The 576,716-nt window shown below is 47.6% G+C and overlaps 2 protein-coding genes across 4 annotated transcripts in view; one reads left to right on the top strand and one right to left on the bottom strand.

Annotated features, from left to right (window-relative positions):
- The first annotated feature begins 93,492 nt into the window (after nucleotides 1-93,492).
- LOC119952392 (5-hydroxytryptamine receptor 2A-like) lies at nucleotides 93,493-438,003 on the top strand. Of its 3 annotated transcripts, XM_038776110.1 has the most exons (5): nucleotides 93,493-93,639; nucleotides 287,489-287,636; nucleotides 406,233-407,134; nucleotides 433,527-433,727; nucleotides 436,344-438,003. In XM_038776110.1, the coding sequence occupies exons 3-5, from the start codon at nucleotides 406,834-406,836 to the stop codon at nucleotides 437,162-437,164; spliced, it is 1,323 nt and encodes a 440-aa protein (XP_038632038.1). In that variant the 5' UTR covers nucleotides 93,493-93,639; nucleotides 287,489-287,636; nucleotides 406,233-406,833; the 3' UTR covers nucleotides 437,165-438,003. The 3 variants fall into 3 exon arrangements, with proteins under 3 accessions (XP_038632038.1, XP_038632039.1, XP_038632040.1); XM_038776111.1 differs by lacking the exon at nucleotides 287,489-287,636; XM_038776112.1 differs by lacking the exons at nucleotides 93,493-93,639; nucleotides 287,489-287,636 and adding an exon at nucleotides 332,376-332,410.
- Nucleotides 438,004-555,517: 117,514 nt separating this feature from the next.
- LOC119952479 (interleukin-13 receptor subunit alpha-2-like) overlaps nucleotides 555,518-576,716 on the bottom strand; it is a 22,972-nt gene continuing 1,773 nt past the window's right edge. The window contains exons 2-10 of the mRNA XM_038776272.1: nucleotides 575,264-575,359; nucleotides 574,995-575,146; nucleotides 572,221-572,374; nucleotides 568,990-569,110; nucleotides 563,393-563,577; nucleotides 561,002-561,147; nucleotides 558,476-558,623; nucleotides 557,263-557,392; nucleotides 555,518-555,606 (exon numbers count right to left, since the gene is read on the bottom strand). Coding sequence (XP_038632200.1) covers nucleotides 555,567-555,606; nucleotides 557,263-557,392; nucleotides 558,476-558,623; nucleotides 561,002-561,147; nucleotides 563,393-563,577; nucleotides 568,990-569,110; nucleotides 572,221-572,374; nucleotides 574,995-575,146; nucleotides 575,264-575,339 — 1,152 coding nt within the window. The 5' untranslated portion in view covers nucleotides 575,340-575,359 and the 3' untranslated portion in view covers nucleotides 555,518-555,566. The remainder of the gene's footprint in view (nucleotides 555,607-557,262; nucleotides 557,393-558,475; nucleotides 558,624-561,001; nucleotides 561,148-563,392; nucleotides 563,578-568,989; nucleotides 569,111-572,220; nucleotides 572,375-574,994; nucleotides 575,147-575,263; nucleotides 575,360-576,716) is intronic.

The raw sequence follows: 576,716 nt of genomic DNA, 5'->3' as shown, positions 1-576,716 counted from the left end.
CCCCCCCCCCCCCCCCTCACACCCCACTGGCATTCTGGAGGTGATGATGATTTTCTGTCTACCTTTGCGAAAGGATGCTCCCATGATACAGAAAATGGACCAAATGTTCCCAGATCTCGCAGTTAATATTAACTACAGCTGGGGGAAAGTTCCATCCACCTCCTGAAACTCTATGACAGAGGTTGAGGTGATTTTGGTTTTGGACTGAAGGTGGCTTGGTTTCCCAGATTGTCTCCATGCCTCTGGGTAATTTGCTGGAGGTGAGGTGGAGGAGAATGGCTTAAGAGTTGATGCAGTGCCACAGTCTTGTTGGGCCCCCAATTGCCTTGGTTCCATTGGTGAGGATCATGATGCGCAACTCTTGGAGGAATAGGCTGAGGGTGGTGACAAATTTCTGAGGACAGCCAAATTTGACGTGGTGACTCTGTAAGCCGTCACAGTTGGCAAATGTCAAAGTCTTGTGTGAGGTTGAAAAATGCCGAGTACAGTAGTTTATGCCGTTCCTTGCATTTATCTTGAATTTGCTGTGCGGAAAGGATTATGGGCACGATTTGCTGGCCTCTGATGCGACCATCAATTCACACGAAACCAGTAGAAGTAAACTGTGGCTTTAATCAACTAGAACAGTGCCTGCCTGCGACTGGTCTGCTAGTGGGAGCTGCCTACAGGGCGACTGCTCTTTATACCTCCCCTCAAGGGGTGGAGTCAGGGGCGGAGCCCACACAGGCCCCAGCATGCTACATTATAGGCAGTACCATACAGTGGTCCATAGGTGGAGCCCACATGGGCAACAGCGTAATACAGATAATCATATGGTGAATTGTTACAGCAATACATTCACCACATTCACCCCCTGTTAAAAAAATGAAGTCCAGCGGGGGTGATGGGTTCATAAGTTCAGCCTGTCCGGCGCATGGATTGTGTGCTGTGAATGCCGAAGCTCTGGTGTCGCCGCTGGCCCGGGCGTCGAACTCGTCCAAGTGGAGTAGGGCTGGTTGCGGGCCTTGATGTAGTGGAGAAGCCGGGTGACCCCCGGGTGGCAGAGGTCATCGTGGATAGCACATAGTCGGTCGTCTTGCCCGCTGGCGCATGTGCCGCGGGACAGGGCATCTGGGGGCTCATTGAGCTTCCCAGGGCGATATACTATATCGTAATTATAGGTGGAGAGTTTGATCCTCCACTGTCATAATATACATCCAATAACAGGAAATAAAAGGCAAGGACAATTTCTTGTGGCATTGGTAAGGGGGTGGGGGTGCCCGTACTTTCTTGTGGTGGGAGACAGCTCAAGGTGTCTGCATTTGTTATTTGCATCCCAGGTCTGTGATGAAAAATATATTCATAAGCAGCCATCAATAAAACCCAAGGTTGTATCCTCGCAGGTGCTATTGGAGGGGTGGCCTTTTCTTCTTTAAATAAACTTAGCAGTAATTATGGTGAAATGCCATCTGTAAACATTTCAGAGGAATTTCTTTATCCCGAAGGTGACCGTCATAATATACACACTGGTATATGATGGTGCACAGACAGGCAGGGATTGACACACAGGATGATAGTAAACACACAGAACACAGAAGTCAATCACCAGACAGGACACAACCACTATAAAGCCAGAGGGTGCTAGTTTTCCCGCTCTCTTGGGATCCAGCCTCTGAGACAGTCAGAGCTCGTGAGCAGCAACTAGAACAAAACCATGTGGTAGTAAGATAGTCTGGTCAGGTTAGCCTCAGGTCTCCAGTCAACTCAGCATAGTGTCAACCCACAGTTAAAGTATGTATGATAGTTAAGAGTTCAATAAAATCGAGTTGCATTTCTTCAAGTGTTGGAAGCCTGTCTCTCTCACCACTGCATTAAACGCAGTCCTCGCAGACCCAGCATACCCAACACATCATGGTACCAGTGAGTTATGCTCGAGTTTGACGGACCTATCTTGAGATAATCTGCCTTTGACCAGCGATCAGCCATCCGGTAACATGGGCCGCGTCCGCCATCCCCCGCCGCTCCGCATCGCCGGCAACCTCGGTGCAAACTGGAAGATATTTAAGCAGAAGTTCCAGCTGTATCTTGAAGCCACCGACCTCGAAGCTGCATCGGATGCCAGGAAGATCGCACTCTTCCTTTCTACAGCCGGGGACCACGCTATCCACATCTTTAACTCCCTCACCTTTGCTGAAGGCGAGGACAAGACAAAGTTTAAAACAGTCCTGCTGAAGTTCAACAGCCACTGTGGCATCGAAGCCAACGAGAGCTTTGAACGTTATGTGTTCCAGCAGAGGCTTCAGGGTAAGGATGAACCTTTTCAGTCCTTTTTAACCCATCTCCGCATCCTCGGGCAGTCCTGCAACTACGGCTCCACTTCCGATTCCATGATCCGGGATCAGATCGTTTTCGGGGTGCACTCCGATCCCCTTCGCCAGCAGCTCCTAAAAGTTAAGCAGCTCACCCTAACCATCGAGACCTGCGCCATCCACGAGCACGCTGACAACCGGTACTCCCATATCAAGGCGGCAGTAACGGCCCCGTATAGCGAGGGTTGCGGTAGTGCACCCTCGGACCTGCACCGAGCGCGACCTGAAGGCGAGGGAGCGGTTTGATGCGCCGGGAAGATTGGGTGGGTGCGAGCAGCGTCTTACCATGTCCGGATGAATGAAGCTCTCTGTGCTCCCGGAGTCAAAGAGGCAGGGCGTTTCGTGTCTGTTTACCCAGACATCATAGAGTATGATGCACGGAGGTGTTTGGGTCGCGACTGGTCAAGGGTAACTGCGCTGAGTTGGGGGTACCCGGCGTGGTCGAAGGTGCTGGGGCAGTCCCAAGATGGCTGCCTCCGTTGGTCTCATGTCGGGTGGCGTTGCAAATGGCGGCCAAGATGGCGGTCCCCGTCGGTCGCACGTGTTGGGCGGTGGGGAAGATGGCGTCCAAGATGGCAGCCCCCATGAATCGCACGTGGCGGGCCGGTGGGCAAGGATGGCCAAGATGGCGGCCCCCGTGAGTCGCACGTGTTGTGCGGGCTTGGAGATGGCTGCCCCACGGACAACATGAGGCCGATGACTCGTCTGGGGAGGGCTCTAGCCGGCAGACATGCTGCTGCACTGCGGGATGTGCGGGCTTGTGAGTCTGAGGGTCGGGCCTGCAATTTAGAGTTTTTGGACCTGGCTAGGCAAACTTTAGCAAAATGTCCTTTTCTCCCGCAGTCACTGCAGTTCGCGTTCCGGGCCGGGCAGCACTGCCTGGAGTGTTGAGGCCGACCACAGAAATAACAGGGCAGCCCCCCATGGTGAGTGGGCTGCCACGCCGAATAGGCCTGGGATATTCTTTGGTCGGGGGTCCACGAGGGGGTCGCGTGATGGGACGGGAACGCGTTAAGGCTTTGGAACGCTACTTCCAGAGAGGAGGCTAATTTTACCGTCTCTTCCAGGTCAAGGGCACCTTTTTCTAGTAGGCGCTGTCTCACGTAGTTGGACCTGACTCCAGCCACGTAGGTGTCCTGGATGGCGAGGTCCAGATGTTGAGTGGCCGTAACGGCCTGGTAATTGCAGCTTTGTGCAAGGACTTTGAGGTCGCGTAGGTACTCTTCCTTCGATTCCATGGGACGTTTGCGACGAGTGGTGAGGAGGTGCCGCACGTATACCTCGTTCATGGGCCTTACGTAGAGGCACTCTAACATCACGAGGGCATCTGCGTAGGTGGAGGCTTCCTCGAGTTGAACAGAGATTCGATGGCTCACCTGTGCTTGGAGGAGACTCGGCTTCTGTTCGTTGGAGGTGGAAGGCAAGGAGGAGGCGGCGAGGTAGGCCTTGAAACAACGGAGCCAGTGCGAAAAAATCTCTTTGACCTCCGCGGCCTGCGGATCGAGTTCCAGTCGGTCAGGTTTGAGGGCCGATTCCATAGTGGCGTTGTAGTTGATTAAATTGATGCGACCATCAATTCACACGAAACCAGGGGTAGAAGTAAGCTGTGGCTTTGATCAACTAAAACAGTGCCTGCCTGCGACTGGTCTGCTAGTGGGAGCTGCCTACAGGGCGACTGCTCTTTATACCCCCTCAAGGGGTGGAGTCAGGGGCGGAGCCCACACGGGCCCAGCATGCTACATTATAGGCAGTACCATACAATGGTCCATAGGTGGAGCCCACATTGGCAACAGCGTAATACAGATAATCATTTGGTGAATTGTTACAGCAATACATTCACCACAGCCGCATCCCGCCAGATTCTAGATGGGAAGCAGCCAGTAAATCCCGCGAGAGGCCTCTTCCAGGATTCCCGAAATTTATTGCAACCCAAACGATCTAGCGAGATCTCACGAGACGTCGCGATCTGGATCTCGCTCATAGTGGGCGGTTTATTAAGGACATGGGGAGTCCGCACCGAGTAAGAATAAAGAACTTTGGTTTATTTACAGTTACGTTATGTACAGCCCCCAGTAGATCCCTACCAGGTCTTTCTATGGACGGTACCTTACTGGTCGACCTTTAATACATAGATGAATGGAGCTCCCCCAGCACTCAGCAGGGAGCTCGTGCCCTGTGAGAACCATGGGGAAGATGATAATTTCTAACCCGTAAGTCCGGTGTGGGAAATGATAGGTGGGATCCAGACTTGCATAGTTGAATCTGCAGTTAAGCTCAATTCACTATGTCGATGCAAGAACTAACCAGCCTCGCCGAGAAGACCACAGCCAGGCGCCATTTATCACAGGTCTCCCCTCGTGGGGAACAGGTTGAACAGCACTTGGGTGGGAGGGAGGGTCTCCCAGATGATCGTAGGCCCCAGGGTGGTTGGATTCTGGGCAGGGTGGTACACTGGCACTGCTGCTGTCACCGGGAACCTTGGCATTGCCAGCCTGACACTATTAGGGTGCCCAGGTGGCACTGCTATCCTGACAGGGCACTGCCAGGGTTGCAGGCTGGCAGCACCAAGGTGCCCAGGTGGCTTTTTGCCCATGCTGAGTTTGAGGCCCATGGGTGCCCTGCCCTTATGAAGTGGAATGCGGATGGACTTACCGACCTCCGAACAGGTCAGTTGGGGCATTGCGAGGGTCCGGGGGAATCATGATGTGGGGGGTCAAGAAATTGGTGTCATAATATGCACCCATGCAATCATGAGGTAAAAGCAGGCAGTGACAGACACCCAGGTGAGCCAATCAACTAACAGAACAGAACACGACCAATCACCATACAGAACACCAGAGGGGTCTTCCAACTATAAAACACATGAGGCATCACCACTCTGCCTCTTTCCACTAGTGCCAACTGTAGTGACAGTCAGGGTGTACAAATCATTCAACACCTTCTACACATGGATCAGAGCTAGCCTGGTCTAGATAGTTAATGTCAGTTTACTTAGTGTAGTAATGAGTCAACCCACAGGCAGCTGTGTGCTTTGTTACTGAAGTTCAATAAATCGTTTTGAACCAACGCCCACATTTGGTGTATGCTTGATCATTTTACTGCATCGTGTTGCAATCCGTGTTACCCCAGGGTGAATAACACGACATGATACCAGGAGTGGCGACTGCTTCTCAGTAATTTACCTTCGAAAATTCACTGACGACCAGCAACTGCCTTCCAGCAGCGTGCAAAAGATCCAGGCACCTCTACAGCTCCAGATCTCCAGGAGCCTTGGCACCAACTGGCGGGTCTTCAAGCAGAAATTCAGTCTATACCTTGAGGCCTCGGGCCTCGAAAGTGCGCCTGATGCCCAAACAATCGCACTGCTGTCGACTGCGGGGGACCAGGCTATCCAAATCTTCAACTCCCTCACTTTTGCCGACGGTGAGGACAAGACCAAGTTCCAGACCGTCTTCGCCAAATTCGACAGTCACTGTGAAGTCGAGACGAATGAAAGCTTTGAGCATTATGTCTTCCAGCAGCGCCTTCAGGGTAAGGGTGAGCCTTTCCAGTCATTTCTCACTCATCATCTCATTCTAGCGCAATCCTGCATCTACGGAGACACCGCTGACTCCCTCATCAGGGATGAGATCGGGTTTGGCGTCCACTCTGACGGGATCAGCCCCTAAAAATAAAAAATATGACCCTTTCAGTGGCCATCGAGACGTGCATTTCCACGAACAGGCGGAATGTCGCTATTCCTGCCTTAAGTCGGCAGAGCAGGACCAACTTGCCTCCCACGAGGCTGAGAGTGTACAGGCCATCGCCCGAATGCGGCGCCTGAGCATCGATGAAGGTGGCCATTTCGTACGCTTTTCCAGGGGTCCCACGCATGCCCACCATGGTCGGCTCCGCAGGTATGATTTTGAACTGGTTTACACACCTGGAAAGGAGCTAATCATTGCGGATGCGGGAGAAGCGGCCGACAACTACACTGCGCAGGTGCGAGCGGCGGCTGACCGCACTGCGCATGTGTGACGACGTGCTGAGCGTCATGACGTCGACGTGATGACGTGCCCCAACTGCGGCACCACCCATTTAAAGCGGCAGTGCCCTGCAAGAGGCAGGCAATGTCTCAACTGCAAGAAGCTTGGCCATTATGCGGCTTTGTGCAGGTCTGCACCTCCGATAGGGGTCCAGTGATCCCAGTTCCAACGCAGACGCGTTCGAAGTGGGCAGCAAGGGCTGCTGGATTTGGAACCTGATCCCGTCACGATCCAGAGGACGACTGTCCAGAGTCCCCATATCGAGCGGGCATCATCACCATGCATGACAAGGCCTCCTCGCATTTAGCAACACACACATCCATACTCAATGTGAATTATGCGGACGAGTGGCGTGCTACAGTACAAGTCAACGATTGCAGCATCCGGTTCAAGCTGGATACCGGTGCTCCGGCCAATCTAACATCCCAAGCAGATCTTGCTCGTATCCAAAGGCAGCCAACAATTCTTCCGCCGGCCTGTCAGCTGCTTGACTACAATGGCACTGCCATCACTGGTTAGGGTCCTGTCACTTGCATGTATCCAACAAGGTTATCAAGGCCACTTTGCGGTTTGAGATCGTCAAGCCCAGCAAGTCTTCTCTGCTTGGTGCCCATGCATGCAAGCTACTCCACCTCGTCCAGCGTGTACATGTCCTCTGCCAACAACACTCTTCAGGCCGACATTGAGGAGCTTCTATTGCAATACTCGGATGTGTTCAGTGGGATGGGTACGCTGCCCTACCGCTATAAAATTCTGCTCAGGCCTGATGCCACGCCTGTCATCCATGTGCCACGCCGGGTGCCGGCGCTCCTAAAAGACCGTCTAAAGGCGCAGCTGCAGGAGCTCCAAGATCAGGGAATAATATCCAAGTTGACGGAACCAACTGACTGGGCCAGCTCGATGGTCTGTGTCATGAAGCCCTCTGGAGAACTGTGCATTTGTATCGATCCCAAGGATCTGAACCGCAACATTATGAGGGAACACTACCTGATCCCGAAGCAGGAGGAGCTGACGAATGAGAGGGCACATGCCAAATTCTTTACAAAGCTGGATGCATCGCGTGGCTTCTGGCAGATACAACTGGACGAGTCCAGCAGGAAGCTCTGCATATTTGATACACCGTTCGGCAGATATTGCTACAACCGCATGCCGTTTGGTACTGTTCGGCCTCCGAAATCTTTCATCGAATAATGGAGCAAATGCTCGAGGGCATTGATGGTGTGCGGGTTATGTTGACAACATCATCATATGGTCCACGACCCCGGAGGAACATATTTCTCGTTTGCAAGAAGTCTTCAGGCGCATACGTGCCAACGGCCTGAAATTAAATAAAACCAAATGCTTCTTTGGCATGTCGTCAATTAAGTTTCTGGGTGATCAGATCTCCCAGCAGGGTGTGCAACTTGACTTGGACAAAGTCAAGGCCATCAACACAATGAAGACCCCAGAGGACAAGAAGGTGGTCCTCTGCTTCCTGGGGATGGTAAATTTTTGGGGGAAGTTCATTCCCAACCTCGCATCACACACCACGGCCCTCAGGCAGAAGTCCACCACTTTCCAGTGGCTACCCACACATCAAGCAGAGTGGCTTGAGTTGAAAGCGAAGCTAACCACAGCTCCTGTTATAGCTTTATTTGACCCAGCGAGGGAGACTAAAATCTCCACAGACGCCAGCCAGGACAGTATTGGGGCAGTGGTCCACCAGAAGGACAACACCTCGTCCTGGGCCCCAGTGCCTATGCGCCAATGGCCATGACCTCCACTGAGCAATGATATGCTCAAATAGAGAAAGAATGCCTGGGCCTTCTCACTGGCATCATGAAATTCCACGATTATGTCTATGGTCTCCCGACCTTTACAGTTGAGACAGACCACAGACCCCTAGTGAACATTATACACAAGGACTTAAATGACATGAAACCCAGGCTCCCGCGCATTCTCCTTTGACTCCGCAGGTATGATTTTGAACTGGTTTATCCACCTGGAAAGGAGCTAATCAGTGCGGATGCCCTATCGTGTGCCATCACCTCGCCATGTGAGCAAGTAGACTTCATACACGACATTGAGGCACAGATGCAACTGTGTGCCAGCACCCTCCCAACATCAGGCGAACAACTCGTCATCATTCGAGACTGCCAAGGAACCTGTTCTGCAGCGGGTCATACATCACCTCACGAATGGCTGGCAGAAAGGGCAATGCCCCCAATACTATAATGTAAAGGATGACCTAACTGTTGTCGAGGGGATCCTCCTGAAATTGGATCGCATAGTCACTCCGCGCAGCCTCCAGAGCTTGGTGCTCACACAGATACACGAGGGACACCTCGGTATTGAGAAGTGTAGACGCAGGGCACGGCAGGCTGTCTATTGGCCCGGCATCAATGAGGACATCTCAAAAATGGTCCTCAATTGCGCGACCTGCCAACGCTTCCAGCCTACTCAGCCCAAAAATACGCTCCAGCAGCACGAGATCGTGATCTCTCCGTGGTCCAAGGTCTGAGTTGACCTTTTTCACGCCAACGGGCGTGACTACGTCCTGATAATTGATAACTTCTCCAGTTACCCCGAGGTAGTGAAACTGTCTGACCTAACATCCAGGACCGTCATAAAGGCCTGCAAAGAGGCTTTCGCCAGGCATGGAATCACGCTCACGGTTATGAGTGACAACGGTCCCTGTTTCTATAGACAAGAATGGTCCAACTTCACAAAGCAATACCACTTCCAGCACATCACCTCAAGCCCACATTATCCGCAATCTAATGCGAAAGTCGAAAAAGGGGTTCATATCGTGAAGCAGATGCTCTGCAAGGCTGCGGACTCAGCTCCTGACTTTAACCTTGCTCTTTTGGCGTACAGGGGAACCCCTCTGTCCAACGGTCTGTCTCCGGCACAGCTCCTTATGAATCGTAACCTGCGGGCGACTGTTCCGGCCATTCATGTACCTGACCTGGATCACCTCCCAGTGCTGCAAAAGATGCAGCAGATCAGAACCCGGCAAAAGCTGACATATGATGCTCATGCTAATGATCTGCCCTTGCTCTCTCCGAAGGACGTTGTTCGCATCAAATTGCCTGATGGAGGCTGGTCAGCTCCAGCTGTTGTTGTTCGACAGGCTGCTCCCAGGTCGTTTTTAGTTCGCATGGCTGATGGATCTATTGTCCAGTGCAACAGAAGGGCACTATGCAAACTTGCCTGCCCACCATCAGATCACACGTTCCCAGATGTCGTTCTGCCTTATCCGGTCACCTTGCTCCATGAGGCCACCAATCTGGCTGCATGCCAGCCTATCAAGACACCATCATCCCCGCCTCCATCTCTCAGGTGGTCCACAAGAATCCGACGACAGCCCCAACGACTGGACTTATAAATAGTTTGTTTGTATATATACTGTTATGTTTCTGCACGCCAGACATCTGACACGTACATATTCATTCACTCACCAATTGCTGTATATAGTTACTTTTCTAAATATGTCGTATATGCCCTAAGCAGCCGACAAATTTTTTTTAAAAGGGGAGGATGTCATAATATGCACCCATGCGCATCATGAGGTAAAAGCAGGCAGTGACAGACACCCAGGTGAGCCAATCAAGATACAGAACAGAACACGACCAATCACCAGACAGAACACCAGAACTTCCAACTATAAAACACACGAGGCATCAGCACTCTGCTTCTTTCCACTGGTGACAACTGTAGTGACAGTCAGGGTGTACAAATTATTCAACACCTTCTACACGTGGATCAGAGCTAGCCTGGTCTAGATAGTTAATGTTAGTTTACTTAGAGTAGTAGAGAGTCAACCCACAGGCAGCTGTGTGCTTTGTTACTGAAGTTCAATAAATCTTATTGAACCAACGCCTACGATGGTGTATGCTTGATCATTTAACTGCATCATGCTGCAGTCCGTGTTACCCCAGGGTGAATAACACGACAATCGGGGGGTCATTTTGCCAACTCTTCCTGCACTGGCAAGCCAAGCTCCTCAATGCAGGACATGGGACTGAGTGCGGCCTCGAAGAGGCATTCCCTGCCAGGGTCCGAAGAAAATAACAGTGTCCCGTTCGATAGCGGGACCGCTATTCCCACTAACACCCTGCTAAATCCGCCCACAACGGGACTCCTTTTTGTCCGTTAAATCGCAGCCGATGTCTGTGATGTTTCTTGATGGGTGAAAACTGCACTGCGACTCGGGAAGGAGTTCCTTGGCAACTGGGAGGAGGCAATGTAGAAGCATCCTCATCATGATCTTGCCTGTAGCTGACAGGAAGACAATGGGATTTGTATCCTTTGAATATAAACATGATCATAGCTTCCCTGAGACACCTTGTCAAGCCATTCTTCTTCCCAGATGAGGGATACGAGATTATCCAGCCATACCGGGAGTGTATCTCCAACATGTTTCAGAATTTCAGTCAGGATCCCAGCTATTCCAGAAGCTACGTTGATTTTCAGCTGTTGAATAGCTTACCAACTTTGCTCTGGACCGAGGAAGAGCCAAGACCAAGCCGGACAAGGTATTGAAGAATGGAGTTGAGCATCTTCGAGTTGAAGGCAGAGGGATGAAATTTATGTCCCTCAACCCTGCTGATGTATTTGAAGATTGGCAGGGGGAGGGTCATATAAAATAATGTGTGTTACTAGCCTGACCTCCCTGCCCACACTTACCCGACCATATAGCAATAAGTTAGACCTGCCCGCCCTTAGGTCCACTGAAGGCCTTAATTGGACAATTAATGGCCACTTAAGGGTCTCATTCAACCTCCACTGCAATTTTCTGGCCTGTGGGAAAAGGAGAGGACATGGTGGACAGCCCAATAGCTTTCACTACACAGGGCTGTTTGCAGGAAGGACATAGGTGTGCCTTCTTGGGAGTCCCTGTTCCCATCGTGAGCACCCTTTCCAAGATGATAGCCCTTTATCCATCCCCACCTGCTATCTCTAACCTGAACCCTCCCGCTCCCCCCCCCCCCCCCCCCCCCCACCCCCCATCCCTCTCCCCCTCCTTGCTGGGATCTTCCAGCAACATCCAAAATCCCTGGGCTGTCCTGGAGTCCGATAACCAGCTTCAATTCTTCCTCGAGATAGCTTGTCATGCTTCATCGCTGGCTTCAGCGGCCTGTTGATTTTTGCTTGAGCCGTGACAAAGCTTCCAGTCAATTAAACATTTGCCCTTATGCTCGATTAGGCCCCATGTTTCTTGGTTATTTTTGTCAATCCAATCGTGATGTTTTTTTAGTGGAAAGATCAAGAATCTCTTTGCATGTGTTTCCATGGTCCGGTCAAAAAATGAAATGAAATGAAAATCGCTTATTGCCACAAGTAGGCTACAAATGAAGTTACTGTGAAAAGACCCTAGTCGCTACATTCCGGCGCCTGTTCAGGGAGGCTGATATGGGAATTGAACCCACTGCCTTGGTCTACTTCAAAAGCCAGCTATTTAGCCCTGTGCTAAACCAGCCCCAAGGTCAAGCAGGCACTAAGGGCACACTGTAGCTCCTAATAGCTGGAGGTTGAAAGGTTGTCAAATATAAGGGCTGAGATTCTTTGGCTGATCGCTGGCAGTGGAATTCTTTGGTCCTGTGGGCAACGCACTTACATAGAATTTACAGTGCAGAAGGAGGCCGTTCGGCCCATCGAGTCTGCACCGGCTCCCGGAAAGAGCACCCTACCCAAGGTTAACACCTCCACCCTATCCCCATAACCCAGCAGCCCCACCCAACACTAAGGGCAATTTTGGACACTAAGGGGAATTTATCATGGCCAATCCACCCAACCTGCACATCTTTGGACTTCTGTCCATGGGTTTCCCAGTGGTGTGGGATGGCTACAATGGGAACTCTCATTGACAGCGACGGGAGCAGAGAACGGCATGCTGCCTCATGCCACCAAGAAGCATGCAGCTGGGTGGTTGCAAAATCCTGCCCATGATTCCTAAAATAATAGAATATAGAAAATATAGAAGAGATCCAGAAAAAGGAATACAAGGGAGTTAAGAGAGGGTATGAGAATAGTTGGGGGCCAACATAAAAGGGAACGATAAAGCATTTTATAAATATATAAATAACACAAGCATTTTGGCCGGGAAAAGTAAGGCCCAAAAAATGGACAACCTTATGAAGGCAGAGAGCATTGCTGCCATCCTAAATTAATATTTTGCATCTATCCTTCTTGTCATAATATACACCAGTATAGCATGGTGCTGACACACACTGATGGGCATACACTAGGACCAATCAACATGCACAAACACCACAGCCAATCACCAGTTAGAACACACGCACAATAAAGACAGAGGGCATCACTTTTCCCGCTCATTCTGGACGCTGCTTCTCAGAAGCACGAGAGCTCATCAAGTACAGTACAATCTCACACCACGTGCTGCGTGATTCAACTGGTTCGGACAGGCACAGGTCTCTAGTTAAACTAACATTGTGTAAACCCACAGTTATAGTATGTCGTATTTTATAAGAGTTAAGAAAATAGTGTTGAACCTTCTTCAGTGTTGGTGGCATATGTCTGCTTCACGAGTCCACAGTGCCCAACACTTCACTTCTGGGAGACCAAGATGCTGCCCATATTACAATAATGGAGAGGGCAGTAATGACGCTGGATTGAATCAAATAGATAAAGGGGCTTAGTTAGAAGGTAAAAAAAAGAGAATTGTTACCCGAGAGGGGACGGATCCTAGTTTGCTGAGGGTAGTTTGCTCTGGTCACAATCTGCCAATCCTTCTCAGATGTAAGCATAGCAACAGAACACTGAAGGATTGCAAACGTTACGTTGCTGTTTAAAAAAGGGGAGAGGGTTTGACTTGCCAACTACCGGCCAATATCAGCCTCACCTCACAGTGGAGGAACTTTTAAAAGACAGGAAATCAGAACAATTTTAATTGACATTTGGAAAAAAAAGGGCTAATAAATGAAAATTACTTGGCAGGTGTTTTTAGACACTAACCATCAATTAACTTGATTGAGTCCTTTCATAAAGTGACAGAGACATTCAATGAGGGCACAGTAGGATTTTCAAAAGGTGTTTGGCCAGCTACTATGGTGAATTCATACTGTACTGTAATTCACACTATATTGCATTGCATTGTGTTATGTCCTTGTGGGCTCTGTATGTGAGCCGTTGCGCGACTTTGCCCATAGGGGGAGATGAAGAGCTTGTACAGGGCTCCGCCCTTGGCTCCGCCCATGGCCCCTCCCACTACCAGAAGTATAAAGTGCTGCAGAAAATCTCAAAAACCAAAAGGTGAAAATGCACGGTGGATGGAGGGGCCTGCCCTCAGTTGGAAGACTATTAAAACCACAGTTTACTTCCAATCGTGTGTCGAGTGAATTGATGGTCACATCAAATTAATAGTCTTAGAAAACTTGAAGAAAACTACTATGGAATTAGCCCTCAAACCTGACCGACTAGAACTCGACCCGCAGGCTGCAGAGGCGAAGGAAATCTTCCTACACTGGCTTCGATGTTTCAATGCCTACCTGGCTGAAACAAGCACATCCGAGACTACAGAGGAGCAGAAACTCAGCCTACTGCACGCACGGGTGAGCCATCGTATCTCTACGCAACTCAATTGTACCACCTCATATACGGAGGCACTGGCTATGCTCGACCGATTGTATGTGCAGCCGATTAACGAGGTCTACGCGCGGCACATTTTCACGACCCGCCGCCAGCGCCCCACAGAGTCGCTGGAAGACTTCCTGTGCGACTTGAAAGCCCTTGCCGGGACTGCAAGTTTCAGGCTGTAACAGCCGCCCAGCATATGGAACTCGCTGTCCGTGATGTATACGTGGCAGGGCTCAGGTCGAACTATGTGCGCCAGCGACTACTTGAAAAAGGGGCCCAGAACTTGGAGGACACTGTAGAGTTAGCCACGACTATGGAGGTCGCGTTCCGCAGTCTGAACTCATTCCCCGCGGACCAAGCGACCCCATCGTGTGCCCCCGACCAGCGACAACCCCAGGCCTGCGCCGTGCGGCCACCCACCCACTATGGAGCATCAGCATGCCATTTTTGTGGTCAGCCCCAACACCCACGGCAGCATTGCCCGGCCCGCAACGCGACCTGCAGCAGCTGCGGTCGCAAAGGACGGTAAGCCCGAGTCTGTCTGGCAAAATCAAAACTTTCTAACTCCCCCGCAGTCCAGAACACTCACCTACCAAACTCGCAGGCCCGCAGACCCCGTAATGCTGCAGCGTGTCTGCCAACTCCACCTCCGCCCGACACGTGCGACTCATGGGGGCCGCCATCTTGGCAATCCTCCCCCACGCGGCCGGCCATGTGCGAGTCATGAGGGCCGCCATCTTGGATGCCATCTTCCTCGCCGCCAGCCATGTGCGATCCACGGGGGCGGCCATCTTGGATGCCATCTTCTTCATCACCCGCCACATGCGATCAACGAGGGCCGCCATCTTGGCCATCAAGCGAACCTCAACTCGACGAATACGACCTCAGCGGACAGTCTTCACGGGGCCACTCCAGCACTGCTCATCGAGCCGCCAACTACCCACAACTCAACGCGGTCACGCTGGACCAGTCGCGTCCGAAGCACCTCCAGAGCTCGATGATGTCCGTTAAAATCAACGGGTACAGGATACCGTGACTCTTCGACTCCGGGAGCTTCGTACATCCTGACCTGGTAAGATGCTGTTCGCTCCCTATCTTCCCTGCACGGCAAACTATCTCCCTCGCCTCGGGTTCGCACTCAGTTCACATACAAGGGCGCACCGTCGCGACCCTAATGATTCAGGGAGTCAGCTACTCTAATTTCCAGCTGTACGTACTCCCCGACCTCTGCGCCCCACTCTTACTCGGGCTCGACTTTCACTGTAACCTCAAGAGCCTCACACTCAGCATCGTCGGACACCTACCTCCACTCACTATCTGCAGTCTAGCGACTCTGAAAATCGACCCCCCTCCACTCTTCGCTAATCTCACTGCTAACTGCAAACTCGTAGCCACTCGTAGCAGGCGGTACAGCCTGCAGGACAGGGTGTTTATTACAGCCGAAGTCCAGCGGCTCCTACATGAGGGAGTCATAGAGGCCAGTAACAGCCCCTGGAGAGCTCAGGTGGTGGTCGTCAAGACCGGGGAAAAGTTCTGGATGGTGGTTGATTATAGCCAAACCATTAACTGGTTCACCACCTCGATGCGTACACCCTCCCCAGAATTGCAGACATGGACATGGAGTACCGCATATTCTCCACGGTGGATCTGAAGTCTGCTTATCACCAGCTCCCAGTCCGCCCAGAGGACCGCCACTACACGGCGTTCCAGGCAGATGGCCGCCTCTTCCATTTCCTCCGGGTTCCCTTTGGTGTCACGAATGGGGTCTCGGTGTTCCAACGAACAGTGGACCAAATGGTGGACCAGTACGGGCTGCGGGCCATGTTTCTGTACTTGGACAATGTCACCATCTGCGGCCATGATCAGCAGGACCCCGACGCCAACCTCCACCGATTTCTCCAATCCGCCCAGAAACTCAATCTCACTTACAATACGGAGAAATGCGTTTTCCGCACTACCAGACTAGCCATCCTAGGCTTTGTCGTGGAAAACGGAGTCCTGGGCCCCGACCCGGACGCTCTTACAACTCCCTCTCCCTCATTGTCCCAGGGCCCTCAAAAGGTGCCTGGGATTCTCAAAAGGTGCCCAGTGGGTCCCACAGTGTGCAGACAAAGCCCGCCCACTATTTAAGACCACACTCTTCCCACTGTCAGCTGAGGCCCGCCAGGCCTTCAACTGCATCAAGAAGGACATCGCCAAAGCCGCCATGTGGGCGCTGGATGAATCCGTCTCCTTTCAGGTGGAGAGCGACGCCTCAGAGGTCGCTCTCGCCGCCACTCTGAATCAGGCAGGGAGACCAGTCGCCTTCTTCTCCCCCAGATGCCCTGTCCCACGGCACATGCACCAGCACGCAAGCCAACCGCCTAAAGGCTATCCACAATGAACTCTGCCACCCGGGGGTCACCCGGCTCGCCCACTACGTCAAATCACGAAATCTGCCTTTCTCCACCGAGGAGGTAAAAACCATCACCAGGGATTACCCGATCTGCGCGGAGTGCAAACCGCACTTCTATAGACCAGACAAGGCCCACCTGGTAAAAGCATCCCGGCCCTTTGAACGCCTGAGCATCGATCTCAAAGGGCCACTCCCCTCGACCAATTGAAACGTGTACTTTCTTAACGTCATCGACGAATTCTCCCGCTTCCCCTTTGCCATCCCGTGCCCTGATATGACCTCCCACACAGTCATCAGAGTCCTGCACAGTGTCTTCACCCTGTTTGGTTTCCCCAGCTACGTACGCAGCGACAGGGGTTCGTCCTTTATGAGCGACGAGCTGCGTCAGTACCTGCTCGACAAGGGCATCACCTCGATCAGGACTAACACCCACAACCCCAGGGGGAACGGGCAGGTGGAGAGGGAGAAGGAGTCCTACTGACCCTCCGGTCCAGGAATCTCCCGACCTCCCATTGGCAGGAGGTCCTCCCCGACGCGCTCCATGCTATTAGGCCCCTCCTATGCACCGCCACCAACCAGACCCCTCACGAACGACTATTTGCTTTCTCTAGGGGCAATACCACGGGGGCTTTGCTCCCATCCTGGTTGAGGACACCGGGCCTGGATCTCCTCCGGAAGCACGTCCGGACACACAAAACAGACCCGCTAGTAGAGCGAGTGCTACTGCTTCATTCGAACCCTCAATACGCCTTTTTTGAATTCCCCGACGGCCGCAAGGACACCGTTTCCCTCCGGGACCTGGCGCCTGCAGGATCCACCACCACCACCACCCCCGAGGTACCCCTCACACTACACCTCACCCAACCCTCCACGCCCTGCGTCCATAGGTTCGCTGCACACGCTCGGAGCCCCCTTGCCTATAGGTTTCCTGCGCCCCCCGTCGCCCCGGTCAGGAATGAAGCTCGGGCCGAAACACCCCTGGAGTCTACCCTCATACCCTCACCGATCGTCACCACCCAGCCACATGAAGAGGCTGCAACCCCGGTGCTCCGCCGATCCCAAAGGATGACTCAGCCACCGGACCGGCTCAACTTGTAGACCCGTCAACCCGCCGGACTTGATTTTTTTACAGGGGGCGAATGTGGTGAATTCATACTGTATTTTAATTCACATTGCATTGCCTTGTATTATGTCCTTGTGGGCTCTGTATGTGAGCTGTTGCGCTGCTCTGCCCATAGGGGGAGATGAGGAGCTTGTACAGGGCTCCACCCTTGGCTCCGCCCATGGCCCCTCCCACTACCAAAAGTATAAAGTGCTGCAGCCGTGAGCCTGCCTTCAGTTCCTCTGGTCGCAGGCAGGCTCAGATGTAAGACTATTAAAACCACAGTTTACTTCCAATCATGTCTCTAGTGAATTGATGGTCACATCAGGTACTCTGCACTAAAATTAGTTACTTTGCCCGGAATGGTGTCAAGCTTCTTGGGGGTTGTTGGAGCTGCATTTATCGAAGCAAGTCTAGAATATTTCATTACACTCCTGACTTGTGCTTTGACGGTGGTGGACTGACACCGGTGTGTCAACCCGGTAAGACTCGCACCCAAAAACTACACAACCTGCAGGTCTCTCCATAGCAGGCTGTTGCTGCTGCTGACGATTAACTAAAGCAACCATGGTGTTACTACCCCGATCCTGAAACTCAACACCTTGAAAGTGCTCAAATTAACCTCTTAACACAAGTACTAAATAAATCCTTTCTGAATGGGCGATAAGAAAGCACTTTTGAGCACTGAGCATTTATTACTGTTGTCTGCCTGACTTTAAATGAGCCCGATGATTTGCCATTCAGTCTTGGCTAGGTTTCAAAGGCCAGTTTCAGGGAACGCAGTAAACCCATGCATGTGAAGCTAAGTCTAAATGACGGTCAAAAACTTAGCAAACGTGACCTAATTAAAAATAAAAAGCAATTACCTGCCTTTCTGATTTTTAAAAAAATATTCATTCACGGGATATGGGTGTTGCTGGCTAGACGAGCATTTATTGCCCATCTTTGATTGCCCTTGAGAAAGTGGTGAGTTGCCTTCTTGAACCACACCAGTCCATGTGACACCCACAGTGCTGGGAGGGAGGGTGATCCAAGATTTTGATTCAGTGACAGTGAAGGAGCAGCAATAATGTTCCGAGTCAGGATGGTGTGTGGCTTGGAGGGGGTTGCAGATGAGGGTTTAGCCATGCATCTGCTGACTTCTTCAAGGTGGAAGAGGTTGTGAAATTTGGAAAGTGCTGTTGAAGTAACCACCATGAGTGCCTTGCACGATATCTTGCAGATGGTACATCAATTGCCACTGTGCAGCAGGTGTGGAGGGAATGGATGTTGGAAGTGATGAATGGGGTGCCACTCCAGAGGGCTGCTTTGTCTTGGATGGTTTAGAGCTTTTGGATTGTTGTCGGAACTACACTCAAGTGGAGAGTACTCCATTGTACTCCAGATTTGTGCCTTGTAGATAGAACAACAGACATATAGAATTGCTACACTGCAGAAGCCTTTCGAGTCTGCACCGACCCTCTGAAAGAGCAACCAATATAGTCCCACTCCCGTGCCCTATCCTGTAACCCCACCTAACCTACACATCTTTGGACACCAAGGGGAAATTTAACATAGCCAATCCACTTAACCTGCAAATCTTTGGATTTTGGGAGAAAACTGGAGCACCTGGAAGAAACCCACGCAGACACGGGAGAAAGCGCAGACCCCACACAGAGAGTCCTCAAGGCTGCAATTGAACCCGGACCCATGTCGCTGTGAGGCAACAGTGCTAACCACTGTGCTACCATGTGGTGGACAGGATTTGGGGAGACAGGGGATGACTCTCCACAGAACACCCAGTATTTGGCATGCTTTTGTAGCCACAGCATTTATATGGCTGGTCCAGTTCAGTTTCTGTGGGAGGGTAAGAAAGGGAGTTCGGTTGGTTTCACACGTGCATCAAAACACACTGGAGTTAACCCAGGAAGCCAGATACTTAACACACTAACCCAGGAAGCCAGATACTTAACACACTAACCCAGGAAGCCAGATACTTAACACACTAACAGTTTCTCCAATTTTAATATCCCCCCTGAACTAAAATCTATGATTATTATTTAAATTCCCATCTAAGGGTTTTTAGCAGCTCCAGTTTCTTGTGTGAATTTTTCAGATTAGTAACGAGATGTCCTGTTTTCCCAGCAGCAAATGGTTGGGTAGGGGTAAAATAACTCCAATCACCAGTAAGGTTGGTTTATGCATTAATAATTGGAAACTTTGAGATTGCACACCAAAGCGGCTGCTAATTGCATGAAGTAATCAAGAATAAAAACTTGACAGATACTTGGTGAGGATATGGAGGAGGGGGGGAATATTTTGTCTGTATGCTGTACCAAACAAAAACACAAACCTGTTCAGAAAGCATTTGGAAAGTAGGGTTGTGGTAGTCACCACTGTTGTATATATATCACATATGAGGTGTAATATGGTAAGGCTACTGTACTACAGGTATGGGATAGATCCTTGCCTCCTGGCTCCACCCAGTAGGCGGAGTATAAATGCGTGTGCTCACTGAGCTGCAGCCATTTCGGCAGCAGCTGTGGGAGGCGACACATCTCTGCGTAATAAAGCCTCGGTTACACTCTCCTCTCGTCATAATTGATAGTGCGTCAATTTATTAAGCAGAGATTTTACAACAGTGGATTTCCGCATCAAGCCAGATCGTCTGCAGCTGCACCCTCAAGCAGACAACGCCAAGTCGGCCTTCGCACATTGGCTGCTTTGAAGCATACATTGGATCTGAGACAGAACTACCCTCAGAGGCACAGAAGCTCCAGATCCTGTATACGTGGCTGAACTCAGGGGCAGCAGGGTAGCATGATGGTTAGCATAAATGCTTCACAGCTCCAGGGTCCCAGGTTCGATTCCCGTGCTGGGTCACTGTCTGTGTGGAGTCTGCACGTCCTCCCCCTGTGTGCGTGGGTTTCCTCCGGGTGCTCCGGTTTCCTCCCACAGTCCAAAGATGTGCGGGTTAGGTGGATTGGCCATGCTAAATTGCCCGTAGTGTCCTAAAAAAAAAAGTACGGTTAAGGGGGGGGTTGTTGGGTTACGGGTATAGGGTGGATACGTGGGTTTGAGTAGGGTGATCATGGCTCGGCACAACATTGAGGGCCGAAGGGCCTGTTCTGTGCTGTACTGTTCTATGACTGTCTATGACTATCTTTCCCTCATCCAGGATGCGCCGACCTACGCTGAGGCCATCGTGCTACTGAAAGAGAACTACACTCAGCAGACCAACAAAATCTACGCCAGGCACCTCCTGTCCATGTGGCATCAACTCTCCGGAGAGTCTGTGGAAGATTTCTGGCGTGCCCTGCACGCCCTGGCGAGGGACTGCGATTGCCAGGCCATTTCGGCCATTGAACATTCCGAGCTCCTAATTTGGGATGCTTTCGTTACAGGCATAGGGTCAGCGTACATCTGCCAGCGCCTCTTAGAAGGGGCTACTCTCGACCTCGTGGTGACCAGGAAACTCGCGATCTCACTAACGGTCGCCTCCCATAATGTACAAGCGTATGCCCCCGACCGCACGCCGCCCAACCCTCCTGGACATCATGGACCCCACCAGCAACCACCCCATTGTGGATCCCACCAGCGACCGACCCCAGCCAACCCCAAGCCTGCGCCGCACGGCAGCCAACCAACCCCGGGGGACCCAAGTTCTACTTCTACGGTCAGACAAAGCAACCCTGGCAGCCCTGCCCGACGTGGAACACGCTCTGCAAGGACTGAGGGAAGAAAGTACATTACACTGCTGTGTGCCAGGCCCGTTCGATTGCCGCTGTAACTAGGCCCATTGTCCCTGCATCCCCCACGTGCGACGTGTGGGCGCTGCCATTTTCACCCCTGCAAGCCACATGCCCGTGGGTGCCACCACCTTCCTCACCTCAGACTACGTGCGGCCCGTGGGTGCCGCCATCTTCCTCGCCTCAGACCACGTGCGGCCTGTGGGCGCCGCCATCTTCCTCGCCTCAGACCACGTACGGCCCGTGGGCGCCGCCATCTTTAACGCAGCCCGCCATGTGCGCCCCGTGGGCGCCGCCATCTTCCCCGCCTCAGAACCCCTGCTCTTCAGGCACCTAATTGGACCGCTCATCGTCTGCAACCAACACCGACCAGCCAGAGGCCTTCCAACACTAGCCACCTCTCGCCTCCATCACGATCGACCAGTCTCGACAGCACAATCTCGCGACTGCGTCGGGCACAAGGCATCATGCCTTCTTGACTCCAGGAGCACGGAGAGCTTCATCTACCCAGATACGGTAAGGCGCTGCTCCCTCACGGTACACCCCATTTTTAAAAAAAAATTTAGATTACCCAATTATTTTTTCCAATTAAGGGGCAATTTAGCATGGCCAATCCACCTACTCTGCACATTTTTGGGTTGTGGGGGCGAAACCCACGCAGACACGGGGAGAATGTGCAAACTCCACACAGACAGTGACCCAGAGCCGGGATCGAACCTGGGACCTCAGCGCCGTGACGGTACACCCCATTAACCAGAGATTCCCCCTGGAGATCCGGGTGTACTGCACCGCCACCCTCACCATCCAGGGCGTAGAGTTCAGGGACTTTCAGCTCCATATGCTCCCCAACCTCTGCGCTGCCTTGCTACTCGGACTGGGCTTCCAGTGAAACCTCCAAAGTCTAACCGTGAAATTCGGCGGGCCCCTAACACCCCTTACTGTCTGCGGTCTCATGACCCTTAAGGTCGACCCACCTTCTCTGTTTGCAAACCTCACCCCTGATTGCAAACCCATCGGCACCAGCAGCAGATGGTACAATGCCCAGGACAGGACCTTCATCAGGTCTGAGATCCAGCGGCTGGTATGGGAAGGCATTATCGAGGCCAGCAACAGCACCTGGAGAGCCCGTGTCATTGTGAAAACTGGGGAGAAAAACAGGATAGTCGTTGACGACAGTCAGACCATCAATCGGTACACACAGCTCGACCCGTACCCTCTCCCATGCATATCTGATATGGTCATTCAGATTGCATAGTACCGGGTCTTCTCAACAGTGGGCCTGAAATCTGCCTACCACCAGCTCTCCATTCGCAAGGCGGACCGCCCGTGCACCGCGTTTGAAGCGGACCACTTCCTTAGGGTTCCCTTCGCTGTCACTAACGGGGTCTCGGTCTTCCAATGGGAGATGGACCAAAGGGTTGACCGGTACGGACGGCAGGCCACCTTCCCGTACCTGGATAACGTCACCATCTGAGGCCACGACCAGCAGGACCACAACGCTAACCTTTCCAAATGCCTCCACACCACCAAACTCCTCGACTTAACGTACAACAAGGAGAACTGCATGTTCAGCAGTAACCGTTTAGCCATCCTCGGCTATGTGGTGCACAATGGAGTTCTAGGGCCCGACCCCGATCGCATGCGCCCCCTCATGGAACCCCATCTCCCCCACTGCCCCAAGGCCCTCAAACGATGCCTGGGGTTCTTCTCGTACTATGCCCAGTGGGTCCCTAACTATGCAGACAAGGCCCGCCCACTCATTCACTCCACTGTTTTCCCACTGACGGCCGAGGCTCACCAGGCCTTCAACTGTATCAAGGCCGACATCGCCAAGGCCGCGATACACGCGGTCGACGAGACGCTCCCCTTCCAAGTCGAGAGCGATGCATCAGATGTTGCTTTGGCCATCATCCTCAACCAGGCAGGCAGGCCCGTGGCATTCTTTTCACGCACCCTCCATGCCTCTGAAATTCGGCACTCCTCCGTTGAGATGGAGGCCCAAGCCATTGTAGAAGCTGTGCGACATTGGAGGCATTACCTTGCCGGCAGGAGATTCACTCTCCTCATGGACCAACGGTCTGTTGTCTTTATGTTCAATAACACACAAGATCAAAAATGATAAAATCTTGAGGTGGAGGATCGAGCTCTCCACCTACAATTACGAGATTTTGTATCGCCCCGGTAAGCTCAACGAGCCCCCCGATGCCCTATCCCGAGGTACAAGTGCCAGCGCACAAGTGGACCGACTCCGGACCCCACACGGCGTTCTCCGTCACCCAGGGGTCACCCGGTTCTTTCACTTCATGAAGGCCGGCAATCTGCCCTACTCCATTGAGGAGGTCAGGGCTGTCACTAGAGACTGCCAGGTCTGCGCAGAGTGCAAACCGCACTTCTACCGGCCAGACCGAGCGCACCTTGTGAAGGCCTCCCTCCCCTTTGAACGTCTTCCCTCCACCGACCAAAACACATTCTTCCTCAGTGTGGTCGATGAATACTCCAGATTCCCCTTCGCCACCCCATGCCCCGATATGACATCTGCCACCGTCATCAAAGCCCTCAACACCATCTTCGCTCTGTTCAGTTTCCCAGCCTACATCCACAGCGACCGGGGATCCTCATTTATGAGCGATGAGCTGCATCAGTACCTGCTCAGCGAGGGCATAGCCTCGAGCAGGACGACCAGCTACAACCCCCGGGGAAACGGGCAGGTGGAGCGGGAGAATGGGACAGTCAGGAGGGCCGTCCAGCTAGCCCTGCGGTCCAAGAATCTCCCGGTCGCCCGCTGTCAGGAGGTGCTCCCCGATGTCCTTCACTCCATTCGGTCGCTTCTGTGCACTGCGACTAACGCAACCCCCTATGAACGTCTCCTTGCCTTCCCCAGGAAGTCCACCTCCGGGGTTTCGCTCCCAACGTGCCTGGCAGCACCAGGACCTGATATCCGCAAGCACGTGCAGCTCCACAAGGTAGACCCGTTGGTCGAGGGGGTACTGCTACTCCATGCAAACCAGCAGTACGCCTACATGGCATACCCCAATGGCCGCCAAGACGCAGTCTCCCTCAAGGACCTGGCACCAGCTGGGTCCCCAACATCCCCCCCCCCCCCCCCCCCCGCCCCGGCACCACGCTTCCTCCCCCAGCGCACCCCACCACAACCCCCATTCCAGGACGATCAATCCTCCCCTTGGTCCCACCCGGGGATGAAGAGGAGGTCGACACGCTCCCGGAGTCACTGGCGACCGAACCGACGCCTGCATCAGCACCGGGACTGCGCCGCTCACAATGTAGGATCAAGGCACCCGAACGTCTTAATTTGTGAACTTTCCCTAAAATGTTAACCTATGCATGTAAATAGTCTTCCACCATCTTCCATGGTTTGAAATGATCTGAAACCCTTGCAGAGTGCAAGAGCTTCAACTAACACTTTCAGCAGATGATGCATCGCATAGTAAAATATCCCAAGGCAATTTACAGGAACATTTTCAGATTTAATTAGAGACTAAGCCACACAAGGGGATACTTGGACAGGTGATCAAAATCTTGGCCTAGGGGTAGAGGCTTGAAGTGTCTTACAGGAAGAGTGAAGGATCGAGAGGCAGAGAGATTTAGGGCGGGATTTTCAGGGTTAGTCCCTCCACAGCTGAAAAAAGGCGCCAATGGTGAAGTGCTAAACATTGGAGACGTGAAATAGGCCAGAATTGGAAGAGAGGAGTAAATTCCACCTCCTGCCTGAAACAAATTTCCAAACATGTGGCATGATTATATGGATTGGATGGCTCTGGAAGGGTTCAAATGGTCAGTTAGAAATGATAGCATTGGTTCTGCAAGGGAGTTACTTGATGCAAAAGCCTGTTCCCTATAACTGACACCACTAGAATTAACTTGGCAGGGGCCAGCGGCCTTGGACAAGTGTTCCAGGCATGCAAGAAAAGGTCATTTCTTTGTTCTTCTTAACTCAGGGTGTAGTTACAATATGTAACTAGCTACCACATAATGTAATTGAGGCAAATGGCACAAATGCATTTGGAAACTAGATGTGGGGGGGGGGGGGGGGGTGGGGCTGTTGGGTGAGGTAAGGAGGGAGGAGACTCAAGTTATTCTGTATAAAGCCTACCCCACGATGCACGAGATGTGGGTAAGATAATTATTAGTCAGTTCATTCACTGTATGGTGACCTCTACAAGGTCTGCAAACTTGAGGTATATTTCTCTGAAATGAAAGAAGAAATCTATGTGTGCCTCACTCCGGCCTCATCATCAACAACGTGTGCTTGGAAAAAATGACATCTTGTACAGTGCCTTATAAAATCATCAGAGAAATCTCCCTGACTCTTTAATACAGAAATATGTCACTTGTCTCATAATTATTCGTCCCAAACCTTTGCCAGAACAAATTAAAATTACTGATACCAATGTTGGCCCATAGACCTGGGTCTTTCACTGCTTCAATTGTTTGTCTATTACGCTGCCACATATAATGAATTAATTTTGAATCCTGCGACAGTTGTTACTCAAGGAAATGTGGCAGCAATATTTTGCAGTAAGATCTCATGTCAGTTGATCAGGTAGTGTGTCTGCCTGGTTGCTTTTTGCCTCTTCAGGCTCAAACATTCAACTGAGTGATGCTGATTTCCTGATCTTAGTGGGCAGTTTACGTTTCTCTGCACTGATCAGATAATAGTGCAACATAGGAATGCAGTAATATTATTTTCCAAATGTTTATCCACTAACATGATTATGATATCTAGCCTCAGTTAAGTACTGATCTGTGCAAATATGATTCTCATGCAAGCCACAGTGGAAGACAGCGCTTAAGTGTAGATTTAGGTTGTTGCAAAATTTGAAGATGCAGGGATCTAATATCAGCCAGCACAGGGAGGACTAAGGATGCAAAAGTGGAATTTAGTCTGCCAGGAGTACTACGGGCATTAAGTGATATAAAAATGCTTGCCTTGGTTCAGTGTTTGCATTCGTGGGGTTCTGGATTCAAGACCCAATGCAGCGACGTGAGCACATAATCCAGGCTGATAATTCAGCACAGTACTAAAGCAGTGCTTCATTGTCAGAGGTGCAGCCTTCGGTTGTACTATGAAGCCTCGACCCTGTCTGCCCACCCTAATGGACTTAAAGGTTCCCAATACACTATTGGAAGAAACACAGAGGGATTGTCCTGTCTATGTCGTGCATCAGCAGAACAGATTATCTGGTTGTTTGTGGAATCTTTTAATTAATCTCTATTAGTGTCATACGTGGGCTTACATTATCACTGCAATGAAGTTACTGTGAAAATCCCCCAGTCGCCACACTCATTCGGTTACACAGAGTGGGAATTCAGAATGTCCAATTCACCTAATGAGCACGTCTTTCGGGACTTGCGGGAGGAAACCGGAGCCCCCGGAGGAAACCCACGCAGACACAGGGAGAATGTGCAGACTCTGCACAGACAGTGACCCAAGCATGAATCGAACCCGGGACGCTGGTGCTGTGAAGCAACAGTGCTAACCATTGTGCTAACGTGCCGCCTCACGGAATCCTCCTGCAGTTCCAATCTTACAACAGTGACTATTCTCTTTAAAATGTACTTAAATTGGCTATGAAGAATTTTGGGATGTCCTGTGGTTGTAAAAGGGGCTGTACGATGTGAAACCTTTCTTGAATGGAAAGCTTCGATAGCAGTTTGTTCGAATGAAAAGAAACAATGTGCGCTTCTGCGTAACATCAGACTTCTGACCCACTCATGTCACTGCTGCAATATCAGATCTCATTTAGCTATCTTTATTTTTGCATTGTAGATTCTTGTGCAGATTATTGGTTTGCTTATCTTTTGTCACTGTACTGATGACGCACAGTACCCTTCTCTTGACAATCCACGACTGATTTTTCTGAACTTTCAAAGCGAAAATAGCAGATGTTGACATCTACATGACTGGATAATTCTTCATTAATGGAGTGGCATGTTCTTGATCTTTGTTCAATTTGGTCTCTGTTCTGCTCTCTGTAGCTCAGGAAGAGGGCAGTAAAATCAGCCATGAGGTTTGCAGTTGCTTGCCGCACAGCACTGAGATGTATAATTAACAGGCCATGGAATTTGCTCTCCTGCTCCTTTCGTTCTCTCAAAGCATCTCTACTGATAACAGGAATGTGATGCTTTAAGTTAGGGGGTGGTGGTGAATTCATCGCCCCTCACTGCAGAATCAGCACACAGTCTTGTTCCAATTTACTGCACTGTTGCTCAAGCATAAACTGCATCTAAATATCAAAGTGAATGGCAGACACCCTACAATTCTGCAGCAAATGCTGTGACTAGGTCGTTAGAGGATTAAATATTTTCTACATAATGGGACAAATTTTCAACGACTTCTCTTGAAATAATTCGCTGAACGATCAGAGGGGAGTCGAGAATCATTTTCACCCAGAGGCCGAAAAGAGGGGACTGGAAAATCGCTGTCCAAAAGGGTATTGGAGGCAGAGAACCTCACTATATTTTAAAAATACTTGGATACGCACTTACATTGCCATAATCTACAGAGTTACATCCAAAAGCTGGAGAGTACGATGAGGTGGGATAGCTCATTTCCAAGCAGCACAGGCCCAATGAGCTGAATGGTCTTCCTCCCACCCACCATTTTTTCTGTATTTCTATTGAGAATGTTTATAAATGAATGCAAATATAGTCATTTTAAAAAATATATATACTTCGTTAAACAGAGGGGTCATGCTGCAGGAAAAACCTCAAGTAACCCGTCTTTGCATGCTTCCCAATATCAATTGGTGCAACCCTATTGCCCTTACTCCTTGACGCTGGCTGCCGCATTTTAGCATTTAGCATCAGAAAAATTACTGTTTTAAAACAAAAATCTAATGAAGTGAACAAAGTAAAAATGTGCAGGCTGCTATCCTGGAAGTTAGGCTGGGTCCAAGTCAACCTCAAGATCTTATGCAGTCAGTGTGAGGGCAACTCATTTACATAGGGGTGAGGTATTGAGCTCTGGTCCATGGTTTCAAGAGAGGAATGATGTGTTAGGCAGGTTGGTTCGACGTTGACTGCAACTGGATGCAGGGAAGCTGGAAACAAAAGTCTAACACCGGAGATGATCCAACACTGTTTTATTTAACTATGGACTGCTGTACATGTTCAGCTGTGGGTTGACACTCTACTAATCCTACTGACGACCTCTTATTAGCTCGACCAGACTTACGAGCTACCACATGGCAATAATGTCCACTGACTTGTGCACTCTGACTGTCTCAGTGTCTGGGTCCCGAAAAGAGCGGGGGTCTTAATGCCCTGTGGTCTTTATAGTGGTGGTGTATTGCCTGGTGATTGGTTGTTCTGATATCATAGAATTTACAGTGCAGAAGGAGGCCATTCGGTCCATCAAGTCTGCACCGGCTCTTGGAAAGAGCACCCTACCCAAGGTCAACACCTCCACCCTATCCCCATTACCCAGTAACCCCACCCAACACTAATGGCAATTTTGGACACCAAGGGCAATTTATCATGGCCAATCCACCTAACCTGCACATCTTTGGACTGCGGGAGGAAACCGGAGCACCCAGAGGAAACCCACGCACACACAGGGAGGATGTGCAGACTCCGCACAGACAGTGACCCAAGCCGGAATCAAACCTGGGACCCTGGAGCTGTGAAGCAGTTGTGCTATCCACAATGCTACCGTGCTGCCCTGTGTTGTTTTGTGTTCTGGGTGTGTGTTCATTGGTCATCCCAGGTGTCAATCGCTGCCTGTCTGCATCTCATTATATACATGAGTGGATATTATGACAAGGAATAGATCCCTTAGTCTACCCCACAGTCCAGAGATCCTGGGTGTGATTGAACGGGACAGGTTCTAAGTGCCGTCGCGAATGAGGTTCCTCAGGAACTCCTCGACAGTTGTGTTGGCGAGTTCCAGGCTACTATCGAACGGCACTTCGATCATGCAGAAAATGATCCCCCACGAGTTTCTCGGTGGAAATGGCTGTCTCGCTCGCTGATTCGCCTGGGCCCTCGCATGACGGTCCCCGCTAATGAAGGAGAGTCGTACATAAACACACCTCCCGACAGCACCTAGATCTCCATGCTTCAGGGATGCCGACCTGACCAGGATGCTCGACGCCATGGACACAAATAGAGACATCCTGTTCCCCCGAGGGAGAAACATTGAAAAACTCGGAGGAAGAGCCATTCGGCCCTTCAAGCTTGCTCCGCCATTGATTATGATCATCCGACACAATTGCCTAATCCCGCTTTCCACCATATCCTTTGATCCCCTTCACCTTAAGTGCTGTATCTAAGTGTTTCTTTAAACCATGCAATTGTTTTGGACTCAACTACTTCCTGTGGTAAGGAATTCCACAGGCTCACCATTCTGTGGGTGATGAAATTTCTCTTCCTCTCTGTCCTAAATGCTCTACCTTGTACGACAGTGACCCTTGGTTCTGGACACACCCATCATCGGGAACATCCTTCCTGCATCTACCCTGTCCAGTCCTGTTAGAATTTTATAGGTTTGTATGAGATCCCGCTTCATTCTTCTGAACTCTAGCGAATACAATTCTAACCAATTCAATCTCTCCTCATACATCAGTCCTGCCATCCAAGGAATCGGCCTGGTAATAGGCGGCAAGGTAGCACTATTGCTTCACAGCACCAGGGTCCCAGGTTCTATTCGGTCTTGGGTCACTGTCTGTGGGGTGTCTGCACATTCTCCCAGTGTCTGCGTGGGTTTCTTCCGGGTGCTCCGGTTTGGAGATATGACATTTTGTTCCCTCATCTAAATCATTGAGATATATTGTGAACGCCTGTTTTTGGGTATATCGAGGGAGAATTTAGAATGTCTAACTCACCTAACAAGCACGTCTTTCGGGACATGAGGGAGGAAACCGGAGCACCTGGAGGAAACCCACGCAGACACGGGGAGAAAATACAGACTCGACACAGTGACCCAAGTGGGAAATGAACCCGGGACCCTGGCGCTGTGAAGCAAGAGTGTAACCACTGTGCTACCGTGCCACCCATCATACCTTGCATGCCAGTCTTGAATTCTCAATGGAGGGAGCTGCTGTCACCAGCTCCAACCTCATAGGCTTTGTGAAAGCAATCTATAAGAGGCTGGCAGAGATTCCACCCATTACAACACTGAGGGAAAATCCACAACAAGATCAGGGCCCCGGAATTTCTGCTTCCAGGCTTTTATCCGAACAGTTCCTCAGCAGGAGTATGGTGAAATGACTGAAAGAAATTCAGCTTGGGGGCCTTGAAGGAAGAATTTACAATGTAATATGTTGATAATTACCATTTAAAATTAGTTGAAAATGTATTTATAGATGTTATATACATGAAATATAGGTGCATTCTGAAAGCTGAATAAATTGTTCAGAGGTTTAATTCAAATAGCTGCCATGCAATACTGGTGTAATTGACTAATCTGCTTACGAAACTCGATTACTCAATGGTTTACAAGGTGTTCTATACAAATCAGTTGAAAGGCGTGATTGAGGATGTTATGCATGATCACATTAGCTTTACTTTTGCTGAATAAGGAAAGGGCAAGTTTTGCCAGCAAGTTCCAAAAAAGAATCTTATTCTCAACAGTATTCTGAAATGGATCTCTGGATATTTGAATACGATAAAAGATGGCATGATTTTCATACAACCAGTATATTCATTTGATTTGGGCACAAGAAAAATGCAAGTGAATAGGCATTTGTGCCTAAAGTAGATGATATTTCTTCTGGCAATGCAGATCACTATATATCTGAATCAAATGCTGTGACAACAGGTTTTAAATATGTGTTGCTTTTTAAGCTCATTTGCTATGTTGATAGCTTGGGGATGCCTTGCAGGAAGGACTCCATTATCCATCATGCCAAATGTGCATTTACAGATGAATGCCAGAACAGTATAATTAATGATATAACTGAGCTACAGACAGTGAAAGAGCTCTAACTGGACAACCGAACAATGATCCGAGTGTACAGAGAGAGGGTCTACACTATTGAATTATTTAATTTGCGCTGGGCTGTGGGTTATTGTTGATTGAGGCAAGTTAGTTTTTTATATGTGGATTTTAAATTATGTTTTACGCATATGTAATCCTTGCATAAATAGAAAAATGGGCAGGATTCTCCGGTCTCGTCTGTGCAGGGACGCATTGCGAGTGAGAACAGGGCCGGGATTCTCCCCTACCCGGCGGGGCGGGGGGTCCCGGCGGGATGGAGTGGCGTGAACTACTCCGGCGTCGGGCCGCCCTAAAGGTGTGTATTTCTCCGCACCTTCAGGGACCAAGCCCTAACATTGAGGGGCTAAGCCCGCGCGGGAGTGGTTGGCGCCCCGCCGGCCAGCGGGAAAGGCCTTTGGCGCCACGCCAGCTGGGGCCGAAGGGATTTCGCCGGCCGGCGGAAGTCCGCGCATGCGCCGGAGTGTCAGCGGCTGCTGACGTCGTCCCCGTGCATGCGCAGGGGAGGGGGTCACTTCCGCATCTGCCATCGTGAAGACTATGGCGAACGCGGAAGGAAAAGAGTACCCCCACAGCACAGGCGATCGGAAGTTACATCGGAAGCCTGGGCCCGCCGGCATGACAGCAGCGGGACTTCGGCCCAATGCGGGCCGGAGAATCGCCGGGGGGGGGGGGGGGGGGGGGGGGGGGGGCTCGCCGATAGGCATGGCGCGATGAGGCATGGCTTCCCACCCCCGTCAAATCTCTGGTGCCAGAGACTTCGGAAGACGGCGAGGGTGGGATTCACACTGGCCCCTGGCGATTCTCCGACCCAGCAGGGGGGTCGGAGGATCCCGCCCCAGAAATTTGACGTTCCAGCCAAACTCCATTCACTTTTAGCAGCATTGGAAAATCCAAGCCCCAAACAGGGATGGAAAATTTCAGTCAATATTTGTTAAAGACACCAACTTCTGTCAACTGAAGTAATTATACCGAGGATCTCTGAGGAAACTTCTAACTATTCTATGACACAGTGATTGTTTAAGACAGTTAGAATGACAATGGTTTTATTTCAAGCTCAATTAATTCGAAGATGCCGTTTCTCAGTCTTAACGTCTCCACAGGTTTATCCATTCTAAAGAAAAGCTATTGTTAATCACTGTACTAAAATCAGTTAATTTTGAAACAAAAGGTGATCAATAGTGATATAATGCCAGTAATTATCGCCAGCAACCCATGAAATTACTGTCAATGATGTCAGTGGCGCAGTGGTTAGCACTGCTGCCTCACCGAGCCAGGGACCCGGCCTTGGGTGACCATCTGTGTGGAGTTTGCACTTTCTCCTCTGTCTGCATGTGTTCATTTTCCACAGTTCAAAGAAACACAGGTTAGGTGGATTGGCCATGCTAAATTGCCCCTTAGTGTCTAAAGATGTGCAGGTTAGGTGGAGTTACGGGAATAGAGTGGGGGAATGGGTCTAGGTAGGGCCTCTCAAGAGGGTCAGGGCAGACCCGAGGTGGCTGAAAGGCCTGCTTCTGCACTGTCGATTTTGGGAACTTTTTATACAGTTTCTCCATTCACTTTTAGGCATTATTCAAAATGAACAATGAATAATCTTCTAATTTATGAATATCAAAGGAAATTCTCAATCCCTTAGATATTAAAATGGTCCAGAATGAAATAGCGTATTTGTTGAATGAGTGAAACAGTCCTTCTTTGTAAATGCCTAAAAATAATAACACACGTCTAGTTGAGGCCTAGGCATTGGGTCCATTCAAGAATGGGATTAAATAGGCCAAAGTTCATCAGAGGGTATCCTGTGGGAGTTACTTTGTTGATTGATTGTTCTTTTTGGATATCTGACAGACTAATATGTATATATTAAAATTGTTGATTGTGCTTTTCCTATTTTAATGAACGATATCATTAACTATTACCTATTTTTCATGTATAACATTTACAAGCATCTCCTTGCTAATGGGATAATATGAATCATTGCTTGCTAATGCACATAAACTGTTAAGAATTCGCAGCTTGATGTCTCTGATGCTCAAAACCGGAGTAAAGACTGTACGTTTTTTTATAAATTCAGCTATTTATTATCAGCGTTGAGATTGATCACAAGGAGCACTCAATAAGGTGACTTTTACGTTACAATTCATTGACTAAAAGAGAACAAGGTGGTGAAAGTCAAGCAGAATGTCACTTTGGTAATACCCAGATTCTTTTTTCAAGAACAGAATGATTATCTTTAATAATAGTGCTGGGTAGCATTTGGCATTTCGCTATGCCCCACTTTTCTACTGTGGATCAATATATTCGCTTTTTGCCTTTGAATACCTTGGGCTGAATTTTCATGTTGGCAATAGGAAATGGGAGTTGGCACCATTTCTGGGTCCCGAACCCGCCCTCAGGAACCTGCGATTTTCATGCAGATGCCCTTCAATTGGAATGGGTACAGGTTCCCTGTCCAGTTAAGGGCAGCAGGACAAGAGGGCTCCTGAAGCTGGAGTTTTTTATTTGATCTGTCTGGGGTTGTTTTCACGGGTGGAACATTTCAAGATGGAACATTTAGAGGAAGGAGTGTCTTTATTCATCTTTCAAGATATTGTAAGCATTGTAAGACTGCATAACTGACAGCAGTTGTTGATGGTTTTTCTTGCAGGATCTCTCTCTCTCTCTCTCAATCTGACGGAATCTTGTCTATGTCCCTGAAGATGTATTCAAATAGGAATTTGAATTTTTTGCTATATCTTAAGAGAGCCAAGATGGCCACTGTATCATGTGACCTCACATCAGTGCCGAGACATGGGGGAGTCTTCTCCGGCCGCATTGCGCCCAGCCCAAATCCAATTCCAGGAGATGCCAGAAACAGATCTTTGTCAGCTATAAGGACTAGTTTAAAATAAAAAAATAGCCACTGGGATATATTTTATAAGAATAATAGTGTTAAATTCTGTTCTGTCACAATATTCTGCACAATGGTGGCCATGAAACCATTGTCAGCTGTCATTAAAAATCCAACTGGTTCATTAATGTCATTCAGGGAAGGAAATCTGCGATCTTTACCTGGTCTGGCTGACACGTGATTCCAGAGACTCAGAAATGTGTTGGACTCCAGCAAGTCACTCAATTATATAACAACCGTACCAAGTCTGTAAAAAGGAATGAAACCAGATGGATCACGCACTATGTGTAGGCATCGGTAATAGCAATGGCAAACCTAGTATAATAATAATAAATCGCTTATTGTCACAAGTATGCTTCAATGAAGTTACTGTGAAAAGCTCCTAGTCGCCACATGCCGGCGCCTGTTCGGGGAGGCCGGCACAGGAATTGAACCCGCGCTGCTGCCTCGGAGTGACCACCGTAGTCTTTGTGGAGATAAAGTCCCATCTTTACATTGAGGAGACCCTCCATCGCGTTGTGTAGCACTATCACTATGCTAAATGAGACCTCCAATTGTCTTACATGCCCATTCCATGTGTCTCTGTAAACTACCACATTGTCCAAATAGACCACGCAGTTAGGCACCCTAGCCTCTACTTGATGTTTGAGTTATCGAAATATAGCTGCTGCGTTTTTAAATCTAAATGGCATTGCTTTTACAATTCCCTCCAAGTTACAAATATATCAGCTGTCTCTTTACTCTGGCCGTTAAAGGAACCTGCCAATACCCCTTTAACAAATAATTTTCAAAAAGCATTTGGCACTGCCTATTCTATCGATACAGTCCTCCAACTTGGGATTCACATACAATTTGTTGGTGATGGCATTGACCTTCCAGTTGTCTCATCCAGCTGAAGTACTAACATAACCAGTGAACTCCAGCTACTCTTACGCAGCTCAATTAAATGATTCTCCAACGTGCATTGGATTTCCACTTCTATCTGAGCTAGTTTCTGTGGATCAGTCGATATGGGTGCTGTTCTATTGGGTTGGAGTCACCTATGCCTATATCATGTTCAGTCAGTGTTTCGCATCCTGGTGTGTCCTTACAAATATTCTTATGCTTTTGCAGTAGCCTTATGAGATATTTTTGTTGTTCTTCGACGAAGTGGGAAACTGAATGTCTAACTGCTCTAGTATTACTGTATTTGCAAGTCGCACCACAGGAGAGTCACTCTGGAAATGTCAAATCTCTTCTCCTATCTCACTCTTACTATCTCTGTCCTCTTCCACTACTTCACCACCTGATAAACTGGTTCCTTCCTATCTTTTCCCTACAGTGATATGTTTTCAAGGATATGTCCTTCTGCCTCAGGTCACATCACTCACCCTTCTAACTGCCTTATAGGGAGTGCCGAATTTCACTTTCAGAGGTTCACCCTGCAAAGGCAACAATACCAGTACCTCATCTTCAGCCTGGAATGTTCCGGACCAGATATGTTTGTCCACCGACATTTTCATTCTTGCTGTCAAATCTTTTAAATGCTTGTGGGCTACCTGGCAAGCTCCTGCGAGTCTTTCTAGAAACATGGACATGTAATCCTACAATGAGGATTTATCTTTTTGTTTTAGAAACTTCTCTTTCATCTACTTTACAGGAGCCAATATTGAATGGCCTTAAACCAATTCAAATGGGCTAAATCCAGCAGATTCATTCAAAAAATCCCTGGTGGCAAATAGTAAAAATTCCAATCCCTTTCCCCAATTTTTAAAAATATTCATGGCCCTAATCATGGTTTTGAGAGTCTGATGATTTCTCCCCACAGCTCTGAGTTTGTGGGTGATACGCTGTCGACTCGACTTTAGTTGTTTGATTCCTAAATTACGAATTATGTCCTGGAAAATTGTAGACATAAAGATAGAACCCTGGTCAGTTTGTACTTCTCAGGTAGGCCATAGTGTATGAAGAACTGTGTCAACTTTTCCACTACAACCTTAGCTCTAACTGTTCTTAAAGGTGGAGCTCCCTGAAATCGGGTGGTCATATCTGATGCCCTGTCTTTGTTTTAGGCAATGGTCCTACACAATCTACCAAAATCCGAATAAATGGTTCTTCAAACAGTGGTATGGGTATCAACGGTGTTGGTCTAATCACGTTGCAAGTTTACCCATCACCTATCAGGTAATACAGGTTCTACAGAACTGTACTACATCCTTAAACAGTCATGACCAAAAATAAAATGCTACTGATGCCTGAGTTTTTAGAATCCCACATTTCCTGCCATTGGTATCTCATGCGCTTTCCACAGTACTTCCCCATGATATTTGGGAGGTTCCATTATCTGATGAATAACTGTTCATTCTTCGTCCTCAGGTCTATGAGGATGTCTCCTTTTCCTCATCAGTACTCTGTTCTTAATGTAATAGCACACTGGAGCCCCTAAGCCTCAACGTCGGTGAGAGACGATGTGATAATCTATGTGTCTGTGCATCTGCCTCCTGGTCCTCAACTAATTAAGTCCTACCAAACACACTCAGTATTATCCTCGTCTTCAAGGATAGTTTTAGCTGTTCTACCATCCAATGGTGGTGTGATTTTAATCTCTGGTGATGAACTTTGTTTCGCCATTGCCCTGGTCATCACACACAATGAAAATATATCGAGAAATTGTACCTGTAACTGTTCTGTCTCTTTACCTTCCCTCAGACTCTCTGTAATCATGGGTGAAGCTACAACCTTAACTCCTGCCAAATCAGTCCCCAAAAGTAAGTCTACTCCGTCCACTGATAACTTCTGGACCACTCCAACAACTACTGGACCTGATTATAAATCACACTCCAATTGTACTTTATACAATGGAACTGAGATTTAGGGTGGGACTCCGTTTGCCTTCGCCAAAATCGTATTCGGTGATCGGGCGGAGAATCCCTTTTGATGCTGAAATCGGGGGCGGTGCCCGTTTTCCGATGCTCCGCCCCCTCAAAAAACGCCGTAATCGGTGAGTATGTCGCACGCCATTGGGACAACCTCAGGACGTCACCTGAAGGCGTTCCCCTGATGCTCCGTCCCTGATGGGTCTAATTCCCGATGGCTTGGGACATGTGTGCTCTGAGTTTTCGTCAACCTCGCGTGGTGGCTGTGGACTGTATCCAGCGCCGCCACATTGGAGGGGGCGGGGAGCCATTCCGCTGGCCGGGGGGGGGGCTTTGGTGTGGGGTGGGGGACTGGTTCGGGTGTGTACAGGGGGCACTATCTGGCAGGCCGGGCCCGTGTGCGATCAGCTCCATGTTGTACGGCCCGGCCTCTGTAGGTCATCACTTTCCGTATGTACAGTCATGGACCGGGCAATTCTCCAGCCGTTTGTGTCGGGAAAGCAGGGGTTTTACGTGGCGCGGCTGCTGGACCCCACCGGGCGGAGTATCAGTGCGAGGGGGAGGGGGGGGGGGGCGGTGGCGCGGACATTTTCATCGTAAAACTAGACACTTCCTCTGGACATAGCCTCACAGTCGGAGAATCCAGCCCATAATCTTCACTTGGGCCATTCAATAACACCTTGGGCTGGATTCTCTGCTGTCGGGATTCTCCGTTACGCCGGCAGCATACCCACGCCTGGGGATTTTCCGACGGCGTTGGGCTGCGCACAATGGGAAATCCCATTGGACGACTGGCGGGACGGAGAATCCCGCTGCCGGCGAGGGTGCACTGCACCACAAAACTGATGCAGTGGGACGGAGAATCCCGCCCATCAACTTTTATTGAACTCTCTGAAGGGAAAAAACAAATCCCTCTCCGGTGAGAGTTTGTGGAGGCCTTTGTGTCCCTTCAACATATTTTTATTCAGATAAAATTACATTATCCACAAACAACAACCACTTAAACCTCCCTCCCCTTCCCCCCCATGAAAATAAAAATAAAACTCAACCTCAATTAAAATAGAGACAAACTGTCCCCCCAGCCATCCCCGCTCCCCCCACCCGCCTAACAGCTGACGGTAACCAGCTCCCTGAACAAGGAGATGAAGGGCAGTCACCTTGTGTAGAACCCCCCCCCCCACCAAAACCCATCTTCTCAAAGGTACAAAATTCCATCAGTACCCCAGCCACGCTGAAGCCTGAGGCGGCAGCGGCCCCCAGCTCACTACCTTAATATTTGACAACAATTCCAAAATCCAATTGCAGATTTTTCCTGGATCAAAGCAAATTACTGCGGATGCTGGAATCTGAAACGAAAGAGAAAATGCTGGAAAATCTCAGCAAGTCTGGCAGCATCTGGAGGGAGAGAAAAGAGCTAACGTTTCGAGTCCGATGACTCTTTGTCAAAGCCTTGACAAAGAGTAATTGGACTCGAAAGGTTAGCTCTTCTCTCGCCCTACAGATGCTGCCAGACTTGCTGAGATTTTCCAGCATTTTCTCTTTCGTCGCAGCTTTTTTCTGTCCAATAACTCCGGTGTTGGGGCAATTGGGTACTGGGGGTCCAACGCGAGAATGGCGACCGTCAGTCTCTGCCAGCACCTTCCCAGATTTATCCCTATATATCCCTTATAAGAGATTATCTCCCCAAGTGAAATTAGATTTTATTTAAAATAGCCGAGCCCAATAAACTAGTCAACATGTTTGTAACTTTAAAACACAAGTAACCTTTAATTATGTTCAGTATTATAATTAAAAGGGCAGAAAATGTAACTGACCATCTACTATCCCTTTCCCAAACCCCCCCCCCCCCCTTTCTAACTCACCCCACTCTCCACACGTGCACACAGAAAGACAACATAGAGGGGAAAGAAAAATAGTAATAAAAATAAAAGGATCATCATCCTTGATGCACTGGGATGACTTTCAGAACTTCAGGCTTTTGTTTTGGTACGTCTTCCTTCTGGGCTCGAGATGGTTTTCTCTGGCAAGGTTGACGAATTTCTCTGCAGACAAAATTTCAGGTTCACAACAAAGGATGTGCCGGGCACGCACTGTCCTCGGAATAATAGAGCAGTTCTTTCACTTCAGAGAGAGAGAGTGAGTGTGAGATCTCCTCACCCAAACCTGAAACCTGGGAACACAGGGTCCTGGCAAGCGGGCTGTTTCAACTTTCAGTCTTCTGCTTAAAGGCACATCCCGATTACCAAAACCATAAAATAAAAGAAATGGGAATAAAGGAAATAAAACAGTAAAGACTTAGATAGCGATCCCACAACTAATAGATCCGATCTAAGCTCTAATGTTTTACCACAGCTAGTCATGAATTGTGGTGGACAATTATACAACCCACCAGAGGAGGAGGCTCCACAAATATTCCCGCCCTCAGTGATGGAGACCATCACGTGAGTGCAAAAGGCGTTTGAAGCATTTTCATCCACATTCAGCCAGAGGTGCCGAGTGGATGATTGAGCTCGGCCTGTTGGTAAGGATCCCAGCATCACAGATGCTATTCTTCAGCAAATTCCATTCACTACACTTGATAGCAAAAAAATAGCTGTAGATACTGGATACTGCAAATGTTATGGACCCTGACAATATTCCAGCAATGGTATTGAAGACTTGTGCTCCAGAGTTAGCTGCGCCCTTAGCCAAGTTGTTCTAGGGCAGGTACAACACTGGCATCTACCTGGCAATGTGGAAAGTTGCCCAGATATATCCTGTACACATGAAGCAGGACAACTCCATCTCAGACAATTACTACCACATCAGTCTACTCTCGACCACCGAAAATCGATGAAAAGTGTCCTGGGTACCGTCAGGACATTCAGCTCTTGACCTTATTATAGCCTTGGTTCAAATATGGACATAAGCCTGTCCACAATATACAAGTCAGGAGTGTAATGGAATACTCTCCCACTTGCCTGGATGAGTGCAGCTCCAACAGCACTCAAAAAGATTTACACCATCCAGGCCAAAGTAGCCCGCTTGACTGGAATCACATCCAACAACTTCAACAGCCACTCCCTTCACCACTGACTCACAATGGTAGCAGTGTGCACCAACTGTAAAATGCACTGCAGCAACTCACCAAAGCTCCTTCATAGGAACACAAGATCAGGAGTAGGCCATTCAGCTTGTTGAGCTTGCTCCGCCATTCAATACAATTATGGTTGATTATCACTTCAATACCCAGAACCTGTATCACCTAGAGGGACAAGAACATCATGGGAACATCACTACCTGCAATTTCCCCTCCAAGCCACCTATGGTGATATGCATCACTGCAGATACACAAGGGGCTAATGCAAATGCACGTAGACTAGCTAGACACTAGAGGGAGCACCAGAGACATGACACACAGACACTCAACCAATAGGTCAGTTAGATAGGACACGGCCAATGGGCATTCACGATACACACAGAGGTGACACTACCACAGGGGGGCATTACACGAACCCATATAGGACACAGCACACATGATCTTCCTCTTTCCAGTGGAGACACTCAGTGAGTAGAGACACAGGGTTCATTCAATATCACACCCACCACGTGGATTGTAGCAGACTGGTTTGTCAGTCTGAGTAGCTATAAGAGGATCAACAATATAGGCGAACCCAAGTAAGAGAATTGTAAATAATTTAATAAACATGTTGAAGTTATCTCCACGTCTGAACCTTCCTTTGTCAGAGTGAACATCAAGGAAGCCACTTATGCTACGCCAAGAGCATAACAAGACACCACCCATCCTGACTTGGAAATGGTAGCATAGTGGCTAGCATTGTTTCTTCACAGCACCAGGGTCCCAGGTTCGATTCCCTGCTTGGGTCACTGTCTGTGCAGATTATGCACCCTCCCCCAGTCTCTGCGTGGGTTTCCTCCGGGTGCTCTGGTTTCTTCCCACAAGACGAGTTGTTAGGTAATTTAGACATTCTGAATTCTCCCTCAGTGAACCCGAACAGCTGCTGGAATGTGGCGACTAGAGGTTTTTCGCAGTAACTTCATTGCAGTGTTAACGTAAGCCTATTTGTGACAATAAAGAGTATTTTTTTAAAAATACATCGCCGTTCCTTCACTGTCTCTGGGTCAAAATCCTGGAATTCCCTTCATTTAAAAAAAAATATTTCTAATTAAGAGGCAATTTAGCGTGGCCAATCCACCTATCCTGCACATCTTTGGGTTTTGAGCATGAGACCCACACAGACACGGGGAGAATGTGCAAACTCCACATGGACTGTGACCCGGGGCCGGGATCAAACCCAGATCCTCAGTACCGTGAGGCAGCAGTGCTAACCACTGCACCACTGTACTGCCCGTGGAATTCCCTTCCTAACAGCGCTGTGGGTGTATCTACACCATATGGGCTGCAACAGTTCAAGAAGTTAGCTCACCACTGCTTCGCATGGGCAATTAGGGATGGGCAATAAATGATGGCCTAGCCAGCAACACCCACATCCCTTGAAAGAAACAAAAATACATAGGAATTTTATCAGTGTCTGAAAGTGAAAGGTAGGTTAATATTTTGCTTCGGACCTTACATCTGCTTGGCTCAGTAATGTTCTCACTCCTGAATCAGAAGGCCTTGGGTTCACATAGGTTAATGTATCTGTCTACCTAACAGCAGTTACACCACTTCAAAGTAATTTACTGTGCAAAATATGCTTCAAGCCATTTCTGAAAATGTGTAGTGAGATGCCATATAAATGTCGCTGCTTCTTTCCTTTATACAATTGACCAAAACAAAGGGAAAGAGAAGACCAACAGGTAGAGATTATGAGTTGTGAAATGCTAATGACTTCCAGAAGGCAGTAGCTAATGGGTTTTGTGACTTAAATAGGTTTTAAAATGCAGGAAAGAGATGTAAAGGGCTGTATGAGATATAAAGGTCATCAGTCATATTGTGAAAAATTGGTTATTAACTTCGGAAGAAAGGGCTGAAGATCACACCATGTGGTACAATCACAAAACAGGGTGTAAGTAATGAGACTGCCAAATATTCACTGATGTATATCAACAATCTTGTGGAAGCTGTTGTTGGTGATTAAATTAATACAGACAGAAACACAATCCCGTTGCCTGCCACTTTCTTCAACAATTTATATATATATATAGAATAATTCCTTCATCTTCAATTTGAATGTCAGTCCAAGGATCTTTCTGTTTTCTTCAACATTATCGACAAAGATCAATTAGTGCTTGTCTGGCATTTCCAAAATTGGGGACAAATTGACTAACCCAGGGAAAGAGGCATGAGGATTGTGATATCCGCTTAACCCATGCCCATACATTATGATGCAGATGACATGTTAAATTCCTGCTCTGCTATATGACTGTGATGTGCAGACAATGACCCCCCTGCTGCAAATCAGCTGTTCTCATCATCAGGGGGTTCAATATCCTGTGTGGCTAACACTTGTTAAAGGCAACCTGCAATTTTCAAAAGGGAAGTAAATCGTGGCTGTCAGGAAACATGGCAGCAAACCGGTCCTGCGCTGTAATACTTTGAGGGATGGGTGACCAGGGAATATGCATAACAACTTTCAGACACTACACTGGAAGTCTTTCTGGAAGAGATGGAAAGGCAGAGAGAGAACCTGCATCTGCAAGAAGTCGGGAAGTTTCCTAGAATGATGCTCAGGAGGTGGTGGAAACAAGTAGGGATGGTGAGAAAGGCCTGCTGGGCTGTTTCTCAAAGAGCTGGGCAATGCAAGAAGAAGTTTAATGATCTTGCATGAGTTTTCGAAATGAGTGAGTTAATCTCCAAACGGCAAGCCCTACCAACTGCACGAGTAGCATTATCCGCCACTCAATTCACTGCACCCACATCACCCACCTACCAACAATCTCTATCTATCAGGACTTGACCCTTCAGTTCGTCTGCTTTATCTCACATTCTTTGCACTGCTATAAACTTCACAATTACAACTCAAACACACCCGGAGCAAGTCAACCATAAAAGCCACTCACGCAAACATATTGCAGGACACCACACTCCTACACTCCCCTCTATTTGCCATATAACAACAGGTAACAGAAAAGTACTGGAGGAGGAATAACTTGCTTCCATGTTTTAACCCCTGTGGCGGAGACGGTGCTGCCCAGCATGGGAAGGATATCACTGGGAGGCCATGGATACTGGAGGGACTGAAATGACCGATGATGAGGCAATCTACACAACTAATCCTCTTTCTCTCATTCCTCTTCTCCCTCTCTTTTGATTTAGAAGTTGCAGTTGATGTAACCACCATTCTATTACTTCCTCCCCTCCCTTCTCACCATAATCCACTATTTCATTGATACATAGAAGATAGGAGCTCTTCGAGCCTGCTCCGCCATTCATCACGATCATGGCTCATCATCCAACTCAATAGCCTAATCCTGCTTTCTCCTCATAGTCTTTGATGCCATTCTCCCCAAGTGCTATATCTAGCCACCTCTTGAATATATTCAATGATTTAGCATCAACTACTTCCTGTGGTAATGAATTCCACAGGCTCACCACTCTTTGGGAGAAGAAATATCTCCTTATCTCTGTCCAAAATGGTTTACCCTGAATCCTCAGACTGTGACCCCCTAGTTCTGGTCACACCCATCATTGGTAACTTCTTCCCTGCATCTACCCTATCTCGTAATTTTATAAGTCTCTATGAGATTCCCCCTTCATTTTCTGAACTCCTGCGAGATCAATCCCAACCTAGTCAATCTCTCCTCATTTGACAGTCCCGCCCTCCCTAGAATCAGTCTGGTAAATCTTCACTGCACTCCCTCAAGAGCAAGAACATCCTTCCTCAGAGAAGACCAAAACTGCACACAATACTCCAGGTGTGGCCTCACCAAGGCCCTGTATAATTGTAGCAACTCATCCCTGCTTCTATACTCGAATCCTCTTGCAATGAAGGCCAACATACCATTAGGCTTCTTTACCGCCTGCTGCACCTGCAGGCTTACCTTCAGCAACTGGTGCACAATGACACCCAGGTCCCGCTGCACACTTCCCTCCCAATTTACAACCATTCAGGTAGTAATCAGCCTTCCTGTTTTTGCTTCCAAAGTGGATAATCTCACTTGTCCAAATTATACTGCATCTGCCATTGATTTGCCCACTCGCCCAACCTATTCTGATCATGCTGTAGGATCCTTGCATCTTCATCGCAGTACACCCTCCCACCCAACTTGGTATCCTCTGCAAACTTTGAGTGTTACATTTTGTTCCCTCATCCAAATCATTAATATATATTATGAATAGCTAGGGTCCCAGCACCGATCCCTGTGGTACCTCACTGGTTACTGCCTGCCAATTTGAAAACGACCCTTAATCCCTACTCTTTGTTTCCTCTCTGCCAACAAGTTTTCTATCTACCCAAATACATTTCCCGCAATCCCATGCGCTTTAATTTTGCACAATAATCTTTTACGCGGGACTTTGTCAAACGCCTTCTGAAACTCCAAATATGCCCCAACGACTGGCTCCCCCTTGTCAACTGTACTGGTTGCATCATAGAATTTACAGTGCAGAAGGAGGCCATTTGGCCCATCGAGTCTGCACTGGCTCTTGAAAAGAGCACCCTATCCAAGGTCAACACCTTCACCCTATCCCCATAACCCAGTAACCCCACCCAACACTAAGGGCAATTTTGGACACTAAGGGCAATTTATCATGGCCAATCCACCTAACCTGCACATCTTTGGACTGTGGGAGGAAACCGGAGCACCCAGAGGAAACCCACGCACATAAGGGTAGGATGTGCAGACTCCGCACAGACAGTGACCCAAGCCGGAATCGAACCTGGTATCCTGGAGCTGTGAAGCAATTGTGCTATCCACAATGCTACCGTGCTGCCCACATCTGCTTACATCTTCAAAGAATTCCAACAGATTTATCAAGCATGATTTCCCCTTCATAAATCCAAGCTGACTCTGACTAATCCTGCCACTGCTTTCTAAATGTTCGGCTATAAAGTCCTTGATGATGGATTCAAGCATTTTCCCCACTACCGATGTTAGGCTTACTGGTCTATAATTCCCTGCTTTCTCTCTACCTCCCTTTTTGAATATTGATGCAAGCTAACCTCCAATCTTCAGGGCAGTTCCAGAGTCTATAGAATCACGGAAGATGACCACCAATGCATCCACTATTTCCAGAGCCACCTCCTTAAGTCCTCTGGGATGCAGATTCTCAGGCCCTGGGGATTTATCTGCCTTCAATCCCATCAGCTTCCCCAGCACCATTTCTCTACTAATCTTTCATTCCAGATACTCAAGAACTGGATGATACTCTGGGCAGAAACAGACTCGACTTGAGAGGGTGGGAAATGTCAGGTGTTAGCTCATTAGTGATTAAGATCAACCACTAGGGGCGCAATTCAACTAATTGAGAACAAAGTCCCACAGAGAGCACGTTGAGCTGTGTGTTTCCCAGTGCTCGAAGGAGCTATGTCCCATAGCTCAGTTTTGAACATGGAGGAGCTCCGCTCACCGGAACTCCTCAGTGTAGTGACAAGTCGGGATGCCATCCTTCCCCCCCACCCCCCGCCCACCCGCCCGCATGCACTTTCCAGCTGATGGGTCCACAGTCATGTAGGTTTTGGCATTTCAATTTCATATCTTACTTTCAGCCAGCCCAGTAAAAATAAAATCTCCTCAATTCCCCTGTAATATTCCCACCAATTATTTTAAACATCCCTGGTTGCTGATGTCTCGGCTAAAGAGAATAAGTCCTTTATTGCCACGCTACCTCGTCTTCTCATAGTTTCTAAGTTTCTAAATCATCCAGTAGAATTAACACATCAGGAGTAGGTTCGTGAATCACAATCCTGTTGTCCTCTCTCAGGATGGTAACACCACCTCTGCCGACCACCAATGCTGTTGCAGGTCAGGAAGCCATGTCAGGACTGCTGCAGCATTTGAAGTCAGGCCTTTTAGGCCCAAAGCTGCTCAAGGCCATCTGTGGCCTCCTTACCTGGAGGTCAACAACCTTCCAGCAATCGTTCTGCAGCCACTAGGATATCGCACCTTGTAGCAGCAGTTTGAGATTCTACAGCAGAAGTCACAGCCTTGGTGGAAACTGTTTGCATTGCAATCATGCCCATCAGACACTGCATCGTGCTAAGTTCCACAGCTGTGTTAATGGAGATGACACCTGTTCCATGTTTCAAATGATCGGCATAAGTATTGCTCAAAGTCCAGCCTTGTCAAATTGATAATTGTCTCCACCCTGCTCCTTGACATTTGGCACAGGCTTTCTGGGCAGACTGCCAATGAACCAAGCATTTCACTGGGTACACCCATTGGTTTTGTTCTGTAGACTCCACTATCTAAAGTTCACATCTGCACCTGAACTTGTGTGCCAACTCGACCTTTGTTGGGCTGGCGTCTGCGCTATCTCTTGCCCCCACCCTGACTTTTGCATGCCTATGCCGATTGTCTCATTACATGCAGATTCCTCCCCTACTTCAGCCACTAAAATCCATTCAGTGTGTCTGAGTTGATGCCCAAGAGTATAAGATCAAGTGGCACTGTTTCTTCATCTTCACTGCCTTCTTCCTCGTCCTCCGCTGACTGCAAATGTTTGAGGTTTTGTGCATCTGAAATGAAAAAGGGGCACGTGTAGAGTTGTGATAATATGAGAGGGGATGGTAAGAAGCACAGTCAGTCTCACAACAACTTCAGCTTCTAATTCAGAAGATATTGCAGCGTGAGAAAGCTATGAGGCGGAATCTTCCGTCGGCAGGATTCTCCGTCGGCAGGATTCTCCGTCGGCGGGGTTCTCTGTCGGCGGGATCCTCTGTTGGCAGGATCCTCCACTTCGCCGGCAGCGCACCCATGCCCGTGGGTTTCCCGATGGTGTGGGTTGGCCACAAAGGCCATTGGCTGGCTGCCAGAATGGAAGATCCCGCTGCTGGCGGGGGTGCACCAAGCTGAAAAGCAGGGCTGGCGGGACAGAGAATCCTGCCCATAGGATGATAAAAGGAGGCTTGCTTCTGCAGCTACCCTCATCGTTAATTACTTCAGCATTGTCTGCGGTCCTGCATTGTCTTGTCCATTTCTATGTTGGCTCAGCACTGTCTCTTCCACATGGGTTAAAACATACCTGTGCATTTATCCTCCCCCAGTCCTCTCCTGCTGCCTTTGCCATCTGCTGCAAGAAAGAGGCAAGTGTGTGAATGAGTGTTGTGGCTGTCATAGTTGAATAGCTAGTTGTCTGTGTGTACATGTGCTGTGGGCTTGTGAGACTCGTGTGAGAGGGTGATGGGAAAATTACTTTTCTTGTTCTCTCCACTCAGAGAATCCTGGCCCTTATCTTTTCTGTAAGAGGCACCTCCTGCTCCCTTGGGCCCAAATTCTCCGACGCCGCGCAGGGTCAGAGAATTGCTGGAGGGGGGGAGAATCACACCACGCCACTCCGGCGCCAGGCCGCTGATTCTCCGGCACCATTTTTCCGGCGCCGGTGGGGTCACCGCCAGGGCAATTGGGGGCTGTTGAAAGCAGCCTCCCCACCGATTCTCCAGGCCCTGATGGGCCGAGTGCCCGCCGAGTTCGGCCGAGTCCCACCGGTGTAGGTTACGTTTGGTCCTACCTGGCCCACCGCGGAGTTCTGACTGCAGGGGCCATCCTGGTGGAGGGGCGGGGGGGATCTGACTCCGGGGGGGGCCTCCACAGTGGCCTGGCCTGTGATCGGGGCCCACCAATCGGCGGGCGGGCTAATTCCATGCGGGGCCTATGTTCCTCTGCGTAGGGCACCGCTATATTGCCTGGGGACCGGCGTGGAGACGGGAACCCACGCGCATGCGCGGACTCGCACAGGCCCTGGGCGCATGCGCAGACCCACGCCGGCCGTGGTGCTCCTGCTTTCGAGCACCAGAGACCACTCCGGCGCCGTACTAACTCCTAGGATGGGGTGAATACCTGGGCCTGGAGGCCCGTTGACGGCGGAAGTGCCACTTTTGACGCAGGCGTGAGAACTTGGCCGCAGGATCGGAGAATCCCAGACACGATCTTATTCCAACCAAACAGCTGACTAAGCAATATCATCGATTGATGGTGTGCGACCTCCAGCCAGCAGGTGGGGGTGCAGATTCACCATGTGGTCTCACGACCGTGGTCATGTGACCAGGGACTCACATATAAGGGAGACACATTCGGACAATCTAAGAAGGTTGTAGGAGATGTTAGTAAGACACACAGGTGAACAGTCATGCTGGGTGTAGCTCCAGAGGAGTGCAAAGAAACTCCATGATCACGTGCTCTGTAACAGATGGCTATCTTACCATGTGAGATTCAATAAAGAAAGATTCTGGTTTGGACAAGTCAAGGTGTTTGATGGATTCCTTTGCAAGCTATAGAAGACCAACACAACACTGACCTCTAGAACATGTTCGCTGCTGCTAATTCAGATTATTTCTGTCAACATGAAGCAGGAGTAAAACCCTGGGAGCTTAATTGTTTGTTTTGCTCACAATCTTCTCATTTGTAACCCTAATTGATTGACTAATTAGAATTGATGAAACAATCTGGAGTGTTCACTTAAACAACTGCCAGGTTAGCAGTTGTAAATCTGCACCTTGGTAAGCCCGATTGGGTTTAAGTGAGTGATTGTAATTGTCCTTAAGTGACAGGATATCTAAATTTTGTGCTTCAGTACCTGAATGAAAGGGGTGACAGTTGGCTAAATGAGAGTTAGAGCTGTTAGGTGCCTGTAATATTTGTGTGGTATTGCACAAATAGCTTAGTGCATTTAGCTGAAGGAAAGCTCATTCATTCCAGAGTTTAAACATCTCAGGTTCATGGTGAATACAGAAGATGTTAAACATCCCAGGTGCGTTGGGTGTCCTTCCAATCCCCTGCTGTAATTATGGCCTAAAATATTCTAAAAGCCCAGAGGAATATCATAAACAGCCATTCAATTAAAAAAAAGAAAGAAAAAAAAACTTAAATAATTTCCGGACCGCTGCCTTAGCCACGAGCTAGTTGACACAGGGTCAATAAGATTAAAGAGGTAAATGCGTGGCTCAAAGGTTGGTGTGGGAGAAATGAGTTTGAATTCATGGGACATGTGCATCAATAGTGGGGAAGGAGGAAACTTTTCTGGTGGGATGGTCTTCATCCTGAATCATGCTGGGATCAGAGACCTGACGAATAGCATAACTAAGGCTGTCGGTCGAGCTTTAAACTGCAGCGACCACAATATGATAGAATTCAGTTTGAGAGGGAAAAGCTGGAATCAGATGGAATGGTATTACCATTGAATAAAGGTAATTGCAAAGACAAGAGGGAGGACAGTCTAGCAGGGAAGATGGTGGAACAGCAATGGCAGGAGTATTCTGGGGTTATTTGGGAGGCATCAAAGAAATTCAACCCAAGGTGGAGGAAATATGCTAAAAAATGAGTGGGAAACCAGGGAAGTCAGCAACAGCAGAAAAGAAAATGCTTACAATGTAGCGAAGATTAGTGGGAAGCCAGAGGATGGGGAAGCCTTTAAAAGCAAGCGGAGTACAACTAAAAAAAAGCAATAAGGGGAAGAAGATGAAAATAATAATAATATTTATTGTCACAAGTAGGCTTACATTAACACTGCAATGAAGTTACTGTGTAAAGCCCCTAGTCGCCACACTCCGGTGCCTGTTCGGGTACAGAGAGGGAGAATTCCGAATGTCCAATTCACCTAACAGCATGTCTTTCGGGACTTGTGGGAGGAATTTGGAGCAACCAGAGGAAAATGAGGCTAGAAAGTAGTAACGAGGAACAAAGAATAGGTACTTTACATCAGTCTTCACAGTGGAAGATACCAGTGACACACCAGAACTTCAAGAAAGTTAGGGGACAGAGATGACTGTAGTGGCTGTGATGATTTGCATAAAACAATAATGTACATAATATTATACATGGCCTCCGACCACCAGGTGGCAGTGTAAACCTACCAAGTGACTCTGCATCTAGGGGAGTTAGGGGTAAGTATTGGTGTATAGATGTATTTTGCAGTAGCTCTATAATAGTTAGTTAGTGTTAGTAGTTTGGTATTTATTTATTCTACTTATCTTTATCAAGCAGTTGTTTCATAATAAATTATTTAAACTAGATGTCTGACCAATCTGTTAGAAATTTGAGCAGGTAACGAGGAAGTTAGACAAAGGAGAGACAGTGGGCGTGATCTATTTGGATTTCCTCAAGGCCTTTCCCAAGGTGCCATATAGGAGGCTGGTATCATTCATGTGTATTAAGTTGGCAGCACGGTAGCATTGTGGATAGCACAATCGCTTCACAGCTCCAGGGTCCCAGGTTCGATTCCAGCTTGGGTCACTGTCTGTGCGGAGTCTGCACATCCTCCCCATGTGTGCGTGGGTTTCCTCCGGGTGCTCCGGTTTCCTCCCACAGTCCAAAGATGTGCAGGTTAGGTGGATTGGCCATGATAAATTGCCCTTAGTATCCAAAAATTGCCCTTAGTGTTGAGTGGGGTTACTGTGTTATGAGGCTAGGGTGGAGGTGTTGACCTTGGGTAGGGTGCTCTTTCCAAGAGCCGGTGCAGACAATGGGCTGAATGGCCTCCTTATGCACTGTAAATGCTATGATAATTCATACCGGCCAGTCTACAGAACATGACAGTGGCCATCACTAAGGAGAAGGTTTGGGGAAGCTGAAAGGTCCGAAGGTGACAAAATCATCCAGACCCCAGGGTTCTGAAGGAGATGGCTGAGGAGATTGTGAAGGCATTGGTGGTGATCAATGGAGTCAGGGAGGGTCCCAGGGAATGGAAAATCGCTAATGTAATACCTCTGTTTAAGAAAGGAGAGAGGCAGAAGACGGGAAATTATAGGTCGGTTAGCCTGACTTCGGTCACTGGTAAGATTTTAGGTCCATTATTAAGGATTAAATTACAGGGTACTGGAAGTGCATGGTAAAATGATAAAATAGGGCTGAGTCAGCATAGCTTTGTCAAGAGGAGGTCTGACCAATCTGTTAGAAATTTGAGCAGGTAACGAGGAAGTTAGACAAAGGAGAGACAGTGGACATGATCAATTTGGATTTCCTCAAGGCCTTTCCCAAGGTGCCATATAGGAGGCTGGTAAATAAGATAAGAGCCCATGGTGTTAGGGGCAAGGTACTGGCATGGATAAAGGATTGGCTGAGTGGCAGAAGGCTGAGTGTTCGGCTATGGATACTGGCATGGATGACTGGCAGAAGGCAGAGAGGGGCATAGAGGGGTCTTTTTCAGGATGGCAGCTGGTGACGAGTGTGTTCACAGCGGCCACTGTTGGGACTACAACTATTCACAATATACATGAAAGATCTGTAAGAAGGAACTGAGAGCATGGTTGTTAAGTTTGCAGATGATAGAAAGATATGTAGAGGGACAGGCAGTGTTGAGAACATGGGGAGGCTGCAGAAGGACTTGGAAAGGCTAGGAGATGTGCAAAGAAGTGGCAAATGGGATAGAATGTGGAAAAGTGTGAGGTTATAAACTTGGTAGGGTGAATAGAGTCATAGATTATTTTCAAAATGCTCTGGAAATCAGAAGCACACAAGGCATTAGGAGTCCCAGTTCAGGATTCTCTTAAGGTTAACATTCAGGTTCAGTTGGCAGTTAGGAAGACAAATGCCATATTAGCATTGATTTCTAGAGGGCGAGAATACAACAGCAGGGACATCCTGCTGAGGCTGTATAAGGCTCTGGTCAGACTACAATTGGAATATTGTGAGCAGTTTTAGGCCCCATATCTAAGGAAGGATATTCTGGCCTTTGAGGGGGTCCAGAGGAGTTTCACAAGAATGGTCCCAGAATGAGGAGACGTGCGAGGCAGGTTTTTTTACACAGAGGGTGATGACTGCTTGGAAACGCACTGCCAGAGGAGGTGTTGAAGCAGATACATTAACAGTGTTTAAAGGCATTGCAACAAATACATCGATAGGATGGGTATAGAGGGATACGGCACAAGGAAGTGCTGAGGGTTTTGGCTAAGGATGGTATCACCAGGGGCTGGTTGAGCACTGTGAGCTAAACAGCTGGATTGTAATGCAGAACAAGGCCAGCAGCATGGGTTCAATTCCCGTACCGGCCTCCCCAAACAGGCGCCGGAATGTGGTGACTAGGGGCATTTCACAGTAACTTCATTGAAGCCTACTTGTGACAATAAGTTATTACTGTTATTATGACAGGTACAGACTTAGAGGGATAAAGGGCCTGTTCCTGTTCTGTATTGTTCTTTGTAACCTGCCTGTCTGAGGTGGGGCCCCAAGGGCCCCTTGTAGGTAAGTCGGGGCTTTGGGGAGTCCGGCCTCGGTGGGGCATTCCCCACAGAGGCCCCGGATTGCAAGAGTCCCATTTGACAGTGTGGCCTTTCTTGGTGCTATGAGCGCCGGGAAACACCCAACTAAATGCGCTTGACACAGGACTCTATTGCAATTCAGTTAGATTACGTCCATTGTGCTTCCAAAGACAAAATTAATCCTGACTCCTATTAAACCCTTCAAGACTCCTGTCCTGTGAAATTACATCCTTTGCCACCCAAGAGAAGTGGTGGGAAGTATGTCACATGACCTCCTCCAAGCACGAGAACTTGTAATATTGCCCTGTGGACCTGAACCCAAGCATTCACTCCGAAGACAACAGGTCTCCAGGCAGCAGCCTGCGCTTTCTATCATCTTATGATGTAGCAGGTAGCAGCAGAAGGAGCTCTGTCCAAGCACAGTTGTCTGGCTCCATGGAACATTGGAGCTGGTGCCTTCAAGACCCATTCACCTCTACATGCCTTCTCTTATCGTGGACGCCCTCACTTCTGGAAAGATGGATCGTGCTGGGACAGTCAACTGAAGTACCCTTGGAAGAAACGTTCCATTTGACTTTTGATTCTGCATTCATGTAAAAACACCTTGAATTATTATGGTCTGGCCGTGTACCCCTTTCCTTTTCTTACCCTTATTTTATGCTTAGAAATGGGGGCAGATGTTGCGAAACCCCTTTGACCCATGCTGTCGGTGTGTGTGAGGAAGAAATCAACCCCTTTTATTTTATCTTATCTCGAGTTTGCTGTGAAAGTTATTCATGGAGGGTTGGAACACTCCAGACTTAAAATTTGGGGAAATAAGCCAACTCTTAAAAAGGGGGCAATCAAAAATAAAAAGACACCTAAAAAGGCAGTGAGAGGAGAAATCAGAACTTTTTAAATTTACCCCCCCCCACCCCTCCCCACTCCTTTCCGTGCTGATGTAATGCAAAAATGTGGCAGATAATTTGCACACTGCAAGTCCTTAAAGGCAGCATTGAAATAATGACCAGATTACACGTTTTACTAATGTTGTTTGATGGAGAAATATAGACTAGGTCCCTGGCAAGAACTAATTTTGCCTCTTCAAATAGTGCCCTGGACCTTCTGCAGCCACTTGAAAGGGCCGATGGAGCTTCAGTTTAGTGGTTCATCCACAAGATGGCACATCCAACAGTGCAGCATGTGGTAAACCACTATTGGTATATTATATGTATTGTGGTAAACTGTTACTGTACTACATTTATTGTGGTAAACCACTGCCTGATGGCTCCGCCTCCCCCCAGGCTTGGTATAAAGGTGGCTGATCTCCGGCCCTGCACCTAGAACATAGAACTGTACAGCACAGAACAGGCCCTTCGGCCCTCGATGTTGTGCCGAGCAACGATCACCCTACTTAACCCACGTAACCGGTATACCCGTAACCCAACAATCCCCCCATTAACCTTACACTACGGGAAATTTAGCACGGCCAATCCACCTAACCCGCACATCTTTGGACTGTGGGAGGAAACCGGAGCACCCGGAGGAAACCCACGCGCACACGGGGAGGACGTGCAGACTCCACACAGACAGTGACCCAGCCGGGAATCGAACCAGGGACCCTGGAGCTGTGAAGCATTGATGCTAACCACCATGCTACCGTGAGGCCCCTGGTTGATTCCAACCTGTTCGGGATTAGAACCCAGGAGGCTTTCTGTTTAGCTTTTTTTTTAGAACAGTACAGCACAGAACAGGCCCTTCGGCCCTCGATGTTGTGCCGAGCAATGATCACCCTACTCAAACCCACGTATCCACCCTATACCCGTAACCCAACAACCCCCCCCTTAACCTTACTTTTTTTTTAAGACACTACGGGCAATTTAGCATGGCCAATCCACCTAACCCGCACATCTTTGGACTTTGGGGAGGAAACCGGAGCACCCGGAGGAAACCCACGCACACACGGGGAGGACGTGCAGACTCCACACAGACAGTGACCCAGCCGGGAATCGAACCTGGGACCCTGGAGCTGTGAAGCATTTATGCTAACCACCATGCTACCGTGCTAACCTTATTAAAGCTTATTAAAGCCTCAGTTTCGTTCACTACTCGTCTTGTGATTAATTGATGGCACATCACAGCACACCCTCGGTACTGCACTGAACATCAGCCTAGATTAAGGGCTCAAGGCTCTGGAGTGGAACTGCTTCTCTGTGCACACCTAAATTGCAGAGGAAGTTCGGGAGAACCTGCCAATTTGACTTTTGACCCAATTTTCCCTTCCAGAATGTAATGATACAAATGCCCCAATTTCAAACAAACTAATTAGCACCATTCTCAATCTTTGACTGGAAATCACCAAATTGTAAGTAAGGGTAAGACATTCAGAGTTAGATTTATCATCAACATAATCCCAGTGCAATGAAATGGAACTGCATTGACGTTTACAAATCTGATACAGCAAATTAAGGTGACAGTTTCAAACCAAAATGAGGAAGTGTGACTCTCATTCAAAAGGGCCTGGCTCCTCTTGCCTTCTGTCGCTCGTCTACCAAAGCACCATTTTATTGAAAAAGATATCAGAAACCAGAAAGAAATGTGCTAATTGAACATCTCTGCATTTACTTTCCTAATACGCCTCAGTGAACCTGAATTTATAACCCACAACATATTTAATGTTGCACCGCATCATTTGTTTTTAGGTCGTTAGAGGTAAAGTTAAAGATAAAATAGCTTGGCTCAGAGTGAAAGAAATCATCTGGAAAATTATTGCATTTTGATGCCTGAGATCAATAACTCAAAAGTGAGACATGTCTACTTATGACACTGAATACTGTATTTTACTTTAAATTGCAGCCGTTTACAGATCAGATGGGGAGAGGATATACTTTCTGGTTCTTATGGTTTTTATTCTCTGTGCCTAAGGGTGAACTTACATCACGACTGTTGCATGGGTGAGAAGTAGTTTTGTCTTTGCAGCTGTAGCTGCCTTTATTTCTCCACATTGTTAAAAACCATTGATGAAATAGTTCTATTTGTATGGCAGAGTCATTTCTAAGTCTGAAAGAACAAATAAGATCCCAACAGGCAATAGATGCAAGGGTGTATTTCTGTTTCGGACAGACATGTCTTTAAAACTTATTAGAACATGATCACAAAAATAAATGTGTTAGCAAAAGTATCTGTCGACAAATTATATCAGACTCTGTAATTCTCTGGTGCAAATCAACGTCTGGAAGGGGCCTTTTGTTTATTCTTTTTTTCTTTTGAAGAGTGGGAGTGTTTAAAAAGTCACGGGGAATGAAAACGGGGAGAGGAATTGGGCTAGGTGGTTCACGTGGAGAAAAGGTCTTGATGGGCCAAATGGCCTCCTTGTGAAATTTTGTGAACCAGTGAATGAGGACGAAGGCTGAAGTCAAAGTCCAACTTGAGGCTGAAATGAACTGAAGTGAGCCTTCCCAGAAAAATGAATCTTATTGAACATCGCTTCAGAGCCAGTTTAGGATTAGGCACTGGCCGAAGTTTAGTGTTGGAATAAAGTTATTTCAGCTTTGCACCAGCTCGGAGTGTGAATGCACTATAAAGCAATTAAAATCTTCAAATTAATTCTCATATGGGCTTTATCTTACTTTCTCTTCTTCTCTTTCCTTCCAGTTATCTCATATGGATGTTCATTTGATATTGTCATGGGCCAGTAAGATGATTCTTTCAGAAATAACAACCAAACTCTGCTCTCCTCGCAGATATCATTCACACCCTCATAAGGTTAGATAGCACAAAACGTGTTGTATTGTATTGGCTGCCTATTTGACTCCCTGTTCTATATTAATTTATTTATTGAGGACGATGGGAGAGCATAAGAAATGAAAATGTTGGAAAATTTTCCGGCAGCGCATGTGGAGCGAGAAAGAGTTAATGAGCAGAGTGTTATGCCCCAGTCGATGTGGGGGTGAGAAACGTAAAATGCGGGGAGCTGTTCAAACGTTCACTGACTTCAGTGGGACCGGAACATCTCATCGGCAGGACTGGCCCTAAAATTCCTCCCTCTGTTTTGACTTGAATATGACTCTTCTTCCAAAGAGTAACAAATGGTGGTCGACAAGGAGGCAAGTCACGGGAGGGGAATAATCCATCAACACCCCCACCCTCAATGTTGGCAGGACTAGTTCAAAGACGATGTTCAAGCATTTGCAAGCGTGTTCACCCACAGAAGTACCAAGTGGATGACACAGCTCAGCTTCATCCTGAGGTCCCCAGAATTACAAAAGCCATGGTAGATAGAAATGGCTAATAACACTGGACATTACAAAGGCTATAAGTGCTGGCTATTATGTTGAAGACTTGTGCTCCATCTCAGTTGTTCATGTACAGTCACAACACCAGCAATGATCTACCTGCACGGTGGAAGATTTCCAGATATGTTTTGTGCCCAAAAAGCAGAATAAATCTAACCTGGCCAATTACCGCTCCATCAGTCTACTCTCAATTATCAGCAAAGTGATGGGATGTGTCATTGACAGCACTATCAAATGCTATTAACTCAGCAATAACCTGTTCACCTGTGCTCAGTTTCAGTTCTGCTCAAAGCCATCCATCTCCAGACCTCAGTACAGCCATGGCTCAAACTTGGACAAAGGAGCTACGTTCCAGAGATGAGGGGCGAAATTCTCCGCGGACCGACGTGACGCCCATTTGCGGCGGGAAAAAGCGGTGCGCATGACTCCGGCGTCCGGGCCTTCTTTTAAGCTGGCAATCTCCGTTCCCGGAAGGGCCAGCAGCGGACTGACGCGATAGGCGTCAGTTTCACCAGCTGCGGAAGTGGCGAGTCCCGGCGTTTGTGTGGTGGGGAGAGAGAGAGACCCAGTGGGGTGGGGGGTGGGGGAAGAAGGAAGAAGAGCGACCCGGCATTGGGGGGGGGAGGGGAAGGAGAGAGAAGAGCGACCCGGCATTGGGGGGGGGGGGGAGAAGAGCGACCCGGCATTTGGGGGGGGGGGGGAGAAGAGCGACCCGGCCTTGGGGGGGGGGGAGAAGAGCGACTCGGCATTGGGGGGGGGGAGAAGAGCGACCCGGCATTTGGGGGGGGGGGAGAAGAGCGACCCAGCATTGGGGGGGGGAGAAGAGCGACCCGGCATTGGGGGGGGGGGGGGGGGGGGGGAGAAGAGCGACCCGGCATTTGGGGGGGGGAGGGGAAGGAGAGAGAAGAGCGACCCGGAATTTGGGGGGGGGGGGAGAAGAGCGACCCGGCATTTGGGGGGCGGGAGAAGAGCGACCCGGCATTTGGGGGGGGGGAGAAGAGCGACCCGGCATTTGGGGGGGGGGGGAGAAGAGCGACCCGGCATTGGGGGGGGGGAAGAGCGACCCGGCATTGGGGGGGGGGGGGAGAAGAGCGACCCGGCATTTGGGGGGGGGGAGAAGAGCGACCCGGCATTTGGGGGGGGAGAAGAGCGACCCGGCATTTGGGGGGGGGGGAGGGGAGAAGAGCGACCCGGCATTTGGGGGGGGGAGGGGAGAAGAGCGACCCGGCATTTGGGGGGGGGGAGAAGAGCGACCCGGCATTGGGGGGGGGGAGAAGAGCGACCCGGCATTGGGGGGGGGGAGAAGAGCGACCCGGCATTGGGGGGGGGGGGGGAGAGAAGAGCGACCCGGCATTTGGGGGGGGGGAGAAGAGCGACCCGGCATTTGGGGGGGGAGAAGAGCGACCCGGCATTTGGGGGGGGAGAAGAGCGACCCGGCATTTGGGGGGGGGGAGGGGAGAAGAGCGACCCGGCATTTGGGGGGGGGGGAGGGGAGAAGAGCGACCCGGCATTTGGGGGGGGGGGAGAAGAGCGACCCGGCATTTGGGGGGGGGGGGGAAGAGCGACCCGGCAGTGGGGGGGGGGGGGGGAGAAGAGCGACCCGGCATTTGGGGGAGGGGAGAAGAGCGACCCGGCATTTGGGGGGGGGGGAGAAGAGCGACCCGGCATTGGGGGGGGGGGGGGGGAGAAGAGCGACCCGGCATTGGGGGGGGGGGGGGAGCAGAGCGACCCGGCATTGGGGGGCGGGGGGGGGGGGGGGGGAGAAGGGAGAGACCCGGCGTTTGTTGGGGGGGGGGGTTGCGGAGTTGAGAGGGGGAGAGGGAGGGAGGGAGAGAGGGGGAGGGAGGGAGGGAGGGAGGGGGAGGGAGGGGGAGAGCCGGAGAGAGGGAGGGAGAGAGAGAGGGAGGGAGGGAGAGAGAGAGGGAGGGAGGGGGAGAGCGGGAGGGAGAGAGGGAGGGAGGGAGGGAGAGAGGGGAGGGAGGGAGAGAGGGGAGGGAGGGAGAGAGGGGAGGGAGAGAGGGGGAGGGAGAGAGGTAGGGAGGGAGGGAGGGAGAGAGGGGAGGGAGGGATGGATTGCGGCGTGGAGAGGAGAGGAGAGGAGAGGGGGGTTACGGCATTGAGTTGAGAGGGTGGGAGGGGGTTGCGGCGTTGAGTTGAGAGGAGAGGGGGGGTACCTGCGTTGAGAGGAGAGGGGGGCGGCGTTGGGGGGGGTAGGGGTGGTGAGGGTGGGTTGAGGTAGGGGGCAGCGGCGTGCAGAGGGGGGGGCGACGGATGGCCGGGACCAACGCACCGTCGCCCCCTCTGCACGCCGCTGCCCCTACCCCAACCCCCCCCTCACCACCCCTACCCCCTCCAACGCCCCTACCCCCCTCAGCACCCCTACCCCCTCACCACCCCTACCCCCCTCCAACGCCCCTACCCCCTCACCACCCCTACCCCCTCACCACCCCACCCCCTCCAATGCCCCTACCCCTCACCACCCCTACCCCCTCACCACCCCTACCCCTTCCAACGCCCCTACCCCCTCACCACCCCGACCCCTCCAACGCCCCTACCCCCTCACCACCCCTACCCCCTCACCACCCCTACCCCTTCCAACGCCCCTACCCCCTCACCACCACGCCCCCTCACCACCCCTACCCCCCTCACCACCCCCACCCCTTCCAACGCCCCTACCCCCTCACCACCCCTACCCCCCCTCCAACGCCGCCCCCCTCTCTCTCAACGCCGGTACCCCCCCTCTCAACGCCACACCCCCCCCCACTAACGCTGCACCCCCCCCCCACTAACGCCGCACCCCCCCTCCCCAACCACTAACGGAGGAAGGAAGGGGGGGAGGAGGAAGGAAGGGGGGGAGGAGGAAGGAATGGGGGGGAGGAGGAAGGAGGGGGGAGGAGGAGAGAGGGTGGGTGTGTGGGTACCGGCTTTCAGAGGGAGGGGGTGTGTGGGTACCGGCCTTCAGAGGGAGGGAGGGGTACCGGCCTTCAGAGGGGGGGGACCGGCCTTCAGAGGGAGGGGGGGGTACCGGCCTTCAGCGGGAGGGGGAGGGGTTGTGGGTACCGGCATTGAGAGGGGGGGTGTGTGTTTGTACCGGAGGAGAGGGGGGGGACCCTGCGTTGAGGGGGGGAACCCTGCGTTGAGGGGGGGGAACCCTGCGTTGAGGGGGGGAACCCTGCGTTGAGGGGGGGAAACCCTGTGTTGAGGGGGGGGGGAACCCTGCGTTGAGGGGGGGAACCCTGCGTTGAGAGGGTGGGGGGTTGCGGCATTGAGAGGGGGGTAGGGGTGGTGGGGAGGGGGGTAGGGGTGGTGGGGAGGGGGGTAGGGGTGGTGAGGGGGGGGTGGTTGCGGTAGGGGCAGCGGCGTGCAGAGGGGGGGCGACGGTGCGTTGGCCCCGGCCATCCGTCGCCACCCCCCTCTCTGCACGCCGCTGCCCCCCAAACCCCCCCCACCACCCCTACCCCTACACCCCTCTCAACGCCGCAACCCCCCCGGGCCCCCCCCCCGCACTCGCCCCCCCGCACTCGCCCCCCCCCCCCGCACTCGCCCCTCCCCGCGCTCGCCCCCCCCCCGCACTCGCCCCCCCCCGCACTCGCCCCTCCCCGCACTCGCCCCCCCCCCGCACTCGCCCCCCCCGCACGCGCATCATCAATGGTTGACGCCGTTTTAAAGCTACTCTGTTTTTCGCCGACGTGACCCGTGGCCACGTCGGCGGGACTTCGGCCCATCCGGGCCGGAGATTTGTTGAAACAAAAATATAATGAAATCCCGCCGGCGCCAGCTGTTTTCAGAGGCTGCCGGCGGGATTTGCACAACGCCGGCTTTTGGCCGGTCCGAGAATAAAAAACCCTGCGGGAGCGGGATTAACGCCGCTGCCGGCCGATTCTCCGACCCTGCGTGGGGTCGGAGAATTTCGCCCGAGGTGAGAGTGACTCCCCCTGGAGATCAAGGCAGCATTTGACAAAATGTTGCACCACGGAACCTTGGTAAAAGTAAAATCAATGTGAATAAGGGGAAGCTCTCCATACCGAGCACAAAGGAAGATGGTGGTGGCTGTTGGAGAATCATCTCAGCCCCAGAACATTATTGCTTGAGTTCCTCAGTGCACTGTTTTAGGCCCAAACATCTCCAAGTATTTTATCCATTTTTCTTCCCATCATTATAAGGTCAGTAGTGGGGATGTTCTCTGATGATTGGACAAATGTTCAGTTCAATTTGGAACTACTCAAATACTGAAGCAGTCTAGTGGTTAGCACTGTTGCTTCAGCTCCAGGTTCGATTACTGGCTGGTGTCACTGTCTGTTAGAGTCTGAATGTTCTCCCTGTGTCTGCATGGAATACTGCGTTCAGTTCTGGTCACTCTAATATAGGAAGGATATTGTTAAACTAGAAAGAGTGCAGAAGCGATTTACGAAGATGCTACCACGACTTGATGGGCTGAGTTCAAGGAGAGGCTGGATAGGCTGGGACTTTTTTTCCTGGAGCGTAGGAGGCTTAGGGGTGAACTTATAGAGGTTTATAAAATAATGGGGAACATAGATAAGGTAGATAGTCAACATCTTTCCCCAAAGGTCGAGGAGTCTAGAACTGGAGAGCATTGGTTTAAGGTGAGAGGGGAGAGATACAAAAGAGACCAGAGGGGAAATTTCTTCACACAGAGGGTTGTCCATCTGGAACAGGCTGCCAGAGACAGTGGTAGAGGCGGGTACGATTTTGTCTTTTAAAAAGCAGTTAGAAGGGTGAGTATAGACGGATATGGGCCAAATGCGGGAAAGTGGGACGAGCTTATTGATAGATGTCATATTAGAGAGATGTATTACTCAGTTGTCTTGCCGAGTTGTAATTTAGCTTGATGATAAACAAAGTCAAAGTATCCCAGTTGATAACATTATTTATTGAGTAACAAAATAATCTCCTGGTGAGTTCTTTTACTTTAATACTTTGACTAGTAATAGAATTAACTAACATTAGATTAAATTAACAGTTAATATAATACACTTCACTCTGAGCTGGTCACGTCTATCCTCTAGCTGCAATGCACACGCACTAACACTAAGAAAGAGCGGGAAACTCCTTATGTAGTTCCTGTTAGTGTTGCCATCTAGTGATTATCTGACTGTACTGACTGCACATTAACTAATCATGTATTAACATATGCAGAGATCACTACAATAGAAACTGGGCGGCATGGACAAGCTGGGCTGAAGGGCCTGTTTCCATGCTGTAAACATCTATGACTCTAGGTAATTTGAACATTTTGAATTCTCCCTCTATATGCCCGAACAGGCGCCAGAATGTGGCGACTAGGGGCTTCTCACGGTGTTAGTGTAAGCCTACTTGTGAAAATAAAGATTATTATTATTAATATTATTATTCTGTGATGAGACCTGGAGAACATGCAGGCTTGGGCTAATGAGTGTTAGGCAATGACCATCTCCACCAGGAGAGAATCCATAATCTCCTCTTGACATTTAACAGCATTACCATCTCTGCATCCCCCACTATTAACAGCCTGGTGTGGGGTTATCCACTAAGGTCTAACTTTATGTATTAGATAAATATTCTGTACAGATTAAAATATTCAATGAACCCTGCCTCCACTGCTCTGGTGAAGAGAATTCCAGAGAACAATTAAGTTTATAGATTTCGCCCAACCGTGTTGCTGATCTGATAATCCTTTTTAATGCTTTGGTAGTGCTCTTCTCTTCAACATACCAACTGTGTTGTTAATGTGATGCCATCTATTTTGTCAATATGTTACCACCTACTTTAGCAATATATCATCCATTTTGCTGATATGATACCATATGATTTCCTGGTACGATATTGCCCATTTTGTCCAGATACCATAATTTTGTTGACATGATACCATCCATTTTGCCAACTGTGCATGATATTGTCCATTTGTCAATATGATGGCACCAGTTTACCGATGCTGCTGCCCATTTTATCGCTATGATATCACCCATTTTGTCAATATGATGACATTCAATTTGTCAATAGGTTAGGCTCCTGTTTTGTTGATATAATAGTGGTCAATTTACCAATCTGAAAGTGCATATTTTGTGTTAAACCTCCTCCTTCCTGCCCAGACAAATTTCTACTTTGCTTTTTACAGAATAAAAATGTGCCATGAAGCCTGCTGTACCTTGATTATCACCACATGAACCACCTAGCCTAATCGCGATTGCCTTCTCATTCTTATAATGGTTAATTTCTTTTCAAGCAACTTCCTAATTGACCTTTTAAAGGGGTTTATGGACCATACCTCAACAGTGACTTATGGCAGGTAATTTCACATTCTACTGCGCTCTGTGTAAAGGATTTTGTTCGCTGGTGCTGAATTATAATGTTCCCACCTGCTTGCAGTCATGAAGCCTGATGGGGTATCAGGAAGCCAGAGATTTCAGCAGCATGTTTGTCAGAGTCAGTTACATGCTGCAAGCATTTACATTTGACTTTTGGGTCTCCTAACCAATTGAAGCGAGTGATCATGATGGTGATCCAAACCAGTGTATTTCAGCTGAAATGTTTAAAGGATCATGCAAGCATCAGAAGCAAGGTAGATGTCTTCAGACAGAACTTGTAGAATTTAGAGGCATATTTCAGCAAGGTAAAATCATGCTTCAACGAGGCATCTCTGCGAATCTGATCCCTCCAGACAGAAAGAGACGTCCCTTAAAGATACACAGGCATGGTTGGAAGTGGGGCAGTGTGACAAGCACAAGAGTCTAGTGCCACGCTCATCAATGCAGTCCCACAAAATGTTAAATTACCTTAATACAGAAGCAAAGGCAAGTGGCATGGCAGATTCAATTGTACCTGATGTATGTTTCACTGCAATACTCCTCTTTTTGTCTTTCTACATTTACGCCTGCACATGGCTCCTCATACCAATAACCCTTGCAGGTGCACCCATCGTCGTCAGTCGAAGCATCTCTTCATGTCCCCATCTGATGAGGCACCACCGGGCTTACCCTTCTCGCAATGCAATGTCACACCCAACCCTCACAGTGACCTCCACATATTGTCCTTCCTTCTTTTCAAAATGAGGTAGCCTCCCCCTTTAAGAGAGAAAGTTCTCAAAGGGTCAGGTGGTTTATAGGGACAATCATCTAGAATGTGTGAATCCTGGGGCTGAGCATGGGTTTTACTGTTAGTTAGGAGTCATGGGGTATGGTAGCCGTTATCTCACACTCTTTAACCAGTCATTTGCCTTCAAAAATCATTTATTAATTAATCTACTTGGTCACTAGTCTTTCAAGATAATACATTTGGCGATGAGGATCAATTGAAGTGCCTTCTTACTGCTACAGAAATGGGGAGAGCTGAACTCGTCTGAAAGACTTTCCTTTGAGGTAAACTTGTTCAGCAGTCTGACTGTCAAAATGCATTTTTGTGGGGAAACATGAACCATTCAATCCCACTATGGAGCAGTGGGTGCCATTTGTCAAACGCCTGTGTTATTTCTTTAAGGTCAATGAAATTGGAGGGGGTGGGGGGTAGAGAAGCAGTAGTTAATCCTATTAACAACCTGTGGGACCCTGACCTATAACCTGATTAGGTGCCTGACAGCTTCAGATGACCCCGACTCCAAAACTTATGTGGAGCTTGTGAAATTAGTGAAGGGTCATTATCACCTGTAGCCCTCAGAGGTAATACAATGGTACAGATTTAATTCAACAACAAGAGTCCCAGGGGTGTGGATAGTAGTGTTCGTGGTGTACCTAAAACAAACAACTGAAAATTGCGAGTTTGGGAGCTGCATTCAATGTCATGTTGAGAGACTGGCTAGCCTGTGGTGATCACGTCAAGGCAATACAAACAAAATTGTTAACAGAGGCAGATATTACATTGAAGAAGGCATTAGAGGTTTCCCAGGCTATGGAAAGTGCTGAAAGGGGGGGTGGGGGTGGGTGATGGAACGGAAGAGCGTGTAAAAAAAAAAAAGAGGTCCAGCAAATCTGGTGGGAAGCTGCTGGCAGTTGTGACATCAGGGATGAAGGCAGAGAAAGTAATCAATAAAGAGGTTGGGACCAAAAGGGAGTGCAGAGACATAGAGTTTGGACTACAGACCAAGAGCTATGAAGAATGTTACCAGTGTAGGGGAGATCGCCCCCAGGAGAGATATAAATCCAGGAAAGCCCAATGTTATGGATGCAAGAGGAGGGGACACATTAGGAGGAAGTGCAAGGCTAGGCAGAGCCTACAGGGGACCAACAAAAAAAACCCTCCAATTCCAGGACACAGTGTTGAGGATAACCCTGTAAACTGATCTGAAGTATACAGGTTAAACAACATGAAGGTGGGAAGGATGTCCCCATTTGCAATTGTGTTACTGGTAAGTGGTCAGCCACGTAAAATGCAGCTGGACACGGGAGGCCTCCTCTACAGTTGTAGGTGAGCAAACATGTTGCTACTAACAAGGTGGGTCCAGCCCCTGAAGTTAAGAAACCTGACGGCCAAGCGAGCCACGTTTACTGGGGAAGCTTTAAGCATTCTGGAAACAACCACAGAATTTGTAGGCTGCGGGCATCAGTCAGCTCAACTGTCTAATATAATAATGGGTGTGTGTGTGGAGGTGGTGGGGCGGGGGGGAGGGGTGGGGGGGGGGGGGGGGGGGGGGGGATCTGATGGGCCGAGATTGGCTTCAACTAATTAGATAAAATTGGCTAGAAATCTTCAAAATTGATGAAGGAGACTTTCATGCTGTTTTAAAAAAAATATGCAGGAGGCTTTCCATGACAATTTAGGCAAGATAAAGGGCACAAAAACAAAGATTCACATGGATCCTGTGGGCATGCCCAGGTTGTACAGAGTCTGCCCTGTGCCCTCTGCCTTACATGAGAAGGTTAAGACTGAACTCAAGCGGCTAGAAGAATTAGGCATCTTCAAGCCTGAACAGTCTTTGGAGTGGGCAGCTTCCATTGTGCCAGTGGTTAAGTCAGATTGAACCATTAGGATATGTAGGATTACAAAGTAACCGTGAATCAGGTGGCAAAATTGGACTGATAACCAATACAAAGAATTGAAGATTTATACACTAAATTAGCAGGAAGTTTACACTAAGCTTGACATGAGCCATGCGTACCTGCAATTAGGATTAAACAAGGCTCCTAGAGAATCTATTACTGTAAATAACAACAAAGACTTGTACTAGTATACCCGGCTACCAGCTAATTGGCATGGGCAATTTTCCAGCACACGCTGGAAAGCTAACTACAGGACCTACCCAAGGTTGCTGTCTATCTGGACGCTGTACTGTTAACAGGAGCATCTGAAGAGGAGCGCCTAGAAAATCTTGGGGAAGTTTTTAAAAGATTTAAGAAGGCCGGAGGAAGGCTGAGGAGAAAAATGTACTCGGCCCATAAAGACCCCACTTTATCTTGAGTCAAATCCGAGGGCCGGGATTCTCCGAGGCTCCGCAGCGAAACCCGTGATCGGGTCTGAAGCCGGGACGAGACCCTCCGGCAACTGGAGAATCGATGCTAGTCGCGTATGGTTGACGTGGCGCCGGTCGAGGGCCGTTGAAAGAGGGCCCCGTGGTGATCTCTGCGGTCGACCGGCCGAGTTCCCGCAAGCATGGTTCACGTATGGTTCCACCCGGCGGGAGCTCGTCGTCGTGGCTGCGTTAGCCGTCCTGGTGGGGGGCCGGGAGGGATCAGTCTCTAGGAGGGGCGCATCCACGACGGCCAGGCCCATGATTGGGGGCCACCGATCAGCGGGCGCTCGCGATCTAGGGGAGGTCACTGTGCGGGTCCGCCATGTCGCGCAGGGCTGGCGCGGAAGCGGCCCTGCATGCATGTGCGGACCTCCGGCCGGAAATGCAGGGCCGCATATCGGCAGCCGGATCTGCATGGAGTACTCCTGCGCTGTGCTGGCCCCCTGTGGGCCACAGAATCGCTGGGCCAAGAGGCCTGTTGACGCCGACGTGAAACACTCCGGTGTTTATGCCGGCATCAACACGTAGCCGCCGTTTTGAATAATCCCGGCCATGATCCTCCACAGCTAGCAGCCTGATAGTAGGTCTGAGCAGTTATGACCCTTTCAAATAAGAAAAAACGGGTTACATTGTGACGACTGCATATTATTATGGAGAGCATGGGTGGTCGTTCCCAATCCTGCAAGACAGCAATTATTGCAAAAGCTACACTGCCCATCTGGGATGAAATCGATGAAAATGCTCACATGCAGTTATGTGTGATGGTCTGGGATGATATTGACATAGAGATTCTGGTAAAACAATATGAGCAGTGGCCAGAATGACCATGAGTGCGACTACACGTCGATCTTGCAGGCCCATTCATGGGTGCCATATTTAGGTTCATCATAGATGCTCATTCAAATGGTTGTACATACACAAAAATAAAGGACATCAGCAATGGCAGAAAAGTTGGGACAGACATTCGCCATCCATGGGTTTCCCAAGGTGCTGGTCTTGATAACGGGACTGTTTTTACTAGTAAAAGGTTCCAACGTTTCATGAGAACCGATGGCATCCAACATACTCAGGCTTCTCCCCACCACCCTGCTTCAAATGGACTGGCTGAGAGAGTTGTTCAAACGTTGAAAGCTGTCATGAAGAAACAGTCATCAGCCCTCTCTGTGAACCAAACTGGCCCATTTCCTGCTCACCTCCAGAACAATACCTCATGTCACCACAGTCTTACACCCACTGAGTTGCGAATGGGCAGATGCATAAAAACATGGTTGAATCTGATATTTCCGAATTGAGCAGGTGGAAGTAAAACAACACACAAAAGAAATATCACAACTCGAGAAATCATTTGAGGTGGATGACTTTTTTGTAAAGGGTCCAAATTGGATCCCTGGAATGGCCGTGGCCAGAACAAGTCCGGTGTTGTATGAGATTGATGTCGAAGGGAAAAGGGTGAACCCGGACCATTTGAGGAGAGAATCACACACTGAACCGTGGGACAGCACCCCCCACCACCAGCACCCCCCCTCCCCTTCCCCCCCTTATATGTCTGTCAGTAATATTGCTACAGATGGAAGTAATCCTTCAGCAAGCTACCCCGAGGTAGAGCCCAGTAATGTTCCAGGGGGAACTGGGGAAATTATCTGCACAGACGGACCTTCGCAAGTCAAGAGTCAACCCACTGAAGTTCGAACCAAAGCAGCTTCTGGTGAATTATGGATCTCCCAAAGGATCAGCAAGTCCCTGGATCCACGTACATCATAAGGAGCTGCGCTGAGATCCATGTGATGTACCATATTGTAAATAGTCCCATTGTTGTAATAATGTGTTAATCAAGGACTTAAAGGGGGAGGGATTTGGTAGTGTGCCCCTTTAAGAGGGTGAGTTCTCGGTGGTCATGTGACTTGTAGGGCCATTTGGGCTGGAGTGTGCGAATCCGGAAGCCGAGCGTGGGTTTGACTGTCAGTTAGGAGTCTGGAGTCGTGGAGTATGATCGCCTTTATCTCATTATCTGTACATAGTTATTTGTCTTAATAAACTGTTCATTTGCTAACCTATTGGTGGTCACCAGTCTTTTAAGATGCGACACAAAATATTACACTTCTCACACTCACTGGTTTCCTTCCAACAGAGAGATTGTAGAACACCAGATAGATCTGGAGATGGCCATCCAGTCATCTCCACTTTGACAACTGTAGAGCAGCTGGAGGCAAGATGAGTCTTGGCATGATTAACCATTGAAGAAGGAGAGACGATTGCCTTCCAGCTACCTGGTGATAGAATGAAATATGAGACAGCCACCTGGCATACATCATTTCCTCATGTTGACTTGCTGTCAGCAGGAAATTAAAAATGGGATTATGCACAATGATGAGTTAGAACACTCACTTTGTCCATTCTAATTCACATCGTTCATCTCCTACAGCCGCTACATGGGAGGTGATGCAGAACAGCGCTCCTAAGAGAAGGTCACGTACTGTTAGGATGCACTGTCATGGAGTTCATGCAAATACTCCAACAGATACAGACACATCTGGATGGGGTCACCAAGACAGCTCGTTGCGTTCTCACATGGTGAGGCACATATCACATTTCAGCAGGTGCTGAAGACAGGCACAGTGGAGTTCCCCTGTTTAAGTGTACAGGCCCTCCTAGCTCTGTCATGCGCAATGCAGATGCTGAGATTCAGCAACCATAGACGGAGAGGACAATTCTGGAGCAGACACAGAAGATTTGTGCATTTTAGGGTAATAGAGAAAGGAAGATAAAAGATTTGTATTTGCACAAGGATATTCACTTGGATGTTTGGGTAGGAGGTCTTCTGGCCCAGTGGTAGTGCCCCCAGAGTATTAGCATAGGCCCCTGGATTGCTGGTCAAGTGACATGACCACCACACGATCGTCTCTCCCAAATGACAACAACAACCTGATGGGAAAGTCAGAACTTCCTAAAGCGCTGCTGCTCAGTCACGTCCAGGAAGCTTCTGCCCTGTTTGTATTCTCTGTGTTGGGACATTGTCTCCTGTGAGGTGGAGCTCTGTGCTCATCCTCTATATCCTGTCGTACAGAAGGTAGTCGAGGCTGCCGGTGCTGCTTTAAAAAAAAATGTAATTAATAGGATGTGAGCATCGCTGGCTGGGCCAGTATTTCCTGCCCTTGACATGGCTTACTAGGCCATTTCAGAGAACATTTAAAAGTCAACCACATTGCTGTGGATCTTTGCTTTCCTCAAGGGAATTAATAAACCAGATGGGCTTTTACGGCAATGGACCTTTAATTCCAGATGTTACTGAATTATTTATTGAAGGGGTCTCTGGGGCACGGAGGGTCTCTTTTTTTTTAGGGGGCCTCAATGGGGGAAAGGGTTGACGGCCACCCACGGGATCTCGCTATCGGGCCGCCCCCTCAAAATGGCAGCCTAATAGCGTGATTCCCTCGCAATCCTCGCTATGCATACATTTGCATGGCTGACAATTGGGAAACGGTTCCTGACTTGCACTCCCAGTGGGAGAATTTTGCCCTTTAAGTGAGCTTTCCAGATTATTTCAGCGCTTCTAATTGGTCAACCAATTGGGATTATAAAATGGGATGATGCCACGCAACAGAAACAAATGAATTTTCCAAGATTCGTCCCTGCTTCGTGTCAAGTTGGTTTGTCTCCATTAGCTAGCAGCACTCACTGGGAAAAGAAACACGTCAGTCAGTTGGTGTTTCAGGACAAACCCATTCTCAGGGCCAAAGAATATTGACTCGGAGATTGTGGTTAGGGAAAAAGCACAGGCACTCTTCACTGAGCTGAAATAATAATCGCTTATTGTCACAAGTAGGCTTCAATGAAGTTACTGTGAAAAGCCCCTAGTCACCACATTCCGGCACCTGTTTGGGGAGGCCGGTACGGGAATTGAACCCGCGCTGCTGCCTTGTCCGGCATTACAAGCCAGCTGTTTAGCCCATCGTGCTAAACCAGCCCCTTGTTTATTTTGTTTATTCCCGGCCAATACACAGCTTGCCTAGCTCTTCTTTTGCACTTCTCAATGCTGAGATGTCCTTCAGATATCGGGAAGTGGGGAGGGGGGGAATGGGAAATGGTAGTGTCTTGTAAGCGTCTTTCATTACTAGTGGTACCTCTCATTATGCTTCTTATTTTTCTCTCCTTTGTCTAATACTTCTACCCTTTAACATTTGCTGACCATCACTTTATAGGCCATTCTATTTAATTTGTTATGCACGTGTTCATCATGCGTACTGTTTATCCCCTCCTCCTTTCCCTCACCCTATTTATTTTTTTAACATGCTGTTCATCTGCAATAGATTATTGTTCGGGGGAAGAGTTTTATATCTGAAATGTCGCCAAATTCATATTTTCACAGCAGATGCTTGATTTGGAGGAGTGTCTCCTGCAAAATCAGTGTTTGACTATGTTTCTTTTAACTTTTGACTAATGTGTCCCAACTGGCATGCCTGCACATACTAATCCAGCAGAAATGCTTCCCAGTCCCTGACACAAGGAAAGGCCAATACCGCAGATAAGTAGGACAACAGAGAAAAAATAAAAATGCGCAGGAAAAGTCAGAGGGAGCCTGAGGGAAAGAAAAATGGTGCTTAACGTGAATGAGTGGTGACTCAAATATCAAACCCGACTGACCTCAAAGGACGTACATATGAATTTGGCCCAATTCCGGCACTTTAAGCTGAATTCAATTTTCTTAATACTCATTGATGCCAGTGGTGATATAAAATGCATGAAGTGTGGAAAATGTATTCTGCCTGCTGCAGTAGGTGATTTCAAAGCATTGAAAGCAAGAAGCATGCCTTTAAGAAGTTAGCAATCACTTCTTCATTTTAAGGGCGATAAAAGTGTTGAACTAGATGCTAACCCGATGAATCATTGTATTATTTTGTTGGACAAGGATATAGCGGGGAGCCAAGGCAGGTCAATGGAGTAAAGATATGGATCAGCCATTATCTCATTGAATGCATAAAAATAATTTTTAAAAGCCTCGCATTTAAATAGCATGTTTCACAAACGTAGGACCTTCAAAAAGGCATTGAAGCCCATTTAGCAATGATGAAGCATTGATGAAGCAGGAAACATGAAAGCCAATTTGCGCCAATGGCACTGCCAATCTGGCAGAGCTAAAGTGCCCAGATGATATCCTGCCCATGACAGGGATCGGGCCCAGGGATGCCCTGACCTTACGAAGTGGGGCGCGAGGGGGTTTGATGACCCCCTCAATGGTAAATTGGGGGTTTGGGGGTCCGGAGGCTGTCATGGGGGGGGGTGGGGGTTTTCAGAGATCGGGGTGCCATTTAAAAATGGCCACCCGATCGCTTCCTGCACTGGCGAGCGGAGCTTGCCCAGAAATGAAGCAGTGTTCCATTTAATTCTTGACGTTGCCAGCACTGGGAAACACCTGGTTAAACGTGCCCGACACAGGACTCTGTTTCATTTCTGTTCCATCGTACCCATGGTAATACCACTGAATGTTAAGTGGCGATGGCTTGAAATTCTTTCATTGGAGATGGCAATTGCCTGGCACTTGTGAGGCACGAAGGTTAGTTGCCATTTGACAGCCTAAGCCTAGATATTGTCCAGGTCTAGCTGCACTTTCACACGGACTGCTTTCGTGTCTGAGGAGTCGTGAATAGTGCTGAACATTGTGCAATCATCAGTAAACACCCCCCACTTCTGACTTTATGATGGAAGGAAGGTCATTGGTGAAAACGTTTGGGCCTCGGTCAGTACCCTGAAAGGATGTCCCAGGACTGAGAGGACTGAACTCCAACAACCATAACCATCTTCTTTGTGCCAGGTATGACTCCAACCAACGGAGTTCCCCCCCCCCCTCTCCCCTCCCCCCCCCTTCCCCCCCCCCCCCCCCCCCCCCGATTCCCATTGACTCATTTTGCTAGGGCTCCTTGCCGCCATAATCAATCAAATGCTGCCTTGATGTCACTCTCAACTCACCTCTGAAGTTCAGCTCTTTTGTCCATGTTTGAGCCAAAGCTGAGTGACCCTGGCAGAAACCAAACTGAGCATCAGTGAGCAGGTTATTGCTGAGTGAGTGCCACTTGATAGCACTGTTGATGACCACTTCCATCACTTTACTGATGATGGCGAGTAGACTGATAGGCCGGTAATTGATTCGGTTGGATTTGTCCTTCTTTTCGTTTACAGGACACACCTGGACAATGTTCCTCATTGCTGGGTAGATGCCAGCATTGTTGCTGTACTGGAACAGCTCGGTTAGGGGCGTGGCAAGTTCTGGAACATAAGTCTTCAGTACTATTGCCGGAATATTGTCAGGGCCCATAGTTTTTGTAGTATCCAGTGCCTTCAGCCGTTTCTTGATATCACGTGGGCCGAATCAAATTGGCTGAAAACTGACACCTGTGATGCTGGGGACCTCTGGAGGAAACCGATGGATCAACCACTCGGCACCTCTGGCTGAAGATTATTTGCTTCAGCCATGTCTTTTGTACATGTGCTGGGCTTCTCCATCATTGAGGATGGGGATATTTGTGGAGTCTCCTCCTCCAGTGAGTTGTTTACTTGTCCACCACCTCAATGCCAGCAAAACTAAAGAGCTGGTCATCGACTTCAGGAAGCAAAGTACAGTACACACCCCTGTCAGCATCAATGGGGCCAAGGTGGAGATGGTTAGCAGTTTCAAATTCCTAGGGGTGCACATCACCAAAAATCTGTCCTGGTCCATTCACGTCGACGCTATCACCAAGAGAGCACAACAGCGCCTATACTTCCTCAGGAAACTAAGGAAATTCGGCATGTCCACATTAACCCTTACCAACTTTTACAGATGCACTATAGAAAGCATCCTATCGGGCTGCATCACAGCCTGGTATGGCAACTGCTCGGCCCAGGACCGCAAGGAACTTCAGAGAGTCGTGAATACCGCCCAGTCCATCACATGAACCTGCCTCCCATCCATGGACTCCATCTACACCTCCCGCTGCCTGGGGAAAGCGGGCAGCATAATTAAGGATCCCTCCCACCCGGCTTACTCACTTTTCCAACTGCTTCCATCGGGCAGGAGATTCAGAAGTCTGAGAATGCGCACGAACAGATTCAAAAACAACTTCTTCCCCACTGTCACCAGACTCCTAAATGACCCTCTTATTGACTGACCTCATTAACATTACACCCTGTATGCTTCATCCGATGCCAATGCTTATGTAGTTACATTGTGTACCTTGTGTTGCCCTATTATGTATTCTCATGTATTTTCTTGAATTTTGTTTAATTCCCTTTTCTTCCATGTACTGAATGATCTGTTGAGCTGCTTGCGGAAAAATACTTTTCACTGTACCTCGGTACACGTGACAATAAACAAATCCAATCCAATCCAATCCACCATTCATGACTGGATGCAGCAGGAGATTAGATCCGTTTGTTTTGGGATTGCTTAGCTTTACCACTTGGTTTTTATGTTGTCCAGCATGTAGTTAATAATATTGTTATAGTTGTCCAGCATGTAGTTGTCCTGTGTTATAGCTTTACCAGGTTGACACCTCATTTTCGATATGCCTGATGCTGCTCCTGACATGCCCTCCTGCACTCTTCATTGAATCAGAGTTGATTCCCTGGCTTGGTGGTAATGGTGAAGTGGGGGATATGGCAGACCATGGGGTTACAGATTATTGTTGAGTACGATTCTGCTGCTGCTGATGGCCCACAGTGTCTCATGGATGCCCAGTCTTGATCTGTTCTGAACCTATCCCATTTATTATGATGGCACACAACACAATGGAGGGTTTCCTCGATATGAAGATGGGACGTCCTCGCCACAAGGACTGTGCAATGGTCACTTCTGCCGATACAGTCATGGACAGGTGCACATGCGGCAGGCAGGTTGGTGAGAGTGAGGTCTAGTATGTTTTCCCCCTCTTGTCGGTTCCCTCACCACCTATCGCAGACCCAGTCTAGCAGTTATGACCTTTAGGACTTGGCCAGCTAGGTCAGCAATGATGTTACCAACCCACTCTTTGTGATGAACATGAAGTTCCCCAACAAGAGTACATTTTGTGCCCTTGCCACCCTCAGTAGGCAGCAGTGGGCGGCATGGTGGCACAGTGGTTCTCACTACTGCCTCATAGCTCCAGGGTCCCGGGTTCAATTCCAGCCTTGGGTGACTGTCTGTGTGGAGTTTGCAATTCCTCCCCGTGTCTGCATGGGGTTCCACTGTGTGCTCCTGTTTCCTCTCACAGTTCAAAGATGTGCAGGTTAGGTTGATTGGCCATGCTAAATTGCCCCTTGGTGTCCAAAACGTTAGGTGGGGTTGTGGAGACAGGGTGGAGGGGTGTGCTTAAGTAGTGATGGAACCATCAATTCACCAGACACGTGCTTTCCGATATGAACAGTGGTTTTATTCTACTCACTACAGAGCCAGCCTGTTACCCGCTGATGAACTCTCGGTGAACTGCAGGCTGACTCTGGACAAGGGTATTTATACAGCAGCACAAGGGGGAGGAGTCGTGGGCAGAGCCAAGGGTGGAGCCCTGTACAAACTCCTGAGCATTCCCAGAGCTACTCCCCCTAGTGGTCGGATAACGCTACTGCGCTTACAAAGATACAGTGTGAATTACCAAGTTACATTCACCACAAGTAGGGAGCTCTTTCTGAGGACTGGTGCAGACTCGATGGGCTGAATGGCCTCCTTCTGCACTGTAAGTTCGATGGTTCTATATACTTCCTCCAAGTGATGTTCAACATGGAGGAATACTGATTCATCAGCTGAGGGCAGGCAGTACGTGGTAATCAGCAGAAGATTTCCTTACCCATGTTTAACTTGAGACCAGGAGACTTCATAACAATAATAATAATCTTTATTTGTGTCACAAGTAGGCTTATATTAACACTGCAATGAAATTACTGTGAAGAGCCCCTTGCCCCCACACAACGGCACCTGTTTGGGCACAATGAGGGAGAATTCTGAATGTCCAATTCACCTAACAAGCACAACTTTCGGGTCTTGTGGGAGAAAACCGGAGCACCCGGCGGAAAGCCACGCAGACACGGGGAGAACGTGCAGACTCCGCACAGACAGTGACCCAAGCCGGGAATCGAACCCGGGTCCCTGGTGCTGTGAAGCCAGAGTCGAAGTTGAGGACTCCGAGGACAACTTCCTCCCAACTATATACCACTGTGCTGTCACCTCTGCTAGGTCTGTCCTGCCAGTGGGACATGACATACCCAAGGATGGTGATGGTGCTGTCTGCGACGTTTCCTGGAAAGTATAATTCCATGAGTGTGACTGGTCTGTGAGACAGCTCCCCAAGGAGGACTTTGCAGGGTCGACAGGGCTGGGTTTGCCATTGTCATATCCGATGCCTAGGTCATTGCTGGGTGGTCCTTCCAGTTTCTTTCCTTTCTGACTGTAGCAATTTTGTTACAACTGAGTGGCTTCCTAAGCCATTTCAGAGGGCATTAATGAGTCAAACACATCGCTGTGGATCTGGAGTCACATATAGGCCAGACCAGGTGAGGACTGCTGATTTCCTTACTTAAAGGACATTAGTGTACCAGCTGCGTTTTTTTTTACAATAGACAATGGTTTCATTGTCATCATCAGACTTAATTCCAGATATTATTGGATTCAACTTCCACCATATACCATGGTGGAATTCGGATCCAGGTCCCCAGATTACCAGGATCACTAATCCAGTGACAATACCACTACCAATACCCTTTGCCTAATTGAGCAGTCTCTGGGGCTAGCAGTGTAGTTGGTCCAATATTGCATTTGCAGATGTCTTCACTGACCTTGGCCATTTGTGTGAGGTCATTGAAATTCTCATGGCACTGAATCCAAGTTCTCTGGTCTTGACTCCTATCATTGACATCCATGACGATCTGCTCCCCCTGCATTTTGACCATGTGCCTGGAGGATTTCCTGGCCCCCATGGATAGATAACATCTCCCAATCACCTCCTCCTGTGTGGCATCTGAATACCCTGCAAACTGCACTCTCCCATCTTGTGCCATTCTTGCCCAGTCAAGTTGACATCCTGTATGTTTGCCTGCACTTCCCCTTTAAGAAAGGCAGGGGAGATTTACGATTGTCCTGATTACGATGTGGGTGATGTGTGCAGCCAATGAACAGCACCCTTTGTGCTGATGCATGCAACAATTGTTGAAATGAGCAGGCAGTATGAAGTTGGAACGCTGCCTAGGTTACAGGCGGGGGTTAATAGCACATATGATGCCACATCGGTTTTCGGGCACCGTCCAATTTAGTCCCCCTTCTATCAAACGTCCTTGAAATTAAGTTGTTCTGTTGAGAATGTCCCAGTTTTTCAAGACTGCCTTTGTTTTGGTACTTTGTTAAAGCAGGCATTATCCTAATGAACTGCCTAGTGCTTTTCTTAAAGTCTCACTGACCTTCCTACAGCCTGGAGCCCAATAGCATTCATAGTTGTCTGAGATTTCATTGAGGTTTTTTTTAACAGGTTCATCGCCACCTTTCAAATGTTATATTCTATACCTTTTAATTTAAAAACTTCAATTCCATTCATTTTTTTTTTAACAGCCTTGCCAATCTGAGCTGCTGCCTTTAATATCCCCTGAACGTGTATTCCCAAGGCTCTCTGCATAGCACCAAACCTAATTCCATTCAGAGTATAAGCTTACACTCTTGACATTAAATTACTTTCACAATTTTCTCGCTCACCCGTCCATTATATTAATCCGGTTCCTGCGCGCTTGTAAAAGATTCACGACACCTCCAATTTTAGCTTAATTTCTGAGTTTCAACATCATTCCCACTAACATTTTGGGAACGAATCTCTGTTTGGGAGACAAAGGGCACGATCTACCGACCGCGATGTGCCGGAAGGGGAATGCGGCGCGGCAGGTAGATGCTGGGTGAAGCCTCCTGCAGCCAGTACACCTCACGAGGCCTACCCAGGTCTCGTGAGGCATCGCACTCTGGATCCTGCCCACAATAGACGGGTCCAAGCCATGCATGACGAAGTAGGTTTAAAACCAGCTTGAGAGCACTGACCCGGGATCTACCGGGCTCCCGGCATCTATCGTCCTCCCCAGGGAGTCGCAAGCCGGGCGCCGTTCAGGAATGGTCCGGACAAACCTATCTCCCAGGCCAATGGAGAATCTTGGATGGTGAAGGACAGGGCAAGGAGGCCACCTGGCCCATCCCCTGAACGTGGGTGCTGCCACCTTGACACTGCCAATGTGCGTGGTTGGCACTACAAAGCTGACAGGAGGGGATGGGTCACAGCCTGAGGGAGTCCATGCTAATGAAAGGAGGGTGGCAGGAGTGTTATGAAGGGTCGGGGGTGCAGGGCGTGTATGAAAGAGCCTCCGGAAGGTTGTGGTTAGAGGGTGAACGGTGGGTGTCCTGGAAGGAGGGGACCTGAAAGGGTACGTGGGAAAGCTTGAAAAGGGAAGGGAAGGCCTTCATCCATGTCATAACCAGGTGTCATCAGGTGGGGGTAATATCCACGCGTGGGAGGTGTGGGGGATCCACAAGCCCACTTCGAGATCGGGGCACCATTTCAAAATGGCCAGCGAGTTCAGCTCCACAGTGATGAAAATAATTCTAAGTGGGTTTGACAGGGGGGAAGCTCCCCAGGGCCGAATATAGTAACTAAGTGTGGTTAGAACGCAGTGCTGACAGAGCCACTGGGAAATTCCCAGGAAAACCCACCACAAATGACACTTAAGGGGGCGTGATTTAACGGGAAAGGGCGGGTTTTAACTAAATGGGAATAAAGTCGCAGCGCCGAGAAACACATGCCTTAAACCAACACCTGGGTTAGACTGGGGCCCTCAGCGGGGTATGTGCGGCCGAGGTTGCACAGGGCCCTATTTTGTGCACTGAGGAGCTCCACCCGTTGGAACCTCTCAATGTAGCAAGAAATTGAGACACCATTTCTAAATAGCGCCCCGATCTCTGGAGCCCCGAAGTGATCCCCAAGCCCAAACACACTATGGGAGGGTCCCTGGACCCCCTCCACACAACCCCCCCTCCAATCATCTGCACAGGGCACCTCAGCCCAATCGCCGGCATGCATAAAATGCCAGCTTGATATTTTCGCAGTGCCAACCTGGCACCCTGGCAGTGCCCCTGCCAGCCAACAGTGGCACCTGGGCACCTCAACAGTGCCAGGTTGGCATCCAGGTGGGAGTGCCAGACTGGCACTGCCAGGATGCCCAGCAGTGCAAGTGTACCACCCTGCATGCACCTGGATGCCTCCAACCACTGGGAGACCCCCACAAGTGCCGTTACGTCTGGTCCCCGTTTGTGGGTCTCCAAGGGGAAGGGGACAGATTCCAGCGCCTCGTGTAGCTTGGGAAACTGTACATTAAAGTGAGACTAGCTGTCTTGCATTAATATGCATATTTGCCTAAAAGTGATCCCGTCCAAAATGGGCACGATTTATTAGCTCCAGGTGGTACATTCCGGGCCCACGTGACAGGGGTGCAATCACCAGGAAACCCCGTTGACAACGGCTCGGTTGGTAAATCTCACTGGCAGGCCGCCACCGTGAAACACGTGGCAGATGGTCAGTAAATCCTGCCTTTAGAATTTTTTTCATCACTGGGGAGTTGAATTTAGAGATTTGGCTGCCATTTTGAAAAGGTGCTCCGATCTCTAAGTGAGCTTGTGGGTTCCCATACACCCCCCACTCATGAGAACTGTCCCCTACACACATGGGCATTACCTCACACCCCTCACTCTGACAAACATATCCTAGCACTTTGAAGGCATTTTTAACTTCTGTCGGCCGTATATTGGAAAGCAATATCAGGAGAGGTGTACAAAATACAGCTGATCCAATGTTGCGTGCTTTATACAATTCTCAAAAGAGAAAGAGAACATTAACCTCCCCACCACCCCATCTCTTTGTATTTTCTCTTCTAATTTATTTGATCAGGGTTGTTATCTTGCCACTAATTTCATACCCCTACCCTTCTCTAGTGATCCCTTGTTAATGGTTTCCCTAAGGTCCAGGCACACCAGATCCATGACAAATCCCCCACTTCCCATGTTTATTGCCTCCTCAAAGTCTTCTTTAGGGTTTATCAGGCACGATAATTTTCAATTCCATGTGGTTGCTTCTAATTATTTGCTGTTTATAAAAGTGCATAGTAATTTTTGTCCTCAATTAGACTCTAAAATGTACCCATTCCCAGATGTAAAATTCAATGGCCTGAGATTACACAGGTTAGCTCTGACTGCTATTAAAAAATAGATACTAGGACTTCCGGTTGCGGCTATGCGGAGCTAAGCCGCACATTCGGCAGCTCCCGCTTTAATAGGAGTTGTGGGCTCTTTTAAGGGCCAAAAACGGCGCTGATTCGACGATTCCCGGTGGATAAAGGGGTCTGGAGCAAAACCCCCCGGTATTTATTGTGTGGACTCGGAGTGGGGCGAGGAGAAAAACGGCAGCAGCTCCCCTGGAAAAGCAGGGGAAGGTGGACAAAATGGCGGCCGGAGGAGCCCCTGAGGAGTGGAGGCAGTGGGCTGAGGAGCAGCAGGTGGCCCTTCTGCGCTATTTTACAGAGCTGAAAGGGGAGTTGTTAGAATCCCTGAAGGTAACGACTAGTAAGCTGCTGGAGACCCAGACAACCCAGGGCACAGCGATACTTGAGTTGCAGCAGCAGGCCTCTGAGCGCGAGGATGAGGTTTCGGCCCTCGTGGGGAAGGTGGAGATACACGAGGCGCTTCACAAAAAGTGGCAAGATCGGTTTGAGGAGTTTCGAACATGGAGGAAGAACTTGCGGATCCTGGGCCTCAAGGAGGGGCTGGAGGGGTTGGACCTGCCGGCCTATGTGGCCGTGATGCTGAACTAGCTGGTGGGGGCGGGGTCCTTCCATCTGCCCCTGGAGCTGGAGGGGGCACACAGAGTACTGGCCAGGCGGCCCAAGGCGAATGAACCCCCGCGGTCGGTGCTGGTGCGGTTCCATCGGTATAATGACCAGGTGTGTGTTCTGCGATGGGCCAAGAAGGTGAGGAGTAGCAAGTGTGAGAATTCGGTAGTGCGTATCTACCAGGACTGGAGTGCGGAGGTGGCTAAGCGGAGAGCCGGGTTCAACCGGACGAAGGCAGTGCTCCACGGAAAGCAGGTGAAGTTCGGCATGTTGCTGCCTGCGCGCCTGTGGGTCACCTACAAGGACCGGCATTACTATTTTGAGCCCCCAGAGGAGGCGTGGGCCTTTGTGCAGGCTGAAAAGCAGGACTCGAACTAGAGATTGGGGGCTGGGGTAGTTTTTTGTATTTCTGTATCACTGTTTATGCTGTTGCTGGCTATTCTGTTTGTTTCTGTTTTTTCTCTCGCTTTCGGATGATGTTGGTTATGGTTTTGTGTTTTAAGGGGGGTATTGGGGTTTCTGGTTGATCTGTGTTTTTGTTTGTACGGAGTTGGTGGATGGGTTGGGACTGCTATTTGGGAGCTGCGTTGGGGGGGGTGGGGTGGGGCAGTGTGAAAGCGCGGGCTTTTCTCTGGTTTCCCGCGCTGCGGGACAAGGGGGGGTGGAGCTGGTGGCAAGGGGCGTGGTTAACAGATCCGTTTTCCTGCGCTGAAGCGGTGCCAAGGAGCTGATGCAGGGGAGGAGGGGTGACCTCACATCGGGAGGGGTCGCAGTTAGGGCGGGAGCTGCCGGGGTCAGCAGAAGTCAGCTGGCTCACGGGAGGACTATGGAGGGAGCGTCGCGGCTAGGAGGGGTCCTAGCCTGGGGGGGGGGGGGGGGGGTACCGGGTTGCTGCTGGATTGGCCAGGGAGGAGTTGGTGTGGGTCGGGGGGGGTCGGGGTGAGGTTCTATCGCCGTGGGAAACGGGCTGAAGGGGTGCTGGCCAGGGGCGCCACGAGGTGGCAGATATGTGCGACCGTCTCTCTGCTGAACCGGAGTCTCCTCCTGCAGGTGATGTCTGGCAGTGTCTCGAAAGAGTTCCGGGCACGGTATACCCTCGGCCTCGATCGTCGCCTCTGGCGCCCTGGCTCCACCATCAATGTCTCCTCCTCCTCCTCCTCCTCCCCCCCCTCATGCTGCTCGACATCAGTGCCCGCATCCTGTGCCGTACTCAGCGTTTGGGGGTCAATGTTCCCCTCGGCATCCCCCTGGACATACCGGCCATGAGCGCCTGCGGCCTGTAGGGCGATGATGGGCCACTCCGCGGCCATTCCCTCTGCTGCTTCAGCTGGTCCTGCATCCACTGTGGGATGTCACTGTGGACACTGCTGGATGTCCAACTGCAGGGCAGCGGCCCCAACCACTGCGCTGAACATCGCCCTTCGGGTCAAATACATTATGGTCACCTACAGAAGGGTGGTGGGGGGCAGAGAAACGACATGTTAGACGGAGGTTATTCGACACCTCGGCAGCCTCCTGCCACGGGATACCTATGTGTTCCGGTGGCCTGGTCGCGCTGCTGACATGCGGCCAGCCTAACCCCTGGTCACTTTCTGCATCCAACGGGCAGTTAACAACGTCCTCCTCACCGGTGCGTCAGTGGGCTGTGCCCATCAGCCACAGGGCAACCAGCGGCCGTGTCCTCATCACCGCAGGGCGGCTGAGATGTTGCATCTGGGGGTGGACGACCCACTCGCGCTCCCCCCCTCCCACTACTCGCTCTCCCCCCCTCCCACTACTCGCTCCCCCCTCCCACTACTCCCTCTCCCCCCCTCCCACTACTCGCTCCCCCCTCCCACTACTCCCTCTCCCCCTCCCCTCCCACTACTCCCTCACCCCCTCCACCCACTACTCGCTCTCCCCCTCCCACTACTCCCTCTCCCCCTCCCCTCAAAACTACTCCCTCTCCCCCTCCCCTCCCACTACTCCCTCTCACCCCTCCCACTACTCCCTCTCTCCCTCCCCCCCACTACTCCCTCTCCCCCCTCCCACTACTCCCTCACACCCTCCCCTCCCACTACTCACTCCCCCCTCCCACTACTCACCCTCCCCTCCCACTACTCACTCTCCCCCTCCCACTACTCCCTCTCCCCCCTCCCACTACTCCCTCTCCCCCTCCCACTACTCCCTCTCTCTCCCCCCACTAGTCCCTCTCTCCCCCTCCCACTACTCCCTCTCTCCACTCACGCTACTCCCTCTCCCCCCTCCCACTACTCCCTCTCCCCACTCCCACTACTCCCTCTCCCCCTCCACTACTCCCTCTCCCCCTCCCCTCCCACTACTCCTTCTCTCCCCCTCCCCTACTCCCTCTCCCCCTCCCCTCCCACTACTCCCTCTCCCCCTCCCCTCCCACAACTCGCTCTCTCCCCCACTATTCGCTCTCCCCCTCACACTACTCCCTCTCCCCCCTCCCACTACTCCCTCTCTCCCCCTCCCACTACTCCCTCTCCCCCCTCACGCTACTCCCTCTCCCCCTGCCACTACTCCCTCTCCCCCTCCCACTACTCCCTCTCCCCCTCCCCTTCCACTACTCTCTCTCCCCCCCCACTTCTCCCTCTCCCCCTCCACTACTCCCTCTCCCCCTCCCACTACTCACTCTCCCCCCTCCCACTACTCACTCTCCCCCTCCCCTCCCACTACTCGCTCTCTCCCCTCCACTATTCGCTCTCCCCCTCACACTACTCCCTCTCCCCCCTCCCACTACTCCCTCCTCCCCCTCCCACTACTCCCTCTCCCCCCTCCCACTACTCCCTCTCTCCCCCTCGCACTACTCCCTCTTCCCCCTCCCACTACTCGCTCTCTCCCCCTCACGCTACTCCCTCTCCCACCTCCCACTACTCCCTCTCCCCCTCCCACTACTCCCTCTCCCCCTCCCCCCCACTACTCCCTCTCCCCCTCCCACTACTTCCCTCTCCCCCTCCCACTACTCCCTCTCCCCCTCCCCTCCCACTACTCCCTCTCCCCCTCCCACTACTCCCTCCCCCTCCCACTACTCGCTCCCCCTCCCACTACTTGCTCTCTACCCTCCCACTACTCGCTCTCTCACCCCTCACGCTACTCCCTCTCCCCCCCTCCCACTACTTCCTCTACCCCCTCCCTACTCCCTCTCCCTCTCCCCTCCCACTACTCCCTCTCTCCCCTCCCACTACTCCCTCTCCCCCTCCCCTCCCACTACTCCCTCTCTCCCCTTCATGCTACTCGCTCCCCCCTCCCACTACTCCCTCTCCCCCCTCCCACTACTCCCTCTCCCCCTCCCACTACTCCCTCTCCCCCTCCCCTCCCACTACTCCCTCTCACCCTCCCCTCCCACTACTCCCTCTCTCCCCCTCACGCTACTTGCTCCCCCCTCCCACTACTCCCTCTCCCCCCTCCCACTACTCCCTCTCCCCCTACCCTCCCACTACTCGCTCTCTCCCCCCCACTACTCGCTCTCTCCCCCTCCCACTACTCGCACTCTCCCTCCCACTACTCCCTTTCCCCCTCTCCACTACTCGCTCTCTCACCCTCATGCTACTCCCTCTCCCCCCTCCCACTACTCCCTCTCCCCCTCCCCCCCACTACTCCTCCCCCCTCCCACTACTCCCTCTTCCCCCTCCTACTACTCCCTCTCCCCCTCCCCTCCCACTACTCCCTCTCTACCCTCCCACACTCTCCCTCTCCCCCCCCCTACTCCCTCTCTCTCCCTCATGCTACTCCTCTCCCCCTCACACTACTCCCTCTCCCCCCTCCCACTACTCCCTCTCTCCCCCTCCCACTACTCCCTCTCCCCCCTCCCACTACTCCCTCTCTCCCCCTCGCACTACTCCCTCCCCCCTCCCCTACTCGCTCTCTCCCCCTCACGCTACTCCCTCTCCCACCTCCCACTACTCCCTCTCCCCCTCCCACTACTCCCTCTCCCCCTCCCCCCACTACTCCCTCTCCCCCTCCCACTACTCCCTCTCCCCCTCCCACTACTCCCTCTCCCCCTCCCCTCCCACTACTCCCTCTCCCCCTCCCACTACTCCCTCTCCCCCTCCCACTACTCGCTCCCCCTCCCACTACTTGCTCTCTACCCTCCCACTACACGCTCTCTCACCCCTCACGCTACTCCCTCTCCCCCCCTCCCACTACTTCCTCTACCCCCTCCCACTACTCCCTCTCCCTCTCCCCTCCCACTACTTCCTCTCTCCCCCTCCCACTACTCCCTCTCCCCCTCCCCTCCCACTACTCCCTCTCTCCCCCTTCATGCTACTCGCTCCCCCCCTCCCACTACACCCTCTCCCCCCCCTCCCACTACTCCCTCTCCCCCTCCCACTACTCCCTCTCCCCCTCCCCTCCCACTACTCCCTCTCACCCTCCCCTCCCACTACTCCCTCTCTCCCCCCTCACGCTACTTGCTCCCCCCTCCCACTACTCCCTCTCCCCCCTCCCACTACTCCCTCTCCCCCTACCCTCCCACTACTCGCTCTCCCCCCCCCACTACTCGCTCTCTCCCCCTCCCACTACTCGCTCTCTCCCTCCCACTACTCCCTTTCCCCCCCTCCACTACTCGCTCTCTCACCCCTCATGCTACTCCCTCTCCCCCCTCCCACTACTCCCTCTCCCCCTCCCCCCCACTACTCCCCTCTCCCCTCCCACTACTCCCTCTTCCCCCTCCTACTACTCCCTCTCCCCCTCCCCTCCCACTACTCCCTCTCTACCCTCCCACTACTCCCTCTCCCCCTCCCACTACTCCCTCTCTCTCCCTCATGCTACTCCCTCTCCCCCCCACTACTCCCTCTCCCCCCTCCCACTACTCCCTCTCCCCCCTCCCCTCCCACTACTCCCTCCCCCTCCCACTACTCGCTCTCCCCCCTCCCACTACTTCCCTCCCCCTCCCACTACCCCCTCTCCCCCTCCCCTCCCACTACTCCCTCTCCCTCCCACTACTCCCTCTCTTCCCCCCTCCCACTACTCCCTCTCCCCCTCCCACTACTCGCTCTCTCCCCCCTCCCACTACTCCCTCTCTCCCCCCTCACGCTACTCGCTCTCCCCCCTCACACTACTCCCTCTCCCCCCTCCCACTACTCCATCTCCCCCCTCCCACTACTCCCCTCTCCCCCTCCCACTACTCCCTCTCCCCCCTCCCACTACTCCCTCTCCCCCCTTCCACTACTCCCTCTCTCCCCCCTCCCACTACTCGCTCTCCCCCTCCCCTCCCACTACTCCCTCTCTCCCCCTCCCACTACTCTCTCTCCCACACTACTCCCTCTCCCCCTCCCACTACTCCCTCTCCCCCTCCCCTCCCACTACTCCCTCTCTCCCCCCCTCCCACTACTCGTTCCCCACTCCCACTACTCGCTCTCTCCCCCCACTACTCTCTCTCCCCCCTCCCACTACTCCCTCTCCCCCCTCCCTCCCACTACTCCCTTTCTCCCCCCTCCCACTACTCGCTCCTCCCTCGCACTACACGCTCTCCCCCTCCCACTACTCGTTCTCTCCCCCCACTACTCGCTCTCCCCCCTCCCACTACTCCCTCTCCCCTCCCCTCCGACTACTCGCTCTCTCCCCCCTCCCACTACTCCCTCTCCCCCTCCCACTATTCCCTCTCCCCCCCCACCCTACTCGCTCCCCCCTCCCCTCCCACTACTCCCTCTCTCCCCCTCCCACTACTCCCTCTCTCCCTCCCACTACTCCCTCTCTCTCCCTCATGCTACTCCCTCTCCCCCCACACTCCCTCTCCCCCCTCCCACTACTCCCTCTCCCCCTCCCCTCCCACTACTCCCTCCCCCTCCCACTACTCGCTCTCCCCCCTCCCACTACTCCCTCCCCCCCTCCCACTACCCCCTCTCCCCCTCCCCTCCCACTACTCCCTCTCCCTCTCCCCACTACTCCCTCTCTCCCCCCTCCCACTACTCCCTCACCCCCTCCCACTACTCGCTCTCTCCCCCCTCCCACTACTCCCTCTCTCCCCCACTACTCACTCTCTCCCCCCACTACTCCCTCTCCCCCCCACCCACTACTCCTTCTCTCCCCCCTCCCACTACTCGCTCCCCCATCCCACTACTCGCTCCCTGCCCCCTCCCACTACTCGCTCTCTCCCCCCCCACCCACTACTCGCTCTCTCCCCCCCACCCACTACACGCTCTCTCCCCCCCACCCACTACACGCTCTCTCCCCCCCACCCACTACTCGCTCTCTCCCCCCCTTAGACTCTAAAATGTACCCATTCCCAGATGTAAAATTACAATAGCTGAAATCCAATTTCTATATCCCTGATAATTCCCACCCTCACCTCCCTCAAGGTCCTCAGATTTTTCCTGGTGTCTTCTCTTCCATTGGCTTAATTGTCAAAAAATTTTCTTTAATCTATCATAACATCACACCTCGTTCCCATCACTTCAGGATTCCCTTCCTCTTTTCCTTTGTAAAGTTGTAGAACATAGAACATAGAACATAGAACAGTACAGCACAGAACAGGCCCTTCGGCCCTCAATGTTGTGCCGAGCCATGATCACCCTACTCAACCCACGTATCCACCCTATACCCGTAACCCAACAACCCCCCCCCTTAACCTTACTTTTATTAGGACACTACGGGAAATTTAGCATGGCCAATCCACCTAACCCGCACATCTTTGGACTGTGGGAGGAAACCGGAGCACCCGGAGGAAACCCACGCACACAGGGGGAGGACGTGCAGACTCCGCACAGACAGTGACCCAGCCGGGAATCGAACCTGGGACCCTGGAGCTGTGAAGCATTTATGCTAACCACCATGCTACCCTGCTGCCCCAACCTCCTACCTTGTGAAGGTAATTATTCTGCTGTTTCTTTATCTTAAGTCTCCAATCTTCCCCTCATGGCTCCCACCTTGCTTCTAACAATTCTCTTTTTGTTCTACACTTGTAAAATGTTTTAATGATCTATCTGATCGTTTTCTGATTTTTTTTCCCCCTCATGCCTCCTCGAAGCTTCGATTTTGTTCTTAATCTCTTATTTTCCTATGGACCCTTTCTATTGGTCCATGGTATCTTTAAACTCCATGGGTGGGGTTTTCCAGCCCTTCCAGCTGGTAGGATCTTTTGCTTCTGCCGAAGTCAATGCTTACCTTGGGTTCCTTGGCAGCAGGATGGGTGAGCCATGCAAAGGGGTGGCGGGTGTAAAATTCTGGCTCTAACACTGATACTCTGCGTGCCAAATGTTCCTTCCATTCCCATCCTCGTTATGAGGAAATATAGGATAGGTTGGCATTGCTTACTTTGGAATGGAGGAGGTTGAGGGGAGATTTAATTGAGTACTACAGAATTATGAGGAACCTAGATAGTGGCTGGGATTCTCCAGGTCCGCCTGCTGGAAGTGAGATTCGCAATTGGCTGCCGAATAGTGCCTTGGACCAAAATCAGGATTCGCACCGGGCATCAGACTTGTCATGATTTTCTGGGCCCGCCGCTCCGGCCATAACGGAATTCCTGCCGTGTACCAGCGGGAACATGCAGAGCACTAATAAACATTCATTTGAATGTGATTAATAGGCTGGAAGCCCGACTCACCTCCCACCTGCAAAGCTCCCTGGGTGAAAGTATTGAGGAGCTTGGACTTCGCAGCTTGCAGTTCAAGGTGCGGCGGGGGGGTAAGTACCTTTTCATCAATTGCCTCCAGGGTCATGAGGGGGAGGGTTCTTAATGGGAGGTGGGGGTCTTGTAAAGGTCTGGAGGTGCTCATGTCACTGCTTTCCCCATCTGCAGCCTTTAAACTCTTCAACCAGTTAGTCATGTTGCCAATCGCCACCAGAGTCGCCAATAATGTTGCCAATTAATAATGATGCTCTTTAGAGTCGCCAGGTATCAAATGATACCACCACAAGGCTTTACCAGATATCGATCAAAGGACCACACACTCAGTTAGTCAGTTCAAGTTTAAAGATGGTTTATTTACACACAAGGATTACTCCGACATGCAACACAAAACACTACAAGTTAAACGACACCTAACAACTACAATAACCTGAACTTAACTTCAGGGCAACTGGCTCTATGCAGATGGACAAGGCCTTTGTCCGGATCTTGCGTGGCTGGATGGAAGACGTGGCTCTGTTTCTGCTGGGCTCATCCGTCTGGTAGCGATCGTTGGTATTGAACTTGTCTGTCTGGTCGTTATGCTGCACTTGGGTTGGCATAGGCTGGATCCAAGAGAGACTGAGCACATGGCTGTGTCTCTTCTTATCCCTCTGGGATTTCACGCTCTTTTGGGCCGGTCCTTAACTTGGACCCAATAATTTGACAGGCTTCGATCGCTGCCTTCGATTTTGTCAAATAAAGGGGTGGGTGCCTTGATGGCTGGGTGTGTCCTTAGCGGTAATTGACCTTGGCTGTTTGGACTCCCTGAGTAAGGGGAGTGGCACCGATTAGTCTGTATCTGTATCGGTTACCTGAGTACAGTTCTTTTGTTCTGGGGAAATGGGCCATTAGAATGCAAACAAGTGGGGATTTTGATTGCGTCTAGGTATCTGGGTTGCAAATACACACACAAACTTTGAGTCTGTTTGAGTCCTGGGTTGGCCACAATTCCCATGGTCCTTTGCAGGTAGCCATCTGAGATGGCTACAGTCAGTATGTCAATAATAAAGTGTAAGTGTTCTCATCTGTACTTGTATACCATTTAAACAGTCATTCAGTATCTCAGAAATACATATCCCTCATAAAATAAAGTGGAAGTGTTCGCACCTGTACCATTAAACCCTTTTAAAAATCTGTCAGTATGTCAAGTTTAAAGGTCTGTGAGATGAAGTGAAAGTAATCTCTTTAAAGTGGTGGAAACTTTTAAGTGGTTTACACATATTAAATGTCATTGCCCTTTAAAATATAGAGGTCTGTGTGCATGCTAACATGACTGAAAGCTTTGATCTGCATTTTTTACATTCAATTTCATGCTCCATTGCCTGCTAAACGCTTTCTGATTAACAGGTTGAGGCAGTTTCAATGGAGATATTGAGATTGTTTATTTATCTAGCTCTGCAGGGATCCATTAACTCAGAGTAGCAGGTATTTTCCTAACCACAGTTCTTTTTGAGTCAGCCTCTTTGTTCTCAAATGCTTCCTGACCATAAGGTGTCATGTTGGCACTGCCAAGAGGGCCGGAGGGGGTACTGAGTGGTAGTGAAGGAGGTTCTTGGGGGGGGGGGGGGGGAGGGTCTAAGGGTGGGGGCACTTGCCAGTGAGCATGGGATTGCCCTGTCAGTGATCTGGGGAGGCTACCGTAGCTTTTTGAGATCAGAGTGCCTTTTTGAAAAGGATGCTCAGATCTCAGAGGTGCAGGACATCTCAGAGAGATTAGGTCCTGCCCTTTCGGTTCCATCACGGACCCCGGTGTGCCACAGAGATAAGCCAATTCAGCTAAAAATAATTTCCAAGTGCTATAGCGTGGCGCATTGTGGTCGCTCCTAGCACCAGCGGGAATCGCTCTAGTTTTCCCACTGGCGGGAGCACTTAGTAGGAGTTCTGGAGAATTGTGTTGCGTTTGAATAGGATAGTGGTCAATCTGATAATTCGTGGAAGGATTAGAGCCGAGTTGAGTAGGATCATTTTCACCCACTATCTGGAAACTCACTGCCTGAAAGGGTGGTGAGGCAACAGTGTGTTTGAACAGTACTTGGATATGCACCTGAGGTGCTGTCATCTTAAAGGGTTACAGGACAAGAGCTACAAAGTAAAATTAGGCTGGATAGCTCCTTTTCAACTAGCACGGAAACGATGGACCGAATGACCTCTTCCAGTGCTGTAAACATTCTAAATTCTACATTTCTATGTAGTTGAGTGCCAAACCTTATTATGTTGTGAGACACGGTGGGACAAATGGCCTCCATCTGTGCTGTAACAATTCTGAGATTCTGTGACTACTCCCAAGGTCATTTAGCGTGACCCGAGCTAGCAACATATCAATTTTTGTAGAGTGAAAAACCTTCTGCTTCAGGAAGGAGCCCTGTAAAATTTTAGGAATTCCATTCCTTTTTAATTGGTAAGCGAACAATTAAATTCTGCAATGATATGATTGTGTTATTCCTGTCCCTTGGAAGTGCCCCTTGGCATCCTGGCAGTGACAGGTTGGCAGTGCCAAGAAGCAGTGCCCTGTCCCTGACCACTGAGGTGCTCCAGTGGCTTCTAAACCCACTGCCCCCCTCCCCCCCCCCCCCCCCCCCACCCCGCCAGTAGATAAAGACTAGTAGTGATTCCTACGTACCCCAGCAGGGGGCGGTGAATCCCGGCAGCTGGGAGACACCAAGTAGAACGTGGGGATGCATATTTAAATGAGTTTAAATACTTATTTAAATATGTGAGTGCATTCTGAGCCGCGGGGGCTGGAAACATCGTGCTCTCTTCACCTCCCAATGAAAGCCCCATAGCCTTTTTTCCCCACTTTATCTAACAGTAATCCTTTCTCATAATTTATCATCTCATCTACTTCACCTTTATTTCAGTCTCTACAACGTTTAAATTCTGTAGGATTTTATCCCTATGCTGCATATCCTTCTCGCTAATTTTTTACTGCTATGAATATTATTCTCATTTACTTCACCGTTCACTGTGAGTTGCTCCTGGTTGCTTTTATTATTCTAGCCCCTCCTCCACTTCCCAGTTTAAATACCTCATCACTTACTATTTAACCATTGTGCTATTCTTTAGCACCCCTCCCTCTTCAGATGTAATCCACCCCTGCGAATTGCTACCATCTGTTCCAGAAATACCGAACTAAGTAGAATCCCTCTTCCTGACGCCACACTGTTAGCCGCACATTGATTTCCCTAATCCTCTTGTTCTTCCCTATTCCTGCACATGACTGGGGAAGTAATCCTGAGACTAGTACTCCTAACCTTCTGCTCCTAAACTTCTTTCCTAATCGCCCAAATTTAGCCTGCAGAGCTTCAGTCATTTCCTTACCAATATAAATTCCTCTCACATCGAGTACACTGACTGTCAGCTCTCCATCCCTTTTTACACTCGTTACTTGTGACCCTTACCCTTGGGAAGCAACAAAGCATCTGAGAGCACTGGTGTCAACTGCAAATGATTGTGTCGGCCCCTCTAATAATTGAATCCCCCATGTCATTACTGCATTTCTGGAAAGCAGAAATTTTTAGGAATTTGACCTTTGCGTTTGCAAAGGCCACAAAACAATGTTTCAGAAATGATATTGTGATATTCCAGTTTGGGGCATCTGCATCTATTCCCCGCAGCCAGCATGAGTGGTCTTATCGTTTCAGAATATGTTTGAAGTGTGGTGCTATGTACTTGCAGTCATTGTGGGGCTGAAAATTAATCTCAGACAGTGGCGCAAAACAGGAAGTATCTGGTCAACTGCCCCATTTATGCACAGTGCCTAAGATTAGGTTCCATTGCAGTCAATGGAATTAAATGTCAGCCAGCAGTGTAATATAGGACAATTGATCCAACAAGTGTGAACTTTGCATCGCTGCCTGAGACTAATTTCTACCCCGGGAAGAGGGCGACACGGTGGGGCAGTGCTTAGCACTGTTGCCTCACGGCGCCAATTATCCAGGTTTGATCCCAGCCCCGGGTCGCTATCCGTGTGGAGTTTCCACATTCTCCCCGTGTCTGCGTAGGTCTCAACCCCACAACCCAAAGACGTACAGGGCAGGTGGATTGGCCACGCTAAATGGCCCCTTAATTTGAAAAAAAAAAGAATTGGGTACTTTAAATTTATTTTAAAAATTCCACCCCGGGATATTTCACATCTAACCACATGGAACAGAGTTGGTTAAGGGTTCCACCCGAAAGACCACACTGACAAATCAGTCTGGATTATGCTTAAATTGATGGGGTGTAGCTTGAACCCAGAAGTGTCCGATTCAGAAACAAGAGACAAAGACCTGCATTTATTTGTATTGTGCCTTTAACAATTTCAGGATATCTCAAATTGCTTTACAACCAATGAAGTAACTTTGAAGCGTAGACACTATACATGAGGTCATGAGTCAGTCAACGTGCCAACTCAATAAAGTCCACAGCCAACAATGAGATGAATGACCAGATGGCCTGTATCTGTGGTGTTGGATAAAGGATAAATATTGGCTGGAACACCAGTAAGAATTCTCCAGTTCTTTTTCAAACTAGTGCCTTGAGATCTTTTATCTCTGCCTGTAAGGGTCTTGTGTCAGTGTCTCATCTGGAAGACAGTGCCTTTGACAGTACATCGCTATCTCAGTTTCGTTCTAGGTGGAGAAGGGGAAGAACATTTCACTGACGGTCATGGGGGGCTCTCAACATTGCCCTGTGGAAAACCATGATGGCTGTGGAAAACATCTACAGGTACAAGAAGGCATTGTGTGCAGTTTCCTTACTTCATTGCTGTATGAATGTTTATTGTAAAGAAAGCTGAATTTTCTGTCAATCAGTATAACAGATGCATAGTGCAAAGCTATCGCTTTTAAATTAAAATTAAAAATTTGCCTTCTGGTAACTTTTCTCCTTCAAGAGTCAACCAACAGGAAAGCAAAGACCCAGGATACAGTGGCAGGATCATGTTCAACAGGAAAGCAAAGACCCAGGATACAGTGGCAGGATCATGTTCAATATGAAGCAAGGAGTAGAATATCAAGGGAATGCCAGTGAGTGAGCGACAAGGACTGTTACCATTGTCTATTAAATATGTATTTAATAAATATTCCCTGTGACAGTAAAATTGAATTATAACTTAGAATGGGACAGTTTTGCATGGGAAAAATTAATCACGCAATGAGGAAATCTTTTTCTCTCTGATTTATTTTGTGAAATTATGGATGTTCCTCCCAGAATTCTTCACCTAGCTATCTCTCTCCCCACTTATAAAATATTCCACAAAACCATTCTTTTGATGCTCGTAGCACTTCCACTTCTAATTGCCATCTTGTCTTGTAAGAAGGTCTCTGGGATTTTTCTATATTAAAGGTGTTGTATAAATGGAAACTGCCGTAGAACAGAGGAACAAGTCCTGATTTTTGTCTGCAAAATACAATTGGTACTCTGCCCCTTTGGGATGATATCACTGAATCACTTGGGTTTGAATACCTTTTCCCGTTTCTTCTGGGCTATGAAAAATATTTTAATAGATGAAAATACGGTGACAGCACGGTGGCGCAGTGGATTAGCCCTGCTGCCTCACAGTGCCGAGGTTCCAGGTTCAATCCCGGCTGTGGGTCACTGTCCGTGTGGAGTTTTCACATTCTCCCCGTGTTTGCGTAGGTCTCGCCTCCACAACCCAAAGATGTGCAGAGTAGATGGATTGGCCATGCTAAATTGCCCCTTAATTGGAAAAAATAAATTGGGTACTCTAAATTTATTTTAAAAATAAAAAAAAAGATGAAAATACGTTTAATACAGATATTGTATTACAGAAATAAAAATCCTGTACATGAAGCTCGAAATTTCAAATTAGAAGTTCAATTACAAAAATGTGTTTAAATATCCTAACTTGTTGATTTATATATAATACATACATATAATATAGATTGGATTTAATCTATAATACACTTTAACCTAGAATATTATGCCATCATTGTTCTGAATCTGCACGTATTTACTTCAATACGGCTGTTTCAACAGAATGTAACAACTCTTCCACAGAAATGACTTGCAGCAGTCCTACTGAAATCTCGATCCTGTTTCTGGAGGCTGAAGTCCGTTCCATCTTTTGTTACAGAGCCCCCTATCTGCTAAAGATGCTCGACAAGAAAGCAGTAATGCATGAAGGTTAGATCTGTGACTAGCTGCTAGCTTCATCATTGCGCTTTATTCAGACGGGCTCTTGTGAAGGGATTAAAGAAATAAGCAGAGATTCCAGCTGTCTCTGGCTCTACTGAAGAAACTCAAGGTGGGGATTGCCTCGGTACCTGGATTCTCAGCTCGTACCTCATTCAGGTAAATGCCTCGAGTTAGGAACTTGTCAAATGGACTATATTCCAAAACCTGTGTAGAATATACAGTGAGTTGTGGGCTAATGACTTACCACCATACATCAGAAAACCGAGGGGAATAGCGAAGTATGAAGACTAAAATGGGTAGCTTTGATTTGAGGACAGTAGGTTAACTGATGTGAAGTAATTTTGAAATTGTTCAGAGCAGTTTTTTTTAATGTATTCTATCTTGGAAAGTTTGAAGACATCCAGGCACATGCACTGCAAAAATATAGAATAAAATTCCAGCCAGCTTTAACTAAAGCTGGGAAAATGTTAAACTGCCTGGTTTTTGTATCGTTCCAAAAATACCTCCAGCTAGGCAGAAAATGTGAACCTTCTGCACTTCACCCAGATGTTTCATTCAGCTAACCTATATTATAAGTGCAGCAGACAAGTTGTGATGCTTATGTTTTAACTTCATCCTGGTTTTGTATAAATATGTAGAAATATATGCTTATAATATATATACATGTATTGTCCTGTTTTTTATTTGAACAGTTAGCGTCATGTTGCAGCAATCTGCTATGGTAGTAATGTGTAACCTGTTTATATACTAAGGTGTTATTTATATGATGTTTCGTATTCTATGTCTTTGATAAATTGCTCTGATGGATAAACTAATTTCTTAACTATGATTTATTGATTCTGCAGTCATCAGCTTACAACCAAAGTGCATATAATGAAAAAATTGGTGCACCTGTAGCTTTTGATAAGAGACAATGATGTGTTTCTAATCATGGTTCAGATTATAATGGCTTATTTATTATCAAGTGTGAAGAACATGCATTTATACTGTGTCTTATCTCGTCGTTCAGAAACATCTCAATGCATTTTACATAGAATGCAGCATATTGTGCCGTTATGGTGCTCTTTAGGTGACTGCACCAGCCTGTTGTGCACAGCAAGACTCCACAAACAGCAATTAGTCTGTTTTGGTGGTGTTGGTTGAGGGAAGAATGTTGATCAGGAGCGGAGCGGAACGGCCTGCCTTCTTTGAATAGTGATGTGGGATCTTTGGTATTTGCTGGAAACGGGAGATAGAAAAAGAATGGCACTTCCAACGATGCAGCATTTCCTCAGTGCTTCAATGATGTGGCAGTTTAGGTTATGTACTTAACTCCTGAAGTGGGGCTTGAACCCACAATCTTTGTGACACAATCATCTAACTGAGCTAAGTGACATGATGTGGTTTGGCATGAGTTAAGGTTGCAATGCATCTTAGCTCCAGAACGATAATTTTATTGATTGAAGCAAAAATATAAAATGAATGTGAAAAGTGTGCTGTAGCAGTCAATGTAATGGCATCTTGTCACATTGGAGCATTATTACATTTTCAATGAATCTTGGTGAGTCAAGGAACAAAAAGGAGCTGCTTTGGGTCTTTAAGAAAATATTAAACTATGGATTCCTCTACCTGTGAGTTGTAGTACAATTGTAAATGGATTCTTCATAAGAGTGCATGATTTCAGAACAGCGCACATAGAGGTAAAGGGTTTATTCTTTGTATCACATTCTTCTGAACACATATCAAAAGAAAATTTTTAACCCCTAATTTTGACACTTGGACAGGGATTGTCCAGATAGAAGCAAATGGTAAATTATCCGGCTCCCCACAGCATGAAAGACACCAAAACACAGCAAATATACTGCACAAAAGGAGGCCATTTGGCCCATTGTGTCAGTGCCAGCTGTAAAAGAACCATCAAGCTTAATTCCGCTTCTCAACTCTCGTTCTGCAGCTCTGTAAGTTCTAATACTTCAAGTGCATATGTTGCATGTGCACATAAATATGAAAAGGTTTTTTCCAACATTAAAAATTGGGAGATTTAGGGCTGGATTTTGAGCTGAGACACCCCCTCCCCTTCGGCATAAAGGGCAGGGAGGGCCTATACTCACTTACCCTGTTGCAGCCATTAACAACCGCCTGGCTGTTAACTGGCTGGAGGTGAGACCTCCGCTCCCATTGGACAGGAAGTTCTGCCTCAGAAAGCACTGGCCAAACAAATGGTCGGCAGCTCTCTCGTCCCAGTAGCAGCACTGGGAGCAATGGCCACTGCTGGAACAGCAGCAAATCTCAGAGGGCAACAAGCTGTGATGGTGAGTCCAGAGTTTTGCCGGGGAAGGCTAGCAGACACTGCTGCACGGCATGGGAAATGGGGAACCTGGGCAGACAGGACAGTGGGCAGGGTAAAAGTTAGCGGTGGGACGGACTGAATACCTTGGGGGTGGCCTCTCCTCTGAAGTATCAAAGATTAACGTTGAACATGTTAATAGGCAGTCTACATCATCAGCGATGCAAGATCTCATGAAAACTGAGCTTGCTGAGTTCTTCTTATGCCCTTCAAACCATAAGACGTAGGAGCTGAAGTAGGCCACTCGCCCCATCGAGTCTGCTTCGCCATTCGATGAGATCATGGCTGATCTGATATAATCCTCAACCCAACTTTCCATCCTTATCCCCATAACCCTTGATTCCCTTACTAATTAAAAATCTGTCTAGCTCAGCCTTGAACCTAACGACCCAGCCTCGACAGTAAAGAATTCTACAGATTCACTACCCTCTGAGAGAAGAATTCCTCCTAATTTCTATCTTAACTGGGTGACCCCTTACTCTAAGATTATGCCCTCTGGTCCTGGACTCACCCAGAAGAGGAAACATCATCAGCACCTATCCTGTCAAGCTTCCTGAGAACCCTATATGTCTTAATGAGGTCACCTCTCATTCTGATAAACTCTAATGAGTACGGGCACTACCTGCTCAACCACTCCTCATAAGAAAATCCTTCCATACCCTGGATCAATCTCTTGAACCTCCTCTGGATTGCCTCCAATGGCACATATCTTTCCTTACATAAGGGGTCCAAAACTGTTCACAGTATTCAAGCTGTGGTCTAACTAGTACCTTGTATACTTTTAGTATGACATCTACTTTTATACTTCATTCCCTTTGAAATGAAGGCCAACATCCATTAGCCTTCCCAATTACCTTGTGATTTATGGACGAAGCTCCCAAATCCATCTGTGCTGCCGCTTTCTGCAGTCTTTATCTATTTAAATAATATGTTGTTCCTTTATTCTTCCTACCAAAGTAGGAAATTCTATGGAAAACCCTGTACTGTACATGGTTACTAGAATATTCAATAAAAGGTAAAGTTGACCAACAGCCTAACCTCCAGCAGTCGCAATGAATCCAGACCAAGGTCAGCTTCATCCAAGGCCACAACGAAGCTAACAGATGGTGACCGAGGAAAGCTCGATGGAAAAGTACTAAGAGCCCAGCAACTGCGAAAGCAGCAAGAGAAATGACTGCCAGACAAGGAGTTGGCATGAGTTGGCAGCTATGGGCATGGGGAATGGGAATGGGTGGGGTAGGCGAGAGGCTTTGAGTGGTGAGAGCTAGAGGGCCTATCTGTTTAACAGAATAAAAGTGACCAAGTGCCAGAGAACAGAGGCGGGGTTTTTAACCAGCCCAGCTCAGGACTCCTATGGCTATCTCCAATCTGCATCTGGTATACCAGGCCCCATTTCATCCTACACCCAACACCAGAATTAAGATATTGCCATTCAGTGCACTTCTTCCTCTGAGGCAGTTGCGGCAAGCTGAGAGGTTTTTTGGCTCACGCACCCACCTTGGGAGTGAAATTCCAGGTTTGAGTTCCAGTGCCAGCTGTATAGATTCAAAGAAACAAGTTGATTTGACATAGACTAACAATAAAGCTCAAGTTGCCCATTGTTAGGTCAGTGCTGTCCTGGTCCACCTATCCTTTATCAACTCTTCTTTCCGTAAAATATGCTTCTGATGATTCTATGATGAAGATATATAATCAGGCCGTTTCAGTAAATGGTATTTTCAACTTCCAATGTAGAGAACTAATAGTAATTTTCAGTTTAAGGGCATCATTTGCTAAAAGAAAAATCAATAAAAAGGTATTTTAACTGAAGTGTTGAAGAAAAATGTCATTACTCATTGTAGGACTTGATCTGCCAAATATAAGCTACCCAAGTTGTTTCCTGCTCTGAGCCTTAGCACCTAAGTTAAGGAGACAATACTCACTGAGATTGAGATCCCATGCAGATTGGGAACTGGGGTGAACCGATGATGGCAAATTATGTTTCTCTAGGTACTACAGTGAAATTGATGCCAACCCAAACCTGTACTGCTGACTTGAGAGATGGCAGAAACAATTGCACGTGCACCGGTCGCCACTTTGTGGTACCTCACCTGACTATTTCAGCTTCTATTGTCCTGAACCCTACCCTCCTAATTGTGGCAGTGAAGTATAGCTAGGCCATCAGGGGACTGATGGTTAAAAATAACATGGAAGTAGGGATTATGCTCAAAGCACTTTCACTTTTGACCCACTGGCTCCCCCAAACCACACTCCCTCCCAACCCTGTAATGACATGCTATCTCCTATTTCAATGGTAAGTCTGACCCTGCACAGTCTTTGGTGGGGCTTTTGTGGGCTCTAAAACCCAGAGGCCATCAGTCAAGGACAACTCAGTGCTAAGGTTCGGGATCTGAGCAATTTGTTTCTACCTCTATTCCAGTGGCATTTTTAGTTTTTGCTGATGAATGCCAAGACCATTATTGACAATGACCAATGTGAGGGACATGAAGCGAATGGGATTAGGAGCAGTGTATTGAGATGGATAGAAAAGTGGTTGGAAGACAGAAAGCAAAGAGTAGGAATAAATGGGGGGTTTCCCAATGACAGGCAGTGACTAGTGGTGTACCGCATCGATCCGTGCTCGGACCCTAGTTATTCACAGTATATATTCATGATTTAGATGAGGGAATAAAATGGAATATCTCCAAATTTGCAGATGACACAAAGCTGGGTGGGAGGGTGAGCTGCGAGGAAGATGCAGAGGTGCTTCAGTGTAATTTTGACAAGTTGAGTGAGTGGGAAAATGCTTGGCAGATGCCGTATCCTGTGGATAAATATGAGGTTATTTACTTTGGTAGCAAAAGGAGAAAGGCAGATTATTATCTGAATGGCTATGCTTTGAGTGAGGGGACTGTGCAATGAGACCTGGGTGTCCTTGTGCACCAGTCACTGAAAGTAAGCATGCAGATGCAGCAGGTGGTGAAGAAGGCAAGTGGTATGTTAGCCTTCATAGTGAGAGGATTTGAGTGCAGGAGCAGGGATGACTTGCCTCAATTATACAGGGCCTTGGTGAGACCACGCCTGGAATATTGCGTGCAGCTTTGGTCTCTTTACCTGAGGGAGGATGTTCTTGCTATAGAGGGAGTGCAGAGGAGGTTTACCAGACTGATTACTAGAATGGAGGGAATAATGTATGAGTTGGTTAGGATTGTATTAGGAGTTAAGAAGAATAAGGGGATCTCATAGAAACCTATAAAATTGTAACAGGACTATAGGTGTAGGAAGGATGTTCCCGATAGTGGGGAAGTCCAGAACTAGGTCACGGTCTAAGGATATGGGGTAAATCATTTAGGAATAAGATGAGAAATGTCTTCACCCAGAGAATGGTGAGCCTATGGAATTTGATATACCACAGGAAACATTTGGGGCCGAAATATTGAAAGTTTTCAAGAAGGAGTTAGCTATAGCTTTTGGGGCTAAAGGGACCAAAGGATATGTGGGGAAAGCAGTAACAGTTGACTGAATTGGATGATCAATCATGATCATAATGAATGATGGAGCAGGCTTGAAGGGCTGAATGGCCTACTCCTGCTCCTATTTTCTATGTTTCTATGAAAGGAGACTTGGTTGTTTGCAGGGTTGCTTTTTATTGGTGATATTGGGGGGGTGTGGGGGCAGAGACTTGAGGCACAAAGGTTTTTTACATCAAGTTGTAAGATAGGTGGACTGGTGGAACCTAAGCACTTAATCAGGGCATCAAGGGCAGCATAGTCAGAGTCATGACGGTGCATGAGGCCATTCAGTCTATCTAGTCCATTCTGGTTTTCAGTCAGTCCCATTCTCCTGCTCCATCCCTATAGCTCTGAAATGTTATGCTCTAAGCTTATGGTGCAGTGCTCACATCAAGCTCCTCTTCTTCCTTTTCTTGCTCAGAAGCCAATAAGAGAGTCTATATGCCATAGAAGCCCTACAGTGCAGAAGGAGACCATTCGGCCCATTGATTCTGCACCAACTGTCTGAAATAGCACCGTACCTAGACTCACTCACCGACCCAGTCCCTGTAGCCCGACCTAACCTGCACATTTGGACTGTGGAGGAAACAAAAGGACCTCGAGAAAATTCATGGGAAGAAAGAGAAAAGTCTACACACAAACTCACCCAAGGCCGCAATTGAATCCAGGTTCATGGCACTGTGAGGCAACAGTGCTAACCATGCCACTCTGTCCTCTGCCACTCTCAGCTTCTATTAGGTCTAAACTTTTCTGCGGTGCAATTTTGTGCAGAGTACAGCACACCGTGACCCTTCTGGAGATCCTTGACAGTGCCTACTGAGGACCATCTCCAATTCTCTTCAGCCACCTGAATCACATCTTCACCGGGCTGATGGTTTGTTTACTAACACATCTAGTTGGTCCATATGACATTGACTATAGTGCTCCTGCGTCTCATTCCACAGGTTTCAGGGAGAGTTATAATCAGCTACGTTTTAAGAGGGTATTCCTTAAATCAGAGAAACCAGGCATTATCTCTTCATCAACGTGTGAAAAGGTCAGGGACTGTTGGTACTGCAGGATGAAAGCATCACCGCAGCTTCCCAGGGATCTTGCATAAATTTGCATGAAGAGCTCCTTGTGGTTGCAAATCGGCCACACAGAGTGGAACCTTTTGTGGTTCACGAACACTCATGGGCGATCAGGAGTGTCCTAATTTCCACTGTTGATGATGTCCTGAACCTTTGTAATGCCATCCTGAGAGGCCACTCTTCCTGACTGGCAGAATTGCAGAAAAGCTAAACATAATTGGTGGCCCTGGCAAACAAGCCAGGATGCGATTGCAATCGAAAGGGTGGTGATTCACCAGCATGTTTCCTGGGCTAGAGTTTTTCAGCCATGAAGAGAGGCTGCATAGGGTGGGATTGTTTTCTTTGGAGCAGAGAAGGCTGAGGAGGAACCTGATTGAGGTGCAGAAAATCATGAGGGACATAGTTCAGGTGGATAGGAAAGAACGAGGAATTTGAGGGTTCAATAACCAGGGAGCATAGGTTTAATGTGAGGGGCAGGAGATTTTGAGGGGATTTGAGAAAAAAACATTTTCACCCAGAGGGCGGTGGGAATCTGGAACTCACTGCCTATAAGTGTGGCAGAGATGAGAATCCCTCACAATATTTAAGAAGCATTTAGATGTGTACTTGAAATGCCTGAGCATGCAAGGTAACAGACCAAGTGCTGGAAAATGGGATTCGAATAGATAGGTACTTGGTGACCAGCACAGACACGGTGTGCCGAAGGGCTTCTTTCCATGCTGTAAAACTCTATGTCTAGTCTTCACCTGTCTTTTGAAGTTGTGGCCAACCAGCTGTCCTACACAGGTCTCCAGATGGAACCAGAATCAAAAATGCAGGTGCTGGTGACTTTGGTACTGGTAACGCATGGTCAACAGGACCAGCTGGCAGCAGACTTTGTTCCAGCATGCTGAAAATGGCTGCCCACTACCTGAAATTACACCTTCAGCTTCCTGACTCTCTGTTGTCCATACAGCACGGTAGCACAAGTGGCAAGCACTGTGGCTTCACAGCGCTGGGTCACTGTCTGTGCGGAGTCTACACGTTCTCCCCGTGTCTGCGTGGGTTTCCTCCGGGTGCTCTGGTTTCCTCCCACAGTCCAAAGATGTGCAGGATTGGCCATGCTAAATTGACCAAAAACAGGTTAGGAGGGGTTATTGGGTTACGGGGATAGGGTGCAATTGAGGGCTTAAGTGGGTCGGTGCAGACTCGATGGGCCGAATGGCCTCCTTCTGCACTGTATGTTCTATGTACATGTTGATGATACTTATCCTTTGCCCATAGACCCTGTGGAACCCCATCCTCCAATCAGCTGCATCTCCGGCTGCACCCCTCTCTCCTCTGGAACAGCGGTTCTGTGAGCTGTTGGATCTATTGTTGGTCACCTTGGCCATCAGAGGCTCAATCTAACACAATGTAAACAACATCCATTCTGATCAATAGGCCACAACCCCAAGGAACGACCAGGCCTCAAAACGTGTTGGAAAAAGTGCCTGAAGTAACCACTCAACAATAGTACAGTGAATCAAACCCATTCCCAATAGCAGCTGAGAAAGTAAATCTGAATACTGATTCCTGGGGCAGACGCGGCTCGCTGGCGAAATTTTCTGGTTCACCGCTGTGTGTTCCATTTTGCGTTTGCCTTTCCCACCGCTGGGTGTTGCCTTCAGCGGGGCCAGATGATCCCACCAGCAGGAAGGGCCAGAAAATCCCACCCTTAGTACTTTTTGGCTTCTTTTCGAGAATGCTTCAGCCTCTTCAATTGCCACTGTGCATCATCTTGCCTTCACTATCTAGGAGGTCCAACAAACTTGTGGACCTGATTTAAAGTCTAAAAATGGCGACTATTATTGCTCTAATTGAGTGATTTACAAATGTTGGTTAGTGACCCGCCTCTCAGGGGAATTGATCTCGCGATGCCGCTGTGTTTAGCACTGCTGCCTCACAGCGCCAGGGGTTTGATTCCGGCCTTGGGTGACTGTGTGGAGTTTGCACATTGTTCCAGTGTCTGCGTGGGTTTCCTATGGGTGCTGCAGTTTCTTCCCATAGTCCAAAGATTTACAAGTGGATTGGTCTTGTTAATTGCCCCTTAGAATTCAAAGGTGTCCAGGTTAGGTGGGGTTATGGATATAGGGCGGGGGGGGGGGGGGTGTTGGCCTAGGTAGGGTGCTCTTTCAGAGGGTCAGTGCAGACACGATGGGCCGAATGGCCTCCTTCTGCACCATAGGGATTCTATGGATTCACACGACCTAAAGTGCTCCAGTAAAATTCAGGTCAGCAGATTAGAGCCAGCTTCCCACTTGTTCACATTTTGCTGATTTTAACCCTCATTTGTGCCAAACCCATCCAGTCGTCCAAGTTAAAATTCCCTGCTGAGACTCTGAAAAAGTATTAAGTACAGCAGGGTTTCAATCCAAGCCACTAACTTACTTTTATCAATGATGCACAGAACGAACCTCTTCGTCGTTAAGTTCAAAGGGACTGGCACAACTCTGCTTCACCAGATCACATTGAAAGTGCAAAGGCTTTAAAGGAATATTTTCGTGGAATATCTGACCCTCCGCATTTACCAAAAATTCCTGAAGTAAATACAGAAACTTGGGTACATTTATTTTACTCTTTATTCATCAAACTATGTCCCATTGTATGAGGATGAAGGTGACCGTTGAAGGGTTACGTTTCCTGGGTGTGTCATACGGTTATTCAACCTTGAGATGAATGCTTCCCGATCTTCAGCATTGAGACATGTCTTGGCACAAATAGAATCTGAATTAAGTTTACCATCCCCCCAAAGATAAGGACCGACTGTTCTCATAACATTTTACTGTCAGTGCACACTATAACACCGAAGTTGGAGGCAGTAATGGATTTTGGCCTCCAGCTTAAGTCGAGCTCTCCAATATTATTTTCAAGTGTGGTTACGCTCTTTCGGAGCTTAGAACATAGAACAGTACAGCACAGAACAGGCCCTTCGGCCCTCCATGTTGTGCCGAGCCATGATCACCCTACTCAAACCCACGTAACCACCCCATACCCGTAACCCAATAACCCCCCCTTAACCTTACTTTATTAGGACACTACGGGCAATTTAGCATGGCCAATCCACCTAACCCGCACATCTTTGGACTGTGGGAGGAAACCGGAGCACCCGGAGGAAACCCACGCACACACGGGGAGGACGTGCAGACTCCGCACAGACAGTGACCCAGCCGGGAATCGAACCTGGGACCCTGGAGCTGTGAAGCATTTATGCTAACCACCATGCTACCGTGCTGCCCACTAAGAAGCTGCCGTGCTTCTTGTTCAAATTGCAGCACAGGACAGTGATTTCAGGATTGAGGACTAATAAACTTACCGAGTAAGTTAATTTTTAATTGTAGATGTTTCCCAGGGCACCTGATATATCCTCATGTTTTATTTCCTTCAACATGGAACTCAATGTTCCTGTCCTATTTTGTCGTGAAAACTCAAACCAAAGAATCGTTTGGCCAACTTTAGTGACCTTTCGGATTGTGGAAACAGGTCAGTGGGCTTGGTGATTCAATCTTTCCTTGTCCTAACTTCCAAGCTGTGTGCCTGAAGGCAAAGGACTGTAACTATAAATTGGTCTTGAGCATTCGCACAGAACAAATGATAGTCTATCAGCAGCTTGTTTTATTTTCTATGTGAATTTCAAGAAAGCTTAGACGCCAAAAGCTCTGTTATGTGAAAATGTCTTATGCTCTGTCTGCATCTCACAGCTTAAGTCTTTCCCCTGGCATTTTGGACTGAAATATTCTGTGTTCAGATTATAATGATGTACGGTGTTCTCTAAGGTGGCAATGTAGCACGGTAGCATGGTGGTTAGCACAGATGCTTCACAGCTCCAGGGTTCCAGGTTCGATTCCCGGCTGGGTCACTGTCTGTGCGGAGTCTGCACGTCCTCCCCGTGTGTGCGTGGGTTTCCTCCGGGTGCTCTGGTTTCCTCCCACAGTCCAAAGATGTGCGGGTTAGGTGGATTGGCCATGCTAAATTGCCCGTAGTGTCCTAAAAAATAAGGTTAACGGGGGGTTGTTGGGTTATGGGTATAGGGTGGATACGTGGGTTTGAGTAGGGTGATCATTGCTCGGCACAACATCGAGGGCCGAAGGGCCTGTTCTGTGCTGTACTGTTCTATGTTCTATGTTCTAATGTATCCAGTGCAATAAAAAACAAAAAATAGAGTTAACCTTCTCACAAAAGAGGGCCAATTTCCACTTTTCTAGTGCCTTATTTAAATATGAGAATGAGGTATCTCACTTCTCCATGATGGGGCACTCGGGAACCATGACATCTGCCAGTGTAAAATGATGGATGGCACATGCTCATGTGTTTAGGATATTAAGGGTGGGATTCTCAGAAAATGGGGCTATGTCCCCAGACTTGCGGGAAAACCGGCATCGACGACTCTGTGTCAACGACTCCCAAATTGAGGTATTCTCACCTTTCTAGGGGGCTAGGTTGCCACCAGAGTCGTTCCCACTGCTCCAGCCAGCGGCGAAGGGCCAGCGCGAGTTCACAAATGCGCGGAACGGCTGGTGTGATCTCGCGCATGCGCAGACCGGCCGGCGCATTTCCGTGCATGGGCGGGGGTTCTCTTCTCCGCTCCGGCCCTGGGGCAATATGGCGGAGCCCTACAAGGGGCCCGGCGCAGAGGAAAGAAGGACCCCACGATACCAGCCCACCCGCAGGATCGGTAGGCCCCAATCGCGGGCCAGGCCACCATTGGGTTCCCCCCCCGGGGTCAGATCCCCCCGTGCCCCCCCCTCCCCCCCCCTGCAGGACTGCACCCACACACTTACCTGCCAGGTCCCGCCGTGCATGTGGTAAGTAATTCACGCCGACGGGACTGGGAAAAACTAGACGGCAACTCGGCCCATTGGGGTCCGGAGAATCGCCGGGGCGGCCACTGTCAATGGCCCCCAACCGGCGTGGCAGGAATCCTGCCGGCCCCCGAAAAACAGCGCTGCAGAATAGGGCAGCTGGCGTCGGGGCGGTGGGGTGGGATTCATGCCTCCCCCCCGAGGATTCTCCGACCAAGCGCAGGGTTGGAGAATCCCAGCCTAAGTCTTTACCACATGCAACCCTCTCCCACCCATTGTGACGGATCAAGGCCAATATTTCAGCAAAGAAATTATCCATTTATGGAACGATCCATCTGGAGATGAATGAATCTGTTTTTATTGATTAATTCAATTCAAATGAAAATAATATTCTGGTACAGCGCATGAGTAACTTGAGAAATTATGCAGTAAGTGTAGGGAGTAAAAAGGAGACTTTGAACCATTGGTTTTCAAAGCAAGGAGTTTTCATTGCATTATTCCCAAGTATACTGCTTGACTTACTGCTTGACATTGATTGCTATGATCCGTCAACAACTTTATTTATCATGTGTGTACCAGGATGGTAGAAGACAAACTACTTGGACCTTGGTCTTTCGTCATCTGACCATTTCTATGTTCATATGTATCGTTATCTTTTCGACTCGCGTTTTACGATAATTTTAACTATGGAGCAGCAATCAGAGTCAGATTGCCACTGTGGTCTGAGTTACTTACCTGGAGATCCAGCCAGTCCATTCTACCCTGACCTTCCGGCTCAGGCCGGTCGGGAACTGTGTCGCCCAGCGCTCTCCAGTTGCCTTTACCTGAGGGCTGGAGAATCGGAGGTAAGGAAGCCACGCCCAATTTCCTGCTGCAACTATTGCCATATAGCAGTTTAAAGGTACAGCCACCTTCAGAGGCCATGGAAAATGTAGGTTTGTGAGGTAAATGGGGAGCATCACAGAGACGTGGCTGCAAGGGGATCAGGGCTGGGATCTAAATATCCAAGGATATGTGTCCTATCAAAAGGACAGGCAGATGGCCAAAGGGGGCGGGGTTGCAGTGTTCATAAAGAATGAAGTTAAATCGATAGCAAGGAGCAATGTAGGATCAGAAGGCATAAAATCTCTGTGGGTAGAGTTGAGGAATCACAAAGGTAAATAGACCCTGATGGGAGTTATGTACAGGCACCCTTGCAGTAGTTAGGATGTGGGGCAGAAAATAAATCAGGAGTTAGAGAAGGCATGTATAAAAGGCAATATTGCAATAATCATGGAGGACTTCAATATGCAGGTGGACTGGGAAAACCAGGTTGATAGTGGATCCCAAGAAAAGGAATTTTTGTCCAAGAGATGGTTGTTTGGAGCAGCTTGTGACAGAGCCTACTAGGGAACAGGCAATTCTGGATTTGGCGATGTATAATGAGGTAGACTTGACATAGACATAGAATTTACAGTGCAGAAGGAGGCCATTCGGCCCATCGAGTCTGCACCGGCTCCTGGAAAGAGCACCCTCCCCAAGGTTAACACCTCCACCCTATCCCCATAACCCAGTAACCCCACCCAACACTAAGGGCAATTTATCATGGCCAATCCACCTAACCTGAAACCGGAAACCGGAGCATCCGGAGGAAACCCACGCACACACGGGGAAGATGTGCAGACTCCAAACAGACAGTGACCCAAGCTGGAACCAAACCTGGGACCCTGGAGCTGTGAAACGATTGTGCTATCCACAATGCTACCGTGCTGCCCTAGGGACTTGCTTAGTCCCTTGCTTAGCTTAAGCACTTGCTGAGGGAACAAGGTGAAGGAACCCTTCAGGAGCAGTGACCACACTATGATAGAATTTGCCCTGGAGTTTGAGAGGGAGAAGATGCAATCAGATGTAACGGTATTACAATTAAATAAGGGTAACTACAAAGACATGAGGGAGGAGCTGGCCAGGGTTGATTGGAAAAGGAGCCCAGCAGGGAAGACAGTGGAACAGCAATGGCAGGCTTTTTTTGGGAGTTATTTGGGAGGCACTACAGAAATTCATCCCAAGGAGGAGGAAACATGCTAAGGGGAGGACAAGGCATCCATGGTTGACGAGGGAAGTCAAGGAAAGCATGAAAACAAAAGAAAAAGCATACAAAGTGGTGAGGTTAGTGAGAAGCCAGAAGATTGGGAAGCCTTTAAAAGTGAGCAGAGACAACTAAAAAAAGCAATAAAGGGGAGAAGATGAAATATGAGTGCAAGCTAGTTAGTAATGTAAAGGAAGATAGGAAGAGTTCTTTTCAATATATAAAAGGAAAGAGAGAGGCAAAAATAGACATTGGACCACTGGAAAATGTGGTTGGAGAAGTAATAATAGGAAACAAAGAAATGGCAGAGGAACTGAATAGTTACTTTATATTAGTCTTCATGGTGGAAGACACCAGTGGGATGCCTGAGCTCCAGGAGATTCAGGGATCAGAGGTGAGTGCAGTGACCATCACTAAGGAGAAGGTTCTTGGGAAACTGAAAGGTCTGAAGGTGGACAAATCAGCTGGACCGGATGGACTACACCCGAGGGTTCTAAAAGAGGTAGCTGAGGAGATTGTGGAGGCATTGGTGGTGATCTTTCAGGAATCACTGGAGGCAGGAAGTGTCGCAGAGGACCAGAAAGTGGCTAATGTAACACTGCTGTTTAAGAAGGGAGGGAGGCAGAAGACGGGAAATTATAGGCTGGTTGGCCTGACGTTGGTCATTGGTAAGATTTTAGAGTCCAGTATTGAAGATGAAATCGCGGAGTACTTGGAAGTGCATGATAAAATAGGACTGAGTCAGCACAGCTTTGTCAAGGGGAGGTCATGTCTGACAAATCTTTTGGAGTTCTTTGAAGAAGTAACAAGGAAGTTAGACAAAGGAGAACCTATGTACGTGATTTATTTAGATTAGGATTTGGATTAGGGTTAGGGTTAGGGTTAGGGAAAGCCTTTGACAAGGAAACTGTTGAATAAGTTAAGAGCCCATGATGTTAAGGGTAAGCTCCTGGCATGGATAGAGGATTGGCTGACTGGCAGAAAGCAGAGAGTGGGGATAAAGGGGCATTTTTCGGGGTGACTAGTGGTGTGCCTCAGGGGTCGGTGCTGGGACCACAACTTTTCACAATATACATTAATGATCTGGAAGAAGGAACTGAAGGCACTGTTGCTTAGTTTGCAGATTATACAAAGATCTGTAGAGGGACAGGTAGTATTGAGGAAGCAAGGGGACTGCAGTAGGACTTGGACTGGTGAGGAGAGTGGGCAAAAAAGTGTACAATGTGGAAAAGTGGAGGTCATGCACTTTAGAAGGCAAAATGGAGGTATAGACTATTTTCTAAATGGGGACATGCTCAGGAAATCAGAAGAACAAAGGGACTTGGGAGTTCTTGTTCACGATTCTCTTAAGGTTAATGTGCAGGTTCAATCGGTAGTTAGCAAGGCAAAAGCAATGTTAGCATTCATGTCGAGAGGGCTAGAGTACAAGACTAGGGATGTACGTCTGAGGCTGTATAAGGCTCTGGTCAGACCCCATTTGGAGTATTTGTGAGCAGTTTTGGGCCCCCTATCTAAGGAAGGAAGTGCTGGCCTTGGAAATGGTCCAGAAGAGGTTCACAAGAATGATCCCTGGAATGAAGAGCTTGTCGTATGAGGAACGGTTGAGGACTCTGGGTCTGTACTCTGGAGTTTAGAAGGATGAGGGTGGATTGTATTGAAACTTACAGGATAATAGAGTGGATGTGGAGAGGATGTTTCCACTAGTAGGAAAACTAGAAGCAGAGGACACAATCTCAGACAAAAGGGACGATTCTTTAAAACAGAGATTAGGAGGAATTTCTTCAGCCAGAGGGTGGTGAATCTGTTGAACACTTTGTCGCAGAAGGCTGTGGTGGCCAAATCACTGAGTGTCTTTAAGACAGAGATAGATAGGTTCTTGATTAATAAAGGGATCAGGGGTTATGGGGAGAAGGCAGGAGAATGGGGATGAGAAAAATATCAGCCATGATTGAATGGCGGAGCAGGTTCGATGGGCTGTGGCCTAATTCTGCTCCTATGTCTTATGGCCTTATGGTCTAATGATTGGTGGAGTGGGGGGCAGGGTGGCCAGCTAGTCAGTGCGGGGAAGGGGGGGGGGGGGGTCAGGTTGGTCAGGATAGTGGTCTTGTTGGGAGGGGGTCAGAGGTCATTCCATTAAGGCATCAATCCTTTAATTACCCAGTAATTAGAAGTGGTTTTAATTCTTCAAACTATTTCTGGGTAAGTAATACCGTAAGACAGTCTTAAACATCTGAAGTTTGTGATTTAAATCATACTTTGCTGCAGTTCTGAATGCAGGGCAATTACCCGATGGAGGTGTGAACTCCCTGGGCAATGGCTGGGAAATCTTTTCCTGGGGACTCCTGCAGCGGTGCTGGGGTGAATAAAGAACAAAGAAAAGTACAGCACAGGAATAGGCCCTTCGGTCCTCCAAGCCTATGCCAACCATGCTGCCCGACTAAACTAAAATCTTCTACACTTCCTGGATCCGTATCCCTCTATTCCCATCCTATTCATGTATTTGTCAAGATGCCCCTTAAACGTTACTATCGTCCCTGCTTCCACCACCTCCTCCGGCAGCGAGTTCCAGGCACCCACTACCCTCTGTGTAAAAAACCTTGCCTCGTACATCTCCTCTAAACCTTGCCCCTCGCACCTTAAACCTATGCCCCCTAATAATTGACCCCTCTACCCTGGGGAAAAGCTTCTGACTATCCACTCTGTCTATGTCCTTCATACTTTTGTGGACAAAAGGGTGGTTTCCTCAGCACAACTTTGGGGGCATCCCCCAGGGAGCTCGGAAATTACAGGGCTATAAGCATTAACCGCATCCATCATTTATTCTGCTCGGAAGAGTTTTAAAGAGCATTTATTGATTAATGCAGGTTTCTGAACTGCCAGTCCTTTCTGATAAGGTCGAGACACTTTCCTCCCAAGCATGAAAGCATGTGAATGGTAGCCCACTGTGACATCTGGCCGCATGCGCAACCTCAAACCTAATAGATTACTGCGTCTGGAAGTAGCGACAAGCTAACAAAGGAAAAATAACGTGCTTCACATCTGTGTACCTGCATGAGGGCTAATATTTTATGGAGAATTAACCACTTATGTCATGGCTGACATAACTTGCTGTATGGTGCCTATGAGTCATCTGACCATTGGCTGTGCAATCTGCGTTCCACAAGCTGCTGTGATCCACTATTTATAATCTGACACTTGCAATATTAGCACAATCAAATATCAAATGTGAAATGTTGCCAGTTACTGATGGTGACAGTTTATCAAACCACAAGGTCTATTGTAATGCTTCAAAAGGTCATGAGTTTTCCTGAAGAGAGCATATTTTATTATGTACAATATAGAACAACTCTGCACGCAAGACGTTAATATCAGCATCACAAAGTGTGTTACCATGACGCATGGTGTTATATCATTTACTTCTGTCTTTAACAGACTGTGGCCTCCAAATTGGGTCACTTAGTGGCACTCACAGGGCCTCCTGAGGCCCCCAGAGCGGCATGCAGGAAATACAACCACGCTCCTGACTGGGAGTGCTGCTTACCACACTCAATCAGAACAAAGAAGACACATCCTTAGCCCACATCAGAAGCAGCTGTTAGGGCAATTGATATCCAAATAAAGGCCCCAGTGCCTGATTCAGATACCAACTACAACACTTGTTTACCCCATGTTAACCAGTGGTTAAGACCCTCACTCCAGATTTCTAAGACTGTGCGCTGAGTTTGGGTTTGGGCAGACTTTGGCTCGGTGCTTGGTGTTATTATTGTGGCACTCAGCCAGAGTCCTTGCCAACAGACTTGAGCCATCTTGAGGGCTGATGCCTCAATTACATTAAACTGGTGAGATGCAGGTTCTATTCTGGATACCCAGGCACAGCCCGCCAGTTGAAAAAGGGTGAAAGAGTTGGTTGGGGGGGAGAGGGAAGAGGTGCTGTATTGTTATTTAATTTGTAGAGCGGTGAACTATATCTCCCTACACCATGCTATACCTCCCAGGGTGTCACGTTCTCTGTTGCAATGCAATTATGTAGCCAGTTACTATGTATCAATCTATCAGTCTGTCAGCCGCAAGGGGAACTTAAACACATTCAATGAAGCTCCAGAATTTTGAGTCTAAAGTGTGATTATTTCTAACTTATGGGAACCAAAACACACCACATGGTGGCAGCCGGGTGTCCTTGTGTAAAAACCCAACATTTTAAACTAATTTAATGTTAAATTTCATTGAAAATTAACCGAAATTATTTCCGGAGAAAGAGGGAAACTGAATGAATTATGTGAAAATGAAATAGCCAATATATGTTCAGCTCCAGCCCATGGTAAATTGAGAGGCGGATGATGTTGTGAAGACATTTGAGAAGTTTAAATTAATAAGTGTGGATCGACATTCAGTAGCTTTCTAAAATGCACTGGTGAATAGGAAAGTGTGGGCAGGAGAGGAAGGGTTGGATTTGTTTAATGGCTGACAGTTGACAGCTGAATAAAGATAGAATAGAAATCGAGACAAACCTTTTGAAACATTCAGCACACATCTCCAGCCAAAGACAAGTCATCGGATCTACCAATCTGAATTTCGAGGCCTGAGGCAGGAATCGGGTGAGCCTGTTGACAATGTCATAACATGATTAAAAAATGCAGCCAGAAAATAAATGTAAATTTTTATTTTTTTTAAATAAATTTAGATTACCCAATTATTTTTTCCAATTAAGGGTCAATTTAGCGTGGCCAATCCACCTACTCTGCACATTTTTGGGTTGTGGGGGCGAAACCCACGCAGACACGGGGAGAATGTGCAAACTCCACACGGACAGTGACCCAGAGCCGGGATCGAACCTGGGAAATAAATGTAAATTTAAGGGTACAGATGAAAGATTGCTAGATCAGCTTATTTGGGGCTCTGCACATCCTAAATTGCACAAAGAACTGATTAAAAAGGACAAACTCACAATATCACAGGCTGTAGACACTGCAAAAGACTGAGCACCCAAATGGCTAGCCTTTCAGTCAAGTCAAGAGAAAGGCAGCGGGTTGATTCAGTGAACCAGCAACAAAAGAATGCACACCAGAAGGGGAGATATGGACAACCACAAGTTCACAGATTGAGGCAATGTCCTCCTGCAAAGCGATCAAACTGCAGAGCTTGTGGACAGTCAAATCACTGAGAAAACATGTGCAGAACAAAGATAGTTATAGAGTTACATAGAACATAGAATATACAGTGCAGAAGGAGGCCATTCGGCCCATCGAGTCTGCACCGACCCACTTAAGCCCTCACTTCCACCCTATGCCTGTAACCCACGAACCCCTCCTAACCTTTTTGGTCACTAAGGGCAATTTATCATGGCCAAGCCACCTAACCTGCACGTCTTTGGACTGTGGGAGCAAACCGGAGCACCCGGAAGAAACTCACGCAGACACGGGGAGAACGTGCAGACTCCACACAGATAGTGACCCAGTGGGGAATCAAACCTGGGACCCTGGCTCTGTGAAGCCACTGTGCTAACCACTTGTGCTACCGTGCTGCCCAGATCAGAGGCAGAGCAACAGGATGAATGAGAAGTTAAAGAACCAAAACATCCGTACCCTGGAAAATGACAATGGATTTGAAGACACAATAGGCATAGGAACCATGCAACTACATGAAATGGCTGGTTCCCATACAAAACAAATCCACACATCTACTCCGACTAGAATAGAGTGACCATAAATCTGAAGCTTGATACCAGAAGGCAGTGTAACATCATCCTGCTCAAACTGTACCAGAAGGTCTTATCCAAAAATTTGGAAGCAACTGGGCATCACGGAAAGGTGATCTGAATCACCATTTTGGGGGAACAGATTTAACAGCTAGAAACAACCCAAATTAGAGGGGCACACTAAAGAAAAAGATGTTAACTATATGTTTACGTCATTGTTACAGATGGACTGAGCGGTTGTGAAGATTGGCAGCTTACCTTGATCAAACATGAGATGAAGGGGATGACACTGAGGGTTGAAGGCAGTACACTCATAGAAAAGTGCACCCCAATCAGAAGCAAGGAAGATCTGGAATAAATGTACCCTGAGTGTTTTGACGGGAGAGTCGGATACTTTAAAGATTTTGAGTTTCACATCTGACCCGCCGATGAGACCAGTGATTCACTCCCCCACATAAAATTACCAATAGAACTAAAGGAAAGTTTAAAAGAGAACACCAAGGCATGGAGGAAAAGAAGGTCATCACCACAGTCTCCGAGTCTATATTTTGGGTAAACACCTTCCTAGTGAGAAGGGACGAATAGGATGGCGGACACAAGAGGTGAAGAAACGTCAGCCATACCCGAAAGAGGGACCAACAAGCCGCACATGGAGCTCCCCCTCGCCGGAGGATGGATGGAGGGAGTTACTGATCAGTGAGCTAAGGGAGCTCAAGGAAGAGATAAAGACCGACATTACAGCGGTGGTCAGGATGGAGGTCGTGGAGGCCCTGGCCAACGTGCAGGTGGCCCTGGACTAGGCAGAGAGACAACTGGAGGCCCAGGGGAACACCATCAAGCCGCAACTGATCAGAGCACCTAGATCGTCGTCGTAGAGATGGAGATAGCAAGGTTGGTGGCAACTCAGGGAAGTCTAAAGGGGAAAATAGAGGACCAGGAGAACTGGTCGTGGTGCCAGAACCTAAGGATAGTGGGTCTGCCGAATGGAACCGAGGGCAGGGACTCCACGGACAATGTGGCCCAGATGCTGGGAAACATGGTGGAAAGGGACAACTTCCCCAACCCGACAAAGATAGACAGATCCCACAGGTCGCTATGGCTGACATCCAAGGCCGGAGAGCAGCGGAGGGCGATAATCGCAAAAATGCACAGGTACCAGGCTTGGGAAATAATCCTCTGCTGGTCAAGCAAACAACTGAAACTGGGAAGGACACCAGATCAGGGTATAACAAGACATTGGGGCAGACCTGGCCTAGCGCCGGGCGGAGTTCAACAGATCTAAGACATCCCTGTGCAAAACCAAGGTGAAATTTGAGATGCTGTATCCGTGCAAACTATGGGTCACTGATGTGTTGGGTAAGCTGGGTCTGCGAGGACTGCGTTTACTGCAGTAATGAGAGAGACAGGCTTCCAACACTTGAAGAATGGTGTGAAGAACATGACATGGTGTGAACCCGCTGCACAAGATTCAGGAGTTTGCAGGCCCGAGCACTGAGCAGGGAAGCTCTGTTGGTTCCTACAATTTCAAAACGCAGGGTTGCTTTTGAAGAACGATGGGATACCGTAAGCTGGCATGAGCCACTGGCAACAATGGCATCGCCATTGTAGTCGAGAAGCTGGCAGGCCAGTGGAAGAATGCTTGGCTTGAGGCGGATGGTGTCAAGGTCAGACTTTGAAATGAGATTCGCTGAAGCGCCGGTGTCCAGCCTGAAGCGTATGCGAGCCTTGTTGACCGTAAGGGTGGCACACCACTCGTCGTCCAGATCAATGCTCATCACTGAGAGTTGTTTCACCTTCTTTGCTGAAAGCAGCGTATGCTTGGTGATGATGCCCACCCGGAATGGGGATATGAGGCCCTCGGTGTCGGGATTTGGAAGCATGTCGGAGTCGGAGTCTGCAACAGGTTGCTGTACTGATCGGACGTTCCTTCGCTGTGGTTGGGATCGCTGTGTGTTGGGCAGTTGAGCAGATCTGCACAGGGTTGCGTAGTGGCCAAGCTTGCCACACTGGAGACAGCGTCGAGATTTCGTGGGACATTGCCGCTTTAAATGGGCGGAGCCACAGTTGTTACACGTCATGGCACCGAATGACCCTGGGTGACAGAGAGCGTTGTGTAGGGTCCAGAGTCGGTCCACTTGTGCACTGGCGCATGTACCTCGGGATAGGGCATAGGGGGGCTCGGGGCGATACAAATCTCGTAATTATAGGTGGAGAGCTCGATTCTCCACCTCAAGATTTTATCATTTTTGATCTTGCCCCGCTGTGTGTTGTTGAATATGAAGGCTACCGACCGTTGGCCAGTGAGGAGAGTGAATCTCCTGCCGGCAAGGTAATGCCTCCAATGTCGCACAGCTTCTACAATGGCTTGGGCCTCCTTCCCGACGGAGGAGTGACCAATTTCGGAGGCATCGAGGGTGCGTGAAAAGAATGCCACGGGCCTGCCTGCCTGGTTGAGGGTGGCGGCCAGAGTGACGTTTGATGCATCGCACTCGACTTGGGAGTGTCTCCTCGCGGCATCGCGGCCTTGGCGATGTCGGCCTTGAAATGGTTGAAGGTCTGGTGAGCCTCGGCCGTCAGTGGGAAAACGGTGGAGTGAATGAGTGGACGGGCCTTGTCTGCATAATAAGGGACCCACTGGGCGTAGTATGAGAAGAACCCCAGGCATGGTTTGAGGGCCTTGGGGCAATGGGGGAGAGGGAGTTCCACGATTGGAAGTAAACTGTGGTTTTAATAGTCTTACAACTGAGCCAGCCTGCGACCAGAGGAACTGAGAGCAGGCTTACGGCTGCAGCACTTTATACTTCCGATTAGTGGGAGGAGCCATGGGCGGAGACATGGGCGGAGCCAAGGGTGAAGCCCAGCACAAACTCCTCATCTCCCCCTATGGGCAGAGCCGCACAACGGCTCACATATAGAGCCCACAAGGACATAATACAACGCAATGCAATACAGTGTGAATTACAATGCAGTATAATTCACCAGATTCACCCCCTGTAAACAAATCAAGTACGGCGGGGGTGACGGGTCTACAAATTGAGTCGGTCCGGTGGCCAAGTCATCCTTTGGGATCGACGGAGCACCGGGGTTGCAGCCTCTTTGGGTGGCTGGGTGGTGACGGTCGATGAGGGTACGATGGTGGACTCCGGGGGTGTTTCGGCCCGAGCTTCATTCCTGACCGGTGTGACGGGCGAAGGGGGGCGCAGGAAACGTATAGGCGCGGGGGCGCCGAGCTTGGGCAGGGAACCTATAGGCGCGAGGGCGTAGGGCATGGGGGATTGAGTGGGGTGTAGTGTGAGGGGTACTTTGGCGGAAGTGATGGTTGAGTTGGATCCTGCAGGCGCCAGGTCCCGGAGGGAAACGGTGACCTGACGCCAATCGGGGTATTCAATGAAGGCGTATCGGGGGTTCAAATGAAGCAGCAGCACTCTCTCTACTAGCGGATCTGTTTTGTGTGCCCGGACGTGCTTCCAGAGGAGAACCGGGCCCGGTGTCCTCAACCAGGATGGGAGCGAAAACCCCGTGGTAGTGCCCCTAGAGAAAACAAAGTCATTCGTGAGGGGTCTGGTTAGTGGCGGTGCATAGGAGGGACCTAATAGCATGGAGCGCGTCGCGGAGGACCTCCTGCTAATGGGAGGCCGGGAGATTCCTGGACCGGAGGGTCAGTAGGACGGTCTTCCAGACCGTCGCGTTCTCCCTCTCCACCTGCCCGTTCCCCCTGGGGTTGTAGCTGGTAGTCCTGCTCGAGGCGATGCCCTTGTCGAGCAGGTACTGACGCAGCTCGTCGTAGCTAAGGAAACCGAACAGGGTGAAGACACTGTGCAGGGCTCTGATGACTATGTGGGAGGTCATTTCGAGGCACGGGATGGCAAACGGGAAGCGGGAGAATTCGCCGATAACAGCAAACGGGATTATTATTTAAACGATAAAATATTAAAGCATGCCGCTGTTCAGAGAGACTTGGGTGTGCTAGTGCATGAGTCACAGAAGGTTGGTTTACAAGTGCAACAGGTGATTAAGAAGGCAAATGGAATTTTGTCCTTCATTGCTAGAGGGATGGAGTTTAAGACTAGGGAGGTTATGTTGCAATTGTATAAGGTGTTAGTGCGGCCACACCTGGAGTATTGTGTTCAGTTTTGGTCTCCTTACTTGAGAAAGGACGTACTGGCGCTGGAGGGTGTGCAGAGGAGATTCACTAGGTTAATCCCAGAGCTGAAGGGGTTGGATTATGAGGAGAGGTTGAGTAGACTGGGACTGTACTCGTTGGAATTTAGAAGGATGAGGGGGGATCTTATAGAAACATTTAAAATTATGAAGGGAATAGATAGAATAGATGCGGGCAGGTTGTTTCCACTGGCGGGTGACAGCAGAACTAGGGGGCATAGCCTCAAAATAAGGGGAAGTAGATTTAGGACTGAGTTTAGGAGGAACTTCTTCACCCAAAGGGTTGTGAATCTATGGAATTCCTTTCCCAGTGAAGCAGTTGAGGCTCCTTCATTACATGTTTTTAAGGTAAAGATAGATAGTTTTTTGAAGAATAAAGGGATTAAGGGTTATGATGTTCGGGCCGGAAAGTGGAGCTGAGTCCACAAAAGATCAGCCATGATCTACTTGAATGGCGGAGCAGGCTCGAGGGGCCAGATGGCCTACTCCTGCTCCTAGTTCTTATGTTCTTATGTTCTTATGACGTTCAGAAAGTACACATTTCGATTGGTCGAGTGGGGTGGCCCTTTGAAATCGATGCTGAAGCGTTCAAAGGGCCGGGAGGCCTTTACCAGGTGGGCCTTGTCTGGTCTATAGAAGTGCGGTTTGCACTCCGCGCAGATCGGGCAATCCCTGGTGATGGCTTTTACCTCCTCGGTGGAGAAAGGCAGATTTCGTTCTTTGACGTAGTGGGCGAGCTGGGTGACCCCCGGGTGGCGAGGTCATTGTGGATAGCTTTCAGGCGGTCGCCTTGCGTGCTGGCATATGTGCCGTGGGACAGGGCATCTGGGGGCACGTGGAGCTTCCCCGGTCGATACATAATATCGTAATTGTGGGTGGAGAGTTCGATCCGCCACCGCAGGATTTTATCATTTTAAATTTTGCCCCTTTGCGAGTTGTTAATCATGAAGGCAACCGATCTCTGGTCGGTGATGAGGGTAAACCTCCTACCTGCGAGGTAGTGCCTCCAGTGCCGTACGGCGTCCACGATGGCTTGAGCTTCTTTTTCGACCGAGGAGTGTCGATGTTCCAAAGCGGAGAGGGTTTGGGAGAAGAAGGCGACTGGTCGCCCTGCCAGCTGGAAGGGGATGGATTCATCTACCGCCTACATGACAGCTTTGGCGATGCCCTCCTTGATGCAGTTGAAGGCCTGGCGGGCCTCAGCTGACAGAGGAAAGAGTGTGGTCTTAAATACTGGGCGGGCTTTGTCCGCATACTGAGGGACCCACTGGGCATAATAAGAGAAAACTCTCAGGCACCTCTTGAGGGCCCTGGGACAACGAGGGAGAGAGAGTTGTAAGAGGGGGTGCATACGGTCCAGGTCGAGGCCCAGGCCTCCGTTTTCCACGACATAGCCGAGGGTGGCTACCTGGTAGTGCGGAAAACGCATTTCTCCGTGTTATAAGTGAGATTAAGTTTCTGGGCAGTTTGGAGAAATCGGTGGAGGTTGGCGTCGTGGTCCTGCTGATCATGGCCGCAGATGGTGACATTATCCAAGTACTGAAACGTGGCCCGCAGCCCGTACTGGTCCACCATTCAGTTCATTGCTCGTTGGAACACACCGAGACCCCATTCATGACGCCGAAAGGGACCCGGAGGAAATGGAAGAGGCGGCCATCTGCCTCGAACGCTGTGTAGTGGCGGTCCTCCGGGCGGATTGAGAGCTGGTGGTATACAGACTTCAGATCCAGCATGGAGAATATGCGGTACTGGCCGATCTGATTGACCATGTCTGCAATCCTGGGGAGGGGGTACGCATTGAGGAGCGTGAACCGGTTAATGGTTTGGCTATAATCCACTACCATTCGGAACTTTTCCCCTGTCTTGAAGACCACCACCTGAGCTCTCCAGGGGCTGTTACTGGCCTCTATGATTTCCTCACGTAGGAGCTGCTGGACCTCGGCTCTAATAAACACCCTGTCCTGCAGGCTATACCGCCTGCTGCAAGTGGCTACGGGTTTGCAGTTCGGAGCGAGGTTAGCAAAGAGTGGAGGGCGGGCGATTTTTAGTGTCGCTAGACTGCAGATAGTGAGTGGGGGTAGGGGCCCACCGAAGCTGAGTGTGAGGCTCTTGAGGTTACATTTGAAGTCGAGTCCAAGTAAGAGTGGGGCGCAGAGTTCGGGGAGTACATACAGCTGGAAATTAGAGTAGCTGGCACCCTGAATCGTTAGAGTCGCGACGGTGCGCCCTTGTATGTGGACAGAGTGTGAGCCCGAGGCGAGGGAGAAAGTTTGCCATGCAGGGAAGACAGGGAGCGAACAGCGTCTTACCAGGTCAGGGTGTACGAAGCTCTCAGTGCTCCCGGAGTCAAACAGGCACGGTATACTGTACCCGCTGATTTTGACAAACATCATCGAGCTCTGGAGGTGTTTCGGACGCGACTGGTCCAACGTGACTGCGTTGAGTTGCGGGTAGTCGGCGGCTCGATCAGCAGTGCTGGAGTGGCCCCGTGATGACTGTCCGCTGAGGTCGTAGACGTCGAGATGAGATTCGGAGGCGGGAGAAGGTGGCGTCCAAGATGGCCACCCCCGTGGATCGCACATGGCGGGCGGCGAGGAAGATGGTGTCCAAGATGGCACACGTGACCGGCCGCGTGGAGGAGGGTTGCCAAGATGGCGGCCCCCATGAGTCACACATGTCAGGTAGGGGCGGAGTCGGCAGATACGCTGCAACATTACGGGGCCTGCGGGCCTGTGAGTTTGGGAGGCGAGTGCTCTGGACTGCAGGGGAGTTTGGAGTTTTCGTCTTTGCCAGGCATACTCGGGCATAGTGTCCTTTGCAACCGCAGTTGCTGCAGGTCGCGTTTCGGGCCGGGCAGTGCTGCCGTGGGTGTTGGGGCTGTCCACAAAAATGGCACACTGGCGCTGCATAGTGGGTGGGTGGCTGCGCGGCGCAGGCCTGGGGCTGTTGCTGGTCGGGGGCCCACAATGTGGTCACCTGGTCGGCGGGGAATGAGTTCAAACTGCGGAACGCGACCATAGTTGTAGCTAACTCTACAGTGTCCTCCAAGTTCTGGGCCCCTTTTTCAAGCAAGCACTGGTGCACATAGTTGGACCTGAGCCCTGCCACGTATACATCATGGACAGCGAGTTCCATATGCTGGGCGACTGTTACAGCCTGAAAATTGCAGTCCCGAGCAAGGGCTTTTAAACCACGCAGAAAGTCTTCCAGCGACTCCGCGGGGCGCTTGCGGCGGGTCGTGAAAATGTGCCGCGCGTAGACCTCGTTGATGGGCCGCACGTACATTCAGTCGAGCATGGCCAGGGCCTCAGTATATGAGATGGTACAATTACGTTGCGTAGAGATACGATGGCTCAGCCTTGCGTGCAGTAGGCTGAGTTTCTGCTCCTCTGTAGTCTCAGAAGTGTTTGATTCAGCCAGGTAGGCCTTGAAACATCGAAGCCAGTGTAGGAAGATTTCCTTTGCCTCTGCAGCCTGCGGGTCGAGTTCTAGTGGATCAGGTTTGAGGGCTGATTCCATAGTATTTTTCTTCAAGTTTTCTAAGACTATTAAATTGATGTGACCATCAATTCACTAGACACACGATTGGAAGTAAACTGTAGTTTAAATAGTCTAACAACTGAGCCTGCCTGCGACCAGAGGAACTGAGAGCAGGCTTACGGCTGCAGCACTTTATACTTCCGGTTAGTGGGAGGAGCCATGGGCGGAGCCAAGGGTGAAGCCCAGTATAAACTCCTCATCTCCTCCTATGGACAAAGCCGCGCTACGGCTCACATACAGAGGACATAATACAAAGCAATGCAATACAGTGTGAATTACAATGCAGTATAATTCACCACACTGTGTGTACCGATTGAAGGTCTGACTGCAGTCAATGACCATCCTGTTTTTCTCCCCAGTTTTCACAACTATCACTTGGGCTCTCCAGAGGCTGTTGCTGGCCTCGATGATGCCTTCCTGTAGCAGCCGCTGGACCTGTCCTGGGCACTGTACCGTCTGCTCCTGGTGGCAACGGGTTTGCAATCTGGGGTGAGGTTTGCAACAGAGAAGGCGAGTTGACCTTAAGGATCGTGAGACCGCAGACAGTAAGGGGTAGTAGGGGCCCGCCGAATTTCAGGGTTAGACTTTGGAGGTTGCACTGAAAGTCCAGGCCGAGTAGCAAGGCAGTGCAGAGGTTGGGGAGGACGTAGATCCGGAAGTCGCTAAACTCTGCGCCTGAATGGTGAGGGTGGCGGTGCAGTACCCCCGGATCGCAACGGAGTGGGATCCGGAGGCCAGGGAGATTCTTGGTTAATGGGGTGTACCGTGAGGGAGCAGCGCCTTACCGTATTGGGGTGGATGAAGCTCTCAGTGCTCCCGGACTCAAGAAGGCTTTGTCTGTCCGCAGAAGTAGCACTTTGGTCCCCCGGGGTTGGTTGGCTGCTGCGCGGCGCAGGCTTGGGGTTGGCTGGGGGCAGTCGCTGGTGGGGTCCATGATGGGATGTTCGCTGGTGGGGTCCATGATATCCAGGAGGGGGGGGCGCTGTGCGGTCGGGGGCATACGCTTGTACATTACAGGAGGCGACCGTTAGTGAGATCGCGAGTTTCTTGGTCGCCACGAGGTCGAGGGTAGCCCCTTTTAAGAGGCGCTGGTGGATGTACGCCGACCCTATGCCCATAACAAATGCATCCCTAATTAGGAGTTCGGAATGTTCAATGGTCTAAATGGCCTGGCAATCGCAGTCCCTCGCCAGGACGTGCAGGGCACGCCAGAAATCTTCCGCAGACTCACCGGGGAGTTGATGCCGTGTGGACATGAGGTGCCTAGCGTAGATTTTGTTGGCCTGCTGAGTGTAGTTCTCCTTCAGTAGCGCCACGGCCTCAGCGTAGGCAGGCGCATCCCGGATGAGGGGAAAGATATCCGAGCTCAGCCGCGTATACAGGATCTGGAGCTTCTGTGCCTCTGAGGGTGGTTCTGTCGCAGATCCGATGTAGGCTTCAAAGCAGCCAATGTGCGAAGGCCGACTTGGCGTTGTCTGCTTGAGGTGCAGTTGCAGGCGATCCGGCTTGATGCGGAGATCCATCGTTGTAAAATCTCTGCTTAATAAATTGATGCACTATTAATTACGACGAGACGAGAGTAGAGTGTAACCGAGGCTTTATTAAACAGAGATATATAGCCTCCCGCAGCTGCTGCCGAAATGGCGGCAGCTCAGTGAGCCCACACATTTATACTCCGCCTACTGGGCGGAGCCAGCAGGCAGGGATCTACTCCCATACCTGTAATACAGGAGCCTTACCATATTGCACCTCATATGTGATATATATACAACAGTGGTGACTACCACAAGGAGAAACAAAACCATAAAGGGAACAACGGGATGGCGGGGGGTGGCGGAGACAAGTTCTAGGCTGGCTACAACAGGCCACATGTGATAACAAGAAACAAAATGGCACCGCAGCCAGACACTGGAGGGTCCCGAAACAAAGGAAAACTCACCCACATGGCAGACACGTAGTTGGCGGCCATGTTGGGTAGCCCCCTAACAAAGGGAATCCCAGAGTTCAGGGGCCCATCCTCATGGTACGAACGGGGGCCATGGCCATTTCGGATGCCCCCCCCCCAACAAAGGATACCATGGAGTGCAGGGGAGCACCCAACAGATAAGTATGGTTGGTCCTTCAGGAAGTTGGGGGGGGGGGGGGCGCAAAATCCCCCCATCAGAATAGTCACCTGGAATCCCAGAGGACTTAACGGCCCAGTGAAAAGATCCTATGTCTACGCCCAACTAAAAAGTATGAAAGCGAACATAGTCTTCGTCGTAGAGACGCACCTGAGGGAAAAGGACCGACTGAGGGTAAGGAAGTTCTGGGTGGGGCAGATGTACCGTTCATGCCATGGGACACGAACAAGGTGGGTAGTCATCCTGCTAAATAAGAGAACGGCATTTACAGCGACAAAGATGACATGGGGAAGGTACGACATGGCAGCGACATCCTGGCCAGGGCACCAATGGTCCTGATCAACGTGTACGCTCCCAACTAGGATGACACGAGTTTATAAAGAGGGCCATGGCGGAAACTCCCAAAATAGATACCCACCAAGTAATCACCCGGAGGAAACCCACGTCCTCCCCGTGTGTGCGTGGGTTTCCTCCGGGTGCTCCGGTTTCCTCCCACAGTCCAAAGATGTGCGGGTTAGGTGGATTGGCCATGCTAAATTGCCCGTAGTGTCCTAAAATGTAAGGTTAAGGGGGGGGTTGTTGGGTTACGGGTATAGGGTGGATACGTGGGTTTGAGTAGGGTGATCATTGCTCGGCACAACATCGAGGGCCGAAGGGCCTGTTCTGTGCTGTACTGTTCTATGTTCTATGTTCTAATCACTTGGGGGACTTTAACAATTTACGGAATCTACGGATGGACAGATCAAACCCCAAATTGGGGAAGACCTCCACTATGGTGAAAGAACTAAACACATTTATGGAGCAGATGGGGGCAGTGGACCCAAGAAGGTTCACACACCCAGGGGAGAAGGAGTTCTCCTTCTCCTCCCAGGTACACCGGGTATTCTCGCGTATCGACTTCTTTGTAGTGGGGAAAGCAGTGATCCCAGTAGCAGCGGAATACTCCGTGATCATAATCTACAACCAGGCTTCACACTACATGGATGCGAGGTTGGAGACGAGCCGTGCCCAACGCCCACCCATGGAGGCTGGGCATGGTCCTCCTTGCAGACAAGGCCATTGGTGAGAAAATATCATAGGCCACAGGTGGGCATATTACCAATAACCAGAATGGGGAGGTCTCACCCTCCACGTTCTGGGAGATGCTAAAGGTTGTGGTCTGGGGTGAGATTATTGCCTATAAAGCACGTAGAGACAGGCAGGAGTGGGTGGCGACGCAACAACTGGAGGTGGACCGGCGATACTCCGATACCCCGACTGTCGATCTTCTGGCGCAGAGGAAAAAGCTACAAATGGACTTTGACCTGCTCTCCACTAGGACACAGGGGACCTTCTATGAACACGGAGACAAAGCCAGCCACCGGCTGGCTCACCAGCTGAGAAAGCAGGCAGCCACGAGGGAAATAGCACAGATTAGGGATGACAACGGCAGCCTAGTAACCAAGAAGGAAAAGGTCAATGAAGCATTTGAGACCTTCTACCATGGGCTGTACACCTGCCGAGTCCCCCGAAGGGGACTCGAGAATGAAGCAGTACCTTGAAGGACTGGACATGCCAATCATGGGGGAGGATAGAAAACTGGGGCTGGAAGCAGCATTGGAAATGGGAGAAGTCATGGAGAGCATAAACTCCATTCAGGTGGGGAAGGCCTCGGGACCAGACGGATTCCTGGCAGACTTCTACAAAACATTTGCACCAGCACTGGCTCCGCACTTGCGGAAGATGTTCACAGACTCGCTAGCAAGGAGCACGCTGCCACCAATGCTAACACAAGCCTCAATCTCTCTGATACCCAAGAACGACAAAGATCCAACTGAATGCGGGTCCTACTGGCCTATTTTGCTGCTCAATGTAGATGTGGAAATACTGGCCAAGATACTGACCAGGTGACTGGAGAACTGCTTGCCACAGGTGTCGCAGAGGATCAGATGGGCTTTCTTAAGGGTAGGCAGCTAACATTGAACATCAGGCGCCTGCTGAATGTGATAATGACCCCATCTGGGGCGAGAACACCAGAGGTGATCTTCTCTCTGAACACAGAAAAGGCCTTCGACAAAGTCCAATGGAAGTACCTCATCGAGGTACGGGAGGGGTTTGGGCGTGGAACAGGGTTCACCTCCTGGGTGAAACTCCTGTACAGCGCTCCATTGGCGAGTTTGCAGACCAATATAAAAGCTCTAAATATTTCCAACTGCATGGGGGCACAAGACAGGGATGCCAGCAGTGCCCGCTCGCATTCGCCCTGGCGATTGAACTACTGGCAACTGCCCTCAGAACGGCAAAGAATTGGAAGGGGACCCAGAGAGGGGTCAGAGAGCAAAGAGTCTTACTCTGTGTGAATGACCTGCTCCTCTACATTTCGGACCTCCGAAGCTACATGGGGGACATCATGAAGCTCCTGAAAGAGTTTGGAGCATTATCAGACTACAGATCAACCTGAGTAAAAGTGAAATCTCCCCAGTGAACCCACAAGGGAGAGGGCAGAGCTGGAGGGACTGCTGTTTAAACAAGCCCAAATCAAATTCCGCTACCTGGGGATCCAAATTGTCCACGATTGGACATGACATTTGGCAAGTCTGGTGGATGAAGTAAAGAAGGTCTTGCAGAGGTAGGACACATTCCTATCTCCCTGGCGGGGAGGGTGTAAATGATCAAGGTGAACACACTGCTGAGGTTCCTCTTCCTGTTCAGATGCATACCGATCTACATTCCCAAGGCAGTTTGATATTGGGCTGGATTCTCTTATGTTCTCGCACTGGAGTTGAATTGCACCCGTTTTATGATCCACTTGGGGTTGTAAAGTGGGATGCCATTCAGCAAACTTATGCATGGCGTGGAATACGAGGAATTCCGCTCTCGGGCCGGTTTCTTGAGCTGGTGGCTTGATAGCAGGATCCTGCATCTCAAATCGACCCCGGCAACCCCCCTCCCCACTACCACCACCACCCAAACCCCCCCCCCCCCCCCCTCCACCCATGCCGGCACAGCAGCGCTCCACCCCCCTGGATTGCTTAGGTGCCCCCACGCAGGGGACCCTGTAATATGGTCCCACCCCGGGACCCCTGTAACAGGGTACAACTCCCCTGGATCATTGTGACAGGTGACCCCCCCAGTGACCCCCTGCCTAAAGGAATCCCTAGACACACATCACCCTCCCCCTTCCCCCCCAACTTGGACACCTTCCCTAAAAAATGGGACATCGTTTGGAAGCTATAGAGCAGTCCAGACAGAGTCCAGTCCAGTCCAGTCAGTGGGAGGCATCATAGCTGTATTACTTACCCTAAAGCTCCATATGTTCATTCCTGGAAGGCAAGCAGCTGTACCTGTGTCTGTTTCCCACAGATCAATTAGCTTCAAGCCCTTCATAGCATTGGAGTAGTGGTCTGTGATTGACAGCTTGTACAAACCATCTGCAGCTTTCATGCTTCAGTGGCCTAAGTGATGAAACCCCAATGTTTGTAAACATTAACCACAGCAAAGAGTGGTAAGTGCTTTCCAAGCACAAAGTGGATTCCAATCACTCAAGTATGTGACTTCACTGCACTTACCTCTCTTTGATGTTTATAAACATTGGGGTTTCACCACTTAGGCCACTGTAGCTGCCTGACAAGCCTGGCAGTGCACTCTCTGTATGTATTCCTATTGACGCACTCCTATACATACCCCATTGAGGTCTTCAGTTCTCATCTGCAACCTGCCCCTTTGGTGAACTGGCAAATGAACCAGGCCTGGCTGCAGGCCATTCGTGCCCAGTGATTCACTATCTGCTGATCCCAATTCTTTACTTGACGCCGGAGTATGTCCAAGCTGGTCACTGCAACTGTCACATCAAGTGACAGGGCCTATTCATCAGTGCTAAACTGTTGGTCTGTCTCGCTCCCTCTCCCTCTCTCTCCCTCCCTTCCTCCTTGGACTGCTGTGGCTGGCCAGGAGACTGCCCTTGCATGTCTGAAAACAGGAAATCAGAAGGGCAAAATTGGGGTGAGGGAAGTGGAGTGAAGTAAAGAGCAAGGGATTCATAGTGACACTACCTACCCCCCTCCACGTTCAGCCTGCTAGAAATTAAGATGAATGTGAACTGGGAGTTGAGAAAGAGCAGAAGGCAGGAGCATGTGATCATGCTCAATGTTCTCAGCAATACCCGTTAACCAGGCCCTCTCGCTGCTGGCACCATGATTCTGAGAACCATCTCCTCTACAGAACTCAGAGGGTATAGGCATACTTGCCCCCTGCTGATTCTGCTCTGTCCCTTCTGTTGTGTTGTCTGAGGCTGGCAGCATTGGTAGGTGTGTGATGCTGAGCTGGAGAATCTAGATGACAGACATGAGCTGCTACGGGGAGAGTGATGGGGATGTGATACCTAGTGTAAGAGGCTGGTGGTATGGTGGATAGGGCATGTCATGTGATGATACATTCACTGACTTTGACCATCCATGGGAGATCATTAGATTTTGTGTGGTACCGCTGCCAACTCCTCAGTGCATGGAAGTTGATCTTCCTGGCCACCTACTTCTATTCCCTCCTTGAGGACCTCATGGAATCAGGGCATCTCTCCTTCTGTCCAGTTTCACTCCTAATGATTCCAGCGTCACATCCGTCACCCTAATGTTCACTTTTCTGCCTTTAAATTGCACCAATACTGTTCAGTACAGCTTCCCTTTAAGAGAGACAGCGTGCCTTTAAGAAGCGCAGGCTGACTGAATCATATGCTGTTCAGCCCCTTGCTGAATGCAAAGGCAGCCAGCAGCACGCGGAAGGAAAAAGCAGGGGACTTACTCAGCCAATCTTGCAGATGAGGTGCCCATGCATTAAATTGCTGCCCGCTACACATGGAAGCAGATCAAAAACAGAGGATGCTACAAGAATTCAGCAGATCTGGCATTTCCCCGGGGAGAGAAAAAAGTTAATGTTTCAAGTACCCCCCTACCCAAAAGCTGGGGCACATAAATGTCTTGTTCATTGTATCTAAAAGACAAGTTGAAGAACAATGCCAAGAGTGGTTACCTTGGACGGGAGGAATTCAAAAGACACCCAATGACACTACAGACAGGGGAAATCAAATTATCCACATCAAGGTTTCATTGTAAAAGGTTGAAGGACAATTACAGCATTAAAATACATCACAATAAAATTAATTCATGCTTAATTGCAATGACTTTGCTGGACATTTTTTTGGCACAGACTGCCTTTGATGTTTTTACTGCAGTATTTAAAAAGTGTGTGCTGTGAAATACTTGGCTCCCTCCTGTCCTATAATCCCACCCAGCATGAAACACACACCTACACACCCCCGCCTTGAAAAGGGCTAAATCAAACACAAATAATTCGGAGTTAAGATTTCAATAGTTTAGACTGGAAAAACGGTCATGTTATGACTTTATACCACGGCTACTGTAATGCTCAAGAGGTCTAAATTCGCCTGGCAGTTCTGAGCAATATCAATCAGGACACTTCTGAAGAGATTGTGAACCCCACATTTTTATTGCAGAAAACTGACTGTATCTGCGCGCAACTTAACACATAGAACAGGGCGCTTCAGCACTAGTCCAAGATGCAGTCAAGAACTAATTAAACTGTTCAAGAATGCACAAAGGACATTTGGCCCTCTTGTTCACTTGATTATCCTTATCTGTTATTTGTATTTGTTTTCTTGTGATCTCAAGTCTACCTTGTTACTGATTATTCTTTGTGGTTTTGCTCTCAGGAATCTGAGGTATATTCGTGCTCAGGCCAAGGAACTCTTCCTTTTTTAGACTACTGGTGACAGCATCAAGCGCTCACAGATCAAACAGAGCACAATCTGCAATGTTAGGGCCAGGACTAGGCTGTGCAGCCCCTTGGGCCAACTCTATTATTCTATTATATCATGGCTGACGACAGTTCTAGGTACTGGCCTTTGGTCCAAATCTATTGATATACTGGTGCAGAATAAATCTCCCTGTACACTGAAAAAAAATTCTATGAAATTTCTAGAAATGTCCTAATGAGGCAGACTGGTTGGAATCATGCCTATTCCAAAGAAATATGGCTGTGCGTGTTTAAGAACAACACTGTGGCTTCAAGAGCAGGTCAGAGGCTGGGTACTCCTCCACCGTAAGTTGCTTGTCTCCGAACTTCCCAAGGTCTGACCATCACCTGCAAGGCACAAGTCAGGAGTATGATGGAATACTCTCCACTTGTAGTCCAACAACATTCAAGAACAGTTGGAGATAGCTTCCAGAACAAAACAAGTTACTTAATTGCCACATGCACTAGCTTAAGTGTCCAATTCCTTCACCATGGGTTGCATCTCACCAAAGCTTCTTTGACAGCACCCACCCAAAACACAATCTCTACCAAGCTAGGATGCTGAGCACAGCAGACGGATGGGAGCATCACCACCCTGAGAACCCCTCCAAATCAAAGTCCTGCACCAAGTTGTTGCTGGAAAACCCTGGGCGCGATTCTCCCAAAGGGAGACTGAGTGCCGACGCCGGAGTGAAACCTGGAGTGTTTCACTCCGGCGTCGGAGGCAGCGCCTAAGTGACGTTAGCCGTGCATGCGCAGGTTGGCCGGCTCCATCCCGCACATGCGATGCCCCGCAAGACGTGGCGGCTTGATCTTGCGGGGCGGCAGAGGGGAAAGAGTGCGTCTCTTAGAGACGCCGGCCCGACGATTGGTGGGCACCGATCGCGGGCCAGTCACCTCACGAGCACGCCCATGGTGCTCGATCCTCTCTCCTGCAAGATCAAGCCGCTACGTCTTGCGGGGCAGCGGAGGGGAAGACGGCAACCGCGCATGTGCAGGTTGGCGCCGGCCAACCTGTGCATGCGTGGCTGACGTCACTCAGGCGCCGCCGGCCGCGTCATTCTCGGCACGCTGCCTTGACGCAAGCGTCAAGGTCCGGTGGCCGAGTTTCTCCCAAAGCCGCTCCTAGCCCCCCCGGGGGGGGAGAATAGGGGGCGAGGAACGGCCTCCGACATCTCTGACGCCGGCGTGAAACACTCCGGGTTTCACGCCGGCGTCGGCCGTTGCGGAGAATTTCGCCCAATGTGTTTGAAAGCTGTTCGGATTGCTGTTGTTGGTCAATATTCACCAGTACTTTAAATAAACTAGCTCATAATTACTGGCATGATTGCAGCTGCTGTGATGGGAATAAGCAAAGACTTGCCATTCCATTGTATGATCTATGGACTTTAAAATAAAAGTCAGAGAGAAGTAGACCTTTTGCCTTTATTCTGTAAATTAAGGAGACCTGTATTTTCCAGTGTATTCTAATTATTTGGATCGTGAAATCTTCACAATTGTTAAATCTTTTATCACTTTATACTCAAAGTTTTATTTTAGGGCGGCATGGTGGCGCAGTGGTTAGCACTGCTGCCTCATGCCGCCGTGGGCCCGGGTTCGATCCCGGCCCCGGGTCACTGTCCGTGTGGAGTTTGCACATTCTCCCCGGACTGCGTGGGTTTAATCCCCACAACCCAAAAAGATGTGCCTGGTAGTTGAATTGGCCATGCTAAATTGCCCCTTAATTGGAAAAAAAGAATCGGGTGCTGTAAATTTTAAAAATATACATTTTAATGATTGTCTACAAATATATTTTTAATCATCGATACTTGTTTTATTTGTATTGTCATCCCAATTCAGCTCCTGTCGCCGTGATGATTTTTCAAAAAACCCAATTATCTATCTATTCAACTCTGTCAGGGAAAATTCCCAAATCAGTGTGAAATTTATGTTTCTTGCTCCGGCAAAACTCAGTTGAACAAATTCATGCCAGCCTGATAATGCAAAAGCTGCAGCTTGCTACACATTCCAGGCCAGCACAATGATGGTCAACCCCTGGGCTTACAAACACCATTCATTGGCAGCGTGCCATTTGAAGAGCAGGAACCAGCGTGTTGATGCTTTACTTAAAGGACTGCGGAAACTTAAAGTACCATGCCAGCTGGAATCATTACATTTGTTTCACATTCGAGGCAGGATTTTCCTTGGCTCCGCTCCCACCCCTACGGTCATGGCAAGTATGCAATATCCTCAATTATCACTCCCTGGGGCTGCATTTAATAGAGCCTCGTAGGAGCGGGAAATGAGGCGGGCAGGGGGGCTTAGTCAATTGGGAACCTCGGTCTCCCAACATCAGGATTAAATGTGAGAAATTCAGCCAGTGACCTGTCAGTGGTGGAGTGGCCGCCATGCCCCCTGGTGGTAAGAACATATTTACCATATATTTGCATACATTTACTCATCAAATGGCAATTTCAGCAGATTAACTCCTACCTTCAAGATTAACTTGGCGCCGCACAGCAAACTCATGTCTCCTGTTTCCCTGCAGGTGGTGTGCAGCAGGTGAGATTGTTTGAATCTGAGGTGAGGTTTTTTCTTTGTCTAACTCAGCAGCACAGGGGCGGCACAGGAGGAGCTGGGCAGTCTCATAATGGCAAGGAAGTGGGGGGAACAGTGGGTGCTGGTGGTCAGGTCCTCAAAGCATCGCACAGCAAGGCAATGGCAAGTGTGGGGCCTGGGGGGGGGGGGCGGAGGAAGTGCGCAGGGCCGGTGCAAAGGTTTTAGGTGCCCTGGGCAAACCTTTAGTCTTGTGCTCTACCACAATTAACTTGCAATTAACTTACAGAAATGAATATTGTGCATTAGTGTGAATAAACATTCTGCATGATATTTACAGGTTCAATTAATCTGAAAGAGGAGAATATCATGATACAGAGTGCACTTTTGTACTTCTCGTTGTTCCACACTTTTCACAGTTTATGTACCAGAAGAAATACATATTATAATAATCTTTATTGTCACAAGTAGGATTACATTAACACTGTAATAAAGTTACTGTGCAAAGCCCCTAGTTGCCACAGTCCGGCGCCTGTTCAGGTAAACAGGGAGAATTTAGAACGTCCAATTCACCAAACAGCACGTCTTTCGGGACTTGTGGAAGGAAACTGGAGCACCCGGCAGAAACCCACGCAGACACGGGGCAAACATGCAGACTCCGCACAGATAGTGACCCATGCCGGGAATCGAACCTGGGACTCTGGCACTGTGAAGCAACAGTGCTACCCACTGTGCTACCATGCCATCCATAAAACTGAAAGCGCCTTTGGCAGTGGTGGGACTTGAACCCATGTCCCCCCAGAGACTGTAGCCTTAATCTAGCGCCTTAGACCGCTCGGCCAAGCTACCATACTACCATAATGTGCGTTATGGCTCAACAATGTAATACTTTTGTATTCCTGCAACAGTTACAGGACAACACAATTAATAAACATTACAACAAAGTGGACTAGATTAAATTATGCTCTTTGAAATTATTTACTAATGCGAAGTTTTGAAATAGTCACGTAGATGTACACATTTGTAAAACTGTTTCATAAACACAAGAAGGGAGATGCAATTTTGGAAAAGACACATGTAAATAATTGGACATCTATATGGATACCATTAGATATGGATGCATATCAGTGAATCTAGACCTTTCATTCCCACAGTTGAAGCCTGTTTGCTTATTAATGTAGTTTCATAAATAATTCTGTTTTTTGCCACCACCTAAATGCTGCAACCCCAGGTGACCACCTAGTTTGCCTCGTGGTATCACCGCTCCGAGAAATGTGCAAAGGAGCTAGAGTCCAGCCTATCAGGTGGGGTCAATCCTTGCAGCATTCTGGTCCTGTGTGTCCAAGGGAGGCAGCTGTGTTAGAGATAGCAAGCTTGAAGAAGTGCAAGTCCAGCTGGAAGAAGGGTAAGTCAGTGGTTCCTGAGAGAGGGACATAGGATACAGAAGGCCAGCCAAGGATGATGCAAAGAGGTTCCAAAACAACGGCAGGAAGGTCAGGAGTGATAGATGGAAAGTTGAGAGTCATTTGTTCTGTGTTGGAGGCTCCAGTATGATTGGGGAAAGGAGCATGGTAATGTTGGGAGGGTCAAGGAAATGGGAATAAGCTGGAGGAAGACAGCTGGAGTGTGAGGGTGGATAGCCTGCAGCTGCAGGCAATCGGTCAAATCGGTTCATCGATACGGCTGTGAAGACATTTTGAGTTACAGGCGATCAGATTGTTATGGGCAGTGGCAGACTGGGTCTAAAAATATTGGTTGCCAGGAGACAAAGGGGGCACACCCACAACTACAATGCTATAATTTAATTTTCATAACAAATAAATAAAATTTTCAAAAAATACATATGGAAAAAAGGGTACAATTAAAATTTTTGTGGAAAAAATGTGTATTTCTTAGTAATTACAGTGTACATGTACTGTACATATTACTGGCAGTAGATACCAAATGTAAATACAGAATGTTATAATTTAATTTTAAATTTTACATTTTTTAAAAAAGTAATTGGTTGATATTTTCAAATAGTTTACTGCACAATTTACACATTAACAGATCAAAAGCACAATAGAGCATTGCATGCAGTCCACTATATTAAGAGCAATCGTTTGTGTTCGCTAGATGATTGTGCGAATCTGCCAATAATTGCTTCTGCATCCAATTCATCTAACAATTCCTTTTCAATGGATAGCAACATGTATGATTCCAAATTCTCCTCAGACAGCGAATTTCTTAACCTTGTCTTTATGATCTTTAGCTTTGAAAATGTCCTCTCACATTGGACTTGAGTAACTGATAGTGTGCAGATGACTTTATAAAGTTCATAAAGGTTATCATATGCATTGTCATGAAGTCTGTTGGATGCCAGAATTTTTAGTACACATGATGGGCAAGTGCTGCAAATTTTACAATTGTTGCAACTGGAATCCATATTCTCACCATCATTAAGCAATAGCTTTAATACATCAAAGTTTGAAGCAAAAGAAAACAATTCCAATATTACTTGATCTTTGCTGATTTGTGGAAACAGCTTAATAATACCTTCCAATGCTTCATCTTCAAGGCCCTTCTCTGCAATAGTTTTAAACTTTGCTGGGTCCAAGCAGGACAACTCTTTATACAACTGTTTGTGTTGTACAAAGCGTGATTCTAGTGACTGGACAATGCGATCCATTATTAGGTTAAACACATTTACTCGAAAATCAGCTAGAGAATCTGAGGAATTTCTTTCACCATCAATAAGCTCATCTGCCATTCTTTTCTTCTTCCTCTGCCTCTTAACTGGCAATGCTGTTTCCAACGCATCAATTTCCAATGTTTGATTTTCATCCATATTCATCTGTGAAATCCTGTCATTACATTTATTTACAAATTCCAAAGCCTTGCTGTGAACGTTATCAAATGTTCTTGTCTGTTCCTTCAACTTTGTTGTAGCTGAATCTACCAAACTCCATGCAGTAAACATATCTAAGCCACTTGTCTGTAGATAACTTGATAACGGGGTTGTAGATTCAAATATATACAAGTAAGTAAATGCTGTCAATATGGTTTCAAACTTTAGAAGACTTTGAAGTAAAACATTTGCTTCATGTTTTGTTTTTGCATCAAACTTTTCTGAATCTTGTCTCATTGATAAGCATGTCAATAGCTTTACGAAAGTACTGGCAGCGGCATCATCAAAACGTCCAAATATAGTTGTTGCTGCATTGGAGTTTCCTGACCATCTGGTCTCACCAATTAGCTTTAATCGTTTCATTTTTTCTTGTCCTAGATGTTTCCCAACAACTTCTATCCATACAGCCATTCTCCTGTATGATGCTTTCACAAAAGTTGCTATATTCTGGAGCAAATTGAAAAAAGAAACTGCAGGCACACAACATTTTGTTGTTTCAGTTATCACCAAATTCAAGACATGGGCATAGCACCATATATGAACATGTTGATCAGCCACATCAGCAATTTTACTTTGTAAACCATTATACTGGCCATGGTAGCTTGCAGCGCCATCTGTGCTATCAGATAAACATTTTTGGGGGTCAATTTTAAGATGCTGTAATGTTTCAATCAATAGATCAAAAGGTCCCTGTCCTGTACCATCATTACTTGGCATAACTGAAAGTAGTCGCTCACAGTTAATACCTTTAAGCACATACCGAATAATAATGCTAAACTGATCGGTGGATGAATTATCTTGTGTTGAATCAACCTGAATAGAATAATATTTTGCTTGAGAAACTTCATGACTAATTCTTTCTTGTATCATATTCTTCATAATTTTGATTAACATGTTTATAGTTGTTTTACTCAGGTATGTAACAAGTCCACCACGGCCTTTACTTTGAGCCTTTCCTTGTTGCTCTAATCGTTTGATTCTTTGTTTAGACTTGTTTTGCACTGCAGAAACGTGAGCTGCCATAATGGGGTCATATTTTGCCATCAACTGCACTGTAGCTAAAAAATTGCCATGATTCAGAACCTCATTATCTAGAGTGTAGGCCGATTCATTTCTGTGACCTCGAAAAGGAAGTGCTTGGTTGCCTAACATCTTTATGATGTCTATAATCCTCATGAAAATACTTCTCTGCTTCAATACTTCTTCTTTCCTTTTAATTAGTGATGCTGCAAAAATTTTATCTAAGGTGCCATCATTAACCACACTGATATATTGCTGAGCATTTCTGACATGTGTTGTTGTCGATTCATGTAAAGTCAAGCTCTGGCTAATACGCCTGTAGTCACTAAAGCCACGTACAAAGGGTGATGGATTACAAGTGTTGGGAAACTCAAAGGCTAAGCAGTATGAACAACATAAGCATCTATTTTCTTTGTTATATGTTAGCCATTTTCTTGGGACTGAGTCATTCATAATTTTCCTCTCATACAAACGAGCATCAAATGGCAGATCATCAAGTGGCTGAAGTGGATGTTCAGCAAAAAACTGTTTTAGCTTTGCTTGTGATGGATATTGGAAGATTCCAGTAATTGATCTTTCATTTTCTTGCGTAGGTTCATTTACAGGATGTGCTTCAGAAACCAAGTCATTTATGCTTGAAGGAATATCTGATTCCCTGTCATTAGTTGACGCTATGTGTTCAGATGCTGCAACTACAGGCAGTACAGATACCGGAACAAGGAAGCCAGAAGAAATATTGGGCCTGGGTTGATTAGTAATGGATGCACTTGTATTTGACTCTACATTCAAAGTAGCTCTTCACTGTTCTTGTAACTCGCATGTCATTGCATCATCACCATGAGCATTGTTTCTTGCTTCTTGATTATTTGTTGCAGAACTGGATATTGATGTGGATTGTGCTTGTGGTATTATAAACTCTGTAATAGGCCTGCATCGCTTGGCTGATTCCTTTCTTTCTGCTTCTTTTTGTTCTTTGCGTTTTAGTGACCCAGATTTATGCTTTTTCTTTTCCATGCTGGTAGGGGTAATATTCCTGAAACAAAAACGTAATTAAAAATAGCCCGCATTGGGAAAAATTTATATTGATGATTGCAAGAATAACTTGAAGGAATGCCAGATAAGCCCCTACTTGATAAAAAATATAAAATAACTTACTTACACTTCAATAGGCTATGTTCATTAGTCAATACTGCTGTGGCCTATGCAGCTTCAGAAGAGGAGACAATCCACTGTCCAGTGTTCACACCAGCAAGCAACTGAGACAACTGTTGAAAATTACAAGTTTGGTCCGACTATAGTAAGACATTAAGAATGGTCCCACGATCAAAGTCAACATGTCCAGTTTGATACCAGTGTAGTGTTACAAGTTGCAACCCTTTGAGTTTACCGATCATGGCTTATCACTTCAATATCTTTGACCTCATGATTCACGGTCAAAGGTACCGCTTCTCCTTTTCGGTGACCTCACGACCCTATGTACTGCTTGATATCCTTTCAAGTTGCCGACCATCTCAAATCACGAACTGTAACTTTATCTTTAAATTCACACACTCTTGCTGAAAAAGTGGATTTCCAACTATGTCCGACCCGGGTGAACCAGCCCCCCCCCCCCCCCCCCCCCCCACCCCCCTCCACTCCTTTTCACATCCGCTTAACACTGCTTCGTTCCTTCATACACTGAGTGATTATTTGTTTGTTTCTTTATTGCATTTTTATTTGGTATTGCTCTTTTTAAAAACAATTAGATTTTATTAAGTTAGAATACAAATCTCAGGAAAGAAGTTGGAGATTTATTTATCTAATTAATTATAATTTTTAAGGGCCCTTCAGAGATTCAGGGGCCCCTTCTTGGCTCTCCGGGTCCCGGACCGATGTACCGGCTGAACCAAGACTACTGCTTGATATCCTTTGAAGTTGCCGACCATCTCAAATCATGAATTGTAACTTTATCTTTAAATTCACACACTCTTGCTGAAAACATGGAATTTCCTTAATTATGCCCGACCCGGGCCCCCCTATTCCACATCCTTCCACTACCTCCCCTGCTTCGTTCCTTTTCATGCACTGCTTATTTGTGTCCTGTTCTCTTTTTTTTATTATTCCTTTTTATTACTAAAACAGTTGTCTGTGTTTGTTTTTTTATTGCATTTTTATTTGATATAGGGGGCCCACTTCATCAGGGGTCCACTTGCCATCGGGCAAGATGACACCCTGGCCAGTCCGCCACTGGTTATGGGAGAAGGCCATTGTGGGACAGAAGGAGTTCTGGGTGTGGCTCTTGGGAGGATCATGCATTCCTGCTGGTCAAGTATAAATGAACTAGAAATGAAGGCATGTAAACAGAGATGCCCATATTTTTGCCTGCCTTCTTCACACAGATCGTAATGGGTCTCATACATTTTTTGTCAATCAACAGGAGTTCCACCCTCTTAATATTAAAGTAGTCTGTGACCAGCACAAAAGAATTATGCAGGTCTGTGCTCGTTGCTCAGGGAGCTCTCGTGACTCGTACAGCCTTTATCATCAATTCCCCAAAAAACAACATGATGCCCTTTGCACCTGGAAATGCTCCTCAGTTTTACCCACAGTCACCCCAACTGGAACAAAATTGCTTGTCGTACAGATGAAAAAAAACACCTGCTGCATGGACTGCGAGCTGACACCTGCACTTTGTGGTCTCATTGTTTGCATACATTTCCAAGGGCAGGGTAAGGAAGAGAGCAGTTCCCAGCTGTGAGTGTGTGATGACATTTTCCTTCTTTCTTATCCAATATTAACACGCCCTACATTATCTCTCAGCAAATTGTGCCATGGCCCCTTTCATTTCACTCTTTGCACTGGAAATCATTTCAGTACTGTGCTTAGAGCAACCCATCCCAACTCCCCCCTCCCCACCCCCGCCCCCCCCCTTGCCATCCTTGTAGGTGGGCCAGAAAAAGAGGAGCAGGAAACAACAATGGAACTGCCCCACTGCACCCAGACCTGTCAGTATTTCACAAAGGACGCTGTCACTCACTGTGCAAAGCAGCACAGAAACAAACACCCTGGCGAATTAAAGAATAAGACAGCCTTTACAGATCAATGATAGCGGTTATTAATGTGTCCTTAAGGAGTGGAAAGGATTTGCTTTGCTCTCTTATTCCACTGTGTCTCCTACATAGATAATTTCAAGTAGGAATTGATTGATTGATCTTCAAGGGGGGAAACTAAATTCTGAATAAACAGAGCTTGGAGGTGGTCAGGGGGAGGGGGGGGGGAGTGAAAAAAAAATGAAAGAGAAATGAATTTAGGTTAAAGCCCTTACCGAAAATGCAGAGAGAGGAATTTGAAACAAATGTGAGAAGCCGTTTTCAGAATAACAGGAATTTGTAGCCTTGAGTGTTGATTGGATCGATTTCATTTAATTGCCGGGTGCACAGTGTTCTTTATCTCTATGCACGTATAGCAATCCAATTATTGGTTGATGATACAAGTCATTCAACTCATGGTTGCCTATTTTGTGCCTGAAAAATGAACAACCCACAGATGAAAATCAGGAGTAAGACAGGAAAGTTCACATTACTCCTCCTTTGGCATTGAAAACTGCAAATGGATGAATCATCCTGTTTAAGGGAGCTCCATTGTCGGACATTCTCCCACCCACCCACCTGTACCCCTTTCAATTTCATGCTCCACATCATTGATCCAGGCATTGACTGTCTGACCAATGGTCTTAATGGATCCCCAAAACAGAACGCCAAAGGAACATGTGATTTTTATTTCGAAGGGCCAAGGAGAAGCCGCATTTTCCAGATTTCTCTGATTTATGCACTGCAAACACTTAGAAAAGGACAAACGCGGATGCCTTTGTTTCAGGAGCTTTTCTGTTGTGGTTATGGACCATGAGTGAATGAGGAGCAGGCCATTTGGCCCCTTGAGCCTGCTCCACAAATAATCATATCCAACATGCGGATTGTGCCCATGGATTCTGTGATTAACATGACTCCGGGCCCAGTCCTTCTCCGTAGGCATGACTGTCACCACAAGGCGGAACCCCTGGTGGACAAAGTACGCCTACTCCACGCCAACCCTCAGTATGCCTACGTGGAGTTCCCCGACGGCCGCCAGGACACAGTCTCGCTCCGGGACCTGGCTCCCTCAGGTGCCGATCCCATGCCCACGCCCCTTTTCCCACCCGCGCCACTCTCCTTTTCCCCGGTGCCCCCGTATTTGTCCCCACCAGGTCCATCCCTCGTTCCCCTGCCCACACTGGAGGACACGGAAGATTTTGGTTCGCTCTCGGAGTCATCCCGCCAGCAGCCAGCACCAACACCGCCAGCACCTGCACTATCGTTGCCATCACCGCCTGTGCCGACGTCGCCACCACAGCTACGCCGATCACAGCGGAACGTTCGACCGCCGATTCGGCTCAACCTGTAACCTGCTAACCGGATGGACTCCTGGTTTTCTTTGTTTGAACCCTTTTGTAAATAGATCATCCTTTGTATTATAGTTACACGTCACCCCCGCCGGACTCATTTTTTACAGGGGGTGAATGTGGTGATATAACCACTGTAGATATGTGTACTTGCAGTAGGGGGATGTATGGCTGTACCTGTAATACAGGTTCCTCCGGTAAGCCCCTGCCGGCTAGCTCCGTCCACAGGGAGCTTGTGTATAAATATGCGTGTGAGTCACTGAGATCCTATTCTACAGCTGCCGCCGGAGGAATAGCATCACACAGCATTAAAGCCTCGATTGTACATGTCACGAGTCTTTGTGTGCAATTGTTAGCGACACAGCCTGCCTGCTATAGCTTCTGGGAGGAACAGCCGCTCGCTGGAGCAGATCCTCATCTGGGAGTAAAACTCGATTCCCATTTACATTGGCCGGGATATAATCCATTTAAAACAACGTGAATGAGTAAAATTTGAGTTGTGCATTTTAATGACTGAATATATGGTTAGAATATAAATTATAGGCTACATATAACAAATATTGACACGCAATGTCATTCAGAAGCAAACACTGAAAACAACAGGACTCTTGAAAGAGAGTTGTGGTTCACAATGTAATGCAAACCGCTGTATTTCAGGTATAATCTTTTTGCTTAAGTACAACCTGCCAGCAGCCTGCACAATTATCACTCCTCATTTCCTCCCCATTTTAAAAAGACTGGCAATAAACCATTGCATGTCATCTTAGGCTCAAAAAAAAAACAACAAGAATATTGTTTGAAATGTTAATCAAGTATAGTCGTTCTGACTTTCCAATGTTGAACAAAGTGAGTTCCCTCGGATCCTTCCGTTTATAGGAATTGTCGAAGGGATAAGGACATTCCTGTGGGATATTGTTAGTTAGTGAGATATCACCATCACCCGCTGCATCATTTCATGTTTCTGCAGATTTGCTCTGACATTTCTGAATCATTCGCAGTCAACCTGATGTCAGGTAAACTTTCCACTGAATAGTCAGCGAGAAAATGGAGCACCAACAACACAGAAATAATGGCAATTTCTTCTACCATCAGGCACCAGAACGGCTCGCAGCAGGGATCCAATTAATTACTGGAACAAATTCTTCCAAATAATTTGAAATATTTTGCATCGCTACATTAGTTAAGTGATAATTCTTACAACAAGGCTTGGTTGAAATGTCACATTAATAATTTGGATCACTTAAAACGGCGTGGGCAAACAGTCTCTAACTTATCCAACCACACAGTTACCTTCACTGCTCATATTAAGTGCCTGCACCCACACTGTTCAGAAGCTAATTACTGCAAGCTAAGTATTCTGGAAACTGTTGGCATGCTCTATCGTGACCTCATATCGTTTCTAGACTGAGAAGGTTAGATCTAACGCTTTCCTTTAAATTGTTCTTATTAACGTATGCGAGTGAAATGTTATCTTTTTTAGACTGGACGTCTTTTCCATTTTCTTGGTTTCTTGAATGATTCAAGTTGACAAGAAACCACGCTTTTTGGATGGTCCTTTCCAAAAACCTTTACATCTAGCACAGTGGGTTTACCTATCATCAGTTTTGCATGTGCTGGGGTGGCGTAGGGAACAGAAAGGGGGTTTGTTTCCCAAAGTTCCTGGCAAATTCATTAGAAATTAAACACATCCTAATTTCAAAATGAAAGCGAGGTGATGCAGGACTGAAGTCAGGACGCAAAAGGTGGTAGAGATTTGGGACTCTTACTAAAACAAAAAAGCTGTGGAACCTGAATCAATTATCTCAATCATTTAAGATTGAGATAGATAGTCCATCTATTGGGCAACGGTACTGAGGGATATGAAGTAAGAGTAGCCAATGAGATGGAGCTGCAGATCAGTTATCATCTGATTGAGTAGCCAGGCTGGCAAAGCTGAATGGCCTATTCCTCTGCATAAAAGCAAGATTTGGGGATCAAAATTTAAACCAACGGCAAAGTAAATTTAATCCTGAACACTCATGAGCTTGGGCACAATTATATATTTGCGTGAACTCTCATACTAATAGAGAATTTCATTTTTTGTCAGCATACTGCAAACACACTAGGGAAGGCAGTGGCCTAGTGGTATTGTCACTGAACTAGTAATCCAGAAACCCAGGGTAATGCTCGAGGGTCCTGGGTTCGAATCCTATCACGGGCAAGGTGTTGAAATTTGAATTCAATAAAGAAAGAAATCTGGAATGAAAAGTCCAATGATGACCATGAAACGACTGCTGATTGTCGTAAAAACCCATCTGGTTCACTAATGCCCTTCAGGGAAGGAAGTCTGCCACCCTAACCCAGTGTGGCCTACATGTGACTCCAGATCCACACAGCGATGTGATTGATGCTTAATTGCAACCTCCCCCCCCCCCCCCCCCCACCCCTGAAATGGCCAAGCAATCCACTCAGTTCAATAAGGGATGGGCAGCAAATGTTGACACTGCCAGCGATGCCCACATCACAAAAACACATTTTTTTTTAAAAACAAAGAATGGGCAGAATGAAGATTTTCTTCCAGAAAGCAAATCATCTTTGTTAACACTATTTTGTGGCATCGAACTCTTACCCTTACTCAAAGAAATGTACTTGGAAAATTGTAGCAAAATCATATTGAGTTGATTATGTGATCTGTGCATTTTTACTCCTTGTTGTTGTGGGAGGGGCGCACTTTATTAACCTTAACTCGTTCATAAAGATGATGAGCAGAGCTGGGGCAGGTGAAAGTAAGTTGGTGGTTGGACAAAGCAGCTCGCTTGATTCCCCCCCCCCCCCCCCCCCCTCACCCCGCACCCCCAGTTAGAGTTAATCCATGTCAGGTATTTTTTGAAAAACATTTTTTCTTTGTTCCTTGAATCTAGGAATCCCTGCCTTTATCATTCAAGGGCCTGGGCAGATTTTTTAACCTGAGGAGGACTGGCCTCTTTCTGACTCTTCCTTGAGATTGAGTTTCTTTTCCTGCATGAGTCTCCCTCTTTATTCCTCTTTTGAGCTATCAGAACGTGAAGATTAGGATTGGCGCACGTGAGGTGAAATTGGTTAATTTGTTGAGGAGAGGGATTGCTCTTAGTAATCCTTTCTGTGAAGGCAACCATTCTGAGTTAGTTCAGGCATCCCCACCTTGGGAGGTCCTTCTTTTTTTCTCTTCATTCAGATAAGCAGCGTGCTGTACCTAATCCTGGTCCTGCCCAGTGGTTTGGGAGAGGCTCCCCTGGATGTACCGGGGAGGAGGGAAGGGCCGATTCCCTCCTCCCAGGACCCAATTGTTGGCTGTCTTGACAATTCTTCTTCTCGGGATCCCCCCCCCCCCCCCCCCCCCCCCCCACCTGCCCCCCTGCCTACAATGGCTGGGCTGGAGAAATTATCCTCTTTTCCTTAGTGCGAGTTAGTGCGTTGCCTTGGATGGGTTTGGAGAGGTATGGGTTCGGCTGGATTGCAGGGTTTGGGGTGTGCTGCAGGTCCTGGGGTAAATTTCCCTGTGTGTTAGGTGGGGTAAAGTGTCCCTTCTGTTGGGGGCATCCTCAGGAGGTTTGGTTGAGCCTGGGGATGAACTGAGTCCTATGTTTTGATGGATATCCTGTTGTCCCCCTGGTGGGTGAGATGCTTTCTCCTTGTTGAATTACGTGGCTGGTTCTCCTGTTCATTGGTGGGTGCTTGGCGGGTTCTAGGGTTGTACAGGGTTAGTTTTCTAAACAAATTCATTTAGGGGATGTGGGCATCACTGGTTAGGCCAGCATTTATTACCTATCCCTAGTTGCCCTGCAGAAGATGGTGGTTAGTTGCCTTCTTGAATCGCTGCAGCCTTTGAGGTGTAGCTACACTGTGCTGTTAGGGAGGGAGTTCCAGGATGTTGCCCCAGCGACAATAAAGGAATGGTGATATATTTCCAAGTCAGGGTGGTAAGTGATTTGAAGGGGAACCAGGTATCTGCTGTTCTTGTCCTTTTCGATGGTAGTGGTCATGGGTTTGGAAGGTATTGTCTAAGGAACCTTGGTGAGTTACTGCAGTGCATTTTGTAGATGGGTACACGTGGCTGCCAATGTTCATCGGTGGTGGCGGGATTGAATGTTTGTGGAAGGGGAGGGAAATCAAGCGAGCTGCGTTGTCCTGGATGGTGTTGAACTTGTTGAGTGTTGTTGGATCTGTGTTCATACAGGCAAGTGGAAGTATTCCATTACACTCCTGACTTGTGCCTTGAAGATGGTGGACAAGCTTTTGGAGGGGGGTGGGGGGTCAGGAGGTGAGTTACTTGCTGTGAGATTCCTCACCTTTGACCTGCCCTGGTTGCCACAGTATTAATATGGATAGTCCGGTTCAGTTTCTGATCAATGGTAACCCCCAGGATATTGATTGTGGGAGATTCAGTGATGGTAATGCCATTGATTGTCAAGGGGCAGTGGTTAGAGCCTCTCTTGTAGGAGATGGTCATTGCCCGGCACTTGTGTGGTGCAAATGTAATTTGCTACTTGTCAACCCAAGCCTGGAAATTGTCCAGGTCTTGCTGCATTTGGACATGGACTGCTTCACTAGCTGAGGAGTCGCGAATGGTGCTGACATTATGCAGTCCCGCAAACGTCTCCTGATCTGACCTTATGATGGAAGGGAGGTTGTTGATGAAGCAGCGGAAGATGGTTGGGCAAAGAACACTACCCTGAGGACCTCCTGCAGTGATGTCCTGGAGCTGAGATGATTGACCTCCAACACCACAATCATCTTCCTTTGTGCCAGGTTTGACTACAACCAGAGTTTCCCCCTTGATTCCCATTGACTCCAGTTTAGCTAGGGCTCCTTGATGCCATACTCAGTCAAATGTTGTCTTGATGTCAAGGGCAGATACTCTCACCTCATCTCTGGCATTCAGTTCTTTTGTCTATGTTTGAACTAAGGCTGTAATGAGGTCAGGAGCTGAGTGACCCTGGCAGCACCCAAACTGAGCGTCCATGAGCAGGTAATTGCTGAATAAGTGCTGATTGATAGCACTGTTGATGACTCTTCCATCACTTTGGAAAGTAGACTGATAGCCGGTACACGTGGCTGCCAATGTTCATCGGTGGTGGCGGGATTGAATGTTTGTGGAAGGGTGATTGGCTGGTTTGGATTTGTCCTGTTTCTTATGTACAGGACTCACAATGGCAATCTTTCACATTGTTGGGTAGATGCCAGTGTTGTAGCTGTGCTGGAACATCTATTCTAGAGGCATGCGCAGCAGGTTCTAGAGCACAAGTCAGTATTATTGCTGGAATATTGTCAGGGCCCATAGCTTTTTCAGTATCCAGTGCCTTCAACTGTTGCTTGATATCACGTGGAGTGAATCGTATTGGCGAAAGACTGACATCTGTGATGTTGGGGACCTCTGGAGGAGATCGAGGTGGATTATCCACTCGGCACTTCTGGCTGAAGATTGTTGCAAATGTCCAAGCCTTGTCTTTTGCACATATGCGCTGGGGTCCCCCATCATTGAGGACGGGGACATTTGAATTGTCCACTACCATTCATGGCTGGATTTGGCAGGACTGCAGACCCTAGATCTGGTATGTTTGTTGTGGGATCACTTAGCTCAGTCTATTACTTGCTGTATGCTGTTTGCCACATAAGTAGTCCTGTATTGTAGATTCACCAGATTGACACCTCATTTTTTGGTATTCCTGATGTTGCTCCTGGCATGCTCTCCTGCGCTCTTCATTGAATCAAGCTTGATCCTCTGGCTTGGTAGTGATTGTAGAGTGGGTGATATGCAGGGCCATGAGGTTGCAGATTGTGGTTGAATGCAATTCTGCTGTTGCTGGTGGCCCACAGCGCCTCACTGATGACCAGTCTTGAGTTGCTACATCTGTTCGAAGTCTAGCCCATTTAGCATGGCGGTAGTACCACACAATATGATAGCGGGTATCCTCAATGTGAAGATGGGATTTTGTCTCCACAAGGACTGTGCTGTGGTCACTTCTACCGATACTGTCATAGACCGATGCATCCGCAGCAGGCAGATTGGTGAGGATGAGGTCAAGTATGTTTTTCCCTCTTGTTGATTCTCTCACCAACTGCTGCAGTCCCAGTCAAGCAACTCGGTCTAGTGGTACTACTGAGCCACTCTTACTGATGGACATTGAAATTCCACACCCAGAGCATATGCTGCGCACTTGCCACCCTCAGTGCTTCCTCCAAGTGGTGTTCAATATGGAGGGGTACTGTTGCATCAGCTGATGATGGCTGGTAAGTGGTAATCAGCAGGAGGTTTCCTTACCCATATTTAACGAAAAGCCATGAGACTTAATAGGATACAGAATCGTTGTTGAGGGTTCCCAGGGCAACTCTCTGTCGACTGTAAACCACCATGCCGCCACCTCTTCTGGGCCTGTCCTGCCAGTGAGATAGGACATACCCAGGAATGGTGATAGTGGCATCTGGGACTTTGTCTGTTCGGTATGATTCTGTCATTATGACTATATCAGGCTGCTGCTTAACTCATCTGTGAGACAGCTCTCCCAACATTTCATAGAATTTACAGTGCAGAAGGAGGCCATTCAGCCCATCGAGTCTGCACCGGCTCTTGGAAAGAGCACTCTATCCAAGGTCAACACCTCCACCCTATCCCCATAACCCAGTAACCCCACCCAACACTAAGGGCAATTTTGGATGCTAAGGGCAATTTATCATGGCCAATCCACCTAACCTGCACACCTTTAGACTGTGGGAGGAAACCGGAGCACCCGGAGGAAACCCACGCATAAACGGGGAGGATGTACAGACTCCGCACAGACAGTGACCCAAGCCGGAATAGAACCTGGGACCCTGGAGCTGTGAAGCATTTGTGCTATCCACAATGCTACCGTGCTGCCCTATGGCACAAGCCCACACCATGCTAAATGGAAGAGACTTCGAACAGATCTAGCAACTGAGGACTGGGCATCCATGATGAGCTGTGGGCCATCAGTAGCAGCAGAATTGTATTCAACCACAATCTGCAACTTCATGGCCCGGCATATCCCCAGTAAGGGGGACTTTGCAGGGTCAGCAGGGCTGGGTTTGCCATTGTTATTTCCAGTGCCTGGTTCAACGCCAGTTCTGGTTCTGGTAGTTTTAGTTACATTGCTTCCTTTCCTTTCTTGGGAGTTTGATCATAATCATATGTTGAATCATAGAATCCCTACAGTGCAGAAAGAGGCCATTCGATCCATCAGGTTTGCACCAATCCTTTAAAAGACACTTCACCAAGGCAATTTAGCATGGCCACTCCACCTAACCTGCACATCTTTGGACTGTGAGATATTGTTCTAGAAGGTCAACGCTCGAGGGGCTGAATGGCCTACTCCTACACCTAATTTTGAATAGAACATAGAACAGTACAGCACAGAACAGGCCCTTCAGCCCTCAATGTTGTGCCGAGCCATGATCACCCTACTCAAACCCATGTATCCACCCTATACCCGTATCCCAACAACCCCCCCCCCCCTTAACCTTACTTTTATTAGGACACTACGGGCAATTTAGCATGGCCAATCCACCTAACCCGCACATCTTTGGACTGTGGGAGGAAACCGGAGCACCCGGAGGAAACCCACGCACACAGGGGGAGGACGTGCAGACTCCACACAGACAGTGACCCAGCCGGGAATCGAACCTGGGACCCTGGAGCTGTGAAGCATTTATGCTAACCACCATGCTACCCTGCTGCCCCAATGTTAACCAATTGCATGCTAATAATCAATAATCGATTTTGCAAAGCCCTGAACAGTTTCTCCTAAATAACTCCGACAATAAGAATCTCTCTCTAATGCTTCTTCACTTTATTTGACCTCTGTTAAGTGACTGAAAAATACTGGCAAAATAGAACAGCCAAGTTTGTATGTTAAGTTTGTTCGAAAGCGTGGGATATTGTTCAAGGAGCTCAATGGGATGTTAACAGCTGGGCAAATGATGAATAACAGAGTTCTGAGATGTTAGATAATGCATGTGGCTGTTTAGCTCGCAAAGCAGATGACACAATCAGGAGCCTTATAGGTATATAAAATAAATTACTGTTAGAACATTAGAACATTAGAACATTACAGCGCAGTACGGGCCCTTCGGCCCTCGATGTTGCGCCGACCTGTGAAACCATCTGAAGCCTATCTGACCTACACTATTCCATTTTCATCCATATGTCTATTTAAAGCTATGTCCCCTCGTGTTGGTCATCACCATCCGAGGAAAAAGACTCTCACTGTCCACCCTATCTAACCCACTGACTATCTTATATGTCTCTATTAAGTCACCTCTCAGCCTTCTCCTCTCTAACGAAAACAACCTCAAGGCCCTGAGCCTTTCCTCGTAAGACCTTGTCACCCAATGTTAGAGAAAGCTCTGTATTCCCACAGTAGCAATATTTGTGAGGTCTCCACAATTTTGGAGCACCAGCCCAAAGCTGTGTTCCTTTAGACTTTCACATCATTGGCCGCAAAGAAATGCAAAGCTCGAAAACTGATAGTGTGAGCTTAAAACAATCAGATGTTTTTCCTATCGTTATTTATTCCAGAGTCATAGTCATTCCTCTCTTTCTTTCTTGTTGCCTTTTGTAAATTATTGATGCCAGACTATTTTTCTCTCTCCCCATTACTGCACATAGATGCTTTATCTTCCATCCTGAAGTCTGTGCTTCTGTCTCTGTGATCTCTTTTTGGTTATGTCCCTTCAGTGTATAAGGGTACGTAAGTTAAAATAAATGAAATCATTCTGAAGGAGCAGAGTTAAAGTAGAACAAACTGATATCAGGTAGAACTTTAAAAATACTTGCTGAAGAAAAGGTGACTACAAATGCAAAGATTGTGATAAAGGTTATGGTAACATTAACAATGCATTCCTAAAATTAAAAATTAGTATAAGATACGCCAAAGGATCTTTCTGGACTACTAATTTACCACATTTTGTAAGGAAGTACTGTTGTGACATCTCTACATCATAAATTAGTTATCACCAATGTGATATTATAATTCACTATTTAGTTGTTATTAATGGTTTGAGTTGCGCTCCTAACCATCCCAGAATGCACCACACATATCAGGAACAATCAGATGAAAGAAAGAAGTTACATTGTTCAGAGCCTTGCACATCTGGACATCACAAAGTGCTTTTCAGACAATGACGTACTTTTGAAGTGTAGTCACTGTTGTAATGCAGGCAACGTGGTAGCCATTTTGTACAGCAAAGTCCCAAAACCAATAATGCAATCATGACCAGGCAATCTGTTTTTATTGATGCTGCTTGAGGGGTAAGTGTCTGCCAGAACACTCCTCTTCTCCTCATGGAATCACAGGAAGGTTATAGCACCGAAGGAGGCCATTCAGCCCATTGTGCCTGTACTGGCTCTTTGCAAGAGCAATTCATCTCGTGCCACATCTCCACCTCAGTTGTAGCCCTAAATCTTTTCTTCTTCAGAGAATGATTCAATTCGCTTTTTTGAAAGCCACAATCAAATCTTCCTCCACCACACTCTCAGGCAGCATATTCAGGCAGCATTGTAAGAACCCAAATAACTTGGAGGTTTAGGGAAGCAGCAGGTTATGTAGGTAGGGAGGGGTGAGTCATTGAAGAGTCTTGAATGTGGGAGTGTGCAATTTAATGATCAGTTTTGGAAAATTGGGAGTCAGTGCAGGTCATACTGCACAGGGTTGATGAATGAGTGGGACTTGGTACATGGTCGGATACAGTCAGCTGAATTTTAGGTGTGTGGAGGATGAGAAGTTGACAAGCAAAACATTGACAAATCTACTTCTCTTCATAGTAACACTGGATCATTAGTCATAGGGAGCATCAAAGAACTCTGAAAACTGCTTCAGTGAAACATAGCAACAACTTCCATCTCTATCGCACTCCTAAGCGCAGGAAGATGCCTAAAAGGTCTTTAAGAAGTACAAAATAGTGGATTCTGAGCAGGTTAGGACAAATAGAAAATGAAGAGGGATTAAGTGGATGGGGCATCAATTGGGAATATGCCTCCAATAAAACAAATTGAAATACTTTCCGTCAGCTTGCATATAGAGGAGTCCACTGATTGACAGGCTGCTGTAGGGAAGGAAGTTGCTCTGTCAACAAGAAATTTTGATGTATTACAGCAGCCTTCAAACTGCTGCCCTTGTAAAAGAAACAACTGGCCAATCAATTTATCTAATGCAAAGTTTTCCTTCAACCTGATGATAAAATTCTTCTCCAAAGATTTACTGTCATGTCATAATGTCCCTTTAAGCATGACAGACAACAAGATTAATTAGTGGCAAAATGAGGTTCTGCAAAGACCTGAGCAAGCAGATTTACTTGCTGCAGTTGTCAAAGTTTGTGTTGTTTTAAGTGTATAGAAGCTAGATGATTAGGTCTGTCAGCATTCTGATTGATTAGCAGGCCACACGTCTGATACCGGCTGCTCCGAGATCAGTGATCGGAATGGGAAAAATCTTTGGGTTCTGCGGGCGAAACTCAGGCAAACACGGGGAGAATGTGCAAAAATCCAAAATATGGTGGCTTTAATATCTCCAAACTCATAACGCCTCACTAGACTTGAAGGCAAGTAAAGCAAAGCTGTAATATTCCTTTGTAATGCTAAAATTGAAAGTTTCCATTTGAAAATTTAGTACTGCTTTGTGATTCTTTTTTCAAGACCAGTTAAATTTAGTCTGCTCAAGGAGCCGTCATGAATAAGCAGCAGAGTCCTCTTGGATCTTCTAAATAAGAGGGAATACTTTTCCACTGCATCATATTTTTCCGTGTAGTTTCTACTAATTGTTCCTATTTGTTTCAGAGATTCATGAGTCTGACAAATGGGAAGGCAGACCGTTTACCAGCGCAGGAGGATCAGAACTCTGCTAAACAGCCTCCACCCCCCCCCCCCCCATCCCCCTCCCCCCCACCCTCCCACCAACCCTCTTCCAGGACAGTTTGCATTTTGGTTTATAGAATTATGTCTGCAGTGGTCATTTTTCAGACCATGCTGCATGTGACCTATCCAGATACTGACGTATTAAAGTCACACAAACCAAAATATATATATTGTGCAAGTGGATTACACCAGCCTCAGGAAGAATATAATGGCCTTGTAGAATTGACCAGAATGGTTCCAGGGCTAAAAGGGCTGAATCAGATTGTATGAACTTAGCTTGCAATCCTTTGAATATAGAATATTTGAGGTATAGGGGTGGTGGAGGGGGGAGTGGGGTGCAGTGGTGTGATTTGATCAAAATGTTTTAAATGTTCAAAGGATTTGAGGGGGCAGATGCACTACTGAATCTGGTAGCGGAATCAAGAACTCAGGGACAAAACCTGAAAATTAAAGGTCGACTACTCAGGAAACACTTTTACACAAGAGAGTACAAGGAATTTCCTCTTCCTGAATGCTGGATTGGATCTTCCATTCTCCTTATTTAGAGGGTCTTTGTGGGCGTGTCTCTTTATTTCAGAGGTCTCTGTGTGGGGTCTATTTAATTCAGGTGTCTCTGTGTGGGGGGCAGGTCGGGTAACCCCGCACTGGGGGGGGGATGTGTTAGGCAGGTCGGTTCGACGTTGACTGCAACTGGATGCAGGGAAGCTAGAAACACACGTCTGACACAGGAGATGATCCAACACGGTTTTATTTAACTAGTGGACTGCTGTACATGTTCAGCTGTGGGTTGACACTCTACTAATTCAACTGATGACCTCTTACTGGCTTGACCAGACTTACTAGCTACTGCATGGTAATAGTGCTCACTAGCTTGTGCACTCTGACTGTCTCAGTAGCTGGGTCCTGAGAGAGGGAGAGTCTTAATGCCCTGTGGGCGTTATTGTGGTGGTGTCCTGTCTGGTGATTGGTTGTTCTGTGTTGTGTGTTCATTGGTCATCCTGTGTGTCAATCACTGCCTGTCTGCATCTCATTATATACATGAGTGGATATTATGACAGGGAGGGAAGGAATCCAGAAAATCAGAGGGTGGGGGGCTGAATTGCGCTGGGGGGGGGGCTTAATTGTGATGCAGATGGGGGTGGCCAGTCTCAAGACCCCGTTATCGGGCCACCCGCTCAAAATGGCATTCTGATAGCGGGATTCCCTAGGAAATCCCTCGCGATCCTTGCCATGTGTGAATTTGCATGTCTAAGGATTGGGAATTGCTGCTTCATTTGCGATCCCAGCAGGAGTGCAAATCAGGTGCAATTCAGCTCCAGCGGGAGAACATACTTTCCCAAACTGGGAACTTCATCAAGCATATTTTTTGAGGCAATTAAAATTGCACTAGGGCTGAGGTCCCAGGTTCGATCCCGGCTCTGGGCCGCTGCCGTGCGGAGTTTGCACATTCTCCCCATGTTTGCATGGGTTTCGCCCGCACAGCCCAAAGATGTGCAGGCTAGGCGGATTGGCCACGCAAAATTGCCCTTAATTGGAAAAAATGAATTGGGTACTCTAAATTGAAAAAAGCAATTGCACTATGAACTTAATCAATAGTTTAGAATATGTTGTAAATACCTGGACAGGCCATGTTAACAGCTAAATATCACCAAAAAAACCTCAGATCCTGCACCACCCATGCGCAATATTACATGGCATCGGCTGGTGAAAATAATTACATAAAATTATGCTATGCCTGGCATTTCAGATGCACACTGACTGCCTTTCAGGATTGCAATTTCTGAAATATCTTCAAATCATACATTCTAAATTAACCAGCCTAATTATCTGTGAGACATTTGATTTCGATTCACAAATTAATCATAAATGCAGCACAAAGACAAGATCTTTTCAAAAACAAGCAGTCAGCAGAACACCTGCAATTCAGTATTGATAATCTTTCCACCACTTAACGAAGCCAGCTGTACTGGAGCAATTCGGTCCAAAAAATGTCACATTGTGCGTGATGCTAGTTTATCTTGCGCATCCAAATAATTAGTGCACTACAACAAAGCAGGGACAAGTCTCATTCCATCATGTTGCATAGATGTCTATTCATTGAATGTTTCTCATAAAAGAAAATAAATTATTCAATTCTGATTGTATGATTTTTCTTTAATCTATGGCTGTGCATGAAGCAGGAAGTCACTGAGCCAAAGGAAATATGCACGTAGAAGAGTTGGTTCTGAACTCAGCCCTGATGTGAGCTTGAGGTCAAGTTCCCAGTATGCTTTGCATTAGGCACTCATACCAACAGTCAGCTGTGAGGTTTGCTACCTGGGGTAATCGGTTCATAAGGTGAGCGGTCTCCACTGAGCAGAAATGTCTCCAATGCAAGTGGTTTGGTACTACATATGCAACATTAAATCTTAATATCCAGAGAGGTTTTTCTTTTCAGAAATTGCTTTGGGCACAAAGTATTCCACTGTTTAATTGCTATAAATTAATGCACTGCTGTGTACCGGATGAGAGACTGTAAATTCACTGCCATTTCCAAGGGGATTTGAACAATTCGAGTCAGATAGCCCGTGGAATTATGTTAAGGTACAAGTGTTGGTAGGAGCAGACCATTCAGTCACTCGAATCTCCTCCACTATTTACTTAGAACATGGCTGATCTGTTCCTCAACTCCAGTTATCCGCATATGCAACATATGCCTTGAAGCCTTTAATAAGAGATCTCTTGACTCAATGATGAAAGTTCTATTCCAGCATCAGGAACAGGGAATTCCTTGTACCCTCTTGTGTAAAAGTGCTTCCCGTTCTCTCCTGAGTGGTCAGCCTTTAATTTTAAGGTTTTGTCCCTGAGTTCTTGATTCCGCTACCAGATGAAATAGTGTGTGTGTGCCCCCTCAAATCCTTTGAACGCTTTAAAAATTTTAATCAAATCACAACACCACACCTCCCCCACCCCCCAAACATATTGTATTCAAAGGATTACAAGCTAGGTTTACGTGACCAGATTCAGCTCTATTAACCCTGTAACCATTCTGGTCAATTCTACAAGATATTCTTCCTGAGGCTGATGTAATCCACTTTCACCATGTATTGCATCACTTTATACGCTAGTAGATGAATAGGTCACATGCAACATGGTCTGAAAAAAGGACATGCAGACATCATTCTCTTAACTTAAATGCAAACTTTCCTGGAAAGGAGGGGTGGAGGAGGGGGGAGGGGATTGGGTATTTATAGTTCTGATCCTCCTGTGCTGCTAAACAGTGTGCCTTCCAATTTGTCAGACTCCTGAATCCCTGAAACAAATAGGAACAATTTGGTAGAAACTCCACAGCAAAGTATCACGCAGTGGAAAAGTTGATGTACCGTCAATTACCACAAGACGAAAATGGTGAAACAATCGAGGCTTTATTGCACAAGATGTTGTGCCTCCTGCAGCTGGAACCAGAATAGGAGCAGCGCAGGAGAGCATACACTTTTATACATCGCCTACTGGGCGGAGCCAGTAGGCTGGGATTTACTGTGGCACCTGTAATACAGTGGCAGTACTGTAATAAATGTAATGTGTTACCAGTGGTGTTTACCACAAAAGTATTGCCTATTATTTGGAAGATCCTCGAGGACTCTGCTGCTTATTCATGATGGTTCCTTGAGCAGACTAAATTTAACTTGTTTTGAATAAAGAATCACAAAGCAGTACAAAATTTTCAAACAAGATCTTTAAATTTTAGGATTACAAAGGAATGTTACAACTTTGTTTGACTTGCCTTCAGGTTTAGTGAGAGGTCATGAGTTGGGAGAATCGAAAGCCACCACACTTTGGATTGGTAGATTTTTCATACCCAGAAGAGAGACCCTCTGAGGAAACCTCCAGAAGAGAAACTCCTGTCACAAGGCCCCCCAGAAGAGAGACCTCTGTCAGGAAGCCCCGCCAGAAGAGAGACCCCTGTCTGGAAGCTAGCCAGCAGTCCATACAGGATCAGTGAAAAAAAATCACTGCTTTAACAGTCACCTGGGCAACACACTTGCTCGCCTAGACACAAGAAGCAGCATCTGTCAATTTCTGGAAAGAGAAAACCAGTCAGCTGTGTTTAAATCTGTCAGATCTTTCAGCTGCAAGCCATTCATTAATTTCTCTTTGATATTGATTTTACTATGATGTGGAGATACCGGCGTTGGACCGAGGTGAGCACAGTAAGAAGTCTTACACCAGGTTAAAGTCCAACAGGTTTGTTTCAAACACGAGCTTTCGGAGCGCAGCTCCTTCCTCAGGTGAATGAAGAGGTATGTTCCAGAAACATATATATAGACAAAGTCAAACATGCAAGACAATGCTTTGAATGCGAGTCTTTGCAGGTAATTAAGTCTTTACAGATTCAGAGATAGGGGTAACCCTAGGTTAAAGCGGTGTGAATTGTCTCAAGCCAGGACAGGTGGTAGGATTTCGCAAGCCCAGGCCAGATGGTGGGGGATAAATGTAATGCGACATGAATCCCAGGTCCCGGTTGAGGCCGTACTCATGTGTACTTGGCTTCTGCTCGGTGATTTTGCGTTGTCACGCGTCCTGAAGGCTGCCTTGGAGAACGCTTACCCGGAGATCAGAGGCTAAGTGCCCTTGACTGCTGAAGTGTTCCCCGACTGGAAGGGAACATTCCTGCCTGGCGATTGTCGCACGATGTCTGCTCATCCGTTGTTGCACCGTCTGCATGGTCTCGCCAATGTACCACGCTTTGGGACATCCTTTCCTGCAGTGTATGAGGTAGACAATGTTGACCGAGTCGCACGAGTATGTCCCACGTACCTGGTGGGTGGTGTTTTCACGTGTAATGGTGGTATCCATGTTGATGATCTGGCACGTCTTGCAGAGATTGCCCTGGCAGGGTTGCGTGGTGTCGTAGGAACTGTTCTGAAGGCTGGGTAGTTTGCTGCAAACAATGGTTTGTTTGAGGTTGTGCGGTTGTTTGAAGGCAAGTATTGGGGGTGTGGGGATGACCTTGGCAAGATGTTCATCTTCATCGATGATGTGTTGAAGGCTGTGAAGAAGATGTCAGAGTTTCTCTGCTCTGGGGAAGCACTGGACAATGAAGGGTACTCTGTTGGTTGTGTCCCGTGTTTGTCTTCCGAGGGGGTCGGTGCGGTTTTTTGCTGTGGCACGTTGGAACTGGCGATCGATGAGTCGAGTACCATACCCCGTTCATACAAGGGCATCTTTCAGCGTCTGTAGATGTTGCTAGGTGTTGCTTTTACTTAATTGCTGTGTTTAAGAACCTTTGCTCTAGAGTCGCCAGGTAACTTTCTGATACCACCATGACGTTCAAAGCCAAGTGCTGATCAATAACGCAATACACCAGTTAGTAAGTTTCAAACCAAAACACATTTATTATACACACAGTCAACCACTACTCATGCATAAAACTCTACTTACTAGACTATCACTACAACTAAAGGCCTATACTTAGCTTTCAAATGGCCCACCAGGTCAGAGGAACAATGGCCTTTGTCCGGTTCTGAGTCTGCAGGCTTTAAGCTGGTATGGAATAGTAGCTAGGAGCGCCTATCTCGTAGCGTGCGTTGACTGGAGACTTACTTGGTTGGTGCAGCTGCTAGGCAGATCGCTCCTTGTTGAGAGTCAAGGTCAAGAGTTCTTTGAGAGCTGTCAAGAGAGCGAACTGAACTTGGGGACTCTACTTTATAGTCCCCAGGGGTTTCGCGCCCATATGGGCGGGCCCCGGACCTGGTCCCAATTAATTGGACCATGTCCCAATCGTTTCAATCGATTTCTCCAATACTGGAGCTGTTCCCTGATGTGTCCGTTGGCCTTCCTTTATCCTGGCTCCCGCTGGCGGTGGGGAGTCTGTCTTGGTCCCGATCGCTTCAATGTATCTAATTGTTCCTGGGGATTGCTCATTAATATGTAGATAGCTATTGGTTTCGGTTCTGTCTGGGTTCTGCAAGCCTTAATACACAGGAAACCTTGCACCTGCTGTTTTCCTGTGCCTGGCCAATTTTCCCTGTATTCTTTGCGGGCATCCATTTTGGAATGGGGAAGTGGCCACCCCAGGTGGCTACAATGTCTGTTACGCTCCTCCTTGTCTGAGCAGTTCCTGTGTATTCGGAGGGTTTGTCCAAAGGAGATGGCTTCACGATGCTCCACTTCTCCAGCTTCCACCCTAAACGCATTAAAGAAGCCATCCCCTGTGGACAAGCCAATATTAATGTGCCTCCTATATTTATATTTGTTTCCTATGTATTCATACCTGTTTATTTTTTCCCTTTTTTCTTTTTTTCCTTTTTATTCCTTGCAATGTTGTTCCAAATAAATGCAAAAACCAATAAAAATATTTTTTTAAAAGGCAGGAGAACCTCCAGGGTTTGAACTCCCTCTCAAACCGTGTTCTGTATTCAACAGGATTCACACTATCTCTATGGAAGGGTATCACACCTCTTCCAGAAATGGAATTTCAGGGACAGCTCAGCATGCAACTGTGGTCACCCAATCAGACTGTCCGCCACATTGTGGATGAAAATGTGCCTCAGGGTTCAAGGCAATCCACCTAGCAACACACAATGCTGTGACTTGGCTGTCCAACTTGGACTTAGACTTGTAAAGTTGCAAGATTTCAGATTCAAGCAGACTCTGTCGGTGGCATTTTTGTCGTAGCATCTTGAATTCGAGGGCGAATCCCTGTAAGCGTTTCCCCAATTATCCGCGTTACCATAAATGGCTGGGAAGGGTTGGTTTGTTTTTCTGGCCATGAGGCCTACTATCCACAGGACTGAGTTCTTGGTTGCCCTTTGGTTTCTATATGCTTTGGTTTTCACATCATCAGATGATGGTTGCAGCAGCTCACTTCTGAGACTGGATGTTCTGAAGCATTTGAGGTGGAATGGGGAGGCTCGGTCACAGTGAGTGGATTGGCCGTTGCTGGAATGCATTTCGAACTCTTTGCAGGAATGTGATTATGCATGGCGTTCAAGCAATTTAAAAAATATATATCCCTAGTCAGTTGTTTACACCTGTTTCACTGTAGTGTAATGGGTAACGAAGCTTATTCCTTCCACAAATAATGGTTATTTTTACTCAATGTGATTTATATCTTCATGAAGAGAGGAACTGAAAAAATATTAATATTTGAAGTTAAATAATAATCTTTATTGTCACAAGTAGGCTTATATTAACACTGCAATGAAGTTACTGTGAAAATCCCCCTGTTGCCACATTCTGGCACCTGTTCGGGGGCACGGAGGGAGAATTCACAATGTCCAATTCACATAACAGCATGTCTTTTGGGACTTGTGGGTGGACACCAGAGCACCGGAGGAAACTCACGCGGACACAGGGAGAACATGTGGATTCCACACAGACAGTGACCCAAGCCGGGAATCGAACCTGGGTCCCTGGAGCTGTGAATCATAGATTATCATTGAATTTACAGTACAGAAGGAAGCCATGCACGAGTCTGCACTTGCTCTTGGAAAGAGCACCCTACCCGAGGTCAACACCTCCACCCTATCCCCATAACCCAGTAACCCCACCCTACACTAAGGGCAATTTTGGACATTAAGGGCAATTTATCATGGCCAATCCACCTAACCTGCACATCTTTGGACTGTGGGAGGAAACCGGAGCACCCGGAGGAAACCCACGCACACACAGTGAGGATGTGCAGACTCCGCACAGACAGTGACCCAAGCCGGGAATCGAACCTGGGACCCTGGAGCTGTGAAGCAATTGTGCTATCCACAATGCTACCGTGTTGCCCACCAGTGCTACCCACTGTGCTATCGTGTTTTATTTAAACCTGAAAGAAGAACTGCTGTTTTGGACAAGGAGCTACAAATTAGTTTCTAAGTGCTTTTGTTTATGCAATGTAGGTCAGGTTTTTGGAGTATAAAATGGTTTCCTGAGAAGATGCGTCTTGTCACGCCTATTCAATATTGCAACTAGAAGTGATGGCCTGACCTCAATAAAACCATCTTTGTGATTTCATTTACATCCGTCCGACTGTTGTGCCTAACTGTGAGAGACAGAGACAGAGAGAGCTAGTGTACTAAAAGGAAAATACAACACTGAGGACCCGGGTGGAAGGTCACTGCTCGTAGTGAGCAGTGGCAATTCTTTCTCCAAATGACAAGTCTATTTATTTATCCAACTGTGGTATGTGTTGTGGGGAATAATGCGATTCTGCTTATCTCTCCATATGGGGTAAGGTCAACACAATGGGGCAACTTTTCCACAGACTCACTCCAAGCACACTCTGGGAACTTCCATCAATGGTGGAAAAGCATACCGACCGTTTCCACTCTCAAAGTGCTCGTTAGGATAATTGTCCCTTTATTTATTCCTCAGGAAGCCAATTAAGAAACGCTTCATTCACAATCAGAACGTACCTCTCGCAATTCTGTTTGCAAGCTCTTTCAGCAGCCTTGTCCACTCCTATTCATAGTGAGCAATCCAATGGGAGGTCTGCTAGAAGTTTCAATATGCGTCAAACCCAATTTGTATTTAGGCATAGTTTTTAAAGTTCAGGCGTGATATGAAACAGAATGTGACACCAAGCCACATGAGGAGATATTAGGGCAGATAGCCCAAATGTTTGTCTGAAGGGCAGATATTAAGGAGTGGTTTAAAGGAGGAAAGTAGAGGCAGAGAGGCAATTAAAATCCAGAATCCTCGAAAGGCAACAATTAGAGAAGCACGGGTATCTTGGAAGGTCAGGGGAGCTTCCAAAGATAGGGCTTAGTCAGGCCATGGAGTGATTTGAAAATCGGAATGTGAGTTTTAAAATTGAGGTGTTGTTTAACTGGGTCAGCCAGCACAGGGGTGATGTGTGAACAGCACTTGGTACAAGTTAGGACATGTGCAACAGATATGTGGGCGACCACAATTTTACAGGGGCCAGAATGTCGGAGGCTCGAGTGTCTTAGAATAGCTGTCTAGAGCTTTCAGCAGCAGATGGGTGAGGCTGGGTGGAAACAAACAATATTATAGAGATGGAAATTGATGATCTTAGTGCAGATATTTCACTTAAATATGACACCGAGGTTGCGAATAATCTGCTTTAAACTTAGACGCAAGACTGAGATAGGTGAAGACCTTATGGGGTGGGAGGGTTGGGGAAGGGAGGAGGGTCCCCCATGTGGCAGTATACACAGCCTCCAGGTGGAGTAGGCACAGGTGTATGTGAGGCATGGGCACCATGCAGACAATGAGCCCTCGAGGGGAGTGTGCCAATGTCCACCACCGCAACAACAGAATCCAATATTAGTGATTGGGGGAGGCTGAAGAATAACTGATGGCATCGCTATCTGCCCATCGTGAGGCTCCAGATAAATCGGAGGCACACGGACCGTGAGGGAGGCAGGGTCGAACACCATTTGGTAAATAAAGCTGCATCACCACCAGTAAAACGGTGTCTTCAAAGTCAAAAGTAAGTTCAGTTCTCTCTGTGAAAGAAATGATAAAGTGTGGGAGAACTACAAAACTGGACCCCGGGGGCTCCTTCTTGGAATGGATACTCACTTTTCAGTGCTGCTCCAGTGACAGGGTCCAGGTCAATTACATAGGGCTCAGAGCCCATAGCCCAGGAAGAAAAAGCAACCAGATTTCCAATTTCACGCTTTGAAAGGGATTGGCACAATTCAATAGGCTCAAGTCAAATTTGGAAAAGGTACATAATGGAAGATATGGATACAGCTTTGGAAAGTGAAGGCTATATAGTGAAGGGGGCACAGGTTCATCAATTCTGTTATCACACCAGTGAAAGGGAGTCAGTAATGAGATGGGTATGTAGGACCGGCACTCAGACGGGTCTCTGTCCTTTTTGAGTATCAGTGATATTCAGGCTTGTGCCAGTGTTGGTGGCAGGATGCCCCTTACTAGTGTGTCTGCAAATATCTCCCGTAGGTGCACGGCCAATGCTGGCGCAAATGTTTTGTAGGAGCCCGCTGGGAAACCATCTGGCCACGGTGCCTTCCGTGTTTGCATATTGACACCCTCCATGACTTCTCCCAGTTCTAATGGTGCTTCCAGGCCAGTCTCTTCTCTTCCCTCACAACCGGCCAGGTCAGTCCATCGAGGAACTGTTTCATCCCCATGTCCCCCCACGGTGGGAGGCATACAGCCCCTGGCAACAGGTCACAAAGGTCTCGTTGATCCTTTCTGGCATTTCGACACGCCTATTATTGCTATCCCTGACGTGGGCTATTTTCCTTGAGGCTGCCTGCTTTCTCAACTGGTAAGCCAGCAGGTGGCTGGCATTGCCTCCATTCATTCATCGGGTAGTCGAGTGGCATATGTTCCGACTGTCCATCCCGTTTGGTTGTGGCAGGGGCCTCGTCACCCAGCGTGTTCACCATTACCTCAGTCTTTCTCTCCAGGCTTTCACTGCCTCTGCGTCTCTTCAGCTCCGTAGGTTGTTTTTGCCAAACATGTTTCGTCCGTTGTGGTAGTGTTGGGGGAAGGTGGGGGTCTTTTCCCCTTGTTTAGTGGCCAATTTTGGTTCAGTGCCAAACTGTGGGTGTCCAGGAGGCGAGCCACCTTTTGTGCGTCCGCTCAACACATTCCCATCACCAGAGGTCGAATGTTCATCTTTAAAGGAGATGTGAGAAAGGTTGAACCTCCAAGTTAGACGATTGCAAAGATCCAAACCAAAATGTTTTCATCTGACCATTACCTTCAGGAGCAGAAACACCTTCGGCGACTTGTGCAGCTGTAGTGGGTGCGGAACAGGCAGAGGGGACTGTGAGCGGCTGCACAACTTTGGAGTGTCCTGAGTGGAGGGCCCCGGCCAGACTTCTGGAGGAGGTGGGGCACCTGGTGGTTGGTCAATGTGCCTCTTCCCCTTTGACCTACATCCTAATGGTGCCCAAGAGAGTGTGTGCTCATGGAGTTCTGAGCTGTGCACAAATCCAGCAGGATTCTGGACCAAGGCCTCCATGATGGTTGCCAACCTTCCCATGGTGGCCTCAAGGTGCTCGCACAACATCAGACAGAATTCAGAAGGACTCCTCCATCATGCGTTTTACTCTTGACGACGGTCAAAGCTCTGCCCGATGTTCCACAGCCTCCATTTGCCTCTTCATCATTGAGCTGGCAGCCACGTCCAGAGACTCATCACCTGATTGGGACTGAGCGGGTAGCTGTTGTCCAGCAGCCTTCTGAGAGCCAGAGACCTGGGCTGTCCCTGCCTCCGCCTACAGTGAGGACTTGTCTGTGAGGTGTTCTCCAGCGACCCCGAGTCTTGCACTATGCCCCACCAAGATGTGCGTCTCTGTGCTGGTGGAGGATGCAGGTGAGCACTATGGTAGTTTTCCCAGAGTCCCCTCATCCTCAGACGTGCTCTGGGAGATCAGCTGAGCTGACAAGCTGGTCATGGTCTGCTGGTACCTGAAAAATGCAAAAGGTCGGTTTCAGTGGATGAGCTGAAGCTAATTCTGAGTTTGTTGCACTTCCTGTGAATTGCAGGATTGGGTGGAATTGATGGATTCATACCAGGTTGTTGCAGGTGGCCAACTCTGCATCACCACAGGACTGATCCTGGCCCTTACCAGCAAACTCTACAGCAACTTCCTCATACTCGCTGAGGCCGATGATCTCTGCCATCCCTCTCCCTGTCTTGACTCGCTCCCGCTTGCTGTGTGCAGGTTTGGCCTGGATGGGCACAAAAGGAAGGGATGTGCTCAGAAAGGATGGGGCAGAGGTTGGGTGAAATGCATGCTCCCTATGTGTGTGTGGGGATCCCTCCCCAGAAGGGACAGAGATTTGAGTTCGGACAAGACCATTGGGATAATGGTGTTCTGAAAATCTTGCTGAGGGTGTGATTTTTGATATGATTACTCCGATTGAGTACACAATATCATGCTGAGGTTTTGATGGTGGAGCGAGCTGAGAGAAGACTTACCCCAGTGGAGTGGATGAGATCATTCACCCGCTTCCTGCACTGGATGGCACCATGCTGACTTCCTGGGCAATGGCCTCCCATGCCAGAGGGGTGACGTTGGTGCGCTGCTTTGATCTGTCTCAGGGGTAGGGGATACATCGATGAGCCTGCACTCTCCGAAAAAGGGTCTCAAATGCCCTGGTTTTGAAAGCTGGTGCTTCCTTCTTGAGGCTGCGGGCCTTTTCCCTCTGGGATATTGCCATCTTGCATGGCCTGATGAAGGCAGATGGGCTGGAGAGAGTGATAAGAGTGTGCTGGACTGGGTATTTGAATGTGACGTCGGAACCTTCGAACCCGCCAGCTGAGAGCAGGCGGGCAAATCAGATGCTGGCCCGCCCGGAAAGTTGGAGGCGTATTGGCCTTGAATAATTAATGAGATTCCAAGCGTTGGGGGATGCCCTTCTGGCCGGCCGGAGAGGTGCCGCCGGAGCCGCCTGCCACTGCTTTTTGACTCAAAATGGGAGAATTCTACCCATAGAGTGGAGGGGTTGAGAGTTAAATTTAAAACAGTCTGGATGAAACATTGCTTCCAAATAAATCTGAAAAATATTTCATTCATTATATTGAACAGACTTCCGCAAACAGCAGCTGCATCATATTTAACCCCAGGCATTAATATCATGACTCATAATTACTGAACTACTTAAGTAAATATTAATCTATTTTCGAACATGAGTTACAACCATTCAGTATTATTCAAATCCATGTACACTCATAGTTCAACTGGTTTAATTAAAGATTCCCCCCAGGAGTCAGTATTTGGATAGTCTTATACTGGAAAATGCCAGTTCCTTTGCAGGAATTATTCTGCAGGTGTGTGTGTGTCCATCTAGCTTTATCTTGACACTTCATATGAGGTTCTATCTCTTGATAGTTTGGTGCTGGCGTTCTGCAGTTTGACTATTTTGAGTATCGACAAAAAGGTAGTTTCAGTGATCTGCCGTAGAAATATTAATATGACGTGAGTATTTTGATTTCTCTGCAACAGTGATGTCCAGTATGTTAGCCACATGTGCCGAATTGGAAATCCAGATGTGGAAATCACATCTCTGTTTACCAAATAAAAAAAACGAACGAAGACGCCACTGTTGGTCATGTGATATCAATACTTTCATTGTTATGCTGTCAGAAAATGTGTGAACTTTAAAATTGGTGTGCATTTGTTGGTATAGTGATAACACAGAAAGCAAAGTATTCCAGTGCTTTCGATCATTGCTTGTCTTTTGCTTCCTTGGTTACTGAACAGCCGGAGGTGGCCGTGAAGCAAATATAGACTGTATACATATGAAGTGTATTTACCTGTAATGTATGTAAGTATGAAAATTTCTACTAAAATTAGAGCAAGTAGTTGGCAGCATGGTGGCGCAGTGGTTCGCCCTGTTACCTCATGGCACCGAGGTCCCATGTTTAATCCTGGCTCTGGATCACTGTCCGTGTGGAGTTTGTACATTCTCCCCATGTTTGCTTGGGTTTTGCCCCTACAACCCAAAGATGTGCAAGGTAGGTGGATTGGCCACGCTAAAATTGCCCCTTAATTGGAAACAAAATGAATTGGGTCTAATTGTTTTTTAAAATTAGGGCAGAAATGCTTGTGACCATAGCCACACCCTATGGTCACATCAGCATTCCCTATGTGACAGCACTGCTGTTGGAACACTTTCTGAAGCAGTGTTTTTCAAACTTTATTTTTCCCAGCACCCACTTTTGCCAACTGACTAACCTTCGGGACCCACACCTACTGATCTTCGCAACCACCATCGACCGACCTTCGTGATGCACGTCACGTTTGCTTATCTTTAATGTGAAAGAGGAGCCTGCTTAGTCCTCACAATCTCACTTGAATCAGATTCAAAGGAGCAGAAGGCAATGCACATATCAGGTGCAAACTTCAGTCAGTTCCTTTGTGCCGTCTTCATCTTTATGAAAACTGAAAATTCAACCTCGCACAGGTAAATTGTCACGAAGGGCAATAGCAACAAAATGCTTGTTTTGCTCAGCATTGGATATTCCTGGAGATGCTACACTAGAATGCTGACAGCCTCATGGGCTTTTGGTGTATTTTTGATGTGGTATCACCAGTCAGCAACAGCAATGTAGTTTTTTAATTTGGAGCCAGCTGTAAGTTAATAACTGACTCTGGGGCCTCAACCTCCAAAGGACTTTTTCACCCACCACTTCTCTTTCAAAGTCTAAAACTTTTCTTTTTCCCACACTTCCCTGCAGAGAACACACATGGGCTTTGCATCCTTATTTGAATTGGCACAATTGACAAAACCATACCTCAAGAAATCATATTTATACTGCTTTGTTCCCGAGCTAAGTTTCTTCTTTGTGGGCCGTTAACCAAAGACCCTTGAACTCTGTACAGGGCTAGCACTGACACTGCTCTGTCCTTCTTTGGATTCTCCTGTGCAGCTCTCTCCAGCAAATTCTGTTGTGAGATCCTGTCCAGTAGATACACTGCCTATTTGAGTCTCTGGTTGTCTGTTACTTTTAAGAAAGCAGTCCGTCTTCACAGTCCTCTTACCAGCAGCTCTGCTCTGTGATTTGGCACCAAAAGCACATACATGAAGGGTGCTTGATGTCAAGAAGGGTGCTTGATGTCAAGTGTACGTGCAGGGCATATGACCTGCTCTCTGCTGCTGCTCCTGGCCAGATGACTGTACATAGCCTCATTTCTTTTCATTGAAAAGCTGGCAGGGGCAGCCATTCACAATGTAAAAACCAGTAGTGACCATTGGGTACTTCTCCCGCGATAGGGACCACAGTCGGAATGGCGCAACCGATTTCTCCACGATCCTCCCGACACCCCCCTCCCCTTCCCCAACCCCAACCCCCCCTCCCCTCCCACAGATTGCAACCCGCACTTTGAAAAACCCTACTCTAAAGGCAGATCACCGACTCACAATATACCACACTGCTGGTCAGTATCTAAAAGGTGGGTTGTGTCCCAGGCTTCGCCAACTCATTCTTCTTCTGCCACTCAGGCCAGTTACCTGAACCTTGCTGCAAATCCATGCTGACTCGGGCTGGGCTGAACAACAAGGCAAAGGGACAAAGGGAGGAATGTAATTTCCTTGATGTCATTAGTATGTCGGAGAGTATCACTGTATCAGTCAAACAAAATCCAGCCGCCTGCTTTGCTGTTTACTGTGGTACAGAAATAATGGGACTGAAGAATTGGAAGGGACCAATGATTCAGTGACTAATCTGTTTAACATCTAGCAGCAAATGGTTTCATTGAGAGGAAAGACAGATCTTGCTCCAAACACAATTACAATCTATCACCATGCTGATTTAGCAAAGAAAATTGAGCACAAACAGGTGTAAATCTATTAAATTTAATTTGTGAATGTCTTGCATTACGACAGTGACTATTCTTCAAAAGTACTTAATTGAGTATTAAGAACCCTAGGACATCCTAAGATCAAGAAAATTGCTCGTTAAATGTGAATCCCTTATTATAATGCATGGTGAACCGAATCCTTCAGGATGCAGACATCAATGACTGCATTCGCAAAGTGGTAATGGGAATAGAAACAGAGCTTCGGTGATAGGCACCTATTCTCAGAATAACAAAATGGTAATTCAGAACTGAGATGAGGAAAGATTTCCAAAGGGTCATGATCTTCGGAATTCGCCGCCGCAGGGAAGTGTGGATGTTTGGATATCGAGTATATTCAAGTCAGAGATCAACTTTTTTTTCGCATTTCAGAAGAATCGGAGGTGGCAGGTAGGGATGGTTCAGGAAGGTATAGCTGAGGTCGAGGGTCGATCGAACGGGATCTTATTAAGAAGCAGAACTAGCTTGAGAGTCTACTCCTGCACCTATTTTTCAGCTTCACCATTTGTAACCCCTAACGATCACTGAGAAATAGAGCTTTTCAACTTAGCTAGTTGTTCATATTTGTTAATGGATTGGAGTTCCTAGAAATATATGAAAATCCTGGAAATATGTGAAAATCAATAGTCAGCATATAGGTCAACAACTGTTAACCAGTTCCTGATAGTTCAATTAAATATTCCAATTCCAATTCACTTCCCATATGTAGTGCTAGTCTAAGGCAGACTTTCGTCTGCCTCCATACTAGTTATTCCTGGAACAGGTCGCTAGTCCATCCCCAGGGTCGTAAAGTTTCCCCATCAACCAGGAGTCTCTCCTGTTCTTACCACCAGCCGTTAGCCTGTTGGAAGGATTTGCAGGCTGATACTCACGTTATGAACACACCTTCCTTGGCCAGCAAGTCCTGGGGTGGGACTCTAGCCTGGAGCTTCTAGCTCAGAGGCAGGGACTCTACCAACTGCGCCACAAGACAGCGAAATTAAATATAGCCATTGTATACATATTATTTTTTTTAATAAATGTTTTTTATTGGGTTTTTGAACAAAGTATATTTACCGTTATGTACACAGAATAAAATATATATATAGAAGAGAAGAGCACACACACAAAAAAAAATAATTACTAGGGTATTATGCTCAACAACAGTAACTCTGCACAATTGGCAATATTATTTTTAACACATAAGTAGGCATCTGTTTGTGGCGGGGGGGGGGGGGGTGGAAACTGTGGTGCTGCATGTACATTTGGGTGCCGGACAAACAATTACAGAGGGCAATACTGGTCGTTCCTTGCTTCTCCAGGATGGATTTCGCTGCTGTTGTCTTCTCGTGTTCACCTCGGCTTTAGCCGTTCGTCCCGTCTTTCTCCCGTATTTTCCTTGCTCTTTGTTCCTGTAGATGCCAAGTTTGTTATCGTTTCCCGTACCCTCCTTCCTGCTATCATTCCCTTGCCTCTCCCCACCTCTCTGGTTCCCCTCTATTGTTCCCTGTCTCCTCCCTCTTTCCCCCTCCCCCAACCTTCTTCCCCCTTCCCCCCCTCCCCTTCTCCGGTGGTTCGCCTTTCTTTTCTCTTAGGTTTAGCTGTCCCAGCCCCTCCCCACCCCGGTCTATCCCTCCCTCTCACGCCTTGGCTACTTTCCCTTGATTCTTGGCTACCTGGCTATTCTTCTGCTTGTCCGTTGGCCACAACCAGTACTTTGCAAGTCTGGGGTAAGACCAGAGCATGTGGGCGTGGTTGGCCAGGCCTCCTTGGCACCATTCACATCTATCCTCCACCTCCGGGAAGAACCTACTCATACGAGTTCTTGTTAAGTGGGCTCTAAGTACCACTTTTAGTTGCGTTAGGCTGAGCCTTGCGCACGTGGAGGTGGAGTTGACCCTATGCAGTGCTTCACTCCAGATTCCCCACCCTATTTCAATCCCCAAGTCTTCCTCCCATTTCTTTCTTGTTGCGTCCAGTACGGTGTTCGCCCTTTCTACCAGTTGGTCATATATGCCGCTACAGTTTCTTTCATCGAGGATGCTTGTGTCCAGTAACTCTTCCAGAAATGTCTGTGGTGGCGGTTGTGGGTATATCCTTGTCTCCTTTTGTAGGAAGTTTTTGAGTTGCAGGTACCTTAGCTTGTTCCCCCTGGCCAGCTGGAATTCTCTGTCAGTTTGTCCAGTGTTGCGATCCTGCCGTCCGTATATAGGTCCCTGACTGTCAGTGTCCCTCCGTCCTGTCCCCACTTTTTAAAGGTGGCGTCAGTCAGCGCTGGTGTGAACCTATGTTTGTTGCAGGTGGGAACTTTTTCCGACATTTTGGTCAGGCCAAATTGCTGCCGTAGTTGGTTCCAGGACTGGAGGATGGCTATCACTACCGGGCTGCTGGAGTGTTTTATGAGTGTGGTTGGGAGTGCCGCCATGGCGAGGGCCCAGAGGGAGGTCCCCTTGCAGGAGTCCTCTTCCGCATGCACCCACTTGGCTTCTGGCTCCTTGATCCATCCCCTTAATCGCTTGGCTGTCGCCGCCCAATTGTAGAATTGTAGTTTTGGGAGGGATAGCTCCCCCCTGGATTTTCTTTTTTGTCTTTCTTGGGTATTAGCGAGATTGAGGCCTGTGCTTGCGTAGGTGGCACTGTGTCCCTAGCTAGCGAGTCTGTGAACATCTCCCACAGGTGCAGGGCCAGTGCCATCGCAAATGTTTTGTAGAAGTCTGCTGGGAACCCGTCTGGTCCTGGCACCTTCCCCGCCTGCATGGAGCTAATGCTGTCCATGATCTCTCCCAGTGCAAGTGGTGCTTCCAGGCCATGTTTTCTGCCTTCCCCCATGACTGGTATGTCCAGTCCATCAAGGAACCGTTTCATCCCAGCCTCCCCCGTTGGGGGACTTGAGGTGTAGAGCCCTTGGTAGAAGGTCTTAAAGGTTTTGTTGATCTTTTCTGGTTCTGTTTCTAATGTGCCTCTGTTTATCCCTGATTTGTGCAATTTGTATATATAATACTAGTGCATTCATGAGTGATCCACCTCGTACAACTCAGGAACTGGCTATCTGATCTGTCTTCCCCTGCGCCACTCACCCTTTCGAAGTAAGCAAGCATATGTACAAAGAAGAGGATGATACATTCCTTCAGTTATCTGCAGTGGAAAGAGGAACCAGGTAAAATCTTAAAACATTGAAGAGTCAGGTTCAATGAAGCCATCCTTTCTCCATCTGCCAGCCTTTTGGGGCCCATCTTTTTTTTGTTGGAACTGCATATTTGCTGAAACATATGTTGCAGGGAAGTCTGATAGGGACGCTAATCCTGAATGATGTCATGTCACCCAGTTTCCCATAAAACTAAATTCCAGTAACCTTGTGAAGGATACGTTTTTCTCTGGTGATTTTGAGCCACTGTGGAGCCATTCTTCCTAATTGATTGGCAGTCATATTTCAGGGAAGAATAGGATCAATATCTGGTAATTTATTATGGAGGAAGGCAGTTGCAATTCCTTACAGTATGTGCTTGGTATATCAGTTGGCATTCCTGACGGAGGCTCACCTTTGATCATCATTGGAATCAGTCTTCAACATCACAGATAACCAAATTTTATAATCAGTGCAGCTGTAAAAGCTTAACGGTGACCTCCAGTCACTCCATTGCACAATAGGTCAATGTTAAAATATACACAAAATTACACACGGAGTAACAAAATATTCATTGACATGCAGCAAGAAAGTGTCTTGTAAAAATGAAGCATATGACTATAAAATGTGCAATGAGAGTAGTTTTCTATTTTATGTGAGGACAGATGCATTCCTGTGCTGGGCCAGTATACACAAGTACAAACATATGAACTGAGAGCAGGAGTGGGTCTTTTGGCCCCTTGAGCCTGCTCCGCCATTCAATAAGATCATGGCAGATCCGATTGTGGCCTCAACTTCACATTCTTGCCTGTCCCCAAAAACCTTTGACTCCCTTTGTTAGTCAAGAATCCATCCAGTTCTACCTTAGAATATTCAATGACCCTGTCTCCACTGCTAGAGTTCCAAAGACCTATGGTCCTCTGAGGAAAAACAGTTTCTGCTCATTACCTTAAGTGAGAGAACCTTTACCTTTAAACAGTAACCCCTAATTCTAGCCTCTCTCCCACCCTGACAAGACCCCCTCAGGATCTTGTGTGTCAATAAGATCAACTCTCAATCTTCTAAACTCCAATGGATACAGACCCAGTCTGTTCGACCTTTCCTCAGAAGATAACCTCCCGTCCACCCCAGGTATGAGGCCACACACTGAGATTATTTGTGTCGCACTAAAGCATAAGGCCGGTATGAGCCTTTCGATCAGCTTGTTGCACTGAATTCCTTCGTACAATATAACTGGAGTCTTTTTATGACAGTAATTTAGAGAAATCTGGACAAATTAACCAATATTCTCCAATGAATATATTTTACAAGATGAGAAATTACTGACTTTTGATAAATGTACGAAGAAATGTACCTTTGTCGGAGAACTTTGCATTGTTTCGGTGGACGGTGATTGAATGTTTTTTTTCCATTCTTTCATGTGAATGTGACTGTCCTCAATAAAGCCAGCATTTATTATCCATTCCTACTTGTCCTCAATATACACTTTCCTGTGAAGGTTTTATCAATTGAATGTGCTTGATTAAGTTTGTCAGCACATTTCATATTCATGCTTCTCAAGCAGCCAACAAGCCACCAAATTGATATAAATACCATTTAATGTGGAAAGTGCAGCGTGCTAAGGAATTGATGAATTGGCAACAAAGAAAATCTAATCATATTGACAGAACTGTGTTACGTTCTTGTGGATTTTTAAATGGAGCATCACTACGGTGGGAGAGAATGACCCTGAAGTATACACAGGAAGAGATGTATGATGGATCTCATCACTCGGCTGTTAAAGACCGTGGGAATAACAGAAAGGTTTGAGCAGAAATGTGGAAATGCTAAAAAGACTTAGAAAAGTGTACCAGTTAAGCCATCTATATAAGCCTTACCTCAGTTTATGGTGAGGTGGTGGCTTAGTGGTAATGTCACTGGACTAGTAAACCAAAAACCCAGGGTAATGCTCTGGGAGATGGGTTTGAATCCCGCCACTGCGGATGGTGGAATTTGAATTCAATAAAAATCTGTAATTAAAAGTCTAATGGTGACCATGAAACCACTAGGAATGGCAATAAATGCTGGCCAAGCCTGCAACGCCCACATCCCATTTCACAGATATACACATAGAATTGAGGTTGATCAGGTAATATTTGTCACTTAAAGAACACTTGAAATGTGGAAGATCAGCATTTGTTGCATGCCACTAATTGCCCTTGAACTGAGTGGATTGCTGGGCCATTTCAGAGGGCAGTTAAGAGTCAACCACATTGATGTGGATCTGGAGTCACATATAGGCCAGGCAAGGTAAGGATAGCAGATCTCTTTCGGTACTCGGAAAATGCTGCACTGTTCGAAATGCCATCTCTCAGTTGAAATGTTAAATCGAGGCCTCATCTGCCATCCCAAATGAATATAAAAGACTTTTTGGTACTATTTGAAATAGAGTTTGGCTGCTGTCCTCAATCAGTATTATTGAAACAAGTCATCCGGTGATTTCTCTCAGAGATGTTTACAACAAGGAAAAACTTTTGTGTGGAATTTGACTGCCACATCTCCCTACGTTGCAGAAGTGCTCCATTGGTTCTAAATTATTCAGTCACCCAAAGAATGAATATAAATACAAGTTATTTTTCTTTAAGTTAGAGTACCCAATTTGTTTTCCAATTGAGGGGCAATTTATCATTGGCCGATCCACCAACACTGCACATCTTTGGGTTGTGGGGGTGAAACCCACGCAGACACGGGAGAATGTGCAAACTCCACACAGACAGTGACCCGGGGCCGGGAACGACCCGGGTCCTCAGAGCCATGAGGCAGCAGTGCTAACCACTGCGCAACCGTGCCGCTCCTATAAGTTATTTTTCTTTCTATGTCTAACATCAGCACCTATCATACATTTCAAAGGAGCGGATTGGAGATCATGTCAGCAACACATTGCCGAGGGAATCACATCACGAATGGGCCACACAGGCATATAGCAAAATAAAACTTCCTTAAATAATCAATTCAATCATTAATCTGATGGATGAAATAAAAGTGTGAAAAAAACATAAACCGTGAGAAAAAAAAAACATAATGAAAAGAAGCGGATGTAGTGTTCAAATGTTTAGTGTTTGATTATATGGTCTGTTTATTGTTGACTGCTCATGTGTGATTAGTTAAGCCTGGGTATGGTGACTGAGAAAGAGCAAGGAAACTATAATCAATCAGCTAGAAGTAGGAGAGCAGACATTTTGAAGTATTGAACAAAACCCCTTTTCAACCATATAACCTGGAGTGTATCATCTCTGAATGTCTCTAGGTGTAAAATACAACCGAGAATAACCAGAGTAACAGGCAACTCTCAAGTTCTTTCAAGCTGCTATGCACAAACCAGCAAATTTGAGAAATCCAAACATGATTTCCTCATATTTCAGTTTCATTCAGCCCATTCAACCATTCAACCCACCGAGCCTGCGCCACCATTCAAAACAATCATGGCTGATGCGACACTTCAACGCATTTTACCCACACTATCCCCATATTCTCGGTCTGCCATGGCAAAGAACATGCATTTCATCACTTGGGCCTTTATGTACAGCTCAAAACAATACTCATAACCAAAAGAACAGTTGGAAAATGTTGAATTTACCAGTAAACATTATATTTTTTCATAAGATGTGGGCAATGCTGGCAAGGCCAACGTTTGTTGCCCATCCCTAATTGCCCTTGAACTGAGTGGCTTGCAAGGTCATTTCAGAGGGCAGTTAAAAGTCAGTCACATTGCAGTGGGCCTGGAGTCGCATGTCGGCCAGACCAGGTAAGGACAGCAGATTTCCTTCCGAAAGAACATGAGTGAACTAGATGCATTTTTACAACAATCAATGATAGTTTCATGGTCATCATTACTGAGACTGGAAGCGATTTACAATCCTTTGCCATGTGAATTCATGCATGGCCGGGATTGCGAGGGAATTCCCTCATGAATCCCGCTAATGGGCCACCATTTTGTGGTCTAGTGGCTGGGCCCTCCCCTTCCCCCGCAATGTAATTCTGCGCCCTCTACCATCCCCACCCCCCAACCTAACCAATGCTTATAAATATCTAACTATGATTGACAGCTCCTGGACCACATCAAAGACATTTAAGTGCTTTCTGCAGAGAAAAAGCGGAAGTGAGAACACTTAAAGCGTTCAACTGGTTAGTTTCACAGCTGCCTACTTGAAAGTCACTCACTGTGAAGGAAGATAAATTAAACAATGCAGACCGCTGAGTGTGTGTGGAAGCTGCCAATCCAAACTAGTTGAAACAATTTCACAGGGACCTGAATGAAAGGATTGCAAATAAAATGTCTGAGGGGGTTTAAATGTTAAAATGTCTCTAGGGATTTACAAGTGCTGATGCCTGTGCCTGAGCCAGCTGGTGTATTGCACAGGTGAATTTTAAAGCAGTGATTTTTTTTTTCTACTGCCTCTGTCAGGACTGCTCCCTAGCTTCCAGGCAGTGGGCTCACTTAAGGGGTCCCTCTTATGGGGGATTTCCAGGCAGTGGCCCCTTTGGTGGAGGTGCCTGTAATTCGGGGGGTGTCAGTGGGGTCTCTGCAATGGGGGTCTCTGGTGGGGGGATCTGGTGGGGGTTGGTTAGGCAGGATTTGTATTGTGGGAGCGGGAGAGTGGCCCTCTGATAGACTTTGGGGACAACTCACTTAAAGAATACACAATGTCAGGGTGGTGTTTGTAAATACCTGCACCAATTCTCACCCACTTGAATCTTGGTCCACAGGAGAATATGGTGCCTAGCCAGTTAATAGAACAAAGAAAATTACAGCACAGGAACAGGCCCTTCGGCCCTCCCAGCCTGCGCCGATCCAGATCCTTTATCTAAACCTGTCTCCTATTTTCCAAGGTCTACTTCCCTCTGTTGCCGCCCGTTCATATACCTGTCTAGATGCCTCTTAAATGATGCTATCGTGCCCGTCTCTACCACCTCCACTGGTAAAGCGTTCCAGGCACCCACCACCCTCTGCGTAAAAAACTTTCCACGCACATCTCCTTTAAACTTTCCCCCTTTCACCTTGAAATCGTGACCCCTTGTAACTGACACCCCCACTCTTGGAAAAAGCTTGTTGCTATCCACCCTGTCCATACCTCTCATAATTTTGTATACCTCAATCTGGTCCCCCCTGAACCTCCATCTTTCCAACGAAAACAATCCTAATCTACTCAACCTTTCTTCATAGCTAGCACCCTCCATACCAGGCAACACCCTGGTGAACCTCCTCTGCACCCTCTCCAAAGCATCCACATCCTTCTGGTAATGTGGTGACCAGAACTGCACGCAGTATTCCAAATGTGGCCGAACCAAAGTCCTATACAACTGTAACATGACCTGCCTACTCTTGTACTCAATACCCTGTCCGATGAAGGCAAGCATGCTGTATGCCTTCTTGACCACTCTATCAACCTGCGTTGCCACCTTCAGGATACAATGGACCTGAACTCCCAGATCTCTCTTAAATCAATTTTCCCCAGGACCCTTCCATTGACCATATAGTCCGCTCTTGAATTTGATCTTCCAAAATGCATCACCTCGCATTTGCCTGGATTGAACTCCATCTGCCATTTCTCTGCCCAACTCTCCAATCTATCTATATTTTGTTGTATTCTCTGACAGTCCTCCTCGCTATCTGCAGCTCCACCAATCTTAGTATCATCCACCAATCTTAGTATCAAATAGGATGCAAATGGGTCATTAAGACCCAACCTCCTGCTGGCTGTAGGGCTCAAACCTCTATGCCATTGCCAACGGGGGATCAGAGCATCAGAAGTGGATCGACTGGATTCTCCGCCGTAACAGGAACTCTACTACCATCGGTGACAAATCCAGCCCCTAGTCTATCTCATCTCAGGCACTCTGGATGAATGATTTTCTTGGTGTCTACTACTGGACCACAACTTTTTGTATGGGTGTGGGTGAATATATCTGCTGCCTCTGCCTGTGTTTCTGAACCCAGCCATTTCCCAAAGTCAGGATTGGTTTAACTTGTGCCAGTCATGTGATATACTCCTGAGAAATGTATTGCCTTGTAGCAATGGATGAATAGGATCAACATTTGTATCAGGGGAGGTGGTGCAATATCAATCTACCACCTGCTGCACACCCTGCCTTGCAGTTAATTCCACTGATTGCAATGTGAGTGAATATTAGACGCTTTGTAGAATAGACGGCCGATTGGATGCCACCCAAGACTAGTTTCTACCCTATTGTGCCAGAAATGTAATAAACATTAGAAACACTCCAGGACCCTGGGCTACCCACAAGCATAATCAGGGAGAACCAAATATAATTTTAAAATAAATTAATGCAAGCCGAAAAGTTGTAATGCAATTACTGTAGCTGGTTACAGTCACTGAATCACTTAAAAGAGTTATTTGATTATCTTCTGTAATAGGTTATACACTATTCTCAATTCTAAACACCATGGAGAGAAGGTTGTTTCACTGGTCGACGTGTAATGAAATTGTAAACCTTTTTGAAATGCACAGGACAACCCCCACCAAGGTTAATCTTCACAATCATCATTTTTCATCATAATGCCTCTGTACAAAATTGGGTATTTTGACTCATCAAATCAAGACCAGTGTTTTGCTTTACATGAGCCATCCAGTCCAATACCACTGTCTCGTTTCTTCTTCATGAATTTTTAAATCCCTCTTTTTTCAGAAGCTGTCTAATTCTCTTTTTTTTTAAAAAGGGGACAAATATGGACTCTACTTCAATATCAGCAGTAGGAAGGCATATTTTTCTAACTTTCAATCTAATTGCTATTACGATCCTCATACCGAGGTATTACCCACTAAGAACTCATTGTCCCTCTTGTCCCCTTCTCACTTACCAGTGGAAGCAATCTGTCGCTACTTACCTGATCAAATCTTTAATAATCCCCAAAGCTTTAACCAGATCACCCTATAATCTTCTCAGTACCAATAATAAAAGTCCCAACATAATAGTGCAAAACCATTTGAGGTGCTGCGTTTTGATAATGGCATATGTGTTTGTTTGTTTTTCTAATTTATAATCATAAAGTTTCTGTAATTTATTTTCACTTGGTAACTGGCAGAGAGTGAGTACTATTTTATTAGTTTTTCTTTTATCCCGTATTCTCCCACCACCTCTCCACCCTTGAGGATATATTTTGGGATATTATTCCATGGGTATGCGATTATCTTGTCTATCTGGCCTTTTTTTCACGTGCAATCCTGGACCATTGGGATTGTCACCTTTGCCTGATGCGGATTATACAGAGGGATTGTAAACAGGATTATATGAAAATGAATAAGCGAGGAACACAGTGAGTTAGTGGAATAAAACCCGTGTAATATGATTTTAAATTCCTCAATAATTACTGTACCCTAATGATATTTCAGTGCAACATATATATACTTCACAAGCAAAGACATATCTCTTTTTATATATCAATTTAGAGTACTCAATTATTTTTTTTTCCAATTAAGAGGCAATTTAGCGTGGCCAATCCACCTATCCTGCACATCTTTTGGATTGTGGGTGCGAAACCCACACAGTCACGGGGAGAATGTGCAAACTCCACACGGACAGTAACCCAGGGCTGGGATTCGAACCCGGGTCCTCAGTGCCGTAGGCAGCAATGCTAACCTTTGTGCCACCGTGCTGCCCCTCGAGATCTCTTGAAGTGTTTTCACAGTTAATACATTTTCATCATTCATTACGCACAGCAAGATTCCACAAAAAGCAAATCTGATGAATACCCAGTTGATCTGATATTTTGGAGAGACATTTGTTGAGTGTCCTTGCAAACAGTGAGTTGTTAGTACGTAATACCTTTGTATTATTGGTCCCTCAGTACTTCCAGTGTCAGTTTTGACTGTGAACTCAAGTTTCAGAGTATGTCTTGAACTGTGCAAACTTCATGGCTCAGATGCACGAGCGCTACCAAATGAACAAAACCTACACAATGTGAAAGGTAAAGCCTACAGGATTGTAGGATTGTTTCCCAGGCAAGGATGGCAGATTTCCTTCTGTGAAGTGAACCAGAAGAATTTTTAAACAAAAATCGACAATGGTTTCATGGTCCTCATTAGACATTTTATTCCAGATTTTACTGGATGCAAATTTCACCATCTGCCATGGTGGGATTTGAACCCGGGTCCTCAGAGCATTACTGTGAGTCCCCAGAGCATCACCTCTGGATTGCTAGTCCAGTGGCAATACCACTCACCACCATTTCACCTTTCTGCCGATAGTACTGTAATGCAAAGAGTCAGAACTCTTGATGTCTGCAGGAGTGAAACTGCTCTTGAACAGAATTGTGCTGGGTGTGAAATGCTTCGCTGGAAATATTTGCTAATGGTACTCAACAGCCTTAATGTTGCTTGTTGGACCTGGCAATGAGCAGGTGGATATCTCTGACTTGCTGTGTTTCAATAGGTAGTTCTCTTGCCTCGGGGGGGGGGGGGGGGGGGGGGGGGGGAAGTTGTTGGTTCAGGTGTCCCTCAAGGTTTGTGCACAGAATCTAGGCTGACAATCGAGTCACAGCATTGAGAGAGTTGCACAGTTGGAGGCTGCAATTTTTTTGAGGTAAGACATTAAACAGAGGTCTGCTCTTCCCTCAAAGGTGAATGTAAAATAATTCTATTGGACTATTCCAAAGATGAGCTGTGTGTTCTCCAAGTGTCCTGGTCAATAGTTATCTCTCAAGCATCATTACTAAAAGAAAAAGATACCTGGGGCACGATTCAAATGAAACATTTCTAAGTGGTACTTTGGGCGTGTTTGCCAGGGTGTTTTGCAAAGGCTGGGATGGCGAGATCACGGCCCATATTCAAAAACACTTTGTGCCAAAAATGAGCCCCTACAAGATTCTTGCCATTATTGGCTCCTCGCCATCTGAATCGCTCGCGCCTCAGCTTCTTGCCACTAACAAGGGGGTGCTGCTTTTAAGCGCTCCCTCACCACTCACTCCTAATCAACACACAAGCATGGTAGCGCATAGACCTGCTCCTCCCATTGGCGATGCCGACTTGGTCAGGCTTCTTGATGCCGCCAATGAGAGACGAGCCACCCTATTCCCCTGAGGGGGTTGGAGGACCGGCAGCAGGTTCTCAATGCCGCCTGGGATGCAGTAGCAGTGGCTGTCAATGTGGGCAACGTGATGAGGATGACCAGCAAGGGTAAGTTACCATCTCTTTCCTGGCATAGGATCCGCCTTCTACTCCTCAAATATAAACTGTGGCTCAGTAAGGAGTGTGATGGAATACTCTCCACTTGCCTGTATGAGTGTAGCTCCAACAACACTCAAGAAGCTCAACACCATTCAGGACAAAGCAGCCTGCTTGATTGCTTTCCCTTCCACAAACATTCAATCCCTCCACCACCAGCGAACAGTGGGAGCCTTGTGTACCATCTACAAGATGCACTGCAACAACTTACCGCGGTTCCTTAGACAGCACATTCACAACCAAGGACCACTACATCTAGAAGGACAAGAGAAGCAGACACCTGGGAACCCCACCACCTGGAGATTCCCCTCCAAGTCACTCACCATCCTGACTTGGAAATATATCACCGTTCCTTCACTGTCGCTGGGCCAAAATACTGGAGTCCCCTCCCCAACAGCACAGTGGGTGTACCTACACCTCAAAGACTGCAGCGGTTCAAGAAGGGCAACTAGGGATGAGCAATAAATGCTGGCCTAACCAGTGAGGCCCACACCCCGTAAGTGAATTTTAAAAATTCCCAACCCCTACCCCCACAAACCACGGGCTAACACCTTGATGCACCATCGATTGCACGCGAGGCGAGTGATTTGCCAATGTCAGGCTTTAATTAACTAGAACACAGCCTGGCGATCGTCTACAGTGGAAAGGGACGATCGTCAGGCTTCTGAGCATTTATACCTCGTTGATAGAGGCGTGGTTAACTCAGCCTCTCGGCCAATCGGTCGAGAGGCACATGACCGACCAGGGCCAATGGTAAGCCGACGTTCTGGCCCAATGGCAGACGAGTATGCAGATCATATCATCACACACCTCGCACCTTCCTCACATCTAATCTTTTTGCTTGTTCCTCAGAACCCCTTGAGATACACCAGCACAACTCCTTCATGCCCAGCTGCAGTGCCCACATATGCCATCTGCTATAGACTCCCCTGATTCCATCAAGCTTGCATCTCACAATGTCCTCTCTTCAGCCCACAAGAGAAGATCACCCCTAACAAGCAGAAAATGGAAAGACGGGGGGGGGGGGGGGGGGGGGGGGGGACAGGATGACAGATATCTGACTCCTCACCCCTCTAAATTGCAGATTGTCTATGGAGACAGCGAGGTTGGCCGGCACCACTGAACTGCCCCTTCACCCAGGTGACCTGTCTCAAGTGAGTTGTTCATGCCAGACAAAATGACCCAGAGACTCACAACTCGGTGGGTGACATTAGTGGACAGGCTTCTGGAACACAATCTGGTGAGCACCACACAGGTGCTGATGCACATCAGGTGGAGGCAGGATCATCCAAGGGAAACAGCAGTCAGATATCTGCTGGATCACAGGACTCAGCTGGGTTGCAGTCCGATGTCGAGCCACTGGACAAGGTTTTCCCAGAGCAGATGATAGGCCGGAGTCATGACATTCAGGAGGGGATGTCCTTGACATCATGTCCCAGTCACTGAGGGACATGTCCCAGACACAGGTGGACATTGCCAAGGCACTCCAGAGCATGTCCCAGTCATTGAGGACCATTGCTGAGGACATTGACATCATGGAGCCTACCAAGGGGAGCCACCAGGACTGGCAGAGCCAGATGACTCAGAGGCCTCTGGAGTTCACTCCAGCTGCCCCTCCATCCCATGGAGTCCCCCAGGGCCCGAAGGGCACTGTCAGGGAGGAGGAAGCGCTTGAGGCTAATCCGGGGCCTGCCACCAAGAAGAAGACGGCAAAGTTCCGAATCTCGCTCTCCTGACACTGGCTCATCCCAAGGGCAGCGGGCAGAACAGGTAGCACGACAATGCCATTGACACTGGTAAGTTGGCCGGGGTCCTCCAGCTCCAGGCCCTCCAGAGAACAATGCCAAGGTAATCAAAGGCCATAGGGCGTGAAAGCAGCAGGCTCCTTCCACCTCTGATGTGTATTCTGGGGACACATCTTTGTGGCACTAGACCACAAAAGATCAAGAAGAGTGAGGAGCACTAAGTGGGCACTAGGGGGTTCACTATTCATAGCTAGGTGGAATGGAAATTTAAAATGATCACTATTAAAACATGTGACACCTGATACATGTGGAGCCTCTATCACGTTAATCCACAGCGGGCCTGGCTGCAACCCACTGCCTGTTGTCCTCCGGTCCCCTCCAGACACAGTGGTCCAATATCAGAAGCCCCCGATGCAGACCCCGTTCAGAGGATGGGTTTGAGCGCCGTCAGTAGAAAGACAGGATCAGAAATGGAAGAGTAGCAGAGCTTTCCTCACAGCGTTATCATCAGTGCTGCCTTGTATAGTGACCCGCTGACAGTGCCAACACAGGCCCATCACACTGGGCTTAGTTACTGGGGGAAGGGAGATTGGAGAGGAAGGATGAAAATGGAGGGATTTTGGGAAAGGAGGGAAATGGGGGATTGGGGGAAGTAGGGAAATCGGGGAGGGGGAGGGGATTGGGGGAAGAAAATTGTGGGGAGGGGGTATTGGAGGGAGGGTAGAAAATGGTGGGAATGAGGGAAATTGAGGTGCAGGGGAATTAGGGGGAGAAGGAGAGAAATTGGGGGGGGGGGGGTTGAGCTGACGGACTCAGCCTCGTCCCATGAAAATCTGGCGACAATGGGGGCCTTCCTGGTCCTCCATGGCATGTTGGACCCTTGCCGCCGCCTGTACTCCATCCTTCGGGTCCTCCTCGGACTTGTCCCCCCAGTCCCTCCTGGGCCACCTCGGACTCATTCTCCAACCCCTCCTGGTCCACCTCTTCCTTTGACGAGACCCCATGTCCTCCTCCTCCTCCGCCAACATGTCGCCCTGCTGCCGTGCCAGGTTGTGGAGGGCACAGCAGACCACCACAAAGCAGGAGAGGCTCTGGGGGTGTACTGCATTACTAGAGCAATCCAGGCATTGGATTCACATTTTCAGCAGGCTGATGCACCGCTCAATGACAGCAAAGGAAGCAGCATAGGCTTCATTGTAACCGGTCTCCGCAACGATCTCAGGCCTCTGCATCAGCATCATCAGCTATTATCTCAGTGACTATTCCTTGTACCCCAAGAGCCAACCCATCATCGTGTGGTGGTCCTCAAAGACCACCGGGGGTCTCCGAATGTCGCAGGATGCATGCACGCTCCCTGGGTAGCTGGCACACATGTGCATGATGCGGAGGTGGTGGTCACATACGCTCTGAACATTAGACGAGTGGAACCCTTTCCTGTTGATATAAGACATACCCCGATGCCCCGGTGCATGCAGGTTGACATGAATGTCATCGATGGACCCCTGGATCTGAGGCATTCATGCAATGGCTACCCGGGCATCTTGGTGGACCTGGTCCAGCTCAACGGTGATAAAGTCTGATGCCAGAGAGTACAGAGCATCTGTCACCTCCCAGGGCTATAGATTGTGAAATACCACACAGGTCCCCGGTCTACCCTGGAATGGACCGGTGGCGTAAAGGCTGAGGTCTGCTGCGACCTTCATGGCCACCAGTAGCGGGTGTCTTCCTCCTCCACGTGGTCCTAATCCGTGAGGATGTGCCACATTTGCCGCACTGTTTCACTCCTGAGACGGAGTCTTCTGCAGCACATGGTGTCCGTCCGCTCATTGACAGACCAACGATCCCTGTCCACCCTGGGCCATCGCTAGCCTCCTCTTCTGGGTGCCTCCTCAGCCTGATGGTCAGCTGGGTCTTAAGAATGTGTGACGGCCCCCTGCAGATGGGCATGCCGTCTCCAACCTGCATTGTCACTGCTGCCTTCTCTGGCATCTGGCTGCCTCGGCTGCCACCAGCAATGCGAGGGCAGCTGCTGCGGGATCGACACCTGTTGTATCTGTAAGGAATTGGAGAAGGAGATTGACCGACAATCAGTTAGGGTTTCCACCCCGGGACCCTCGAATCCCCCCAAGCCTCCCCCAAACTTAGCATGACTGTCCTGCCTTCTCTCAGAGTGCCATCCAGTGAGCCAGTTGTGCTGGCAAACCTTGCTCTGCCCATTCTCCCCCAGCCACATCAGGAGCCTCAAGACCCCAGACCCCTGCCGGGAACATTAAGGAGACCATGCTCAGGTGCCCTCCCTGATCTATACACTTACCCTTTGGTCGCGAGAAGATCTCCAGTGCTGAAGCCCAGCTCTCTGTGGTTTGATTGTTAGCAGCTGCCTCTATGGTGCTGACACTCCGAGAGTTCAGGCAAACTGTTCAGGTATCTGGCATGCAGCGCACTAATTATCCTCTAAGACATAGCACGTGTGCCCTCAAGGAGGCACTTGAGAGTTGAGAATATTTTGTTTATTTAACAGTCAATAGTAACAAAGATTTGAAAATCAACTGCGTAATCAACAGTTAAACCACAAGGAAACGTCACCGTTCCATATTGGTACCAATACAAAGCTATATCGGCTCATATTCATTTAAAAAACAAACACACGGAATCACCCTTAGCAGATTCCTCAACAGAAACTGAGGATAAGCTTGAGAATGTGTGATCATGTCCAGAGCTTTGTCAAAGAAATGATCTGCCCATCAAAGTGTTACTTGTTCCACATTACCATTCTCCATCCAGGATCCACAGCTGTGCAAACCCTCCCACACGGCCCAATCTCACCGGAACCAAATCCTGGCATCCGCCTATTCCACTGGCACTCAAGGTGCAGTTGAACATCCTTGACTTGCAGCGTGTTTAACCCGCGGTGACGTGCCAGTTACATGCGGCACTCACCACACCAGCAACAAAGGCATCAGCAATCTGTGAAAGCATTTCTTCAATGGCCTTAGCAGGTGGCCTATTTGGAACGATGTCGCGCACCATGTCCTGCAGCATGTTCTTGCCGCAAACTGATTGCCTTCTGGACTCTTATATCCCCCTGAGCCTGGTGTTCCAGGTCCCAGGCATCTTGGAAAAAAAATTGTCCTTTTTCAGGTGACAGAAAAAGAAGGAAACAGCAACAGCAGCCTCCAGGCATCTGCAACCACCAGCAGGAGCAAGCAGCAAACACAACCTGCAGCTTTGAAGGGCTATTACAACTAACAAGGCTAATTCTTCATTAGCAATAGCCTTCAGCCGTGAAGCTGGAGGCTGCTCACAGTCAAAGGGAGAAAAATTGACTTTCATGAGAGAAGCCGCAGGAGGGCCCTGTCCTGGAAGAGTTTGATAGGACAGACAGACTGCAGTTGTGGTTGCCTGTTATGTTATGGGTCTCCACAATATTTAAAGATGGCTTTTCAATTATTTACCCGGGTGCAATGCGGTGGTTAAATCATCTCATTGTTTGTGGGACCTTACTATGTACTGCCTTGTTTCCTATACTAAATACTTAAAAGTACTTAATTTGCTGTCAAGTGCTTCAGGATACTTCAATGTCACAAAAGAAATTGTAACACTTTTGCCATTATTGGACTTAATTACTTTAGGGAAGACCCAAGCAGGTTGTCAAAGTTTCAAAAGTCCAGGGTTTGCCAGAAAAGTCATCTTGCTCATTAATTTCCCATTGGTTTTGGTGAGTACCCCAAAAATGAGCTGGGGAATTCATCTCAGGAGGTTCCCATTGTCAGGGTTTACCGAGCATTTGTCCAGAAGGGCTAAGTTTCCCTGGTCTGGGAATCATCCGACAGAAACAAGTTAAATCACTAACTTCAGATGGGTCTGCCAGTTTTACCCTCATAGTTACTATAAAAGAGGAAGAAAAAAGTAGTTTTTACTTCAGCATAACTATTTTGAACACTCAAACCGAGCCCCACACAGTACACTGCCGACTTACCCAGGAAAACCTCCAATAGCCGCCCATTGGCACGAGATTCCCCACCAGCACCCCCTCCCTCCCTCGAGCCGAACAAGCCTATCCCAAATGGCATTCCCTGACCCGAACAACACTATCCCCACTCCCATGTCTAATCCGGTACCTGGCACTGGCCTCAACCATTTCATACAGTAAGAGTCTAGTAGACTTGGTAATCCGAAACCCAAACCAAACAGGTTAATTGCTGTCTGGTACTAAAGTCACCATCGCCCCAGATGACCATAGGCTGCTTTCCCCTTTGAGGGAGAATGCTGACTCGTGGTTTTTTAACCTGAGGATCACCACACCTCAGGCAAGGCCTTCATGAATGAACCCGCTTTGTTGGCCTCACTCTGCATTACAGGCCAGCTATGCATTCATCTGAGCTAAACCAGATACTAAGGAAAGTGAAAATTGCGGAGGCACGGACCATAATTTTCTTGTCTGTCTTAGACTCCTGGGTAGTGCCAGAGGACTGGCAAACTGCAAATGTTGCACCTTGTCCAATAAAAGGTGTGAAGATAAACCCAATAACCAGAGGCCTGTCTGTTTAACTTCAGTGGTGGGAAAACCTCCTGCAACAACAATTCAGGACCATAATAAGACCATAATAACCTATCGGAGCAGAATTTGGCCATTTGGCCTATCAAATCTGTTGCGCAATTCAATCATAGCTGATATGTTTCTCATCCCCATTCTCCTGCCTTCTCCCCATAACCCCTGATCCCCTTATTAATCAAGAAATCCCTTTATTAATTAAGAACCAGCCTTTTGTTTGAGGTGTTGTTACCTACAGGGCTACAGACCAAGAGTTGGAAGGAGGAATTGAACAGAATAGTTCTTTCTTAGAACATAAGAACTAGGTGCAGGAATAGACAATTTAGCCTCTCGAGCCTGCTCCATTGTTCAATATGATCATGGCTGATCTCATCATGGCCTCAACTCCACCAACCTGCCCGATCTCCGTAACCCTTTAACCCACTATTAATTAAAAATCTGCCGAACTCCTCCTTAAATGTCCCAGTATCCACTGCACTCTGGGGTCGCAAATTCCAGAGTCACAACCCTTTGGGAGAAGGAGAAGAAGACTAAATTAATAGTTACATGAGCAAATATGGGTTAAATAAGAAAAGCCAGCATGGAGTTGACAAGATAAATGGATGGTTTGCAGACTTGTTTTGAAGAGGTGGCAGAGAGGATTCATAAGGGCAATGATATTGGTGGGCACCAGACCTGAGAGGAAGGTTATTGTTCATGCAATAAAAGGGACAGTAGCAGCATGGATATGAAATTGGCTGAGTGACAGGATGCAGAGAGTGGTGGTTAGTTGATGTTTTCCAGGCTGGAGGAACATTCGTAGTAAAGTCCACAAGCGCAGGGTTGGGAGTTTCTGCACTTCCTGTGACAAAGTAACGAGCCAGACCTTGGCATACAGGGCACAGTTTCAAAAATGAGGATTAGAAGCACTGTGAATTGATGAGGGGACATTGACAAATTAGAAGAATGGGCGAATTGGCTGACAAAGTTGATTGCCAATAGGAAGGAGACAATATAAATAAAGGGTCGGATTCAAAGGAGGATTTAGGAGCAGAGGACCTGTGTGTATATATGCATCAATCATTGAAGGTAGCAAGACAGGTTGAGAGCTCCATTAATAAAGTATACAGTATCCTAGGCTTTATTAAGAGGGACATAGAATAGGTTATGCTGCACTTGGATAAAACACTAGCTTGGCTTCCATTGCAATATAGCATCCAGTTCTGGGACCTGCACTTTCGGCATTGCTGAGAGTATAGAAATGATTCATAAGAATGGTTTCAGGGATGAGGAACGTCAGTGATGAAGATAGTTTGGAGCAATTGGGACTGTTTTTCCTGGGAGAGAAAGAGGCTGAGAGGAGGTATTCAAACAGGTGAGGCCTGGACAGAGTAGATCGGGAGAAAATATTCCCACTCGTGAAAGGATCGTCAACAAGAAGGCGCAGATTTCAAGTGATTGGCAAAAGAAGCAAAAATGACACAAGGAAAATCTTGTCCACGTCGAAATTGGTTAAGGTGTGGAACACGCAGCCTGAGAGTATAATAGAGGTATATCGAATTGAGACATTGAGAAAGGAATTAGACTGTTACTAGGAAAAGGAGGATTGTGCATGGTTATGGGGAGGAGACAGGAGGAGTGGCACTAGATTAGTTGTTCATTTGGAAAATTGGTGCAGACACAATGGACTGAATAGCCTCCTGCTACTCTGTTATCCGTTTTGTAATTTCTGTAATACTCTGATGTATAATCAATGAGGATACTCTGAGATTTGGGTGACTGCTCCTCCTGGAAGTATACCATCTATAGTCCAGATATGAGATGTGCACATAACATCCATCACTTGGGTTCTACCCTGACTATGGGCGGCATTCTCTGGCCATGTCTGCCCGGCAACTGAAGAACCCTGCCCCAGATCAATGGACTTCTCCATTGTCCGAGGCTCACCCATCGCGTTCTTGCGGCGGACGGAAGAATCAGGCCCCATGTTTCAGAAAAACAGGCAACTGCCACAAAACTCTGTGCCCAAACAATTAAATGGCTACGTGGATTCATGTTGTGGGCACTGAGTATGGTGGCAGACACTTTATAATGAGAGTGTCTGTGTCATGAATGAGGTATTGGCACCAGCTGCCCACTTAGTGAGAGCTCAAACCCACGCTTATCAACTGTCTGACAACCAACTAGGCATATCCTTCTTCAGTGGAGATGGGAAGACCACCTGTGTCTTCCTGGGGTCAAGGTGAACCAAGATTACACAAGTAAAGGCTGGGAATCACGTCAATCCTCTGCAGTCGACCTTTAATCCAATACCTGAAGCAGGCAGGTAAGGCATTGTTATCGACTAGCCCATATGGAGCGTACGCACTCTTCCTCGCAGGAGACACCATTCAAAGCCAGATAACTTCGACACAAGTTTAAAAAAAGCCAGTTGTCTTCCCAGTCAGCCAGCTACAAGGCAATGTCCAAATGCGTAAGTTAGTCCCAACAGGACATGGAGGGGGGGTATGGCTGTGCTCTGTACAGGATTAACTGATTAAACTCCAGCAATAACCCTGCATACACAAGTCTTCTGAAGACTTGGCACCGTCAACCAGCGTCTAAATTCTCTGGCCTTGGATAAATGTAACCAGGGAGAGCGTTGGCACTTCATATTCTGAAAGAAAAACCTCAAAGGGGGATATTCTCTGGCTGATTTGAAAACCTTTGAATACAATGATTAATATCAGTGCATGTCAGACAATTTAGCTGGTCAAAGGAAAAATCAGAACAGTACTGAAGCCAGAGAAACTTTCACTCCTGATTCAGGTCAGGACCGTAACATTGCAATAATAAAGACTTTGTATTTTGCACACTGGTTGTAGAAACATTAGTGTCACTGAACCGATCTCGAGATTGCTGGAGGTAACAACCTATACTGGAGCTGCAGTGATGCAATTTTCCCTATGCAAAGGCTAAAAAGTGGGGTTTTGCTGTGTGATTTTAATCTGCTGTACTAATGAAGAAATGTGCAGCCCTCTGGAAATAAACTGGGTTGAGTGGCCAGAAGAATGAACAGGTGGCAAGCTGACTGGATCGTGTGTGTTGGCAGATTATTCAACTGGGGGGTTCCTAATTGTCCCTTCAACTGCTATACACGTCACTGAATGTCAAACAAGAAAGAAAAATCTGGCTGACTGTTCAGCAGTTTGTGCCGGTGCCTCCAGGGTTCCTTAAACATGGGCTTCACACAGGACAAATGTAAAATTGCTGGTACTTGCTAACTCTGGTGCACCCACAGAAGAACATATGTCCTCAATAGCTAGCTGATCTCAATGAAGTCTGACAACTCAGACTATGTCTGAGAGCAGCGTGGTTCATGCATGATAGGAAAGTAACTTGTACCTTCTTGTCATGCCCACTATTGGCGTGTCACGTTATGATCTTTAAGCTAATTTAGAATTTCTTTAAAAATGGGCAAAAAGGATGGAGAAGGTGGCTGCCAAGATCGGGATAATTAATGATGTCGGGACCGGATATGCCATGTTTTCCCACCGGTCTCCCCAGCACTCCACGTTCCCACCCCCACCATGGGACTTCATCCCCATATGAGAGAACTCCACCCACTGTTTCTCAAACTCTGAGGTGTTAACCCACGGCACACAACGTGGAATCAACATAAACACCACAATTTATTTGGGGAAGAAAGCCTTGAACTTGTGGAAAACCACGTGATGACATCTGTTTATAAGGTCAGCTAAGTGTTCTGTGGAAGCAGCTTCACCAAGGCCATCAGAAGCATCAGTTCAGCCAGCATGTGAACAGGCTCATAAACAAGCCATGAGATATCAAGCAGCCAGAATACATAACCTGTTTCAGTTTCAAGTTTGCCTGAAAAGCAACCACTTAGCTATTCGACTGCAAGAAACCTCGCAACCTGCTGTGAACCCTTCAATTTACAAGACACTCTCTTCAACATACAATTATCAAATCTGTTCAAAAGATGGCTGACCTGCTACTTGGAGATGGAGATCAGAAATCAAAAATTGAGATTACCATAATCTCTAAAAGTGATGACCTTTATCTATATCCAATCTCTGTGCCTGTGGATGCGTGAGACACTGTGTGCAATATTGCATTTAATTCTGGGTAAGTGTGTGAGAAGTAAGCTTCTTTGCTTTTAAACTCCCCTAAAGCTTACTGCTGAATTATTCAATTGGAGCATACACTCCAAGGATGAGAAAACACATGCCTCTTTCCATACAAAACATACTGATCACAGGCAGTAAGAGGACACCTACATTTTGTCTGTGACATTTCTCCATAGCCAAAAGAGACAGAAGCTGGTTAAAATGCTCCATTACTGTACTGTTTTGGTTTGGCTCACTCCGCGCAACCTAGTGATTGGATCTGGGGACTCCTGTTTCAGGGTTCCGCAGCAAAATGTATTTATCCTTTACGTCCATGAAGGGTGGCAGCAACGGTTGTGATATTTTTCATGTATTGGAGCAAAAGCTCTGCAGCCCAAACAGAACATCCTGGGAATCAAATTCATTATCGTCCAAAGGTCGACCCTATTCAAGATTGAGTGGGACAGGATACCTCATTATATTCCCTTATGGTAGATGGTAGATGGGAAATCCATGCCCTCAGCCATAGGTTGATCTATGAATATAGTTCCATGTCATGAAATAGAATTAGTCATTAATGTCTAGTTGAAGGTACGTATCATGGTTTCCAATTAAGTAGCAGTCAACTTTAAGTTCTTGTGCTCCCCATCACTCTGTCCACCTTGTTTTAAGCTGAAGCAAGCTGTTCGCACGATGGTTATTTTGTTCATATTATAAATGGCCTTTTTTTTAAACTGAGTAAACATGTTTCTTTACCTTGGCCTTGTTCTCAAAATGCACTTTCAGTTTCAACGTAAAAGTCTTGACTGATTTGCTGCTGGCACTGATAGATCATTTGGGAACTGGCGTTCCATTCTACAAGCCAATAGAACTGTCATGTGACATAGCTATTTAGACATTGCTACATTACCAGTTACCTGGGGGAAAACTGCAGCATCAAATGCAAGTGCAAGTGTTGCTAGCAATATTGCTGATTTGCTGTAGTTTCCGTCCACTTGATTCCCACCAGTAACTTTACACACAAATTAATTTTCTGCTGATCTCGATATTTTCTAACATGACGCAAGATATTATTTTGCGAAGACATGAAAGTGAGATATGAGAGGGTCATGATTGCTTCTGAGGGCATGATTATTTTCAGCAGTTCTGACATTATGTGACCGAGAAGTCGCCTTTGAAATTTTCATAGCTGAAGGCATTTCATTTGTGGTCTAGAATTACTTAATTGGAATTATCTGCTTTTTTAGCGCTAATTTGCGACCTTGACATCCTGAGCTGAAATTAATGGCCACTGTAGTGTTCCTGTACAGTGATCAGAAAGCCAGTAGTGACCAACCTCTGGTCTCCAGATGGTTTACAGGGTGTATATGGTGGCATGCACACATGGTGGTAAAATTATACCAGCGATGGTGAGATGAGGTCCTTAATTGGTCACTTAAGAGCCTTTGTTGTAAGATGGCCATGGGCAGAGGTTATGATTACCAGACAGAGAACATGACCACCAACCGCTCTCCCCCCACCCCATATATGCACAAGCAAAAATGACTACCAGCTGAATGTCTGCTACTCTTAAACATGTATGGCATGGAACATTGCTGAAACTGAATAGGCACTTTTAAGTTTCAGTAATAATTACCAATATTAGTTAAACTCATAATAAATAAATGTTACATTGTGTAAGGATGAGGACAGCCCCATAAGGATAAAGCCTTTTCTTGCTGGCACAATGGCCAACCTGGAACTGACCTCGACCGATGAGGCTGTTCGAGTGACCATTTAGAATTTCCCAGCGTCCAATTAATTGATTTTGATATTATTCATGTTTGAATCATCTCCAGATAGGTTAGTGATTGCCATGGCCCAGCCTGACGGATGGCCCAGTTTACACTTGGGCTTTGCAAGCATCTAAGTAGCGGCCTGAAGGGCATCTGGAACTAGAACCAGTGCAAAAGCACTGAAATCTGAACTGTTTGGTCTAAATCCAGAAACCTGGCCACATTACTCTAAGGGAAGGCCTCAGCTGGCATTCCCAGTCCCAGGCTTAAAGTGGATCCGGGAAAGCGAAAGCTTCATCATCCTGTGCCTTCCCAGTTGACTATATTCCCCTCTCCCCAACCCCCTTGCCTTCTCACAGGGAGGGGAGCATTAAATTCTGCTCTTATTTTCATTGCTTAATTCAAATTGTTGGATGATTCAATTTTGTTGGTCAAAAATCAATGTGAGTTTATTGTGTGCTATAGTGTCCACTGTGGCTCATTGGGAGCACATTCGCCTTTTGAGGTTTCACTCCAGAGACTTGAGCATATAATCTAGGCTGACAATTCACTGCAGAGGGAGTACCACACTGGTGGTGGTGCTGTCTTTTGGATGGGATGTTAAATCATGATCCCATCTGACCTCCCAGGTCATCATAAATGTTCCGACAGCATAATTTCAGAAACAAACAGGGAAGTTCTCTCTGCTGTTTATGAGAGATTGCTGCGTGTGAACTGGCTGCCGTATTTTCAGCACAACAACAGTGACTACCCTTCAAAGTACTTTCTTGACTCAGGTCTCCAAGGACATATTTCACAATTTCCTCTTTACCCCATGACTGTGCTTTAACTGGTCAGAGAATCGCCGGGGAGCAGTGTGAACCCCGCCCCCGCCGGCCGCCGAATTCTCTGGTGCTGGAGATTCGGCGGGGGAGGGAATCACACTGCGCCGGTCGGCGGCCGCTCACAACGGCCCCTCCAGCGATTCTCCGACCTGCGATGGGCCGAAGACCCGCTCGTTCTATGCAGGTCCCGCCAGCGTAAATTGGAGCAGGTCCCTTACCGGCGAGACCTGGCGGTGCGGGCGGGCTCCGAGGTCTCGGGGGTGGTGGTGCGGAGCAATCTGGCCCCGAGGGATGCCCCCACAGTGGCCTGGCCCGCGATCGGGGCCCACCGATCCGCGGGCGGGCCTGTGCCGTGGGGGCACTCTTTTCCTACGCGCTGGCCGTGTAAGCCTCCGTGATGGCCGGCGTAAAGGTGAACCCCCCTGCGCATGCACGGGAATGATGTCAGCAGCCGCAGACGCTCCCACGCATGTGCAGACCCATGCCAGCCGACGGAGTCCCTTCGGCCCCAGCTGGCACAGCGCCAAAGGCCTTCCACTCTGGCCAGCGGGGCGCAAACCACTCTGGCGCCGGCCTAGCCCCTGAAGGTGCGGAGGATTCTGCACCTTTGGGGCAGCCCGAAGCCGGAGTGGTTCACGCCACTCCATCCCCTCGGGCCCCCCTGCCACGCCGAGTACGGGTGAATCCCGCCCCTGATGTAGCTTGGACTTGTTCTCCATTCCATGTGACAACTTTGGCCGTACGATCAGTACACAGAAAACTGCAGCAATGTACCAGACTGCTGCAGGAAGGCCCTGCCTCAAGTTGTGTTTCGGTCCATGACCAGAACCTGCCAGCTTTGGATTAGTGTGAGATCCCTCGCGTCGCAGACCTGGGCGGTGGGGTTGGGGTGGGAGGTGGGATTGTGGGGGTGGGGATGGAGCTGCCAGTGACCAGGTCCCCTATTTGGCAAAACTGGAGGCGATTAGATTGTCCCATACATGGCGGCAGGGCGCACATGTCGTGTGGCCTCCAATGCTTGTTATCATGGTAAGAGGTCCAACGGGCTACACAGTGGCCTGCACTGCAGTCTCTGCCTCCGCATGTCCCCCTCTTTTCTCCCGATCTTAGCCCCCCCCCCCCCACCCCCCCCCCCCCCAGTCATTCCCCCAACACTCTGCTTTCTGCACTGTTCCCTGGCAGCGCCGGTGCCTGTCAATGGAGGGGCTTCCTGCGCACCACCCATTTCTGCCAGTATTACGCTTTGCAGCCCCTGTCCCATGCCCTCCTGTGGGGTCCACTGTGGGTGCCCTCCTTGGATGGGCCACGTGATACTCCGCCAGCAGAGATCCACCTGGTTTCAAGGGGGCACCGCAGGCCACCGACAAGCGCCATGCTGGCGGTATGCATGCGGGCAGGGGGGGCTAAGATCGGGTGAAAGGAGGGGGACATGCGGGGGCAGAGACTGCAGTGCAGGCCACTGTGTAGCTCGTTGGACCTCTTACTCACCATGATAACAAGAATTGGAGGCCACACGACATGTGCGCCCTGCCGCCATGTATGGGACAATCTAATCACCTCCAGTTTCGCCAAATATGCGAGCGGGTGAGCACCCATTGGGAGCATAGCTGTAGTGTGCTGTGGGCTCCTTGTGTGATGCACGGGTTGTGTGTCTGGAACAGAATAGATGGAAGCAGGTGCACAGTGGGCAGGCAGGGCTTTATACAGGCCAGTGATTCTGCAGGGTGGGCTGGTGGGGCACTGGTGGGACATCCACTCTGGGGGGCAGTTTGCCAGGGAGGGTGGCAAAGGCCATGGTGCATGCGCATGCTGTTCAGGATGCGCTCAGTTCTTACCTGCTCCAACTGCAGTGAGGCAGTACCTTGGTTTGGTGCACTGAGGGTTGCCAGCACCTGGTAAGCCACTGGCTGTGCTGGGCCATGCACATCCTGTTGATGGATCAGCTGGTGTCTGGGGATTCCAAATAAATGGCCTGGGGCGGTGGGGGTTGGGGTGGGGAAGCGGGGGGGGGGGGGGGGGGGGGGGGGGGGGGCGCGGGGGGGTGCAGTGGCACCCATACAGCCGGTGGTGCTCTGCACAATTTACGGATCACTGTGGGCAGTCAGATGTCTGCCTTGCAGGTGCAGCAATGGCGACCCATGCCCAGACACCCCAGTTCTGGGGGGCATTCCAAACCCAAAGCCCATCTCCTGCTCCCCCAGCCTGGCAGATGCCCCCCCAGCCAGCGGCTCGACTGGCAGCCCACAGTTGACTAACTTCCTCTCTCACCCTCAGCTGCTACGGCACCCAGTTCCCATTTTTCAATACCACAAGTGAGCCAAGATGGCAGCACATCCGCCTGGCAGAGGTGGAGCATCGTGGGAGGACGGAATCTACCGGCTTGGGCCCATTAATGATTTGCTAATGGCCTTACTGCACAATTTGCATGCCCACCCCAGCACGGGGTTTGGAATGTATCCACATCGTTCATCGAGGCACCGGAGCATGGTGTTCCATTGGGCACCTGGTGCTGACCCCGATTTTCGGCTGACACCCGATTCTCCGCCTGATTGCGATTCACGATTCCGGCGTCCCAGGACGAAGAATCCCGCCATGAGCTTCCCACCCAAGCTGGCATACCAAGCATCCACACCGTATTGAGACAGTCATAATTAAGTTAGGCTGGTCGTGTAGCCTTAATGCCTGAGGCTCGCCTACAAAAGTAAATCTTCAATGGAGGATTGAGTCTGGGGTGAACTCTCATGATGGTCAAAGGAAACACGCCAAGGACAATCTAAAGGCTTCACTGAGAAGCTTTGACATTGACTTTGAATCCTGGGAGAAACTCGCCCAGCATCACTGCACCTGTCATCACCAAATATAAAATGGTGCTGACTCCTTCGAAAGCAAGATTCAGAGAAAAAAGGGCAAGTGGAGAAAATCCCAATCAAGCACTCGTCCAAAAATCAATAGCCTGCAGTAACCTGTCCGATTTGCAGCAGAAACGTTTGGGTGCAGATCGGCCATAGCAGTCACCAAAGTAGCTACCAGAACCCCATCACACACTCCAGCTGATATATGTGATCATCTTCACTTGAAGGACAACAAGAAAGCATTCTGAAATCTCCTGAAGATGTGAAAGGCTTTATATAAATAAGAATCTTCTTTGAAGAAATATGTTGTTTGTGATTTATCTCTCTGACTGACCACATCATTGTTTAATTAGCTCAGAACAAATGTATTCATTCATTTTAACACTGAAACTGCAGTGTGCCTTACCAAACATTGTTTGAAAAGTTCTCTAATGGCAAAAAGGAAACCTGCTTTCTGTCCAGGGATCTCAGCAATGACATTAATTCCAGTGAGCGCAAACCTGTTCCTGAAGGGCGGCAGGGTGACGCAGTGGGTTAGCACTGCTGCCTCACGGCGCCGAGGACCCGGGTTCAATCCCGACCCAGGGTCACTGTCCGTGTGGAGTTTGCACATTCTCCCCGTGTCTGCGTGGGTTTCGCCCTCACAACCCAAAGATGTGCAGGTTAGGTGGATTGGCCGCGCTAAATTGCCCCTTCATTAAAAAAAAACATGTTCCTGATCATCATACCAAATCAATATTATATTTCACAATGTTTGATCAAACAATAGCACAGAAATTTGAAGGTGGCATGTACTGCAAATAGTTTTGAATAAGACAAACTAGTTATTGTGCTGAAATGATGCAAAATTACATTGGATTTAATTATTAAATGCCTGACATTGATAAATGGGTCTTCTGTAATTTTCTATAAATGGAAGTATAACATGAATGAAGCCTGGGTGGTTTTAACCTTCATTATAACTGTTCTTCTGGTAATTAAATCTATTTGAATTATAAAATGATAATGCAGAAGAGGCCCTTCAGCCCATTGCCCCCCTGGCCACTCTCTGTAATAACTATTCCATTAGTCCCACTGTCCTGCTTTTCCCCATAGCCATGCAATTTTATCTTTTTTTTAAAGATCATTTTCTTACAATGGCAAATGTATTTTATGTTTGAGTGGTTCTTGTGCTGTACTTCAGCGCAACTAAATGTCTGCTTGTTTTTTTTTGACTGACCAGCTGAAATGGAAGGAGGAAGGGAGATGCAGAAACGCTACTGTGTTCCTCGAAAGGTTAACAGTTGACCACTGAGAATCCTGCTGTTCTTCTCTGTACTTTCTCCACATTCATCACAGCAAATATTCCTTGACATTTATTCCCATTTTATTTAATATCATTAGCCTGCTGTGACTGTGCACATGTAATCATCTATCTCTTCCAGTAAAGGACAGAAATTCTTAGGGGTGACACAGTAGCACATTGGTCAACCAGGATCCCAGGTTCGATTCCCGCTTGGATCACTGTCTGTACGGAGTCTGCACATTTTCCCCGTGTCTGCGTGGGATTCCTCCGGGTGCTCCAGTTTCCTCCCACAAGTCCTGAAAGACATATTTGTTAGGTGAATTGGACATTCTGAATTCTCCCTCAGTGTACCCGAACAGGCGTCTATTTGTGGCAACTAGGGGATTTTCACATTAACTTCATCCGAGTGTTGATGTAAGCCTACTTGTGACAATAATAAAGATTATTATTTTAAAAATTAAATGCTCCATCAATAGATATTGCACACCAATGTTCCAAATTGGACTGGTTGCAAACATTGAAAGTATTTTGGTATGTGAGGAAAATGTTTGGAGACTTGAGTCAAGGATTCATGTCCTAAAAGTATGTGCTAAAACCAAGTGTCATATACTTTTCTTTTGACCTGTATTTGTGTTCCTTTTATTTGAACTGGGACAGAACAGATCAACACTTCTAATTTAATTGACGAATGTTACTACAGAATAGGACAAGCAACAGATCAGGATAAACCCCATTTTACATAATTATTAAGATTTAGCCCTTGCCTACTAAATTTATAGTCACAAAATGTTCAGAGATTTTTATTCAGAAGCATTAGTACAGGGGCAGGCCAATCTGTCCCTCAAATCTGTGCCGCGATAGAATTAGATTGTGGCTGATCCATATCTTAACTCCATTTATTTGCCTGAGCTCCCTAATCTTTAATATCCTTGCTTAACAAAACCTATCAATTTTACTTTCAACGTTATCAACTGAGCGAGCCTTGACAGCTTTCCGGGGAAAAGATTTCCAGATTTCCACTACTTTTTTGTGCAAAGAAATACTTCCAAGCATCACCTCCGAGCAGACTTGTTCCAATTTTAAGGTTATGCCTGTCCTGTTCTGGGCTCCCCCACCAGAAGTAGTTTCATGCAATTTACTCTATGAAATCCTATGAACCTCATGAATATCTCAATCACATCCGACTTAATCTTGTATGTTCAAGGGAAAAAAAATGCAATCTCTTTTTTCAGTCCTGATATCATTCTAGTGCATCCGCTGCTCCTCTGATAGCTGATTTTTATTTTACGATTCTTTCATCTCAGGCTCTCCTTCAAGTCTGACATCATAACCCCTCTCCTCAAAAAAATCTACCCTTGATCCTGTCAGGAAACAGGTAGTTTAAAATAATGTATATTTGTATTTGTGGGTATCCCCGAGCCACTAGTGCTTCTCGGCAGCATGCCGTTTGCTGGTGGCGGCATTCTCTATTCCCTCCGCTTGTCAATAGGATTTCCCGTTGAAGCCACCCCACGCCAGCGGGAAACCAGCGGGCTGGGGACACTGTCGCCAGGAAAAGAGAATCCCAATGGCTGAGGAATTCAGGCCAAGTTATAGCTTTAAGCAAGTATTTGAAAGGATTAACGACCTTGGTTTAGTTTAGATGCATGAATAATAATTAAGGTTTACAAAGTGAAAACAAACATGGTTTTAAAGGAAAACTAGGCTGTTGCTTAGCAATCAGGGACCACCCTAGGACGGAAAGAACTCTTGAGTTATTTGGAAGCTTAGAGCCAGGAGAAGCTGGACAGAGCCGACTTCCCAGGAGAACTAAAGAAAGTCCCAAAAGCCAGAGAGTGGGAACAAAAAGGATATCACAGCAAGACGGTTAAATTGAGGAGCAAAGAACAAGAAGTTGAACAAGATCCTTTTTGGTGAAGTTAAAGTAAAAAGCAAAGAACATAGGGCGGTATTCTACCCGCCCCCAACCGGGTGGCAGAATCGCCGGGACGCCACGTGAATTGCGCCACGCCGCCTCGACACCCGCCTGAGATTCTCCCACCCCCTTCTCCCATATCGCGCCGGGCCGCTCGGAGAATCGCCGCAAACGGTGAGCAGCGATTCTCCGGCCCGGATGGGCCGAGCTGCCGTGCGTAAACAGCCGAGTCCCGCCGGTGCCGTCCACACCTGGTCGCGGCCGGTGGGTACTCGTCGTGAAGGCTTGGGGAGCAGCCTGTGGGAGGGGGGGGCTCCGATGGAATCTGGCCCCTCGATCGGGGCTCACTGATCGGCGGACCGTCGTCTCCCCCCCACCTCCCAGGCCTACTTCCTTTCGCGGCCAACCCCAGAACCCCAGCGCCATGCGGTGAGGGGCCAGAGCGCACCGCGAGGTAATCGTGCTTGCGCACGTTAGCGCCGGCACAACTGCGCATGTGCGGGACCCAAAGCGCCGTGTCTTTTACGCAGCGCCAGGTCTCTGACGCCACGCTGAGGCCCCGCCCCCGTAAACCGCGCGACACCCCTACTAGCCCCACGGAGGGGGGAGAATAAGGGTCTGGGAACGGGGCGCCGACGCCGGAGTAAAACACTCCGGTTTTTACTCCAGCATCGGCACTTAGACTCCCGTTGGGAGAATCCCATCCATGGTCTGAGATAAAGAGTCAGATTTCAAGTCAACTAGGTGAGAAGCCAGACATCCGAGGAAAATCAAAAGTTTGGTGACATTTTAAGACAGCCTGTAAAGAGGAGTTGGAATGGCTGGGTACCTGAGAGGTTGAAATGAAATGAAAATGAAAATCGCTCATTGTCACAAGTAGGCTTCAAATGAAGTTACTGTGAAAAGCCCCTAGTCTCCACATTCCTGGGCGCCTGTTCGGGGAGGCTGGTACAGGAATTCAACCATGCTGCTGGCCTGCCTTGGTCTGTTTTCAAAGCCAGCTCTTTAGCCCTGTGCTAAACCAGCCCCTGTTGTGTGGAAGCTTGAATGTACGTGGTCATCCAGGGCAAAGAACATAAGAACATAAGAACATAAGAACTAGGAGCAGGAGTAGGCCATCTGGCCCCTCGAGCCTGCTCCGCCATTCAATTAGATCATGGCTGATCTTTTGTGGACTCAGCTCCACTTTCCGGCCCGAACACCATAACCCTTAATCCCTTTATTCTTCAATAAACTATCTATCTGTACCTTAAAAACATGTAATGAAGGAGCCTCAACTGCTTCACTGGGCAAGGAATTCCATAGATTCACAACCCTTTGGGTGAAGAAGTTCCTCCTAAACTCAGTCCTAAATCTACTTCCCCTTATTTTGAGGCTATGCCCCCTAGTTCTGCTGTCACCCGCCAGTGGAAACAACCTGCCCGCATCTATCCTATCTATTCCCTTCATAATTTTAAATGTTTCTATAAGATCCCCCCTCATCCTTCTAAATTCCAACGAGTACAGTCCCAGTCTACTCAACCTCTCCACATAATCCAACCCCTTCAGCTCTGGGATTAACCTAGTGAATCTCCTCTGCACACCCTCCAGCGCCAGTACGTCCTTTCTCAAGTAAGGAGACCAAAACTGAACACAATACTCCAGGTGTGGCCGCACTACCACCTTATACAATTGCAACATAACCTCCCTAGTCTTAAACTCCATCCCTCTAGCAATGAAGGACAAAATTCCATTTGCCTTCTTAATCACCTGTTGCACTTGTAAACCAACCTTCTGTGACTCATGCACTAGCACACCCAAGTCTCTCTGAACAGCGGCATGCTTTAATATTTTATCGTTTAAATAATAATCCCGTTGGCTGTTATTCCTACCAAAATGGATAACCTCACATTTGTCAACATTGTATTCCATCTGCCAGACCCGAGCCCATTCACTTAACCTATCCAAATCCCTCTGCAGACTTCCAGTATCCTCTGCACTTTTCGCTTTACCACTCATCTTAGTGTCATCTGCAAACTTGGACACATTGCCCTTGGTCCCCAACTCCAAATCATCAATGTAAATTGTGAACAATTGTGGGCCCAACACAGATCCCTGAGGGACACCACTAGCTACTGATTGCCAACCAGAGAAACACCCATTTATCCCAACTCTTTGCTTTCTATTAATTAACCAATCCTCTATCCATGCTACTACTTTACCCTTAATGCCATGCATCTTTATCTTATGCAGCAACCTTTTGTGTGGCACCTTGTCAAAGGCTTTCTGGAAATCCAGATATACCACATCCATCGGCTCCCCGTTATCTACTGCACTGGTAATGTCCTCAAAAAATTCCACTAAATTAGTTAGGCATGACCTGCCTTTTACGAACCCATGCTGCGTCTGCCCAATAGGACAATTTCTATCCAGATGCCTCGCAATTTCTTCCTTGATGATAGATTCCAGCATCTTCCCTATTACCGAAGTTAAACTCACTGGCCTATAATTTCCTGCTTTCTGCCTACCTCCTTTTTTAAACAGTGGCGTCACGTTTGCTAATTTCCAATCCACCGGGACCACCCCAGAGTCTAGTGAATTTCGGTAAATTATCACTAGTGCATCTGCAATTTCCCTAGCCATCTCTTTTAGCACTCTGGGATGCATTCAATCAGGGCCAGGAGACTTGTCTACCTTTAGCCCCATTAGCTTGCCCATCACTCCCTCCTTAGTGATAACAATCCTCTCAAGGTCCTCACCTGTCATAGCCTCATTTCTATCAGTCGCTGGCATGTTATTTGTGTCTTCCACTGTGAAGACCGACCCAAAAAACCTGTTCAGTTCCTCAGCCATTTCCTCATTTCCCATTATTAAAACTCCCTTCTCATCCTCTAAAGGACCAATATTTACCTTAGCCACTCTTTTTTGTCTTATATATTTGTAAAAACTTTTACTGTCTGTTTTTATATTCTGAGCAAGTTTACTCTCATACTCTATCTTACTCTTCTTTATAGCTTTTTTAGTAGCTTTCTGTTGCCCCCTAAAGATTTCCCAGTCCTCTAATCTCCCAGCAATCTTTGCCACTTTATATGCTTTTTCCTTCAATTTGATACTCTCCCTTATTTCCTTAGATATCCACGGTCGATTTTCCCTCTTTCTTCCGTCCTTCCTTTTTGTTGGTATAAACCTTTGCTGAGCACTGTGAAAAATCGCTTGGAAGGTTCTCCACTGTTCCTCAACTGTTCCACCATAAAGTCTTAGCTCCCAGTCTACCTTAGCTAGTTCTTCTCTCATCCCCTTGTAATCTCCTTTGTTTAAACACAAAACACTAGTATTTGATTTTACTTTCTCACCCTCCATCTGTATTTTAAATTCCACCATATTGTGATCGCTCCTTCCGAGAGGATCCCTAACTATGAGATCATGAATCAATCCTGTCTCATTACACAGGACAAGATCTAGGACCGCTTGTTCCCTCGTAGGTTCCATTACATATTGTTCTAGGAAACTATCGCGGATACATTCTATAAACTCCTCCTCACGGTTGCCTTGACCGACCTGGTTAAACCAATCGACATGTAGATTAAAATCCCCCATGATAACTGCTGTACCATTTCTACGTGCATCAGTTATTTCTTTGTTTATTGCCTGCCCCACCATCTCGTTACTATTTGGTGGCCGATAGACTACTCCTATCAGTGACTTTTTCGCCTTACTATTCCTGATTTCCACCCAAATGGATTCAACCTTATCCTCCATAGCACCGATGTCATCCCTTACTATTGCCCGGATGTCATCCTTAAATAACAGAGCAACACCACCTCCTTTACCATCCACTCTGTCCTTCCGAATAGTTTGATACCCTCGGATATTTAACTCCCAGTCGTGACCATCCTTTAACCATGTTTCAGTAATGGCCACTAAATCATAGTCATTTACGATGATTTGTGCCACCAACTCATTTACTTTATTCCGAATACTACGAGCATTCAGGTAAAGTACACTTATGTTGGTTTTTTTACCTCTGTTTTGAATCTTAACATCTCCAGTTTTATTCCTTTTGTTATTACTGGGCCTATTCACTGTGCTCCCCTCAGTCACTGTATCTTGTACTGTCGCCCTTATGGATTTCTGACTATGTCTTATCTGCCTTGCACTTTTCCCCTTACTTCCTTTTGTTTCTGTCCCTGTTTTACTACCTTCCAACTTCCAGCATTGGTTCCCATCCCCCGCCACATTAGTTTAAACCCTCCCCAACAGCTCTAGAAAACACCCCCCCTAGGACATCGGTTCCAGTCCTGCCCAAGTGCAGACCGTCCGGTTTGTACTGGTCCCACCTCCCCCAGAACCGGTCCCAATGCCCCAGGAATTTGAATCCCTCCCTCTTGCACCATCTCTCGAGCCACGCATTCATCCTATCTATCCTGACATTCCTACTCTGACTAGCTCGTGGCACTGGTAGCAATCCTGAGATTACTACCTTTGAGGTCCTACTTTTTAGTTTAACTCCTAACTCCCTGAATTCCGCTTGTAGGACCTCATCCCGTTTTTTACCTATATCGTTGGTGCCTATGTGCACCACGACAGCTGGCTGTTCACCCTCCCCCCCCCAGAATGTCCTGCAGCCGCTCCGAGACATCCTTGACCCTTGCACCAGGGAGGCAACATACCATCCTGGAGTCTCGATTGCGTCCACAGAACCGCCTGTCTATTCCCCTTACGATCGAGTCCCCTATCACTATAGCCCTGCCATTTTTCTTCCTGCCCTGCTGTGCAGCAGAGCCAGCCACGGTGCCATGAACCTGGCTGCTGCTGCCTTCCCCTGGTGAGCCATCTTCCTCAACAGTATCCAAAGCGGTATATCTGTTTTGCAGGGAGATGACTGCAGGGGACACCTGCACTGCCTTCCTACTCTTGCTCTTTCTTTTGGTCACCCATTTTCTATCTCCCTCAGTAACCTTCACCTGCGGTGTGACCAACTCGCTAAACGTGCTATCCACGACCTCCTCAGCATCGCGGATGCTCCAAAGTGAGTCCATCCGCAGCTCCAGAGCCGTCAAGCGGTCTAACAAGAGCTGCAACTGAACACACTTCTTGCACGTGAAGGAGCCAGGGACAGTGGACGTGTCCCTGAGCTCCCACATCGCACACGAGGAGCATGACACGGGTCTGGGATCTCCTGCCATGTCTTAAACCCTTGGTAAACTTAAACAACTAGAATTTCAAAATAAAAATAAATAAATTAGACAATGAAAAGAAAAAGAGAGACTACTTACCAGTCACTTACCAGGGTTAAAAAGCACCTCCTCACACTCTGCACCGAATTACCTCACTGCACCAAATTACAGAATTAAACAGCAGAATTAGATTTTCCACTTACCTTTGCTGATTTACCTCACTGCACCAAATTACCAAGTTTCAATCCCCACTCTGTATGAGTCTCACTCCGGATGAGTCTCCTGGAAAAGTGCTCGCTTACTGCGTGCGCTCTCTGTCTGCATTTTATACAGACCTCAGCTAACCGATGACTCAAAAAAAACCTTAACTTCAAAGAGAATAATATAATGTGCCCCTAAACAGGCCTCAACAGGCCTCAGGTGATTGACAGATAACTGCCTCTCAGCAATTAGGGTGGGGGCAGCTTCAACCAATCAGACACTAAGCTCCACACTGCACTTTTAACTGAAAAAAGGAATGCTGAAAGGAGAGGTTGAAGTCCTGGAAGTGGATCATTGGTGAAGGCAACTGAAAGAAAGCATTGTTTGGGGAGAAAACATTGTTTGAAGGGGAAGAATCCAAGCATCTTCTTCGAGAGTGGAGTTTAGAAACACTCGTGTGGAAGTCAGAGTTCTAGTGAGACCAGTTGGCCTACAGTGTGCCAAGCATCTGGGGGGATTTGATGAGAAATCACAGAGATTGTATTGAATGGCAGCTGCCACATGGTTTCAGAGTGTGGTGTGTCCGACCACATTTCACACCAAGAACATTACAGTATAGGATATATTTTGTAACGTACGAGTTACAAATCTGTGCACATCTGTAAAGGGGTGAAGAAGTAGTGTATTGCAGTTGATCTTATCTTGTTTAAAAAAGGTTATACTCATTTGTTAAAAGTTAATCAGTCCTGCAGCTCTGTTCATCCACGTCTCTAAACAAAAAAATAAAAGTTATCTATCGAGCCAGTGTTCTAATCTGGGGCCTCACCACTTGGTAGCAACATCAACGGGAATTGTAACAACTCTCTATCATTTCAAAGTACTGCCCAATCTCCAATCTCTCTTTCTTTTCCAAAATCATTGAATGTGTTGCCATCTCCCAAATCTGCAGCCATCTTGCCCGGAATCCCATATTTGAATCTTCTCAATCTGGAGTCCAGAACCGGTCTGTTTGTAATCTTGCTGTCTTATTTTTGTAATTGTCCAATAATGTTTGATGATTTTATATTCTTGGGCCCCAAAATCTCTTTCATCCACAATTCTTAGCCTCTCACTATTTAGATCATACAATAATCGAAGAAGTAGATGACTTCACATTTCCCTACATTGAACTCCATTTGCCAGTTTTGCCTGCTCGCTTAGGTAACAGTTTTCCATATGCAGTATTTACTGTGTCACCTAACTTGATGTTATTTGAACACTTACTGCTCTTACTTCCCTTATTCGCCATGGTTGCACAGTGGTTATCACTGCTGCCTTACAGCGCCAGGGACCCAAGTTAAATTCCGGCCTTGGCTGACTGTGTGGAGTTTGCACATTTCCCCGTGTCTGCGTGGGTTTGACCATGCCCAAAAAAAAAATTCCCCTTAATGTCCAAAGGTTACACGCACAGAAGGGGCATGCAAAATCCAGCCCAATATTTCCTTATCTGCTGCGTTTGTTAACTGCTCAAAAAGCTTAACTGGGTTCATTGGACATGACTTACCTTTTACAAATCCACGAGGGCTCTTTATGCTGAGTTTAGATTTGTCCAAATTTTCAGTTGCACTGTGCCGAATTGCGGATTCTACAAACTTCCACACAACAGATGCTCGAACTCTTAGGCCCATAATTCCCTCATTTAGCTCACTCTGGGGAGGGGCAGGTAAACTCCATTGGCTGGACAGCTCCCATGTATTTCAGAATAACACCAACAGTACAGCTTCAAGTCCTGTTCCTGTTGGGGGAGATTGGTCATTGCTGCCTCTGCACTCTAGTCCTGAGAGTGGAGGGCAATGGCAAACCATCTGTGACAAAAACCTGTCAAGGAAACAACTCCAGGGTGAGGTTTCAGCAGACAATGAGGCAAGGACCCGCCTTCTGACAGAAGGCATATTAATTAATTCTACTCCTAATTAATGGATTGACATTTGGAAGTTTTCTAATCCAATGGGGACAGTATCTGAATAAAACGTTTTGAAAGATCAGGGCTAATATATCAACAATTTCCTCATCTATTTCCTTTAACAAACTAAATGTGGAAATCATCAGGTCTTGGAGCCTTTAGTCTGCTGTTAATCCCATTAGTTTCGTCATCACCATTTCTTTTTACTGATTGAATCTAATTAATTCTCCCCTTGATTTAATTTTTAGTTCTTGTATCGCTGGTATTTTGTCCATATCCTGTACTGTGAAGTCTGACACAAAATATGTTTGTAGCAAATTGATCATTTCTTCACTTCCACTTACAATCTCACCTGCGCTGGGGCTCACCTTATCCTTTTCGCAACCATTTTACTCATAATATATTTGTAAACACCTGTGTTGTCCTGTTATCCCTCGCATTCTTTTTTTCTGTGTTCTTTTTTGCCATTCTTGCCACTTTCATTGCGTCCTTTTTACTGTTCTTCAGAACATTCTGGAATCCCTACTGCACTTTGCCTTTTTTATCTTTTAGTTTTGTTTACACTGACTCTCAACCAAAGCAGCATTTTGTGCTAGATTCAGTTCCATATTTTGACTTTGCGAGTAGTCCAGGAACATTTTGATTAAGTTGACTATTCACACAGCGGCCAAAAATGCATTGGAATCAGGAATATAAACTTTCCAGTGATTACAAATACTTGCTTCCTTCATACAAAACCCTACCATTGGATTAATTCCAGGAAACCCAGAGATAAACAACCTGAAGATTTATTCCGAAGAATCAACATTCCTTCATTACTTCCTGACATCTGCACTGATGCAGCAGTGGTTAATTCCACAAGGACTTTCAGGGCTGGCTTTTGCATTTTCACACTGGTAAGCAAAACAATAAAATGCGTTTTACTATATTGTTTAGCATTGTGTTTGTTTGCTCCAAATAATTAACTTGCTCTGAATGATAACTACAGTGACTACACTTGAATATTGCTGCTGGACCTAATGATCAATGCAGCAGCTTTGTTTGTGCATTTTCTCTCAATACTGGCCTGGAATTGGATCTCGCCCAAATGCGGTGCTGATTCCTATAATGAGATGGGCGGCAGGACCGCAGAAAGAATTGGTCTATTTGTTTATTACTAATGATCAGCAGACAGCTCCCCAGTGCAGTGGAGTGCCATTACCATCGGATCAGATACTTGCTGAGGCGGTGAGCAAAATCCCAATGGTTGGCAATGGACTACAAATTTAATGTGGATCTGGGAAGAGGATTCTGGCTCTCTGTAAGGTAGGTACAAAGTTACCATTCCAGAGGCAAAGCTCCAGTATTGTCACGAATGAATTGCCATTTTCTGCTCAAATCCACTGTTTCCGTACAGTGATGAGCATCTGCGACTGCTTAAAACCAGCCGCAGGAGCCAAAGTTTATTGTGGGACGAGTTCTTCGGGAACTGGGCTGACCGATCCTTTTTCCCCTTCACGATCAGATCAGGCTACCTGAGGATGCTGGTGATATGGTTCGGAGGGGCAGGGGGAGATGTGCCAAAAAACAGGAAGGAGCATGCTGCCAGGGTGAATCACAAAACGGGCATGTGAGAGAAAAGTTCCCTCTCCATTGTGGGTAAGAGGCTGGTCAACAAGTGTGAGGCATGTTGCTCTACAGGCCTGGCTCATTCCTCACTCCTGCACGTGGCAGCAACCCAAGCCATCTTCCATTTTATCTGGAGATTGAAAATGTATCCTGTCCACAGGGGCAAGAAGTACAACTCTCCAAACAAAGGGGACAAAAAGCACGTCCAACATCGCCCTCATCCTGACTGGCAACCTTTTGCGTGCGGCTGTGTCAAGCTATGCATAGACCCCTGATACACAATACATGCAAACAACAAGGCCAGAATTTCACGGCCATTTATACGGCGGGATTGTCTAGTCCCGCTGACAGCACAGCCCACTTTGGGTTTCCCTGGGGCGAGGGATGCACTCAGCGGGAAACCCCATTTGCAACGGCGGAACCAGAAGATCCTGCTGCCAAACAATCGTGGGCCACTTCTGCTGCCGTGAAACATGTGGTGAATTGCGGGGAGAATCCCACCCCAAGTGGCATTACATGCTGAAGTTTTATCCGTCGTGATATATGGATCTTACCACTTTGCCATAAAGCGCTGCACAATAATGTCCTTTGTGGGAAAGTTTGTGCAGAAAAACACCTATCAATCACAAATCACTTGGGCAGTGGTCTGTCCGTAACTTCACTCTTCTGGAAAAGGCAATGGTGGATCCTGTACAATGCCATCTGGCAGAATACCTCAGCGCCAGTGCTTTCAAACAAGCACTTAGCTTGGTGGTGATGAGCCGAGCTCTCAAACGATTGTGGTGACAAAGTGACCTTTTCTCACTTCCTTCTGGAATGAGCCTTTGCAAAGCAGGTCTGGAAAAAGATGCGATAGCTTTTGTTAAGCTTCACCCAAGCAACTCTGTGACACAGACCTATGGCTGTTGCCACGGATGCACACCAAAATAAACATCAACTGTGACTGGAAAGCCAACAACTCAATGAAAGACACTCTTTGGCCTGAAATCTGTTGGTTTTTCAGCTGACATGTTAAACAGAGGCTCAATTTGCCTGTTTGAGTGCTGGAAAAATATGCTGTGGTAGTGTTTTGTAAAAGAGCAGGAGGTATCCCTGGGATCCTTGCCATTATTTCTACCTCAGTAAACATCACAAAAATAGGTTACAGGCAGTCACCGACTTTACAACATTCGAGTTACGGCAAATAGCACTTGCAATATTTAGAAATCTATACCCCTTTTCAACTTTACAATGTTGGTTGTGACTTTATGATGCCATGACAGCACGCTCATACTTGTGCATCGATGTTCTCCACTACCCATCTGTATGACTAGACAGGCCGGCCCATCTTTATTAGATTGGAAATCAATGGTTCGTTCTGTTAAATTTTTTTGGCACAACAGTTGCGATTTTAATGCATTTATACACATGTGTTTTATTTAATATACGCTCAGACTCACAGACGTTCAAGGTTAAAGAGGTAACTAACAACTAACAGGCTTTATTATATTCCCCACACTAATTGAGGAACTTGTGCTAAGGCTTGTAGGCATCAACAGTTGGCTCAGCAACTTGACAGGGCAAGAGTTGAAAGCATTTTACACCACCAGGAACCCCATAAGTGATTTCCGGCCTTGGTTGAGGAACTAATCTCCCATATAATAATGTTCCTATGTTAAAATGGGTTCTGGATGACAGTGTTTCAATGTATAAGATGATTTTGACTTCCGGTGGCGGCAATGCGGAGCTAAGCCGCACATTCGGCAGCTCCCGCTGAAAACGGACTTTGGGGCTCTTTTCAGGGCCCCCAACGGAGCTGTGTCGGCAAATCCCGACATGGGAAGAGAACAGGAGTCGACCCCTATGGTCCTATTGTCCGGACCAGGAGTGGGGTAAGGAGAAAAGCGGAGGAAGCTCCCCTGAAAAAGCGGGGGAAGGAAGACAAAATGGCGGCCGGCAGAGACCCAGAGGACTGGAGGCAGTGGGCTCAGGAGCAGCAGGCGACTCTGCTGCGCTGCTTCCAGGAGCTTAAGTTGGAGCTGCTGGGGTCGTTGAAGGTAACCACCAAGGAGCTGATGGAGACCCAGACAGCCCAGGGGGCTGCGATCCGGGAGCTGCAGCAGCAGGCCTCCGAAAGGGAGGACGAGGCCGTGGCCGTCGCGGGGAAGGTGGAGATGCACGAGGCGCTCCATAAAAGATGGCAGGAGCGGTTCGAGGAGCTGGACAACCGGTCGAGGAGGAGGAATTTGCGGATCCTGGGCCTCACGGAGGGGCTGGAGGGGTCGGACCTGGCGGCCTATGTGGCGGTTATGTTAAACTCGCTGATGGGGGCTGGGTCCTTCCAGGGGCCCCTGGAGTTAGAGGGGGCCCACAGAATTCTGGCTAGTAGGCCCAAGCCGAGCGAGCCGCCGCGGGCGGTGTTGGTGCGGTTTCATCGATTCGTGGATCGTGAGTGTGTGCTCCGGTGGGCCAAGAAGGAGCGGAGCAGCAAGTGGGAGAACACGGAGGTGCGGATCTTCCAGGACTGGAGTGCGGAGGTGGCGAGGCGGAGGGCCGGGTTTAACCGGACGAAGGCGGTGCTCCATAGACGGAGTGTGAAGTTTGGCATGTTGCAGCCGGCGCGTCTGTGGGTCACCTATAAGGATCGGCACCATTATTTTGAGTCCCCGGAGGAGGCGTGGGCCTTTGTGCAGGCCGAGAAATTGGACTCAAACTGAGGGTCTAAGATGGGGGATGCTGTATAATACTGTATTTGTATTTGCTTGGTTTAATGTAAGATGTGGGTTGGCCTTAGGGTGGGTGGGGTCATGTCAATTTGTCTTTTCTGTCTGGGGTTTTCTGTAGGGATCGGGTGGACGGGTTCGGGCAGAGGGGTAAACGGGGAGTTCGGGGAGCTGGTGGGGGGGACTGACAATGGGAGTGGCCTGGAGGAGGCGGGGCCCGGCAGGGCGAAAGCGCGGGATTTCTGCGGGTTTCCCGCGCTGGGAGATGGTGGGGGCGGGGGCGGGGCTGAGAAGCACGGGTCGTTGCTGGCTGTTTTCTTTTCCCGCGCAAGAGCGGGGGAGGGGGGAGGAGAACCCATTGACGGGCACGATGGAGGAGGGGTAGTCCCACGTGGGGAGGAGTCGGAGGTAGGGCGGGAGTCGCCGGGGTCAGCAGAAGTTAGCTGGCTCACGGGAGTGCTATGGAGGGAGGGGCGTGGCTAGGAGGGGTCCTAGCCTTGGGGGGGAGGGGGGAGGGTACCGGGTTGCTGCTGAGACGGTCAGGAAGGAGCTGGAGGACGCAGGGGGTGCTGGAGGGGGGGAGTTGCCGCCGTGGGAGACTGACAGAGCGGGGGACGCTGGCCGGTGGTGGGCAAGGGATGGGGTATGGCTAATCGGCAGGGGTAGGGGCCAGGGAGCCCTCTGATCCGGCTGTAAACCTGGAATGTGAGGGGGCTGAATGGGCCGGTCAAACGGGCCTGGGTATTTGCGCACCTGAAGGGGCTGAAGGCGGATGTGGCCATGCTCCAGGAGACACACCTGAGAGTGGTGGACCAGGTTCAGCTGAGAAAGGGATGGGTGGGCCAAGTATTTCACTCAGGGCTGGATGAGAAGAGTAGGGGGGTGGCGATCCTGGTGGGGAAGAAGGTGTCATTTGAGGCGTTAAATGTGGTGGCTGACAGTGGCGGGAGATATGTGACGGTGAGTGGTAAGCTGCAGGAGGAGCGGGTGGTGTTGGTGAATGTTTATGCCCCAAATTGGGACGATGCGGGGTTTATGTGGCGTATATTGGGCCGCATTCCGGACCTGGAGGTGGGGGGCCTGATCATGGGGGGGGAACTTCAACACGGTACTGGATCCCCCATTGGATCGATCCAAGTCCCGGACGGGTAGGAGGCCGGCGGCGGCTAAGGTGTTGAGGGGATTTATGGACCAGATTTTGGGGGGGGGGGGTGGATCCCTGGAGGTTTGCGAGGCCAAGGGCCAGGGAGTACTCGTTTTTCTCCCACGTACATAAGGCCTACTCGAGGATTGATTTTTTTGTCCTGAGCAGGGGGTTGGTGCCGAGGGTGGAGGATGTGGAATACTCCGCCATTGCCATTTCAGATCATGCCCCACACTGGGTGGACCTCGGGCTGGGGGAAGAGAGGGACCAACATCCGCTCTGGCGCTTGGAGGTGGGGCTGCTGGCAGATGAGAAGGTGGCCGAGAGGGTTCGGGGGTGTATCGAGAGGTACCTTGAGGCCAATGACGGGGAGGTCCGAGTGGGGACGGTCTGGGAGGCATTGAAGGCGGTGATGAGGGGGGAATTGATCTCCATCCGAACCCATAGGGAGAGGGGGGAGCAGAGGGAGAGACTGATAGGGGAGATGGTGCGGGAGGATAGGAGGTATGCGGAGGCTCCAGAGGAGGGATTGCTGGGGGAGAGGCGTAGCCTTCAGGCCAGATTCGACCTATTGACTACCAGAAAGGCGGAAGCTCAGTGGAGGAAAGCACAGGGGGCAGTGTATGAATATGGGGAGAAGGCGAGCAGGATGCTGGCACACCAGCTCCGAAAGCGGGACGCGGCCAGGGAGATTGGGGGAGTGACGGATAAGGCTGGGAACGTGGTGCGGAGGGGAGTAGATGTTAATGGGGTCTTCAGAGACTTCTATGGGGAACTGTACCGGTCGGAACCCCCGGTGGAGGGGGGTGGAATGGGGCGCTTCATGGACAAGCTGCGATTCCCGAGGGTGGAGGAGGAGCAGATGGAGGGACTGGGGGTGCCGATCGAGCTGGAGGAGGTGGTCAAAAGGATAGGGACCATGCAGTCGGGGAAGGCGCCGGGGCTGGACGGGTTTCCGGCGGAATTTTATAAAAGGTATTTGGACCTGTTGGGCCCCCTGTTGGTCCGGACCCTTTAACGAGGCAAGGGAGGGGGGGGCTTTGCCCCCAACTATGTCACAGGCGCTGATTTCCTTGATCCTGAAGCGGGACAGGGACCCTCTGCAGTGCGGGTCATATAGGCCGATTTCGCTGCTAAACGCCGATGGTAAGCTGCTGGCAAAGATCCTGGCCACTAGAATCGAGGATTGCGTGCCCGGGGTCATGCATGAGGACCTGACGGGGTTTGTGAAGGGAAGGCAGTTGAATATGAACGTGTGAAGGCTCCTCAATGTCATTATGATGCCGGCCATGGAAGGGGAGGCGGAGGTATTGGATGCGGAGAAGGCCTTTGATAGGGTTGAGTGGGAGTATCTGTGGGAGGTGTTGGAGAGGTTTGGGTTTGGGGAGGGGTTTATCCGGTGGGCGAGGCTGCTCTACGAGGCCCCGATGGCGAGTGTAGCCACAAATAGGAGGAGGTCGGAGTACTTTCGGCTGTACCGGGGGACAAGACAGGGGTGCCCCCTGTCCCCCTTGCTCTTCGCGTTGGCGATTGAGCCCCTGGCCATGGCATTGAGGGAGTCAGGGAACTGGAGGGGCCTGGTGCGGGGTGGGGAGGAGCATCGAGTGTCGCTGTATGCGGACAACCTGTTGCTGTATGTGGCGGACCCGGTGGGGGGGGATGCCGGACGTGATGAGGATTCTTAGTGAATTTGGGGGTTTCTCTGGGTATAAGTTGAACCTGGGCAAGAGTCAGTTGTTTGTGGTGCATCCGGGGGATCAAGAGGAGGGGATTGGTAGGCTCCCACTGAAGCAGGCAGGGAAGAGCTTCAGGTACCTAGGTGTCCAGGTGGCGGGGAGCTGGGGGGCCCTGCACAAGCTCAACCTCACAAGGTTGGTGGAGCAGATGGAGGAGGAGTTTAAGAGGTGGGATATGTTACCGCTGTCACTGGCGGGGAGGGTGCAGTCCGTTAAGATGACGGTGCTCCCGAGGTTTTTGTTCCTGTTCCAGTGCCTCCCCATCCTTATCCCGAAGGCCTTTTTTAGGAGGGTCAACAGGAGTATCACGGGATTTGTGTGGGCGCATGGGACTCCGAGGGTGAGAAGAGTGTTCCTGGAACGGGGCAGGGATAGGGGGGGGGCTGGCGTTGCCCAACCTCTGTGGGTACTATTGGGCTGCCAACGCAGCGATGGTGCGTAAGTGGGTAATGGACGAGGAAGGGGCAGCATGGAAGAGGATGGAGGCGGCGTCATGTGTGGGCAGGAGCCTGGAGGCGCTGGTAACGGCGCCGTTGCCGCTCCCTCCAACGAGGTATACCACGAGTCCGGTGGTGGCGGCTACCCTCAAAGTTTGGGGGCAATGGAGACGGCATAGGGGAGAAGTGGGGGGCTCGATGGAGGCCCCGATACGGGGGAACCATCGGTTTGTCCCAGGGAGCATTGATGGCGGATTCCTGGGCTGGCACAGGGTAGGGGTTAGGAGGTTGAGGGTCCTGTTTGTGGAGCGGAGGTTCGCGAGCTTGGGGGAGTTAGAGGGGAAGTTTGGGCTCCCCCCAGGGAACATGTTTAGGTACATGCAGGTGAGGGCGTTTGCCAGGCAGCAGGTGGAGGGGTTCCCCTTGCTGCCCCCACGAGGGGTGCGGGATCGGTTGCTCTCGGGGTTGGAGGAGGGAGGATTTCGGACATATACCGGGTGATGCAGGAGGTAGACGAGGCCTCGGTGGAGGAACTGAAGGGCAAATGGGAAGAGGAGCTGGGTGAGGAGATTGAGGAGGGGACGTGGGTGGATGCCCTGGAGAGAGTGAATTCCTCCTCTTCCTGTGCGAGGCTTAGCCTCATACAGTTCAAGGTGCTGCATAGGACGTGACTGGGACGAGGATGAGTAGGTTTTTCGGGGGCGAGGACAGGTGTGCTAGGTGCTCGGGGAGCCCAGCGAGCCATATGTTTTGGGCGTTCCCAGCGCTGGGGGAGTTTTGGAAGGGGGTAGCAAGGACGGTGTTGAGGGTGGTGGGATCCAGGGTTAAGCCAGGCTGGAGACTCTCAATTTTTGGGGTTGCAGTGGAGCCGGGAGTGCAGGAGGCGAAAGAGGCCGGTGTTCTGGCCTTTGCGTCCCTAGTAGCCCGGCGGAGGATCTTGCTCCAATGGAAGGATGCGAGGCCCCCAAGCGTGGAGGCCTGGATCAATGATATGGCGGGGTTCATTAAATTGGAGAAGGTGAAATTTGCTCTGAGGGGATCAGTACAAGGGTTCTTTAGGCGGTGGCAGCCTTTCCTGGACTTCCTGGCGGAACGGTAGGGAAATAGGCCGGCAGCAGCAGCAACCCGGGGGGGGGAGGGAGGGTGGGAGGGAGGGTGGGAGGGAGGGGGGGAGGGAGGGTGGGAGGGAGGGGGGGAGGGAGGGTGGGAGGGAGGGAGGGAGAGAGGGAGGGAGGGAAGGGGGAGGGGGGAGAGGGAGGGAGGGGGAGAGGGAGGGAGGGAGGGAAGGGGGGGAGCGGATTGGTGGGAGGGAGAACTGTGTACATGGGTGTGCGGGATGTGGCGGGTGTTATCTCTTTCCCTTTTGTTGTTTGGGTGTTCTTTTGTTTTTTTCTTTTGTTTGTAGTTGCTTTTGAAGTTGTGTGGGTATTGTTCTTGGGGTGTTACCGCGGTTGTTTTGTTGATAGAGCTGAGATGTTTATATTTTGTAAAAATTTCAATAAAAATTATTTTTTTTTTAAATGTATAAAATGATTTTCAGGAACCAATTGTTTTTCTTTTTTTTTAATTTAAAGTACCCAATTCTTTTTTTTCCATTTGAGGGGCAATTTGGCATAGAGAATCCACCTACTCTGCACATCTTTAGATTGTGGGGGTGAGACCCACACAGACACGGGGAGAATGTGCAAACTCCACATGGACAGTGACCCGGGGCCGGGATTGAACCCTCAGCACCGTGAGGCAGCAGTGCTAATCACTGTGTCACCGTGCTGCCCAGCTCAGGAACCAATTGTGTCATAAGTGTGCTGACTGTCTGTATCTTGTCATTATTACATTGCTGATTGTGCGAGCTTACTGTGAGTGTTAAAAGCGCAGCTGATGTTTAACATTAGGGTATTCTAATCCCAGAAGGGAAATCTGGAATGCTTGCTTGTACTTGTATTTTGCAATTTGGCGTAATGTGAGGAAAGATGTAAAGACCAGTGAAGGAGATCACAGATGCTTTTGTGATGATTTTAAACAAAATAAATGTTTATTAAAAAGTAAAACACACAAGAAAGTAAACTAAAAAGACACTTAACTACGTTAATGGCTGTACACAGTATCTTTAAATTTCTCCAGTTCCAAATCCTTCTATTTTCTTAACTTCATAGCTAAAGCTCTCCCAACAACATCCCTTAGGTTTTTAAATTATATCCGGCAATAGTTACCACACCAGGGTACCTTTTTTTGGAGGGGGGGAATGCTTCTGACTTACGATAGAGGCAACTGGCTGCTCAAATAGACTATCTCCAGGCACAGCTTGTTATGAATTAACACAGCTACCTGCTGTGAGATACGGTCTCAAATAAACTCCCTTGCATAGAATGAATTTGCCTTTGATATACATATTTTCCTTTTAATCTTCCCTTACCTGAACTAATCTCAGAAATTACTTTTAATTACCTGTATTGCATGAGTCCACCTTTTGGAATGTAAGTGTGAAATTCACTCCCATCTTCTCTTTTGTAATTTTACCATCTTTATTTAACTTTTGGCACTCTATTCTCCATTGTCGCAAACTTGCCTTCGGTAAACATCTGTTTACAGTGTTGCTTGGCTAATTAGCAAATGAAACCCTAGATCTATCAGCCCAGCCAATCTAATTTTCTACAATTTTGATTTTTAAATAGTTTGTTCTTCTTTTAGCCATACAACCATAAAAAGAACATTCCCAATTATTGGATTTCTTGGACGGGATTCTCCCGTACCCGGCGGGGCGGGGGGTCCCAGCGGGACGGAGTGGCGTGAACCACTCCGGCGTCGGGCCGCCCCAAAGGTGTGGAATCCTCTGCACCTTCAGGGGCTAGGCCCGCCCCGGAGTGGTTGGCGCCCCGCCGGTCGGCGCAAGTCAGCGCATGCGCGGGAGCACCAGCGCATGCTGGCGTCATCCTCGCGCATGCGCACAGGGATTCACTTCTGCATCGGCCATCGCGGAGGACCACAACGGCCGATGCGGAAGGAATAGAGTGCCCCACGACACAGGCCCGCCTGTAGATCGGTGGGCCCCGATTGTGGGCCAGGCCACCGTGGGGGAACCTCCCGGGGCATGATACCCCCACGACCCCCCAGGAACCCCGGAGCCCGCCTGCACTGCCATGTCCCACTGGTAAGCGACCTACTCTGGTTTACGCCGGCGAGACCGGCTACAGGTGGACGGGACTTCGGCCCATCGCGGGCTGGAGAATTCGGACGGCCCCGGCGCCCATTGAGTTGTGCCAGACCCCACCATTCTCCAAAGCTGGCGGCGTGACTCACGTTGGGCCCGGTTTTTGGGGGGGGGGGGGCGAGAGAATTGGGAGGACAGCGGGGGTGCGATTCATGCTGACCCTCGGCGATTCTCCCATCCAGCGGGGAGTCGGAGAATCCCGCCCCTTATTTTTTCATTTATCATGATTTCCTTAACATGGGCATATTGATTGCAACGTTTCCAACATCACACCAATGATACATCAAATAAAGTTGTTCTCCATTGGTGGTAGTACACTATGAGACATCTGGTGATGTGAAAAATGCAATGTAATAATATAATAATAATAATAATCTTTATTATTACAAGCAGGCTTACATTAACTTACATTACATGAAGTTACTGTGAAAAGCCCCAAGTTACCACATTCCAGCACCTGTTCAGGTACACAGAAGGAGAATTCAGAATATCCAAATTACCTTACAGCATGTCTTTTGTGATTTGTGGGAGGAAACCAGAGCACCCCAAAGAAATCTACGGAGACACAGGGAGAACGTGCAGACTCCACACAGAAAGTGACCCAAGCCCGGAATCGAACCTGGGACTCTGGTGCTGTGAAGTGTCTACTGTGCTACCGTGTCGCCCAATATAAAAGCAAACTTTTCTTTTTGTGGATGCCGCCTGCCATATTGGCTGATTTTTACACTTGCAAAATGGGCACGGCTCCAACAAATTTCTCAGGGATCATTCCTTAGCTAGGATTCTGGGAAAGAATCTCTTCACTTTCAGCTTCACATACAAGGTGATGAAACATTCATCTTATTTGTACTTTTATTACAAACGCTCTCCTGGGTTTAAATAAATTTCAGTAGACAGCGAATGTCAAACTCTATTAGATGTGACATTCTTCAGTGCAAAACCTGCATACAATTATGATTTATTAAAACTAATTCAAAGTGGCGTTGTGTGAAGTAATCTCTTTACATATTGATCCATAACCAATAGATACCAGTGGAAATAATGTTGATTACACTTTTGTGAAAATGTCTAAAATCTTGCAAGGGAAAGCAGGCAGATGATGGATCCTAATTTTACAACGTTCCGATAAAATACTAATTTAATCGGCAGCTAAGATCGCGGAACAAGAGCATTATTTTTCAAAGGACTTCCAATTATTCTGATTCCACTTCAGTTAGATATTACAATGATGTTCCTCTTGGCATACCAGATTGTGTGAGTTGATTTATCAGTTAAGGGTTAGCTGTCTAAATGAGTTGGTCATCAATCGGTTCAATAAATCATCGTATAATATTAAGATATTCCTTGTGACCATGACTTTGCTCCGACCTGGTCCGACTTGTTCTAAATAGGATATTGGTGCTCAGTGGGTGCACAACTCCCATTGAATACAATATTATCATCTTACATCCATTGAATTCCTACAGTGCAGAAAGAGGCCATTCAGCCCTTCGGGTTCGCATGACCCACAGAAAGAGCACTCTACTGAGGTCCACTTCCCAGCCTTCTCCCCACGCATTGATCATGGTCAAATCACCCAACCTTCATATCTTTGGACTGTGGGAAGAAACTGGAGCACTCGAATGAAACCTACGGAGACATGGGGAGGAAATGCCAACTCTACACAGACAGTCACCCAAGGTCGGAATCAAACCCAGATCCCTGGAGCTGTGAGGCAGCAGTGCCAAGCACTGTGCCACCCAACATGATTAATTATATAACCACAGAATCTTATTCAGATGCTCCTCAGCTACACATAATCCCGGGTGAGTTATTTATTGTGGCTGCTCATTCCCAGCAATTGCCATGATGAATATATCAACATGAAAAATGAAGCTTACTTCAGCAAGTGTGGGCAAATTTCAGACACCTTCAACCCATTTTCTCACATCTATTGGGAAATCAGTGTTATTTCCACAGTGCCACTGGCCTACCAAAAAATTGAATGATATTTACCCGGAGGATGAGACAAGGAAGCAGGGAAGGGATAGAAATGGCTACTAGATGTGGCGCTGCCAAGGGTCTCTGAGGTCCTGCTGCATGTAATGGAAGGACTTCATTATAATTTGTTGCTTCTGTTTCCACCTATGGCTGGGAAAATTGGCAAGCTGGGTTGTAAAACCAGCGGCAGAGGATCAAAGATGAAGATGCTTGGGTCAGCCACCGGAAATTAGGAAGGAAACAAGTCTGGAAATTGGTACTGGGATCTTGGAGGGGAGGTGGGGGGGGCAAGTTTTGGGTCTGGAGTCACAGATCATGGCAATGTAAAAGGGTGTCCACAGTCAGCAGGATGAAGGTATAAGGCTTCCTTCGGGAACCCAAGTCACCCTGGGGAGAACCCCTGCTCCTCTTGGTCCACAAGGAGTGCTGCAAAAATGTAATTGCATTAACAAGCCATCAGCTCCTGCTTCCATTTAATTCTGGATTTTCCCAAGTCCTGGAACAACAACATGGCAATTTAAGTCAGTGTCTCAATTGCACTGTGGGAGTCTTATTTGAATATGTTAAACAAGCGTTCTGGCTCTTGACATCAGGCCACCCATAGGCGACAAGCCTTACAGCAGTAAAGAGCATCGGAGCGTACACAATGAGTTGGGGTTGCAATTTCCTTTATTTTTCATTTTTAACCATTCTCTGACCAATTCCCATTCATCATGGAAGTTAATGGTGCAGTGGTAATGCTCCTGAGTCAGAGGCTGTGGGCTCATGCCCCACTGTAGAAACTTGGGTATATTAATCTAGGCTGATACTACTTTGCAATATTGAGGGAGCGTTGCACTTTTTTTGGAGGTGCCGACTTTCAGATGAAGCACACTCAGGTATAATAGATCTATGACACTATTTGGGGTTAAAAAAAAACAAGGTAATTTGCCTGTTGCCCTGGCCAATATTTAAAGCAATCACCTGACCATATATCGACCAGCTGTTTGTTATAGATAACAATGCACACAACAGCTGCTGTTTGTTCCATATTACAACATTTAGTCGACTTAAAAGCTATTTAATTGGTTGCAATGCTCTTTGGGCCATCCTGATTTCGTAAAAGGCACTATGTAAATGCAAGTCTTGCTGTTTCATTTAACTAAGAGATCCTTGCACAGCCTAAATGCCATCATGTGACAGTTTTGTGCATGCACAGAAGATTTGTAAAGTCAAAGGGTAATGTTGCTGGGAAATAATTGGAAGGATAATGCTATGGTTATATGTAAACATCAATGCCTCTCTCATCACCCAAAGATTAGGGACATCAGTCACCACCTACTCTTGGAGCTTGTTTGATCACCTTCTCGGGTTGAAGAGGAATCTTCCAGAGAGTTTTCAATGATTGGTCTAATTTCTTTTCCCTGGATTTTGCCTCTTTTTTAGGAAATTTACAGTCCCCGTAGAGTTTTCCTGGAGAGCACAGACTTGATGGATCATTTGAATGTTCCTGTTCTTTTCAATATGGTTGTAAATCACAAGTAGTTTCACACATATATTTTGTACAATATTATTAAATGTTTTGATTATCTGGTTTATGATAAAACACCAGGGTGGCACGGTAGTACAGTGGTTAGCACAGTTGCTTCACAGCTCCAGGGTCTCAGGTTCCATTCCCGGCTTAGGTCACTGTCTGTGCGGAGCCTGCACATTCTCCCCGTGTGTGCATGGGTTTCCTCCGGGTGCTCCGGTTTCCTCCCACAGTCCAAAGATGTGCAAGTTATGTGGATTGGCCATGCTCAATTGCCCTTAGCATCCAAAAAGTTTAGGTTAGGTTGGGTTACGGGGATAGGGTGGAGGTGTGGGCTTAAGTAGGGTGCTCTTTCTAAGGGCTGGTGCAGACTCGATGGGCTGAATGGCCTCCTTCTGCATTTTAAATTCTATGAAAATCCTTCACATAAGAAGGGATTGATTTCTTTTCATCTGCACATTAATAATGTATTACAGTATTAATATCGCAGCATATAGTGTACCACAGTATATTGCAATGAGAAAGGATTAGTTGACAACCTAGTTGTGAGAGAACCCTTAGGGATAAATGAGCATAATATGACAAAATTCTTTATCAAGGTGGATAGTGAGGTAGTAGATTCTAAGACTGGAGTACTGAATCTCAATGAGGTAACTATGAGGTTATGAGTCATGAGTTGGCTATGATGAATTAGGAAACATTACTGAAAGGAAGGACAGTGAACAGGCAATGGCAGGCATTCAAGGAACGAATAAGTAACTCCAAAAGTTGTTTTTCCTATTTGGCACAAGAATAGAAACTGGACTGTGGCCAAACCATGGCTCATAAGAGAAATAAGAGATAGTATTAGATTCAAGTCGAGGCATACAAGTTAGCAAGAAAAAGCAATAGGCCTGAGGATTGAGAACAGTTTAAAACTTCAGCGAAGTCAGACCAAGGGATTGATTAAGAAGGGGAAAATACAATATGCAAGTAAACTAGCGGGGAACGTAAAAACTGACTGTAAAATTTTCTCTCGGTATGTAAAGAGAAAAAGATTGATAAAAACAGATGTAGGCCCCTTACAGTTAAAAACGGGAATTCATAACAGGGAACAAAGAAATGGCTGAGGAACTAAATTCATACTTTGCTTCTGTCTTCACAAAGAAACACAAGTTTTAGTGAGGAGCTGAAGAAAATTAGTATTAGGAGAGAAATGTTTTTTGGGAAATTAATGGGATTGAAGGCAGATTAATCTCCAGGGCCTGATAATCTTCATCCCAGATTTCTTCAGAAAGTAGTCCTAGTAGATCCATTGGTGGTCATTTTCTAAAATTCTTTGGATTCTGGAATGGTTCCTACAGATTGGAGGGTAGCTGATATAACCCCGCTATTCAAAAAGGGTGAGACAGAAAACAGGGAACTATAGACCAGTGAGCCTAACGTAGGTAGTAGGGAAGTTGCTTGAGTCCATTATCAAGGATTTCATAGCACAACATTTGGAAAGCAATAGTATAATCAGGCAAAGTCAACATGGATTTCTGAAAGGTAAATCATGCTTAATAAATCAATTGGAATTCTTTGAATATGTAACGAGTAGAGTTGACCAGGGAGACCCAGGGGATGCGGTTTATTGAGACTTTCAGAAGGCTTTCGACAAGGTCTCACATAGCAGATTATTATGTAAAGTTAAAGAGCATGGAATTGCGGGTAGTGTCTTGAGATGAACAGTGGTATAGTCAGGAGGGAATTGCCCTGGGAATCCTCAACATTGACTCTGGACTTCAGGTTAAACATGGCAAGGAACCTCCTGCTGATCAGCACATACCATTCGCCATTAGCTGAGGAACCAGTACTCCTCCATGTTGAACACCACTTGTGGGAATCACTGAATGTGGCAAGGGCACAGAATATACTCTGGATGGGGATTTCAATGTCCATCACCAAGAGTGGCTCAGACGGAACTGGCTGAGTCCTAAAGGACATAGCTGCTAGAGTGGGACCTGTAGCAGGTGGTGAGGTAACCAACAAGAGGGAAAAATATACTTGACTCCATCTTCACCAATCTGCCTGCTACAGATACATCTGCCCATGACAGTATCGGTAGAAGTGACCACTACACAGTCCTTGTAGAGACAAGTCTTGTCTTTGCTTGACAATATCCTCCATTGTTTTGTGTGGCACTACCACCATGCTATATGGGATAGATTTCAAACAGATCTAGCAACTCAAGACTGTGGACTCTGTGGGCCATCAGCAGTAGCAGAATTGTACTCAACCACAATCTGAAATCTCATGGCTCGGCATATTCCCCCACTCTACCACTACCACCAAGCCAAGTGATCAACCCTGGCTCAATGAAGAGTGCAGGAAGGTATGGCAGGAGCAACACCAGGTATACCTAAAAATGAGGTGAAGCTAGAACACAGGATTATCTGTGTGCCAAACAGCATAGCAGTAAGTAATAGACAGAGCTAAGTGATTACACAATGAACGCATCAGATCTAAGCTCTGTAGTCCTGCCACATTCAATCGTGAATGGTGATGGCCAATTAAACAACTCACTGGAGGAGGAGGCTCCACAAATATCCCCATCCTCAATGATGGAGGAACCTAGCACATATATGCAAAAGACAAGGCTGAAGCATTCGCAACAATCTTCAGCCAGAAGTGCCTACTGGATGATCCAACTCGGTCTCCTCCGAAGGTTCCCAGCATCACAGATGTTAGTCTTCAGCCAATACGATTCACTCCATACGATATCCGAAACAGCTGAAGCACTAGATACTGCACAGCCTATGGACCCTGACAATATTCCGGGAATAGTACTGAGGATTTATGCTCCAGAACCTTCCATGCATCTAGCCAAGCTGTTCCAGTACAGCTACAATACTGGTATCGACTGGGCAATGTGGATAAGACACTAGAGATAGGACAAATCCAACCCAGCCAATTATCGCCCCGTCAGTCAACCCTCTATCTTCAGCAAAGTGATGGAAGGAGTCACCAACAGTGCTATCAAGCAGCACTTACTCAGCAATAACCTACTCACGGAAGCTCAGTTTGGGTTCTACTAGGATCACTCAGCTCCTAACCTCATTACAGCCTTGGTTCAAACATGGACAAAAGTACTGAATGCCAGAGGTGAGTTGAGAGTGGCTGCCCTTGACATTAAGGCAGCATTTGTGGCATCGAAGAGCCCTAGCAAAACTGAGTTAATGAAACTCAGGGGAAAAACTCTCTGCTGGTTGGAGGTCATACCAGGCACAAAGGAAGATGGTTGTGGTGGTTGGAGGTCAACCAGGTCAGCTCCAAGACATCACTGCAGGAGTTGCTCAGGGTAGTGTCCTAGGCCCAACCATCTTCAGCTGCCTCATCAATGACCTCCCTTCCATCAGAAGATCAGAAGTGGGGATGTTTACAGATGACTGCGCAATGTTCAACACCATTCACGACTCCTCAGGTAATGAAGCAGTCCATGTCCTAATGCAGCAAGACCTTGACCTGACAAGTGACCAGTTGCATTTGAACAAAGAACAAAGAACATACAGTTCAGAAGGAGGCCATTTGGCCCATCGAGTCTGCACCGACCCACTTAAGACCTCACTTCCACCCCATCCCCGTAACCCAATAACCCAGCCTTTTTGGTCACTAAGGGCAATTTAGCATGGCCAATCCACCTAACTTTGGACTGTGGGAGAGAACCGGAGTAGCCGGAGGAAACCCACGAAGACACAGGGAGAACGTGCAAACTCCGCACAGACAGTGACCCAGCAGGGAATCGAACCTGGGACCCTGGCGCTGTGAAGCCACAGTGCTATCCACTTGTGCTACCGTGCTGCATTTATGCCACATAAGTGTCAGGCAATAACCATCTCCAACAAGAAAGGACCCAACCATCGCTCCTCGACATTTATATTGACATCGCTGAATCCTCCACAATCAACATCCTGGAGGTTACCATTGATCAGAAACTGAACTGAACTAGCCATATTAACACTGTGGTTACCACGGCAGATCAAAGGCTAGGAATTCTACAGCGATTAACTCACCTCCTGACCCCCCCAAAGCCTGCCCATCATCTACAAGGCACAAGTCAGGAGTGTAATGCAACACTTGCCTACATGAGGGCAGCTCCAACAACACTCAAGAAGTTCGACACCATCCAGGACAAAGCAGCCCACTTGATTGCTCCCTCTTCCATAAAATTCAATCCTTCCACCACTGATGAACAGTGGCAGCCGTGTGTACCATCTACAAGGTGCACTGCAGTAACTCACCAAGGTTCCTTAGACAGCACCTTCCAAACCCACGACCACTACCATCTAGAAGGACACGAGCAGCAGGTACCTAGGAACCCCACCACCTGAAGGCTCCCCTCCAAGTCACTCACCGCCCCGACTTGGAAATATTTTGCTGTTCCTTCATTGTCACTGGGCCAAAATCTTGAAAGTCCCTCCCTAACAACACAGTGGGTGTACCTACACCTCAGGGACTGCAGCGGTTTAAGAAGGCAACTCACCGCCACCTTCTGAAGGGTCACTAGGGATGGGCAATAAATGCTGGCTGAACCAGCAACACCGACATCCCATCATTGAATTTTTAAAAATAACTGAAGGAAAATGTTGTGCAGCTGGTTTTGAGCGGTCACTGGTTTGCTTTGGCTATTTTTTATATTGACATGTATCATAACATTTTCCATCAATATGTAGCTGCTCTATACTATCGCCAGCACCGTTTATTAGCTGCATTTTGTTCTCGTGCAGCTCCCCTTACCTTCCCTGTCCTCCCACTCAAAATGTCACTACCCTTTGAAAATGATGCTTCAAAATCATCCTGTTGTCGGTACAGCTTTAATAACATTAAATAATTTGGAGGGTGGATTGGGGGTGGGAGAACAGGGGCTGACACATTAACATCCTCTGACTTTTAAAAATGTACTGTCGTTTCTGAATTATGAGTCATTAATTGTCTCCGTACTGGGTTCCATTCTTGCACCTAAGAAGTCTTACAACACCAGGTTAAAGTCCAACAGGTTTGTTGACCTAACAGTCCAACAGATTGTCACCTAAGATGACAATCCTCTTAACCTTCAATTTGTGCGAATACTGTCCACAAGGTAATCATTGTGTCCATATGCAACTGCAATGACGATGAAGCTCTAATTTACTACCAGGAATTCATTCTCTGACAGAAATGAACCAGCTTGTACAAGGTTTCATTCTGATGCCTGTGCCGAACATTACTGTTCTCTAGCTACAATTAGACTCGGTAATAAAATCTCTTACGGTGATTACAAACATTGATCTTCCACACCTTGTCAACTGTACCTCTTAATCTATCTTAAAATCTATCCAATTACTCCTCAGCAGCTCTTAGTCGACTTGAATGATTAGAATGTATTTGGGAATTCCATTAAGTCATCAACCTCACAGTGATTCCATTATAACCTCTCAAGGTTGTGGTACTATTGGCTTACAAAACAGTCTAAAGATGAGCAGGTTAGGTGGATTGGTCATACTAATTTGCCCCATAGTGTCCAAAAGGTTAGGTTACTAGGTTACGGGGATAGGTGGGGGCCTGACCCTAGGTACAGTGCTCTTTCGGAGGGTCAGTGCAGACTCGATGGGCCGAATGGCCTCCTTCTGCACTGTAGGGATTCTATGAAAACAAAATTCAGTACAGGGCCCTGTTCTTCAAGGAAAATGTAATGGGAGTCAGATTTATGCAGAACAGAAGCTCGTCAGCTGAAAGGAACATGTTCTTTCTTGAAGCATATGGATGTCTACCGTTCTTCATCAAGGTGGTCACACCACTGCCATCCATTTTGGTGGACCCTCTCAGATCTGAGACAAAATAAATGAATAAGAACCTTGTATGCGATTGATTTTAAAAATAACTAAAATGAAATGAAATGAAAATCGCTTATTGTCACAAGTAGGCTTCAAATGAAGTTACTGTGAAAAGCCCCTAATCGCCACATTCCAGCACCTGTTCGGGGAGGCTGTTACGGGAATTGAACCGTGCTGCTGGCCTGCCTTGGTCTGCTTTCAAAGCTAGCGATTTAGCCCTGTGCTAAACTAACCTGTGTGTAACTAACCTAAATGTTCCAGAAAGGCTAGACATGCAGAAAACATTTCAGGTATTAGAACCTTAGAATTTATAGTGCAGAAGGAGGCCATTCGGCCGATCGAGTCTGCACCGGCCCTCGGAAAGCGCACTCTACTTTAGCACATGCCTCCACCCAATCCCCATAAACCCAGTAACCTGACCTAACCTTTTTGGACACAAAGGGACAATTTAGCATGGCCAACCTACCTAGCCTGCACATCTTTGGACTGTGGAAGCACTCCGGTGCACCCAGAGGAAACCCATGCAGACGCGGGTAGAAAGTACAAACTCCACACAGTCACCCAAAACCGGAATTGAACCTGGGTCCCTGGAGAAAGAGGCAGCAATGCTAGCCACTGTGTCACTAATTCTCTTGATTTCTTTTACCCCCCTACTCATTGAATTATGTTCCATTTTTTTCCCCGAAGGCCAACAAGATCTGAAAGCTTTCACAGATTTAGTCCCAAGGTTGTTGGTTTTCAGACACTGCCTGTATGAGCTCAATTTGGGGAGAAAAAAACTAAATTGTACAAATTCAACCCCCAGGAGGGATTAAATTCGCCGCAGGTGTGAAGGATATAATTACATTTCCATTGTAAGTATTTATGTGTTTCTAAAGAAGGTAGAAACTGCAAAATTATATTCCACCCATCTAGTTTTCCCTGTCGAGGTCTGTGGCCTAGAAATTCAGTTGTGTCGCACCTGATGTACAGGCATAAAATGGGCTCCAAAAAGTTTTATTTATTTCCTCATGGGATGTGGGCATCACTGGCTAGACCAACATTTGTTGTCCATCCATAATTGCCCTTGAGATGATGGTGGTGAGCTGCCTTCTGAATCACTGCAGTTCATGTGATGTAGATACACCCAAAGTGCTGTTAGGGAGCAAGTTCCAGGATTTTGACCCAGTAACAGGATGGTGTGTGGCTTGGAGGGGAACTTGCAGCTGGCCAGGTTTCCATGCCTCCACTGCCTTTGCTTCTTTGATGTTGTGGATTTTGAAGGTTCTGTCAAAGGAGCCTTGATGAGTTGCTGCTGTACATCTTATAGCTACTACACATTATTGCCATTGTGCTTTGGTGGTTGTTTGAGGTAGTGGATGGATACCAATCAACCGGGATGCTTTGTCCTGGATGGTGTTGAGCTTCTTGAATGTTGATGGGGCTGCACTCATCTGGGCAAGTGACGAGTATTCCGTTACACTCCTGACTTATTATTTGTGTTTCTTGGACAGACTTTGGGGAGTTAGGAGATGAGTTACTCACTGCAGGATTCCTAGAATTTGACGTATTCTTGAAGCCACAATATTTATATGGCTAGTCCAGTTCATTTTCTGGTCAATTGAAACCCTGAGGATGTAAATAATTTGGCAGTCAGTGATGATAATGCCTTTGAAGGTCAAGGGGCCATAGCTGGATGTTCTCTTGTTGGAGATGGTTGTTATCTGGGCCTTGTGTGCTGCAAATGTTACTTGCCACTTATCAGTGCAAAATTTCATGTTGTCCAGAACTTTGGGCATGGACTGCTTCAGTATCGGAGGAGTTGCAAATAGGGCTGAATGATATACAATTATCAGTGAATACAGAAATCTCTGAACTTATAGAACATAGAACAGTACAGCACAGAACAGGCCCTTCGGCCCTCGATGTTGTGCCGAGCAATGATCACCCTACCCAAACCCACGTATCCACCCTATACCCATAACCCAACAACCCCCCCCCCTTAACCTTACCGCCTGGAGAACCCCTGCAAAGACACTCGCAAGGCAAACTTTATCTTCTCCAACCTGAGAAACCCCGCCATGTCACTTACCCAAGCCTCCACGCTTGGGGGATTCGCGTCCCACCACATTAACAAGAGCTTTCTCTGGGCTATCAAGGAGGCAAAGGCCAGAACACCGGCCTCTTTCGACTCCTGCACTCCCGGATCGTCCGAAACCCCAAATATTGCTATCCCCCAGCTCGGTTTTACCCAAGTATCCAAGACCTTGGACATAATCTTTGCAAAGCCCTTCCAAAATTCCGTAAGTGCCGGGCACACCCAGAACATATGGGCATGATTTGCTGGGCTCCCTGAACACCTCACACACCTGTCCTCTACCCCAAAAATCTTACTCATTCTCGCCCCTGTCATATGCGCCAGGTGCACCACTTTAAACTGAATCAGGCCAAGCCTGGTGCAAGATAAGGAGGAATTGGCCCTGCCCAGGGCGTCAGCCCACAGGCCCTCATCTAGCTCCTCTCCCACTTGCCCTTCAGCTCTTCCACCGAGGCCTCCTCCACCTCCTGCAGCTCCTGGTATATTTCCGATATCTTGCCATCCCCTACCCACACGCCCGAGACCACCCTGTCCTCTATCATCCGGGCAGGTAGCAGTGGGAATTCCCCCACCTGATTTTTCACAAACGCCCGAACCTGCATGTATCTAAATGTATTGATGGAAGGAAGATCATTGATGAAGTAGCTGGAGATGGTTGGGCCTAGGACATTGCCCTGAGTAACTCTTGCATGGGTGTTTTGAGGCTGAGATAATTGACCTTCAACCAGCATAACCATCTTCTTTTGTGCTAAGTATGACTCCAGCCTGCATAGAATTTTTCCCCTCATTCCCATTGACCCCAGTTTTGCTACTGCTCCTTAATATCACACTCGATTGAATGCGGCCTTGATATGAAGGGCAGTAACTCTGACCCCCTCTTGTGTTCAGCTCTTTTGTCCATATTTACACCAAGGCCATAATGAGGTCAGGAACTACGTGGCTCTGGTGGAATTGAAATTGAGTATCAGCAAGCAAGTTATTGCTGAATGAGGGCCGTTTGATTGCACTTTCAACAACAACATCCATCACTTTGCTGATGATTGAGGGGAGGCTGATGGTGCGGTAATTGGCTGCTTTTTGTGGACATGACACTTATGGGTCAGCTTAGCTTAATTTGCTGAACAGCTGGTTTGTGATGCAGAACAGGCCCTACAGCCCGGGTTCAATTCCTATAGCAGCTGAGTTTTCATGAAGGCCCTGTCTTCTCAATCTTGCCCCTCACCTGAAGTGTGGTGATCCTCATGTCAAATCACCACCAGTCAATTCTCTCCCTCAAAGGGGAAAGAAGTATATAGTCATCTGTGACTGTGGAGACTTTACTGATTCCATAGTTCTATAATTGAGCATGCAGGGTAGGTGTCAGAAAATGGCATTAGTGTTTTTACATATGGAACTAGGGGTCTAGCACTTTTTTGTGGCCTCTGTTTTAAGTGAGATTTGTGCATGACTGCAATAGGCACAGTGTTTGCTGGAGTTAGTTTCTTCAAGCAACAGTCAGATAATCCTCGGTCCACAAACGGACCAATTGAAAGGTGAAAACAGTGCTCCAAATTAAATCCCTCCTGTAGTGATTTTCATGGTTGTGTTGTAATTCACCGACTGACCTCTAGGAGTATATAAGTGAATGTTGGAGTCAGGTGAGCCCTCAGACTGACTGGAGGAAGCTGGAGAGGTTGCTTGTGGTTGATCTGACTGTTATTCATCTGTTGTATATAGTTTAGTCAAAGTTAATGTTAATAAATTGTTTATAGCTTTAGCAACAAGTGCTCTTGTAATAGAAATCAGGCCATCTGACAAGAACATTACATTGTACCAGGGTTGGATGGTATTAAACACAGAGGGAAAAAAAACAAGCCTGCCACGAGGTCCACATAGATTTGAAATTTTTGCAGACTGATAGAATGGAGTCCTTGAAGGCACCAATGAGTTTCAAATTTCATGATAATGAGGACAGCAACTGGTCTGTGTTTAAACAACAATTTAATCTGTTTCTTATATTTAGTAAATTTAGAAGATCAATCAGATCCGTGTAAGGTAGTGATGCTCCCAACAGCGGCAGGACCCAAAGCAATTGCTGTGTTTAATACGTTTAAATTTGCAAACGATGAAAATGGTAAAAATTTTAACAAAGTAATTTGAAGATTTGATGCACATTGCAGCCCCAGAAAGAATGAAATTTATGAACGCTATGTGTTTAGCTCACATTTACAAAAGACAGGAGAGTCCATAGTTAATTTCATCACTGATTTAAAGTTAAAAGCTAAAAGCTGTAATTTTTCTGCGGTGGAATCTTCCACGATTTGGGACCAAATTGTGTTTGGTGTGAATGAAAATAAGCTGAGGGAACGGTTGCTGAGGCATTCAGAGCTGTCTGTGGAACAGACAGTTAAGATTTGTCAGGCTCACAAGCTAGCAGCGTAGCATTTGAAAATGTTTCTCAGTAATGGGAAACATCTTCTTGGGAGAAAAACACTCCAGTTGCCGCCCTTTTTCCAAAAAGGCAGGAAACCTCCAAAAAAAGGCGGGAAAGTTCCTGCAGTTCTTCGCACACCAACAAACAGGTTAAAGACCAGGATGAAGAATTTCTATGTAAAAGATGTGGTCAAAGGCACAAATTAAGGCAGCATTTGGCAAGTTTTGTTCCAGATGCGGAGAAAAAAAATCACTTTGCTCAGAATTGTTACTCTATCAACACAGTCAACACAGTCTACAGTGATGAAACATAATTGTTTGTTGGAGTGATAACAGAGAAGAAGAATTTTTTCGAGACGTCAAAGAATTCTCCAGCACTTAAAAAAATGCAAACTAATACTCCATTTAAAATAAATGCGTTGATGAGGACAAATGGCTGCTCCAACTTGAAGTGAACGGTACTGTGGTCCAATTGAAGTTAGACACTGGTGCCAAAGTCAATTTAATCAGCATTACTGATATAAAAAAATCTAAAAATTTAGCGAATTAGAAAAAAAATAACAAAATATCTCTGAGAGATTATAATGGTTCAAGCATTAAATGTAATCGTGCTTGTGATCCGAGTGTGGTAGCGAAGAACACAGTTTATTCCGTCCCATTCTATATTGTATCCGAGGGCTTGGATTCATTATTAGGTGATCAGTCCTGTGAAGAATTAGGTCTAGTGCCATTGGTATATAGCATCCAAAATGGATTGGATCAACACCCCAATGATTCTGAGAACATTATCAGCAAATTCAGCAATATGTTCACAGGTTTTGATATGCTACCATTCACCTACAAGATATAACTCAAAGAGGCTGCAAAACAGGCATCAAGAAGAGTACCTGCAGTTCTTAAGGATCAACTGAAACAGGAACTAGACAGAATGACAAAATTAAAAGTAATCAGAAAGAGAGAAGAACCTACCGACTGGGTAAACTCCATGGTTTGTGTAAAGAAAAAGAATGTTGATATTCGTATATGCATGGATCCTAAAGATTCTAATGAGAATATCAAAAAAGAACATTACCAAATACCAAAGCATGAGAAAATCACATCTGAGGTGGCTGGTGCACAATTCTTTACAACACTTGACGCATCTCAGGATTTCTGGCAACTAAAGATAGAGGAACAAAGGACAAAATACCGCCCTTTTAATATGCCATTTGGGCGCTACTGCTCAACAAGCAGAAGTGTCAATTTGGAGTAACTGAGGTCACATTCCTGGGTGACAACCTCTCATCGCATGGCATTGAACCTGACAAGGCCACAATCCAAGCAATTCTCAACATGCCAAAACCACACGACAAGAAATCCATCTTAAGAGTGATGGGTATTTTCAATTTTTTAGGGGAATTAATTCCAGGCCTGTCAGCAAAAACAACACATCTACATGATCACGCAGCACAGTGGTTAGTACAGTTGCTTCACAGCTCCAGGGTCCCAGGTTTGATTCCCTGCTTGAGTCACTGTCTGTGCGGAGTCTGTATGTTCTCCCCGTGTCTGCATGGGTTTCCTCCGGGTGCTCCGGTTTCCTCCCACAGTCCAAGGATGTGCAGGTTAGGTGTTTTAGCAATGCTAAATTACCCTTCGTGTCCAAAAAGGTTAACTGGGGTTACTGGTTTCCGGGGATAGGGTGGAGGCGTGGGCTTGAGTAGGGTTCTCTTGCCAAGGGCCGGTGCAGACCCACTGGGCCGAATGGCCTCCTTCAGCACTGTAAATTCGATGATTCTATGATCTCCTGCTCAAGACAACAGATTTCACTTGGACTGAGCAACATGTGCAGAGTGGAACAAGCTCAAGACTTCACTAACCACGACGCCAGTTCTCACATTTTTTTTGACCCATCTAAGCAGATTAAAGTGTCAACAGCATCCAAAGACAGTCTGGGAGCAGTTCTTCTGCAACTCGAGCATGATGATTGGAAACCAGTCACGTATGCATCACAATCTATGATGACAACAGATCCTGGGTTTAGTTGTAGGCTTGGAAAAATTCCACGACTACATCTATGTGCTTTCATCCTTTGGTTAACATTATCAAAAGAAATCTCAACTGGATGTCTCCACGCATCCAGAGGTTAATGATGAAGTTACAACACTGTGACTTCAATCTCATCTACACACCAAGCAAATATTTGCTCTTAACAGATGCATTATCAAGAATGCCGATACAAAATATTAGTAGTGAAATTGCTAAAGATGCATGTCAATCTTATTTCCACACTATTACCAGTATCAGATACAAAACTATGTGCGATCCAAGAAGAGACCAGGAAGGATCAAACTCTTCAAGAGGTGATGAGGAACATCAACTCACACTGGCCCAGAGGTCAATGTATGGAGTTCTACAATATAAGATCTCAACTCAGTGTCATTAATGGAGTGGTACTTTGTTTGAACACTATAGTGACACCTCAATCTCTTTGCAAGGATGTACTAAAGAGGATACACACACGATATCTAGGGATTGAAACATGTAAATGGAGAGCTTGTGACTCTGTTCACTGGCCAGGTATAAACCAGGATATTGACAGGATGGTCAGTTGTTGTGACACATACCAGACACATTGTTGCAAGCAAACAAGAGAACCTATGCAAATATCTGATTTACCTATGGTACAGTGGAACAGTTGACTTAAATGTTAGGAGAGAACAGGGTGAGCTAGAAAGGGTGAAGATGTTGAGGGAGAGAATTCCAGAGTTCAGGGCCGAAGGCAACTGAAGACTCAGCCTCAGAATGAAGGGAAGAAAATGGGAAATATATAAGAGCCCAGAACAGGAGAAGCAGAGAGATTTTGGGTGGTGTCACAACCTCCTGGGCTAGTGTGTGTGGTCAATTCCAGCCCCTCTAGATCCAGAGTTGCAACGTAGGTGAAATAAGATTTTATTTAAAATACCCGAGGTCCTTGGTTGAGCCAAATCAACTATAGTCACCAGGTTTGTAACTTTAACACAAGTAATATTTGATTATGTACATTATTATAATTAAATAGACAGAAAATGTAATTGACTATCTAATACCATTTTCCCACCCCCTTCCAAATTACCCCCACTGTCTCTACACGCACATGCACACAAACAATGCGAGGGGCAAGATTGCTGGAAAGGGAAAGAAAATATTAATAAAAATAAATGGATTATCTTTGATGCCCTAGGATGATTTCCCATTAGTGTCTTCTGAAGTTCAGCTTTCGTTTTGATGCTTCTTCCTTCCAGGCTTAAGATGGGTTTCTCTGACAAGGTTGTCTCTCGTTTCTGCAGACTCTGCATCATTCCAGGTTCACAGTAATGAATGTGCTGGATGCTGACTGCTTTCAGAACAATAAAGCAGCTCTTTCATTTCACAAGCAGGAGCGAGAGAGCGTTCCTTTCACTTCCAAGGTCTAAGCACTTCTGTCCGGTTCTCTCAGGAAGCATCACACAAGAACCAAACACTGACCACTGTGTGGCAGAACACCATCCCTGGCCAACTCACCAGTTGCCAGCCAACCAATCAATCCAACTCCCTCCAAACCTGTTTCCTAAAATCCACTTAGTGCGGGGAGTCTGGCTAAAAATAAAATCTGGGACACAGTGTCCTGACAAGCGGGATGCTTGTCAGGTACTTTGAGCTGAAGGCTGATTAGGAGATTGGGAGGATGAGATGTTGGGGGATCTGAAAGCAAGGGTGAGAATTTTTTAATTTAAACAATCTCAGGGGTGGTAGAGGAATTGAACGCAGTCAAGTTAAGAGTTCAGTAGCGTATTCGATGAGCTCAAGTACAGAGGGTGAAAAGCAGAGGCCTGGCCAGCACTGCTTTAGAATATCTGAGCCACAGGTTATGGATGAGGGATCCAGCAGATGAAATGAAAATGAAATGAAAATCGCTTATTGTCACAAGTAGGCTTCAAATGAAGTTACTGTGAAAAGCCCCTAGTCACCACATTCCGGCGCCTGTTCGGGGAGGCCGGAACTGAGACAGAGTTGGAGGCATGTAATCTAATGGAGGTGAAAAGAGGTGGTCTTAGTGTTGAAAATGATTCAGAGGTTGGACCCTCTTATGGACTGACCTCATTAACACTACACCCCTGTATGCTTCATCCGATGTCGGTGCTTATTGTATTGTATTGTATTATTGTATTGGTATTTGTACATTGTGTACCTTGCGTATGTATTTTCTTTTATGTATTTTCCTTTATTTCCTTTTCTTTTCATATACTTTATGATCTGTTGAGCTGCTCGCAGAAAAATACTTTTCGCTCTACCTCGGCACACATGACAATAAACAAATGCAGTCCAATCCAATCCAATGCTCATCTTGGTTTGATGGCAAATTTGCTAACTCCAGTTCAGCCTCAAGCAGTAAAAGCAATGATATCGGAAGCTCAGGAAACGATTTTGCAAACCCAGGGTCTGAAGATAATGGCTCAACTACCCAAACTTTAATGGAGGGGGAATGTTCCACTTATCCATTACAATAGACTGTAATTTGGGGGTTTACCATCCTTCCGCTGTTGTTCTCGAACCTAACCTGCCATTTCAGCTGTGAAAACAATGGAAGAAATTATTTGCGTTTGCATCACCCTTTTCCTGATTTCAGGGGAATGCAAACTGTTTTACAATCAAATAGGTATTTTTATAGTGTAGTCACTATAATGTGGCAGCCAATCTTGTGCTGTAAGACCCCACACACAGCCATAAGATAATGAGGGGATCATCTGCTTTAGGTGTTGGTTGATGGATAGATATTGGGTAAAACACCAGAAGAACTCCTTGCTGTTGTTTGCATTGAGCCATGCAATCCTTGATCTTTGCCATTTGTGTTGTTGCAAAAATATACTTTCTTCGTATAATACCTGGAAGAACATTCATTTGCCCTGCCATAACCTCCAGGGCCATGGGCCAAGTGCTGGAAAATGGTATTTGTGTAGTCAGATCTTTGTGGACTGGTGTGGGTATGATGGGCTGTATGACCTCCTTCTATGCTGTAAATGTCTAAGAATTTATGAATTACAAACTTTTCAAAATGGCCATCACAGGAAGTGCAATGATAATCAGGTTTTCTACACATGCTGTACTCTGAGGTGCTTCAATACAATCAAAACAAGATGATAGATATTTCAAAATGGTCACTATAAAAAATGCAATGGTATTTGTTGCTCATTCTGGGTGAGTGTGCTTTACACTCAATTGGCTCTGTTTTATTCCTTAGCTCTAGAGTCGCCAGGTATCCTTATGATACCGCCACAAGATTCAAGTTCAAGTTCAGATCAATGACTCAATACACCAGTTAGTAAGTTCAAACAAGACATGTTCATTATTACACAGTTATTTACTACTCATGCACATAATATTAAGATTGAACAGTTCCTACCACTACTAGGCCAATACTTATCTGGAATAAGGGAACTGCCGGATCAGGGAACAATGGCCTCTTGCTTTGTCCTGGATCCGCAGGCTTCCAGTTGGTGTGGACTAAAGGGGTCAGGAGTGTCTACTCCCGTAGCGTGCGTTGTTTGACACTTACTTGTTGGTGTAGCAATTGGCCAGGCCTCTCCTCATGTTCATGGTCCTGGAGAGCTGCTGCAAAGGTGTTCTGCTGGGAGGGCCGGCTAAGAGAGAGGAGGGCTGGCTAAGAGAGAGAGCTGGGATCGGGGTCTCTGTCTTATACTGTTTTGGGTTTCACGCCCATTTGGGCGGACCCTCCATAAACTTGCAATCGATTGGGTCTTTTCCCAATCGATTGATTTGAATTTCCCCAATAATGGGGCTGTTCCTCGATCACTGGGCAGTTCTTTCCACCTTATTTGTGTCCTTTTGTTTCAGACTCCACTGGCGCCAGGATGTCTGACCTGCTATAGAATGTTTCAATCACTTCTAATTGTTGTGTCCATTGTGCCTGGGAATCACCGGGAATCACTCAATTAATATGCGCAGCTTGTTAGTTTCTGTGCTGTCTGGTTTCTTCACAGACAGAATCCACAGAGAGGTTCTGCAACCTGCTTGCCTCTCTGTCATTGTCCAAATTTCCCTGCATGCAACTCAATGTTCCATTTTATGTTGGGGTGGCCAGCTTCGGTGGCTACATATTTAAGTTGTCTACATACACTATTTGCACTCAGGTGATTCAATACAAACATGATGTGTGCAATATTCACTGTATACTTTGAGTGTGAGTTAATAAGCCGGAGGGGTTCTATAAAATTCTCCTCCCCTTGGTATACTATGGCTGAAACATCTTGGACAGCGACCTATCCTTGACATTCACCTGAGATGGTAGACAGTGCTTTGGTTCATGTCTCAATTGAAAAAAGGCACTGCTGACAGTGTGGTACTCTCTCAGCGTAGGGGCTGTTTAGCACAGGGCTACATCGCTGGCTTTGAAAGCAGACCAAGGCAGGCCAGTAGTACGGTTCGATTCCCATATCAGCCTCCCAGAACAGGCGCCGGAATGTGGCGACTAGGGGCTTTTCACAGTAACTTCATTTGAAGCCTACTTGTGACTAAGCTATTTTCATTTCATTTTTCACTAGTCAGGATGAAGTGCTCAAGATTCTGGAGTGGGACTTGAAACCCAACCAGAGGCAGAATCCTGCAAGTGTTTTACAACAACCTGAGGCAATGGTAAACAATATGTAAATATAGGTTCTCTCCCCTTTCTAAGTATATGTATATTGGATTTTGTATAGGGAGCATAATTGCCAACATGGTTATATATTCCATTACTCTGCACAGATTGGGAATGATTGAGTAACACTTCAATCCCTCACCAGCCACTTTTGGGACATCAATAAAATAATATTTATATACAATAGCATATAACCCCATTGTTGGTGCCCTTCTTTGAACTGTGCTCAAGAGTCTCTATGCAATAAGTTTGTGATAGGTATTCGAGTCATTAACTTTGAGCACTGTAAGCTGACGTGCTCTCATGAGAAAACATTATCCTTGAAGAAAGTAAATATATTTCACTGCAAACTCAAACAATTGGGGGAAAGCACAACATGAGCCTCAGAAGTAGTTGAACTTTGCAAAGTCAGTTCTAACAACTTAAAATGTGTTTTGTCAGCTGAGCTAAAACTGAAGATCCTTCTGCAGTTAGTTTTGGTGCAAGGATTGCCTCAGTTGCCCAGGGGACTGGGGGTGGCTCATGTTTATGTCTTGTCAATTGAGTGTGTGCTAATGAGAGAAAAAGGTGCAGGTACCTGAGAAGCTGAGTATTGGCCCTCTTTACAGAGGTTTTGGGTTCTGTTTTTCCCTTCAGGGGGTATTCCTTCTTCTTTAGGCCACAAATAAACCTTGGCCGGGATTCTCTGACTCTGGGCTTGGTCGGAGAATCGGCTGGGGGGGGGGGTGCAATTCATGCGACGCTTCTCCGACGTGGGTCCGATGATTCTCTGGAGAATCGGCGCTATTGGCGCGGATGTGGTCGGCGCGGCGACGGCTGTGGGCCGTTCTATGCGGCCCACCCCCCGCGATTCTTCGCACGCGTTGGGCCGATTGGCCGCTGAGATAGGCCGAGTTCCGCCGGCGCCGTTCACATGCGGTCCTACCCGGCGGGACCTCGCCATTCATCCTGCCTGGTGAGGGGGAGGGGGGATCCGATCCCGGGGGGGCCTCCACCATGGCCTGGTCTGCTATCAGGGCCTACTGAACGGTGGGCCAGCTTCTCCTGGTGGGGGCCTATTTTACTCCGCGCCGGGCCCCTGTAGCTGTCCGCCATGTTGCGTCGGGGCCTGAATATTCCTTGAGTATGATATATATCCTAAAATGCTGCCACCTTCTCCTTTCTCCATCCTCACCTGCTCTCTTGGCCCAATGATCTTCAACCACTGCAGGCCCTAAGGTTTAGGTACACCCACAGTGCTGTTAGGGAGGGACTTCTAGCATTTTGTCCCAACAACATACAAGAAACAGCGATATATTTCCAAGTCAGAATGGTGCCTGGCTTGGAGGGGAACTTGCAGGTGGTAGTGTTCCATGCATCTGCCGCCCTTATACCTCTAGGTGGTAGAGGTTTGGAAGGTGCTGCCTAAGGAAACTTGGTGAGTCCCTGCTATTCCATCATATGAATGGAATACCCGGCTGCCACTGTGCATCAGTGGTGGAGGGAGTAAACGTTTGTTGATGGGGTGCCAATGAAGTAGGGTGCTTTGCCCTGGAAGGTGCGTTGAGCATATTGAGTGCTGTTGGAGCTGCACTCATCCAGAGAAATGGAGAGTATTCCATCACACTCCTGACTAGTGCCTTGTAGATGGTGGGCAGTTTTCGGGGAACCAAGGGGTGAGTAACCCACCACAGAATTCCCGGCCTCTGACCTGCTCTTGTAGGCATAGTATTTATATGGCTAGTCCTGTTCAGTTTCTGATCAATGATAACCCCCAGGCTGTTGATAGTGGGGTATTCAGCAATAGTAATGCCATTGAACATCATGGGGCGATGGTTAAATTCTCTCTTGTTGTGGTACCACAAGTTGTGGTACAAATATTACTTACCATTTGTCAGCCCAAACCAGGGTATTGTCCAGATCTTGTAGCATTTGGACGTGGACTACTTCATTATCAGCACCTATGGTACTGAACTTTGTTCATTCGTCAGTGAATATCCCCACTTCTTACCTTAAGATGGAAGGATAGCAATTAATGAAGCAGCTGAAGATGGTTGGGTGGAGGATGCTAGCCTGAGGAACTCCTGCAGTGATATCATGTAACTGAGTTGAGTGACCTCCAACCGCTACAACCTTCTTCCTTTCTGCCAAGTATGACTCCCAGCAGTGGCAGATTTTCATCCTGATTTCCATTGACTGTATGTTGTTACATTGGCACTCAACAGGAAAATCCAAATCATAGAATCCCTGCAGTGCAGAAGGAAGCCTTTCAGCCCATCAAGTCTGTACCGACCCTCCAAAAGAGCACCCTACCCAGGTCTATTGCCCCGTCCACCCCGCCAATCCTCGCAACCTAACATGTACATTCATGGGTATGAAGGGGCAATTTAGCATGGCCAATCCACCTCACCTGCACGTCTTTGTACTGTGGGAAGAAACCGGAGCACCCGGAGGAAACCCACTCAGACATGGGGAGAATGTGCAGACACCACACAGACAGTCATGCAAGGCTGGAATTGAACCTGGGTCCCTGGCACTATGAAGCAGCAGCACTAACCACTGTTCCACCATGCTGTACATAGAATGTGCAGTATATGTGGGGTGGGATTTTCTGCTCCCGTTTTCGTCGGGTGGGATCAGCAACAGGAGCAGAAAATTCCACAGGAAGCTCAAATCGTGCTTCATACCGATGTAAAGGGATGAAGTAATTGTCCCCCCGCACCCCCGCCCCGACCCATTAATGACACGAAGGGAACCCTGATATTCAACATTGGGATCCCCGATATAAATATATATATAATTATCAGGCCTCTACCGCCCAATCCACCCTCCTTCCGTTACATAATCCAATCACATAGGGTGGCATGGTGGCGCAGTGGTTAGCACTGCTGCCTCATGGCACCAAGGACTCGATTTGATCCCAGCCCCGGGTCACTATCCATGTGGAGTTTGCACATTCTTCCCCTGCCTGCGGGTCTCATCACCCACAACCCAAAGATGTGCAGGATAGGTGGATTGGCTACCCTAAATTGCTCCTTAATTGGAAAAATAAATCCATTCACATCGTTGCAATGGCACGCCAGCGTGAATAATGGGAGGTCCCCCAAGGCATGCACCTGGTGAGAAGAACCTGCAAGGGGAATTCAGGTGAGTGCATCCCTCAGGGGGTAGAGGTCTATGGCCGGGCACTGCGCCCCGGCACTTCCCTTTGACTATGACAGGGACAGTGCTGAGGAAATGTTCCGGAGAGATGGGTTGTACATGGCTGGTGGGGGCTCTGCATGGGGAATGTGGGGGGGGGGGCTGCTTCCAGTGGGGGGAAGGAGGAGGGGGGGTGGTTTTGACAGGGGGGGTGTGATCTTTTTAAAAACTAAGTTCTGCCGATATGGCGGAGAAAGTTGCCATCGGAGCCAACGGCTTCAACATCGTTTTTTCTGCCCGCTATGCCAATCTGCCAAAACCTGAGAAAAGTCCGCCCTAGGGTCTTCTGGCCAACCTATCTGTTCTGAGTTCATGCTCCACCTGAGCTTCCTGCCACCCTTCATCTTAAACCCAGCAGCGTAAACATTCTTTCCATTCTCACTTACACGTTTGTCTAGCTTGTCATCAAATGGTTTTTAGGTGCTAATTAACCAATGTGTGAATGGGCGCTCTACTACACTGACAGATCTTAAAGCTGTGAAAAAACAACTTGGCCAGGGAGCAGCTACTTCAGTTCCAGTCAGGGACATTTCAGTGACATGTTCACTGTTTTTTTTTGTTGTTTTTTTTGTTTTTATAAATTTAGATTACCCAATAATTCTTTCCAATTAAGGGGCAATTTAGCGTGGCCAATCCACCTACTCTGCACATTTTTGGGTTGTGGGGGCGAAACCCACGCAGACACGGGGAGAATGTGCAAACTCCACACGGACAGTGACCCGGAGCCGGGATCGAACCTGGGACCTCAGCGCCGTGAGGCGGTTGTGCTAACCACTAGGCCACCGTGCTGCCCGTACATGTTCACTGTTAAAAGGAAACAATCTTCATGGGAAATTATTGGGAAGCCCTCATCTGCTTAGAGAAAGAACTTTTGCATTAGGTCGAGCAGTCAACCAATGACATGTTTCCTTGCAAACAATACAAAACCAATTGCCCAGCATTTGTTTTTGAAGACCGTCTGTCATCAACTCTCAAGCATACCCTGAAGCCTAAATTTTCAAGATCCTAAGATGGATGAATTGATTTTTCTTGTGAAATACATCTACTCCATGCAACTCATTTTACGCACATCATAAGCACAACTGGGAGATCTTGTGATGCAGGGGGGAACGTCTCTAACGTCTCGTCCTGCCTTTGAGCCAAAAGCCCTGGGTTCAAGTCCCAACTCAGGACTTGATGGCCAAGAAAAGAGCATTCATAAGAGGGCCAAACACATTTAGTATTAGCCTATAAAATCCCCCCAATACACACCAATGGCAGATGAGAAGAGCAGGAGAGATTCCTGGTCAGTCACGATTAATATGGAATGACGGCCCTCAAGCTATAAGCCTCTGGCAGCAGGTCATGACCTGCTCCAGGAAAAGCCTCAAGGAAGGACAGACAAGCCTGCCTTGTGCACCACACAGTGCAGGAAGAGAAACAACAATACACACATCTAAAAATTCACAAAGTTATCCGATTAACTCCTTTTCATTTTCTTCCTTTGCAATTGTGCAATAATACTGTAATTGCTATTTCCATTACATTAATTACCACTTGAATATAATTGCTTCACACCATGTAAACTTTGGGATGTATTTCTCTGGCACCCAAAATAAGTTAGCACAATAATATGTTCTGCATTATCACACCATCCATTCCTCACACGTTATTAAGAAGGAAATTACTTCCATTTATGCTGTGGCTTCGGGACATCCTCGTACACTTTGCAGTCCCCAATTCAAGACTTTTGAATTGTGAATGTAGGGAAAAACTGCAGCCGGTTTGTACGGTCCCATGAACAGCAATGAGATAAATGTTCCGTTAATGTGGTTTTGTGATCTTAGTTGGAGAATAAGTATCAACAGGGTGATAGAGAGAACTCTCCATTCTTTGAAAATGGTCATGGGATGATCTAATCCAACTCCGGAATCTTATATATCATTTTTTCATCTTTAAAACTTACAGGGATAATGGGATAGCTATTAAAATGCATCAGTAAAAGTGAAGATAATGGCCGCGATTTAACAAAAACGGAAACAGAGTCCCATATGGAGTGTGTTTAGCCGGGTGCAGGAAGAGAGCAAGGAACCATTTTATAATGGTGCACAATCTTTAGACACGCCTCCCCAGGCTTCCAGAACCTCCCCCCCACCCCCAAATACACCTGTAAGGGGGCCATCGAGTCCCCCAGCTCATAAGGGCAAGGCACCTCTGTGCCCAATCCCAGGTACAGACATGATACCACCTGAGCACCTGGCTGTGCCCTGGCCAGGCTGACAGTCCAACAGTGAGAGTGGGGCACCCAAGTGGTACTGCCATGGTGCCAGGGCCACAGTGCCTGGGTGGCATCAGGGGTACCAGGGTACCAGAGCCCAACCACCTAATGACCTCCCTGAGTGTCAGTGTGCCTGGTGCACATGGGTGCAGACCAGTATTCAACGGCACTCACTCGTAACTTGAGTAATTCCGGCGAGAACACATTCAAGTGAGTCTGACTGCACATCTGGTCAAATCAGGGCCTCGCCCATTTTGGGCAGGACCAGAGCGCGAAGCATCGTGAGATCCCTTTATATCTCGTGATGTGTAACGAGCCAGGTAAATCTTGCAAGAGGCCACTCACGAGATTTACCGGCCGCGTCACGTCCCGATTCGGGCACAGCACTGTCATTAGATTGCACCCAATAGAGATCTATCAGAGAACATAGAACATACAGTGCAGAAGGAGGCCATTCGGCCCATTGAGTCTGCACTGACCTACTTAAGCCCTCACTTGCACCCTATCCTCGTAACCCAATAACCCCTCCTAACCTTTTTGGTTACTAAGGGCAATTTATCGTGGCCAATCCACCTAACCTGCACATCTTTGGACTGTGGGAGGAAACCGGAGCATGCGGAGGAAACCCACACAGACACAGGGAGAACGTGCAGACTCCGCACAGTGACCCAGCGGGGAATCAAACCTGGGACCCTGGCACTGTGAAGCCACAGTGCTATCCACTTTTGCTATCGTGCTGCCCTAATGTCATATATGACATTTTTATACACAAGCCAAAGAAGTGCAGGTTTGGTTGATTGGTCATGATAAAATTTCCCATTAGTGTCGAGGGATTTGCAGGCTAGGTGGTGTGCTCTTTCAGAGGATAAGTGCAGACCTCGATGGGCCGAATAACTCCTTCCTCCAGCACTGTAGCGATAATATATTATTATTATTTTGGCACATGTTCATGATTGTATACCACTTGATAAATGCTAAACCATTACAAAATGTATGCAATGACAGTAAAGCACTGCTATATTTACAATTATTTTACCATGCTGATAAAATAGATCAATACAACATGTGTTTATATTATATATATACATGATGTATGTTTTATATATTCTTAATTTGCTGGGATGCTATAAAATCATAGAATGGTGGTCATTTGGCCCATCTGTTCTCTGCCAGACTTCTGCAAGAGCAACCCAAATAGTCCCACCTTGCCCTTTACCCATGGTCTTACAAACTTTTTCTGTTCTATGAAAAAGTGCTTCATCCAGTCTCTTGTGCGTTAAGTCCACATGATGCACTTCTAGCCCTGCATCAATGGCAACCATTAATTTTCATTCAATTCTGTTATTTCCCCTTCCTACAATACATCACTCAAAAGTAATTGTTCCTCTCCCCCTCTTCTAGATTTTCTCATTATACACACTATTCCCTAGCGGTGACTAATGAACAGCAGTAGAGGTATGTCACTAAAACACAGCAAATTTACTTCAACAGTATACGTTAGTTCATCTGCCCTAAAGCACTGGTTTAATAACTTCTCCAAATCATTTATGTTAAATATGATATCCCTCTTAAATAGGGTACAATTTTTTGCTTACCACGAGATGGAGCAAGATGGAACTGACAAGAGACAATTCCAATGACACTGCAAGTGCATTGAGAAGATCAAAAAGGACAAGAAAACCACCTGATTGATCAAACTTGTAAAACACTAAGGACTGAAACTCTATAATTGCAATTATGGTATGTAATATAACATTATGCATGAATAGTATGAGCACATTCGCGACAAAGTGTAAAAAGAAAGTTAGAAACAATTTCAAACATTTTTCTCAAAGAAAGGGGATGACATTATGTGGAATGTTTAGAATACAAAGGTTAATGTCATATCATAATTAACCACTAGATGGAGCTAGGTGCAGAACTATAAAAAGCAGTGATTCACAGGCTTCTGGGAGAAGGCTGGAGAGGAGCAGTGAGAGAGTGTAGAGTACAGTTATACATAGAGTGTAGAGACTAGTGTTAGTAGAGTGTAGATTACTAGATTATTGTTTACTTTCGGAGTGCGTTTTCGAGCTTTAACAAGTAGTGTAAATAAATGTTAGCTTCATTAATGAACTTAGCTTCTGTGGTCTTTGTGAACACTATGACATTCATCCTGAGATCAGAATCACAAAGAACACCACAATCTTCCCCAACCTGCTGCTGACTGAGTCCCTTAGATGATCAATTACTGACCACGTAAGGCCGCAACCCTCCACCGCTGGTATTAACCCGCCTGCAGGCAGGCCTGTCAACGTGAGGCCAATTTGAATACTGTTCCTCAAACAAACCTGCCTCCATCACCAAATCAGGAAGTTTGTTCCAGGCTCCAGCCACCCTCTGGGTGAAATAATGTATTCATACATCAGTTCTAATACTTTGCCCTGTCCATACCCCTCAAGATCTTGAATACCTCTATCAAGTCTTCTCTTAGCCTTCTTTGCTCCAAGGAAAACAAATCCAACTTCTCCAATCTATCCTCATAGCTACAGTTCTTCATCACTGGAATCATTCTTGTGAATTGCCTTTGTATTCTCTCCAAAGTCTTCACATCCTTCCTCGAGTAAGGAGCCCAGAACTGAATGCAGTACTCCTGATGATGCTAAACTAGTATCTTACACAAGTTCAACATGACCTGCTTACTCTTTTAATCAATGCAACTATTAATAAAACCTAGGATATTGTGTTTTATTAACTGTTATCTCAACATGTCCTACCACCTTCAATGATCAATGTATATCATATGCACCCAGGTTCCTCTGTTTCAGCACCTCCTTTAGAGTTTCTCCACTTATTCCATACCGTCTCTCCACAATCCTCCTGCCAAAATGAATCTCCTCACACTTCTTTTCATTAAACCTCACCTGACACTCGTCTGCCCAATCCACCAATATGCCAATAACCTTTTGAAGTCAAGACTATCCACATCACAGTTGACAAATTCCACTCTCTGAATCATCCCCAAATTTTGAAATCACATCCTGCACACCACAGTTTAGGTCATTAATATATATCAGGAAGAGCAAGGGTCCCAACATTGACCTCTGTGGAACTGCACTACAATTGTTCCTCCAGTCTGAAAACCAGCTATTTATCACTACTCTGTTTCCTGTGACTCAGTCAATTTCTTATCCAAGTGTCTATTTTCCCTTTTAATCCATGAGCTGGAATTTTGCTCACAGGTCTGTTTTATGTACAGGCAGTAGTTGTGTGTCAGCCTTGTCTCAGCAGTAGCATTTTTCCTTCTAAGTTAGAAGACTGGAGCCGCACATCACAAACCTCAGCATCTAATCTGTGATTTTGCTCCCATGCAGTTGTAAGGGAGAGTTATATTGGAACTGACATCAACATTAGGACGGCAGGGTCATGGGGGAACTTCCTGTTCTTCAAATCAGTAATTTGAGGGCTGGAATCTCCATCCCAGGACGTCAGGATTGCGTTCCCTGATGGGATGGAGAATCGGGCGCCTGGGAAAGATCAGAATCGACTCTCCACGCCGAACCGAACGTGATGCTCTGACCTCCGGAATTGATGTCCACGCCACCCGCTAGCAGGGGCATGTAAATGAATGCAAACTCCATTTAGCAGTCCTGGCGCCCAGTGCTCCGGCCCTCCATAATTCTCTAGTCCCGTCAGCTGGGCATCACGTGGGAATGGATCACTTGTCACCCCCTTGGCCCACCACGAGGTCCACCACACGCTAGTAGAGACCATCTGGGCCCAACCAAGGGCACCCCTCCTCAATGCACTGCCTGCCCACACCTCTCGACCAGACCACATCCCCATTTCCCCCCTCCATAGGGACCCATTGCCTCCAGGGATCCACCCCCACAGACCTTCCTCCAACACAGACAGCCCCCGTCCCCCCAGAAAAGAGACCCCAATCCAAAGCTTGAGAGAAGTCCAAAGAGGGGCAGTGAGAAGGATGACAGGTGTAACTCTTACCTTGAAGCCTCACATGTCCATTCCTCGAAGGAAAACAGTTGTGACCTGTGTCTGGTTCCCGCAGATACATTAGCTGAAAGCCATGCATCGCTTTCTACTAGTGGCCAGTGATTGATAACTTCTACAAACCATCTGCAGCTTTGATTCATTCATCTCCCTTCATGCTTCAATGTCCTAAGTGGTGAAACACCATTGTTTACAAACAGCACAGTGGCACAAGTGGCTGGACAGCACAGTAACACAAGTGGACAGCACAGTGGCTTCATAGCGCCAGGGTCCCAGGTTTGATTCCCCGCTGGGTCACTGTCTGTGCAGAGTCTGCACGTTCTCCCCGTGTCTGCGTGGGTTTCCTCCGGGTGCTCCGGTTTCCTCCTACAGTCCAAAGACATGTGGGTTGGGCGGATTCGTCATGATAAATTGCCCTTCATGGCCAAAAAGTTTAGGAGGGGTTATTGGGTTACGGGAATAGGGTGGAAGTTATGGGAATAGGATGGAAGTCTTTGGTGCAGACTCGCTGGGCCTAATGGCCTCCTTCTGCACTGTATGTTCTACTGACCACAGAGGTAAGTGCATTCCAAGCACTAAATCCATTCCAATCACTCAAGCGCGTCAAACAGGATTTGGGGTGGCACGGTGGCACAGTGGTTAGCACTGCTGCATCACAGCGCCTGGGGGGAAGGTCTGGTCACTCCCGTACTTGGGGTAAGGGGAGCCCCAGATAATCTGGGGAGTGGGGGACTGCTGTGCGGTGCGAGGGTGCATAAATTTGCATGACAAGGAATATGAAATTGCTTGCTGGTTTGCACTCAATCCCAGGGGATTGTAAATTGGTTGCAATTCGCCTCCTGCAGAACAAATAGTCTCCCAACCAGAGAAGCCAGCCTGCAACCTTTATCAAATATTTAACTCCAACAGATCTACAGTGTATTTTAATCTTTGAAACTTGCAGGGATAATGGGGTTACCATTAAAATGCACAGCTAAAGGAGAGATATGTGCATACATATGTACACATATATGGGAATATATAAATGTTTGTGTATCATTTGATAAATGTCATTACAATGTATGTAGAATTACATTAAAATATTGTTGCAATATTTGCACTTTCTTTAGCTCATCACAATGCATATGCAGGTTTATATATTTGTGCATGTTTTATTTATATATAAATGTACTATATATATGTTTTTCTGTTTAATTTGATGGGGTATCATAAAATCATAGAATGGTTACAACACAGAAAGAAATCCTTCAGCCCATCGACTCCATGGCAGATCTCTGCAAGAACAATTGAGATAGTTGCACCCAATGAGGCCCTTTCTACCCCCTCAGTTGGTGCAAACAATTAAATGACACTGTGCAAAACAACCAGTAGTGAATTCTCCTCATGACCCACCTGATATTTATCACTCAATCAACAGACTCTCTGGTCATTTATGTTATTGATTTGTTTTGGACTTTGCTGTGCACAAATTTGGCTGCTGCATTTCCCTATGTCGTGAGATTAACTTACCGTTACAACATTGGCATGTCATGGAGTCCTAAAAGCTGCAATATAAATGCAGGTTCTTTCCTTAGCCTTTGGAATACACAACAGTTTGCAATGACTGGGACAAAAGTGGAAAGATGTCAGTTATCCAGCAGCAAACGCTGAAAGATGATTATCCTGTGGTGTGATTAGAATCTCGAACCAATGAAATGAATATACTGTGTAGGCTGGAGATTTAGCAGTTCTGTGTTCATGCTTTTCATTGTTCAGACATTTAATATACTGACCTGGAATGTACAGGACTGCATATAAAAAGGGTTACATCCGGGTTAAGAGTTCAAAAACATTTGTATAATTACTGGGGATTACTAGTGTGTGCGAGTGGAAGCATTTTCAGGAAATGAATTAAGGTCATGTAAGAGGTGAATAGCAACATTCTGAAGCATGAATAAGATTTTTGATGAACCATGCCTCTTTCACTAATATAGCTCAATAAGGGCAAAGTGCTTATGTTGTACTGCTGCAGTATCCTGAATAGATACAAAGGTAAAGCATGTTAAGGCATGTTTATGGATTACATTTAAATGGTACACAAAAGAAAGCCAAATCGCTTCTACATAACCACATCAACGACTGCAGAAATGAGGAGTTGAAGACCACCACAATCAAATTTCAGCAATTCTCCAAAAGCCCCATTCTGAATCTTACTTGTAAATGAGTTTTTAAATCTTATTTTTCAAAATATAACAGAAACATAGCTTTGGAGCCAGCCCAAGGTGCGCAAACATATTTCAGGAAGTTATCAGATATATTATGGCCAGCACGGTAGCCGTGTACGCTACTGCAGCACTGCAGCACTGGCACGGTATGGCCGTGATGGGCAGCATGGTAGCATGGTGGTTAGCATAAATGCTTCACAGCTCCAGGGTCCCAGGTTCGATTCCCGGCTGGGTCACTGTCTGTGTGGAGTCTGCACGTCCTCCCCGTGTGTGCGTGGGTTTCCTCCGGGTGCTCCGGTTTCCTCCCACAGTCCAAAGATGTGCAGGTTAGGTGGATTGGCCATGCTAAATTGCCCGTAGTGTCCTTAAAAAGTAAGGTTAAGGGGGTTTGTTGTGATACGGGTATAGGGTGGATACGTGGGTTTGAGTAGGGTGATCATTGCTCGGCACAACATCGAGGGCCGAAGGGCCTGTTCTGTGCTGTACTGTTCTATGTTCTATGTTCTATGTTCTATGTTCTATTACTTTGCCACTGCTTGAAGGAAGACTGCACAGATTGAAGACATCTTAAAAGATCTGCTCTGTCTCATCTTTCATTCTCACTCCACAGTATAAATATTTCCCACTCTCTGTCCGTTAGCTTTGACAAAGAGTCATCGGACTCGAAACGTTAGCTCTTTTCTCTCCCTACAGATGCTGCCATACTTGCTGAGATTTTCCAGCATTGTCCCTTTCTGCTCTGTCTCCCTGGCTGCTATTATCTTCCAGTTTCTTGTTTGCTGTGGCGGGTGTGTCCTCCTATCAGAGACAAAGATCGTGTATTTATATGGTTCCCTTCATGCCCTCTCGAAGCCAATCAAATATTTATGAAGTGTTGATACTGTTGTAATGTCGGAAATGTGGCATTCAATTTGCACACAGTGAACTCCCACAAACATCAATGTGTTAATGTTTGATAGTCCATTTTAGTGATGTTGAATGGGGTGTGAGTGGGATCAGGACACCAGAGAGAACTTTGTTGTGAGATCCTTAATTCCCAACTAAGAGGGCAGCTAGGGTTCCAGTTTAACATCTCATCCAAAAGGTAACACCTCCGACAATTTAGTGCACCCTTTGCGCTCAACTCTTGGAAGTGGGACTCGCAACACACAACCTTCTGACTCAGAGGGAAGAGTTCTGTCACTAGGTCATGACTGACACTTAAAGAATTTATCTAGATAAGATGGTTTGACTGCGAGTGAGGCAGGTATGGGGACCCAGAAGACAGCAAAGGAGGATCCTCAAACCCTGCAATTGCCCAACAGACTTGCCATTCTTGCTGTGTGAGTGGACCAGAGCAGCAAACTGACCATGGCACCATGGTGCAATGAGCCATTGTACTGAGGGGAAGTAAAAGAAAATGTAATTGTAGTGGGCCTCTGTATAGTTGGGGGATAGATATTGTTCTGTGCAGCCAAGAGCACGAGTCCCAAAGGTTGTGTTGCCTACCTGGTGACAGAATATGGAAAACCCCCTCAGGACTAGAGAGGAACTTGGAGTGGGAGGGGAAGCATCCAGTTGTCAAAATGCATTAGGGTACCAATGCCAGAGTTAGCACTAAGAAAGGTGTTCTACTGAGGGAGTATGAGCAGCTTGGACCTAAATTAAAAAGCAGAGCCATGAAGGTAATAATTTCTAGATTGCTATCTTAGCCATGAGCATATTGGAAATGGGTCAGTAAAGTCAGAGAGTTGAATGTGTGACTCAAAGATTGGCGTGGGAGAAGTGGGTTTTGATTCGTGGGGCCCTGGGAAAAGAGGGAGCTGTGCCATTGGATACTCGTCACCTGAATTGCCTGCAACCTGTGTCCTGGCAAGTCAAAGAACGAGGGCTGTAGAGAGGGCTGCAAATTAAATAGCATTGTGGCATGTAAGGGGTGATTCGGGAAGTTAGGGAGAAACAACAAGGCAATAACGCATGGTGGTTACACAGGTAAATGATAATCAGAGTCTGATAGGATGGGACAGAGCATACAAGCATAACTAGGCTGCTTAACTATCTTGCAGTTTTGAATGTTATAATTCAGAGTCTGACTGTTTATCCATAAGACCATAAGACCATAAGACATAGGAGTGGAAGTAAGGCCATTCGGCCCATCGAGTCCACTCCGCCATTCAATCATGGCTGATGGGCATTTCAACTCCACCTACCAGCATTCTCCCCGTAGCCCTTAATTCCTCGCGACATCAAGAATTTATCTATCTCTGCCTTGAAGCCATTTAGCGTCCCGGCCTCCACTGCACTCCGCGGCAATGAATTCCACAGGCCCACCACTCTCTGGCTGAAGAAATGTCTCCGCATTTCTGTTCTGAATTTACCCCCTCTAATTCTAAGGCTGTGCCCACGGGTCCTCATCTCCTCGCCTAACGGAAACAGTTTCTTTGCGTCCACCCTTTCTAAGCCATGTATTATCTTGTGAGTTTCTATTAGATCTCCCCTTAACCTTCTAAACTCCAATGAATACAATCCCAGGATCCTCAGCCGTTCATCATATGTTAGACCCGCCATTCCAGGGATCATCCGTGTGAATCTCCGCTGGACATGCTCCAGTGCCAGTATGTCCTTCCTGAGATGTGGGGCCCAAAACTGGACACAGTACTCCAAATGGGGCCTAACCAGAGCCTTATAAAGGCTCAGTAGCACATCGCTGCTTTTATATTCCAACCCTCTTGAGATAAATGACAACATTGCATTCGCTTTCTTAATCACAGATTCAACCTGCATGTTTACCTTTAGGGAATCCTCGACTAGCACTCCCAGATCCCTTTGTACTTTCGCTTTATGAATTTTCTCACCGTTTAGAAAGTAGTCCGAAAGAAATCCGAATTATAGTTTGAGATATCAAAAATATACTATCAAATAGGCAAAGGTAGTCTCGGAGATACGTTTGTGGAATGCTTTAATATCAAACCCCTGGATAAATATGTTGTGGAATCAGTTAGGGATAAATCTATCTTAGATCTTGTATTGTTCATTGAGGCAGGGTTAATGAATTAAGTCACAGTAAAAGATCCCTTGGGAAATAGTGATCATAATGCCATTGAATTACACATTAAGTTACTCCAATCAAAAACAAGAATTTTAAACTTAAAGCAAATTACATAGGCATTAGGGGAGAACAGGCTTGGGTTAATTGGTAAAAAGACTAAAAGCTTTGGTAGCAAATGAATAGTGGGAAACATTTAAAGAAATAATTCATTATGTTCAACAAAATACAATTCCATTGAAGAACAAAAAACTCAAAGAAAGATCTATCCCTGGCTTACTAAAGAGGTTAAGAATAGTATTCGAGTAATAGATGAGTATTATAATGTTGCAAAGAACAGTAGTAAGTCTGAGGATTATGAGTGTTTTAGAAATTAGCAAACGGCCACCAACAATTAATGAAAAAGTTGATTTTGTTTGTTATAGCATGTCAGATTAAACTCACCAGGAGTACCAAAACAGATTGTAAGAGTTTTTACAAGTTTATAAAATGGAAGTGAGAAACTAAAGTAAAATTTGGTCCCTTAGAATCAGAGATATGAGAATGAGAAAATAGCAAAAACACCTGTCTTCTCAAGAAGATACAAGTGACGTACCAGAAGTAGAAGGTAAACTAGGGACTAATTAGAGGGAGGCAATTAAGCTAATTACTGTCAGTAGAGAACAAATACTGGAGAAACACAAGACTAATATCCAACTAACCTCCAGGAGCTGATGGGCTAAATCCTAGGATTTTAAACGGGATGACTGCAGGCTATGATTTTCCAAAATTCCCTCGATTCAGAAATGGTTGGGCGCGATTCTCCGCAAAGGCCGAGAGTCGTGAAGGCTGCCACGAAACTGCCATGTTTCACGGCAGCCTCCGCGCCCCCTCCCGGGACCCGATTCTACTCCCCGGTCGGGGCTAGCATCGCGGCCCCATGAACTCCGGCATCGCGGGCTTAACGAATTTCGCTAAGCCCGCGCGCCAAAGTTAGCGACGGCTGACGCATATGATGACGTCAGCCGCGCATGCGCGGATTGGACGACTCCAACCCGCGCATGCGCGGATGACGTCATTCGCGCATTGGCGTCAGACCCGCGCATGCGCGGTCCGTAATGCCCCTCAGCCGCCCTGCGGACTTATCCTGCGGGGCGGCGGAGGGAGAAAGAGTGCGCGGGAATCGGACCCGCTGCCCGCGATCGGTGCCCAGCCGTGGTGCGGCCGTGCCAATCGGTGGCATGGTTGTGCAGAACGGCACTTTGCGGCCGTTTTCACGAACTGGTATAGCAGGTGTATTAAAAATCGTGAAAACGGCCGTTAAGGCCTTGGAAATTGGCCCATCGGCCAGGGGAGAATCGCTGCCGAGCAGCGATTCGTGTCGGGGGTCGGGCGTGGGGGGGGGGGGGGGGGGGGGGGAGAATAGCAGGAGGGCGTCGGACCAGCATCGCCGTAAAAATTTGCGCCGCCCTCTATTCTCCGCCCCGTCGTGAGTGCGGAGAATCGCACCCGCTGTTTCAAATTGGAAGTTGGCAAGTGTAACATCGCTATTCAAGAAAAGAGGTGTGGGGCAGAGAGCATGAAAACTGGGAATTACAGACCAGTTAACCTGACATCAGCCACTGGGAAAGTGCTGGAGTTTATTATTAGGAAAGTCTTAACAATGCACTTAGGAAAGATTAGAACAAGTCAAATTGGTTTTACAAGGGGCAGATCCTAGAACCATAGAATTCCTGCGGTGTAGAAGGAGGTCAGCCTATCGAATCTGCAACCGCCCTCTGAAAGAGCACCCTACCTAGTCCCACTCCTCGACCCTATCTATGTAACCCCATTTAATCTGCACATCTTTGGACTGTGGGAAGAAACCCATGCAGACACAGGGAGAAAGTGCAAACTCACCAAAGGCCGGAATTGAACCCCAATCCCTGGTGTTGTGAGGCAGAAAAGCTAACCACTGTGCCACCGTGTCGCCCCAAATCCTGTTTGACAAATTTATTGGAGTGATTTAAGGTGGTAACTACGAGGGGGGATGAAGGGGGATCAGTAGGTGTAATATACCCGGATTTAGAAAAAGGCATTCGAAAAAGTGTCACACACAAGGTTAATACACAAGATAAGGACCAATAGTTTGGGGGGTGATATGTTAGCGAGGTTAGAGAGTAGGAATAAATAGCAGTTTCAAGTTGGCAGAGTGACTATTGGATGTAGCGCTAACAATTATACTCAAAGACGAGAGACTAATACAAAGGTTCACTGGATTGGTCACAGGAATGAGAGGTATCCCATGAGGAGAGGCTAAGTAAATGGAGTCTATGGGCGCGATCAAATGGAAAAGTTTCTAACTGTCATTTGCGACGGGTTTTGCTGCTGATTTCTCCCACTATGGGGTTGATGAGGGCTCCCCCCTCCCTTTTCAGGCCTCTCATGTCCCCTTCCACCGCCCCATTCCAGGGTCCCCACGATTCACCACCCCCAACCTTCTGGATGTGCCGTCCTACCCACCCTGCACCCTCCCTGAGCCCCCGCCTTCATACCCCCCTCCACCCTCCTTTCATGGACATGGCCCCCCCCCCCCCCCTCAGGCCCTGACCCTTGGCAATGCCACCCTGGCACTGTCATCCTGGCAGTGCTCCTGCCATCTTGGCAGTGCCAAGGTCCCCACATGCCAGGGGGATAGCTGGGGGGACCACCCTGCAATGACCCTGACCATCCAGGGTCCTCTGATCGTCTGGAAGACCCCATAGGTGCCCTTCCACCTGATTCATGTTTGTATGGACGAGAACTGAATGGCGCCCAGCTGGGGTCTCCCTAGGGAGGCCAGTAGATGCCAGAAGCCAATAGATCCTGGATCGGTACGTCTAAGTGGGTTTTAAACCCATTGTAGCTGGAATCCTGATTGCGACGCCTCCTGAGATCTGGGTAGATGCTCAGGATGCTCAGGATGCTGTCAGGATGCTCAGGGAAGGACTCTCCCTGTATCTACTGGCCACATAGCACCCCTGTTCGACCTCAAAGCGGCCAGTAGATCATGCCCTATGTTCTCAGCAGTTTTAAAGAATTAGAGGTCGTTGTAATTTCATTAAAACATTCAAGACTATAAAAGGATTCAGCAGGGTAGATATTGAGATATGGGCCAGAAATCTGGTGTTGCTCCTGTCAGCGGGAAACCAGGCAGAGGGGCACACTTAATTGTGCAGCAGGCAAAATGTCAGCTTCCTGTTGCTGGACTGAAGTAGGAAATTAAACTTATATTGGATTGAAGGTGGATCGAACTTCTCAATAACATGGGATGGGAACCTATTTTTAATGCTTTCGAGCAGGGTGTCCCAAACTAAGTTCCGTAGAACCCGAAGGCTCCAAAGAGCTCCACAGCAGGTGAGACTGATCTATAAAATTTAAAAAACATTACGAAGCTGGAAATGACACTAGACTCAAATATCCAGTTCAGGGTGAATGCAGACAGTAGTGATGGAAGAGTGAGCGATTTAGTAAGAGGGGAAGCAGGTCTCGGAGATGGGAAAAGAGGACTTCAGAATGGGGGAGAGCGGGGAAAGCGGTCCTCGGCTTGGGGGAGAGTGGGGAAAGCGGGTCTCGAAGTGGGGAAGGAGGCCGCGGACTGGGGGAGTGTGGGAGAAAGCAGGGAAAAGAGGGTGTTGGAGCAGGAGAAAGCATGCCTCAGACAGGGGAAAGCAGGCCTCAGACATTGGCAAGAGTGCCTCGGACAGGGGTCAGAAGGCCTCGGACAGCGGAAAGAGGGCCGTGGACAGGGGAAAGAGGGCCATGGAAAGTGAAAAGAGGGCCTCCGAAGGGGGCAAGGGGGTATTGGAGTAGGGGAAGTGTGCCTTGGAGCGGGGGAAAGCAGGCCTCAAACATTGGAGAAGGGAAAGAGGGCTTCGGACAGGGGACAGGGGGCTGTGAAGCAGGAGAAAGCAGGCCTCGGAATTGGGAAAGAGGACCTTGGAGGTGGGGAAAGAGAGCCTGGAGCGGGGAAAAGAGGGTATTAGTTTGGGGGATAGATGGTATTGAACAGGGGCAAGGTTGCCTCAGAACAGGGGAAAGCGAGCCTCGGGCATGGGAATGCGGGTGATGTGTTATGTAATTTGGAATAACACAAGCTGCCACTTGATGCAGTTTTGAGTAAAAGATGCTCCAGACTTTGAAGTGAGTTCAATGTGTTTTATTGAGCTCTTAGCACAGTCCTCAATGAGTTCGACTCTGCTAAAAGATGTGCAGGTTAGGTGGATTGGCCAAGATAAATTGCCCTTAGTGTCCCTTAGTGTTGGGTGGGGTTACTGGGTTATGGGGATAGGGTGGAGGTGTTAACCTTGAGTGGGGTGCTCTTTCCAGGAGCCGGTGCAGACTCGATGGGCCGAATGGCTTCCTTCTGCACTGTAAATTCTATGAAATTCTATGAAATTTAAATGTAGTAACTCAGTCTAACTGAACCAGCCTTGCTCTAAGCCACGTGCTGGGGTGTGATGCTGAGGATACACCCTGTCTCACTCTGTAGATGTTGGTCTGCGGAAAGAGGCGGGGTGTGAGTGCCTCATCCCTTTATAGTGAGATACCACCTCTGAGTGTCCTGCCTGCTCATTGGCCGTGTATTATTCTATGTGTTCATTAGCTGCATGTTTGCATATCATGACATCGGGCAGGGGCAAGCTGGCCTTGGGCAGGGGAAAGAGGGTATCAGACAGGGAAAAGTGGGCTTCGGAATGGGGAAAGCAGGCCCTGGAATGGGAAAGGCAGGCTTCGGAATAGGGAAGGCAGACCTCGGAATGGGGAATGCCAGCCTCGGAACGGGGAAAGCAGGCCTCGGTACAGGAGAAGCAAGACTCGGACAGGGGAAAGAGGCCCTCAGAGTGGGTAAAGAGGGCCTCTGAGTGGGAATAGAGAGCCTCAGACCGGGGAAAGAAGCCTCGGTCTGGGGAAAGAGAGCCTCAGTCAAGGGAAAAAAGGCCTCGGACAGGGGAGGGAGGGCCTTGTACTGGGGAAAGAGGGCTTCAGACAGGAGTCAGAGGACCTCAGACAGGGGACAGAGGGTATCTATGTAGGGGAAAGAGGGCCTCAGGCAGGGGAAAGAGCGCCTCGGACAGGGGCAGAGAGTAGGGGAAAGAGGGCTTCAGAGAGGGGAAAGACGGTATCAGAGCAGGACAAAGTGTGCCTCGGACAGAGGACAGAGCGTATTAGAGCGGGTTAAATTGGGCATCGGTATGGGAATGAGAGCTTGTGTGTGGAGGCATTCATGCATTGAGAGGGGTGGTGACAGGGAAAGGGGTATTGGAGCATGGTTGACTGAGGGAGGGTGGAAGAGTCTGAGATATTACTCCAGAATAGCAGTTGATCAAAGTAGTTGTAGGTATCTGGATGGGCGGGCGAGAGAGAGGGTAGATCAGATGTTTCTGACAGCAGCTGTAGTTTCAAGGTGCATACTCACACATGCAGACTGATGCTGCTGGATTGCAGGGAATTAATGCCTGTAGGATGCCTGTTTTCTCTGGCGACCAGACCTTCCACCCTATGAAGCAATTAACGGGTTGTCGAGTTCCTGCCCACCCCCACACAATTGGCTGGGCATCTCGTCCATCAGCATCTAAGTGGTTTGTTACCACATGATTAGGTGTAGCCTCACACCCCACCTACAAGAGGAGGCCCAATATACTTTGGGTGGTTCCAAGAGGACAGTCGACATTACGACAGGATTCCGGTCTTTGTTTCATCAACTTGCTGGGGAAGTGAGAACAAGGGACGCATTTTCAGGTGAAGGGACTGATCATTGAGGACTGAGCTGAGGATAAACTTCTTCAATCAAAGGGTTATGAATCTTTGGAATTCTCTAACCCAGAGAGTTGTGGTTGTGCATCATTGAATATAGTTAAGACCGCGATTGGCAAATATTTGGTGTCTCAGGGAATCAGGAGATAATTATCTTAATTGTTATTATGATCAATTTAATAAATTTCCTCATGAATTTATGTTTAACATGAAGTGATAAAAAGGCAAAGAGTAGGCCATACTGGCTGGTGTGTGGTGTGAAACAGAGAAACAAGAGAGTGGAATTCCAGAAATAATTTGCAATGGGAGAGGAGAGTTGACCTCAGAAAAATAAAATTTTATGCTATGATTTATTCCTGACATAGGGCTTAGCGACTTTAAATGTTTCCCTAAAGTTTATTCATTTACAGGAGGTGGGTGTCACTGGTTAGGTCTGCGTTCATTTCCCATCCTTACTTCCCATTGAGAAGATGGTGGTGAGCTGCTTTCTCGAACTGATGCAGTCCCTGAGATGTAGGTACATAGGGAGTTCCAGCATTTTGACCCAGCAAGAGTGAAGGAAGTCATGATGGCAAAAGGCTTAGGGAGAACTTCCCAGCAGTGGTGTTCCCATGTATCTTCTGCCATTGTCCGCCTAGATGGTAGATGGTAGATGGGAGCTGGTTTAGCTCACTGGGCTAAATCGTTGGCTTTTAAAGCAGACCAAGCAGGCCAGCAGCACGGTTCGATTCCCGTACCAGCCTCCCCGGACAGGCACCGGAATGTGGCGACTAGCGGCTTTGCACAGTAACTTCATTGAAGCCTACTCGTGACAATAAGCGATTTTCATTCAGGGGCTGGTGTAGCTCACTGGGCTAAATCGCTGGCTTTTAAAACAGACCAAGCAGGCCAGCAGCACAGTTCTATTCCCGTACCAGCCTCCCCGAACAGGCGCTGGAATGTGGCGACTAGGGGCTTTGCACAGTAACTTCATTGAAGCCTTCTCGTGACAATAAGCGATTTTCGTTTCATAGTTGTTGTGGGTTTGGAAGGGTCTGTGTAAGAAGCTTTGCTGAGTTCCTGCTGTGCAACTTGTAGATGGTACACACTGCTGCCACTGTTGTACATCTTATAGGTGGTATACATGGCTGCCATTGTTCATTGGTGGTGGAGGGAATGGATGTTTGTGAAAGGGGCACCAATCAACCGGGCTGCCTTGTCCTGGATGCCTTCAACTTTTCAAGTGTTGATGGAGCTGCATTCATCCAGGCAAGTGGAGAGTATTCCATTACACTCCTGACTTGCGCCTCGTAGACAGTACACAGGCTTTGGAAAGTCAGGAGATTAGTTACTCACCATAGGATCCTTAGCATCTCATCTGCTCTGGCAGCCGCTGTATTAATAAGGCTAATCCAGTCCAGTTTCTGATCAATGGTACCACCAAGGATGTTGATAGTGGGGGATTCAGTGGTGATGATGCCATTGAATGTCAAGGAGAAATGGTTAGATTCTCTCTAATTGGAGATGGTCATTGCCTCGCACGTGTGGTTTGAATGTTATTTGCCACTTGTCAGCCCAAGCCTGGATATTGTTCAGGTTTTGCTGTATTTGGACATGGACTGCTTCATTATCTGAGGAGTCGTGAATAGTGCTGAATATTCTGCAGTCATCAGTGAACATCTGCACTTCTGACCTTGTGATAGAAGGGAGATCATTGATGAAGCAGCTGAAGATGGTTGGGCCTAGACACTACCCTGAGGAACTCCTGCAATGATGCCCTGGACCTGAGATGATTGACCTCCACAACCATCTTTCTTTGTGCCAGATATGACTCTAACCAATGGAGGGTTTTTTCTCTTAATCCCATTGACTCCAGTTTAGCTGGGGCTCCTTGATGCTTGGTCAAATGCTGCCTTGATATCAAGGGCAGTTACTCTCACCTCACCTCTGGAGTTCAGCTATTTTGTCCATGTTTGAACCAAGGCTGTAATGAGGTCAAGAGCTGAATGACTCTGGCGGAACTCAAACTGAGCATCAGTGAGCAGGTTATTGCTGAGTAAGTGCCACTTGATAGCGCTGTTGATGACCACTTCCATCACTTTACTGATGATCGAGAGTAAACTGATGGGGCAGTAATTGGCTGGATTGGATTTGTCCTGCCCTTTGTACACAGGACATACCTGGTCAATGTTTCACATTTCCGGGTAGATGCCAGTGTTGCAGCTGTACTGGAACTGTTTGGGTAGTTGTGTGGCAAGTCCTGGGGCACAAGTCACCAGTACTATTGTCGGGATGTTGTGAGGGCCCATAACCTTTGCAGTATCCAGTGCCTTCAGCTGTTTCTTGATGGTGTGAAGTGAATCGAGTTGGCTGAAAACTGACACCTATGATGCTGGGGAACTTCGGAGGGGACAGAGATGGATCATCCACTCTGCTGAAAATGGTTGGGAATGTTTCAGCCTTATCTCTTGCACAGATGTGCTGGGCTCCTCCACCTTTGAGAAAGTGGCTATTTGTGGAGCCTCCCTCCTCCAGCAAGTTGTTTAATTGTCCACCACCATTCACAGCTGGATGTGGCAGGACTGCAGAGTTTAGATCTGATCCGTTGGTTATGGAATTTCTTAATTCTTTTAAATATTCATTTATGGGATGTGTGCATCACCGGTTAGGCAGCCTTCATTTCCCATCCCTAGTTGCCATTGTCCTGCACAGCAGATGCATATCGATATTTGAGTGCAGTTTCCTGCTAAATGAACCAGATTTTGGCCTGTGTAAGCCTTGTCCCCATAACTACCACAGCTCTTTGGTTGTGACTCTGACTTGAAAATGAAATGGAATCATGATTAATGGTTCAATGTCATCAGGGAATAATTGTTTATCGCCAGCAACATCCTTTTTCTTTTTAATACGAACATGCTCCTGGACTAACCTACAATTAAAAAGTGTTACATTTTTTGTGCATAGCTTTAGGAGAAGGATCAGAGGCTTGTAGACTTTAGGCCGTGAAGGATTAATAGATCTCAGTAGACTGTGTGGACTGCATTGTGATTATGAAGACAAGCTCCAGACAAAGTATACCTTTCACTCGCATTTTATCCTGTTGAAATGGCAAGCAGTTTTGTATTTCGACATTTGAAGAGATTTTGTGCCTTTTACAGTGATTGTTGAGATGCTGAGAATCTTCCAAGTTCAATCAGATGGGATCGCTACTGCGTAAAACCCACACCCCATTTGTTTTAACCTGATGGAGTTATCATTCTGCCTGAGCAATAGTGCTTGTGGAAAAGTGGGTTTATTCAAAAGGCATTTGTTTCAGCCAACATTTCCCTCTCCTAAATTTAGCAAAAGGAGTTCGGCATGAATGAACAGTGGGCCGATGTCAGTAAAAGGCACTAATGGATTATTTGTATTTAGTGCTGCTCTGGTGATTGCAGCAAAAATGGACTCAGGGAAATTGGCAAAAAGCTTTAAATGCACTTTGCTTGTTAAGGTCTTATTAAAGGCCAATCAAAAACAAAATGGGAAGGGATATAATTAAAATCATGAAGTCAGTTGAGTTCACGGACATCTGATCTTCAGTCTGTAACCTTATTGAGCAGGAAGATTGTGAAGCATTAGCTCAGCTACAGAAATTTTGGACCAATACGTACTAATAAGATAGAAAATATCAGAGCTTTCTTTTATTATTGCTAGTTTATTGAAATCATGTATTATGTTGCTGTTTCAATAAGTGTTCTCCTAATAGTTTCACTAATGGGAACCGTTTATAGATATCGGATGGGATTTAATGGAATTGAAACAGAGTCCCGTGTCAAGCGCGTTTAGCCAGGTGTTTCTTGGTGCTGGCAGCGCTGAGAAAGATCCAGCTATCTAACGGGACTCTGTTTAATTCAGGGCCTCAGCAGGGAGCACCCCACCAAGGCCACACATAGTTCCATTTCCTGCACTGAGGAGCTACACTCACCGTTTCAGGAAGAGCTCTCAAGACCTCCAACACAACCCCAGGACCCGCATCAAGTGCCCCAATTCACCTTTAAGGTAGTCTTTGAGCCTCCTACACCCCACCTAATAAGAGACGAACATCCCAGGCCCGATCCCCAGTGTCAGCAAAATGCCATCCAAGTGCCAGGGTGCCAAACTGGGGTGTCCAGGTGGTACTGCAAGAGTGGCAGGATTACAATTCCGGGTGGCATCAAGGGTGCCATGTTACCACCCTACTCAAGACCAATACTAACCGGCGCTCTCTCGGGCTCTTTGAGGCGCGTGGGTTAGATCCCATTCCTTGGGTCACTCGCAAATGCATAGGTAAGCAGCACTTTAATTTGCAGGTTAGCCAGATCTGGATCCGTCCATTGTGAGCGGGGCTCAGATGGCGACTTCTCGCGAGGTCCCGTTAGATCTCGCGAAGTGTGGCCAGCTGGGTGAATCCCACAAGAGGCATCGCGCAGGATTTACCGGCCACGTTGCTCCCCACTTCGGGCGCAGCAATTAGGTTTTGTCCATTGAGTCTCCTGCTCCTCCTGTGATTCCTTCAACCCTTCGAGGTTTGTAGGGAATGTCCACGCTAAATGGAAATCCTCAACAATGAGCTTTCAATTCGTGAGGGGAGTAAATTCACAATCCTGAAATGCTGCATATCTTAAAGCTGCAAGATCTCAGGGACATCCCTTCACCCATGGATCCGAATTTAGAATTGCACCTTCAGCTTCATATGCTAAGAGCGATTTTCCAGCCCTTCCTGATGGCAGGATCTTCCGGTCCTCCTGGAGCCGATCCGCGGTGGGACGGGCGAGCCACACAAAAGACTGTGGACATCGACGGGATCGTCGAAAAACACGCTGCCGAAGTGGGGGAGGCGGAAAATCCTGCCCATTTTGTCCAAATGCGCTCTTTTCAGAGTATGTTACATACAGTTCAAACCAGATCTGATACCAGCAGTACCACAGTTTAAAAAAATGACGCGCACTCAACCCCTAACCATCAGTCTATAATAGAACCAGACCTTTTGTCCCATTCACTGTCACGTGTTTATGTACATTTTTTTAACGGTGTTGGTAATTCTGTTCTAAAATACTGCAAGGGAAGGGGTTGCTCCAACTTCCAGATAGAAATGCTATTTGTAACTAGTTACGTAGCAAGTTAAAGCAAATGGAGCTCCATTGTGAATTCTGACATCATTGCCGTTGGGCGAGGCACTATGTTGCTGTGATAATTAGTATAATCCAGAGTGATGCCTAATGCTATCTTCCAGCAAATTACTTGAACTTCATGTGCCAAGCGCAACGAGCAGGATGAATTAGAGACAATATCATGGCACTGGAGCATTTGGATCTGAATAAAGAAGTCCAAACAACATCCCTTAGATTGAGTTGAGTGGAGAGGGGAGGTGTTATAACCTAAGGTTAGTCACAATGCTGGAAGGATATTATAAACTGACAAAGAGTAAAACGGAAATTGTGGGTGAAACCTGTGAACGAATTTGGGAGGTATGTATTAAAAATAGAGTTGTAATTATACATTTTAATGATTAATCGTTGCTGGATCAAAATCCTTGAACTGCCGACCCAACAGCGCTGCGGGAGAGGCTCCATCACACCACCTGCTGTCCACAGAGGCAGCGCACCACCACCTTCTCTCGGTCAATTGGGGATGGGCTATAAATATTGGTCTGGCCAGAGACCCTCCCATATCTCATGAAAGAATGAAAAAAATAGGGAAAATATTTGTGCTGAGAAGGGGCAGGCTTTCTGCAGTCTCCATTGGGAATGTTTACTCAGTCAGTCAATCACTGCGCTGAAGCACTGCATCTAGATAATAAAATGGTAAGTGGTCTCAAAGAAGGGGAAGATTTGAGAAACAGTGACCATAATATAGCTAGTTTCAGTTCAGTAACAGTGAAGAGAACAAGAGAGGCAAAGATGAGTGTTCTGAACTAGAAAAATCAAATTATAGCAAGAATTGTATCTAATCATAGAATTCATAGACCATAGAATTTACAGTGCAGAAGGAGGCCATTTGGCCTATCGAGTCTGCACCGGCTATTGGAAAGAGCACCCTACCCAAGCCCGCACCCCCACCGTATCCCCATAACCCAGTAACTCCACCCAACACCAAAGGCAATTTTGGACACTAAGGGCAATTTAGCATGGCTAATCCACCTAATCTGCGCATCTTTGGACTGTGGGAGGAAACCGGAGCACCCGGAGGAAACCTACGCACTCACGGGGAGAACGTGCAGACTCCGCACAGACAGTGACCCAAGCCGGGAATCGAACCTGGGAATCTTGGAGCTGTGAAGCAATTGTGCTAACCACTATGCTACCGTGCTGCCCCCTAAGAGGGAGTTTGGTCAATCATTAAACATGAAACGTTCTGGGAGCAATTTAGGCTGTGTTGGATGGCAAAAAACAGATTAAAATGTATCCTGTAATGTAACACAACTAGATTATTTTTCAAATTAATATATTTCAATGTTCGGCAATATCGGCACATTCATCTTTAATTAAAATTTATATTAAAGTGGTGATTTTAAACATCAATAGAGATGATTGCTGAAATTTTGAATGATGTACAAAGTTTTCCTAAAATATGGATAAAAAACAGAAAGCACTCAGATAGCCTGGCAGCATCTGTGGCGAGAGAGACAAAGTTAGAATAGCAGAAGGAAACATGGAAAATTCGATAAAGAGGAGAAGGCGACTGTGGCCTGGAAATGTGGCAACATGGCAGAGGGAATGCAGGTTTACTTCAGGGGTGCAGACCACCGAACCCCTGCTCTTCTGCTGCAACCGTTGATACCTTCTCTGGTCCATGTTTTGTTTTTATACATGTTCTCTACCTTCTTTAGCCTTGCACTATCAGGCACAATTTAACGAAAAAGTCAGAGTCCTGTTGTGGGTGGCTTTAGCGGGGTGTTACTTGACGCTTGTAACGTCAGGCACGACCTCACTAATAAGTGGGACCTTTGGGATTCGGTGGGGATGGCCAAGGCCACACTTATCTTCATTTTTAAATGGTGCCCTGATCTCTAGATCCCCCAACTCGAGCCCCCCCCCCGACTTCCCCAATGCCCCAACTTACCTGTTGGAGGTCCTTGAGCCCCCTGCGTCCCACCTCATAAGGGCAAGCAACCCCAGGTCTGAACCCCAGCACGGGCCAAATGCCACCTTACACTTTGGCACTGCCAGCATGCCACATGGCAGTGCCCCAGCCCAGCTGACAGTGCCACTTTGGCTGCTGGGCTGGCAATGCCAAGGTGCCGACCTGCCTGGAGGCCGACCGCCCGGGGGCCTCTGATTACCTGGGAGACCCCCCCTCCCCAAGTACTGTTCCGCCTGGTCCCCATTTGTTGGAACCGCAAAACGGTGCCCGGCTTGGGTCCGGGCGCCATTAGATCCCGAGATCTGGTTAGCTCTGGCGGACACATATTTAAGTGTGCTGAAATGCGCATTTATGTATGGAAATTTAGGTCCCGCCCATTATGGGCGGGATCCAGATCGCGACGTCTCTCAAGATCACATTAGATCTGGCAAAATGTGGCAAGCCGGGTAAATCTCGCGAGGCCTCTTGTGAGATTTACCGGTCACATCCCGAGTTGGGCGCGATGTGGCTATTGTATCGCGTCCATCATTTCATAACTACTGAGCGGACTCCCTTTTGTATACCATTTTTGTAATTGAATAACTCCTGTTCTCCAGTCAATCTCAGACCTTCCCTTTCCCCTGACTCTGCATTGTTTGAAAACTGCCGATCATTTCTAACCTCTTCCGAATCTGTGGAAATGTCATCTGAGTGCTTCCAGCATTTTCTGCTTTTAGTACTAAATTGGTTCATTTTATCAGTATAGGCTGCATACTGATAAGCTCTTCCCAAACCAAGTCCCAGCATACACCTCCTCTGCTCCCAATAGCTTTTGTGCATCAATCCTCCATCACCAGTACTTGTCTGAAAGAGAGTGAGAGTGATGGTTAAGGTCTACCCTTGTCTAACTCAATGTCAAGTTTGTGAAGGGATGAATAGAAATATGAGGTGCTGTGAGTTCTCATTGAGGTTCATTGGGACAGTGTAAGAGGCTGAGGACAGGTGGGAAAGATAAATAAAGTGGCAAGCAATCAGAAGCTTGGAGTCACACCTCCAGACTGAACAGAGGTATTCAGCTACCACTCATATTAGAGGATCCAACATTAGAGCAGTGAACACAGTGTAACAAATTGACAAAGTATAACTACATCACTGTGACACTGGGGGGAGTGTTTGGGCTCCTGCATGGTGGATAGGGAGGAGATTGCACAGAAATATGCTGCGGAAAAGGGAGGATGTGTTTGAGATGATAAGAAGAGTGGAACATAGTGTTATGGAGGCAACTTTTTGTTTGCACTGAGTGCTGAGCTTGTGGCATTTGAGTGCTACAGTGAGAGTTTGGTGACTGAGGGAGTAAAAGGGTTATTTAAAGTCTAGTATTTCTTTTATTTAGTTAATTAACTTAAAAGTTGCTGTTTGGTCTATAAGAAGGTGAATTTTGAATCAGCTTTAAACAAGGTTCTACTTGGACTTACTTGCAGCTGGAGCTTGTTAATTAGTTAATTGCATTAGGCCAGTTTTTAGAAGCTAGAGTCACAGTATAAATAGGGGCTAGATACAGTGCAGACTTTGTTTGCACTGAGTGCTGAGCTTGTGGCATTTGAGTGCTACAGTGAGAGTTTGGTGACTGAGGGAGTAAAAGGGTTATTTAAAGTCTAGTATTTCTTTTATTTAGTTAAATAACTTAAAAGTTGCTGTTTGGTCTATAAGAAGGTGAATTTTGAATCAGCTTTAAACAAGGTTCTACTTGGACTTACTTGCAGCTGGAGCTTGTTAATTAGTTAATTGCATTAGGCCAGTTTTTAGAAGCTAGAGTCACAGTATAAATAGGGGCTAGATACAGTGCAGACTTTGTTTGCACTGAGTGCTGAGCTTGTGGCATTTGAGTGCTACAGTGAGAGTTTGGTGACTGAGGGAGTGCTGAGCTTGTGGCATTTGAGTGCTACAGTGAGAGTTTGGTGACTGAGGGAGTGCTGAGCTTGTGGCATTTGAGTGCTACAGTGAGAGTTTGGTGACTGAGGGAGTTAGGTGAGGAGGGAGTAAGGTACTCCTTTCATTTAATTTCCTATATTTATCAAAGAGCGTGAAGGGAACCAGGAGTTTAGAGTACAGCTGACTGGGAGCAGAGTCGGAGGGCGGAGGTCCAGTTGGTCCACAGGGCAGCTAATTCTGTAAAGTAAGAGGGGATGGAGGCTAGGGCAGTTGCATGCTCCTCCTGTAGGATGTGGGTGGTGAGGGATATCACTGGTGTCCCCGCTGACTATACCTGCGGGAAGTGCACCCAACTCCAGCTCCTCAGAGACCGTGTTAAGGTACTGGAGCTGGAGCTGGATGAACTTCGGATCATCCGGGAGGCAGAGGGGGTCATAGAGAAGAGTTACAGGGAGGTAGCCACACCAAAGGTACTGGACAAGAGTAGCTGGGTTACAGTCAGGGGAAAGAAAACTAACAGGCAGACAGTGCAGGGATCCCTCGTGGCCATTCCCCTTCAAAACAAGTATACCGTTTTGGATGCTGTTGGGGGGGATGACCTACCGGGGGAAGGCCCCAGCGGCCAGGTCTCTGGCACTGAGTCTGGCTCTGGGGCTCAGAAGGGAAGGGGGGAGCATAGAAAAGCAATAGTAATAGGAGATTCAATGGTTAGGGGAATAGATAGGAGATTCTGTGGTCGCGAGCGAGACTCCCGAAAGGTATGTTGCCTCCCGGGTGCCAGGGCCAGGGATGTCTCTGATCGTGTCTTCAGGATCCTGAAGGGGGAGGGTGAGCAGCCAGAAGTCGTGGTGCACATTGGTACCAACGATGTAGGTAGGAAAAAGGGTGTGGAGGTAATAAACAAGTTTAGGGAGTTAGGCTGGAAGTTAAGGGCCAGGACAGACAGAGTTGTCATCTCTGGTTTGTTGCCGGTGCCACGTGATAGCGAGGCTAGGAATAGGGAGAGAGTGCAGTTGAACACGTGGCTGCAGGAATGGTGTAGGAGGGAGGGCTTCAGGTATTTGGATAATTGGAGCGCATTCTGGGGAAGGTGGGACCTGTACAAGCAGGACGGGTTGCATCTGAACCAGAGGGGCACCAATATCCTGGGGGGGAGGTTTTCTAGTACTCTTCGGGAGGGTTTAAACTAATTTGGCAGGGGAATGGGAACCGGATCTGTAGTCCAGCAACTAAGGTAGACGATAGTCAGGACGCCAAAGCACGTAGTGATGCAGTGGGGAAGGTAACAATGACAAAGGAGAGTACTTGCAGGCAAGGAGATGGGTTGAAGTGTGTATACTTTAATGCAAGAAGCATCAGGAATAAGGTGGGTGAACTTAATGCATGGATCGGTACTTGGGACTACGATGTGGTGGCCATCACGGAAACCTGGATAGAAGAGGGGCAGAAATGGTTGTTGGAGGTCCCTGGTTATAGATGTTTCAACAAGATTAGGGAGGATGGTAAAAGAGGTGGGGGGGTGGCATTGTTAATTAGAGATAGTATAACAGCTGCAGAAAGGCAGTTCGAGGGGGATCTGCCTACTGAGGTAATATGGGTTGAAGTTAGAAATAGGAAAGGAGCAGTCACCTTGTTGGGAGTGTTCTATAGGCCCCCCAATAGCAGCAGAGATGTGGAGGAACAGATTGGGAAACAGATTCTGGAAAGGTGCAGAAGTCACAGGGTAGTAGTCATGGGCGACTTCAACTTCCCAAACATTGAGTGGAAACTCTTTAGATCAAATAGTTTGGATGGGGTAGTGTTTGTGCAGTGTGTCCAGGAAGCTTTTCTAACACAGTATGTAGATTGTCCGACCAGAGGGGAGGCCATATTGGATTTAGTACTTGGTAATGAACCAGGGCAGGTGATAGATTTGTTAGTGGGGGAGCATTTTGGAGGTAGTGACCACAATTCTCTGACTTTCACTTTAGTAATGGAGAGGGATAGGTGCGAGCAACAGGGCAAGGTTTATAATTGGGGGAAGGGTAAATACAATGCTGTCAGACAAGAATTGAAGTGCAGAAGTTGGGAACATAGGCTGTCAGGGAAGGACACAAGTGAAATGTGGAACTTGTTCAAGGATCAGGTACTGCGTGTCTTTGATATGTATGTCCCTGTCAGGCAGGGAAGAGATGGTCGAGTGAGGGAACCATGGTTGACAAGAGAGGTTGAATGTCTTGTTAAGAGGAAGAAGGAGACTTATGTAAGGCTGAAGAAACAAGGTTCAGACAGTGCGCTGGAGGGATACAAGATAGCCAGGAGGGAACTGAAGAAAGGGATTAGGAGAGCTAAGAGAGGGCATGAAAAATCTTTGGCGGGTAGGATCAAGGAAAACCCCAAGGCCTTTTACACATACGTGAGAAATATGAGAATGACTAGAGTGAGAGTAGGTCCGATTAAGGACAGTAGCGGGAGATTGTGTATTGAGTCTGAAGAGATAGGAGAGGCCTTGAACAAGTATTTTTCTTCAGTATTTACAAATGAGAGGGGCCATATTGTTGGAGAGGACAGCGTGAAGCAGACTGATAAGCTTGAGGAGATACTTGTCAGGAAGGAAGATGTGTTGCGCGTTTTGAAAAACTTGAGGATAGACAAGTCCCCCGGGCCTGACGGGATATATCCAAGGATTCTCTGGGAAGCAAGAAATGAAATTGCAGAGCCGTTGGCAATGATCTTTTCGTCCTCGCTGTCAACAGGGGTGGTACCAGAGGATTGGAGAGTGGCGAATGTCGTGCCCCTGTTCAAAAAAGGGAATAGGGATAACCCTGGGAATTACAGGCCAGTTAGTCTTACTTCGGTGGTAGGCAAAGTAATGGAAAGGGTACTGAGGGATAGGATTTCTGAGCATCTGGAAAGGCATTGCTTGATTAGGGATAGTCAGCACGGATTTGTGAGGGGTAGGTCTTGCCTTACAAGTCTTATTGAATTCTTTGAGGAGGTGACCAAGCATGTGGATGAAGGTAAAGCAGTGGATGTAGTGTACATGGATTTTAGTAAGGCATTTGATAAGGTTCCCCATGGTAGGCTTATGCAGAAAGTAAGGAGGCATGGGATAGTGGGAAATTTGGCCAGTTGGATAACAAACTGGCTAACCGATAGAAGACAGAGAGTTGTGGTGGATGGCAAATATTCAGCCTGGAGCCCAGTTATCAGTGGCGTACCGCAGGGATCAGTTCTGGGTCCTCTGCTGTTTGTGATTTTCATTAACGACTTGGATGAGGGAGTTGAAGGGTGGGTCAGTAAATTTGCAGATGATACGAAGATTGGTGGAGTTGTGGATAGTGAGGAGGGCTGTTGTCGGCTTCAAAGAGACATAGATAGAATGCAGAGCTGGGCTGAGAAGTGGCAGATGGAGTTTAACCCTGACAAGTGTGAGGTTGTCCATTTTGGAAGGACAAATCTGAATGCGGAATACAGGGTTAATGGTAGGGTTCTTGGCAATGTGGAGGAGCAGAGAGATCTTGGGGTCTATGTTCATTGTTCTTTGAAAGTTGCCACTCAAGTGGATAGAGCTGTGAAGAAGGCCTATGGTGTGCTAGCGTTCATTAGCAGAGGGATTGAATTTAAGAGCCGTGAGGTGATGATGCAGCTGTACAAAACCTTGGTCAGGCCACATTTGGAGTACTGTGTGCAGTTCTGGTCACCTCATTTTAGGAAGGATGTGGAAGCTTTGGAAAAGGTGCAAAGGAGATTTACCAGGATGTTGCCTGGAATGGAGAGTAGGTCATACGAGGAAAGATTGAGGGTGTTAGGCCTTTTCTCATTAGAACGGAGAAGGATGAGGGGCGACTTGATAGAGGTTTATAAGATGATCAGGGGAATAGATAGAGTAGACAGTCAGAGACTTTTTCCCCGGGTGGAACACACCATTACAAGGGGACATAAATTTAAGATAAATGGTGGAAGATATAGAGGGGATGTCAGAGGTAGGTTCTTTACCCAGAGAGTAGTGGGGGCATGGAATGCACTGCCTGTGGTAGTAGTTGAGTCGGAAAATTTATGGACCTTCAAGCGGCTATTGGATAGGTACTTGGATTAGGGTAGAATAAGGGAGTGTAGGTTAACTTCTTAAGGGCAGCACGGTAGCATTGTGGATAGCACAATTGCTTCACAGCTCCAGGGTCCCAAGTTCGATTTCGACTTGGGTCACTGTCTGTGTGGAGTCTGCACATCCTCCCCGTGACTGCGTGGGTTTCCTCCGGGTACTCCGGTTTCCTCCCACAGTCCAAAGATGTGCAGGTTGGGTGGATTGGCCATGACAAATTGTCCAAAATTCTATGATTAACCTAGGACAAAAGTTCGGCGCAACATCGTGGGCCGAAGGGCCTGTTCTGTGCTGTATTTCTCTAACTGTTCCTTTAGAATTCTGAAGGGAAGGGGAAACACTGGGCACGATTTACCGGCCGCGTTGTGCCCGCCATTGGTCCGGGAGCGCCGGTTAAATCGCAGGAGAGGCCGAACTCGGTATCTGCACAAGGTGCGAATCGTTTTGTGATCTAACCAGCCTGCTCCCGTTGGCTGGTTCTGGATTCCACCTAGACATGCCGAGATCCCAGTTGAGGCCAATTAAAGGCAATCTCTATCTCATCAGTGAAATGGAAGCCCAATCTAACCACCTCCCCGAAACTAACCGGCTCCCCAGCGAAGGTTACGTGGGCACTGTTTAACACTCCCATTAAAAACGGGAACCTCATGCAATGCCTGCTGAGGGGGTCAGAGGACGTGAGTAACCATTTTCATTTTAGGGCTTTCAGCCATCAAACACTTCCAGGACATAGCCCTGTTTGTGATTATATGGTGAAGGACATTTTCACTCCCTCTGACTGTGAGAAACCTCTGGCTGCACAGCTGAAGGCTACTGCTAATGAGGAATTGGCATCGTTAGTTGTGCGAGCACTTCACGCTGCAGGTTGTATTTGCTACTTGCTCCTGCTGGTGGCTGCAAATGCCTGAAGGCTGCTGTTGCTGTTTCCTCCCTTTTCTGTATCTGGAAAGGACAATTTTTTCTAAAGTACCTGGGTCCTGGAGTACCGGACCCAGGGGATGTATGTGTCCAGAAGGCAATTGGTTTGAAGCAAGAAGACGCTGCAGGGCCTGGTGTGCAGCATCGTTCCAAATGGGTCATCAGCTAACACAGTTGAAGAAATTCTTTTTCAGATTGCTGATGCCTTTGTTACTGATGTGGTGAGTGCTGTATGTAACTGGCACGTCACCATGGGTCGACACCATTGGAAGTCAAGGATGTTCTAGTGCAACTTAAGCGCCAGTGGAATGTGTGGATGCCAGGATTTGATTCCGGTGAGATTGGGCCCTGTGGGAGAGCCTGCACAGCTGCAACTCTTGGATGGAGAATTGCACTGATACGTGGAATAAGTAACACATTGATGGGCAGATAATTTCTACGATAAAGCTCTGGACATGATAACACATTCTCAGTCTTATCCTCCATATCTGTTGAGGAACCTGCGAGGGGTGATACCGTGTTTTTGCTTTTCTATGTGATGAGCTGTCAGAGGTAGGTTCTTTACTCAGAGAGTAGTAAGGGCGTGGAATGCCCTGCCTGCAACAGTAGTGGACTCACCAACATTAAGGGCATTTAAATGGTTGTTGGATAAACATATGGGCTGGGATTCTCCCCTACACGGCGGGGCGGGGGGTCTCAGCGTAGCAGAGTGGCACCAAGCACTCCGGCGTCGGGCCTCCCCAAAGGTGCGGAGAATAGGCCCGCGCCGGAGTGGTTTCCGCCACGCCGACTGGCGCCAAAACCGGCACCAACAGCCGTTGGTGCCCACCGCCCGGTGTCGGGGCTGGCCGAAAGGCCTTCGCCGGTTCGCACCACCGGCGCATGCGCGGTGGAGGGAGTCTCTTCCTCCTCCGCCATGGTGGAGACCGTGGCGGCGGTGGAAGAAAAAGAGTGCCCCCACAGCACTGGCCCGCCCGCCGATCGGTGAGCCCGATCGCGGGCCAGGCCACCGTGGGGGCACCCCCCTGGGGTCCGATCGGCCGGCGTCCTCCCAGGACCCCGGGGGCCCGCTCGCACCAGAGGTGCTCCAATTCCCGCCGGCGGGAGAGGCCTGTCAGCGGCAGGACTTCGGCCCATCGTGGGCCGGAGAATCGCCGCGGGGGGCACGCCGATCGGCGCGGCGTGATTCCCGCTCCCGCTGATTCCCAGGTGGCGGAGAATTCCGGCCACGGCGGGGGCGGGATTTACGCCGGCCCCGGGCGATTCCCCGACCCTGCGGGGGGGGGGTCGGAGAATTCCGCCCATGGATGATAAGGAAATAGCGTAGATGGGTTTTAAAGTGTTTTCACAGGTCGGCGCAACATCGAGGGCCGAAGGGCCTGTAGTGCGCTGTAATGTTCTATGTTCTATATGTGGAATGTTTCAAATCTTTGTTATTGTTGACCATTTAATTGACATATTATTCTCAAGTGCATTCTCGTGGGAACATGGGCCATGTCTCAGAGATGGTGCTAAAAAAGCTAAAAGGTCTTAAAATTTACAAATCTCCTGGCCCCGATGGGCTACATCCTAGAGTTCTGAGGGAGGTGGCTGAAGAAATAGCGGAAGCGTTGGTTGAGATCTTTCAAAAATCACTGGAGTCAGGGAAAGCCCCGGACGATTGGAAGATCGCTGTTGTAACCCCCTTGTTCAAGAAAGGATCAAGACAAAAGATGGAAAATTATAGGCCAATTAGCCTAACATCGGTTGTTGGTAAAATTCTAGAATCGATCGTTAAGGATGAGATTTCTAAATTCTTGGAAGAGCAGGGTCGGATTAGAACAAGTCAACATGGATTTAGTAAGGGGAGGTCGTGCCTGACGAACCTGTTAGAATTCTTTGAGGAGGTGACAAGTAGGTTAGACCAGGGAAACCCAGTGGATGTGGTCTATCTGGATTTCCAAAAGGCCTTTGATAAGGTGCCACACAGGAGGCTGCTGAGTAAGGTGAGGGCACATGGTGTTCGAGGTGAGCTACTGGCATGGGTTGAGGATTGGCTGTCTGACAGAAGGCAGCGAGTGGGGATAAAAGGTTCTTTTTCGGAATGGCAGCCGGTGACCAGCGGTGTCCCACAGGGTTCAGTGTTGGGGCCGCAGCTGTTCACCATATATATTAATGATCTGGATGAAGGGACTGGGGCATTCTAGCGAAGTTTGCCGATGATACGAAGTTAGGTGGTCAGGCAGGTAGTGCTGAGGAAGTGGGGAGGCTGCAGAAGGATCTAGACAGTTTGGGAGAGTGGTGCAGGAAGTGGCTGATGCAATTCAACGTGAGGAAATGTGAGGTCTTGCACTTTGGAAAAAAGAATCCAAGCATAGACTACTTTCTAAACGGTGAGAAAATTCATAATGCCAAAGTACAAAGGGATCTGGGAGTGCTAGTCGAGGATTCCCTAAAGGTAAACTTGCAGGTTGAATCCGTGATTAAGAAAGCGAATGCAATGTTGTCATTTATCTCAAGAGGGTTGGAATATAAAAGCAGCGATGTGCTACTGAGCCTTTATAAGGCTCTGGTTAGGCCCCATTTGGAGTACTGTGTCCAGTTTTGGGCCCCACATCTCAGGAAGGACATACTGGCACTGGAGCGTGTCCAGCGGAGATTCACACGGATGATCCCTAGAATGGCGGGTCTAACATATGAGGAACGGCTGAGGATCCTGGGATTGTATTTATTGGAGTTTAGAAGGTTAAGGGGAGATCTAATAGAAACTTACAAGATAATACATGGCTTAGAAAGGGTGGACGCAAAGAAACTGTTTCCGTTAGGCGAGGAGACGAGGACCCGTGGGCACAGCCTTAGAATTAGAGGGGGTAAATTCAGAACAGAAATGCGGAGACATTTCTTCAGCCAGAGAGTGGTGGGCCTGTGGAATTCATTGCCGCAGAGTGCAGTGGAGGCCGGGACGCTAAATGGCTTCAAGGCAGAGATAGATAAATTCTTGATGTCGCGAGGAATTAAGGGCTACGGGGGAGAATGCTGGTAGGTGGAGTTGAAATGCCCATCAGCCATGATTGAATGGCGGAGTGGACTCGATGGGCCGAATGGCCTTACTTCCACTCCTATGTCTTATGGTCTTATGGTCTTATGGAGTATTATTGCACAGCATTCAAAATAACCTGTGAGACCTGGACACTTTGCCTGAACCTTGGGGGCGTCAGCACCACAGAAGCAGCAGCCAACAATCAAACACTCAAGAGCTGGGCTTCAGCACTGGAATATCGCCACAACCAGAGGGTGAGTGTGTGGATCAGGGGAGGACCCCCTGAATGTTCCCGGAAGGGGTCTGGTGTCTAGGGGCTCATGATGTGGCCAGGCATGAGTGTGCAAGTTGGGGTCCTCCAACACAATTGGCTTGATGGATGGTACTCTGAGAGAATGTGGAACACACAAGGGCGGGGAGGCTTGGGGAATTTGAGGGTCTCAGGGTGCTAGCCCTAACTGGTTGTCAGTCTCTCTGCTTCTCTAATCCCTTACAGTAGCCAAGATGTGTGGCGTTGTTGACCCCACAGTGGCAGCCCAGGCGGCCATATGCCGGAGAAAGTGCAGGTTTGAGGCAGTCCCCCACATGCAGGGGGCCGCCAGGCCCCAATAGGCCAGGGAGGAACCCAGAGGGGGCTCTGGCGACAGCCCAAGGTGTACAGGCCATTGGTCACTCGTGGGAATGATGGGCAGCATGTGTCACAGGAGGCTCTGACTCAACAAAGAGACAGTGCAGCACCGGTGCCATATCCTTGCGGACTTGGCACTCCGTGGTGGAGAAGGACACCTGCTCCCGGTGGCCATGAAGGTCACCGCAGCCCTGAACCTTTATTCAAAGGGTTCATTCCAGGGCTCAAGTGGGGACATGTGCGGCATGTCTGAACACTTTAGGGACATGTGCGGCATTGCCCAAGCCACATCCTACAAGTGCATCCGTGAAGTCACGGGTGCCCTGTATGCCCGGCAATTGATTATATCAACTTTGAGCAGGACCAAGCCCGTCAAGGTGCCCGGGCAGCAGGATTCTCCACTATCACCGGGATTGACCATAGAATTCCTACAGTGCAGAAGGAGGTCATTCAGCTCCGACCCTTCGAATGAGCATTCTAAAAAGGTTCACTCCCCCATCCGCCCCACCCTATCCTATACCCAATAACCTAACCTGCATATCCCTGGACACTTTGGGGCAATTTAGTACGATCAATATACCTAATCTACACATCTTTGGACTGTGGGAGTGTGGTAGGCTATATTAGGGGTATTGCGGTACCTAGGTGGGATGTACCTTATACTGTAGTATGAGTGGTAGAACCTGCCTGCTGGTTCCGCCCAGCAGGCGGAGCATAAGAGTCTGTGTTTCACCCCCAGCAGTCATTCTGTACCGGAGCTGCTGGGGTAACTACTTGTTCATTAAATCCTTCAATTGGACTACAATCTCACTTCAGTAGTGATTGATCGTGCATCAGGGAGGAAACTGGAGAGCCCTGAGGAAGCCCATGCAGAGACGGGAAGAATGTACAAACTCCACACAGAAAGTGACCCAAGGCCGGAATTGAGTCCGGGTCTCTGGCGCTGTGAAGCACCAGAGCTAACCACTAGGCTACCGATGGCACTGATCCAGGGGGTAAATGACAGTGTGCATGTCGCCTTGCACACACACATCAGGAAATGCCCTCAATGTGATTGACGAGTACTCCCGTTTCCCTTTCGCCATCCCCTGCCCCAACATGACAACAACTACCATTATCAAAGCCCTGCATACCATCTTCTCCCTGTTCGGTTACCCAGCATACATTCATAGCGATCGGGGGTCCTCGTTTATGAGCGACGATCTGCATCAATTCCTGCTCAGCAGGGGCATCGCCTCCAGCAGGACGACCAGTTACAACCCCCGGGGTAACGGGCAGGTCGAGAGGGAGAACGGTACGGTCTGGAAGACCGTCCTACTGGCCCTACGGTCCAGAAGTCTCCCAGTCTCCCGCTGGCAAGAGGTCCTCCCAGATGCCCTCCACTCAATCCGGTCACTTCTCTGTACCGCCACTAACCAAACGCCTCACGAACGTCTTCTTGTTTTTCCCAGGAAGTCTTCCTCTGGGACCCCGCTCCCGAACTGGCTGGCTACCCCAGGTGCACAAGTCGGACCCGTTAGTCGAAAGAGTCCAGCTACTCCACACAAACTCGCAATACGCGTATGTGGAGTATCCCGACGGCCGATAGGACACGGTCTCCCTCCGGGACCTAGCACCCGCCGGATCTCAGCCACACCCACAACACCAGCCACCCCCCCCCCCCGACACCCACTACCCCCAGCAACGACGCACCCACAGCTCTGCGGACAGGGACCCCCTCCCCTGGCCTGGCCCCCGCTAGCTCCGACTAGGGGTACGGACACAGAAACAAGATCATCGCTCCCGGATTCACGGACGACCACCACTCCGACGTCACCGGCAGCACTACGCAGGTCAAGCAGGACATCGAAGGCGCCCACTCGACTGATTGAATCGATGTGACCTACGGGTGGACTTCTGGCTGCGGATGGACTCTTGTGATTTTTTTGTTCTTCAACTGTTCACCCATTCCCCCCCCCCCCCCCCCCCCCCCCCCCCCCCCCCCCGATTATGCACACTGTACATAGTTATTGTTCTGTTCTCCTCTTGCATATTAGTTACGGGTCAGTGGGCAGCCATCGATGCAACGGCACGGCGTAAACATCTCTAGTCATACTACCAGTCTCACGTACTCACGGGACACCACTCCCCCCCCCCTCATGCCCGTTTCCCCCCCCCCCCCCGGGTTCCTTTTCAACAAGGGGTGAATGTGGTAGTATGACTAGGGGTATTACGGTACCTCAGTAGTGAGCTGCCATTGGTGTAGAGGACTCACTGTCCATTGGCCCGGGTAAGTTATGTGCCTCTCAGCCGATTGGCTGAGAGATAGGTAGCTCCGCCTACAGGGCGGGATATAAGAACCCGTGTTCCCGGCAGTCGGCCATTCTTCTGTACGTCTGCTGCCGGGCACACATCTTGTGCATTAAAGCCTTTTGTTTGGATCACATCTTCGCCTTGTGTCCAATTGATGGTGCATCACACACTTCCTAGGGAGTGTGCACGATAACTACATCCTGGGACACTTGGAGATCCCGGCATCTTCGAGGACTGCCCCAGGATGATGGGTTGACTCTTGGGGAATAAGGGGTAACCGCTGAGGTCATGATTGATGACGCCAGTGCGGAGACTGGGTATAATGAGGCCCACGTTTCCACCCATGCTGTCATTGAGCGGTGCATCGGACCGCTTAAAATGCAGTTCCGATGCCCGGACCACACCGGTGGTGCCTTGCAGTGAACCCCTCCCATGGGGTCTCCTGCTTTGTGGTGGTCTGGAGGAGGAGGAGGGAGATGCGGCCTCGTCTGAAGAGGATGAGGAGTGGCTAGATCAGGAGGGGCTGGAGGACAAGCCCGTGGAGGTGCCGTGGGAACAGCCTGCAGAAGGAGGACAGGCAGTGGTGAGGATCCGGCATGCCCAGAGGGCCAGGGCGGCCCTTATCCTCGCCCACTTCTCATAATACGAATCTTTGTCCGTCAGCTCATCCCCTCTCAGCCCCCCATCATCTCTCCTTCCCCACAATCTCTCCTTTCCGTAATCCCTCCTTCCCCCCTTTCCCTACAACTGCCCCGAATTACCCCCTCCTCCATTAAACACATCCACCCACTTCCTTACCAGCCATTTTCCCCTGACCCCCATTCCCCGACCGTCCCATACACACACACATCCCCGACTACACTGTTTCCCCCTCCCAGGGTTGGTGTAACAGCACCCCAGGTCCTGTGTCGGCACTGTCAACAGGTCAATTTACAAGCCAGGCAAGTGATGTTAACCCACTGCAAGGTAAGCTCTGGTGCTCCTGATGCGACCATCAATTCACTCGAGACAGAAAATAGAAGTGAACAGAGGCTTTAATCAACTTGAACAGTGCCTGCCTGCGAATGCTCTGCAATGAGAGCCGCCTACAGGGCAGCTGCTCTTTATACCTCCCCTCAAGGGAAGGAGCCAGGGGCGGAGCCCACAAGGGCACCAACATGATACAATCGTGTAGTACAGTACAATGGTCCATAGGTGGAGCCCACATGGGCAACAGCGAGATTCAATGTAGTACAGTGGTGAATGGTTACTAATAGCATGTTCACCACATTCACACCCTGTTAAAAAATTGAAGTCCAGCAGGGGTGAGGGGCTCACATATTCAGTCTGTCCGACGCCCGGATCGTGCGCTGCGATCGCCGGAGTTCTGGTTTCAGAGTGGGCACAGGTGTTGAACTCGTCGGTGCAGGTATAGGTGGTGAACTCGTCGAAGCTGGCACAGGCGTGGCCTCCGGCGGCGTGTCTTCAGGAGCTTCATTCCTGTAGGTCGGTGAAAGGGGGAGGGGGTATAGGAGGGGTGAAGAGGCCATGCAGGGGCGGGGGCGCTGTTCGGTGTCGGTTGGGGGTGCAGGTTGGGGTGATGGTAGGGGATCCTGCGGGTGCCAGGTCCCAGAGGGAGACCGTATCCTGCTGGCCGTCGGGGTGCTCTACGTATGCGTATTGGGGGCTGGTGTGAAGGAGCTGGACCCTCTCGACCAGGGGGTCGGACTTATGGCTCATTCCGTGTTTGCGGAGTAGGACGGGCCCCGGTGTCTTCAGCCAGGACGGAAGCGAGGCCACGGAGGTGGATTTCCCAGGGGTCTCATTCGTGGCTGTGCAAAGGAGGGACCTAATGGAGTGGAGAGCGTCGGGGAGGACCTCCTGCCAGTGGGAGACTGGGGGATTCCTAGACTGTAGGGCCAGGAGGACGGCCTTCCATACCGTCGCGTTCTCCATCTCCACCTCCCCTTTTCCCCGGGGGTTGTAACTGGTCGCCCTGCTCGAGGCGACGCCCTTACCGAGCAGGTACTGACGCAGTTCGTTTCTCATGAACGAGGAGACCCGGTCACTGTGGATGTAAGTGGGGAAATCGAACAAGATGAAGACACTATGTAGGGCCTTAATGACGTTGGCCGCGGTTATGTCGGGGCAGGGGATTGCAAAGGGAAAGCGGGAGAACTCGTCAACGAAGTTGAAGAAATACGTGTTGTGGTTGGAAGAGGGGAGGGGCCCTTTGAAGTCGATACTGAGGCGCTCAAAGGACCGGGATGCCTTTACCAGGTGGGCCTTATCCGGTCGATTGAAGTGCAGCTTACACTCCGCGCAGATTTGGCTGCTCCTGTTCATGGCCCTGACCTCCTCGGTGGAGTAGGGCAGGTTGCGGGCCTTGATGTAGTGGAGAAGCCACGTGACCCCCGGGTGACAGAGGTCATCATGGATGGCCCGGAGTCGGTCATCTTGCGCGCTTGCGCATGTGCCGCGGGACAGGGAATCTGGGGGCTCGTGAGCAAGGCTACATACGGTGAGAGGGGTTAGGGGCCCACCAAACTTCAGGGTCAGGCTCCTGAGGTTGCACTGGAAGTCCATCCCAACAGAAGAGGAGCGCAGAGATCGGGGAGTACGTATACCTTAAAGTTTGCGTATTCGACGCCCTGTATTGCGAGGTTCGCGACAGTGTACCCCTGGATCTGCACTGAGTGCAATCCGGAAGCGAGGGAGATTATTTGAAGTGTGGGGGAGATTTGGAGAGAACAGCGCCTTACCGTGTCTGGGTGAACGAAGCTCTCCGTGCTCACGGAGTCAAACAGGCAGCGCGTTTCGGGTCCATTGACCTGAACGGTCATCATGGAGTTCCGGAGGTGCTTTGGGCGTCATTGTCGAGGGTGACCGCGCCGAGTTGCGGGTAGCCTGCGTTGTCAGAGGTGGTAAAGTGGTCCCAAGATGGCCCCCATCGGTCGCACATGTCAGACGGCGTTGCAGATGGCGGCCAAGATGGCGGCCCTTGTTGGTCTCACGTGTTGGGCAGCGAGGAAGACACCGTCCAAGACAACGGCCCCCATGAGTCACACATGGCGGGCCGCGTGGGAGACAGTGGTCAAGATGGTGGCCCCCGTGAGTCGCACGGGTTGTGCGGAGTTGAAGATGGCTGCCCCCATGGGCAACACGTGGCAGATGACGCGTCAGGAGGGTGCGGAGCCGTCAGGCACGCAGCCACGTTGCGGGGTCTGCGGGCCTGTGAGTCCGAGAGTCGGGCCTGCGATTTGGAGGACTTGGACCTGGCCAGGCAAACTTTGGCAAAGTGTCCTTTCTTGCCGCAGTCACTGCAGTTCACGTTGCAAGCCGGGCAGCGTTGCCTGGGGTGTTGGTGCTGACCACAGAAATAGCAGGGTAGCACCCCGGGTTGGGCAGGTAGCCCCGCGGCACAGGCCTGGAGAACTCTCTGGTCGGGGATCGGACAGGAAAGCGTTGAGGCTTTGGAACGCTACTTCTAGGGAGGTGGCTAGTTTTACCGTCTCTTCTAGGTCTAGGTTGAGGGCGCCCTTCTTGAGCAGGCGCTGTCTGACGTAGTTGGACCGGACCCCAGCCACGTAGGTGTCCCGGACGACGAGTTCCATGTGTTAGGAAGCCGTGACGGCCTGGTAGTTGCAGCTTCGCGCGAGGACTTTGAGGGCGCATAGGTACTCCTCCAGCGATTCCCCGGGGCGTTGACGGTGAGTGGTGAGGAGATGCCGTGCGTACACTTCGTTCACCGGCCTCAAGTATAGGCGCTTCAACATCGCGAGGGCGTCTGCGTATGTGGTCGCTTCCTCGAGTTGTATGGAGTTTCGATGGCTCACCCGGGCATGGAGGAGTCTCAGCTTCTGATTGTCAGTGACGAAGGGAGAGGAGGAGGCGGCGAGGTAGGCCTCGAAACATCGGAGCCAGTGTGAAAAAATCCCTTTGGCTTCCGCAGCCTGTGGGTCGAGTTCCAATCGGTGAGGTTTGGGGGCTGATTCCATTGCGGTGCTGTAGTTGATTAAATTGATGTGACCATCAATTCACTCAAGACAGAGAATAGAAGTGAACAGAGGCTTTAATCAACTGGAACAGTGCCTGCCTGTGACTGCCCTGCTATGAGGGCCGCCTACAGGGCAGCTGGTTTCATCCCCTCAAGGGGGCGGAGCCCACAAGGGCACCAACATGAAACAATCGTGTAGTACAGTACAATGGTCCATAGGTGGAGCCCACATGGGCAACAGCGTGATACAATGTAGCACAGTGGTGAATGGTTACCACTTTTATCACGTTTATCACAGCTCCTGATTCTATGCAGAAGTCTTTCTGCTGACTGCACGCTCACACTCATCACCTGCACATGATCTGCATTGGGGGCTCTTGCTGTAGGACTTTTGTGCTCGGGGTGTGGGGGGGAGCAGAGTGCACAGTGGGTGGTGGTGCGGGCCATTGGCGCTGTGAAGATTAACATGACAGAGACTTTACATGTATCAGGTCTAACATTTTTTAATTGTGATCATTCGAAAAGCTCACTGTCCCCAGCTACAGATGGTGACACTCAATCTTCTTAAGTTTCCACGCTCTGCTGCTACGTCGAGGTGTGTCCCCAGGATGCACATCAGAGGAAGCCTGGTGCTTCTCACGCCCTGTGACCTTTGATGTTCTTGGCTGGTGTCCTCTGGGGGGCCTGGATCCGAAAAGGCCCAGACAACTTAGCAGTCACTGACATCACCGTGTCACTCTGTTCTGTCCGTTTACCTTGAGACATGCTGGTGTCAGGAGGGGGGATTTGAGTGAGGTGGAGAACCCCCCCCCCCCGCCCGTCGTCTCCCTGGTGGTAGGTACCGGATCGGCCTCCTGCACTCCATCCTCTGGGACAGAGTCCATATGGCCCTGGGGGACTCCATGGGATGGAAGGGCAGCTGGAGTGAGCTCCAAAGGCCTCTGCATCATCCGGCTCTGCCAGCCGGGTATCTCCATATTGTCTGCACCATGGTGCTGATGCCCTCAGTGATGGTCCTCAATGACTGCCACATGCTCCACATAGCCTCAGTCATGTCCAGCTCATCGGGACATTCTCTGCAGTGCCTCAGCAATGCCCATGTGTGTCTGGGACACGTCCCTCAGTGACTGGGACATGCTGTTGAGGCCCTCAGCCATGGTCAACACAGACTAAGCCATGCCATCGACACCACTTCCTAAGATGCTGACCCCGTGCTCCAGATTTTCCACTGCGGCCGCCACCCTAGGAATATTAGGCCTCGGTGTCATGCACTGTGGGGCTATTCCCCTACGCCCGTAGCCTTGGGACTCCTCCGATTGGCTATGCACTCGCCGGAGTGTCTTTGACATTCCCTCCTGAATCTCATGGCCATGCCTTAACATCTGTATCAGCTCCAGGAAAACCTTGCCCAGAGGCTCGGCATCTGATTGGGACCCAGCTGAGTCCTGGCATCCAGCAGACCGACTGCTGTTTCCCTTGGATGTTCCTGCCTTCACCTGATGTGTATCAGCAACTGTGTGGTGCTTGCCAGATTGTGCCCCAATGCCTGCCACCGGTGTCGCCCACCAAGGTGTGTGTCTCTGCACTGGTGGAAGGTGCAGGAGATAGCTGTGGCACCTCAATGTTGGTCTCCTCGGAGCTCCTCTCCGGGATCTTCTCTTGGGTGATGGGTTGGATGGGAGGGGGGGAGTGCGCGTCCCCAGATTTCCCCACCCCATCAGGTGGAGTTCCTTGGAGGGAAGGGAGATGTGGTCAGTGAGAGGGAAGGATCATTTTGTCTGGCATGAACAACTCACTTAAGACAGGTCATCTGGGTGAAGAGGCAGTAGATTCTCACCTCCGAGGCGTAGGCCAACCTCGCTGTCTGTCTGCTCTCTCCTTACCCAAGCCCGCGTCCTCCAGGATCCAGTCTTCATACGGATGGTGTCCAGAACCCCAGCACCTGTCTGGGCCCTATCCCACCTATTATGGGCCAACTTCCCCTGCTGGGACAGAGAGGGGCATTGTAAACCGCACTCTTGGTACATCACGGATGTGTATGACAGGTGGTACGTGGGAACTGCTCCTGGGCATGGAAGGGTTGTGCTGATGGGTGCCAGAGTATGCTGGGGCACAGGCACGGTTTGTGGAGAAGTGCAAGGTGCCAGCTGCTGCCTTTTGGGGGTGAGGTTGTGATCAGGGGTGTGGCAGGCGGGTTTGATGCCAGAAGGCCTGTGTTAACTTACCCTTGTCTTCTTTCTGCACTGGACGGTGATCTTCCTGGTCACGCTGCATGAACTGACTGCCACTGCTTCCCAGGCTGCATTAGCAGCCCTGTGTCTGGTCCTCCAATCCCCTCAGGGGGGTTGCTGGGTGCGGGCCAGGTGAATCAGCTGGCGGGACAGCCAGTTCCGTTAAGAAGCTTGTGGGGAATCATTCCCGGCACTAAGTGCCAATAAATAAGGCCCATAGTCTCTCCAGCGCGGGAAGTCACGCCCCCTACGGAACTTAGAACTTTTCCTATTAAATCACAGCCTCTGTTAGTTGGGCGAAACCGGTGAGGGTGATCCTTAGAATGTCGAAGCTGGTGTTGTGTTAGGTGATAAGTGGCTTCCTCCAGTCATTCTCAGAGCGAGGAGAGGTGGTGCGGGTAAAGTATTGGATATGTGACGGACACAGCCAAGAGCCCTGTTTATACCATGGTGGAAGTGAATCTGGAACTGTGGGGAAAGGAAAACCATTTCAGGACATCTGGTGTGAAAGGTGATACTATCAGAGATGGTGAAGCGGGGAGAATAGGATAATATCTTTACAATGAAGCAGGGGTGGGTGCAAGTATCATCAAGGCAGCCGTGGCCTTATAGAAGATGACAGTAGGCAGATGCTCTTCAGTAAGGGAAACAGAGAATTTGAGAAAGGGTAGAGCTGACGATGGATCACAGGAAAGTGAGAAACGGGTGGAAATTAAAAGCAAGGTTGATTAAATGTTCCATTTCAGGGTGAGAGCAGAAAATGGTACTGACACAGTCATCGTTGTAGCAGAAAAGGAGATGAAAGAAGGAGCCTGAGTAGGACTCAAGCAAAGAATCTTCCACCATTCCACAAAAGCAGAAACAAAGCTATCACTCCTGTGGTCCCCAGGAAAGTTGTTCAACGTGAGAACTATATAAAGCAAACAGGTGATGATAGTTGTGATTGGGGTCCATTTATTTTCAATCAAGTCTCTAAGGTGCCAATGTTATGAAAGATAGATTAAAATTTGCCTTGAAATTTACATTATGGAGATTTAAATGCAGGGGCACTTTCAATTTGTGTTCATGTCTAGTTTCAGTGGGTCTATAGTTAGTGCCTGGCGTGAAACCATATTTGGTTAGCATGTGTAGTGAACATGTATTACGGCACTGCCGGTATATTAGAGGTACAAGGGTAAATCCCTGCCTGCTGGCTCCGCCCAGCAGACGGCGTATAAAAGTGTGTGCTCTCTTGCGCTGCAGCCATTCTGGTTCCAGCTGCAGGAGGCACAACATCTTGTTCAATAAAGCCTTGATTGTTCCACTATTCTCGTCTTGTGGTATTTGACGATGCATCAATTTATTGAACAATATTTTTTAAACAATTGATCTCCGTATCAAGCCTGATCGCCTGCAGCTGAGCCCTCAAGCAGCCAAAGCCACGTTCACCTTCGACCACTGGCTAGCCTGCTTCGAAGGCTACCTCAGATCAGCCGCTCAAGAACCCTCAGACTCGCAGAAGCTCCAAGTCCCCCAAAATGTCGGCAGCTGGCACCTTGCACTTCTCCACAAACCGTGCCTGTGCCCCAGCATACTCTGGCATCCACCAGCACAACCCTTTCATGGACCCCTACCCCCCCCCCCCCCCCCCACCCTCACTGTCTGTGGCCTCACGACCCTTAAGGTCAATCCACCTTCCCTGTTTGCGAACCTCACCCCGGACTGCAAATCCGTCGCCACTAGGAGCAGACGGTACAGTGCCCAGGACAGGATCTTCATCAGGTCGGAGGTTCAACAGCTTCTGCGGGAAAGGGTCATAGAGGCCAGCAACAGCCCCTGGAGAGCTCAAGTAGTGGTAGTGAAGATTGGGGAAAAGCACAGGATGGTCATTGACTACAGTCAGACCATCAGTCGGTACACGCAGCTCGACGCGCACCTGCTCCCACGCATTTCTGACATGGCCAATCAGATTGCGCAGTATCGAGTCTTTTCCACAGTAGACTTGAAGTCCGCCTACCACAGCTCCCCATCCGCCCGGAGGACCGCCAATACACTGTGTTCGAAGCAGATGGCCGACTCTATCACTTCCTTAGGGTTCCTCTCGGCGTCACTAATGGGTCTCGGTCTTCCAGCGAGAGATGGACCGAATGGTTGACCGGTACGGACTGTGGGCCACCTTCCCGTACCTAGATAATGTCACCATCTGCGGCCACGATCAGCAGGACCATGATCCAAACCTACAAAAATTCCTCCATACCGCCAAACTCCTTAATCTCACATACAATAAGGAGAAATGCGTGTTCTGCACCAACCGCTTAGCCATCCTTGGCTACATAGTGGAAAATTGAGTCCTAGGGCCCGACCCCGACCACATGCGGCCCCTCCTGGAACTCCCTCTTCCCCACTGCCTCAAGGCCCTGAAACGATGCCTGGGGTTTTTCTCCTATTACGCCCAGTGGTCCCTAATTATGCGGACAAGGCCCGCCCACTCATTCAGTCCACAGTTTTTCCCCTGATGGCTGAGGCCCGCCAGGCCTTCAACCACATCAAGGTGGACATCGCCAAGGCCACGATGTACACGGTCGACGAGTCCCTTCCCTTTCAGGTGGAGAGCGATGCATCGGACGTAGCTCTAGCCGCCACCCTCAACCAGGCGGGCAGGCCTGCGGCCTTCTTTTCCTGCACCCTCCATGCTCCGAAATGCGGCACTCCTCTGTCGAAAAGCAGGCCCAAGCCATTGTGGAAGCTGTGCGTCATTGGAGGCATTACCTGGCTGGCAGGAGATTCACTCTCCTCACTGACCAATGGTCGGTTGCCTTTATGTTTAATAATACACAGCTGGGCAAGATCAAAAATGAGGTGGAGGATCGAGCTCTCCAACTATAATTATGAGATCTTGTATTGCCCGTGGAAGCTCAACGAGCCCCCTAATGCCCTATCCCGTAGTACATGTGCCAGCGCACAAGTGGACAGACTCCAGGCTCTCCACTATGACCTCTGCCACCCGGGGGTCACCCGGTTCTTCCATTTTATCAAGGACTGCAACCTGCCCTATTCCATTGAGGAGGTTAGGACCGTCACCAGAGACTGCCAAGTCTGTGCACAGTGCAAGCTGCACTTCTACCGGCCAGATAGAGCGCACCTGGTGAAGGCCTCCCGCCCCTTTGAACGCCTCAGCGTGGACTTCAAAGGGCCCCTCCCCTCCACCGACCGCAACGCGTACTTCCTGAACATGATTGATGAGCACTCCCGGTTCCGTTTCGCCATCCCATGCCCCGATATGACTTCTGCCACAGTAATCAAAGCCCTGCACAGCATCTTCACTCTGTTCGGTTTCCCCACCTACATCCACAGCGATCGGGGATTCTCTTTCATGAGCGATGAGCTGCTTCAGTTCCTGCTCAGCAAGGGCATTGCCTCGAGCAGGATGACCAGCTACAACCCCTGGAGAAACGGGCAGGTGGAGAGGGATAACGGGACAGTCTGGAAGGTCGTCCTGCTTGCCCTGCAGTCTAAAAGTCTCCCGGTCTGCCGCTGGCAGGAGGTCCTTCCCGACACGCACCACTCCATCCGATCGCTCCTCTGCACCGTGACTAATGAGACCCCTCACGAACGTATGTTTGACTTCCCCAGGAAGTCCACCTCCGGGGTCTCACTCCCAACATGGCTGACAGTTCCTGGACACATCCTCTTCCTGAAGCATGTGTGGAGCCATAAGTCGGACCCTTTGGTTGAAAACGTCCACCTCCTACATGCAAACCTGCCTACGTGGCACACCCTGACGGGCGCCAAGGCACAGTCTTCCTCCGGAACCTGGCACCCGCTGGGTCCCCACCCACGACCCCTGACCTGAAACCACTCCCCCCACCCCCCAGTTGCCTCATTCACCTCTGCGCCACTCACCCTCCTTCCAGCGACCTCACCGCAGTCCCCCCCCCACCCCAGCAGGATCTGTCCTCCCACTGGATCCACTCAGGGGTGACGAAGTTGCAGGTGACCAAGTCGGCACCCACATCACCACCAGGACTGAGGTGGTTACAGAGGAGGGTCAAGGCCCCCGACAGACTTAATTTGTAATGTTTCCACCAGCCCTACCGGACTCTTTTTTTTAACAGGGGTTGAATGTGGTGTACATCACTAGTGGTATAGTATATATATTACGGCACTGCCCGTATATTAGACAATAGTAAATCCCTGCCTGCTGGCTCCGCTGAGCAGGCGGCGAATAAAAGTGTGTGCTCTCCTGCGCTGCAGCCATTCTGGTTCCAGCTACAGGAGGCACAACATCTTGTTCAATAAAGCCTCGATTGTTCCACCATTCTCGTCTTGTGGTAATTGACGGTGCATGCTCTTGCTCAAGACTGGCATGCAAATCTGCGCATGCAGAATCTTCTATAATGGCCTTTTAAAAACTTTACACACCTAAAATTCTTTGCTTTTCATCATTGTAGCATTGCACTGTGTGGCAATCCAAGACATTGGCATGTGTTGATAAATTTTATCATACTGTCTTTCTGTAAGTACAAAAATGACGTATTCATGGGTTTAAGAAAATCAACCACCAGAAACTGAAGTGGATGTTGACGACTAGGACGAATGGTGAACCTAGATATTCGCCTTGTGTCTTAAGGCGCATTCAGTTCAACATGGCCGAACTATTCAATAGGGCCGGTTTTCGGGCATAGCGATTATAATGTGTCCTATAGATAGTCAGCATGCAAACTGTGCCCTGCCTGGTCATCACCATGTTTGCAGCTAAATGCTCTTCTGGCTGGCTGTATGCTCAGCAGAGGGCCCGGGTGTGGCATAGCTAACACAGTTCAAACCTAGTCAGCACTTCTTAAAGCCAGTCTGTCCCTTTTAAAGGGAAGGTGCACTTTGGCTTCAACAGGTGCTGCAACTGTACCAATGTGTTTCTCACAAGGAATAAAGAATACTGGTAGAGCAGCAGGCCAGTGAGAGCGCTTCCAGATTTCATGATGCCATACTGTTTGCCTTAGTCTAAGAGCTGGAGAGGAGGAAGGTGTTGTTTCTCCACATTCCAAGAGACCCTCAAGCCATACACTGTGAAGGATAGGGAGCAAGGTCAATTCAAGGTTCCAATGCTAAAAAGTGATGACCTCACACAAGTGATCAAGCTAGGTCAGTGAAGGCAGATCTCCAACTGGCATTTCTTACCCATCGCGCTACCAACCTCACACGCTGCTCAAAGCACGACACTCCCATCTTTCACCCATCTGTAAACTCCAGCAACTGGATTCATCCTTATAGACCTTTTCATCCTCAGTGACTTTCCACTGAGCCTCACATCCATGTTTCGCAGCATCTCCATTCTTCCAGCTATTCAACTGTAACAGGCATGTGGCCCAAACAACTTGCAACACACTGACTGGCACTCTTTCCTCTCTCTTGCAGGAGAAGCTAGTGTAAAACCATGAGGAGCAGCAGAAAACCAGTGGGCTCAGGAATTCCTACATTTCTGGGGCCCCTTAGTCTGCTATCATCATTGTGGGTCTTAGATGGGAGTTTTGCCCTTGATCAGGATTGATAGAGACTGCTGAAGGTAAGACTGGTGACAAACCTTACCATTTATTGAATATTTTATTAACTACGTACAGTACAAAGCTAAGCACAAGGTTGCGCATCGAACTATCGCTCAGCGTACGCTGTTGTCATTTGAGCTTGCATTACTGATATTGTAGACTGCCAATTATATATTTAACATTAACGCTTTATACTATACTTCGGGAAGACTGTGTTCCAAATTAGTGGCACCAGTGACTGAAGCTGTTGCAAGCAGTGTTGTCAAAAATATCCAACATGACAGTATATTCATGACGAATGCACCTTCTCAAATCTCGCTGCAGCCTCAGCCTGCACTCTGACATGAAGCACAAGCTGATGTGACAAGAACGTCATGTTTTTGACTCAACCCCACCTCCCTCGCCCAGAAACGTCCCCTTCCACATTTACGTTCCAAGAAGTGCCACCTGGCCAGCCAGTGCAGCTGCACTTTGAAGGGCATGAACCAGGCATCGGCCTTTGCGGGGAATGTAGAGCCCATCGATCCCAGCATGGAAGCGAAGGCGAGCTCCATGACAGCACTTGTTGACCTTCCTGTGATGCAGCATCTGATGGTTGCGCCTCAGTTTCTACAGTAACACACATGGACCCCTGACACAATAAGATCCATGTTTGCTGCCATGCAGACTCAGGATGCTGCCATCATGCCTGTGGATTTCAGTGCTCAAAGCGGTTTGCAGGCAGTCGCATCAGTCCAGCAATCTGGGCTCCAGCAGAGTACCAGGACTGCTAAGGTGCTGCCTCAGGGAGTGGCAGTGGTTGAGTAGTCCTGTCTCGGGGTGACAGCATTCATATTCCTGACATTGCCACGTTGCCAACTCTTCCTTGCTGGTACCTTGTCAAAGCTGCTGCCGCCCATGTCGAGAAGGTGGTCCTCAAACCCAGAGCTATTGGAGCCATACTGAAAGGCCATCTGTAATCTCCCTAAGTGAAAATCAGGAGCCCTCTGGGGTGGCATGGTGGCACAGTGGTTATCACTACTGCCTCACAGCACCAGGGACTCGGGTTCAATTCCAGCCTTCGTGATTGTCTGAGTGGAGTTTGCACTTCCTCCCCGTGGGCGCGTGTGTTTCCTTTGGGTGCTCCAGTTTCCTCCCACAGTCCAAAGATGTGCAGGTTAGGTGGATTGGCCATATTAAATAGGGTGGTGGAGTGGGCCTAGGTAGGGTGTTCTTTCAGATGGTCAGTGCAGGCCCAATGGTCCAAATCACCTCCTTCTGCACTGCAGGGGGTCTATCGTTCTAACATTCTCCTCCAGCCATGCTGCAGCCACAAAAGTAGCACTGCATAGGAGCACTAAGCCAGACAAAGGCACCCACAGGAGAGGAATTAAAGTAAAGCACCAGGGTGATTATTGTGTTAAGGGTGGTGCTGTCAGATAATGTTGGCATGGGATGGGTTTTCTGGGGCTGTGTTCTATTTCAGGAGTTTGGACAAGAGGACGGTGTGACCCTTGCGGAGGGATGATGTTGGGGGTTTGTGGTGCAGTGGTGATGTGGAGGTGTTTTCAGGGAACAGGTGTCTGTTGAGCCAATCATGGAGAGCACATGGAGATCTATGGTGAACCGGAGGCCTCCTCCTTTTCACGCTCTCTTCCTTCTCCTCCTCTTCTTTCTACTGATCCAGTGGCAAAGGGCTTCACTCACATGAGAGCCCAGGTTGTGTGGAAAATATAGATCCACCACAAAGTAGGAACTATGCTCCGGCTAATATTGTAGACTCCACTGAGTGATCCAGACAGCAGAATCATTGTACTCATTGTAAAATGTTTATCATTTGCGCGATGACTTTCCTGATCAACACAATGTGGCAGGTCAGGTGCCAAATCAGCATTGGACACTGGGTTATATCATGGTCTAACTAGTCTTGTATGCTACGTGCATGTCACCCTCTCGCTGTTGCATTCCAGAGCTGGCAGTCCACGTGGGCTACAGCAGAAGTAGCCAGGCGTGCATAGGTCGACATTTTCAGCCTTTTCGGGCTCCTGTAGCACCAACACCAGTGGAATTATCATTCCAAATCTGCAAACCACAGGCGGAATTCTCCGCAACGGTCGACGCCGGAGTGAAACCCGGAGTGTTTCACTCTGTTGTTGGAGGCTGCTCCTCGCCCCCTAGTCTCTCCCCCCCCCCCCACCCGCGGGGGGCTAGGAGCGGTGCTGCGGCAAACTCGGCCGCCGGGCCTTGACGTTTGCGTCAAAGCGGCGCGCCGAGAATGAGGCGGCCGGCGACGCCTAAGTGACGTCAGCCATGCATGCGCAGGTTGGCCGGCTCAAACACGCGCATGCGTGGTTGCCGTCTTCCCCTCCGCTGCCCCGCAAGACGTGGCAGCTTGATCTTGCGGGGCGGCGGAGGTGAAAGAGTGCGTCCCTTAGAGACGCCGGCCCGACGATCGGTGGGCATCGATCGTGGGCCAGTCCCCTCCCAAGCACGCCCGTGGTGCTCGATCCCCTCTCCGCCTCCCACAGGCCCCACACTTACCTGTCGCGCGCTGTTCACGCCGGCAGCGACCAGGTGTGGTTGCCGCCGGCATGAACCCGTCTGGGTCGTCAGGCCGCTCGGCACATCCGGGCCGGAGAATCGCCGGTCGCCGGGAAAAATGGCGAGCGCCGATTCTCCGAGCATTTTAGGGGAGGATGGGAGAGCGGCCCTCCCGCGATTCTCCCACCCGGCGTGGGGAGTGGAGAATCGCGCCCCGCATACTTCACACACGAGTCTTAAATTTATCATTTGTAGTCTGTGAAATGATTTTTTGTTTCTCTTTTATGGTGGTGGGAGCGGTGAAGTTTACAGGATGTTCCGAGTATTTTCCAGAAAGTACTGATGGGCATCATTTCATGTGACATTCCTTTCCATCCACTTTAACAGGGCATTAATGTGCTTAAAGAAAATGGGTTCACGCCTACATTAAAGCTGCAAGCCTGCTAATATTGTAACTAAAAATTTCAAACTTGATGTGTCAGGTATGTCATATTGAAGCCTCTAACATGGACACTGGCGCTTGTTAAAATTACATAGTGAACACTAATGTAAGTCAATGAAACACTTACGAAGGCAAGCAGTCATTTTGAACACAGTCACGATAATTGATTGAACTGCCATATTGTCAGTTCTGTGGTTGTCCCTGATCGCAGAATGATTGCTTTAACTCTATGTTTTAATACGCTCATTCTTGTCAAGGTCAAACCATTGTCAATCATGAGTCTTTTTTGTTCAATTTGTGAATTTTATTAAAGCCTAACAAACATACCTATTCAAGACAAATCTTAACCTCCAATGGTTAAAGGTTTTTAAATTAAATTCATAAGTATCTATAGAACTACAATTTTGTTGATCAATAGACAAAGGTCACTTTACTTTTTTCTGTTCCTTGACAGACTTTGTTTTGGGCTGGGATTAAATTGAAGCCCACTGTCCTTTGTTCTAACACATGACATGTGATTTAAGGTCTGTCATTTCATATTCTATTCTCATAGAACTTTCAGGAGCCAATATTCTTTTAGCACAAGTGTTTACACTTGGACAGGGAGGGGGTGTTGCTGCACTGTATTGCTGAAATGTTGGAAATAATAAGGATGAGTATTCACCCCTTCACTTTACCCTTTTTATTGGTATCAATTGTTCAGCTGTTTTTTATTTCCCTGGATGGATAACACTTGGTGAACACATTTAATCAACTCTCATTGTCGACTCAAATATAACAAGCTCGATTGTTGGTTCTGATATTGGTGTTGAAGAATGAGGGCATCCAACTCAAAAAAAAATCAAGAGAAAAGAAGCAATAAAAATAATATAACACTGAAGGGCAGCTCAGAAAATAAATTCAAAAAATTCATCTGTTTGAGAGCATTTCAATTGCTGGATGAGGTTCACGATTTGTGGCGTGTCCTTGCCTCGAATACTATTTGAAATGGGGTCAAACTGAAGTTGTGCATGATTCTATATGTTGAATTAGATTGTGAAGGCTAGCTGGATGGTAAATCAAAAGCACTCAAAGCTGTTCGTGCTTCATGAGGCTAATTTGTTTCAAAATGGATAAGCGGAGTGAAATGGTATGAGGCTGGGTCGAAAGATTCAAATCTTTTTTGTTCACCCCGATTTTCATCTCCTGCCATCCTTTGAGGGACATAAATATCAAAATATGGTGCATGTTGCATAAAGAGAAAAGATAAACTGCAGAAATCCACAAGTAGGCCGGCTACTTGCTGAATTAACAGACAGTGCAGGCAATTTGGTCTCGGCACAAAAGGCATATGGGAAATAAATATGGACACTGCAAATCCTAAACATGAATATAAATCATAGAATGAAGGGCGTCAGGGTGGCACAGTGGTTAACATTGCTGCCTGAAGGCGCCGAGGACCTGGGTTCAATCCTGTCCCTGGGTCACTGTCTGTGTGGAGTTTGCACATTCTCCCCATGCCTGCGTGGGTCTCACCCCCACAACCTATAGATGTGCCTGGTAGGTGGACTGGCTGAGCTAAATTGCCCCTTCATTGGGAAAAAAAAAGAATTGGGTACTCTAAATTTATAAAAAGGAAAAGAAAATCATAGAATTAGATAATTGGTCTGATTAGCTTTTCCTCGGTTTTAACTTATGTATATCGATATATTCTAATCATTGGCAGAATAGCCGTTAGCGACTCTAGTCAAACGCCAATAACGCAAAGTGTTTGTCGTTTCCAATACTTCACTGCACGTGTGCAACATAGGCAGTTTTGAAAGTGGTAGGTAAAGTCACCAGGGTCCCAGATGACTGTAGGCTGCTTTCCCCTTTGAGGCAAAGAGCTGACTGGCGGTGGCTTAACCTGAGGATCGCCACACTTCAGCTGCAAATTTGAGAAGGCAGGGCTTTCCTGAATAACCTCAGCTGGTACAGGAATTGAACCCGTGCTGCTGACCTCACTCTGCATCACGAACCAGGGGTGGGATTCTCCGACCCCCCCCCCCCCCCCCCCCCCCCCCCCCCCCCTCCGCCGGGTCGGAGAATTGCCGGGGGGCGGCGTGAATCCTGTCCCGCCACTCCGATGCTAGCGCCGTTTTTTTGGAGGGGGGCGGGGATTACGCCACACCAGTCAGAGGCCGTTGGCATTGGCTCCCCCGGCGATTCTCCGGGCACCAATGCGCCGAGCAGCCACCCGTTTTTGGCCAGTCCCTCCGGTATGAATTACACAAGGTCTATACTGGTGGGACCTGGCTCTGAGGGCGGCCTGCGGAGTCCTCGGGGGCGGTGCGGGGTGATCCTAGCCCCTTAAGGTGCAGAGGATTCCGCACAATCCGGGCAGCCCGATGCCGGAGTTGTTCACGCCACTCTTTGGCGCCGGTACGGCCCGCCCGCTGGACACTGGAGAATCCCGGCCCAGCTGTCTGGCCCACTGAGCTAAGCCCCCAACGAAAGTGGCAGACTTTTACGAAACACGTAAAGTTAAGGCAGAAACCCTCTGCCCCACCATATTTTACCCCCACAAGACTGGCATATTCTTTTGGGAATGTACAAAAGGAAAATAAACAGCAGGACAATTTCAATAGAGATTAGTATGATATTGAATTTACATGAGTTAATCATGCATGCCTGCTTAATACCTTCATTTCTTCCTTCTTGTACAATTGCATTGGAGACATTGTGGGTCATTTTCAAATTTAATGGGAGTAACAAAAATGGCAGCAGTGGATCTGCCACCCTTACGCACCGCAATCCATTTCCTTTTCCATTAATGTCAGTGAATAAAAATTATTCACATTACTCCGAATGATAAATAGCGGGGGAATGCATTTCATACACTGCTTTCCCAGGCTATCTCATGACCATCGGCCCCTACAGTCTTTTGCAGTCTCCAACGCATTCCATAGAATTCATATAGTGCAGGAGGAGGCCATTCTGCCCATCGAATCTGCACCTCCTCTTTGAAAGAGCACCGTACCGAGGCCCACTCCCTCGCAACCCCATAACCCCAACTAACCTACACATCTTTGTGAAACTTAGGGGCAATTTAGCATTACGAATCCACCTAACCTGTACTTCTTTGGACTGTGGGAAGAAACCACAGCACATGGAGGAAGCCCACGCAGACATGGGGAGAAAATGCAAACTCCACACAGTCACCCAAGGCCAGAACTGTGCCACCAATCCACATATGTAAGTAAATCCTTGTTTGTAGAGCCTATTCATATGCGGTTTGAATGTAAGTTTGTCCTGCAGTTCATCCAACTGTCTTTATCAAAACTGTTTCACCTGCCATTCTGTGTGCATTGGAAAAGGGGTTCTCCAAATCTCACAAATTAACTTGAGTGGAAGATCATGGAGCTGAGTCCACAAAATTTTAGCCATGATCTCATTCAATGGTGGAGCAGGTTCGAAAGGCCAGATGGCCTACTCCTGCTCCTAGTTCTTATTTATCATTGGGAACCTTAGAGAAATAACATTTCTACAGTGTTTCCACCAATCTCTTCTTGAACTTGTGGAAGTAGATTCGAACAATATCATGAAAATTCTCTCTCCTTGGTAATTCTCTTGGCAATCAAGGGGAAAACTTGGTTGGAGTTGTACCTGGCTCAAAGCACGAGGATGTGGTTGTTCAAGGTAAATCATCTCAGCTCCAGAACATCACTGCAGCAGTTCCCCCAGATAGTGTCCTTGGCCCAACCATCTTCAGCTGCTTCATCAATGGCCTTCCTTCCATCTGAAGGTCAGAAGTAACAAGTAATATTGGTGTCACACAAGTGTCAGGCAATGACTATCTCTCCAACAAGAGAAAATCTAACAATCACCCTTTGACATTCAATGGCATTACTATCACTGAACCCTCACTATCAACATCCTAGGAGTTACCATTGACCAAAACTGAACTGGACTCGCCATATAAGTATTGTGGCTAAGGGAGCAGGCCAGAGGCTAGGAATCCTGCAGCGAGTAACTCACCTCCTGATCCCCTAAAGCATGTCCAGCATCTGCACTACTCAGGGGTTTGATGGAATACTCTCCACTTGTCTGGATGAACGCAGCACCAACAACACTCAAGAAACTCAACACCATCCAGGACAAAGCAGCCCGCTTGATTGCTCCCCCTTCGACAAACATTCAAACCCTCCACCACCGACTCACTGTGGCGGCCGTGTGTACCATCTACAAGACGGACTGCAAGAATTCACCAACGTTCCTTAGACAGCACCTTCCAAACCCACGACCATTACCATCTAGAAGAACAAGGGCATCAGGTACCTGGAAACACCACCACCTGGAGGTTCCCCTCCAAGTCATTCACCATTCTGATTTGTAAATTTATCGCCATTCCTTCATTATCTCTGGGTCAAAATGCTGGAACCCCCCGACCACCCCCTGCTCCATCACCACTAACAGCACAGTGGGTGTACCTACATCTCAGGGACTGCAGTGGTTCAAGAAGGCAACTCACCATCACCTTCTGAAGGACAACTGGGGATGGGCAATAAATGCCGGCCTAACCAGCGACATCCATCTCCTATATATTAATCTTTTTTTAATATGTTGAGTCTAAATGCAGGCATAGACACAGACAGGCAAGCAATGTCTCCTTCAAATCTGTGTACAGCTGGAAGGTTTATGGACTTATATATACAGACAACCAGATTCTTGCCCAGGGAGACTTCATAGTTGTGGTAATATGGCTACTTTAAGGCAGCGGGCTTTGTCATCCACGTGACCAGCTTGGGATCAAACACACCGGAGTGCGTGAACCCCAGTCAATGAAGAGAAAGCCCGGGGCCCTGGGAGCAGAGGCCCTAGCAGGACACTGGACCTGGAGAGTCCAGACCTAACCATCATTGGTCTGTGCCTCTATATAATCTTCTTTGTCTACTGTTAATAGACCCCCTTTATTGTGACTGGAAATCTCCAGTGTATTGTCTCGAGCCACCACAGTAACGAAGACCAAAAGAAAACCTTCATTGGAAAGTGCTAAATTTTCAGTCGGGAGCTGAACATGGGGCTAAATTCCAGAACCTGGGCCGGGATTCTCCCCTACCCGGCGGGGTGGGGGGTCCCGGCGTAGCGGAGTGGCGCCAACCACTCCGGTGTCGGGCCTCCCCAAAGGTGCTGAATTCTCTGCACCTTTAGGGGCTAGGCCCGCGCAGGAGTGTTTTCCGCCACGCCGATTGGCGCCAAAACTGGCGTCAACGGCCTTTGACGCCCGCCACCCGGCGTCGGCGCTGGCCGAAAGGCCTTCACCGGTCCGCGCATGCGCCGGTGCGTCAGCGGCCGCTGATGACACCACCGGCGCATGCGCGGTAGTGGGGGTCTCTTCCGCCTCCGCCATGGTGGAGGCCGTGGCGGCGGCGGAAGAAAAAGAGTGCCGCACGGCACTGGCCCGCCCGCCGATCGGTGGGCCCCGATTGCGGGCCAGGCCACCATGGGAGCACCCCCTAGGGTCCGATCGCCCCGCACCCCCCCCAGGACCCCAGGGGCCCGCTCGCGCCGCCAATCCCGCCGGCATCAGAGGTGTTCAATTCCCGCCGGCGGGAGAGGCCTGTCAGCGGTGGAACTTCGGCCCATCGCGGGCCGGAGAATTGCCATCGGGGGCACGCCGATTGGCGGGGCGTGATTCCCGCTCCCGCCGATTCCTGGGTGGCGGAGAATTCTGGTCCCATCGGGGGCGGGATTTACTCCGGCCCCGGGCGATTTCCCGACCCTGCGGGGTGTCGGAGAATTCTGCCCCTGATCCCACACAGTGTGTTATAGACATGTCCCCTGCTGTCTTGAAATAGGGAGTCAACTAAAGGCCAGGGATACAGCTATATTGTCCAATTAAGTATGACGAGCAGGCTCCCGAGTCTGAAGAGGCAATGATGGGCCCTCTGCGACTCACAAATCGATAACCCCACTGGCCGAGGTGGAAGAGGCTGATGCAGTGAGGGTGTAGATAGTAAGGGAGCAGGGCAGGTACATTTTGTTCAGTTTTAAAATAGGCACTTCTGCTTCAGCGGTGTTCCCGGATTGGGAACACCTCCAAGCACTGTCAGCGGCTGCAGCAATCATTATGGATGTGGGGTAAATCACTGAGTGTCTTTAAGACAGAGATAGATAGGTTCTTGATTAATAAGGGGATCAGGGGTTATGGAGAGAAGGCAGGAAAAAAATACCAGCCATGATTGAATGGCAGAGCAGACTCGATGGGCCGAGTGGCCTAATTCTGCTCCTATGTCATTTGGTCTTATGGTCACTATCATGCACAATGGTGGATCCCAAATTCCCGACCTGAGCCCACTACCACCACCTTGACTCAGACATGATCCGGGCCAATATGAGCTGCCAGCATTGCTGTCTGGAAATCGCATGGGGATAGGGTCTGCATAAGCCACTTCACCAATTTAATTTGCAGATAATTGGCTATCCATCATTTGCTTTTGGGAAGCTGGTCTGATTCCAACATGAATTCTTTGAAAATGGCTCGGGGTCCAAAATTGCAGGCCCACCTACCTCTGATCCAGACACTGATCCCAATTAAAAATTCAGCCCTAATTGTGCAAATGAAGTAGGGGAACAGAGGGATCTCCGGGTACAGATACAAAAATTCATTTCTGGAGAGTTGCATTGAAAAACTGAAAAGGTGTGTTAAACTTGAATCAAGCATTGATTAAACCACACGAATACTGTGTGCATCTCTAGCGCAGGATTATTCAGACAATTTAATACTCCAAGAAGCATTCATTGGCTGGAAACTGGGTCCTCATGGCAAAGCCTGCCTCAGAGAGATGCCGGCCTATCTGACTGGGGATCTTAATGAAGAGGTGTGCGGGAAGGAAGGGAGAATCCAAAGAAGGCAGACCTTGGAGGGAGAGGGCTGCCTGCTGTAGAAAGGGGGCCCTTGAGGGAGGCACCACCTTCTTTCCTCAGAGACTCAAAGAGGGTGACCTGCCAGGCTCCCCCCTCCCTCGCCCTGAACTCCTCCAGCCAGCCTCAGAACTGAGGCTGGGCGGGAAGTGGCCCTTAAGTGGACAATGATTGGTTTCCTAAACTCATACTCTTACTTATTATGCAATATACTTCTATTTTCTTTGATTCTCTGGACATCTTAGTTTTCTGTCATCAGTAGCTTTCTTTCAATTTCATCCTTTTTACTCGGGTTCTATGTGAACCTTATCCTCTATTGTACCTATTTTTCCTTCCATTCAAGACAAACACTTCATTATAGTTACAGCTTCAACTCTTTTCTCTGGTGCCTTCTTTAACAAGGTGTAGAAGATGCAACACTTGACCTTTAATTTCTTCCCTTCCCACAGTCCAGGACAGCCAACTGTCCTTCTGGGTAATTTAGTATTCTGTATTCACCACTCACAATGTGGTCTCCATACATTGGGAGATCAACTGGAGATGAAGTGATTGCTTTATGGTGTAGCTTTGTACAGTCTGCAAGTATGGTTCCCCCAAGCTTCCTGTCGCTTGTCATTTTAATTCTCCACTCCATTTTCACACTTTGAAGTCTCTAGTCTCGGCCTCCCATATTGAAGATGTGGAGATGCCATCATCGATGAAGATGAACATCTTGCCAAGGTCATTCCCACAACCCCACTACTTGCCTTCAAACAACCGCGCAATCTCAAACAAACCATTGTTTGCAGCAAACTACCCAGCTTTCAGAACAATGACCACGACACCACACAACCCTGCCATGGCAATCTCTGCAAGACATGCCAGATCATCAACATGGGTACCACCATTACACATGAGAACACCACCCACCAGTTACACGGTACATACTCGTGCGACTCGGCCAACATTGTCCACCTCATACGCTGCAGGAAAGGATGTCCCGAAGCGTGGTACATTGGCGAGACCATGCAGACGCTGTGGCAACGGATGAATGGACATCGTGAGACAATCGCCAGGCAGGAATGTCCCTTCCAGTCGGGGAACACTTCAGCAGTCAAGGGCATTCAGCCTCTGATCTCAGGGTAAGCGTTCTCCAAGGCGGCCTTCAGGACATGCGCGCCAACACAGAATCGTCGAACAGAAACTTACAGTCAAGTTTCGCACACATGAGTATGGCCTCAACCAGGACCTGGGATTCATGTCGCAGTACATTCACCACCCACTATCTGGCCTGGGCTTGCAAAATCCTCCCAATTGTCTTGGCTTGAAACAAGGCACACCTCCTTAACCTGGGATTACCCCTCTCTCTGGATCTGTAAAGACTTAATTCCTGAAAATGCTTGCATTCAAAGCATCGTCTTGCACCTTTGACTTTGTCTATATATATGTTTCTGGAACCTACCTCTTCAGTCACCTGAGGAAGGAGCAGTGCTATGAAAGCTAGTGATTTGAAGAAAACCTGTTGGACTTTAACCTAGTGTTGTAAGACTTCTTACTGTCCCATATTGAACTCTGTGTAAGCTCAAAGCACAAGCACTATATCGTTTAATTCGGCATTTTGCCTGGACCCGACGTTGAATTTCATGATTTCAGATCATGACCACAGCTTCTATTTCCCTTTGGACAGCAATTATTTGTAATTATTCTGGTTTTGTAATTTCCTGTATTTCTAAACCCATCTTTTGTTCTTGTCCCACCACCACCCCTTTGGCCGTTGAAAACGATCTTGCTTTACACCCGATCAAAGACCTTTGCCTTTCGCTCTTTCCTCCCCTCCACCTTTTTGCTGCCTTTGTCCTTGCTTACATTATATGCCATCTTTACCTTTATCAGTGGTGGAACCATCAATTCTACGGACACATGTTTGTAGGATTAGAATAGCGGTTTTAATATACTTACAACAGAGCCAGCCTGTTCGCCATTGAACTTTCGATGAACTGGCCGGCTGGCTCTGTGGCACGGATCTTTATACAGCAGCTCCAGGGGGAGGAGTTCTGGGCGGAGCCAAGGGGGGAGCCCAGTACAAACTCTCGAGTACTCCCAGAGCTACTCCCCCTGGTGGCCAGGTAGTGCAACTGCACTTACAATATCGGTACATATATACAATGGGAACAGAGTGACATTGGTAACTTATAATACCGTGTGAATCTCATTCACCACAATCAGTTCTGATGAAAGGTTGTTGACTTGAAAAATTAGCTCTGCCTCTCTCTCCTCACAGATGCTGTCAGACCTGCTGAATATTTCCAGCCTTTACTGTCTCCTCCAGATTTCCAGCATCCACAGTATTTTGTTTTTTGCTCCAGAAGTTAATCTTTTAAGAAATTTAAATGCCATTTGCAGTCCACAACAGCAATTTCATTGATCTAACCAAAATATAATTTTGATATCTGAAGTGGGGAAGCACTTGTGCAAAAAAGGTGCAATGTTTTGAAGTATTAATGAAGTTTGCTCAGACGCACCTTAAAAGGTTTGCTGTTCAACTTCGGTACAATTTTCATTTCCTTCTTCGAAAGAATTTCACTTATACTCTTGTAAAAGCTAATTTATTCAATCAGAATTTACACGAGCAAGCAAAAGGAGACACGAGGAGAGCTGTAAAAGGTTTATTCTAGATGGAAATCAACTTTCTTTTTTGGTCTTATTCGGATTTCTTGTATTCATTCTGTGAGAAATTGCTGATAGGTTAAGTTTTCTAATATTTGTACTTCTAAAATAATATTATTTGTTAGTTTTGCACTCTACTGCTTAATACAAGTGTGTTCATGGGAGTGCAATTTGCCTGGTGTAAGGTAGTGGAACTATTACAGTATTCAGCCATATAACAAGAATCAGGACTGCATGGATTGTAACGAGCTCTATCTGAACTGCAACCAGTGTTCAATGCAAACTGTAACTCCACACGACTCAATGGGGGATTTGATGGGTTTAATTACACTCAGGGTAATTAAACATCAACAAGGTGTTAATTAATATAAAAGCAAAGTGCAGCAGATAATGGAAATCGAAATGAAAACAGGTCACGTTGGAAATACTCAGCAGGGTGGATAGCATCCATGGGGAGAGGAGAGTTAGCACTTCTGGTCGATGACATTTTGTCAGAGTTTTGCTGCCAGTGTTTTGTCTGGCAGCAGCTGCTTTCAGCATAGCCCATGCGGGGTGCTTTGTTGAGATGCACTCTTTAATAAATATCCCCTCTGTGCAGCAGAAGCACTGAACGGGTGCTCTATCCTGATGCTGCACCAGCTGTGGACCACGCAGGCCCATTGAATGAATTCACGCCGCAAAGATCAAGCAAAGTCTCTGGTTGCACTGGGGAACAATATTGGAGGTGTTGTGGTGAATTTTCTGGATTTGATCAGCCTGAAGCATCCTCACAGGGAGGGCTGAGGATTTGGTATCCTGTGCACAAAAAGACAGATATGGGGAAGCAGTTGGAGATCTTTTTGATGTGTAAGGCAGTAGGGAGATGGAGTAGAGGCTGTGGAGAGGGGAAACTCTGGGCAAACTCCTCTGCCAATTTGAAGCCATTTTCCTCCTTGATCCTCCTCCCCTGGCCCTGTTGAGCCGGCAAACAAACCATCCTTTGCTCCTGGTTTGGTTGCATCCCAGTAATGCACAGTGAAACACCAAGCACTGAGTCCAACTCCGCAATCATCTCCAAGGTACGTACATTGAACGTTTCTGATTTTGTGGCTGTAGATGTCAGATCAGGTGAAGAGGTCTCTTCAGAAGTGCTGTACTATTGCTCCCTGTTCTCCTCCAAGGGGTTCCCGTGGCTGGACAGGCTGCAGACCTTGAGTGTCTGAAAGACAAAAATCTGAACGGGAAAGTTGGGGTCAAGGAATGTGGTTGAAATTAACAGTCAATCCGTTAGCAACTTGGTCTTCATGCCAGATAGCAGGATGAAAGTGAGCTGGGAGTTAGGAAAGGGTATAAGGCAAGAACATACCATCCATAGAATACATTTAATCCCTATAGTGCAGAAGGAGACCATTCGGCCCATCGAGTCTGCACTGACCCTCTGAAAGAGCATCCTACCTAGACCTAATCCCCCACCCTATCCCCCTAACCACACCTAACCTTTACATCTTTGGACATTAAGGGGAAAGTTAGCATGGGCAATCCACCTAACCCACACACCATTGGACTGTGAGAGGAAACCAGGGCACCTGGAGGAAACTCGTGCAGACACGGCAAGAACTTGCAAACTGCAAACACAGTTACCCAAGGCCGGAATTGAACCCGGGCCCCTGGCACTGTAAGGCAGCAGTGCTAACCACTGTGCCACCATACCACTCTGCATCCACAATGTTCTGAGCAACAGTGGACGCCATGGGCTCTGTTGAAACCAGTTTTGTGTTCCAGGGAACCAAGTCCTCTGTAGGGCTGAGGAGATTAAGGGTCCTTGTTCTCCATTGTTTCTGTTCTGCTCCTTCCTGTTTTGAGCAGTCTTGTCCAGCAGAGCAGAGGACAGAATATCAGTGGGTGTGCTGCTGTGTGGTTGGGTAGCTGGGGGTATGGGGAAACAACAGGGGCTGGGTGTGTGGCTTACAACATTGATGAGAGGTTGAGGTGGAGTATCTAGCTATGAGGAGTGAGTTCTGAGTGCCAGGGAGTGTTGATGGGTGTGTACTGTTGGGTGAATGATAGGGATGTGCTGCATTGAACAGTGTGATGTCGATGACATGGTGGGCAATAGATGTCACATGGCGATGCATTCACTGACCTTGATCACACTGTGGTACTATTGACTGGTCTTCAAGACAAGTCTCCAGGAACTGATCTCCTTGGCTCCCATTCACTTCTAAGGGTTTTCCTTGCAAGCTCCCTGGCCCCACTTAGGAGCGGTCAATACAGCTCTATCACTAATGCCACCATTACCACATCTATTCTCTGAAGCCCCATCTCTTCCCTGGTACTCCACTTTTCTTCCTTAGAACCTTAGTAGTGGGATACAAGAGCAACGACCTGTAATTCATTGTAGTTTTCCGTGATGAGGAACAGACTGCCTTTAAGGTCAGAAGAATGGCCACGCCACATGCTAATACCACAATACTGTTTAGTTCCAACAGTGATGGACAGCAGTATGACAGAGAGATCAACTCTTCAGTATTATCAGGTGAATGAGGTGGTGGCATCAAATGTGTTGTTGCCTCTCTTATGGAACTGAGCGAAAAACAGGGAAACTCATTTTTAGCTCTACATATCTGAATAGTCAATGCAAGATTTGTTAAGATAAATCATGGAGTTAAATATAACCAATTTAGAAAGATGTCAATGGCATAATTATGTTCAACATTTTCAATTTATTGAATTTATATGCAGTACGAGCTACTTGTCATTGTTAATTAGTCTAGTTGCCCAAATCACTGAAGATTTCATTCTTATTTTTGTGGTAGCACTCTCTTCTCTGAGAGAGAACATAGAACATAGAACAGTACAGCACAGAACAGGCCCTTCGGCCCTCGATGTTGTGCCGAGCAATGATCACCCTACTCAAACCCACGTATCCACCCTATACTCGTAACCCAACAAACCCCCCCCCCCCCCAACCCTACTTTTTAGGACACTACGGGCAATTTAGCATGGCCAATCCACCTAACCTGCACATCTTTAGACTGTGGGAGGAAACCGGAGCACCCGGAGGAAACCCACGCACACACGGGGAGGACGTGCAGACTCCGCACAGACAGTGACCCAGCCGGGAACCAAACCAGGGACCCTGGAGCTGTGAAGCATTTATGCTAACCACCATGCTACCGTGCTGCCCATAATGGTTGGATATTGAGCATCACTTTAGGGACATGAGTATATTATTTAGGCTGATCCACTCCAGTAAAGTACTGAGCCTGTCCGCACATTAAACTAAGACTGCCCTCTCAGGTAGGCGGTCAAGTGTTATCTTAGCCAAATGCTCGCATTGATGCTGAGGTCGATGATGAGAGGTTGGCCGGCGATGGTAGGAGAGGAGTGGGGGTGATGGCGAGGTTGGGGGTGGGGTGCGGGGGCGATAGTGAGGGGAGGGTTTGGTGGGTGGCGATGGTGAGGGGGGGGTTTTGGGGGTGGCGAGATGGCGAGGGGAGGGTGTGGGGGCATGGTGGTGAGGGTTGGAAAGGGTGGAGCAGCTTTTTAAAACGCTAGTGAATGTTGAACATTGCTATTCAGCAGTAATACTATTCCCAACAGTGCAAGTCATCAGGAGTAGATGCAATGGCATGGAATACAAATCAGATAGTGGAGACAAACTAATTAGCACAGCTGATGGAAACTGCACAAATTAATATAAATTGCTTTTACCAAACACAATTTACACAATATCATCAGCTTAACGACTACAAATTGTGGATACCAAAAGTGGATTGAAGCTCGGAGCCAGCACTAGCAATCAGAAAGTTTTATCTGATCCTGATAGAGTGTAAGAAAGAGGATACTTCAACCATTTGGGTTGCCATCTTTGCCTACATGAATGCTTAGAGGTGTTGTCATTCAAGCTCCTCCCCCCAACTGCCCTTCACACTCACCTGATTAGTCATTCGGCCTGCATGACTACATGTTCCCAACCCTGGAGGTGGGAAGTAGAGGTGGGGACTGTTTCTAGGACCAAGATCCACCAGCAGGGAGTGGGGTTGAAATCAGTCACTCAACCCATGATTTTACATGGGCTGGCCAGTTGATGGCCAGAGGGTAAGTTCACATTCTAATTCAGGATGGTGGGGGAGATCTCCATTCTTGGGGGAGCAATCCGCAGCCTAGTAACATTCCAGCTGGAAAGGACCAACAGACTGTATTGCAAGGTAAGTAAGAAAGGATGTGCTTTAACCATCATAAATCTTTAATTCAATAGTAGATTTATCAGTCAAGCCACTTTAGGGATGGAGAGTATATATTAGGAGCTTTACATGCACTGGTGCACTTTGCGAATGAATTTGAAACTGAGTAAAGATTGGTTCAAGTTGATTCCTTCACTTACTGGCTCACAGAATTTTAGTTACAGAGAATAGTTGCCTAAAGGTGAAAGTTTGAAATTAATAACTTTTTTTTAAGATGAAGATTACTGTAATATCCCACACGAAACTTACAGGGATCAAATGCTTGTCTTCCCCGTGCTCCTTGTAGAGTATGACCCAGTGTACATAAGGTTGGCCAGTAAGGCATGATGCACAATCAATTACATAAAGACGAGAGTTGGATGCAATCGAGGCTTTATTACACTAAGATGTGTGGCTGCCTACAGCAGCTGGCGAAGGGGGTGTGGGCTGCGCGGTCGGGGGCGTAGGCCTGGATGTTGCATGAAGCGACCATGAGTGAGAGCGCTAACTTTTTGGTTTCCGCGAGGTCGAGCGTGGCCCCTTCTAAGAGGTGCTGGCGGATGTAATCAGATCCTATGCCCGTGACAAATGCATCTCTCAAGAGCAGATTCGATGTGTTCCGTGGCCGAAATGGCCTGACAGTCACAGTCTCTAACTAGGGGAACCAAGGCTCGCCAGAAATCTTCCACTGACTCAACAGGAAGTTGGCGCCGTGTGGAGAGGAGGTGCCTGGTGTAGAGTGTGTTAGGCCGCTGAGCGTAGTTTTCCTTCAGTAGCGCCATGGCCTCTGCATAGGTTGGCGCGTCCTGGACGAGTGGAAAGACGTTGGAGCTCAGCCGCATGTAACGGATCTGGATCTTCTGTGCTTCTGGGATTGGGTCTGACGCAGATCCGATGTACGCTTCAAAACAGGCTCGCCAATGTTCAAAGTCCTTTTTGGCGTTGTCTGCTTGTGGATGCAGCTGCAGGCAATCCGGCTTGATGCGGAGGTCCATCTCTGAAAACTTAGTGTAATAAATTGATGCACAATCAATTACTCAAAGACGAGAGTTAGATGCAATCGAGGCTTTAATACACTCAGATGTGTGGCCTCCTACAGCAGCTAGTGAAATGGGTGCTGTATGGGGAGCACACATATTTATACTCCACCTACTGGGCGGAGCCAGCAGGCAGGGAAATATCCCCGTACCTGTAGTACAGGGGCCTTACCATAAAACACCTACATCGACATCCTCTATATACAATATATACATCAGTGGTGACTACCACAAGGCACCAACCAGAAAGGAACTTGGTAGGAGCCTACCAGAAAGTGTACATATATCATTGTAAATAAAACTTTGTTCCACTCAGTGTGGACCCCCTGTCCTTATTAAAATTACAATCTAAGTAACGTCTGTGAAGAATAGAGTGTAAATTGCCCCGGGGGGGGGGGGGGGGGGGGGGGGAAGAGGGGGGGGGGGGGGGGGAGAGGGGGGGAGGGGAGGGGGGGGGTTGATTACCCACCAATGCTCTCAGGGCCTGAATCTTCTTAACAATGGATGAATCAAGTGGGGATGTGGACATGGGTTACATCCCTACCAACAAGGAAACGATGTATGGCCTTGACATTTTGCTTCCTAGCAAATGTAAAATCAGGCGCTGAACAGGCGGGTGCCCAAATCTAGAGGGCTAATGTGGTCCCTGTCACGCCTGCAGCAGCCTGGAAAATTCCAATCAAACTTCCTTTAAGTAGTTTCAATTAGGCTCTTAATGATCCTGATTGGTTCCTGTTCCAGCCTCCAGAAAATTGACCTGGAGGAGGGATGGAGCATGGGAAGCAGCACGTAATCCAGCACGTAATCCATTTTTGGCTCTTCCCCACCTCCAAAACATATCTTATATATTTTCACAGCCCAGTATCTTTCCGTGCCAATTCGGAAGGGAAAAATAGCAGATTGATGATTCATGGCTGTCAGTGAAAATCACTTTTTTTTCCCCCATGTCGCGAAGATTTTCCTCCCAGGTTACGTACATCCATGACTTTGGAGTTAATCTTCAATCCCCAATACTCCAGGACAATCCTGGAGGGTTGGCAACCTGACATTACATATTCATCAGCAAAAGGCTGTCTGTGGACTGTCACAGCAGCTGAGCAAGGAAATAAATATTTGAAAAGCTAACTTATTTGTATTTGGCTTAAAATCCAGCTTAAAGTGCGACAGGCTAAGAGTTTGTATCGAGATGCAAAGCACTTAATGGTGAGAATTATTCATTTGTTGGAGCTGACACACACAGCAATGACAGTGCTTAGAAACCATGCTCCCCATGTCTTCACTTACAATAATATAATGATTTTTGTCAACCTAATGATTAAACTCCTGTAAAGCCATAAGTTGTGAACCGTGAGTGCTCTTTTGGGATTTTTATATTCTTGTTGAATTATTCCATTTAAATTGTTCTGAAGTAAGGTAACATATCACTCGCCACCTCCGGCAGAGAAGTGGAAGTCATCATCAGCAAGTGCTGAGAAACATATCCTGCTAACCTATAAAAGAAGAAAATCTTGCTTTGGGAAGTGTTGAATCATGACCTCGGCAGGTTTGTGGGGCCACTTTGGGACAATGAAGCAAGTGAAACAAAAGATATTGTTAACACCTTACGGAGCCCCCTCTGATATGTGTGTCAAGGCAGACAATCCAGAAAGGTATGAAAGTGCCCAGCTTTCCTGCACTCTGCCCCTTACTCATGGTTAGAATCAATGTAGCCATTGGCACTCTAAAAGCTTGAAAGACCCGAGTAATTCTGATGTGTTAGGCAAGTTGGTTCAATGTGGACTGCACTCGATGCAGGGAAGCTAGAAGCGGACGTCCAACACTGGAGAAGATCCAACACTGTTTTATTCAACGATAGAACTGATATACATGTTCAACTGTGCGTCGACACTATACTGAACTGACTGGAGACCTAGTAGTAGCCTGACCAGACTTACTAGCTACCGCATGGTGTTTGCACTGGCTAGCTCGTGGACTCTGACTGTCTCAGTGGCTAGGTCCAGAGAGAGCGGGAAACCTAGTGCCCTTTGGCTTTATAGTGGTAGTGTCCTGTCTGGTGATTGGCTGCACTGTGCTGTGTGCTTACTGGTCATCCTGTGTGTCAATCACTGCCTATCTGCACCTCATTATATACATGAGTGGAAATTATGACAAATTCAAGAATCATTTATCAAGAGAACAGATTCTAAAAATAGTCCCGTATGTTCGTCTTTTTGAAAGAGGAGCTGTGAGATCCTTTGAAATGAAAATCACTTATTGTCACAAGTAGGCTTCAAATTAAGTTACTGTGAAAAGCCCCTAGTCACCATATTCCAGCGCCTGTTCGGGGAGGCTGATACGGGAATTGAACCGTGCTGCTGGCCTGCCTTGGTCTGCTTTCAAAGCCAGCGATTTAGCCCTGTGCTAAACAGCCCAGTGTATGATTCAGTGTATGTTGACCGAAACATTGTTCATAGATTGATTTGACAATGAGCCGTGGCGTTATTTATTTAATATCTTCACAGTAATCGAGGACACACAGGTCTGATTTAGTATGTTTTGCATTTTCAGACATTACATCGGATACGCTGCACAGAAACAGACCATTGTGCCCACCCAAGCCAGCCTGGTGTTTGTGCGCCACTCAGAATCACAGAATCCCAAAAATCACACAGTGCAGAAGAGGCCCTTTGACCCATCGGGTCAGCACCGGCAAGTGAAAAGCACCGGGCATACCTACCTAATCCCATTTACCAGCACTTGGTCCATATCCTTGAATGTTCTGATGTGCCAAGTGCTCATCCAGGTACTTTTTAAAAGATGTGAGGCAACCCGCCTCTACCACCCTCCCAGGCCATCACCACCCTCTGGTTAAAAATGTTTTCCTCAATTGAGACGGGCAAGTGACGCGTGTGTCCTTTTCACCACCCTATTAACCTGCTCTCCCGCCTTCAGAGATCTATGGACAAAGATCCCTTTGTTCCTCAGAACCTCCTTGTGTCATGTCGTTCATCGAATACTTCCTTGTCAAATTACTCCTTCCAAAATGTATCACCTCATACTTTTGAGGATTAAATTCCATCTGCCACTTATCTACCCATTTGACCATCCCATCTATAACCTCCTGTAACCCAAGACACTCAACCCCACTATTAACCACCCGGCAAATCTTTGTGTCATCCGCAAACTTACTGATCAAACCCCCCCATAGAACCATAGAATTCCTACAGTTCAGAAGAAGGTCATTCGGCCCATCGAGTCTGCATCGACCCTCTGAAATCCTAGATCCACTACCCTGCTCGATCCCCATAACTCCACAACCCCATATAACCTGCACATCTTTGGAGACTAATGGGCAATTTTAACTTGGCCAATCCAACTAACCTGCACGTCTTTGGACTGTGGAAGTAAACCGGAGCACCCGGAGGAAACACACACAAACACAGGGAGAAAATGCAAACTTCATACAGACAGTCAATCAAGGCCAGAAATGAACCCGTGTCTCTGGTGCTATGAGGCAGCAGTGCTAACCACTGTGCCACCATGCCACCCCACATAGTCATCTCTATTATTTATTTATTAATGAATAATATGGGACCCAGCACAGATTCCTGTGGCATACCATTGGACGCATTGTTTCATCACATTCTGTCTCGTGCAACTAAGGCAATTTTGAATTTACCTTATCAAATTACCCTGTATCCCATGTGCATTGCCTTCGTTATTAGTCTCCCATTTGGGACCTTGTCAAAGGCTTTGCTGAGATCCATATGAACTACATCAACTACACTACCTTCATCTACACATATGGTCCCCTCCTCCACCAGAACCTCCTCCCATCTTTTCTCATCTAAATTTACCTAAATTTACTAAATTTTCCTTTCCCCCCCAAATATTTTCCTCGCTTTCCCTTAAATGCATACTATTCACTTCAGTCACTCCCCGTGGTAGCGAGTTCCACATTCTCATCAGTTTGGGATAAAGTGTTATTCTGAATTCCCAATTGGATTCTTTGGTGTCTATCTTATGTTGATGGCTTCTAGTTATAGAACATAGAACATAGAACAGTACAGCACAGAACAGGCCCTTCGGCCCTCGATGTTGTGCCGAGCAATGATCACCCTACTTAAACCCACGTAACCCGTATACCCGTAACCCAACAATCCCCCCATTAACCTTACACTACGGGCAATTTAGCATGGCCAATCCACCTAACCCGCACATCTTTGGACTGTGGGAGGAAACCGGAGCACCCGGAGGAAACCCACGCACACACGGGGAGGACGTGCAGACTCCACACAGACAGTGACCCAGCCGGGAATTGAACCTGGGACCCTGGAGCTGTGAAGCATTGATGCTAACCACCATGCTACCGTGATGCCCCTCCCTGCCAGAGGAAACATTCTCTCTCTATCCACCCGATCAAAACATTTCATAATTTTACAGATCTCTATTTTTTTTAAATTTAGAGTACTCAATTATTTTTTTTTCCAATTAAGGGGCAATTTAGTGTGGCCAATCCATCTAACCTGCACATCTTTGGGTTGTGGGGGTGAACACGGGGAGAATGTGCAAACTCCACACGGAAGTGACCCAAGGCCGGGATTCGAACCCGGATCCTCAGCGCCGCAGTCCCAGTGCTAACCACTGCGCCACATGCCGCCCTTACAGACCTGTATTCGGTCACTTCAACCTTCTTTTTTCATGAAAGAAGCGACCCAGCTAGTTAATCCATTTTGTATATGTTTGCCCACTCATTTCTGGTATCATCTTTGTAAATCTCCTCTGCACTTTCTTCAGTGCCTCAATATGCTTTATATAATATAGCAAACAGAATTGCACACAGTGCTCTAATTGTGGTCTGTCAAAGGTTTGATATAGGTTTAGCATAACCTCCCTTCCTTCTTGAACCCCTGCAGTCCGTATTGTAGGGACACCCACAAATTAGATAGTTATATTTTTCCTGTCTTCAATTGTAACAATGAATGATTTTTGTCAATATGATTAAACTCATGCAAACTAATAAATAGTACACTACAGGTGTTATATGAATGCATGTTCTTCTATTGAGTGAAACTTACAGAAGAAAATGATTTATAGTTTTCTTCAGTTTTTTTTCTCCCACTGATTGCAGAGAACATTTCAAAGAAGGCCTAAATTTTCATTCTTGGGGTGAATCCTTGAGGGGTGTTGGGGAAATTCACAGTTTAGCCTGGTGGCCTCAGGAGAAAGTGCCCACAAAAGCGGGGTGAAGGTGAGAGCTGTAGTCAGGCAGCCGACCCAGGAAAGTGTACAGAGGCAGGCTGTTTAATAAGCCTCACAGGTCTAGTGGACTTTGTCCCAGTGCATAGAAAAACACACAGGCCATCCATCCCTCACCACTCACACCCTCTTTACCCTACAAACACTCCCCATGCCCACCCATGCCACCTAATGCCTCCCATCCACATCTTGGGTCCCCTCATGACTCCTATGCCAAGCTCTGCTCGTTCACCCACCTCTTCAGGCCCTTCATGCCTCATATGGCAAGCCCTGCCCTTCCACCCACTCCCTCTGTCCATGCTTGCCCCAGACCAAGCTCTGATACTTCCATGCCCATTGACCTCCTTTACACTTTCAAGAATCAATGATTGATAATCAATGATAGGGTGGACAGTGAGAGCCTTTTTCCTCGGATGGTGATGGCTTGCATGAGGGGACATAACTTTAAATTGAGGGGAGATAGATATAGGACAGATGGGCAGCACGGTGGCCTAGTGGTTAGCACAGCTGCCTCACGGCGCTGAGGTCCCAGGTTCGATCCCGGCTCTGGGTCACTGTCCGTGTGGAGTTTGCACATTCTCCCCGTGTCTGCGTGGGTTTCACCCCCACAATCCAAAAATGTGCAGAGTAGGTGGATTGGCCATGCTAAATTGCCCCTAAATTGGAAAAAATAATTGGGTAATCTAAATTTATAAAAAAAAAAGATATAGGACAGATGTCAGAGGTAGTAGGCTCTTTACTCAGAGAGTAGTGAGGGCGTGGAATGCCCTGCCTGCAACAGTAGTGGACTCGCCAACATTAAGGGCATTCAAATGGTCAGTGGATAGACATATGGATGATAAGGGAATAGTGTAGATGGGCTTTAGAGTGGTTTCACAGGTTGGCGCAACATTGAAGGCCGAAGGGCCTGTACTGCGCTGTAATGTTCTATGTTCTAATGATCACCATAGTGTATAGTGGAATATATTTTAGAAATCCTTGAAAAAACTTTGAAAAAATAGCTAACTTTCTCCTATCTATTGGCTGTTGGCCCCGAGCAGCTCCTGCAACAAATTGGTGAATGGCTTATAGTCCAAGATATTGAGCGATATAGGAGAGTTGGCAGAATGACTGCCTTGTACACAAGGATTTTGGTGTCAGTACAAATGTTGCAGTCATCAAAGACTCTCGTCTTTAGGCATCCAAAGGGGGTGACCATGGATTAGATACGATGTTGGATCTACGCATCGATGTTCAGCCTTAGGTGTAAAGTGGCTCCCCAGGTAGAGGAAATGTTCCATGTTTGGGAGGCTTTCTCCGTTGATTTTGATAGAGAGATCTTGCTATGGGGTGAGTTGGTAAAGAGCTTGAGTCTTCTTGAAGTTGAGACTGAGGCCAATTATTTTGCATGCTTCTGCCAAGGCGACAAGCATGGCTTGGAGATATTTTGAGAGAGTGGAGGTGTCATCCTCCACTCCATCGCTGATTTTCCACCAGCGATACCAGTGTTGTTTTCCTCTTGGGTTTCAACCGGTTGCGATTGAAATGTTTTCCGTCCAACCTGTAAATGATCTCTACTCCACTGGGAAGCTTGTTTTTACAAGGTGAAATATGGTGCCATCGAAGATGGAGAAAAGGGTGGGGGCGATGACACATTCCTGCTTGACTCCAGTCTTGACCTCGAAGGTTTCTTTCTTATTTCCGTCAGCAAGGACTGCCACCAAAATCTTGTCATGGAGGAGTTGGAGGATGTTGATGAATTTCTCTGGACAGCTGGCCTTTGACAGGGTGTTCCATGGCACTTCCCAATTGACTGAGTCAAAAGCCTTGGCCATATTCATGAAGCTGTCCTCCTATTCTAATAGCTGTTCAGGCTCTCAACCATGAATGCAAAATGAGGCTTGGCTAAGAGCCCAGATATCCAGGACAGAATCTCACTTGGGCAGGGACACAAATTAATGCACCTGGCACTTGTTATATGTCCATCAGATTTTTAGTTGTATTGAAACCAATGGAATAAATATTGGGTTGGGCTTATGACAGGTGGCGATCTGATGCCACTCATTTTGTGTCCCTGCAAAGTCAAATTTCTCCCAAGTCAAGTTAGGCTTTAGAAAGTTGCAAGAAAGTTAGCAGTTAGCTGTAAGTGATTGCTTCAATAGGGGATAATTACTATGTGCTGGAAACTGACAAAGCAGTTGTAAATTAGGTGTGACTTTTAGAAGATGTATAAAAGTAGAAGGTGTTTGCTAAGGCACAGAGCATAACTATAGATTGCAGTGTGAACAAAGTGGGAAGTTAAGAATTTGGTAAGAGTGTCAATTTGGGGCAAAGGAGTGACATTTAGCTTTGGTGGGAGTTCATAAAAGCTCGAGGCAGCAAGTATTTTAAAGCAGGAACCTACAACTAATACCTTGCTACATTAATAATTTAAACTGGTTATATTAACTAGTTTTTAAAAAGTCTAAAAATAAACCAAGTGATTAAATTGCATTAAGCGTTAATTAATTAGTTGTATAAAACATGGTCACATACAGACAGCCGGGCAGTAGATGTGCCACATCTATAGCATGTGCGAGATTGCGGAGAGCAATGTGATTCCAGGCAGCCATATCTGATGTGTCTACAACTTGAAGAACTTCAGCTCGGTGTTGTTGAGTTGGAGTCTATGATGCAGACATTGTGAAGCGTCAGGGAGAGCGAGCGTTAGTTGATATCCTAGCTAACAATCACACTGCATCGGTAATGGTTCAGAATATTGCACAGAGACAAGAGGGTCTGACTGTGACTCAGGAAGGCAAGGGACCTCAGGCATAGAGGCAAAGGAGCTTCAGCGTTTGCCATTGTGCAACCGTTGCGAGGTACTTGCTACTGTTGTGGACAAGGACAATGGCTGCAGGGAGGTGGACAAATTGCCCATGGCACCATAGTGCAGGAGGCTTTTCCAAGTGGGGAAAACAAGAAGGAAAGTGGTAATGGTCAACGTAGTCAGGTGGAGTGGAAACTCTTCTCTGCAAATTGCGATCCCAACAGCCGTGTGCACACCCATTTCCAGCATCAAGGACATCTCCTTGTTACAGAAGAAGAGCTTGGAGAAGAATCTGTTGCGGTCCATGTGGGTGCCAACGGTATACGTAGAACTAGGAATGAGATTCAGTTACGGGAGTTTGAGAAGCTGGGGTACAAATTTCAAAGGCAGAACTTCAAAAGGCTTACTACCCAGGTACTTTCAGAGTTTGTGTATGGCAAAGTATGGCTTGAAGATGTGGTTTGTAAGGAATACAATTCATGGGTATTGTCACCATTACTGGAAAAATAGAGGACTATTCCTTTGGAATAGATTACAATTGAACTGGGCTGAGACCAATTTATTGGTGATAAGTCGATGGTTTCAACTTTAGGTAACAACCTCTTACAAGAAACCTTTTCAAATGCCCTCTGGAAGTCCATATAATTATCATCCTGAGGCATTCCCATGCCCACTAGTTTATTCACCCGGTCAAGAAATTCAATCAGATTCATCAGCCATGATCTACTTTTCATAAATGCCTGCTGGCTCACTGTTCAACTGAAAATGTTCAAGGTGTTCAGATAGCCTACCCTTAACTATAACTATCAGTAATTCCCCAATAAAAGATATTACGCTAACTGGTCTATAATTTCCTGGTTTCCCTCTCTTAGATTTCTTAAATAATGGAATGATGTGCGTAATTTTAAAATCTGAACAAGCAGTTTCTGAATTAACCGAACTTTGGAAGATTATAGTTAGGGCTTTGCAAAGTTCTAACCCTGCGTGGAATCTTACGGTCCCGTTACAGTGGGGCAGATTGGAAAATGGGACAAGCCATTCGAAGGTCCACTGATGGGGGCAGATATGAAATTCCTCCCTCGGTGTTGGAAACTACCTGGTCCCTGAGTAATTCACACCCCTAAGTCCTGTTATTTTCTTCGCTGGTGTTGTTTTTTTTCATGTTAATTTGCTGAGACCTTCTCCGCCTTTCAGTATTCGTTTCTTTTGAGGTGTCCCAATATTTCTTTGGCATGCTGACCTCCTCTTCAACTCTAAACAGATGCAGATTTCAGCAACAAATGAGCTGAAGCGGGTGGGTGGAGTCAGATGATGTCACAAATGTAGATGCCGGCTGTCTTGGTAGTGAAACAGATCGGTGGTCAGAAGTCCATCTTAAATATGGCACAAAGATTGTCAACAGCCTGCTTAAGCCTTAGACAGCTGCCTGGGAGAGGGATGGAATCAGTGACACAGGAACAGTGTTTGTGGCCGAGACCAAAGGCTTCTCCTCCTAATATTTAATTGGAGAAAATATCTACATATCTAGTACAGAATCGCCACCCTAAGCATTTGGTCAGGGGACATCTTTTTTAGCCTATCCCTATCTGTCACATGACTTTTCAGGACATGTACAACTCACTTCCATTTCTGTTTTAATCCTTTGTGATAAATTGAACATATCAGCTAAACGGAGCTACATATCATTGTCTGGCAAATGTTAACTTTTGTGAGCAGTTTATCCAGTGAAACACAAGCACATTCAGTTCAGATTAACTGCAACACATTAATGCACTCTTCTAAATTCAGTGAAGAACTCAGATTTTTCGATTCCATTCACACCAGTCAATCAGTCTCAGCAAATGTCAGTCTTCAAAAGTAAAAAGGAAACAAATGGTTTTACTCGTTATGAATTGACAACTAAAATAGATCGTAAAGAACGTCCTTGCAGCAGGAAGCATTCTCTTTAAAATCCCACAGCAAACATAAAATGATAATGAGGCTTGTGAGAGGATTGAAATGAGATGCAGAGAATTAGGGAGATTAATGCAAACCTTTACAGGAACGACCTCTCTCCAGGGTATCAAAAATGTATACAGGTTTGATAAAATATGGTGCGGGGCAGACGAAAGAAGCGATGGAGATAAATGTTTTAAATATGTACCGTTCGGGAGTATGTGGTTGCATATTTATGTCACCGCTCATACAGTTTAAGGGACAGGGTGAGGAGGTTGGTTAAGGTTTATGAGCCCATTCTTTGCTAAGTCTGGTGGAGGTCAAATGTTCCCATCTACATTCCATGAAGCTGAAAGAATTGACAGGGTCAAAATAAATGATCGTTTTATTGCCCCCACTCTCCTCACCATCTGACTTACCTTTCAGGCAGCTTTTCAACTTTCAAATGTCATGGGTTGGAAGGTGGCTGTGGAGGAGAATAAGATTTCCCTGCTGCCTTCAGTATTTTACAATACACTGCAATCTGTTCACTCCTTAAAGGTCGCACAGCAAGGATTAGCACCCAGTCCTCCTGTAAAGTCACAGGACCTCTATTCCACTGCACGGTAAAGTTTAAATCCATGGTTAGCTCCTGTCTTTGAATTGTAAATTTTAAAATCTTTCATTTAGGTGAGGAAACTGAGATTATCCTACAAGATGTAGAGTCATAGAGCACAGAAAATGCCCTTAGGCCCATCGAGCCTGCACTAGTCAAAAATAACCATCAAACTATTTTAAACCCATTTCCTAGCACTTGGCCTTGTATGCCTTCGGATCACAAGTGCACATCTAAATGTTATGAGGGCCTTTGCCTCAACGACCCTTTCAGGCAGTGGGTTCCACACTCCCACTACACTCTGGTAGTGCTGTGACTATTATGGTGGCATCCTCGGAGCTCTGCCCCGAGGTGGTCTCCAAGGAGGCAGGAGAGGGTACCGCCTGGGATGGGTCAGCGCTGTCGGCTGGAGGACCTGCAGGAGAATGGACATGTGGTCAGTGGGAGGGATGGGTCAGTCAGTAAGGCAATAACAACTCAGTTTGACAGGTCTCCCGGGTGAAGCCTGGTGGTTCCTCACCTCTGTGGCGTCCGCCGGTCTCCGTGTGCGTGACTGCTTTATCCCCGGTCACCCCAGTCACTTCTAGGGCATGCACCTCGAAGGAGCTGGGGATTCTTAGGTCCAGGACACCCCCACCAATCTGGGACCTCTCCCAACGATTACGGGAGAGTGTTTCCTGTGGTTTCACCGGGGGGACATCGTTAGCCACACGTATGGTGGGAAGGGGGGTGTAGAAGGAGGGTTGGGGAGGGGGTGGGGGGAGGGTTGGGGGGGTCACAAAGGGAGTTGGGGATTGATGTTCCCTTGAGTGGGTGGGGACATTATTGTCTACTCACGCGTGCTGCCCGGTGTAGTTTGTTGACCTTTTTTCCGGCACTGGAGGCAAGTCCTCCTGGTCACACTCCCGGAGCTCAAAGCTGCCATCACCTCGTCCCAAGCAGCAGTGGCTGCCCTAAGGCTCACCCTACAGGACCGTCGGAGGAACAGGACATCCCTCTTGGCCTCCACTGCATCTAGAAGCCTCCCCAGGTCAGCGACCCCGAATCTTGGGGCTGGTCTCCATGGCGCCATTGATGCGAGCTGGCGGGGGCTGGCTGTGCAAGTATATCTTTAGTGCGGCTTGGTCTTGTTAGCAGAGGGCTGGAGAGTGCGGTCCCTGTGAATCAGCGGGCGAGCCTTCATTTACAGTGAGAAGCCCATGAAGTCTCATTAAGTGGGCCAATTAATGTTCAATTGCGTTGCCAGCCTCGCTGGGCCGAGTGCTGTGAAACCCGCGACAATTCCCACTCGCTACCACACTGAGAAATTTTTCTGGAGAATCGTGCCATTTGTCTTTATCTAGCTTTGTGGAGAAGCATGTCCATGGCCTCTATCTTAAATCGTACAGTTCTTATATTTCTTACATATTTCTGTGGAAAACTGCTGAAGTTCCAAATTTTATTTTGTGTTAATGACCCGTGAAATACACCAAACCTTTCAATGCTGCAGTGGTAGGCAAGCTCCTAGCTTCTGATTCATGAATACCAGGGCCGGGATTCTCCCCCAACCGGCTGGCGGGCCGTACTGATGCCAAAGAGTGGCATGAACCACTCCGGCGTCGGACGCCCGGAAGTTGCGGAATCCTCTGCACTTTCGGGGGCTAGGACGGCGCTGGAGTGGTTGGCACGGCGCCAAGTGGCGCCGAAGGGCCTCCGCCGGCCAGCACGAGTTGGCGCGTTCGTGGGAGCGCCAGCATGTTCTGGCGCATGCGCAGAACCGCTGGTGTGATCCCTGTGCATGCGCAGGGGGGTTCTTCTCCACGTCGGCCATGGCGGAGCTTTACAGAGGCCGGCGCGGAGGGAAAGAGTGCCCCCACGGCACAATCCTGCCTGCAGATCGGTGGGCCCCGATTGCGGGCCAGGCCACCGTGGAGGCCGCCCCCAGGGCCGGATCCCCCCGCACCCCATCGAGGACGCCACAGGCCGCCCTCAGAGCCAAATCCCACCGGTATGGACCTTGTGTATTTGACGCCAGTGGGACCGGCCAAAAACGGGCTGCTGCTTGGCCCATCGGGGCCCGGAGAATCGCCGGGGAGGCCACTGCCAACGGCCGCCGACCGGCGCGACGTGATCCCTGCCCCCGCCAAAAAAACTGCCGCCGGAGAATTCGGCAGCCGCCGTCAGAGGGGCGGGGCGGGATTCTCTCCCCCCCCCCCCCCGGCAATTCTCAGTTTCCCAAAAAAAGGGCCCATAGAAAAGTAGCAAAAGTTGTTTGCAGATAAAGTAACATCTTTGAGAAGGTGACCTCTGCATTGAAAGCTGCCATCATCATTGTAGTAAGTGGAATGGTCCCTGAAACTGCGGGAAAGTCGACTATATCTTAGTGGGTGGGTTTTAAATGGGATTCCATTTAGATTAGCATATCTAAGTTTTGATTCCAACATTGAATATCTCTTGACAGGTATGCCTTGGTTTGATGCCGAGTAATTTTTCCTTTTTTTTAACACCAGCAGCATATTGCACCCTAACCTTAACTCTGAATAACACATCCTACTGCAGCACTGCAGGTCTTCCACGCCTCCCACCAGCCATCCCAGTAGCTACTTTGATTGCCATCACCAATTGATGCGAACACTTTCATTGCATTTACCTCATGGTCATTGGGAACTTACTTGAAGTTGCATGACAAACAAAATCCTGCAGATGCTGGAAATCTGAAACAAAACACTCAGCAAATCAGCCAGCGTCTGTGAAGAAGTGAAGTGTATTACCGTCTCAGACAACATCCTGTTGGTCAACTGAGCGATCCCATCACTTTCTGATTTGTTTTTAGAACTATGGCTAACAGACAGATAAGACTCACCCTATTAGCCTGGCCTGAATTTGAGCTGGAACTTAGAAATGGAGGAAGAATGTCGTAACGCCTTGTAACGTACAGTCTGTTAGAGGAGAAAATATTCACACAAAGGAGGATAAGTAAAGAAGCAGTTTATTATATCAGAATTCTGGGAGAAAGGCCTGAGGCTCCACAGCCTTTCTGACAGCACTCACTTGAGCTTAGGCTCACACAGGTTAATATCCAGATTCAAGGGGCTGAATTAGTTGTATTCTCATTTACATACAATCAATCAACTATATTTGCATCACAATTCATTACATGCAGTCAATCAATTTTCTTAGCATCCCAGTTATATGGTTAAAATGGGTGTTGTCTTACCCACCTCTAACTTCATACAGAAGTCATTCAAAACTAACACAAGGATAGGTCCTGTCTACAGCTGATGACCTTGATCTATTATGGATACATTGCATTCCTTGTTATCTGTGAAGCTGTTATCAGCAGCTGTTGAGATGCTCCCTATAAGTACCCACGCTTGGTTCTCATGAGGTAGTTTACACAGTGACATAAGAACTAGGAGCAGGAGTAGGCCATCTGGCCCCTCGAGCCTGCTCCACCATTCAATGAGATCAGGGCTGATCTTTTGTGGACTCAGCTCCACTTTCTGGCCCGAACACCATAACCCTTAATCCCTTTATTCTTCAAAAAACTATATCTTTATCTTAAAACATTTAATGAAGGAGCCTCAACTGCTTCACTGGGCAAGGAATTTCACAGATTCACAACCCTTTGGGTGAAGAAGTTCCTCCTAAACTCAGTCCTAAATCTACTTCCCCTTATTTTGAGGCTATGCCCCCTAGTTCTACTTTCACCCGCCAGTGGGAACAACTGCCCTCATCTATCCTATCTATTCCCTTCATAATTTTATATGTTTCTATAATATCCCCCCTCATCCTTCTAAATTCCAGTGAGTACAGTCCCAGTCTACTCAACCTCTCCTCGGAATCCAACCCCTTCAGGTCTGAGATTAACCTAGTGAATCTCCTCTGCACACCCTCCAGCGCCAGTACCTCCTTTCTCAAGTAAGGAGACCAAAACTGAACACAATACTCCAGGTGTGGCCTCACCAACACCTTATACAATTGCAGCATAACCTCCCTAGTCTTAAACTCCATCCCTCTCGCAATGAAGAACAAAATTCCATTTGCCTTCTTAATCACCTGTTGCACCTGTAAACCAACTTTTTGCAACTCATGCACTACCACACCCAGGTCTCTCTACACAGCAGCATGTTTTAATATTTATTATTTAAATAATAATCCCTTTTTCTGTTATTCCTACCAAAATGGATGACCTCACATTTGTCAACATTGTATTCCATCTGCCAGACCCTAGCCCATTCACTTAACCTATCCAAATCCCTCTGCAGACTTCCAGTATCCTCTGCACTTTTTGCTTTACCACTCATCTTAGTGTCGCCTGCAAACTTGGACACATTGCCCTTGGTCCCCAACTCCAAATCATCTGTGTAAATTGTGAACAATTGTGGGCCCAACACTGATCCCTGAGGGACACCACGAGCTACTGATTGGCAACCCGACAAACACCCATTAATCCCACCCTTTACTTTCTATTAATTAACCAATCCTCTATCCATCTACTACTTCACCCTTAATGCCATGCATCTTTGTCTTATGCAGCAACCTTTTGTGTGGCACCTTGTCAAAGGCTTTCTGGAAATCCAGATATACCACATCTATTGCTCCCCGTTATCTACCGCACTGGTAATGTCCTCAAAAAATTCCACAAAATTAGTTAGGCAGACCTGCCCTTTATGAACTCATGCTGCGTCTGCCCAATGGGACAATTTCCATCCAGATACCTCGCTATTTCTTCCTTGATGATAGATTCCAGCATCTTCCCCACTACCGAAGTTAAGCTCGCTGGCCTATAATTACCCGCTTTCTGCCTACCTCCTTTTCTAAACAGTGGTGTCACGTTTGCTAATTTCCAATCCGCCGGGACCACCCCAGAGTCTAGTGAATTTTGGTAAATTATCACCAGTGCATTTGCAATTTCCCTAGCCATCTCTTTTAGCACTCTGGGATGTATTCCATCAGGGCCAGGAGACTTGTCTACCTTTAGCCCCATTAGCCTGCCCATCACTACCTCCTTAGTGATAACAATCATCTCAAGGTCCTCACCTTTCATAGCCTCATTTCTATCAGTCACTGGCATGTTATTTGTGTCTTCCACTGTGAAGACCGATCCAAAAAACCTGTTCAGTTCCTCAGCCATTTCCTTATCTCCCATTATTAAATCTCCCTTCTCATCCTCTCAAGGACCAATATTTACCTTAGCCACTCTTTTTTGTTTTATATATTTGTAGCAACTTTTACCATCTGTTTTTATACTCTGAGCAAGTTTATTTTCATAATCTATCTTACTCTTCTTTATAGCTTTTTTAGTAGCTTTCTGTTGCCTCCTAAAGATTTCCAAGTCCTCTAGTCTCCCACTAACGTTTGCCACTTTGTATGCCTTTTCCTTCAATTTGATACTCTCCCTTATTTCCTTAGATATCCACGGTCGATTTTCTGCGAAAAATTGCTTGGAAGGTTCTCCGCTGTTCCTCAACTGTTTCACCATAAAGTCTTTGCTCCCAGTCTACCTTAGCTACTCTCATCCCATTGTAATCTCCTTTGTTTAAGCACACCTATCTCACCCTCTATCTGTATTTTATGATATTATGATCGCTCCTTCCGAGAGGAACCCTAACTAGGAGATCATTAATCAATCCTGTCTTATTACACAGGACTAGATCTAGGCCCACTTGTTCCCTCGTAGGTTCCATTACATACTGTTCGAAGAAACTATCGCGGATACATTCTATAAACTCCTCCTCAAGGCTGCCTTGACTGACCTGGTTAAACTAATCGACATGTAGATTAAAATCCCCCATGATAACTGCTGTACCATTTCTACATGCATCAGTTATTTCTTTGTTTATTGCCTGCCCCACAATAATGATACTATTTGGTGGCCTATAGACTATTCCTGATTTCCACCCAAATGGATTCAACCTTATCCTCCATAGCACCGGTATAGTCATCCCTTACTATTGCCCAGATGTCATCCTTAAATAACAGAGCTACACCACCTCCTTTACCATCCACTCTGTCCTTCCGAATAGTTTGATACCCTTGGATATCTAACTCCCAGTCGTGACCATCCTTCAACCATGTTTCAGTAATGGCCACAAAATCATAGTCATTCACGATGATTTGCACCATCAACTCATTTACCTTATTCCAAATACTACGAGCATTCAGGTAAAGTAGACTTATGCTGGCTTTTATACCTCTGTTTTGAATCTTAACACCTCGATCAGTAAGCTTTCCTAAGTTATATTTCCTCTTAACTTTTCTCCTAATTTTCCTTGTTGTTGAACCCATATCTTCATGTAACCTGCCGCGTCGCTTACCATTTATGTTTTTACTTCCCGTTTTATACCTTTTAGTATTACTGGGCCTATTCACTGAGCTCCCCTCAGTCACTGTACCTTGTACTGTCGCCCTTTTTGATTTCTGACTATGGCTTCTCTGCCTTACACTTTCCCCCTTACTGCCTTTTGTTTCTGTCCATGTTTTACTACCTTCCGACTTCCTGCATGAGTTCCCATCCCCCGCCACATTAGTTTAACCCCCCCCCCCCCCCCCCCCCCCCCCCCCCCTGGGACATCGGTTCCAGTCCTGCCCAGGTGCAGACTATCTGGTTTGTACTGGAAGTTTGTAACTAATTGTTCAGGAAAGTGGCTAGTTCAGCCATTTTGTGTCTTTAGTATTGCTTTAATAGCTAACAGCCATTTTGTGTCCTTTCTGATATTAACAAGCATTGTGTATACACTACCTATATCTGCAAATTTCCTCTTCTAAACAGGCATCTAAGCCAATGAGTACCTTTTGTCTCATCAGAACCATTCAAAGGTAATATAGCAGCACAAATGTAGTTACAGAGCCACCTTTAATTTATACCATAGTCCAGTATCAGAAAATGTCCCCCAACACAATCGACTGTGAATATATATTTTAAATTGATATATCACTCCTAATTCTGTCGGAGTGACTTTGCTGTCATCTTCTTGGGATCAATGTGGACCCTACACGAAGAAGAGTACCATCAGGTGAGTTTTGCAATGTGACAAGGTTTGGTGTGAGATAAAGAGGAATGATGAAACTTTATACTAAAAATCAAACTGCAGTATCGGACGCATGAAATACAATCAGAAATACACAGCAGGTCATGGGGAAAATTAGTTTTGTGTTCAGAGTGAGTTGTTATGAACTGGAATGCACAGCCTAAAAAAGGTGGTGAAGGCAAATTCAGCAGTGACATTCAAAAAGGAATTCAATATGTACTCTGAAAGTGAAAACTAGCAGGGTTAATGACAAAGAGCGGGGACATGATCTGAATTGCATAGCTTCAGAGAGCCTTGTTGCTTGTTCTGGGTGAGTGTGCTTTACACTCAATTTGGCTCTGTTTCGTTCCTCAGCTCTAGAGTCGCCAGGTATCGTTAAGATACCGTCACAAGTTTCAAGTTCAAGTTCAAATCAATAACTCCACACACCAGTTAGTAAGTTCAAACAAGACACGTTTATTATAATACAGTTATCTACTAATCATGCATATAAAACTATAAGACTAGGCTAATCCTACCACTAATAGGCCAAATACTTATCTGGATAAGGGGACTGCCGGATCAGGAAACAACGGCCTCTAGCTTTGTCCTGAGTCCGCAGGCTTCCAGTAGTTATGGACTAAAGGGGGTCAGGAGTGTCTACTCTCATAGCGTGCGTTGTATGACACTTACTGTCCAGACCTCTCCTGCTCAAGGTTCTTCTGCTGCAACGGTGTTCTGCTGGGAGGGCTGGCTGGTCAAGGAGAGGCTGGCAGAGAGAGAGAGCTGGGATCGGGGTCTCTGTCTTATACCTCTCTCAGGGTCTCGCGCCCACCTGGGCGGACCCTCTATACACTCGCAATCGATTGGGTCTCTTCCCAATCGATTGATTTGAATTCCCCAATAACGGGGCAGTCCCTCGATCACTGGTCGGTTCTTGGGACTTATTGTTTTGGACTTCTCTTGGCGCCGAGAAGTCTGGCCTTCTATTCAATGTATCGATTTGAGTTAACTTGTTTCTATTGTACCTGGGAATCGCCCGGTGTCGCCTCATTAGTATGCTAACTTGTTTTCTTTCACAGTGCTGTCTGGTTTCTGCAGCAGTCAGAACTGGTTTCTGCAGCAGTCAGAATACACAAGCGCTTTGTAAGCTGCTTGCTTTTGCAACATGTCCATTTTCCCTGCATTCCTTGTAATCTTCCATTTTGTGTTGGGCAGTGGCCACCCCAGGTGGCTACAGCCTGTCGAAGCACATTGAGTTTATTGGCCATAAACTGTGATGTAGGATCCTATGGGCTTCACTTTACTAGCCCCCAGTTTGCTGAGTTTGAAGATGATACAAAGATATGCGGAGGGACAGGTAGTATTGAGGAAACAAGGGAGTTTCTGAAGGACATGGACAGGCTAGGAGAGTGGGCAAAGAAGTGGCAGATGGAATACAATGAGGAAAAGTGTGAGGTTATGCACTTTGGTAGGAGGAATGGAGGCATAGACAACTTTCTAAATGGGAAAAGGCTGAGGAAGTGAGAAGCACAAAAAGATTTATAAAAATAATAATCTTTATTTGTGTCACAAGTAGACTTACATTGACACTGCAATTATGTTACTGTGGAAATCTCCTAGTCGCCACACTCCGGCGCCTGTTTGTGTTCACTGAGGGCGAATCCAGAATGTCGAATTCACCTAAAAAGCATGTCTTTCTGGACTCGTGGGAGGAAACTGGAGCGCCTGGAGGGAAACCACGCAGACACAGGGAGTCCTAGTTCAAGATTCTCTTAAAGTTAATGTGCAGGTTCAGTCGGCAGTTAGGAAAGCAAATGCAATGTTAGCATTCATGTCAAGAGGATTAGAATACAAGAGCAGGGATGTACTTCTGAGACTGTATAAGGGTCTGGTCAGACTCCATTTGGAGTATTGCGAGCAGTTTTGGGCCCCGTATCTAAGGAAGGATGTGCGGGCCTTGGAAAGGGTCCAGAGGAGGTTCACAAGAATGATCCCTGGAATTAAGAGCTTGCCATATGAGGAGCAGTTGAGGACTCTGCGTCTGTACTCGTTGGAGTTTAGAAGGATGAGGGGGGATCTGATTGAAACTTACAGGACACTGAGAGGACTAGATAGAGTGGACGTGGAGAGGATGTTTCCACTAGTAGGAAAAACTAGAACCCAAGAGCACAGCCTCAGGCTGAAGGGACAATCCTTTAAAACTGAGATGAGGAGGAATTACTTCAGCCAGGGGGTGGTGAATCTGTGTAACCCTTTGCCACAGAAGGCTGTGGAGGTTAAATCACTGAGTGGCTTTAAGACAGAGATAGATACGTTCTTGATTAATAAAGGGATCAAGAGATATGGGGAGAAGGCAGGAGAATGGGGATGAGAAACATATCAGCCATGATTGAATGGCGGAGCAGACTCAATAAGCCGAATGGCCTAATTCTGCTCCTGTTCATAGAATTTAGAGTGCAGAAGGAGGCCATTTGGTCCATCGAGTCTGCACCGGCTCTTGGAAAGAGCACCCTACCGAAGCAGACCTCCACCGTAACCCCACCTAACATTTTTTGGACACTAAGGGCAATTTATCATAGCCAATCCATCGAACCTGCATGTCTTTGGGCTGTGGGAGGAAACCTGAGCACCCGGATGAAACCCACTCAAACATGGGGAGAACGTGCAGACTCCGCACAGACAGTGACAATCCGGGAACCTAGCCTGGGACTCTGGAGCTGTGAAGCAACTGTGCTAACCATTGTGCTACCATCCTGCCCGTCAATGTCTTATGCTGGATCCGAGGCAGTTGGTGTGGGGCCAGTAAAATAGTGCCAAACCACTTTAAGATTGCTCACCATCATTCTTCTTCCATCAGGGATCCATTCCAGGAATGGGCTGTGAGGCAGATCAGTATCCACTTCAGAGGCAGGCAACTAATTTCCATTATTAGAGCCCCAATTAAAGGCCATTATGCAGGGCAACCCGGGGGAACCATGAGAGCCAGAGGCACCATGCCAAAAGAGGGAGCAGTAGGCATGAAAAGCAGCCCCACTGTGCCTACCACCGTTGGCTTCCTTAACTTTAATTTTTACTTGCCCGTCTGAAGATGACTCCATTTTGAGCTGCCCTGAGGATTTCCCTGCCAGTCTCAGCAATGCCCACCTCTCCCAGTGGCGCTGTGAGGCCTCAGAGCTGCCAGTCCTGGGCCGGGATTCTCCGACCCTGCGCCAGGTCGGAGAATCCCCGGGGAGAGGTGCGAATCCTGCCCCCCCCCCCCCCCCCACCCCGACGCCAGCTTCCCTATTCTCCGGCGCCATTTTCCAATGTCAGCATGATTCCCGCCACACCAGTTGGGGGCCGCTGATAGCGGCTCCTCCGGCGATTCTCCGGGCCCCGATGGGCAGAGTTGCCAGCAGGTTTTGGCCAGTCCCGCCGGCATGGATTACACACCTCCCACACGGCGGGACCTGGCAGGTAAGTGTGCGGGGACCATCCTGGGGGAGGAGGGGGTCCGGACCCCGGGGGGGGCCCCCCACACTGGCCAAGCCCGCGATTGGGGCCTACCGATCCGCGGGTGGGCTGGTTCCGTGGGGGCCTTCTTCCCTTCAGCACCGGGCCCCTGTAGGGCTCCACAATATTGCCCGGGGCCGGCGCGGAGAAGGGAACCCCCGCGCATGCGTGGAAATACGCCGGCCGGTCAGCGCACGCGCGAGATCATGCCAGCCGTTCCGCCCATGCACCGGCTGGAGCTGCGGGAACCACTCCGGTGTCAACCTAGCCGCTGAGAAATTGGAGAATTCCTCACTTTCGGGAGGGCCGTTGACGCCAGAGTGGTTGCTGTCGGTTTTCACGGCGGTGTGGGGACATAACCCCATTATTGGAGAATCCCGCTGCTGATTAGGCCAGCATCCTCAATTGGATGATGGGACACACAGGTGACCAATTCAAAAGTAAATTGGGGTCAAATCACTGAACCTGTCCTGTTGCCAGCAACTGTGCCTGTAGAACCTACTTTTCATTCTGAAGCCTGGGGTAAAATTCAGCTCTATGATTCTAGGCTATTGGAAATAAATTACGTATTCGAAAGAGAGCGAACAAGTTTGTGTCTCCAGTTTTCTGGCAATGGGTCTGCAGCTGGAATGTTAACTTGTCCTTTATATTTTCAGATGCTAAGCAAATGGAGATCTTTTGCATACATTGGTCTCTTGATATAACATTGTTCTTGGGCGCGAAGGGAAGTAGCATTGTTCTAAATAATTGGACATGACCAGTGGCAGCTGGTGATCCTTTTGACAGGTGAGCCACTTCCTGTACATAACGAACCGTGTCGACTTGTTACCATGGTAACAGACCTCTGCATATATGCAATCCACCACATCTTCGTAAAGCATTTCCTTTAATCTGATGCAATAAAACTTGTTGGAATTATTGCCACATAGTTTTGGACATTGCATTCAAAAAGTGGCAATTCAGCACCCCAGGTAACTCATCTGGAGCACAGAGTCATTTAATTTGTGCTCTCGATTCACGGGTTGATTTCAAACTGTCTCATCTGCTACCCTTAAAGGGGAATTAATTAAATGAAAGACAGCAGTGAACTGGATTAAATTAGGCTTCAGTTAAAGAGAAAATTGCCAACTCTTGCCAAATGGGATAGAGGAGTTCCAAGAATTAGGAATGAGAGGCTCAGGATTTACCAGGAATTCTGACAGCGCTTGCACTGCACGAAATTGCTTATAATTCAAGGTGAATAACTGCCTCAACTGGCAAGACACTTCTACAAAAATCCCATTTGATACTAAAACAGTATCAGCTTGTGCTGTATTCACTGACGTATGGAATCTGCTGTCTGTTTAAAGTGTCAGGTTCACCATACAACTGGAACTTTAACAAGGTGTGAAAGGCTTTGTTTAATCAAATGTATCTAAGCAATTACTATTCATATCTAGTCTTCCATCATAGAACATAGAACAGTACAGCACAGAACAGGCCCTTCGGCCCTCGATGTTGTGCCGAGCCATGATCACCCTACTCAAACCCACTTATCCACCCTATACCCGTAACCCAACAACCCCCCCCCCCCCCCCTTAACTTTACTTTTTAGGACACTACGGGCAATTTAGCATGGCCAATCCACCTAACCCGCACATCTTTGGACTGTGGGAGGAAACTGGAGCACCCGGAGGAAACCCACGCACACACAGGGAGGACGTGCAGACTCAGCACAGACAGTGACACAGCCGGGAATCGAACCTGGGACCCTGGAGCTGTGAAGCATTTATGCTAACCACCATGCTACCGTGCTGCCGTAGTTGGTTAATAGTGGCTTAAGGAATGTGGGGCAGTGGTTAGTGCTGCTGCCTCACGGTGCCGTAGGTCCCAGGTTCGATCCCGGCTCTGGCTTATTGTCCGTGTGGAGTTTGCACATTCTCCCCTTGTTTGCGTGGGTTTCACCCCCACAACCCAAAGATGTGCAAGGTAGGAGGATTGGCCATGCTAAATTGCCCCTTAATTGGAAAAAATGGATTGGGAACTCAAAATTTTTTGTTAAATAGTGGCTTATGGAAGTGTTAAATGCTTAGTTTAGTCAGAACTATACAAAAGAATGTGTTAATGAAAATGGGGTTTAAACAATTGCAAATAAGTGCTAAGTCCAAATCCTAATTAAAAATAATAAGACATTGACGTAGTGATATAAAAGAGCATCTTATACTGAGGGAGAGCAATTCTGTGGACCAAGATTTTAACTCTGGTTGACTATCAAAAGGTGCAATGCTGTGATTGCATGCTGGCTCTTCTTTGAAATGTTCCTGACATATAATTTTATCCTCACAATGACATTTTCAGTAAAATTGTGAAAGGAAGAATTTCACCTCCATTGTTTTTAGCAAGTGTGTAAATAGTGCTGTGACAGTTGTGATAGCATTCATATGTAAATTTGTCGGTATCTGTCATTAGCATGATAAGGGAAGAAGCTTAAATCAGCAACAGGTCTGCTCCCCATCTATCCTTCAGAGGGCTGGCCAGCAATTTCTGAAGAGTAAGCCAGGTGTTCGAAATGTATTTATAATATAGACAGAGGCAGCTATGCGCCAAGAATGTGTTGGGAGTCAAACACTTGCAATTTTATGAATGGCTAAATGAGCAAATGTACTCGCATCCAACACTGAGATTACAAGAGGCTGAGCCTGCAGATCACGCATTAGAGTTGAGCTCAACCTTCCGCACATTAGAATCCACAGAAACCCTACAGTGCAGAAGGAGGCCATGCAGCCGATCGGGTCTGCACCAAACGTCTGAAAGAGCACCCTGCCTAGGCCCACTCCCCTGCTTTATCCCCATAACCCCACCAAACCTGTAGGTCCCTGGACCCTAAGGGCTGATGTAGCATGGCCAATCGATCTAACCTGCACATCTTTGGACTGTGGGAAGAAACTGGAGCACCCGGAGGAAAGCCAAGCATGATAGGGATAGAAAGTGAAAACCACACCCAGGACCAGAATTGAACCCGGGTCTCTGGCAATGTGAGGCAACAGTGCTAACCACTGTGCCGCCATGCTGTCTCTTCCTTCTCCAGCTTCTAAATTTCTTACGATGGTCTGGCTTTCTAAGATGATCTTAACGGCCTTTACATCACTTCCTCCGCAACCTTCATGGGCAGCACGGTAACACAGTGGGTAGCACCAGGGTCCCAGGTTCAATTCCCGGCTTGGGTCTCTGTCTGTGATTAGTCTGCATGTTCTCCCTGTGTCTGCGTGGGTTTCCTCCGGGTGCTCCGGTTACCTTCCACAAATCCCGAAAGACGATGCTGTTCGGTAATTTGGACATTCTGAATTCTCCCTCTGTGTACCCGAACAGGCGCCAGAATGTGGCGACTAGTGGCTTTTCACAGTAACTTCATTGCAGTGTTAATGTAAGCCTACTGGGACAATAAAAATTATAACATCTTAGATTTACCTTTGGGTCTTATTAACATACCACAGACTCAAAAAGATTCCATTTCACAGCCTTGATGCAATAATGTAACCTGATATATCTATTTACATGTGCAGAAAATAAATATATAGATGTATCCATGAGTAGTTTCAAACTATGCAACTACTTAATATAATGATAGTTACAGCCTCGTAGGCATTGTCTATCAGCCACATTTATTAGTCCAGCTCTATCTATTTAATTATAGCACTTGATTATAATTTGGATCCTAACATAAATGGATTATGTTTGCAGAAAATGTTAATTTACAGCTCCTGATTTTAATCAGTAACACAGGCATCAAAAGCATGGGTTTTAAAACCAGTCATTTCTTTTTAATGAACTTCGATGAAATTTCAATGAATTCTCACCCACAACAAAGAAAAATATTGGACCACTTCATGATCCCCGCCCTGTTCTTTTTCCAGGCCAAACAAAAGTTGGCTGCCTGATTCAGAAGCAAATTGGCATTAGACTGCAATGCACTGCGTCTGAATCAGTCACAGCATGAACCCTACCCACAGGTGGATTTGCTCTATACCGCGACCAATTCAGAGTATGAAAATAGAACCAACTGCACTGTCTGCGGGAGATCAAACTCTAATCGTTATCTGGTCTTTTCCAGCCTCCTACTGGCAGCACACACTGGGTATAAGTGAGACACCCACTGTGATGTATTGGAAGCTCCCTCAGCACACTGTAACTGCTTTAAAATACAAAAATGACCATGTTAAGTGAACCTGCTGTTTAAATGGCTTCCTCACTTCACTGACACAATCATTACTCGGGGGTGCCTGAAGACAGTGACTGTAAACCTGTACAAAAGTAGCCATTTAAGAGCATTTTGGCCCTCTTGACAAATATTTGTAACACCCAATTTCATATAATTCCAAGAATTTGATGAAAGCTGCATGGTACAACTTAAAAGAATGTGTCAGACTATTTGCTATTTCTGTACAGATCAGCGTTGATTCTGTGTCAAGCCGTTTGACTTTTGTCTCTAAGTTAGGGATATATGTGAGGGCCTGGAAATTCAGTCGAGGGATGCAGGGAACCAACAGTGAAACCCAAAGTGCGCTTGATATCGGGGCCTTGGGTCTAGATTATTTGCAGTGAGTTTCAGCCAGTAAGCAGCAGTATAGCAGCCCTCAGTTAAGTGATGCAGCCAGAAAGAAGCATTGAGGAAAAGGGATGGTTGGAGGTGCCGTGAGACTGGGAAGGGGAAACTGGGTGGGAGAGGAGAGGATAGCGGTGAAAATCAGCTCAGATCAATGGCGGGTAGTGGTAGCTGCTACACTCCTGACTCCACATCGAATATTTTTAAAATTTACCTTGTTGGTTGCAGCCTGCATTGGTCCCATCTGTTAACCTTGTAAACCTGGTTTTCCCCAGGGCAAAGGGACTTGCAGTGCGGGCCTCAAATGGGCATTAGGTCCCATACTGGAGATGCCTGTTTCAGGCTTCGATATTGCCAGATGGGATTTTTTTGGGGACTGTAGCCAACTTCGAACAGAGCAACAGCGACTCAGCAATTAATTTCCTCAATGGCTTTTGTGCTGACTTAGATTCTTCATGGGCAATTCTCTATGGCTGATAGATTTATCTTTCCTCAGCTCTCCATCTTGTTTCTACAGCCAGACACTTTGAGCATTATGGGAAATAATTTGCTGCCATGTGGGTGACTCATAACTAGGAATGGTTCCTGCAAGTTCCAGTTAGGCCAATGTATCCTTTACTTTAGCTACTGACTCCGTGTGGCTAATTACGAATCCAAATATAGCTAATTGCTAAATTTTGGTCAGTAAAGACAAAATGTTACTGGACATACAATCCTGATAATGATATTTATACATATTATTGTGAACTTTAATTTTTTTTTGTATTTACAGAGATACATAGATACATAGAAGATAGGAGCCTTTTGGCCCTTCGAGCCTGCTCCGCCATTCATCACGATCATGGCTGATCATCCAACTCAATAGCCTAATCCTGCTTTCTCCCCATAGCCTTTGATCCCATTCTCCCCAAGTGCTATATCCAGCCGCCCCTTGAATATATTCAAAGTTTTAGCATCAACTACTTCCTGTGGTAATGAATTCCACAGGCTCACCACTCTTTGTGTGAAGAAATGTCTCCTTATCTCTGTCCGAAATGGTTTACCTTGAATCGTCGGACTGTGACCCCTGGTTCTGGACACACCCATCATTTGTAACATCTTCCCTGCATCTACCCTGTCTCGTCCTGTTAGAATTTTATAAGTCTCTATGAGATCCCCCCTCATTCTTCTGAACTCCAGCGAGAACAATCCCAGCCTAGTCAATCTCTCCTCATATGACAATCCCGCCATCCCTGGAATCAGTCTGGTAAACCTTTGCTGGCCTCCCGCGAGAGCAAGAACATCCTTCCTCAGAGAAGGAGACCAAAACTGCACACAATACTCCAAGTATGGCATCACCAAGGCACTGTACAATTGCAGCAACACATCCCTGCTTCTATATATTGGTTGATAAAATAGGAGGATAAAAAGTACAGCATCCAAGTATTTTTGATCATTGTGAGTGCTTTACTTCCCTACTTACTGTATAGTAGCAGATCTTTTTAAAAGTAAATATCCATGTGTGACTGATCCGCATTGCATTTGCTACTAAAATTAATGCATTTGGTTAAAGTGGGGCAAAGGGAGCTGTTGCTCCTCATGTATTTCTATTCGTCATCAGATCCCCGACAGTGAATGTTAAACCTTGTTCCTTTAGTTCATATCAGCCAACAGTTAAATTTATGGAGTCCTTGAGTTATGTTTGCAGCTTGAAAAGGGAAGATATACAGATGAAAAAGAGGATGGGGGCCAAGTATATATTTCTGGAGAATTCCAGATGTTATGTTGCAGGCGCGTGAAGGCAATGCTGTGGCTGTGGTTCAGATGGGTAAAAATGGAACCAACTGAATGTCGCTCCATTCAGCTAGACATCAAAGGAGAATGGTTTAGAAGAGGATGGTGTGGCTGACAGCATCACAGGCTGAAGAAAGGCCAAGGAGGATGAAGCGAGGTCATGCATCAAGGTCACATACAAAGGGCAGCACGGTGGCCTAGTGGTTAGCACAACCGCCTCACGGCGCTGAGGTCCCAGGTTCGATCCCGGCTCTGGGTCACTGTCCGTGTGGAGTTTGCACATTCTCCCTGTGTCTGCGTGGGTTTCGCCCCCACAACCCAAAAATGTTCAGAGTAGGTGGATTGGCCACTCTAAATTGCCCCTTAATAGAAAAAATAATTGGGTAATCTAAATTTATAAAAAAAAAAGGTCACATACAAAACAAGCCATTTTCATATTTGGCTTGCGCCCTTTTCACGTTGTCGCAAAGGCAGAGAGTTATGTGAAGTCGAGCGCAGATTTGGAAGGTGATAATGTACTCGAGGTCTTAGAGGGGCTGGTTCAGCGCAGTGGGCTATATAGTTGGCTTGTTAAGCAGAACAGTGCCAGCAGCGCGGGTTCAATTCCTGTACCGGCCTCCCCAAACAGGCGCTGGAATGTGGCGACTAAGGGCTTTTCACAATAACTTAATTGAAGCCGACTTGTGACAATAAGCGATTATTATTATTATTATTATTATTATAGCACAGGAAGTGGGGGTTTTAAGGATAGAGGGGTGAAGGGTGACTCTTTTGAAGAATTGTTGGACAGATTTTTGATCTACAGGACTCAAATGTTATGAAGGTTGGGAGGGGATGCACGGCAAGCAGGAAAATGAAACTAATCAAGGCCATAAACAGATCAGCCATGATCTTATTGAATGGGCTGAAGGTCCAAAGATTCTAATGCTGCTGCTATTTCTTATGATCCTGAGACAAAAGTGATTAAAGCAGTTTTTAACAACAGATGGATTGTATGTAAGGAGATGGGGGCATTTACGATGTCAGCCAGGAAGGCACATTAGATGAACATTGGCTTAATAGTGGTGGGGACAAAGGATCAGGATTTGGGTTTTGTGGACAAGTTGAGCTGGGGTAGAGAGAAGGACAGGTCAGGGGTTTGGGCAGTGGTAGCTTGGGGCGAGATTTTGCTTGGTGAGCAAGAGGAAGCAGGTGAAACCACAGAGGCTTTTAAACTGTTGCTCGCAGTCTTAGTTGGAAAAATAGTTTCAATGGCACCTCGCATAGCTTCCTGTCTTATCTTTCTTCCCTGATCGTTGATAGTCCATTTCCTTCCCTTGCTAACTCATTACTTACAGGGTATATGCTTTCCAGGAATAAGATGTCATAGCAGAGATGGGATTTAACTACAAGAGTGGAAGCTTATCAGGTTTACAAAAGGATAAATGGGCCTATTAGATAAGTATTAATTTTGCACAGTAGAATTTTGAATATCATAACGAATCATCTAAAATTGAAGCCATATTAGTTAAAATTAAAAAGTAAGATCAGAACTGTTAGTGCACTGCAAGTGCATTATAGCAAAATAGTCAAAAAGAGAAAGTATTTCAACAAAATAGAGAAAAAATCTGAAGTACCAGCAGCATAATAATGGGAGACTTTGGTCATCTGGTTAGACTGGGGTAAGAATAGTGTGAGGAGGAAGAACCTCAAACTGATTTTTTGGCAGACAAGGAAGGCAGCATTGAGGCATCTGGTTCTAGGATGTGGAGCTGAACTTTCATCCTCAAGGTGGTTACCACAAGTCGGGAAAATTTCTGGCTGGGCCCCCATGTCTCAGAAAGTGCCAGGAAGGACGGTAATTTCAGTCCAGGGGAGCAGGTGTGGGCATGCAGTCAGGCCAGCTAACCCAGGAACAGGTTTGAAGGCAGCCACAGGGGTTGTCGAGTGCCAAAGCGGGCTGTTTGAAAGGCCCGCCTCAATGTTGTGGGAGTTCATCCGAGGTATAATAAAATCAGAAATGCCCTCCAGCCTTCAACCCTCAGACACCCTCCCCTCTCCACACACACACCAAGCCCAAGGCCTCACCCATGCCCACCCATGTCCCCAGCTAACCATATAGCACATTGTGCTCTGTACGAACCCTTTATGTACCCCATACCAGACACTTCCAGAACCATTCATCCACTTTGCACTGTATAGAACCAATGAACCTCAGTAGGATGTGAAAAAAAACAACTTTAAAGAAGACCATTCATTCATTGATAACTTTCCACTTTGTTAAAAATGAAAAAAACTTATTTTTACTATGGGCCAATAAAGGATCAATCATCCAAACATTTTAATGTATCAATAATTTTTTTCATAGATTTTACAGTGCAGAAGGAGGCCATTCGGCCCATCGAGTCTGCACCGGCTCTTGGAAAGAGCACCACACCCAAGGTCAACACCTCCACCCCATCCCCATAACCCAGTAACCCCACCCAACACTAAGGGCAATTTTGGACACTAAGGGCAATTTATCATGGCCAATCCACCTAACCGGCACATCTTTGGACTGTGGGAGGAAACCGGAGCATCCGGAGGAAACCCACGCACACACGGGGAGAATGTACAGACACCGCACAGACAGTGACCCAAGCCGGAATCGAACCTGGGACCCTAGAGCTGTGAAGCATTGATGCTAACCACCATGCTACCGTTGAGGAAAGACAAAGTGGAGGGGGGGGGGGAGAGGGGCACTGTTGATGGGTAAGGGACAGTTAGGAGACTGGAGATGGAGATCAGATGACGGTCGGTGCCGAGGGGCGGATCAAGTGTGTTGCGGAACACCGGCTAGGAGCTGGTCTAGGAACGGGTGGGGATAAGAAATAGGAAACGCAAGAGGTGGGGGTAGCTTGTAGGTTCCCTAACAATAGCCACACTGTAGGCAGGAGTAAACAGGAAAAAATAAATGGGGCATGTAAGAAAGATACTGAAATAATCATGGGTTGCTTCAATCTATATGTAGATTGGGTAAATTAGATTGGCAAAGGTAGACTGAAAAATTTGTTTGTTGAATATATTTGCGACGAACTTCCGGTGGCGGCGATATCCGAGTGAGCCACACATTCGGTGGGCTCTCACTCCGGCGGGCGTTTAGGGGCTGATTCCCCGCGATAGCGGGACCACAGAGCTGAAGGAAGGCGGCAGCGAAAGTGATGAGGAGCGGGCTGCGGCACATGGAACAGCGGGAGTCCAGGAGGCAGAAGAAAATAGAGAAAAAGGGACAGAGACAAGGACCTGAAGAAACTTACCTGGAACCTAAGATGGCGGACACACGGACCCTGGACTGAGCAATCCAGCAGGCGCTGGATAACATGCTCCAGGTAATGAAGTCCAGTTTTGAAGCGCTGAAGCGGGACAGCTTGGACACAATCCAGAAAGTGGTGGATCAGCTGAACCAGAGGCTGGATGCGCAAGATGTTAAAGTTAAGGAGCTGGGAGAGGCGGTGGAGGAGCAGGCGGATGCGCAAACGGTTGCGGCGCTAGAAGTTGACGGGCTGAAGGAGCGGCAGAGAAGACTGCCAGACAGAGTGGAGGAGCTGGAGAATAGAGCCCGCAGGAACAACCTGAGGATGGTCGGCCTCCCGGAGGGGGCTGAGGGAGCTGATGCCGCAGCGTTTGTAGCAGACCTATTGATGCAGCTGATGGGGGCCGAAGCCTTTCCACGACCGCCGGAGCTGGATGGGGCATACAGAGTGCAGGCGAGGCAGGGGCGGACCCCCCTGCCCGATGGTGATTAGGTTCCACAGGTTCGTGGACAAGGAGCGGGTGCAGCGGTGGGCAAAGAGCGCCAGGAGCAGCGCGTGGAACAACAGTGTCCTTCGCATTTACCAGGACCTAAGCCAGGAGGTGGCTCGGCGGCGAGCAGCCTTTAAGAATGTCAAGGAGGTGCTGTTCAAGAAGCACGTGAAGTTTGGTCTACTGTTCCCGGCTCGTTTATGGGTCACGCATCAGGGTCAACACCACTACTTCTCCAAGCCTGAAGAAGCGATGGACTTTGCGAGGGATCAGGGGCTGGTCCCGAAAAGAGGCCCCAAGGACGCGAATTAGGGCCCGAGGACTACCGTGGGAAGGTACGCCGAATGGGCCTGGACTGCTGTTCAACGGTTTGCTGGGTCAAAGGTGCCAAGCGGAACATTTGGGACTCTTTCCTTTGTTCATGGACATTGGTTTAGGTTTTTTAAATTTGTTTTTTCTCTTATGTTTTTGTTTTTTCCTATTTTTTCTGTTTTTTCCCTTTTGGGCGGATTTGTACTTTTTGTGCAGCTCGCGGAGGACACTGGAGCCGGCACGGTAACGAAGGGGGGCCGGTCAGCAAGGGGGGCCAAGGACGTGGGTTGGGGGTTTTTTTATTTTTGTTTTGTTGATGGCAATGCCTTTCTGTGCCAGTGAGTTTGCTCCAGTGGGTTGGAGAGGGGGATGGGGCACCGGGGAGTGGGGAGGAGGACGGGGAAACAATGGGAATGAGACAGGAAGGCGCCGGAATGTTGTGTCACCGGGCTAGCAGATTGGCTAGTCAAGGGAGTCAGGTGGGGGGGGGGGGGGGAGATCACAGCCAGTGGATGGCAGGGGTGGGGGTATCGGGGGATGTTGTTGTTGGGGGGGGGGTTGTTCTGCTGACGTGGGAGGGACTTGAAATAGGCACTGGAAAGGAAGTCGAGGGTGCAGGCAGCCAACAGGCGGGCCAGGAATGGCGCGACGCACGGGCCGGGGGCCGGCCCGAGAAAGGCTATGGCTGACCAGATTGGGGTGGGGGGTGGGTGGGTTGTGCCTGACCAGGCTGATCACCTGGAACGTCAGGGGACTGAATGGGCTGGTTAAGAGGGCGCGGGTGTTCGCGCACTTGCGGGCTCTGAGGGCGGACGTAATTATGTTGCAGGAGACACATCTGAAAGTGTCTGACCAGACCAGGCTAAGGAAGGGCTGGATTAGCCAGGTCTTCCACTCGGACTTGGACTCAAAGTCCAGGGGGGGTGGCAATCATGATCAACAAGCGGGTGCAATTTGAGGTGGAGGGCATAGCCGCAGACAGGGGGGGCAGATACCTGATGGTACAGGGCAGACTGGAGGGGAGAAGAGTGGTGCTGGTGAATATATATGACCCGAACTAGGATGACGTGGACTTAATTAAAAGAGTGCTGGGGAAGATCCCGGACCTGGACTCTCGCAGGCTAATATTGGGGGCGGACTTTAACATGGTCCTTGACCCGGCTTTGGATCAGTCATGTCCCAGAACGGGTAGACTCCCAGCAATGGCAAAGGAGCTGAAAGGGTTTATGGAGCAAATGGGGGCAGTGGACCCCTGGAGAGCCAGACAGCCGACAGGAAGGGGCTACTCGTTTTACTCGCACGTCCATAAAGTATATTCGGCAAGATTTAGGATGTATAGGATGGGGAAGGAAACTGCAGGGAATGGGTACAATCGAAATGTGGAGCTTTTTCAAGGAACAGCTACTGCGTGTCCTTGATAAGTATGTACCTGTCAGGCAGGGAGGAAGTTGTCGAGCAAGGGAACCGTGGTTTACTAAGGAAGTTGAAGCATTTGTCAAGAGGAAGAAGAAGGCTTATGTTAGGATGAGACATGAAGACTCAGTTAGGGCACTTGAGAGTTACAAGTTAGCCAGGAAGGATCTAAAGGGAGAGTTAAGAAGAGCGAGGCGAGGACACGAAAAGTCGTTGGTGGATAGGATCAAGGAAAACCCTAAGCCTTTCTTTCTATAGGTATATCAGGAACAAAAGAATGACTAGAGTAAGATTAGGGCCAATCAAGGATAGTAGTGGAAAGTTGTGTGTGGAATCAGAGGAGATAGGGGAAGCGTTAAATGGATATTTTTCGTCAGTGTTTACACTGGAGAAAGACAATGTTGTCGAGGAGAACACTCAGGTTCAGTCGACCAGGCTAGATGGAATTGAGGTTCAAAAGGAGGAGGTGTTAGCAATTTTGGAAAATGTCAAAATAGATAAGTCCCCTGGGCCAGATGAGATTTATCCTAGGATTCTCTGGGAAGCCAGGGAGGAGATTGCAGAGCCTTTGTCCTTGATCTTTATGTCGTCTTTGTCGACAGGAATAGTGCCGGAAGACTGGAGGATAGCAAATGTTGTCCCCTTGTTCAAGAAGGGGAGTAGAGACAACCCTGGTAATTATAGACCTGTGAGCCTTACTTCGGTTGTGGGTAAAATGTTGGAAAAGGTTATAAGAGATAGGGTTTATAATCATCTTGAAAAGAACAAGTTGATTAGCGATAGTCAACACGGTTTTGTGAAGGGTAGGTCATGCCTCACAAACCTTATTGAGTTTTTTGAGAAGGTGACCAAACAGGTGGATCAGGGTAAAGCGGTTGATGTGGTGTATATGGATTTCAGTAAGGCGTTTGATAACGTTCCCCACGGTAGGCTATTGCAGAAAATAAGGAAGTATGGGATTGAAGGTGATTTAGCGGTTTGGATCAGTAATTGGCTAGCTGAAAGAAGACAGAGGGTGGTGGTTGATGGCAAATGTTCATCCTGGAGTTCAGTTACTAGTGGTGTACCGCAAGGATCTGTTTTGGGGCCACTGCTGTTTGTCATTTTTATAAATGACCTGGAAGAGGGTGTAGAAGGATGGGTTAGTAAATTTGCAGATGACACGAAGGTCGGTGGAGTTGTGGATAGTGCTGAAGGATGTTATAGGATACAGAGGGACATAGATAAGCTGCAGAGCTGGGCTGAGAGGTGGCAGATGGAGTTTAATGCGGAAAAGTGTGAGGTGGTTCACTTTGGAAGGAGTAACAGGAATGCAGAGTACTGGGCTAATGACAAGATTCTTGGTAATGTAGATGAACAGAGAGATCTCGGCATCCAGGTACATAAATCCCTGAAAGTTGCCACCCAGGTTAATAGGACTGTTAAGAAGGCATATGGTGTGCTAGCCTTTATCAGTTGGGGGATTGAGTTTCGGAGCCATAAGGTCATGCTGCAGCTGTACATAACTCTGGTGCGGCCACTGCTGGAGTACTGTGTGCAGTTCTGGTCACCACATTATAGGAAGGATGTGGAAGCTTTGGAAAGGGTTCAGAGGAGATTTACTAGGATGTTGCCTGGTATGGAGGAAAGGTCTTACGAGGAAAGGCTCAGGGACTTGAGGTTGTTTTCGTTAGAGAGGAGAAGGATGAGCGGTGACTTAATAGAGACATATAAGATAGTTAGAGGGTTAGATAGGGTGGACAGTGAGAGTCTCTTTCCTCGGATGGTGATGACCAACACGAGGGGACATAGCTTTAAATTGAGGGGTAGTAGATATAGGACAGATGTCAGAGGCAGTTTCTTTACTCAGAGAGTAGTAGGGGTGTGGAACGCCCTGCCTGCAACAGTAGTAGACTCGCCAACTTTAAGGGCATTTAAGTGGTCACTGGATAGACATATGGATGAAAATGGAATAGTATAGGTCAGATAGGCTTCAGATGGTTTCACAGGTCGGCGCAACATCGAGGACCGAAGGGCCCGTACTGCGCTGTAATGTTCTATGTAATGTTCTATGTTCTATGTACTAAGCAGGGATTGTATAAGGGAGGTAAAGAACACAGAATATTCGGCAATTACTATCTCAGACCATGCCCCGCAGTGGGTAGACCTGCAGATCGGGGGAGCGAGCTACCAACGCCCGCAATGGAGGCTAGACGTGGGACTGCTGTCGGAGGAGGGGATCTGTGAGAGGCTTCGGAGATGTATGCAAAATTACCTGCAGGTGAATGACACGGGGGAGGTCTCAGCGGCGACCCTATGGGAGGCGCTAAAGGCAGTAGTGCGGGGGGAGCTGATTTCAATTGGGGCCCACAGAGCCACGGCAGACAGGGCAGAGATGGATAGATTGGTCAGGGAAATTGGTCGGATAGATGAAGAGCACGCGGTGTCCCCGGGGGAGGTTTTACTCAGGGAGAGGCAGAGACTACAGGCGGAACTGGGGGCACTATCCATGAGTAGGGCCATGGAACAGCTTAGGAAGGCGAGGGGCGTGGTGTACGAGCATGGGGAAAAGGCTAGCAGACTGTTAGCGCAGCAACTTAGGAAGAGGGAGGCGGCCAGGGAAATAAGTAGAGTGATGGATGGGGAGGGGCGCAAAGTGGAGGACCCGGCAGGATTGAATAAGGTATTCCGGGACTTCTATCGCAAGATGTATACTTCGGAGCCGCCGGAAGAACCGGAGGAGATGAAAAGATTTCTGGACAGGTTAACCTTCCCAACAGTAGGTGGGGGGCGAGTGGATGAGCTGGGGGCCCCGATTAGAGTGAGGAGGTATTGGGGGGCCTAAAGGCCATGCAGTCGGGGAAAGCCCCGGGGCCAGATGGATACCCAGTAGAGTTCTATAGGAAGTTTTCTGAGCTGGTGGGCTCGGTCTTGGTGAGGGTTTTCAATGAGGCAAGGGACAGAGGGACCCTGTCGCCGACAATGTCACAAGCCACCATATCACTGATATTGAAGCGGGGTAAAGACCCGGAGGCGTGCGGGTCCTACAGGCCAATCTCCCTGATTAACGTTGACGTCAAGCTCCTGGCAAAGGTACTGATGGTTAGAATGGAGGACTGCGTACCGGAGGTGATTGTGGAGGACCAAACTGGGTTCGTGAAAGGTAGGCAGCTGGCGGCCAACCTGAGAAGATTACTTAATGTGATAATGATGCACCCGGCGGGCAGGGAGGTGGAGGTAGTGGTGGCGATGGACGCCGAGAAGGCCTTTGAACGGGTGGAGTGGAAATATCTATGGGAGGTGCTCAGACAGTTTGGGTTCAGGGAGGGACTGGTGGATTGGATCAAATTATTATATCAGGCCCCGAAGGCCAGCATCAGGACTAACAGAGAAGTGTCGGAGTACTTTAGGCTGTACCAAAGGACCTGACAGGGCTGCCCATTCTCCCCGCTGCTGTTTGCGCAGGCCATAGAGCCGCTGGCGATTGCGCTGAGAACCGCAGAGGGATGGAAGGGGATGGTGAGGGGTGGGGTCGAACATAGGGTCTCTCTTTACGCAGACAACCTGCTCCTGTACGTGTCGGACCCAGTGGCCGGGATGGGAAGTAGACTGGGAATGTTGAGGAAGTTCGGCCAGTTTTCAGGATACAAATTAAATACGGCCAAGAGTGAAATGTTTGTGGTACAGGCAAGGGGCCAGGAGAACAGATTGAGAGGGCTACCATTTAGGCTGGTTGAGGAAAATTTCCGGTATTTGGAAATCCAGGTGGCACGAGACTGGGGCAGGCTGCACAAGTTAAATTTGGCCAGGGTAGTGGAGCAAATGAAGGAAAGGTTTCGGAGATGGGATGCACTCCCGCTGTCGCTGGCAGGGAGGGTGCAGACTGTAAAGATGACAATCCTCCCTAGATTTCTGTTTGTTTTTCACTGCCTCCCGATCTTTGTCCCACAGTCCTTCTTCAGAAGAGTTAACAGGATGATCATGAGCTTTGTCTGGGCGGGAAAATCCCCGCGGGTAAAGAAGGCGATGCTGGAAAGGAACCGCAGCGAGGGAGGGCTGGCTTTGCCGAGTCTGATTAATTATTACTGGGCGGCCAACATCGCTATGATAAGGAAGTGGATGGTGGGTACGGGGTCTATCTGGGAGCGGGTGGAGGCGGCTTCGTTCAGGGGCTCCAGCTTGGCAGCCCTGGTCACGGCTCCTCTACCGCTGCCGCCGGCCAGTGCTCCACCAGCCCGGTAGTGATGGCGACCCTGCGGATATGGGGCCAGTGGAGGAGGCATGTAGGGGAGAGGGGGGCATCGGTTTGGGCGCCAATCTGCGACAACCATCGGTTTGCCCCCGGGAGTATGGATGGGGGATTCCGAGTATGGCGGCGGGCGGGGGTGGGAAGGGTGGGCAATATGTTCCTGGAAGGGAGCTTTGCGAGTTTGAGGAGCTTGGAGGAGATATTTGGGCTGGTAAGGGGAAATGATTTTAGGTACCTACAGTTGCGGGACTTTGTCTGTAGACAGGTCCCATCTTTCCCACACCTCCCGCCAAGGGGGATCCAAGACAGAATAGTCTCTAGGGGGGAAGAAGGGGAGGGTAGAGCCTCTGATATTTATAAGGTGCTCATGAGGGAGGAAGGTTCCCAGACGGAGGAACTGAAACTTAAATGGGAGGAGGAGCTAGGCGGGGAAATGGAGGACGGGCTGTGGGCAGAGGCCCTGAGTAGGGTAAATTCGACCGCGACATGTGCCAAGCTCGGGCTGATTCAATTTAAGGTCGTTCACCGGGCCCACGTGAGGGTGGCTCGGATGAGCAAATTCTTTGGGATAGAGGACAAATGCGCTAGGTGCGCGGGAGGACCAGCGAACCACGTTCACATGTTTTGGGCATGCCCTAAGCTTAGGGGGTACTGGGAGGGATTTGCGGGCGTCATGTCCCGGGTGCTAAAAACAAGGGTGGAGATGGGTCCAGGGGTGGCAATTTTTGGGGTTTCGGAAGACCCGGGAGTCCAGGGGGAGAAAGAGGCCGATGTTTTGGCCTTTGCTTCCCTGATAGCCCGGCGACGAATACTATTGGCGTGGAGGGACTCAAAGCCCCCGAAGACTGAGTTGTGGCTTGCAGACATGTCGGGTTTCCTGGGTATGGAAAAAATTAAGTTCGCCTTGAGGGGATCTGTACAGGGGTTCGCCCGGAGGTGGCAACCTTTATTGACTTCTTTGCGGGAGAGTGAGCGTCAGCAGGGGGTGGGGGTAGAGTAGAGTAGGAGGGATAAAATGGCGGGTAGTACCGGTGGGAGAGGAGCGGGCTTGTGCAGTATGTTACAATTGAAGTATTGAATGTACGTGCATGTTTGCACATTTTTGCCTTTTTGCTTTCTTTCTGTTGATGTCTGTAACTGTTTACAAAGCCAAAAACTACCTCAATAAAATTGTTTATTAAAAAAAAATAATATGTTTGCGACAACTTTTCAGAGCAATGGGGCAGCACGGTGGCCTAGTGGTTAGCACAGCTGCCTCACGGCGCTGAGGTCCCAGGTTCGATCCCGGCTCTGGGTCACTGTCCGTGTGGAGTTTGCACATTCTCCCCTTGTCTGCGTGGGTCTCGCCCCCACAACCCAAAAATGTGCAGAGTAGGTGGATTGGCCATGCTAAATTGCCCCTTAATTGGAAAAAATAATTGGGTACTCTAAATTTATAAAAAAAAAAAAAAACTTTTCAGAGCAATAAATTATCGAGTCAACCTGGAAGTATACTATTCTAGATCTGGTAACATGCAATGAGACTGAATTAAGCAATATCCCATGACAAATAAGCCTTTATACAACAACAATCATAACATGGTAGAAGTTTGCATTCAGTTTGTGGGTGAGAAGTGTGGGCTTAAGACTAATGCTTCAAACTTAAATAAAAGTAATTATAAGGGTATGAAGTTAATTATAATGGTATGCAGACAGAGCTGGCTAAATGTAGGACATTATAGTTGCAGTGGCAAACATTTAAAGAGACATTTAATAGCTCTCAGAAAAGATATAATAGTAATAATCTTTATTATCACAAGTAGGCTGACATTAACACTGCAATGAAGTTACTGTGAAAAGTCCCTAATCGCCACATTCCAGCGCTTGTTCGGGTACACGGAGCGAGAATTCAGAATGTCCAAATTACCTAACAGCACGTCTTTCGGGACTTGTGGGAGGAAACCGGAGCACCCGGAGGAAACCCATGCAGACATGAGGAGAATGTGCAGACTCCGCACAGACAGTGACCCAAGCCGGGAATCGAACCTGGGACCTTGGAGCTGTGAAGCAACAATGCTAACCACTGTGTTACCACATTGCCTATTATCCCTATGAGAAAGAAAGATTCTTTGAGAAGGTTGCATCATCCATGGCTAAATAGGATATTATCAAATTGAAGCAAACATATTAGCAAAGATTAGTCGTAAGCCAGAAGATTGCGCACACTTTAAGAATCAACAAACACCGAAATAAAAAGGGAGAGAGTGCAGAGTTAATTTGGCAGATGAGGTATAATGTGAACAAAATATGGACATTTTCATTTTGACAGGACTAGTAGGAAAGCAGTATATTATTTAAATGGAGAGATTTCAGAACTCGGTGGTACAGAAGGATTTGGGTGTCCTGTTGCATGAATCACTGGAGGTTATTGCGCAGGTACAGATAGTAATTAGGACGGCAAATTGAATGTTGGCATTTATTACAAGGCGAATGAAATATAAAAGTAGGGACATTTTACAACAATTGTTGAGGGCTTTGGTGTGACCATATCTGGAATAGCATGTACAATTTTGAACTCCTAATTTGAAAAAGGATATAATTGTGTTAGAAGCAGTTTAGACTCACTCCTGGAATGAAGATTGGGCCTTTAGTCAGTGAAGTTTAGAACAATAAGATCTGATTTTACTGAAACATGTTAGACCCTGAGGGGACTTGACAGATGCTGAGCAGCTGTTTCCAACATCTGGGAGAGACTTGGACCAGTGACACAGTTTAAGAATGGTGGAGGATAGGGGATTTTTTTTCTCAGAAGGTGATTAGTCTGTGGAGTTCTCTTCCCCTGAAAGCAGTAGAGGTTGGGTCATTGAATTTATTCAAGTCTGAGTCAGACAGATTTTTAATAGACACGGGAGTCAGGGGTTATGGGGGGCAGACAGAAAGATGGAGTTGAGACCACAACAAGATCAGCCATGATCTTATCAAATGGCAGAGCAGGATTAAGGGGCCAAGTGGTCTTTTCTTGGTCTTAAATATGATGCTCCTATGTTCCTTTCTCTTTAGAGGCCTTCAACCCCATTTAATTCCTTTCAAGGGTTCAGCACCACTTCCTTCTGACTCAAAGAACTTCTCCAACAACACACTACCACTAACTCTGCGGCAGTAAAAATAAATCATAAATGTACAAAAGACCCATGCTGATGCCTTTAAATAACACTGGGGTGGGGTTGGGGGGGGGGGGGGGATGCCCATCATATAGATGAACACGTGCATGTTTAAGACTCAGTGCTAACCAGGCCCCACAAGTTAAAAATTGGCTGGTTGGTTATCAACTCAGGGTTAGTTGCTTACCAGTCTCACTACCTGCTCACCCTGCATGTTTCTGCCCACAAGGCACAACAGCATGTTTAGACCTTCCAAATTGGGAATCGATGCAGCCATGGCCGAAGTCACCAGAACAGAGTCCCCACCATTTTTAGCCCCTTGAAGCTCCCTTAGCATCTCAATCAGTAAACGTAGTGAGGTCAATTTTGTTACCATTGTGTTAACGAAATGAGTTCCACTTTTCCAACCTCATTACATTGTTGAACTTGGTTGCACTTTTGCTTTGAGCAGAGCACACACACACAGCTCTGATGCCTTCAAGCTTTATACCTATGCCTATCTGTTCTCATGTGCCGAGTCTTAATAAATGAACCCACAACATGTTTCCCCAATCCTTGTGAGCGATTGGTACCTTCTGTCTTGTACAGTAAGTAAGCCCAAGGTTTTATATCATGTCAATAACATGATAAGGTTATCTGCTCATTTTCACTCCGAAGTTTATCAGACCATGCTGTGTGTAAATTGACTGCTGCTTTTTCTACTTTACCACAATGACTATACTTCCAAAGTACTTCATTGATCAAATAGCAGGGAGAACTCCCCTGCTATTCTTCAAATGCTGCCAACTAAAGGGGCAGGCAAGGGCATATTTTAACATATCTTCTGAAAAATGACAGCTCCTATAGGGGCCTCACGGTAGCATGGTGGTTAGCATCAATGCTTCACAGCTCCTGGGTCCCAGGTTCGATTCCCGGCTGGGTCACTGTCTGTGTGGAGTCTGCACGTCCTCCCCGTGTGTGCGTGGGTTTCCTCCGGGTGCTCCGGTTTCCTCCCACAGTCCAAAGATGTGCGGGTTAGGTGGATTGGCCATGCTAAATTGCCCGTAGTGTAAGGTTAATGGGGGGATTGTTGTGTTACGGGTATACGGGTTACTTGGGTTTAAAGTAGGGTGATCATTGCTCGGCACAACATCGAGGGCCGAAGGGCCTGTTCTGTGCTGTACTGTTCTATGTTCTATGTTCTATAGTGCCATGAAAAAAGTTATATAACAGATATTTTATTCATTTCCTTCAAAGAACAAAGAAAAGAACAGCACAGGAACAGGCCCTCCAAGCCTGTGCTGACCTTGCAGCTAGTCTAAGCTAAAACCTTTTATACTTCTGAGGTCCGTATCCCTCTATTCATTCAACTGTAACTTTTGGTTGGTTAATTGTTCAACTGGTTCAAACCAGTTTCAGAGCATGGTAATGTGAAACCTATAAAAGCAGAAGCTTCTCAGTGCTGCTTGTCTGCACTGTGAGTGCTGCTTTGGCTGAGTAAGAGTGCATTTTGGAGTTGGGTGAAAACAGGGAGTTGGGTGGAACTGGCAGAAGGTGAAACTGGCAACTGAGGCTGCAAGGGAGATAACTGACTGGTAAGTCTCCAGGGAGCAGAGTCGGAGAGAGGAGTTCCAGACACCGGTGAGTAAACAAAGTAACTGACCTGAGGTTAAAAAAAAATTGAAACAGGTGACCGAACAGCAGTGACTTGTTGGCTGGTGAGATATCTGCACTCAACTTGTGAAGGGCAGCACGGTAGCATTGTGGTTAGCACATTTGCTTCACAGCTCCAGGGTCCCAGGTTCGATTCCTGGCTTGGGTCACTGTCTGTGCGGAGTGTGCACATTCTCCCCGTGTGTGCATGGGTTTCCTCCGGGTGCTCCGGTTTCCTCCCACAGTCCAAAGATGTGCAGGTTAGGTGGATTGGCCATGCTAAATTGCCCTTAGTGTCCAAAATATCCCTTAGTGTTGGGTGGGGTTTCTGGGTTATGGGGATACGGTGGTGTGGGCTTGGGTAGGGTGCTCTTTCCTAGAGCCAGTGCAGACTCGATGGGCCATATGGCCTCCTTCTGCAATGTACATTCTATGAAACTTGAAACTGTAACAATTTCAGCAGCGGAGAGGAGAAAAACTGACCGGTAAACAAACATATTGCAACTCGGGAAGGTAAGGAAGTACTTTCTTTCACTGAAACTGGCAGAGTTCCGACTGGGAAAACAAACAAAGTCACATCGCAGGAAGGCTGTGGTTTGATTGACTGAGAGGAAAGATGTGTTAAATTTGAAAACCCACTTTATTACAGTTTATAAATTTCTTTCAGACAGTGGTAATAAGAGAGATTTTTTAAAAAGTTTAGAAAATAAAAAATTAGGTTGTAAAAACCAAATTATAAACTAACTAAATAAAATAGAAATGGAGATTCAGGCGGTGTTGTTCCTGCATGAATAGGGAACTGGTAGGCCCCATTGTGGTTCCCAGTGACCATATCTGTAGTAAGTGTTAGTTGCTTGAGGAACTCTGGCTCAGATTGGTTGAGCTGGATTCTGAGTTTCGCACACTGCGATACGTCCGCGAGGGGGTGAGGTACCTGGATACGGTATTCCGCGAGGCAGTCACATCCCTTAGAAGAACTAACTTAAATTCAGCAGTGGTCAGGGATAGGAGGGTGTGACTGCGTGTGAGGCAGGTAGAGGGATCCAGGAAGTAGGGTTGCAGGAACCTCAGCCTTTATCCTTATCCAACAGTTTGAAATTCTTGCTCCCTGTGTGGACGGGACAGAGACGGCAGGGAGGAAATGCAAACTGACCACAGCACCGTGGTAAAGGTAGCCATTCAAGTGGGGGGGAGAGAAAAGAAATGTAGTTCTAATGTGGCGGCACTATAGCACAGTGGTTAGCACAGTTACTTCACAGTTCCAGGGTCCCAGGTTTGATTCCCGGCTTGGTTCACTGTGCGGAGTCTGCACGTTCTCCCCGTGTCTGCATGGGTTTCCTCCGGGTGCTCCAGTTTCCTCCCACAGTCCAAAGATGTGCAGGTTAGGTAAATTGGTCATGATCAATTGCCCTTAGTGTCCAAATAACAGGTTAGGTTGGGGTTACTGGGTTACGGGGATAGGGTGAAGATGTGGCTTAGATAGGGTTCTCTTTCCAAGGGCCAGTGCAGATTCAATGGGCCAAATGGCCTCCTTCTGCACTGTAAATTCTATGATTCTATTCTATGATTAATTGGGGATAGTATAGTTAGGGGCATTGACACTGTTCTCTGTGACCAGGATCAAGAATCCTGAAAGTTGTGTTGCCTACCTGGTACTCGGGTTCAGGATATCTCATCTCATCAGGATATATCACTTAGCTTCTGCTAAGTGGGTATGAACAGCTAGGAGCTAAATAAAAAAGCAGAACCAAAAAGGTAATCATCTCTGGATGACTACCTGAACTACGAGCTAATTGGCATTGGATCAATAAGATTAAGGAGCTAATTATGTGGCTCAAAGATTGGTGTAAGAGAAATGGGTTTGAATTCATGGGACATTGGGGAAGAGGGGACCTGTTCCAAAGAAATGGTCATCATCTGAATCATGCTGAGCCCTAGAGAATCATGTAATTAGGTCTATAGATAGGGCTTTAAACTAAACAGGTGGGGTGGGGGAGCGGGGGGAGGGAGGGGGGGGGGGGGGGATGGGGGCTCGGGGGGTTCAGTTGTAGGGGAAACTAGAAAATTCAATTTAAAGGAGGAGGTAAGAGTGCATGTTAGCAATCTGGTGGATGGTTACCAGAAAATAAAAGTGAGGAACAGAGCAGGTGAATGTCTTTATGCACCAGGGAATTATAGAAGAGTAGGGGAATCTAACATTAAAAGAAATTTAAAAGCTTTGCATGTAAATGCAGAAGCATTCGTAATGGGCAGCACGGTGGCCCAGTGGTTAGCACTCTTGCCTACGGTGCTGAGGACCCAAGTTTGATCCCAGCCCCGGGTTACTGTCCATGTGGAGTTTGCACATTCTCCCCGTGTCTGCGGTGTGCAGGTTAGGTGGATTGGGAAAAAATAATTGGGTGCTCTAAATTTATTTTGAAAAAGAAACATTCGTAATAAACCTAATGGCGCAAATAGAAACAAAAGGTTATGACTTGGTGGGGATTACTGAAACGTGGTTACAGGGAGACCAGGTCTGGGAATTGAATATCGCAGTATTTTGGAAAGATAGGGTGAAAGGAAAAGGAGGTGGCGTAGCCCTGCTGGTGAGGAAAGCGATCAGTGCTTTAATGAGAAATGACATAAGCACTGTAGATCAAGATGTGGAATCAGCCTAGGTAGAAATAAGAAATAACAAAGGCAAGAAGTACATGGTAGGAGTAATCTATCGGTCCCTAAACAGTAGTTCTACAGTGAGGCACAGTATGAACCAGGAAATACTATGGGCTTGCAAGGAAAGTACAGCAATAATAATGGATGATTTTAATATGCACATAGACTGGAGGAATCAAATTAGCAAGGGTAATCTAGAGGCAGAGTTCATTGAATGCATTAATAAGTTTGCAGACAACGCAAAGGTTGTTGGAATTGCAGATAGCGATGAGGACTGTCAGAGGATGCAGCAGGATTTAGATTGTTTGGAGACTTGGGCAGAGAGATGGCAGATGGAGTTTAATCTGGACAAATGTGAGGTAATGCATTTTGGAAGGTCTAATGCAGGTAGGGAATATACAGTGAATGGTAGAACCCTCAACAGTATCGACAGTCAGAGTGATCTAGGTGGACAGGTCCACAAGTCACTGAAAGGGGCAACACAGGTGGAGAAGGTAGTCAAGAAGGCATACGGCATGCTGGCCTTCATTGGCCGGGGCATTGAGTACAGGAATTGGCAAGTCAAGTTGCAGCTGTATAGAACCTTAGTTAGGTCACACTTGGTGTAGTGTTCAATTCTGGTTGCCACACTACCAGAAGGATGTAGAGGCTTTAGAGACGGTGCAGAAGAGATTTACCAGGGTGTTGCCTGGTATTAGCTATGAGGAGCGGTTGAATAAACTCAGTTTGTTCACACTGGAATGATGGAGAATGAGGGGGCGACCTGATAGAAGTCTACAAAATTATGAGGGGCATAGACAGAGTGGATAGTCAAAGGCTTTTTCCCAGGGTAGAGGGGTAAATTACTAGGGGGCATAGGTTTAAGGTGCGAGGGGCAAGGTTTAGAGGAGATGTACGAGGCAAGTTTTTTACACAGAGGATAGTGGGTGCCTGGAACTCGCTGCTGGAGGAGATGGTGGAAGCAGGGACGATAGTGACATTTAAGGGGATCTTGACTACATGAATAGGATGGGAATAGAGGGATACAGACCCAAAAAGTGTAGATGATTTTAGTTTAGATGGACAGCATGGTCGGCATAGGCTTGGAGGGCCGAAGGGCCTGTTCCTGTGCTGTACTTATTTTTGTTCTTTGTATTAGACATTGTTTCCTGGAACAGTGTGTTGGGGAACCAACCAGAGAGGAGGCTACTCTCGATTTGCTTTCTGAAATGAGGAGGGATTAATTAATGACCTCATAGTTAAGATACCACTAGGGACTAGTTACCATAGAATGGTAGAATTCAAGATTCAGTTAGGGGGTGAGAAAGTGGAGTCCCAAACTAGTGTTCTGAAATTTCAATAAGGAAATTAGGCTTGAGGACAGATTGGCCTGTAGAGACTGGACAGGAAAGCTAAAAGGTAGGACAGCTGATAAGCAGTGGCAGTTGTTTCAGGCGATACTCAATTTTTCACAACTAAACATATCCCAGTGAGGAAGAAAGATGAGAAGAGGGGTTAAAAACATCCATGGTTAAACAAGGAGGCCAAGGACATTATAAGGACAAAAACTAAGTTATATCATATTGCAAAGGCCAGTGGCAGGCTGGAAGATTGGGCTGGAAGATTGGGAAACTTTCAAACATAACAAAGAGAGGCTAAAAAAGTAATAAAAAGAGCTAAGGTATCTTAAGGAAAAACCGAGCACAAAACATCAAAAAGGAAAGCAGAAGCTTCTACAGGTACATAAAAGGGAAGAGAGTCTCTTAGGTGAATATTGGCCCCTTGGAAGATGAAACTGGTGAGTTAATAGTGGGAACACAGAAATAGCAGAGATGCTAAATCAATACTTTTCCTCAGTTTTCACGGTGGAGGACACTAGTACCATTCCTATAGTAACGGACAATTCAGAGTGTTATGGGCCTGGGTTTAGAAAAAAACCACAGTATATTATGGAGTTCACCTGATCTACAACTGATTATTGATTTTGGTTACGATGAGCACAAGAGCCAGACTTTCAGGTGTTATTCAACAGAGCTTAGGTGCTTTAAATCAAAAGACAAGCTTTATTCTACGAATTTAGTTAACATTTTTATACACACACAGTGAGAATTATTATCAACTACAAACATAAATACCCCACACAGTAGCAGTAATCTATGTATAACCTTTAATGAATCCCCTTTTAACTGTTCCAATTCAATAACAAGATCCCAAAAACCAAAAATCCCTTTTTAAAGGTGTGGCCAGCACACGGCACTCTTACTGGTATAAGACTGTAAGAAGTCTTACAACACCAGGTTAAAGTCCAACAGGTTTGTTTCAAACACGAGCTTTCGGAGCACGGCTCCTTCTTCAGGTGACCTGAAGAAGGAGCCGTGCTCCGAAAGCTCGTGTTTGAAACAAACCTGTTGGACTTTAACCTGGTGTTGTAAGACTTCTTACTGTGCTCACCCCAGTCCAACGCCGGCATCTCCACATCATGGTATAAGACTGTTATTGATACTTTGTTCCCTTTATAACACAGCAGGTTTGAATTCCTTCCAGAAGGCAATTATCTCTTTTAAGTTTTCAAGTAGCCTGGAAACAGCTTTTAAAATGGAGATGGAGAAACACTTCTTTCAACCTGTGCAGTTCAAACCAGTCCAAAACTCAAAGTGAAAGTAAAACCCAGTGCCACAGCCCAGATCCACCCGCACAATGACATCCCTGAAGCCATGTGATATGACAAAACATTTCTTACATGGACACTCCCAAGGCAAGAGGCAATAGAAAGAGTGGAACTTGGGAACAATCAGCATCAATAGGGAAATGGTACTCATCAAACTCTTGGGATTGAGAGCAGACAAGTCCACAGGGCCTGATGGCCTACATCCTAGTGTTAAAGGAAGTGGCAGCAGAGGTAATGGATTCATTGGTTATAATATTCCAAAATTCTATGGACATGGGAAAGGTTCCAGTGGATTGGAAAAATGTTAAAATAATGTCCTTATTCAAAAAGGGAGGGAGGCAGAATGTGGGAAATTATGGACCAGTTAGTTTAACATCTGTTGTTGGAAAATTGTCAGAATCAATTATCAAGGATGTGATATCAGGGGATTTGGAAAGCCAAAACGCTATCCATCAGAGTCAGCATGGTTTTATGAAGGACAAATCTGTGTTGTTCCTCGTGTCTTAATAAAGCTCGCAGTCTCAAATGTGGAGAAGATGCTTTATTGTGAGTTCGTTCATTCTTCAGAGCTCTACGTACGGCTACCTTCAGTGCTATCCTAGCTGCTGTGTGTCCAGCTATTAGCTCTGCCTGCTGTGTGGTGTGTGTCCTCACTTCCTGTCCTGATCTATTTATATGGCTCTCCCGTGCTCCCTCTAGTGGTCGCTCAGTTGTGTTGCATCTGGTTAACTTGTGATCACCACATCCCCCTTTTTCTCTTAACATATTTTCTGAACATCGTTAAAGAAAATTGTACATCCTGTCCCAGTGTATTTATAGCTCTCCCGCTCGTGTTTGCTCTGTTGTTTTGTATCTAGTCAATCTACGATCACCACATCCCCCTTTTTCTCATTACATAGTTTCTGTACATCATTAAAGAAAATTATACAAAACAGTAACTTATGATATGCGTATCTATACAAGTGATGATGCTATTGCCTTAGTTAACAAAGCCAATGTATTTATATGTCCAATCTTAATAAAAACATTTATGAGTCCAAACTTGATGAATTTGTTCAGAGCTTTTTTTCTTTTTGTTGTTGATGACGTGGTGATATTGATATTGCAAGTCCGCTGTGAATGTTGTTGGTGTTCCTTGTTATCTTAAGTACCCAATGCGTCATCCCGAGGTGTCTGCATGGTCACATCACTGATGTTGACTGGCATGGACTTTTTTTTTCTGTGCTTGTGGTGTTGATTTATTGTCTCATCCGCCTTGGATGCTGGTGTGCTTGCTCGTTCTGGAGCAGACGTGTGTTTATGCGATTCGTCGTCATCCCATGACATGTTTGTAGTCTTGTCATCGTTTTGCCATGCGCTGTGGCATTGTCCGTCATGTGCCAAGTAGTGCCATTGTGTACAAGTCGTTGTTTCATTGCTGTTGTTTCTGTCGTTCTTGTTTTTGTTGTTTTCGTTGCCGTACTTGTCGCTGTTTTTGTCGTTTCCGTCTTTGGTGTTGGCACTGTCGTTGTTCCTGACTTTGTTGTGTTTGTTGCCATTCTTGTTGTTTCTGTCCCTGTCGTTGTCGCTATCTTTGTGCCTGACGTTGTTGTTTGTCTTGTTGCGCTTCATGTTGCTTTTATTCTTGCTGTTGTCGTTCTCGTTTCTGCTGTGCTTCTTGCTATTGTTGTTGGTCTTGTCGCGCTTCATGTTGCTTTTCTTCTTGCTGTTGTCGTTCTCGTTTCTGCTGTGCTTCTTGCTATTGTTGTTGGTCTTGTCGCTCTTCATGTTGTTTTTGTTCTTGCTGTGTTTCTTTTGACTTTTGTTTTTCTTGTTATACTCTATGAGTGTCCCGAGTGGATAATTTGAGTCATTGAGCATTCCGTCTCGCGAGTGGTGCGAATGATCTGATGTTGCATCGGTGCAGGTGACATCAATCAGTTGTGGAGAATTGGATTCCGCATCTTTGCTTTCTTGGTGCTCGTCTTCTCGCGAGTGGTGCGAATGATCTGATGTTGCATCGGTGCAGGTGACATCAATCAGTTGTGGAGAATTGGATTCCGCATCTTTGCTTTCTTGGTGCTCGTCTTCCGGAGTCAAAGTCTTCTTGATTACATTTGACGCGGTGTCTGTGGACTCTCGGCGCTCCTCTTCTGGAGTCCAAATCTGCATGATTTCAGTTGACGTGGTTTCTCTAGACTCTTGGTGCTCCGCTTCTGGAGTTAAAATCTTCATGATTTCTGTTGATGTTATCTCACTGGACTCCAGGTGCTCCTCTTCTGGAGTCAAAATTTGCATGGTTTCTTTTTGTTTGATGTCTCTGGACTCCAGGTGCTCCTCTTCTGGAGTCAGAATCTGCATGGTTTCTTTCGGCATTGTCTCTGTGGACTCCAGGTGCTCCTCTTCTGGAGTCAAAATCTGCATGTTTTCTTTTGGCGTTGTCTCTCTGGGCTCCAGGTGCTCCTCTTCTGGAGTCAAAATCTGCATGTTTTCTTTCGGCATCGTCTCTCTGGACTGTTGGGTGGCCCGACTCTGTGCTTCTGTACAGACAAGCTGAGAACTGTCAGTCTCACTGTGATCCTGTACGTCGAGTGCGAGCACCTTGTCACTGTTTTCGCTCTGTGCTTCGGTACAGACAAGCTGAGAACTGTCAGTCTCACTGTGATCCTGTACGTTGAGTGTGATCACCTTGTCACTGTCTTCGCATGCAGTGGGCAGAGGTGCATTGTCTTCTTCTTGTTCCTGTGAGCGTGTTGGACTTTCATAGTCCGCTCTTTCTTCTTGTTCCTGTGAGCGTGTTGGACTTTCATAGTCTGCTCTTTCTTCTTGTTCCTGTGAGCGTGTTGGACTTTCATAGTCTGCTTTTTCTTCTTGTTCCTGTGAGCGTGTTGGACTTTCATAGTCCGCTCTTTCTTCTTGTTCCTGTGAGCTTGGTAGACTTTCATAGTCTGCTTGCGGTTGCTCAGGTACAGCGGGTTTACCTTCATGGTCTTGTTCATGCTTGGTGTCCGCCCGGGAGTGTTTGCTTGCATCCCTGTTGGCGTCTTTCATCACTCGCACTGTGGAGCCTGTCATCGCTCGCTCCGTGGAGTCTTCCTGTGCTCTCTGTGTGGCGTCGTCTTCGTCTTGGTTATTGCTGTCATCCAATGTATCGACGAGCTGCCATGGCACCATGGTGTTGGATTCATCCACCATGAGTAGATTCGTGTTGAGCTTTGCAACGGTGTCGCTGATGCTGTGATCAGCATGTCCAAATAACTCCTCCATGTCTGAGTAGTATTCTTTGAAAGCCATTTCATCTTGGTTGGCTTCTTCTACCACGAGTTGGTTCGTGTTGAACTTTGCGACCGTGTCGCCGATGCTGTGATTAGCATATCCGACTGACTCAGCTATGTCTGAGTAGTATTCTTCGAAAACCAAAGCATTTTGGTTGGATTCATCTACCACGAGTTGGTTCGTGTTGTACTTTGCGACCGTGTCGCTGATGCTGTGATAAGCATATCCGACTGACCCAGTCAGGTCTGAGAGGTAATCGTCGAAAAACAAATCATCTTTTGTTGTTTCGGAATTCTTTTTGTTCGCTTCACTGTGTGTGGTGAAGGCAGCTTTTTCCAAGGTTTTGTGCAAGTTGTTTTTCACTGTTGGTTTAAGTTCAGGCGTTTTTCTGTGTTCTGAGGCAAGAAAATTTGGATTTACCACTTTAAGTGTCTTGTTTTCAATTTTCGGGCATTTCCCTTTTAAGTGGGCGTGGTCAGGATTCTCAGACGTCATGACGTCACGCGTAGGAACGACTTGCACATGCGCAAATCGGCTTTCTTTCCTTGTGCGGTTCGGTGTCCATTGCGCATGCGCGGCTTGCGCATGCGCATGACGGTCCGCGACGAAGACTTTTTTTGACTGCGCATGCGCGGCTTGCGCATGCGCATAACGATCGGCGCCGCGATTTTTTGTAAACTGCGCATGCGCGACTTCCGGTTCCGGCGCATGCGCAGACGCGATTTGTAGTTCTTTGTGTGCCCAAGACTGCAAAATGTGCTCCGACGCCATTTTATCGCGGATTTCAGCGTTTTTTCTTTCTAAAAGTTGTAAGTTACCTTTTCTTTCCGATCTGGACTGGATTTCAGCGTTTTGGCTTTGTGAAAAATTCATGTTATTTCTTCTTTTTGATCTGTACTGTGCATTCGCGATTTCCTGATCTTTTTGTGATTTTTTAAGTTTTGCATCACTCAGTCTCTGTGCAGGTTGGACTGTGAGCATGCCTTGCTGTTCAAATTTCTCACAGTACTCTTCAAATTTGTTTAGTAACGTTTGTAAGCTGTTCCTGTCTTCACCTTTTGAGTATTTAAATCCATTATACACTTTCCTATTGACAGGCCCTTCGATGAGAATTGCTATTTTAATTTTGTCTGAGGCTTCTGCTACATCATTAGCTATGAGATAAAAATCGAACATTTGTTTAAACCTTTTCCAGACATTTCTTACATTACCAGTCGTGTCCAGCTGAGGTGGGTATCCATGCCACATCCTCGAATTAGCGATGTCTTCCCAAGTCATTTGTCCAGTATGAGATTTCCATGCCATTTTGTGCTTTCTGTATCTGCAGCTGAGTTGTCCTGTAGTAAGCGTCCTGAAATCACTCCTTGGTACCATGTGTTGTTCCTCGTGTCTTAATAAAGCTCGCAGTCTCAAATGTGGAGAAGATGCTTTATTGTGAGTTCGTTCATTCTTCAGAGCTCTACGTACGGCTACCTTCAGTGCTATCCTAGCTGCTGTGTGTCCAGCTATTAGCTCTGCCTGCTGTGTGGTGTGTGTCCTCACTTCCTGTCCTGATCTATTTATATGGCTCTCCCGTGCTCCCTCTAGTGGTCGCTCAGTTGTGTTGCATCTGGTTAACTTGTGATCACCACAGAAGGACAAATCATGTTTGATTAATTTTCTTGAGTGCTTTGAAGATGTAACAAGCTAACTGGATAATGGTATAAATGTCGTATATCTGGACTTCTGGAAGGTGTTTGATCAGGTGCCACACAGAAGGTTAATTCACAAGGTGAAATCACATGGGATTAGGGGTAACTTATTAGCTTGGATAAAAGACTGGCTGACGAACAGAAGACAGAGAGTAGGGATAAATGGGCCTTTCTCTGGATGGCAAGATGTAAGTAGTGGGGTGCCACAGGGTTCGTTCCTTGGGTCCCAGCTATTTACAATCTATATTAATGACATGAATGCAGGGATAGAAGGTTCAATATCCAAGTTTGCAGATGACCCAAAAATAGGTGGGACAGTAAGTTTCAAATAAGAACGTTACAAATGGATAGAGATGGGTTAGGAAAGTGGGCCAAAATCTGACATTCTAACCCGGGAGGTCATAAACTTGGAATAAGTGGTAGCAAATTTAAAACAGATTTGAAGAGAAACTAGTCTAAAGGGTTGTGAATCTGTGGAATTCACTACCCCAGAGTGCAGTGGATGCTGGGACAGTGAGTAAATTTAAGGAGGAGTTAGACAGATTTTTAATTGGTAATGGGTTGACGCAGTGTTCTTCAAAGTCGGGGGCGTGACCTGCAGTTGGGTTGCGGGTGGGTGTCAGGAGGGTCGCAGAGCCGTTGTCCGCGGCGCTCCCGAACACGCAAATCCCCGCGCAGCAGCCGGCTTTTTATAACACCGGCTGCAAACGGCCGGGAACATGTTAAAAAAAAAATTTGCCCGCATTGCGCATGCGAGCACGATGATCGGCGCGCCGATAATCGGGCACGCATGCGCAGTGCGGCTGCTATTTTTTTTAAAGGTTGCAGCTTTTTGTTTTACAAGTTCTGTAGTGGTTTTTATTCATTTATTCATTTATTTTATTAATTTAATTTTTATTTTTTTGATTTATTTTATTCATTTTTTTTTTACAAGTTCGGGGGAGTTTTATTCATTTTTCTCATTTATTTTACTCATTTTATTTTTTATTTTTTTTACACGTTAGGGGGGGGGGTTTCATTTGATAAAATTTTACAGGAAAAAAATTCAGACTTTGGACAGCTGGAGACTCCATACTTTCCGATACCAGAAGGCTTCACCTTCATCCAACAGGTTCCATTGGAGGAGCGTCAATGAGGGCCAAAGGGACCCAAAACCATTTCCTCCATTTTTGTCAGCAGCAAACAAGGTAAGAGAAAACGGTGGGTCACGCAGGTTGGCCAGCGTGGGTCGCGAAGGTCAGCCGGCGTGAGTCGGGAAGATCAGCCGGCGTGGGTCGCGCAGGTCGGCTGGCGTGAGTCGCGATGGTCGGCCGGCGTGTGTCGCGAAGGATGACCGGGTTGGGTCCCGAAGGTTGGCCGATTGGTAAAAATGGGTCCTTGGAAAAAAAGGTTTGAAGAATGGTGGGTTGAAGGGTTATGAGGAATGGGCAGGACAGTGGAATTGAGGTCAAGATGGGATCAGCCATGATCACATTGAAGGTATTTAGGCTCGGGAGGCTAAATTTCCTACTCCTGCTCCTATTCATGTGTTCTAGGGAGGAGATGCTCTGGCTGATTTTGCAATCCAGTTCTTGGTCTATAGCATTGTAGGTAACAAATGAGGAACTTATCAGCCATGATGGCATGGCAGAGCAGACTCAATATGCTGAATGGCCTAATTCTGCTCCTATATCTTATGAATTTATGAACTTATTCCCATCCTATTCATGTATTTGTCAAGACGCCCCTTAAACATCGCTATTGTACCCGCTTCGGCAGTGGGTTCCAGGCACCAACTACCTCTTCCTCACATATCTCCTCTAAACTTTGCTCCTCGCACCTTAAACCTATGCCCTTTCATACATGTTCTACAGATTATCTCTTTCTGTAGCAAATGGCCCATTAAAGAACTGCTTAAGCTCTTTTAACCAATGCTGACAACATCCCTACCCTATATTATTATATGCCATACAATATAATACTGCTTTGACCCATCAGACACATGTGACACAATATGAGCTGTAAAGTTGAACCGATAAAAATTACATTGGCACAGGAAACTGAATCCCTGCACTGAGATCTAACCCACCCTTCCAGCTGCTGCTGACTGACTCAAATACGTTAGTCCCTGGAGCCTTCTTACTTCCAAGGAAGGCAAAGTATCTGATATGACAATTCCCTTGAGAAATGTTACACTAACAAGTAACAGACTTGAGTATTTAAAATTGATTGCTAGGACTTAACTGGATGAAACATAGGTGATAATTTTCAATCATAAATTATGTGGGGGATAATAATCAGGTCTTGAGTAGATTGTAGTTGATTTGAATGTGCATAATTATAAATATATTTGAACTTGTGAAGCATAATGCTGGCTTAACCATGCAAAGGAAGGTAAGAAATGGCTTTCTGTTATTTAGTGAGTGGTGCATCAGCAATATATTATATATATATATGTATATATATATATTACATATGTATATTTTTTATATATATATATATTATATGTGTGTTATAGAACTCCAAAGTCTTACCGTAGTAGGGTTTTTTAATATCTAGAAGGATAAGGAATATTCTCAATGTCTGTGCTTAACCATCTACATACTGTTTGCAGAGGTAGTAATTTATGCTGAGAAACACCTTTGATCACAAGTCCATCAGGCAATGGTCCGCACATACTGTACTTGAGCCCCTGCTGGAAGATTCCCCGAGCAGATTGTCAAAGTCATTTGGCAAAAGGCATCATCACCAGAGCTTTCAAACAAGCACCAAGACCTAGCTTGGCTAGTGGTGAGAAAGACCCTCCCAGCCAGATCCTTGCTCCGTGCCCGGAGTCTCATCCCATCTGGACATTGCCCTCCACGTCATTGTGAACTGTGCATTTGCAAAGAAGGTCTGCAGAGAGATGATGTGGTATTTGTTAATGTTCATCCCGAGCAGCTACATGACACCGGATTCTGTGCTATACGGGCTTTTCCCAGGGACACACACTGAGACAAACATTAGCTGCTGATGGAGGATCGCCAGCTCAGTGAAATATGCCCTTTGGTCTGCCCGAAAACTGGTGGGCTTCCAGTACAAAATGTTGCCCCTGACTGCATGTTGTATCATTGCAGCATGGCTAACTAGGTCTGTCTAGGTGGAGATTGACTAGGCTGGCATAGAGGGTGTAAGGGCAAATGGTAGGGGGGAGGGGGGAGGGTCATGAGTTGGCACGAGTTAGCACTAAGTTGGCATAGGGGCTATAAAGGGCTTTTGTAATGGGTGGGGTGTTTGTTGGCATGGAGGAAATGGGACCATTGGTAGTGGGTAGGTTGCATGTGCTTTGGATAAAGGGGGAAACAATGAATGACTGTATTTAGATTTCCTTAGAAGGCATTTGATAAAATGCCTCAGCAAAGGTTATTGTGGAAATTAAAAGCTCATAGTGTAGGGCAGTGTTTTTCAAACTTTATTTCCGGGGCCACGTTTTTACCAACGGCCAACCTTTGGGACCCACACTGGCCGACCTCTGCGACCCTTGCCGGCTGACATTCGTGACCCACTATTTTCTCTTACCTTTAATGCGAGGTGAGCCTGCTTGGTCCTTACGATCGCACTCCAATCAGGTTCACAGGAGGAGAGGGCTATGCATATGTCGGGTGCAGGATTCAGCCGGTTCCTTTGTGCCGTCTTCACCTTTGTGCGTATGGAATATTCAACCTCGCCCATGTAGGTTGTTCTGAAGAACAAAAGCAACAAAATGCTTGTTTTACTTAGCTCCGGATACTCCTCGGAGACGCTACTCCAGAATGCTGACAGTTTCATTGATGTGCCATGTTTTTAATGTGTTGTCAAAGCTGAGGCGTAGAAGTTCAGTCAACTTCATTTGGAGTCAGGCTTGCCAGTCCATTTACAGTTTCCTTAATAATGCTGTTTGCTTCGATGCGCCGTAGCAGTGCAGGGAACATGTAGTAATTTTGGCTTTTGCACTTGCAATTGCCAAACTTTCAATGAGTTTTGGAAAACTGTGATTTCTTCACAGTGTCAAAAGCAATCATCATCTTCCCTTGCAATTTGAGGTTCAGTTCATTTAGAATTGAAAATATGTCTGCAAGGTAAGACATAGTTAGCATCCAAGTTTCATGAGGAAACGAATCAGCCAGAGAAGACAATTTCTGAGTCGCTCCCCTGGTGACTGATCATTACAGTAATTCTTGAAGCAGATGAAGTCCACCGTCGTAGGATTGACTGATCATTGTTTTGATTCAATGCATTAATGTAGTCTAAAATGTCAGCAAAAAACTTATAGCCACCCTTCAGCACACAGAGGGCAACGATGTGACGATTTCCCATGGCTTTCATTATATCCCTTGCCAAACGTTCAGTTCTGTCCATGATTAAACATGACTAATATATACTCTTTCCAGATCATTATTGTAATGTTTAGGAATGCAAAACAGATTGAGGTCATAGCCTTGTTCATCATTGGTGATCACTACGCAGACAGCCGCCACCATGCCGCGATCGCACTTTGACCCCGGGTTCAGGTCCCAACACTCTTGGGCCGCATGTGTACTGATGAGCAGGCACGCATGCGCAGTTCAACTGCATTTTTTTTAGCTGGTCGTAGCCAACATTTTTAAAGCTGCTCGCAGCCGGCATTGTTAAAAGCCGGCTGCTGTGGCTGTTCCCGCGATCGGGAATGCTGCGTGGACGGCTCTGTGACCCTCCCGACACCTGCCCGCGTCCCACCTACAGGTCGCGACCCCCACTTTGAAGATGCCTGATGTAGGGGGTAACGTATTGGCATGGATAAAAGTTAACTATCATGTTAACTAACATGAACAGAGAATTGGAAAAAAAGGGTGTTTTCTGGTTGGCAAGGTGCAATAAGTGGTCAGTGCTGAGCCTCAAATGAATGAGTAGCCATTCTGAGTTGGTAGGGGCATGTGTTGACATGGTGGGTATTTGATTATTGTGGGTGGATGAGAGACATTTGTTAGCATGGAGGGTATGAGCGGTTATTCGCTATGTGGAGGGCTCGGGTTGGCATGCGTTGGCATGAATGGGGTCTGGAGAGTGGATGAGGAAATATAAGAGATGACATTTCACAAAGAAAACTGTGATGAAGCCCCAGAGAACCTAAGAGGGACTTTTAACCAGCTGACCTTGGCACTCAGCAGCCTCTGTGGGCAACTCTGACGTAACTCCATAGGTGGAAAGCCCGACTTCACCTCAAACCCGCACACCAAAAATGGAAATGGTGCCATTCAGGGCATGTTTTTTTGAGACAGGTGTGCCAAGCCTGAAATTTCCCAATTCAAACTACTCACCTTGGAAGCGAAAATCCGGGTTGTGGGATCTTTAACAAAATGTGAGTTGACATTCCAATGTGGTATCGAGGGAGTGCATCACTGTCAAGGGTACCATTTTTAAGTTGAGCCTTAAACTGAAGCCCTGTTTGCCCTGCCCATCACCTCACTCTGAAGGCAGCCATTAAGAAACACGTGTCCAGCCAATGCTACTTTCAAACCCGTCACCAACAAGGGATAAAGAAAATTAGTTGACACACACACTCCTGTTAACATAAAAGCACCAAAGTTTTGTATGTTTGGAATGGGCTTCGTGCCAGCTTTCGGAGGACTCTGCTGAAGTTACAACCTCAATTTGATAAATCCCCACAGAAATTAATCCCCTTAAACTAAAGGTTTTAGGCTCTTTGCCCCATGTCAAATTCTCTAATCTAGGGAACTGGCCAGATGGACTGCAGATTATTTTCCAATGTAGGATTGCTACATTCCTATTATCTCTGTTAGGAGAGGTTTGCAATCTTACATCTGCATCAAGATTTATGATGGCACTTAATATTTTATACTCTTGCACTCAGCCTGAGATGGGATTATAAAATATAAAGTATTTTTGAGCTTACTCTGCAGTTCCATTTCCAAAGCTCCAGCTCTGTGCCTAATACCTTATTTGTTTCTTTTATCATATTTATTTGTATTTGGCTTTGTCCATTTTTCCATTTTGCCTCACCTGCCTAATTAATATTCCCTGAATCAAGCTCCTTATTTAAGAAATTAGAAGACTTCAGGATTGCAGGTATTGTAAGCTGGCCCATGTGTGTGTATATGTGTGCAGTAGTGTGTGTGTACATGTGTATATACGTATTTGTATGTATGTCTACATATGTGTGCATTTTTAAAAATGTGTATATATGTATATGTGCATATGTGTGTGTATATGTGCGTATGTGTGTATGTATGTGTATATATATATATGCATATGTGTATATATATATATATATATGAATATGTATATGTTTGTGTGTGTGCATATGCGTATGTATGTGTGCCTGCTTGTGCATGTGTGGGTAGTGTGTGTGCATATGTATATGTATGTGTGCCTGCTTGTGCGTGTGTGGGTAATGTGTGTGTGTCTGTATGTGCACATATGTGCATATGTGTTTGTGTATATATAAAATGTATGTGCATATGTATATGTGTGTGCATATGTATATGTCTGTGTGTGCACATATATGTGTGTGCGTGTATGTGTGTGTGGGTGTATATGTGTGTGTGAGACTGTGTGTACACATGAGTTTGTGTGTGTTTGTGAGTGGCTGTGTGTGTGTGAGAGTGTGTGTAGGGTGCAGTGCACAAGAGTGTTTAGGACTTTTGCTACTTTCCTTCTGGGGTCATATTTAAGTATAAATGGTTCTTGCTGCTAAATTTCCTCTTTCTTCCACTGCACTACCTGCTTTGCATTTTTTAATAATTCAGATTTATTTCCTGATATAGAACATTTTCAGAATATTTCCAACCTGTGCCAAGAAACCCAACATTCCTCCCTGATGCATGACTCTGTGCTGTTCTCCCCCAAGATCCTGTGCCGTCACTTTAGCCTGGACTCATCTGGTTACATGAGACCAGGTAATCTCCTGTCATTGACAGTCCTGTTCCTTCTCCCAGATCTGGATCTCCTCCCATTGGGCATAATCTTCTCTAGCTTTCATAATTGCCTCCCACGCAAATTCTACCAACCAGAATTGCTCCTCTCTTTGCATTTTAGGCCTCACAGTGGCATTGCTTCTCCACTGACCTGCCTCACCATAACACTTACTCCCTTCTTCGCCTGGGAGCGGGGATCCCCTCCATTGCAGCTTTTTAAAAGGTTCCATGACAGCAAGCAACATCACAGTTGATTGATTAGTTTCATAAAATATTTCTGCATGCAATCTTCTCATATGAATTTTTAACTAGGCTGGTGGGTTGGAATTTTAAAAATGGACTTCCGACTAACAAGACCGCCTTTATCTCTTGTCCTAAAAAACAATGCCGTCAGTGGGCCAAAGGTCATACAGCGATCCTGCATTTGATAGAAAGCACGAGAGATTCTACATTTCAGACTGGTGTAATGAAGGATTTTAGTGTGTCAGGATCTTTTGAAGGAGTGGAAATCCAGTCAATGTAAATCGCGGAAGCTTCATCAATAGAAAAAATTATTTCCTTCCACACATTACGTGGGATCACTCCTACGCATCAACCTATTTTTTAATTTGGTGGGAGGATTTTAGAGCCAGATGCCCTTCCTGCTGCTAACTCTACCCATTTATCTAGGCATCAGCACCAAAGGCCAACAACTCTTAGAGTAGAACTTGAACCCGTGGCCTTTGTGCAAAGAGGTAGGAGAGCTACCCCATGAGGCACTGCAGCTTCTCTAAGTGGGGAAGCCGAAATGGATAATAAAATACTGCAGTCATACATATGTTGTACACTGATTAATTGGTCTCTGAGCTAGGCTCCCTACCAGATTTTGCTATTAATTAGGAGCTAGTTAGCTGACATGTTAATTATATTTCAAATAGACACTTGAATGTTTAATCTGCCACTTTAAGAAGTTGAATTATTATATAAATATCTTCCACTTGAGAGGAAAGTGGTAAGTTGCTATATAACTTACTTAAAATTTGGGAGCATTTGAAGCAGCGATGCGGAGATACTTGATAAATTAAGGGCCTTTAAGTATCATAAACTTTCTGGAGCAGCTGGTATTTAGCATAGGTTGCTGAAGGTGGCTGGAAAGAAAATTCATGGGGTGCTAATTGTTTAACAAAGGCTTCCTCAGGCACCAGAGAAGCTCCACAGGTTTGCAAGTCGGTAAACATTGTACCACACTATAAGAGATTGTAGCATATATAAACCAGTCAACTAGATCCTAATTAGTCTCACATCAGTTAAAATAACAGATTGTGTTCAAAGGGGTAAGTGGGAATAGTGCCATTTCTTAATGATAAACAATCTGAATCTAGGAGAGGAATGTTCCACCTGACGAGATAACAGATAACAGGGTGCGATTCAATGGCCTCGTTGAGCTTGACTTGGTGTCAAGGTTCAAGGGAATCTCGCAAGGCATCGCGATCTGGAACTCGCTCTCGATGGGCAAGATCCAAATCAGCATCTTTAAATGAGGCATGAGGTTCATTTAAGTATCCGCCTGCCTGATTCACCCAGGGCCCATGATTCACCGGATCCATCTAGGAGATCTTGCCAGGGTGCAGTTTAATATTGGTCCACACAAACGTAGACCAGGTGTAATGGCACCTGGGGGGAGGATGTCTCCCAGGCATTAGAGACCCCCGGGTGGTTGGCAACAGGGCATGGAGTTACACTGGCACTTCCCCTGGTACCCAGGTACATTGGCACTGCCAACCTGGCACTCTGAAATGAGCGTGGCATGAAATAATAGTTAAAGAGGCTGAACATATGGCGGGATTCTTCTCAGTTTTCTCACCGGGACCAACACTTTGAAAAAATATGGGAAAATCGCCCTTAACACCCTGATTCTTCCAGTTCCTAAGATAGGAAGACCATCCGAATGGCGTTTGGTCCAAGACCTCCGACGTATTAATCAGATAGTGGAACCCTTACATCTTATTGTCCCAAACCCGGCGACAATCCTTAGTAATGTCCCACCGGAAGCGACTGTTTTCACCCTTGTTGATTTACAACATGCTTTTTTTGCGATACCCCTCGCCCCTGAATCACAGTATTTGTTTGCCTTTACATTTAAGGGCAACCAATACACTTGGACTAGGCTCCCACAGGGCTTCATTCATTCTCCAACCCTTTTCTCACAGGCATTGTACTCCCAGTTAATGACATTATCACCTCCTGGTGGCTCCATCATCATCCAATATGTTGACGACTTACTCCTTGCCAGCCCTTATTTCATCGCTAACCAGCGTGACACCGTTTACCTGCTCATCCGTCTCCATTCGTGGGGATATGTGATCCCGCCCGCGAAAGTTCATAAAGGCCAATGGCAGGTCAAATTTTTGGGTGTCCTAATAAGTGCTACGGATCGCTCCCTTACTCAGGAACGCATTACTCCTACACTGCTGACCCCATTTCCTACATCGCCCAAGCAGATGCGATCGTTTTTAGGATTGGTGAACTTTTGCAGACAATGGATCCCGAATGTTACTGTACATACTAAAGATTTAACTCCGTACTCCTCTCAAAATGCTCCTCTTAAGTTTGGACTACCTGATTCAGAAAAGCAATCTTTCGTTACTCTGAAAAACGCCCTGGCTACCGCCCCAGCGCTAGGACGACCTATGTATGACAGACCCTTTCAGCTGTACGTTAATGTTCTTGATGAATGTGCCACTGGTGTTCTTACATAAGAACACGGTGACCAGCGTCGCCCGGTCGCCAACTATTCTACCAAATTAGATCCTGTAGCTTGCGGTCTACCTCCCTGCACCCAAATTCTTACGGCTGTCCATTTGTTAGCACAGGCAGCCTCTAATCTGACCCTTCACCAGCCAGTACAAGCACATACCTCGCACTCTATTGTGGTTCTCCTAACGTCTCAGCAAACCCAGCCTCTGACTCAAGCGCGCTTGAGCCGCTATGAGGTTTCACTATTGCAGAACCCCTACCTTTCTTTTTATTATTGTTCAACCTTAAATCCTGCTGTGTTCCTCGATCAGCCCCTCGATAACCTTAATGACGCACCGCACGACTGCTTGCTTAGGAACCATTTCCTTACCGCGCCACGCCCAGATTTAACAGATCGTCCTCTGGAACATCCAGATCTAATTTTTTATGTTGATGACAGTTCCTCCATTTTGCTCACTGGCATCCCACAGTCGGGATATGCCGTGGTAACCGACACGGACGTGCAGGAAGCAGCAGCCTTCCAGTGCCTGTCTTTGCACAAAAAGCCATTCGCCCTTACTCGAGCATGTATTTTCGCCACAGATAAAAGTACTAATGTTTACATTGATTCTAGGTATGCCTTTGGCGTGACCCACGATTTCGGCTGCCTCTGGCAACAGCGAGGCTTTCTCACCTCTGCGGGAGCTCGCATTCAAAATGCTCTTTGGGTTAAAAATCTCCTCGATGCTATTCAGCTTCCCCATCAATTGGCAATTATTAAATGTGCTGCGCACACAAAGGGGGACACTCCTGTTCAATTAGGAAATGCCTGTGCTGATTCAGCTGCTAAGGCTGCGGCTATATCAGCCTCTCTGATTGTTCCCAATGGGGCTAATCAGGCTCTAAACCAGGTACCTGCATTAGGAACGAAGGGCATGCCAGAGATAACTGAGGTTCCAAATTTACAGAGGGACGCCTCTGATTCTGAGCGAGCACTATGGAAGTCAATGAGGTGCTCGCACTCCTTGACACGAGACCTCTGGCTTACTCCCGTTGGTCAAGTTTGTATTCCGAATTCTTTAAAGCCGGTACTTGTTGATTATTTGCATTCTTGTACCCATCTTGGCAAGGAGGGAATGGTACAGCTACTCCTAAAAACTTGGTGGCATCCAGATTTGAATACAGCAGCCACTGTCGACACATGCACTTTCTCCCATCGGTTTTGCTCCCTGTCTGCTCGCCAAGATTAACTGTGGAATGGCCTGACCTGGCATCTCAGTGGGCCAGATTTGGGAATGCTACACCCAGTACAATGATTGAAAGGATTGAATTGGTGTCTACATCTCACTGATGTTATGGAGACTCTTTGGGCACGCAGTCTTGACGCAATGGCCACTATGCACCAGAAACCTGAACCAAAGCAGTTTCTCAGCTATGTGCTGTGTCATGACACCTTGGGCTAGTGTGCGGTCAATTCCAGCCCCACTTGACCGGAGTTGCAACGCAGGCAAAATAAGGTTTTATTTAAAATACCTGAGGTCCTTGGTTGAGCAAATTCAACCACAGTCACCAGGGGTGGGATTCTCCGACCCCCCCGCCGGGTCGGAGAATCGCCGGGGGCCGGCATCAATCCCGCCCCCGCCGGTCCCGAATTCTCCGGCACCAGAGATTTGGTTGGTGCCCCCCCCCCCCCCGCCCCCGGCGATTCTCCGGCCCGCGATGGGCCGAAGTCCCACCGCTGTCAACCCTCTCCCGCCAGCGTGGATCAAACCACCTACCTTACTGGCGGGAGCAGGCGGTGCGGGCGGGCTCCGGGGTCCTGGGGGGGGGAGCGGGGCAATCTGGCCCCGGGGGGTGCACCCACGGTGGCCTGGCCCGCGATCGGGGCCCACCGATTGGTGGGCGGGCCTGTGCCGTGGGAGCACTCTATTCCTTCCGCCTTCGCCATGGTCTGTACCATGGCGGAGGCGGAAGTGACCCCCTCACCTGCGCATGCACGGGGATGACATCAGCAGCCGCTGACGCTCCAGCGCATGAGTGAACTTACGCCGGCTGGCGAAGTCCTTTCGGCCCCGGCTGGTGTGACGCCAAAGGCCATCCACGCCAGCCGGCGGAACGCCAACCACTCCGGCGCGGGCCTAGCTCCTCAAGTTGATGGCTTGGCCCCGAAAGGTGCGGAGACTTCTGTGCCTTTGAGGCGGCCCGACGCCGGAGTTGTTCCCGCCACTCCATCACGCCGGGACCCCCTGTCCCGCCGGGTAGGGGAGAATCCCAGCCCAGATTTGTAACTTTAACACAAGTAACTTTTTATTATGTGCAGTATTGTAATTGAACAGACAGAAAATGTAACTGACTATCTCATACCCCCTTCCCAAATTTCTCTTCCTAACTAACCCCACTCTCTATACACACATGCACAAACATATAACACAGAAAGGAAAAGGTGGTGGAAAGGGAAATAAAATATTAACAAAAATAAAAGCAGATCGATCTTTGATGCACTGTGATGATTTCCAGTTCGTGTTTTTCTGAAGTTCATCTTTGGTTTTGATACATTCTGGAGGATGGGTTTCTCTGGTAAGGTTGTCTATGCTTTCAGAACAATATAGCAGTTCTTTCACTTCAGTAAGCAGGAGGGAGAGAGAGAGAGAGAAAGAGAGAAAGATCCTTTCACTTCCAAGGTCAAAACACAGTTCTCTCAGAAAGCATCACCCAGGAACCAATCACTGACTGTTGTCAGGCAGAATACTGTCCCTGGCCAACCTACTGGTTGTCAGCCAGCAAATCGATCCGATTCAACCCAAGCCTGGTTCCTAAGATCCACAGTGCCAAGGAGTCTGGCTAAAAACAAAACCTGTGAGCACAATGTCCTGACAAGCAGACTTTTGAGTCTTCTGCTTAAAGGCACATTTTGATTATGGGTCCATGGATCAAAATGATAAAATAACATAAAAGAAATGGGAACAAAGGAAATAAGCAGGAAGGACACTTACAGCTGATAACAGTAATAATGTGAGTCGAAGGGAAGTTTCAATTGGAATCCCGTCGGGTCAGTACTAGGAATGCTGTTGTTTCTAAACCATGGCTTGGATAGCTGAACCAATGTTTAATGTTCATAGAACATAGAACATAGAACAGTACAGCACAGAACAGGCCCTTCGGCCCTCAATGTTGTGCCGAGCCATGATCACCCTACTCAAACCCACGTATCCACCCTATACCCATAACCCAACAACCCCCCCCCTTAACCTTACTTTTATTAGGACACTACGGGCAATTTATCATGGCCAATCCACCTAACCCGCACATCTTTGGACTGTGGGAGGAAACTGGAGCACCCGGAGGAAACCCACGCACACAGGGGGAGGACGTGCAGACTCCACACAGACAGTGACCCAGCCGGGAATCGATTGGCTGAAAATGTAAAGAGAGAGAGTAGCAGGGATGAAGAGCAAAAGAGCTCCATTAAAATTTAGATCAGTTATACCTTGTTAAATTGCATAACTCGCATAAATCCTTTTTGCAAGTTTTTATGCTGCAACCACTCTGTTCTAGATTGAAATCAAATGGTCTCAACTCTTCCAAACTTTCAAGAAAAGTCTCCTTCATGACTAACTGTCTTACGTATACACCTTTAAGGTGCTCAGTTCATTTAATGTTACTGAGAATTTACCACTGAATGGTTATACTGCAGTTTCAGGAAACTTTAGTGTATCACTGGGACAATTGCACAAGGGGACTCAAAATCCCACAATGATCACTAGCTCAGGGGGCTTCTGCATTTTAATTGTTCTCAATTGTCCAATAGAAAGCAAGCAGAAATTGCTGAGGACTGCTGCTTTGCAATTTACAATCCAAAAATTGCTTTCAGCTATGTACGCATAATCAAAGACTCGCTCTTACAGTTGCTAAAGTACAATCATTAAATCCACGGTTAGGTTTTAACGATTGCAAAAGCTCACTTCAGTGGAATGGTAACATAATGACTTTACTACACTCATAATCCGGAGGCCGAGATTAATGATCTGGAAATCTCTCACAGTTGGAGAATTTAAATTCAATCAGTGAATTAGATTTGGAATAAAAAAAGACAAGCCTCAGTCATGGTGACCATGTAGCTACCAGATTGCTGTTAAAATAAAACACCTGGTGAATCATGGGCGGGATTCTCTGATCCTGAGGCTATGTTGACACTGTCGTAAATGCCGTCGCGTTTTACGACGGCGTCAACAGACCCCCAGGAGCAGCGATTCTGAGCCCTACAGGGGGCCAGCACGGCACTGGAGCGACCCACGCTGCTCCAGCTGCCGATACTGGCGTCAAATGGGCACCGTGGGTCTGCGCATGCGTGCTGCGACTGACACGATTGCGCGCATGCGCGGTAGGTTCCTTCTCCACGCCGGCCCCGACACAACATGGCGTACGGCTACAGGGAGCGGCGCGGAGCAAACGAGGCCCCCAGCCCAAGAGGCCGGCCCGCCGATCGGTAAGCCCCAATCATGGGCCAGGCCACAGGCAGAGCCCCCCTGGGGTCGGAACCCCCTATCCCCCACACCAGGCCACCCCCGAAAGGATGCATGCCGAGGTCCCGCCGGGTAAGACCACACGTGGACGACGCCGGCGGGACTCGGAATTTGTTTGCGGCCACTCTGCCCATCCTGGGTGGAGAATCGCCGGGGGGGAGGGGGTGGGAGGGCGCATAGAGCATCCCCCAACCGTCGACGTGCCGACCACACTGGCGCCAATGGCGCCAATTTTCCACTCACCGGAGAATCGGCGGAACGTTGTCGGGGCGGCATCGTGCGATTCGCGCCCGGTCCGCCGATTCTCCGACCCAGTAGAATCCGGCCCAATGTCTTTGAGGAAAGGAAATCTACCTGGTCTGACTTAGATTTGACTCCAGACCAATGGCAACTGCCCTCTGAAAAGGTCAAATCACTCAGATGAGGGCAATATATGCTGGTCTCGTCAATGCCGCCCACATCCCGCGAATAATAAAAAGAAATCACTTCATGAACAACGTTTCAGTCATCATTATATGTTACATGTGGCTTAAAAATGGGGCTTGAACAGTTAACTAAAATTTGCTAATCATCCAGATAAATTGTGACTACTAGATGTCAGGCGCGATTTAACAGACACATTTTACAGAGTCATTTTGGGCCGGATTGGCTCGACTGCAATTTTGGCGAGATTGCGGCCCATACTTATGAGCCCAATGAGCTTCTCACCATTACTGGCTGTCTTGCTGTCTGATTCACCAGACTTGTGCCTCAGTGTCTCATCGTTAACGAGGGAGTGCTGCTTTTAAACGCTCCCTCACCACTCACTCCCAGTCAACACACAAGCGTGACAGCGTGCAGACTTCCTCCTCGCTTTGGCGATGCCAACCTGGCCAGGCTTCTGGACACTGTGGAGGCGAGACGGTATACCCTGTTGCCCCAAAGGAACTGCGGGCAGCATGACCAGGTGGACCACTATACAGTGTAGGAAAAAGACCAACAATCTCTATCGAGGGTAAGGTACCATCTCTCTCCTGGCATCAGTTCCACCTGCCACCCCTCAAATTCCAAACCCCTACCCCAACAAATTACTCCCTACATCCGATCTCTCTGCACATTCATTAGAACCTCCCGGCACCCACCAGCACAAGCCCTTCATGTCCAGTTGTGGTGCTCACACATACCACATACTGACCTCCACTGACCCATCAAGCATACGGCTCATAATGCCCTCTTTTTGTCCCTGCTGGAGAAGACAGCCCATAATAGACGGGAAAGGGCCAAGGTGGGGGTGCAGGGTACCTGAGATCCGAGGCCTCGTCCCCTATGAGGAACGGGCCCTGGAGGTCATGGGGTTGACAGAGGAGAGAGCAGACACCGACAGGCAGGTTGGCCCGCTGCACAGAGTTGAGGATCCACTGTCCATTTACCCAGATTATCTGTCTCAAGTTTATGTCAGGCGAAATGATCCTTCCCTCTCACTGACCACACGCCCATTCTCTTGCAGGAAATCCATCTGATGGACCATCTGGAGTCCATACCCGTGACCCCCCCCCCCCCCCCCCAACCCATCCCCTCCTCCCTAGCAAGAGGCCGCCTTGGAGGAGAGTTATGAAAAGACCACCATCGAGGCATCACAGCTATCCTACCCACCGTCCATCAGCGTGAAGACAGCCAACTCGGTGGGTAATATTAGTGGACAAGCTTCTGGGACATTTTAGTAACTTGAGGAAGCAGGGAGAAATTGAGCATTAATTTATTTTACTGGAGCTGGTTTAGCAAAGTGGGCTAAACAGCTGGCTTGTAATGCGGAACAAGGCCAGCAGCGCGGGTTCAATTCCCGTACCCGTCTCCCCGAACAGGCGCCTGAATGTGGTTACAAGGGCTTTTCACAGTAACTTCATTGAAACCTACTTGTGACAATAAGCGATTATTATTCGTATTTTAACTATGTACAGAGTTCTGTGTAAAGCAGCATCTCGCTCCCAGTACAATCCTTGCTGGGAAGAGCAGTCTGTCTAGACCCATGTCGAATTCAGAGTCATCCTCCTACTGCTGGATCGGACAGTGCGACCCGGATGGTTCGGACCCCAGGCTGAAGGGTGGGTCCTGCTGCAGCGGAGAGACCAATGCTGCCAGTCGGTTTCGCGATGTACTGATTTCTGCTTCATCGGGTGGTCCAAATGACTGAGGTGGACCTTCTCCTGAACACGGACCTTATAAGACAACGGACCTGTTCGTTCTAGTACAACACCTGGAAGACACAATGCTGCATCCCCAAAATTGGGAGAATAGACAGCATCTTCGTAGACTGCCCGTTCTGGTAAACCATTGGAGGAAGGATGGTATGGAGTGGTCGGAACATGCCGAATGCCGTTCCGCTTCAGAAAACCGTCGAATTCCTCATTGGTGAATGGCATCCCATTATCCATCACCAGAACCTCAGGGATCCCATGGGTACTGAAAATGCCTCGGAGCTTCTGTATCGTAGCCTGGGATGTTGTGGAGACCATCTTGCATACCTCCAGCCATTTCAAGGACATGGAACCCATGAACAGGGGTTTGATTAATAAGGGGATCAGGAGTTATGGGGAGAAGGCAGGAGAATGGGGGTGAGAAAATATCAGCCATGATTCTGCTCCTATGTCTTATGGTCTAACAGTCCTGCAAAATCTGCATGTAAGTGCACCTATGGACCTCCCGGCCATTCGCACGGATGCAGCAAGGCTGTTGGCAGGAATTTCTAATGTTCCTGGCACGCCGGGCAGCAGTGCACGACACTCTCAATGTCCTCAACAATGCCAGTCCACCAGATGTAATGGCAGGCCAACATTTTAATTTTAGATGCACTTGGATGGCCATTGTGAAGGTCCTGCAGCAAGGCTTCCTGCCTCTGTCGGGGGATGACCACCCTAGCTCCACACAACATGGAGCCATCTTCTATACTGAGCTTGGCAAATTTCTAGGTGATAGCCTGGAGAGCTGTTGGAAGGACCTCCTTCTTCCCGCCACTCATAGGGCCTCCTTCTTCCCCACTCAACAGCATGAGGCGAACGCCAATCTCTCATTGTTCTTGAAACATTGGAACTGTGCATCAGGATTCACATAGACATGGGCTTTGGCCCCCTTTATGTCTCCCAAATCCCCCTGGAACACTTTGGGGTATTTATCCAGCACGTCATATATGCCTCCGGTGCCCATCCGACTGGAAAACCGTGAGGCGGGATGCTGATCAGTTGTCCACCTCTCTGTTCGCTGGAACCATCATTGACCCCAAGGCACTTGTCCGGAATCTGGATGTTGATTGTAAGACTGTGGTGTCCAGTGAGAAAGGTAAGCAACATCCATGTAAAATGTAATAGCTGGAAAGACCAGTTGCCACTCGAAACAGAAAACACGTAACCCGTCTCGCCCCAACAAATTTGGTCCTGGTCTCTGTACCACAACCAACAAAAGTTGAATCGACTGCTGCCCATGTGTTACCAGAGTCACGGTGGCCCCCATGATTTTGAAAAACTTCCCAGTGTAAGTCGCCAATCTTGACTTAGTATCGCGACATGATCCTTGTACTAAACCGTCAAATGTATGGAGGTCCACAATGGAGGCGGCTGCACCAGTGTCCAATTCCATCGTCACCAGATGCCCATTGACCTGTGGCGTGACCCAAATTGGTGCTACCTTTGGCGCCATGACACAGTTCTGTCGCATCAGGCAGTCCTCTGCATCTGGGTTGTCCACAAAGTTGACAATGTGTCTGGCTCTCCCCTTCATCCTCGAGGGAGGTATCCCACCAGTCAGCGGTAATGCCTGAGATTTGAACCCGGCCGCGGAATTGCCTCACATGCTGCCCCTTTGGAGGAAGTCTTCACAGACCGGAATCGTCCCTTGATGCAGGAGTTTGAAAAGAAGGGCGGGCCAAAGTATAGATGCCATAGTCCATGGACCCCGACAGCTCCTGCATTCCTTTCTCCATGTGCTCTTGAGATAATTATAATGCAATGTCCCATTCCAAATCCAGGTTGGGTTCCGCCAATAGCTTCCTCTGCATGACTGTATTGTTGATACCACACACCAGCCGGTCCCACAACATCGCTGAGAGACAGCTCAACCTCGCAGTGTTAGCCACATGTCTCAAGCGGGTGAAGAAGTCCGTGACTGATTTACCAGGGGGGCTGCGTTTCCGTATTAAAACAATACCATTACCTAAACCAAAACCATTGCGACCAGCTCATCAAAGGATGGAGTCCGGTGCAATCGAATAAGCCGGACATTTTATGATCCCAAAAATCTGGGCCCCACAGGGGGTCAGGAGGAAAATCTACTGATGGGCTTCCCCCAAAATCCCATTTGCCTGGAAAAAAATACCTCATGCGCTCCCCATACTGGTTCCATCTTCCAGGCCTGTGACAAAGGCTTCCAATTTTCCGAATAACTGCATATTAAACCATTATAGCGTTACATGGCAACAGCAACTTCTGACAGTCATGTGGTTCTACAAGTTCCTTTTAATCCTCGTCGCCAGTTTAGTAACTTGAGGAAGCAGGCAAAAATTGAACATTAATTTATTTTAACTATGTACAGAGTTCTGTGTAAAGCAACATCTCGCTCCCAGTACAATTCCTGCTGAGAGGACTAGACTACCTAAGCCCTGCGTTGGGCCAGCTTTTATATCAGTACCTAATGAGCCCCAGTCGGGTGGCCTCCACCCCCCCTAGCTGGGAAGCCCATACTCCATGAGTTCCACAGGAAGATCAGTGGTTTCTTCATGGCCCCATCAGGGGTTATGACAGGCACAATCTGGTGAGCGCCACACAGTTGCTAATGCACATCAATTGGAGGCAGGAACATCCAACCGGGACCGCAGTCGGAGATCTGCTGGATTCCAGGACTCAGCTGCGTCCTAGTCAGATGCAAAGCATCTGTACAAGGTTATCCCAAAGCTAATGTAGATGCTAGACATGGCCGTGAGATTCAGGAGGGAATGTCAGCAACATCCAAGTGAGTACACAGATGATTGGAGGAGACCCAAAGGCGACAGGATGGTGCTGACAATGCGTGGCACTGAGGTCAACACTGCTAGTGTGGCAACCGTAAGGCACTGCCAGAGTGCCAGGCTAGCAGTGTCAGAGTGCCAAGGTGGCATTTTTCACACTGGGTGCCCTGCCCTTATGAGGTGGGGTGCAGCGGGCCCAAGGACACCCCTAACAGATAAATTGAGGCATTGGGGAGAGTCAGGGTGTCGTATTGGGGCATCGCGAGATCGGGGCACCATTTCACTGCAGGAAATGAAGGTAAGTGCAGTCTTGGGGGGCCTTCCCCACCGAGGCCCGAGAGATAACAGAGGACCGTTCGTTGGGTGTTTCCCGGTGCTTATAGACCACAACCGGATATTTCTTTTCGTTAAATGGCACCCAGAATGTCCATGATGACAAAAACTTTTTTTTTCAACGTTTGTTTTTGATTTATCAGTTTCCATATGTATATTTTAATTCCATATGTATGTCACCCCACATAGATCATTGGATCTTTATGAGCAACTTTCTTCGTCAGCATTGAGCAGTCACTTTATTGGTGACCACAGATCTGGGCTAATGACTCTTCTGATTAGATCCATTTCATTTTGTCATCTCACTGGATATCTTAAATTTATGTTTCTGGAAAAAGAGACAAGGGAACAATTGTTCCCTGATGCTTTGGTTTAATTTTTAGAAAGGCGCAACGCCTGTCCCAATCAGAGACAATTTTCCAACCAATCATGGTCATTTTATCATACAGTATATATTGCTGTACCCTTTGAAATTTGGCACTCTTACATCATCCTAACGAGCGCAAGACAAAAATGTTTGACAGCATGTCTCTTACGTTTTAGCACTATTTGAAATGAATGTTATTTTTGAACAATAAAATGCCAAACGACTGCTGTATTGTGTATTGTAATGCCATCAGGCCTTTTCATGTCAACATTCATTTGAAATATCATTGTGTAATAACATAACCTGCTGTTAGATTTCTTCATTTGTGCATAACGTGATGTAATTCAACTTGAATAATTCTCTGAAAATTAATTCCATGTCTGCACAGCCCTGTCAGTAGGTCTGGCTGAACCCTGTAAACTATGATTGAAGAGGCACTGTACTACATTAATGGCAATCCACACTCTAAAAAGTAATTCCATCTATCTCTGTAAACAAAGCTTTTATCTGATTCCTCTGCACAAGTTTCTTTGGCTCCTTTGCGTATTTGAATTACCTTTATTTAATTTACTTCAGATTCCATTTGCGTTTATATTTGTGAAGTGCAAAGCCTGGCGTGGTGGTGGAAGCCGATTCATTCAACAGTAACTTTCAAAAGTATATCGGATAAAGTGAAGAGGACTAAAAGAAGTAAAGAGTAGGGAGTAGGTTTAATTCGGCAACTCCTTCAAAGGCATGATGGGCTGAATGGCCTTCTTCGGTGCAGTCAGACTCTCTGGCCCAGATTTTTAGCAGGAGTGGCTGTGGGAGTGAGGGGTGTTGTGGGGGGGGATGGAGGTGCTGGAAGCAGCAAGGAACCCGACGGGGGAACGCAGCCCTCTAACATTTTCTGGCTCCATTTCCCACCCAGTGTCCAAACAAACAGACAACAGGCCAGAGGGTGGGAGGGAACACCAGCAGCAGAAGGCCACAGTCAGATACCCCTGGCAAAGGTCCCCAATAATCAGAAGGCAGAAGAGAGTCTCCCTCTCCTGCATGTTCTTGAAGTGGGGACAGGAGGCAGGTTAATATCAAGGCCAATGATTTGATGAGCTCCCTCGATTTGTTTACAGATACCACAACCTGTTCTGTTGCTCATTGTTAATCTGAGTCCAGGAGTTGAGGGCGGGATTTTCTGATCCTAAGGCTAAGAGTTGACGCCGTTGGAAACGCCGTCGCGTTTCTCGACGGCTTCAACATGGCCTCAGGATCAGCAATTCTGGCCCCGACAGGGGGCCAGCACGGCACTGGAGCGGCCCACCCCGCTCCAGCTGCTGATCCTGGCGTCGACTGGGCACCGGGGGTCCACGCATGCGCAGTGGCACCGGCGTCAACACACGTGTGCGCAGTGGCTCCCTTCTCTGCATCGGCCCCGATGCCAAATGGCGTAGGGCTAAAGGGGTCAGCGCGGCGGAAAGGAGGCCCCCAGCCTGAGAGGCTGGCCTGCCAATCGGTGGTCCCAATCGCGGTCCAGGCCACAACAGAGACCCCCCGGGGTCGATCCCCCCCCCTCCTCCCCACCCCCCACACGCCGCCCCCGGACCCTTCCACGTCGAGGTCCAGCTGGCTGAGAGCAGGTTAGAGCGGCCCCCGACCGGCGCCGTGCCGACCACGCCAGCGCCAATGGTGCCGATTCTCTGCTCCGTGGGGAATCACGTCCCGTTGTCAGGGCGGAGTGGTGCAATTCGCGCTGGTCGCGGGGATTCTCTGGCCCGGCCCCGGGCTGAGAGAATCCCGCCCAGGGTTTCTGGTATTAGGAGCAGCCCCATTTCAGTTTAAGTCACCAAACATTAAAATACAACAGATTCGCTGGAACAATGTGTGAGAACACTGTATAGAAATGGGTGGGTTTCCTGCTGCCCCTTGTCTTTGCTCTCGGTCAATTCTCTGGGCATGGAGCTTGTTACCACTGTAAGCAGAGCTGGGAAGAATATTTTCAACTGCCAACTAATCTCCCGGTGTAGGTACTGTGGTGGCATGAGAAACACTCTGGAGACTGTCATCAGTAACAAAGAGGTTTCTTAATAAAAGGCAAAGATTGGTAATTGTATAGAATCCAATAGGATGGGTCTAGTTGCTTTGTCTCCGGGGTCAACACTATCTGGACCCCTGCAACCAGGGTCCCACCCATACTTGCTGTTGACCAGGGTTTGCATGCTTTCCTGCGATTGGCCCTGAGACGGTCATGTGGTCTGCCAAACCTGCCCCTTAAAGCAGCCGCGCTACCACATCCTCTCCCTAAAGACCCTTGTAACATTTTACACAATAATATTTTCAAGTTCTATGTAGATGGCAAAAGACATCACGGGGAAAAGAGTTCAACAAAGAGTCAAAATGTCTGGGGAACTTCAAGTCCTTCCGGAGCTCAGTAGTCCACCCATGAGTTAGTTGTCAGCGGCCGGAGACAGTTCAGGAGGCACCACCTCAATGGTAGGAGGATTTTCCTCATTGGCCGCCAAGGCTGATGTTGCTTGGTGGATTCAGGAGTTCTCAACTCCCTCTGCTCAGGAACATTTACAGGAGTGTTGACAACACCGGTGGGAATCATTTGATTTGAATCGGGGATCGTTGCTCCCCCCAGTCCCTCTGATGGTCAATGTGTTTTTTGACAATCCTACCATTTACATTCACCATGTGTGGCACAGATTGGAACTCAAGCCGCCTGGCTAACCGTGGCGGCCCTGAAGCAAAATTAAAAACCAAAACCGGGTCCCCCATCTCAATGATCTGTTGCCCCCCCCCCCCCCCCCTTGCTTAGCTCGTCAACCTCTTTGGGACACCTGACGTGCCTCCACTCTCCCTGGCAAGTTTGGAAACACTCAGTCCAAACGGGCTCTGAGGCGGCAACCCATCAGTAATGCTGCAAGTGTGACCTCCTTGGTGGTGTTAAATTATATGGCAACAAGAAATTGGCAAGCCGTTGGCAGAGCGTTTTGTCAGACTGTTCCCAAACGGTATTCTTGAAGGTCAGAATGGCCCTCTCGGCCAATCCATTAGATGCAGGGTGGTATGGGGCCATTCTATTGTGGCATATGCCGTTAGCTCAAACACAAATCTGTAAACGGGGCACTGTAGTCTGACATGGTGGACTCCAGCAGTCCATGAATGGCAAAAACTCAACACAAGCCGTCAACTGTGACCGCCAAAGTCGTGGTCCCCATCTCCTGTATAGACAGCCACTTGGACTAAAAACATCCTGCCCAAGAAATGGCTCACATAGTCAATGTGGACCTCGGTCCATGGGAGACCAGGCCATTCCCAAGGGTGGAAGTGGTGGGTGGAAGCAGGGACTGTTGTGTGTGGCGTGGGTGACACTGTTGCACCATTTCTTCAGTAGTTTTATTAATCCCTGGCCACTGAATATCATGCGTACCAACATCTTCACCTTTGTTTTCTCTGGATGGGCACTATATAACTCCTGTAAGAAAGGTTCCCTGGCTGATGGTGGAATGATGACTTATCATCATAGAATTTACAGTGCAGAAGGAGGCCATTCGGCCCATCGAGTCTGCACCGGCTCCTGGAAAGAGCACCCTACCCAAGGTCAACACATCCACCCTATCCCCATAACCCAGTAACCCCGCCCAACACCAAGGGCAATTTTGGACACTAAGGGCAATTTAGCATGGCCAATCCACCTACCCTGCACATCTTTGGACTGTGGGAGGAAACTGGAGCACCCGAAGGAAACCCACGCACACACGGGGAGGATGTGCAGACTCCGCACAGACAGTGACCCAAGCCGGGAATCGAACCTGGGACCCTGGAGCTGTGAAGCAATTGTGCTATCCACAATGCTACCGTGCTGCCTTATGACTTATGAGCTCCATATAATCACACCACCCTTGCAGCTCAGTTCAGCTTGATAAGTAAAATAGCTATTGGCGGTATTGGTTTGAATATTATATCAAATCAGTCATGATTGAATTGAGTCGCAGAGCAGACTCGATGGGCCAAGTGGCCTACTTCTGCTCCTACGCTGTATGGTCTTATGGGAATGGGCTCCCTGCACAAATAGCCACAAGAGTGCTCTTGGTATACAGACCAAGTTCTGATTTTGCTTAAGTCATTCCATTGTGTGTAATTTAGTTTTATTGGAACACTACTGGGCTTAATTTATTTTCTATGTTGTTTTTGGCACCATGGTGTCCTGTTTGTATAAATTCCTTTCTGCTCTATTTTACTGTAGTTAATCTGGTCAAAGTTAACAGCTTAATCTGTGTTAAAATAACCCGCTGAGAAATTCACATGAATACGTTAATTGTTGTACTAAAAATGTTGCACACAGGAATTAAAGCCACATAACCAGATATGGGGTTGGATTTTACATCCACTCACCACTCATACCCACTGGATGTGTTGACAGCGGTGGCTTCTGTAAAATATGCTAGGTGGCCAGTCCACACTTTTCTCGTGCCCCTGACCCATTCTCTGCAACAGGATGGAAAAAAACTCTCACTCGACCACCCACCCTTAGGCCTATCGAGGCCCTTAACAGCTCAGCTGAATTCAAGGCCTCAATCTACCTGCCAGAGTACAAAGGCTGTTTTTACAACTGCTTCTTGAAGAGGCGGGATGGAAGAGGGAGGAGTAGTTCACTGGGAGCACCTCACGCAAGCCCCCCCCCCCCCCCCCCCCCCCCACCCCCCCCAACCTGGGCTCTAAAACCCACAACCCCATTGCCCTCTCTAAAATGTCCAATCCTTCCCCACCCGAAAAGCTCAGGGCCTACCTGTGATCTCTGTGGGCCACCATGCAGTCCTAACACCACCCACGCATGAGTCCTGACACTGCTAGGGCTGACAGCTGCCGGTTGATCGAATTGTCTGGTAGCTCCCGGAGACGGGACCTCTTCTCACTGAGGGGCAAACGTCTGACCCTCAGCCTGTTTATGCCGCCCCATGTATTCGCCATGAGCGATGCTTTTTAAAAGTCCATCTGATCAGGACCAGTGCACGTCGCCACCCTACCCTCATCCCGTTAAATCCATCCCGTGGTGTAAATTCTATTTGCTTTTGTTTTGAATTAAGCCCGTAGTTTGAATTGGGATTGGATAATGTGGAACGCCGATTAAATAAAAAAATCTAGTGCCAATTTTAGGGAGAACATTGCAGTTTGATTTTGCTTTGCAAATCATTTCAAAGAAATGCTGAACCCTCTTCTGGGAAATCTATTGTGAGCGATGAGCTCCAAGTATAATTGTGTAAAGCTTTAACCTTTCCAGGAGCTCCATTGTCCTTTAGAGATGTATTCAGAGCCATGGACAAAAGGAGAATTGTTGGTTACAGCACACCAAGCCTTATTGTTTAAAGAATACCTCAACCAACAGTACATGTATCATCATCCCCTCAATGACACATGAGGTGAGACCAGGATCACAGTCGTGTTTTTGGCAAAAGGTGGGTGGCGAACAAACACAGGCAACTGAAAACTGAGTAAACGCACGTTACGTATGCACCACTCTCGTAGGCAGGCAGACTGAACCCCAAGTCTGCTGATTCTCTCAGTGAATAATGAGATGTGGCCCAAAGAGACTCGGTGAAATGAAAAGGGAAAGTACCAGAAACACTCAGCAAGTCAGGTAGCATTTGTGGAGTGTGAAAAACAGGGCTGGATTACCCACTGAGGGTGGTCTCCCTGCAACCCAGCCTAAATTCTAGGGGCGAGCCGGCCTCCGCTCAGCTACCTCGCCCGCACGTGGATTTTTTGAATGGCTGCCCTTTAATTAATAAAGAATGAGGCCGGACTTCCGTTCCTCCCCAGGAGGGTATCCGCCTCATGGAGTTGCCAGCCACTCGGAGGCTGACAGTTCTGCACACCGGCAGCATCAGCAGGAGCTATGGCCACTGTTGCTAATGCATGACATTTCAGATATGTCCGGGAGCTCATTGGGGCCAGGCTGATGGCACCTTGCAAGTGCTAGCTGGACGGGGGTAGTGGGAGAGAGTGCTAATAGGGAGGAAAATCTATAGAGAGATTCACCTCACCCACTAATTAACTGGTTAGCAGGCTGCAGGCTTAAACCTGCCAGCCTCCACATTGGGCACTGTCCTCTTAGGTCACTGGCCCATTAAGTCAAAGTGCAGGTGGGCTGAGGCCTTTAATAGGCATTGCTTGCCCACGCACAGGCCTCAATTGGGCCACGGGTGGGCGTCATTTGTAAAATCACGGCGGGGAAAGGGGGAAGGTGGGCTGGTGGTGGTGGGTGGACTGCCAATGCCACAACACCCTACTTTAGAGGTTCACCCACCTGTTTTCATTTATATGGTGGCCCATAAAATTGAGCCCACGAAGTTAAATAGGCCCAATTTGCAGCAAATTAAAATCTTGCCTAATTCATGTTTCTGGTCAATGAAGTTTCATCAGTATTGGTGAAGTTTAGACATGTCGAGCGCAATCTAATAGAAAAGTTTCTAAGTGCAGTAGCAAGTGGGAAGAGCTGGGTGTTTCCCGACAGCCAACCCGGCAAGGGCGTGACCGGTATCTAACGTTAATTAGGGCACTTATGATGCCCCACGGACTTCACGCCGGAAAAGATTACCCCTCCAACTGATTTGCCTGGACCGCACTCAGCAGCTCCCCGCTAATGAGGGGGAGCAGCTCCGAAACCGACCCTGCAGCGCAAACCCCAAACAGCACACAGTCATGCCACCGCACAGACCAGCTCCTAGATTCAGAGGTGCTGACCTGGCCAGACTGTTGGACACGGTGGAATCCTGCCTTTTATATTGACCCGCTGACAGTGCTGACACAGCCCCAGTACCCTGGAGTGATGTTTCACAGACCCTGGAGGTGGAACAGGGTGGGGGGGAGCTGAAGGTTGGGGAGGGGGTGATTTGGGGGGAGGTAATGGGGAGGGTGGTATATGGGAGAATGGGTGGGTGGGATGGGAGGGGGAAGAAAGAGGAGCATCTGTTGCGGGAGGGAGGGGAAAAGGTGGGGGGGGGGAAAGTGGTAGGATGGGGAGAGCGGGTGAGATAAGGGACAAAGCCATATCCGATGAGAAGTGGAGGAAGATGTGGGTTTCCCTGGCCATCCGGAAATGCCGGACCCTGGCCACCACCACCTGTCCTCCATCCTCTGGCTGCTCCCTCAGTTACGACCCAGGCTCCACCTCCAGCCCTGCCAGGTCCAGCTCCTCCTCCTCCTCTGACAAGGCTGCATGTTCCTCCTCCTCCTCTACCTCCAGCACATCGCCCCTGGGTGTGCCGGTAGTGGACGGCACAGCAGACTACCACAAACTGGCTGACCCTCCAGGGGATGTATTTCAGTGCACCACCAGAGCGGTCGAGGCATCGGAACCCCATTTTCAGCAGTCCAATGCACTACTCAATGACAGTCCAGGTGGCCACATGGGCCTTATTATATTGGGTCTCCACATTGGTCTCCAGCTCTGCACCGGCATCATTACCCAGGTCCTGAGCGGGTACCTGTTATCCCCCAACAGCTAACTGGTCACCCTGGGGTGTCCCTCGAAGACGATATCCGAATGCCCCAGGATGTAGCTGTCGTGCACACCCTGGGAAGCATGCAGACACACGTGCATGATCTGCAGGTGGTGGTCGCAAACAAATTGAACGTTCAGGCAGTGGAATTTCTTTCTGTTAATGCAGGGCGCTTCTGGACCACCTGGTGCATGCAAGTCAACATGCGTGCCCTCTATTATCCCCCGGACATGGGGCATCCTGGCAATGGTGGAGCATCCTGCTGCTGGGCATCTTGGTGGGCTTGGTCCAGGTCAAAGTTTATATAGTTAGCTGTCCTGGCAAACAGGGCATCCATGACTTTTCGGATGCAATTGTGGGCTGTTGGCTGGGATATGCCCCACAAGCCATACCCCACGAGCCCACCTCGAACCTAGAATGAACCTGTGGTGAATGTATTGCTACTACTATTCACCACTGTATTGTATTGTATTATGTTGGTGCCCTTGTGGGCTCCGCCCCCCCGGGGGTGGTATATAAATCTGCTGCCTGTCGGCAGCACTCAGTACAGAGCAGTTGCAGGCAGGCACAGATCTAGCTTATTAAAACCAATGTTCACTTCTACTAATCGTCTCGTGTGAATTGATGGTCGCATCAATTTAATAAGCTAAGATATCGCAATGGAAACAGCCCTCAAACCTGATCGACTGGAACTCGACCCACAGGCAGCTGAAGCCAAAGGAATCTTTTCACACTGGCTCCGCTGCTTTGAGGTCTACCTCGCCTCCTCCTCCTCACCCGTCGTCACCAAGGCACACAAGTTGAGTCTCCTCAATGCCCGGGTGAGCCACAGAATCTCTGTACTAATCGAAGACGCGACCACGTACGCAGACGCGGTCGCGATCCTGAAAAGACATTGCGTGAGGCCGGTGAATGAAGTGTACGCGCGGCATCTCCTCACCACACATCGTCAATGCCCCGGGGAATTGCTGGTCTAAGCGACCTGAGGGTACTCGCTCGAAACTGTAACTACAAGGACGTCACGGCCTCGCAGCACGTGGAACTCGCCATCCGGGACATCTATGTGGCTGGAGTCCGGTCCAACTATGTCAGAATGCGCCTGCTCAAAAAGGGCACCCTCGACCTAGAAGAGATGGAAAACTATCCACCTCATTAGAGGTAGCCTTCCAGAGCCTAAATGCTTTCCCCTCCGACCACGCGATTTCCTCGTGGGCACCGGAGGAGCGACCATCACCCGACCCGAGGGTGTCCCAGGCCTCAGCCGCCTGGCTGCCCGCCCAACCCGGGGGGCCGCCCTGCTGTTTCGGCTGTCAGAACCAGCAGCCCAAGCAGCGCTGCCCAGCTCGGAACGCGACCTTCAGCGACTGCGGCAAGAAAGGACATTTTGCCAATGTCTGCTTGGCCTGACCCAAAGTTCCAAAATCGCAGGCCCGACTCACAGACTCACAGACTCACAGGCCCGCAGACCCAGAAGCGTGGCTGCATGCCTGCCGGTACCACCCCCTTCTGACATCCGCCTCGTGCTATCCGTGGGGGCCGCCATATTTAACTCTACCCGACACATGCGACTGATGGGGGCTGCCATTTTGGCCGCCATCATGAACGGCGCCCGACACGTGCAACCGACTGGGGCCACCATCTTGGCCACCATCTTGGGACCACCCCGCTACCACTGACCACGCCGACTACCCGTAGCTTGGCGCTGTCACTCTCGACCAGTCTGTCACGCTCAAGAACTCCATGATGACCGTCCGGGTCAATGGGCACGAAAAGCCCTGTCTGTTTGACTCTGGGAGCACGGAGAGCTTCATCCATCTGGACACGGTAAGGCGCTATTCCCTCCAGATTTCCCGCACATCCCAAACAATCTCCCTTGCTTCCGGATCACATTCAGTTCAGATCTGGGGGTACTGTGTCGCAAACTTTGCGATACAGGGCGCCGAGTAAGGCAATTTTAAACTCTATGTCCTCCCCCATCTCTGCGCTCCTCTCTTGTTAGCACTGGATGTCCAGCACAACCTCAGAAGCCTGATCCTGAAGTTCGGTGGACCCCTACCCGCCTCACCATATGTAGCATCGTGACACTTAAGGTCGCCCCTCCCTTGCTCTTCGCGAACCTCACCACCGACTGTGAACCCTTCGCCACCAGGAGCAGGTGGTACAGTGCCCAGGACAGGACTTTTATCAAGTCAGAGGTCCAGCGGCTCTTGAGGAAGGGGATCATCGGAGGGGATAATAACCCCTGGAGAGCCCAAGTGGTGGTCGTCAGGACCGGGGAAAAGAACAGGATGGTTGTCGACTACGGCCTGACCATAAATCGGTACACGCAACTCGATGCGTACCCCCTTCCCCGCATAGCGGACATGGTAATCAGATAGCACACCACCGGGCTTTCTCCACGGTAGATCTGAAGTCCGCATACCACCAGCTTCCAATCCGCCCAGAAGACCGCCTTTCAGTCAGGCGGCTGCCTCTTCCGCTTCCTCATGGTCCCCTTCGGCATCACCAATGGGGTCTCGGTCTTCCAAAGAACGATGGACCGAATGGTTGACCAGTACGGGCTGTGGGCCATGTTCCCATACTTGGATAACGTCACCACCTGCGGCCATGATCAGCAGGACCACGACGCTAACCTTCAGAAGTTCCTCCAAACCGCCCAAGCCCTCAATCTCACCTACAACAAGGAGAAATGCGTTTTCCGCACAGCCCGACTAGACATCATCGGCTATGTCGTGGGAAACAGAGTCCTAGGGCCCGACCCCGACCGCATACACCCCCTCCTGCGGACAAAGCCCACCCACTTATCAAAGCCACCATCTTTCCCCTGACGACTGAGGCCCGCCTGGCCTTCAGCCGCATCAAGTTAGACATTACCAAGGCCGCGATGCATGCGGTGGGAGTCCATTCCCTTCCAGGTGGAGAGCGACGCATCAGATGTCACCCTGGCCGCTCCCCTTAACCAGACAGACAGGCCCGTGGCCTTCTTTTCCCGTGCCCTCAACGCCTCCGAGATTCGGCACTCCTCTGCCGAAAAGGAAGCTCAAGCCATTGTGGAAGCTGTGCGACATTGGAGGCACTACCTGGCCAGTAGGAGGTTCACCCTCGTCACCGACCAACGGTTGGTATCCTTTATGTTCAACAACACACAGCGGGGCAAGATCAAGAATGATAAAATCTTGAGGTGGAGAATCAAACTCTCCACCTATAATTACGATATCGTGTATTGTCCTGAGAAGCTCAATGAGCCCCAGATGCCCTGTCCCGCGGCACATGCGCCAGCGCGCAAGATGACCGACTTCGGGCCATCCACAATGACCTCTGTCACCCAGGGGTCACTCGGCTTCTCCACTTCATCAAGGCCCGCAACTTGCCCTACTCCACTGAGGTCAGGGCCATGACCAGGGACTGCCAAGTGTGCGCTGAGTGCAAGCCACACTTCTATCGGCCAGACAAGGCCCACCTGGTGAAGGCATCCCATCTCTTTGAGCGTCTCAGCATCGATTTCAAAGGGCCCTTCCCCTCCACTGACCGCAACGTGTATTTTCTCAACGTTGTTGACGAGTACTCCCGTTTCCCGTTTCCCCTTTGCAATCCCTTGCCCCAACGTGACCGCAGCCACTGTCATTAAGGCCCTGCACAGCATCTTCACCCTGTTCGGTTTCCCCACTTATGTCCACAGTGACCGGGGCTCCTCGTTTATGAGCGATGAGCTGCTCGGTAAGGGTATTGCCTCGAGCAGGACTACCAGCTATAACCCCCGGGGAAACGGACAGGTGCAGAGGGAGAACGCGACGGTATGGAAGGCTGTCCTTCTGGCCCTACAGTCAAGACGTTTCCCGGTTTCTCGCTGGCAGGCGGTCCTCCCCGACGCGCTCCACTCCATTCGGTCGCTCCTCTGCACAGCCACGAACGAGACCCCTCACAACCGTCTATTTGTCTTCCCCAGGAAATTCACCTCCGGGGTCTCGCTTCCATCCTGGCTGACACCACCGTGGCCTATCCCCCACCGGAAGCACGTGAGGAGCCATAAGTCCTGGTCAGGCGGGTCCAGCTCCTACATGCCAACCCTCAGTATGCCTGCGTGGTGCACCGCGACGGCCGACAAGATACACTCTCCCTCCGGGATCTGGCACCCGCCGGTTCCCCAGTGCCAATCATCTACCCCCACTCCGAACCCGCCCACGCCCCTACAAGGCCTACACCCCCCTCCCCCCATCGCCAACCCACCGTGATGAAGCTCCAGACGACACGCTCCCGGAGACAACGAGCCCAACACCCGTGCCCGCGGCGACGAGTTCAACACCCATGCCCACAGTGAAGCCAGAGCTGAGGCGATCACAGAGAACGATCAAGGCGCCGGACAGACTCGATCTGTGAGCCCACTTCACCCCCGCTTGACTTCAATTTTTTAACAGGGGGTGAATGTGGTGAACGTATTGCTACTACAATTTACCACTGTATTGTATTGTATTATGTTGATGCCCTTGTGGGCTCCGCCCTCTCGGGGGTGGTATATAAATCTGAAGCCTGTAGGCGGCACTCAGTACAGAGCAGTCGCAGGCAGGCACAGATCTAGCTTATTAAAACCACTGTTCACTTCTACTAATCATCTCGTGTGAATTGATGGTCGCATCAGAACCCGAGGTGTAAAAGTTCAGGACTGCAGTGACCTTGACGGCCACCGTGAGTGGGTGTCCTCCTCCTCCACACGGTGCCAAGTCCGTAAGGACATGGCACAGATGCCGCACTGTCTTCTTGTTGAGGCGGAAACTACTGCAGAATATGCTGTCCGACATCTCTTCAAACAACCAGCAACATCTGTACTCCTTGGCCTGTTGCTTGCCTCACCCTTCGTGTCCCTACCTGGCCTGATGGGCGGCTGGGTCCTCAGGGTGTGGGGTGAACCCCCATACATAGGCCGTAACCCCGAGACTCGGTTGATGCTGCTATTTCCACCTTCTCCGGCTTCTGGTTGCCTGGATTTCCAATGGCACCACGAGAGCAGCTGCTGCGATGTCCACAATATCATCCATCATGTGATATCTGTAAAGAATTGGAGAGGATGGGAGATCGACAACCAGTTGTGGCTTTCACCCTGGGACCCGTGGATCTCCTAGGCCTCTCCCACCTTTCATTCCCTGGCTTCTCTCGGGGAGCCATTCAACACGCTGCTAGTGCTGGGGGACCCTGCTCTGCACACACACCCCTGGCCATAGCATGGGCCCCCAGGCACCGAACCCCTAACCTGGATCCCAGACCTCTGCTGGGAACCATACTGGGACCAGGCTCAGGTAATCTTCACCCACCCCCGATCCACACACCCACCCTCTGGTCGCAGGGATATACCCATTACTGCGGACCAGCTCTAGGGTGATTGATTGTTGGCTGCTGCCCCTACGGTTGTACAGCCTCCAATGTTCAGGCAAAGTGTCCAGGCTTCACAGTCTGATTGGGATGCTAGGCAGTCACACCCACCTGCGACATGGCACGTCTACTCACGGGAATCCACTTGGAAGCTGTGAAGTGCACACATTGCTAACATTGCCAATTCCCTATCAGCGATAACCTTCAGCTGTGCGGCCAGAGGCTGGCATGGTCAGCAGGCGTAAAAGTGACCTGCATCAGATTACCATGCAGGGTAATACCATGGGGCTCTGTCCTGGGAGTGTTCAGTGGGATAGACAGGGAGAAATTGAAATTACCCCTGTTTTGGGTATTTATAATTTGGGGGTTGGCATGTCGGATCCGCAGGGGCTGAGCCCCTCACTCCCCACTCATCCCCCCCCCCCCCCCCCCCCCCCCCACACCTCCCCACCTAAGCACTGGAATAGCAGCCCTGGTACCCCTGGGGCTGACTGCCTGTTTTCCAAGTTCTTCTCCCCGTACCCCACAGCAGCCATTTCGCTAGCTTCACATTTTTAAAGAGGTGTGCTGAAGGGCGCCCACGTGACTGTTCGCTGGGGAGCTGGTTAGATCATGGGAGGCTGTTAGATAGGGTCTCCTTCCCATTAATGAGATGGAGATTGGCCAACATTGGTGATTACTGATTTCTCACCACACCGCGGCAGGATCCAGATCTCGGCAACAGGAGCAGACCAGTTCGATTGGAAACCGATCGACACCTGGCCCGCTTCCTGATTTCAGACTCAGCCGCGAACTAACTGGCTCCCTCAGATTTGTGACCGCCAGCGTTGCCATTTGATCGTGCCCATCATTTTTTTTAAGCAAGTACAGAGGCAGGGAAATGGGTGATGGAAGGGAGGAAAGGAAAGGAAAGGCCTGATAGAGAAGAAGGCAGGAGAGATTAAATGGCAAAATGGGTGATGGTATAAGTCAGAAAGGAGGGTAATGGCACATGTAAACAAACAGAAGAAGATCTGGAGGAACTGCACCCTTAGTTGGACTTAAAAGAGGAGCAGGGAAGTTCTCCCCTTACCGTGGCTGGCATATATTCAATTGCTCGATGTTTGATTGTATGTGTCTGTTGTCTTTTTTCTGTTCTGTTAGTCAAGCTGGTGTGTGATTACAGAGAGAAGCAGGAACTAAACTGGAAAGAAGCAGCTGGTAGCGTGGGCTGCAGATATTATAAAGCATTAAAGCTTTCAGGCATAGAAACTTTAGTAATCTCTGCGTATCTCCAAGGCTCAAAAGACAAAAATACACTCCCGCTCGAGTTTAAGGAGGCTGGTGAATAGTGGGAGAGGTCAAAAGCGAGATCTGCGCCAGGCGACAAACAGTTTGCGAAGCAACCGGCCAGCTCCCGTAGGCGAAATCGGGATCTCGCCGTAGCGTGTTGAGAAACCAATTATCGTTGGACCAATTAACGTTGAATAACATTGCCGGTCTCGCTGGTCCGAGCGCCAGGATGCTCCTGTCAATTCCTGCTCGCTACAGCACTTGGAAATCTTTCCGGGGAAACGCGCCCTATGTGTCAACCTTAAGGCGGTCAACAAAACAATTATTCCAGACAAGTATCTGTAGTAAGGGTCTGACACAGGTGGGATTAATAAGGGACTGAATACAGACCCACACAATGATATAAAAGAACATATGACTCGCACCTAAGAGTCAGTGTTGGACAGAGCTGTGTGCACAAACAAATATGGAGGCAGCTCCTAGCTTGAATCCTTTACTGCATATCTGTACAGGGTTCTTGTAGATAATCAATACATTTACCCTACTTGAGAATACAAAGACTTCACTAAGACCTACCGAACAGTATCCATCAGCCTTCAACAGTATCCATTTCCGGCAAGTCAAGGGCTATGGAATCACCTCTGCATATCTCCAAGGCACAAAACACAACACTGACCAACATTTATCACTCATCCTTAAAAACAGAAAATCTGGTCGTTTTTTTCTGGTTATTTTATGGGTCCTTGCTGTGCACACATTGCCATGTTCCTTCAAATGCAACAGTAACTACAAGCCAAGAGCAATTCAATGACTGTAAAGCCATTTGGGACCTGAAGCCGTGAAAATACATAATACGGATGCAGGACTCCCTTTTTCTTTTATGTGCATCTTCATGAAGAGACATTTGCATATTATCTAAGTTTCACATTTTGATGCCAGACTAACCAGGTGGACTGAACTATGACTCAGGACGAATGATCCTTTCTTGAAATGCTATGGAGGAACATATTCACTCTAGATGCAAATTTTCACAAAATCAGTCAATCATGTTTCCTGAAGCACGCAGCAGCAGTTGCTTTGCATGCGCACATTAGCATTCTGACTGCTACGCAGGCAACTGGAAAGTATTTTATGTCCAGAAATGGATTAGAAATATCACGGTGAATAACTTCCAGTATTAGCGACGCATTCAAATTAATTTCCAAATCCCGTAAAACCCCAACTCCTCGTAGCATCAGTAACCAGGGAACAGGAAGGAAAATCCAAATGGGATTCCACTTCCTTTCTGCTGAGTACAATGGGGCAGAGTTGTAAACTTGCACCTGTGAATAAAACTGGCATGGCTGCTGGGTTGCCCATTCTCAAAACCCCACATGATTCATTTCCAATGATTTTTCGGGAAGTAAAGTCTAAAGGATTCTACAGTGAGCGGTCGATTTACAATGTAGGTTTTACTTCCTGGAGACAAATAGAAATCCACATACGAACGTACGAATTAGGAACAGGAGTAGATAAGTCGGCCCCCTGGGCCTGCTTCGCCATTCAATAAGCTTAAGGCTGATCTGATTGTGACCTCAAATCCACATTCCTGCCGACCCCCGATAACCTTTCACCCCCTTCACGCCAATAAGACTTTAATTTTTTTTCTGAATGCCGACATTGGAAGTACCAGAAATTAGAATGAATTTATACAGCACAAAAAGAATTTCTAGTCAGTGCCACAACTTGGCAGGCTGTTTAACACTTTACAAAACCAGCAAAACATGATTAGTTACTGACAGAGAAACTACCATAGTGACCAGAATTCTCCATTCATTGAGAGTCTCTTTTCCTGCTGGCAGTGCACGCCCGCCTGGGGGTTTCCCGGCAGCAAAGGATGGCTTCAAAGGGAAATCCTATTGGTAAGTGATAAAAAGAGAGAATCCCGCCCCCAGCAAACAGCGCACCACCAAGAAACATGCGGCTGGAGGAATCAGAGAATCCCACTCAGTATTTTACAAACTGATTATTTATTGAAGGTAATTTAAAAGAGAAGCAAAGATTTAGAAAAAAAGATTTCGGGAGCGACCCACCTGCAGAATTTCAATGTCCAGTCACAACGCCGAGAAACATCTGGCTATTCAAAGGCACTTTGTCATTGGGCGTGATCTAATGGCCACACTATGCCTGAAAAGCAGTGCGCCGATAGAAGCCAGTAGTTCCCGGTCCCGGGATCTACCCAGGTCACAATGCCTCGCGAGGTCTAACCCGATCTCACGAGACGTTGCGATGCAAATCCCATCCATTGTGTGCGGGATCACTTTTTAGCAAATCTGCATATTAAAGAATACAGCTAGTCTCACTTTAATGTGTAGATTCCCAAGTTACCTGAGGTGTGGAATCCTTTGTTGTAGAGACCTCTGGAGAGTGCTATTCAGTACTGGTCTCCAGAAATGGGCAGCAGATGAAACGACACTCGTGTGGGCTTCCAGTGGATCGGAGGCCCCAGGTGCGTGCCCCACAGTGGTACTCGTGGCTCTCCCATAGTGTGTTTGGGCTTGGGTGGATGTCAGGTATTGCATCATTGCCTTCGGAGATTGGGATGCCATTTAAAAATTATGTCCCGATCTCTTGCTGCACTGAGTTCTGGCAAGCAGAGCTCCTCAGTGCACAAAACGGGGCTATGTGAGACCTCGTCCGCACGTTCCCCACTTAGGCCCATAATCTTACGTGGGTGGAATTTTATAGGCATGTGTGTCTTGATGCTGCAAGCGCCAGGAAACACGCAGCTAAGCACACTTGCTATGGGACTTTGTTCCCTTTTAGTTGAATCGGGCGCGATATTTGGCCTTGGGGATTTTCTCTCTGCTAAGCTGTACTCAGAAGCTCGCCAGTAGGATGGGCTCCTCGCAAATTGGGGCAAAATTTTGGCTGGCTGCTCCAATCTACCCTCCTCCTCACCCCCTTCAGGCTCTCCCCCATTTTCAACACCCCCTCCCATCCAACCTTGGAAGGCCCCCGGGGACCCCCCCTCCCCCACTTTACTGGCCCGATCCCTGGCATTGTCAACCTGAATCAGGACTGGAACCAATGTCCTAGGGGGAGCTTTTGCTAACTCTGTTGGGGAGGTTTTAAACTAATGTGGCAGGGGGATGGGAACCAGATTAGGAAGTTAGAGGTCAGTAAAGAAGCAGCAACTAAAGCCAGTAAGGTACGAGACAATAAACTCAATGTCACTAAGGGGAAGAGTAGACAGGGAAGAGATGATGAACGCAAAGGTGGTCTGAGGTGCATTTGTTTTAATGCGAGAAGTGTAGCAGGTAAGGCAGATGAACTTAGGGCTTGGATCAGTACCTGGGAATATGATGTTATTGGTATTACTGAAACTTGGTTGAGGGAAGGTCAGGACTGGCAACTGAATATCCCAGGGTATAGATGCTTCAGGAGAGATAGAGAGGGCGGTAGAAGGGGTGGAGGAGTTGCATTACTCGTCAGAGATGATATCACAGCTGTGATTAAGGAGGGCACGATGGAGGATTCGAGCACTGAGGCAATATGGGTGGAGCTGAGAAATAGGAAGGGTGCAGTAACATTGTTGGGACTTTACTACAGGCCTCCCAAAAGCGAGCATGAAGTAGAGGTACAAATATGCAGACAGATTATAGAAAAATGTAGGAGCAATAGAGTGGTTGTGATGGGAGATTTTAACTTCCCCAACATTGAATGGGATTTGTGTAGTGTTGGAGGCGTAGATGGAGCAGAGTTTGTAAGGAGCATCCAGGAGAGTTTTTTAGAGCAGTATGTAAATAGTCCAACTCGGGAAGGGGCCATACTGGACCTGGTATTGGGGAATGATCCCGGCCAGGTGGTTGATGTTTCAGTCGGTGATTACTTTGGGAATAGCGATCACAATTCCGTAAGTTTTAGAATACTCATGGACAAGGATGAGAGTGGTCCGAAAGGAAGAGTACTAAATTGGGAAAAGGCCAAGTATAACAAAATTCAGCAGGAGCTAGGGAATGTGGATTGGGAGCAGCTGTTTAAGGGTAAATCCACATTTGAAATGTGGAAGTCTTTTAAGGAAAGGTTGATCAGAGTGCAGGACAGACATGTTCCTGTGAAAATGAAAGATAGAAATGGCAAGATTAGGGAACCATGGATGACGGGTGAAATTGTGAGACTAGCTAAGATGAAAAAGGAAGCATACATAGGATCGAGGCAACTCAAAACTGATGAAGCTTTGGAGGAATATCGGGAAAGTAGGACGAATCTCAAACGCGCAATAAAGAGGGCTAAAAGGGGTCATGAAATATCTTTGGCTAACAGGGTTAAGGAAAATCCCAAAGCATTTTATTCGTATGTAAGGAAAAAGAGGGTAACTAGAGAAAGGATTGGCCCACTTAAAGACAAAAGAGGGAATTTATGCGTGGACTCAAAGGAAATGGGTGAGATTCTTAATGAGTACTTTGCATCGGTATTCACAAAGGAGAGGGACAAGATGGATGTTGAGGCTAGGGATGGATGTTTAAATACTCTCGGTCAAGTTGTCATACGGAAGGGGGAAGTTTTGGGTATTTTGAAAGACATTAAGGTGGACAAGTCCCCAGGACCGGATGGGATCTATCACAGGTTGCTGAGGGAAGCGAGGGTCGAAATAGCTGGGGCCTTAACAGATATCTTTACAGCATCCCTGAGCACGGGTGAGGTCCCGGAGGACTGGAGAATTGCTAATGTTGTCCCTTTGTTTAAGAAGGGTAGCAGGGATAATCCAGGGAATTATAGACCTGTGAGCTTGACGTCAGTGGTAGGCAAACTGTTGGAGAAGATACTGAGGGATAGGATCTATTCACATCTGGAAGAAAATAGACTTATCAGTGATAGGCAGCATGGTTTTGTGCAGGGAAGGTCATGTCTTACAAACCTAATAGAATTCTTTGAGGAAGTGACAAAGTTAATTGATGAGGGAAGGGCTGTAGATGTCATATACATGGACTTTAGTAAGGCGTTTGATAAGGTTTCCCATGGCAGGTTGATGGAAAAAGTGAAGTCGTATGGGGTTCAGGGTGTACTAGCTAGATGGATAAAGAACTGGCTGGGCAACAGGAGACAGAGAGTAGTGGTGGAAGGGAGTGTCTCAAAATGGAGAAGGGTGACAAGTGGTGTTCCACAGGGATCCGTGCTCGGACCACTGATGTTTGTGATCTACATAAATGACCTGGAGGAAGGTATAGGTTAGCAAGTTTGCAGATGATACTAAGATTGGTGGAGTTGCAGATAGCGAGGAGGACTGTCAGAGAATACAACAAAATATAGATAGATTGGAGAGTTGGGCAGAGAAATGGCAGATGGAGTTCAATCCAGGCAAATGCGAGGTGATGCATTTTGGAAGATCAAATTCAAGAGCGGACTATATGGTCAATGGAAGGGTCTTGGGGAAAATTGATTTAAGAGAGATCTGGGAGTTCAGGTCCATTGTACCCTGAAGGTGGCAACGCAGGTTGATAGAGTGGTCAAGAAGGCATACAGCATGCTTGCCTTCATCGGACGGAGTATTGAGTACAAGGGTTGGCAGGTCATGTTACAGTTGTATAGGACTTTGGTTCGGCCACATTTGGAATACTGCGTGCAGTTCTGGTCGCCACATTACCAGAAGGATGTGGATGCCTTGGAGAGGGTGCAGAGGAGGTTCACCAGGATGTTGCCTGGTATGGAGGATGCTAGCTATGAAGAAAGGTTGAGTAGATTAGAATTGTTTTCGTTGGAAAGATGGAGGTTGAGGGGGGACCTGATTGAGGTCTACAAAATTATGAGAGGTATGGACAGGGTGGATAGCAACAAGCTTTTCCCAAGAGTGGGGGTGTCAGTTACAAGGGGTCACAATTTCAAGGTGAGAGGGGGAAAGTTTAAGGGAGATGTGCGTGGAAAGTCTTTTACGCAGAGGGTGGTAGGTGCCTGGAACGCTTTACCAGCGGAGGTGGTAGAGGCGGGCCCGATAGCATCATTTAAGAAGCATCTAGACAGGTATATGAATGAGCGGGAAGTAGACCTTGGAAAATAGGAGACAGGTTTAGATAAAGGATCTGGATCGGCGCAGGCTGGGAGGGCCGAAGGGCCTGTTCCTGTGCTGTAATTTTCTTTGTTCTCTTTGTTCTTTGAATCCAAACACTCTGGCACTGCTACCTTGGCACTGCCAAGGTGCCAGGCTGGCAGAGTCAAGGTACCTAGGTGCCACATTGTGCCAGGCTGCCGCCTTGCCCTCTCCTTGATCAATGGCCTCAGAGACTCTCCCAGGTGCTGTTACGCCTGTTCCACATTTGAGTGGACCAGCACTGAACGACGCCCTGGCGAGGACTTGCAGACACGACTGTTGTGTAACGGCGCCAGGAGAATCTAGAAAACATGTATTTAATTGAGCAATAGGTCTAATTTAAATATGCTGATCTGGACCATGTCTAGTGAGGGCAGGTGCAGATTGCAACATCGCGCGAGATTCCGTTGGATCACTTTTTAAAAAATAAATTTAGAGCCCAATTATTTTTTTTTCAAATTAAGGGGCAATTTAGCATGGCCAATCCACCTAACCTGCACCTCTTTGGGTTGTGGAGGTGAAACCCACGCAGACACGGGGAGAATGTGCAAACTCCACACGGACAGTGACCCAGGGCCGGGATTTGAACCCGGGTCTGCGACGGCCTAGTCCCAGTGCTAACCACTGTGCCACCGTGCTGCCTCTCCGTTGGATCTCTGACCCATTTTGCCGTCTTGCGATATGCAACGGCCTCGTCCCCAAAACATTCGGGCACGATGAGACCATGAATCGCGCACTTAGAAAAATTTATAAAACTCAGCAATTCGAGTAATTGTCTAACTTCTTTGCCTGTGACCTCATGGTCCTGTTTCATATTACAAGAAAACCTCTGCTGGAAACCCTTTTTTAGCAGGTAGCCTTGAAATCAGTGTGGGTGATATTGGTGGCTGAACAGTGCATTGATGTAACGTTCGTCAGTCAACTACCTTTACGGGGATGTTAGATCAGTTACTGCAAATGGGCTGGTGCTACCGTTACAGAGGACTGAGAAATTTAGTGGGGTATATCATGACTTTGTGCAATAGTGGATTTAAGGTGATGATGGGTCACCAGCCAATTTTAACTTGATACCAGTAGAAATAAAAATGAGAAGAGATAAGAAAATTGGTTGACTCTTAATCCCTACTTTTACAATATGGCATAAAGTCAAGGCCTACCCCAGTAAGAGTTGATCCACTGATTTTGCTCAGTTCCAGGCTTATGGAATGGAATGTGTATGGAATGTGTACTCTGCCCAGAAGCTGGTCATTGTCTGCTGATGCTTCAACCTGAGCTGTCTGCTTGGCAGTTTGCCATTGCCTTTCACTGTCAGGGACAGGGTGAGGAAGCAAGGTCCCAAATCTAGCTCAGCTAGAATGAGAATTGAACTCATGCTGTTGGTATTATTCCGAACCATGTACTAGCCAACTGAGCTATTGAGTCCCCTTGTTCTGGACTGAAATTTATTTTTCAATCTTAGCTCACAATTTAAAGTAAGTTAAATGAAAAAATGTAGCAAAGATGTCACAGTACATTGACCAGACATAAAAAAAAACAAGATGTGGAGATGCCGGCGTTGGACTGGGGTGAGCACAGTAAGAAGTCTTACAACACCAGGTTAAAGTCCAACAGGTTTGTTTCAAACACGAGCTTTCGGAGCACGGCTCCTTCTTCAGGTGAATGGAAAGGCTTGTTCCAGAAATGTTTATATAGACACAGTAAGAAGTCTTACAACACCAGGTTAAAGTCCAACAGGTTTGTTTCAAACACGAGCTTTCGGAGCACGGCTCCTTCTTCAGGTGAATGGAAAGGCTTGTTCCAGAAATGTTTATATAGACATATCATGGCTATATCATATCATATCCACATCATGGCTATATAGACACAGTCAGAGATGCCCCGGAATGCGAGCACCTGCAGGCAATCAAATCATCAAAGATGCAGAGAGAGAGGTAACTCCAGGTTAAAGAGGTGTGAATTGTCCCAAGCCAGTTCAGTCGGTAGGCAGTCAAGCCGTCAGAAGTCGTGTCAATGCCAGATTCATCACTCGCAATCACAAGGCAGCCTCAAACGTCACCCAAGCACAACGCAACGCCATCCGCACTCTCAAGACCAACCGCAACATCGTCATCAAACCAGCAGACAAAGGAGGGGCCACCGTCATACTGAACAGAACAGACTACTGCAAAGAAGTATACCGACAACTCGACAACCAGGAACACTACAGGCAGTTACCCGCAGATCCAACCAAGGAACACATCCGCCAACTCAGCAGACTGATCAAGACCTTAGATCCAGACCTTCAGAACACCCTACGTGCTCTCATCCCACGTAATCCCCGCATTGGAGATCTCTACTGCCTCCCGAAAATACACAAGGCCAACACACCAGGCCGTCCTATCGTTTCAGGCAATGGGACCCTGTGTGAGAACCTCTCTGGCCACATCGAGGGCATCTTGAAACCCATCGTACAAGGTACACCCAGCTTCTGTCGCGACACGACGGACTTCCTACAGAAACTCAGCACCCATGGACCAGTTGAACCAGGAACATTCCTCGTCACAATGGATGTCTCGGCACTCTACACCAGCATCCCCCATGACGACGGCATTGCTGCAACAGCCTCAGTCCTCAACACCGACAACTGCCAATCTCCAGACGCAATTCTGCAACTCATCCGTTTCATTCTAGACCACAACGTCTTCACCTTCGACAACAAATTCTTCATCCAGACGCACGGAACAGCCATGGGGACCAAATTTGCACCTCAATATGCCAACATCTTCATGCACAAGTTTGAACAGGACTTCCTCACCACACAGGACTTTCAACCGATGCTATACACCAGATACATCGATGACATTTTTTTCCTTTGGACCCACGGCGAGACATCACTGAAACGACTACACGATGACATCAATAAGTTCCATCCCACCATCAAACTCACCATGGACTATTCTCCAAATTCAGTTCCATTCTTGGACACACTCGTCTCCATCAAGGACGGTCACCTCAGCACCTCGCTTTACCGCAAGCCCACAGATAATCTCACGATGCTCCACTTCTCCAGCTTTCACCCGAAACACATTAAAGAAGCCATCCCCTATGGACAAGCCCTCCGTATACACAGGATCTGCTCAGACAAGGAGGAGCGCAACAGACACCTACAGATGCTGAAAGATGCCCTCGTACGAACGGGATATGGCGCTCGACTCATTGATCGACAGTTCCACCGCGCCACAGCAAAAAACCGCACCGACCTCCTCAGAAGACAAACACGGGACACCACTGACAGAGTACCCTTCGTCGTCCAGTACTTTCCTGGGGCGGAGAAACTACGACATCTTCTTCGCAGCCTCCAACACATCATCAGCGAGGATGGACATCTTGCCAAGGTCATCCCCACACCCCCACTACTGGCCTTCAAACAACCGCGCAACCTCAAACAAACCATTGTTTGCAGCAAATTACCCAGCCTTCAGAACAGCAACCACAACACCACAAAACCCTGCCAGGGTAATCTCTGCAAGACATGCCAGATCATCGACATGGACACCACCATTACACGTGGAAACACCACCCACCAGGTACGCGGCGCATACTCGTGCGACTCGACCAATGTAGTCTACCTCATACGCTGCAGGAAAGGATGTCCCGAAGCGTGGTACATTGGCGAGACCATGCAGACACTGCGACAACGAATAAACGGGCATCGTGCGACTATCAACAGGCAGGACTGTTCCCTTCCAGTTGGGGAACACTTCAGCAGTCAAGGACATTCAGCCTCTGATCTCCGGGTCAGCATTCTACAAGGAGGCCTTCAGGAGACGCGACAACGCAAAATTGCTGAGCAAAAACTTATAGCTAAGTTCCGCACGCATGAATGCGGACTCAACCGGGATCTGGGATTCATGTCGCATTACATTCGGCCCCCACCAACAAGCCTGGACTTGCAGAGGCCTACCGACTGAACTGGCTTGGGACAATTCACACCTCTTTAACCTGGAGTTACCTCTCTCTCTGCATCTTTGATGATTTGATTGCCTGCAGGTGCTCGCATTCCGGGGCATCTCTGACTGTGTCTATATAAACATTTCTGGAACAAGCCTTTCCATTCACCTGAAGAAGGAGCCGTGCTCCGAAAGCTCGTGTTTGAAACAAACCTGTTGGACTTTAACCTGGTGTTGTAAGACTTCTTACTAAAAAAAAACAATACTCATATGCAATATTTCTGCATTGCAGAGTAAATGTTGTGGGTTGCTTGTTATAATTACCCCTGTATGTTGGGTGAAAGCCCCATCTGTGCTGAAACTGTTCATCTCTTTGCAAAGTCAGCGTGCTACATTTAATTGTTGTGCAAATTCATTGAATCATAGAATCATACAGCACAGGAGGCCATTTGGCCCATTGTGTCGTTGCTAGAACTCCAATTATCCCGCTCCCCTGACCTTTCCCCACAGCCCTGCAATCTTTTATTTCTTTTATGAGTCTTCATCCAAATCCCTCCTGGAAGTTATTGTTGAATTTGCTTCCACCATTCTTTCAAGCAGTGAAGTCTCTCGTGAGATTTGCAACGCTTGAGACGGAATCTCACGAGACATCACAATCTGGATCCCGGCCTTGCTGGCCGCGATCCAAGTCAGCATATTTAATTGAGTAGTACAGCTGATTTAAATGTGTCTGCGCCTGAGTGTCCTGGTGCCCAGGAACAAATGGCCTCCCCAGCGAGGCCTCAACCAGGCTCCATTTAGTACTGGTCCGTACAAAAGTGCAATGAAACCTGGGCCTTTGGAGACCCCTGGATGGTCCGGGACAGGGTGCCCCCCTGGCTCTGGCACCCAGGCACCTTGGTGCTGCTAGCCTGGCACCTTGGTACCGCAACCCTGACACTGCCAAAATACCCCAGGGTGGCAGTGCCAGTGTGCCCATGTGCGCAGGGGGTGACACTGCCATGGGTGGCGGAGTGTGGAGAACCCTCAAAATTTCTTAGAGATCAGGTCATCCTTTCAAAATGGTGGACTTACATCTGAGGAGCTGGTCTGGCCAGCGAGTTCAGCTCCCCAGAGGTGAAAAAAGTTCCAAGTGTGGGCTAGCCTGGAGGGAAACTCCCCAGGACCCCAAAAAAAGACTTAGTGTGGTTGAATAGCGGTGTGGATCTCACCCAAAAAGCCAATGAGAAACATCCTGCCAATCTTGCTCAAAATTACACTTCTTGATTGAAATCGCCCAATGATTTTGAGCAATGCCCCTTATATCTCCCTTTAGCTTCCACTTCTCTAAAGAGAACAACACCGCTTCATTAGTATTGCCATATAATCGGCATTCGATGTCCATGGTACCATACCAGTAAATCTCTTCTGCATCTGCTCTATGACCTTGTTATCCTTCTGTACGTGTGATGTTCAAAGACGCAATACTTCAGCTGTGGCCTAACCAGTGTTATATAAAGGTTTAACATGGCTTTCGTGCTTATGTAATCTGAAATAACAAAGGCTTTCTCTCTTTCTACAAAATACACCACTGCCAGGGTACCCACGTGGCACTGCCAAGCTGGCACAGGCACTGCCAGGGTGGCAGTGCCCATTTGTGCAGGGGGTGACACTGCCATTGGGTGGCGGAGTGTGGGGAACCCACAAACTTTCTTCGAGATCAGGGCAGCCTTTCAAAATGGTGGACCGACATCTGAGGAGCTGGTCTGGCCAGCGGGTTCAGCTCCCCAGAGATGAAAAAAGTTTCAAGTGTGTGCATTAAATTACTCCTATCATGTGTCTTCCCATTTCCAACAGTGTTATTATGTCTTCCAGAAGTATGTTACCATCTTCCACACTGTTTACTATACTTCTGAGTTCTGTATCATCTGCAAACATTGGAATTATGTCCTGTGCACCACATCCAGCTCATGAATACATATCAAGAAGAGCAATAGTGCCAACATTGACCCATGGGAGTGAACAGTGTGTATCTCCTCCCAATCTGGAATACAGCCATTCACCACCAGTCCCTGCTTTCTGTCCCTAATTATCTAGTTTTTGTACCGACATTTTCATTGCCCCTTTAATCCCATGGGCTTCAATTTTGCTAATTATATTACATACTGATTATGTTTTATTCAGCTGCATTGCAGTAAGTTATAATTTGTTTCAAATAAATACAGATACTGTACTTAATGAATGCTTTCTTACAGCAACCAAATAAAGACAAAGTAATTAAATTAAATCTCTAAGAGAGTTATTGTGTTCATTTAACGGAGAAGCAGACATAAATTAATAGGGATGTTATGAAGTGGCAATGGGATTTTCCTTTTATTGTAAAGCACTGTTTTGAATCTTGCTCCCATGCTAATATTGTTGGGTAAGGATTATTAGCACATCGTTAAAGACCACACAGACAAACTAAACGAGTAAGAAGGAAATTGATTTTGAAACGGAAAGTATTACAATAGCATTGGCAAGTACACAGTACGCAGATATCTCACAACCTGACGTGGGTGCAAGCAGCACTGTTATAGGAGAAAAAGGATAGTGGAGGGGCTCCCATTCATAGAACAAATTCCTCCACATTTCAAATCTACTACGTTGTACTCACTCACCTACCTGGGCATGTTGAAGGCACAAGGTTCTGTGAGATTTGCCATCTGGTCCACAGATATCTCCAGGGTGCAGCAACCATCTGTGCTGCACTATCAGTGGCAGGAAAGATCAATGCTGCCTGTAGCTCTGTTAACGCGCTCTTGCATCAGCTGTTACACTGTCCACTATACCATGTAGCCAGGGCCATGTTTCCCATAGGGCCCACCAATCTACCCCTCAGCAGAAAACCGCTGCAGCAAGGACAGCTGTACTCCAACCACATTCATGACTTCCCACAGCTGCAAGACATCACGATAGCCATTTGCATGCCTACTAATAATACTGTGGCTTAAGTAAGTAGGAAGGGATATTAGTCTGTCAATATACATACGATAACTGAACTCTTTGAGGTTGCACCATGTCTACCTTCTCCGGTATTGTTGGCTGTAGTGCGTGCAATGGAAATTGTTGCTCTATAATAATAATCTTTATTATTGTCACAAGTAGGCTTACATCAACACTGCAATGAAGTTACTGTGAAAATCCCCCAGTCGCCACACTCCGGTGCCTGTGCGGGTACACTGAGGGAGGATTTAGGATGTCCAATTCACCCAACAAGCACGTCTTTTGGGACTTGTGGGAGGAAACCGGAGCACCCGGAGGAAATCCAAACAGACACGGGGAGAACGTGCAGACTCCGCACAGACAGTGACCCAAGTGGAAATTGAACTCAGGGTCCAGGTGCTGTGAAGCAACAGTGTTAACCACTGTGCGACCATGCCGCCCACATAACATGTCGTGCTCTACTCATTGCTACAAACAACTTAGAAAGAATAATCATCCTAAGGATATAGGCATCACTGGCAAGGCCCACATTTATTGCCCATACCCATATTCCCTTGAGAAAGTGTTGGTGGGCCTTTACCTTGAACTGCTGTACAGTATCTTTGAATAGTGCAATGAAGTGGTGAATACCAAGATGTTGACACAGCGATAATAAAGAAACAAAGTTTTTTCCGAAAGTTAGGGTTGGATACTTCAAGTATATTTTGCCAATTGGAGCCTCCTGGCTTCATGCCATATCGAGGCAATAATCTGTTCTGTGAGTGAAAAAGTGCTCTTTGATTTCTCTCCCAAAAATCCCAGCACTAATTTTAAGATCAAGTCCCCTCATTTTGGATTCCACATCGAGGGAAATTGTTTCTCTGTATCAACCTATCGAATCATTTTCACACTTTAAAGGCTGGCTGCTGAATCAACTCTCACTCTTCTGTACTCAAGCCAATTATTTGCAGACTGGCCTCAGAGTTGAACCCTCTAAACCCAGGAATCGTTCTGGTGAATCTTTGCAACAAATTTCCAAGGCCACTATACCCTTCCTGATGTTCAGTGCCCTATATTTAAGGCAGTACTCCAAATATAATCTGACCAAAGCTATATAATTTACTCTCCTTTGCAATCCAGACCCCTTGAGATTATAGCCAGCATTCCATTAGCCCATTTCATTTCTTTTGTACCTATCTACCATCTTTAAAAGATTTTTCTTTTCAAATTCATAAACACAAATAGACCGGCGTTAAATTGGCTCAGATGCATTAACATCTTGAAGCAATTTTCTGGTTGAGAAAGCAAAAGATGTTCCACATTGGGCCCAAAATTATGTTTATCGTGTTTTTTTTATCTTGTACGAGCCTCAGTTGGCAATGTTAAATCACTAAAAAGAACACACCATAAGCTCAGTACATAATTAAAACATCTTATCGTGAGTAATTTGGAACATACTGAGTTAATGCTCCCCTCTTGTTCTGTGTGAGGTAGTGATGGATAAAACAGAATCTAATGAACTTAGGAAAAAGATAATTGTCAGGGCAACAGAGATGAAAAATACAGTAGAATTGGCACTTCAATAAATTTCTTGCCTATGTGTGATGATAATTCTTGGCAGAGATTGCAATAAATTAGTTGATTGTTTTGCCATTTAGCGAAACCTGGCTGCAGAGGCAACTAAAACGGATGAATGTGAATGTAAGAATGGTAATTATGTAGGCAGCAGATGTATTTTGATATTATTCCAAGGACACAGGCCCTATTCATTCAATGTTGAAGCAGGTAGGAATGCAGAGTTTTGATGAAATTAATATTTATAAGGGTTAAATGAAATAACAATATAATAACCTTCTAATTGTTATTCTTCTCAGAATTGGACTCATTCAACTCCAGAAGAGCATTTTGATTAGATCTTAATGAGTTGATTATAATGAGAAAAAGGCGGCTGGTGGAAACCCACATGAACCTTCTCAGCTTCTGAGGAAAAAAGAAAAGCAGAAAAGAGGCCAGGAGATGTAAAATATACAACAAAGAAGAAAATAAAAATTGAGAAAAGGGAATGGCATCAAGAACCTCTTGAGGAGCTTGGCAACATTTGGGGTGATATTTTGCCTGTTGTGGCTGGAGGTGTAAAGTAAGAAAATACTGCACTTTAGATTCAGTAACCCAGGTGCGAACTTTGAGAACCCTTTTACTGTTGCCTGCACTTTATATTACTCATTCTGCTCATCTGACAAAAACAATGTTTGAAGGCTTAAAATACTTGACTTCTCAATTGAATGCTCACAGAATAATGGATGGATTATCTTCTTATGTGTCCAAACTCACAGAGGTAGTCTTCCCTTTAACGGAGACCTTTCACAAAAGTAAAGGGCAAAGCATTTCAGATCTCATTTAAAGAAGTACTTCAGCAATTTATCAGCATTGCCACAGTTCCACGTCTCTAGGAATTTCAGTTTGCACAGTGTTCTGATGGCCAGATACATCAACAGCTCTTACACCCTGAACCAGAGTTTGACCACGGGGGAAATATTTAATGCCTCAGACCCGGGGGACATCTCGCGCACAGCCATCTCGAAAAAGAACTGGCCAGCTTTGCTGATCCTCATCATCGTTGTGTTGACTGTTGGCGGCAATATATTAGTGATCATGGCAGTTTCACTGGAGAAAAAGCTACAGAATGCCACAAACTACTTCCTAATGTCGCTGGCTGTTGCCGATATGCTGGTTGGAATCTTAGTTATGCCAGTCTCCCTAATTACTATTCTCTACGGTAAGTTCTGTTTGTGTTTTAACACCTTTGTTGACAATGTGGTTGGCAAAGCTTTTGTAAAATTCTCCACGGATTTCAATGAAATGTAGCGATAACCCATTTTGGAATTGTAAATGGGCTGAGATCTGCAAGATAATTAATTTTCTCCCTCAGCGACAGACGTTCTCAGTCAGATTCCAGTATGGTGTGAAGGAGAACAATTCATCAGATTGAGACTCTCCTTATTGCTGAGTTGGATGTAACCAGAATAACAATAGAATTGCATGTGCATTTAAGGCTAGACTTAATTGTAATCTGATACTGTGAGTGACATTTAAATAATACAGATATCCTAATTAAAAATATAAAAGCATAAAGCAAACATGTTTAGGAAATACTTGCAAATATGGTCATTTAATTATATTAAAAAGGCTGCCAAATTTGGCTCCATTACGCAATCCATGAGATGCCTGTTTTTAATGGCACTACAAGTGTTGTTTTGACTCCAAAATTGCATCTGTGTGTGAATCGCGCTGGGCAGAATATTTGTAAGGGCGTCATTGGGTGCTCAGGGAGCATCCACGAGAGGCACACAGAGTAGGCGGACTATGAGATAAGCCAATATGTACCACTAATTTGATGCCAACACTGCCACTTTGAAGCTCAACACTGGTTAATACTATCTCTTCAAAGTCGTGCAGCGCAACACACGTTTAGCAGCAGGGATGACCCCCGTCAGAACTATTTTTTAAAAATCACCAACTGCTTACAGGTTAGTTGATGTTTGACTGGTTCTTGCCAGAAACCTAGAAATGCTTTTTCATTTTCAGAGTTGTTTAAGGATGTCAAAGTCTACAGGGAGTGATGTGGCACATGCTGAGGGATTTATTTCTGTCTCTGAGGATTCTGCACACAGCACTTGCTCTCAAACTCATAGGGCATGATCATCCAAAAGAGAACAAAGTCCCCTCGCGCTCAAGTTTAGCCACCTGTTTCCTGGCACTCACAGTGCCGAGAAACACATGGCGATTCAACACATCACCCACACCAGGCATCCCTGGCCCAATTGTGCACACACAAAAAAATGCCAGCTTGCCACCACCCATGCCAGCTGGCAAGCCACCTGGTCACCTGCCAGGGTACACAGGTGGCACCAGCAGTGCCAGGGCACAATTCTGCCCAAAGGGCATGCAGCTGGGGGCCTCCAATCCTCTGGTAGACCCCCACGTACTGTTCTATCTGATCCCCATTTATGAGGACCAGTGCTGGACAGCTCTTGCCTGGGGCCTCTGAGGCAAAGGGGTTGAATGCCAAAGTCTCAGGTACCTCGGGAATCTGCACTTTAGAGTGAGGCTAACTGCCTTGCTCTAATATGTAGGTTTGCCAAAAAGTCCCAAATGGGCGGGGTTTACATTGCACTGCCTCGCGCGATTGCGTTGGATCTCACCAGGCGTAGCGGGCCAGTTAGTTCCCGGGAGTGGGGTCTCCCGGGTTTCATTGGCCACGCTGCGCTGTGGCGAGCCGATGGTCCGCCACAGCATGGTCATTGGATCACACCCTGCAGTGCAATTTAGCATCGGCAATTGTTGGTCGTTCTGGGTGAGTGTGCTTAACACTCAATTTGGCTCTGTTTCTTTACTTAGCTCTGGAGTCGCCAGGTATCGTTAAGACACCGCCACAAGTTCAAGGTGAAGTTCAAAGCAATAAAACCATACACCAATTAGTAAGTCCAAACAACTGAGTTTATTATAATACAATTATAATAACTAGCCATGCACACGCTAAAAGGATTAAACTTATTCCTACCGCTAAATAAACTAATACTTATCTCGAAGGAACTGCCGGGTCAGGGAACAAGGCCTCTTGCTCTGCTCTGGTCTGCAGAATTCAGGTTGGTATAAGTTAAAAGGGGTCAGGAGTGTCTATCTCTGGTAGCGATTGTTGTGAGGCACTTACTTGCTGGCAGCTGCTGTCCGAACCCTCTGCTCTCTCTCGTTCAAGGTCTTCTTGGCAAAAGTTGTAAGACCACTGGTGTGGGAGGTACCTGAGACAACAAGATCATTGGTGAAGCCTGCCTGCTGGTTCCGCCCAGTAAGGCGGAGTATAAGAGCCTGTGTCTCCCTAGCAGCCGCATTCTGTACCTGTGCTGCTGGGGGAAACATCTAGTCCAATAAAGCCTTCAATTGTACTCCAATCTTGCTTCTGGAGTCATTGATCGAGCATCAATTTATTGGATTTGATTTTAAAGAATGGAGCTCCAAATCAAGCTGGAGTGTCTGCAACTCAGCCCCACTCGGCAAACTCAGCAGCAACCTTCAAACACTGGCTGGCGTGCTTCAACAGGTACCTCAGGACGGCCACAACTACACCCACAGAGGACCAGAAGATGCAAGTTCTCCACTCAAGGGTGAGCCCAGAGACCTACACCATCATCGAGGATGCGGACAATTTCGAGGCTGCCATGGCCATGTTGAAAGGACACTATATTCGCCCAGTAAACCAGGTCTACGCCCAACATCTGCTCGCCATGAATTGCTGGAGAAATTCTACCGTGCGCTCCTGGTGTTAGGTAGGAACTGTGACTGCCGCAGCGACCACACAGAACTTTTGATCCGGGACGCATTCGTTGCAAGTATGCTGTCCTCCCAAATCCGCCAGCGGCTGCTAGAAAAAGAGACACTAGGCCTCAGGAGGCATGGGCCCTTGCTAGCTCCCTGAATGTGCCCTCCCGAAACGCCTGCGCGTACGTCCCCGACCGCACGGCAGCCCCTTGGGTAGCGTGGAACCCCCCCCAGCGGCCGACTCCGATGCATCCCCATCCCTCCGCAAGCTTGTGCCGCGCGGCTACCAGGCAACCCCGGGGGGGAGGGGGGGGGGGGGGCGCTGCTATTTCTGCGGGCAAGCCAAGCATCCCCGACAGTGCTGCCCGGCCCGCTTCTCCACCTGCGAAGGGTGCGGCAAAAAGGGACATTTCGTGGTAGTATGCCAGGCACTTGCGGCCAGCGGGAGCCGCCATCTTCCTCTTCCAGAGCCACTTGTTCATCTTGTTCCCCAGGGACCATGTGCAACAGATGGGCGCTGCCATCTTGCACACCCCCAGCCATGTGCGGCCAGTGGGCGCCGCCATCTTGGCTGGAGTCTCAGGACCACGATTCGGATGACCACACATCGCCCGAAGAAAACCTCCAGGTTTTGCCACAACTTGCCTCAGTGACCCTGGACCAGTCTCGGCCCCGAACGTTCTCGACCGCGACGATGACCGTGCTCATCAATGGGCATAAATCATCCTGCCTGATTGACTCCCGGAGTACAGAGAGCTTCATACACCCCAACACAGTAAGGCGCTGTTCTCTTCCCATCCACCCAGTTAATCAAAGAATCTCCCTGGCCTCCGGGTCTCACTCTGTAGAGATCAAAGGGTTCTGCGTAGCGAACCTCACGGTCCAGGGAAGGGAATTTAAAAAATTCCACCTCTACGTCCTCCCTCACCTCAGCGCTGCCACGCTCCTAGGGTTAGATTTCCAATGTAACCTCCAAAGTTTAACTTTTAAATTCAGCGGCCCTATACCTCCCCCCTCACTGTCTGTAGCCTAGCGACCCTCAAGGTCGAGCCTCCTTCCCTTTTTGTGAACCTCACCCCAGATTGCAAACCCGTCGCCACCATGAGTAGATGGTACAGTGCCCAGGACCAGACCTTCATTAGGTCGGAAGTCCAGCGGTTACTGAAGGAAGGTATTATTGAGGCTAGCAACAGCCCCTGGAGAGCTCAAGTAGTGGTTGTAAAGACCGGGGGGAAGCATAGGATGGTCATCGATTATAGTCAGAATATCAACAGGTATACGCAGCTCGACGCGAACCCCCTCCCCTGCATATCTGATCTGGTCAATCAGATTGCACAATTCAAGGTCTTTTCCACGGTGGATCTGAAATCCGCCTACCACCTGCTCCCCATCCACCCCGGCGACCGCAAGTACACTGCATTCGATGCAGATGGGCGGCTCTACCACTTCCTAAGGGTTCCCTTCGGTGTCAAAAATGGTGTCTCGGTCTTTCAACGGGAGATGGACCGAATGGTTGACCGGTACGGCTTGCGGGCCACGTTTCCGTATCTCGATAACGTCACCATCTGCGGCCACGACCAGCAGGACCACAACACCAACCTCTGAAAATTCCTCCATACTGCAAAAATCCTTAATCTAACCTACGACAAGGACAAATGCGTATTCAGCACCGACCGCCTACCCACCCTTGGCCACGTAGTGCACTATGGAGCTATAGGCCCAGATCCCGAATGCATGCGCCCCCTCATGGAGTTTCCTCTCCCACACTGTTCCAAGGCCCTGAAACGCTGCCTGGCATTTTTTTCATATTATGCCCAGTGGGTCCCCAACTATGCGGACAAGGCCCGCCCACTAATCCAGTCCACAGGTTTTCCCTGACGGAAGAGGCCCGCCAGGTCTTCAGCCGCAAAGGCCATGATGCACGCAATCGATGAATCCCTTCCCTTCCAAGTCGGGAGTCATGCGTCTGACGTAGCTCTGGCGGCCACCCTCAACCAAGCGGGCAGACCCGTGGCCTTCTTCTCACGCACCCTCCACGCTTCAGAAATCCGCCATTCTTCAGTGGAAAAGGAGGCCTAGGCCATAGTAGAAGCTGTGCAGCATTGGAGGCATTACGTGGCCGGCAGGAGATTCACGCTCCTCACTGACCAACGGTCGGTTGCTTTCATGTTCGATAATGCACAGCGGGGCAAGATAAAGAACGATAAGATCTTACAGTGGAGGATCAAGCTCTCCACCTACAACTATGAGATCTTGTACCGTCCCGGGAAGCTAAACGAGCCTCCTGACGCCCTATCCCGCGGCACATGTGCCAACGCACAAGTGGACCGACTCCGGGCCCTTCATGAGGACCTCTGCCACCCGGGGGTCACTCGATTCTTCCATTTCGTCAAGACCCGCAACCTGCCTTACTGCATCGCGGCAGTCAGGACCGCCACCTGGAATTGCCAAATCTGCGCGGAGTGCAAGCCGCACTTCCACAGCCAGAGAAAGCGCACCTGATAAAGGCCCCTCCCCTCCACCAACCGCAACACGTACTTCCTGAACGTGATTGACAAGTACTCCCGGTTCCCATTCGCCATCCCCTGCCCCGACATGACCGCAGACACTGTCATAACAGCCCTCCACAGTATCTTTACACTGTTCGATTACCCCACCTACATACACAGCAATAGGGAGTCCTCCTTTATGAGCGACAAACTGTGTCAATTCCTGCTCAGCAAGGGAATTGCCTCGAGCAGGACAACCAGTTACAACCCCCCGGGAAACGGACAGGCAGAGAGGGAGAACAGAACGGTCTAGAAGACCGTCCTACTGGCCCTACGGTCCAGGAATCTCCCAGTCTCCCACTGGCACGAGGTCCATCCGATCACTGCTGTGTACCACGATCAAACAAACACCGCACGAACGTCTACTTGTCTTCCCTAGGAAGTCCTCCTCCGGGACCTCGCTCCCAACCTGGCTGGCAGCTCCTGGACCCATCCTGCTCCGCAAACACGTGTGGGCGCAAAGTCGGATCCATTGGTCGAGAGGGTCCACCTCCTTCACGCTAACCCTCAATACACCTACATGGCGTACCCCGACGGCCGACAGGGTACGGCCTCCCTTCTGGACCTGGCACCCGTTGGATCCCCACCCACACCCCCACCACCACCACCCCTCCCTCCCACGGACGCACCCCACAGCCACCCCCTTCCCATGTGGACCGATCCTCCCACCGGTCCCATCCAGGGGTGATGAAGCTGCCGAAGAAACCGAAGCCACGCTCCTGGAGCCACGGATGCCCAAGCCGGCGCCTGCATCACCGCCGAAACTGCAACGTTCGCAGAGGACAACCAGGGCCCCTGATCGACTAATTGCTTCATGTTGAATGTAAATAAATACTGTAAATAGTTGCGACATGTAACGAGGCAAAATACTGTACTAATGTATACCGGGTACCACCATAACCTCAACCTCTACCACTGTATAACATAAGACCACCACCCCCGCCGGACTCTTTTTTTTTAACAGGGGGTGAATGTGGTAGTCGGTATTAGGGGTATTACGGTACCCAGGTTGATGCTGTCAGACCACTGGTGTGGGAGGTACTTGAGACAGCAATATCATTGGTGAAGCCGGCCTGCTGGTTCCGCCCAGTAAGGCGGAGTATAAGAGCCTGTGTCTCCCCAGCAGCTGCATTCTGCACCTGCACTGCTGGGGGAAACATCGAGTCCAATAAAGCCTTCAATTGTCATCCAATCTCGCTTCTGGAGTCCTTGATTGAGCATCAGCCCCTTAATTGAAAAATAAATAATGGGTACTCTAAATTTATTAAAAAAAGAATATCCAATTCACCTAACAGCACGTCTTTCGGGGCTTGTGGGAGGAAACCGTAGCACCCGGAGAAAACTCACGCAGACACGGGGAGAACGTGCAGACTCCGCGCAGACAGTGACCCAAGCCGGGAATCGAACCTGGGACCCTGGAGCTGTGAAGGAACAGTGCTACCCACTGTGCTACCGTGCTGCCCTCCCTTGTTAGCAGGGCGCCAGCGAGTGCAGTCCCAGAGAATCAGCTGGCAGGACCATGATTTGCGGCGTGAAGCCTGTGGGACCTGCTTAAGTGGACCAATTAACGTTTTATAGCAGGAACAGCCTCGCTGAGCTGAGCATTGGGAAGCTCGCAACAATAACACACTTTGATAAGTTTTGGTTAACTCGTGCCCTCTATCTACAAGTAATGCTTTCTGCAATATTCATACAATATGATATATACTATACAATATTATAAATAGCAAGGTCTTCACCTAACAAGTTGGAGAGATAGTTACCAAGTCTGGGAGGAAATAGACATGCCACCACGACTGTGTTCGTCGGCTTCTTACCTTTGGGGCACAGACTTTCAGCAAAGCTTCAGTCTCACTGAGGTCTGAAGAGTACAGACTGTGTGACTCCTGCTACGTTTGTCAATCGGATCATTCACTTCAAAGACAGTTACAAAATAAATCATAAACGGGTGAAAGTAATAAATAAAACCCAGCTTAAAAAAAACTATGAGGCCTGTTACTTCCTTTACATTTACCTGCATTGTTTTCATAGTTTATCCAAAAGGGGTGACCCTTATCTCTCATCTACATCCCTTCCATAATTAGATGAAACACGTTAAATTGCTTTGGTTGTAAACCCTTCCTACAAATAGGCTCCTTTCTCATAATTAGATGTTGTGGTGGCGGCATTAAGTGGAACTTTAGCTTCAGAATGAGGTTTGTCCATTGACTTGATAGATAGCAGACTGATGTTTCTGTCTCGCCAATATATCCCTATCCTGCTACATCAGTTTGGAAAGGCACCTAGTCATCATACATCTCCTGCTTCCCTGTGAAGCTGGAAAGACAAATAGCACACACGTTGCCACACTGTCTCACCTTCACATTCAGGCCCTGAACATCTCGGTTTGAGAGGACTCTTTCTTATAAAATGCTAATTGGATTGTTCAAGGTTGCCAAACCTCCTGGATTGGCCTGAAGCCTCTGGGAATTGAAGATTAATCTCCCAGATACTGGCCATAGGTAAATCCTGGTGTCGTTAAAAAAATCTGTGATTTTTCTTTTTATTTTGAAATCTATATTAATTGTGAAAATATTGGAAAATATTGGAGATGTGGGAAAAAAAGCCCGTTTGACTGCCTGTCAAGAATGGTGCACACAAAAGAAAAGAGCATTGGCTTGAGAAGGCAATGTGACCCAAGAATGGACACGTCAGATGACCAATATGGGGGGGGGGGGTGAGGGTCATGTGACAAAATCTCCCAGAAGACACTTAGGATTTGTGTTGACAGATCAGCTTCAATTAAGGGATGACTGGACACTGTGCTTTAATTCAGGAGCTCTTACAATAAACATACAAGTATGTAAAATATAGCAAGTCAAGCTTATGATGATGCTTGTATTCCAAATCTAATTTACTTTTATGACTACATTTTCTGACCAGCTAGCAGTACCTGACAGAAAAGACTGAGAATTTTACATACTTCTTTCTTAATAAGGTCATATGTCATTTAACGTTAGCCATTGCAACTATTTCAATCTAGTTAATGTCATATTAAATGAAAAGTCACCAGGTTACAATGCTCTGAAGAATAACCTAGTTTTGGCCTTTTACCACATTATAATTGTACCCAGGAAGGGTTACGGGCAACATACTATTGCTTCTGGCAGTAAACGTACTGGTTGCATGAAAAAAAATCAATCATATTTCTTTTTGATATCAGACTCTCACAATTGACAATAACCTTTCCATTACTGAATAGACCACCAGAAAACAGCAGGAGAAAATCAAGTGCACAATTTCAGTGTGTTAGAACCACAATTTTAACGTTCTTTTACCTTTTACTTTAAATACTCCATCCAGAATAAATGTCATTGGAGTCAGAAATACAAGTACGAGCATTTTTCTTTCAACAATTCTGTTCTCTCCATTTGGAGGGTGAACACAGAACGGAGAGCACATTTTATCAATCTCTAAATGACTGCAGGATGAACTGCAATGTCTTTTTCCTGGAGCTGAGCATTTCCTAACTGGTTACATGCTTAGTGACTTTAGGTTAGGTGGATTGGCCATGCCAAAATTGCCCTGAGGATGAGAAAAGATTGGTTGGGGTTACTGGGTTACAGGGATAGGGTGGAGGTGTCAGCTTAAGTAGGGTGCTCTTTCCAAGGGCCTATGCATACTCGATGGGCTGAATGGCCTCCTTTTGCACTGTAAATTCTATGATTTATGTAATCATATTAGTAAGCCAAGAACTTTTGTTTCTGTGTTGGCTACATATAAAGGGCGTGCTTCTCCAGAAAGATTTCTAAGTGTGGGAGCGAGCGGGAATTGTCGCATGGTTCCTGGCGCTCATGCCGGCGAGGCTGACAGTGCAATACAACGTAAATTGGTCCACTTCAGGAGGCCCCACGAGCGTCACAAATGAAGGCTTGCCAGCTGGTTCGCCGAGACCATGCTCGCCAGCCCCTGCTACGAAGGCCAAACAGCACTTGCAGAGACAACCCCACTCAGCTCACAGCCATGGCACCGAGACTGGGTGTCGGTGGGGCAGATAGGAAGGGACTAGGGTTGCTCCGATTGGGTACACACGATCCAGGGTTTGGCATGGAGGAGCAGCGCACAGTCGCTCCCACCCTCAGCATAGCCTCCCCCCAAGCGCCTCTACCCCCATCCTCCAAACGGGGCTGCACCCTCCCGATTGCTCCCCCACTCTCTTCCAAGCTCCGGGGCAGCAAGCCCAGTGCCCCTGGGCTCTTTGCCTGTGGGTGAAGGTGGCTACTCACCTCCTGGAGACCCCGCAGCAGCCTTCTTAAAAAGGAGTACTAATGAGCGCCAGTGGGGCGACTTGCTGGGGAAATGAAATGAAATGAAAATCGCTTATTGTCGCAAGTAGGCTTCAAATGAAGTTACTGTGAAAAGCCCCTAGTCGCCACATTCCGACGCCTGTTTGGGGAGGCCGGTACGGGAATTGAACTGTGCTGCTGGCCTGCTTTGGCCTGCTTTCAAAGCCAGCGATTTAGCCCAGTGTGCTAAACCAACCCCTCTGACGGGAGGCCTTTTGATAAGGGGTGGCCCTGTTAATATGGAAATTGGGCCTAAGTGGTGATTATTGGTTTCTCGCCACGCTACGGTGGGATCCCGATTTCACCTAAGGGAGTGGGCCAGTCGCATCGCAAACGGTTTGGCACCCGGCGCGTTCTCATTTTCGGCCACTCCCGGTATTCACCGGCCTCGTTGCACTCTCGCTGAATCACGCCCATGGAAACTACATAAATTGTGCTCTGGGTTTAACTAAACCTGCCACCAGTTAAATTTAGTTAAATAATACTGCAGCTCAGATATGGGGCTGGATTCTCTGCCCTGCCGCACCAGATTTCTGATTCAGAACACCAATAGGATGCTCCGTTTTCGGCTGGTCCATGGGGTTTCCCATTGTGGGGCAGCCCCACGCCGTGGGAAACTCCCGGGCTGCCGGCAAAACGGAGCCTCCCGACGGCAGAGAATCCTACCCATGGAGCGGCATGTAGAATTTACACGTTGATACATTTTGGACATTGGCTGTGCTGATATTAAAAGGTCAAAGCATGTTCATTGCTGTTCTCTGTGAACAAGTTGTATAGAGCAACCATGATGAATAGAATATGTGGTTATGTTACATTTGAACAATGTGAGGGAACCTTTGCACTGATATCTCAATTTGTGTGGCAAATTACCTACCGATTTTGTGTTTTTTCTTAATAAACCTTTGCCAACCCAACTTTAAGAGTCAAGATGCCCAATTAAATAAGATCATCGTGGCTAGTTTTTGCTTAAGTTTGAACTAAATTGTGTATCTCTCGATTTTAGTTTCCCTTATATTTTTCCATAATGCATATCCTAAATTCAATACATGGGTGCATATTTCTTTGAAAACTTCATGTGAAGCTTACTGGAAACCATTACAGTACCTACTGTTCTCATTGGCGGAGTTGTGATCGGCCATCGGTTGGGGGCGGGGGGGAGCATCGTCGCTGCACTGGAGGGGGGAGGTATCGCAGCGCCCACGGGTCCACCATGCCACCCCATGGATTGGAGGCAACACCAGCACCCTGTCTGACCCACCCATGACTCCTGAGGCCTAAGGGCCTCACGGTAGCATGGTGGTTAGCATCAATGCTTCACAGCTCCAGGGTCCCAGGTTCGATTCCCGGCTGGGTCACTGTCTGAGTGGAGTCTGCACGTCCTCCCCGTGTGCGCGTGGGTTTCCTCCGGGTGCTCCGGTTTCCTCCCACAGTCCAAAGATGTGCGGGTTAGGTGGATTGGCCATGCTAAATTGCCCGTAGTGTAAGGTTAATGGGGGGATTGTTGGGTTACGGTTATACGGGTTAGGGTGATCATTGTTCGGCACAACATCGAGGGCCGAAGGGCCTGTTCTGTGCTGTACTGTTCTAGTCTAGTCTAGACTCCCACAGGCTGTGACGGCGTCTGGTTACTGCTAATAGGGAACTGATCATCGTAGTAAAGTGAGCACTTTGCAGTTCCCCAAGTGGCAGCATTGGGTGTGTGTTCTGTGAGCTCCTGTTTTCATGCTGCAAGACGGCCTGATGACTTGCTACTGTTCCTTTGGTGGCTGCCTGACTGTCTGCCTGGAGGAGAGATGGTGGAAGGAATGTAGGTCTCTGCTGCCTGGAAGAGGGAGCAGGAGGAGTGCTGCCTTTCCTTTTGCCTGCCTGGAGGAAGAGGGAGTGGGAGAGGGAGAAGTGCTGTCTGTCCTGTCCTCTGTTGCTTGCCTCCCCCCCCGCCTGCCTGTTTGCTTGGAGGGGAGAGAGGAGGATGCCTGACGACTGGTGCTGCCACTTGGACGCTGTGTTGATGCCACCTCTTTGCTTCTGTTGCCTGGAGTGAGGAAGGAAGGGAAGGGTGTGACTGTTTCACCTGAGAGACTTGCTGAAGATATGCAGTCAACTTTGCAGCCTGCTGGTACTTTTATCTGAACTGCTGCAGATTCAATGTTTCATATCTGTAAGCCATGCGTTGCTGTTACTGTCTCTTTCTCTGTGGCCTGGGGCAAGGACAGGGAGGAAGTCAGAGCTTTCTGCCGGTGTTTTGGAAGGATGCGTGGTGGTTCGATTCAACAGCACAACTTGTTGGAGGTTTGAAGGACTGTTTTGCCATTTGCTGGTGCCGGCTATCTGAGCCCTCTCCCATCTGTTGTGGGCCAACCTCTCCTGCGGGGACAGAGAGAGGACATCGTAAGCCGCACACTTTGTGCACGGCAGTGGGGGGAGGGGGACAGGCATGGGCAGCACTGCTAGATATGGGTGGGCCGGGGCAAAGTATGGTGCTGGATGAGGGCAGTGCCATGTGCATGGTTATTGGGTGAGGGGTAGTGGCAGCTGGGGACAGTGCCAGGGGGGCAGTGCCAACTCATCCATGCGCCCGGTGGAAGGCGCTGATCTTCTTACATCACTGGGTGTCGTTCCTCCTGCTGACACTGCCACTTCCTCCCAGGCGTCACTGGCTGACTTTGGCTGACCCTCTGAGCCCCTCAGGGGATCAGGACATTCGATCTGACCTCAACCACATCCAACATTCTGGCTATTTCAGCATCGTGGGGCTGGTATACGTGGTGGCATGGCTGTGAGCTGTGTAGCGTTTTGCGGTTGGCTGTTTAAGTGCTACTCCCCCTCATTATTGATGAACTGGCAGGCGTGGTCCCAGCGAATCACCTACCGGGAGTCATTTGTGCACCTCCCGTCTGGGAGTGCTGGTTAAGCGGACCAATTCGATGGAAACCTCGCCGGGTTAACCGGCAGGAAGCTCGCTGCAGTTCCCACTCGCTACAACACTTAGAAACGTTTTTGTTAGATCGCGCCCATAGTCTCTGGATTTGTCCCTCAACTTCTCCCCATTTCTCTTCCTTCCCCAACCTTCCCTCCCAAACATCACCTTTTCTCTTTGACGCCTATTCTTTAAACATACCAACTTTTCTGTTACCTCCACCACACTCTAATTTTATTTTCTACACTTCTCCGATACCTTACAGTACATTTTAGGCTCCAGTGTGATGCTCTCCTACACCATTGATCAAATTAATTTCTCCCTTCTAACCCCACTTGTCCCATGACATCCACGACTCTCTGTGTGCAACTGGTATCTGTACGGGGCGGGGGGGGGGGAGCACTATTTTAAAATATGTGGTGGCCGTGGGGCTGCGGTGATCCCCAGGAGGCTGAGGCAGTGTCCACACACCTACCGCCAGAGGAACAGGAGACAGCCGCAGAGGATGGAGAAAAAGGCTGAGGAAGAGGAGGTACCAAGGAGGCGCCGCATGAGGCCTCGTGTCTACCGGCAGCACCTGTCATTCAAGGACCTGCCGGACCGGGCATGCTGTCAAAGACTCCGGCTGAGCAGGCAGACATAGCGACATTTCATGGCGCACCTGGCACCGAGAAGGAATGGGGGAGGACACACGCTCCCGATGGCTGTCAAGGTGAATGGTCATTCTGAACTTCTATGCAACAGGGTCCTTCCAGGTGCTGAGTGGTGACCTGTCCTGAACCTCACAGCTCGGTGCACAGGTGCATCCATGCCGTCACAGAGGTTCTATATGCCCAGTCAACACAATACATCCTTTTCAATGTGACCGAGCCCACCAGGATGCCTGGGTAGCGGGGTCCGTCACCATCGCCGAGATGTCCCGGGTCCAGGGGATGATTGACAGGATGCATGTCGACCTACGAGCATCTGCAGATGATAGGCCACTCTACACAAACCAAAAGGGGTTCCACTCGATGAACGTGCAGCTGATGTGTGACCATCAGCTGCACATCATGCACGTCTACACCCCATGCCCAAGCAGGGTGCACGATTCCTTCATCCTGGCACACTCGATGGTTCCTAGCTTCTTTGAGGTGCACCCCCAGCCGGGAGGATGGCTCCTGGGCGACAGGGGTTATCCACTGCAGTCATGCCTGATGATGCCTTTCCGGAGGCCACAGACCGACGCGGAGAACCACTTCACCGAGCCCCCTGCAGCAACTAGGGGTGTGATCGAGTGGTGCTTCGGCACCCTGAAGATGCAGTTCAGGTACCTGGACCACTCCGGCAGGGCCCTCCAGTATAGCACTGGGAGGCTGCCCACAACATCACGCAGCAGAGGGGCGACGGGCTGCATGAAGAGGATGAACGTCAGTCCTCGTCCAACAGGGAGGGGGACGGGGGAAGTGCGAGGATGGGCAGGGCATGGGGCCAGGCAGGCACGGGAGGTGCGCATCGTGCGCACTTGAGCCAAAGCGCATGGGACGCTCTAATTGTCTCCAGGTTCACCGACTGGGAGGGGGGGGGGGGGGTTGGGGACTTTCCGGGAGCAGGGACACTGTCCACCCCCCCACTCCCCCTCCCAACCCTCCACCCGTCCCTGGGCCGCACCCCCCACCACTGGCAGTCTCCTCCATGATTCTTACCTGCCTCACTAAGGGGTGCGGGTCCTTGTTTGGCAGTAACAGCGGGTCTGGCTCATAGGATGGAGGATGATGACAACCCGCTTTGGGAAAAGCTCTGGTGCTCCACATCGCTTGACAGGGTCTGGCTCCTGCCCATGGTAGCATTTTCCACCGTCCACCTGGGTGATCCCTGCATGCGAGCTGGCCATTCCATCAAACGCTCTCACCGAACCTCTTGGATGGCAGCGGTGGAGACGGGATGCAGGGGAGAGGGGTGGGGGGTAGCACGGTGTGGGTGGGACATCGGAGCAGTGAGTGCTGGTAGAACTGCGCTCCACTGCCCAATCCCACCCACAACGTCCATCCATTTCTCCCCATTGCATCCCCTCTGCTGCCAGCCCAGACAAGCCCATCCCTCACACCCTCTAACAGAGCACCGATGTAGGATGTTTCATTGCGTGCAGGTGTTTAATGTGAACAAATGTATACAGATGTGTGCCCTAGCCTCAATGCTGTACTCTGCCCTGAACCCATGCCAACTTAACTAGTGTCTACTTTTCAGGCCTTACGGGCCCTAACACTGCATATTGGTGGATACCCAGTGGAGTGGTGGCGGCCTGCTGCTGTTCCTGCCCTGTGACCTGTGTCCCCTTTGATGCCCATCTTCATGGGTGACCAGGCCTGAATGGGCCCGGCTGCTGCTCGAGTGTCCCAGGTGGCATAATGCCACCCTGTTCTGCCCATGTGATGCACCTGGGACAGGAGGGGGGAGTCCAAGGCACTCTGGTGTTCCAGCTCCGCCCTACTTGAGTCACCGGCACGGGCCCCATCCCCTCCTCCCTCGGGGTGCGCCATGTCCCCCAGGCTACGCATTCAGACAGGGGTGCGAGCACAGCTAACCCCTGAAGCTCCCCCGTCACCTGGCGCTGCCAGTCCTGGAGACTCGCTGTCGTCTCGACAAGGGTCTGTATGTTTGCGGCCACGGAGCACAGAGAGTGATCCACCTCCCTCAGGTCCTGCGCTACATCATGCTTCTGGGCCTGTGCCGCATCAGCCAGTGACTATGCCATCTCCTTCTGAGACTGGGTCACCTCCCTCTGGATCTGTGCCATATTGGCCAGTGCCTGGACAATGCCAATGTCCAGGTGGCTCTGTGATAGAGTAGCCCTGTTCTGGGCCTCGGCCACCACCTGCACAGAGTGACCCAGGCCTTGGGCATCTTGACCCATGGCTGAACACTTTGACCCCAAGGTCTCCATCACAGTCGTTGGCCTGGGTAGCATGCATGACTCCCTTCGCACATCTCCTCAAAACTTTGCACCTCACACCTTAAATCTATGTCGCCTAGTAATTGACTTTTTCACTCTGGGAAAAAAGGTTTGACTATCCACTCTGTCCATGCCACTCATAATGTTGTAAACCTCTATCAGGTCGCCCCTCAACCTCCATCATTCCAGTGAAAACAATCCTAGCTTATCCAACCACTCCTCATAGCTAATACCCTCCAGACCAGGCAACATCCTGGTAAACCTCTTCTGTACCCTCTCCAAAGCATCCATATCCTTCAGATAGTGTGGCGACCATTTGAAATATGTCCACCTAATGAAACAGTCAATTCTATATTTTATTATGACACTGTCTTCAGAAACGTCATCCTTAATCCATGGCAGTATTGCAACAAAGTGCTACAATCGATCTCATCCACATGGACTGATCTTTTTCATATGTTCTTTGTTCAAGCAATTGATATTAAATTTGACTCTGAGTTTTGGATTCACTTTTCATGTGTATACTAAGTTTATAAGATGATTAGGGGAATAGATAGAGTAGACAGTCAGAGACTTTTCCCCCGGGTGGAACACACCATTACAAGAGGACATAAATTTAAGATAAATGGTGGAAGATATAGAGGGGATGTCAGAGGTAGGTTCTTTACCCAGAGAGTAGTGGGGGCATGGAATGCACTGCCTGTGGAAGTAGTTGAGTCGGAAACGTTAGGGACCTTCAAGCGGCTATTGGATAGGTACATGGAATAGGGGAGAATAATGGAGTGTAGGTTAACTTCTTAAGGGCAGTACGGTAGCATTGTGGATAGCACAATTGCTTCACAGCTCCAGGGTCCCAAGTTCAATTTCGACTTGGGTCACTGTCTGTGTGGAGTCTGCACATCCTCCCCGTGACTGCGTGGGTTTCCTCCGGGTACTCCGGTTTCCTCCCACAGTCCAAAGATGTGCAGGTTGGGTGGATTGGCCATGAAAAATTGTCCAAAATTCTTTGATTAACCTAGGACAAAAGTTCGGCGCAACATCGTGGGCCGAAGGGCCTGTTCTGTGCTGTATTTCTCTATCTATCTATCTATCCTCTACATTAGATCCAGCAGAGGGCAGCAGAGCAGAGCTACTGATCAGCTGTTCTGGGGAAATTTGCATACGTGCAGTGCAGTCAACCTAATTTGAAGGTGGTTTGTGGAGGGGCTGTTGTCAAGTGACAGTTTAAATTTCGAGTGCCTTTAAATTTGCTTACCTTTCAGCGGCAGCAGGGTTTGAGGGAATATCAGGTAAGCTCTTCCTTTCTTTTTCTTTTTCTTGTTTTTTTTTTAAATCTAGAGGTGATGTCAGGGAAGGCAGTACAATGCTCCTCCTGCAGAATGTTTGAGGTGAGGGACGCCGTCAGTGTCCCTGCTGATTTCATCTGTGGGAAGTGCACCCAACTCCAGCTCCTCAAAAACCGTGTTAGGGACCTGGAGCTTGAGCTGGATGAACTTCGGATCATTCGGGAGGCAGAGGGGGTCATAGATAGGAGCTTCAAGGAAGTAGTTACACCAAAGACTGGAGATAGATGGGTAACTGTAAGAGGGACTGGGAAGAAGCAGTCAGTGCAGGGACCCCCTGCGGTCGTTCCCCTGAGTAACAAGTATACCGTTTTGGATACTTGTGGGGGGGACGACTTACCAGGGGTAAGCCATGGGGTAAGGGCCTCTGGCACGGAGTATGTCCCTGTTGCTCAGAAGGGAAGGGGGGAAAGGAGTAGAACATTAGTAATTGGGGACTCAGTGGTCAGGGGCACAGATAGGAGATTTTGTGGGAGCGAGAGAGACTCGCGTTTGGTATGTTGCCTCCCAGGTGCAAGGGTACATGATGTCTCGGATCGTGTTTTCCGGGTCCTTAAGGGGGAGGGGGAGCAGCCCCAAGTCGTAGCCCACATTGGCACTAACGACATAGGTAGGAAAGGGGACAAGGATGTCAGGCAGGCCTTTAGGGAGCTAGGATGGAAGCTCAGAGCGAGAACAAACAGAGTTGTTATCTCTGGGTTGTTGCCCGTGCCACGTGATAGTGAGATGAGGAATAGGGAGAGAGCAATTAAACACGTGGCTACAGGGATGGTGCAGGCGGGAGGGATTCAGATTTCTGGATAACTGGGGCTCTTTCTGGGGAAGGTGGGACCTCTATAGTCAGGATGGTCTACATCTGAACCTGAGGGGCACCAATATCCTGGGGGGGAGATTTGTTAGTGCTCTTTGGGGGGGTTTAAACTAATTCAGCAGGGGCATGGGAACCTGGATTGTAGTTTTGGGGTACGGGAGATTGAGAGTATAGAGGTCAGGAGCACAGATTTGACTTCGCAGGAGGGTGCCAGTGTTCAGGTAGGTGGTTTGAAGTGTGTTTACTTCAATGCCAGGAGTATACGAAATAAGGTAGGGGAACTGGCAGCATGGGTTGGTACCTGGGACTTCGATGTTGTGGCCATTTCAGAGACATGGATAGAGCAGGGACAGGAATGGTTGTTGCAGGTTCTGGGGTTTAGGTGTTTTAGTAAGCTCAGAGAAGGGGGCAAAAGAGGGGGAGGTGTGGCGCTGCTAGTCAAGGACAGTATTACGGTGGCGGAAAGGATGCTAGATGGGGACTCTTCTTCCGAGGTAGTATGGGCTGAGGTTAGAAACAGGAAAGGAGAGGTCACCCTGTTGGGAGTTTTCTATAGGCCACCTAATAGTTCTAGGGATGTAGAGGAAAGGATGGCGAAGATGATTCTGGAAAAGAGCGAAAGTAACAGGGTAGTTGTTATGGGAGACTTTAACTTTCCAAATATTGACTGGAAAAGATATAGTTCGAGTACATTAGATGGGTCATTCTTTGTACAATGTGTGCAGGAGGGTTTCCTGACACAATATGTTGACAGGCCAACAAGAGGCGAGGCCACATTGGATTTGGTTTTGGGTAATGAACCAGGCCAGGTGTTAGATCTGGAGGTAGGTGAGCACTTTGGAAACAGTGACCACAATTCGGTGACCTTTACGTTAGTGATGGAAAGGGATAAGTATACCCCGCAGGGCAAGAGATATAGCTGGGGGAGTTAAACCGTGGTTTACCAAAGAAGTGGAATCTCTTGTTAAGAGGAAGAAGGAGGCCTATGTGAAGATGAGGCGTGAAGTTTCAGTTGGGGCGCTTGATAGTTCCAAGGAAGCGAGGAAGGATCTAAAGAGAGAGCTGAGACGAGCAAGGAGGGGACATGAGAAGTCTTTGGCAGGTAGGATCAAGGAAAACCCAAAAGCTTTCTATAGGTATGTCAGGAATAAAAGAATGACTAGGGTAAGAGTAGGGCCAGTCAAGGACAGTGGTGGGAAGTTGTGTGTGGAGGCTGAGGAGATAAGCGAGATACTAAATGAATACTTTTCATCAGTATTCACTCAGGAAAAAGATAGTATTGTGGAGGAGAATGCTGAGACCCAGGCTATTAGAATAGATGGCATTGAGGTGCGTAGGGAAGAAGTGTTGGCAATTCTGGACAAGGTGAAAATAGATAAGTCCCCGGGGCCTGATGGGATTTATCCTAGGATTCTCTGGGAAGCCAGGGAAGAGATTGCTGAGCCTTTGGCTTTGATTTTTAGGTCATCATTGGCTACAGGAATAGTGCCAGAGGACTAGAGGATAGCAAATGTGGTCGCTTTGTTCAAGAAGGGGAGTAGAGATAACCCCGGTAACTGTAGGCCGGTGAGCCTAACGTCTGTGGTGGGTAAAGTCTTGGAGAGGATTATAAAAGATACAATTTATAATCATCTAGATAGGAATAATATGATTAGGGATAGTCAGCATGGTTTTGTGAAGAGTAGGTCATGCCTCACAAACCTTATCGAGTTCTTTGAGAAGGTGACTGAACAGGTAGACGAGGGTAGAGCAGTTGATGTGGTGTATATGGATTTCAGTAAAGCGTTTGATAAGGTTCCCCATGGTCGGCTATTGCAGAAAATACGGAGGCTGGGGATTGAGGGTGATTTAGAGATGTGAATCAGAAATTGGCTAGTTGAAAGAAGACAGAGAGTGGCAGTTGATGGGAAATGTTCAGAATGGAGTTCAGTTACGAGTGGCGTACCACAAGGATCTGTTCTGGGGCCGTTGCTGTTTGTCATTTTTATAAATGAGGATTTATTTTTATAAATTTTTATAATTTTAGGAGGGCGCAGAAGGATGGGTGAGTAAATTTGCAGACGACACTAAAGTCGGTGGAGTTGTAGACAGTGCGGAAGGATATTGCAGGTTACAGAGGGACATAGATAAGCTGCAGAGCTGGGCTGACAGGTGGCAAATGGAGTTTAATGTGGTGAAGTGTGAGGTGATTCACTTTGGAAAGAATAACAGGAATGCGGAATATTTGGCTAATGGTAACATTCTTGGTAGTGTGGATGAGCAGAGGGATCTCGGTGTCCATGTACATAGATCCCTGAAAGTTGCCACCCAGGTTGATAGGGTTGTGAAGAAGGCCTATGGTGTGTTGGCCTTTATTGGTAGAGGGATTGAGTTCCAGAGCCATGAGGTCATGTTGCAGTTGTACAAAACTCTAGTACGGCCGCATTTGGAGTATTGCGTACAGTTTTGGTCGCCTCATTATAGGAAGGACGTGGAAGCTTTGGAACGGGTGCAGAGGAGATTCACCAGGATGTTGCCTGGTATGGAGGGAAAATCTTATGAGGAAAGGCTGATGGACTTGAGGTTGTTTTCGTTAGAGAGAAGCAGGTTAAGAGGTGACTTAATAGAGGCATACAAAATGATCAGAGGGTTAGAGTGGACAGCGAGAGCCTTCTCCCGCGGATGGAGGTGGCTAGCACGAGGGGACATAGCCTTAAATTGAGGGGTAATAGATATAGGACAGAGATCAGAGGTGGGTTTTTTACGCAAAGAGTGGTGAGGCCGTGGGATGCCCTACCTGCAACAGTAGTGAACTCGCCAACATTGAGGGCATTTAAAAGTTTATTGGATAAGCATATGGATGATAAGGGCATAGTGTAGGTTAGATGGCCTTTAGCTTTTTTCCATGTCGGTGCAACATCGAGGGCCGAAGGGCCTGTACTGCGCTGTATCGTTCTATGATCTATGTTCTATAATCTATGTTGTAGTAATCTATATTCCACTTCTGGAATACTGTGCACGGCTTTAGTCTCTTGATTTGAAATCACATTAGAAATGGTTCAAAGAAGGTTCACTCAGCTCAACCATGGGACGATGGTCTTACCTTATGAAGAATAATGTTGCAGTGGTTGAACTATATCCATTGGCGTTTAGATGAATGAGAGGTGATCTTATTGAAATATATGAGATCCTGATGGGACTTGATGGGGTGGATACCGAGGGATGTTTCCACTCGTGGGGGAGACTAGAACTCGGGGACACAATTTAAAAATAAGACTGAAATGAGGCATTTTCTTTTCTCTCAGAGGGTGTTAGTATGTGGAATTCTCGTTCCCAGAAAGCAGTGAAGACTGGGTCATTGAATTTATTCAAGGTAGAGTTAGATAAAACAGGGCAGCAGGATAGCATAGTGGTTAGCACAGTTGCTTCACAGCTCCAAGGTCCCAGGTTCGATTCCCGGCTGGGTCACTGTCTGTGCGCAGTCTGCACGTTCTCCCCGTGTGTGCGTGGAGTTCCTCCTGGTGCTCCGGTTTCCTCCCACAGTCCAAAGATGTGCGGGCTTGGTGGATTGGCCATGATAAATTGCCCTTAGTGTCCAATAAGGTTCAGTGGGGTTACTGGGTTACGGGGATAGGGTAGAGGTGTGGGCTTAGGTAGGCAGCTCTTTCCAAGAGCCGGTGCAGACTCGATAGGCCGAATGGCCTCCTTCAGCACTATAAATTCTATGGTACTCTATGATACTATGAGGCGAGTCAGGGCTATGTGGACCAGACAGGAAAGTAAAGTTGAGACAATAACTGCATCAGCCATGATCTCACTCAATGGTGGAGCCAACTCAAATGACTCCTTCTGCTCCTATGTTCCTATGTACTTGCCATGTGGAAATTTTGAGGTAAGCATCTCAGAGACAGGGACTTAGTGAGTAGATCCTCCTGGATCCCAGACACTGATCACAAATGGGAGTGGAAGAGTTATCTGATTTCATGGGCCGGCAACCAGTATTCTCTTTTACTGCCCAGTTTCTTAGACAAAAGGACATCCCAAAGGAGCTCATGGGCATTTAGTTCATGATGCTAAAAGCGGAACAGCAAAAAGTTAGGAGCAGGAATTTATTGCAAAATTAATGCCGTGTAAATGATACACAGTTATTAATTGTGTAAATTGGCCAGTAAGTTGTGGCAAGGAAGAGACAGCATATGAAAATAAATACCCACCATAAACATTCAGTCCAAAGATGTGCAGGTTAGGTGCATTGGCCGTGCTAAATTGCTCTTAGTATCCAAAAACGTTAGGTGGGGTTACTGGGTTATGTAGATAGGGTGGAGGTCTGGGTTTGGGTAGGGTGCTCTTTCCAAGGGCTTGCATAGACTCGATGGGCTGAATGGCCTCCTTCTGCACTGCAAAGTCTTTGTGCGATTTATGGGGTTGCTACATTTGCACATTCATTTTTTTTTAATAAATGTTTTTTATTGGGTTTTTGTACTAAATATATTTACAGTTATGCGCACAGATTAAAATATGTATATCTAGAAGTGAAAACAAAACTGGCAGGATATTGTGCACTAGCTCAAAAACAGCAACTCTGTACAATTAGCAATATGATGTTTAACAAATAAGTAAGCACCTATTTGTGGTGTGGGGGAAACTGGCGAGCTACATATACATTTGGATGCCGGAGAAACAATTACAGTAGTTATGTTCAACACAGAGAGGGCAATACGAGAATGGATCTGGTGTTGGTGTTGTTATTTGCTTCTCCTGGATGGTTTTTGCTGACATCGTCGTCGCACGTTCACCTCCGCTTCGGCCGTTCGCCGTCTTTTTCCCATATTTTCCTCACTTGCTGTTACTGTATTTGCCAAGTTTGTTGTCGTTTCTGTGCTCTCCTTCCGGCTATCATTCCCTCGCCTTACCCCCACTCTCTGGTTCCCCTCTATTGTTCCCTGTCTCCTCCTTCTTCCCTGTTCCCTCCTCCCCCATCCTTCTGCCCCCTTCCCCCTTCCACTTCTGTCGTTAGCCTTTCTTTTCTCTTAGGTTTAGCTGTCCAGTATGCAGTAAGTCTGGGGCAAGACCAGAACATGTGGGCGTGGTTGGCCGGGCCTCCTTGGCATCGTTCACATCTATCATCCACCTCCGGCAAGAACCTACTCATTCGAGTTCTTGTTAAGTGGGCTCTATGTACCATTTTTAGTTGCGTCAGGCTGAGCATTGCGCACGTGGAGGTGGAGTTGACTCTATGCAGTGCTTTGCTCCCACCGTCCCCACCCTATTTCAATCCCCAGCTCTTCCTCCCATTTCTTTCTTGTTGTGTCCAGTACAGTGTCGGCCCTTTCTACATGCATTTGCATATTCATTGCCCACACCACAGAAAGCTAGGTCTACTATTTAATAGCGGAAGGAGACCCTGAAACAATGGTGTAATAGTTCATGAATGCCAATTAATCTCTTTGCTTCAGAAAGCGAATAACTGAAAGTGTGGAGTCTCATTCCGGTAGGAGATTATAAAAGTGTCAAATTCTGCATTTTTATATTTCTTTTCTAATGTTTTCCCCCCTTTACATAAGAAAATAAGAACATAAGAACTAGGAGCAGGAGTAGGCCATCTGGCCCCTCGATCCTGCTCCACCATTCAATGAGATCATGGCTGATCTTTTGTGGACTCAACTCCACTTTCCGGCCCGAACACCATAACCCTTAATCCCTTTATTCTTCAAAAAATGATCTGTCTTTACCGTAAAAACATGTAATGAAGGAGCCTCTACTGCTTCACTGGGCAAGCAATTCCATAGATTCACAACCCTTTGGGTGAAGAAGTTCCTCCTAAGTTCAGTCCTATATCTACTTCCCCTTATTTTGAGGCTATGCCCCCTAGTTCTGCTTTCACCCACCTGTGGAAACAACCTGCCCGCATCTATCCTATCTAGTCTCTTCATAATTTTATATGTTTCGATGAGGTACTCCCGCATCCTTCTAAATTCCAATGAGTACAGTCCCAGTCTACTCAACCTCTCCTCATAATCCAACCCCCTCAACTCTGGGATTAACCTAGTGAATCTCCTCTGCACATCCTCCAGCGCCAGTACATCCTTTCTCAGGTAAGGAGACCAAAACTGAACACAATACTCCAGGTGTGGTCTCATTAACACCTTATACAATTGCAGCATAACCTCCCTAGTCTTAAACTCCATCCCTCTAGCAATGAAGGACAAAACTCCATTTGCCTTCTTCATCACCTGTTGCACCTGTATACCAACTTTATTGCGACTCATGCACTAGCACACCCAGGTCTCTCTGCACAGAAGCATGTTTTAATATTTTATCAGTTAAATAATAATCCCTTTTGCTGTTATTCCTTCCAAAATGGATAATCTCACATTTGTCAACATTGTATTCCATCTGCCAGACCCTAGCCCATTCACTTAACCTATCCAAATCCATCTGCAGACTTCCGGTATCCTCTGCACTTTTCGCTTTACCACTCATCTTAGTGTCATCTGCAAACTTGGACACATTGCACTTGGTCCCCAACTCCAAATCAGCTCTGTAAATTGTGAACAACTGTGGGCCCAACACTGATCCCTGAGGGACACCACTAGCTACTGATTGCCAACCAGAGAAACACCCATTAATCCCCACTCTTTGCCTTCTATTAAGTACCCAATCCTCTATCTATGCTACTACTTTACCCTTAATCCAATGCATCTTTATCTTATGTAGCAACCTTTTGTGTGGCACCTTGTCAAAAGCGTTCTGGAAATCCAGATATACCACATCCATTGGCTCCCCATTATCTACCGCACTGGTAATGTCCTCAAAAAATTCCACTAAACTAGATAGGCAGGACCTGCCATTTATGAACCCATGCTGCGTCTGCCCAATGGGACGATTTCCATCCAGATGCCTTGCTATTTCTTCCTTGATGATAGATTCCAGCATCTTCCCGACTACCGAAGTTAAGCTAACTGGCTTATAATTACCCGCTTTCTGCCTACCTCCTTTTTTAAACAGTGGTGTCATGTTTGCTAATTTCCAATCTGCCGGGACCATCCCAGAGTCCAGTGAATTTTGGTAAATTATCACTAGTGCATTGCAATTTCCCTAGTCATCTCTTTTAGTACTCTGGGATGCATTCCATCAGGGCCAGGAGACGTGTCTACCTTTAGCCCCATTAGCTTGCCCATCACTACCTCCTTAGTGATAAAAATCATCTCAAGGTCCTCACCTGTCATAGCCTCATTTCCATCAGTCACTGGCATGTTATTTGTGCCTTCCACTGTGAAGATCGACCCAAAAAAACTGTTCAGTTCCTCAGCTATTTTCTCTCATTATTAAATCTCCCTTCTCATCCTCTAAAGGACCAATATTTACCTTAGCCACTCTTTTTTTGTTTTATATATTGGTAGAAACTTTTACTATCTGTTTTTATATTCTGAGCAAGTTTACTCTCATAATCTATCTTACTCCTCTTTATAGATTTTTTAGTAGCTTTCCGTAGCCCCTTAAAGATTTCCCAGTCCTCTCGTCTCCCACTAATCTTTGCCACTTTGTATGCTTTTTCCTTCAATTTGATACTCTCCCTTATTTCCTTAGATATCCACCGTCGATTTTCCCTCTTTCTGCCGCCCTTTCTTTTTGTTGGTATAAACATTTGCTGAGCACTGTGAAAAATAGCTTGGAAGGTCCTCCACTGTTCCTCAACTGTTTCACCATCAAGTCTTTGCTCTCTTCTCTCATTCCATTGTAATCGCCTTTGTTTAAGCACAAAACACTAGTGTTTGATTTACCTTCTCACCCTCCATCTGTATTTTAAATTCCACCATATTGTGATTGCTCCTTCCGAGAGGATCCCTAACTATGAGATCATAATCTCACAATCCAATCTTTATTTTTGTTTCTTTATTTTGCTTTATGTAGCTGATTTGACATTGACTCCACCCATAATAATACACCCTCCTTCTCACCCCATCCTCTGTTTATTTCTTATGAGGAAAGGTTGAGCAGATTGAGCTTCTTCTCATTGCAGTCCAGAAGAATGAGTAGTGACCTTATTGAATCACATAGCATTCTGACGGAGCTTGACAGGCTAGATACTGAGAGAATCTTCCCGCTCCTGGGGATCCACTGCTTAAAAATAAATATTCTCCTTGTGAGATGTGAGGTGGAATTTCTTGAATCTTTGGAATTCACTTTCCCAGATAGCAGTAGAAGCTGGATCATTGAATGCATTCAAGGCTGATTTAGACAGATTTTTGATCTGTAAGACAGTCAAGGGATCACAAAATAGTTGAGTAAAGACAACATTCAGATCAGCATGAAACAGAATAGCATAACCTTGCCTCTGTTTTTTTAAATGATTTTAATCCTCAAAAGGCTATGCACTGTTGGTCCTGTTGTTCAGCAACTTCCCCGACTTTCTTGTTGCCCGCACCATGTCATTATCAGCTCGCACTTGCAGCAACTTACCGGGCAAAACAGGTTTGAGCTAAAGGTGGCAGAAAAAGGTGTAAAATTAATCAAGCACGCATGAGATGAAAACTTTGAGCCAAGCATTACAGTAAAGTCGGCACTGGTTATGTTTTGTAAATAAAGGCTTGGACAGAAGAGATACATGTTCTGTTACGATTTCCTGATACAGTGAGGACCAGCACTGCAGAACAGGCTGTTACGTCCCCGGATCCTGTGCTCACCTTTGTGTTTTCTGTCAACTGCTCTCATAACTAAAGTTCAATGAAATGAAATTGAAGATATCACAGATTTCAACATGATACATCACTTCAGTACTATCTAAAAAATCACTGGGGGCAATCAGAACAACACAAGCAGAACCCTAAGCTATGTAGATGGGAAGACACCGCTTGCACTGCTTCCTAAACCACATGTTGTTCATAGATTGGGAAACCGAGGGGTCTGGAGAGAAAATCAAGGAATTATTGAGTTTCCATACCTAAGTGCATAAATACAAAATTCCACTTATAACCTAATAGTTTGTGTTTCAGACAATACCTGGCCTTTCCCAGAAAAGATGTGTCCCATCTGGATTTACTTGGATGTTCTCTTTTCCACTGCGTCCATCATGCATCTGTGTGCAATATCACTGGATCGTTACATCGGAATACGGAATCCTATTGAGCACAGTCGCTTCAACTCACGAACCAAAGCAATTATAAAACTAACTGCCGTCTGGACCATTTCAATAGGTAAGTATTACATCTGCTTCTAGTCCGTTGAATGTAGAACATCAAGCATGTCGGAATTCATGATGTTAGTAACATGGGCGGCACGGTAGCACAAAGGTTAGCACTATTGCCTCACAGCGCAGGGGCCCGGGTTCGATTCCCGACTTGGGTCATTGTCTGTGCGGAGTGTGCATGTTCCGCCCGTCTCTGCATGGGTTTCCTCCGTATGCTCTGGTTTCCTCCCAGAAGTCCTGAAAGATGTGCTTGTAGGTGAATTGAACATTCTGAATTCTCCCTCTGTGTACAATCAGGTGTCCTAGTGTGGTGACTAGGGTTTTTTTTTACAGTAACTTCATTGCAGTGTTAATGTAAGTCTACTTGTGACACTAATAAAGATTATTGTAAAATTATTAGTCCATGACTTCACACATCATTAAATAGCGTTCCAGGAAACTGTAGGGGACAGTCCTGAATACTGCTGTCATGTATTTGCTGTATGAGTGATGCCAACATATTAGCCTATTTCTTTGAAAATCAACGCCACCATATACAGCATCTTTTACTTTCATTCCATTGTAAGATAATAACCTGAAAATTAGCAGCCCTGCATTTATCCATTCCAATAATTTGTGTTGATGTATCTCAATTAACAAGGCTGAAAGTGATGGCATTGGTCTTCCCAATGTTTAGCTGGAGAAACATTTCAGAGAGGTGACAGAGAGGTAGATCTGGCTGTCATCAGCATGCCTATGGAAGGTGACCCCAGATCTTTGTAACAGCATTGCCAAGGGGGAGTGTAGATATGAGGAAGAGAAAGGAATCAAGGCTGGAGTCCAGAAATGACGATGTTGGGGGTGAGAAGGGAAACAAATGCTGGGAATGCTCTGGATATGATCCGGTAGCTAAGAGTCAACTCACAGGCCCACAAGGGCAGTTCCACAAAGTTAGACAGAGAGGAGAGATGTTGGAGGATGTGATTGACTGCACTGAAAGCTGCACAGAGGGTAAAAAGGATGAGGGCAGATCAATCTGAGTCGCACAAAACCGCTTTTGTAACTTCGGGTGAGATGTTTCAGTTCAATGGAAGAAACTGGATTGGATGAAGTCAAATTGGTGGGCGGCACGGTGGCACAGTGGTTAGCACTGCTGCCTCACAGCGCTGAGGATCCTGGTTCCATCCCGGCCCCAGGTCACTGTCCGTGTGGAGTTTGCACATTCTCCCCGTGTCTGCATGTGTCTCACCCTCACAACCCAAAGATGTGCAGGGTAGGTGGATTGACAATGCTAAATTGTCCCTTCAATGGAAAAAGAAGAGTTGGATACTCTAAATTTATATATTTCTTTAATTCAAATTGGGAGTTCAGGAAAGGTGGACACTGATCGGGAGGCACCCACGTGTTGTAAATAGTGTAGCAGTTGGCCAGGGCAACGGACCTGAGAGTGACTAACCTGACTTTATTTAGGCTCGGTTCTAGAATTCTTTTTTTTCTAATTTTAAAGTAGCCAATTATTTTTTTTCCAATTAAGGGGCAATTTAGCTTGGCCAATTCACCTAGCCTGCACATCTTTGTGTTGTGGGGGTGAGACCCACACAGACACGGGGAAAATGTGCAAACTCCACATGGACAGTGACCCGGAGCCAGGATCGAACCCAGTGAGGCAGCAATGCGAACCACTGCGCCACCGTGCCACTCTCAGAGTGCTAGAATTCTACTCCAAATATAAAAATTTGAACACTCTTATTTTCATTACTGCGCAACAACCTATGATAGTTGGCATGGTCACCATTACCGAGAGTAGTTTTTCAATTCTAGATTATTAACTGAATTTAAATTCCAACAGCTGCTGTGGGGGGAATTTGAACCCATGACCCTAGCGCATTAACATGGGCATCTGGTTTACTAGACTAGCTACATTACCACTACACCACTATCACCACTGCGCCCCCCCATCATTATTGTACATGTGTGCCTCAGTTCCACAAATAATAGCCTTATTAGTTATCTATGAGTTATATTCTGAAAAGGAAACCCTTGTTATTTTAAACTACATGCAATCCATTTAAATTGATTCAACAATGCATATCTTAGTTGTATTTCAGGTAATGATCTATTTCCATTTGACTAGAAAACGACACCAATATAGTAAACCAGAACTTCCCATCTCGGGTGGTCAATGCCCTTGGAAGGCCTTGTGCACTGGCAATGCAGGAATGTCCCGGGAAGTCTCTTGCATTGTTCCAATGAGAAATTCCCTTGCATTTGGAACCCTCTGAATCCGAGACTTCGGTTGGTAAACTAGTCCTGACTCCTGAATAAATATTCTATTGACCTCTCAACATTCCATTAGATCCCCCGACTTCCCACCAACCCCCCCCCCCCCCCCCCCACCCCCCCCCACCCACCCCCCGCCACAACCATCTGCCTGACTCACAACACCCACAATACTAAAGAGGAAACCGAAGAAAATGGTGATTATAATGTGGATAGTAGAGTAAACAAGGCTTAGTAACAACTTCCTGTTGTCACATTCTGGTTCCCCTTGCATGACCTGTCCTTTTCGTCCCCAGTTTAATTAAGTAAGTTCTTTTTAAAGTATTTTATAATTTCATAATCTCTTTGAAACTATTTCTTCCAGGCATATCGATGCCAATCCCTGTCATTGGCATTCAAGATGAATCCAGGGTTTTCATTGACAACAGCTGCGTTATAAATGATGAAAGCTTTGTCCTCGTGGGTTCATTTGTAGCATTCTTTATCCCACTGATTATAATGGTCTTCACATATTGCCTGACCGTGCAGGCGCTGCAAAAACAGATCAGTGTGTTTTTAGGCGATCAAAAAATAAAGCGAACAATCTTGCACGTCTTTAAAAGGGACAACTTAGGAGAGAACACAACAGTGATACAAAGATCGGAGACTCCAGATGCGAGTCCAAAGCCGCCTTTGAATAAGGAAGCTCGGCTCTTCCGGAAAGGAACCATGCATTCCATCAACAATGAACAGAGGGCTTCGAAGGTTCTTGGAATTGTCTTTTTTTTGTTTGTTGTCATGTGGTGCCCTTTCTTCATCACTAATGTCATGTCTGTTATCTGCAAGGATTCTTGCAATGAAGCAATCATTGGAGAGCTGCTCAATGTGTTTGTCTGGATTGGTTATACCTCATCTGGTGTCAATCCGCTAGTTTACACACTCTTTAACGGAACATACCGCCGAGCTTTTTCTCACTATATCCGTTGCCATTACAATGTCAGAAGATCCAGAAATCACTTTACAATCATTGCCTCCACATCAGCAATATATGACAGAAACTTGGAAATGACTACCATGAACAATGGAAATAAATCAGTGAATAATGAATTGAGAGTCCCTGAAGAAAGACTACATGTAGCACTGGGATCAACAGAGTCTTCTATAGACAACTGCATTGTTATCAGTGAAAAAGTTAGCTGTGTGTAATATTGGGCCTGGAATGCTGGGCTATTAGTATGTAGTATGTGGCCTAGCATACTAGGCCTTTAGTTTTGCATGTACTGTGTGAGGCCGAACTTTACTAGGCTATTAACTGTGTGTAATGAGGGGCTAGAATATTAGGCCATAGACACGATTAAATGACTGTAAATAATATATACATAGGTCAGAAAATGTTAATTGCCTGGTTCAAAGATTTCAAACAAATTGCTATGTGAAATATATATATATGGGGTATATATCATCTGGATTGATAATTAACAGATAATGCTGTATTCTCTGTTCTTATGGCATTTCAAATACCTACATGTTTCTCCAACATCATAATGAGGGTCTGACTACCTCTTCCAGCTGTATAGCTAGGTCAGGATGACTGGACTGGATTGGATTTCTTAATTGCTTTATAAAATAGGATTGCACAATACTGTGGACGTCAGAAATCTGAAATGACAACGAAAAAATGCTGCGAGGTCAAGCAGCATCTGTGGAAAGAAGAAAAACGGAGTCAACGTTTCTGGGTCGAGGTCTTTTCATCAGGACTGGGAAAAGTTAGAGGTTTAACAGTTTTCAAGAAAGTCCAGAGTTTGCATTTTACCACTGTCTGGTCCAATAGTGAGTCAGCAATTTCAGATCATAACCATGGCTTCTATTCTTTCAGACAGTAGGCTCCAGTAATGATTTTGCTTTGATCGTATTTTGCTACTGAAGACCCAACTATTGTTTCTTTAATTGTTACATTCCCAGACTCTAGTTTTGCCTCACAGCATCATTTCTTTGGTCACTTAATCTCTCCTGCCCTCCACGCTATTGTAGACTATCCCTAACGTTCTCCACCCCCCCCCCCCCCCCTCCCCCAGGCCATTCACAAGCTATTTCCTGCCACTGTGCTTTTTTAAAACCCCTGTTACCTCTCTACCATTTTCCATGTTCTGATGAAAGGCCATTGATCTGAAACCTCTGCGGGAACCTTCCCATCCCCATGGAGACAGGTTTGGAGATGGAGCCAGAAGCATACCCGGGATTGGGTCACTGACACATTTTGGCCGCCGAGCAATTTTGCCAGATGCAGTATTGAATTGGCAGTGGTGACACACCTGGCACCAGCGGGCACACAGCTGAGGCATTAATTGATATAAATAGCAGAAATGTGTTGACAAGCCTGATATTTGCTGAGGTGACATGGGACTCACCTCTCGTTCCCTGCTTTGTCTCCAACTTGCCTACTCACAGTGCGATGAGAGTAGAGTGGGCATCAAGGTACCCTGAGATCCTAGGGTCCAAACTAGTAATCCTCAGTACCAAGAAAAACCTGCAGAGGACCCATTGGAGAGTGCAGAGTGGGAGGGATTGTCTTTCCGTCACATAATGAGATTCACTCCTTCACCTTGCCCTACCCTCTCCTGCTCAATGCACACTGCCTTTACACTGGAGCTCCCGTTGCCTCGGGCGCTCTGATTGGCTCTCCTGCCAGTGCAGCCTACCTGCTCTCTCTAACTGGACAGCATACACACTCAGAGGTGACCAATTTGGTTAGCTGCTTCCCGTAAAATTGCACAGGAAGTCAGGAGGACTGCAAACGCCAGCAGGGTCGCGACCTGGAAATGGTCCGAATGCCTGAAAATTATTATCGATCAGTAAGCTCTACCCATCAACTATCTCCACAGGTGCTGCCTTTCCATCTGCATATTTCTAATATTTTGTGGTTTTGTCCTGCAGTTAGGTACTTTGATCAGTACCAAAGATGCCAGCTGGTATGAAACCTGTTATTTTTGTAGTGACCATATTCCTGAATCGTCTCAAGTATGCTCTCTTCTGCAATTGTTGGAAAGCAAGATTATGGGAGAGTTTGTTCACCGCTATCTAACTCTCTACATGCCGGATTGTCCTGATCTGAAGTCAGTTTACTGTCACAACTGCCTGGGCTAGTGCACGGTCAATTCCAGCCCCACTTGACCTGGAGCCGCAACCGAGGTGAAATCACATGTTATTTTACTATCTCTGAGGTCCTTGGCTCAATGATCTGCAGTCACCAGGTTTGTAAATGTAACACAGATAACCTTTTATTATTTAACAGTAATATAATTAAAATGACAAAAATGTAACTGACTACCTAATACCCCTTTCCCACCCACCTCCCCTTTCCAACTCACCCCACTCTACACACACACACACACAACATAGACAGAAAGTGTGGGGGAGGGGAAAGAATTATGATAAATTAAAAAGGGTAAAAGATCTCCAATGCACTAGGATGGTTTTCAGTTAAAGTCTTTCAGAGGTTCAGTTTTTTTGCTTTGATGCTTCTTCCTTCTAAGCTTGAGAGTGTTTTCTCGGTTAAGGTTGTTGATTTTCTTTGTAGATTCAAGATCATTTCAACTATATAGTAAAGATGTGGCAGGCAATCACTGATTTTAGAACAATAAAACAGTCCTTTAATTCAGCAGAGAAAGAGAGCTCGTACTCCATTCAAGGTCTAATCACTTCTGACCGGCTCTCAGAAGCATCACGCAGGAGCCAATGACTGACTTGTCAGCCAGAACACTGTTCCTGGCCAACCCACAGGTTGCCAGCCAGCCAATCGAACCAAAGCTGGTTCTTAACATTCCCTCGGCACTGACGGGTCTGTTTTCTCCTCTCCAAAAAACAAATCCTGGACCATATTGTCCTGACTAGCAGGTTGCTTCAACTTAAGTCCACTACTTAAAGGCACATTCCGATTATGAGTCCACAGACCAAAACCGATAAAACAAAAGAAATAAGAACAAAGGGGAATCAAAAGGAAGGTCTCTCACATACCTCCCGCCTTCCAGGGATGAAACATCATTGCAAGGACAGATCCATTCATCCTTCCTTTCCCACGGCCTAAATTCCCCAGATTCTTATATCTACCATTTATCAACATTTAAACCCGTGACAATAGATTGTCCTTTGCAGGAATATGTACAATTTTAACATCAAAATCTTGCAACAATAAACTCTATTGGAATAATCTTGCGCTCCGAGTTGTAAATTTTTCAATCAGCGCAGAGCAGATTATGGTCCGTATGGACTAAACTTTGTTTATAGTCATGCTGGACACATATTTCAAAATGCTGAAGGGCTAGTAGCAATGCTAAGGCTTCTTTCACAATGGTGGATGATTTTCATTGGTACAGGCTTAGTTTTTTTGAAAAGTATCCGACCGTCCTTTCTATTCCTGTCTCATCATCATGTAGTAACACTGCGCCTACGCGCAAGTCACTGGCACCCATGGCCATTTTAAAGGGTTTGGAAAAATCAGAGAAAAAGAGAAAGCTCTTTGTCATTTCGCGGACCATACCATTTTTCCTTGTTTATGCAATTTACTCAACATATATTGGATTTCTGCCTCCATCTGACCTAGTTTCTGTGCGTTCAGTCGATATGGATGTTTTTTATCGGGTTGGAGTCACTTATGCCTATACCATGATCAGTTAATGTGATGTGCACACCAGTGTGTCCCTACAAATCTGCTTATGCTTTTGCAGTATCTTTATAAGATCTTTTTGTTGCCCTTCTTTTAAATAGGCAAAATCAGTATATAATTGTTCTAGTATCACCTTATTTGTTAGTCATACCACAAAACGGTCACTCTGTGAAATGTCGATCCTTCTCCTTCCTTGCTCTTATTATAAGACCATAAGACATAGGAGCAGAAGGAGGCCACTCGGCCCATCGAGTCTGCTCTGCCATTCAATCATGGCTGATATTTTTCTCATCCCCATTCTCCTGCCTTCGCCCCATAACCACCTTATTAATCAAGAACCTATCTATCTATGTCTTAAAGATACTCAGTGATTTGGCCTCCACAGCCTTCTGCGGCAAAGAGTTCCACAGATTCACCACCCTCTGGCTGAAGAATTTCCTCCTCATCTCTGTTTTAAAGGATCATCTCTATCCAGGCCTCGCAGTATCCTGTAAGTTTCAATAAGATCCCCCCCTCATTCTTCTAAACTCCAACGGGTACAGACCCAAAGACTTCAACCGTTCCTCATATGACAAGCTCTTCATTCCAGGGATCATTCTTGGGAACCTACTCTGAACCCTTTCCTCGGCCAACACATACTTGATTAGATGCGGAGCCCAAACCTGCTCACAATACTCCAATTGGGGTCTGAGTGAATGCTAACATTGCATTTGCCTTCCTAACTGCCAACTGAATCTGCACATTAAACTTAAGAGAGTCGTGAACAAGGACTCCCAAGTCCCTTTGTGCTTCTGATTTCCTACGCATTTCCCCATTTAGAAAATAGACCTCCTTCCAAAGTGCATGACCGTACCGGCCTCCCCAAACGGGCGCCGGACTGTTGCAACGAGGGGCTTTTCACAGTAACTTCATTGAAACCTACTTGTGACAATAAGTGATTATGATATGATTATGATTTATGATAACCTCACTTTTCCACATTGTATTTTTAATCTGCTTCTTCTTTGCCCACTCTCCTAGCCTGTCCAAATCCTTCTGCAGCCCCCTTGCTTCCTCAATACTACCTGTCCCTGTACAGATCTTTGATTCATCTTCAAACTTAGCAACAGTGCCTTCAGTTCCTTCTTCCGGAATATTAATGTATATTGTGAAAAGTTGTGGTTCCCAACACAGACCCCTGAGGCACACCACTAGTCACCGGCTGCAATCCTGAAAAAGACCCCTTCACCCCCACTCTCTGCCTTCTGCCAGTCAGTCAATCCTCTATCAATGCCAGGATCTTACTCTTAACACCATGGGCTCTTAACTTATTTAACAGTCTCCTTTGCGGCACCTTGTCAAAGGCCTTCTGAAAATCTAAAAAAAATCACGTCCACTGGGTCTCCTTTGTCTCAGTTCCTTGTTACCTCCTCAAAGAACTCTAACAGATTTGTCACACATGACCTCCCTTTGATAAAGCCATGCTGACAGTCCTATTTTATCATGCACTTCCAAGTATTCCGCGGTGTCATCTTTAATAATGGACTCTAAAATCTTAACAATGACCGAAGTCAGGCGAACGAGTCTATAATTTCCTGTCTTCTGCCTCCCTCCCTTATTAAACAGCAGTGTTACATTAGCCACTTTCCATTCCTTCGGGACCCTTCCTGCCTTCAGTGATTCCTAAAATCTTCTACCATGAAGGTTGATGCAAAGTAACTATTCAGTTCCTCTGCCATTTCTTTGATTCCTATTATTACTTCTCCAGCCACATTTTCCAGTGATCCAATGTCTATTTTTGCCTCTCTCTTGCCTTTTATACATTGAAACAAACTCTTCCCATCTTCCTTTATATTATTAGCTAGCTTGCACTCATATTTCATCTTCTCTCCCCTCATTGCTTTTTTAGTTGTCCTCTGCTCGCTTTTAAAGGATTCCCAATCCTCTCGCTTCCCACTAACCCTCGCCACTTTGTTTGCTTTTTCTTTTGCTTTTATGCTCGACTTCCCTCATCAACCATGGATGTCTTGTCCTCCCCTTAGCATGTTTCCTCCGCCTCGGGATGAATTTCTGTTGTGCCTCCCGAATAATTGTGGTCACTGCTCCCTCAGTGTTTCTTCACCTTATGTTCCCTAATCAAGTCTGCCTCATTACACATCACCAAATCCAGAATTGCCTGTTCCCTGGTAGGCTCTGTCACAAGCTGCTCCAAAAAAAAGCTTCGACATTCCACAAATTCCTTTCTTGGGATCCACTACCAACTTGATTTTCTCAGTCTCCCTGCATATCAAAGACCCCATGATTATTGTGATATTGCCATTTTTACATGCTTTCTCTATCTCCTGATTTATATTCTGTCCCGCATCCTGACTACTGCTAGGGGGGGCCTGTACATAACTCCCATCAGGGTTCTTTTACCTGTGTGATTCCTCAACTCTACCCACAGAGATTCTATGCCTTCTGATCCTATATCGCTTCTTGCTATCGATTTAACTTCATTCCTTACTAACAATGCAACCCCGCCCCTTTGCCCATCAGACTGTTCTTTCGATAGGACATATATCCTTGTATATTTAGAGCCCAGCCCTGCTCCCCTTGCAGCTACGTCTCTGACGCCCACAACATCGTACCAGCCAATTTCAATGTGCGCAACATGCTCATTTACCTTGTTCCATATACTGCACGCATTTAGGTACAACACACTCAGTCCTGCATTGACCACCTCCGTTCCCACATTTGTCACCTTTTGTGCTCTGCCTGGGTGTCATGTTGTTTTCTTATGTTTGTTCATTTAGCACAGAGCTAAATAGCTGGCTTTCAAAGCAGATCAAGGAGGCCTGCAGCGCGGGTTCAATTCCCGTACCAGCCTTCCCAAACAGGCGGCGACTGTGGCGACTAGGGGCTTTTCACAGTAAATTCATTTGAAGCCTACTTGTGACAATAAGCGATTTTCATTTCATTTCTACTTCCCCTTCAGCAATTACAAGCTTCTAAGTTCACGCTCCGGTTCCCATCTTCCTGCCATACTAGTTTAAATCCTTCCGAGTGACTCTAACAAACCTCCCAGCCAGGGTATTGGTGCTTCTCGAGTTTAGATGCAACCTGTCCTTCTTTTACAGGTCCCACTTTTCCCGGAAGAGATCCCAATGATCCAGAAAACTGAAACCCTCCCTCCTACACCACTGGTTTAGCCACATGCTTAGCTGCACTATCCTCCTATTTCTATTTCACTGGCACTTGGAGTAATCCTGAGATTACAACCCTAGAGGTCCTGCTTTTTAGCTTACTGTCTAACTCCCTGAACTCCTTTTGCAGGACCTCCACTCTTCCTGCCTTTGCTGTTAGTACCTATGTGTACTTGGACCTCTGGTTGTTCACCCTCCCCCTTCAGGATGTCCTGTCTTCATTCAGAGACATTCTTGACCCTGGCATCAGGGAGGTAACACACCGTCCTGCAGTCTTTTTCACGTCCACAGAAGCGCCTATCTGTGCCCCTCACTATAGAGTCCCCTATAATTATCGCTCTCCTGCACTTTACTCTCCCCTACTGAGCAGCAGAGCCAATTGTGGTGCCACTGTTCTGGCTGCTGTAGTTTTCTCCTTATAGGCTATCCCCACCCAGCAGTATCCAAAATGGTATACCTGTGAGAGAGGGGGACAGCTACAGGGCTATCTCTGTCCTCTTCCACTACTTCTACCACCTGACACATTTTTCCCTTCCTATCTTCTTCCCATGTTGGTATTTTTTCAACATATTTATGTGGTATAATCGGTCCTTCTTCCTGCAGTCTGGAGTTCTCTATTAGCTAAGTCACCTCACTCATTCACCTAACTATCTTGTAGGGGCTGCTGAATTTCTCTTTCAGAGGTTCACCCTGCCAAGGCACTAATACCAGTACCTCATCTCCAGCTTGGGATGTTCCGGACCTGACAAGTTTGTCTGCCCACATTATCATCCATGCTCCTGAAACCTTTTAAATGCTCTCGTGCTACCTGCCAAGCTCCTGTGAGTCTTTCCAGAAATGTGGACATGTAATCCAACATTGAGACTTTTTTCCTGTTGTTTTCAAAACTTCTCTTTTGTCTCTCATCAATTTTAATGGACCCCGTACTTTATGGCCATGAACCAGTTCAAATGGGCTAAACCCAGTAGGTTCGATTGGGGAATCTCTGGTGGCAAATAGTAAAAAATTTAAATCCTTTGTCTCAATCACTTGGATATTCATGGAGACATCCTCATAGACCTGTAATCATGGTTTTCAGAGTCTGATGACATCTCTCCAAAGCTCCCTGAGTTTTGGGTCACAGGCAGTGGGGCAGCAGGGTAGCATGGTGGTTAGCATAAATGCTTCACAGCTCCAGGATCCCAGGTTCGATTCCCGGCTGGGTCACTGTCTGTGTGGAGTCTGCACGTCCGCCCCCTGTGTGCGTGGGTTTCCTCCGGGTGCTCCGGTTTCCTCCTACAGTCCAAAGATGTGCAGGTTAGGTGGATTGGCCATGCTAAATTGCCCGTAGTGTCCTAATAAAAGTAAGGTTAAGGGGGGGGGGGTTGTTGGGTTATGGGTATAGGGTGGATACGTGGGTTTGAGTAGGGTGATCATGGCTCGGCACAACATTGAGGGCCGAAGGGCCTGTTCTGTGCTGTACTGTTCTATGTTCTATGAGGTGCTTGATACCTAAACTACAAATTATGTCCTGGACAATTTTAGACAAAGAATTAGAACCCTGGTCAGATTATACTTCTAAGGGTAGGCCACAGCATGAAAAAAACTGTGTCAACTTTTCCACTACTACCTTAGCTGTAATTGTTCTCAAAGGTATAGCTTCCGGGAATTGAGTTGTCATATTCATGACGGTATGTACTAATGCCCTGCCTTCATTTAGCCAATGGTCCTACACATTATACCAATACCTGACTAAATGTTTCTTCAAACATTAGCATGGGACTAAAGGTGCTGGTTTAATCACATGTTGTGGTCTACCTATTACCTATGGGATATGACAGGTCCTACAGAATTGTACTCCATCCTTATGCAGTCCTGGCCAGGAAAAATGCCTGTTAACTGATGCCTGAGTTTTCTGAATTCCCACATGTCCTGCCATTAGAATCTCATGTGCTACCCGCAGTATTTCCCTGTGATATTTGAGCGGTACCACTATCTGATGAATAACTGTCCATTGCTCATCCGTAGGTCTATGAGGATGACTCCACTTCCTCATTCGAACTCCATTCTTAACATAATAGCACTCTAGAACCCCTTCAGCCTCAGCTTCTGTGAGAGCTGACTGTGCTAATCTATGTATCACTGGATCTGCCTCCTGGGCCTCAATTAATGAAGTCCTACCAAACACTTCCTCAGAATTATCTACGTCCTCAAGGATAGTTTCAGCCACTCTACCATCCGATGTGACTTTAATCTCTGGTGGTGGATTTTATTTAGCCATTGCGTTGATTTGATTTATTGTCACATGTACCGAAGTACAGTGAAAAGTATTTTTCTGCGGCCGAGGAATGTACACAGTACGTACATAGTAGACACAAGAATAATCAACAGGGAACATTGACAAATGGCACATCGACAAAACAGTGATTGGTTACAGTGCGGAACAAGGCCAAACAAAGCAAACAAAGCAAATACAGGAGCAAGAGCAGCATAGGGCATCATGAAGAGTGCCATTGCCCCTGGTCACCACACATGACAGGAAACTATCTGGACACTGTTCCTATGACTATTCTGTCTCCTTATCATCCCTCGGACTCTCTGTAATCCTGGGTGAAGCTACAACCTTCACTCCTGCCAAATCATTCCCCAAAAGTAGGTCTACTCCGTCCACTGGTAACTTCTTACCAATCCGACAACTATTGGACCTGACAATAAATCACACTCTAATTGTTCTTTACACGATGAAACTGGAATATAATCTCCACTTATCCCTTTCACGAACACCTTCGACTGGATTCCCCATCGGTGTGATACTCCATTTCACCGGCAGCCCACTCACGCCCGCGGATTTCCTGACAGCGTTGGGGTGTCCACAATGGGAAACCACATTGGCCCACTGCCGGGAGGGAGGATCCACCGCACCAGAAAACTACTTGTCTAGCTGTCATAACCCTTTGGTCTTCAATATGAATTCTTATCACAGAAGGTAGGGAGTTCTTAAGTTCTCCCAAAAGAATGATTTCTCTCAGAGCCTCATAGGTAGTTTCAACTCCCAATGCTCGTTATTAAAATTAAAATTGTTCAGCTTAACCCTTTCAAATTCAATGTAAGTCTGCCCCGGCTGTTTCCTTAAATTTGGAAACTTTTGCCTATATGCCTCTTGAACTATTGCACATGCACAAAGAATAGCCTTTTTTACCTTGTCGTAATCCTTAGCTACCCCCCTCTGACAGGGAAGCATAAACAACCTACGCCCACCAGTTTACTTTGCATGGGTAATGTCCACTTTTCCTTTGGCCACTCCATTTGGGATGCTGTTTTCTCAAATGCCATGGAAATGTCTCTTCTTTCCTTTTCCTCTAATTTTGGAAAGGCCTGTATAAACATAAGCATATCCCCATTGGCTTCTAGTCCAGAGTAAAGCTCCTTTTTAGTTCCCTGGAGCTCCCTTTTAATTTCCAGCATTTTAAGCTGAAACTTTCTCTCTTTGGCATTTCCCTCTCTTTCTAATTCCAACTTCCTCACTTCAATTTCCATTTGAAAAGCTCTACAGCTTCCTTTTTGCAGTGTCTCCATTTCTTTTTCCATTTCAAAAAAATCCCTCTCACGCTGAACTGCAACCAAATTCTCTCCAGCTCGATTTTCCCATCAGAAAATGCCTCTGATGCTACACTACCTGGACTACTTGCTCATGGGCTCTCCTGTGTTTCTAACAGATCCAAGAACTCAACCAATATAACACATATCTCTGCCTTCTTAGCTTTAGTTTTTAATTCACTTGCCAATTCAATTAACTTGTCTTTTTGAGCCCTTGCAAATAAACCAAAGATTGATCCTCCATCTGAAGAAAGGCCTCCGCTGCTTCCAGAGCCATCCTGTTATGATTTACAAACCTGGTATCTCTTTAATATAACTGTACTCCAAACACTGCTGTCCACCATTCCAAAGATTCCAAATGATCCCCAAATTATGTAGTATGCAGTCAATTCGAGCCCTACTTGACCTGGAGTCACAACGCAGGTGAAATTAGAAGTTATTTTAAAATACTTGAGCACCTTGACTGGGCCCAATAAACTGCAGTCTCCAGGTTTGTAAATTTAACACAAGTAAACTTTTATTATTTAACAGTAATATAATTAAATTGACAAAAATGTAACGGACTACCTAATACCCCTTTTCCAACACCTCCCATTCCAACTCTCACACACACACACACACAGAAAACATAGAAGGGAAGAGTGGTGGAGAAGGAAGAAAAATTATGAGAAAGTAAAAAGGATAGATCTCCGATGCACTATGACAGTTTTCAATTAACATCTTTCAGGAGTTCAAGTTTTCACTTTGATGCTTCTTCCTTCTAAGCTTGAGAGGGGTTTCTCTGGCAAAGCTGTCAACTCTCCTTGTAGATTCAAGATAATTTTAACTATATAATAAAGGTGGCGCAGTGAGTAGCACTGCTGCCTCACGGCGCCGAGGTCCCAGGTTCGATCCCGGCTCTGGGTCACTGTCCGTGTGGAGTTTGCACATTCTCCCCGTGTTTGCGTGGGTTTCGCCCCCACAACCCAAAAAGGTGCAAGCTAGGTGGATTGGCCACTCTAAATTGCCCCTTAATTGGAAAAATGATTGGGTACACTAAATTTATAAAAAAAAAACTATATAATAAAGATGTGCCAGGCACTCACTAGTTTTAGAATAATAAAGCAGTCTTTTACTTCAGCAGACAAGTTCTAATCACTTCCGCACAGCTCTCCCAGAAGCATCCAACTGGAACCAATCACTGACTATTGTCAGGCAGAATGCTGTCCCTGGCCAACCCACGGGTTGCCAGCCAGCCAATCGAACCAACTTCCCCCAAAGCTGGTTCTTAAGATCCCCGCAACGCCACCGAGTCTGTATTCTCCTCTCCAAAAAGGAAATCCTGGAACACACTCTGACCTGCAGGTTGCCCCAGTTGAAGCCCTCTGCTGAAAGGTGCATTCTGATTATGATCCCACAGACCAAAAGTAATGACATAAAACAAAAGAAATGGGAACAAAGGGAAATCAAGAGGAAGGACTGAACAGGCACCGGAATGTGGCAACTAGGGGTTTTTCACAGTAACTTCATACTTGTGACAAAAAAAGGTTATTATTATTATAACATTACCCACTCTAAATTTTCATCCACCTATTCAGAAGGATTTAACATGGTAGATAAAAGGGAACCAGTGGATTGCATATGCTATATTTCAAAAAACATGCAATGTGTCAACTCATGAGATTCGTACACAAGCTTAGGACTAACAGGGCTGAACGTGATGTTTTATGCATGGTTAATGGAGAGAAAACAGTGAATGGGAATAAATGGGTTACTTTCAGGATTGCTGACTGTAAATAGCAGGACGTCAGAGCTTTGGTCTCACCTATTTACAATCTGAATTAAGATCTTAGATGAGGGGCAAATTGTAATACACCCCGGTTTGCAGATGATACAAAGCTAGGTGAGATCACACAAATGGGTACAAATTAGTTAAGTGGTTGGGCAAGAAGGTGGAAGATAACTGTGTGGAGTTTGCACATTCTCCCCATGTCTGTGTGGGTTTCCACCGGGTGCTCCAGCTTCCAGTCAAAAGATGGGCAGGTTAGTGGGGTTTAAGGGGATAGAGGGCGGGGATTGGGCCTAGGTAGGGTGCTCTTTAAGAGGGTCAGTACAGACTCGATGGACTGAATGGCTGCAGGGATGCTATTGATTCTATGGATTCTACGAATGCGCAGAACTGTGAAATTATCCTTGAATTATCTCACAGTAAGTTCACTGTCTTTCATAGCAGCCTTGATGACATATCCTCACATCTCACTTCCTGTAAGGACTCTATTCCATTCTCCCAATTTCTTCAACTCTTTAGTAATTGTTCAGATAATGCAACCTTCTATACCAGCGCTTCCAATATTTTCCTCAACTGAAGATCCCCCTCCAACACCATAGTTAACAGGACCCTCGACAATGACTTTTCTACATCACACACACCTGATCTCACCCCTTCTCCTCCCTCCCAGAATTACGTTTGTCTTGTCCTCACCTTCAACTTCACCAGACTTTTATTCAACAGATAATCCTCCATCTTTTCTGTCACCACCAAGATAGTGCCACCACCAAACACTCTTCCTGCACCCTATGCTTTCAACATTCCGAAGGGACCATTCCCTTCGTGACACCCTGATCCACTCCCCTATTACTCCCAACACTCCCTTCCCTTTCCCATGGTCCCTTTCCATGTAAGTGCAGGATATGCAACATCTGTCCTTTCACATCCTCTTTCCTCACTATCCTAGGCCGTAACAACACTTTCCAAGTGAAATGGCAGGCAAAATTCTCTGCCGTCCGCCGCCGGTAGCGGGATTCCCGGAGAAATGGGCATCACGGTTAAAAATGGGATCAGCGGCCATTTGCGATGTTCTGGTTTCTCACTGGTGGTGTCAGTGCGAAGGCGCAAATGGTTCTTAATGATCCAATTGCATCCACTTAGCAGGCCTGGCAGCAGATTCTCCGGGCCCGCGTATTTCTCCAGTCCTCCAGGCCCGGTGCTGATCACAACAGGCATGGTCAAATATGGCCTGGACGTAGTGGACCTCGCCGTGGGCCAAGGATATAACCCCTTAAGGAGATTACCCTCAAAGTCCACCTGAGGGCTACCCTCCCCCCCAACAATGCCAGACATGCCCACCCTAACCCCACCGGATCCTCCCACCCATAGACCCCTTGAATAGGGGGGGACACCACAGAAACCCCCTGACTGGAGAGAACTCCCACAGAGGCCCCTAAATTAAGGAATCCCCCAGGACCCCTAACTAAAGGCACCCCTCCCAAAGACCCTCCAGAAAAGAGATGCCTGTCTGGAAGCAAGAGAGCAGTCCATACAGGGGTGGTGTAACAAATTACTGGTGTAATACTCAGCTGGGCATACACTTGCTGATTCATAGAACATAGAACATTACAGCGCAGTACAGACAGAGAAAGCACCACGTGTCCATTCTTAGAAAGAGAAAATCAGTGACCTGTGTTGAAATCTCTCAGGTCCATTAGCTGCAAGGCAGTCATTCATTTCTCATAGTGGACTGTAATGGAGACTTTCACAAACATAGCTGTGAGCCTTGATTCATTCATTTCTCTTCATGGATGAGTAACTCTGATGTACTGTGACCACAATGTTTACAAACGTCAACCACTTCAAAGAGAGTTAACTGCTGACAATTTCCAGCTCAGCATTTCAAAATCACTCAAGTGTGAAGGGGTAAATGGAGAAAATCACCCAGTGATTTACTTGTACTTCTTTCAATTCTGTCTGTGGTACTTGCTGCTCACAATATGTTCTGCTCTACACTGGAGAGACCAAACTCACAGAGGTCAATTCAGTCTACAAGCATGATCCTGGGTTTGTGGTGGACTGTCATTTTAATTCTCCAACTTGCTCTCATGCAGCCACCACTGTCCTCAGTCTACTAAATTGCTCCCATGAAGTTCAACTGAAGCTTGAGCAACAGCACTTTATTTTTCGATTACGCACTTTACAACCTTCTGGACGAACTCTGAGTTCAGCAATTTTCTTACTTGCCCCATTAACATTCCCTTTGGCCGAGCACCACTTGTCATTTAATCTTTCCTCATGGAAGACTTTCTCTTTTATTCTTTTTCCACCTCCACCTTCCATTAGCCCAGGGGTGGGCAAACTTTTCCGTGCAAGGGCCACATTCAGAAATTCACAATTTTAAAGGGCCGCATCGTATATTAAGTAAAATAATTACTTCACCCGGTTATGATTCTGGGCGCCTCATATAGAACATAGAACAGTACAGCACAGAACAGGCCCTTCGGCCCTCGATGTTGTGCCGAGCAATGATCACCCTACTCAACTCAACGTATCCACCCTATACCAGTAAGTAACCCAACAGCCCCCCCAAACTCTCTTTAATTTTTAATTAAAAATTAAAAAACACTTTTTTTTTAAAAATGTCTTGGTGGGCCGCATAAAGACCTTTGGCGGGCCGCATGCGGCCCGTGGGCCGTAGTTTGCCCACCCCTGCATTAGTCCATCCCCACTAGTTTAAAACCCATTGCACCTCAAACCTTCCCACTTCCAGTGAAAGGACGACCTGAAACTTTGACTCTCTCCCTCTCTCCATAGATGCTGTTTGACCTGATGCACATTTCCAGCATTTTCAGTTTTTGCTTCAGAATTGCGGGACCTGCAGTATTTTGCTTTTGTGTGCAATTGTCCAGTTCGAAAAGAGGAAAGTAAAGGCAGAATATTTTTTTAAAGTGAGACATGAATATTCAGAGGGATTTGTAAGTCCTTGGCCGGGATTCTCCACCGGGGTGATTCTCCGTTATGCCGGCCCTCGGGGATTTCCTGACGGTGTGGGGCTGCCCCACAATGGGAAACCCCCATTGACCGGCCGGCGTAACGGAGAATCCCGCCGGCCGGTCGGAGCAGAAATGTGGCAAGAAATGAGAATCCCGCCCCTTGTATGGGAATCGCAGAATGAAAATGCTGGCACAGCAAGCAATTAAGAAAGCAAGTGGTATGTCAACCTTTAAGGAAAGAAAGTTGGAGTATAAGCATTAGATGCTGCAAGCTGGTGTACTGTGTACATATTTAGTCTCCTTTCCTAAGCGAGAATATGCTTGTCTCGGAAGGGGTACGGTGAAAGTTCCCGGGACGAAAGACGTTGATTAGAAATTACCTAAAATCTCTTGAATTTCGAAGAATAAGGGAATGCATCAAATTTTTCTTGATACTAGATGCTGAGAGGCTGAACTCTGGGTCACAGTCTCAGGATAAGGGGGGTCAGTCATTTAGGACTGAAATCAGGAGGAATTTATTTACTGGAAGTATTGGGAATCTTTGGTAAAATCTAACACAGAGGGTAGTGGGCGTTCAATCATTGTCTATTCGGGACTGAGATCGATAGATCCTTGAACACAGGGAATCAATATGTGTGGGGATTATCTGGGGAAGCTGGAGTCGTTGAAAATCAACCATGATCTCATTGAACGGTGGAGCAGGCTAGATAGGCCATCTGATTGACCCCAGCTTCTATTTCCTATGGCCTTTTGTTCTTTAATTTATCCTGGAGTACCTCTAGCCTTCTCCGTTTCCATGTGTGAGCCCGGTAGTGAGTGTCAGCAGGACATTCACGGTGGGTGCAAACCCAAGCCTTGTCCTCACCCAAGATCTGAGCACTTTGAAGCGTAGACTGCGATCATAAATGGGATCTGGTCTGATGAATTCTCCCGCTGCCCCAGCTCCAGCCCGCCAGAGTATTTGGTTTTCCCACTGAGGTCAGTCAATGGATCCGGGATCTAACAGGCGCCTCCTGATCTATAGATAAAGTGTGTGAAATGACTTTCAATAGTATTGGTAATAATTTCCTGCATGCATGCAAAAATCCTCTTGTGTGTTATTTTAAAACATTGGTTAACTCACCGAAAATAAATGGGAAGCAAATGTGTTAACAAGGAATTTCAGACAAGCAAAAAGCTGTGTTCAGTGCAAAAAATGACTGAAAGCACCTTCACTCCATAAGGCTTCATTCTGTACTGTGAGATTTAGTGAGTTTGTTTGGTGACTGCTTTCCTTTCAATGTATTTACATATTTATTACATATCTGCCATCACAAATTACTTTCTGTGCCGACCATGTTTTAGTTTGCACCACGGCAGATCGCTACCTGTGTTCACGGTGGCATGATTTGGAGACCCTGGTGTATTATTATGATGCTGCACACCACTGGGTAAAATAACAATAATGCTTGATTTTAGTTCCCCCTTTCAGTTACACCTCCACTGAAAATTATGAATAATTTAAGATTACAGTGTACATAAAACAGAACTGGATGTTAAAAAGGGAGTTTTGTAAGAACATTGACGATCCTCACAGCATCATGCATAAAGTTAATTTCAATTTAATTTTCTTGAAGTCAATTCTTTGCTTTCTAATGTGAATGTAAAGTTACATGATTTATTTTGTTTCCTTTTTGGATTCCTACAGTTGTACAAACACAATGTTGAACTCATAATACCCACCTCGCAGCACACAGTTGAGTAAAGTACTTTCCAGTTCAATTCTTCTGTTTCCTTTGTTGCAAAATAAATGTTATCGTCTTTTGAACTGAACATACATGGATACACTTTTGGAACACAACACCAATCCCTGCAATCTTACAACATCCGCTGGCTGCATACAGTACGTGTTATGGGTGTGTCGGTTGATCTTTCAAACCTCCTACCCATTTTCAAATTGTAGAATCATAGAATGCCGACAGTGCAGAAGGAGGCCATTTGGCCCATCGAGTATGCATCAGCCCTCTGAAACAGCACCCTACCTAGGTCCACTCCCCCACCCTATTCCCTTAATCCAACCTTATCCTTTGGACATTTAGGGGTAATTTAGCATGACCAATCCACCAAACCCACATATTTTGGACTGTGGGAGGAAACCAGAGCACCCGGAAGAAACACACACAGACACGGGAGAATGTGCAAACTCCACACAGGTAGTCACTCGAGGCTGGAATCAAACCCGGTTCTCTGGCGCTGTGAGGCAGCAGTGCTAACCATAATGCCGCCAAATTTTGTCCTCGTTAAATTTTACTCTTTAAACAATTCCCCACACTGCACCTTGGCCTCCATTTGATTTTGACCTCTGGATAGTTCCGGTTCCAGGGCAAAGCTCAGCTTGGTCCAATCCACAGTGCCTCTGAAAACAAGCATTGCTCTGCCCATGACCAAGTTGTTTATACATTAACTCTTTTTTAAAAAATGTTTTTAGAGTACCCAATTATTTTTTTTCCAATTAAGGGGCAATTTAATGTGACAAATCCACCTAACCTGCACATCTTTGGGTTATGGGGGTGAAACCCACGCAGACACGGGGAGAATGCGCAAACTCCATATGGACAGTGACCCAGGGCCGGGTTTCAAACCCGGGTCTTCAGCACCGCAGACCCAGTGCTAACCACTGCGCCGCATGACGCCCTACATACATTAACTCTTGATCTTGACTTTGCAGTATTCATTTTGGTCACAGCAAATGAGAGGTGGCAACTCAGCTGTGGTCATTCATCAACATCAATAATACCAAGGATTGTGATAGACCACATATGCTATCACTTTGTAAGAGACAGCGTATTTTATGAAATAACCTGGACTGTCCCTGTGATTTGTCTTGATTCATGGTCCCACTGCATTCAAAGTATGTCCAAGTCCTATGTTTAGTATTAGTCAAGAAGTAGTTGTTAAAAACACTAGGACTTAATTGGTATATTGCTGACAAATTGCTCTATACTGTCATATCTTTATAATAATATAAATGCACAAATTACCCATTAGGGATTGGATAAACATATTGGGCCAAATAGTTCCCAAATTTGGCTAAGTGTCAGTTATGGAGGAAAAACCAGTATGAATCTCACCGACCCCAGCACGCAATCCAGACCACAATTTTTAGGTACTTTGAAAAAAAGAATTCCCCATGTGAAAAATGCCACCCCCACGGCGTGATGATTCCTGGGGATCATCTGAGCAGTTCTATCAAGAGCGTACTGCATATAAAGAGCTCCACAGCACTTGCTCACAGTCAAGCCAGGAGGATAGTAGTGAAGAAGCCAGCTCCTCGCTTCATGGAGGGGGCCCTCACCCATCTGCTTGAAATAACAGAGGAGAGAAGGGGAACAATTTACCTTCAGGCTGGGAGGAGACCCTCCAGCAAGATCAGGAACCCTGTCTGGGAGACGGTGGCAGCACTGGTCATTGCCAGCACCCTCCACGGGGGTGCAATGCCGCAAGAAGATGAACGACCTACTCCCTTCTTAAGGGTAAGTGCTCCTGGTCTCCTCTCTGCATGCCACCTTGCCGTCACCCTTTGCAATGTAACCTCAAACCCACAGGTTGACTTATTTTGAGGAGGGAGTCCTGGAGCTCGCAGGGGATGACCAGGAGTAGGCCTGTGCTGAGAGCAAAGTGGGCCTGTGAGGGAAAAGTGAGGAGCCACCATCTTATTCCAGATGACCAAACTCAAGTGAGTTCTGTGTCTTCCAAAGCCTTGACCAGCCCATGTGCTAATACCATCATCCTTGCAGGAACATCACCCAATCAGCCTGACCTGTCCACCAGCAGTGTCTCACCGTCACCCTCAACACAACCTTGGAGGAGATGCCAGAGAAGGACACCAAAGATGCATCACGGCTTTCACCCGCACCATCAACCAGGGTAGAGATACACACCTTGGTGAGCGAACTTATCAGGCAGGCTTGTGGGTCAATGTGAGCACCACATTGCTTTATCAGGTGGAGGCAGGAACATCCCAGGGATCGGACAGTCGGAGGTCTGCTGGACCCCAGGACTGAGCTGTGCCCCAGCGAGGTGCCATTCCTCTGGATATATTCATCCCTCAACTGTTTGCGATGAAAAGGCAGAGCCGGGAATACCAGGATGGGATGTCAGTCACAAAGCCTTCTGAGGCAGGAGGTGGTGCCAATGCGTAGCACCCAGGCCAGCACCTCAAGGGTGCATCCGCAGTGGAATGCCTGGGCCTGGACGTCAAATCCATTGTAGGAGAACTCTGAAGCACGGCTCCGTCCCGGAGGACCATGGCTGGGGGCTTCAACTGCATGGTTAAAACAATGGCGAGCCTGAAGGACTGGCAGCACCAAATGACACTGAGGATTCTAGAGCTGACTCCAGCTATTCCTCCATTACATGGAGTAAGCCAGAGGCCCATGAATACCACAGGGAGTAGTTTCTTCTGGAGCACAGTCCAGGGCCTTCCATCCAGGAATGGTTTTAAATGGGATTAAAAAGAACTAATTTTCTGTTACAAATACTTCTTTTGCCCGTTAAAGATTATTGCCAAAATTACAATTCTTACCAATTTGCATAAAAGGAGAATCCAGCTATATGTTCTCACCCCAAAGTGTTGTATCTACATTGAAAGTCACAGGCAGTGCTCCAGTGTTCAAGTTGAAATCATAGCAGAGCCAACATATTGAATGTAACACTGCTAATGCAGTGCTGATGGGAGTGTGATTATTTGAATGTTGCTATGGTTGATTCCAACCTTTTACAGTTTAATAACTATTTATTGAACATTTATTCAAAAAACATTCCAAGACTGTCAAAATATATTTACCCAGTAGGAAGAAAGCAGCCAAACATTATCTAATATCCTTTTGCTACAGCTCAGCATTTCACTGAACCAGAACAGTTGCTGGAGAGAGTGAAACAAATTAGTGGAATATAAGAGATACTTTTCATTGCTGTCTGTTTGCTTTGAGAATCGTACCAGACTGTGGAGATCTGTAAGACACGCATCTTATCTCTGTCACTGAGGTGCCAAGAATGACCGCCAACAACAGCTTGCCTTTATATAGTGTAGTAAAAGGACTCAAGCAGCGTCCGAGGAATGTTATCAAACACAATTTGACAACAAGCATCATGAGGGGATATTAGGACAGATGACCAAATGTTTAAACCAAGAGATGGGTTTTAAAGAGTGTCTTAAAGGGCAAAAGGGGAAAAAAATGTTCAGGGATGGAATTCCAGTTGCTGAATACAGGATGATAATTTTTAATTCTGAGTACTGCTGAACCAGGGGTCAATATATGACAGCAAAGGAGACGCAGGGCAAATGTGGGTGTGGCCCACAGAGTTTGAAATAAGCTTAAGTTTATGAAGCGGGATTTAGGACATGGTCTGCTGTGCATTAAAGCAGCCAAGTCAAAGATTGCGAACCGACTGGTTTAGTTGATAGCGAGATGGTTGGAATCAGTGAGTGGGGAGCAGAGTTTTTATTTCACATCTTATTCCTTATATTGATATTTCATGGAAATGTGAGCATCCCTGACAGGATAAACATTTGATGCCCATCCCTAATGGCTGATGGACTGAGTGGTTTGCAGTTAAGAGTCAACCACCTTGCTGCACGTCTGTAGACACATGTAGGCCAGACTGGGTAAGTGTTATGTATCAGATCATACATTCTGGCTGGTTCTGCATCATGTGATGTGTGGTGATGTCAGCAGAGCGTTTGCCTGGGCTTTGGGCAGATAGCCATCTTTAATTGTATGAACAACAACCTTAATAAACCTCTCATCATGTTTTACAATAATCCAGAATGTGGGCATCCCCATACCTTTTCTCTTTGCGGCAACAAATAATATAACAGGAGAGAATACTGGCGACAAGGATTGAGGCAGCAAAATCGCTGGGAATAAAATTTTCATCGACTATTTGTGGGGCGGCACCGGGAACAACGGAAGATTCTCAGGACTGGACTCGCACACACAGATGTAGGGTGAGGCATTGCTGTCAATATGAAGTTTTAACAAAAGTTTTCAACAATAACTGTGAGTAAGAAGACCAAAATTTGGAGACGGCTTGCTTGTGTTGAAGTGAGTGGGGTCTGGGCTACAGGGACCGGCCACTTGATGAAGCTGCACGAATTGCAGAGGATGACAATTTCGAAGTCTACCGACTGCACGAGCCACTACTCAGGTACGCATAAAAGGGTAATATTTCCTAGTTACTTGTTCAAGGGATTGTTTGTGCCATACTTTTCAACACAGTCAGAAGGGAGGCCCTGTAGATCCCAGAAGCGGGAAATAAAAATGGTGAGAAAAACCACGGATGCATTTGATAAAGATTAGGAAACATGAATTCATATGAAGAAAGATTCCAATTGTTTTAATAGCTAATCAGACACCAGAGGATTTAAAGGGTGCAACACTTCTCAGCTCAGTTGGCTGTAAAATGTTTTTCCTGCTACAGAACCTTGTTCACCCAGCAAAACAAGAGTAACGAAAGGGAAAATGCTGGAAAATCTCAGCAAGACTGGCAGCATTTGTAGGGAGAGAAAAGAGCTAATGTTTCGAGCCCGATGACTCTTTGTCAAAGCTAACAGACAGAGAAAGTGGGAAATATTTATACTGTGGAGTGAGAATGAAAGATGAGTCATAGCCACAGAAACCCAGGGAAACCGGGTGCTAATGGCCACAGATACCAAGGGGAAAGAGTGTTGATGGCAGTCCCCAGAGAGGACAAAAGATGTGAAAGGTCAAACAGCAGGGAAACTAACATCAGAGGATGAACTGTAGGTGTGGGGGGGAGGGAAAGGGGGAAGCAAAGAGGAGAAAGGTGCAGGAAAGGTGGATAAGATGGGGGGGGGGGGGGAATTAAATGTATATTAAGAAAGAAAGAAATGGTAAAAGACAGTTAAAATGAAATGAAAACAAATGGATCGAGGTGGGGCTGATCATCTGACGTTGTTGAATTCGATGTTCAGGCCGAAAGGCTGTAGCGTGCCTAACCGGAAGATGAGATGTTGTTCCTCCAGTTTGCGTTGCGCTTCACTGGAACATTGCAGCAGGCCAAGAACAGACATGTGGGCATGGGAGCAGGGTCTTGTGTTAAAATGGCAAGCAGGGTCCCGAATCCGCACAGACCGAAGATGCTCAGCATAACGATCACCCAGTCTGCGTTTGGTCTCTCCGATATAGAGGAGACCACATTGGGAGCAGCGAATGCAGTAGATCAAATTGGAGGAGATGCAAGTGAAGCGCTACTTAACCTGGAATGAGTGTTTTAGGCCTGGAATGTTAAGCATGGAAGAGGTAAAGGGGCAGGTGTTACACCTTCTGCGATTGCATGGGAAGGTGCCATGGATGATGGGAGAGGTACTGGGTATGGTGGAGGAATGGACTAGATTGTCTCGGAGGGACAAAACTTTTACAAGAGTAAAGTTTTTCAATGAATTAATGAAAGCTTTAGAGGGGCATTCTCTACTAAACCATTGTTTACTGCAGACAGGTTCCAATTCCACCCCCACAGTCAGAAAGAAGGTGAAACTATTCTATAGTTTGTATCTTCCTTAAAATTATCTAGATATTGTGAATTTGGTACAACACTAGATGACACTCTTCATGAGAGGCTGGTTTTTGGATTACGCAGTGAAGTTATTCAGAGGAAGCTTCTTATTATAAGTGATTTGACTCTCTCCCCGTGTCTGTGTGGGTTTCACCCCTACAACCCAAAATGTGCAGGTTAGGTGGATTGACCACGCTAAATTGCCCCTTAAATGGAATAAAAAATAATTGGGTACTCTAAATTTAAAAACAAAATCTAAAAAAAATGTAAGCGATTTAACTCTGAACGCTGATGTGGAAGATTTTTTAAATAAATATTTTTATTCTCCTCCTTTTTCACATTTTCCCCTGAATTTACACCCACCAACAATAAACAATAATCAGCAACATATATCAATTCCCATAACAATAACAACAATCCCATCCTCCCACCAACCCCCAAACATCCGCCCGCATGTTTACATAAACAAATGACAAAAAGGAATCAGGGATTACCCATAGTCATCCTTAATATGCACATCCCCCTCCCCCCCAACTCTCCCACCCATGCCCCCCAACTAATGTTCGATGTTATCCAGTTCTTGAAAGTGCATAATAAATAATGTCCATGACTTGTAGAACCCCTCCGAGCTTTCCCTCAGTTCAAACTTAACCTTCTCAAGGGTGAAGTCTTCCAACAGGTTCCCCCCGCCATGCCAGGGCACAGGGTGGAGAGGCTGCTCTCCATTCCAGCAGGATCCGCTTCCGAGCGATCAACGAGGCGAAGGCTACGATATCCGCCTCCGCACCCGTTTCCAACCCTGGCTGGTCCGACACCCTGAATATGGCCTCCCGGGGACCCAGGTCCAGTTTCACGTGCACCACCTTGGAAATTACCCTAAAAACCTCCTTCCAGTACTCCTCTAGCTTTGGACAGGACCAAAACATATGAACGTGATTAGCGGGGCCCTCCCCGCAACACTCACACACATCTTCTACTCCTTCAAAGAATCGGCTCATCCTGGCCCGCGTGAGGTGCGCTCTATATAGCACTTTCAGCTGTATCAGCCCCAACCTCGCACATGAAGTGGAGGCATTTACTCTCTGGAGCACCTCACACCAAAACCCCTCCTCCACACCCTCTCCCAGCTCTTCCTCCCACTTTGCTATGATCCCTTCCAGTGGTGCCTTACCCGCTTCCAAAATAGCTCCGTACACCACTGGCACTACGCCCTTCTCCAGTCCCCTCGTCGTCACCACCTCCTCCAGCAATGTGGAGGCTGGTCCCTCCGGGAAGCTTGGTATCTCCTTCCTGGAAAAATCCTGAACCTGCATGTATCTAAACATTTCTCCCTGCTCCAGCCCATACTTTGCTTCCAGCTCCCTCAATCCTGCAAACCGACCCCGAAGAAACAAATCTTTTAGCATCTTAATCCCCTTCTCTTCCCATTTCCGAAAACTTCCATTCCACTTCCCTGGCTCAAATCTGTGGTTCCCCCGAATCGGCATTTCCCTTGACCCTGCCCCCAACCCGAAGCGTTGGCGAAACTGCCTCCAGATTTTCAATGAAGCTATTATTACCGGACTCCTTGAGTATTTCCCTGGAGCTATCGGGAGCGGCGCTGTTGCTAGTGCTTTCAGTCCCGACCCCCTGCACAAACTCTCCTCCATTTTGACCTACTGGGAATCAACCCCTCTGACCCAGCACCGCACCTTCTCCACATTCGCCGCCCAGTAGTAGTACATCAGGTTCAGGAGACCCAAACCCCCTGCCTGCCTCCCCCTCTGTCGCAAAGCCTTTGGCAGGAAAATCGGTAGGCATTGAAAAATAAACAGAAATCGTGGCAACACATTCATTTTAACCGCCTGTACCTGACCCGCCAGTGACAGAGGGAGACCATCCCACCTTGCCAGATCGGCTTTCACTCTCCCCACCAAACTAGTGATGTTGCAGCTGATGTGGAAGTTACCACATTTATAGAACTTGCAATGAGAGACACTGCAGATGGGTGCTGGAACGAAGATCTACAAAATGGATAACTCAAGGAACAAGGCTGCAAAGGTGTAGCCATGTCACCATTTTACACAGGTGAGACAGGAGGGGAATGCTGGAGTAAATCAAATACATGCAAGAACTGAGGCAAGAAGGGCCATATTACCCAGTGTCAGGCTCAGAAAACTTCTCCTACACCAAGAAATTGCAAGAAGAACAATACGAGTAAGCAATCTAGTCATGTCTACAAGTTAGTGGATGAAGCTCACGATCACGCAAAAGACAGCAAAACCGAGCTACTGCCAAATCTTCCGCTAGGTGGCTTGTCAATGCAGGGTGATCAACAACATTTTTGGGCAAATCAAAGACTTGAAGGTCATGAAATTAAAATTGAAGTGGATATAGCTGCAACAGTATTGCTAATACCCGGGACGATTTATCATCAAAAGCTGAAGCATCTTTCTTTAAAATCGTCAAATGTGATCTTAATGACGTAGACTGAAGAGACTGTAGCATTTTAAGAATGCATTATGGTGAAAGTAGAAGCAAATGGACAGGTGCAAAGTTGCCTTTTCGTGGAAACTTTTCTGCCCTATTTAGCAGAGTATGGTTGGCTAAGATTATGCTTAACCAGGAAATAGTCAATCAATCAGTGGATTCAAGGAGTAACGCAACAATTTCTGAAGAAGTACGAGAAGGTGTTCGAAGATTCGCTAGGCTCTATGGCTGGGGTTGAGCTACATTAGCAAATCAAGCCAGACAGCACACCTAAATGTCTCAAAACTAGAACCGTACCATAAGCCATCAAACCCAAAACTGAAGATGAACTAGAAAGATTAGTAAGGACAAGAGTCATTGAACCTTTTGCTTGAAGTGATTGGGTGACACCAATCGTTCCTATATTAAAATGGGATGGCTCAGTGAGAATTAGTGCAGATTTTAAAGCTACTATTAAACCAGTTTTGTGCTTAGATCATTATCCACTGTCGCTGATTGAAGACTTGTTTGCTGGACTTTATAGAGGGCAGAAATTCCGTAAAATTGATCTTTCACAGTAATATCTGCATTTGAATGTGGCTGCCAAAACACAGCCACTACTCACCATCATAAGAAAGTTCTGTTTCATTAATGATTGGTCAAAATGTTCAGCCAAGAATTAGAAGATTTCCTTTTGCAATAACATTTGTGCCTGCTTTTTTTGAAAGATCCATGGATCAACTTCTAAGTGGGCTGAATAGAAAGCAATGTTATTGAGATGACATACTCATCACTGGTTCAAGCGAACAGGAGAATTTGGAAGCTACCCTGAAGTGGTTACAGAGCCACAACCTGAGAGTTAAGAAAGAAGAATGCAACTTTTTCAAGTTATCTATAAATTACCAGGGTCATATCATGGATAAAGATGGTTTACACTAAAAAACAAAGTGCAATAATGAAGTCAACGACAACTGAGCAGACCATTAAGAAGCTAGATGAAATATTCAAAAAATATTTGAATACCGAAGCAGATTGTCAGTGATAATGGTATACAGTTTACTTCAAAAGAGTTTGAGGATTACTTGAAAGGGAACGGTACACACCGTATCAAGTCAGCTCCATATCAGCCAGAAATTAATGGATTTGCTGAACGTTTTTTCTAATTATTAAAGCATCTATCAAAGCATCAAAGGACAAGGGAATATTATCAAGATGACTAAACAAATTTCTAATATCCTATCAGAACACTGTACATGCTACCACACAATGTTCACTGGCAATGCTGTTGTTTAAGAGGAAACTACGGACACACTGATTTGTTAACTCCACATGATATTTCAGAGATTGCCAAATGACAGCAAGCACAGATTTCTAGGAGGGAGAAAATATCTAAAAGACGAGTATTCAACCAGGGAGAGAGAATGCTAGTTATATCACCAACAAGATCCCAGAAAAGCCAAGTCAAGTAGCATGCACCGGACAAAAGGATGATACAAAAATTTGGTGATGTTATGCTGATCAGTTACTTTCTGCACAAAACGAGTTTGCAGAAACCTCTCAAGATGTTCTACCTTTAGAAGTTCTGGAGATCTATACTTTGGAATGGAGACCAATGACAGTGACACGTTCACATTCTGTTTCTGGGTACTTCTCAGTGACAGATACTGAAATAACTACTCAAGAAGAACCATCGACAGAAAGGAATGAGGATATTTCTGAGGTTGCAGGTAGTCAAGTTCAAGAACCTTAACAGAAAGGAATCAAAATCCACCACAGCGACTGTCTTATTCAACTGTATAAATATGTAGAAATAGCATGTCAGAGGATTTGCTGTATAAATGGTAATTTATGTTGTTGCACTAATAAGGTAAAGAGGGAGGAGTGTTATGTATCTCGGAATACATTCTTGTTGGTTCTGAATCATGTGATGTGTAGTGACATCAGCAGAATGTTTGCGTGGACTTTGGGCAGATCACCATCTTTGATTATATGAGCAACACCCTTAATAAACCTTTCATTATGTTTTACAAGACTCCAGAGTGTGGGCACCTCCATACCCTTTCTCTTTGCGACAACAAAGAAGCTTAACAGTAAGGACGGCAGATTTCCTTCCCTGAAGGGGATTAGTGAACCAGATGGATATTTACAACAATTGATTTGAATTTCATGGTCACCATTGCTGAAACTGGTTTTCGAGTTCAGATTTAATTAATCTAATTTAAATACAGCTACCTTGTTGGGATTGGAACCCATTCATTTGGCATCGTATTAGGCTGGGCGTCTGGATTATCAGTCACTGTTTTCCCCTCTGGTGGCGACTGAAGCCAATGGCTTCAGTCTTTCCAACATTTACTTGGGGGAAATTTCTACTCATTCTGTATTGAGTGTCAGACAAGCAATCTCATAATTTAGAGAAAGTGGACGAGTCAAGAGAAGTGGCGGCGAGCTAGAGCTGAGTGTGATCAGCGTGATGTCTTGTTTGCAGATGAGCTGAGGGATAGCATGAAGGTGACAAATAGGTAGGGGACAACGATAGATTCTTGGGCTACACCAGATGTTGCTTCAAAATTTCAATTTCACCATCAGTCCTTGATTGTATGTTAACATTTTAACCTGATGAGAGTGATGTTCCTTGCGGCCCCGTGGCATGTTTCTTGGCAGCCCGCCATTGGCTGGCACGGAATCTTCTGGTCGCACTGTCATCAATAGATTTTCCACTGGATCCATCCCCGACCACCGGGAAACCCACAGCGGGGGCTCACCATTGGCCGGACCGGAAGATCCCACAGACGAATGGCCTGAAAATCTCCGCCGTTATCTGTGTAAAGTGCTACTTATGGCACTATTAGAATGCTGAACCATCTTGTTCCTTGCTTGGAAATGTTAGTTCAGGCAGAATTTTACGGCCCGTCCCGCCAGTAGGATCGTCCAGTCCCACTAAAGTCAATGGACCTTTGAACAGCTCGTTGCATTTTATGGCTCCGCCCCTGCCTCGACGGGTCCATAAAATGCAGCCCTTTGCGACTGCTGTATTACAACAGTACTGGTTATGTGGGAGTTGTGCAAAATTTCATGCTACAATTGGCTAGTTAGTCGTCTCTGCTTCATGATTGTTAGTGATTGATACGTTCCCAGAATATCTTCAAGCTTCCAATAAATAGGGCAAATATGACCAAAGATTGATGTTAAATTCTTTATAGACTAGGATTTGAAATAGGTATCATGTGGTTGAGTTGGGTTCTTTAATTCTCATTCCTTGTTTTCAAATCACTCCATGGCCGCTTATCTCCCTACCACTCTATTTTCGATGCGGAGATGCTAGTGTTGGACTGGGGTGAGCACAGTAAGAAATCTTAAAACACCAGGTTAAAGTCAAACAGGTTTGTTTCGAATCACTAGCTTTCGGAGTGCAGCTCCTTCCTCAGGTGAATGAAGAGGTGGGTTCCAGAAACACATATATGGACAAAGTCAATGATGCAAGACGATACTTTGAATGCGGGTCTTCGCAGGTAATTAAGTCTTTACAGGTCCGGATAGAGAGACTGGAGAGAGGGATAATCACAGGTTAAACAATTCACACCTCTTTAACCTGTGATTCTCTCTCTCTACAGTTGTTCCATCTATACCTGTAAAGACTTAATTACCTGCAAAGACTCGCATTCAAAGTATCGCCTTGCATCATTGACTTTGTCTATTTATTTGTTTCTGGAACCCACCTCTTCATTAACATGAGGAAGGAGCTGCGCTCCGAAAGCTATTGATTTGAAACAAACACAATCAAGCTATTGATTCGAAACAAACCTGTTAGATTTTAACCTGGTGTTGTAAGACTTCTTACTCTAATCTCGGCCAGACCTACAATCCTCCAAGTTCTCCACTTCTGGCCTTCCAAAACCTCTTTGCTTCTCAACTCTCTGTCTTCCTTTTAGATGTTCGTTCAAACCTACTTTTATGACCAAGCTGTGCTCCCATGCCCTAATGCATCCTTGCTTACCTCGTTATTAAATTGTGACTGATTGTGTTCATGTGAAATGCCTTGGAACCTTTTGCTATGTTAAAGGTGCCACATAAATACAAGTTGTTGTTATGTTTTTAAGTTGGGGTGAAAATGTTTTGCTATCCTCACAAACTTTAATCAGCCCATACAACCTCAACAAAGCAATTTTCTGTCTGTACGAGCAACTGAATTGAGTAAATCAAGCCTGTATATTTGAATGTCACAAAAACATTGGATCTTTGCTACAGATCAAACGTTAAATTCCAAATCTTTGATGCAATAAGATATTGACTCAGAATGTGTCATAATAACATCAGTGGGACATGTTGCTATTATGAGGCAAATCTGATAAAAACGTCTCACATCCATACGTGTGCAATTAAATGCAAAAATTCAGCTACGGGATTCTCCGTCGGTGTGATCTCCCACTTTGCCAGCAACGCACCCAGGACCGCGGGCTTCCCAATGGCGTGGACTGGCCACAATGGGAAACCCCATTTGGCCGACTGCGGGAACAGAGAATCCCACTGCCGACGGGAGTGCTGGCGTGTCGGCGATGTTTCTGTGCAAGAGACCCTGCTTCTCCAAAGAATTCACAGCTGAAGCCTCACCAATGGACTTGCGATTGAAATTACTGCAGTGAAATTACTGCTAATTAGCAGAGCTGGCGTGAGGGGCCAAGTGTCCTACTTCTGCTCCCAATTTGTATGTTCATATGTAATTATGCCCTTGTCTCACACAAAACTCAGATGACAAAGAAAGGGCAAGTGCATTCAAGAGTAGGTGATGATTACTGTTGAACAACATCTGTAGCCATCAAAAATTAATTTTACAATTGTGCGGTCTCATTTCCTCAAAATAAAATTAACGTTGCAGACTTTAAAATAAAATGTTATTTATTTTTCTGTTTTATCCTACATTGATGTCCCATTCTTTATTGTGCATCCTGTGGAATTACTTAAATATAATTTATATTTGCTGTCGTCTACTTGTTCATTTTCAGTCTGTGGTCACCAAATAAGGCTGCATTCCGTCACGAGCAAAGTTGCTACAAAAGCCATGAAACCAGCAAATGGTACACTTGCACTTCCAACCACATAGAGCTTGGCCATGCAGAAGGCAATGCAGGAAGGACGCTAGCTCAAGCATGCCATACATGTGCCAAAACATTTGCAGCAGGCAGATCATGACTTTAATCAGCCACTTTAGCTCATTTAATACACCTTCTGCAAACCGAGACCATGCAGGTCCATTGAATGCCTATGATCAGCTGCATGAGGGACCCTCCAACCCCCTGATAGCATTAATTAAAGGATTAGCCACCAACTTGCAGGTGAGGTGCTTTTGGCATTCCCCTGCTCTTGCAAAGTTTGTAGAAGTACTGCAGAGCATGTTTGGAGGTGTTGTGGTGAGTTGCTAGTGTTGGCAGGAAGTATTGCTGCATCCTGACAGACTAGAGAAGCAGCGCCTTGTAAAATGCCAAACACAAAGGTTGCTTTAGCTTTCAGGGATGTAGCTGCAATAACCCGGGGTCAGCAACATAACAAGCAAATGGAGAACTGGCAGCAGAGGGGGAAACCTCTACACAGAAGGAAGACAGCCCCCACAGACAGCTCCACCCACCAAACACTTTTGGGGACCAATTCCCCTACCTCCACCTCAGCTAGAAGCAAGCCTGAGATGTCTGATATTCACCAAAGGCGTGGAAACCAGAACTTCAAGGCAGATTGAACTTGGTTGAAAGATATTAAAGGACACAAATCAATCCAAGCTGGGTAGTAGCAGTTCACAAGCCTAGTGGTAGAGAACAAACAATCTGAAGAAGGCAGAATCCAGATTTAGATGCTGAGAATAAGTTACTGCAGCTGTTTCTGTTGCTTGAAGAGTTACATTGTTGGATCTCAGTCACCCAGACCAAGGTCAGTATGTTCAGATGGGTAAAATTTGGGATAAAGACCAAGCCCGTGGAACTCAGGTTGATTGAGTGCTGCTGTCAGCTGAAGATCACAGCTCCTGGAAGGAGACGATCTGAAATTCTTGGTGAGGAAGACAGAGTTTTAAAGGGCTTTGTGAGGAAGTATGGTCATCAGAATCTGAGAGGACTGCTGAGCCAATTTGTAAGATCTGACTTAGTTGGATCTACCATCTAATGAGCAACGTATAGTACATAATCAACCACAATTTTCCTGTTAATTCATGTTTAACTTATGATGATTCTGAAAGTTCGAGTATAAGTTATCTAAGATGGCATTTAATATTTACTTTGTTTTACTCTTCTGCAGTAACAATTCTTCTTCTGTTTTAAGTAATGGCATCTTGTGGCTTCATTCAACACAATGGAAATAAATCTCAACACCCTACCCGGCCCAAAATCAAAATGATTTGGATAACCAATGATAGAATGTGACCCTCATACTCAGTGTGGATTTAGAAACTCAAGGAAAACTTTGGATGCATTTAAAAATTCAATTTGACAATTCAGTAGCTTCAGCCACTTAGATGCTGAAGTGGCTTTAGTTTTCTGTGATGAGTGACTCACCACATGATTCCTTAAAGTCTGCCCACCTCCCACAATATACTCCAAATGTAGTTGCAACCTCCTCCAAGAGCCCTCAACACGGACCAGGGGAAAACATTCTGCTTTATTGCCACTTCACCCATTAATACAAATATGCACTCCCTCCATCACGGGCGCACCACGGTTGGAGGCTATGCAAGATTCACTGCAGCAAGCTTCCTCCACTTGCAGCCCCCAAACCTGTAACCTCCACTGCCCATATAAGAACATGACTATGAGGAGCAGGCAAGGACAATTCAGCCACTCGAGCTTGCTACACCATTCAATACGATCATGGCTGATCTCAGCTCAGCCTTACGTTCACTTTCCTGCCCATTCTCCATAACCCATCAACCCATTATTACTTAAAAATCTGTCTAATGCCTCCTTAAATTTGCTCACTATCCAAGAATCCACCGTACTCTGAATTATACAGATTCACAACCCTTTGAGGGAAGTAATTTCTCCTCAACTCTGTTTTAAATCTGCTACCCATTATCTTAAAACTATGACCTCTCATTCTAGATTGCCCCACAAGAAGAAGCATCTGCTTAAAGTCTACTTTGTCACTATGTTTATTATCTTATATTAGATCTTCTCGCATTCTTCAAAACAGGAGATAATATATGCCTAATTGCTCAATCTCTCTTCATAAAGCAAACCCCTCAACACTGGAATCAATCTGGTGAACCTCCTCTGGATCGCCTCCAATGCAACTACATCCCTCCTAAATTAAGGGGGCCAAAACTGTACACAGTACTCCAGTTGCAATCTGTACAATGTCTTGTACAGTTGCAGCAACACGTCCTCCGTCTTTATTCCTTTATCTATAAAAGCCAAAATTCAATTTGCTTTCCTTATTACCCGATGTAGCTGCACACTAGTTTTCTGCAACTCATGCACGAGGACACCCAAATCCCTCTCCACAGACGCACTCTGATGTTTCTCTCCGTTTAGATAATATGTTGCCTTTCCATTTTTACGACCAAAATGGATAACCTCACACTTATCCATGTTAAATTCCATTTGTAAATTTTGGCCCATCCATCTAACCTATCTATATCCATTCGTAAATTTCTTACTTCTTCATTGAAACTTACTGTCCCACCTATTTTAGTGTCATCTGCGCATTTGACTACAGTAGACACAGAATTTACAGTGCAGAAGGAGGCCATTCAGCCCATCGAGTCTGCGCCGACCCTTGGAAAGAGCACCCCACACCTCCACCCTATCCCCGTAACTCAGCCCAACCGTTTTGGACACTAAGGGAATTTTAGCATGGCCAATCCACCTAACCTGCACATCTTTGGACTGTGGGAGGAAACCGGAGCACCCGGAGCAAACCCACGCGCACACGGGGAGAATGTGCAGACTCCGCACAGACAGTGACCCAAGCTGGGAATCGAACCTGGGACCCTGGAGCTGTGAAGCAACTGTGTTAACTACTGTGCTACCACACTGCCCACATGCAAACCCCTCATCACAGTACCTTCTAGCCCCATGGACCAAGGTAGCAGGTGCATGGTAATAACAACACCTCCACATTTCTCTCCACATCACACACCATTATAACTTGGACATATTTTACCATTTCCTCATTGCCTCGAGGACAAAAACCTGCAACTCCCTACCACTGTTGTCCAAATGCCTTCCCTGGCATGATTCATCAGAAGGTCTACCAAGTGTCTTCCCAGGAGAACCAGTAATGAAGAATAAATGTCAGTCTTGCCGGCGAAGAATACATACCAAAAACTAACCTTTGAAAAAGTTGTTCACATAGAAAATGTGACATTGACAGTGAATCAGTGAAGGGGATATTTGGTCATCATCGTACATCAATATTAATCCTGGTGGGCAAGAGGTATATATGTCAATTCTGTATTACATCGGTATTCAAGCAAAAAAAACTTTTGCAGGGTAAGTAAGCATTCATTTCCCCAAAGTCTAATGCACAAAGGACATCTGTGGTATTATGAGGGAACTGGGCCCTTTCAAACACCTGATAGTCCACTTACTAGATCCCATCTTGTAACTGGCTTGAATCTCACCTGGGAATCCTCAATTCAAACAGTTTCTGCGAAGCAAGGACAAGAAATTATGCCACTGAGTTTGTGTGCCAAATATACACAGTGACTGAGCAATTCATTAATACAGCTTCTCTTTTTCAGATAAGGTTTAGGTACTGAAGAGTCCAATATGGCGTCCATGTCACAGTGGTTGTGGCACTCTTCTGAAACTCAGATTAGGCCCATTGTCTAATCAAACTGGAGGCCTAATGATGGATCAGACATCTTTATCAAACTCTATTGCCACCGCTAGGATCAGCACACTAGAGATCCTTAAATGGACTGTTGGATGCTGCTACCAAGATGTCAAGTATGAGTTATTAACTTATATGGAGAAAGGAAGAGCAGGAAACAAATTAAAACTGCAGCCTGTACCAGTCCCCCTATCAATTGGCTTCCTTCCTTCCCAGTGACTTACCTGATGCCTTTGACTGCTCAATCTCATCCCTCGAGACCTGTGAGCTGCCTCTGGGGCCTGTAGCATATCCAGATAAAGCAAATCAGGTCAGTGGACCAATTTCCCTGCAGCTGAGCACTTTAGATAATGACTGCAGCCGCTGACCCAAGATCACAAAACCGCTCTTGTGCAATCCCACTTTGCGTTCCTTAATTGTCTTTACTTGTCTTTGCTTCAAACTGATGGCAAACTTCAACATTTATTCTGAACTTTGCTACTGCTTAGCATTCCTCTTACACTACCTGACCTGCCAAGCACATTCTAACTTCTCATTATCAGAAATTAAGCAAAGGCATGGCTAAATTATGAATTTAATTCAATATACAAATTGACGTGATCTGTTTGACCAAACATTAAGGTAGGCAATGACACTCGGAATGGAATTAGATGAGTATTTAATAAACATTACAAGTACTTTCTATAAAATTAATCAAATAGCCCCAGTGACTATTTAATCCTCTGCTGAAGAAAATAATGTGAATCGCTAGATTGTAGTTTTAAGCTTCATGCCTCATATCTATTAATTGAGGAAAAGATAAAAGTGTTCTTTGTTCTCGGGTTCTTTACTTTGAAAGTGATTTCCCAAGTTTCTATTTTGCAAGCGTTCCTTCTAACTTCTGAGTTTAATTTGTGCTAATTGGATTCATTTCTTTAAATCATATCCAGTTCCAGACACCATGCCGGATTCCCCATTCCTGAAAAGTGCTGATGCCGAACACGATTCATGGATTTTAACAACAGCAAAACTGGCACCAAACCTGGACCAATTCAGCAACTGTGGAGGAGCTGGCACCGGTGCCGCATGGAACACAATCGATCCCAATGAAAAAGGATGCAGGATTCGCCGTGTCTGTGATTGACACTCAGGAGGCTGACAAGCTGCAGCCGCATATACACACCACTCCCTACATACACTCATCCCAGCCAACAAGATGGCGTTGGTTGTGCTGGAGTGTGCCAATACAGCTGATGGGTCGGCTGGGCCAGAGGGCACTTTGGGGGGTGGCCTGGGGGGACACCTATACGATCCGTGGCCCTAAGTTCACGGGGTCTCCTTTGACAGTGAGTCGCAAGTGCGGGGCCAGCGTTGCTGAACATTCTTTGTTAAAGTCTACCTGGAACCCATCTGGTCCCGGTGCTTTCCCTAACTGCATGGAATTAATGCATTCCATGATTGTGCCCCTGATCACCACCTTCAGTGCCTCCCAGCACGCGGAGGGTGCTGGTTGCAGGTTACATAACCATTGATAGCTTGAGATATCTTTGTGCAGAATTCCTAATCGGCAAGGAGAACTGCCGATCCAGCCTCCATGTGTTGGGCCCGGCCCTTCTCCAACACCATGGCCATGTAATGTGGCATCTGGTTGGCGATTACAATCGCGGCGTATTCTCACTCTGTTACCCCTCAAAGCACCCTTTTCCCCTGGGAGAAAAAGGAGAATTCTTTTTGCATCGCCATGGGTCTACCTCCCCACTCCTCCATCTGCTCCAGAACGCCATATCTGACACGGTTTCTGTGGCGGTGTTGGATTTGTCCATTGTCGGGTCCTGTGCGCAGTTAAAGTTCCCTCCAAGATACGTTGGTGGGTGTTTAGGTCCGGGATTTTGACCATTGTTTTCTTGATGAACTCTGCATCGTCCCAGTTTGGGGTGTATACATTTAGCAAGACTACCGGGGCCCTTCCAGGGTACCACTGACGATCACATATCGCCTCCACCCCCCCCCCCCCCCCCCCCCGGGTCCGTCACTGTGCTCATCACTGTGAATGAAACTGTCGTGTTAACTAATGTGGCCACACCCCTCATCCTGGTGTTGAAACACAAATGAAATGTTTGTCCCCAGCCCTTCCTTGCCTGCAGTCGGTACCTCTCTTTTAGGTATGTCTCCTGTAGGAACGCTACATCTACCCTCAGACTCTTATGATGGGCGAGGACTTTGGATCTCTTCACCGGCCCGTTGAGGCCCTTCATGTTCCTATTACAATCTAGATGGGCATGGGGTGTTTACTGCCCCTCTCCTCTTGTGGGGTCAATCATACTAGCCTTGTAGGTCTGGCCCTGTTCATCTGGGTCTGCCCTTGCTCACGGGCCATCGACTCCTTCCTCATTTATGCAGTCGCCACTTATGACTTATTACAACCAGCGTTCTATCCTCCCCCCTCCCCTAGCCCCTCTGTTTCCCCCCAGTACCTCCTACCGTTGTGTTCCCCACTCGTAGTACCACCCTCCCCCCTCTTGACTTTAACTCCTTCTCTGCTCCCCTGACCCCTCCCTTTTCGCCCTTTGTTTCCCTTGAAGCTCTGCCAGACGCTGACACCCTCCCAGGTGTGTCCTCCCAAACACCAGCCCGCTTGCTAGTAGAGCAGCTCCCCTAACAGTCGGTTTGCCCTATTTAACCCCCGACTACCTGTCTCCCCCCAACCCCGATCTCTCCGCACTTCTGCTTGTGTTTGCCCCTGCCCCTCCCAACCTCTTGCAGCCCACGTTCTGACCTCTGCCCGCTATCGTTGTTTGCCCAGTCCATTTTACTGAACAAATTTGTTTGCTTCCTCCGGGACATCAAAGTAGTGTCCTTTCCCCTGATATGTGACCCATAGCTTGGCAGGGTAGAGTATGCCAAACCGCACCCCACTTTTGTAGAGCATGGATTTGGCACCATTGAGTTTGCCCAGCACATGGCCAGGCCCTACACCAATGTCCTAGTACAAACGGATGGATTGTCCTTCCCACTTGAGCCCCTCGCACTCTTTGCCCGCCTCAGAATCCACTCTTTGTCTTGAAACCTGTGGAGCGTGTGATTATCGCCCGCGGTGGTTCCCCAGCCCTGGGCCATTGCTGAAGTAACCTGTGGGCACGGTCTACCTCCAGGGTTTTGGCAAAGCTCTCCTTGCTGACCAGTTTCTAAGCATCGCTGTTATGGATTCTGTAGAGTTTCTCCCCTCCAGCAGCCCCACGATTCTGCCAACGCAACCAGTTCACCTGGTCATCGATTTTGTCCTTCAGCCCATTTTGGGATCCGACCAGGCTCGCTACCTTGGCCCCAAGTGCTGAGATCTGGTCCCCTTGGTCCATGACGGCTTTTTCGAGGTCCCTAGTCGACGTCTTCTGGGCCTCTAGCCTCCTCTCCATATTGTCCATCCTGCTTGGCAGTGCGGTCGATGGGGGGCCAAACTGGGGGATTATGGGTACTTTTGGTGCATGTTTGTTGGGGTTAAAAGGCCATAGTCGTAGTCTTTGGCGAGAGTTACCTTTTGTGCAATTGCTCATCTCCAGGCCACCGGAAGTCGAGTCCACACTTTCTTATAAACCTATTATGCACATGGACCACTGAAATAGTGGACAGGGAAATCTCTTTGGATATTATTTACATGAACTAACAAAAGACATTTGATAAAGTCTCTCAGAAGACACTGTTATCGGCTTCCACATAGCAACATGTGGAGAGCAGTCGCACATGAGGTCATTCCCACCTGGGTACCTTGATTTTGGCCCTTTTTGCTTGGTTATCGGGGGTGATTTGGGTGGAACTTTGTTAGTTTGATGGAATAAGAGACCCACGTAAAAGGAATGCCCAATAAGTAAAAGCCAGTCAGCAGAAAAGTAAAGAATCATCGTCGGACTCGGGAGCTTCGAGAGCTTCGCCTGCTGAGAAAATGGCGGGGGCTCCTGCTGTGTCTGTGGCCACTCCACTAACCACTGAGACACTTAAAGGCACCTTGGCAGTGGAACTTAAGAAACTACGGCAGGTTGTCTCTAAAAACCTTGACAGAGCAATCGAAGGGGCACTCTCTGCTATTCGTGCAGCCTTGAAATAATCGGAACTGACGATAAAGGCACAAGGCGTAGTGGTACAGGATGTGGAGACGGCCCTTTCAAGGCAGAGTGACCAGTGACAATAAGGCACGAAGGGCCAAGTGGGCGATCTGGAGACAGGGCCGGCTCAAGGCACCGGCAACTCGGGCAGTCGCCCGGGGCGCCATGTGCTAGGGGGCGCCAGACTCGGATCCCGCGCATGCGCAGTTGGGCCGGCGCCAACCAGCGCATGCGCGGTGGCTGCATTCCCCCAGTGTGGCCGCACCCCGGTCCGTCCCCTCGGTCCGCCCCCCCGCTGGGTCCGCTCACCCCCCCGCCTCGGGTCCGTCCCCCCGCCCCCCCCTCGGGTCCGCCCCCCCGCCCCGCCTCGGCCCCGCCCCCCTCTCGGCCCCCCCCTCTCTCGGCCCGGCCCCCCCCTCTCTCGCCCCCCCCTCTCTTGGCCCGGCCCCCCCCTCTCTCGGCCCGGCCCCCCCCTCTCTCGCCCCGGCCCCCCCCTCTCTCGCCCCCCCTCTCTCGGCCCCGCCCCCCCTCTCTCGGCCCCGCCCCCCCCTCTCTCGGCCCCGCCCCCCTCTCTCTCGCCCCCCCCCTCTCTCGGCCCCCCCCCCCCCCCCCCCCGCCCCCCCCCCCCCTCAAGGGCGCCGAAATTCAGCTTGCCCGGGCGCCAGCAACCCTAGGGCCGGCGCTGTCTGGAGAATCACTCCAGAAGGCAGAACCTGAGAATCACAGGTCTGTCGGAGGGTCTGGAAGGTCCGAATCCAACAAAATATATATTGCAGCCGTTTGGGACTACAATGGGGAGGGTGGAATGGATCCCTTCCTGAGTTGAACCAGGCTCACAGGTCATTCAGGCAGAAACCCCATTCCGGTGAATCACTGCATGCAAGCATTGTGCGTTTTTAGTTACCAAGCAAAGGAAAGGGTCCTGCAGTGGGCGAAGGGACTTCAGGACTATAAATGGGAGAGCCATGCTGGCTCTACCAGGATGTGGAAGCGGTGCTGGCTATGAGGCGTGCAGCATTCAACAAGGTCAAGGCCGCATTGTACAGAAACAACATTCGATTTGGTGTGATGTACCCTGCGCACTCCCGAGTAACGTACGACTCGAAAGATTACTTTTTTGACGCACTGGAGCAGGCCGGTGCGTTTGTGCAGAAGCATGGCCTGGGTTGAGCTAACTGTGAACTGTATCTGTTGTGAGGCATCTGTTTGTGGGGGGGGGGGGGGGGGGGGGGGGGGGTGGCAGGTGGTATTTGGCATTTGTTGTGGTGCCTGGGGCATTTTGGAATTTGCACTTGTATGTTGGTTTGTGGGATAGGCATTGTTTTCCTTTGTTTTTCTTAACTATTAAAGTTGGACATGTGGGGGCTGGTTGGTGTTATGGTTATTTGTTCCGCGTTTTAGTCTGAGCACGGGACATCCTGGTAGCTGCATATTTAGTTAACAGGAGCGGAGTGGTGAGGGTAACTGCAGCTCATACAGTGGGTTTTATTTAAGGATGAGCTTAGGATTTTTGTTTTGGTTGGTGTTAGTAATGTGGGGAGGGGGTCGGGTAGGGGCCTATCTTTGCCTTGGTGCTGCTTGCTGGTTGATTTGGGTGTGGTATTGATAGGAGGCAGGTTGGGCGGGGGAGGGTTAGTTCTCTGATGCTGGCTATAACTATTCCTATGTTCTGTACTGATGGAGGATTTGGTGGCCATCTTGGATGGGCCTGGTGACGGCTTTCTTTGAGTAATGCTGGGCTGCCCCACATGGTGGGAATGGCTGACTCTGGATCGGGGGTGGTGGGGGCGGTGGAGATGGCCTCCTGTTCAGCTGGTCACATGGAATGTAAAGTTGTTGAATGGCCAGTAAAAATATCTAGGGTGTTTGCGCACCTTAAGAGTGCTACAAGGAAAACGTGAAACATCGAAAGTAATATCTGAAAATGCAAAGCTACTTGTAAAGTAAAAATGGGGAGAAAATATGTCATTTGAAACATGGAAATCTGGCAAAACCTGACCTGAGGGTACATGAGAAACTGTCGGGAAAAATCCCACAAGGGTTAACAGAAGCTGCAAAAGAAGGTTTAGAAATGCAGATAGCCTTTATCAAACAGGCGTTAAGAAAACAGCTTGTGACTATTCAAGATGTAAAACTGATGCATGTCTTTCAAGTCAAAGTAGATTGAATTTTTAGTTATCTGAAAAAAATACAATGCTTCGCACCTTCATTGAAGTTAATTATTTTAGTAAGCAGCTAAAAAAGAATTGCCAGGACCTTCAGTTGAATTGGGTGACACATGTTTAGGTGTGAAATCCTGCTGACACCAGTTGAATGTGGGAAGCTGGAGACGACGTGTCCACGAGAACACAGGTTAACCTCAAATCAGAGTCAGAGTTCTGACAAGCTAAGGGCACTATTTGGTAATAAAGCAGCTTTAGAAGTGACAGGAACCAGATGTAACACCCCTCTAGGATCAAAGCACTTTTGAACAACACAAGAGAAAAAATGTAATCAGAGTTCGATGAGCTAAAGTCATGCTCAACATGAATAAATGGTCGTGTTAGAATTAATTAAGATTAAAGGTACCTTGAACAATCAAGAGAAAAATAAAGTTACTTTATGATACTTAATAACTGTGGTAAGGGAAATATAAACCCTAAATCAGTAACAGCCAGCAGAGTCAGCTCTCATAGCTGCGCTTGGTCATGGGAAGGATAGAACACAGAAACCGAGCGGAACAGTGAATCCATCTGAGAAAGACCAAACGATAAAGAAGAGAGATTCTCAAGGTAGACCTGAAGGTCTTTTCAACCAACCAGGAGAATCCAGAAGCAAGATCTTTTGACTTTTCTGTAAAGACTGTGATTGCATCTTTTAAAAGAAAAAATATATTAATAAAATAACTTAAAGTTTTAACCGGAAACAGTGGTTATTACAAAGTCTACTTTACTTACTTAGCAACGCGGGACCCAGGGTCGATGCTACTAAGTGGTAAGTAGATGAAATCTTCTATGAAGATATTGGTTATACTGGGGGGAAACCTGGCCGGAAAATGAGGTATACAAACCAAATCGCAATGACTCACGAGATTCCGTTGGGTCTCTTGAGACGTTTCAAGTGTCGCACATCTGCGAGAGGCCACTCACAAGATTTAACAGCCTCATCCCGACACCAAGTTGGGCGCAACGAGGCCGCTGAATCATGTCCAATACTTTTTCTTCATCAACCCTATTTGTTGCCCTCCTGAACAGTTTGATCATGTGTGAGGTAATGCATTTAGGGAGGTCAAACTGTACAAGGGAATAGACAATAAATAGGAATATACTGAAGGAGGTAGATGAAGTGAGAGATCTTGGTGTGCACGTTCACAGGTTCCTAACGGTAGCAATACAGGTAGATAAGATTGTAAAGAAGGCATGTGGAATGCTCTCCTTCATTGGCAGAGGTATAGAATACAAGTGTAGGGATTGATGATGGAAGTGTATAAGACATTGGCAAGGCCACTACCGGAGGATTGCACGCAGTACTGGTCACCACCTTGCAGGAAGGATGTAATTTCTCTGGAGAGAGTGCAGAGAAGATTTACTTAAATGTTGCCAGGGCTGAAGAATTGTAGCTATGAGGAGACATTGGAGTGGTTGGGGTTGTTTTCCTTGGAACAGAGAAGGCTGAGGGGTGACATGATTGAGGTATACAAAGTTGTGAGGGGTAGAGATAGAGTAGACAGGAGGAACCTGTTTCACTTGGCAGAGAGTTCAGAGGTAATAGATTCAAGCCAAGTGGCAGAAGGATTAGAGGGACATGAGGAAAAACATTTTTACGCAGAGGGTGGTGGGTGTATGGAATTTGCTGCCCAAGTTGGTGGTGGAGGCAGATACCCTAAATTATTTTTAAAAGTACCTGGACCTGCACCGTAAGTGCTGTAAACTGCAGGCCTATGGGCCATGTGCAGGAATATGGGATTAGAAAGGGCACCTGAATGTCTTTGGGGCAGCATGGACAAGATGGGCCAAATGTCCCCCTTCTGTGCTGTTTCCAAGGCACCCCTTAACATTCTAAAATACTTTCTGCACTCTCTCCTCATAATTTAACCCTTGGTTTCAGCAACCATTGTGGTCAATCTATGATGCATTCCCTCCGATGCCAATATACCGTTCCTAAGAGGGTGATGTCTAGCACTGCTCTCAGTACTCCAGGTCCGGTACAATCAGGACTTTGTATAACTGCAGACTGTCTTCTATCCCTTTGTACCCCAGTCCTCTCGATATAATAGCCAGAACTCTATTCGTATTTCTGATTATCTTTTGTAACTGTTCCTGACATTTTAATCATTTGTATACCTGGACCCCGAAGTTTCTTCTGTTTATAGCTTTTCATCAATTAGAAAACACCCCGTTTGGTTTTTTTTTAGGTCCAAACTGGATTATCTCAGATCTTACCATTTTGATGTCTGTCCGCCGCTGTTTCACAATAAACTATTCACATCTCTTTGTAATGTTGTGCTTTCATCTACACTGCTTACAACGGCACCCTTCTTTGCGGCGTCAGCAAATTTAGCTATGTGGTGCTTTACTGGGGCCGCATCCTTTCAGCAATTAATTGGCTGCCATCAGGGTGATGACCCCATTAAAGGTGGCTACCTGGCAACCACCCCCCCCCCCCCCCCCCCCCCCCCCCCCCCCCCCCCGCCAACACCTCCATGAGCTGCAGAAAATCAAAGGATCAACAGTTCAGCAGCACCACTGTGAGCAGTGCCTACTGCCAGGGCTGCACCTGGAGGAAGAGCACATGGCACTTGATGTCTGCTCCCACAACCAGCTAAATGTAGCCTGGGGCTGCCAGAGCCAGTCAGACAGGCTCCAGGGAATGCGAGTGTGGAGAGAAGGACTTGGGCCAGGTAATGGCAATGCCACTCAGGAGCTCCTCCATGGGCAAAAGGGTACCCAAACAGGAGGGCAGCCTATCTGGGCCTCCTAAATGCCAGGGAAAATGGTAAAATACGGCTAAACTACAAACTCAAGAGGCTCACCTGGGCTTTGGGCAAGAGTGCTGAGTGCCACTTTCCGTGTCAGGCAAGCTGGTGTGGTGGAGGAAAGATAATGGTTACTTCACCCACTGCTCGCCCTCACCATGCCCCTGCCTCCCAGCCTGTCCCCAGAGGTAAAGTCCAGCCTGTTAGTCACATCCTGCCAACTGGAGGATCTGCCCATTCTCTGCCTCCTGCCACTCAGCCAATTTCCTAACCAGCCTTCAACTCCGTGTGTCTGCATGTTAGCCGATAGTCTCCTATGAGGGACATTAATCAAATGGCTTTTGGAAGTCCATGAAATAAGATCCACGGAAATACTGTCCATTGCTTTGATCAGCAATCAGTCGGGTACATCAGGCATGACCCATCCTTCATACATTATGAAGTGTACCTTATGTACAGATATTAAACCATTTAAAATAAACATGAGAAAAACATCAGACAAACACGTAATGAGTTAATAAACTAATATCCCCGTGGAATAATTTCAGGGCATCTCAGAATGATATATCAATGGAAACAATTCCGGCAGCAGTCCAATTGAAAAGTAATAATGTTTTCACAATGGTCACGTTTTGATTAGTTATTGTAATTTTATGACTGTTAGTAGTTAAAATAAGGCTTATGTTTTCCTTCTTATTTGCTTTCTAAAAGTAGGCGTAATGGCTGAAATTGGCTCAGAAATTGAATCAGATTATCTGCAACAACATTGTCCTTCCTGATGCATTCACTGTAAAATGAGCAAAATTTAATTTGTGGCGGATTACTGGGAATTGATACCATTGTGTACATTATATAGAAAGCAGCTAAACTGACCAAACTCGTTCATGTCCTGAGCTAGCTATAAATTTCCTATCAGGCAATGTCATTTTGAAGTGATTAAACAAAACATGTTACTCGGAACGGAAAGTCTATCTCATTCTGCAAGCACAACAAAAGCAAATAATATTCATGTTTTGATGGCATTGATCGATGCTGGGTTTTTTTGTGGGTTATTTTTGGAGTTACTTCTGACTCAAGGAGCAACCTGCGTACTTGCAATTTAGTGGTTTGTAGCTGAAGCTCAATATTACATTTTATTTCTCCACTTTCTTAAAGTCACGTTGGTCCGCTGCCTTTTTGACTCAATTGTTCCCACCATTTTCTAGATAAGGGACAATACCATGAAGTGCACAATTGTGATTTTAACACTTAGTGACTTTTTTTTCTGCCAGCTCAATGATTAAAGATGGCGGCCTTGCCTTGCAAGGGCTCTTGGTGAAAATTTGTATTTTCTGAACTCATATTTTCAACTGGCAGATTGTTAGTGGTCGATACACAATTTTAATTATTCTACTGGCAATGTCAACTAATGGACACTTCAGCTTTGAATTTGTGGTGTCTCACATTCCAAATTAGGCTTCTGTCACAGTTCCGTAGTCTGTCCCCATTGTAAATATTCCCATCTCTTTTTTTTAAATTTAGAGTACCCAATTCTTTTTTTCCAATTACGGGGCAATTTAGCGTGGCCAATTCACGTACCCTGCACATCCTTTTGGAATTTTGGGGTGAGATCCTTGCAGGCATGGGGAGAAAATGCAAACTCCACATGGACAGTGACCCAGGACAGGGATCATACCCGGGTCCTCAATGCCAGAAGGCAGCAGTGCTAACCACTGCACCACCATGCTGTCCCTGTAAATGTTCCCATCTCTTCACAGACTATTTATCCAGTTTTTAGTCAGCAAATTTGGCTGACGGCAGTTAAGGTTGTCATCCAAGGGAACAGTTATGATAACGAATCATGCCATGGGGTGGGCTGTGTTTTATGGTTGATAATTGTTTGCTTGGAGAGGAAATCTTTTACCATTTTAATTCTGCTTAGGATAAAAGGTCAGCTGCTTCGTTCAGACTGGGTAAGGCTGGAGATTTTGCTCAGTATTCGATACTACATTGGTTCACATCCATATAATTTATGCAGGATAAACTTGCAGACCATCTTGAATTTGATCCCAATACAAAGCTCACTGAAAAGCTCAATACATATGTTAGCAGGGTGCAAAAATATCCACAGAAGTCCCCTGTTAACCTGCCAACCTCCATTCAGGAAATAGGAACTTGTCCTCTGTGGGTGGTTTAAAGCTGGATCAAGGTGCAATAGGGTAACAGTGACCGTGAGTTTGGAGAACTGTGATAATGTTGTCAATGGCAGGCATTAAGCAGTAGGTGGGAAATGTAGAGTAATACATTGTCTACTTATTTGTTCAAACAGCTTTAATTCTCCCATTCATTGCGCTAACTACTGAATAAAACTTTGCAAAATAAATTTACCTGGGTATGTCTGTTAATTTCTTACTCAGGACGGGATTTCCACACCCCCCCCTTCCAGCATGTTTTCTGGCCGTGGTATTGGCCCGCTATTGACCACTGACATGATCCTCCAGTCTCGCTCATGTCTACAGTCATTCGGGGCCGCCCATCCCACCACCGCAATCCCGCCAATGTGGAATTGGAAGATACCACTGTTGGGAAGAGCCAGAAAATCCCACCCTCGGTTGCAAGTATGACCTTTTGCAATTTGGATTCCATTTGTAACAATTAAGAGCAGCACTGAAAATCAGGCTGACAAATGATCAAAACCGTACAGATTTGTTCTCATTTTGACCATTTGTACAAATACCGATTGCAGGATGTATTTTGTCTGTGTCAATGTTAAATTATAGCCCATAATAAAATGATGCCGATATAAAGCACACTGAGTGGTTATCTAATTGTGTTATTTCCCCTCTGAATGGAGTTGGTGAACTGTTGTAAGCTTGGGGGCAGGATTGTGTGATCCTGAGGCTAAATGTTGACGCCGTCGGAAATGCCGTGGCGTTTCTCGACGGCGTCAACACGGCCTCAGGATCAGCAATTCTGGTCCCTACAGGGGGCCAGCACGGCACTGGAGCAGTTCACGCCAGTCCAGCTGCTGATCCCGCCGTCAAGTGGGCGCTGCGGGATCCACGCACACGCAGTGGCACCAACGCAAACGCAGACATGCGCAGTGGCTTCCTTCAACACGCCGGCCCCGACGCAACATGGTGCAGGAGGACTACAGAGGCCAGCACGGAAGAAAGGAGGCCCCCAGCCAGAGAGGCCGGCCTGCCGATTGGTGGGTCCCAATCACGGGCCAGGCCACATCGGAGGCCCCCCCCCCCCCCCCCCCCCCCCGGGGTCGGACCTCTTCCCCCCCATAGGCCACCCCCCGACCCTTTCACGCAGAGTTCCCGCCGGCTAAGAGTAGGTGTGGACGGGTAAGGCAAGTCTCGGCTTTTTTACGACGGCCGCTCGGCCCATCCCGGGCCGAGATTCGGCGGGCCAGACGCGTAGAGCGGCCCTAGATTGGCACCGCGCCAACCACACCGGCACCAATGGCGCCGATTCACCGCTTTGCGGTCGTGGAGATTCTCCGGCCCGGCCCCAGGCTGAGAGAATCCCACCCGTGGTGCTGGCAATGTGCTGCCAACTTGTGTATACAGGGAATTTGCAATCAGCATTGACCTGCAAGTAGGGGTCTTCAGCATCATGGGTGCAACACTGCTCTAAAACTAGGATGAACATTTCAAAATTGATATGGTTTAGTATTTTCCACAAATAAAATGCCTCCGCTTGTGTTTGGGCAGATTAACTTTGGCTGCATTCAACTCATCCACTAAGGAAAGGTTAGATGCACAGAAATTGCATTGCACGGCACCCATGTAAGAAAATGGGTGGAATTATCCCCTTCTATCAGCAGCTGGCATTGTGGCGGGAAGGGGACACTTAAAATGGCGGGACGCAAAAAATCGCTTTCCCGACAGCGGGGTGAGCTGTGAAAATTTTGTTCTCCCGATTTTAAAGGTGGGTTAATAGTAATTTAATCTTCCCAACTAAAAATGTCGGGAACCCATTTGTATTTATTAGCATTTCAGTCATACTAATTAAGAGGCCATTTTGCTGGAATTAATTTTGCCCTCCTCATTAAGTTCCCCACCAGCGAGAATTTAGAATGTTCAATTTATGACTGTATATAAGTGGCGAACTTCACTTCTTCCATGACTTTGAGGCCAGTAGATGGTGCTTTTGCCTTCTTAGGCACCTTGCATAACTTCACTCGGCAAACGCTGTGTTGAGGTTAGACGAGGGAGGTTGGCAGGGGTCAGGGTGGAAAGGTAGAGCAAAGGCTGGACAGGGTAGGCAGGCTTACTGGAGGAAGGGAGGGGAGAGTGTTTGGGGAGGGAGTGTGCGGGAAGGTGTCCGGAGATAGACATATGGCTCAGCTAATGAGAAGGGGCGGGGTGGGCATGGGGATAGTAACGGATATTAGCTCTGAGGGGAAGGGAGGCATGTGGAGGTGGATCGTGATTGGCTTCAGATGAATAGGAGGAGGTTTAATTGTGACAGATGGGAGAGGAATGATGACATTGGTTGGGCCTATGGTGATGGGAGAATTTTGGTGGCTGACAGGGGAGGGTAGAAGGTGATGGAGCAAGTTCAAAAGGTGATGCACGCCATTTTTACAACTGACCATTGACCATGCAGTTGGTGAGATCCCTTGAGCTTGGAGGAGGGTCTTTTCGGATTATGAGACAACTGGATGTCAACCTTATTAAGTTGTGTTCTCCTCTCTATGGTGAACCAATGGTCAATGCAAGCTCTTTGAAAATACCATCCAATTCGCCCCTTTTCTCATTGCGCTGTAATTATTTCTTACAAATATCTAACTCCCCGCTCGAGACCTGGAATGATCCTGAGGTGTAAAGGTTCAAGGCTGTAGTGAATAGACTGTTAGCAGAATACGAGACAGAGGAAAATCGATATTGCAAGATTTTCAGCCATATCGTGGGCCCATTTCCTCCCTCCCCTTCCGAGAGCAGTCCAATTCTGATTTCGCAGATGAAAGGCAAGATTCTCGAGACACCCGGGTTTCGGCACCAAATGTTAATTCCTGGTTAATTTGCTGTCAGTCTAGATTCAATAAAATCTGAGATGGATTTGCAGGTATCATATCATTTAATAATAACTAACTTGCAAGGCTGCATCAATCCATAGAGCTAGAGGACACACATACTGTCTTCTGCAACATCCAGGAGTAAGAGAGAGCGAGACAAAAGAGTATCTGCAGATGTATTCAAAATCACAGTAAGATTCACATATAAGCTTCCCATTGGTCATTCTATACACCTCCTGACCTGGCCCTATATCCCAATTGATCACTTTGCATGGTAACCCAGCATCCTTTTCAGCATGCTCACCACGAGGTTACCATCCCCCCTGAGCCATGCTGTGCTCTGCTCTCTCCTTTGTTCTCTGTCTGTGAATATATTACCCTCAGGGTCCTACGGTCCACCCTCTTCGTTTGTTCGCTTCCTCATAGTGACTTTGCTAGCAACCGGGAGCAGTTGTACTCCTCCTCCTCCATGTGGTGCCATGTCCGCACAAACATGGCACAGGTGCCGCACCAGCCCTTTGTTGAGGCAAAGCCTCCTGTAGCACATGCTGTCTGTCACCTGTTTGAAAGACCAGTGTCACCTGTACACCTGAGGCCATCGCCGGCCTCCCCCTCTGGGGCCCACCTGGCCTAATGGGTGAGTGGGTCCTCGGGTGTGGGGCGGGGCCCTGCTCATGTTCGCTGCCTCGAGCCTCTGTCAACGCTGCTGCTGCCTTCTCCGGCGTTTGGCCACCTAGCCTGCCTGTAGCACCATGAAGCAGCTTTTGTGGTGTCCACGATATCGCCCATTCGAGATAATATCTTTAAGGAATTGAAGAGGGTGTGAGTCTGGTGGCCAGCAGTGGCTTCCACCCCATGTCCCGCCAGTCCCCTTTGGCTTTCCCCCACCTCCAACATTCCTTGTCACCCACAGGATGCCATCCGACATACCCAGCCCACACACCCCCAGGCAGCTGCAATGGGCGTTGATTCCGGACCCCAGACCCTGTACCCCAGACACCCACTCATAATGTTATCTGGACCGGGTGCTGGTCCCCTCCCCAGTGCGCACACCCACCCTCTAGCTGCGGAAATGCCTCCGGTGATGAGGCCCAGCCCCTGGGTGTCTGGATGTTGGCCGCTGCGTGTGTGGTGTTGCTTCGCACAGTGTTCAGGCACAGTGCCCAGGCCTCGCGTTCTGATTGGGATGCTAGGCAATAACTCCCATATGCAACTTGGCACGCCCACCCACGGGAATGTGCTTGGGAGCTGTGAAGTGCTCACTTAACTATGATTGCCAATTCCCTATTAGCAATAGCCTTCAGCCGCACGGCCAGAGGCCAGAGATCATTGGGTGTTATGGGCGGTCGGTGGGACAGGCAGGCAGGAGCTGGCATTGCCCTCATTATAGGAACACACAATCCAGGGGGTGGCATGGGGGAACCCGTCGGTGCTAAGGTACCCACCACTCACTGAGCTAAATCGCTGGCTTTTAAAGCAGACCATGCAGGCCAGCAGCACGGTTCGATTCCCGTATCAGCCTCCCCCGACAGGCGCCGGAATGTGGCGACTAAGGGCTTTTCACAGTAACTTCATTGAAGCCTACTCGTGACAATAAGCGATTTTCATTTTCATTTTCATCCTCCTAGCCCAGGGTAAAGCCCCTCCTCCAGCCGAGGCTGCGCCGCACAGCAACTCCCCCACCACCCCAAGCACTGGGGCAGCAACCCCAGGGCCCCCGGGTACATCACCCAGGAGTGAAGATGGCCACTCACCTCGTCTGATTCCCACAGCAGCCATTCCACCAGCTTTAGATTTTTAAAAGGGTTTACTAATCGGCACCGACATGACCACTTGCTGGGGGGGGTTAGATCATGGGAGGCCGTTAGATAGGGGACCGTTCCAATTAATTATGTGGTGATTGCAAACCGATCAGCACCTGGCGCTGTTCCCAATTTTGGTCCCTCCAGTGTTCTAAAGCCCGTGTTGCGCTGTCACTTTAACGTGCCCAGAATGTAAAACGAGCAGAGTCTTTATGCAATGTTCAAAAACTCCAGGATTCGTGATTTATTAAACGCCCAACATTTTAAACATATGTTGTCTTTATATCAGACAGTTAAAGTTACTTGCCATTTTCTAGTTGAAAGTTGAAAGTGGTGCCTGAGCCTAAGGACCCCAACTACTTGTTCAGGTGGATGGTAAAGTTGCCGTAGCACTATTTGAAGAGCAGGATTGTTCCTGCTGCCTTTGCCAACATATTTCCCTCAACCAACACCCTGAAAAACACATTAATTGATCATTCAATTCATCTCCGATTGTCAGATTTTGCTGCACACACGTAGCTACAGTGTTTGCTTAACATAGTGATTACATTCAAAGTTTAGATGAAACATTATTTGTGTCATGTCTACGCGTTGTGATGGGCCAATGTATATATTTTTTTCTGAACATTTTTCCTCATTTTCCCTCCAAGAACCATCGAGAACTGTGAGCTATTTTGCATTTATCAAGTGCCTTTCATGACCAAATCCTCTTGAGGTATTTTGCAGATTGCAACTAATCTCTCTTTCCCCCTCACAGAAACTGAACTGTGGCTCCAGCATTTTGCCAGTTTTTCATTCAGATAACTTTTACTGCCTTTTGTTCTCTCACCCACTTACTATTATAATTTCCTATTCTTCATTTCTCTCGTATTGAATTTTCTTTCTCTCTAACCTCCTTCCCTTTTATCTGTTTCACCTTTTTCTTTCCATTTCTCTCTCTTGCTTTGCCCCTTCCTCTGGCTCTCTGTCCTTTTCTAAATATCTACATGTGCAGATATAATGCAAACATACACACACACAAAAACACACATATGCACACTCACACATTCGCTCACACGCATAAACACATAGTCAAACCCACACACAGTCACAAAACACATTGCCCGCACACGCACACATAGATGCACACATGAACACACACTCACAAAGACGTACATTCACACAGATGCACACACACATGAACACCCAAACACAGACACATATTTTTTTTTTATAAATGTTTTTTATTCAGTTTTCATGTTTTATATTGAACAAATTACAAATTGTTAGAGAGAGAAAAAAAACACGCAAAAATTAACATATATATTTACAGGTGAGCATCTTCGTAGTAATAACTGTGGCCTCCCCCTCTTCGCCGGCATACATATTTTACATTCCCCAACATGTTTATTGGCATTTATTTAGTTTGGTTTTGGGCCTTAGCTAGCCATCAAACCCCCGTAACGAGCCCGTAGCCCCCCCCCTCCCCGCCGGCTACCTTGCCCCGACTATTCTTCCTCTTGTACGTTGGCCACAAACAGGTCCCGGAACAATTGCATGAATGGCTCCCACGTTCTGTGGAAGCCGTCGTCTGACCCTCGGATGGCGAATTTGATTTTCTCCATTTGGGGAGAATCCGAGAGGTCGGACAGCCAGTCTGCAGCTCTGGGCGGTGCTGTTGACCGCCAGCCAAACAGGATTCTACGGCGGGCGATCAGGGAGGCAAAGGCAAGGGCGTCCGCCCTCCTCCCCAGGAATAGATCTGGCTGGTCTGAAACCCCAAAGACCGCCACTATCGGGCATGGCTCCACCCTCACCCCACCACTTTGGACATAGCCTCGAAGAAGGCTGTCCAGTACTCCACAAGTCTGGGGCAAGACCAGAACATGTGGGTGTGGTTGGCCGGGCCTCTTTGGCACCGCTCACATCTGTCCTCCACCTCTGGGAAGAACCTACTCATACGGTTTCTCGTTAAGTGGGCTCTATGTACCACTTTTAGTTGCGTCAGGCTGAGCCTTGCGCAGGTGGAGGTGGAGTTGACGCTATGCAGTGCTTCGCTCCAGAGTCACAGACACATATGCACACAGGCTCGCATATACACAAACACACACATAGGCACAGATGCACACTCACACATGAACACAGATGCACACACAAGCACATTCACACAGACATACACACATGAATACACACACATACGTGAACACACACGCACATAGGTATGCACACAATAATTATTATTCTAAGCTACAAGATGAAGAGAACAATTTATTTCAAAGCCTGTATGAAGTAGCTCTGGGACATGATATATCTAATTCTGTACCTCTGGCAGATCAAACAGAGAGTGAAGCAGTTAAATGGTTCAAGCAGCAGCAGGAATATCGATTCCCTTCAATGATAATTTGCTGTTCGTTCCACATTAATCACACGCCTAGGCACTTCCACAATCCATATAACTGCACTAGAATTATTATCACCAAACCCAGAGAAACTTTGTGCAATTTTTATGTCCTAATTGAGGTGCAACATTCCAAGTTAAACAGGCAGAACATTTTGAATTGTAGAGGATAAAATAAGTCAAGAAACTGGCACAGAGCAACCAGAAAATACGGAAAAGACATTTAGGTTAGTGGTTAGAACGCTGGAACCATATTTGTTCTAAAGCATTTCTCTAATTACTACAGCAAAGAAGCTGGCCATTCAGTCCATTGTATCAGTGCTAGCTCTTTGAAAGTATGACCCAATTAGTCCCACTGCCCTGCCCTTTCCCCATTGCACTGCAATTCTTTCAGACAAATATCCAACTCCTATTTGAATGGTACAATTAAACCAATATATTATCAAAAGTTTATGCAGGGTACACACTGGGGTGAATTTTACCCAATCCTAATAGTTGGCTTGGAGACAGGAAGGTCAAGAATACAGGGAGGTAAGAGCCACGTAAGCATACTCCCACTGCTAGGGAAGTTTCCCTTGCTGGGCAGAGATCCAGAATGGCCACCCACAGCTCTGAGGTTGATTTATTTAACCTATTAAGCTGTTTACAGATTCAATTAGGCCTGAGTTTGCAGGTACACTGTTATTTTGCGGCCAGCATCTACCATGAGCGAATGGGAGGGCCTCCCTGAGGTAAGTCTGGGGCACATTCGATCCAGAGGCTCCATGCACCAAAGGGATGACTGCCACCAGCTAAGGTCTAACCTGAAGCCCAAATGATCGACCTGGAGGGATTTCCCCACCATTCTAAAGGGCCTGATGGCTTTGACCCTGGGAAAGTATCATTTAAATACACACCTTGAGGTTTCCTCCATGTCGTGGCATCCTCGCGTTTCCCAACATGCCTCAGCAACACTATTGGTGGGTATCCAAGGCTCCAGGGCTGCCGACCCTCTGATGGGGAGCCTTCCTAACAAGACAGCGAGGATGGAGATGAGCGATTAGTAGGCCACCTCTGGGTAGATTGCACCATCGAGTGCATTGCTGATGAGTGCCAGCTGGTCCTGACATTGAGGTCCCGAAGCCGATGAGAAAACCCAGCCCACTCTTTGCCCTCAACCTACCTTCCTGCTGTCTCAATTTGTGGTTAAACTTTTCTGTCATTGTTTATAATTCATTAGATATTTTGTCCAGTGTTCCTTCACAGCATTCTTGTGATCTGACCATAGGAATTCTTCCCCACAATAATGTTCCCTGTGACTCAGCACCAATCTTCCTTCTGCAAATATCTCTGTGCAGCAAAACACAAAGAAAAAGATTTATTTTAACGACTCCCGAGGACGATTAATGCATGTCAATATATGCAGGATTGAGTTGTTTCGAGGCATGTTGTAAAAACACAATATAACTACAATGTGGAACTCATGGCTGGCCAAAGTTGTGTCAGCGGCCAGATGAAGATATATAAAGATGGTGTGAAATCCAACCTGAAGAAATGCAAGAGTCGTGTCAATACAGCGGAAGAAACCATCAGCGATCACAAACTGTGGCAAACCATGTGCATTGCGTTAATGCAGGGGTGGGCAAACTTTTCCGTGCAAGGGCCACATTCAGAAATTCACAATTCACAAAGGGCCGCATAGTATATTAAGTAAAATAATTACTTCACCCGGTTATGATTCTGGGCGCCTCACATAGAACATAGAACAGTACAGCACAGAACAGGCCCTTCGGCCCTCGACGTTGTGCCGAGCAATGATCACCCTACTCCAGTCAACGTATCCACCCTATACCAGTAAGTAACCCAACAGCCCCCCTCCCCCATTAACCTTAAAAAAAATTTTTAAAAAAAAAAAAAAAATTTTTTTTAAAAAAAAATTTATTTTTATTTTTTAATAACTTGGTGGGCCGCAGAAATACCTTTGGCGGGCCGCATGCGGCCCGCGGGCCGTAGTTTGCCCACCCCTGCGTTAATGCATTTGAACAATCAAACGTTAGCAAAGACGAAGACAGCAGACAGAGGAAAGGATGTCAGGAATACACAATCACCTGGTTTATAACAGCTTTGTGCTAGAATATATCTCCCTCAAGGTTTAGTTCAAAAGGACCTTGAAATGCTTTTCAAAGTCACAGCCACCCTTCAAATTCATTCTTTTTTTCTTTTTATATGAGCCAGCGACCTGAAGAGAGAGAAGATCTGGAACCCTGTGGGAGAGAGGGCTTGGAACCCGGTGGGAGAGAAGGCTTGGGCCCAGTGAGAGAGAGGGCCTGGAACCCGGTGGGAGAGAAGGCCTGGAACCTAGTGGGAGCGAGGGCCTGGAACCCGGTGGAAGAGAGGGCCTGGAATGCAGTGAAGGAGAGAGCTTGGAACTCAATGGCCAAGAAGGCCTCAAATTTATTGGGGGAGAGGGCCTAGAGTTCAGTGGGGGAGAGGGCCTAGAACTAAATGGGGGAGGGAGCCTGGAACTCAATGTGGGAGAGGGTCTTAAACTCATTGGGGGAGAGGGCATGGAACTCAGTGGGACAATAGCGTGGGACAATGAGGAAAAGCCTGAAACCTGGGGATGGGGAAGAACTTTTGACATGCAGGGAGGAAGGTTAGGGACTCCTTGGAGGCAGCAAGTAGGAAAAATAAATAGAGGCAACATTAACTGCTTACAAATCAGCAAATATTTGCTCTCATAATTGGACTGCATATTATTGTCAAAACTAAAATACAAAGGTACAGTTAGGATCATCAATTTTAAAAATGTTTCTATTCATTCTAAGCCAGTACATTAACTGGTTAAATACTCTTAAATGATTGTTTTCAAGGCATATCATTCCTTCAGCTTCCCCGAATCTAGCCTGAAGACTGCCGGAAACTGGGTCAAAAACAGTTGTGTCGGTCTTGCCTTCGAAGTGAGCCAATCAGAAATGTGATCCAAACCACTTGTGTTGCAAGTAAGCACTTGTCTCAAGTATCATTCAGTAACCTAGTGTCATTGCAGGGGAATCTCATCATCTGAAGCTGTGAAGAAACCATTAGCTACAAGACCAGGAAACACCAAGACTGGTTCAACGAGAACGACTACACCATCTAAGACCACATCGACAAGAAGAGGAAATCTCTCCTCGATTGGCAAAATGACAGAACAAGCAAGGCAAAGGGGGGAACTCATCAATCAGCCAATGCGGAGGTACAAAGAAGAACTAGGGAAATCAAGAATCAATGGTGGACACAAAAGTTATGGAGCTTCGACTCCTCACTGACACTGAGTGGTGTTTTTCACAAACAGGATGATGCCATCAAGTCAAAAAGAATTTCTGCCTAATACATAAGTGAGTGATGTGTCACGATGCTGGTGCAATGCCAGGATACAGGATCGGCTGTGTGTCCCACCCAGTGAATCGTATCAAACGGCGCATCCCTTTGGTCACAACAAACGAGAACTGACTGTACTCAACCAAGCCACGCTTGCAAAACTCAGAACATAATGTCTACTGTTAGATGTGATTCCAAGACTGGGTAGCATTTACTAAATATTCCTGATTGTACTAAGATTTACATTGGCATGTAATTTAAGATGATCAATTGGGCTCACAATGTAGCCCACCTACTCTTGCTATAATCTACATGTATTCATATGCAAGGGGTTGTCCTCTGCAGGCAAAAGGAACATGTCCAGATGTTGTATCTTTTTTGAATTGACAAAAGCATGGGGGACAGAATCTCAAAGGTGCATTCGTCATGGCAACGTCTCAACTATTCAGGACCAACTTGCCAGCCAATCAGGCTTTTCTCCCTTTGTAATTTGATATTTTTGCATCTATCCTGATGAGATCAAGATGAAAAGATTCAACATGAAAAGGCATGTCTCTTTTCTAATAAATCCTCAAGTTCAAAAATAGTTGTGCTTGCCGCAAACATTTGTCTCTTTGAGCATAAAGCTTTTTGATGACCAAAAAGATACAACAGTAGCAGCAAGTTAAAGAAAGTGTTAATTATTTGAGAGCAATAAAATATTCCATTTATTTCAAGGTCCTTTCTGAATTACACTCATTGCTGTTCCAGATGAAAGGGCATTCTTTTAATGGACTGAATTAAATTGCTATTTTCATTTGGAAAAGGTCTATGGTATCTCAGCAGGAGCAGTTATTCTTGTACACCAACTGTGAACCATTATTCAATGCACATGAGATATTGGCCGCAAAACCTTTGTTGCTCAAAAGCAGAGCTGAATATAAAAATATACTGATTAATGGGCACCAGCTAATGGTAATGGATTACAACGAAACCCCCCCAGAACTAGCAATGAGCTCGCAACAAGAGTTTATCTCATTTGATCAGGATGCCAGAATTGAATGACTTCGGTGATCTTTATTTTGTATCTGCTAAAATGAAATCTTACTGCTGATGAGAAATTGACGATTTATCATTTAAATATCAGTGTCAAAGGAGACTGTAATGATATAATATAAGTGTTTATAGTTGCTTGTAAGCTCTGTTAAATGGGTTGTTTTGTATACAACAACAACTTACAATTATCCACTGGGCGGAATTCTCCCAACGGGAGACAAAGTGCCGACGCCGGAGTGAAAACCGGAGTGTTTCACTCCGGCGTCGGAGGCCGCTCCTCGCCCCCTATTCTCCCACCCCCAGGGGGCTAGGAGCGGCGCCGCGTCAATTACGCACGCCGGGCCTTGTCGCCGCATCAAAGCGGCGCCACGTAAATGACGTGGCCGGCGGCACTTAAATGACGTCACCCGCGCATGCGCATGTTGGCCGGCGCCAACCCGCGCATGCGCGGTTGCCGTCCTCCCCACGGGCGCCCCGCAAGACATGGAGGATTGGTCTTGCAGGGCGGCGGAGGAAAAGAGTGTGTCCTTTAGAGATGCCGGCCCGCCGATCGGTGGGCACCAATCGTGGTCCAGACCCCTACTGAGCATCCCCCTGGTGCTCGATCCTCCCTCCCCCCCCCCACAGGCTGCACACACAGCGTTCGCGCGCTGTTCACGTCGGCAGCGACAAGGTGTGGTTGGCGCCGGCGTGAACTCGTCGGATTGGGTAGGCCGCTCGGCCCATCTGGGCTGGAGAATCGTCGCTCACCTGTTAGAAACGGCGAGCGGCAATTCTCCGAGCGGCCTGTTGTGAAACACGGCATGCCGTTTTGGGGGGGGGGTGGGAGAATCGCGTGCGGGCGCCAGGGCGGCATGGCGGGAATTGCCCGGCTCTCCAGCGATTCTCCCACTCGGCGTGGGAGAATCGTGCCCACTGTTTTTAACTCAATAAAACATCCCACAATGCTATACAAGCATTCTCAAAGCAAATATGACATTGGGGCACAAAAGCAGATATGTGGCCCATTGACCCAAAGCTTGGCCGAAGAGGTAGGTTTCTGGAGCATCTGAAACAAGTAAAGAGACGTAAAGAGGCAGGAAGTTTTAGAGAGGGAATCCCAGAACCTAGGGCCTTGGCAGCTGAAAATATGGTTGCCAATGGTGGAGCAATTCAAATCCGGAATGCTCAAGAGGCCGGAATTGATGGAGGTCTGATGTCCTGGGAGATTGTAATGCTTGAGAGGGTTACAGAGCTAGGGAGTGTCACTGCCATGGAGGGATTTAAAAACAAGCATGAGAATATTTAAATTGAGACATTGTGTAACCAGAAGCCGATGTAGATCAGCAAGTGCAGGGGAAGTAAGTGCACGAAATGGGCAGCAGAGTTTTGAAAGGTCTCAAATTTGTGTGGGTTTGAAACTGGAAGCCAGCCAAGATTACACTTTGATAATCGAGGGGTAACAAACGCACCAAGAAGATTTCAACAGCGGATGAGCTGAAGGGAAGGGCGGGGGCAGGCAAAGTCACAGAGGTGAATAAACACCACCTCACTGATCATGTGGATCTGTGTAGGAAGCGGATCTCAGGATCAAATGCATAACCAAGGTGGCAAACAGTCATTCAACCACAGGCAGGTGTCAAGGCTGGAGTTGGTGGCAAGGGTTGGCGATGGGGAACAAAGATAATGGCTTCTGTTTTTCCAATATTTAGTTGGAGGAATCCTCTGTCCGTACGGGAAGTCGGGCGAGTATCTGAGAGTCTGGAGATAATGAGGTGGTCATGAGAGACGGTGTTGAGGGGCACCAAACATAATGGTGCGGGGGCGGGGAGAAGAACTACTGTAGTTGCTTCCCTAGCAGTAGAGAGTTAGGAATGGAACCATGTGAGAGCAGTCCCACCAAGCTGGATAGCACTGGAGAAGCATTGGAGCAACCTTGTCAAAGCTGAAGACAGGTCAGGGAGAGTGTGGAGGGATAGTTTGTCTTTGTCCCAACCACACAGGATGCCATTTGTGACTTTGGCTGCTAGCCTGCTAGATGGCATCATGATTACTGGACACTTGGAGATTCCCTTGACTTGGAGGCAGATTTAAGTTTATATGGGCAAACAGAAAATCCATGGCAAAGAGATGGCTAGATCTATGTGGGAAGCTTCTTCAAGGTCAACAGACCCACTGTGCTGCAGACCAGGATATCCAGGCCATTAGCATCACACCCAGGTAGCACCTGTTTCCATCCTTAAGCCAAAATAGCACCACAACCTGTTTCAGTGATGATACTTGTGATGAATGGTATCAGTAGTTGCTATAACGGTACCTTACCTTTAATGCATTGGCCCTTTAAGACCGGGCTTGGAACCCTCTGGCTCCGCCCCCAGGAAACGGTATATAAGGTGAGGCTCACTCGACAGCATGTGACGAGCACTTTACGAATACGAAGCTGCGGTCGAGATACTGAAGAAACGCTTCGTGAAGCCGATTGTTGAGGTACACGCCAGACATCTGCTCTCAACCTGCAGCCAGCGTTCCGGGGAAACTGGACGAGTACTTGGAGAGACTCACTAAGCTCGCGAGGAACTGCAACCATAAAGCAGTGACGGCAGAAGCCCACATGAACTTGCATATTCGCGATGCCCTTGTGTCCGGCATCAGGTCCTCGCACATCTGGCAGCGGCTCCTAGAAGACGAGGCAAAGGATCTGCAAGGCACGGTAACGCTCGCTTCTTCTCTAGAAAAGGCCCACTGTAACCTCCGTACATACTCCGCGGACCTTGCAAACCCCTCTCGATCCCCTCCAGACTCGGCCACGCTATAGGCCGGCGCCGCACGGCGATCCGCTCACTCTGGGGGTTCCCCGTGCTATTTCTGTGGGCAAGGTCAGCACCCACGGCAACATTTCCTGGCCCGCTCCGCGATCTGCAACGACTGCGGGAAGAAAGGGCATTTCGCTAAAGTCTGCCTGGCTGGCCCCAAAGGCCACAAACAAAATCCTCACCAGGCCCAGAAATCAAGCTCCCGGTCTCACAGGCCCCATAACGCGGCTGTGCAGCGGCCGGACACGCCCACTTTCGACGCGTCATCAACCTCGTGCGAGACATGGGAGGGGCCACCTTGGCGGCGGCCATCTTCGAACCCTGACACGTGCGACCAATGGTGGCGGCCATTTTGTGACTCCAGGCGGCCATTTTGTGAGTCCGACTTAACTGAGAACTCTGACTATCCGCAAAAAGGAGCGATCACGCTCGATCAATTGCGGCCGAAACACCTGCGGAACTCAATGATGCGGGTGCGAATCAACGGCCACGATACTCCCTGGATATTCGACTCTGGGAGCACGGAGAGCTTTATCCATCCAGCACAGTAAGACGCTGCTCCCTGCGCACCCACCCCGCCTCCCAAACTATCGCCCTCGCCTCTGGGTCCGATTCGGTACAAATCACAGGGTATTGTGTCGCTGACCTCGCAATTCAAGGCGCTGAATACACCCGTTTTAAACTTTACATCTTCCCTCAACTCTGCGCCCCCCTGCTGCTCGGCCTGGACTTTCAGTGCAGCCACCGGAGCCTGACACTGAAGTTCGGCGGACCCCTGCCCCCACTCACGGTATGCAGCCTGGCGACACTCAAAGTTTCGCCACCCCCCCTCTTCGCGAACCTCACTCCCGACTGTAAGCCAGTCGCCACCAGGAGTCAGCGGTACAGTGCCCAAGACATGACTTTTATAAAGTCAGAGGTTCAGCGGCTACTAAAAGAGGGGGTCATAGAGGCCAGCAACAGCCCTTGGAGGGCTCAAGTATTGGTAGTCCGCTCCTGGGAAAAGCAATGAATGGTAGTGGATTATAGCCAGACCGTAAACCGCTTTACGCAACTCGATGCTTACCCACTTCCCCACATAGCAGAAATGGTGACTCACATCACCCAGTATCGGGTATTCTCCACGGTCAACCTAAAATCGGCCTATCATCAACTCCCTATCTGCCCAGAGGACCGCCCCTACACGGCTTTTGAAGCAGCCGGTCGGCTGTTTCACTTCCTCAGGGTCCCTTTTGGTGTCACAAATGGAGTCTCTGTTTTCCAGAGGGCGATGGATCAAATGGTGGACCAGTATGGCTTACGGGCTACCTTCCCGTACTTGGACAACGTCACCATCTGCGGCCATGACCAACAGGACCACGACGCAAACCTGAGGAAGTTCCTCCAGACTGCCCGGGCCCTCAACCTCACGTACAACAAAGTGAAATGCGTGTTCCACACATCCTCGGCTACGTCGTGGAAAACGGGGTCCTAGGCCCAGACCCCGACCGCATGCGTCCCCTTAAGGAACTCCCCCTCCCCCGTAGCCTCAAGGCACTGAAACGGTGCTTGGGGCTTTTCTCCTATTAGGCCCAGTGGGTCCCCAGATATGCGGACAAAGCCCGACCACTCATTAAGACCACGGGTTTTCCCCTGACGGCTGAGGCCCAGTCGGCTTTCAGCTGTATCAAGGCCGGCATCATCAAGGCCGCCATGCACGCGGTGGACAAAGCCATTCCGTTCCAAGTAGAAAGCGACGCATCAGACGTCGCCCTGGCTGCTACCCTCAACCAGGTGGGCAGACCAGTAGCGTTCTTCTCCCGAACCCTCACCGCCTCGAAAATTCGGCACTCTGCAGTCGAGAAGGAGGCACAGGCCATAGTGGAGGCCGTGCGGCACTGGAGGCACTACTTAGCCGGTAGGAGATTCACCCTCATCACCGACCAACGGTCGGTCGCCTTTATGGTCGATAACGCACAACGGGGCAAAATAAAGATTGACAAAATTCTGAGGTGGAGGATAGAGCTCTTCACCTATACGTATGATATTAAATATCGCCCGGGGAAGCTCAACGAGCCCCCAGATGCCCTGTCCCGCGGCACGTGTGCCAACGCGCAAAATGACCGCTTGAGAGCCATCCACGATGACCTCTGCCACCCGGGGGTCACCCGGCTTGCCCACTTCATCAAGTCCCGCAACCTACCCTACTCCACAGAGGAGGTCAAGGCCATGACTAAGGCATGCTAGATCTGTGCGGAATGCAAACCGCAATTCTATTGACCAGACAGGGCCCGCCTGATAAAGGCTTCTGGGCCCTTTGAGCGACTCAGTGTGGACTTCAAAGGGCCCCTCCCATCCACCAACCGCAACATCTATTTCCTCACCGTGATCGAAGAGTTCTCCCGCTTCCCTTTTGCTGTCCCCTGCCCCGATATGACCTCGGCCTCCGTGATCAAGGTACTGCACAGCTGTTTGGTTTCCCCACTTATATCCAAAGCGACCGGGTTACATCGTTCATGAGCGACGATCTGCGTTAATATCTGCTCAGCAAGGACATCGCCTCGAGCAGAACGACGAGCTATAACCCGCGGGGAAACGGGCAAGTGGAGAGGGAGAATGCGACAGTTTGGAAGGCTGTCCTCCTAGCCCTACGGTCAAGGAGTCTCCCTATCGCCCGCTGGCAGGAGGTCCGACCCGATGCCCTACATTCCATTAGGTCACTCCTCTGTACGGCCACGAACTAGACCCCTCACAATCGTTTGTTTGTCTTCCCCAGGAAGTGCACCTCTGGGGTCTTGCTTCCATGTTGGCTGACGACTCCGGGACCAGTTCTACTCTGGAGACACGTGAGGAGCCATAAATCGGATCCCATAGTCGAGAGGGTCCAACTGCTACACGTGAACCCTCAATACGCCTACGTTTAGCACCCCGACGGCAGGCAAGATACCGTCTCCCTGCGAGATCTGGCACCCGCTGGCTCACCCACCGATCCCGATGCTTTCCCCACCGACCCCCCCTCCTACCGACGCTCCCCTCCCCGCACCGACTGCCGACCCCGACAGCGCCCCCCCCCATAGCGCCCCCTGCCCCCCAGCCGGCGCGGGCACCGATCATCCTAGTCACCCCGGATACCCCCCTGCTCCAAGGCGGGCAAAGGCTCAGTCAACCGTGCTCCCGGATATACCACCATCAAAACCGACCGTATCCACGGCACCACCACCGGAGCGGAGAAAGTCAGCAAGGACGGTCAAACCACCCACAAGACTGAACTTATAACTCCACTTCACCCCCGACGGACTATGTGTTTTTTTTAAACAGGGGGTGAATGTGATGAATGGTATCAGTAGCTGCTGTAACGGTACCTTACCTTTAATGCATTGGCCCTTTAAGACCGGGCTTGGAACCCTGGGGGACTCCGCCTCTGGCTCCGCCCCCAGGAAACGGTATACAAGATGAGGCTCACTCGGCAGCATGTGATGAGCACACTTCTCGGCTGCTGTTCAGTTCTCAGATGATTAAAGCCTTTGAATTACCTATCTTCTCTCCTGTGTCGTAATTGAGGGTATCTCAATACCTAAGGTATAAAGTTTAACCACGGTACCAGGGAGTGATCCACAGCTCTTCTTTTAATAGTACCATCGCATAAGAAAGTATATTTGGTTTTGATTTGAGCATCTCATCCACAAGATAGCACCTTCAACAGTATAGCTGTCCCTGGTGCTGCATTAAAGAGTTCCGAATGTAAAGTTTTATAAGATTGTTATGTTTAGGGATTGTCTCTTTCGTTCAGGGAAAAATGGAGGAATGGAGGTCATGTGACCTGTTGTGAATCTGTCTGATGACAAGCCTGGGTTAGCTTCATTGTTTAAAGATTAAAAGCCCCTGATTGTTTTACTGGGAAGCAGGTGCAAGATATTCACACCTGTAAAGAATGACCAGGGCAGTTGTGCTGATGGTGAATAGATGGATAGCTTTCAAGTCCCAGAGTGGTGTTAGGAATGTAAGATTTTCTAAACGGTTATATTTTAAGCTATCTATTTAATTTTAAGGGAGAATGGATTTCGGAGCCTAAAAGATACCTAATTATATTTTAACTTAAATACAAGACCCTGGTGATTCACATTACCATGGGGATGTGTTTTAAGAACTCGATGCTGAGGGACAGCCAAAGGAAGTGAAGAGAGAACTGAGATTCACATTGCTATGGAACCTACAAACCATCATCGACGCATTCACCCAGGTATATTAGAGAATAGGTCTCAGGCTAAATATCCGGAAAACAAAGGTTCTCTACCAGCCCACTCCTGCCACACAAAATTGCCTCCCGACCATCAAGATCCATGGTGAGCCTTTGGACAAGATGGGTCATTTCCCATACATCGTAAGCCTCCTCTCGACGCAAACAGACATCGACAATTAGATCCAGCAGTGTATCTTCGGACGCCTGAGGAACAGTGTTCGAAGACTGAGACCTCAAATCCAGCACCAAGCTAAAGGTCTGCAGAGCAGTTGTGGTCCCTGCCCTCCTGTATACATCAGAAACATGGACAATGTACAGAAGATACCTCAAATCCCTGGAGAGAGATCACCAACCTTGCCTCCACAAAATCCTGCAAATCCACTGGCAGGATAGGCATACAACATGAGCTGCCTCTCGCAGGCCAATATCTCCAGTATCGAGGCACTGGTCATGCTCAACCAGCTATGATGGGTGGGCCACATTTCCCATTTGCCTGGTACAAGACTCCTGAAACAAGTGCTCTACTCCGAGCTCTGCAAGGGCAAGCGATCACTAGGAGGGCAGAGGAAATGGCGAAGGACACTCTGAAAGCCTCCTTAAGTAAATGCAACATCCCAATCGAACATACAACTGGAGAAAAAAATCGGTGAAGATGCCAATCACCTCTTAAGGTGGAGCACGCAGAGGCCAAGCATAAAGAGCGGACAGAGAGTGCAGAATCTGGAGTGATCCCCCCCCCCCCACGCACACACCTCAAAGAAACGCCACCTGTGGCAGAGTCTGCAGATCCAGGATTGGACGATACAGCCACTGCAGAACCCACCTTCCCAGAGCGGAAGCAAGTCATCCTCAATGCTGAGGGGCTACCCAAGAAAGGGAAGAGAAGAGAGAGGTTCACATTGCCAAGGTTTCGAGAAGGGAAGAGTCCATCGGAAGCCAATGTAGAATCAGGTTACAGGATTTCCCCAAATCTAATTCAACCTCACAGGTTCAGTCGGCAAGATTCTGAGAAAGGGAGAGAGAGAGATGGAGCAGAGTGATAGAGGCAGCGAGTCTCTCTGGTTCAGCTTGCAAAAATGCAAGTAGGAGTTAGAATCCTAGAATTCCTACTGTGCAGAAGGAGGTCATTCAGCCCATCGAGTCTGCACCAACTCTCTGAAAGAGCACCCTACCCAGGCCGCTCCCCTGCTCTATCCCCATAACCCCTGCTCTAACCTATAACCTCACTTAACCTTTGGACATTTTAACATGGCTAATCCAACTAACTCCCTGCACATCTTTGGACTGTGGGAGGAAACCGGAGCACCCAGAGGAAACCCCTGCAGACACGGAGAGAACGTGCAAACTCCACACAGACATTCACCCAACGAATTGAACCCAGGTCCCTGGTGCTGTGAGGCAGCAGTGCTAACCACTGTGCCTCCCTGCCACTTGGATCAAAGAAACCAAGTCTGTGAGGATGTAAATTAGAAGAGAAGATTTGCCTAGCTTTGGCTAGAGTAGGAATTTCCATGGGTAACCATCGTCATGAAAGCCAGTTTAGAGATAAGAAGTTACCTGGTAAGAATAGGAAATAAAGAAAATAAGACCACAGGAGCTGAGAATTATTTGGATTGGTTCTGGGAGAATAAAATGATTACTTAAGTGACAGAGTAAAGTGTAACAATGGAGAAAGCTTACTAGTCATATTCAAGCAATAACTAAGGAAAGTTTCTGTTCTTTAGAGTATAGGTTGCCTTAAAAAAAGTGTTTCATCAATATTGCTTTTCATTTGTTTATTGCAGCAAAAGTCTTGAAACCTGAAATATTGTCATACAATTCCTTTAATTTAAAAAAAAAAAAATTTAGAGTACCCAATTATTTTTTTTTTTCAATTAAGGGGCAATTTAGCATGGCCAATCCACCTAACCTACACATCTTTGGGTTGTGGGGGTGAAACAATTCCTTTAAGTTTTGAGGGTATTTGAATTTATTTTTTAAAGGTTATTGGTATCTATAGGGATTGTAACAAGTGTCAGCTTAGATTATAGGCAATGGTCAATGCAAAATCTTTTACCCAGAGGGTAGTGGGTGACTGGAACCCGCTGCCGGAGGAGGTGGTGGAAGCAGGGACGATAGTGACACTTAAGGGGCATCTTGACAAATACATGAATAGGATGGGAATAGAGGGATAAGGACACCGGAAGTGTAGAAGATTTTAGTTTAGACAGGCAGCATGGTCGGCACAGGCTTGGAGGGCCGAAGGCCCTGTTCCTGTGCTGTACTTTTCTTTGTTCTTTGTTTCTTTGTTCTGCATTCAGTACTCACTGACTCAAAGGGAAGGGTTCTACTGTGAGACCTGCAGGAGAAGCTGGATGAGATGGAAGTTGTATTTGCATACAACTCAATATTTCTTATTAGTTTTCTTAAAACAGGTTAGGTTACAGGGATAGGGCAGGGGAGTCGACCTAGATAGGGTGCTCTTTCAGAGGATCGGTGCAGACTCGATGGGCCAAATGTCCTCCTTCTGCACTGTCGGGATTCGATGATTCTAATTATTTATTGACAGTTTCTGGCAGGTTAGTGGGAACACGAGGAGCATGGAAGAAACTAACCTGCAAGGTAGATTTTTTTCAGGTGAAAAATTAGCTGCTATGGCTTCTGTATTATTCTCTTGCTCCCTGCACCATGCCTTCAGAGGGCATTGGTAGCCATGGAACTCTGTTTTGGGGGCCGGTTTAGCTCACATGGCTGGACAGCTGGTTCGTGGTGCAGAGCAAGGCCAACAGTGTAGGTTCGATCCCACTGGGGTTATTCATGAAGGCCCTGCCTTCTCAACCTTGCCCCTTGTCTGAGGTATGGTGATCCTCAGGTTAAACCACCATCCCCTCAATGGGGAAAGTAGCCTCTGGTCACCTGGGACTATGGTGACTTTACCTTACCTTTATGTTAATCTCGCTCTGGAGGCATAAAGTATCTCTGTTGCTGTGCATTCATCCTTTTTGCGCAGCTCTTTAAACAAACATTCTTTGTCGACCTCAATCTCTTTTACCATCAATCTTTCCCATCAATATCAGTCATAATCAGTCATGCTTTTTTGTCAAGCTCCCAAGAAATTCCGTCTGTCCCTCCCCGATCTTGGGCAGTAAAGCTATTTTGGTCTCAGATTTTACCAACACTCTTTGTTGGCAGTGTGGCTTGTCCAAGATAGCTTCATTATCCATAGAATCCTACAGCGCAGAAGGAGGCTAATCGGCCCATCAGCTGACCCTCCAAAAAATCACTCTACCTCTACGCCCACTCCCCACGCTATCCTCGTAACCTCATAACCTAAACTGCACATCTTTGGACTGTGGGAGGAAACCAACGCAGACATGGGGAGAATGTGTAAACTCCACACCGTCACCAAGGCCGGAATCGAACCTGGGTTCCTAGCGCTGTGAGACAGTAGTGCTAATCACTGTCCCACCATGCCGGCTCAGAAATCAAATCAAAGACATGCTGCATATCATATTCCAAGCATTAATAAATCTGTACCTTTATCATTCAATTCTACATCATTTGAGTTCAGTTTTGAAAATAAATCTGAATGTATAAACGTGGTAAGTCACTATGAAGCAACTGGATTGTTGTTAAAACCCTTAAAGAAGGAAATCTGCCATTTATTATAGGGTCTGACCTATATGTTACTCTCATTTCACATAATTGCAGCTGACTGTTAACCACCCTCTGGCGTGATCTAGTCAAACGACTCAGTTGTATCAACCCATCAGCAGTGCAATAGAAGGATCATTGTTGCCTTTTATTAGATATTCCCAATAGATGCCAGTCTTGCAAGCAATGCCTGCATCCCTGGAATGAATAATAATGACGTTATTATAAAATTATAACATCGAACATACAGTGCAGAAGGAGGCCATTTGGCCCATCGAGTCTGCACCAACCCACTTAAACCCTCACTTCCACCCTATCCCCGTAACCCCGTAACCCCTCCTAACCTTTTTTTTGGACACTAAGGGCAATTTATCATGGCCAATCCACCTAACCTGCACGTCTTTGGACTGTGGGAGGAAACCGGAGCACCCGGAGTAAACCCACGCAGACACGGGGAGAACGTGCAGACAGTGACCCAGCAGGGAATCGAACCTGGGACCCTGGCGCTGTGAAGCCACAGTGCTATCCACTTGTGCTACCGTGCTGCCCAAGAACAATGTGTAATAAAAACAAAAAATGCTGGAAAAACCTAGCAGGTCTGGCAGCGTCTGTCGAGCAAGGAACAGAGCTAATATTTCAAGTCTGTAGAAGTGTCTTACGGACTTGAAGCAGTGTCTGCTTCTCTCTCCACAGATGCTGCCAGGCGAGCATTTTCTGTGTTTATTTGAGATTTCCAGCATCAGCAGTATTTTGCTTTTATTACTATAAGAACAACGTGCAGTGGAGCGGAACAATTGTTTCCACTGTTACTCGGCTCCAGCATTTGAAAAAGAAAGTTTTACTGGCAGTACTGAAAGTGCAGAGCAGAAGAACGATTGTCAGAATCGTTGGATGTTCTCCTGGCTAAGCTCCCTCATTGTGGATACATATTGTACGTAGGGTTAAAATTTGGTTTGAGCTCATCCAGTTAAGTCTTTTGCATTCCTTTTGTGCTTAAGAGTGGCTCATAGGTCTGTGCTGTAGTTAGAGATAATGAAGTGGTTAAGGTTGTTCGTTATTAGATCGCTTTAGGATTTAATATGTCAAAGTACAGTTTAGCACATTAGCTGACTTGCTGATCAGCCTCTGCTGAGGTGCAGGATGTAGATTGCAGGATGTGTGATTCATGCCTGTTGACATTGCTCTTGTGGCCACATTGTGAAGTGAGATAGCCAAGTCAGTCTTGAAATAGGATGTGGTGCAATATAGGTCAGAATGATTAGTTACATTCTAGATGGAAAACGAGTCCTCACCTGGTGTTTTCGAGGAAGTATCTCATTCACAATAACATTTTCATGCCGTTGTGAAACAGCAAGGACAGTGCGTATTAACACTGTCCTATAAAGACCGGAAGCTTTCTTTAACAATCTGTAGAGTCAGGATCAAAAGGATCAATTAAGGTTATCTCTCTAACCTGGGAATACAGCGTAATTGCATTGATGCTTACAACCTGGAGACATTGCAAAGTGTCTGCAGCTCAGTCAACCTCAATAAACTCATACATTTTTATCAAATTTGATTTGTCAGGTTTAAATTTTCTCAGAAGGGAAGAGAGGTGAAGGAGCCGATGGTTAATTGAGAATAGATTCCAGGGCTGAGGTGGAGGGGGGGAGGGGGGTGAACAAGGTCGCATGGAGGGGGAACAGAGGCCCAGGGAAAGGGAGGGAACCGGGACACATGGGGGAAAGGTGAAACAGGAGTCCATGGGGGAAGAGGTAACAAGGCCCATAGGGGAAAGGGGGAACAGTGGCTCATGGGGGAAAGGGTGAAAATGGAGCCTGGGGTCAAAGGAGACAAACACAAGCCCAGAGGGGAACAGGAGTCCATGTTGGAAAGGGGGCAAATAGGAGCCCAGATGGCAGGATAGTCGAGAGCCTTAGAGCAGGGGGAACAGGGAAGGGGAGGGAGATTGGGGCCCTTGGGGGTAAGGACGGGAACAGGAGCCAACGGAAGAAAGGGGGGAAAAGGAGCCCATGGGGGAAAGGGGGGGACAGGACCATGGGGGAAAGGGGGACCATGAACCTTGAGCGCAATGGTCAAGTGCCTGGGAGCAGTGGGGAACAGGAGCCCATGAGGGAAAGGAGGGGTCCGGGGCCCATGGGGGAAAGGGAAAACAGTGGTCTGGTATGGGCAAGTGGTGTTACATGAACCAGAGAGGGGGAGCAGGAGCCCAGGCTGATGATCAGGGACCTGAGGGACAGGGATGAGGGACTGAGGTGAGGATGTGGGGCCTGGTGTGGGTATGAGGTACCTAAGGTTCGGTTGAAGGGCTGGGGTAGAGTTGAGGAACCCAGGGTGAGGATGATGGGCCAGGGGTAGAGGTGGGGGCCCCAGGGTGAGAATGAAGGGCCAGGGGTAGAGATGAGCTGCCCGGGCTGTGGATGAGGGTCCTGGGTGGGGATTAGGGGCTCAGGGTGTGGAAAGCCCACAGTCCGACTGACAGACTTGTTGAGCCGATTTGACTGGTTCTGTGGCATGAATCCTTTATCCTCTGTGATTATTCCAAATTGTATTGATGCTAATTCAATTGACTGGCGATCGCTCGCACTATGCATATCATTTTGTAATATCTTTATGAATAATTTATGTTTCACAGTTTGCAGTTTGGAAGCACAGGAAGAAAAGTACTTTTATTTAGATAGCATCTCTCACATCCTCAGGACCAGCCCAAAGCAAATTAAAGCCAACTGATTAATTTTGAAGTGTAGTCACTGTGGTGGGGTAAAATGGTGCAGCCAAAATTCACACAGCAAGCTCCAACAATCTGATAATTAGCAGATACTCTGATTTTGAAGGCACACTGGTTGAAGGATAAATATTGGGCCAGGGCACGGGGGAGAACATTCCCTGCTGTTATTCAAAATCTGACATACCGTGACATTGTTGCTGGAATTGTGTTTGCCAATTTAGCGAGTCAACAGCCCATCTCGGGAGCTGTCAGCAGCAGCTCCTTTCAGAAAAGTTAGCTGTTGTCACACTCACCGGTATTGAGTCTTTAACAATTTGTAGTGTTTCAGTTTTATCTGATGGGTTTATTTGTAGGTGGGTCTGGATAACATGCCAGCTCACACTATGTCCATTGTGAGTTTTGATGGAGAGAAAAAAAATCCTTTGATGCGACACAAAGAAATCCTTTGATGGCCCTATTATCTCGACATTCACGCCCTAGTTTTCAAACTGAACACAAAATAATTGAAGATCTGAACTCTGGTAATGATCTAATACGGCTTGTGCTGGAGCCTTGTATTTGTCTGGCCTCCCACTGCTTTGCGACAAGCTCTCCTCTCGGAGGAAAAGTGGAATGTGGAAACCACGCTGCGGTATTGCATTGTCTGCCCGATGAACAGGTCGCAATTGTAGCAATTGTAGTCAATCTATCATTTCACCACATGCTGGGGATCACAATGTGGAAGTAATTGGATCGGATTTTATAACCTGGGAGTTCAGGATGGATGCTGCCTCCACCTAGTGGTCGCAAGTAGATGGTTTTTAACTCAACCCCAAAGATTATTTTACAGTCCACCTTTTAACTATTTACATTGATCCCCGCCCCCACTCCAGCCACCCACGTAACCCAGTTCTTCTCATCGGGGAATTTACATTTGGTGACAAGTTCTAGAAAATGCTCATCTTCCAGATTTGGCCAAAATTTAAAGGAAATCTGACTCTGAAGGAAAAGTTAGTATTTTTTTTTATAAATTTAGATTACCCAATTATTTTTCCAATTAAGGGGCAATTTAGCATGGCCAATCCACCTACTCTGCACATTTTTGGGTTGTGGGGGCGAAACCCACACAGACACGGGGAGAATGTGCAAATTCCACACGGACAGTGACCCAGAGCTGGGATCGAACCTGGGACCTCAGCGCCGTGAGGCGGTTGTGCTAACCACTAGGCCACCGTGCTGCCCTCGAAAAGTTAGTATTAAAGTAAGAGGGCTACTTAAATGTCACATTGCTAACCATGGAATATGAGCTCTAAATGCAATCGTATCGATTTATATTTGTAATAAAAACAGAAAATGCTGGAAGCATCTGTGGAGAGAGGAGCAGAATTAACGTCTTATTTGGGATTTCGCCTCCACGAGTGTTTTGCTTTAAAATTAATATTTGTAATTTTTCACGTGGCACACCGTTACTTCCGGTGTCACAGTTTGGCATTGTAAATTGTCATGTCAACACTGCCTATCTGTCCATCCCTGCTTCCATCTTTGGCTCCCTTTGCCATTCTCATGTACTCCTGGCTGATCTCCCACATTCCACCCTCTGTAAAATTGAAGCCACCTACAATTCTGCTGCTCATACCGTAACCCACGGCAAGTCCCGTTTCCCTATCATCCCTGTGTTGGCTGACCCACATCGAAACCCAGTCAAGCAACATCTTAACTTTACCATTTTCATCCTAGTTTTCATATTCCTTCATGGCCTCGCCCCTGCCTAGCTCTATAACCTCCTCCAGACTCCAAACCCTGAAGATATCTGTGTTCTAATTCTGGCCCCATACTCATTCCCAATTATAATGTCTTCTTTGCTGGATCTTCGGTTGCCATGGCACCAAGCTCTGGAATTACCTGCCGCATCTCTCTCGCTCTCTACCTCTCTTTGCTCCTTTAAGGCCCTCTTAAAAACCTATCTCTTTGACCAAGCTTTTGGTCATCTGACCTAACATCTCTTTAAGTGGCTTGATGTCAACCTTTGTCTTATAATACTCCTGGGATGTTGTGGGTTCAATGTTGGTCAGAGAGCATAGGAATGATTGGGATAGGGAATTCGATCCAAATTAAGACGCTCGGCAACAAAACTGTGGATGACCTCACGTTTACGGAGGGTAGAGTGTGGGAGAGCACAGAAGTGTGTTGGAATAGTGGTGAATGGAAGGAAGATAATCCACTGTCGGCAATTGAGTGTGAGGTGCATTGCGGGTGTGGTTATACACATCGTAGTTAGAACTTGGCGTATGCAGAGCATAAGCATCTGGCTGCTGTTAACTGGCACTTGTCGGCTTTCCCTAATAAGAACTAGGAGCAGGAGTAGGCCATCTGGCCCCTCGAGCCTGCTCCACCATTCAATGAGATCATGGCTGATTTTTTGTGGACTCAGCTCCACTTTCCGGCCCGAACACCATAACCCTTAATCCCTTTATTCTTCAATAAACTATCTATCTTTACCTTAAAAACATTTAATGAAGGAGCCTCAACTGCTTCACTGGGCAGGGAATTCCATAGATTCACAACCCTTTGGGTGAAGAAGTTCCTCCTAAACTCAGTCCTAAATCTACTTCCCCTTATTTTGAGGCTGTGCCCCCTAGTTCTGCTTTCACCCGCCAGTGGAAACAACCTGCCCGCATCTATCCTATCTATTCCCTTCATAATTTTATATGTTTCTATAAGATCCCCCCCGCATCCTTCTAAATTCTAACGAGTACAGTCCCAGTCTACTCAACCTCTCCTCGTAATCCAACCCCTTCAGCTCTGGGATTAACGTAGTGAATCTCCTCTGCACACCGTCCAGCGCCAGTATGTCCTTTCTCAAGTAAGGAGACCAAAACTGAACACAATACTCCAGGTATGGCCTCACTAACGCCTTATACAATTGCAGCATAAGCTCCCTAGCCTTAAACAAAATGCGTCACAGTTTGGAGAATTATTTTTCTCAGTTTCTCCAGAGTGAAGTACCGAGGACACACAATCGACCCAATTGATCACTCTTACTCAACTTGCCTGTTCACAAATTGCCACCTTACATAGAGCCACCTCCTTGAATTTAAAAGTTTCCTTCACAGAAGAGAGGGAAATTCTAGATTCAGCTCTTCATAGACATTTCAGTCCGGTGAAAAGAAAACTGCCGCCATTTGAGAGTGAAGTCGTTCTTCAAGTATTACTGCCGCACATCCAATTCAGTACTACCTGGGCACTGGAAGAAAACCTGCAGCTTGGAATTTTCATAATAGCCAGCCTATGGAATACAGTGGAATGAGTGTCCCACTCAAATAGGGTGAGTGCACCCTTGAGTGCGGGGCATTTTAAAAAAATCCATTCTTTTAATACGCATTGCTGACTAGTTCAGAATATATTGCCCATCCTTAATTGCCCTTGAGAATCATAGAATTTACAGTGTAGAAGGAGGCAGTTCGGCCCATCGAGTCTGCACCGGCCCTTGGAAAGAGCATCCTACCCAAGCCCATACCTCCACTCTATCCCCGTAACCCAGTAACCTCACCTAACCTTTTTGGACACTAAGGGGTAATTTAGCATGGCCAATCCACCCAACCTGCGCATCTTTGCACTGTGGGAGGAAACTGGAGCACCCGGCGGAAACCCATGCAGACAGAAGGAGAACGCGCAGACTCTGCACAGACAGTGACCCAAGCCGGGAATCGAACCTGGGACCCTGGTGAAGCAACTGTGCTAACCACCGTGCTGATAATGGTGAGCTGACTATTTAAACCGCTTTAGTCCATGTGATATAGGTATACCCACAGTGCTGTTCGGAAAGGAATTCCATGATTTTGACTTGGTGACAGTGAAGGAACGATGATACATTTGCAAGTCAGGCTTCCCCATCGATCTGCTGCCCTTATCCAGTCATGGTGGAAATGTGGAATCTATTATGAAGAATGTGATAACTGGACACTTGGTTAACAATGATCTCAATGTGCTGTCTCAGCATGGATTTATGAAGGGAAAATCATGTTTGACAGACCTGTTGGAGTTTTTTGAGAGTGTTACTAGCAAAATAGATAAGGGTGGGTGCTGAATGTGGTCTATTTGGATTTTCAGAAGGCTTCTCATAAGGCTCCATACAAACAAAATTAGAGCACATGGGATTGGGGGCTGGTTTAGCACTCAGTGCTAAAGAGCTGGCTTTTAAGGCAGGCCAGCAGCACAGTTCAATTCCCGTACCGGCCTCCCAAAACAGGCGCTGGAATGTGGCGACTAGGGGCTTTTCACAGTAACTTCATTTGAAGCCTACTTGTGACAATAAGCGATTTTCATTTTCATATTTGCCATGGTTTGAAAATTAGTTAACAGACAGAAAACAGTCAGTAGGAATAAACGAGCCATTCTCAGGATGGCAGGATGTGGGATAATCTTATAATATCTTATAATGGTATTAATAATAATGTTTATTAGCGTCACAAGTAGGCTTACAATAACACTGCAATGAGGTTACTGTGAAAATCCCCTGGTCACCACACTATTCGGGTACACTAAGGGAGAATTCAGAATGTCCAATTCACCTAACAGCAGGTCTTTCGGGACTTGTGGAAGGAAACTGGTGCACCTGGAGGAAACCCACGCAGATACGGGGAGAAAGTACAAACTCCACACAGTCACCTGAGGCTGGAATCGAACACGGGTCCCTGACACTGTGAAGCAACAGTGCTAACCACTGTGCTACCAAGCATCAGTGCTTGGGCCCCAGCTGCTCACAATTTCTATCAATGATTAATGGTTAGCACTGCTGCCTCACGGCGCCAGGGAGCCGGGTTCAATTCCGGCTTCGGGGGACTGTCTGTGTGGAGTTTGTACGTTCTTTGTACGTCTGTGTGCGTTTCTGAAAGTGCTCCGGTTTCCTCCCAAAGATTTGCAGGTTAGGTGCATTGACCATGCTACTTTTAGGGAAATTTAGGGCGGCACAGTGGTACAGTGGTTAGCACTGCTGCCTCACAGCTCCAGGGGCCCAGGTGCAATCCCGGCCTCTGGTGACTGACTGTGTGAAGTTAGCACTTTCTCCCCGTGTCTGCGTGGGTTTCCGCCGGGTGCTCTGGTTTCCTCCTACAGTCCAAAGATGTGCAGGTTATGTGGATTGGCCATGCTAAATTGCCCCTTGGTGTCCAAGAAATTAGTTGGGGTTACTGGGTTACAGGGATAGGGTGGAGGCGTGGGCTAAAGTACGGTGCTCTGTCCAAGGGCCAGTGCAGGCTCAATGGACCAAATGACTTCTTTCTGCACTGTAGGGATTTTGTGAATATATGATTCTGAAGTGCCCCTTAGTGTCCAAAGAAGTGCAAGTTGTGGGGTTATGGAGATGGGGGGGGGGGGGGGGGGGGGGGGGGGTTGGGCCTAGGTAGGGTGCTCTTTCAGAGGGTTGGTGCAGACTCGATGGGCTGAATGGCTTCCTTCTGCACTGTAGGAATTCTATGGTTCTATGGATGTGGGGACCAAATGTAATATATCCACGTTTTCACTTTTTCGTTATAAGCAAAATAATATATATCAAGTTACAGTGCAAAAAGAACACAATAAACAATCAAGAATCCCAATTAACTTAACCTCCCCAAGATTAAACTGAATCCCTTAATAACTGACAGTGACTAACAAAGGAAATGAATAGCTGCCGTCTGAGGTAGAACCATTCTCCGGATTCCCTAATAGTTGACCTTCCCCAAATGTAAGAACGACATGAGTTCATCCAGCCAAGATGAGGTATTGTGCGGAGCAGAAGATCTCAACCCAAGCAGAACTCGTCTCCAGACTATTAATGAGGCAAAGGTGTGGACATCAGCCTTCATTCCTATCTGCACCATTGGCAAGACTGGCACCTCGAAAATGGCCACCAACGGACATGGCTCCAGATCAACATTAAATATCTCTGACATGGTGCAAAAGAAGGAGACCCAGAAGCTCACTAACTTGTGGACAAGTCCAGAACGTATGAGTGTGGCAGCTGGCCCCCGAGAACAGCACTCACACCTGTCCTCCGCTCCAGAGAAAAAAAAGCTCATCCTCTCCATCAAATTAATAGCAGCACGGTAGCATGGTGGTTAGCATAAATGCTTCACAGCTCCAGGGTCCCAGGTTTGATTCCCGGCTGGGTCACTGTCTGTGCGGAGTCTGCACGTCCTCCCCGTGTGTGCGTGGGTTTCCTCCGGGTGCTCCGGTTTCCTCCCACAGTCCAAAGATGTGCGGGTTAGGTGGATTGGCCATGCTAAATTGCCCGTAGTGTCCTAATAGTAAGGTTAAGGGGGGGAGTTGTTGGGTTGCGGATATAGGGTGGATACGTGGGTTTGAGTAGGGTGATCATTACTCGGCACAACATTGAGGGCCAAAGGGCCTGTTCTGTGCTGTACTGTTCTAAATAGCCCTGTGCAACAACTTGAGCTGGATCAGGCTAAGCCGAGCGCGAGAGGACATGACTTGACCCTGCAAAGAGCCTCACGGCACACCTCATCATCCAGAATAGGACCCAATTCTCCCTCCCATTTCACCTTCTCCTCATCCAACCGAGCCAACTCTGCTGATAGGATCTGGCCATAAATACACAAAATGCTCTCCCTGCCAGAGTCAGCCGAAGATAAAATCCTCTTCAGCGCGAATAGTCGCGAGTTTGAAAATATCTAAATAGATTGGAACTAGGGAGTTGAAATTTTTCCAACAGCTCCTTAAAGCTGGCAACCCTTCCCTCCATGAACAAGTCCCCAAACTTCTCCAAACCCTTCCGCTCCCATGACCTAAACATCGAGTCTAAACCCGCTGACAAAAAGAGGTGATATCTGCAGATGCCAGCAAAGACATGGAGCTAAGTTTAAAATGCTGTCTGAACTGCCTCCAGATTCTCAGGGTGGACACCACTACTGGATTCAAGTAAAATCTTGCCAGAGAGGATGACAGCTAATGGAATGGGCAAAAACATGGCAAATGGAATATAATGTTGATAAGTGTGAGGTTACTCACCATGGTAGGAGGTGCAGAGTATTAAATGTTGTGAGATTCGGAAGTGTTGATGTCCAAAGGGATGTCGGTGTCCTTTTCCATAAGTCACTAAAAGCTAACAAGCTGGTGCAACTAATGATTAGAAAGGCACATGTTGGCCTTCATTGCTAGGGAATTTCAATACAAGAGTAAAAATGTCTCGCTTCAATTGTACTGAACCTTGTTTAGACCACACCTGGAGCATTTTGTACAGTTTTGGTTGCCTTAACCATGAAATTATATACTTGCCAACAAGGCAGTACAATTGAGGTTCACCAGACTGATTACTAGGATGGCAGGATTGTCCTAATGAGGAGAGATTGAGGAGACTGGGACCAGGGGACACCGCCTCAGAACCAGGGACAGGCCATTTAGGATTGAGCTGAGGAAAGATTTCTTCATTCAGAAGGTTGTGAATCTTTGAAATTCTCCACCCCAGAAGGCTGTGGGGGCCCAGTCACTGAGTATGTTCAAGACAATGATTGATAGATTTTGACATATGAAAGACATCAATGGATATGGAGAACGCATGGAAAGTGGTATTGAGGCAGATAATCAGCCAGTTGTATCTAGTTGAATTGCGGGTCAGGTTCTTGGGCTTGAATGGCCTACTCCAGCATTAAGTTCCTATGTTCTAGGTCTGTGTTTCCCAACCTTTTGTCCGGTGTGACTTCATTTTAATGATTCAGACTTCATGTAATAATTTGAGATGGACAACAGTTGTTGTGAGGCAGGGTGTGGGTGATCTCAAGTTGTTGAGCAGGGCAGCAGTGGTTATCAGCGATTGAACAGGGCAGGGGGTAGTCTTCAGCAGTTGAACAGGGCAGGAGGTAGTGTTCAACTGCTGATCATGACCTTAGTTACCAAAATAAAAATAGAACAGCATAATAGTAACATTCAATATTTAGTTATTAAAATTCACATATTAAAGATAAACATACAAAAATCTGTGTTTTTAAACTACTTTGTGAAAATGTTATCTTATGCACACTGGGTCTAATGAAACAGTCTCTCAATATCTGGCAGTGCGGCTAATACTGCACGTTTAATCTCCAAGGTGACATCCAGGGTTGATCAATATTGAGATTTGATGCAGACAAGTGTGCTTAATCCAGCTTCACACACTGGCAAAAAGGAACCATCACTTTTAATGCATGCAGTGCGATGTCAGGAAGTCTTCACTTTGAACCAGAATTCTGTCAGAAATACTCCTTACAATGTTTTGGTTGTGGTGATATGCATGACTGTAAATACACAAAGGGTTAATGTAAATACATGTAGACTAGCTGGACACTATAGGGAGCACCAGAGACATGACACACAGATATTCAACCAATAGGCCAGTAAGATAGGACACGACCAATGAGCATTCAAGATACACACAGAGGTGACACTACCACAGGAGGGCATGACACCAACCCATATATAAGGACACAGAACACATGATCTTCCTCTTTACAGTGGAGACACTTAGTGAGTACGCAGGGTTGATTCAACACATCACACCCACCACGTGGATTGTAGCAGACTGGTTAGATAGTCTGAGTAGCTATAGCAGGATTAACAGGAGAGTCGAATCCAAGTAGGAGAATTGTTAACAGTTTAATAAATGTGTTAAAGCTATCTCCAAGTCTGAACCTTCCTTTGTCAGAGTGCACATCAAGGAAGCAGCTTATGCTACGTCAAGAGCATAACAAAACATTGGTTGTTGCAAAAAAATCAATCAAATGAAATCTGCCCAAGCTGTTCAATTTCAGCTGAAGGCAAATCCAAGTATTGAGGCTGATATTGGAAAGGGCCTGAGACCCAATCGAACTTTGTTATATCCACTTAGCTGACCCAGGTTCCAATGTTTACCTAAGAAGGGAATTTATTTGCTGGCGTGATGGTGTTAAACTGTGATTTGGAAAAAAGCCCAGAGACTGTCCTAACCTTTGGGCTCACATGCAGAAGTATACAGAAATTGTAGCCAAAATCTCCTGTGGGTGCCGTTAGGCAACTGCACCTATGTGTGTTGCTGAGGTACGGATTAAGTTTAAGTAACTGTTTGAGCATGCATGTTATTAATAATATTTTTCATGTGTAGATGTTTCAGACTTTACTCTGGAGTAGTGTGTGTTTTCAGTTGCTATTATGCACACAGGCCTTGTTACGACATTAGTTCGGGCAAGTTCCAGGGTCTCCACAAGGCACATTCTACTAGGTTTCACTTCAATTGTGCTATGTTACCCAATTTGTTTGGTGGTGTCTGGGCTTTTATCATTTTCAGCTGCATGTAGCACGATGGAAGCTTAACATGGACCATTAGGAACCTCATGTTCGAATCCCAGCTTGGGTCACTGTCTGTGCGGAGTCTGCACGTCCTCCCCGTGTGTGCGTGGGTTTCCTCCGGGTGCTCCGGTTTACTCCCACAGTGCAAAGATGTGCGGGTTAGGTGGATTGGCCATGATAAATTGCCCTTAGTGTCCAAAATTGCCCTTAAGGTTGGGTGGACAAGAGCAAAACGATAATGCTGAACTTACGCTAGATCTCAAATGGAATATTGTATACAGTTCTGGCATCCACACTATAGGAAGAATGTGAATACATTGGAGAGAATGCAATAGTTTAAGTTCATGCAATTCCATATTTCAAAAGAAAAGGTTACAAGAATGGTTCCATGGGTGAAGTACCTCATTTATGAGGATAGGTTGGAGAGGCTGGAACTGTTCTCGTTGGAGAAAAGAAGGCTGAGAGGAAATTTGATAGAGATGCTGAAAATCATGAAGGGCTCAATCAGAGTAGATAGGGAGAAAATGTTCCCGCTCTTAACAGGATCGAGAACAAGATCTAAGATGATTTGCAAAATAAGTAAATGTGATGTGAGAAAAACTTTGTCACACAGTGAGTGGTTCGGGTCTGGACTGCACTGCCTGGAAGTGTGGTGGGGGAAGGTTCAATCGAGGCAATCAAGTGAGCATTGGAAGATTACGTGAATAGAAACAATGTGCAGGGGTATGGGGAAAAGGCAGGGGAATGGCACTAAGTCATGATGCTCATTTGGAGAGCTGGTGCAGACAGGATAGGCCGAATGGCCTCTTTCTGCATTGCAACAATTCTGTGATCCTCTGATTCTGCCTATATCTTCCAAAATGGAATTCTCTTCATAAATGTCGTGGGCCAATCACTCACTTGAAGAATGTTTGCGTTGTTTGTGTTCTGTTCTTGCATATTTGGACTCAGTTCATTTAGTTTTGTAAGTAAGCAGCCTTTTCTTCGCCCAGTGCCTCAGCGTGGCAGGGAAATCATGTCATAATATACACCAGTATATCATGGTGCAGACACACACTGATGGACACACACAGGGACCAATCAACATGTACAAACATCGCAGCCAATCACCAGTTAGAATACACACACTATAAAGGCAGAGGGCACCACGGTTCCCGCTCATTCTGGGTGCTGCCTCTCAGTGTAACAAGAACTCATCCAGCCCAGCACAGACTCATCACGTGCTGAGAGAATCAACTGGTTAGGACAAGGTTTAGGTCTCTAGTTTAAGTTAGCATCATTTAGACCCACAGTCATCGTGTGTTAGTTAGTTCAGAATAGTTAATAAAATTGAGTTGAACCTTCATTAGTGTTGGAAGTGTCTGTTCATTTCTCAAGTCTACACTAGCCAACACGTCAAATCTCATGTAGCTTTTCTACCTTGAGAATAAAAACAGAAAGAAAACATTTTTAAAAAACGTTTCGTAGTACAGCAGTGATGTGAAGCTGAAACAACATGGGCAGGATTCTCTGATCTTGAGGCTGTGTTGACGCCGTCGAAAACGCCGTTGCATTTCTTGATGGCATCAAAATGCTCTCAGAAGCAGCGATTCTGACCCCTACGGGGGGGGCCAGCACGGGACTGGAGCGACCCACGCCACTTCAGCTGCCAGTCCAGGCATTAGATGTGCACCATGGGTCAGCGTTTGCAAGTAGTACTGGCGCCAACGCGCGCATGCGCAGTAAGACCAGCGCCAACGCGTGCATGCGTGGTGGCTCCCTTCTCCGAGCCGGCTCTGATGCAACATGGCGTAGGGGTACGGGCCAGGTCACAGCGGAGGCCCTCCCAGGGTCGGCCCCCCCTCCCTCCCCACCAGGCCGCCCCCTGATGCATGCACGCCGAGGTCCCGCCGGGTAAGAGCACACTTGGACGGCACCGGCGGGACTCGGATTTTTTGCATGGCCGGTCAGCCCACCCCGGGCGGAGAATCGGCGGGGGGGGGGTCCGCGTAGTCCGGTGCTGCGCCGGCGCTCTTCGGACAATCGGCGGACTGGCGTTGGGGCGCCGTCGCGTGATTCGCGCCCGTCCCGGCGATTCTCCGGCCCGGCCTGGGCTGAGAGAATCCCGCCCCATATCTCCAGACTCCACTTTTGCAATGTCCTCTGATCCAACTTCTCACCTTTCACACTCCAAACTTGAGCTCATCCAAACCTGTTTCTCATAGCCGAACTCTCCTTGTTCACCCATCATGTTTGGGCTTGTTGACCTATATTGGCTCCTGGCTCCCAAATGCTTTGACTTTAAAATTCTTCCCCACTGTAACCACATCCAGCCCCAAAGCCTTTCCAGATCTCTGCATTCCTCCACCTGTGACCCTTGTGCATCCCCAAATCCCTCTGCCATGCCATTGCTGCTTGTGCTTTCAGCTGCCTTGTTCTTAAACTCAGAAATTCCCTCACACTTTTCCTCTCCACATGTCTCTTTTCTCTATTTAAGAAGCCCCTGAAAGCTTGCCCTTTGACCATGCTTTTGCTAACTTGTCAAAATGTCTCCTTCTTTGGCCGTGTCAATTTTCACTGTCTGATTACAATGAAGTGCCTTGGGTAGCACGGTGGCACAGTGGCTAGCGCTGCTGCCTCACAGCGGCAGGGACCTGGGTTCAATTCCCACCTCGGCGACTCTCTGTGTGGAGTTTGCACGTTCTTACCATGTCTGCATGAGTTTCCTCTGGGCGCTCCGGTTTCCTCCTACAGGCCAAGGATGTGTAGGCTAGGCGGATTGGACATGCTAACTAGGGTGAAGATACAGGGTGGAGGATTGGGCCTAGGTAAGGAGGTCTTTCAACATGTCAATGCAGACTTGATGGGCCGAATGGCATCATTCTGTACTGGAGGGATTCTGTGATTCTAAGTAAAGCTTTGGAAACAGTGAAAATCAATAAATAATTTTTTTTTTTGTAACTCCACTACAAATGCTGATTCTTTTACAGTAACCTACCCTCAACAGCCAGAGAATCATGTGAAGCAACATATCATTATCACACCCCATGTTATCACAGAGGTTTGCAAACAGACATGCACACATTGGGTGAGGTTTAATGTAGAATGTAAAGTAAAAAAAAACAATTGATGTGATCCACTGCGATACATCACCTAGCTCCGCACAGTTTTTTCGTGGCTAGTTGGTATCTGTGAATCATGCAGTGAGTCCAAACAGCAGACAGACAGAGCAATTCTGTTCACCAAAGCACACAGGTCTGCTTGTGGCTTGCCATAGTTGGAGAACGATCAGTACAAAATGCAACAATGCAACCCCAGGGAATATTTCTGTCCTCCATGTACTCTTTGTAACACTGAATATTTCCTGTGGCCTTTCACAGTCAGGGAGCGGGAGGCAGGACAGAAGATCTTCAAGAATGCCATTAAAATGGTCGGGGGAGGCGGATTGTTGGGGAATGTGGTGGTTTCAAGAGGAAGTGGATGGTAAGAGGAGGAGCACTGGGCTGACAGTGACTGGGGGAGAGGGATGAGTCCTCCCATTTTGTGGGGTATGGCACCACCTTGTGTGGTTTGGGCTGGGGAATTCGGGGGGGGGGGTGGTGTGCAGATGGGAGCATCCCCCGGAGGGGTGATGGATGAAAGCAGGTGGAGAGGGGTGAGAGCCCCCCAATCCGGCTGGTGACATAGAACATCTGAGGGTCAGAAGGCCCGGTGAAACGGGTGAGAGTTTTCGAGCATTTGAAGAATCTGAGGGCCGAGGTGGTGCTGTTGCAGGAGACCCACTTGTGAGGGAAGGACCAGGTACGGCCTTTCACAGTCACCCGAAAGTGGGCCATTCAAAGCCAAAATCGCTGACCACCATGGCGGGGGGGGGGGGTATTGCGGCATTTTTGAAAGAGTGGGGGAGCGAATCCATGGTGATTTTTGTACCCCGGAGGGGAGAGTGTTTTCTTTCCTACCGGTCGATTTTATAATAATGGAGAATTTGTTGTTGCCGGGGGTGAGGAAAGTGGAATACTCAGCGATTGTGATTCCCAACCATGCTCCACATCTGGTCGACATGGTCCATCTAGAGAATGGCCCAGTGGCTAGTGTGGAGTTTGCATGTGGGGTTGCGGATCTGGGTTTTTGTGTATGGATGGCCAAGGTGGCGGATGAATACGCAGAGTTTAACAAGAATGGGGAGGTTTCACCCTTGGTAGTTTGGGAGGCTCCGAGGTGGTGGTGAGGGGGATGCTACTGCGTACAAGGCACAGTCTGAATGCCACCTCGCCATTTGCAAGTCTCGGGTTCATACAATTAATGGTGGTGCATCAGGCACATTTAACCAGGGCTAAGATGAGTCGAGTGTTTGAGAGGGTGGAGGATAGTTATGAGCGAAATGGGAGGGGCTCAGTGAATCATGTACATAAGTTCTGGGCATGACCTAAGCTAGCGAACATTTGGGGTTCCTTCTTCAGCACCATGTCAGCGATCCTACAAAGTGAATTGGAACCTGGTCACCTAGAAGCCATTTCCAGGGTTTTGGACGTGCCAGATTCAGGTGTTGGGGGGGGGGGGGGGGGGCAGTTGTCTTAGTCATCGCCTTGCTGATTGCTCGCAGGTGAGTTCTATTGGAGTAGAGGTCAATGCCTCAGCGTGGCTGGAGTGTTTGTACCATGAGAAAATTAAATACACATTGAGAGGTTCGATTGGGAGGTTGTACTCAAGTTGGCAGCCATTTGTCATGTATTTCAAGGAACTGATCACCATCAAAAGCTGGAGGTGGGGATTGGGTGGGTGTTGTTTTTGGGCGTTGTTTATTTGTTTTGTATTTTTGTATTTCTATTCAAACAATGTTCAATAAAAATATATTAAAAAAATAAATGCCATTCGTCCACATATGACGCATGAAAGCTATGTGTTTCCATTGTTCCCCTCGGTGCTCACATCAGTTTGAAGAGCAAAATGTGTGTGCCTTACAGGTGCTCTCCAAGTATGGATGCTTGTTCACGTGCAATTGCCTGACTTCTTCTTTTACGGTGTTGCTCGAGGTGGACTACAACTTCAAGTCTATTTGCCTCTGCCTCCCCGAACATTACTTTAACCATTTTGATTGCAGCAGGTGGAATCAAAGTTTCTGCAAATTGCTTGAGGCTTCTTTCCCTGAACAGTTCGAAAGCTCGCAGCAAAAGATGTTCCTTGAGCTTGTTCAAAGACGGTTATGGCTCTCTTGACCTGAACATTTTTTTTCAAAAACCTCTCTTCGCAATGTCGGCAAAATGATAGTGAATTTCCGAAAGATTCCTTGTCAATGACCGCCAAAAACGTAACTTAAACTTACTTGTCTTCATGCTTTCACAGCTAGACAACATTTGGAGAAAAATGTGGAATTTTGGTCTTTCTTCAGAATGGGATGTAGCGCTTCAATTTTCAAAATCCAGATTGATTTTTATTTGGTAAGAATTACAGGAGTTATGGAGATATGATGGGTAAATTGAGTTTATTTTATAGATTAGCCGTGATCCAATTGAACGATCGGACAAGATTGTGGGGTTGAAGGTTTGAAAATATGTTTTTCTTTTATTTTTATCTTACAACAGTTTTGAAGTTCTGGAATCAACTATTATGTTTGAAATTGCACCATAAGAAACAGAAAGAAAAGCCATGTTCTTGCCAGTTTATTTCTCTCTGACTGCAAAATACACTCAAGGCAATAGGGAAATAAAATGGATGTTTCTGCTGCAGTTTTAGCCTGGAATACTAAACAGCCATGAATAGATAGATATATGGTGGGCTCAGGAAAAACAATTGATCTATTTTGGACCGCACTGTAATGGTGTTCAACACAGTGAGAGTAAATAACGTGTGCAGGTTGGAAACCTTATCAGATGATGTTTTCATCCAATTATTGGTCCATTCTTAAGAGAAACAAACATTATGCAACTCGTCTCTAATTCTAATCCATCCCCACTTGACCCAGCTGGAGATATGACTCTCCCTCTCAGAAGATCACTCAAGGAGATTGGGCGGCACGGTGGCACAATGGTTAGCACTGCTGGCTCACAGCGCCAGGGACCCGGCTTCGATTCCGGCCTTGGGTGACTATCTGTGTGGTGTTTGCACGTTCTCCCCGTGTCTATGTGGGTTTCCTACGAGTGCTCTGGTTTCCTCCCACAGTCCAAAGGTGTGCAGGTTAGGCAGGTTGGTCGTGCTAAAATTGCCCCTTAGTGTTCAAAGATGTACACGTTAGGTGTGGTTATGAGGTTAGGTCGGGGTGGGGAGGGGTAGTGTGCTCTTTCAGAGGGTCAATGCAGACTCGATAGCCCAAACAGCCTCCTTCTGCACTGTAGGATTCTATGATTCGATAAATATCTTCCACATCAACAACCTGCACTCATCCAGCACCATCAATGTAGAAAAATGACTCAAGGCGATTCCTAGAAGAAAGGTTGACACAGAGTCAAAGAAAGAGACGCGTGGAGAATTGCGGAGGAGACAGAGAGGCGGAGAGATTCAGGGAGGGGTGCCAAGAGCTCAGGGCCAAGGCGGTGCAGATCTCAGCTGCCAGGGCAGAACAGGAGGAATACAGTTTTCTCAGAAGCATACAATTGCAAGCTAGAACAGATCAGTGCCCCAATGCACGCTGACCTACATTGGTTCCTGCTCCAGGAACACCATCATTTTAAGATAAATGTTTCAGATAAAGCAGTAATGATGGAACTGGACACAACTATAATTAATCTGTTGCAAAGTGTTCCTGTTCCTGTACTGTCTCAGTAAAAATATTTGTGATATCGATTGGAGAAATAAAACATCAACAAATTAATGAGAGTTATTCAATTAGCACTTGGGTAATTAGTTGCAATTATCTGGTACACTGGGTCCAATTTAAATGTTTACACACATTTAGCTTCAATTAATTCTCCATATTTCCCGATAGGTTTTAAGTGCCAAATCGCTATACTGTTCTCACAGTGTTCCTTCTCAGGCAATGCTTTCATTTATTAGATTGCTTTCACACCATATCAATAGAGGAGGTTTGGAAGAAGGGCGTATACAATGTTATTAAATGGTGAATTCACAGCATTTCAGCCACTACCCTGGCTACCTTCAAAGTAAAGAACATCAAGTTAGATGGGTGGGAAGAGAATTTGTCATATTTATAAAACATATGACTTAGAGGATTGTTCTACACAATGTACCATATTTTTTTTAAACTTTCAAAATTGAAGAAGCAAATAAATAACAGCTTGATGCAAGAGTGCAGTATTTAGTGTTTTGATCACAATCAAGCTGATCACAATCAAGCTGTGGGTTCCTCTCTTCCATGCAAAACAAACCATTCTAGACTACCAAAGAAGTACAAAGTTATCAGATTCTTCCATCTCCATTGTACCTTTCTATGTCTCACCTGGCCTACTTAGCAGATTGTCAAAGTAACAAGTGTCAAAATATTTAATGATGTATTTGATTGACGAGATCATTAAACCTAGGCTGCAAAAACAATTGGACAATTAACTGCGGTAGCCCACCTATTAACGAATGTTCCGCAATCTACTACAAATTTATCAGCCATAGTCCTGCAGTGCTGAAGATGTGCTGGAATAAAGTAGTCGCCAAGCATTGCATTGGCAAGTCTGCTTGGAAAATAAGATATTCTCAACCTAATAAAAATCTGCCTTCCCCGGTCTTGAAAATTTTAATTCTGCCAACATCCACCCTGTTCGGGGTGGGTGGAGGGGGGGGGGGAGGCGAGAGAGAGAGAGAGAGAGATAAAGAGAATTTTACATTTCCACAAACCATTGTGTAAACTGATCACTTTTGAAAATGAAGCAGCTGAAAATGTCAGGAGAATGCTTTCAAAAGTCCCTTTAACAAAAGAACAGGAACCAGCAAATTTGTTTCTGTAAACTTATCTCAATGTTCACCTAATGTTCATTTAACCACAGGTTTTGTTCTTGTGGTTTGGACGTGAATGAAGTTTCAGTGATTGTGATGATGATGGACAACTCGTACACAGAACACATGTTTTAATGGCACATGAATTGTGGCCAAAAAAGAGTGAGGTTAATAGTGTGTGTGTATGTGTGCCAGTGTTCATGCACAAATCCTACAGTAGATGCTGATTAAATGTGAAAATCCTAAAGTTGATGCCTAAGGTGCAGCAGATCATATAGCCATGAGCTCTGCATAAAAATCTGCACCTTGAAGTTTCAAGAGGTTGCTGCATTTACAAAGCAGATAAAAACTAAATCTAACAAAGCAAGTTTGCGCTTGTCTATTCCAGTCAAAGTATCCTCTTGATTCCTTTCCTTGGGTTGCCACCTTGCAATGGTAAAGAGGTTTGAACTTTCTGTTGATCCCAAGAGCAATGCCATCGGGAGTCTTCAGTTCCTGGCAGGGTCACTCATGATGGTAAGGTCGGAGGGGAGGAACCAGCCAAAGCACAATCCAAAACAAGTCCTCAACGTGACTTAGCCAGAGGATATTTGTGTAGTATCGACAGCTGCAATGGCGGATGAAGGCTGCAGCAGTAGGGAACTCCCCAATCGTCGAAGTTCCTTTGCCATTGGAACTGGACCTACCCTCTGTCAACAAACTTGTGTCTGCTGATGTGCAACAGCATACCCATGTTAAATAATGACTTGCACCAGGCACCTAGCTAGAGGAAACCAACACAACCCCCACCCAGACAAGCCCTGCGCCAATTCGCTGGAAGTGACAGCGGAAAGACTGTGAGATCTGGCGGTCCTAGCATGTAAACGGTGGAGTTTGATTTAGTTGTTTCACTCGGAATAGCAGAATATTTTGGCAGCTTTCTTCACGATCGAGCAGCTCTCTTCAGGATCTTCTCTATTCACTCTGCACAGGGAAAGGTCAAGAAAGGGTGCCCTAAAAATAATCTGTTCCATCTCCAACCTGGCTGGGAAAATGCATCCACCTGTGGTCAGAAGATCAAAGTTAAACTCAACTTTGGAATCTGATATGATGTGTTATTAAATGGTGAAGTCACAACATTTCAACCACTACCCTGGCTACCTTCAAATTAAATGGGTGGGAAGGGAATTTGTGATATATGTAAAACATATGACGAAGAGGATTGTTCTACACAATGTACCAGATTTATTTTTTTTAAACCTTTCAAAATTGACGAAGCAAATAAATAATAGCTTGATGCAAGAGTGCAGTATTTAGTGTTTTGATCACAAGCTGATCACAATCAAGCTGTGGGTTCCTCTCTTCCATGCAAACCAAACCATTCGAGACTGTCAAAAAAGTACAAAGTTATCAGGTTCTACCATCTCCATTGTACTTTTCTATGTCTCACCTGGCCTACTTAGCTGATTGTCAAGGTATCAAGAGTCAAAATATTTAATGGTGTATTTGATTGACTGGACCATTGAAGGCTTCGAAAAAGATGTCGTAGTTTCTCCGTTTCTTCTATGACATCTTATTCTGCGCCTTCAACGCGTCATCGATGAAGATGAACATCTTGCCAAGGCCATCCCCACACTCCCACTACTTGACTTCAAACAACCGCACAACATCAAGCAGACCAATGTTTGCAGGAAACTGCCCAGCCTTCAGGAGAACAGTGGCCACGACACCACACAACCCTGCCATGGCAATCTCTGCAAGACGTGCCAGATCACCAATATGGGTACCACCATTGCACGTGAGAACACCACCCACCAGGTATGCGGTACATACGCATGCGACTCAGCCAATGCTATCTAACTCATATGCTGCAGGAAAGGAGGTCCTGAGGCATGGTACATTGGCAAAACCATGCAGATGCTGCAATAATGGATGAACGAACATCACGCAACAATCACCAGGCTGGAATGTTCCCTTCCAGTCGGGGAACCCTTCAGCATTCAAGAGCATTCACCTTCTGATCTTCGGATAAGTGTTCTCCAAGGCGGCCTTCAGGATGCACGACAACGCAGAATCGCCAAGCAGAAACTGATAGACAAGTTCCGCACGCATGAATACGGCCTCAACTGGGATCTTGGATTCATGTCTCACTACATTTAACCTCTCACCATCTGGCCTGGGCTTGCAAAATCCTACCAACTGTCCTGGCTTGAGACAATTCATACTTCTTTAACTGTGATTATCCCTCTCTGTAGTTGCACCATCTGGACCTTAATACTTGACTTAATTACCTGCAAAGTATCACATTCAAAGTATCATCTTGCATTATTGGCTTTGTCCATATATGCTATGTTTGTGTAACCTAGCCTCTTCACTCACCTGATGAAGGAGTTGTGGTGAATGTGATTCACACTATATATAGTTGCCAATATCACTCCATGTATATATGTTCGTTATCTACCCGTTGTAAGATCAATGCTGTATATAGTTGCCAATATAACTCCGTGTACATATGTTCACTATCCACCATTGTAAGTGCAGTTGCACTATCCGACCACCAGGGGGAGTCGCTCTGGGAGTACGCGAGAGTTTGTACTGGGCTCCTTCCTTGGCTCCACCCAGGACTCCTCCCCCTGGGACCGATGTATAAAGATCAGTGCCTTAGAGCCAGCCTGCCAGTTCATCTGAAGTTCAACGACTCTGTTGTAAGTGTATTAAAGCCTCTGTTCAGATCCAACTACACGGGTTCGCTGAATTGATGGTTCCATCAGGAGTTACCCTCCGAAAGCTCGTGATTCCAAATAAATCTGTTGGACTTTAACCTGGTGTTGTAAGACTTCTTACTGTGCTCACCCCAGTCCAATGCCGGCATCTTCACAACAGGAGCAACATCAACCACTTTTCATGGCCTTCAGCGATCTGACCAAGGCTTTTGACTCAATTAATCGGGAAGACCCTGTCAAAGGTTGGCTGTCCAGAGAAACTCATCAACATCCTTCGACTCCTCCACGACAAGATGCCGGTGACAGTCCTCTCCAATGGAATTAAGACAGGAAGTTTCAGGATCAAGACTGGAGTCGAGGAGCGATGTGTCATCGCCCCCACCCTTTTCTCCATATTCATCACCACCATCCTTCACCTTGTCAAGAACAAGCTTCCCAGTGGAATGGACATCATTTACAGGATGGACGGAGAACTTTTCAACTTCAACCAGTTGAAATCCAAGAAGGAAAAAACACTGCTATCACTCGTGAAACTTTAGTATGCGAAAATCATCACCATCCTCACTCTCTCTGAAAAGGATCTCCAAGCCATGCTTGACACCTTCAGAGAAGCATACCAAAGAATCGGTCTCAGTCTTAACACCTCTCAAGAAATCTCAAATTCTTTACAAACTCTCCCCAGGGCAATCTCCAGCCTCTCCCTCCATCAAGATCAACAGAGAAACCGTACCAAAAGTGCAACATTTCCTCTACCAGGGGAGCCACCTCTCCTCTAAGGTTGACATCGACGCGGAGATCCAACTTTATATCTGCAACCGCCACCTTTGAACACCTAAAGACAAGTATCTTTGATAACTGCGACATCCATGCTGACACCAAGATCCTCAGGTCCTCCCAACTCTTCCATGCGACTCAGAAATTTTGATTACGTACAGATTCCACCTGAAGGCCCCGGACAGGTACCATCAATGTTGTCTGAGACGGATTCTCCACATCAGCTGTGAGGACAGATGAACTAACATCACATCCTTGAAGGAGCCAAGAGCACCAGCATCGAGGCCAAGATCATCTGAAGCCAACTCCGCTGGGCCGGCCATGTGCTTAGGATGTGAAAGTCCTGACTGCCAAAGCAAATATTCTTCGGCCAGCTCAAAGAAGGTTCCCGAACATGAGGAGGACAAAGGAAGGATTTCAGAGACACCCTGAAGGCCTACTGCAAGAAATGAAACATAGATGTCAACATCAGGGAGACCTTGATCAGAAGAGACTTCCTTGGCGGAACCTCATAATTGTAGGGACACAATTCTTCGAGGCCACCTGACAGCAAGAGGAGGCCCAGAAAATGCGCCCAAGAAAGAAGTACCAGCAATGCTGAGTCCTAGAACCGATCCCACCTCGACTGCTCTGTCACTGAATATTAACCGTTACAGGTGAGAAGTCATTTCTTCCAAATTGAATTTTTGTGGGCCACTTTCAAAGTATAAAATTTTACATTTACTAAGGCCAGTGATTTCACTGAAGTACATTCATTCCATGTATGGATGTCACAGAATAGTATAAATATTTCAACATCTGCCTTGCCCTTCACCCGTGTTAAACAACAAACATTTTCTTGGAAACAAACAAACAGAAACTGGTTGCTCAACTTCCTGTGTTTGTTCAGCACTTCTGTGCTTGCCAACCTACATTGGATCCTGCTCCAGCAATGCCACAATTTTAAGGTCCATGTCTTTATTCCCAAGTCCTTCCATGGCCTCATGCCTGCCTATCTCCGTAACCTCATCCAGCCCGACAACCCTCTGAGATCTCTGCACTCCTTCCATTATTGACCTCTTGCATCTCAGCATAATGCTGAAAAATAAATGTATAAGGAGAGATTGCTCGAAGTACCCAGCAACTCAGGCAGTATCTGTGGAGACAGAAGCAGGGACCCCGGGACTTAATGTCTAGGTCCAGTGCGCAGAGACGAAAGAATTCCTGGTTTTGCGAACCCGACTTTTAAAAATGACCACCTGGAGTTGGGAATTTTGTTCCGGAATTGCAGCTGGTTTAGGAGTAGGGTTTGCCAGAATGAGAGGTTATCCAGGTATGGAGGCATGCTGGAAGGAATGCCTGCCTCCGACCCCTGGCACTTCATTGGTTTACATTTTTAAAAATAAAACAGAAAACAGCCCTCACCTCTCCCACACACTCTCATGCTCCATATATATCACCCTCTGCACCTCTACCCACCACCATGGCCTCTCACACCCCATATGCCAACACATTTTCCTCTACCAACTCCCATGGCCCTTATATCCCCATGCCCCTAACATTCCCATTCCAATCTAGTGCCTCTCATGCCAACCCATGCCCCCCCACCCATCACCTTCCATTGCAACTTATCTAGTATCTTTTGACAGGTCCTTGACAGCTTTAATAGTTCCAATAAGTGTGTGCACTTTTTATGTTTAGTTTTAACGATCCCAAATTATGCCTTACCGCCAACAAAGGGTATCTTGCCTCTTGCAAAGGTGTCCCAGGACCATAGCCAAGGGGGGGAGGGGTACCTTACTTCTCCAAATGGCTACCTTGGCTATCCAAATGAATCCACCAAGGTAAAACCAACTCTCAACTAGTCTAATCTACAGCAAGCGGATTTCACGTTTTGATCTTTCAAAATCCCACTTCAGTTGAAGCAGCTGGTGATTTAATTGGCATGCGCAAATGTCAGAGGATACAGCAGGATTTAGATCATTTGGCGACTTGGGCAGAGAGATGGCAAATGGAGTTTAATCTGGACAAATGTGAGGCAATGCATTTTGGAAGGTCTAATGCAGGTAGGGAATATACAGTGAATGGTAGAACCCTCAAGAGTATTGACAGTCAGAGAGATCTAGGTGTATAGGTCCACAGGTCACTGAAAGGGGCAACACAGGTGGAGAAGGTAGTCAAGAAGGCATGCGGCATGCTTGCCTTCATTGGTCGGGGCATTGAGTATAAGAATTGGCAAGTTATGTTGCAGCAGTATAGAACCTCAGTAAGGCCACACTTGGAGTATAGTGTTCAATTCTGGTTGCCACACTACCAAAAGGATGTGGAGGCTTTAGAACGGGTGCAGAAGAGATTTACCAGGATGTTGCCTGGTATGGAGGGCATTAGCTATGAAGAGTGGTTGAATAAACTCAGTTTGTTCTCACTGGAACAACAGAGGTTGAGGGGCGACCTGATAAAAGAACAAGAACAAAGAAAATTACAGCACAGGAACAGGCCCTTCGGCCCTCCCAGCCTGCGTCGATCCAGATCTTTTATATAAACCCGTTGCCTATTTTTCAAGGTCTACTTCTCTCTGTTCCCTACCCGTTCATATATCTGTCCAGATGCATCTTAAATGATGCTATCGTGCCCGCCTCTACCACCTCCGCTGGCAAAGCATTCCAGGCACCCACCACCCTCTGTGTAAAATACTTTCCACACACATCTCCCTTAAACTTTCCCCCTCTCACCTTGAAATCGTGAAATTGACACCCCCACTCTTGAAAAAGCTTGTTGCTATCCACCCTGTCCATACCTCTCATAATTTTGTAGACCACAATCAGGTCTCCCCTCAACCTCCATCTTTCCAATGAAAACAATCCTAATCTACTCAACCTTTCTTCATAGCTAGCACCCTCCATACCAGGCAACATCCTCGTGAACCTCCACTGCACCCTCTTTAAAGCATCCACATCCTTCTGGTAATGTGGAGACCAGAACTGCACGCAGTATTCCAAATGTGGCCTAACCAAAGTCTGATACAACTGTAACATAACCTGCCGACTCTTGTACTCAATACCCCGTCCGATGAAGGCAAGCATACTGTATGCCTTCTTGACCACTCTATCGACCTGCATTGCCACCTTCAGGGTACAATGGACCTGAACTCCCAGATCTCTCTGTACATCAATTTTCCCCAAGACCCTTCCATTGACCATATAGTCCGCTCTTGAGTTAGATCTTCCAAAATGCATCACCTCGCATTTGCCTGGATTGAACTCTATGTGCCATTTCTCTGCCCAACTATCCAATCTATCTATATTTTGCTGTATTCTCTGACAGTCCGCCTCGCTATCTGCAACTCCACCAATCTTAGTATCATCTGCAAACTTGCTCATCAGACCACTTATACCTTCGTCCAGATCATTTATGTATATCACAAACAACAGTGGTCCGAGCACGGATTACCCACAGTCACCCTTGTCATAATATCCACTCGTATTTAATGAGATGCAAACAGGCAGTGATTGACCCACAGGATGACCAATGAACACACAATACAGAACAACCAGAATCACCAGACAGGACACCACCACTATAAAGACCACAGGGCATTAAGACCCCCGCTCTTTCGGGACCCAGCTACTGAGACAGTCAGAGAGCACAAGTTAGTGGGCACTACTGCCATGTGGTAGCTAGTAAGTCTGGTCGAGCCAGTAAGAGGTCATCAGTAGGATTAGTAGAGTGTTAACCCACAGCTGAACATGTACAGCAGTTCATAGTTAAATAAAATAGTGTTGGATCATCTCCGGTGTCGGGCGTCTGTTTCTAGCTTCCCTGCATCCAGTTGCAGTCAAGGTCGAACCAACCTGCCTAACACATCATGGTACCAGAGTGCTATTAATCCTGCCGAACCTACCTCGAGTAAATCTGCAACGACCAGAAAGCTGCCATCCAGCAAAATGGAAAACATCCAGCCTCCTCCGCAGCTCCGCATCTCCGGCAACCTCGCCGCCAATTGGAAAATCTTCAAGCAAAGGTTCCTCCTGTATATCGAGGCCTCCGACCTCGAGGCAGCATCGGATGCAAGGAAGATCGCGCTATTTCTCTCGACCGCGGGGCATCACGCCATCCATATCTACAACTTGCTTTCGTTTGCCGATGGCGAAGACAAGACGAAGTTCAAAACAGTTCTGCTAAAATTCGACAGCCACTGCGTCATTGAAGTGAATGAGAGCTTTGAACGGCACATCTTCCAACAGAGGCATCAGGGTAAGGATGAGCCTTTTCAGTCCTTCCTGACCCATCTCCGCATCCTGGCGCAGTCATGTAATTATGGCTCGACGGCTGATTCCATGATCAGATTATTTTCGGGGTCCACTCCGATTCCCTGCGGCAGCAGCTCCTCAAAATCAAACAGCTAAACCTCTCCGTCGCTATCGAGACATGCGTAGTCCATGAGCATGCCAAGAATCGTTACTCCCACATCAGGGTGGCAGAAACTGCAAAACTGGCCTCCCACGAGGCAGAACGGGTGCAGGCCATCGCAAAAATCCAAGGCCTGAGTATCAAGGAGAGCGGCCGTTTCTTGCACTTTTCCCGGGTTCCTACGCATGCACGCCACAGCCGGATGGACGACGAGGCCGAAAACCCTAATGCGCAGGTGCGTACGTCGGCCGACCACACTGCGCATGCGCGTTGGCGCACGGAACGCGCTCACGTCAGCATTATGACTTATCCGAATTGTGGCTCCGCCCATTTAAAGCGGCAATGTCCAGCCAAAGGACGGCGATGCTCACAGTGTGGGAAGCCTGGCCATTCGCGGCCTGCTGCTGGTCCGCGCCACCGATTATCAGCCAGCGATCCCAGACACGGCGCAGAAGTATCCGCTCGGTACAACAAGACATGCAGGATGCTGATCCCGACAGCCCAACGGATCCCGATGCTGACTGCCTCGAGTCTCCATATCGGGCGGGCATCATAACAACACGTGAGCTGGTCTACACTGCACTGCAACCCACCTTTCGATCCTCAGTGTGGATCCCGACGACGAGTGGTGTGCTTTCTTCACAGTCAACTATACTCGCATCCGAATTTAAACTGGACACCGGCGCGTCTGTGAACCTTATATCGCAGTCAGATCTCGACAGCATCCGTGACCAACCAAGCATTCTTCTATCAGCATACCAACTCCTTGACTACAATGGCAATGCCATCGCTGCCAGTGAATCGTGTTGGCTAGGGATATCTCACAAGGAAATCAAGGCAACTTTACGATTCGAGATCGTTCGGCCTGACAGGGCGTCCCTGCTCGGTGCTCGCGCCTGCAAGCTCCTGAATCTGGTCCAGTGAGTCCACACCATGTCCTCGACACCAGCGACTACCTCGCCCGATGGGAATCTCCAGGCTGAAATAGACGACATTTTCACACAATACCACAACATGTTTGATGGAATGGGCACGCTCCCATATTGCGACAAAATTTTGCTCAAGCCGAATGCCAACCCGGTGATCCATGCACGACACCGGGTGCCGGCTCCTCTCAAGGATCGTCTGAAAAAGCAGCTGCAAGACCTCCAGGACCAGGGCATCATCTCAAAGGTCACGGAACCAACAGACTGGGTCAGCTCCATGGTCTGCGTAAATAAACCCTCTGGTGAACTCCGCATTTGCATTGATCCCAAAGACTTAGAACATAGAACATAGAACATAGAACGATACAGCGCAGTACAGGCCCTTCGGCCCACGATGTTGCACCGACATGGGAAGTCAAAAACTAAAGGCCATCTAACCTACACTATGCCATTATCATCCATATGCTTATCCAATAAACTTTTAAATGCCCTCAATGTTGGCGAGTTCACTACTGTTGCAGGTAGGGCATTCCACGGCCTCACCACTCTTTGCGTAAAAAACTTACCTCTGACCTCTGTCCTATATCTATTACCCCTCAATTTAAGGCTATGTCCCCTCGTGCTAGCCACCTCCATCCGCGGGAGAAGGCTCTCGCTGTCCACCCTATCTAACCCTCTGATCATTTTGTATGCCTCTATTAAGTCACCTCTTAACCTTCTTCTCTCTAACGAAAACAACCTCAAGTCCATCAGCCTTTCCTCATAAGATTTTCCCTCCATACCAGGCAACATCCTGGTAAATCTCCTCTGCACCCGTTCCAAAGCTTCCACGTCCTTCCTATAATGAGGCGACCAGAACTGTACGCAATACTCCAAATGCGGCCGTACCAGAGTTTTGTACAGCTGCAACATGACCTCATGGCTCCAGAACTCAATCCCTCTACCAATAAAGGCCAACACACCATAGGCCTTCTTCACAACCCTATCAACCTGGGTGGCAACTTTCAGGGATCTATGTACATGGACACCGAGATCCCTCTGCACATCCACACTACCAAGAATTTTACCATTAGCCAAATATTCCGCATTCCTGTTATTCTTTCCAAAGTGAATCACCTCACACTTCTCTACATTAAACACCATTTGCCACCTCTCAGCCCAGCTCTGCAGCTTATCTATGTCCCTCTGTAATCTGCAACATCCTTCCACACTGTCTACAACTCCACCGACTTTAGTGTCGTCTGCAAATTTACTCACCCAACCTTCTGTGCCCTCCTCTAGGTCATTTATAAAAATGACAAACAGCAACGGCCCCAGAACAGATCCTTGTGGTACGCCACTTGTAACTGAACTCCATTCTGAACATTTGCCATCAACCACCACCCTCTGTCTTCTTTCAACTAGCCAATTTCTGATCCACATCTCTAAATCACCCTCAATCCCCAGCCTCCGTATTTTCTGCAATAGCCGACCGTGGGGAACCTTATCAAACGCTTTACTGAAATCCATATACACCAGATCAACTGCTCTACCCTCGTCTACCTGTTCAGTCACCTTCTCAAAGAACTCGATAAGGTTTGTGAGGCATGACCTACCCTTCACAAAACCATGCTGACTATCCATAATCATATTATTCCTATCTAGAACCGCAACATCATGCAAGAGCACTACCCAATCCCGAAGCGTGATGAGTTAACCAGTGAGATGGCTCATGCCAAATTCTTCACCAAGCTGGACACCTCCCGTGGGTTCTGGCAAATACAGCTGGATGCGTCCAGTCGGAAGCTGTGCATGTTTAACACTCCGTTCGGCCACTATTGTTACAACCGCTTGCCCTTCGGTATCATATCAGCTTCCGAAGTATTTCATCGCATCATGGAGCAAATGATGGAGGGCATCGAGGGGGTGAGAGTCTATGTGGACGACATGATCATCTGGCCCACAACGGCCGAGGATCACATTTCCCGCCTCAGACAGGTCTTCCAGCGGATACATGAAAATGGTCTCCAGCTCAACAGGGCCAAATGCTCATTTGGTCAAAATCTGCTATCAAATTTCTGGGTGACCACATTTCACAGCACGGTGTGCAATCTGACGCCGACAAGGTGCTGATGATCAGTGCCATGAAGACCCCGGAGGACAAGAAGGCTCACCACAGCCCCAGTACTGGCGTTCTTTGACCCAAACAAGGACACCAAGATATCTACTGACGCAAGCCAGGACGGCATTGGGGCGGTGCTCCTCCAGCGAGATGACTCCTCATCCTGGGCTCCAGTGGCATTTGCCTCCAAGGCCATGGCGCCGACCGAGCAACGGTATACCCAGATCGAGAAGGAGTGCTTGGGTCTCCTGACCGGAATAGTCAAGTTTCATGACTATGTATACGGCCTGCCGAAGTTCATGGTGGAAACAGACCATAGGCCTTTAGTCCACATAATCCAGAAGGATTTAAATGACATGACACCTCGGCTACATAGAGGCACAGGTGTCTCCCAGACGGAGGTGGACATTGCTGAGGCACTCTGGAGCGTGTTTCAGTTGCTGAGGAGATCGCTATGGGTGCGAACACCATGGCTCAGACAGCAGGGAGGCGCCAGGACTGGCAGAGCCAGATGATACGGAGGCCTCTGGCGCTCACTCCAGCTCCATCCCATGGAAACCCCCAGGGTCCTACGGGCAACATCCAGGAGGGGGGATGCATGGGTGGCTGACCCATGCCTTCCATCAAGGAGACGATGACTGTCTACTCCTCGCCCGACTCCTCCCCTCCTGACACTGGAGCATCTCAAAGTCAGCAGGCAGAACTGGCTGGCACAGTGATGCCAGCGACACTGGCAAGTCGGCCGGGGCCTTCTGGCTCCACGCCCTCCAGAGGACATCCCCCAAGGGCATCAAAGGTCGCAAGGTGTGAGAAGCTGCAGGCTGCCTCCACGTCTGATGTGCATCCTCGGGACTCACCAAGACGTAGTAGCAGAAGATTATGAAGATTTTTTTTTAAATTTAGCGTACCCAATTCATTTTCTCCAATTAAGGGGGCAATTTAGTGTGGCCAATCCACCTACTCTGCACATTTTTGGGTTGTGGGGGCGAAACCCACGCAGACATGGGGAGAATGTGCAAACTCCACACGGACAGTGACCCAGAGCCGGGATCGAACCTGGGACCTCGGCGCCATGAGGCTGCAGGGCTAACCCACTGCGCCACCGTGCTGCCCTGAAGATTGTGAAGATTGAGATCACTGGGTGGGCACAGGGGGCACCATCTGTAGTTTGGGACAATGGAAGTATCAAATGTTCACAATTAAAACATGTTACACCTAATACATGTGAAGCCTATGTCACGTTTTTCTGCACATTGGGCCTGCCTGCACCCCTACCCCCTGTTGCCTTCTCTGGGTCCCAACCCCCGGGCACAGTGGTCCTCGATCAAGAGCCTCCCATGCAAGCCCAGTTCAGGTGATAGATGTGAGCACGCTGTCAGCAGGAAGATAGAAGTCAGACTTTGGCATAAACTGAGGAGCAACAGAGATGACCTCAGCGAGTGATCATCACACTCCTGTCTTGTATAGTGAACCTTTGACAGTACCGACACAGGTCCATCACCCTGGAGTGATGTAACACTGACACTGGGAGGGTGGAACACAGGAATCGGAAAGAGAGGGGGGCGGGGAGGGAGGTAGGAGGGTCGGCGAATAGGGGCCGGAGAGGAAGAAGAGAAATATGTGGGAAGCACGGGAACGGGATAGGGGTGGTCAACTGGGGGAGGGGGTGGAGGGGGGATATGGGAGGGTCGGGGAATGGGGGAGAAAAAGAGGAAAATGGGTGGGAAGGAAGGAAACGGGGGTGGGTGAGGTCAATGGGGGAGGGGTGAATGGCGGGAGTTGGGGGGGGGGAAGGGAGCAAGCTGACGGAAAAAGCCTCACCTTATGAGAAGCGCGCAAGGAACAGGATCTCGCTGATCCTCCAGGCATGCCAGATCTCCACCGCCTGTCCTCCTTCCTCCGACTGCTCCCACAGATCCTCTCCGGGCTCGTCCTCCAGCCCCTCCTGGTCCGGCCCCTCCTCGTCCTCCTCAGACAAGACTGCATGTCATTCCTCCTCCTCCTGCAACACATCACCCCACTGTTGTGTCAAGTTGTGGAATGCACAGCAGACCACCACAAAGTGGCAAACCCTCTGGGGGATGTACTGCAATGCACCACTAGACCGGTCCAGGCATTGGAGCTCTGGACCCCATGAAGTCTCATGGCTTCAGGTTAAACATGGGTAAGGAAACCCTCTGCTGATTACCGTGTACCGGACACCATCAGCTGATGAATCAGTACTCCTCCATGTTGAACACCACTTGGAGGAAGCACTGCAGGTGGCAAGGGCACAGAATATGCTCTGGGTGGAGAATTTCAATGTCCATCACCAAGAGTGGCTCGGTAGTACCACCACAGACCGAACTGGCCATGTCCTAAAGAATGTAGCTGCTAGACTGGGACTGCAGCAGGTAGTGAGGGAACCAAAAACATACTTGACCTCATCCTCACCAACCTGCCTGTTGCAGATGCATCTGTCCATCACAGTATCGGTAGGAGTGACCACCGCACAGTCCTTGTGGAGACACAGTCTCATTTTCACATTGAGGATACCCTACCACAGTGATAAATAGGATAGACTTCAAACAGATTTCAAGACTGGGCATCCATGAAGCGCTGTGGGCCATCAGCAGCATCAGAATTGTATTAAACCACAATCTGCCACCTCATGGCCCAGTATACCCCCCACCCTACCATTACCACCAAGCCAGGGGATCAATCTGGTTCAATGAAGAGTGCAGGAGATCATGCCAGGAGCAATACCAGGCATACCAAAAAATGAGGTGTCAACCTGGTGAAGCTACAACACCGGACTACTTGTGTGCCAAACAGCATAAGCAGCAAGTAATAGACAAAGCTAAGCAACTTCACAACAAACATATCAGATCTATGCTCTGCAGTCCTGCCACATTCAGCGATGAATGGTGGTGGACAATTAAAAACTCACTGGAGGAGGAGGTTCCACAAATATCCCCATCCTCAATGATGGAGGAGCCCAGCGCATCTGTGCAAAAGCTGAGGCATTCGCAACAATCTTCAGCCAGAAGTGCCGAGTGAAGGTTCCTTCAACAGCACCTTCTAAACCCACGACCGCTACCATCTAGAAGGACCAGAGCAGCAAATACCTGGGAATCACACCACCTGGAGATTCCCCTCCAAGTCATTCACCACCCTGACTTGGAAATATATTGCCGTTGGTTTGCTGTCGCTGGGACTCCCTCCCTAACAGCACAGTGGGTGTACCTACACCAGAAGCACTGCAGCGGTTCAAGAAGACAACTCACCACCACCTTCTGAAGGACAACTAGGGATGAACAATAAATGCTGGCCTAACCAGTGACGTCTCCATCCCTCCCCCACCAACTTCCCGAGCATCTTCGCCACACTTTCTGTGGTTTTCATGCCTTCGATGCCCTCCAGTCGCATGACAATCTGCGGATTTTGGCACCTGGACCTGTTCTCTTGGTCTTCAACCATGACTCTTAAAACCTTTTGGGTCTCCGCCACCCACAAAACCTCAGCCTCCGAAGAGGCAATCCGATCACTATGAACCGAGACTGCCTCTTCCACCTCGTGGACCTTCATGTCTTGTGCCTCCATCTGCTGCTCTACCCTCTCCAAGGTTACCTGAAGGAGGGCCACCACTTCCTCGTTTGTTCTGGAAAGAACTTCCACCATCGATTGCTTTTGCCCCCACAAGGAATTCCATCAATTTCTCTGTTGGCTCCAGGGAAGGTGTTGGCTGAATCTGGTGTGGAACTGTTATTAGTCTCCGGTCTGGTTTTACACCCTCCAGGCATCCCACCTTCGGAGCAGAGACTGCTAAGGAAAAATTAGTTTCCCCGTCTGAAAAAATTCCACCCATAAATCGGGTGACAAGGGCCAGAAGCATATCATTGAACGGGAGCCGCCTTGTGTGCGATCTCTCACTGCATTGCCGCAATCGGAAGTCTCAGGCACAGTGACGAGTCCAGTTCAGATTCTGATCAATGGTAACCCCCAGGATGTTGATTGTGGGGGGATTCAGTGAAGGCAATGCTATTGAGTGTCAATGGGGAAATAGATCCTCTCTTGCAGGAGATGGTCATTGCCTGGCACTTGTGTGGTGCAAATGTAACTTGCCACTTGTCAGCCAAAGCCTGGATATTGTCCAGGTCTTGCTGCATTTGGAAATAGACTGCTTCATTACCTGAGGAATGGTGCTGAACATTGTGTAGTCATCTGCGAACATCCCCACCTGACTTTATGATGAAAGGGAAGTAATTGATGAAGCAGCTGAAGATGGTTGGGCTGAGGACACTACCCTGAGGAACTCCTGCAGTGATATCCTGGAGCTGAAATGATTGACCCCAACCACCACAACCATCTTCCTTTGTGCTTGGTATGACTCCAACCAGGAGAGAGTTTTCCCCCTGATTGCCTTTGACTCTAGTTTTGTTAGGACTCCTTGACGCTTGGTCCTGCTCAAAGTTGATATAGTCTACTGCCCAGGCATACAGGGTATCCGTGACCTCACGGATGCACGCGGGAGCTGTAGCTTGTGATATTCCAAGCAAGTCCCCGCTCGAGCACTGGGATGGTCCGGTGGCACAAAAACCCAGGGCTATGGTGACCTTCCCGAACATTGGGAGCGGGCATCTTCCTCTGCTATGGGGTGCAAAGTCCGCAAGGATATGGCACAGGTGCCACACTGCCCCTTGTTGAGACGGAGCCTCCTGTGGTGCACACTGTCCATCATCTCCTCAAACAACCAACAACGATTGTACACCTAGGCCCGTCGATGGTGTCCCCCTCTGGATCCCTCCTTGGCTTGATGGGTGGCTGAGTCTGCACAGGGTGCGGCGGCCCCCTGCACATGGGTTGCCACTTCTAGCCTGCGCTGACCCTGGTCAATCAGACAGGCAGCCGCTATACGTGCCCCTGTATAATATTGGAGGGTGGCTCGCAGAAGCCAAGCCGTTCAACTCCCAGACCGGGGTGACCCCTGACCTATGATGCCCAGCCCCCGACCAGGACCACCCCCCTCCCCCAACCAGGGATTGCCCATTCCCCCCTGCCCAAACACTCAGGAAACAGCTCCAGTGCCCCTGGCCTGCACGCCAGGGAATGGAAATGACTCTCCACCTCCTGAGCTTCCCTCAGCAGCCACAGCACCAGCTTCCCATTTTTAAAAAGGAGTGCTAAACGGCACCTGCGTGACCTCTCGCTGAGGGGCTGGTTAGTTCCCGGGAGGGGGTCACAGTGAATTGCATCTCGCTGATGAGATGGAGATTGCTCTTAATTGGTGTTAACTGGTGCCTCGCCACATTTGGGAAGGATTTGAAACCTGCCACTGGGACGGGCCGGATAGATTGTGAACTGAATCACGACCGGCACAGGTCCCGGTTTTGGCCTCTGCTGCTATTTAAACGGCATGCCCAGATCGATGCCGGGCGCAACACAGCCGTTAAATCGCACCCACAATTTGGACAGCTGGAAGGCACTGCAGTATTATTAACCGCAATTTAAAAGCTTTCTTGTCCAAGGGCTTCAGTTATAGTTTCAACTACATATATTCATAACAACGTGACATCAGGCAATTGGCATGTTCAGACTTTTCCCCCAAACTGCATATTTTCCACAACAATTAAGCAACATGTCTGAGCACTGAGGGGCTGGAATCTCCATTTCAGAGACTCAGTGCTGATGCCGGGACTGAATCGATGTTGCTCCACGACCTCGAAAGCAGTGCTGGTTCCAGAGAAATTCAGGATGCATTAATGAGCTTGTACCGGTGGCGGCACGTGGAACCAGTGTCATTCCAATGCACAACAGCGTCTGATTCGCCGGGGTGGGGATTGGCACTTGAGAGGCTGACAGGCTGCAGCTGTATATAAGCCCGCCATTGCCCACACACACAGAAGATCACACCCCAAAGAGCGGCATTCCGTTTTGCCGATACTGAGCTAGAGACCCTGGTGGGTGAGAGGCGGGACACCCTGTACCCCAGGGTGGGAAGGAGGCTGCCGCCCACCACCATACACCAGGCTTGGGCGCAGGTAGTAGAGGCTGTGCATGCCGTGGGCCCACCGGCCAGCGGTGCCATAAAAAGCTGCATGACCTCCACAGGGCGGTCAGGGTGAGTAACCAGTACCGTGCCCCCAGCACCAAACACTGCCACACACCCCCATACCTTTGCTCACCCAGAGAGCGCCACCAGCTCGTCAGCAGTCTACTCGCACCCTGCACCAAACGCTGACATGCATACCGCTGCCTACCCCTTGTCTGTGTCTACTGCCCGTGTCCAACTGCCTCACACTGTGCATTTTCTGTGACTCCTGTGACACAGCAGCGCACAACACATGGGGAGAGAGAGAAAACTGGAGGGAGGGTGTCGTGCTAGCTACGGCCCTACTGATGTACCATCGATTGCACGCGAGGCGAGTGATTTACCAAAGTCTGGCTTTAATTAACTAGAACACAGCTCTGCGATCGTCTACAGTGGAAAGGGACGATCGTCAGGCGTTTGAGCATTTATACCTCGTTAATAGAGGCGTGGTTAACTCAGCCTCTCGGCCAATCGGTCGAGAGGCACATGACCGACCAGGGCCAATGGTAAGCCGACGTTCTGGCCCAATGGCAGACGAGTATGCAGATCATATCATCACACCTACAATGTCGCAGGGCGCTGGGTGTTGGGCCTGATCAGTGGGCCCAGAGAGTCGGCAGTTGCAGAGTTGGAGCTTGGCATCGGGGAACCAGGTGAGTGGTGTCCCTATGGCACGTGTGGTACTACCACTGCACCACCCCTCCACCACCCCACCGCAGCACCCCAGCACCACCCCTCCACCACCCAGCACCTCCACACCACCCCTCCACCACCCAGCACCTCCACACCACCCCTCCACCACCCAGCGCCCCTCCACCCACCCCACTGCAGCACCCCAGGACCTCCACACCACCCCTCCACCACCCAGCACCTCCACACCACCCCTCCACCACCCAGCACCTCCACACCACCCCTCCACCACCCAGCACCTCCACACCACCCCTCCAACACCCACCACCTCCACACCACCCCTCCACCACCCAGCACCTCCACAACACCCCTCCACCACCCAGCAACCCTCCACCACCCCACCACAGCACCTCCACACCACCCCTCCAACACCCAGCACCTCCACACTACCTCTCTCCAGCTCCTCCACATCACCCCTCCAACACTCAGCACCTCCACACCACCCCTCCACCACCCCTCCACCACCCAGCACCTCCACCACCCAGCACCTCCACACCACCCCTCCAACACCCACCACCTCCACACTACCTCTCCCCAACACATCCACACCACCCCTCCAACACTCAGCACCTCCACACCACCCCTCCACCACCCCTCCACACCACCCCACCCCAGCACCTCCACACCACCCCTCCACCACCCCACCCCAGCACCTCCACACCACCCCTCCACCACCCCTCCACACCACCCCTCCACCACCCCTCCACACCACCCCACCCCAGCACCTCCACACCACCCCTCCACCACCCCACCCCAGCACCTCCACACCACCCCTCCAACACCCAGCACCCCTCCACCACTCAGCACCCCTCCACCACAGCACCCCAACACCACCCCTCCACCTCCCCACCCCAGCAACTCCACACCACCCCTCCACCACCCACCCCAGCACCTCCACACCACCCCTCCACCACCCCTCCACACCACCCCACCCCAGCACCTCCACACCACCCCTCCACCACCCCACCCCAGCACCTCCACACCACCCCTCCACCACCCCTCCACACCACCCCACCCCAGCACCTCCACACCACCCCTCCACCACCCCTCCACGCCACCCCACCCCAGCACCTCCACACCACCCCTCCACCACCCCACCCCAGCACCTCCACACCACCCCTCCAACACCCAGCACCCCTCCACCACTCAGCACCCCTCCACCACAGCACCCCAACACCACCCCTCCACCTCCCCACCCCAGCAACTCCACACCACCCCTCCACCACCCACCCCAGCACCTCCACACCACCCCTCCACCACCCAACCCCAGCAACTCCACACCACCCCTCCACCACCCAACCCCAGCAACTCCACACCACCCCTCCACCACCCAACCCCAGCAACTCCACACCACCCCTCCACCACCCAACCCCAGCAACTCCACACCACCCCTCCACCACCCAACCCCAGCAACTCCACCACCCAGCACCCCTCCACCACCCAGCACCCCTCCACCACCCAGCACCTCCACACCACCCCTCCACCACCCAACCCCAGCACCTCCACCACCCAGCACCCCTCCACCACCCAGCATCCCCTCCACCACCCAGCACCTCCACACCACCCCTCCACCACCCAGCACCTCCACACCACCCCTCCACCACCCAACCCCAGCAACTCCACACCACCCCTCCACCACCCAACCCCAGCAACTCCACCACCCAGCACCCCTCCACCACCCAGCACCCCTCCACCACCCAGCACCCCTCCACCACCCAGCACCTCCACACCACCCCTCCACCACCCAGCACCTCCACACCACCCCTCCACCACCCAGCACCTCCACACCACCCCTCCAACACTCAGCACCCCACCACAGCACCCCAACACCACCCCTCCACCTCCCCACCCCAGCACCTCCACACCAACCTTCCACCACCCAGCACCCCTCCACACCACCCCTCCATCACCCCGCCCCAGCACCTCCACCACCCAGCGCCCCTCCACCACCCCACCCCAGCACCTCCACCACCCAGCACCCCTCCACCACCCACCGCAGTACCCCAGCACCCAGTACCCCTCCACCACCCAGCACCCCTCCACCATCCAGCACCCCTCCAGCACCCAGCACCCCTCCACCACCCAGCACCTCCACACCACCCCTACACCACCCCTACACCACCCAGCACCTCCACACTACCCCTCCACCACCCAGCACCTCCACACCATCCCTCCACCACCCAGAACCTCCACACCACCCCTCCCCAGCACCTCCACACCACCCCTCCACCACCCAGCACCTCCACACCACCCCTCCAACACTCAGCACCTCCAGACCACCCCTCCACCACCCCACCGCAGCACCTCCACACCACCCCTCCACCACCCAGCACCTCCACACCACCCCTCCACCACCCCACCGCAGCACCTCTACACCACCCCACCAGCACCCCACCGCAGCACCCTAGCACCTCCACACCACCCTTACACCACCACACCACGGCACCCAGCATCTCCACACCATCTCTCCACCACCCCACCGCAGCACCCCAGCACCTCAAACCACCCCACCACCACCTCACCCCAGAACCTCCACACTGGCCCTCACCGCAGCACCTCACCACTTCCACATCGGCCCTCCACCATCCACACTCGCGATCCAACCATATGTCTTGACTTGTCTCTTGGACTTTCACCTGGCAATGATTCGGGTCCTTCCGGTGGCCCCCACCCGCGGCCACAACCCTAGGACCAGCGAGCAACGTGATGGAGCAGCCCAGGGGTCATCAGGCACACTGAGGGAGGAGGAGGTTACAGGGCACTTGCCAAAACACCACAGCTACTCAGACCCCCCCCCCCCCCCCCCCCCACCCCCCCCACTCCTGTCCCAAGTGCATCTGATGGGCAACAGACATAACAGGGATTCCTGAGAGACTGCCAGGCCAGTCCAGGCCTGATCGCTCGTTGACGGCCACCAAAGGGGACCCAGGTCACAGGGCGGGAATCACAGAAGGCCGCAGCAGATAGCCCCTTTCGCCCATGATACAACCCCTCACCCAGGGCTATGCCTCGAAGGCGTCGGGAACCGTCGAGTGTGCCAGGATGAAGGCACGCTGCCTGAGCCGCAGATATATAGGATGTGCATCACATGATCACAGCCCAGCTGCATGTTAATGGTGCGCTATCTCTTTCAGTTTGTGAATGCCAGCCCCTCATGCACTAATGCTCGTAGGGGGACATTAGTCTCGTCGATCACACCCTGGACCTGGGACATCCCAGCGATGGTGCCTGCTGCCTGAGCAACCTGATGGACTCGGTCCACATTGAATTTGATATATTGTGCCGATCAGGCATATAGGGCCTCCGTGACAGCACGTGTCCAGCTGTGCACTGAGGTCTGCAAGATCCCAGACTGGTCCTCACTCAGTGCCTGGAATGGCCCCGTGGTGAAAACGTTCAGGGCGACCGTCGCCTCGATAGCCACCGTGATCGGGTGTCCTCCCCCATGACCCTGCGGGTCCAGGTGCGGCATGATCTGGCAGTCACCCAGGATGTCGGACCGTCACCCTGCTCAGCCAGAGTCTTCGATGGCATGCCCGATCCAGCAGGTCCACGAAAGACAGGCGCTGCCAGTACACACGAGGCCTAATGCGGCGCTTCCTTCCCACCTCCTCCTCGGCCTGATAGGCAGCCGGCTCGCCATCCTCACCAACAAGCTCCTGTTTCTCTGGGCCAAACTCTGCTGCTGCAGAGCCCTGACCAAGCAGCTCCTGGCAGGAGCCAACCACTCCTGGTTGGCTTCCGAAATCCATTGTCTGTAGGGGGTGAAAGGCGTGGTGCGTACCCTCATGCCCAAACAGGTCCGATGGGCTGCGCGGTGGTCCCAGTCTGTGGCCACATGTCCCCTCCCTCCTCTCCCATTCCCACACCTTCTCCCGGCGCTACGCATGCCAACGGGATGCTCTGCGCCCCGTCCGGTGCCCTCCTGTAGGATGGGCCTATTGGATGGGCCGCGTGATGCCCTGACAGCAGTGTGATACCTGTCTGTTGGTGATGGGAGCACCCATAAAACCGATGGCGCTCTGCGCAACAATGGGCAGTCAGTGGGATGCCCTGCAAGGTGGCTGCTTTGCAGGCTGCGGCAATGGCGATCTGTGCCTGAACACTTTGGTCCTGGGGGGGAGGGGGGGGACCCTGACCCCATGGCGAATGCCCTGGTCACTCCCTACTACACTCTTCCCAGCCCTGACAGACACCCCCCTCCTCCCAGGCAGCAACAGGACGGCCAGCCGGTAGTCATGCCTCTGGGAACATTTACTCCTCCTCTCTCTCCCTCAGCAGCCACGGCGCCTGTTTCCAGATTTTAAATACCCCACGTAAAGCTCGCCATCAGTAATTCCTCCTGGCGGAGACGGAGCCTCGCGGCAGGCCCGGAGAATACCAGGGCGGGCCTGTTAATGATATACCCGATGAGACCATCAATTCATGCGACACGTGGTTAGAAGCGAACAGTGGTTTTAATCGTCTTACAACAGAGCCTGCCTGTGACAAGATGAACTCTTGATCAACTGGCAGGCAGGCTCACAACAGCAACCTTTATACTTCTGGTTAGGGGGAGGAGCCATGGGCGGAGCCAAGGGTGGAGCCCAGTACAAGCTCCTCATCTCCCCCTATGGGTAGAGCTGCGCAACTACACATGATCTGATACAAGGTACAGGCTCAACACATGTTGTACAATACAGTGTGGATTATTAGTGTTTATAATTCACCACAATACCTACGCCGTTTATTGTACGATTTGCATGCACAGACTGGTGTGCGGCGTAGAATGCATTCACGCTGCTGTCGAGGCACCGGAGCATGGCATTCCATTGGGCGCCCATCGCTGGCCTCAATTTTCGGCTGACGCATGATTCTCCGCCCGATCATACTTCGCGATTCCAGCCTCGCTGGACAGAGAATCCTGCCTGAGATATCTCAGTTAACAACAGATGACTCACAGAGATCTAATTTATTTGACATTTTAAATAAGTGCGTGAAAGAGCTTGTTCACAGAGTTAGACATAAATAATCCATTTGGAAACAATAATTGATATAATATGACCTTTTGTCCCCGGAAGATCAGATTAATCAACTCACGACATGTATTAGGAGGTGGATGTTTCAAAGCTTTTCAATTAACCCTGGCTGATATTCATAACAAACAGGATGGGTGGGAAGAGCTTTTTAACCCCATTCCGACCGACCGGCAGTGAAGCTTTGAAGCTAATTTTCCAGATCGTCTCTTTTAACTTGGCTTCATTGTTTCACGTTCTTGACTAGGATCTTCTTGGTTCCTTGAAATATCATCCAACTAAACTGGGTGTCTTACCAAAATGCATTTGTCACATGTTTGGTGGTGTTTGCTAAATGTCTATGATCTTCAACCTTTGAAGAATGCTTATTCTATTTCAGCTCGCAAACCAGCATTTCAATACAATAGTCCGTGGGATGCACTGACAAAAAAAAGGCATAACTCAAATCACTGACTATGTTTTAAGAAATAAATAAATAGATGTCTAGACTCTAAAGGTGTCTTCGGGTATGGGGAGAGCGCTGGAGTGTGGCTCTGAGAGAGGATCAGCCACAATCATTTTGAATGGTGGAGCACGCCAAAGGGCCCAATGGCCTACTGCTTTTTCTATGTTTCTATGTTTCTTGATAGTTGCCTACCTTTGGAGCTAGTGATGTGTTTGACACAATATTCACTGTAGTGTTCACTCTAAAATGTCAGCTTTACTGTAGTGGTGACACAAGGGGTAGAATTCTTATCTCAGTCATAGACTCAAGTTGCACTCCTGGGATTTGACCATGTAATCCAGGCTATTACTTTAACGCAGTACTGAGGGGGTGCTTTACTGTTGGAAAAACTGGAGCAGAAATTTGTTCAAGTAGGCTCACTTCTAGGTCAATTCCCCGGCGACATACAGCATCATGGACAGCTTTGTCTGGGAGGTGTTCTTCATCAATATCATTGCCAAATCCTACACAAACTGCCTGCCCTGGGAAGTCAACATGGTGTTCATAATGCCATTAGAAAATTAATTTCTCTCCCACTGGCTTTCAGGTTTTAGTTAAACCAAGGTCCTGTCTACTCTCTCAGGAGATCAAAGAAGATCATCCAGCACTATATTGAAGAGCAACGGATTTCTCTCTGGTGTACGGGCCAATATTCATCCCTCAACTAACAGCGTTAAATCAGATTTTCTGGTCATTATCTTATTGCTGGGTGAAATGTAGTTGTTCAACATCACAGTGTAAGGCTCCTTCCTCTTTATTCCCTTATTTCCCCTTTTCTTTTAGTTTGCCATTTCCATTTCTGATCCACGTGTGATTAATGGGCATGTATCTTTAATCAAACAGCAGAGATAATGAGAAATTCAGAAAGTTACAGGAGAGAACATTGCTGGATTCTGCTAGTTTGAACACGAGCTTCAGTTTTTTCGACGCCAGGCAAAGAGATGGGCTGCGACTCAGTTTGATTGACTGGCTGTGGGGGTTGGGGGGGGGATGTTTGTAGGGGCGATGAATTGGCCCAAAAGACTGTACTCTGCCCGGTAACGGGCGGTGATTGGGTCCTGTCCCAGTGGAATGGTTTTCAGAGTCCCAAGGAATTTCAGTTTGACTCCTAGACACAGAAAGATAAGGACCTGCTTTTTCTCCCTCTCCAGAAAAGCTGTGAGTGCTAGATTCCTGAGACTGCACAGAACCTGAATGAATGAATCAACTGTGAGTGCTGTATTCCTAAAAGAGAGGCTAAAAAAATCTACCGTAAAACACTAGAACTGAAAGCAAGGCTTGAAGAGGAACGCGAACTGCAGCAACTGCGGGAAAAAAGGACATTTTGCTAAGGTTTGCCTGGCCGGGTCCAAACCCACAAAATCGTAGGCCTGACCCTCAGACTCACAGGCCCGCAGATCCCGCAGTGTAGCAGCTTGCCTGCCGGCTCTGCCCCCGTACACGTCATCGGCCTCGTGCTGTCCATGGGGGCAGCCATCTCCAAGCCTGCACATCAGGTGCAACTCACGGGGGCCGCCATCTTGGCCATCCTCGCCCACGCAGCCCGACACATGCGACTTGTGGGGGCCGCCATCTTGGACGCCATCTTCCTCACCACCCGACACGTGCTACCAACGGGGGCAGCCATCTTGGGACCACCCCAGAAACTCCGACCATGCCGGCTACCCACAACTCAGCGCAGTCGCCCTGGACCAGTCGCGACCCAAACATCTCCGGATCTCCATGTTGGCCGTCCGGGTAAATGGATACGAAACACCTTGCCTGTTCGACTCCGGGAGCATGGAGAGCTTTATTCATCAAGACATGGTAAGACGCTGCTCACACCCAATCTTCCCGGCGCATCAAACCATCTCCCTCGCTTCTGGGTCGCACTCAGTGGGGATCCGGGGGTGCACTACCGCAACCCAAGCAATACAGGGCACTGAGTACGCCAATTGTAAACTATATGTACTCCCCGACGTCTGCGCTCCTCTCCTGTTGGGACTGGATTTCCAGTGTAACCTCAAGAGCCTGATGTGACCATCAATTCACTCGAGACACGAGAGGAATTAAACTGTGGCTTTAATAGACTTACAACTGAGCCTGCCTGCGACCAGAAGAACTGAGGGCACAAGACTGCAGCACTTTATACTTCCGGTAGTGGGAGGGGCCATGGGCAGAGCCATGGGCGGAGCCCTGTACAAGCTCCTCATCTCCCCCTGTGGGCAGAGCCGCGCTAAGGCTCACAGAGCCCACAGGGACACAATGATACATAGTGTGAATTAAGCATTATACATTCACCACAGAGCCTAACTCTGAAATTCGGCGGGCCCCTACCCCCACTCACCTAATGTAGCCTTGCGACACTAAAAGTCGACCCTCTCCCGCTCTTCACAAATCTCACTGCCGACTGTAAGCCAGTCGCCACCAGAAGCAGGCGGTATAGCATTCAGGACAGGACTTTTATCAGGTCCGAGGTCCAGCGACTCTTGTAGGAGGGGATCATAGAGGCCAACAATAGCCCCTGGAGAGCTCAGCTGGTGGTCGTCAGGACCGGGGAAAAGAACCGGATGGTTGTAGATTACAGCCAAACCATAAACCGGTACACTCACCTCACTACGTACCCCCTCCCCCGGATCGCAGACATGGTTAATCAGATCGCGCACTACCGGGTGTTCTCCACGGTGGATCTGAAGTCTGCGTACCACCAGCTCCCAATCCGCCCGGAGGACCGCCACTACACGGCTTTTGAGGCAGACGGCCGCCTCTTCCACTTCCTCCGGGTCCCCTTCGGTGTCACAAATGGGGTCTCTGCCTTTCAAAGGACCATGGATCGAATGGTGGACCAGTACGGGATGCGGGCCACATATCCATACTTGGACAACGTCACTATCTGCGGCCATGATCAGCAGGACCATGATGCCAACCTCCAGAGATTTCTCCAAACCGCCCAAACCCTTAACCTCACTTACCACAAGGAGAAATGCTTTTTCCGCACAACCAGACAAGCCATCCTCAGCTACCTCGTGGAAAACGGGGTTCTAGGACCCGACCCTGACCGTATGCGCCCCCTCCTGCAACTCCCCATTCCCCACTGCTCCAAGGCCCTGAAAAGGTGCCTCGGATTCTTTTCCTATTACGCCCAGTGGGTCCCCAACTATGTGGACAAATCCCGCCCACTAATCAAGGCCACCACCTTCCCACTCGCGGCCGAGCCCCGCGAGGCCTTCAGCTGCATCAAGGCGAATATCACCAAAGCCGTAATGCATGTGGAAATGAGTCCGTCCCCTTGGAGAGCGACGCGTCAGCTGTCGCCCTCGCTGTGACCCTCAATCAGGCTGGCAGGCCAGTAGCATTTTTTCATGCACCTTCACCGCCTCTTAAATTCGACACTCCTCGGTCAAAAAAGAAGTCCAAGCTATCGTGGAAGCCGTGCGGCACTGGAGGCACTATCTCGCTGGTGGGAGGTTTACCCTCATCACCGACCAACGATCGGTAGCCTTCATGTTAGATAATACGCAGTGGGGCAAAATCAAGAATGATAAGATCTTCCACCTATAATTACGATATAGTATATCGTCCTGGGAAGCTCAACGAGCTCCCAGATGCTCTGTCCCACGGCACGTGCACCAGCGCACAAGATGACCGACTCTGGGCTATCCACGATCACCTCTGCCACCCGGGGGTCACCCGGCTTCTCCATGACATCAAGGCCCGCAACCTGCCCTACACCGCTGAGGAGGTCAGAGCCATGACCAGCGACTGCCCGATCTACGCGGAGTGCAAGCTACACTTCTTTCGATGGATAAGGCCCACCTGGTTAAGGCATCCCGGCCTTTGAATGCCTCAGTATCGATTTCAAAGGGCCCCTCCCCTCAACCAACCGCAACACATATTTCCTCAACTTCATTGACGAATTCTCCTGCTTCCCCTTCACAATCCCCTGCCCCGACATGACCGCCGCCTCCATCATTAAAGCCCTACATAGTGTCTTCACCCGGTTTGGTTTCCCCACGTACGTTCACAGTGACCTGGGCCCGTCATTCATGAGCGACGAACTGCGTCAGTACCTGCTCAGTAAGGGCATCGCCTCGAGCAGGACTACCAGCTATAACCCCAGGGGGAACAGGCAGGTGGAGAGGGAGAACGCAACGGTCTAGAAGACCGTCCTCCTGGCCCTACGGCCTAGGAATCTCCCAGTCTCCCACTGGCAGGAGGTCCTCCCCTACGCATTCCATTCTATTAGGTCCCTCCTTTGCACGGCCACAAACGAGACCCCTCATGACCGCCTGTTTGTTTCCCCCAGGAAATCCACCTCCGGGGCCACGCTTCCGTCCTGGCTGAAGACACCGGGGCCCATCCTACGCCGCAAATACGTCAGGAGCCAAAAGTCCGACCCCCTGGTCAAGAGGGACCAGCTCCTTCACCCCGACAGCCGACAGGATACGGTTTACCTCCGGGACCTAGTTCCCGCAGGTTCCACTACCACGGCCACCCCAACTTACCCCGCTCAACCTACGCTGACCGGCGCCCCCGCTCTTACATGGCACCCGCACCCCCTCCCACCCCCCATTCCCCCTTCACCGACCCACAGGAACGAACCTCCAGAAGACACGCTACCGGAGCTTGCGTCTGTACCCGCACCGGCAACTTCACTACCCATGCCCGCACGGACGAATTCGACACCCGGACCAGCTGCGATACCAGAGCTTCGGCGATCACAGCGCACAATCCGGGCGCCGGACAGGCTGAACTTGTGAACCCTTCACCCCCGCCGGATTTCATTTTTTTAACAGGGGGTGAATGTGGTGAATGTATTGCAGTAACCATTCACCATGTATGTAACTGTACCACGCTGTTGCCCATGAGGGCTCCACCTATGGACCATTGTACGGTATTACCTGTGATGTATTATATTGGTGCCTTTGTGGGCTCCGTCCCTGGCTCCTCCCCTTGAGGGGAGGTATAAAGAGCAGTAGCTCTGTAGGCGGCTCTCAGTAGCAGAGCAGTCGCAGGCAGGCACTGATCTAGTCGATTAAAGCCACAGTTTACATCTACACTCTGTTTCGCGTGTATTGATGGTCACATCACATAAATGCCTGAAACCTGACCCAATGACGATGAGTGGGATCGTCCGGCTGCCCAGGTGGTGATTTCCAGGGGTGGGGAGGGCGACGGGGGCTTCTCGCCATTGGCTGCTGGCAGTATCTTCCAGAGCCGCCGATGTCTACAATGTGTTGCGTGGTTTATCTGTCTCATTGCCTGGGGGGGGGGGGGGGGGGGGGGGGTGGAGTCACATTTGTCAGGGCTGGACGTTCTCACCCAATATGTAAAGTTGATATATATCCCACTATTACATTGCCCTACTGGAATTGTGCACTCAAATAGAAATTTATTCTCTTAAACACAGCAGTGATTGCTCCCATATTTAACGTGATGTGTTGAGCAATATTTATATTGGCCTCTTAAAGTTTATCACCTTGGTCTCTACCTTCATTATTATTCATAACTATTTGAAGAAATGATCTCCGTTCCCACTAACTGTAACTGTATAAAATCCGGCAGAAAATGTTATTCTCACATAATATCATAATTCATATCACGAGACATGAAATTCTGCTCAAAGTTCTTAATGCAATTAAACAATTCAGTGAAGAAATATATTTTAATTGAAAAGTCTTACATCTGAATGGCAAATATACCAAATATCAATAAAAATGCAATGTTACAATGCCAATTTAGGTTTGCGCTTTCATTTCACAAAGCATTTTAAATGCTTTGGATGAGATATTAAGCCACAGCCCCATCTGCCAGTACAGTTTGCTTCCATGACACACTACTTAGGAGAGGTAGGTCACGTTTGCCTGTTGTCCTCTTCAACATCCATTTGGCAAAAAAACTTAGCTGGCTATTTCTTACAATGCTGCCAGTGAGGCCTTGCTCTGTACAAAATAGTTTCTGCATTTTCTCATTTAACAGCATCGCAGCTGAATTTACACTGAGGTGGAGCAATCTGGGCTGTTTCTGTGAGGCACGATTGGCCGCTCATCCTTTAAGAGTTTTCTTTTCCCACTTATGCACTTCTATGCTGCAGGCATTCAGAGCAGTTTTGTGGCCCGGTTAATTAATTTATGAAGGAGACTGCACAGAATAATTCAATATGGGTCCCAGCAAACTACCTGGAAGCATTTGCCTACTGATTTTACAAAAACATTCAGTAACTAAAGGTTACTGTGCTGCAAGTGTTGGACACAGCACTGCTGAATAGGGAAGTTATAAAAAAAATGTTCTTAACTGCATTAGCATGCAATTTTAAATGACTATAAACCCATCGAGCAGGGAACATTAATCATCTTTTTCACATATTTCTTTTGCTTTTCAGTTGCAGTGTTTCCTGCAGAAGCAAAAACAGCGCTTGATCCTTTTTAAACATGAATGTATTTCATAAATGACTATCTGAAACTGCAAATAGTTTTCAAAGAACTAGCACGATTATCCAAACACAAAAGTTACAATAGTGCATCTGGTGCACATTTCCTATTAATCATATTCCCCATCCAAGGCACTCATTTTACGAGCCATACTACAAAAAAAAAATCAGTTTGAAAATTAAACTTGACAGCAACTCGCCAAGTTTCTTCAACACCACCTTCCAAAGCAGCAAACTCTGCCACATTAGAAAAGTAAGGGTAGCAGGCACACAGGGAAAATCACCACCCGCCAGTTCCCCTCCAAGTCACGCACCATCCTGTCTTGGAAATATATCACTCTTCTTTCACTTTCTTTATCTTTGAAAATATGATTTTTTCAACCGATTGTACATTTTGCAATTTGAACTGAGAAAGAGTAAACTGCTAAAAAAAAATGCAAGGCCACGTTCCAAGGTGGAGGCGAAAAACCAACAAATCATCCTCAGGGCAGTGTGACGAGAGAGCGACATTACCTAGAATCGAGACACAGGTCAAAACTCTTAACTGTCGAAAGAAGAGGCATGAAAAATGCAAATTGCTGGATACTGAAACAATGACTGTCATGGGCAGACCCACCCAAACTCTCTTGCAATGACACAATGGGTGAAGTATTTCAAAGCCAAGGCTGCCAACCATTAGAGAGAGGTTGCAAGTGATATAGGTGGTTTCAAGAAATTGCTCAGCAAAGGAAACAAGCTGAGAGCTGCTCTACCCCTCTCTCTCTTTTGGAACGAGAGTCTCGCCCTACCATAAACCTACCACTAAACTAATACCAGCAATTGGAGATCTCGTAATAGTTGCAAAATCTTCTATATCCAACTGTATTCGAGAAAGCAGCTAACATAAATCAGCCACCACGATTCAAATCTACACCTCAAAGACAATCAAAGGACTTAAGGCCATGAAGTCATGTTGCAGTTGTACAAAACTCTGGTGCGGCCGCATTTGGAGTATTGCGTGCAGTTCTGGTCGCCACATTATAGGAAAGATGTGGAAGCATTGGAAAGGGTGCAGAGGAGATTTACCAGGATGTTGCTTGATATGGAGGGAAGATCTTACGAGGAAAGGCTGAAGGACTTGAGGCTGTTTTCGTTAAGGAGAAGAAGGTTAAGAGGTGACTTAATTGAGGCATACAAGATGATCAGAAGATTAGATAGGGTGGACATTGAGAGCCTTTTTCCTCGGATGGTGATGTCCAGCACAAGGGGACATAGCTTTAAATTGAGGGGAGATAGATATAGGACAGATGTCAGAGGTAGATTCTTTACTCAGAGAGTAGTAAGGGCGTGGAATGCCCTGCCTGCAACAGTAGTGGACTCGCCAACACTAAACGCATTCAAATGGTCATTGGATAGGCATATGGACGATAAGGGAACAGTGTAGACGGGCTTTAGAGGAGTTTCACAGGTCGGCGCAACATCGAGAGCCGAAGGGCCTGTACTGCGCTGTAATGTTCTCTGTTCTATGTTCTTAATCATATATTCCAACTTTTTTCTATTGACCCTTAACTGCCTTGTTTCTGATACCCGAGTGTGTGTGTGTGCATGCGCATGTCCTAATGACTGCACGAGGGTCAAATTCTTGATGCTGTGTATTTCCTATTTTTCTCGGGTTTAGTGGTTAATAAATTTGCTCTTTCTTTCACTCAAGGAAACCTTGTTCGATTGGCTCACAGCTCAAAAAGTTAAATACATTCTGATTTGGAAAAGGCAAATCCTCGTTAAAAAAAAAAGAAACTTAAAAACTTTTTGCTGCGACCACTGAAGAGGTTGGCAAGAGGGGAGGCAGTTCACCCCTTCTCACCTGGTCGTAACAAAGTGAAATTAAAGTTAAAAAAATACTATGTAACAATTGAGAAATACTGCTATTCAGCAATACTCAGACACCATGAACAATGCTTAACAGTTTATGTGGATGTTTTTTTGTGATGTTCTTGATGTCCTAACTGAGCAACACATTCAGTTTCTTCTTTGCAACCAATCTGAGAGAAAAAATGATCAGGAAATTAGTTAGAAGTACAAATATTACTACACCTCAATATGAAATGTCTTCACCATTATATACATCAGATATGTTCAGCTATTTTTTACTAAAGCATGATACCAATCTTTTATTAAAATCAATATCCGTGCGAGGGAAACATTTTAAATATTTAACCACGACCTTCGTCATAAGCGACACATTACAGCAGAGGAAAGGGTACACTGAAACCATGATTATATCCAGCAGAAGAAGCTGCCCAGTGGAACAGTAACAATAATGAGTATTAACATTAATGATATCAGTTTCCATATGATTATTGCAGTCATGTAGTAACGAGTATATTTTTAATCATATTTTTTAACCAGCTTAGGATTTCTGATTATATTTCAAAAAACATGACTGATTTGATGTTGGGAATGGGCCTCATTGCCATTGCATTAAGAGTATAATGGGAAACCTGTACTTGGATTTCCAAAAGGTGCAACATCAAAGTTAACTAGAAAGGATAAGGGAACATGGTGTCGGGTGTAACATATTAACATGGCTAAACAATTGGTTGGCCAACAGGAAGTCGAGAGTAGGGAAAATTGGGTCTTTTTCGGGATGTTAAGCAATGCCACAGGGTCAGTGCTGGGGACTCCACTATTTATAATCTACATCAATGACTTGGATGAAGGGACCAAATCTATGGTAGCTAAATGTACCGAGGACATCAAGATAGGTAAGAAAGTAAGCTGTCAAGAAAAAATAGAGGGTCTGCAAAAGGATATATTCAGGTTAACTGAGTGGGTAAAAAATTGGGCAGATGGAGTATAATGGGGGGGGGGGGGGGGGATACATAAACTTGCCCACTTTGGCAGGAAGAACAGAAGAACGGTATACTGTTTAAAGGGGGAGAGATTGCAGAACTCAGTGGTCCAGAGGAATCTGGGCATCCCTGTGAATTCATCCAAACAGGTTAGTATGCAGGCACATAAAGTGATTGGGAAGGCAAATGAAATATTGGTGTTTATTATGAGGGGAATAGAATATAAAAGTAGAGAGATTTTACTGGAGGTGTACAGGGCTTTGGCGAGACTACAGCTGGACTACTGTATACAGTTTTGGTCTCTATATTTGAAAAAATATACAACTGCATTAGAAACAGTTTTGAGAACGTTCACTCGACTCATTCTTGGGATGAAGGGCTTATCTTATGAAGAATGGTTGAATGGGTTGGGCCGATACACATTATAGTTTCGCAGAATGAGAGGTGATCTTACTGAAGCATATAAAATGCGGAGGGGACTTGAGAGGGAGGATTACCGGGAGGATGTTTCCTCTTGTGGCGGAGACTAGAACTTAGGGACACAGTTTAACAGTAAGAGGCCTATCTTTTAAGACAGAGATGAGGAGAATTTTGTTTCCCTCTGAGGGTCATTAGTCCGTGGAATCCTCTTTTCCTGAAAGCAGTGGAGCCTAAGTCATTGAACTTAATCAAGACAGAGCAGAAAGGTTTTTAATAGACAAAGGAGATAGCTAAAATGAGGGGCAGTCAGGAAAATGGAGCTGAAACCACAACCCAGATCAGCCACGATCTTATTGAATGGCAAAGGTGGCTCGAGGGGCTAAGTGGCCTGCTCCTGAGTCCCAAATTCCTTTTAAATGCTCTTACCTTTTCCATCTGATCCAGGAGAAGAGAGTACCAACACACAGTGCCAATGTGAATAGCACTAAAGCCATAAGGACAATCAGTTCTGCGAAGAAGTTACGTTTGATCACATCTTCTCCACCCTGTGAAGGTTCTGCGGGTACACAGATCAGAAATCAGCTTTCATCCATTGAACACAAGTCAAAATAATAATAATCTTTATTAGTGTCGCAAGGAGGCTGTTACTATCCCATCTGTTTTACCTCAAGCCCGTATTACGTGTAAAACTACCCATTAAGTCCAGTGAATGCTCCAATAAATGTAGGCACCATTGCCACTTCCACCTTTCTCCCCAAGATTAAGTGACCTGACTGGTACAGAGAAACTGCAATCGACTTATTAAATCGGTTGTGGCTCCTTTGTCCAAACATTTTTTTCACCCCACAGTGTGAACTGTCGATCCCAAAAATAGTTCAACCTCTTAATAGTCACTGTTTTGCCTTGATCGGGTTTAATTTTTTAAAAATATTAAAGGGAAGAGATCTTCATATTTCTGACAAATTTGGTCCTGGATCTTTTCTGAACATTTGCCAGTGAACATAGAGTGAAACAATAATTTGGCAGATTTGTTAAATCTGGCTAAGGTGTCTTCCCTCTACCACTTACCGCAACCCCCCTTCCCCCCCCCCCCCCCCCATCCCCCCTCTCGGAATACAATTATTTTTTTCTTATAAAGTCACTGAAATATTTGGGTGTATAGGCCTTTGCATACATTGCACTGAAGGGCTATTTTCTGCTGGAATTCTTCTTGTAACTGACGTAATTACACGAGGATTGTTCAGAGTTATGGAATTCCATGTTTCTTAATTTCACAGTAATGATAATGTATCTCGCTAAAGTTAAGACACTGCTCTGACCAATAGCTCATAAGAATGCTGGTATTCTAGAAAGCATGTCGTGTGATTGCCAGCTATCCTGTTCTACATTGAGGCAGCATCCCTGCCAACACAGTTAACTATATCCTGATACTTTGGATAATTTAGCTCCGTGCGAGAAAGTCTGACAGAAGAACAAAATGTTTTTTCTGTTTCGTTTCACGCACTATGTTGTTACTGCAATGTAAACTTTGATATCATCTAACTATACAAAGAACGTAAGAAATATAATTGTAAAGGTTTGCATTCATTTTCACAAACACTTCTTCCACTAGATTCAATTCTTTGAGTCGTGAACATACCTGTCAAGCATTGGATGGAACCCCAGTCACTCCAAATGCTCTCATCAGCACAAAACATATTAACAGCTGCTCTCACACGGACACAGTACATTTCTTTAGCTATCACATTCAGAGTTGTCGAGGTGACTGGCTCAGGAATTACTTTAGACTGGAAACAAAGCACAGTATTTAAAAAAAAACTTCCAAGCATAGAAATAGCACCACACACTTCATGGGAGACATTGGTGTAATGTTATTGTCACTTGACTAGTAATCCAGAAACCCAGAGTCACGCTCTGGGGACCCGGGTTTGAATCCTGTCATGGCAGATGATGCAAATTAAATTCAATAAAAAGACAAATCTGGAATTAAAATTCTAAAGATGACCGTGAAACCATTGTCGAAAACAATCTGGTTCACTGATGTCCTTTCGGGAAGGATATTTGTCGTCCTTACCTGCTCTGGCCTACATGTGACTCCAGATCCACAGCAATGTGGGTGACTTTTAAGGCATTTAGGCCTTCGGGGATGGGCAATAAATGCTGGCCCAGCCAGTGACGCCTACATCCCATGAACGAATGAAGAAATGTTGAAAAAAATATTTCCAATAATTGTTGCCATATTCCTGATCTGACAAAGGGTTTAACCACTGAAACGTTAACTTGCCTTTTCCCTTTATTAATGCGGATTATGTTTTGTGCTTTTCCAGCAATTTCTGTTTTTATACTGGCTTAAATTTTATTAGATCATAAAAAAACTGGCCAATTCAAAAAATTGAGAGTGTTCAAATGGCGATAACCTGAGAACTGACAGCACTTTCAGCAATTTTATAAGTACCTATGGAGGGGTCATTCTCAGGGAGCGGGTGAATATTTCTAAAGAGACGGAAAGATGGCATGGGAAGCAAAACAGAATGACAAGATGGGGTTTAATTAGGAGGTACACATTTTGAGAGAAACAGAAGGTATACTAGATTGGACCTCTTTGCCGTTCAAATTATAGAGCTGATAAAAATAAAACTGAATATTGGACGTAACATTAAACCAACTGGGGAAATGCAACAATTCTTTTCTCTCACCAATTTTCTCTATCCCTTTCTCACAGGTTCTGGGGAATAGATCTTGGGGTGCGTTTGCCTTAAATTTTTCATGTGTGAATACCACAGCGGAGTCTAGTCTGGTTTGTATCTGGTGTTTACACATGTGCTTGTAGCAAGCGGAAGAAGGAGCACCTGCTGGTTCCCCTCTCCATACAAAGGGCATTTTGGTCAGTAGAAAGGCACTTAGTGCCAGGCTAGCTAACTTAATACAAATCAAAGATCGAACGTAGATCACAGAGGAAATGAAACAGAAAGGTATGCCAAAAATATCAACTTTTCAAAGAGAACATGACAGCTCAACCATTAGGACAGATGATAGATAGATGCATCAAATCCAAGAGACAGCTCTGCCCAGGGAGAAGATGCTAGAGGAGCAAGTCAACAGAACTGACATTTCTGCTTAATGCAATTGAAGCTTGGGAGCTATCTAACTAGGTTTGCAGACATTGGGATGACATTTCTCCGAATGCTTTACGTCAATACAAATGTCAGAAGTATTTTTTTTCTAAAGCAGATGGCTGCACAGATGGAGATGTTGAACCAGATCCATTGGCAGAGAAAGAGTGACTACGCTGCCTTTCATTTCAACTCAAAACGTCAGTGACTTCAAAGACAAGAAGAGTAAAAATGACAGATAGTTTAGAGATCAGACAAAATATTCTTGAACAATGTTCCAGTGGCTAAGTAATTCGAGCCAATTTTGCAAGGGAAAGGAAAGTTAGGTAAGTACATGGCGGAGAAAGTAATATAAGAACATTTTGCTAGGGTGACATGAAGCAAGGAGGAGCCTGCTGGTGTGCAGTTCAAGCATTGGCAAACACCATGCTTACAGGTTTGTTTCTGTGCTGTACAATCTTTGTAAGCTGAGGCAATTGGTGCAGAGTATTACTAAATGGAAGTGCAGATTGAACAATCAGGATAAGAAGGTCAGTTCAGCAGCTTCATGAACATAATGGCCAGGGCGGCACGGTGGCACATTGGTTAGCACTGATGCCTCACAGTGTTCGGGACCTGGGTTCAATTCCGCACCTTGGGTGACTGTGTGGAGTTTGCACCTTCTCCCAGTGTCTGTACGAGTTTCCTCCAGGTGCTCCGGTTTTCTCCAACAGCTCAGGATGCGCAGGTGAGGTGAATTGGCCATGCTAAATTGCCGCTTAGTGTGTCCGAAGGTTGGATGTGGTCACAGGGTTATGGGGAATGGGCCTAGGTAGAGTACTCTTTCAGAGGATCGGTGTAGACTCGATGGGCCAAATCTGCACTGCAGGGATTCTATGATAATGGCTGGGAGATTGGCAGAACATGGGTTAGGGGGAGGGCATAGATTCACTGCCTCATTCTTTTGATCCCTATACCTACTGAGTGAGACTTCATTCAGAAAAAGCATTGCCTTAGAATATCTAACCTACTGTGCCAAGCAACTTGTTTGTGCAGGTAATGAATCTGCCTACCTGCCAGTCAGAGCTTTTCCCACGGAATTGCACTTCATATTCCAGACAGTGAGGCTTGATTTTGCTAGCTGGAGGCTCCCAATGGACATAAATTGTATCTGTTGTTGATGAGGTCAGGTTAATCTGATCAGGGGCTGCTACCTTAACTGAAAGTGCAACAATTTATGAGTACAGCCACAAGCATCAGTTCAATGAAAGCTAAGCATTAATAAGGATCATTTAAGTGACTGATTTGACAATGTTAAATTACGTTCATTTAGTAATTAGCTTGTATTTATCAAGGAACCCTCACACCTTTAACAGCATGTATAGGTGCAGGACAGCATACCCCCAGTTCTGTGAGGAGTAATGTATTCGGAGGCCCTGCCTCTTTCGGGGGCTGTCACAGAGTTCTGTCATCACACGCAACAAGGCCTACAGCCAGTTGCCTCAACCACCACAGAATCCAAGGTCCCTAGCAGCCCTAGTCTATTGTCCATTCTCACACCAAGCAGGTGACTGATGCCATATTTGGCTGGCTGTGGAGTGCACATACTCAAATACAAGACTTCATTGATTGTATACACAAATCGTCCTTCACACAATGCAACTGTCTTCATCAATTTCACTGATTCCACTCACCTAATGTGCAAGCGGCATGTGTTTGCCATTCTGGCAGTTGTCACAATGCTTTGACCTTTTTATTAATCATTCTTTCTTGAGACACGAGCAGCATTGGTAAGGCCAGTACAAATTGCACCACAGGCACCAACTCCTTCAATATCTGATCTGAGAAGGCTGAATGGTACTGAACGTTGCATAATCATCAGCAAACACTCCCACCTCTGACCTTATGAATGGATGAATGGAGGGGAGATTATGGGTGAAGCAGCTGAAGATGGTTGGGCCTGGGACACCAGCCTGAGGAACTCCTGCAGTGATATCCTGGAACTGAAATGGTTACCCTCCAACAACCAGCTTTGTGCTAGGTACGACTCCAATCAGCGGATTCCCATTGACTTCAGTTTTGCTAGGGCTCCTTGATGCCACACTCAGCCAAATGCCGTCTTGATGTCAAGGACTGTCACTCTCACCTACTCCTGAATTTTTTGGACCATGTTTGGACCAAGAGCCAAGTGCCCTTGGTAGAATCCAAGCTGAGCATCAATAAGATAGCACGATCAATGACACCTTCCATAACTTTGCTGATGATTGAGATCATACTGTTTAGCAGGATTGCATTTTTTGACAATGCGCCACCCCCCACCCCCCACCACAATCCCCCCCCCCCCTCACGCCCCATAACACTTGGTTCACAGCTCCTCCCAGAAATCTTTGCTCAGAGGTCAAACTTTCATTGAACTCACAATGAGCCCTCACTGAACATTCATTCACCTTTACTCCATGTACATTTGAACCAAAAATCTGTCACGATATGCAGACATGCAGATAATAATATCCAGACATGCACAGACAGGCAGCTAATGAACACAGAGAACAGGACATGACCAATGAGCAGGCAGGACACTCAGGGGTGGTATCTCACTATAAAAGGCACGAGGCACTCACACACCGCCACTTTCTACTGATGAATATCTACAGAGTGAGTCAGGGTGTATGTACAGTGTCACACCTCCAACACGTAGCCAAGAGCTAGACTGGTTCAGTCATACAGAGTAAGCACACTTAGGTTAGCAGAGAGTCGAACTCATAGAGAACTGTGCTAACTGTGCTACTGGTTCAATAAATCAGATTGAATTAACTTCAAGGTCTGGAGTATCTTTTGGTTAAAGCTACATCCAGTGTTATCCCAGAGTACATAACACATCAAAATTATTCCTTGCTTCTAGAAATAATCATTGTTTGGAGTTCCTGGTATAAACAAAGGAGAGCGTGGATGTTATAAGCGCTCCCTTTGCAACAAGAAGTGATGTGTGAGGGATCAGTGTCGTCCAGAGTATCAGAAGAACTTTCTACTCCTTTTCAATTAGGGGAGGGGGGGGGGGGGGGATCTGTCGCAGGCAGGAATATATCACATGCTGTATTATTAATGTTGATGCTATTCACACCATTTTCTGTTAAAGGAAAATTGTTGTCTCAAAGATAAAGTAAATACTGCGGCACTTAAAAGGAGTACAGACTGGGCAAGTTCCAAGCTCATTTTCTGCATTCTGACATGTTAACTCATCTCACCCAGAGTGGCAGCCAAGGTTCAACAATAGGGTGTAGCAGCACAGTGCTTGGTCAGATCACTTGGAATCAATGCCCTACATTTAAAATGAGAATGATACTGGGTGAGACGCTTAATACCTATTCAGGCCTGTTGACTGGCACTCATTATGAATCACTTTGAGCTAACAGTGCAAATTGAAAAGTAAAATACATTCATTAAAATATATAAGTTCATGTTACCTAGATCTTGAAGCTGTAACGTGTAGTATGCTGGTCTCACTGGCCCCATGGTTGAGGAGCCATTTATACATATGTTGAAATCACTGAATTCAATAAGATCGTCACTGAGGAAATGGCAGCCAACAATACTCTCCTGATTTCTAATGTAATGATTACACTCCGTTGTTTCGTCCAGCTCTTCATGCCTGATAACATTTAAAAATTAATTACTTACAATAGAGTTTCCAGCAATGAGTACAAGGCACAGGAAGACATACTTAATGATATACAATGGGCAGCATTCTCCGTTTGGGAGACTGTTGCTGCAGGGACTGAATAGTTTGCGATTCGTGTTTATGTTGGGGGCATTATTCAGTAAGCGAGTCAGGACATGCAAATAGACCAGCACTCTGCCGGTGTGAATTCCGAGTAATTCCCAGCCCAGCGAGGCCACTGGGGCTGGAGCTGTTTTTAAAAAAAATGTTTTTATTCTCCATTTTCACATTTTCCTCCAAAGTTCCCACCCCACCCCCAAACAGTAAACGGTAACAGATACAAAGTCAATCCCCTGAGCAATAACAACAATCCCATCCTCCCACCACCCCAAACAACGGCCCACCTGTCAATATATGCATCCAATAAAACAAACCCTCCCACGGTGGAAACAAAAAAACGAAGGAGAAAAAAGAAAGGAGTCCGGGTCCGCCCATGGTCACCCTAGAGTCCACTAACACCCCCCGGTCACCCTAGAGTCCACTCCCTCCCCCCACACTCAACGCCGTCCAACCTCTGAAAGAGTACCGTATGTGATACCCAAGAGTTGTAAACCCCTCCCCTCCAACTCCTCCCGCCCACTGCCTCTTGTAAAACTCCTTCTCCTTCCCCCAACCTCAGTTCCTTCCCCCCAACTTTCCACTCCGGCTAGACCACTCGGACACTGTTCTGCCAGGCTCCGATGGCCGCAGCCCCTCCCCCCACCTCACTCCCGTTCACTGGCCGGTTTAAACTGGCCAGCGCAGAGGCCCCCGCCCGGGTCCCTTTCCCCCTTGCCCGGCCCTAGGAAAGCCCAGAAATCCCCTTTGCTCATATACCCCACATATCCACCTACACCCCAAAGCGCCCTCACTTCGAGTGCAAGTCCCATCACTTCCCTTGTCCAAATATATACACCATTGGCTCCTTTAGCCCATACACCCGGATGCAGTGAAACAAAAAAGAAGAGACAAAAAAGAAGAAAATACAGTCCTGAGGTTACATCGGCACATGGCTATTTCTCAATTTCTCAGTTCTGCCACAGTCCTTCTGCCTTTGCAAACTCCTCCTCTGCTTCTGCCGTTCCAAAATAGAAGTCCTTGAGCTTATAAGTCACCCTCAGCTTCGCTGGATATACAATGCCGCACTGCACCTTGCTGATGTACAATGCCCTCTTCACCCAGTTGAAAGCAGCCCACCTCCTCGCCAGCTCCACCGTAAAGTCCTGGTATACACTTATACCAGCTCCAGCCCACTGCACCACCCGCTTCTTCTTGGCCCAGCACAGGACCTTCTCTTTCACACAGTACCTACGGAAGCACAAAGTCACGACTCTTGGTATCTCACCCGCCTTTGGTACAGGCCTCCCCGGCCGATGAGCCCGATCCAGTTCATATCAGGAGGGATCCTCCCCCTGCCCCAATAGTTTCACCAGCATAGCGGCAAAATACTCAGTCGGCCTCGGCCCTTTAACTCCTTCGGGCAGCCCCACAACCCTCAGATTCTGTCGCCTGGACCTGTTTTCCAGGTCTTCCAATTTTCCTCGCAGATCCTTGTTCACCTCCATCGCCTCCCACATCTCCTTCCCCATCGAGGTAAGTTGATCACCGTGCTGCGCCACCATTTCCTCCACTACCTTTAGCGCCTCCCCTTGCGCCCGCACCTCCGCCATTGCACTCGCCACCGCCATCGTCACCGGGGAAATCGACTCCTCCACCAGCAGACTCAAAACCTCCCTCACCTCCTTCCTCATCGCCTCAAGGTGTTTTGTAAACTGCCTTTCGAATTCTGCAGCCATTACCTTAGTTATTTCTTCAGCCTTCAGCAATGCGGCCTCCCCTGGTGCTCCAGCCTCCTTTTTCCCTGGTGACCTCTCCACTCCCCGAAGGGCCCTCAGCTGTTCTTTTACCGGCTGTTTTCTTTCTGATCCTGGACATCTTCTTCTACTGTGCCTCCTCCCTGCCTTTGACGCCTCCGTGGACCCTGGGACCAGGCTTAAAGCCCCGAAAATGCCGGTCCCGATCGGGAGCCATCACCGGAAGTAGCTGGAGCTGTTTTTAAGCGTTCAACTTACCGCACCTTCACTGCAGCCATGGAGATGGCTGACAGAAGACCTGCCTCCGAGGTCGGGAGTCCGAGGTGGACCCAGAGCTCCAGGCCAATGAAGAATGGAGGGACAGACTCTTCCCCAGGGTGGGCCGCAGACTCAATCCTGCCCTCCTGAACACCATCGGGGGGTTGGTGGCAGAAACAGTCAACGCTAACAGCCTCACTGGGAGGATACAGCTGGTGACTCAGAGGGGTGGAATCTCTGGTGAGGCTTCTGCCCTGAGAGGGGCATGGTAGAGGTGTCCTCTGGTTGGGGTGAGCTCTGCTGATCCCCTGCTTCCTTGGCAATGGGCCAGTGCTTCTGAGGAGTGCCAACCTCCTGATAGGTTCCTGACTTTGCTTGGACCTTGATAATACAGCTGGGGTTTTAAGGTCTCCAGCGGGTCGGCCTGGGTGGGCTCACAGATGGCCAGAGGCTTTCTGAGTATTTAAAGGACACAGGCAGCACTCAGCAGTGTAAGCACCCAAGAGTCTGTAAGTAGCACTAAAGGGATGCGTTTAAAAGGCAGACTGCAGAAATGGTGGGCTGAGCCAAGCCACCCTGATCCCAAGGGTACACTCCAGGTCCATGGAGATGGCACCACCCCTACTGCCGCCGGTGTGGGCAGCCGTCCCCCAGCAAGCCCGACAGTTTTCAATTGTTTTTCAGTGCTCTTAGCCCCCTGATCCCATCCGCAGGTATGACGTTGAGTCCCCATTTATAAATGCCGAGGTGCCGGGCTCGGACCTCGATTTTGGCCGGATGCTCGATTGTCCATCCGAATAAGATTTGCACTTCCGGCGTCGTAAGGCACCGATTCAATTCAATAATTCTACCGGTGACATTGTGCACAATTTTCTGCCAAGCGGACCTTTTCATAACTAAAATGGGCGTGTTTAATGTGAAAACAGCAAGCTTCTTCCATGTTTTGATTTTGTTGCTGAATTTTTAAATAGTAATTTCTGTTCAACAGAGATCTAATAATTGCCGTATGCGTTGCTTAGCTTTTCTCAAATTTGCACATTACCAGTGCACCCTTTCTCAAACAAAAGATGCTGCAACCAGAATTTGTTAAACATAAATTGATTGTTTTGGTACAAAATGTTCAGATATGTTAATTTATTATTGACAAAGACCATTAGGGCAAAAGGCAACTGTGGTGAATGTATTCACCATTGTACAAGCTGTCTGTGTAGCACTGTGGGCCAATAGTAATGTGATCTCCTTTACAGGTATTGTACTGGAACCTGGTGGGCTCCGCATCCGGCTCCGCGCCCCCCCCCCCCCCCCCCCCCCCCCCCCGGATGGTATATCGACCAGCCGCCTGGGGGCAGTGTTCATTTTGTACAGCAGACACAGGCAGGCAAGTTCTTGGTTAATAAAGCCTAAGTTCACTCACTCTCATCATCTCGCAGTGAATTATTGGTATAACAGCAACATTAAATGCAGAGACTCTATCTTCATTGCAAAATGTGGATGTAACTGAGAGTTACAGCCTGAAAGCACGTAGCAAAATTAAGCCTTAAGTAATGGTATTCATAAATTAAAAATTAATGGTTTGATTTTTCTCAAAGCAGTTATCCTTATTTCATTTTTTTTTAAAAGCAAAATTTGTAGTTGGTTGGAAAGTGTAACCCGAAATGGCGTGAGCAGCAAGCAGGCAATGTAAATTAAACTGAATTATTCTGTTGACGAACACACTACAGTAAACTGTACTGAAAACATTTTGTTTTACTGCAACCATATGAGATAATTAGTTTTAAATTAGCATATTTTTTTTACGTAGTGCATATTTTCTGGTACTTCAGCAATACTGGAAGAAAATCAATGAGCAAGTGTTGACCCAGACACACTTGTTCTTTAATTATATATACATATTGATCATTTAATAAGTGGTCCCAATTGTGTGGTGGTAATAGGAGTGAAACTGGTAGTGTTCACATGATCCACTGTTTTGAAACTGTCAGTAACTTCTGAAGTCCGTACATGTGTAGTTAAACACAGAAATGAGTCATATTGTAATAATATGACGCTATTTGTCATATTGCACAAACCCTTGTTGAATAAGGTGTAATTGTGTTTTAAATTTGTAACTATAGCTGCAAAACCTCTCTGGCCCTGAAAAAAGCAATTTTATATTGGTAGAATTTCAAATTCCTCCATGATGGTACTAATCAAAATTTTAAAAATCTATACATTGTTTTAAATTTTGATATGTCACCTTCTCGCTTCATGCCATATGCATCTCCAACTCATTTATTTTGCGCTCTAGAAAATGTTAAGTTAAGGATATTAGTGTGTTTTACTTTCTGGTTTGGTGTCTTTTGCAGATCACCAAAATGATTGGCTGCTTACCCTTCATGAGGACATCACTGTTTTCTTGATACCTGGCGATCCAGCAGGCCAGTTGGATACAACTGAGGCTTTATTGCTCTAAGATGTGTGGCCTCCCACAGCAGCTGGCGAAATGGCTGCAGCATGGAGCACATACACATTTATACTCCGGAGCCAGCAGGCAGGGACTACCGACATACCTGTAGTACAGGTCCTACCATACATCACCTAATATAGCAGGGGCGGGTTTAGCTCACTGAGTTAAATCGCTGGCTTTTAAAGCAGACCAAGCAGGCCAGCAGCACGGTTTGATTCCCGTACCAGCCTCCCCGGACAGGCGCCGGAATGTGGCGACTAGGGGCTTTTCACAGTAACTTAATTGAAGCCTACTCGTGACAATAAGCGATTTTCATTTCATTTCTTGACCTAATTCCCCAGAAAGGGGAATGCCCACACCACAAAAAGTTATTAGATCTTTGCGGGTAACTTTGTTTGAGAGTTGTGGTAAGCGCTGTCACTTTGTTACTGTCTACAAAATCCACTTGATTAGAAGATCAACAACATGGATTATACTTCATTTGGTATAGGGCAGCACGGTGGTGCAGTGGTTAGCACTACTGCCTCAAGGCACCGAGGTCCCAGGTTCGATCCCGGCTCTGGGTCACCGTCCGTGTGGAGTTTGCACATTCTCCCCTTGTTTGCGTGGGTACGCCCCACAACCCAAAGATGCGCAGGATAGGTGGATTGGCCACGCTAAATTGCTCCCTTAATTGGAAAAAATGGATTGGGTACTCTAAATTTATTAAAATTAAAATACTTCCTTTCGTATATTAACAAAAGAAGCAGTTCGGTGTTCCTTTTCTCATGCCTTTTCCAATGCATCAACATACTTCTCTTTACATGAACCTATTTTTTATTTAGCTATCCGTGCTGTGGTACATACCAGTAATAAAGTCTGTAACTGGTCGCATTTGGAGCACTCATTCCATTCTGCCACCTGCAGTCCATATATTCCAGGTTGTAAACAATGCATTGTAAATCCCTAACTTTGGAATCCACGTGTCCTTTGAGGAAAAAGAGAATGTTAATTGTTATATCTGATCAGAAAATGGCTGGCTACACTTTATTAATTGTAAACAAGGTGTGTGGTGGAGATGTGGATATGTTGTATTATATAATAAAGGGATGTACATTCAAAACAATCTGTTTAATACCTCCACATAACAATGAAAAGCTTTTTAAGTCTATCCACTGCTGTAATCATGACAGCATGCTGGTCAATTTCCTCACAGCAAGATCTCTCAGTAAATAAATGGCCAGAGAATCTGTTTCACTGATGTTAGATGAAGGACAAGTGTCGGCTAAGACGCCAGGAAAATTCTCCTGCTCTTCTTTGAATACGGCCATTGGGTCTTTTATTTCCACCAAAGAGGGAAGGTAGGGCCTTTTAACATCCAATCTGAAAAGTGGCATCTCCACCGATGAATTCAGCCTCAGCATTGCACTGAGATGTCAGTCTGCATTGTGTGTTCAAATTTATGGGTTTGGATTTGAACTTGCAACCTGCTGACTCGGAGGTATAAAACATACTACCTCCTGAAAATTTATATATGTCAACAACATGGGCCTCGCAACTCAAGTCCCCAACTTCAACACCTCAGGCCGATCCCTAAATGAGGACTTGTCAAAACTTGAACAATTCTGTAATACTTGACAACTCAAGCCAAGCCCTGCAGAAACAGTATCCAGCTTATTCAATCTTTACAATGCAAAAGCCAAGAAGGATATTAACATCCAAATGAATGGAACACTATGCTGAACACCACGTCGTTGGCACCCTGTCCTGGCAAACATCACACCTCAATATCTCTGCTGACCTGAAACAACCCACAAAATGATAGAAAAGGTTTGCAAAGCCCCCCACCTGCCACTTCATGCTGACCTATTCAGCCCACCCAAGGTACGACTCACATCAAGAAGGTCGGTCTGTAAAAGCCCTTCCACACAGGACTTCAATGCAGATTCCACCTGGACAAATGAATGGGGATCATTGGACATGACAGACAAGTATCTGGTCTCAAACCCAACCTAACAGCCACCGGGTTTCAACCTTCCAGGTTCAGGACCGGCCAAGGCTCCTGCTTGGTTAATCTCCACATTAGTGCTGGCCCCCTGTGCCTGTGGGAGAGAACAAATTATACACCACATCATAGAAGAATGACCAATGCACAGCCAAGGCCTATACTCACTCAACAGAGGAGGACCAGAAGAAACTGCTTGACTTAGAAACTTCGCATTCGCTAAATAAATCAGAAGTACATGCAAGTACTGAATTGAGACAGACATCTTTATATATCACGTACACCAAGGCAAGTTCAGAAAATAACAAATTACAATGAATGGCACTTAAGACTTTTAAAAATTGATACCCTGTTTCGAATTATGGCATCGGGTTTGAGTTTACAACATTGCCAGACCATCTTTTATATTTTTATAAACATGATTTATACATGTGATATGTTTTGAATGAACTGCGGCAAAAGCTCCCACCAAAACACCGAACTCCCTGCACCCTTCTCACACCAAGCCAGAAGGTCGTCATGGAGACAGTTGCTGTGGCCTAGAGCCCAGAAACCAGCAATCTGTTTTTGAAAACTGGGAAACGAGGCATCAATTTAGTGGTGAAAATCGCGTCCTGCTCCTCTGGCTGTCCTCCCGTTGATTACAATGGGAATCTTTCGTGCCTGCAGTCTGAAGCTGTTAGCCAGGCTAGTTAGAGAGAACGGTGGCTGTGGCTCTCCAGGCAGAGGACTGGATGCATCGCAACGAATGTCTGAAACCCATGGGAAATTAGGTCGCAATTTGCTGTCTTTTCCCACTAATGGAACCAATCTCCCATTTTTAACATTTTTCTCATGGGGAAAATCAGTTCCAAGTTATAACTTTTTGACTTACAACACGGTGTCGACAAACAAGCTGTGTCGTAAGTCCAAGGACTGGCTGTACTATTGCTTTTGATTGACTTGGACTGGCAAAGAGGGCAGATAAAAGTAATGTAGTAAGAAACTGGTTTTCCCCATAGTCAACCAAGTTTATAAACTTCCGTTCCCCTCTCACTCCATTCTTCTTTCAGGCACTAAGTGTGAGGAGATCATGATATCTTTGACATCAAAATTGGCGTTATCCAAATGACAGAACTTAAAGCCTGGCAGAACTAATCAATGTTTATGACTTTGTTTTCGTCCTACTTGGCACATTCTTAAAGAATCATTTAGTGCTGCATTCACATCAATGATCACAGATGTCGCATCAACTTTGAATAAGAACCTCAGATTCACTGTTACTCTCCCTTGTTCTATCTGCAGTATCTAACACTGCGTGACTCTGCATTGGCTTTAGTCCAATAACAAGGAATTTAGAAAGATGCCCAGATACAAAACCAACAGTGCGTCACATCATTTCAATGACTCTAATCTATATTAACAGGACCTTTCTCCCACTTACATTTGCATACTCCTGCGTCACCAAGATCTCTGGCTTATGCCTTGACTCAGTTGACCTGATAGGTCATGTTCAGGTATCCAACCTCCGTCTATAATCGGGGACACCACGACCAGCAATTGCCACACTAATATTAATCATGGAGTATGTTCATGTTATTGTCTGCAATGCAGCTTACCAATGTTCAGAGCATATGGGCAGTTTTAGTATCCATCTTTAAAATGGATCCATCAGAGGAGTTGTTTTCTGCCAGTTAATAGATAATGGTGGATATAAATTGGCCTTCTGCTAGAGCTGTGCTAGTCCATGCTTGGTAAGAATGGACTCCTGAATTATTACATTCAAGGTGCTACAAGTTAGCGATCTTGCTGCTTATGGTAAAGAAATTAGAAATTAAATATACTTGGGATGCAGGTGTCAGGGGCTAGGCCATTTATTACCCATTGCTAGCTGCCCATTGAGAAGTTGGTGGCGAGCTACCTTCTTGAATCACTGAAAGGCACACAATTATTTCACTTGTTTAATGAGGCAATTGGAAACATGTGGATATAAATCCAATATTTCAAGTTACTTGCCTAGAAATATAATGAAAATATTTTATGATTTATAAGTATTATTGTCATTCGCTGCTTTACAAAGCAAAGGAGAAAATCTTCTGCCCGTGGTGATTTACCTTCCATGGGTGGCCGGTATACTGTTTCAGCCCAGTCGCTGTGTAGTTCGGTTCTGTTTGTACACTGTTCTCTTACGAATGTTTGGATTTTCACTTTTATGCCCTTGTTGAGGTTAAATCCATCTGTGTATTCCAGTTGTTTGGTGATTACCCGCTGTCAAAGGAAACAAATCCGTCACAGTTTAAAACATAAAAATATCACCCATTCAACTCTTCACAAGAGCGGTGGAATGGACATTTAAATTTACCATAAATTCATTTATTTGTCTCAACTGGGATTTCTGTGAAATTATTCTCTAAGAAGAGTGTTAAATCCACAGTAAGCAGAATGCATAGATGATAGGTAGAAGTTAAAGACCAAGGTTTATTACGATATAAACCCAAACTCCTTCACTCCCCTTAGAGTCTCCTTCTCTGCCCTTCACTCAGGCCGGGGTTTTTAATTGGAGTCGGGCTCTCCTTGTTCAGTGGAAGCTCCGCCCCCTTAAAGGGGCAGTTCATATTCCGGGGAGGACATGGGAAACCGTATGTTCCACTGGGGTGATAACAGAGAGGAAAGATCTAAAATAGATAGAGGACTTATTTTCATTTTTCTTTCCAAGGTGAAGAACATTGCGGTGGGAAATTATTAATTTTTTCCCCTACAATTTTCTCCCATGGTCAGTACAAAGCAATCCTATGTGTGAAGTATAACATAATCAGCTTCTATTTCCCAGTTCTAACCAGCCGAACTAGTTCCTCAGCCGAGACCCAAAACAGGAGCAAAGCCACAGGTCATCATTGCCAAGCTTCACTGGTTCCAAGATAAAGGGACACATCCTAAGTTGGAGTGGTGATGGGGGTGGGAGGGAGGACAGAAAGGCACATGAATGGGAGGGGAGGGGAAACACAACGGGCAGGGAATGGAGAAATTGCTCCCAAGGGGAAGCCACCGCACTGGCGAGAATGCTAGCACACGGACGTATGGGGTGGGGGGACATGGCTCAACTCCCAGCAGGGAGGGAGTGCCTGGTGGAAGTGGTGGAAAGAACACTTAATTGGGGGGGGGGGGTGTGGGTAGGGGGAGGTGAAAGGGATAGGTGGGCTCTGGGGGTGGTGGGAGTTAGGGGTGAGGGGATTGGAGGCGAGTAGAACGCCGGTTGCAACAGGTTGCACATGGCGACAGAGAGAACAAAGATATCAGAAATGGCCATCTTGGAAGCCCCCCAAATCCGGGCCACCTCCACATGGTGAGTATGGCGGACTCCACAGGAGTGGGGACAGAAACCCTCCCCCAATAGAATAGTCACCTGGAATGTCAGGGGACTTATCAGCCCAGTGAAAAAATACAGAGACTTCACCCATCTGAAAAGTTTGCGAGCTGATGTAATCTTCTTCCAAGAGATGCATCTGAGGGATAAGGGCTGACTGAGGGTAAGGAAGGGCTGGGTAGGAAAGATATACCAAGCATGCTACAGGACAAGGCTAGGGTGGTGGCCATACTACTTAATAAGAAGAGAACTGCATGCCAGAAGTAGTCGTAGAAGATCAAATGGGCTTTTTCAAGGGCAGGCAGCTAACAGTGAACATCAGGCACCTGCTGAACATGAGAAGGCCTTCAACAGGAATAAATCCAAATACCTCACAGCAGCAATGGAACAGAGTGGGTTTGGGCCAGGTTTCACCTGCACAGCACTCCCACGGCGAGCATACAGACAAACACCACCAGCTCTGGATACTTCTAGCTGCACAAATGCACGAGGCAGGGATGCCCGCTGTCCCCGCTACTGTTTTCCCTGGCAATTGAGCCACTGGCGATCGATTTTAGAGCAGCAAAGGGGGAAAATCACAGGGGGGTCAGGGTAGGTGAGGCTGCCAACCACATCCACATGTTCTGGTCTTGCCCCAGACTTGTTGGACACTGGACGTCCTTCTTCGAGGCCATGTCCAAGGTTGTGGAGTGAGGGTGGAGCCTTGCCCACTGGTGGAGGTATTTGGGGTATCAGAACAGCCAGAGTTCATCATGGGGAGAGGGGCAGACGCTCTGGTCTTTGCTTCCCTGATCGCCCGCTGGAGACTCCTGCTCGGTTGGCGATCGGCAGCGCCGCCCAAAGCTGCAGAATGGCTGCCCGACCTGGTGGAATTTCTCAAGCTCGAGAAAATAAGGCTGCTACAAAACATGGAGGCTACTCACCAACTTGTTCCAAGACCTGTTTGTAACAGCAAACATTTAATCAGGGAGGAGGGGACACCAGAACAGAGCACAAAGCAAGGAAGGGAAAGGGATGGGGGATGAGGACGAGGACAAGGGGGAAGGGGGGTGGGAGAACAGGAAGGGAGCGGGCAAGGAAAAGAGGTGGGGGAGTGGAGAATACATCAAAAGGCAAGTAGGAGAGAATTCTTTCTTCCTGTGTTTTCTGTTGCATCTCTCTAGATTGCCTTGTGACCCGAGCAAAGGCACCCTGCATAATAAGTTTTACGAGTCGAGACGATATACTCTATGCATATCTGAAACTACTGTCTTTGTTGTCATTTATGTTGATACATGTGTTGGATTTGTCTTACTCTGTAACTTCTGATATAGAATGCCAAAAACCCAATTAAAGAAATAATCAAAAAAAAAGGAAATTCAGCAGCCAATATGTGCTCAAACAAACAGCAATGTGATAATGATCTGTTTTTGATTGAGGACTAAAGATTGGTCATGACACCAGAAACACACCACGGGGGAGGGGATGTGGAAAATCCTGCTCTATTGGAAAAGTGATATTTCATATTCAATAAGTTTCATTTACCTTACAGTTTGTTGAATCCACATTACAATAGGACAACATGTACCGGACCACACACAACCTCTGGCTGGTTAAAATTAGTGGAGCTTTCCAACGGATGCGAAGTGGACCCAGATGGCCCAGGTCTGTGACCTGCAAGTCAGTTGGTGGATCAACTGGAACAAGGCAAAATCTTTGAAAAGAGGAATTCTGAATCAAAAGATTTTTGAAACGTTACAAAATTGAAGAACATATTTTAGGAAGTGTACAGCATCCGATCCTTGAGGTCGTACCTGAAGTTAGCATCTCGGATCCAGCATTTGGCCATAGAATTATAGCAAGAAAAGCTACAATGTTGTCCAGTTCCATGGTTCAGTATTCGCAGTTGCCTTGAATTAGAAAAATCCAAATACGATAGAGCCAGTTAGCTATCCAGTCTTATAACCGTAATTATCCATTTCCAATTTACGCATTAAAAAAGCAACTTTGGTGTGTGTATAAAAAATAGAACATTAAAAATATTTTGGATTGTTGTGCAATTCTCTACTGTAAAATGGCCATTATACTTATGTGCTTTTGCTTGTGAGGAAGTTAAGCATTGTTAAAAACTTTAATGCACAATTCAAAGCTACTTTGCTTTGATATTTTCAACTTTTTACTTTAGATGAAACCAGTTTGGATTTTGTCAGTGTTTAGTCTTGGATATTGAACCACAATATCCAAATTACTGTACCTTCACAAATATTCAAAAGATAAGTCTTTCAGCAGAACATTGCAATATGAATATATTTTCCTGTTAATTATTTCTAAACTTTGTGGTTGGAAATGCAGTTCTACAGAATGAAATGCTTTGAGTTGACGAAAGCATGTATCTCTAATTGTGGTCAAAAGTACTAAAGAAGCACAAACACTAATATTAACATACGAGATACATGACTACCAGAATGAGCCACATCAACATTTGCATTCCTTAATATCCTCTTTTCAATTTCATTTTGTATTATAAAAGTACATTATTTATAGTAACTCTTATACCTCAATATAGCTTCTGTATTTCACATGTGTGTGTTTGGAAGTGGGAACATTGGTGTGTGAATAAGATCTGGGATGGTAGCAATGCTGAAACATTGGTTTTACGTTTAGACAAAGGAATTAGCAAAGATGGGGTTGGGATTTGGAAGCATTCGGAAACTGGGAGGGGTTGTGATTGTTTGGGAGCTCTGGGACTTTGGTACCAGGGTTAAGTAAGAAGGAAATATTGTCTGTGTGCTGCTTTTTGCCTCTTAGACAGAACAATGCACATGTATATGCATAGATGATGTTGCTTAGTTATTCCATCAAAATTGAAAGAGAGTCCCTGAGGTGAGCCTTTTCCATTTGAATATCGCACCATTTGGTGTCACCTTTTAGGATCTTGGTTTGTTGCACCCTTAACACTTCTGCTGGGATTCACACTTATTTTTGTAGATGTCGGACCTTCACTTCCTGATTAATGTAAAGTAGTGGTATTTCCACCTATCCTGCCTCTTGATGTATCTCGTCTGTGATCACTTAGAAAGGTAATGGCCTGGTAAAGTGCTACTTGTTTAGCATGAATGCCCTGGATATTACACCGATAGTCATCCCAGACTCTAAGGCACGCGAACATTGTCTCCCTCCTGCAATGGCCTCATATCTTGTCCATCCTGTAACACGCTCTCTATGCCTTATCCCTTCAGCTTCTCTAGTAGATCTTTCCAGAATGCC

This window comes from Scyliorhinus canicula, chromosome 17, assembly GCF_902713615.1.
Source record: "Scyliorhinus canicula chromosome 17, sScyCan1.1, whole genome shotgun sequence".
NCBI classification, from domain to species: domain Eukaryota; kingdom Metazoa; phylum Chordata; class Chondrichthyes; order Carcharhiniformes; family Scyliorhinidae; genus Scyliorhinus; species Scyliorhinus canicula.
This window is presented reverse-complemented; position numbering and strand designations above follow the sequence as displayed.

Bases quoted from the DNA above. Each gene is read 5' to 3' on its own strand.
- LOC119952392 (XM_038776111.1), top strand. From the start codon at position 406,834: ATGGCCAGATACATCAACAGCTCTTACACCCTGAACCAGAGTTTGACC. The intron at 407,135-433,526 runs GTAAGTTCTGTT...TTTGTGTTTCAG, and splicing joins CCTAATTACTATTCTCTACG to ACAATACCTGGCCTTTCCCA. The intron at 433,728-436,343 runs GTAAGTATTACA...TATTTCTTCCAG, and splicing joins CGTCTGGACCATTTCAATAG to GCATATCGATGCCAATCCCT.